General features: G+C 39.0%; 22 protein-coding genes, 3 long non-coding RNA genes and 2 other non-coding genes across 48 annotated transcripts; 15 read left to right on the top strand and 12 right to left on the bottom strand.

Moving 5' to 3' along the window:
* Positions 1 to 18627: 18627 nt before the first annotated feature.
* On the bottom strand, positions 18628 to 30261 carry LOC130564211 (uncharacterized). Its single transcript, XR_008964219.1, has 3 exons — positions 30065 to 30261; positions 29666 to 29713; positions 18628 to 18864 (listed from the first exon to the last, which is right to left on the bottom strand). It is a non-coding gene; the product is annotated as an uncharacterized LOC130564211 (long non-coding RNA).
* Positions 30262 to 80384: 50123 nt separating this feature from the next.
* LOC130563969 (uncharacterized) lies at positions 80385 to 81607 on the top strand. Its single transcript, XR_008964178.1, has 4 exons — positions 80385 to 80525; positions 80629 to 80697; positions 81093 to 81242; positions 81493 to 81607. It is a non-coding gene; the product is annotated as an uncharacterized LOC130563969 (long non-coding RNA).
* A 4958-nt stretch (positions 81608 to 86565) lies between these two features.
* On the top strand, positions 86566 to 117038 carry fgfrl1b (fibroblast growth factor receptor like 1b). Of its 4 annotated transcripts, XM_057348798.1 has the most exons (11): positions 86566 to 86752; positions 86980 to 87067; positions 100701 to 100973; positions 110788 to 110853; positions 111040 to 111318; positions 111437 to 111790; positions 112334 to 115475; positions 115632 to 115661; positions 115771 to 115899; positions 115983 to 116038; positions 116190 to 117038. In XM_057348798.1, the coding sequence occupies exons 2-7, from the start codon at positions 86995 to 86997 to the stop codon at positions 112705 to 112707; spliced, it is 1419 nt and encodes a 472-aa protein (XP_057204781.1). In that variant the 5' UTR covers positions 86566 to 86752; positions 86980 to 86994; the 3' UTR covers positions 112708 to 115475; positions 115632 to 115661; positions 115771 to 115899; positions 115983 to 116038; positions 116190 to 117038. The 4 variants fall into 4 exon arrangements, with proteins under 4 accessions (XP_057204781.1, XP_057204783.1, XP_057204780.1 ...); XM_057348800.1 differs by having other exon boundaries at positions 112334 to 112909; positions 113208 to 115899; XM_057348797.1 differs by having other exon boundaries at positions 115632 to 115899.
* An 8975-nt stretch (positions 117039 to 126013) lies between these two features.
* LOC130564062 (signal-regulatory protein beta-2-like) lies at positions 126014 to 129255 on the bottom strand. The gene is made up of 6 exons (XM_057349939.1): positions 129187 to 129255; positions 128448 to 128798; positions 127788 to 128132; positions 126998 to 127114; positions 126737 to 126777; positions 126014 to 126625 (listed from the first exon to the last, which is right to left on the bottom strand). Exons 1-6 carry the CDS (start codon positions 129233 to 129235, stop codon positions 126485 to 126487), a joined length of 1044 nt encoding a protein of 347 aa, XP_057205922.1. The 5' UTR covers positions 129236 to 129255; the 3' UTR covers positions 126014 to 126484.
* Positions 129256 to 131533: 2278 nt separating this feature from the next.
* LOC130564028 (signal-regulatory protein beta-2-like) lies at positions 131534 to 135540 on the bottom strand. 2 transcript variants are annotated; one of them, XM_057349894.1, is made up of 6 exons: positions 135480 to 135540; positions 134616 to 134972; positions 134173 to 134517; positions 132873 to 132989; positions 132718 to 132758; positions 131534 to 132595 (listed from the first exon to the last, which is right to left on the bottom strand). In XM_057349894.1, the coding sequence occupies exons 1-6, from the start codon at positions 135526 to 135528 to the stop codon at positions 132452 to 132454; spliced, it is 1053 nt and encodes a 350-aa protein (XP_057205877.1). In that variant the 5' UTR covers positions 135529 to 135540; the 3' UTR covers positions 131534 to 132451. The 2 variants fall into 2 exon arrangements, with proteins under 2 accessions (XP_057205877.1, XP_057205878.1); XM_057349895.1 differs by lacking the exon at positions 132873 to 132989.
* A 3854-nt stretch (positions 135541 to 139394) lies between these two features.
* LOC130564078 (uncharacterized) lies at positions 139395 to 142343 on the bottom strand. Its single transcript, XM_057349964.1, has 6 exons — positions 142285 to 142343; positions 141193 to 141543; positions 140679 to 141023; positions 139921 to 140037; positions 139700 to 139740; positions 139395 to 139587 (listed from the first exon to the last, which is right to left on the bottom strand). The coding sequence occupies exons 1-6, from the start codon at positions 142331 to 142333 to the stop codon at positions 139441 to 139443; spliced, it is 1050 nt and encodes a 349-aa protein (XP_057205947.1). The 5' UTR covers positions 142334 to 142343; the 3' UTR covers positions 139395 to 139440.
* A 3129-nt stretch (positions 142344 to 145472) lies between these two features.
* On the top strand, positions 145473 to 152213 carry nitr14b (novel immune-type receptor 14b). Of its 2 annotated transcripts, none has more exons than XM_057349443.1 (6): positions 145473 to 145563; positions 145701 to 146030; positions 146267 to 146380; positions 146501 to 146617; positions 146735 to 146787; positions 152064 to 152213. In XM_057349443.1, the coding sequence occupies exons 1-6, from the start codon at positions 145524 to 145526 to the stop codon at positions 152211 to 152213; spliced, it is 804 nt and encodes a 267-aa protein (XP_057205426.1). In that variant the 5' UTR covers positions 145473 to 145523. The 2 variants fall into 2 exon arrangements, with proteins under 2 accessions (XP_057205426.1, XP_057205427.1); XM_057349444.1 differs by lacking the exon at positions 152064 to 152213 and adding an exon at positions 149854 to 151767.
* Positions 152210 to 160594, top strand: itga6l (integrin, alpha 6, like). The gene is made up of 25 exons (XM_057349440.1): positions 152210 to 152385; positions 153050 to 153177; positions 153324 to 153415; positions 153496 to 153733; positions 153874 to 153978; positions 154234 to 154450; positions 154581 to 154786; positions 154862 to 154956; positions 155065 to 155192; positions 155427 to 155516; positions 155602 to 155666; positions 156291 to 156436; positions 156514 to 156657; positions 156799 to 156914; positions 157264 to 157420; positions 157832 to 157915; positions 158022 to 158101; positions 158250 to 158324; positions 158484 to 158586; positions 159105 to 159278; positions 159579 to 159689; positions 159816 to 159926; positions 160021 to 160119; positions 160260 to 160385; positions 160528 to 160594. The coding sequence occupies exons 1-25, from the start codon at positions 152210 to 152212 to the stop codon at positions 160567 to 160569; spliced, it is 3108 nt and encodes a 1035-aa protein (XP_057205423.1). The 3' UTR covers positions 160570 to 160594.
* Positions 160595 to 160713: 119 nt separating this feature from the next.
* chrnb3b (cholinergic receptor nicotinic beta 3 subunit b) lies at positions 160714 to 165981 on the bottom strand. Its single transcript, XM_057349441.1, has 6 exons — positions 165179 to 165981; positions 164288 to 164436; positions 163134 to 163178; positions 162824 to 162933; positions 161858 to 162734; positions 160714 to 161420 (listed from the first exon to the last, which is right to left on the bottom strand). The coding sequence occupies exons 1-6, from the start codon at positions 165237 to 165239 to the stop codon at positions 161274 to 161276; spliced, it is 1389 nt and encodes a 462-aa protein (XP_057205424.1). The 5' UTR covers positions 165240 to 165981; the 3' UTR covers positions 160714 to 161273.
* A 796-nt stretch (positions 165982 to 166777) lies between these two features.
* On the bottom strand, positions 166778 to 177555 carry chrnb5b (cholinergic receptor, nicotinic, beta 5b). 2 transcript variants are annotated; one of them, XM_057350187.1, is made up of 6 exons: positions 177204 to 177555; positions 170818 to 170963; positions 170673 to 170717; positions 170480 to 170589; positions 169066 to 170020; positions 166778 to 168221 (listed from the first exon to the last, which is right to left on the bottom strand). In XM_057350187.1, exons 1-6 carry the CDS (start codon positions 177313 to 177315, stop codon positions 168075 to 168077), a joined length of 1515 nt encoding a protein of 504 aa, XP_057206170.1. In that variant the 5' UTR covers positions 177316 to 177555; the 3' UTR covers positions 166778 to 168074. The 2 variants fall into 2 exon arrangements, with proteins under 2 accessions (XP_057206170.1, XP_057206171.1); XM_057350188.1 differs by having other exon boundaries at positions 170863 to 170963.
* A 3380-nt stretch (positions 177556 to 180935) lies between these two features.
* tspan7 (tetraspanin 7) lies at positions 180936 to 184595 on the top strand. The gene is made up of 8 exons (XM_057349560.1): positions 180936 to 181182; positions 182063 to 182251; positions 182527 to 182601; positions 182683 to 182778; positions 182906 to 183067; positions 183153 to 183236; positions 183359 to 183443; positions 183548 to 184595. The coding sequence occupies exons 1-7, from the start codon at positions 181096 to 181098 to the stop codon at positions 183425 to 183427; spliced, it is 762 nt and encodes a 253-aa protein (XP_057205543.1). The 5' UTR covers positions 180936 to 181095; the 3' UTR covers positions 183428 to 183443; positions 183548 to 184595.
* A 417-nt stretch (positions 184596 to 185012) lies between these two features.
* mid1ip1l (MID1 interacting protein 1, like) lies at positions 185013 to 186541 on the top strand. Its single transcript, XM_057349631.1, has 2 exons — positions 185013 to 185114; positions 185470 to 186541. The coding sequence occupies exon 2, from the start codon at positions 185477 to 185479 to the stop codon at positions 185954 to 185956; it is 480 nt and encodes a 159-aa protein (XP_057205614.1). The 5' UTR covers positions 185013 to 185114; positions 185470 to 185476; the 3' UTR covers positions 185957 to 186541.
* Positions 186542 to 195974: 9433 nt separating this feature from the next.
* bcorl1 (BCL6 corepressor-like 1) lies at positions 195975 to 218979 on the bottom strand. 2 transcript variants are annotated; one of them, XM_057349811.1, is made up of 12 exons: positions 218817 to 218979; positions 209414 to 209495; positions 206776 to 209316; positions 204190 to 204325; positions 203330 to 203785; positions 201451 to 201659; positions 199621 to 199887; positions 199300 to 199466; positions 199056 to 199201; positions 198512 to 198589; positions 196960 to 197134; positions 195975 to 196636 (listed from the first exon to the last, which is right to left on the bottom strand). In XM_057349811.1, the coding sequence occupies exons 2-12, from the start codon at positions 209417 to 209419 to the stop codon at positions 196324 to 196326; spliced, it is 4494 nt and encodes a 1497-aa protein (XP_057205794.1). In that variant the 5' UTR covers positions 209420 to 209495; positions 218817 to 218979; the 3' UTR covers positions 195975 to 196323. The 2 variants fall into 2 exon arrangements, with proteins under 2 accessions (XP_057205794.1, XP_057205793.1); XM_057349810.1 differs by lacking the exon at positions 218817 to 218979 and adding an exon at positions 213633 to 213780.
* Positions 218980 to 220970: 1991 nt separating this feature from the next.
* Positions 220971 to 221043, top strand: trnav-uac (transfer RNA valine (anticodon UAC)). Its single transcript has one exon. It is a non-coding gene; the product is annotated as a tRNA-Val (tRNA).
* A 2348-nt stretch (positions 221044 to 223391) lies between these two features.
* On the top strand, positions 223392 to 232815 carry cstf2 (cleavage stimulation factor, 3' pre-RNA, subunit 2). Of its 4 annotated transcripts, XM_057349856.1 has the most exons (15): positions 223392 to 223551; positions 223870 to 223948; positions 224590 to 224759; positions 224887 to 225023; positions 225125 to 225244; positions 225621 to 225743; positions 227004 to 227106; positions 227189 to 227251; positions 228707 to 228766; positions 229468 to 229612; positions 229699 to 229856; positions 229951 to 230075; positions 230162 to 230200; positions 230408 to 230534; positions 232088 to 232815. In XM_057349856.1, exons 1-14 carry the CDS (start codon positions 223476 to 223478, stop codon positions 230528 to 230530), a joined length of 1521 nt encoding a protein of 506 aa, XP_057205839.1. In that variant the 5' UTR covers positions 223392 to 223475; the 3' UTR covers positions 230531 to 230534; positions 232088 to 232815. The 4 variants fall into 4 exon arrangements, with proteins under 4 accessions (XP_057205839.1, XP_057205840.1, XP_057205841.1 ...); XM_057349857.1 differs by lacking the exon at positions 228707 to 228766 and having other exon boundaries at positions 232088 to 232760; XM_057349858.1 differs by lacking the exon at positions 227189 to 227251 and having other exon boundaries at positions 232088 to 232757.
* On the bottom strand, positions 232226 to 239227 carry nox1 (NADPH oxidase 1). Its single transcript, XM_057349855.1, has 13 exons — positions 239147 to 239227; positions 238940 to 239035; positions 238135 to 238245; positions 237956 to 238040; positions 235582 to 235733; positions 235298 to 235479; positions 235084 to 235210; positions 234908 to 235000; positions 234579 to 234820; positions 234278 to 234440; positions 233944 to 234090; positions 233720 to 233844; positions 232226 to 233515 (listed from the first exon to the last, which is right to left on the bottom strand). Exons 1-13 carry the CDS (start codon positions 239189 to 239191, stop codon positions 233389 to 233391), a joined length of 1695 nt encoding a protein of 564 aa, XP_057205838.1. The 5' UTR covers positions 239192 to 239227; the 3' UTR covers positions 232226 to 233388.
* A 1294-nt stretch (positions 239228 to 240521) lies between these two features.
* On the bottom strand, positions 240522 to 252067 carry xkrx (XK related X-linked). The gene is made up of 3 exons (XM_057349562.1): positions 251718 to 252067; positions 242132 to 242397; positions 240522 to 242038 (listed from the first exon to the last, which is right to left on the bottom strand). Exons 1-3 carry the CDS (start codon positions 252065 to 252067, stop codon positions 241236 to 241238), a joined length of 1419 nt encoding a protein of 472 aa, XP_057205545.1. The 3' UTR covers positions 240522 to 241235.
* Positions 252068 to 252184: 117 nt separating this feature from the next.
* On the top strand, positions 252185 to 259819 carry arl13a (ADP-ribosylation factor-like 13A). 2 transcript variants are annotated; one of them, XM_057349563.1, is made up of 10 exons: positions 252185 to 252294; positions 256931 to 257044; positions 257131 to 257201; positions 257295 to 257544; positions 257705 to 257810; positions 258001 to 258206; positions 258305 to 258401; positions 258517 to 258772; positions 258850 to 258963; positions 259200 to 259819. In XM_057349563.1, the coding sequence occupies exons 1-10, from the start codon at positions 252185 to 252187 to the stop codon at positions 259262 to 259264; spliced, it is 1389 nt and encodes a 462-aa protein (XP_057205546.1). In that variant the 3' UTR covers positions 259265 to 259819. The 2 variants fall into 2 exon arrangements, with proteins under 2 accessions (XP_057205546.1, XP_057205547.1); XM_057349564.1 differs by lacking the exon at positions 252185 to 252294 and adding an exon at positions 254026 to 255457.
* A 105-nt stretch (positions 259820 to 259924) lies between these two features.
* On the top strand, positions 259925 to 263366 carry tmem35 (transmembrane protein 35). Its single transcript, XM_057349565.1, has 2 exons — positions 259925 to 260147; positions 261021 to 263366. The coding sequence occupies exons 1-2, from the start codon at positions 260028 to 260030 to the stop codon at positions 261381 to 261383; spliced, it is 483 nt and encodes a 160-aa protein (XP_057205548.1). The 5' UTR covers positions 259925 to 260027; the 3' UTR covers positions 261384 to 263366.
* Positions 263367 to 265877: 2511 nt separating this feature from the next.
* cenpi (centromere protein I) lies at positions 265878 to 279171 on the top strand. 2 transcript variants are annotated; one of them, XM_057349546.1, is made up of 20 exons: positions 265878 to 266552; positions 268599 to 268736; positions 268846 to 268964; positions 269074 to 269181; positions 269591 to 269639; positions 269743 to 269789; positions 269923 to 270012; positions 270119 to 270250; positions 270531 to 270656; positions 272960 to 273080; positions 273225 to 273319; positions 273531 to 273648; positions 273869 to 273933; positions 274226 to 274335; positions 275590 to 275725; positions 275884 to 276008; positions 276819 to 276867; positions 277334 to 277552; positions 277964 to 278005; positions 278098 to 279171. In XM_057349546.1, exons 1-20 carry the CDS (start codon positions 266492 to 266494, stop codon positions 278236 to 278238), a joined length of 2091 nt encoding a protein of 696 aa, XP_057205529.1. In that variant the 5' UTR covers positions 265878 to 266491; the 3' UTR covers positions 278239 to 279171. The 2 variants fall into 2 exon arrangements, with proteins under 2 accessions (XP_057205529.1, XP_057205528.1); XM_057349545.1 differs by lacking the exon at positions 265878 to 266552 and adding an exon at positions 267520 to 267793 and having other exon boundaries at positions 278098 to 279169.
* A 98-nt stretch (positions 279172 to 279269) lies between these two features.
* On the top strand, positions 279270 to 405799 carry drp2 (dystrophin related protein 2). Of its 7 annotated transcripts, XM_057349541.1 has the most exons (24): positions 279740 to 279854; positions 323630 to 323771; positions 348661 to 348829; positions 361838 to 361994; positions 365622 to 365742; positions 366394 to 366662; positions 369678 to 369824; positions 371520 to 371598; positions 373456 to 373516; positions 374770 to 374831; positions 375209 to 375322; positions 379091 to 379292; positions 381366 to 381451; positions 382772 to 382929; positions 384815 to 384981; positions 386003 to 386114; positions 387277 to 387413; positions 387630 to 387695; positions 394732 to 394797; positions 398647 to 398787; positions 399971 to 400208; positions 404278 to 404395; positions 404578 to 404664; positions 404975 to 405795. In XM_057349541.1, the coding sequence occupies exons 3-24, from the start codon at positions 348783 to 348785 to the stop codon at positions 404992 to 404994; spliced, it is 2655 nt and encodes an 884-aa protein (XP_057205524.1). In that variant the 5' UTR covers positions 279740 to 279854; positions 323630 to 323771; positions 348661 to 348782; the 3' UTR covers positions 404995 to 405795. The 7 variants fall into 7 exon arrangements, with proteins under 7 accessions (XP_057205526.1, XP_057205520.1, XP_057205522.1 ...); XM_057349537.1 differs by lacking the exon at positions 323630 to 323771 and having other exon boundaries at positions 279281 to 279854; positions 404975 to 405799; XM_057349539.1 differs by lacking the exon at positions 323630 to 323771 and having other exon boundaries at positions 279284 to 279854; positions 375209 to 375283; positions 404975 to 405796.
* A 2881-nt stretch (positions 405800 to 408680) lies between these two features.
* On the bottom strand, positions 408681 to 416941 carry LOC130563771 (uncharacterized). Its single transcript, XM_057349544.1, is given in 8 exon segments — positions 408681 to 409606; positions 410151 to 410292; positions 410927 to 411468; positions 414665 to 414806; positions 414913 to 415089; positions 415334 to 415522; positions 415843 to 416022; positions 416642 to 416941. Coding segments are annotated over 8 exon segments (2343 nt in total). The 5' UTR covers positions 416738 to 416941; the 3' UTR covers positions 408681 to 408731.
* An 827-nt stretch (positions 416942 to 417768) lies between these two features.
* On the bottom strand, positions 417769 to 426518 carry taf7 (TAF7 RNA polymerase II, TATA box binding protein (TBP)-associated factor). Its single transcript, XM_057349552.1, has 13 exons — positions 426156 to 426518; positions 425974 to 426010; positions 425701 to 425777; positions 425115 to 425193; positions 421829 to 421962; positions 421551 to 421674; positions 421366 to 421424; positions 420854 to 420926; positions 420418 to 420528; positions 420112 to 420306; positions 418876 to 418988; positions 418325 to 418384; positions 417769 to 417984 (listed from the first exon to the last, which is right to left on the bottom strand). Exons 2-13 carry the CDS (start codon positions 425993 to 425995, stop codon positions 417940 to 417942), a joined length of 1092 nt encoding a protein of 363 aa, XP_057205535.1. The 5' UTR covers positions 425996 to 426010; positions 426156 to 426518; the 3' UTR covers positions 417769 to 417939.
* A 49-nt stretch (positions 426519 to 426567) lies between these two features.
* On the top strand, positions 426568 to 426639 carry trnae-uuc (transfer RNA glutamic acid (anticodon UUC)). Its single transcript has one exon. It is a non-coding gene; the product is annotated as a tRNA-Glu (tRNA).
* Positions 426640 to 427201: 562 nt separating this feature from the next.
* On the top strand, positions 427202 to 469519 carry elf1 (E74-like ETS transcription factor 1). 4 transcript variants are annotated; one of them, XM_057349549.1, is made up of 9 exons: positions 427202 to 427779; positions 457093 to 457445; positions 463381 to 463549; positions 463748 to 463855; positions 464060 to 464212; positions 464747 to 464830; positions 465440 to 465632; positions 465726 to 466076; positions 466773 to 469519. In XM_057349549.1, exons 2-9 carry the CDS (start codon positions 457374 to 457376, stop codon positions 467545 to 467547), a joined length of 1905 nt encoding a protein of 634 aa, XP_057205532.1. In that variant the 5' UTR covers positions 427202 to 427779; positions 457093 to 457373; the 3' UTR covers positions 467548 to 469519. The 4 variants fall into 4 exon arrangements, with proteins under 4 accessions (XP_057205532.1, XP_057205534.1, XP_057205531.1 ...); XM_057349551.1 differs by lacking the exon at positions 427202 to 427779 and adding an exon at positions 436336 to 436647 and having other exon boundaries at positions 463751 to 463855; XM_057349548.1 differs by lacking the exon at positions 427202 to 427779 and adding an exon at positions 436338 to 436647.
* Positions 469520 to 470593: 1074 nt separating this feature from the next.
* LOC130563776 (uncharacterized) lies at positions 470594 to 474939 on the top strand. The gene is made up of 4 exons (XR_008964157.1): positions 470594 to 471042; positions 472663 to 472753; positions 473197 to 473508; positions 473954 to 474939. It is a non-coding gene; the product is annotated as an uncharacterized LOC130563776 (long non-coding RNA).
* A 64-nt stretch (positions 474940 to 475003) lies between these two features.
* Positions 475004 to 511481, bottom strand: tnmd (tenomodulin). The gene is made up of 7 exons (XM_057349553.1): positions 511321 to 511481; positions 509185 to 509325; positions 494841 to 494981; positions 487279 to 487386; positions 482300 to 482459; positions 481630 to 481733; positions 475004 to 476057 (listed from the first exon to the last, which is right to left on the bottom strand). The coding sequence occupies exons 1-7, from the start codon at positions 511366 to 511368 to the stop codon at positions 475848 to 475850; spliced, it is 912 nt and encodes a 303-aa protein (XP_057205536.1). The 5' UTR covers positions 511369 to 511481; the 3' UTR covers positions 475004 to 475847.
* Positions 511482 to 569366: the final 57885 nt, after the last annotated feature.

The following is a 569366-nucleotide window of genomic DNA, read 5'->3' as shown; positions in this document are numbered from 1 at the left end:
CGCTGATTTTCAAGTGAGTGAAGTGGATTAGACTGATGGTGAGCTCATGGGTCGTGAATTGATCATATGATCATTTTGTCGTACTCTTTTAATGTTGACATAGGGTGTGAAACTCAATCTAGGTCAAACAATATCTTATACGTATCAATATTGTAACGGCATTACCGTACGAGCGTGTGTGAGAGAGACAAAGTGTGTGTCTGTGTGTGGGTACCAGTAAAGGCTGATACGGTGTTCTGTAAATTAGAATGAAGAGGAAACCTGATGCAACATTACATCAGCTCAGCCAGACTCAAGGATGTATTCACAGTTGTGAAATCGTTTTCTTTTCACAGCATAGTCGAATAATACAGAAAGAAATATATCAGATACTTAAACCACATCATGTGAAAACTAAATTGTATGACTACATATTAAGTCTGAATCATTATGACTATGCAAAAGATCCTATTAGTTTTGTGTACCTTTGCTGCTGCTACATTTGTCATTTGTAATGACAAAATGTATTAATTATTGCAATTATTCTTGAGTAATCTCCAGATGTTTGCTAAAATAAATACAAACGTGTATAACCTAATATCCTAGAACACAATGTTATAGCTCACTGTACAAATTTATTTGTTCTGTTGAACACACACTTCTCACGTTCTTTGAAAAGCCCAAAAAGCAACACATGAATCTGAAGAACCTATGTCATCACAACATTACAGATTTGCTATTTTTTCTGGTTTTAGTGGTCTCAGCTCAGTTAGACTAACATGTAACAGAACTTTTGATAAATGTATGCCCGGTTTCACAGACAAGGCTTAAGACTAGTCCCAGACTAAAATAAAAGTTTGAGCTGTCTTAACTGAAAATAAATTGCCCAAACATATCTTAAAACATGTCATTGCCATTTTTTTGTTTCAATATGCACACCAGTAATGTTTTTAATCGAAGGCATTTTATTAAAAGCGACTTAAATATCCTAATTTAACTCAAAATTAATATCCTAATTTAACTCTGGCTTAAGGTAAGCCTTTGTCTGTGAAACCTGGCCAGAAGGTATTTAAAGTTGGCAAATAAAAATAATATACAACATATTACTTTTCTTTTTTTAAGCTATTCCACTGAATGTGTCAACTTATGACATGATTATCCAGGAAACTACATAAAATGGAATTGGACAATGAATTTAAATTGCACCAAAAAAACAAGCAAACAAAAAAGGCATTTCTTTATCCTTTCGGCAGGATGAACACTAAGGGGACAGACAGAATTATTGAGAGTCCAGGACAAACCACAAAAGGAGACTGTGAAAGTAAACAAAAATACCTCAAACACTTCCACAATTGTACTGAACAACTGACTCCAAAAACATGACCTCTATCCTTGCACGTGCTCCCCATGCTGAAAAGAGATGGGTGACGAGGGATATATTCTCTCCTGCACAGTCCAATAAACTATAATACAATAAGTGGGAGGAAGAAAGCAGGGGCCGAAAGAGTCAACAGAAAACAAAACATGTATCAGTTCTTCAGATCTAGCTGTCACGGTTCAGCACGGAAAACAAGGAGAGGATCCACGTGCAGTAAAATATTTAATCAAAAAGACACATAAGGGTAGCTCAATGGTCTGAGAAACATGAGGGAGCACATACAACAACAGACAACTGAACACCAGGGCTGAGATTCAGTATTGGCAGATACACAGTACCGATCCAATACTAAGGTAAAATTGCTGAATTACTTAACAAACTGCATTCAGCTGTATGCACTGTGCAAGGCATCAGGCTCAACTTAAACAATAATTTCCTAATCTTGTAAAACAAAATAACAAACAAAGTATTTACAAGTTTAGTGAATTATTTATTAAATCAGCATCAGGGCAACAATTGCAAAATAAAACAAGTTTACTAGCTTAAACTTGACATTCAAAATAAAAGTGCAAATAGGAATTAAACATCCAAAACAAAAGCAGCTAAATAAATCAACAGTTTCACTAGCTTGGTAAACATGTCCAAATAAATTAGGGATGTGTGCTATACGACTAATTTGACAGTCGTTTAAACGAATGTTTTGTAAGCGTGTAATCGACTAGTCTAAAACTTAGAACGGCCCAGAAGGCGGTCGGAAAATTTTGTGTAGGGCATATGTAATAGCCTACAATTTAAAGACTAAAGAATGTATTAATCAAATTGTCAAATCCAATATTTAATAGCTAAAACAGGCATATGTGTTCCACGTTCCTTATGTTATGATCAGTAATATTTCTGTATTTGCTGATGCGCCAACCCTGACTGGATCGTTTAGCGGCTGCAAGAAGTGACGTGATGAACATTTGTTTGCTTTGCCTGGTCTCTGGCTTAAAATATGTAGCCTATACAACCTTATAAAATCCATTTGATTTTCTCCTAACTCTGACTTTTTTTCTTTAATTCTGTTTTTTAAGACTCTAAAAGTTCAATTACATTTTAGTAATCAAATTAAATTAAATTTTAGTAAAAGTGTGTCTATTACACTGAAATCATGAAACTTAAAATGTTTAACAACAATCAATTGAAAGCTTAAAAATGAATGTTTCATTATTTTTTTACTTAAATGATGTTGAATGAAAAAAAAAACACATTGCTTTTTTTAATTATGTCGCAATTTAAGAACAAGTTATAATTAGGGTAGGCCTATAGCCTATCAACAAACAAGATAAGATGTTTTTTTTATAAAGCAAAGCAATGTGTGCAAAAAAGCGAATAGAAAGCAATGAACAAAAAGTACATAAGGCTAACGCATTTGATCTCGTGCAGAGCGCCGCTAATAAAGCAGAATGCACATATTAGCCAATTTATAGAACATACTGTCAAGATATGGCAGAAGAACCCAAGCGCAGGCAGGCAGTGAAGGGTTAACAGATACTTTTATTTTACAAAACACAACCAAAAACACCCACAATGGGGGAAACGAAACTGATATACATATATAAAACAAGAGACTTCCCACGAGGGGGCAAAATGAAAAGACAAATAAACTACACACAAAGACACGACCAAACGTCTTAAATCATACGAGGCACAAAACACGAACAGGAACAGGAAGAGGAAGAGGAAGAGGAACAGGAACACGATACAGGAACACACAGTACAGGCACCAAACACATACAATGCACGAGCACAAGACAAAGAAACAAGAGGGTATTTATAGGAAACACAAACGAGGGATAACGACATGGGGCAGGTGTGAGACATTAAACACTCAGGGAAAGATTACGAGGAAACGAGAGGAATGGGACCAATGATAAGACACTGGAGAGAACGTATATTATTGTCAAACGGACAACAATATGTTTCTCTCCACACATAACCTAAGGACTCTGCCCCGATCCCACCACACGACTAGAATTTCATAAACAAGACGGTGGGACCGTGACAGAGTGTCATTGCCATTTTTTTGTTTCAATATGCACACCAGTAATGTTTTTAATCGAAGGCATTTTATTAAAAGCGACTTAAATATCCTAATTTAACTCAAAATTAATATCCTAATTTAACTCTGGCTTAAGGTAAGCCTTTGTCTGTGAAACCTGGCCAGAAGGTATTTAAAGTTGGCAAATAAAAATAATATACAACATATTACTTTTCTTTTTTTAAGCTATTCCACTGAATGTGTCAACTTATGACATGATTATCCAGGAAACTACATAAAATGGAATTGGACAATGAATTTAAATTGCACCAAAAAAACAAGCAAACAAAAAAGGCATTTCTTTATCCTTTCGGCAGGATGAACACTAAGGGGACAGACAGAATTATTGAGAGTCCAGGACAAACCACAAAAGGAGACTGTGAAAGTAAACAAAAATACCTCAAACACTTCCACAATTGTACTGAACAACTGACTCCAAAAACATGACCTCTATCCTTGCACGTGCTCCCCATGCTGAAAAGAGATGGGTGACGAGGGATATATTCTCTCCTGCACAGTCCAATAAACTATAATACAATAAGTGGGAGGAAGAAAGCAGGGGCCGAAAGAGTCAACAGAAAACAAAACATGTATCAGTTCTTCAGATCTAGCTGTCACGGTTCAGCACGGAAAACAAGGAGAGGATCCACGTGCAGTAAAATATTTAATCAAAAAGACACATAAGGGTAGCTCAATGGTCTGAGAAACATGAGGGAGCACATACAACAACAGACAACTGAACACCAGGGCTGAGATTCAGTATTGGCAGATACACAGTACCGATCCAATACTAAGGTAAAATTGCTGAATTACTTAACAAACTGTATTCAGCTGTATGCACTGTGCAAGGCATCAGGCTCAACTTAAACAATAATTTCCTAATCTTTTAAAACAAAATAACAAACAAAGTATTTACAAGTTTAGTGAATTATTTATTAAATCAGCATCAGGGCAACAATTGCAAAATAAAACAAGTTTACTAGCTTAAACTTGACATTCAAAATAAAAGTGCAAATAGGAATTAAACATCCAAAACAAAAGCAGCTAAATAAATCAACAGTTTCACTAGCTTGGTAAACATGTCCAAATAAATTAGGGATGTGTGCTATACGACTAATTTGACAGTCGTTTAAACGAATGTTTTGTAAGCGTGTAATCGACTAGTCTAAAACTTAGAACGGCCCAGAAGGCGGTCGGAAAATTTTGTGTAGGGCATATGTAATAGCCTACAATTTAAAGACTAAAGAATGTATTAATCAAATTGTCAAATCCAATATTTAATAGCTAAAACAGGCATATGTGTTCCACGTTCCTTATGTTATGATCAGTAATATTTCTGTATTTGCTGATGCGCCAACCCTGACTGGATCGTTTAGCGGCTGCAAGAAGTGACGTGATGAACATTTGTTTGCTTTGCCTGGTCTCTGGCTTAAAATATGTAGCCTATACAACCTTATAAAATCCATTTGATTTTCTCCTAACTCTGACTTTTTTTCTTTAATTCTGTTTTTTAAGACTCTAAAAGTTCAATTACATTTTAGTAATCAAATTAAATTAAATTTTAGTAAAAGTGTGTCTATTACACTGAAATCATGAAACTTAAAATGTTTAACAACAATCAATTGAAAGCTTAAAAATGAATGTTTCATTATTTTTTTACTTAAATGATGTTGAATGAAAAAAAAAACACATTGCTTTTTTTAATTATGTCGCAATTTAAGAACAAGTTATAATTAGGGTAGGCCTATAGCCTATCAACAAACAAGATAAGATGTTTTTTTTATAAAGCAAAGCAATGTGTGCAAAAAAGCGAATAGAAAGCAATGAACAAAAAGTACATAAGGCTAACGCATTTGATCTCGTGCAGAGCGCCGCTAATAAAGCAGAATGCACATATTAGCCAATTTATAGAACATACTGTCAAGATATGGCAGAAGAACCCAAGCGCAGGCAGGCAGTGAAGGGTTAACAGATACTTTTATTTTACAAAACACAACCAAAAACACCCACAATGGGGGAAACGAAACTGATATACATATATAAAACAAGAGACTTCCCACGAGGGGGCAAAATGAAAACAAGACAAATAAACTACACACAAAGACACGACCAAACGTCTTAAATCATACGAGGCACAAAACTCACAAAGCTCACAAAACACGAACAGGAACAGGAACAGGAACAGGGACAGGAACAGGAACAGGGACAGGAACAGGGACAGGAACAGGGACAGGAACAGGGACAGGAACAGGGACAGGAACAGGGACAGGGACAGGAACAGGGACAGGAACAGGGACACGGGCAAGAGCACGACCACGATACAGGAACACACAGTACAGGCACCAAACACATACAATGCACGAGCACAAGACAAAGAAACAAGAGGGTATTTATAGGAAACACAAACGAGGGATAACGACATGGGGCAGGTGTGAGACATTAAACACTCAGGGAAAGATTACGAGGAAACGAGAGGAATGGGACCAATGATAAGACACTGGAGAGAACGTATATTATTGTCAAACGGACAACAATATGTTTCTCTCCACACATAACCTAAGGACTCTGCCCCGATCCCACCACACGACTAGAATTTCATAAACAAGACGGTGGGACCGTGACAACATACAATGCTAAACACTCGTGTGATGATGTTAAGATTCTTGTTGAGGAAATGCAAGCATTATGCTCGGAGGAAAGTCGGCTCAATGTTTGTGAATGATAACTCCGTTTGAGGAATCTGCGCAAACTCTGCAAGGACACACAGATAACAGTGCTAAGCGATCAGGTTTATTCAAGCGTTTTTTTTCTGATAAACATTATAATCAAAGATATTTAAAAGTTCTTTGAATCTAGAAGCTGAGACATTCTCAGTTTTTCTGTGTGGTCAAGATGCATTCACCGAATTTACAGCTCATTCTGCCATCAAATAATGTCAATCCATCTTACATGCATTGAATTTTGAATATTAAAATATTTATAATTAAGTAATTGTTAACATAACTATATGTAGCTTTAGATCATTCTACTTTTACGTTTTACGCCTGCATTCTTCGCTTCCGTTTCCTCTTTTTCCTCATTGCGGCCAATACAATACAAGAAACCAATACAGTAGGTTAAGCATGGCTCCAGTGAAATTATTATTATGCCATTTTAATATGATATACTGTAGTTTGCGTAAAACCTACCATTTTCCTCCTTCAAAACAACTCGTCTTTCAAGTGGTCATTTCTGAGCGCGCTGCAATTGGCAAAACGTTTCGTTCCTCATACACTTTTAAAAACTATTTATAATTCCTTTTTCAAATATATTGCTTTAGTATGTATAATTAAAAATGTTTTTAAACAAAGCATTAAAATGAAAGTCATTTGAATTATAACATGTTGTGTATTTTTCGTGTAGGCTAATCGACTGTTGTTTTCAGTGTCGACTAGCAGGAGCTGTACCTGTGCGTACGTCTCGCACATCCCTAAATAAATAACAAAATCTCTTTATAACTGTTTAGTTTATAACGTGCTCTATGGGATGAAATCTCAATTAAATGTGTAGTATAATTCAAAGTTTTATCACAGCACGTTGCTAGCCTATAATGTCACACACTGTGCACAGCACAGCAGCGGCGTGAAAGCGTTTAAGAGCCAGTATCTCCGTAAACTTTTACATCGCCTAGCAGAAATTTGATGTCAGATCGGGCCAATTGTCACCGATACCCGACCTAGAATTTATTCAGTATCGACACCGATACCTTATACAAATATCGGATCGGAGCATGGCTGTCTTTATGAAGCACCCAATGTGTAGGCTATCTTTAGAAGTCTTACAACTGCAAAGCCCTCTCAACCTCTTAAAACATCACGTGAAATTACAGTCCAGATATTCAGGTGTCCTTCATCTGTTAGGGATTGTGTACTTCAGTCTAGCTTGAGGGGAGACATGAAAAGGAGGTTAAATGGCCACCTCTCTATAGATTCATTCAAGGTATAGGGAAAGAAATAAGTAAGCGACTAAACCAATCTTCTCTTTGGAATCCTCCCATATAAAAGAGGCCCTATAGGCATTTATCCAAACATCCTTATCTCTCTCTCTCTCTCTCTCTCTCTCTCTTGTGTGTATGAGGCCCGAGGGAAGCTTGTGGAAAAGCTCACACCTCACTATTTCACCCATTCACTCTCCACCAGAAACTATGTCTAGACAAACTTTACTGAACTTTAATCTCAAATGATCAAATTAACAAATTATCTACCCATTATCAAAAAAAAATTAATCCTGCATGTATTTGCTCTGGTGTAAAGCAATTTGTTGATATGACTCACATCATAAAATATCTTAAGAAAAGGTTTTCGCAGGTACTGTTTTTTGTATCTAGGCCATTAAATTGTGAAGTAGAAATAGAAGCCTGCAGGCCTTTCATGTACTGTCTTTTCACTAGTCACAGCAACTATATTGCTCTTATTACACTAAACAAGACCACTTTGTCCACTTCTGTGCTACCGTCTCAAGGTCTAGAAGCCTTGCAAGCTGTGCGGACTAATCTGCTCATTCACTGAGAGTTAGATAAAAGTAAAGCCCCTTTGCCTTCATTTTCTTTTTTTAATTGTCCTGTCATATCTAAACCTGGATGCAAAATTGTGATTACTATTTCGCAGAAAAGTCCATTTGTGATCCTGGACCACAAAACCAGTCTTATGGGTCAATTTTTGGGAATTGAGATTCATACCTGAATAAATAAACTTTCTATTGATTTATGGTTTGTTAGGATAGGAAACAAATCAAAATATTTCATTTGAGAAATATTTGAGAAAATTGCCTTTTAAGTTATCCATCAGAGTCACTGTAGCAGGCCGTTGCCAATAAGAAACAGGTTTGTTTTAATGCTCTCTTTTTTTAATGATGTTGTGGAAAGTAGATGAACCCGAAAGTGGGTCACATTTATGCAACTGACCTAATGGTGTGGAATATACTGACTGAAGCGAGTCAGACAGACACAGTGAATAATGTTGAACATGAAAATGATGCCGCACTGACATTGATAATAATCAAACTGTATAGAAGTTTTAATCCCTGTGACTGCGTTGAGTTACAACTGACTTACAAGTTCCAACCTCGATATGTCTACCTTGTCTGTGGTCCAATCCATCTGTAACTTTCCTGGGAATTCTTACTCCTGCCGATGTCTCTTTATGCATCAGGGGATAGAGAGAGATTGCTAAGATGCAAATGAACGTTCCGTTCCTCCATGGAAATAAAACAGACAACATTTATCTACAGTTCGGCAGAGGTGTAAAGAGTACCTGAAAACCATACTTGAGTAAAAGTACAGATACCTTGCAGTGAAAATTACTCCATTACAAGTTACAAGTCACGAATTCCAAAACAACTTGAGTAAAAGTCTTTAAAGATTTGAACAGTACTTGAGTATTTTACTCATACTGAATGTAGGCTCAAAGCAGCACTAGTCCTCAACACTTAAGAGACATGTCAGTGAAAAACTAGAAACAGTTGATTCGTGAGGAGATCAATCGCATCAAACTGAACACCTCAAAATTGCAAAACATCAAGGTCGACACCATGGCTTACGTCTATTACAAACACCCAAGTCTCAGTTAAACTCAAGTGCTCATAAGGAAACCAATATCCTTCAAAAAGGTCTCTTCAATAACACGCATTAATAAAATAACGTGAAGTAAAAAATGACAAAAGTCAAAGCCTTTTTGCACTGGACATGCAGGTTTTTGCTTTATCGCCGGCTGCAGTCATGTCCTCTTCCCACATAAAACACCAGCGATGTCAACTACCTGATGATGCACCCACATTCACATAAAGAAGCCATGTTGATGCCATGATAGCCATGTTGACCTTCAATGCCCTGTAAATGGCAATATTGCTTTTTCTGTAGCAGAAATAAACTGCTGCAGAAAAAGTTAGGTGCCATGCAAAATGTAATGTGTTATTGCATTGGTAATTACAAATGTAGTGGAGTAAAGAGTATATATACTTATGAAAAAATGTAGTCAAGTAGAGAGTAAAATTTGCTAATATCTTTAATACTCAGTACAACTACAAAGTAGCCAAAAAGATACTTAAGTAAAGTAACTAAGTACATTTACTCAAATACTTTACACCACTGCAGTTCGGCTAGATGTGTTTATGAATAATCAGCACTGTGAAAAGTCTTTACTTTTTCCATAAGAGTGAGCCTGTAAAGAGACTGGCAAAGTCAAACAGGCTATAAATGAATGCATTATAGACGTCTAATGAGATGAGAAAGCTTTTAGAGCATTTCAGAGCCTAGCAGGAGATCTGAGCACTTGGACTGTGGTGCTGTCAGTTGATTGTGAGAGATATGCGATTACTCCAGGAGAAGTTTAGAGGCTGTGGTGTATATGATAACATTTACTGAGAAGGATGGTGTTTACTGTTTTGATGGCTGTTTTGAGGTTATTGTTCTGAAGTATATTGTACTTTCCAATGTTTACAAAAAACATGTTTACCTTTATTGGCACATTTTAATTAGGGATGCACGGTAAATTATCGGCCATATTGTTATCAGCCGATAAATGGTCATTTTTCATGTTATCGATAATAAAATTTAAGCCGATATATTATAGCCGATAAATTATGAATCATTTCCTCTGGTTGAACCACTTCAGCTGCACGCTGCTCACAGTTAAAATCCAGGACAGTACTGTCTTTCTTTCGTGATCATCCACTTACTGCTATTAGCAAAACATTGTTCATGTAGTGTGTAGATATTTATGAATGTGTAAATTATAGGTACAAAAGCAATTTGTTTGAAGCCGACTGCTGTCTGAATGCTTTCTGTCTTGAGACCTGTTAGACTTGTGGCTATTGAGAATACCTTTCTGTGTTGCTCTGGAAGAACATCTTTCATTTGTTTATTAAATAAACATTATACCAGAAAAGTTTAAAAGTTAAAGAATCTTGAATTAGTGTAAAGTAGGCTTGGTACATGATTTTCAGGGGAATTGTTTTTTTCTCATTCTCAGAAAATGTTATATTAATATTTAGTTGTACTGTACGGTATATCGGCCATTATATCAGTTATCGGCTTCCAATGTTCAAGAATTATCGGTTATCGTTCAAATTCGCATATCGGTGCATGCCTAATTTTAATCCTACTAAAAGTGGCCCATTGCCATATTTGAAAAACCCACAAGATTGGTCAAGTCATTTACAAGCTATTGTACAGAATGACATTTATAATCATACTAATGTCCGCATAAGGTTACAGTTCATTTATTGTGCTTAGTGGTATAAGAAGAAATGCACAGTAGAATGCATTCTGATGAAGATGACAATGTGGCAGCTGGCTAAAGGAAATTACATTCCTGTACTTGTGTGCAACAGCAGCTTGTGCTTGCATCATTTCCTACCGTGTAATTTGAAAAGTTTGTCAAAATGTCCTCTGACTTTGATGGATTTGACAATACATGTCAGTAATTCCCGTACATTCATCTTGTGCAGCTGTGACACCTGTGCATGAAAAATGAGCATTTTGCTCAGTCTTAACCTGCCCTAATTTCCACACAAGGTTTTTCAAAATTTATATTGATTGTAATTTCTATCTTTCTAAAAAAAACAAGATTGATCGCGGTTTCGCCAATTTGCAATAAGATTTGAAGGTGCGTGCTGAGAAAACTAGCTTTGAACTGTTCTTTGTGACTCAATGCTCGAGTTCTTTTTCTTCAACACTCGCGCCTTGACTTTACAAACAGATTTTCATACAACACATGAAAACAGCATCTCTTTCCATAATAAAGATGCTAGCTTTACTGGCATGACTGTTGAGGGCAATTCAAACACAGGCGGTTCACAAAAACACAATAAGATGGTCTTCCAGCCTTAAAAACAGATCAAAATATATCTGCCAAAACACAACACAGAACCCACCAACTACGGCATGAATCCACATAGCCACCTGTCTTTTTGTTTGTCTTTTTTTAGCATCGTCATCTCTTATCGGATTCAATTAGAGTTCCTACTGAACAAGCATTGTAATTGAATTGAGTTGGGGAAAAGGGGAGACAGTTGTTGACTTTGGCCATGGCGTTTTGGCCTGCTATAGTTGAATTAACTGGAAGAGTTCAGGGAGGTCTCTTGTTAATTTAACGCCGCTCTGCCCTGGAGCTGAGATCTATTAACCCCACAAAACCAGTAATGCAACATATGGGCAGAGGATCTCAGAGTAGACTTTAAAGATCGTAAGCTTAGTTTAGCTTCCAGATGTATAGCTGTAAAATAAGCAAAGAGTGGACTTCCAAAGAGTAAGTGCAGTCTTAAAGGTTCAACAGGCAAGCATTATACATTTCAGGGGTTAATTATGTACCAGTAATGTAGCCCTAATTGCTGTTTTTAGTCAATGGGTGGGTGTACCTTTCACTGCGGTTTCTTTCGCTCACTGTAGGTGAGCTTTAAGGCTGTCTAGTTTCATGAGCTGATTAAATCATTTAACTCTCATTGATGAGCTCTGAATCAACCCACACTGCAGAATGCTACTCAGAAAAAGAGCAGTCAGTGACTTTCAGCGTGAACATACTTGTCCTGGGGATAAATGTACAGTCAGCCGGTTATTAAAATGAAATTAACCCAGACAGGGTGATCAGGGCTAATCTTGTCAAGGCTTGTAACATGCTGAGATGGTTTATTAGTCATAATGACCCTTTGAGTCTACATTATCCCACATATTACAGTAGATTTTTTATTTACAATTTATCAAAAAATAATAAATGAACTTGAAATACAGATTTGAGAAACAGATTACCAGGGTCAATGGTCAGATTTATAATTTAGTGGTCATGGTAAAAACAACTGTCCAGTCAGAATCAAGTATTCTTTAAAGTGATAGTTCACACAAAAATGAAAATTCTGTCATCATTGACATTTACACTCCTGTCATTTCTAACCTGTATGACTTTCTTTCTTCTGCAGAACACAAATGAAGATATTTTGAAGAATGTTGGTAACTGAACCACGACAGTACGCATTGACTTCTATTGTATGGACACGAAACCACTGGGAAGTCAATCGACACTAAACATTGAAGAAAGTCATACAGGTTTGAAATGACAAGAGGGTGAATAAATGATGACAGATTTTTTTGTTGTTGTTTATTCCGCCAAAATTCCAATTGTTTATTTGTTTATAGATGTGAAATATCTGAATCTATTCTGGTGACCTTGGTCTTTAGATTATTTGTTCCCTTATAATAGAAGAGACAGAATCATATTTCAAAAAAATTTAACAAACAATATAGATGAAACATGTATGCAGAGTTTCCTTTAATCTGCCACTATATTATAACTCTGGTTCCTGTTTGTGCATGACACACTCCTTCCTACACACACATACCCGCAAACCTTTGCAGTCGGCTGCCCCTGCTGTGGGTCTCGATGATGTCTGAGTATGCGGGAGAACAAAGGGCCTGTAGCACAGACTGTAATTACGCACTCATTCTCCTTTACAAGTTTCCTGCGACAGCAACTTTCAGGAAAGAGGAGAAATCAAAGCGACCAGAGGGGGTCAATCAACAGCATCAGTCCATAATTTCATACAAAATGATTCTTGAGCGCTTTAGCCTCCTAATCCAAAACGTGATTCTTACAGAAAGTGAAAGCACGAGACGGGGGAACGTCTGCAGATGTGTATGCATCTCACATAATGCCATTACTCGCTCCGGAGTTAGAGAGGAGCACGGCAGCTCTAGTCTAATCCACCTCAAACCTGACAGACAACACGGCCCTGATTCCACTTTAATTGAAGACATTTTATTAGATTCCGTTCTCTCACTTTCTTTTCTCCCCATTGTTTCATGCGTTGGGAATAAAAGCAGAGCCTTATTGCAATTTCTCTCTCGTTTTCCAAGCTGTGGCGATCCATCAGCCGCTTTGTATTAAAGGAGTCATGAGAAAAATGAAAGATGCATGGAAAATGAAATATTATGGGCTCTTACAGCGGGGCTGAGACACTGATCAGATCTATGTTCACTCTATGCTTTATAGAAAAGCAAAGAACTTAAATAATTTGTCTGTTTATCGGAGCAAAGTGTTCCTCAATATAATTGCAAAGTGGCCTAATCCCGCAAACTCTCAGAGGAAAACATGACTTTAAAGGTCTAGTGTCGGATTTATGGCGGCCACTAGCGGTGAGTTTGAGAATTGCAACCAATCTCAGTCCAAACACGACGGTGGCCACCACTATGAAAAGACAGCTGAGACAGCTTGGCTTCTCATGTTGACACAAGGAAGAGATCATGCGGTTATTAGAAAGACTGTAGAAAGTGTGATGTCTTATTTATTACATAAAATAAAGGGTCTGTGGATTTTAAGTATAAAAACATGCTTTTTAGAGTTGTTTGTCCTTTTAAGGCTACTGTACAAAACATGGAGGGGAATTCAATGTATGTAGGCCCGCTCTGTATGTAGATAGAAATAGCTTATTCTAAGGTAATACAAACATAACGGTTCATTACCTAAGGTCTTTTTCCACCTCTGAAGAAATTGTTTTGTATATTATCTTGCATTTCTGTCAATAGATCCTCCTAAAAACCCAACATTGCTCCTTTAACATGGATGTGTGGCCATGAATTAAAATGCTTGGTGAGGACTTTTTTAACAAGTTCATAGCGTTTGTTCTTTCAAAGTAGTGATTTTTTTTAGCTTGAATACAAATCAAACATGGATGACATGCAGAAATAATTAGTAAACAAATAGGTGTTGTTATAGATAACATGTTTATCTCACACAGGATTTTGGCTATATTAAACTTCGCCAAAATAAAAAAATGTAAATTTAATTTGGGCAATATTAAATTTAGCCAAAAGTGTGACAATTTTATTGTGAATCAACTTTGAGAGTTGCTGGCAGTCAGTTAATAATGTGTGTTTCAATAAACAACATTTTCTGTAATCATTAAAAATGTAACAAATTAATTAAATATTTTCATGATGGTATTTATTTAACAGATGCCTTTACCCAAACAAACTATTCCTTGAGATCTTTGAGTGAACTACAGTGTGGAAACAGACCATTTTTTAACTAGATTTTTACTATTTTATGTTCTACTTCTTAGAACCATTTCAGAAAAAAATCACTAAAATATTTTTTTGCTACATCACCCAGCCCTGCTTGCACCAGAGAAGACTGATGACATTTATCATAATACCTGTCATGGCAGCCATAGTAAAGCTTGTGGGATTTCATGTAAAATGACAGCTATTCAATATCACATACATCTTTCAGCATTCTCTTCTACAGTCGATCTCTGTTGACCATCACACATATCGATGTGTAACAAAAGTGCCTGAGTATCCATCCCCCCATGCTTATCGAACATGCCCGTGGTCTGGGCTTCCTTCTAGTTGAAATCCAGTGCTTTCCTTTAAAATCCATCAGTGTGGCAGAGTCTGGCAAGACGTTAGATGCCAAAGAGAATTTAGAGATGAAGTGAATTTTACTAACCAACTTAAGGTGACAGAGAGTGAAAGAGGAAACACTGCAAGATTTTAAAGTTAAGTGACATTTCCCCTCAATTAAACTTCAGAGGAATTGGCATGGCACAGGAAAATAATGAGGATGACTCAGAGAGACCTTCATTGGACGCACAACCGATGGTACACATGTTATCGGATTGAGAGATGTGCTTTAATGTGAGGGAGGTCCAGGAGGTTGCGGTCCTTAGATAACACCCATACTCTTCCCTTACTGCAGCTAAGAGAAAACTACGAAGACACCAAAATCTCTGTGCTTTCACGCGGCGTAAATTTTATTTTAATTTATTAATATTTTATAGTAGAAGTATGCACTTCTCTCTTCTAGCATAGTATCTTGCTTCATTAATGACCAAAAATGTATTATCAGTGACAGTTTACCAAAAAATAAGTAATAATTCACTCACCCTCGAGCTGTTCCAAATCTGTATACATTTTTTTGTTCTGATGAACACAGAGAAAGATATTTGGAAGAATGCTTGTAACCAAAAAGTTCTTGGACCCCATTATAGTAGGAAAAATGACAATGGTAGTCAAAAGTGACCCAGAACTGTTTGCTTTCCTACATTCTTCAAAATATCTTATTTTGTGTTTAACAGCTGGGCAAAGAAATGTATAAAGCAAGTTTTCCTACTATGGTATCAATGGTGTAGCCAGTGTTATTTACAACGTACTCTAAAACATGCCATGGTACAGTACACTATTATGTTTATACTGCAAATAATAATAATATTAAAGTACGATGTATTTTCATACATATCACAATCATATTTTTATACCACAAATGTAATCCTAACAAATATAGTGAAACATATACATGTTGTTCATTGAAGGTGGTTTATTAAATCTAATAATGTCAGGTTAACTTATAGTACACAATAATATATTCAATCTATGAGAGATCCTCATTAATACAGCTACTAAAGTTTGGGTGCATGTGTGTTTAAGAGAAGGAGAGCGATGTGGGAGCTGAATGGACAGTTGTTCTGTCTGTTCTCTCAGACATTGCTGTTTTAAAGCCACTGGGCTTAGTCTCTCTCAAGCTTCATTACACTCCTAAACACACACAGGGGTGCCCACGTAGAAATTCTCAGCGTTTCGGTGCGAGCCAGGTCTCGGTTGTCTTTTTCACAGTATCAAACGCTGAAGAAACAATCATGTTTTGTCTGCCAAAATGCAATGTCTTGCTTATCAGGAGCTGACAGCTGTACTGTCACATGCTCGTTTGAACATCTCTACTTGCTGACTCCAACAATCAGAACCGTATTTTCTCTCTCTCGCTTTCTATCGCTCAGCAGTGGGCAAGTAAGTGGGCGTTCAGACAGGTACTTTTGCCCACTATTCATTTTGTTCTCACTGTGCATTTGGTTGCTCATTTTCTTTAGTTTGCAAAGAAATATGGGAATGTTAGTCTTGTTGTCCTGTGGCTCAGTGGTTAGAGCATGGCACTAGCAATGCCAAGATCATGGGTTCGATCCCAGGGGATTGCACATAGTCAGAAACTAAATGTATAATACAATTCAATGTAAGTCACTTTGGATAAAAGCTTCTGCCAAATGCAGAAATACAGTATAATATCTTAACCTGGCCAGGTACAGTTTTAAAGTAACTTAAAGGTAACCGCTGTTGTTACAACAAGTCAAAAGCTACATAAATGACTGGTTGAATAACCACCACTACGACTTATAATCATCGAACTAAATAAAAACTTGACTGCAAGAATCTGCAATCTATGATGCTGCAAAGACTTTGACCATGACCCTTAATTTATTCATTAATGTTTTTGCATACAGTATATTACAAACACTGACATTTAAAAAGCAACGTAAAGCAGCTATAGACAGAGCTGCTTGTGTATTTCAGTTGTCACACTGAAACATCTTATCACACACACACAAGAAATATTTTTCATCATGGATATAATGTATGCACTCTGACCTCATTGTTATTCAGAGTGGATTTGTGTTATTGTGTGGACTCTTCCAGCCCAATATAAAGGCAGAGAACGCTAGCCGTGGGCCACTGGAGTGCCTTACTTAGTATAAGAAATGGAAATGATAATAATGCACAAGACAGACAGAGCCAAAAAAACACAATGCGGCTAAACTAATTGGTGGAGTAGGGATTTGTTATGCGAATACCATGCATAATTCTATTATTCCACAATAGGAAAGGAGCATTGCATTATTGCAGACAGCGAGTCCTACGTTTTCTCAAACAGACAAAATAGAGAAATCTTCTGAAAGTTTTACTAAAATATTCAACCGAGTAATTATATTATATGATGTAATGAATGAATATTCTGAGTGTATTACAACTGTGGCCTTGATCATGCATGTTGTGAGGCTTGAGGGAAGATAAAAATCCTTTGCCAGGTTTAAAACTCTTTGAAATCTTAAAGGTGAAGTATAATATTTTGATTATTCAACATGTGGAATATTTACGATCAGAAATCTTGATGTGTGGGAAACCCTGAGGACAAACGCACAAGAACTCTGTTGATTGTCACGTGGAACAAAATGATACCCAATCAGAAAGCCAACTGACAGCAAAACAACCGTAGTCATGACTTCAACCAAACCCTTCAATTTTCTGTCAAACGCGCATTACAAAAACTATCATCGGAATTACAATAATTTCAATTAAATTTCAGGTTATGTGCAAGTAACGGACATATGGATCCGAAAAATTACAATAGTGGAAGGAGTCAGAGTATGCTAATGCTTTCAGGTAGAACAGAAAAAAATAGGTTCTATTTTTTCAGGTGATAATGTCAACAGCTATTTTTTACAAACCAGTATTAACATCCTTTTTAATTACTGTGAAGACATGAATACAACAATATTTGAAAATGGCAATAAAATTATATCTAGTGCTGTGCCACCTTTAGACGACACTGCTTGAGCAATTTCTCGACAATAAAAATTATATTTTTTAAATCACATAAAAGATTATATGTACACATTTGTTTATATTGAACACATATATATTAAACATACAGTGAAATAATAAAAACTTACTCTGAAGTCTTGAGAGAATTTGCAAGATTCCCTGTGTTCACAGTCAGGACTCAAAATCTGTTCATGTGTGGGGTCACATCAACTCAACTCAACATTATTTATATAGTGCTTTTTACAATTTTCATTGTTACAAAGCAGCTGTACATGAGACATATTGACTATAAGCAAAACAATTAAAGTTATACCTGTAAAAACAAGAAAAAGGTGAAAACACAGAAGACAGACATACCCACATACAAAACACTCCACACACACAATATGCACACGTACTAACACACATACATATAGAGACGGACGCGCAGACACACGGACGCACATGCACACACACACACACGCAAGCATGCACGCACACACACACACACACACACACACACACACACACACAGACACGCACGCACAGTGAAAGCACACATTGAAGATAAAGGAGAGAGAAACACAGGTCAAATATTAAACAGACTATAAATTCCTATATTCAATATTAATTAAATAAAACTTTAAAATTCTAATTCTAAAGCAGCCCCCCCGGCCAGGCAAATAGTGCAAAACAGTATGCAAACAGTGGCGAGGAACCCAAAACTCCAATCGAGAAAAAAACCTCAGGAGAACCCAGGCCCAACCAGGGGATTCCAGTTCCCCTCTGGCAAAAGCTGCTGTCTCTGCACAAGCTCGACAGTGCTTGCACAACAAGGCTAAATAAAAAATAAATAAACTTACTAATAAGGTAAATTATAGATTCAAGATTATCATTAATAATCTAATAGCATTTTAAATTTTGTAGTGAAGACATGTGAAGTTGCCGCGTCCTTCTTTATCCAGCTCTATCATCTCAGCTCCTGTCAGGTCGCCGCTTCCCATTCTCCGCTCTACCATCAGGTCTAGGCATCCTGCTCGCTGTGGTAACCTTGGAACAATGAGACAAGACTGGCTGAGAGTAGAGCAGTGGTTTTCAAACCCTGGGTCGAGCGAATTAAAAAATGGGTCGCCAGGATGATTGAAGAAAAATGTTAGTCAAATAATTAATTCAATTTTATTATACAATAATAATAATAACAAGAATTTTGAATTGAAACACACTCAAAAATGATTTGAATACACACAAAATAAGTCCATAAATCCATCACTGTGTCACCTGACCCACGTAAATTGTATGCAGTGTCGTTGACACAGCCATTTTTCTTTCTCCCTGTGAGATGATGCAAAGGCTTCAGTACCGTGACACCCGTCTTTATTCTGAACATGAGCAAGCCAAAGCCAAAAAATACCATTTATGATTTTTTCAGAAGAAAAAGAGGGCCTGGGAGCGAGACCTGTTCAAATGAAGGAGCTGAAATGCCATCAGCCGTCCATCCTTGCCTCCAGAAGCAGAGGTCATCACGAAAGACCGTGAAGGCGATGCACAGGAATAGCATGGCAGTTATGTCCCAGCAAAGAAAAAGCAGAAATCCACAGCAAGGCCATTTAAAGATGACGTCTTAACGTTTGGGTTTGTCAACTGTTCTGACGCATACCATGCTGCCATACCAATGTGTGTAATATGCAGGGAAAAGTTGGCAAATGACAGTTTGAAGCCAGCAAAGCTAGAAAAACATATACGTGCCATGCCGACCTGGCGGACAAACCATTGGCTTTTTTTCAGAGGAAGGCTCAAGAAATTCAGTCATCAGCTCAGGTACTCAGTAGAAGCATAACACACAATCACAAATTGCACCTGGCATCGTATAAAGTTAAATATCATATTGCCAAAGAAAAAGAGCCACATACAATTGCAGACAGATTAATACTGCCTGCTGCACATAGCTAATACAGTTCTGGATGAAAAGGCATCTCAAAAGCTAAACCTAATTCCTCTTAGTGACAATACGGTGTCACGTCGAATTGGAAAACCACCTTATAGAGAGACTGAAGTCAGCAAAAGATTTAGCTATTCAGCTGGACGAAAGCACTGATGTTTCATCAAGTGCTACGTTAGTTGTTTATGTTCGTTACATTTGGCAAGGAGAATTCATTGAAGATCTTTTGTGCTGCCTAACGCTACCTTCTAGCATGTCAGGAGCTCAAATTTTTGAAGAGTTAAATGCTTTCATGACTAAATGCGGTCTGGATTGAGCTAACTGCAAAGGCATCACCAGCGACAGAGCGGCCAACATGACTGGAAAACATAGCGGAGTTGTCAGAAGAATTAAGGATGCAGCAGGACAGAACATTGTTTGGAATCATTGTTTCATTTAGAGGTGGGCGGAATGGCCAAAAATCTTTTTCACGGAATGAGTAATTTTATTTCACGGTAACGATATATTTCATGAAACAATCTCCCATTATAATTCTATATTTTATACCTCATTTTTCTTAGATTGATTTAACTAATTTATTTATTACAGTTCATTTAAATGCTCACCATAGTTAAAATGTAGGCAAGTTATGAAAATGTACTAAAGATATCAAATTAAGTTCTGATAATCAGATGTATTATTTATTCATATTTATCTTCTGGCTATATCATATGTATACAGTAGGAAGATAGACAACATATATAACAATAAAGTATGAATATGCACAAACAATGAGAGTACAGTATATGACTAAACTGGTGTTCATGGGGTCTGTACTGTAGGTCTTTATCGCTCTTCACTCTCTATTAGATGAGCACTTTTAGTGTGTTGCGACTCTCTGTCTTTAGGTTTGTTTATTCTCGGGCTTGTTTTTGCACTGCGAGTCTCTGGTGACTCCTCACGCGTCTCCCAAAACTGGAGGTAGAAGCGCGTCACATCAAAGCGCTCATGCGCTCGCGAGCATCATCGCGCATTTCAATGCAAGTTTCACCTTGGCTCGCCTGAAGTTAAACTTTATAAAACTATTAACAGCTTTTCAAAACAACCTGACTTCTGAAATACGTGTTGAGAATGAGCTTTTTTAAATGCTGGCGCAGATCCCTGCAGGAGCACTGCGGGTGAGAGAAGCGCCGGACTGGAGCGGATCACTAAACTACAGACTGAACGAAGGTCAAAAGAATGTTTGATACGTTCATTTGTTACGCGTGGATTAATTCATTAGTTTTTTTCAGAATAGCGCCTAATTTGCAGAGCGCCGAGTTAACCACGCCTACTTATTTACATTCCGCGGAATACACGGAATAGAAAAATCTCCTACGGTTGACATTTTATTCCGTGGTAACGGAATATTCCATCATTCCGCCCAGCCCTAGTTTCATTCATCGCAAAACTTTAGCATCAAAAGGAATACCACCGGAACTTGAAGTAGTGATGAAAGACATTGTCAAAGGTGTGAACTTTATTAAAGGCAGTGCTCTTATTAGTCGACTTTTCGAGGCCTTGTGTACTGAAATGGGAGCCGAGCACAAACATTTACTCTTTCATACAGATGTGATATGGTTGTCAAAGGAAAGGGTGGTCAGCCGAGTGTACGAGTTGAGGGATGAAATACATGCTTTTCTTACGGAGAAACGGTCACCTCTCGCAAGCTCATTCCGCGATGAGAAATGGCTTTTAACCCTGTCTTATCTTGCCGACATATTTTCTGTTCTAAACGAACTGAATCTAAAACTGCAAGGACGGGAGGTAAATATTTTCAGACACTACGAACAAATTCAGCCTTTCCAGAAATCACTCGAACTCTGGCAGCTGCGACTCAAAACCTCAAGCTACTATATGTTTCCGACAATGATGAGACACATTGAAGAAAATGATGTTTGCAAGAAATCGGTCACAAGTCTAACACGTCTCATTCAGTCACATCTGGATGCACTGATGTGCAGTTTCTGCACTTTCCCAAGGAGAAGTTTGGTGAATTAAAAGACAAGGAGTGGGTGAAAAATCCCTTTGACTTTGAAACTCCAGAATCAATTGCTAAACTGAATTTAACCTCTGAAGAAGAATCAGAAATGCTTCGGCTTACTTGTGACAGCACGTTGAAAACTCGTCATAAAACAGTAAAATTGTCTTCGTTCTGGATAGGCCTTTCCACGGAGTAGGCTATCCCATGCTGAGCAAAGCAAGCATTTTATTGCTATACCCTTCACAACCACCTATATGTGTGAAACAGGATTTTCCGTTTTGACCAAAATGAAGACGAGACAGCGAAACGAACTGGATGCTTCTCCGGACATGCGTGTTGCCCTTTTGTCCTGCGAACCATCTTGGGAACAGATTATGCAGAATAAGCAGGCCCACCCTTCTCATTAAGTAAGTTGTATAAATACACAGACACGCGCACACACACATACTCAAGCTACTCCGGTCTCGCTCCGCGATGTTTGTGGTCTCTCACAGTTTAAAACTCTTAAAAGATTTAAAAAATATTTTGGTGAGACCCCGGCATTAGTATGCAGACTATTCTCTAAAATATTCATAGGATGAAAAGAGTAAATACGTTGGTGCTCTGTTTGTTGGTGCACACTGACAGCCTGTAATAGGCACCGTGGCACAACCAAAGAAGAGCTTGTGAAATAAACGCATATCATAAAAACTCACCTTTTCACTGGATCTGCATTCTTTTTCCTGCACCTGCATCATCTCATCTTTCATCAACTGGTCTTTAATTGAATCACCAAAACCCAGGAAAGAGAACAATAATATGCATGCAAATGAACACCACATTCTCACACCTCATCTTCTTTTTCCTACAAACACTCAGCCAAAAAGCCCTAACAAGGGAGGCTTTTAAAACCACGCACTGTGGTGAAAAGCCATTTCCTACTGCGTGCTGCGCATTACCATGTTGATGTCAGAATATTAGTAATGCGCACGATTGCTGTGCGAATTATTTTTAGTCCTTTGAGATACGATTATGTCTCTGTAGTGCTGAATTATGTTTTGATATCATCCAGTCAAAAATTGGCTGATCTAACTTTACCTGCAGACCAGAGTGCATGAGTGATTATATGAGATTGAGAGGGAGAAAGAGAGAGAGAGAGAGAGAGCGAGAGCGAGACAGAGAGAGAGGATCACTCAACTGATTGCATTTAGACTGATTGGATTGGATTCTGTTGAAAAGGCTCATAATTAGTACCACCTGCCCAGACTATGACCCCCATTTGGATACAGGAAGAGGAGGAGTGGATTGTCATTTCCTCTACCTTCTCATCTCATCTTCTCTCTCTCCCGACTTATCTATCTGTGTGTACCTATGTCTATGGTTATGTTCAGAAATGAATATTAGCTTGCTATTTACTAAATACTGTGTAGTAAATATGCCTCTGTTGCTTTTGGTAAATAAAATGAATGCCTGTGAGAAAACAAGCTGAATGAATGGCTATGGCAGCAGTGCGGCAGGAAAAGGTTTTTCCCTACTTATGGTCTCTGTCGCCATTTTGTGAAACAGGCGTATACCTGAAAAATGAATCTTAAAAGAGCAATGTGGAGATTTTAGCTGCATCTAGTGGTGAGGTTGCAAATTGCAACCAACGGCTCACTCCACCCCTCCCTTTGAAGCACTACGGTGGCTGCACTGAACTAATAGTGTGTTCAGACCAAACGCGACTTGCGCGAATGAATCTCGCTATTCGCACGTAGTTGGACACTTGAACATTTTGAGTTTACTCGCGTCATTCGCACTTGAAATTCACGTCATTCATGCGTGAAATTCACAACAGATGCAAGCTCTAAAAAATAAAATGGCGGCCGAAACGCCCGTTGGAGCATAGTTTTGTATAAATGTGTTTCATTTTCACTTTCAACAACGTCTGATTGCATTTCTAGCAAGAAATTAGTATTGTAGTTTTTAAATATGTGATTAGTTATTACAAAGACGCTCTCTGTTTATAATTCAGATAGACTTCAGTTGCGCTGCTTATCTGTTTCTCTGGGCTGCCTTCGTGCACAGACACTGCACGTCACTACTAGAGCAAGCTCCTGATTGATTAACACGGCGCGAATTTTCGGCAAAATTCAGATTTTTCAACTCGCGCGAATCACACGTCAAACGCCCGAAACGCTCAATTCGCACCGCAAGTAGGTCTATCGCATCTTTGCATTGACTTAACATGTAAATCACTCGTGCTTAATGCTTCATTCGCGTTTGGTCTGAACACACTATAAGATGTTGGGCTGCTGTAGAAACAACAGGGCGAATTCCATGCAAGGGGACCCATGGTGTATGTAGATAGAAATAGTTCATTCTAATAATAAAAACATAACGCTACATTATGTAAGGTCTTTATACACCTCTGAAGACATAGTTATGTATATTATATTGCATTTCTCTCAATAGAGCCTCAAAAAAAAACTACAAATTGGACCTTTAATTGTAGTTTATACAATAGTATAGTGACTATGTCCCGCTGGAAGTAAACCGTGACTTCTATAGCCAGGTGTTTTTCTGAGCCAATTACCTGATCCATGAATGTCATGTGACTGATTACTCTGAGACCTTCGTAGAATGCTGAATGTCCAAGAGCATCACAAGAATGTGCTTGGCCCCAAAGCTTTCATTAAAGAGAAAAAGAAAGTGTCACATTTAAAACTGAATCAAAACTTAAAACTAACATCTTTCAGACTTAATTCTCTCTCTCTCTCTCTCTCTATATATATATATATATATATATATATATATAATTCTATAAATAAATAAAAACTGAACTGCTTTTGGACCAGTGTTGTTTACGTCTTGTGAAATAGTCTATAGTAGGTCACCCAACCGTGCACACTATATACTACTGCTACAGTGAAAGCAGTATTACAGCAAGCCATTTAAAACACAGCCAACGTCTCTCTCTCATCCTCCTTCTCACTCATTCCAGCGGTGGCAGAACCATCAAAGAACAATGTAAGAGTCCGGTCCCTCCGGTTGCATGATTGCTAAAGCAATATTCAGCCCTACTGAAAAAGACACAGCAGATGGAAGGAGTGAAGGTGGGAGAAGAGATGGAGACCAAGTGGTGTAATTATTTTGGAAAGATTGGAAAAACCCCATTCCAAAACTCAGGCTGCGACATGCAAGAGGAAAGAGAGTGAGAAAGAGATAGAAAATGAAAATGAAAGCTTGGATGAGACAGACAGAAAGGCAGAGGAATATCAAGGGCTCTTTTTTGAACGTAGCAGAACAGATGCCTCGCTGCCTCATGCATACACAGCAGCACAGAGAGAGAGGGCAACCTCAAAAAAACTGAAATTAGAATGTACGAATTGGAGTGTTTCTTCTCAAAGCCTCATCTTGTTCATCCATTTGAGAAGCCAAATGCAGGGGCATAGAGAGAGAAACTTCCTGATAACACGAATAAAATATCCCCACCTTGTCTCAAGCCACCAGAGGACCTATGGGCACGGAGCCAAATGGAGATTCATATTGCAAGACACCTCTCTGAAATCTGCCGTCATTTATTTCCTCATTTATGTGTTTTTGGGATGTGACACACATTTCATTTGGAAGGCGTGTTTAAGAGCGAGTGCATTTGTAATCGTGAATAATTCAGAGCTTGTGTACGGGCTGTCATTTTGTTTTGCGGATGATGCAGACAAGGTCCTACCATGCTTCATTATTAACAAAACACCAAGTTGTTCAATGTAATTCAATGTGTATACTCGATTTAAGGTTGAAAAATGCTGTATTTTCCACATAATGTGCTTGTTTGTATCTCCTCTTTTCCCCGCCTCTCTGAAACTTGCAGATTTTTAATAAAGCTCATCTGTCATTGTTCTGCCTCACCTAGTCTTGGATTTCCTGGTCCTGAGGCAGAGCCATGACAAAGTCTTTGGTTATGTGTGGAGAGAAACATATTATTGTCCTTTTGACAATGATATGCGTTCTCTCCAGTGTCTTGTCATTGGCCCCGCCCCTCTCGTGTCATGTATTGCTTCCCTGCCGTGTCTAATGTTTCCCACCCGCTTGCTGCTAGGTTTCCGGCAGGGGGACTACGGGAACCGGGAGTTCGCCGGGGCATTCTCGGCGGTTGCTGAGGCGACTGAGTTCAACGAGGCAGAGTTGAAGACGATCTTCAACTGCTGCCTCACTCAGCGCCTCACCCTGTCTGAGAAGAGGCTGCTGGGTCCCCTAGGGTTCGCGAAAATGGTCAGGTTCGTGGCCAACCAGGACGATCCCGGGGGTGGGGTTCCACGTGGGACTTCCACCTCGCGGTCGATCACGGCGGAGGGCCTCAACCTGGCTGCCGCTACCCGGGGGGACTCAGTACCCTCTGGCTTGAGCTCCATGGTCCCCGTTCATTCTGGCTGCACCGGTAGTGGGCGGGAGAGGGGGTTGGTGGACTCCTCCACTGCGGAACTCCCTCTGGTCCCCACGGATTCGCCAAGGTCGGCTATGGATCCGGTGGTGCGGAGAAGGAGGGAGAGGCGCAGCAGAGGAGCGTCCAGTCCGGTGCGGCCGGAATCCAGTCCAGCAGCGTCCAGTCCGGTGCAGCAGCCGGCGCCCAGTCCGGTGCAGCCGGTATCCAGTCCGGTGCAGCCGGTATCCAGTCCGGTGCAGTCGGCGTCCAGTCCAGTGCAGCAGCCGGCATCCAGTCCGGTGCAGCCGGCATCCAGTCCGGTGCAGCCGGCTTCCAGTGCGGTGCAGCCGGCGTCCAGTCTGGTGCAGCCGGCGTCCAGTCCAGTGCAGCAGCCGGCGCCCAATCCGGTGCAGCCGGAATCCAGTCCGGTGCAGCCGGCATCCAGTCCGGTGCAGCCGGCTTCCAGTTCGGTGCAGCCGGAATCCAGTCCGGTGTCCAGTCGGCGTCCCAGCCGGTGCAGCAGCCGGCACCCAGTCCGGTGCAGCCGGCGTCCAGTCCGATGCAGCCGGCGTCTAGTCCGGTGCAGCCGGCTTCCAGTTCGGTGCAGCCGGCTTCCAGTTTGGTGCAGCCGGCATCCAGTTCGGTGCAGCCGGAATCCAGTCCGGTGTCCAGTCGGCGTCCCAGCCGGTGCAGCAGCCGGCACCCAGTCCGGTGCAGCCGGCGTCCAGTCCGGTGCAGCCGGCGTCTAGTCCGGTGCAGCCGGCTTCCAGTTCGGTGCAGCCGGCTTCCAGTTTGGTGCAGCCGGCATCCAGTTCGGTGCAGCCGGAATCCAGTCCGGTGTCCAGTCGGCGTCCCAGCCGGTGCAGCAGCCGGCACCCAGTCCGGTGCAGCCGGCGTCCAGTCCGGTGCAGCCGGCATCTAGTCCGGTGCAGCCGGCTTCCAGTTCGGTGCAGCCGGCTTCCAGTTTGGTGCAGCCGGCATCCAGTTCGGTGCAGCCGGAATCCAGTCCGGTGTCCAGTCGGCGTCCCAGCCGGTGCAGCAGCCGGCACCCAGTCCGGTGCAGCCGGCGTCCAGTCCGGTGCAGCCGGCATCTAGTCCGGTGCAGCCGGCTTCCAGTTCGGTGCAGCCGGCTTCCAGTTTGGTGCAGCCGGCATCCAGTTCGGTGCAGCCGGAATCCAGTCCGGTGTCCAGTCGGCGTCCCAGCCGGTGCAGCAGCCGGCACCCAGTCCGGTGCAGCCGGCGTCCAGTCCGGTGCAGCCGGCATCTAGTCCGGTGCAGCCGGCTTCCAGTTCGGTGCAGCCGGCTTCCAGTTTGGTGCAGCCGGCATCCAGTTCGGTGCAGCCGGAATCCAGTCCGGTGTCCAGTCGGTGTCCCAGCCGGTGCAGCAGCCGGCACCCAGTCCGGTGCAGCCGGCGTCCAGTCCGGTGCAGCCGGCGTCTAGTTCGGTGCAGCCGGCATCCAGTTCGGTGCAGCCGGAATCCAGTCCGGTGTCCAGTCGGCGTCCCAGCCGGTGCAGCAGCCGGCGTCCCAGCCAGCGTCAAGCCCTGTCCAGCCGGCCTTCCAGACGGCCTTCCAGCCAGTGTGCGGCCGGCCTTCCATCCGGCGCCCAGCCTTGTCCCCCCTATGACTCCCCCCCAAGACCCCCAGTACTCCGCGCCCTCGAGCGCAGCCGGGGACTAGGACTATTCCCCCTAAGACTGTTCCTCCCATAAACCCTTGTCTGTCCCCACCCCCCTCCCATGTTTATTATTTTTATTATCCCAGCCCAATCCTGTTGTTATCTTGTCATGTCTGCCCCTGATTTTGTTTTCTCTGTATTGCCTTGTCTTGTCTGTCACCCAGTCCACCTTGTCTCATCTGTCTACCCCTTGGTGAGCACCTGGAGGTGCTCATTAAAGGGGGGGCTTCTGTCATGGTTCTGCCCCACCTAGTCTTGGATTTCCTGGTCCTGAGGCAGAGCCATGACAAAGTCTTTGGTTATGTGTGGAGAGAAACATATTATTGTCCTTTTGACAATGATATGCGTTCTCTCCAGTGTCTTGTCATTGGCCCTGCCCCTCTCGTTTCATGTATTGCTTCCCTGCCGTGTCTAATGTTTCCCACCTTCCCTGTGTAATTATCCTTCGTTTGTCTTGCCTTTAAAATGCCTTTGTTTCACTGTCTTGTTGCTGGTGTATTACTTTTGGTCTGTGTACTGTGTACTGTTTATGTGCTATGTACCTCGTCCAGTGTTCCTGTTCCCAGCCTTGCCCGTGTTCTGTGAGTTTTGTGTTCTACCCTGTCGTGTTGTGGTGTAAGACGTTTGGTCGTGTCCTTTAGTTTAGATTTGCTGTCCTTGTTTTCGTTTTGCCCCCACGTGGGAAGTCTTTTGTTTTATATATATTTCTTAGTTCCGTTTTCCCCCATTGTGGGTGTTTGTTTTGTTTTGCGTTTTGTGTATATTAAAGTCTTGTTTGTTAACCCCTTCACTGCCTGCCTGCATTTGGGTTCTTCCACCACTCCGAGTCCGCTCTGAAAAGTGAGGTGTGCTATGATTGGCCAGTTAACCAGTGCGTAGTGATTGGTCGAATACTGCAAGTGTGTGACGGAAATGTAACACCTCTTACTATTTTTGGAACATCAGGTTCCAAAGCAATTGTACTGACAGGTACGCCCACCTTACTTGCTTGTACATTTGGGCGGTCTTAGTCAACTCATACCACGAACTGAAGTAGATTTGTGGGTGTGTGGTTACACGAGGTGTTTCAGGCAGGTCTGGGTGAGCATTCACTTTTAGATAGAATGCATCTTTGTTCCGACACTTTCATTTTTGCAAATGTACGTGTCTAATACATGCATGGGCATCTTATAACACACCAAAGACACAGAAAAACACGTGTTCGCGCCATATGACCCCTTTAAAAACACGTCTAGATACATTAGCCATTTGGGCAAACAACCAAGCAAATGATGAAATATATTTCTTGGTTATTAGGATGTCACACTGTGTCGTGTTCTCCACCAATTAATTTGTTTTTGTTTACTCTGGAGAATTTCACGGATAAAAATGCAACCTTGTCTGTGACTATCATTTAAACCATACTGCACATGCAAATTTTATCAATAAAACGTCAATCTAAGCTGGTTTAACAAGCAATATGTGCTAGTTAAGCTATTAAGAATTATGATGCTGGAGAGACCAGTATCCAAACCACAGCAGGGGAACCTGCAGGTCTTGATATTGTTTACAGCTCAAATTGGCTGATGAGTATACAAAACATCACGTCTTCCAGCATTGTGTTTTTCATGCAAAGAAAACGTACTGTACACACTCACTCCTGTCTGTAACGTTCTTTTCTTTGGCAATAATCTTCAAATGTAAGTGTATAACCTCAAGTTAACAATATATGAGAAGAGGATATTTCTGTACACCTGTCTCGTCTGAGTCTGGCTATTGATTTTGCCACAGGTGCAAACTAATAACTGTAATCTACATTCTGTGTGTGTGCGTGTTTGTGAGATGACGTGTGTATGTGTGTGTGGTCTTTACCCCATCTTCGTTTGCCGCAATCAGCTATCGGAGGAATCCTTTATCCGCCTGTAAGGAAATCAATACCGCAATGTCAACTCAGATTTTCATTTGACACAGAAAGGCTAACAAGACACAACAACAGAGCATTTCAAAGGAAAAATGCCTCACTATAGATGAACGAGCGCATGCACGGAAAATTATTAAGGCTATCCCATTGTCATATGATCCTACCCAACATAAAAGGATGGTTGGCAGGCTATTTATACACGCTCAAACACACATATATGCAGATTTAGGATTCAGAAGGTTTTCGTTGTCACTCTTCCGCTGTGTGCTCTGCTTAAGACCGCATGAAGCCCTTGGGCACACTGCAACAAGCTCACTCAACCTTGCCTATCCAAAGAACACATTGCATACCATCAGCCCAGCCAACAGTTGAAACGACCATTCGGACAATAGAGCTTCGGTCTGGTTTTGCAATGGTTAAAAAAGGTCCAAGTCTGAGGGAGAAAGAATCTCCGGAATGAAAACAAGCAGCCGGTCACACCAAATAGATGCAACTCGCGTAATCCTTTGGCTCCTCTGTTGAACGCCGACTGTCGATAATGAATTAACAAATGTCTTCCTGAAGCCTGCCATGGAGAGTCCTCCGTGTGCAGCATTTGAGAGAATAATACGCTGCTCAAAGTTTTTCCTCCTCTTTACAGAAACGGAATGAAACATCGGCTCCTTTGTTCTGTCAGGAGGCATAATGTTCAATTTCACACTGATTGATTTACGGGACAGGCCGCCTCTCTTCGACTCGGCTAATGTTAAATGCATGTCTCCTCTCTGCATTTGCTGCGGGGATCAATATAAGCACTTGGCCTCGAGGAAGAGCTCTGAACCATCTTTAACCCCAGTTTCGGGGTTTGGACTCTTTCAGTCTGCCCTCACTTCATTTGAAGCCCTGGAGGCCAGTCTGGAAACACAGAGACCTCAAGGCACAGTCAATAAGAGACAGATTCAGAATGTAGTCATGAGGCGTGAGCGAGAGAAAGTGAGAGAGAGAAACCATTCAGCTAAGTGTGAAAGGACTTCACATCATTTGAAGGGACCAACGATTAGAAATCCAGTGCTGGACTACTTGGTTTTAGGGTTGTTACGGTACCATAAATATGTCTCACGATACTACACCAGCTGAAGTATCGCGATACCAAGTAGTATCACAATGCCGTTCCATGTTCATAATTCAAATCTATACAAAAAACACAGATTTAGATGAAACATTTTGTATTTACTATAGTAAACTGTATTATACTTTGCACTAGAATATTTTGTAGTATTAACTGTAGTAATTGGATAAATTGTAGCAAATACTGTAGTATACTTAAATATTTACTATGGTAAGACTCAAAAACACTAGTGTCTATGAGTTTTAGTAGTTTACTGTAGTAAATACTAAAGTACACTAGATCATTTTTCAGGTGGGAACTAATTCAAATGTGGGACAAATTTAATTGATACAGCAGTCTTTATAAAGGGAAATATTAGGCTTACTTTAAATGCAGAACTAAGACGGCCAATAGCTGGCGTCAATTTTCCACTGAGTTAGTGAATCATTTAACTCGTTCAAAATGCTAATTTGAATCATTATCTCGTCCGAATCATTCAAAACACACATTCATTTTGGAGATAATCACTGCAAAAAGGCAGATGTGTTAAAATGAATATTAATGCGCATATGCAACATTACCTACGGTACTACAATACTTCCTTTTCAAAAAAGAGAGGCATCGCGGGTATTTTGAAGCTTTAGCATCGAGATGCTACCGTAGCACTGGTACACCGTGCAACCCTACTTGGTTTTTACAGCCTGTAGAAGCCTTCGACAACTTGAAGTGAAAATTACAGACACATGTACACACACACTCGCAGTTTAATTCAAAAATGAGAGCGGTAGGCCAGCTTTGGCTCTAAGGATATTTCTCACTACGCAGTAATAGCCTATCCCTTCATTAGCTGAGTTTTAATTTGTGAATAAGAGGGTAGTTAACAGTAAATTAACACACGCAGGCATACTGAGCACCTTGGGAAACACCATTCTCAATCGACACACACAAACGCATTCAGTACACACAGCTGTTTGTTTCACCATAAGTGAGAACATCATATAGACTTCCATTGCTTTTCACCAGGATGTATGGTCTCTACCTCCGTATTTGTGTATTTGCTTGGGCTTTGCTGCTTTAAATGGACTTGTCTTCAAAGTTTAATATGTAGAGATTTAAATAACTTTAAGTAAGCCATGTATAGGCTGATCTCCCTAAAAAATGTAGACAGTGTTAACATTGCTCTGTTAAGGGTTTGGGGTAGGACTACAGGTTTGTCTAAACTTGAATCAATTATTGAGCAAAATAGAAAATAAGAGTACAAAACAGTCTCCTTGCCTCACCCTGATTCACAATAATAAGCTTATGTTGGGTATAATTTAGCAGGAAATGTCAGTTTGACGTCTGCAATTTTATGATTCAAACAGAGATGGCGATAGAGGCATGATTTGGATGCAGATTTGAAAACAAGCCATTGCATGACTACAGCCTCAAATGTACGCCCGCGGACCGTTGGCTGAACATCTGATGCATAAGGCACACTTTCTTGGAAAAACTTCGGCAGGTAATTCTACAGGATTTCCGGGAGACGTGCGTGTCGCGTTCTTTAACGGTCCACCTGGAAACAAGACAAAGCCATCTGAAGACATAAGCTGTCATGTTTACATTGGTTGCAATAAGAATTCATCGCGATCAACTTAAAAAATATGCAAGTTTCTTTAAGGGGGTAAAAATTGAATTGGGGTAATAATATAGCAGCACATTGCTTCATGATCATTGTCTGTTTATTTGTTACTCTGCAGGAAAATGAATGAAGAAAAAAAAGTAGGCGAAGATCACAGCATGAAATAAGAAACATTGTTGCTGCTGTTAACTTTTGAAACGTTCGTTAATGTACACCAGTCTGTTACTGTAGGGATGTTTCCACGCCTCTAAACAAGACGCGGCACAAAACGAAACGTGATTGGTTGCTTTTCCTGTCAGTCATATGGCCTCTTAGGCGGGCCTTGGCCAAAAAGCGGCCCAAGTTCCCAGCGAGACTATTGCATTGAAGTCATTATATGATGCAGAAATAACACACCTCACCTCTGTTTCTGTCTCAGAAGTCTCAGAATTCACCCGGAAGTTTGCAAAACAAGTTGGGCATGTTCATTTAACTCGGTGCACTGATGACAAAAAATTGGGTCACACAGGTTCAGAATGAGTTTGTGCAACCCATTTAGTGACTCAGCACAGAGAAGTCACTAGGGATTTCGTTCGAGTACTACCAATACACACACAAAAGTATTGGCCCGCTTATAAATCGAGTGATACCTGATGTGGGAGGGTGACAGTAGGGATGCACCGATACCATTTTTTAAAGACCGAGTACGAGTACCGATATTCTTTTCTGGTGCTCGCCGATACCTATAACCGATGCCTGTATAATGTAAAATAATGTTAATAAACCCGTATATATTACTGGTACATTTTCTTTTTTTCTTTTGTTTTTAGGTCTACTTAAATTTAAGTACTATTTTTTATCAAGTTCTATTTTTATAAGTAGCACAATTTTACTAGCACATTTACTTCAGTTTATTAAAGCAATATACTCTGTGGTCAAATTATAAAAAATAAAGGGGGGTGGTGTGGTAAAATGTGAGTGTATTATAACTTGTTCAAGTCAAGCAGACTTTTATTTTGACGGGACGCCGCAAAGAGCGTTTGTTTATGTGTTCGTGTCCTCGTGCAGTGAAACGCTGGCGCTGAAAGCTCCCCAAGCACAATGCGTTCAGTACACGCAACCGCACCACTCTTTCACACACGGTAACGTAAAGCAAGCAGAATACATATTTAAACAGTATCTGAATATTTTGTTAACTGTTACGTGTTCAGCGCTAATTTCTTGTTAGGAAATGCCTGGATTCCTCGATTCCGTCCGCGTTTTTCGCATTGCGGAAATCATAGGGCTCTATGTATGTCATGTGAGGTATCGGTCTTTGGTATCCGTGTGTCATTTCGAGTACGAGTACATGAGCTTGGTATCGGGCCGATACCGGTGCATCCCTAGGTGACAGAGATCTATACCGGTGCATCCCTAGGTGACAGAGATCTTTGCCAATATTTTGTTAGAAGAGGTCATAAAAAGGCCAGTCACCGAGTCCCAAAGCGTTCTCCAGAAAGAACTAAAAATCGCATTGTACTTTTTGTTACACACATCTTCACTCATACAAACTCAGGGCACAAGGTCTTGTCAAGACTGGCAGCTGAATTTAGACACGACTGTGTTGTTTTATATCCAGAGTCGCACGATCATTTGGTGTCTAGATTGTTTCTGATCGCAATGACACTGGGTTTGAAAAGGTTGCAAGGTTTCAAAGGGCTTCTGTGGACAGAAACTGGTGTGCTTCAATGCCTTTCAGGCTCAGACTGTTTGTCTTATGTAATAGCTTTGTAACTGAATATGCCTTTTGCTGAAGTCTACACCCCTCAATCCGATTCTCCATCGCTTCAGCCCCCATCTTCATATTCATCGATGCACTCCTCAACATTTTGCTGCTGTCTTTAAAGGAGACCGGAGATGTTGCTTTCACTCTGATACCGCAGTGCCATCTATTGGTGAAAAACAGAGACTGCTTAAAGATGAAAGTGATAGAGCGAGACACAGAGACAACGCAGGAAAAGAATGGAGCAGAGAATGTAAATATTGAAAAAAAGTGCATAGAAAGGCAGGCAAGAAATAAAGTTGCCTTGCAATAACAGCTAGTATTGATGGTTTGGAGTCAGAATAAGAAAGACTGTACATGTGATATAACTGTAAGCAGTACACATTATCCTGTCTTAGATACAATATTTAACATAATATGATGTTTAGCAACACTGTAAACAGTTCTGCGTAGCGAAAACACGTAGGCATCTCCCCTTGTCTAAATCTCTACTTTTTATTCTTTTTTTGTTATCTAATGCTATATTAAAATGTTTTGTGTATGATGTATGTTATCCTATTGGTCTCGGTTACGTTACACTGTAACACAACAAAACATAACATATCATGTTTATCCTCACTATCTTCATTCCTTTATCCTGCCTTTTATCATCCCTTATCAGTCAAAGTTAAATGTAAATATTGCTGGTGTGATGGACGACGCTGTCAGACATTTTCAAAGCCCCCTCGCCCATGAGAGCTCACAGCTCCCGGGTGGATAGAGCGTAAACGGATAAAAGGAAAGAGGAACAAGCTCAGGTATTCCCGTTCAGACTGATGACTGGGTCGTCTTTGCTGCACCATCATTCAAGTGAAAAGTGAACAGAAGCATGAGCGGCATGAAAGAGAGAGAGCTAAGGCATAGACTGATAACTGTTAAGTCTACATCCAACACTCAATTACAGTTCCTACCGTTAACAGTTTAAAATAAACTTCATGTTAATTAAAGCATATTTACAGTGCATTTCATTTTGTCAGTTTGTGTGGAAATCAAATCTGCGCAAAAATGAAAAGATGCAATAGAATGTCTGATCACATTTGAACATTGAAGTTTTAAGCAATGTAACCAGTTATCTCACATCATCCTTGTTATATTGAACTACTTGTTCTAACGGTGTACTTGTATCAGACTGTGTCATAACACCCTTTATAAAGATAAAGTCAGTACTATTAGACAGATAAACTGTAAAAATCCTTCATGGACTGCAAGAACGTGAGGACATCCTCAGGCAAGTTCTGAGAAATGTATGGGGAAATATATATGCCATAAATATGTCCAATAAATGGATGGCCTTGCAGTTTTGGCTTGAAAGCTGAAATATATGATGAACCCCATGCATAATGCCAACTAAAACTAATTCCTGGACTATTTCTTGTTACATATACAAGACAAAAATGAGAAAAAATACACATTAACAGACATGCACTATAAATCTTCAGGATATATAACTGAAAAGTGTGACAGCTCTACAAGAGAAATTCTGAAATAAAAACATGCTTCCTGATTTCCATTTGATTTGGATAGGCTGTTACATTATTACCATACTTAAAACTCCCTACGCAAAACTTTTCTCATCTCTTTCTAATCATCGCTATATTGCAATATAGCCCCAGAAAACTATCACTACAGTTCCCAAGTCATTTCTTTTGTATTGCCCTGGTCTATGATAGTCTGTGCAAGTGTCAGCAGTAATATGTTTTGCCTCAGACTGACATATGGATGGGAAGATATAGTCTGCTGTAGAGATGTCACTAAGCCTGAATGAGGCGGTATAAAAAGTTGTGTGTGTGTGTGCGCGCACTCCCAAGTGCACCAAAGGGAGAGAGCAAGAAAGTCACAGTGATACATTATATAGTATACAAACTTCTGTTAACTCTACATGCTGTTCTAACCTGTTTAATCTTTAATAAATGCTGAAAAGCAATATTGCTCATTGTCAGTTCGTAATGGCTAATGCATTTACTAATGTCAACAAATACAACCTTAAAGGTCCAGTCAGTGAAATCTAGCGGCAAGGTTGCGAATTGCCACCAACCGCTCACTCCACCCCTCCCTTTCAAAACACTGCAACGGCTGACAGAACATACCAAATTACATGCAAGGGGACCCACAGTGTATGTAGATAGAAATAGCTCATTCTAAGGTAATAAAAACATAACGCTTCATTGTGTAAGCTCTTTATACACCTCTGGAGGCATAGCTATGTATAGTATATTGCATTTCTATCATCCCAAAAATTACACACTGGACCTTTAATTTATTGAATAACATAGTCAACTCAAAATGTAGTATGTTTTCTTGTAATCAAAACTGTACAATTATGTTTGGTTTGACCTGCTAATTTAATTTTATTGTAATCGTGCCTCTAAACTCTGAAAATTGCCACCATGTGGCAAGTATTAATGCTCCAAAAATCGGCCCCAAATCACTTAAAGGGGAACTCCAACCAAAAATGAAAATTCTGCCATTAATTACTCACCCTCAAGTAGTATAACATCCCTAGGACCTCCATTTTCCCCCAGAACGCAAATTAAGGTAGTTTTGGAAGCTTTCTGACTCCTCCATAGATTGCAACGCTACCAAACACACGAGCCACATGACAGTACATCCGGTGTCAGCATCGCTCGACGCATGTGCGTTCTGACCACACAAGTTCACGTCAGAACGTGCATGCGTCAAGCGATGCTGACACTGGATGCACTGTCATGTGGCTCTCGGGAAAGCGTGCTGGAAACTAACACTCAAATCAGGAATTTTTTTAATATAGTCGCTAGTTTTGTTTGTTTACACAAAAAGTATGCTCGTCGCATTATATTAATGTAAAGTCGCGTGGACTATTTTACGATGTCTTTGTGCACTTTCAGCGCTTTGAAGATTGGTTGCGTTGCAATCTAAGCTTCCAAAACTACCTTAATTTGCGTTTTGGAGGTCCTAAACATGTTAAACTACTTGAGGGTGAGTAATTAATGGCAGAATTTTCATTTTTCCAGAAGAAGAGTTCCCCTTTAAGGCTAGATACTGCAAGCTTGGAGAAAGCACAATCTACCATACGTCTCTGTGTTGATGCTTCTGCATCATTTTTAAGTGTGTGTGCATAGATCCCTCATAAAGTTCTAGGGAGAGCAGGCCAAGGTAACATGGGTTTGGCGGTCTGCTTTTTTTCTGTGTATTTTGATTTATTGCATCGTGCTCTAAGACCCTGTTGCGGAGCTGAACACTTGTGGGTTTATAACTTGTTTTTTCCTTTCCATTTTCCTCCAAGGTTGAGAAGAGATCAGACCACAGTAGAACTGAGAGTTATTAATTACTTCAGAGTTTCAAGGATGCTGCTAAAAGAGAAAAAGACTGAGGTCAGAAGCTCGGAGAATCATTCACGTACTGCTGTAAACACTAATTCAAGCAATGTGTGAAAGCAGTAATTTTTTCACTCTTTAAAGTGGGCTTTTGTAATGTTATTATTGCTGTTTAACAGTGGGTCAATACAGAAATGTATTATCTGCTACTGTATACACTGATGTTGTCATGAAATGCAGAGGAACCCAAGCGCAGGCAGGCAGTGAAGGGGTTAACACAAAAATACTTTAATAATAAACAAAAAAACCCACAATGGGGAACAGACAAGGCAACTAAATATATCAAAATGTAAACAAAAAACTTCCCACGTGGGGGCAGAAACAGCAGGACTAAAATAACAACAAAAAACTAAACAGGACACAACGTCAAAGACTCACGGCAGAAAATCCAAAACACGGTGAGCACAAAAGGTACAGCTACATACACGGTACACAGAACACGGACCGAACGTAAACAGTACAGGCACCAAACACATACAATGCACGAGCACAAGACAAAGAAACAAGAGGGTATTTATAGGAAACACAAANAACCTGTTTAATCTTTAATAAATGCTGAAAAGCAATATTGCTCATTGTCAGTTCGTAATGGCTAATGCATTTACTAATGTCAACAAATACAACCTTAAAGGTCCAGTCAGTGAAATCTAGCGGCAAGGTTGCGAATTGCCACCAACCGCTCACTCCACCCCTCCCTTTCAAAACACTGCAACGGCTGACAGAACATACCAAATTACATGCAAGGGGACCCACAGTGTATGTAGATAGAAATAGCTCATTCTAAGGTAATAAAAACATAACGCTTCATTGTGTAAGCTCTTTATACACCTCTGGAGGCATAGCTATGTATAGTATATTGCATTTCTATCATCCCAAAAATTACACACTGGACCTTTAATTTATTGAATAACATAGTCAACTCAAAATGTAGTATGTTTTCTTGTAATCAAAACTGTACAATTATGTTTGGTTTGACCTGCTAATTTAATTTTATTGTAATCGTGCCTCTAAACTCTGAAAATTGCCACCATGTGGCAAGTATTAATGCTCCAAAAATCGGCCCCAAATCACTTAAAGGGGAACTCCAACCAAAAATGAAAATTCTGCCATTAATTACTCACCCTCAAGTAGTATAACATCCCTAGGACCTCCATTTTCCCCCAGAACGCAAATTAAGGTAGTTTTGGAAGCTTTCTGACTCCTCCATAGATTGCAACGCCACCAAACACACGAGCCACATGACAGTACATCCGGTGTCAGCATCGCTCGACGCATGTGCGTTCTGACCACACAAGTTCACGTCAGAACGTGCATGCGTCAAGCGATGCTGACACTGGATGCACTGTCATGTGGCTCTCGGGAAAGCGTGCTGGAAACTAACACTCAAATCAGGAATTTTTTTAATATAGTCGCTAGTTTTGTTTGTTTACACAAAAAGTATGCTCGTCGCATTATATTAATGTAAAGTCGCGTGGACTATTTTACGATGTCTTTGTGCACTTTCAGCGCTTTGAAGATTGGTTGCGTTGCAATCTAAGCTTCCAAAACTACCTTAATTTGCGTTTTGGAGGTCCTAAACATGTTAAACTACTTGAGGGTGAGTAATTAATGGCAGAATTTTCATTTTTCCAGAAGAAGAGTTCCCCTTTAAGGCTAGATACTGCAAGCTTGGAGAAAGCACAATCTACCATACGTCTCTGTGTTGATGCTTCTGCATCATTTTTAAGTGTGTGTGCATAGATCCCTCATAAAGTTCTAGGGAGAGCAGGCCAAGGTAACATGGGTTTGGCGGTCTGCTTTTTTTCTGTGTATTTTGATTTATTGCATCGTGCTCTAAGACCCTGTTGCGGAGCTGAACACTTGTGGGTTTATAACTTGTTTTTTCCTTTCCATTTTCCTCCAAGGTTGAGAAGAGATCAGACCACAGTAGAACTGAGAGTTATTAATTACTTCAGAGTTTCAAGGATGCTGCTAAAAGAGAAAAAGACTGAGGTCAGAAGCTCGGAGAATCATTCACGTACTGCTGTAAACACTAATTCAAGCAATGTGTGAAAGCAGTAATTTTTTCACTCTTTAAAGTGGGCTTTTGTAATGTTATTATTGCTGTTTAACAGTGGGTCAATACAGAAATGTATTATCTGCTACTGTATACACTGATGTTGTCATGAAATGCAGAGGAACCCAAGCGCAGGCAGGCAGTGAAGGGGTTAACACAAAAATACTTTAATAATAAACAAAAAAACCCACAATGGGGAACAGACAAGGCAACTAAATATATCAAAATGTAAACAAAAAACTTCCCACGTGGGGGCAGAAACAGCAGGACTAAAATAACAACAAAAAACTAAACAGGACACAACGTCAAAGACTCACGGCAGAAAATCCAAAACACGGCGAGCACAAAAGGTACAGCTACATACACGGTACACAGAACACGGAACACGGACCGAACGTAAACAGTACAGGCACCAAACACATACAATGCACGAGCACAAGACAAAGAAACAAGAGGGTATTTATAGGAAACACAAACTAGGGATAACGACATGGGGCAGGTGTGAGACATTAAACACTCAGGGAAAGATAACGAGGAAACAAGAGGGATGGGGCCAATGACAAGACACTGGAGAGAACGTATATTATTGTCAAACAGACAATAATATGTTTCTCTCCACACATAACCAAAGACTTTGTCATGGCTCTGCTACAGGACCAAGAAAAACATGACTAAGGAAGCAGAGCCATGACAGATGTACACTGAATGTCTTTCATGTTTTATTCTGTGCCAGCATATAAAAGCAGCAAATGAAAGGAAGTCGATTAAATTAGCTTAGAGCCGCATTTTCAAAGAATGTTCAATGACTTGTTCAACTCTGCCAATCGAAGACAATTTATTGAAACATTTGACAGCATGACTTATATAAGCATAAAGTGTAAGTAATTAGCTTAAAGATGTCATGTATTCTACTTTAACTTGTGATTTGTGACATACACATGCCTGAGGCTGAAGCGTAGAGTAGGGGCTACGTACGTTCACTCATCACAGTCTATTTCAGAAGTTGTGCTGCCCGTCAAGCACTAAGCCCCAAACCAGACCCCTCACTTTATAATTTACCTTAGGCACTGAGCTCCACTGCAGGCTATAGACATATCACAGAGAGGACAGCTCCCTCACCAGAGACAGACAAGTGAAGAAAGATAGCTGGTATGAGACAAAAAGATGGAGAGAGAGATGTCCCTTTTAGCAAGCTTGAAAAGCTAAAAAAACTTGAACTGTTCTTCGTCTTCAGCACCACAGATAATAATCTCTACAATAAAGGAAAAATATACCATAGACGGTTTATAACTTGTCTGTGTGCTTAGTTGACTCTCTGTGCCTGCTTTCCTAATAATTCAGATATGACTTAATAAGATTCTTCTAAAAAGGACTTGCACTCCAGAGAAATGTCCTCGGGACACTTAAACGCGGTCTCTCGTCCCCCGCAGAACATCCTTGAATCGTGAAGCATGGAAGAGGTGTATAAATGAAAGCAAATGGGGATCGGGCCCTGCGGTAGCATTCCTCTAATAATAAGAACAACACAAAGACTTCTGTAATTGTTTTTTTGATGCTTTCTCTTGTCCTGAAGGCCTGATGAAGAAAATCAGCATAAAAGATAATTAAAAAGTTACACTAAAATAGTCCAATGTGTGTCTGCCATCTCGTTTTTTCTCTTTCTCTTCATTCCCCTGCGCTTACCCTCCAGTCACAGAAATGGAAATAAGATGCTCCAACATCTAGACTTCCAAACCTGAATGCCACCATTTACACACTGTGATAAACAACGTCTTGAAATACTTTCAAGACAAACGCTTTTGCTTTTAAAATGCAATAAATTATGGCTGGTTGCTGCCTCGTTGCTAATGAAGAATCTCAGGAATGCATTATTACCTGAACTCCGCAGGGTATCGTTTTATAGCCTGAATTAGGTTGCTTTTGTATGTTAGAGTCCTTAATGCATTCTAATGAAAACCAGGGTCTAACGTAAGTGCTCGAACATCTGAGCACACAAAACAACGCTTCATCTTTTCCCTGAGGGACTTCTATGACACCCTAATGGCCTCTTATTCACCTAAACCATGAAGAACAGTTTAAAAGGAAAAATGTAAAGATGCCTCCGCTTTGTTTAAAAGCAAAATCGATATTATTTCTGAACCTTTTATGGTTGAAGAGTAATAACAAAACTGTTGAGCTTAGCTTGGCTTAAGTGCTGGTCTGCATTAACTCCATAAAGCAAAAGCAAAACTGTCGCAATTGTTGCTAATGCAAATTAAGGCATTTTAGAGCATTAGGCCTAATTCCATTGTCTGTGTATTGACTAATCAATTATCACCAAGATAAATAAAAATGTGTCTGAACTTTCTATCTGCACCAAAGGCATCTGTCACTAAGTGGACCAAATGTTAGATTTTGGGTATGTTTGAGTCACTGTGTACAGCTCTGATGTTGACATGCTATTGTTAATTCTACTTGAAGTGAATCGATCCTTTTTAGACCAGAGGCCACAAGAGGTAACCTGGGGAAATCAGGTGGGCAAACAAAAACCACAGTATGCTGGCAGGTAATGTGTATCCTGTTAAAATCTCAAGCTTCTGAAAAACACCTTTCAGGACAAATGGGTCAGAATGACCGAATGCTTGTTTTGTTATTGTTTATTATCAATAAAACACGTCACATTTTATTTTGATGATAAAAATTATATTTAAAAGTGGCAAAGAATTCATATACAATATGTTAAATTGTTCTCTGATATCTACATAGAAGGTATGTGGCTTTATTAAGTGCAAAAATTATCCAGAAACAATTTCACATGTCCATTTACAAACTTTGTCCCTAGAATGAAAAGGTCTGTTATTACCTTTTATTACACGGCTCATTTGAATGCTTGATTCTGATTGGCCAGCCGCGACATAAAGGTTATTTTCAAATAACAACCGCTCAAAACTAATAACACCCTGTAACCTGGATACTGCAAATCATTTTGAGAGGGGCAGTTTAATATTACACAAAAATGAATTATAAATATGTCTTTTAATAACATATATGACATTATATTTACAAATGATTAAACCATTTGCCTGTTCGTGACGTTTGAATGTAGTTTCTTACTTTAAAACCAAAACTAAACGGCTTTTCCTCGCGGAAGGTCTGCATTCGGTAAAAATGAGCTAATAAAATATTTCAAATTCACATTTTATGTCCAGTTTTTTTTTCTCATGTGGCAAGTAGCCGTGTAATAAGCGGGATAATGTACAAGCAGACGGCTGTTATCACGAAAGAAGCCCCTTCAGTGTGATACAAGACCATCCGCTTCGCATCGGGTCCTGATCACACTGCCGGGGCTTATTTCTGCGATAACAACCGGCTGCCTGTACATTATCCCTTACATTTGGAAGGGTCATGCACATGAACTCTGCTCTGATTGGCTGTTTCGCTGCACGGCTCATGCCACTAGCTCACACAGCAAACAGATCGCTACTGTCAGATGTGAAATGGAAGAAGTGGATAAAATCACTGCTTACTGCTTGCTTATTTATAAAGGCAATGTAGTCGGAATTGCCCCCTTCTTAAATCAAAACGCTGAGCGAAGCCTGCTTGATATTGTCCCAGGTTCGAAAAACTGCCCCTTTGACTTTCGTCACGTGACTCTCGCTGCTTTGTGCTTCAAATTGCATTGTAAACAAATATAAACAAGGTTAAAAGGGCATATAAACTCACACGATACAGACCAGATGCGTCAGACTTTATAACTGCGCAGCTGGCGTTGTATAAAGAAGACGCTCAGCTTGCACAGACCAGCCTGACTTTATAATTGAAGAAGACGCATGTCTGCGCAGTCTTGAGTTTATAACTGAGAAGCTCGCACTGTACAGATGACACATGCCTGACATGATAACTGCCCAGCTCGCGCTGCATAAAGAAGACGTGTCTCTGCGCAGCTCGTGCCTATACACGCTTCACTTCATAACGTCGCGGCTTGTTTAAAGAAGACATAGCTAGTTTTCACTGTAGACACCGCCCCACCCAATTCACAATTCCTGGCCTGCAGAACTTCCGATGGCCTAGAATATGGGCGGGTATATGCAACGTTGGGGGCGTACATCCCGACTGTAACGTCACAGTCGATGTTATGTTGGGATTGGCTTCTTTTTCAGTGGTCTTTTGCATGCACAAGATTTACATAAGAAGAAGGAAACAATAGTGTTTGAGGCTCACGATATGCCATTTCCATGTACAGACCCTTTATTATTAATCTATGCCTAAAAACAGTTTTCCACCTTTAAAGGAGTAAAATGAAAAGGATACAATACTGCTTCTACCCCCTCAACAGGCAATCAATGCACATTACATGAACACAACACACACACACACACACAAATAGCTTTTTCTGCTATATTCCCTCTATACTTACATGATGCCAATCATACTCTCTCTCTCCTTTCATTTTTTCTTCTCTTTCGTCTCTTACTGTACATAAAATCGAATGACCTGACCAGACTAGTAATTGCTAAGCTGATCTGTGGCCTATCATTGTGCAGAATGATGGCCCTGCTCTCTTTTCACCCGGGTCAGGACAACAGCAGTTGCCAGGTGCTGATCCGGTTTGTATCGACTGCCCCTCCACAGCAGCTGTTAACATTTGAAATTCATTTCATTATTAAAGCTACACGGGAGACTGAATAGAGCAGATATATCCTTTCTCTCTGCATCGCTTAGTTTTTCTTCATTCTCTGAAGATTCTCTGTAGGCAGCTGAGCAACTTTGAGTCATCAGATAATGTTTGTGAAAACATCTGTTCCACTGCCCTCAGTCAACTCTATTAATATCACCTCAGTTTGCTAAACAATAAACACTATGATCTGATGAAATCAAGTCTGAAATCGTCTGGTCGCAAGCTTTAAAGTAAGTTTCCCAAAGAAAATTCTGCCATTAGTTTGGTGGAATGCAAAATGAGAAATATTACACTCTTATGTTACGTCTTTATAAAAGTCTTTATAATTTTTACCTTTTTACTGTCAACTTGCTGTCAAACAGTAATCATTTTCATTGCGTGGAATTTATGGACATTTATTTTGCTTTCTAGTGAAAAATAACAGCATACAGATATGGAATGACATAAGGGACTGGTTTTATTTTTAGTGAACTGTTCCTTTAAAACCTTTGCTCTGAAAACTTAAAAGGCACAGCAGAGGAGCCAAGCCACCCACATCCCTCCACACGCCACCGGCAGTAGACAGGTCATCTTCAAATCCTTCCTCTCATCCAGCTCAAATCAGTCTCACACTCTCTCCCTCTTTCATTCCCCAGAGGTACTGACTGAAGGTCTTAGCGCGTGAATAGAGGCGAATAGCAGAAATCACACCCCTGGGCTTTTGACTGCCTCGTGTGGGAGAGAGAGCAAGAGGAGAGAGATAGGTGGAAGAGACGGATGGAAAATAGGAGAGCCACATCCGATTGGGTTTCCCGCTAAGAGCCTTTCGAAGGCGTATGACTCAATCAGTAGCATTTCCAACGGGAGACCAGAAGTTTTCCAATGGGAGGCAGAGGCACTTTTAGCTCTGAGAGATGGTAGAATGAAACCCAGAGAGATCCAATGAAGCAACCTTATTCTTCCAACTTAAGCCAGGATCACCTGCATTAAGCATGGCAGTCCATATACTGCCAAGCTCTAAAATCTGATTGGATGACCTGCAAAACCATTGTAAAATAGCTAATAAACACATCAATTCAATTCTCGAGTAGCGCACCAAGATTTAACATTGCCTGGCAAGCATAACCTGCCTTATATTGAACTATATAACCTTGCAGAAGACTTTTTTGATTATTATTATCATTGTCAGAGTGAGAGCAATAGACCATGCAATAAACATTGATTTTCTAATGCTTAATCAACAACACCCCTTAAAGTAGTAGTTCACCCAAAAATGAAAATTCTGAAAATTTACTCACCCTCTTGTCATTTCAAACCTGCATGACTTTCTGTCTACTGCAGAACACAAAAGAAGATATTTTGAAGAATGTCGGTAACCGAACGATGGCGGTACCTATTCACTTCTATTGTACGCCAATCCAATGCAAGTCAATGCATACGACGGTTGTTAGTTTTTCAGCAATCTTCAAAACTATCCCTTTAATCCTAATAAAATCTCAAAAATGCACCACCTTTCGTGGATTAGTGCTCTGATGTTGCAATTTTCAATAATTAAATAAAGAGAGATCAGTAACGCAAGAGACGCATGGATATCCTTTACTAAACTCTCTTTATATAGTTGAGGCTGCACAAGGGTAATGCATTCGGCTAGCGTCTGCAGTTAAGTAATGGTAAAAGAAAAGCATTTAGTGTAAGACCATCTGCTGTGCAATCACTAGAGTTGTATTGACCACCAAGATTAGATTTGCCATTTGCTGGGGAGAAAGCTGTTTGGACTGGAGACAGGTGTGCAACTGTTTATCGCTCTCAGACCTGTACATCCGCAAGCAATATCAGGACCGAGGGTAAAGAGCAGCGAGCGTTCGTATTTTACATGTGCGAGTCAACCTGATCTTTACACTACACTAAACTGTTTACGACTTTGAGCCTGTCTACCTTTATGCTGTATGATTCGCAGGTAATATGTCTACCTAAACCTCGATTTTAGTTGCAGCAGTGATGGGTGTGTGTGTCTACAGAACAGAAATAAATCTCCCGTTGCTTCTTTAATATTTTGTCCAGGAGACATTCATCTTGGGCCTGCCTTAAAGCTGACAGTCCTGTAAGCCCAGCTGCGGGAGGATAAAGACATCTGTCTTTGCTTTTCAATCAGCTGCCTCACACAAACACTTCCAGCCTGTTTCGTTTGTATTCATGTTTTTTTATTTGACAGAGTCTTAGAGGGATCAAATAAAGCGGCATGCTTGAGTAGAGATTTTTTTGTTTTTGTCCTGTGTGTTGTTTTCCGACAGTAGGCCTGTATCCTTTTTTATCAAATTTTCTGTGGGATTAGAGAGGGGAGTGATGGCTTTGCTCACTGGCAGATGCATCATAAAGCCATGGCTTAAAGGAGTCACTGGAGCCACAAAGAACGGCACACCTCTAAAACCCATCCACGCTCGCACACACAGTAAGCTGTCACACGCACTCTCGGGATGGGTGAGCAAAAGGGTGGGAAGAAAGAGAGAGACAGAAGGAAGTAAAATCTGCTTGGCACATCAAGCGATCAAACACATATCCTTGTAAACCGTTGAGCGCAATTCTGCTCTTATATGCCAGTGCCAACGTGGCGCTTGGCCAGACAATTTGATTGTTACCGCCGGTTATAAACCAACGCGTGTTAATACTAAAGTTTTGGTCAAGTTTTGTAAACAACGTGTGCAAAAAGCCACAAAAAGGACATAAAATAGGAACAGTTCACTCAAAAATCAGAATTCTGTCTTTATTTACTTACTGTACCTTCAAGTTGTTCCAAATCTGTATAAATTTCTTTGCTCTGATGAACACAAAAGAAGATATTTTGAAGAATGTAGGAAAGCAAACAGTTCTGGGGCACTTTTGACAACCATTTTAATTCTTCCTACTATAGTAGTCAATGGTGGCCAAGAGCTGTTTGGTTACAAGCATTCTTCCAAATATTTTTCTATGTGTTCATCAGAACAAAGAAATTTATACAGATCTGGACCAACTCGAGGGTGAGTAGAGGATGACAGAAATTGTTTTTCTGACTGAACTGTCCCTTTAAATAGTGCATACGAGTTGTACTCTGTTTTTAAAGTCTTATGAAGCTTTAGCTTTGTGTAATATTAAATTTTTTCTCTTCACTACAGTTCTCAAATGTCATTTACATATACTGAATATAGATATGTTGTGTGAAGAATGCATTGTGCCAGCTTTGAAGTCAATGACGCTAAGCAGCATTGTGCAATCACAGGGCAAGCATACGGTAAGAGAGATTTTCAGTCATTAATGACAAGGATTTTGGTCTCTTTCTCACGTATATGGCTACAAAAGAGTTATGAGGACTATTATTTAAAAAAATGACATATACTATCCATTTTAGTTACAGAAAAAATGCTTGTGTTCTAATAACCAATATGTATATACAGTACCTGTCAAAACCAAAGCACATGTTTTTAAATGACATGTTTTTTTTTATTAAAATGTCTCTTCCTTCAAAACATGTCTTCTATGTCAGGTGCGCAGCTCCTGTGGGAAGACGGTTCTCATTTGGATGGAGGGACTTCAAAGCACTGAAGCTCTGCATTAGTAAGACAGGGAGAGGGGACTGTTTATCCCTAGCACAGGCAGAACGTACGTATGAATGCGACTGTGCGCTTCTTTCACAAGTTAATGCTGAATAAATCTTAATCCTATTCGATTAAACTACAAAGACTTTCACCTCAGCCGTGCATGAGCCTTTTGAAGCGTGTATTTGTGTGTTGGTGAGGGGCGCTTTCAATTTTTTTGCTTTGGGACGAGTGTCTCTGTGAGAGACACAGGGGAGGGACCGTAGGACAACTCTCCTGGCTAACTCTGATCTGAGACTGTGTCAGTGCAAGTACGAGCGAGAGAGGATGGGACATGAGGAAAAAGAATTACGGTGGAGAGGGAAAAGCATTCACTTTCAATGAACATCACACTTTTTACTCAAACACCAGTAGGATTTTTTTAGATCCATAATTTATGGTATTTTTTCTGGCTGTCTCCCAAAGAATAAGAATGCTCTTTATGTGGAACCGTGTGCCGTCCAAACAGGGTTAACGTATGACAGTGTTTAGCACGTGAATAGACTTCAAACACGGGCATTTGAGGGTGTCACGTTTTAATGCACCCTTTAGAAAAAAGCATGATAAGAAGAGCTGCAGGCACAGTCATCCGCACTGTCAAGCCCTACAGGAGAAACTATGCATGCACACACAATACTGTATTTAGTCACGAGTGGTACATGGACAAGAGATTGATAGAGGGTAAAAAAGAGGGAGAGAGGCATGAATGAGTAACGACCCAAAAAAAAGAGTCTTTGTTGAATTAATTTGTGTGTGTGTGTACATTCTGATTGGAGTGTGATATGCAAAACATCACATCTTCCATTTTGAAGCCAACACGCAGCACACTAAATGCTTTTCCAGTTTGCTTTACGTGACGCAGTTCAGCATATTGAGCTGAATGAAGATTGTCAGTATAGAAAAGCATCTTTTAATGTCTTGGAAAGTGCCAATGGCTTTTTTATAAGCACAAGTATAGGGTCTACGGGTTCATACAATGGCCATTATAAGAATTCTAAAGCCACCTTATGGTAAGCTTGTTGAACAGTAAGATTCAAAAGATGAAGTATATATTTATTGTGCAGGGTGGCTGTTGCTCTAGGGCTAAAATTATTGCAGAAATGAAAAGAAAAATAATATACTCACTATCTAAAATCTAATCAGCCTCTTCTACTTACTGTGTGCTGCCTCATGTGCTGTCATAATAAGAAACGTGAGTGCCACACAAGACTGGAAAATACAGAGATCATGTGATGCCCAAGTTTTAAGGATCCAAAAATGCTGTTATTTGTCTACACAGTTGAACATAAAAGGTTTATTAACATCAAAAATCGAAACGTAGACATACAGCCATGGAAAAAAAATAAAAGATTATTTATTTATAGGTACCTGTTCAAGTAAAATTGTTATAATACACTATTATCAGATTTTGAATACGAAAAAGAAAGCAAGTTCATATTCCGGTTTAAACAACACAAGACTTGTATGTGTACAATATGTAGCCCACATTGAAAATGAAATATTAAAATAAGTGATAAAGAGGGTATGGATTGACGTCACTTTCCATTGTGAACATGTCGGGACACACCACCTTGAGTGCCAGGACACGTTCCCTTGAGTGGTAAAAAACACAGCAAAATGGCTGCCTTCAATATGAGAAACAAAGAAACCGGGAATAAAACACGCAATTATTTGCTGAAATTTAAAGCAGTTGGATGCAACGGTGATACAACTTACAAAGTAACCAGGTGACCTTATGTTGTGCGGAAGTGTGTTTCCTGATAAGCAGCCATCGAGTGTTTTGCCACTCAAGGGAGCGTGTTTTGGCGTGTTCATGTGGAAAAGGGATGTCACGTGCATACCCTCTATAGGCTAATTATAAGTTTGTAAACATTCGAGATGCGCGCGCATCTTGGTCGCAGAAAAACCCGGAAGAGATAGCCTTTATAATGACTAGAGAATTACACGGATACGGTATAAAAAATAGTTCGACTTAGAAAGATTATAGAAAAACTTATCTGAAATAAAATAAACACAGATCCGGATGATTTCGTCAGTCCAGCCTGTTCGTTTAATGACTTGTTTAGCTTTAAATGGCATATTCAACGACGGTATTCCATAGGAAATAATACCATCATTTTTGCCATTCCTATTCTGACATTCAACAGCACAAAAACACGTTTTTGAAGGAATTGTCTCCCGCGTTTCGCTCATTGCTGCTTTGTTTCCACTGTTTTTCTGCAACCAGTATGCACGCGCAGCTGGCAGTGATGTAACCGTGACGTCGACTCCAAATTGGTCTATAGAATAAAGGGTAGGAAATGAAAGAAAGTTTAGCCTAAAAAAAGCCACATGGATTAAGTACAAAATGAGAGATGCTACTAAGGCCTGGTATCCGGCAGAGGACGAACTCTAGTAAAGAAGAGGATAAGAAAGAAAAAGATCAGCTTTAAAACACAGTAGTAGAGAATGAGCATCATTTACAGTGCTATTTTATCCTACCCTTCCCTTGACCATGTGATTAACCCAGACCTGAGACAAATCAATCAGCATTAAACAGCACACGGAGACGGTGGACGGACCCCCAGTGTATAAACATTCACCCAACAGGCAGCATCAGGATCTCTGTGGGCTTAGTCATGTCAAATGATACTTTTGGCAAGAAATTAATTTCTTTAATATTTAACCCTACCATTATAAGCCAATACATCTTACAGGAAGCAATGTCTGGCACTGGTAGAGTCACCCACCCCCAACCACACTTGCTCTGTGCCTTCCTGTCTAGGATAATCTATCAGATCACTGTTTGCTTTTGTATGTCCTCAGGTTTAACGGGTTAATGAACTGTCATCTTTACGGCAACTTGTGAACCTGCGTGAAGGTTACCCAGCGACGGCACGCGAAACCCGTGTCTTCTTAAGTCACCATTGATGTCAGTCACACTGAAAGTCATTACCCAGAAGCGCTTGGGTGCACGCCTCCCGTCTCAGCAGGTAAATTGCCTGTAATTGTGTCGCCTGGCCAATCGGATATAATGTTCATCCCATTTATGCCAGTTGGTGTTCCCGAGACGCACATAAACGGTTATTTACCCCAGTTTATCTGTGGTTGTTGCCTTTCATGATTATTATTGGATCCAAATTGTGGTTCAACGTCGACATTTATATGCTAAAGGTGATCTTTGATTTTTAACTGTGTACTCATAAATCAATCATCTATTACATTATACATTACAATATTTAAAAATGAACATTCTTCATGTAACAGCCAACAAAAAGAGATTAGATGGACACACATATATCTCTGGGTTAGTTTCCCTAAAAATAAATATTCCATGATTTATACTTCATGGTGTGACATTCAATGCACAAAATCTCTATAAAAGCTATCCATAATTAGTGCACAATGTATATTCCAAGTCTTCTAAAGCCATACAATTTTGTGTGACGCCATTGTTCATAATGCACCACCAATGAGACTGAACTCCGTTGTTTCGTGCATGTTTCTCACAAAAATCAATTGTATGGCTTCAGAAGATGTGAAATATAGACGTGTATATAGACTTTTATTGCACATATTGTAGCCTGTGTTCACTGTGTGCATCTTGGGAAATCAGCTTCATCATTCTGCTACTTTTAATTTTGTGTTCCATGGAAGAAAGAAAAAATGTAAAGGGAAGTTTTGAAACATCTTAAAGATCTGTAAATGATGACAACATTGTGTTTCTTTAAAGCAGTATAAGTGAAATACAGCATAATACTCTGTTTTTACTTTTATGTTCACGCCAGATGTCTTCCCGAAGTAATTTGCATGAAAGTCGCTCTGGGACATAAAAAGTAGCTTAACAGGATTTGTCCAACATCCGTTTGTTGTTCCTCAGTAAGGAAATTTACCCTGAACCAATCAAACCTTTTGATAGCAAGGTTAATGTTGGAACTACAGTAAGGTTCTGATTGAATGATAGGATGGGTGTTCCAGAAGTAACAATGGATGTAGATCTAAGAACTACTTGTAAACTATCAACAACCGTCTATCACGTTGCAGCAAAAAGGATACACGAGAAAGCATATTCACCTAAGATGCACACACTCACCATGTGTGGATGAAAAGCAGAGGCTAATGCGTGCAGTGTGTGAACACGATGTCCTGAGACAGCAGGGCTCTATGATCTGAGCTCTTATAAAAGCAGCACATTAGTGCTGACACAAAAAGATGTAGCAGACGAGGAGGGAACAGTGGATGACAGGAGAATCACTCTCACCGTCTCCTGCTCTTTCGCTCTGCTTTTCTCTGCAACACCAGCGTGCTCCAGCTGGTTTATAGAGCATAGGTGTGACAGCACTGACAGTTTTATTACCAGACCATCAGTTCTGTGTCATCTCCTCACATTTCAGGTCTTTGCATCTTTGTCACCCTCTCTCTCCATCTCTTTATGGTCCTTTTTCAAGCAACGGGTCACTTTAATCATTACTTTACCATTAACTAATCTAAAGCCCATCTTTCATGACTCAACTGTAAGATAAAAGTAGATGTTAAGTTAGACTACAACCCATAGAATATTACAGTAAGTCTGCAACAATACACTACAGGTTGTAATGCTAAGCAACAGCAATCTTTTTACATGTACAGTAGTAAACAATCTTTTTTCAATCATTTACGTTGCATTATAGGGCCATGTGGCTCAGGGCAGATATTATGGGGATCCAGGGGCTTCAGAAAAACATTATTTTCAGACACAACGTAGTAGTATTTATCTACCAATACAACATAAATATACAACATCACAACAATGATGTTAAAAACGCAGTAATAAATGTGTTTACTATCAAATAATGTAAACATTATTTATAAGTTATCAACACAGCAGATGAAAACTATGCCAATACTAGGCCAATAATGATGCCATCGCTAACTTTATAATTGTGTTAATTCTGTTTGTTTAATGTAAATGCTAGACCCATTTTACTTAATAATGTTCACAGTTCACACAATAATTACCTCTGTTGAAACTTCGGACTGGGTGAAATGACGCATGTCCATATAAGCATTGGTGGCATGAGTCTGATAGATGTGTTCAACTTCATGCAGCGCTGCGCAGAAGAATTGGCCTGAGTACCGCGCGAGAGATTTAAAAGCATACTCTCAAATCACTCTCACGCTACTTTTATGTCATACACCAATCGGTCTGCGCAGTAGTAGTGGGGTAAGATGAGCCAGTGGGTTAGTTGATCCACACACTATATCTCAACGACTGAACACTTTTGTTGTCATTTGACCACACATTTTGGAATCACCCGTTAATTCTGCCAGAATGTGAAAATGTGAAGCACATGGGAGAATTGGACAGCATAAATTGACATTAAAAACAGTTTTTGGCTTGTCAAAGTAATTTTTTTGCGTATCAGCTGTAATGGCTGGTACATCAAAGCAAATGTATCCAGGTCTAAAAAAATTGATGATGCATGTTGGTGATTTACCAACATAAAACCAATTAATTGTAATGGAGCGATCAGAACATTCTTCAACATGCTTTTTTCTTTGTCAGACCCAATGTCATACTGGTTATGGCATGACGGTATGGCAGAATTTTAATTTTGGTATGAACTAATCCTTTAAGTCTGTTGTTATCGCTCTTTTTTGTGTCTTCCCCCACAATCCCATGCTTTCCTTCATTGTGGAAGGTAATATTTTTTTGCCCTGTATGCAAGTGTATGTGGTGCTTGGTGTAAAATAAAAGCTCCAATGTCCTGAGCCTTCACGCTGTGTGTTATGTGTATGTGCGTGTGTATTGAGTGAAGACTGCAGGGAGTTCTGAACGCATATCATTTCCTTTCCAGTCATTTGCAATAGACAGTCAATATGAAGTCTTTCTTTTCTTTCCCCCTCATTCCTGCTCACCTGCTTGTCACACTTGCACTTCAGAATTAGCTGAATGGCAACATTGCCCCCTATTGGCCAAATGCAGTATCGGCGTTTGTCTGGAAAAGAGGATGGGGTTCTTTTTGAGAAAACATGTAAATTAAGTATGAATAGAGGTAATGTGAAAACTACTGAAGACTACTTGTGGCTTCATAGTTTCAAGTATAATTGTACCATTCTGCATGCACAGTTTTCACTATCCTGCCTTATTAAATATGAGACTTTAATTTCTTACATTTTTTTAATTTAATGATATTCTAGGCCCAAATTATTCCCCTAAACCTTTAAAACTTTAAATTAATTTAAATATTTAAAGGAAGATCTTATTAAGCCATTTCTCCTCGTGGGAACAGTTGGATGGTTGCCACAATGTAAGTGATTTCAAGATTTTAGTGGCATTGTGGAGACATTTAAACCCCCACACATGTACTCTCTCTGTAGAGAGAGATGATGGTTATGTAGCAGAACTAGATGACCCGTGAATAAACCATTTCCAGCTATATTTGTGATGGCCTGTAACTGCTCTTGCGTGGCAAAGAAACAGCTCTAAGTTTAGTTTCTGTAGTGTCATTGAACCCACACTCAATATGGTCAGCATGCAACACTTTGAATTCAGAATCGTGAGGACTCTCATCTAAGACTGTGTGTCGTGATCAAACATAAATCATTTACTTCAAGTTGTCTGTGGTTGTTTTGAAGTATTTAAAACAGACAAAACAGACTCTATATTAGTTCATCTTGCATACTTAAATCAGTCTGGTTTCTACTTTACTAACAATTCCATTTGATGAATAATATATTTATTAACAGATTCCAGAAACACATTAGCTTTTGTTTTTAAATTGAGCTAATGCTATTTTATATCTCCTACTCTTAACAACCACAGAAACCTTTTTGAATTTTGAGATTTTTAATAAGATATACATGTTGTTTTCATTTTAATCATTTTTTACCCCCATTTGGTCCCACAATGTAGGCAAACACAAGAGAACAATGTCAAGGTGAACATCGTAATGCTCTATAACATCAAACCCCATACAGCCCTTAACCTGTAGCAACAGGGGGCCATGCATTTCAAACTAGATATAAAACTTAGATCATGCCATTTTTGTTATTGGCTCCGCTATTAACCATAATGGCGAATAGAGGAACCTGTTTGGAAATTAAACTGTCACTTTCAGACCCCTTTTTAGTCACGCACATCATTATGGGAAATTTGATATAATTTCATGTTCCATTTTCAGAGGTGAATGAATCTGAACATGTTCAGTCAAACTGAGGCTGCTTTCATCTTTCTAAGTGCATGCACAGAACAAATTGTGAATAACCCTGGAATAAATGTGAAATCCAATAACCAGCATGTGTTGAGTACAGTCTTGCCATGCTAGTCACTTGTGCACCGCGATGATTAAAGGCTGACGGTTGAGTTGTGTAGATTACACAAGAGATCTGCTAGGCAGTCAGAACTGTTTGCCCCGGCCCTTAAGCTACAAACATGGTGAAATCTTTATCTCAATAACTCCTGCATTATTGAATGCTTTTGGTCTCCGAAGAAATTATTCAGGGCTGATATAGTGTTTCAAGAGTGTCAGAAAAAGCATATGAATGCTTTTGGCAACTCCATACAACAAGTTGTGTGACATCATAAGCAAGAATGTGACATCATAACAGATCTAAATGAAAATGGGATACAAGATGGGCTCCATAAATCTGAATTGATCAAGGGTTTAGGCCTGTCCATTTAAACCAGTGGTCACCAACCCTGTTCCTGGAGATCGACCGTCCTGCAGACTGCAGCTCCAACCCTGCTTCAGCACACCTGTCTGTAATTTTCAGGCAAACCTGAACACCTTGATTAGATAGATCAGGTGTGTTTGATTGGGGTTAGAGCTGAAATCTTCAGGACGGTCGATCTCCAGGAGCAGGGTTGGTGACCACTGATTTAAACCAACTGCATGGTTCACCCAGTAGTAGGCACATGTGCAATACAATGACATTTATCTTGGTTGATGAGAGGGAGGAGAGTTGAGAGTGAGCAAGGGCATAAAAATATGAAGTGGAACGTAGCCTATAGGTCATATGGCTTATTGACCAGCATATGAAATATGCTCCATGTTTTAGAAGTCTGCATTTCACAATCCAGATTTATCAGGGACTGTGATCCAGACAGTGTTCAAGAAAGAAAATAGCAAACTTAATCCATCACTCCTTATTCGTCACTGTGGTATTTTGATGGAGATGCTTATATTCAGCATCCCCGTCACATGGTTCCACAGAGAATAACATAATCACAGAAACACACAAGGCAGAGAAATGGCAAAGACAGTTTTATTCTCCTTCATCCATCTAGAAATTGTGTTCACTTAGTTGCTGACACAAAGAGGGCAGAGTGCACGGAGTATCAGCTAACACAACCATTATTCGGAAGCCTCTAGTTGTTTCTTGTCTGAAGCAATGAAAACACACCCACACAATTCTTATGTATCGCTTTCTGTTGGTAATAATACATAAAAAAAGAAAAACAAAACTATATCTGCACGCGCGTGCACACACACGCTCTGAAACTCCCACAGTGCTGTTGTGCTCTCTAGTGTAATGGAACACAATATAATAGCGGATGTCAATCACATAAATAGGCAAGAAATGTGTCAACTTGATTATCCTTTTAACAAGTACCACAATCACTGCCTTATTTTCTTCTGCCAGTGTGACACCCTCAAATGTCAAATTACCATACATGACACAATCAAAAATTCATGTTTTGAGGTCTGGATGGACATATTCGTCTTTCAGCTCCAAGTAATGAGCTTGCATTGTTTTATTGTTTCATTGTGTGTGCGTGCGTGCGTGCGTGCGTGCGTGCGTGTGTGTGTGTGCATTACGCCTATGGACTGTCCCCACGGAGATAGTAAACCAGACATGTGTGCGTGTGTTTGTGTGTGTGCGTGTGTTTCTTATCTTCTGCAGGTCAGCTGTGGGTCTCACTGATGTACAATTTATGCTTTTTCACTTGTGCGGTTAGGTGCATAAGCTCAATACAGTAACAGGTATGATAGCAAGAATGTTGGAAGAACCCCAAAAAACATGGCAACAAATGTCTCAGTGTTATTTCATTATGTAGCAGTATATCAAACCAAGTGGCAAGCTGCAAACTAGTTTTTTTATACTAGTTTTAGATTTCTGAAAGATTTGTGGGAGGAAAGTGGCATCTAGTGTCGATGTGATTTTAGTGAAAAGTTTTCTTTAAGTTTTCCTTGCAGAGTAGCCACAGATGTAATCATCACTATGGACATGGCCACTCTGTTTGAAAAGTCGAGTTTATTTATATTAAATGGAACTTGGTTTGATATTTTGTAATCAAATGCAAACAAATTTTACATGTCCAAATGTTAATATATTATTTTTTGGGTCACTGTTATGTTACAGTCTGAATACATTCAATGACAGTACAATAGCTTTACAGTTATACACTCTGAAAAATCAAAAGAAGCCAATAACTAATTGCAGCAGACATTGTTAAATGGCAAAGGCCTGTTCCAAATGCTTTCTGGCAACACAGACCAACGCTTTCACTGGTTCTGTTAAAACAGATTGCAAAACTCCCACACTGAGCTTGGGAGTCACATTAATAACCTTGAGATAGTTAATATGAATACATTTTCACATATTGCAAATGTGAACATACCTCCAACACAGTTCAAAATAATTGTTAAACTAAGGCGATAGGAACCTATAGGAAAATATTTAATGTAAAACCACTTTATCATGCTGTATTGCTATTTCAAAACATTTTCAATATCACACCCTGTTTTAGGCAAATATTACCAATGAAGGTTTTATACTTGTGTGTATACAACAAATCTAAAATGTATGTAGAGATTGTGGTTGGTTGAAATGAACAGTTTATATAAAGAAAAGAGACATTTATGTCCTTTCCTAATTTGTTACCAATTAGAAATGTGAAAATGTCAGAGTATATATATATATATATACATTGATTTACAAATTGCAGGTTGTGTGTTCTGGCTAAGCACTTGTTTTGATGTTCTTTAGCAAATCGACTTCACTATGAAGTTTGTGTGAGCTCATGTCTGTCCACATGACTGCATGGGTCTATTCTGGTTACTCTGTTTCCCTCTATTATGTTGTTATTCTGAATCCGGTGAGGCATCGCATTATATGTGTTTATCAGTGTAACATGTTTGACACATCCTGCTTCCCTCCCTTTCGAGTCATTACCATTCACTAAGCCCACTAAAGAAGCTCCGAAAGTTCATATCACCATGGCAACATGGTCCTCCCTGTATCCCAGAGGTCAGCAGGCTGATAAGACAGTTAATGACATCTTTCTTGTCACATTATTATTTTTGCTTTCAATTGATCAGTTGTACAGTTTTTGAAAACATAATGAAGTTTTTTTAATTAAAGTTAATTAAACTTAAATATATTTTAGTGTTTTATTCATTTGAAAGAATTGATTGAATAAAGTTTAGCCATAATTTAGTCATAATGATTTGAATGATTTGTTCACTTGTCAAATTTCTTGATAAATCTTTATTAAGTGTAACTTTAACAACTATTAATTAGACAAAGAAGACTTAGGAATGAGCAAAAGTGATGGCATGCAATCCTGTGACTAAATCAGTTGGTTTAGCCAATTCAATGCATTCACTTTTGTTTCAGCCAATTTGATATGAGCCAAATCAGCCAGCTTTATTTATTTATACCGACTCACCTTCCAACATACACCAATTAATAAAAGAAAGATGGCAGTTAACAACTTGTGAACGTTGATAAATTATAGCAAGAAACAATTACTGATTACAAGCGTTTAAGGATATAAATCCAAATGGCACCCAACAGCACGTTTACACATCAGCTGGCAGTTCAGAAACATAACTGTAGAGTTTCAAAGGCTTGGGTAGATAAAACCATAGTGAAGTTATACTGTTTGACATTTAAAGGGGCAGAAAAACTATAAAGCTCCAGTTCCTTATGTAATGGGTAAAGTTTTGATCGTATTTTGTACTTTTTTAATTCTTCTCCAAAAATGCCTTGCTGAAACGCATCTCGGTTCCATTCGTTCTTTCTCTATCTCAGACCTGCCTTGAGGTATTCTGTAATAACTGAGTGGATGAGAAAAAAGTGAACTGGAGCACCTGTCCCCTTTTTCGTTCCATCCTGCCCTGCTCTCCTTTCTTGCATTCAGTTCATTTGAGTGGTAATGATGCCTCTTCTCCACTTTAAAAGGAGACACAGAGAGAAAGAGAGAACAAGACTGTTCTAGGAGGTTTCTTGGAGGGCAGGTTAGTGAAAAGACCTTATCGTGTTTTGCACGGGAGGGGTTGTATCTGCTCGCGTATGAGCACGTCTAACCTTATTTTCCTGCCAGCCCATGCAGCAAGACTCCATTAAAGAGAGAGGAAGAGAAGAGAGTGAAATAAAAGAGGTGATGTTAACAGGATGTCCCTGCGTTCTCTAAGTGATCTCTGGTGCCCTCCTTTTCCGACTCACCCATGGATAATAGCACACCTCTGACTCGATGCCTGAGAATAGGGGTTCAAGAAGAGAGACGGAGAGAGAGAAAAAGGGAAAGACAGTAGGACTACAGATATGGAAGGTCAATGACACATCTGAGGCTATTTCTGCCAAAAACAGGAATTCTAGAAGGTGATAGTCAAAGTCCATGTTCCTTTTAAAAAGGGAATGACATGTAAAAACAAAAAGAATGGATGGGAATGATCGCTCTGCCGTTTTCTCTATACAAAACATAAAGTAAAATAGAAAGAAGGTGAACAGCTGTGATTCTCTTTCAGATGGCCTCGCAGTGATGCACTTGCGACAGGTCATCGTTCAGCTTGCCGCGTTCGTGTTCTTTATTGTTTTCTGTGGTGACAGTGGAGTTTTTAAATTTTCTTTGCACCATTTTTACAAAACTACTCTGTCACAATTCTAAAGCTCCTCTCACTGTATCAAAATAATAAAAATCAAGCCTTAACTCAACACAAATCTAAATATTTTGAAGAATATTGGTAAGCAAACAATGGAGGTACCCATTCTTTTCATTTGTATAGAACAAAACCAATGCAAGTCAATGGGTACCGCCATGTTCAGTTACCAACACTCTTCTTTTGTGTTCTGCAGAAGAAAGAAAGCTATACAGGTTTGAAATGACAAGAGGGTGCAGTAAGTGATGACAGAGTTTTCATTTTTGGGTGAACTATCACTTTAAGGGCCACCCTGAGGTTCTGCCTTTACCCCTTTTGAGTAGATTGTCTTTAGACATTTGTATGAATTGTGCTTTAAAACTTCCACTAGACGTGATCAAACAGGCAGTCGTTGGTACGCGGTCATGCATACAAACACACACATTTACACTTAAACCACTTTTTCTTGATTATAGGTTTCAAGGTACTATGAGATTGCATTAGTAAATCACATTGTGCATGCTCTTGCAGTGATCCAAAGGCAGCACTCAGTGGACCATGAAGAGCATTATTACACATGGACATAAACTAGCAAGCACTCACCGTGTTCGATTTCAACACCAGTCCAACACTGATTGACTGTGGGACAGTAATAACAATCAGGCTTCAGAACACACTCTGTAATATGTTGTATAAGTCTTCATGAAGTCTAGAAAATGACACCAGTGATGTGTAACATTATGTGTGAGTGGTGGCCACAATTGCAAACTGTTTCGAGACGGCCATCAGACCTCGATCTGAATCTCTAAGGTTTATTTTCTTCCACATACATGTGTGTGCGTGCGCGCGCAGACACTGACACGGATACAAGATGACAACAAATGTGATGCCATAAAGCTAGACAAATAATGGCTGAAGATAGTGGCTGTGTCTTGAATGCAGATCAATCCAAATTCAAATAAAAAATTTACTTAAAAAATGCTTATTTATTTATTTTGACATTTTCACCATTTAAAGGAATAGTTCACCCAAAAATTTAGTTACTCAATTCTGTCATTAGTTACTCACCCTCTTGTTATTTTAAACCTGTATGACTTTCTTTTGCAGAACACAAAATATGTTGGAGAATGTTGGTAACTGACTGAACAACAGCGATACCCATTCACTTCTATGGACACAAAACCAATGCAAGTCAATGGGGACCGCTGTAGTTTGGTTACCAAATTTCTTTAAAATATCTTTTTTGGTGTTCTAGAGAAGAAAGAAAGTCATGATGATTTTGGGTGAACTATGCCTTTAATTCTGTTCTAATTTAAGTCTAATCCTTACTTTACAGGCATCGGTCTACAATGATGGAGTTGAGATAAACACAAATTGAGGTGAGTTGTAACATAAAGAACCACAAAAGTAATCTGTGGTATGGTAAAACAATTTTAATCAGTTGATGTCTCCAATATTCTCCCAAAAGAATATTATTGGATTAATGTTGTGATGAGGGTCTAAAAATTCATGTGTGTGCAATCAATGCATGTGTGTATGAGCTGTTTCTTTTCCCCTGGCGTTGTGTGAATAGTGGATGGTTTGTGGGGTCTGAAACAGCAATGTAGGCTGAGAAAGGCAAGCAGAGTTTATAGAGTGATATTATCAGTTTACGGCTGTACATCATCTCCCAAATCAAATCACCCCCCAGGGGGCTTTTCCCTGGCCTGCCCATCCCCCTCAGGCCCCACTCTGAGATGGAGCTTTTTCATTTCCGTAATCGCCCGACTGCCATACGCCATCACCGCTGCCAAGAGCCTGCAACTCCATTACTGCTGTGACAGCGTGTATATGTGCACATATGTGTGACCATCGAAGAATCAGTCCCACAGGGAACTGAATTGAGACGTTTATAACTTAGGGGCAACTAAAGAGTGAAGATTCCAATGCTGATTTGAAAAGAAAATGCTTAGGGACATTGTTTCAGATTCATTTAAGAATTTTCTAGTTTGTGTGCCACTAATCTTGGAAAATAAAGAGTTTTGATTTTCCCAAATGGAACCTGAGGTTGCAAAATACTCCTGGGTATTTGTTCAGCCTCCAAAGCCAAGAAAGTAACTGATTGTGTCACAGCAACAAATGCTCTGAATGAATAATCAGGAAATTAAACAGCTTAATATCTAATGACAGGAGGTGTGGAGGTGCAGCGGATTCAAACTTTGAATTAAAGTCGTTTTTCAAACGCAACACGGTGGCTTTTAATGGAACGAGCTGCCATGCCCTTCCACACAAGTATTCTTCTCTAGCGCTACAGAATTGTTTTGCAAGGGTGGTCCGAATGAAGATGGAGTGTTGTGTCAGGAGGCGAGCTGCCTCATTTTTAGGGTTAGTGATTCTTATGGAGATGAAAATGGCAGCCACCGTTACAGAATACAGCTCAGATAAACTCAAAGCCATTTCCTTTCACGCTCCAAAGCAAAAAGCTACCTCCATCTGGCCCGTGAATCATAAACGACCTTTCTCTGATGGGTTTCTGGGTATTTTTCTATCTGATTTTCTGTTTAGATGGAATGTGTTCATTTTCTCTTTTTGGATACGGAAGGTTTCCTAAAAAAGTGGTGATGACTGGTTGGTTAAAAACAAAAAGTCTACATCTGTCATTATGGAGAAGTTATGTTCAATGTGTATTTGCCAATTTTTGTCTGAAGAAAAACAGAGTAAAACCACATTCAAATGTGCTTTGCTTTTTTCTACGTTAAAACATTCAAGTCTTCTGTGACTTTGAAAATTATTTTCGAGAATCATTTATTTCAGTTATTGACTAGCCAGCCAGAAGCAACAGCAAACAAAATCTCTATCGATTAAGTGGCACTGTACATTAATGTTCCAGTATTAAAGCAATAGTTCACCCAAAAATGAACATTTTGTAATTGCATGTTGATGTTTTCTTTTAAATCTTGGTTCTAATGACCAAGCACTTGTAAGACTATACACCAGTTACCAGTTCCTTTCTGACTACAACATACGTCACTGTAACCATAAAAAAATATTTTTTATTTTCCTATGGTGTGACAGCAAAAAATGTAGAAAAACCTGTTATTACTATATTATTTGTATTATTAATATTTACATTTATAATATGAAATAGCATAAGAGAGATATATCTTAATTGTTTTTTCCCCTAATTTTTTGCTATGTCACACATACACTTGTCAACTACTCCTATACAATGACTCAGGATCAACTCCATTCTGCTGTGACAGTTAGTTTCACAGTTGAACAATGTAGTTACAGTATATGAGCAAGGTTAATTCGGATCAACCCTGTCAGCTGCTAATGCAGAAAAATCACTGTCTGTTTTTGGAATATTGATTCTCTTTGCGTGTCTCAGTGATTACTGCTCATCACACTTGGTGACTGTCTTTAAAAGTGCATTGCTGAAAAGCCTGGCAGGTGACATTTGAAAATTACTAAAGCTTGCATCTGGGGAAACAAACAGCATTTTTCTATTACGAAAGATAAAGATACATTGTTGGTTATGGCAGACTGTTCGCAGCAGAAGAATCTCAACTAGCACAATGGCTAATTAGCTGGAAGCTTGTTGTGCTTGTTGTAAAGTGCACTTGTAACCTCATTATGTGGGTTGCGGTTTTACATTTTAGAACAAAGAGAGGTGTTTACGTATATTTGACCTCCATGCAAGAATATGTAAATGTAATACCGGCAGAAATTGGCCCCGTGCTGACGGTATGGCTGAAGTTTGGGGTGGGAGTATGCGTTCCTTGATTTTAACAAACCGTAAGCAATCTCTCAAGGTCATTTGAGGGATGGTTTGTCCCATGAGCACATTTACGGTCTAATTAGATGTTGTTGTTTTTGTTTTTCTTTTCTGACAGTCATCAGGAATAAAACGTTTAAGAGGAGGCAACCATGAATACAAGGCTTGCTGACTACCTAGAGACACGAACCAGCTGACGAGGAGGTGCTTCATCTTTTAACATTACTTGCAAAGCTTTTTTGGAATATCAGGCATAATCATTTAGCTGTGATTGTACACTAGGGCAGTCATTACTGTGGCCCCTAGAGAGAGAATATAAGAACATAAACCCGCAGTGGCTGGATCAAAACTATTCATACATCAAAAACACTGGTGCCAAAAAATAAAATGGGTAGAATCATAAAAGATATGCATTCATAAACAAGGGTCTGAAAGACACACAAATGCATTGACTGCATAATGAGAAAGCTTGGACTAAACAAGTTGTTTTCCTCTATAAATGTAGCACATATAACAATGCTAAAGTGCATTAAAAATGTATTGAACACTTGGGTTTGGTTAAATTGATAGAAGGGCAGGTAAACACACAACTCTATGGGTATATCAATAACATTACAAGTGCACAAAAATGGCATGATCTCATTCGTATTCATAAGTGCATAAAGTGTGGTTCTACCATATTGCATCTTTTGTGCTTTTGTGGATAGACACTGAACACTGTACTATGTCTAACAGACTTGCTTTGATAATAAATTAAAAATTGCTAATGGCTTTTCTTTTATCAGTCCCATCTTTGCAGCATGCATTTAAAATAACATTGACATTATTTTTTACATCATTTACTGACAAATGACAAATGAGAGTCCCAGTACTGAACCCAGTCCACAGCAGCATTACCCATATGGTTAGCGTCTATACAAAGATATGTAAAGAAATGTATGTGTGCATGAATATAAAATAAGACCACCATGGCACGAAACCCTGAACACTTCAATCGATTTTTAAAGAAATTAAACAGAACTACGCGTGCACAAGAAACAGTATGTCGTGACCCCGGGCAGGTCTTTTGTCTGGCACGGAGGTTTGTTTGTCTTTTGTCGAGCACATGTGAGTTGTTTAAACAGTTCGTCATGCGCTCGGTGTCTATGTCACCACCCCGACCTCGTGTCTCCCCGTCAGGCTTTGCCCCCGCACCGGTTTCTTATCACCTCATCACGCTGTTCACCTGTAGATCGTCCTGGCCATTAATTTACTAATTACCTCTCTCCATCTCACCTGCTGCCCATTATGTTTCCCTATTTAGTCCCTCTTGTACCGTCGCTTATGGCATTGACCTCCACCAAGCTTTTGTTCAAATGGAACTCCCAAGCTCAGGTAGCCTTTGACATTCTCAAGTCCCGTTTTGTCTCTGCACCTGTTCTTTGTTTTCCAGATCCTGAAAGACAATTCATTGTTGAGGTCGATGCTTCTGATGTCGGGGTAGGCGCGGTTTTATCTCAGCGCTCTAGCCGTTATGAGAACGACCCCTGCGCATTCTTCTCCCACCGACTTAGCCCTGCGGAATGCAACTACGATATCGGTAACAGAGATGTGCTGGCGGTTCGGCTGGCCTTGGGTGAGTGGCGCCACTGGTTGGAGGGGTCGACGCAGCCCTTCTTGGTCTGGACGGATCATAAGAACTTGGAGTATGTCCGTTCAGCCAAGAGGTTGAGCTCTCGTCAGGCCCATTGGGCACTCTTCTTTGGCCGATTTAGCGTCACTATCTCGTACTGGCCTGGGTCTAAGAATGTCAAGCCCGATGCTCTCTCTCTCCTGTTCGAGGCTCCCGGGGAGGAGCTTGCGGCCGAAGCCATTCTCCCCAAGGAGATGGTGGTCGGGGCTATAACCTGGGATCACGAACGGAGAGTAGTGGCGGCCGGTCGAGATGTGCAAGCGCCAGAAGCGTGTCCAGCGGGCAGACTGTTCGTGCCGGCTGCGCTTCGTCCTGACGTACTTCAGTGGTGTCATGCATCCAGGTTGGTTGGCCATCCAGGAGTCCGGGGAACCGTGGCATCAGTACATCAGCGGTTTTGGTGGCCCTCCTTCTCCACCGACGTCAAACAGTTCGTGTTGGCTTGCCCCGTCTGTGCCCAATGTAAGCCGTCCCATCAGCCTCCAGCTGGTCTGCTTCGCCCTCTTCCCATCCCCTCCCGCCCATGGTCACACAACGCCTTAGACATCGTCACTGGCCTTCCTCCCTCTGGCGGCAACACCGTTATCCTCACGGTGGTGGACCGCTTCTCTAAGGCGGTTCACTTCATTCCCTTTCCCAAGCTCCTCCAGTCTATGTGTGTGGTCAGCAGGTATGGCTCTCCACCAATGACCTTCCTCTCCGGGTACCTTCTCGTAAGCTGGCGCCCAGGTTCATTGGCCCATACCGCATCACCAAGATGGTTAACCCGGTGGCTGTCCGGCTCAAACTTCCTCCTAGTCTTGGTCGAGTTCACCCAATTTTCCATGTGTCCAGGGTTAAGCCTGCCATCACTTCCCATCTCAACCCGGCCAGCAGTCGTCCCACCCCCTCTCCTCCACTCCTTGTGGACGGAGTCCCGACTTACACCGTCAGGAAGCTGGTGGAGGTGCGTCGCCGTGGTCGGGGTTTTCAGTACTTGGTGGACTGGGAGGGCTATGGCACAGAGGAGAAGTGCTGAGTGCCGACTCGTGACATCCTGGACCAGTCGTTGATCGTGGACTTCCACCGGAGACGAGGTGAGCCCCCTCCCTGAGCGTCCGGTGACGCTTTTGGGGGGGGTACTTTCTTGACCCTGGGCACGGCAGGTCTTTTGTCTGGCATGGAGGTTTGTTTGTTTTTTGTCGAGCACATGTGAGTTGTTTACACAGTTCGTCATGCGCTCGGTGTCTACGTCACCACCCCGCCCTCGTGTCTCCCCGTCAGGCTTTCCCCCCTCACCGGTTTCTTATCACCTCATCACGCTGTTCACCTGTAGATCGTCCCAGCCATTAATTTACTAATTACCTCTTTCCATCTCACCTGCTGCCCATTATGTTTCCCTATTTAGTCCCTCTTGTACCCTCGTCTTGTGTCAGACCGTTGCTTGTTTCTTAGCCTGTGCTGACTGCCTCAGACTAGCGCGTCTAGCTCTATTAAGCCTTGTCTTTGTTTTTGTAATAGCCACTGTAATTTTCTGCCTCAGCCGTTTACCCTACTCTGGTCACAGTTTTGATTTTCCGTGCATCCCCTGTTTTTTGGCTTATTATTTCACCCCTCAGTTCCCGCTGGCGCTCCGGATTTCGTCTCTCTTCGGTGGTCAGGCACCTCACCTCTTACCGGACACGCATCGCCGTTCGGAGTACTACGGACTCTCTCTTCGTGAGTTAGGCGGGTCGAGGCATCTCCCCGCACCATACCTTTACAGCTGTGTTGTTATCCCCGAGGGGCTTTCTGGTAATCTCTTTCTGATTCTTACGGGTCGAGTTTCTCCCCGTGGACGGTGTGCCACTTACCACCAGGACTATCGCGTGTTTGGACTGTGTTTTTGTTTGCTTGTGTTTTTTTCCCAATAAAATCTGTCTGTTACCCCTGCACTTGAGCCTTCTCCGTCGTGTGTCATGACACAGTATGCATATCTTGATCACAAGATTCATGACATCAATACTTAAATCTTGTGGAACACATTAAAAAAATGATTGAGTGTTCATATCCACACAACAACAAAAAAAATGTCCTGAATTGATTAGGGGCCCACCAGTCTAAAATAAGAGATTAATTTGTTGTTGAGATGAAAATCACTTTTACCATTATTACAGAACAGTGAGTAATGGAGTGTGTTGTGATTGGGAATCGCTCCACATTTGCAGAATACCTGTCAGACCTCACAATACCGTGAAATCAAGCAAAAAACACAACTCGCATTATTGCGGCAATTATGAAGTACAATCACTCTTACACATACAATTATTCATTAATCATAAAGTAGGTCTTCCATCATTTTCATGTTGGCACTTATAGGCACTCGAGCGCTCTAGTCTTTGGTGTGCAACAGTGTGAAAAACAAATATGTTTGAAGACTTATACTGAACATTACACTACAGTATTAAAAAGTATCCCACAGATTAAATATAGCCTGTACAACAGCACATTTTGGGGCATGTTTGTGCCAGTTGCTTCATTCTTTTAGTGAATCCGGTACACAAATTTTTCCAAATATCTTTGTGTTCATCAGAACAATGAAAGTTATGGAGGTTTGGAACAACTTGTGGGTGAGTATTTTTGGGTGGAGTATTCCTTTAAGGTACAAACCAAGTTTACTTCCCAGAGAAAAAGTGTATTGCTCAGAATTCTGGAGATTTGAGAGTTGTTCGGTGCTGTTTGCAGGATAAAACATACAAACGAGAAAAATGTTTGTTTGTTTGATTAAGTTTTTACAGTGAGTAATTTGGTTTTAAATTAGTTTGATGGGAATTGTTCATACTAAAACTGTTAATATTGACTTTTTATATACTGTACATGTCAGTTGTGACAAGCAAGGTCATATTGTTGCCACTGTGAAAGTCTTCAAAAATAGATAGAGGTTATAATTGTGTTATTGACCTCCTAGGATAAAATCCTCAGCACAGAGGTCTGTTGGAGACTAGTGAGGGCACTAATTGAAACAGCAGTTCATTAGGTCTGAGATTGCAGAGAGTGAGAATTGGTTTGTTCTTCTCATTTTGGACATCCAAAGAGAATTGACCTTGGCCTTCTGGAATCAGTGTTTGAGAACAGTACAAATGAGACAATGTGACCCAATTGCAAGTCAGATGCACTCAATTCATTTAAGCACTTCTAGTGAACAAAAATCAGATTTCTTATTTGTTTTAAGACAACTATTCATTAAAATATCCTTTGTCTTAACAAATTCAGAGTAAACAGACGTCATTAAAATAACTGGAATCATAAGTAAGGCCAATTTATGTGAAATGCAGTGCATGACGCAAATTGTTTGTGTGTGAGTATATAAGAGCGCAAAGAAGCATATGTATGTCATATANACCTCACCTCTTACCGGACACGCATCGCCGTTCGGAGTACTACGGACTCTCTCTTCGTGAGTTAGGCGGGTCGAGGCATCTCCCCGCACCATACCTCTACAGCTGTGTCGTTATCCCCGAGGGGCTTTCTGGTAATCTCTTTCTGATTCTTACGGGTCGAGTTTCTCCCCGTGGACGGTGTGCCACTTACCACCAGGACTATCGCGTGTTTGGACTGTGTTTTTGTTTGCTTGTGTTTTTTTCCCAATAAAATCTGTCTGTTACCCCTGCACTTGAGCCTTCTCCGTCGTGTGTCATGACACAGTATGCATATCTTGATCACAAGATTCATGACATCAATACTTAAATCTTGTGGAACACATTAAAAAAATGATTGAGTGTTCATATCCACACAACAACAAAAAAAATGTCCTGAATTGATTAGGGGCCCACCAGTCTAAAATAAGAGATTAATTTGTTGTTGAGATGAAAATCACTTTTACCATTATTACAGAACAGTGAGTAATGGAGTGTGTTGTGATTGGGAATCGCTCCACATTTGCAGAATACCTGTCAGTCCTCACAATACCGTGAAATCAAGCAAAAAACACAACTCGCATTATTGCGGCAATTATGAAGTACAATCACTCTTACACATACAATTATTCATTAATCATAAAGTAGGTCTTCCATCATTTTCATGTTGGCACTTATAGGCACTCGAGCGCTCTAGTCTTTGGTGTGCAACAGTGTGAAAAACAAATATGTTTGAAGACTTATACTGAACATTACACTACAGTATTAAAAAGTATCCCACAGATTAAATATAGCCTGTACAACAGCACATTTTGGGGCATGTTTGTGCCAGTTGCTTCATTCTTTTAGTGAATCCGGTACACAAATTTTTCCAAATATCTTTGTGTTCATCAGAACAATGAAAGTTATGGAGGTTTGGAACAACTTGTGGGTGAGTATTTTTGGGTGGAGTATTCCTTTAAGGTACAAACCAAGTTTACTTCCCAGAGAAAAAGTGTATTGCTCAGAATTCTGGAGATTTGAGAGTTGTTCGGTGCTGTTTGCAGGATAAAACATACAAACGAGAAAAATGTTTGTTTGTTTGATTAAGTTTTTACAGTGAGTAATTTGGTTTTAAATTAGTTTGATGGGAATTGTTCATACTAAAACTGTTAATATTGACTTTTTATATACTGTACATGTCAGTTGTGACAAGCAAGGTCATATTGTTGCCACTGTGAAAGTCTTCAAAAATAGATAGAGGTTATAATTGTGTTATTGACCTCCTAGGATAAAATCCTCAGCACAGAGGTCTGTTGGAGACTAGTGAGGGCACTAATTGAAACAGCAGTTCATTAGGTCTGAGATTGCAGAGAGTGAGAATTGGTTTGTTCTTCTCATTTTGGACATCCAAAGAGAATTGACCTTGGCCTTCTGGAATCAGTGTTTGAGAACAGTACAAATGAGACAATGTGACCCAATTGCAAGTCAGATGCACTCAATTCATTTAAGCACTTCTAGTGAACAAAAATCAGATTTCTTATTTGTTTTAAGACAACTATTCATTAAAATATCCTTTGTCTTAACAAATTCAGAGTAAACAGACGTCATTAAAATAACTGGAATCATAAGTAAGGCCAATTTATGTGAAATGCAGTGCATGACGCAAATTGTTTGTGTGTGAGTATATAAGAGCGCAAAGAAGCATATGTATGTCATATAGAGAGGGTTCAGGATGCATTAAGTGTTGAGAGGTGAGGTCACATTGTCCCAATCTAACAGCCATCAGCTTAATGTGCTATGATACATCATTAAAAACCCATCCTACTGGCTGTCAATCATACCGCTAATGTGAGACAGAGGAGTGGAGAGAGAGGCTTAGGGAATGGAAATGAGGTGTGATAGTTTGAGGGGGCTGATCATCATTCCATAGAAAAGGATTAAAGGGATACTTCACCCAAAAATGAAAATTCTGTCATCATTTACTCACCTAATCTTTGTTCTGTTGAACACACAGAAAAATATTTGGAAGAATGCTTATAACAAAACAGAACTTGACTCCCATACTAGGAAAAATTACTTTATCGTTTTTTTTTGTTCTGTTGAACATTTTGAAGAATGTAGGACTTCAAACAGTTCTGGGGCCCTTTTGGCTAGCCTACCATTTAATTTTTTCCTACTATGGTAGTCAATGGGGGGCAAAATCTGTCTATTCCAATCTATTCTTCCAAATATCATCCTCTGTGTTCATCAGAACAAAGACATTTATAAAGAGATGGAACAACTCAAAGGTTAGTAAATGATGACAGAAATTTCGTTTTTGGGTGAAGTATCCCTTTAAGCTGCTAATTAGAACAGGACCGTCTTCACTGTTGTCTGATATTTTCATATGCGAGCATGAATGAGATATTTCTGTTTAAACCTTTAAAAAAACTACTATTTATTGATGGTATCTGTTTTGATACAGTTTATGTGGAGCAGAATGATAATCATATTGATACTTAATTTACTACACAACTACTTGTAGTATTTCCATACTACCTTGTCTTTAAAGTGATAGTTTGCACAAAAATGAAAATTCATCAGTTAGCCTCTTGTCATTTCAAAACTGCAAAACACAAAAGAAGATATTTTGAAGAATATTGGTAACCAAACAATGGCGGTACCCATTCGTTCCTATTGTATAATGTAATCCAATGTAAGTCAAAGGGTACCGCCATTGTTCGGTTCCCAACATTTTTCAAAATATCTTCTTTTGTGTTCTGCAGATGAAAGAAAGGCATACAGGTTTGAAATGACAAGATAAGTCATTTTTGGGTGAACTATCCCTTTTGTGTGAACTATATTTGATTTATTAATCTGCATTATACTTTGCTACTACTTGTAAATAAAAGTCTGGAATTTCAAAAGCATTCTTGGTTAAATTATACATACATGGTACTGCACATGCCTTAAAAGTCCCTTTTGTTTGTTTGCTACAAATTTCTCCATGAGTTATATATGTCTTCCCTTCCTTGGGCTTGCTGGAGGTATCCCAGTCCTTAATACAAGCTTTGCTCCCTGTCATTAAAGTTTATCTTCAGCGTAATAAGATTTATTGAGTGTATTATATGTGTGAGTATGTGCGGGTGCATCTCTGTTATGAGCTGATATTGCTCTCATTTCAGCATGGCTGCCAAGAGGTGCCCACAACATCACCTGTGAATCCTATTAACTTCTTATCATTCAGTGATTAATGTTTGCCTTCAGCCAATACAATGGAATTTGATATCCATTATCAGCCACATCACAAAATATGTTGACATTCTTTGACATTGCAATAAACAATGCAATTATGACTCTGTGAATCTGCGTATTGCTCGTGATGGGATCCAGAATGGTGACTGGGTCTATTCTCCCACTTAAATGGCACATCATAAGCAACTTCAGAAGTTTTTTGTGCGGTGCAGATTAGTGTCTGGTGTTTGTTTGTGTGGGTGTAGGAATGAGAGAGCGAGAGAGGGAGACAAGAAGTACGGAGAGATGGAGCGACAGAGACCTTAAGCCCTGGACTCTGGCATTTTAAAGGTCAACAGTGAGTATAGGCTGAGAAACGAGATGCTCAGAGGCGCAAAGAAAGTCTGAGGAATGCTCATGCGTTGAAAGCCCATAATGTTCAGACTCACAGCTGAACTTATTACTGTCAGAAATAACACAAGATGACTATAATTAGAATGACTATTCCATGAATCACACAGAAACGCTTAGACATAGAAATTCATTAGGTAGGCGATGCAAATTAGCAGGCCATAATTAGATGTTTGTCAAACTAGCTGACAGACTTAACACTTAGCCACCTGACGTGCATCACGAAACTGAAAGTAGTCGGCACATTCTGCAAAATCTCAGCTTTGTAAATAGGCATGACAATTTTTGCTTTTGTGGACCACATTTTTATGATGGACGCTTACAGACGTCTTCGCAAAGCACTGTGGTAATATCATGGTACTTTTTTGTTGCTGTGCTGTGTGCAGCTTTACTGCTTGCCTGAGAAACACAATAAAAGAGAATTTCCACAGAGGACTAGTAAATACATACTTTATTGGGTCCACTTACAAAAAGTACCATTCCAATTATATAAGTCGGGGCAGAGCGTGCGCTGGCTCACTATACTCTCAGACTAATTGAATTTCTTCAGCGGACGATATGAAGATATTGAGAAACACTCACAAACCAAGTGAGACTTGTTAACTGCTATGGAATAAAAATAAGAATGAGGTTATCCAGGCATTTCTTAGTGAATCATATAGATACACTGCACAGTGGAATATAGTCTTGTTCTCTTTCTCTCCCCCCTCTCGCCTTCTCTCTCTGCAGGATAAATTAAATTTTTAGAATAGAGGGGTGTGAGAATAGGCCATGCGAGTGGATAGGGTGATGTCGGGTGAAATGATGCAGAGCGGAAAGGCAGAATGGGATGGGAATTACAGCCGGACTGGGTAATGGGAAGCCTGGAAACAGACCAAGTTAATAAAGCCACCGGCACTCTGGCCCAAGCTCCAATGTGATTCAGGCAAACTGCCCAATCCAGTCATTAAGCTGATGATACAAATGAGAAGTGAAAAAGGAGTGTGCACGTGTGATTGTGTAAGCCTGTGTGTGTGTGTGCGTGTGTGTGTGTGTGCGTGCGTGCGTGCGTGCGTGCGTGCGTGCGCATGTGTGTGTGCGTGCGTTTCGAAGGGACGTTGAACGGCAGACTGATTGGTGCCTCTTCAGCTCGAGGAAGAATAGTCTTGATTCTGGCTTGCGTCCTTGTCTTCAGCTTCTGCATTTCGTGATTAAAAGTAATTACTCTCTTGACTGAGTTCCAATCCACCGAATACGCTTGTGCACAGTATCAACAGTATACAACTGTATAAACAACACAAGCTACTGAAATCTCACATGCTTACAATGGGGAGCTCTACTTCGAATAGTCTTGGACTTTATTAGTCGATTTCCTACCAACTGCAAAAAACAGCAGAACTCAAAGAGCTGTAGTTATTTTGAATGTCAAGCATTTGATTTTCTCATTCCTTTTAAGGCGTGAATTAAAGGGATAGTTCACCCAAAAATAAAAAATGTTGTGATCATTACCTCACCCTCTTGTCTGTATGACTTTCTTTCTTCTGCAGAACACAAAAGAAGATATTTTAAAGAATGTTGGTAACTGATAAACTTGCATTGGTTTTGTGTCCCTACAATAGAAGGAAATGGGTACAATCATTGTTCGGTTGCCAATATTCTTTAACCAGAATATAAGGCCCCTTGAGGTAGCACAAATAATCTAAATAAGAAATTCGGTAACACTTCAGTATAGTGGGCAATTCTCACTATTAACTAGTTGTTATTAGCATGCCTGTTATTGGCATATTGGCTGTTTATTAGTACTCATAAAGCACATACTCTACATCCCTAATCCTACCCAATACCTTAACCTAACAAATACCTTACTAACTATTAATAAGCAACAAATTAAGAGTTTATTGGGGAAAAAGTCTTAGTTAATGGTTTGTTAGTAGCGGGAATTGCCCCCTATTCTGAAGTGTAACCAGAAATCCTTAAATTTCAAATATGTCTTTATTTAGTGATAACGTGAAGATTCAAGATTTTAGTCTTTAGTCATTTAACAATCATTATGAAATGCATTGTTAATAGGCAATATTGTAACATATTTATTATTATATTCTGTTTACCCTTTACCATGTCCGGCTGTAATTCCCATCCCATTCTGCATCATTTCACCCTATCCACTCGCATGGCCTATTCTTAATACTAACAATATTATATTATATTATATTTAACTAATATTGTTAAATATTAAAAATATTAATATTTGCAATAGTGTAACAGTTAAGAAATAAAACATCTACTATGTATATCACGCCACAGCATCCATGAGGACATCTAACTTAATGACAACACAAGGAAGAATGTTGGTAACAAAGGCTGAAAAAATGCTTTCATGCTAAATTGTGTGATTAAATAAAACCTTTTATTAAAGCAAAAGGGCACTACTTAGGGTTAATAGGTGGGGTTTCGGAGAGTCCTGCTAAATATGTCTATTTGTCATTTAGCAGATGCTTTTTATCCAAAGCATTTCTAATGCAGAGGCATTCCCCTGGGAGCAACCTGCAGTTACGTGGGCGTAGTGGTGAAAGGTGAGCACAGCAACCACCTTTAGGGGGGTTTGAAGCTTCGACCTTTTGGTTACCAGCTCAGATCTTTAACCATGGCACTACCACATAACAGAGGCATTTCTCTGCATCCAAAACATGGTATTGATTCCCTTCCCCATGGCTGTTTTGTTCTGCATACAATTGTGTGCAGAAGACACATTCAGACAACAGTAAACAAAGCATTCTCTTCTATAAAAGAGCACAACATAATTGTGTGTGTGCGTGTATTCATGTGCCTAGGAATGATTAGGTGGCTCTTATCCCAAATAATTTCCTGCTGTGGGTCAGAGGCTGTCAGGTAGGTGGATGCTAACCCAATTAAGTTTCTTAGTTTCTTTTCTTAATTTGGTTCCTGTTTGTTTACATTTTACAGACCAAACATATGAAATCAACAGATTGCTAACTAAAACACATGCAGTCGATTAGATTTAGATCTTCGTTAGCTGGTTCATGTGCTTGTATTTGTTATACATAACAATGTCCAAGAAAGTAGGCAATGTCTTCAAATGGTATAATGTTCTTCTGCAGCATTCTGGTGAACTTAAAAATGACGCCGTTTCTGTACATCTACACAATTCATCTTTCAGAAAATGATCAAATGTTCCTTCCCCACATAAGGTGAAAATGTGACTACTGAGGTGTTTAGAATGAATTATGAAGTGTGAAAGCATTTTTAACTTAGAAATACCGTGTTTAGCAACAGTAACTTACAAATTGAAGCTGGTTCATTTCCAAATCTTGATATACAGCCAGAAGGTAATGTGTCAGAGTGACTCTGCACAGCAAATTTTACATGATGTGCAGTAAATCTATATTTATTATTTCACAGCTCAACCCACATGGTTGAATACGTAACCCTGCATGCAAAATCACCTGTTGCTAATATAGAATGTCAAAATCAGTATGCAATATGAGTAGTACAGTATGTCCAAAACCATACAAATAACTGGATGGTCTACTAAAACACTGAGATTTCTCTGTATGCATCTGATAGATACTATTCCTTTATATCCCATGAGACTAAATGGGAGCTGAGGGGCAGCCAAATTCAAAAATTTTAAAGTACAACAATACCAGAAAACTGAGCCTGAGTAAAATATGTTCACTGTTGTTGTTAATATGTCATCTAACATATGGGTCACATGACAAAAAAAACATGGTAAATGTTAAATGTAGTATGTCCATGCACCATACTATATAAAATGATCAAGCAGTAGGTACTTCAACTAATTCGGTGTCTACTGTAGTAGCAGCAGTATGCTATTTTGGACGCACGGTTCAGTTAGTGTTGCTCGCAATAACACATTGCAATACGTTAATGTTAACCAACTGTGAAGGTCGACAAACAATCATTTTGTGTGCTGCCATCTAACAAGGTCGGTCTCCAGCCTTGTGATTTGGCTTTAGGAAAACTCCCATTGCGTCTACATGAGTGATGTCATAATGGAAACGTGTGATGATGACCAAAGTCTTTTGTGCCGGTGCTCACACAAGTGACTCACCAGTTTGTTTACAACTAAATTTTGTCGCCGCTTTTTTTCCTCCTAATATTCTTTTTGAGACGGATCCAGTCATTCAATAACCATCCAGTCATTTTAAATAATGTTCTACAAAAGTTAAACTTTTGTGCGCAAAAATCAAGTCCTTTCCTGAAAGCGTTTTTGTTCCTTTTAAGGTGAAAATAATGGGCTACACTGCTGCACTGAATGAGAATTAAATTACATATTTGTTATGTGTATGCCAATGCACAATACTAACGTCTGTGAATTCAAAAAGACAGCCTTGAGGCGGAATTAACCGATAGCTGTTAGTCTTATCTGACCTCAAGTGAGATAAAGTGGTGGATGAGGCCATATTTAAAGGTGAAGACAAGTCTACACACACGTCTAGTACATTTAAGGGAAAATGTCAAACCAAGATTAAGATAAGGATTTTTTACACGAGTGATACAGATTTTACACATATGCTACATGCAAATAAAGCTACAAATTTTACAAAACTACTTCACTAAATGACAAATGGCTTATATTTTATAATAAATCTCCTATTTAAAATAAATCTGTTTGAGATTTACTAAATATTAATTTAGTATTTTATGAGTTTTGTTCAGTGAGTTGCTTAACTGCACATTAACCACAGAATCTTCTGATATCTAAAAGACCAACAGTGCCATCTATTGATGAGAAATTTATTTCTAAGGGTTTCTTTCGCTTGTTCACTTCTCTAGCTTCAACTCACATGTCTGTTTTTTTCTTTTTATCTGTATTCTAAACTATATTGTATAACTGTATTCTAAAGTACTGTCCAGCATTAAATGAATTAATACTGAAGCAAAAAGAAAGAAACCTTAAATAATACAGAGTTAAAGATAACACACAAAGTTTTAATGATAATGCAATTTTTTTATTTCATATGGAGATAGATAGTAAGATAGCACTCGTAAGAACCTCATGTGCAAAAATATTGAATTTTAAAATGAGGATCAGGGATTTACTACAATAATACAGACTGAATCCTCATATGCAGATTTTTCACTTCTGTACCTCACCTTTCACTGCTGTGCAAAGAAATGGCCCATGTCTCATTGAAGTGCTTAGAAGCAGCACTCCAAATCCACAAAATACCGCACTTGGTTCTATTCTAAAAACCAGTCAAAATAGGTTTAGGAGTGTCAACTATGGAAAGTAAAACTGGCCACTTGATTTACGGCAGCCATTGGGTCAAGTGCATGAAAGCCCCTTGAGATAATAATGACAGCCCTAACTCCAGCAGAATGGATTCATGCAGGTTTGTGTATTTCTTGGAAACGATGAGCGACAGAGCAAGAATTCTAGAGGTTACATGGCAACGGGAGTATACTGTTTAAATGTGAACGACTGATTTTCCTCTGAAATTGTGGTCATAAGCAGTTAGATGTTAAAAAGCAAAAGCAGAAAGCTTATCCTCCAGCAACTCTGAAAATGAGGTAGATCATTGTTACACAGGATCTAGGAGTGTCGATGAAGGACACCAGAGGGGATTTATTGGGGTCAAGAGAAAAGCTCTTTCCAGATTTGTTTTTTGTAAGCGATAGATAGACACCTGTCACCTGTGAGGACTATGAGAGTTACTGAAGTCTGCCAGTAGTGACACATGAATTCACACAGACACATAACACATAATTGCTACTGTCCTCTCCTTCACTGCCATTGTTGTTAAGATTATAGGCTTGCGATTCCTTCGCCTCTCTATGGCCTACTTTGAACTTTTGAACATTTACATATGTGCTGTTTTTCCACAATATTTAGCCAATTCAAGTTTTCCACATGTATTGGAGATGTGCAACAGGGTTGCATCGGGGGCCTAATCACCCTGTCAGTATTTATTTTGTGATACTGTAATCACTGGCTGAACGTACAAATAAATTAACCTGAAATTTTGATTTGAGTTGAACTTTTTTTACAATAGTGATATGAAAGATAGGAGACTAGAATAGCTATGCAGGAAATGAGTTGCATTGGAAGTTAATTATTACAAATATTTGTGGGAAGCAACGAATCACAATCAGGTATTCTAAAGAGTCGTGAAATACTCTAAGCGTTGATAGACAAAATGACCTATATATGCACCTAAAATAAATGTGTTTTGGATCTATATGGAATGGTTAAAGGGATAGTTCACCCTAAAATGAACTACTCTGTCATGAATTACTCAATCTCAAGTTGTTCAGAAAGAAAGATATTTAGATTTCTGGGGTACCATTGACTACCATGGGAGAAAAATTCAAATATAGTCAAAGGTGCCCCAGAACTATTCTTCAAAACATCTCATTTTGTATTTAACAGAACAAAACTACTTTCTGCCTGGACTTATAGTTTTAAACATGCACTGACACGCACCAGAGATTTAAATCTTCAAGTCTCTCTTATCTGTGCTTCAAATATCTTTAACTTGATTTACCCTGCATTCCCTCTCTTCCCTAGTGGCTCGAGCTGATGAGCGCGACACTGTTTTCCAAACTCTTTCAAAAAAACTTCATGCATTTAAATGTTATGCACTTTTAAATGAGGCAGCAGATCCTCCTACAACCAAAGCCAGTGCTGCGTATTTTCTATTGAAGTACATTAGCTCAATTAGACCACTTAAAGTGATGCTTTTGTCAGTTGATGTTCTTTGATTTAGCACTGCTGCTACAATCCAAACTTCTCTCAGGTGGTCTCTGTGGGAATACTGTCAATATTTACCAATTCTGTGACAATCTGGATTGGTCTGCAATCAGACCCATGCCTCCAAACAGCTCAAATGATTGTATTCACCTATACTTTTCTTTTCATTGAGTCTCTCTGTGCTGCACAGCGGCAGAGTTCCAATCGAACATGTCAGGAGAACAGACAATTCTTTTCAACAAGTGTCTAGTCAGCGTACGATTTGTGTTACCTCTGAAATAGTTCACACAACATCATCACACTAGACAATAGAACATGGCAAGTCAATACCTAGCTGGTATCAGCAATGCTTCAAAACAACTTTGCTGTAGAGCATAACACTAGCAATGCAAAGTCATGGGGCTGATTTTTTTAGAGAATGTGCATACGGATTAGAAATAAATATATAATAAATGCATAGCCAGAATGCACTATAATTCACTTTGAGTAAAATCATTTGCCAAATGCATTAATGCAAATATCACTTACTGTACTGCTCTCACTAATAGTATAAACACTTCAAAGCAACTTTTGGGCAATGTGAAAAGCAAGAGAAGAGAAAAGTGCATTATATTTTACCAAAGAGGAAATGAGACAGGCCATCATATGGCTATAAAGTACTGTTAAATCACCTCCCACCATCGAACTAAAGAGTGGGTGGATGCTGAGGACATCTTCATCCCAGAAATCTAAGCAGAACCGCCAAGGGGTCCACGGGGGTGGTGAGAGGCCTATGTGCGGTTTCTCATCCCGCGCCAGATCGCCCTGGGAATCCGCATCGTGTTGAAGGAAAGAGGGAGATGAAACCATGAGCTACCCTCCTCCTCCACCCCCTGTCCCCCAAGAGCTTCTGCAAACACAAAACTCATTTTTGATTCATGAACAAGGTTGCAATGACACTGCATTGCATGACTAAAGATAGAGAAATGAAGCAAACCAGTTAAAATATTTAATCTTAGTCAGCCATGCTTATGACAAAATCAGAAATCGAAACACATAAAACCTGATATAAAAGGCTGATTCCATCATCTAGTCTGCTGTTTTAGTGGTGTGATTTTTGGCTTTGCGTGCTCTCAGTCTTAGGTAAAAGAATTTGCAGCTTTTGTAATTAGGAAGATACTTAATCTAAGCTCTTCAGAGTGCTTGGAAAAACTTGAAATTAAGTGTTAACATCACGCCAAATGGATCTTTCAGAGAATTCTAATGGAAACTGGATACGTACTTGGAGCACCACCTACTGGTACAGCCGTATATGAATCAAACCAGCTTGAGAGAATATGGCAGAGCAACCAAACTGTGTTACTTAAAGGAGGGGTTAAATAAACCGGTTCTGTCAATCGTATGTTAATCTTGAGTACCTGTAGAGTAGTATTGCGTTCATCATATCTGTGAAAAGTGTTTAGTTTTCTCACATTTACAGAAGATTATTTCTGTACGTTTATTTCTGAAGAAAGCCGACCTTCTGGGGGCGTTCCAATGGGCGGGGCTAAAGACGAGTACGCTAGCCTCTGCGTGACGTCCGCCAGCTGTTGCATGGATGTAAATACTGTACCAAAAAGTTTTGTTGTTTTCATAACGTTAACTATGGCTTACAGTTTGATCGAGCCTTATATGATCCAGAATCAGACTGTAGTAGAGCAAGAACCACAGCAGCAACGACTACAGATGGACGTCTCTTTATGGTAAACATCGTTATTCCTCGTTAGCTTTGCCGCTATTTTAAAATCGTATAAGTCACCATTCATAAAGTTTTAATTGTCTTCTGTATTTGCCCGTTTTTAAAAGGTGTAAATGCCTTGGTGCATTACAATGCCAACAGAGGCCGAAAATGTGTGCTGTCAAGAAATAGAGAAGGTAATGCTGTCATGAAAAGTATTTGTTATTTACATGTATTCATTTGGCAAACGCGTTTATCCAAAGCGTCTTACAATTAGTAGAGCATACATTACGCCAAGCCTTAGCACTAATAACATCTCATAGTCTATCCTCGTTAATATGGCATTGTTGAATAATCCTAGTATTTTAAATATGTTGTTTTGTAAACTGTCTGTATGCCATTATATTAATATATTTATAAACTGGGGATTACGGTTTAGACATACATACATGATCCACACAGTGTGTTACACTGCCAGCATAGTCATTACCTAATTCTATAAAATGAAATGTTGAAAATAACACTGTAATTGTATGGTTGAGTTACTGCAAATGACATCTGTAACATGATGTCTTGTAATAATTTTTAAAAGGTAAGGACAAGAATACTTCAGGCACCAACCTCTCTGCAATGTATGACTGAACATCCTGGACTGAACTTGCCTGAGTGTCTCTACACTGCAGAACATAAATAATATTTACAGAGCTGACTATGGCCCACTCAGAAGGAGAACGGAGTAGGAGTGAGTAACTTTAAAATTAACATTTGTATAACTGTATGTAACCTTACGGTTATGTCACATCATCAAACCAAAGCAATTAAAAAATATGTTTATTTTGTAAGCAAACTTTCCATAGAACAAATTAACTTTAAGAAATATTAATAGTATGTTAAAGGACACATTAATACACATGCAAAGATGATTGTTGATATTAATACAAATATGAGGTTTATGTTGACATTATTGCAGTAAGTACACAACTCTTTTCCAGACGTTTCAGGTATTTGGCCTATCGCAGTTTTGCCAGCTGGTGCTGGGGATATCTTGGCAGACATGTGCGTGTGGTCATTCCTGCATGTGTTGTCCAGCGGATTCGCCAGGAGTTTCCTGATGCTGGTGGGAACTACGTTGGCTTCCGGCCACCACTGGATTGAACCTAGAGACACATGTCAGGCAACCAGCTCCTCTTTTGACGGCTTGTCACACTGCGCAGACAGGTCTTCTGGAATGGGAAATTTTCTGAGTTACTCAACAAAGACTTCAGGGTTGTCAAACACTTTCTGTGAACAGCAGTGTCATGAGGTCACTGATGTATCCTGGCATGGAAATGTTTGTGGTTTACACGTTTTTGTTAACCCTTGGTATATTTTTACACTTGTGCCAAGCTCCGTTTTCTTTGGCTTGACTGTTGGTTTCCCCTTCTTTGATTTTGGGTACATCACAGGTGTGCCCTCAAGGGTCGTTGCCTGTTCACGATCTGCATTTTCATTGTAATGCATTCCCGCTAGATAGTCTAGAAAGATCAATAGCTGTGTCTCGTTTCGCATTCCCGCTAGATAGAGTCTAGAAAGATCACAAGCTGTGTCTCGTTTCGTAAGGCTGCGTCCTTGTGTCCTCCATAGGTACCATCCTCTAAGGATGCAGTATACGGAGGATTGTCAACTTAGAATTAAACAAGACATCCTTCTTAGGACATACTAGCAGAAAAGGAAACAGGAAGTACCACGTTGCTATGACAACACGTTGCACTCGCACACCTGTCAAATTAATTAAAATGATTTCTACTTGATTTAAAAAAGTCGGTAACTTTCTACCCTAAACAATGCCAAAAGAGTTAAACAAATATAAAATTTTGCCTTACTGTTTCAAAACGTTTAAAAATCACTAAACACTTGTAAACCTATATGCTACATATGCCTGCTAAGATTAAAAAAACGTGACACAAATTGTAAACTGTTAACATTTAAACACCACATATTTGATTGAATGTGCAGCTGTCAGGGGCGTCGCACCCGTGGGGGATGTGGGTGTGAGAGGGTTCAACACCCGCACTTTTTCTGCAGTTTTTCCGCAGTTTTGCACAAACACCTTACAGCAGTCGCTCCTCCGTTACTCTAGCCGCTTTGTGTCTGCGCTCGCTGCGGCTCTCCCCTCCCTCTCAAACATGACACCGGCGTTGAGTGTGACCGGCTGATGATTGGCTGTTCTGCCTTAAGTCCCGCTTCTCTTGGTGTGTTAGATTTATCGGTCAGCTCGTGCTGAGGAGGCGGTAACTTATGGTTATGATTATTTACATCTCCCTTTTCCAGGTACTTTGAATGAGTGTTTATGCTTTTGAGGTTTTTAAATAAGCTTGATATGTGTTTGGGAAGATGTTCTGTTTATGTTTTGTTGACATGTCGAGTGTTTTCTGTATTATATTTCGTTTTTTAGACTAATGCTAATTGCTAATTGGGATATTGTTCAACAGCTAGCTAAATTCGGTTATGTGTGTGGCATGCAATGTATTAAGTAACTGTGATGAAGAAGGCAGGGAATTGACGAGGGACAAATTGTCATTGTTCAGCAGTGTATTTATGGGTTTATTGCCAGTGCAATTGATTTTGATATGTTGAGCATTGTTTGTTGATTAGCTGAATACTTTTGTGGATACTTACCTGTTGTGTTTGATTGTACCTGTTGAGGAGAAAAAGGTGAGAAATGATGTCATTGTTTGCATACCTGTTTAAGAACTATGAAAGAAAAGTGTATATTATTTTAATGTTTAAAAACAGTAAATTGTTACATTATTTATACCACCAGAGAAAAAGCTTTGTGTGGGCATTTTTTTACATATATCTCCCCTTTTCAAGGCGCAAGTAAGCAAAATTTAGCAGTCACAGTCCTGTCAGACCCATGTCACTATCAAGCTTACCACCGAGTGTGTTTTTATAGTTTTAGTATCACTCTTTTAAATGGGAAGCTTTTTATATCTTGTATGTTATACCTTTTGTACCTTTCTGTTATTGTATTCATCTTTTTTATTGTTAACAAACCTCATCCCTCCCCCGCACTTTTGAAAAGCTTGCTACTCTCCTGGCAGCTGTTGCCGTTTATTCAAATAACAGACGTTGGCCGACGCAAAGAATTGTGGGTTATGGTTCGCGCGTGGGCGTTCTCTTCTCTTTTTTTTAGTGATGACGTATGGGCGCGCTATTTCTCTTGCTGGGTTACTAAGAAAAGTTATGTAACGATTTTTCATGTTCGAAAAAAACTTTCCGAAACCTGTACGAACACTGGGGGAGTGTATCGAGCACAGAAATACTACGTAATACGTCTAACTCGTTTTTTGACAAGTTGACCATGTTAAGCATGAGAAGACCGCACGTTTAACATTGTAAAGTCAGAATGCATGACACACCGTTGCACCACCCCTTTAACGTTACCTCGCAAAACGCATGCATTTCTAGAGTTCTAAACATGTGAAGAATGTATTTTCTTTTACTTTATATGCATAAACTTTTCGTCTGTGTGGCGTATTGTAGTATTGCAACGATGAGGCATAAAACGGCACCAAAGTTAATTGTGCTTAATGTGTATACTCTTTTATTGGGAGATGGTCAAATGGTGTAAGCAACTTTCTCCCGTTGCAACAAAGTTTTCGGCGTGTAGATGATACTAATTTGCGCATGTCTGTATACGTAAAGCCTACCTGGAAATCAGTACGCCAACAGCTGTCAGAACACCACAGATGAGTTGGGTTTTGATTCAAAAGTCAGTACTTTTCAATATACTGCAATGTTCTAGCACTTTATGCACTCAGTATTTAAACACAAGTCAAGCCGAAGACTTCAAGCGCTGATAAACCAATCAGAACTGTAATTTTAGTCGGGTGGGATGTTGTCAACAAATCCGGCCTGCGTTCAGCTCCGGTGTTGTGCCGAAAACACACTCCCCGCCAGATTATGCACCCCCTTCAATAACACGTGTCCGATTGGCTAATTCTAACCCCTCCCCACACCCAATCCTAATCCTAACCCCTCCCCTAACACCTAATCCTCACCCTAACCATTATGGGGAGGGGGGGTGCATAATCTGGCAGGGAGTGTGTTTTCGGCACGACACCGGCAAAACGTTTTTTAAACGGAAACAGTGGTGCGGTTGAACACCTTGTTGTGATGACGCAAGAGTTGAACTATGGCAGCTGAGAAGGCCATTCTTTGTGTTCTATTTGAATAATTTTCGGAGCCTGATGAAATCGGTATGAATACATGTTGAATACTGCAAAATACATGTCTTCTATTATCTTCAATTGTTGCGTATACCGAGCTGCAGCGGACACATTTAAACGACTTTACTTGGACCCATTGTGCGAGCTGTCTCTTTAATACCGCGTGGGTTATATACATGTTGCTGCTGATTGGGCCGACATTCTTGACACACCCACCAAACAAGAGAAAACGCATCTCTAACCCTGTTGCACACCGTTTCCAGGAAACGTGTCGTTCACCGTGTTGTTCAAGCGCACCGGTTTGAGCTTGAACATGCCCCAGATGTTCCGTTTGTTCTCGTGGGCGGGACAAATAGTTTGCTACTCTTCAGTGAATGGCTGATGATGCTTGTGTAAGGGCAGCATATCATCTCTGCGTTGTGTTGATAATCTTCAATAAAGACACGTCTCTGTCTGTTCAGCTTCGTTTATTTTCTGCATAAATAGAGTATAAGTTGTGAACATGTGATGGTAGTTCTCTGTATTTGGCATTACCCTGGGGGCAAACGGAGAGTTAGCTAAACATGCTAACAAGCGCTATCCTCTAATACAATCACAATCTGATACAGTCTTATAGTCATACTGTGCAAAATATGTCTAACAAAACAATACATTTTTAGTTCAAGATATATATACAGTATATCGTTAAGCATCAACAATATATTACCATTACATGGCTGGTTAAGACACGCCATAACTTCCTATCGGCTCAGCAGGAAGTGATCTGAGCGAGCTAAACGAGCGCCAGCGGAGTATATTCTCTTAAGGTGACAGTGCACCACATTTGTCATCTTAATTGAACATATACATTCAAATTTAAAACGAAAAATATTAACCCATACAATGTAACATATAGAACAACTAAATAACAATATAAATTCTACAGAAAAGAAAAGGGGATTTTGAATGAAAATAACAACCATAATAAAACTGTTACACTTGCTTACTGTAACAGTTGCATATTTAGGATGCTCTTCGAAACGTTAAATATTTAGCGTTTGTAGCCAATTTAGGCTACATTCTTCTCTTTTTTATGGTGAAATTGACAGCCAAATTGTGGTGCTGCTTAGACCCGGTTGATATAAGACTGACTTTGTTCAATGTATGAATTTTTTAGGCCGCCGAGCCAAAGATTTTTTACTACAAATGCGGGAAACCAATATGTTGTGAGCCTTACATCACATGTCGGTGGGTTGTGTTTGCCCATGGATGAGCCAATAGCTGGGGTAAGGCCTGATGTCCATGCAGAAGCCTAGCTAAGTAATGAGATGTGTTATATATATATACGATTTAGTTCATTTGCTTTGGACAGTGGTTCCTGTTTTTTACAGTCGCGCTATGGATAATTAAGTTAAAATATTCTTCGTATTACCAGTGACAAAATGAAGAATCAACTATACATTGATATTTGGTGTACAACTTTAAACAAGCAGCCAGAAATAGTAATCCGCCTGAAATCTCAAGTTTAGCAAATTTACAATTGCTTTTGGTTGTTCTTATCTACCTGACAAATCACTGAAATGCTTGTCCTAATAAATCTCAAATATTTCCAACTTTTTTTACCAAAATACAAAGTATTGTGGGATCTTATTATAAGGTTTTATTAGTCCCAATCAATAATCATTTGATAAATCAATACAGAAAAACATAATTCAACATTTCTCACGTTATGATGCACTTTGTAGAATTGTGCTTGCATCGTGTTTCATACAGGGGGCGCTCGTTCTTAATGTCTGCCCGTCTCCAGCTGTTGGGTTGGCGGAGCGCTGCTGTGATTCACAGCTGTAGATCTTCAGTTCGCTGCTCGGTCAGGGATGCTGACGGGACATGTCAAGAGAAGAGGCGAGTGGAACCTAACTGCTCCTGGACTTCTTTTCTTTTACAACAAATATACAAACCAACCTCAAAGGACGACCTGAGTGCTCAAGAGGGTTTAAATGAAACATAATCATTCTGGTTTTAAATCATATAACTTTAAGCTGCGGAGCGCATTTTAAGATACGTGAGTACTTACAGTATTTACCCACTTACGCTACATTGACAGAATAAGCTTTTCGTTTATCAGGCTTTGCAATCGTTCGCTTAAACGCGACGCGACGAACTAGATCGCATAATCAACGGCGTGTATGCTATAGACGCTTTGTAGTTATCCGCGTCGCGTCACACTGAAGTTTGGCTATAAAACGTGACCGTCTGAATGGTTAAAATTGTTATGATTGTTTCTCTTAGTGGTGGATCATCGTAATGTGTTCAGAGGGAGGAAGCTTGACTTTTCTAACTGGGCTTTTGATCTTGGCGCTGTCATGTGAAGCGAGAGGTGAGTCGTGGTATTCATTCATTAAGACTTTATTAGAGACTGTTTCCTCTGATGATACACAACGTTAACAGTCTGAACTGACTTTCCATTCTGGGCTTATAGATAACATCTTATTATCTGTCATGTGTAGGACAAGATGTGTTAAACTTTTTGTCCTAGTTGGGAGAAAAATCTTGTAAAATGAATTATGAAGGACTCAAAATAAATACAAATTAGTTGGGGAAAAGCTGTGACACATGTGTAATGTGCCACAGTAAAGTTATCACTGTATAAAATACAAATAGAATATGTATATAAATATGTAAAACAATGTCGTATTGTAAAGTCTTAGAGAAGTAACTTTTGCTGTCCAATTTGTTTATGGACCATGTTAAGCACATCAGGGAGTGCACATGTGCATTCCTACATTTACTGACACAAATAGACTCGCCGTGGGCACACATAAAGTAATTCTTTTGAAGTCACATCTACAGTATATCTGCACTGGGGTGTATCAGTCCAAACAAGAGGTCCCTTTAACTGCAGTAGAAATTTAGAGGTACATAACTCTGTGTTCCCTGCCGAGTTTAAAAGAAGTTTACATAAATCAAAGTGAACCCGGTGTCACCTACTGTGCTGGAGATTGTGTACTTTTTTTCGAAGAGTCGCTTTACTATGAAAAGGTGTGGACTTTATCAACAAGTGTTATGACCCTGTGTGAGCCTAAATTACACTTTACTGTCTCAGACAATAAAAACAGATGTGTTATGTGAAAGAAAAAACATCCCTAAATGTGCTAGCTCATTAAGATATTTCGCATTAAAATAATGCATTGATTCATGTCGGAATGCCAGCCCTGTTTGTGTTTTATGGTACCACTGTTAGTCTTATTTATATCACTCATCTGAAACAACACTAAGTCCACAATAATAAATCTGGAAGTTAATTCTAGTATTTACTCTCTTAAAGGTGATTACTTTTACTGAGCACATAAGAATGTTAGGTTAACCCCGAGTTGAAAGCCTGACCTCTGCTTAAGCAAATAATCCATTGTCTTCACTGTTTATTGGTCCATCTGTTGACTCTGTTTCTCCCTGATTGTGTGCTAAATGTGTGTACGAGCCATTCTTGAGGGGGCTTCACAATCTGTGTTATCCTTGGATTGCTCTTTTCCCCATACCGCAGCCATTCTTGGAATGCTGGAGCCCAGTTTTTCAGACTATCTGTGTGTTTAAAGGTGGGAATGAGGAAACAGGAGTCAGTTATATGGCATGTGGGTAAGGTGCATTTTGAAATCACACATTGTGATACTGTAGCAGACAGGTTTTGTTTGACACATTGCTGACACATTTGTTTGGGTTGAGTGTGGTGTGCTTTGGTGAAGTTACTAAAACAGTGGTATTCCCAGTTGAAGCTTAGGTACATAAAGAGTTGTTTATTGTTTGATAATATATTTTGTTCTGAATTTTCTTTCATCAGTTTGTCAGACAAATGTGCCCTTTTAAAAGGGTTGAAAGGTAGTTAAAGTGACTATTATGAGGTACAGAAACGTGAGATTGAGCCCAAGACAATAGAGTCACTTTGCAATGATATTTTGGCACATGGTGTCAAGATTGTTGTTGTGTGACACTTGTGGCAGATTGTATCAGAGCAGGTCTTTCCTGATTAAATGTCTATTTTAGTACATGCTATCAGAGGTCACCAAATGCCAGCACTTGGCAAAAAAACGTTTTCAGATGCTTGAAGGTCTACCCTCAAAAAACAGAAATACTTTGAATAAAAAAAATCACATCTTGGCCATCATCGTACCACCTAGAGTGTGTATTTAGCAAAATACAGATTAAGAAACTGACCACAATGTGATTTAAATCTCAATTCCTCATTAGTTTCATTGAACATGCATGGCCAACCTCCGATGGACATGATATTGCTCTATTATGATATTACAAACACAAACACCAGTCAGCTTGCAAAGTGTGAACACAGCGGTTTGAGAAATGTTCTTGCTTCGCCTTTCTCTCGTGTGGTCAGATATTTCCTGTTTCTCACTAACTTTCCTGCTGGTGGAAAGATGCTGACTGCTTTCTCCCGAGAAACGTTTTGGTTTTTGTGGCATCTCGCCCGGCCATTATGAGCCTCAGCTTGACGTTTGCCCATTTTTCTCGACAGCATTTCTGATCTGGCACATGTTTGCTGCCTCAGACCGTTTACATGATGTCGAAGCGAAACAAACCGTAACCTTGCTAATAAATAAAGCGCTGTGATTTACCGTTCGTAGGGCTTGATGAAAGAAAAAAATGTGTGTTCAGCAGTCACTGTAGTTACCGGCTGTTTAGAAAGGCACGTGTATCAAAGCCTTGGGTCGTGCTTTATAAAGAGGTCAGATATGGTAAAATGCTTTCTCTGTATTTTAAGGCTGTCTTGCCCTCTCAAATATTTAAATCAGTTCCAGACTCTGGGTTTGTGAGGAGGAGATGTTGGCCCTCATGCTCCATTAACTTCAATGATCTGCCTTTAAAGTAGAAATAGCTTTGATAAGAGCGGGGGAACAGGCTTTGGTTATGCTGCGCCGCCTGGCTTCTCGGCAGGTGTCAGGATCTCTGGGTTTATTAGACAGATAATGCAGAACTGCAGATGGGCTCTGCTTATCAAACAAATGATAATGGGGCAGCTCTGTTGGAGATATGCTGTGTCTGTGATCTGCCTCTGCAGGACAACAGTAATGCAGGCGTCAGTCCCCGGGCCGCTTTGGCCAAATAATAGAGAAGCCAAAAGCACTGTAAAATCATAGGCTCATATATTAAGCTATGAATTAGTAGTCCTGAACGGGAACCATGCCAAGACCAAATTAATTATTTGATAGTCTTTCCAGCCACCAGTAGTACTCAGAGTTGGTCTATTTAACACAGTTTACCATATTTAAATACATTTGACAGCTTTTCTCATAGAATTACGTATATAAAATGGGAAACAAGTGAACAGAATCCTTGTGTATCCAGTAATTAATGCTGCCATGGATTGGAAATGTCAGGCTACATATAGTATCTTTGCTTCATTCCTTTTAGTGTCAGTCATTTCTGTCTTTTTGTACTCTATTCGGAGTATCAGCCCAGTTCTCTTCATTACGTTTAAAGTTATCAATACTGCAAACATTTTGCTAGAAATTCTATAAACATTTACTCACCCTCTTGTCGTTTCATGACTTTCTTCTGCAGAACACAAGAAGATATTTTGAAGAATGTTGGTAACCGAACAACGGCGGTACCCAATTACTTCTATTGTTTGGACACAAAACCAATGCAAGTCAATGGGTACCGCCACTGTTCGGTTACCATCAGTCTTTAAAATATATTCTTTTGTGTTCTGCAAAAGAAAGAAAGTCATACAAGTTTGAAATGACAAGAGGGTGAATACATGATGACAGAATTTTCATTCTTGGGTGAACTATACCTTTTAGGGTAACACTTTAGAATAATGGTCCGTTGTTAACAAGTAACTATGCAGAAAGTAATAGGCAGTACTACATTAACACTTACCTTAATACTATTAACTAATATAGAAGCAAGATTAACTAAACAGTAAGTAATAGCTAATTTAGGACAAAGGTAGTTCCTTATTTGGTATTTGATAATTACTAAAGAAAAATGCCATCATTGACAACTACTTGCGAACTATGACCAATTAATAAAGAAAAAACAATTAATTACTAATCTCAACATTAACGTACATAAAGTGAAAAAATAGGTTGTTTGTGGAAACTAATTTATGAATAAATACAAATACTAAAAGCCAAATACCAAAACATGAATGGATATATTCTACATATATAGCCTATCCATAGAGATATATTTAATGTAGTACTGCCTATTACTTTCTGCATAGTTACTTGTTAACAACGGACCATTATTCTAAAGTGTTACCCCTTTTAGTAGTTGCATTTTACATAGGTGTAGATATGTTCACTTTCTCTGTGTTCATTGCATGCACCCTTTTACGTTTTTTTTCCATTCTAATTTTGTCTTCTCTTGTTGTCCCCATAAATCTATCCTTTGTTTTGATTTGTAATGTACAAATATGAATTTGAATTCCGGTATGTTTCCTATTTCTGCTGTATGTGTCTATTACAGTTTGAAAGTGTTACACTCAGAAGTGATTTCTGCATGTATTCTGTGTTCAAGAAATTATGTACCTGGCACAGAGTTGAAAATGCCTAAGGATACAAACAGCTGTAACCAGAGCAGCTCTTATCTGCCTGTCTGTCTTAATATACTGGAGACAGTTATTGTCTGTCTGTAAAGAACAAACTGCATAAGTTTAACACAACACAGACATATTGTTGTGCTGTGTCCAAACTGTAAGATGAATGGTTCAGCATGCTTTTGCAAGAAGAATATATTTTACTTAACACATTATCCAGCCTTGGCATTATTTTCCTGCTGGGATTTTTGTCTTGCCACAGGAAGTGAGTATTGTTGAAGTGTGCATTAGTGGCAATTGAGTTGTTCCCCTGTTGTACTGTTCTGAAAAAATGATAATTTGGCAAATACCTGTGTTTGTGTGTGTGCTATTGTTCCTTGGCATTGTAAAAGCTCAACGATTTAAGCAGCACATTTCAATGGGGAATAGTGGAGTTGTTAAATTTGAACATGAGGTTCATAATTTCAGGTCCTGCAGTGAGCGGAGAATTCAAGCATTTACTCACACATGCTAAAACATTAATGTCAAGACAGCACGAACCCAAAACTAATTTAACTCCATATTTTTAATCTTAGATGAAAACGATTATTTCCCATTATTCTTCTTTTGAAGGTTTAAGAGCTTGCCTTTGTAGTCTGTGATGTTACACGTGCGCTCACATCACAAACGCTGTTGGTTTTGCGGGTGAAAAGTCAGTTTACGTAAACAAAGCAGTTAATGAGCTGTGTTTGTCGGCGCTGTATCGGCTCAACTCTGCTCTTTCAGTGTTGGTATTTATGGAGGAGGTATTAAAACATGAAGGAATAGCGCCAAGCCTTTGAACATTTTTATAATCAGGGCTTAGTTAAAACGGTTTAGCAGTTGAATGGTTTTGAGAGTTCAACGATGTGTCCTTCCTTGCATGTCTATGTGTCGTACCTGCGACCTACCAAGCTGAGGTGTTTGCGCAGGTGGGAGAGGGCAATGAGAGATCGAGAACTGCCATCCCACTTTTGTTTCCCCCCATTCCGGTGCACTGAGCTTGTCAGAGCAGAGTCCTCATACAAGACCGGGCCTTGTGTTCGTCATGTGCAATTTGCTATGTATGGGAGGTTCTCTGTGTCAGTAGATGAGGCATCGTGGGAGTTTCTTTATCCCCCATTTAAAAAAGGGATTATGTAGTATTTCACCGCAGGATTACAGGTGTCTAACATAACAAGCGTCAACTGCTCACTGTCAGCTGTATGATTTGCTTGCCACTGTCACACTGGTTCTAAAACAGTGCATTGCAATTGCATTGTCCACAACAATATTTGAAGGTCCCTACACTCACAAATTCTACCCAAATAAAATATTCCAAAGCTTTACACAACTAGAAAGACATTAAAATAACCAAACACTAAATATATATGTATATATAAATGCACACACATATGTATATATTTAAGAAATATATGTAAATATATTTAAACATAATATAAATTAAGTATAATATCTCATTTTTAATATAATAAAAAATTAAGAGACCATTTCAAAATTATTTTCTGTTTTTCTGAATTTACTATTTACAGGTACTGTATGTGTTTAGGTGACAGGTATTTTTGTTTTATTCTATGAACTACTAACTATATTTCTCCTAAATTTCAAATAAAAATATTGTTTCTATTTGCATTTATTAGCAGAAAATGAAAACTGTAGAAACAGGTCAAAATAACAGAAAAGATACTCTGTATTTTTAGACCTCAAATACTGCAAAGAAAACAAGTTCATATTCACTTTTAAATAAATACAATAGTAATATTTGTACGTTTATTTAGGAAAAGATCAAAAAATATTTTTATATGTTCAACTTCATTTTTATTGCAGTTTGCATGTCTTGTCATGATGTCAGTCTTTCATGTTGCTGTTGGATGATTTTGTCATTCCTGAGGTTTGATGTAGCTGAAATTCAACAGACACTGGTCTGGAATGGCCACAATACTGTACTTCTAGAAATGCTGATAAAATTTAAATTTGGAATGGTCATTTATTTTTTCCATGGCTGTATACATGTATGTAAGTATTTGTTAAACGTGTATGTATGTGCATTTACATGTATATATAAAATTAACATATATTATATAAAAAACAAAAAAATATTTTGGAATATACTAAGTCAGAAAGAAACAGATTGAAAGAAACCTTTGAATAATTGGCTCTTTGGAGACCAAAAATGGTTCTTCTATGGTGTCACTGTAAAGAACTTTTTGTAGCACTTTTGTTTTTACAAAGTGTGAAAAACACTGGTCTAAAATGAACCCAAAATCCCATTTTGTCCATTTGGGTAATTGACATTCCTTTTTGGCAGTAATCCTAAAAACGTAGAACCAGCGTCTGGTCAGAGAGGATCTCATTTCCTACCTTTTGGTTCTTATGTTCTCTCACCCATATTGATGACTTGGGCCCACTTTTCCGTGGGTCACTGCAGCATGTCAAAAAGTGAGAGCAGAAGAGGCACCTAAGGTGTTAACATAAACAGTGACCGTGCTGTGTCCTGTGGCATAAAAGAGATGTGGCCCCCTAGTTTATGAGGTACAACACAGCACTAACATAGCCAGGGTCACAGGTTCGAATCTTATGAAATGCACAAACCGATCAAAACGCCTCTCTTTGAATACAATGCAAGATGAAAGCGTCTGTCAAACGCATACATGTGAATGTAAACTTTGGCATCTGACAAAAAAGGCAAACGATAAGAGAAAGTAATTCAAAGGGGGTTTTTCTGTTCTTAGTGTAACGCAGGGTCAATTGTGATTAATAACTTTAGCTTCGCAGATGCGTTGTGTGCAGTCTTGTCTTTCGCGAACAGCTGCGTCTGCTCTAGCACGCAATTCTGTCAGTGTCGTTGCAAAAGCAGTAGCTCGCGCTGCGAGGCATAACTCAACATATAAACAAAAGAAGGGAGAAAGCCGCGCGGAGAAAAAAGAGGCGAAGCTAAAAGAGAGCCAAACCAGGATTAGAAACCTTGCGTGTGATAGCTGTCGGCTGGGATTTTGACACAAAGAGCGAGCTTTAATAAGCAGGTGCTCATTAAGGTGCTGGAGCCCAGGTTACTCAATATTACCCCTGAAACCCTGCGGAGCTGCAGGTCTGTTTACGAGGCTGGGTTTGGCATGCTGCGTTGCCCTACCCTGTGGTCTGAAAGTTGCTGGTGGTCCATATGAGGAGGAATCAAATAGGCAATGCTGAAGAAATAGGAGATGCTGTCCTACATTGAGATGTTCTGAGGTTGTAGGATTATAACCTCACTTTTGGGGGTTCTGAAATTCTGAACATCAAGTCAATATTTAGTGTAGTATTCCTAATAAATTATGGTTTCCAATAAACAGAAAAGCCTTAAATAAAATTCTCAGTTATGTGCATACAGTAACATATACTGTATTACACAGTGCTCCGCATTTTCTCTGTATTCTCAGAAAACCATAAAACAGGAAATTACTATGAAACAATACATAGTTTGAAAGCAATATTCTAACATTGTCCAACTTTTGGTCAATCTGTTGTAAATGGAAACATGGCAACCCAATAAAAGTTTGGGACACTCTACATAGGTCACTTATAGACACTACTTGAGTATCAAGATATCCCCAAGATATATAGTGTCAAAATATCCCCATCATGGGTGATGGTTTAGGGGGTTGACGGGGCTGTAGTGTAGCACAGCAAATGCCCAGCTGCCAGTTTAAATGTCAAGGGATCACCTGAGATCACTGGCATCCCATCCTCACCAGCCAGTGAGCTTCATTAGGTAAGATGAATGTCATCAAGGTTGTAAGAAGATGGAGTGAAACATGACAGCCTTCCGTCAATGTAATAAATGGCTCAGTGGATGACAGCTGCTTTGCATCCTCTTCAATATTTGACAGGAGCGAGACCGCAGAATGGCCTTTAGGCACCAGAGGAGAAAGTCAGTGCAGGAATGGCAGTGTAGTACATAACGATTGTGCGGCATCAGAAAAGGTTTTTGCTCAGGGGTTGCTTTTTCATAATCTCAGTTGTGCTTCATGAAGGCATCAATGTTATCTCATTTGTTTTTATTTATTCAGATAAATTAAAATAGACATGAGACAGTTAAGAAAGAACTGGAATACTAATTATGCACAGGATTATTGGAAAGAATTTGTTAAGAAATATTTTATATTGAAATATTTTGAAACACGTATGTACACGTGCCATATAGGTACTATCAGAGAAGTAAAAAACTCCTTGTCAATTAAATCTCACTGCTGTCTCAGTAGAACCCCTTGAAGGGATAGTTCACCCCAAAATGAAAATTCTGTCATCATTTGCTCATTCTTCTTTTATTTCAAACCTGTATTGACTTTATTTCTTCTGCGGAACACAAAAGAAGATATTTTGAAGAATGGTAACCAAACAATGGCGATGCCCATTCACTTCTATCGTAGAGACACAAAACCAATGCAAGTCAATGGGTACAGCCATTGTTCCGTTGTGCTGTATGACTTTCTTTTTTTTGCAGACATTTTAAAGAACATAACCAAACAACATTGACCCCCATTGTATCGACACAAAAGACATTTCTCAAAATATCTTCTTTTGTGTTCTAATTGGAAGACAAAGTGTCATAAGTTTTAAATGTCTCGAGGGTAAAAGCGTTGACAGAATTTGTATTTTTGGGCGAACTGTCCCTTATAAGAGCTGTCTTTTGTGTTTTTTATGGGGTGTTATTTCAAGCTGACACAGCTCTTTCCACGCCCTCCAAACAAACCTTATGCAATCGTATGCCCTCTGCAAATCTATCCTTTGAACATGCCGTCAAAGCTTTTTCTAGCATGTAAGCGCCTGAAGAATCGCACACATGTCGTCAGACTGCAGCGAGGTCTTATTGAGTTAGCCTGGCTCCAGAGAGCAGTTGATCGAGGCTCAAGATCTGATTACACAGTAGAGGGACAGCTGAAAGCTTTGAGAGACCCGGAGCTTACGTTAAGACTGCCTCAGTCTTTCAGGGAGAACTAAAGAGGAGTGCAGGTGTAAACAGACCTGTTTACCTAGTCATCCTCTTAAAGTTTGTGTCGGAGTTGGTGGCTCTGTGCAAACAGCATCAGGCATCAATCTATGGCATTATCTCTCACTGATAAAAGAGTCACATTCCATACCCAAGACCAGGCATTGCAGTGTTGGGTCTGTTTGCCTTTATCCTTGATCACATGGAGAGTCTTATATCAGACTTTTCAGCAGATTCACCAAGGGAGAAGATAAAGCAGCTGCTGCCTAGATCACATGACAGCTGACGATCAAACTCTAGATGACCTGGCAAGCGCTGCCCTCTGATTGGCTAGTGGTGCTATCTCTCCTTGAACTTTTTCATAGAGGAGAGAGCACTTTATGAAAACATCAAAATGACTGCATTTATTCTGAAACAATGATGCAATATTGTACTTTTTTATACCAATAAACAGAAAAAAATCTCTTTCATTTTACAGAATTTTCACATATTTTTTAAATGAGTTGAAAAAAGTCAAATTACAGAAATAGACTGCAAATTAACATTGGATGTAAAATAACCTGAAAAACATGTCAGTTTTTTATATTATCATTTGTTTGTTTGGGAACCATTTTTATTGAAAGCATTTTAGAGTACATCCATATATTATTAGCCTGTGTGTTCCCTGCAAATCAAAGCCATGAGCTTGGCACTGGTCGCACCAGAACTATTAACTATTGCCGCTTAACATTTTATATAATTTATACTAAACATTTCTTTAGTAGGTGGTCATGGGCCTTGTTGAACAGATTTGTAACAGCAACCGGGTGATTTAAAGCAAAAATAATCTGGGGTGCTCTGACAGAAACATGTGCTGCACGGACCCTTGCTCTCACAATGGTTTGTACTGTTTGGTTGTTGAATAGATCGTGTCCTCTGACAGCAGCAATGAATTAACTGGCTGCCATGCCTGAATTCAGCCAAAATAGTTTTCAGTGTAACTCCTGCACCTTCTCTTATACAGCCCCTGCCCTCTCTCTCTCTCTCTCTCTCTCTCTCTCTCTCTCTCTCTCTCTCTCTCTCTCTCTCTCTCTCTCTCTCTCTCTCTCTCTCTCTCTCTCTCTCTCTCTCCTCCTCTCTCTCTCTCTCTCTCTCTCTTCTCTCTCTCTCTCCTCTCTCTCTCTCTTCTCTCTCTCTCTCTCTCTCTCTCTCTCTCTCTCTCTCTCTCTCTCTCTCTCTCTTGCTCTCACACGCACACACACACACACAATCATTTATCTATGCATCATACTGTCAAGTTCGGTTTGAAGATCCTCATGTGACACTCCTGATGTTCATCTAAATCTATGAAAGCTTCCAAGGCTTCAAAGTACTTCCACTGCGGTCTATGAGGCCCGAATATAAATTCAAGAATTTGAAAACCCATATCAAGATGTCTAAAACAAAGAAAATTTATATTATAAAACACTGATAATCTATAAACTTTTTCTGACATTTGTATAGAGCTTTAACTGGTTATATATCCAATTGATGCTATACAGTTATTATCAAACTTTCATTTATGTCTTTGTATTAATTTGTCGCATATGGTCAGGGTGGCAGTAAATACAGTATTTATGAACATAGTGAACATCAGTTCATTGATCTGGTCTCGGATGTGGTGTAGAAGGTTTTCTGGGAGGTCTGTCAGAGAACCTCAGCATGCATATGGAGACAAGATGATGTCTCTTATCTCTTTTCTTTTTTTGTCTCAGCTGTTATAGCTTTTATAGATACACAGTTCCTCGTGCACATCAAACATATAAAATAGTTACCATCAGATAAAATACATGATACAACACTTGAAACACTTGGTAAAGTTCTTCACCTAAGCCTTTGAGTTTGACCGTGTTTCTTAAACACACATCAGCCCTGTTGTTTTTCACCCAGCTCAGATAGGAGACGACCTTTCTGCCATCAGTTTCATCCAGACCATGTTTTTGGTTTATGGGTCGCGTGTGTGGCCCCATTATCCTCCCGTCTTTTCCTCTGTTGTGGGTAACATTTGTCTGTCAGCATGCATGGTCTATGACGCCTCCTCCCACCTCACATCAAAAAAGCTTTTCTGTCAGTTTAGACATGACTCTGTGTCAAGTACATAGCTGATAGCTGAGTGATGAAAGGGACCAGATTTTAAGTTTTTTGTCCTGTTTCTCCCAGATTGAGTCTTGGCCTTTTGCTGAAACTTTTTAAAGGGATATTTCACAGAAAAATGAAAATTCTGTGATTATTATTTACTCATTTCAAACCTGTATGACTTTTTTCTTGTGCAAAACACAAAAGAAGATATTTTGAAGAATGTTGGTAACTGAACAACGACGGTGCCCATTGACTTGCATTAGTTTTGTGTCTATACAATGCAAGTGAATGGATACCACTGTTGTTCGGTTACCAACATTCTTCAAAATGTACCAACATTCTTTATACAGGTTTGAAATGACAAGAGGGTGAGTAAATGATGACTGAATTTTCAGTCATGATGTGTACTGCATGTAAAAAGTGTGGAAGAAAGAGTCATGAGCTATTTTTAGCTTCTGCTTTATTGTAACCAGCAGATTGTTTTAATAATACTTAAACAAAACCCATTTCAAGTCGCCCTCTCCTTTTTCATCAACATAAACATCACCTGTACTGTATATTCCACCCATCTCACACCCACTAGCGAGAAGATCCATTGTCTGGCGCCGTCCAATAATGGAAATCTTCATTATAAACACACAACTGTATTCTGTTCTAAAGCCTTTCAAATATTTATTAAGTTACCAATTGCTTGTCCAACATTTGGAAATTGTGTGATTCATCAAACATAGGGTTATCTCCTGCTGTGATGTTCATTTGCTCAATTGGCAAAGAGGCTTTGTGTCATTCTAAGAGCATTCTAGCCCCTTCTTAGTCAAACATTCTGGAATTTACTGTAATTCAATTCCTGCACCAAAACAACCATTTCTTTTTCCCCTTGCCTGCCCTCCTGGCACTTTCCTGGATGGCAACCAGCAAATTCAGGTGAAAACATTTCATTCCAACCGAGAGACATGAAAGGCAGACGGACGAGGCAAAAAGTACATTTGGGGGCAGTGTCATTTTTCAATTTCCATATTTTTGGCTGGCCCTCATAGCAGCTGCTGAGGCAGTAACAGGATGTGACAGTACCAGGCATGAATGAGAGGTGCCTTCCAATGTACACACACACACCAGTGCTAGGCTGCTCAACGGGGCCAAAGGAAATGGAAAGCAAGTGTTCATGGGAGTTTTCACAAACTGCAAGGAGCGGATGAAAAGGACGTTGTGCACACTGGGACTTAGCGGAGAGAGATTCCCTGTAAATTGTTGTGCTTGTCCTCCTTAAAACATTGTTTGAAGGGGCATATGGTGTATCTAGATCAGGGGTTCTCAACTTTTTTGACTCCACTGTATTCTTGTATTTGACTCCACCTTTTTGACCCCCCCACTGTATTCAACAATATTCAAAGGCCCCCCTCCCACTGACAAGAACTGAAAATTTCTATCCAGTAAACATTTCAGAGCTTGATATTAACTGAAAAAGTGTTTATTTAATATAAAAAAGAACAAATAATAAGAAAATCCTAGTTTTTATTTGTTTTAAAATGTATTTCAATGCTCACTTTGTCTCATTTTTGATTATTAGTTATCCTGAGGCCCCCTTGTAAGTCAGCTGGGCCCCCCTTGTGGGCCACAGCCCCCCTGTTGAGAACCACTGATCTCTAGAGGATCTAAATCTTCATGAGATTTTGTGCTCAGGACATGTTTTGGAAGTGTTATCTTTGTAATTTAAAAGCATGTAAGTCTTTTGGGTGCAAGAATCTTCACATTCTTTTGTAGCGCACACACTTATAATCATTCTCTAGTTCATGTTTCCCATTTCCCATATAATAAATATGCCAGAGTAAGCAGATGAAATGTTTCTGAAATATGGTATTCATTGTGCCTCTGTGGAATACTTGATTCTTATTAGTTGTTCATAGCATTCTCTATGTTTTTATAATGATTATTACACATTTTTATATCTTATGTGATTATTTGGGAATAAGCCACTTTACATTTTTTACATATTTTCTTCTGTATAAACTTTATACACTCTTAAAAATAAAGGTCCTTAAAAGGTTCTTCACAGCGATGCCATAGAAGAACCTTTTGGTTCCACACAGAACCATTCAGTCAAAGGTTCTTTAAAGAACCATATTTTTCTTACTTTTTATAATCTGAAGAACTTTTTTTCACCACAAAGAAGCTTTTTGAAACAGAAAGGTTAGTTGTTAAAGGTTCTTCAAGGACCCAAAAGGTTCTTCTATGGCATCAAAGAACCTTTTGAAGCACCTTTTTTTAAAGAGTGTAGTAGATGAAGCAACTTGGTAGGTTTACACTATAAATATTAATAAAGAAGAAGAAGACATTTTGAATGACTGTTTGCCTGATTTTGTGAATTTTTACTTCTAGGTCCACCATGGGTCAGTCGCCAGGTGGAGGAGAGGCCAACGGCAAGACTGGGCCGCACGGTTCGACTGCCGTGCCCGGTGGATGGCGACCCTCCTCCGCTGGTTCTTTGGGTGAAGGATGGGAGGAATGTGCACCCTGGATGGAGCCGCTACAAAGTTCTGAAGCAGAGCCTTAAGATCAAAGAAGTGGAGCTTGAGGATGCTGGAGAGTACATCTGCCGCGTCACCAACGGATTTGGCAGCATCGCGCTCAACTTCACACTAATTGTAATTGGTAAGGACAACCTCCCACAACTCCACATGCACCGCAACCCTTTATTTCTCTGTTCTTCGTAGTTTTGCTCACTCAGAGGCCACATCAGTCACCCAGACTTAATCAAAACCTGCACCGTCGCACATGCGCTGGAGTTCGAGGTGGGCTGTAGAGCTATTACTACACCAACAAGCTGGTATTTAAAAATGTCTTGAATCATGAGCATTCAGGCCAAAAAGAGCAGGCGCACTTTTATATGTCCTCACAAAAGGCTAATTGTGGCACGAGATGGTAGTCGGATTCATGTGAAGCTGTTGGCGAATCATATTTGACAAAACTGACATCGCTGGCACAGTTCTACAAACCAAGTGTGGTTTCAGACATTGAATAAAAAAGAGCACATTGTACTGATGGAAATGTATGACTTGTTAGCATTTGTAGGGGCATATGGCGCTGTTGCCGTCTTGCATTATCAAATCTAGAGAACAAAGGAGGTCTTCATGTCTGCTGTCACACAATACCTGCTGTTGTTTATGTAGGATGTAATTTAATACGATGTTCCTCCTTTTAACTGGGTACTGGAAGCTTTTTTCATCACAACCTGACAGGCAAGGAAATGAATACACACCTCAAAAGGAATGCAGTATGGAGGCACGTACTGTAGTTGGTGTGAGAGGGAACTGCGGTTCTCTAAAAGAGTGCTGAGGGACCGTAGCGCAGACCTTTTCAGCCTAATTGTTCTGCATAGGAATAGGAGACACAGATGACCTGTTGCCTTCTCTGCTATAAATCTGCACTTGTCCAGCAGAGCCGAGAGGCTCAGAGGACCCAGAAGCCCTCAGCTCTTCCTGTACGGCTCACCACACTCGATAGGGGATTGAGGCAGCGTAGGGATGCAAAGCAGTGATTAGTTTGCCTGGTGAGCTGAGATGTTTAAAGGCAGAGTTCACCCAAAAAAATCTGTCATCATTTACTCGCCTTTGAGTTCCAAATCCTTATTCATTTCTTTGTTCTGATGAACAAAGAGAAATGCTTATAACCAAACAGTTTTTGGACCCCATTGACTACCATTGTAGGAAAAAAACTTTATCATTTATTTTCTTCTGTTGAACACAAAATAAGATATTTTGAAGAATGTAGGACAACTATACCTTACCTTTAATTGGCCAGCCCAGTGTGTTTCTGTTCCCTCCCCTTCATGTGTTTGCTGTGGGTCTCCTGAATGGGGAGTGATGGAGGCCTGCTGTTTTTCCCGTTTCATCCTTGAGAGCACTGAGGGGATTGGAGTTATGGTCCATTGGACCGGTTCACTCCCCTTTGGAATATACTCTCAGAGTTTACAGAGTCAATAACTGCAATGACCATTAGACCCAGAACAAAAGACCCCTAAGATGCTCCAGTGCTCATATGTTTAAGTCTGTCTGTCTGCTAGCTATCTAGCTGTACTAGTAATAAAAGGGTTAATAAAACATCATTGTATGTAACTTTGAAAGCATGAATTGGGAAATAACTGACAGGTGGTCTTTTGAGAGATCCTCTTTCAAAACACCTATTTAATACAGATTAATGTACAACGAAAGCACAAAAGAGCAACACCAGCCACAACTGATGGTATCAAGAGAGTCATTTGGTGACATTCAATAGCATCTGTTGTCATCAGAGAGGGTGTAATCTCTGCCAGGAGTTTTACTCACAGCAGGCGTGGGCAGAACCGGGCTCTTGTATTTTAATGGGTGTGTGCAACTCAAACCCCAAATATTTTTTTGTGAATGTGTAATTTTAGATTATTGTTTATATTCAGCCCTTATCAAACTTGGATACTGATGGCTTGCTGTAATCATTTGGCAATAAACCGAGCTTGAGGTAAACCTTGCGTTTTTTCTTTCAACCACAATCACTGAAAAGTCTTTGTGCCACATGCGTAAAGAGAAACACTTTTTTTAGAAACTACGGTATGTCTGCATTTCATCATGAGAACTATAGTAAAGCTAAAGGTTTTAAATATAGACAGAGATTAGTGCTGCTTTATAGCTTTAAGGCATTTTAATAGGATTGTTAACTTGCTGCTCACATGTTTTGTGCTCTTTGCATTCTGGCACCGGGAATTCTGGGATTTTGGTTTTGTGAGAATGGGCTATTGAGCAGTCACGCTAAAGGTTCAGTTTACTACAAGATGTGACCGATGATATATGTAAGATGCTGGTTGATGCTTCATAGCAATCTCATGTAGACCGTTTTTAGTTCAATGCTATAACCATTCATCCTATAGCACTTGGGCCTCTTCCTTCTATCCCCTCTCCCTCCTTCCCAGCGGTGGTCCCTTAGTCTGACCCTGCACCCCTGTTGTTTTAAACAGCGCCACACACTGCCAGCATTGTTTTCTCACAGCACTTCTTTGCAGGAATCCAGAATAAAAGCTTTGACATGAGCAGGGACCTGAAGGTTGTTCTCCACAACTTAAATAAATAGTTTTTCCAAAAATAAAATTTATGTCATCTAGTCAACCTCATATTAATCCAAACCAGTATGATTTGACTTTTATAAATACATCAAAGGAGAAATGTAAGAATTATTTTTAAATAGGCCAATAATAGAAGTACATGGTGACCAGGGCATGTCAAGGTCAAAAAATGACAAAAACTACCATGAGATTATCAATAAGTGTATCATAAATTGTTGTGTTGTATATCATAAACTGTTTATGTCCGCTATTATACAGTATGACTTTGAAATATAGCAGAACTATTATTGTGGCACTTTGTGCTTAACAGCCCCTTGTCACCATTCACTTTCATTGTGTAGAAAATAGTAATGTGTACATCCTGCAACATTGTAACATCTCCATTTGTGTCATACAGGTTTAGAATGACAACAGGGTTCTCATTTCCATTAACTTTCTCTGTAGTTTGAGAAAGTTGTGAATATATGAAATTGAATCGATGACACACTTTTCTTCAATTTATCACTGACACTAATAGCATCTATACATGATTACACTATTTAAGAACCTTTCTGTTCTCAGACATTGTCTCCTATTTGTCTGCATTGCTCACCTATCGTGAAGCCTGCGCTGTGCAGGGACGCAGCGGGGGAGACTGTGGCTTCCACTCAGACGGTGGTTTGGGCTGCCTGTTTTATGAGGGGACTGATGGAGAACTTCCAGCAGTAGCCTTTTGTTCTTTGTTTGCAGGCCGCGGGTTACATGTGTTGCAGTTTAGCCAGCGTCCTCCTCACCTAAATGGATAATTGTATCAAAATTGCACTCGCAAGCCAACCCAAGACGGTAGGTGGGATCTGGGAGGGGCTCAGTGCGGGACCGCAGGGTCTTCCAGCATTGCGCCAAATCCTCTGGGTCACACAGGTACCACATTGAACAAGTTGGGGTCCACCGGGAATCACAGCACTGGCGTTCATTCATTCGAGATGGCACTCGTAACCTCTCCTGCTGCTAAACTCTTACACAAACTCTCTTCCTTTCCAATACACGTGCGTTTACTCATTTGCTATGGCTAGCTGGAGCACAGAACAGACTCACTGCCGCAGTATTTGTGTTTAGTCTGATTTACGTCCGTATTCCACGACAGCTCCTTTTTTGGATAATGCGTCCCTTCTATTTAAACAGTTCAAGTCAGAAGAAGCACAAACTATTAGAGCTGGAGAAAAGTTTTGTACAGTAAAGAGTATTTATTTGTCTGATGTCTAACAAAAGAACTGAAAAAACACTTTCATCATGACCGCGGCACTCTGATGTAATTCGTAATTCTGATTACTTGTTATGCGACACGGAGCTTCACAATTCGGGCTCTCAAGAGCGTGTTTGTTTTATTTCTTTCATTGTAGGGAAATAAGCTCAGGCAAGTTCAAAGCACAAACACATGTGGACACAAATGAATTCATGCTTGGGAGTAACAGAAGAAAAGACGTAGCTGAAAAAAGAGAAAGATGAAAGGATCCTTGATAGAATTGAAACCAGTCTGGTCTCACATGAAATTAAGCTGAACAGAGAGACAAAGAGTTTGTAGTGGCACATACTGTAGTAGTGAGTTCAAGCAAGGTTAGTGAGCTGAGCAAAACAACAGCAGAAACAACCGTCTAACCAGATAAAAATGAGACAGTTAAACTTGGTTGAGGATGAAAAAACAATCTGAAGAAAGTTTGTGCTGACTGAAATACTTCATTATTGAGTTATTTACTAAAGCTGCTATGTTTGTAATGTGTGTCGGATTTTAGCATTTAGCTGAATTACATTAGCCTAGCAAAATTTTCAGAGTGCTAATATTTTGTGTAATGTATATGTATATGTAGAAATGTATGATTTTTAATTGAGGATGTACTTTCTCTTGCTAGATCACTCTGAACAGAAAATGTTTCTTAAATTATTTTTTTATTAAAAGTGATTGGCCAGAGACAAATATTGCTGATTTGATGGGGAGTTGCGTTTCATTTAATTAAAAGCTTAGTCTGCCATGTTTCTTCTACAATTGCACAAGAGAATTAAAACTGAAACAAATGAGACAATTGTTAAGACATGTGTACTGTAACACTTGGAGGTGTAAAATGAATGTAGATTGTAGGTAAAATAATCTGGATTTGGGTCAATTTGATGAGAAGTATTTGTGGTTAATATACAGTATAGAGATCTTAAATAATACTTTAATCGCAGATCTCTTCTGAAACTCTAATGGAGACATTCGTGAGATTTCTGGCTCTATTTCTCAAGAGACAGATGTTTCTTTCTTAAGGGTTGGTTTGAGTGACAAACAAACATGGAGAGGTGCTGGATTGGACTTCAGTCGATTTATGTACTTATTTTCAGTCTCTGTGTTGCTTCGTAGCACACAAAGCTGACGCTTTTGCTTTTTTTGGAGCTGTTTCTTATTGGTTGCTTGATATTGATACATTATTTAAATTTATGCATTTGGCTTAAATGTAAATCACGACCTTTACCCCGTCAACGCCATTCTCTACCAATTGCGCTATAGGAACTTCTTATTGCCATACTTGATATTAACTTAATGTTTAATATATTACTCATTTTAAAAATAATTGTTGTACTGCTTAAATTATTTCATTTCCAGAATGATGCGTATGGTTTTCCTACAACCGTATGTGCAGTTGAACCAGAACACCATGGCTTTGGTTTCATGGCGACAACTAAGCTCTTTTTCAGCTGCAGAGGCAGCAAAGGTTTAAATTAAACTAAAAGGATGCAAATTACCCACCTTCATCAGAGTGCCACATTAAAGAGCCTTTCATCCAGCTCATTAGAGGGGCCAGAGGCTGGGCCGGGCCCTCTGCAGGATGCTCCAGGCCCGCTCCACTCATGATAGAGAGGAAAAGAACATTACATTTGGCAATTTCCTCCCGGGTCGCCCTACGACTGTTGCTGCTAACCACTTATGGCTCTATAAAAGACACAAGGAGACTTCTAATTACCCTTTTCTCCTCTGCTCCTCAATGTCTTTTCCCTGCTGTGAATGCACCGACACTCTTTAATTTGCCTTTCCGACTTTAATAATCACTTATGGTTATATGCCAAATATAAAGTCGGAAATTAGACCTATGTGTAATGCTAACAAAAGTTCATCATGTCACATTGTTGGCAATAAATATCAAATCATATTTTTAAAAGCATGGGCACTACCTACATTACCAATCTGATTTGATATTTTTGGCAGGGTAACTGCTTGCTTTTCTAAGAGTTTAATCTATTCTTCTGTGTTTCCCTTTCATCTCTCGCCAGTGTTTTTGAATACATTTGAATACATGAGAGGGGAAAACTGTTGTCTCTTATAGAGATTAGTTCATCAAGGACTTTTTGCAGAAAACAAAACACTGAAAGGACTCAAAAGGACCGGAAAGCACTCAAGTTTAAAAAAGTTTCCTTTATTTTTCTAAAGCCGGAAAATGTATCAGCTCATACCTTTTTCATTTTTAGTACTGTAGTCATACTATGGCAAACAGCACTGGCAGTGTTTTCCTTTGATTTAATGGAACAGGCATCGTTTTAGTTAGTGATAGATTATTACCTTAAAATACACCAGGTCTGTTAGCCAAAAGAATTCAGTAATGTTTCTCCACGAACTCCAATTTTACGAGATCTTTGATGAAATAAAGGTCAAAAGACCTCTTTCCTTTGATGTTTGTTTTATTTAGATGTTCTCCTCATCGATGAAAATCACCAGTGACGTTTCACCCTGCTTGTGTTTGTTTTGCTTTCAGTTTTTTCCAAGCATGTGGAGCTCTGTATAACAGAACCATTGCTACGTATGTTTGCGCACAGGTATGAATGGAGAATGAACCTTTTTGAAGGTGCTGCTTTCAAGTCCTTCCCAAGTTGGAAAAAAAATATGTGCGCCTTATTAACAGAGTCCACACGAAGATCATATGTAAGCTGATCTGTAGTGCCGCCTTTAGACATTTCTGGACCAAACCCGCCTTCTTTGCAAAGCCCCTCCCCGTTGTGCCTCTGGGGCTGCGGCAGAGGAAAAAAAGCCTCGTGGCTGCAGTTTTTTTCTCTCACACCTACAGTAAGCCTGAGTGTAAGTGCACAGACAACTGTGAAACCAAAGTGTCCCAGCCAGACTAGCTTTAATCGGTTATCCAATAGATATGTGCATAGTAATACCCATAATGCATTGCATCCCCTTCAAGTCAAGCTATAACTCTCACAGTTAACTCTCCAAAGTTAACTCTCTGCTTCAGAATGCTGTGTCAGTAGGATCCTTCACCCTTCTGGACACACGTGTAGAGAATTCAGACAGACCAGAAAATGGAGAGCACAGGGATGGGCTCTCAGTAAGACCACTTTAGCCAACATAAAGATCTGCTGATTCCACTTTGCTGCTCATGAACAGTTCTCCTCCCCTGAGTGCCATCGGCTTACTTCTCCTATACCCCAGGGCCAATGTTAACAATGGGCTGAAGGCTGGTGAAAAACACTTTTGCTAGTTTTGGCCTGGTCTGACTGAATGTCTGCGTTGAGCATGCAAGGCCGAGGCTAAGCATATGAGGATTAGCGTGCACAAAGACGAGGCGCTCGCTCTGTACCCCAGCTATGCACACAGCCTCAGGACAAAGCATAAACTGTAGAGAAACAGACAGTATGAAAACAAATTGGCTTGCCTGGATGAAGGGCCATCATGTTAAACACTGTGAAAACGAGAATACAGCTGACTCTGTGACTATTGTAAAAACAGTTTCCCCCATCTAAAGGGATCGTTCACCCAAAAATTCACCCTCTTGTCATTTTAAACCTGTATGACTCGTCTGCAGAACACAAAAGAAGATATTTTAACAATGGCTGTACCCATTCACTTCTATTGTATGGACACAAAACCAATGCAAGTGAATGGGTACCGCCATTGTTCGGTTACCAACATTCTTCCAAATATCTTCTTTTTTGTTCTGCTGCAGAGAGAACGCTATACAGGTTAGAGTGTGAGTAAATGATGACAGAATTTTCTTTTTTGGGTGAACTATCACTGTGAATATTGTAAAAGCAGTTCATCCCCACTTATAAAAAATGGGATTGAGAAAAAATAGCACCAAAACAAGTTGAGACATAAATTATTTAATATTTTATTCTGCAAGGTAATGTATTGAATTCAAGCAAATTGGTGGCATTGAGCATATTACACTTTTGTACAAGATTTCCTTGCTTTCATAAACATTTTGCAAGAACTTGTGCCAGGTGCTAGGCAGCCTGAGCGCTTAAGGTTATTTAAGCAAATCCGGACCGGGACATACCAAATTTTCAAGGTCATCTTAAATTTCAGTTCAGCTTTTCTATAACATTTTTATACTCACTCTTTGAATAGAACAAGTATAAACATACTTATGTTTAACCATTCATTGCTTATTTTACAAACCTTTTGCCACCAAAAAGTGTATCTACCCTAATATTCAGACTGGTACCACAGTTAACTCTCTGTGTTTTCTTCTGTAAGTGTAGCACTAGCTGTACCAACCACTGATGGTGATGGTTAAGAGCCGTGTAAAGAATTCCGGGAGGGCGCATTTCATTTTGTAGTTTCCTCACCTACGCATGTGAGAGCTATTTGTTGATTTGGGATTGCCCAGAATAAGTAATTTTGTGTACATAAAGATGTTCACATACACATTTGTGCATGTGCGTCTGTGTTGGTTCTGCTCTGGATTCGGGGGAGTGAGAATGGCTTCTCTGTGCATTCCTGTGTGCCGGGCCAAAGAAATCCATCCCAAACAAAGAAGGGCTCTCAACTCTGTCTGCGCAGTTTAGGTTAAAGTCAGTTAATTGGTTTCCTGTCCAGGGTTAAGTCAACACAACGTCGCGTCTTAAACGCATGTGGAAACTGGAGAGAAGAAACAATATAGCAGTGTTTGCTCACCCCCAACTCGCAAACACCTTTAGAATAACACGCCGGTTTAGTTTGGTTATCGTTCCCATAGAGATCTAAAATTTCACCGTTCCGGAGCAAAACACACCGCCCTTCACACACCTTTCGGTCCGCGATCTCCATGCTGAATCGCTCGTTTTTTGCACAGGGGGTTCCGTTGGAACTCTGAGCACAACAAATAAATCTCACCAAGTGTTGCCCTTTGCATTGACCCACTCATTCAATATGATTTACACAACACCGTTTGTAGCCTTTTATAGTGGGTACGGAGATGAAAGAACTTATATTGCTAGAAAATCATCTGACTGCTGATTTACAGACCAATATCTAAACGATCCTTTAAAGTGTAGCTGAGAATGGAGGGGGAGAAGGATTTTGGTTTAAAATGTAAGAGGGGTGCTCAAGATTTTAGGGATTCACTTATGCTGTAAAATTGAAATGGCTTTGTACTGTTTTATCCACGAATGCTGAAACAAACTGACGCTTAAATTGCTCTCTGCAATACAGAGATTCGTTTTACATTTTATGTCAATAAGTCTTGGATCTTTTATTTATTTAGAATAAGACCAGGATGACATTAGTTTTTAGTCAAGCTTTGCAAACATCATTTGTACTGAGATCTGTACTGTATGCACAAGACCAGGGCTAGTTGTCACAGGGGAGATGTCGCACTTACAGTATTCAAAATGCAAGTTCTTTATTATGGACTGTTAGGATTATAGACAGAATAAAAGATGGACAGCGTGACGGCGCTTCCTTCCATTGTAATGAATTGATCGTAAAACATCCAACGATGGGCACTGACATGTTACGCAAAAACGTCAGTTTGGAGACTGGGCATGCGCAGAAGGAATCGTCAGTGGAGCCAGAGTCTGCGCAGTATTGATCACGAAGTGCAGCGTGGTATCAAGGTCCTGCCCATAATCCCTGATGACTCAATCGTAAATGAAGAAATCATGTTACAGCACCCCTTTTTATAACATCTTATAACTAACTAAAACCAACTTTTTCAAAAAACGAACACTTGGACTTACATCATCGTGATTAAAAACTGACTCAAATACGAGAAAACATCTTTTGAAAAAATAATTGGATTTTATAGTGTGGCTCCTGTCCCATTTGTTTACATGTAGAGGGTTTATTGCCTGTACTGCAGCCAGCCACCAGGGGATGATCAAAGGGCCGGCAGCTTCACTTTTCAGGACGTGTGAGGCACCCCTGGTTAGGATACAAAGTTTGCAATAATTTGTACATTTTAAAGTTTAAAAAAAGATTTTTAATTAGTTGCCCTGGTTTCCCCTTTACAGTATATACGTACACTGTACATGTAAAAAATATTTTAAAATCTGTCTGATAATCTAATCTTTCTGCTTATAATTTACAATATCTGTATAGAATGCTGAACTAAAAAATGCGTCTGGTGCAGTTACTTCATTCATTCAAATTAAATCTTTCAGACGATGCAGCTGTGCCACCAAACCAACCTCCCCCAGCCGCTGCAGAACCAACCGGAGAGCTGTGGGGTAAGCGTATAACACACTCCCTCCTCCACTTTCACTCTGCATTACACAACACATGAGGTCATCAGCATACGCCAGAAAGAATGTGAAAAGTGATTTAATTTCATCAAGATTTCTGACTACTCGGCACAGAATGTTCTGTCATGCAATCATAGCGTCATGCTTTAGTTGTTTTTTGTGCCTCCGCAGTGAAGCCACGCTTCAGTCAGCCCACAAAGATGCGCAGGCGAGTGTTGGAGCAGCCTGTGGGCAGCTCGGTGCGTCTCAAGTGTCTGGCCAATGGCAATCCAACACCGGTCATCACATGGTGGAAAGACCAGACTCAGCTGCCCAGCCCGCACCAGAATAAGCGCCCACTGTGGACTCTGACTCTGAAAAACCTTCAGCCTCAGGACAGTGCCAAGTATACCTGTCACGTCTTTAATGTAGCTGGGCACATCAATGCCACATACAAAGTGGATGTAATTGGTGAGTTCCCACAATAAATGTGTGTATTTGACCAACTGCATTGATTTGGATAATGGAGAAGTGTCCCCATTATTAAAATTAATAAAATGTTTTTATTTCCAATCTGTCTCCTCCATAGAGCGCACAAACTCGAAGCCCATTCTCACTGGTACCCATCCTGTCAACACAACTGTGGAGTTCGGTGGAACGGCTTCTTTCCAGTGTAAAGTTCACAGTGACGTGAAGCCAGTGGTCCAGTGGCTGAAGCGAGTCGATCCTGGCACAGAGGGGCGCTATAACTCCACGCTGGAGGTTGGTGGTCAGCACTTTGTGGTGCTTCCCACCGGGGACGTGTGGTCCAGACCTGATGGTTCCTATCTTAACAAACTGGCCATCGTCAAAGCACGAGATGAAGATGCTGGGATGTATATCTGTCTAGGGGCTAATACCATAGGCTACAGCTTTCGCAGTGCCTACCTTACTGTTCTCTCAGGTCAGTAAAAGACTGTAGAAACATGGATAAAGGTTTTTACTCACCTCATAGAAGTTGCATAAGCTTTTATCTTAAGCATATAACACAAAATTGTTAAGAACATAGTATAATCTATTCAAACTGTGGCTTTATTTTTTGGGGGAATTATTAAATGCAATCCTTATAATGACATACAATTATCTCTTTAATAATTTTAGAAAGTATTAATAATTATTAATTTGAATGATTAATAAAATAAATAAGTAATTAAAATTCATTTAAAAATAATTAATAACTATTGTTTAAATAATAATTAATACATAATTAATAAAGTAATTACAATTAATAATTTAATTTCAAAATGAACAAAGCAGATAGAATTAAATGTTTTACTATATTAGCAATAGAAGTCTACTTTCAAAAATGTCCATACTGTAATTTTACCGATGATAAAAATGTTTACATGTCCTTGGAGGTTTTCCTCCACTGTGACAGTTTGACATGCTCAATGCATTTTTTACATTTTGGAAATAAATTTTAACAAAAAGCCTGTTTTGCTTACAGATCCCAAAATGGAAAAGCCAGTTATTCCGCGGCACATCAGCCCCGGTCTTCCCTGGCCCCTGATTATTGGCATCCCAGCTGCAGCGCTTCTCATCGTTGGAGCCATCGTGCTCTGGCTGTGCCACAGCCGTCGACGCCAGAGAGCCTTGCCTCCCAGACCGACGATGTATCGAGACCACCACATTCCAGACAAAGAACTCAGCATGCCCAGCAGCGTCACGCCTGACCTGCCCAGCCAAAGACTAATGGGCCCTCCAGCCCTCAGTGGTCCACCAAAGATTTACACCAAGGTCTACACAGACATGCACACCCACACACACTCCCACGCACACATGGAGGGGAAAGTGCACCAGCATTTTCATTACCAGTGTTAACCGGTTACCTACAGCTTTATCAATTGACTCATGCTGCTGTCTGTCTTCCCACAAGCTAAGAGCCATCACTTGAGGACCACAAACTTTAGTGTAGAGCTACATAGGAACCCATGAGTAGTGATGAAAGAGGATCTGTGAATTTTGGACCAACATTCCTGATGTGTTCGTTCTGGTGGATCCCCTTTACTTTATGACGTCTCAGGTCAGGAACAAAAGCATCACTCTGTATGGACCTAACATTTCTTTGAGGTTTTATTGCTCAGCTCAGAGAACAGTGAAATAGAAGAAGCAAAGTGAGGACAACTACAGAGGAACTATTTTAAATTTAGAGAAACTGTGATGATCTGTTATGAATGCTAGTAGCACTAGCAAAGCTGTTTACAATGCATTCTGAACTTGTCAGTACATAAGCAAGATGTGGTGTTTTCTTTTCTCCTTTTCTTGTTTGTTTTGTAACATTACAGTATATTGTAAAGATGTTGTGTTATTGTGTGTTATAGTGTAAGAAGTTGATGTCAGGGAAACTGGATGGATGACTAAATGGAAGAGGGGGGTAAGGCCTTCTGTCGTATTAGCTTTCAAAGGTACTTTTTGCATTGAGCTCAACTTTTTAATAACTGCAGTATTACTTTAACGTGCCTTCTCTATGCCGACGCAATCACACTGTTTTTTCAAACCTTAATATTACTCAACTTTTAGATGGCCTGTAAACATAATATTTGAAACCAGAGCTAGTCAGTTACCAGGTGACCTGTTGCTGCCTTCGTGAGCCATGCTCTCTACAAAGTCTATAAATGTGAGAACTTGTTTATCTGAAATACTGCATGCTGCAATTGTACTTTGGTGCTCATGTAAGTATATTTTAATAGTATTTTTGTAAGAAATAAATCATTTTCTATTTTCTCGTATTCATTTATGGTTTCACCCCCAAATAATTCACACAAACGTTTGCATATTTTCGATGGGAAATGAAAGTTGGATGCCACCGCAGTGGCTGTAGACTCACTGCACCCTCCCCGACACGGCCTCAGACCGCTGTTAGTTTAACAGGCCGTGGAATGCGATGAGAAATCAAGTTATTCTTTTCGACACCAGGAAAGAAGGGAAATATTCCCCGCAGGATTTGATGGGTATTAATATTGGGATAGGGTTACCAGAAGGGCTGTAGTTTCCTCTGTTTTCCCTGTGGATGACAAAGGCAAGAAAACTCTCGCTTAACACCAAAAGCCCCAAAGTTGAGTTCAGACCGAGAACTGGACATTTGACCTCATGAAAGACTGAAAGAAAAAGATTGGGTTATGCTGGATAAATGTAATGAAGTAATTCTGAAGATGGAAGAACAGCCAGTACCTGTGAACTGTTTATGCAAACATTGTTGCCAAGGAGGGTTAGGGCATCACCTAGAGGCAATGTTTGGTGTTGCGAGTAAATACAGCATGAAATAAGGCTTTTTTCAACGGGAAGTTTCTCAACTGAAACACAACAGAGGTGCAAACGAAAATTCAAAATGTGTTATATGTTGCCTCTGGGCAATTCCAGCGTTATGGACGTGACATTTTGCGTTGTGGACGTGACATAAAAATGCTCAGAGAATGAATTTGTTACGATTATATTGAACCATCTGTTTATATTTTACTGAACCCTTGTTGATAGAGTCTAAACATCAAAAAATGTCAGTCTATGAAAAAAATGTATATTTAAGAAAATGGAAATAAACATGCGTTATGGATGTGACAAAAAAAGGACGCGGTTTTTGGGAGACAATAAACTTTGTAGGATTTCTATAAAATAAAATGCACAATCCTGAAGCAATAATACCCAATGAATGGAGAAGGGATGCCTCTTTATAGAACATAAAATAGTTACTTTATATTCATTTTCATGTGTCCATTTATGAGAAATATGTAGCGTTATGGATGTGACAATCCTGAAAATGGCACTTACCTGACTATGAAAAATCATGCACTAAAAATACAACAAATGCTTTACAAATTTGAAGAGAGATCTTACATGGGTATTTGAACCACCAAATGTTAAAATCTGTACTGTAAAACCGCTGGTAAAAACTTAATTTTTTCGTGGTAAGGTTGACATTTTCACGGAATTGCCCCTCTGTCAATTTTGGTGCTTCCTTTTGAGTGACCACAGCACATTAGTGTTACAATTCTAAAATAAAATACCAACCACAACTTCACATGCTCTGTTTAGACCCCTCAGACCTTTAAAGAGAGTTTCTATTTTAGATAGATGTGTCAACAGACAAACAATAATAAAAACATCAGTTCTGTGGTCTGGAAAGTTTTTATTGGTTTCTTTGCTATCTGTCTATTTGTGGTCTTTTGTAATGTGCTGTATGGTTTTGAAAGCAGCAGATGCATGTTTTTTTATGCTACATGTCATAGACATACAGCCTTTAATGCCACAGAATACTTGATGGTGTTTGATCTGTACATATTAAAACTGGCCTTGGATGCACAGTAAGAATATTTGTGAAGCTCTTTTAGCTGCAGTATGTTATAGGTATGATACAAATCGATTAGATTTGTGTAGATTAAGTGTTTTATTTTGTTTGATCTTCTTCATAGTTTAATGTTTTTAATGTATATATTTTCTACATCCTATGTTATAGTCATGTGATCCTATAAGGCTCTTCGTCTAAAGTGTTCAGTGTTAATAGAGGCGGTGCTCAAGTTTTTATCCCTTATTTGGATGTCAATGCAACTGAAATATGCGGCTCAGCATTTTTCTGCTACTTTTCAGTCCCGTTTGTAAGTATCATTGTATATTTCTTTGGACTCTAAAAACAGAATATTAACCTATAAATATTATACATTTTAATGTACGTATTAAACTTTAATTATGACTGTATTAAATATCTATGCTCGAGAAGTGATATTGGTTTAAAGAAAGTTTTTCTTATTCAGATTCTAACAATTGCGCATCTAACAGTCGAGGTAAAACATATCCAGCCAATATCTCTTTGTGAATGCAGAATATCAATTTTAGTGTACATTTGTGTCATTTACATTGCTTAATTTCAAGCTCATATTTTTTATATCTCAGATAATAACAATGGAAACATATACATTCCTGTCATTGCATGTCTCTGTCAAGCATTGTTGCTTTCAACTGCTGTTAATGTCTACCTTATATGCATGACAAGATATAGAGAAGCATGTCAAAACATTTACAGTAAGTGCTGATATTTCATACTCGTAGAAAATATGTATTTAATTATATTTAAATTCAAAAGCTGTGTGCTGTTGTCATTTCAGCTCATTATTTTGCTGTATGGTGCAGATCTGACAGACCAAATGACTCGAATGATCAGGTACATTTTTAGCGTACGCAAAGGCATTTTTAGGGGATGGCATTCTGTGATCCAACATAGGCCTAAATCAGAAAGTTATACAGGTATATAAAATATTCCTAACCAACACAAATAGCCTACTGTAATAATCCATAGATATGTTTGATTGTAGGTTCAAGCTGATGAAACCCAAAATTGTGCACTGAATATCTCTAGTGACAATAGAGAGACTGATAGACCACCTGAAGAGTGTGTGTACTCTGATGTGAAATGCTCTTGAAAGGAGTGAAACGGCCACCCGTACACGTAACATACTGTAGTATTGACTTTTCTTTACTAATTACTTTAAATTTTAAAGATGGTGTTGTTGATAATATGCATTTCTATTCATGTCCTCTTTTGAATGCTTGATTAACTTTTTTTCTATCTTCTAGTTTGGTTTTGGTTTAAAGTGTAACCAAACATCTATTGAAGTAAAACTTTTAAAACAGATTATTTAATATTTTAATTTAGAGGTTTTGCAGTTTTTAACTTGAATGATGTCACATCACCCTGTGTCAAAAATAATTGTCATGTTGGTTAATATCCAACATTTTATTTCAACCAATAGATTACTGTTGGTTGGATGAAAATGTTATATATTTCGCTGCAATATTCCAAATGGTTAAATCAGCATGTAGTGTGTGTTTTGCAATACAGTAAGCATTATAAGACGAATAAGACGAAATAAATCAATTACATTTTGACAATGTTGTAACATTTCTCAAAAGGCTTTTTTATTCGTTTTGTTTGAAGAAATATGTAAAAACTTTCGATAGACACCACTGTACTGTCTCATTGAATGAAGCGCCACTCGTCTGTAAAGGTTTGACACATACTGATTATCAGAATGTAATAAAAATGTAAGTTATTGTAGCATTTTTTTTTTAAATACTCTACATAAATTTACATAAACACACCTGATGTCAATATACAAGTATTTAACATAAAATGTATTTTGTGTTGTGTTGTCATTGTATTGTTGTGCAATTAAGATGTTCTAACATTTTTAAATGAAAGAATGCTTGCATAGTAAAAAATGTCTCATAAATAAATATCTTTAAAAAACTTTGAATTGTTCAAAACTGTCCAGTTCATTGAATACATTTTTGATAACTGCAATCTCCAAACATACCATACGAGGGCATCAAGCCTTAGCAAATGAAAAATGTTTTAAAAGGAAACGCAACCAATTTTACAGGATTATTCATAATTTGCATAAATTACAGATTTAACGCTTTAAAATTTATAGTAGTTTATATTTTGGTAGATGACAAGTTACAGCATGCTTGCAGCTACATGCCTGATGCTTCAGACTGCAGCTTCAGTCTGGACTTCTTTGCTGGTCTCAGTATGTGCCCTTTGATGCTGCTGGATGACCTCATGCCTGTACCTTGCCTGGCATACTTGAACCTTGAAACAGAACAGAATACCAGCAGGGTGGACCAACCAAAGACAAGACAATGGGCTTCCTTAATCAAGTGCATTGAAAGCAACAGTTCTTTTGACAACATTTTATGGAAAAATTTTCACATTTTTAGCAACGAATTGACAGAAAGGAAATGTGGTTTGACTTTTACCACCTCTATCAACTTAGCACCTCTGTTACAACTTGACCCATAGCCAGTATCTATCAAACATCTTTCACAAGTTCTTACAGATATAACACAGGAAATAAGAGAACAGGAAGCCCTCTTCTCTAATTGTGCAAATGTATCATTTCTCGAGTGCTACAAAATGATCTAGTCTTTGTGCAGACATTCCAGGCAGTTAAGTGCTGTTCCTAAATATGTGTAAGTGTTGTTTTGGCCTTCAAATATACAGTATTTTAATGGTACTGCAGTAGTTAATGGTACTCTTTAAAAGCGTAACCGTATTTCTTTAGGTTTCAAAATCTAAAAAGAGTGTTATACAGTCAGCGGTTTCTTTTAATTCAAAGGCACTTGAATGTGTTTTAAATATAAAGAATGCATTGCATTTTTTGTTTCAGATTTAACAGACTGCACAGTTCTCCACCAGCCTGACTCTGTTATCACAACCGAGCCTGCATGATGACAAAGTTTCTTTGCAAAAAACTACTCCATCCATAGCATGTTCTGGCACAGGCAGACCAGGGCCAGCAGCCATGTGGTGTGGTTAAAGCTGGAACAATTAATGATTCAAATTTTCATTAAAAATATGAAAACAAAAATATTCAGTATCAGCAAACGATAGAAAAGAATGAAAGAAAGCTTTTCTCCTAGTATTAAAAACATCAGTCAATTGGATGAAGCAATTACTGCGGAATTTAGATATTTTTTCATATTGTGTTTGGAAATTGAGTATTTTTTACATTAAATGGCCTAATTCTACGAGTACCAGTAAGTAATGATTAATACTTTTAAAACACACAGAAACATTTTTATGCTATATTTTAGTAAAGGAATTTGCTTAATATAGTTTGTGTCGTCTTATTTAAAAGCAAGTGTGGTTTAGAAAATTATGTTTGATTACGCACACATTATATTTCTTTGGTAAAACCGTTTATTTCAATTGCTGTTTAGTAGTTTTAATGCATATTTTGAAAACAATGTGTTTAAGTCATTATTATTGTAGGCTACTTTAAACTGAGATCGGTTTTCAGTCTCTAAATCTGGCGGATTAAAACTGATTGTAACGAAGTTCGTAGTAACAAGGAAGGAAGATGACGAGGTTGGCTGGACTGAGAACTGGCTTTATTCAACAGAAAGATTCCTCAATATATAAACACACCCACACACGCGCGCTGATCCTTCAGCCGTAAGATTCAATGGGAAACATAAAGTCCTTTGATAGATTCCTCGACAGGTATATTTTCTCGTGGCAACACTCTGGCATACCGTACTCAATCCGTGTCTCTCTCTGCCTGAGTTCGGTCTGCTTGCTATTTATATATGCCATCTCTCCGCGCCCTTACTGGAACGAGACACATGTGTTGATACTTTGCAATTGCCCCACTTACTCACTGCTGGTCTCCCAGCTCTCACTCCTGCTGCAGACCTCGCTGAACCACGCCCCCCTCGCCACACTTGTAAAATAAAAACTTACAGTACCACTTAAATCAGTGTAAGCGTATAGGCACAACATAAGCCTGAAAATCTTGATTCACTGTTAAACACAAAATACCATTTCTTTTTGGTGTGTTTAATTGATTTTCATCTACAGTTTCTTTCACCACCTCCCAGCCCTCATGTTCTCAGAGAGACAACAAAACCATCCATATTAAAGTAGTAAAGTTTACTACTCAAATATATAAACAGACAAAATACAGAATTTGTTCATCTTTCAATAACGTCACAACAATGTATAAACAACTGCTTTACACCACAGATGCACATCTCCAAGTACAGCTGATGCTAATGAGAAAGATCAAAGCCTGAGAAAATGATGACCACAATAGAAGATCATTCTCAGCTGACACCTCAGAAAAAAATGTTATTGTCCATATTTTGTAATACAGCAGTTTACTACAATTTAATAATTTGCCTCGACATTTTTACAGTGTGAAGTACAAAATATATGATTTGGGTATGTGCTTTCACATGGCTGAACACTGTCTATTCTTTTTCGCATAATTAATTGTAATTAGGTCACATTTTAAAAGGATTCTTGACATAAACCTTCCCTTGGCACAAAAAAGATAAAATAAAATAAAAATGCAAATGTTCCCTTTTTAAGACATTTTAATGATCTGATGTGTTGTCTTCATTAATCTTTTTTCAAGGCTTTCGTAAAGTGTTTACTCAAACAGTGTTTACTCAATTATCCTATATTCAACTACACTGAGATCATACAGCTGGCTGTACATGTTGTCCTGAAGAGCTTCATTTCCTCTCATTCTTCTGTTTTTCCTTCCTTAAAATCCAGAGCAGCATAATGTAACTGCCATGCATCACAGACCTGTGAGAGTAAGACATGACCAAAACATTTGAAACAGTAAATAAGAGAATTAGAGAAAATGTACTTCCTTAAATGTATTCTGACTCCAAATAGATTTCACTTATAAACAGATGAATTCATGAAGCACACCTGATTGGAAGTGTGTTCTTTATCAAGGCTTTGAACATTTTCTGGTTGAAAGAAAAAAAAAGACGAATTGTGGAAGAGGTAACATGAACTGATTTTAATTAAGAGAAAATGTTATTTGATGTCACAGAATCAATCTGGTTACAATCTGGTTTACTGCTAGCAACCCTGTCATCTCTAGGAATCTGAGGCACTCCTCTCCGCTGGTTCAAATCCTACCTCTCCAGCAGATCCTTCAGGGTGTCATGGAGGGGCTCGCTATCTACTGCTCACCACATGATCACTGGGGTCCCTCAGGGATCGGTGCTTGGGCCGCTGCTTTTTTCCATCTACACGACATCCTTGGGACTCATCATACGAACACACGGCTTCTCCTATCACTGTTATGCTGACGACACCCAGATTTACATCTCATTTCACCCAGACGATACCACTGTAGCAGCTCGCATTACAGCCTGCCTAGAAGACATCTCAGCTTGGATGAAAGAGCATCACCTCCAGCTGAACCCTGCCAAGACAGAACTACTCGTATTTCCGGCACACCCCATGGTGCAACACGATCTCCCCATCCAACTTGGTAATACCACAATCACTCCTTTCAAAACAGCCAGGAACCTCAGAGTCTTATTTGATGAACAGCTGTTCTTCAATGATCACATTGCAAAGACAACGCGCTCATGCCGATATGTCTTATTTAACATTAGAAAGGTTTGTCCCTATCTCACTGAGCATGCGGCACAACTCCTTGTCCAGGCCCTGGTAATCTCAAGGTTGGTCTACTGCAATGCTCTCCTTGCTGGTCTTCCTGCAAAGGCTATCAAACCACTCCAGCTGGTTCAGAATGCAGCAGCACGCCTCATCTTCCGAGAGTTTACAATCTCATTTACAAGAGGGTCCTGGCCAAGATAGGCAGCACGATTTAGTTACATGACAACATAAAGTTACATTTCAATTTCATACACAAAAACATACAAAATTCACTAAAAACAATTGCAATCAGGCGACTCTACAACCAAATCCTTTAAAATACATTTAAAATTATTTAATGATACCAGCTCTTTTAAACCTAATTTGTCGTGTAAGTGGTTCCGGAGCGGCATAACTAAATGCCCGTTTACCCACATTTCTTCGAACTTTAGGGATGTTTAAGAGATAGTAGTCCTCTGAACAAAGCCCATAACTCTTTACATCCTTCTGAGAGATATTTTGCTGTAGGTATGAAGGAAAAACCCTAAAATAACTTTATATATAAATAAATACCAATGCTTAAGTCTATGGGATGACAATGCCGGCCATCCAACCCAAGAGTACAAAAAGCAATGATGAGTAAGGGCTTTTGAGTTGGCGATAAACCTCAATGCACCATGATAAACTGAATCCAACGTCTGTAAACAATGTTTAGGTGCCTGCATATATATGATATCGCAGTAATCCAGTACTGACAAAAATGTTGCTGCTACCAATCTCTTCCATGCTGCAAGATAAAGATAATTTTTTACTCTTAAGAAAAGGCCCAATTTCGACCTTAATTTTTTCACAAGGTTTTGAATATGAGGCCCATAAGAAAGAGAATCGTCAATTAAAAATCCCAAATAGTTATACTTAGATACTTTTTCAATCACAAGACCTTGAAGAGTAGTAATTGAGCATGAGCTTGAATGTACAGACCTATTTTTGGTAAACATCATAATTTTGGATTTCTCCGCATTTAGAACAAGTCTTAAATCGCTCAATCGACTCACTGCCTGATCCAGTGTTGGTGCAGAAGAGTAAATCACCATGTCATCAGCTTACAGATAAAAATTTGATTGTACTAGATTCTCCCCAATATTGTTGATATATAAAATAAATAATAATGGCCCAAGGACCGATCCCTGTGGTACGCCAATCTTTACATTCCGAGTACTCTAAGTAATTCCCTCTATTTTAATACATTGAGATCTATCCGACAAATAATTTCCAAACCACCCAACGGTGTTTGCTGATAAACCTACATTAATTAGCCTCTGCTTCAAAATTTCATGATCTACAAGGTCAAAAGCCTTAGATAGATCAATAAAAAGAGCAGCACTATGATTTTTATTGTCCAATGAGACCATTAAATCATTTATTACTTTTGTAATTGCTGTGGATGTACTGTGTTTTTCCTAAATCCAGATTGTAACTCTGATAAAACATTTTTAGAAGATAGAAACTGTTTTAATTGATCATTTACCAGCGATTCCAGTACCTTTGATAGTATGGACAATTTCGAGATAAGCCTATAATTATTCAATAAGTTTGGTCACCTCCTTTAAATAGAGGCCGCACATAGGCATTTTTCCAGATAGAAGGAATTTCATTTGTAGACAAGGAAAGGTTATAAATATTTAGTTAGTGGTGGCGCAATAATATCAGCTGACAGCTTTAGAAAATGTGGATCCAACATATCTGGACCAGCCTGTTTCCTACTATCTAAAGATTTGAGTGCCTTATTAACCTCCAAAGCTGTTACTAAGTTAAAATCAAATAATTGTTTTGATTTAGATTGATTTACACTAGAGTTAACGAAATTCTTTCAGATAATACAGTACAGGAAACAAAACAAGTAACAGGAAGCCCTTCTCTCTATTGTGCAAATGTATCTGTTAATTTTTTTCTTAAAACCAGTGTAATGCCTCAAAATTATCTTTGCGCAGATTTTCTGTGCTGTTATGTTACATGGGTGTAGAATAGTGATAGACATGTTCTCCACCCCTCCCCATTTTTGATTAAGATGATTCTGTCCCCCGCACTTTTTCGCACACACCGCCACCAAAGTGTAACACGTTGGGAATGAAGGAGGATGCCATAAATATTTGGATGTGTAGTTTTGGCATATTTCAGTAGTACAGCAGAAGCAGTTAACCACAACTGCTCTCTTTTAGTTTGTAGAAGCTAAAAATCTTATACAGTAGGTTTTTTAAGGCACTGGCGTAAAGTAACTAATTACAAATACTTTTGATACAGTTCTTGAGTAATGTTTTCGATTTTTCAACTTTCTTAAGTATAATTAAATTTTGGTACTTTTACTCCTACTTGAGTTGAATAAAAACAAAGTATTCAACTTGGCTACATTTATTTTTCACTAAAATTTGAAAAGTACAACACAGACAAAGGCTGTGTCCCAATTCGGCGGCTGCGTTCTTTGAAGGCTGCATTTTAAGACGGATTGCGTCACAGCAGCAGCGTCATGCTTTATGCCAAATGAATTCATTACAAACATAAGTTTCTACTGCATAATGCTCGGGTGGCATATGAACATATGAAATACAGAACTATAAAAACCGTCAGCTTCTGTCCCAAATAACAACAATGGCACAACAAGTGTGGTCGACTTCACGCGGCACTGCGCAGACTGATCAGCGTATGACAACAAAGTACCGCGAGAGTGCTTAGAAAGCACCGCTTGCTCTTTCCTGCGTGATGGCCTCAAGTCTGTCCCAAAATGCACTTCCATGTACCCTTGTGGACTCGTGCCTAGTGCCCTATAGGTCTGCACTTCCTGACGTCACCTAGTGTGGACTCGGAGGAGGTCCACAAGACTGGAGTGCACTATTTGGGACAGGGCCTATGGCGTCTCATTTCAGTTCGGTTCTTGGACTTTTGGAGAAACGGCCAATAACAGGTCTTATTTTGGGGCAAAACCAATCAAAACTTTCAGTTCAGCTGGGGGGCGTAGTGTTTAAACCGCGCTTTGACATTCAATCCCTGGCGCTTTGAATTAGCATTGCTAACGCTTCAGTATTTCGTTTACGTATGCGAGCTTTGCTCATATTCTGATTATAAATTGTGATTTAGTCAGCTCCTGAAATGGGTCATACCATTGATATTACCAGAGCACTGAGCAGCTGGGGTAAATAGAAACATACACGCAATTATTGCATTGACAAAGGGAGGACAATGTAAGTGTCTAACCTGCATACACGTAGTTTATTGGTAAAGATCGCCCTCTTTAACAGTGCAGTTAAACCAAATGTACGAAGCAAACTTCATACAAAGGCGAAATAACCACAACATTAACAACAAAGAGCGCTTGGTTTAGCTGTCAATCAGGGGTGACAATGACATAAAGGCCCGGTCACATTGCAGTTTGAGCACGCAAATAATTGTCGAATGCAGCTGCGAATATGGGCGGGGAGCAGGATATGAGGAACCTAGTGCAAGAATGGAGGAGAGTCATGCCCTGAGGAGAGAAAGTTCTCGCCGTGACAAATCCATCTGGTCGCACGTCTTCACGTGATGCGAAATCCCAGGTCAGAGATCCTGCTTTCTCTTGACCAACTAAAAGACGTAAAATGGAATTTGCATACAGTATATTTAGAATGATGGATATAGAATGCACTGTGTGTTGCTTGTTTATTTTGCTCCAGAGAATGATCTAAGTCTACATGTTATAATGTACTATGCTTTTAAAGGGGTCATATGGCGCAAACACGTGTTTTTCTGTATCTTTGGTGTGTTATAAGTTGTCCATGCATTTATTAGACACGTAAAATTGCAAAAATGAAAGTGTGGGAACAAAAGATGCATTCTATCTAAAAGCGAATGCTCACCCAGACCTGCCTGAAATGCCTCGTGTAACCACACCTCCACAAATCTACCTCAGTTCGTGGTATGAGTTGACTAAGACCGCCCAAATGTATACGCAAGTAAGGTGGGCGTACCTGTCAGTACAATTGCTTTGGAACCTGATGTTTCAACTATGGTAAGAGGCGTTACATTTCCGTCACACGCTTGCAGTATTCGACCAATCACTACGCACTGGTTAACTGGCCAATCATAGCACACCTCGCTTTTCAGAGCCATGAGCTTTGTAAAAAATCTGCGTGTTTCAGAGAGGCAGGGCAAAGAGGAGATACAAACATGCACGGTATGTGGAAAATACAGCGTTTTTGAACCTTAAATCGTGTATACACATTAAATTACATCTCAAACAAACAATAATATTCGTTTTAGCCGTGTCATATGACTCCTTTAAGCACAACTCTAGAGCTGTAGTTTTAACCACACATCTCTGTAATGCTGTTTGTGAATGTTCATTAGAACAATAGTTTTGGGACACACTTAATTTTTTTTTTACTGGAACCTTTATGTCCACAATGTTTTAATCCCTAATTTCTTTGATCAAACCTATCACTTTTATTCTTTTGCCCCTCATAAAACCATTCAAATGATGTTACTTTTGAAATAATTTACTTTTGCGGTTGTATAAAATTCTATACTGCTGTACAGGCTGTGTTGATTATAAATATACACAATTATTATGCAAATACCAGAGATAGAACTGTGAAGAACACAGATATACTGTATGTGTTTATTGTCTTCATATTGCATCAGTCAACATCACAAGTTACCTGGCTCTGTAAGTCTCACTTGGTCTTTATGTATGTGTATATACTGCCCAAAGTGAATGAATTATTACAGGAGCATGTTTACCGCATAATGCTCACAAAACCAATAGTCACAATAGTAAAAAAACAATAGTCAAGTCAGGGCTTTTCCTGGCTCAAAATGAGGCTGAGGTGGTACCATCCTGATCATGTGCATGCACACAGTACGTTGTAAAATGTGCGCTTCATGGTACCATCATTTGATGTTGAACAGCACATTAAAAAAAAGTAATTATCATTTGTCATCAAATTTTTAAAACCCCTAAAATGCAAATATAACATAAGATTTTAATTTACAGTTATTTTAGTTTTTAATTGCTATTTTGAATTAACTTTAATTTTTATATTATTTCAATTTAAGGCAATTTCTCATTTTCATATAGTTTAAGTTTTGTCATTAAAGCCTATATTTTATTCGTTTTCAGTTGTCTTAAGTTTTAGTTGAAAATAACCCTGCTTTTGTAGCTGAACAGAAACATAAGCTTTTAATTCATAAGCCTTTTATTTATACGTTTTCATTTTTACAACCAACAATATACAGATTGCAGACCATTGTAGTTTGGCTATTTTCTTATCTACACAGTTCACAACCAACAGCAGAACATTTAAGTCTCCTATTTTTCATTTGATAAAATCTCCTCAAGCACTTGTAGTCCAAGGCCTCCTGATCTGGTCTATTGATGACCACTTTGCAACACACATCCGAGTTTCGCTCCTTTAGCCTATTGCGTAAGGGTGTCTTAGCACTCTGACAGTGATCTTCTCCATCACTGGTCATTTCCACTTCTTCTGGTTCTGAATTTCTTGTTTCAAACCTTTTTTTACCCAAGTAGTGATGATTCGTTTACATCACATGTCAAATGGTTTGTTGCGCCCCCTCAAAAAAATTTGCACCAGCCGCCACAGTATATAATATTTGCTAATAAATCACTTCCACACAGGTGAGGCTAAACTCCCTGTGAATCTACAGTGTCTACTCAAATATAGTGTGATCAGTCACCCTAAGATAATTCAGTTGGCTGTACACGCTGTCCTGAGGAGCTTCTTTTCTTCTCATTCTTCTGTTTTTTCCCTCCTTAAAATGTGGAGCAGCGTAATGCAATGCATCACAGTCCTGTGAAAGTAACACATAACAGTAAATAACATTATAGAAATCTCTCTTTAGTTAAAAATTAATGTCTTCTCACTGCAAATGCATTTCATGAATAAAAAATATAAAACACACCTGACTGGAAGGATGGTGTTTGTCAGTGTCTTGAACGTTTTCTGGTTGAAAGATCAAAACAATGTCATTAAATCGACATGATTATATCAGGTTACACCAACTAAAATACTCGATATGGGTAAGACAAAACATAAAAGCATGTAAACATTTTTAGTGTAGTAAGAGGGACCAGTTTAAAGAGAGATTTCTATTGATTTTGAAAGGCTGGGTCTATTTTATTATTTTAAGAGACAGTGTATGAAAATTACATTTTATGCTCACCTCTGTTGTTGTAATATCTTTCTTTTTTATGGTATGAGACAGCTTGGGCAGTAATCACAAGCACACAAACCCCCAACAGTACTCCCAATATAATCACTATAGATTCCACTGGCTTTTCTATAAAACAGTGCAAGTAAAACACATTGTGTATGTCAATGTAATGTGGTCTTATTTGTGGTAACACACATTTATAAAACTGTGTGCGTGTCAATATAAATAGGCATTAACATCTATTCTTCAGAAAATTATAAAAATTTTAATAAATTGTTCGTCGCAGTAATTCAGAGAATCGAGCACTGATCGTAATGTACATTAAGACTCACCTCTAATTTGTTATATTAGCTACTCATATTAACTCAGTTTTAGGTAGGTGTGCACAAAAAGTATTTGGACGAACATCACACTTATGTAGTGCACGTTACATTTACACATTTGACAGACGTTTTTACATTTTAAGTGATTGCATTCAAAGAATACATTTTATATCAGCATCTGTGTTCAATCAGTGTTAACTCAATGCTCTACCAACTGAAATATAAAAATACTAGAACTACTCCTAATTTAAGAAGGTAAAAAAATAATAGTCAAATGAGAGACATTCATTTAAAAGAAGTACAAACACACATACTTTCTACTTTACACAAAACATGTAACAAAAACAACTCTTTTCTCTGTTATTACTGTTATACCACACCATTCCCAAATAACACTTTATTACGACAAACTGCTATTTTTATAACTCTTTACATAAATGTTATAATGTTTAAGGAGCAGAAGGTTTGGCACTTACCCACATGTATCTTTGTCCCATTACCAAACAGAATTTTTCCACATGTGATCAGAGCACAGTAATACATGCCAGCGTCCGTCTGACTGACAATGTCTTTGTACAGATTGTTTGTACAGTTTTGTGTAGCAGAATCAATCTCACACTGATCACTCTGATTATACGTGTAAATGATCTGTGGAACAGATTTTCCTGAATCAGATCTGAACCAGAACATTCTTTTGTCTTCTGATGTGCGTTCAGACAGCACAGAGCACATCAGCATCACTGTGTCTCCGGGGTGGACAGACACTGATGCAGGACGCTGAAGAACAGACACTTTCAATTTATGCTGGGTGTTTTGTAACCCTAAGGAAGAAATGAAGACATTTTTATACCAAATCACACGATTCATTTCAAACAGTGATATAAAAATAAGGCAACACTTTACAATAAGGTCAAATTTGTTAACATTACCAAGAACTAACAATGAACCAGATTGTTACTTTAGGGTAATTTCAGTTTTTACGAATACAGCTGTAACTGTTAACACTAATATTATATGAATAATTGTATTGGCATTCAATAACAAACATGATTTAGAAATGTATTCCAAATACAGATTACATCTGAATCTTCTAATAGGAAAAAAAGGAAGATTTACCTAATCTTACAAATATTTACCTTTTAACTTCAAATATGTGCCTTCAGCAAAATCAATCTCAAACTTTTTCCATCCACAGTAATACATTCCTTCATCAGATGCAGTGACATTTGTAATCTTTAAGTGACACTGTCCTGTTGCTTTCTCAACAGAAAAACGCTTCTGGAATTTAAACTCATTATAAAAGTCAGGAATATTCATGTATTTCTGTGTCATTGCAATAATATAAAGCTGCTGTCTTGAAGTTTGCTTGTACCAAACAATTGGATCATTGGTATTTTTCAAAATGAAGCAATGCAAAGTGACATTATCACCAACAGAGACAGACATCACTGGATCTGGTTGACTGACAACCCCAGCCTCTCCTGTATCTGTATAAGAAAGAATTTAGATTTTAGTTATATGGCAAGACATAATAAAATAAATCAAAAACAATTTTGTGTTAAAGGTTTACGTATCATAACATCTTACACCATCTTAATAATATCAACTTAAAACAAAAGTTATTAAGACCCTAGGTTAAAACGTTTATACCTTAAATAAGCAATATAACAAGAAAAAAATACATAATAAAATAAATACTTTAAAATCATTGCAGGACATCTAGCCTACTCCTCAGTTTAATTTAGAACTAAAGCTGTTAAACTCAAAATAAATGTTAAAAATAAGCAAAAATAGCAAAATTCTGTGTACAAAATAAAAAAACGTATATTATGAGGTTTCAAACGCAAATCATAAGAAATTCATATATACACTTACACGTAAGTTGAAAGATGATAGAAACGCAAATGATGAAAGAAACCCACATCTTCACTTCATAGTCTTTGGCTGTTTGTCCTCTTGAAAACTACCTCAACATTATATTGTACATCTCACTGATGTCACAAAAAGCTTGACATCACAGGCTTCCTGTTACTGTACCTTTTCTTGTAAACGTTTTATAGACCACAACAATGGTATTGGCACAATTGTAACAATTGTTAAAGTATACCACACCAAGAACAATATAATACAGTGATTGTTGTGATTTTTAAATACACAAATTAACCATTTAGAAATTGTTTTACAAGGCAAAATGGATCAGCCATTATTGATGACGCATTACAAACTTAATAGATCTTAAAAGATTCCCTGCAACAGGGTAATATGAAATAAAAAAGGACCAAGTCTCATTTTATTAACACTATCAATTAACTGATCTTGTCCAGAAACCATCACTGCACAGTATAAATGAATGTGCATTTTTTAATTATAAAAAATAAAGAAAACCCATCGTTGTGATCCCACATCACCCTCTAAAGAGTAAAACTGGACTATTTAGTCCAAACCACAGTATACTATTGATCTGCACACAAACATCCTCTCTGCTGTTCTCATATATATGTTTGGTGTACTCCACCTCTAAAACCTCATGTATAGCTCCTCCTCTCTTGGCCTGAGAGGTATAGGTGTTATAACTCACATCACACCAGCACAGCTCAATCTTATTGGAGTGGCAAAACATTTGACTTGTCTTGAACAACTTTTTACATAGAATCAAGCGAGTCAATATATGACATGACTACTAAAAGAAAGAAAACGTGCACTCTCTTTCTGATAGAATATTTTTACTCTTGAAGCTTCAGGGCTCAGTGTCAGCAAACTCTGTGTGCTTAGCTCCTCCTGCCTCCTCCTGAAAGCCCTTACATGCTCTTCATCTGTCTCGCAGATCACAACAAACCTTATATCTTAGCATCACCCACCATGATCCCTTCCCTCCAAACCAACACATGCTTTCAGTAACAGTCAATGCAATCTGATTGGTGTACATGAACAGGAATGGCATATTTTATAGACATTTTAATAAAAATCATTTTTGATAATTAGCAATCTCCAAACTCTCCTTATTAGGCCAAGCTTACCAAATGATCTGCATCTGCAATCTCATATAGACATACAGTACATAAATAGTCATATGCTTAGCTTATATAATAATTTCAAGCAAAGTTAAATAACATTTTTAGTAGATGATTTTTGGTAGATGACAAATTACAGCATCTACACCAGAAACTGCCTTGCTCACAAGCTGCAGATTCATTGTGGACCTCTGCGGTGGCCTTTTTTATTATTATTATTAATCATTTTAAAAAAATGTAGGCTGCTGGATGTCTCAGGACATGCTTGCTTATCCTCATACCTGTAGCTCACATGGCATATGGTGTTACCATAGAATACCAGCAGGGTAAACCAACCAAGACAATGGGCTTCCAAGTGCATTGATAGAAAGCAATTGTTATTCTTACAGATCTATTGACAGAAATGCAATATAATATACATAACTATGTGTTCAGAGGTGTATAAAGACCTTACATAATGAAGCGTTATGTTTTTATTACCTTAGAATGAGCTATCTACATACTGTAGAGTGCGGGTCCCCTTGCATGGAATTCGCCATGTTGTTTCTACAGTAGCCCTAAACAGACTTCTTATTTCAGCCACCGCAGTGCCTTGAAAGTAGTGTGACCACCTGGCTAAGGCTCGTTTGCATGACAGCAGACGTGATTTTGCGGGACAATGACGACAGAGAGATAATTTACTACTGTTATACTGCTGGTTCATGTCCAGTTTAAAGCTCGTTTTTAATGCTTCAGCTACTTCTTTGAGGTTTTGCAAGCTAAAATCCCTCTTGACAGCCAGGTATGAGATGTGTTTAGGGTTATTGCCATCAGTGAAATCAAACCACTTGTTTAAGTAAGCAAGCGCTCAAGCAGCGTCTGTTTATCACGCTTTGGCTTTAACAAGATAACGCCTGTGCTGCGCATCTTCGGTGTGTTGTTTTTTTATCGCGGAATTTTATTAAAGGAAGATGAAATTAAATGTTACAAAACTAATAATAACAAAAATAAAACATACCTGTCAACACTCCCGTTTTGGCCAGGAGTATCCCGTTTCCCCACCCTCCCTTTTTGTTATTTCCCCCAAAATTCCTGTTTTATTCCTGAGTTATTTCTCCTGTGACACTCCAGGAACGCGATCGAGGGTCTCCCAGATTTTGGTAGCCAAATGTTGACATGTACAGTATGTAATAAAATACAGACAAAATTAAATGCGAGAAACTTTTAATGACTTGCGGGATGTGGGAGAAAGCTTCCGATGTCAAGACTGTCCAGCAAAATGCTGAAAGGGAGGGGTGGAGTGAGCCGTTGGTTGCAATTTGCAACCTTACTAGATGCTGCTAAAATCTCAACATTGCTCCTTTAAAAATATTTATTAAACTTTTCTTTTAAATACTGTTTATTTGCACATACCTGTAAAATAATGGGCTTTCAGATAGAAAAACAATTTTTGAAAAATTGGAAATCACAAGTATGATGTGTTCAAAACATGTTTTATGACACAAGTTGTGTCTCAGGAATAATTGGGCTTTTTAGAGATGTTGGATAGTATGTATTAATGAATGGACTGTGTTAGGAACTTTTTTAAATAGTACTCATAAAAAACTTACATTAGCCTATACTTAAGCCAGTGTAAACAGAAAATACACCTTTCAAAATCTCCATTTGCTGTTACAACACAATATAACAATTCAGTTTGATGTGATCATGTGGTTAATACATTTTCTCCATCTACAGTCTTCCAGCCCTCCTCCTCTTCTCAGAGAGACCATCTATACTGAATCTGATTATAAGGGAAAGTTTACTACTGTGTGTAATTTAACATCACAATGTTTAAACAGCTGCTTTGCACTTTTAAATCTTACATCCCCAACACAATCTGTGCTGCTCATGCTAATGAGGAAGACCAAAGCCTGAGAGGAAAATCATGACACAATAGAAGATCATTCTCAGCTGAGACCCCCAGACAAAATGTCATATTTATAAGCTGTGATTTGAGGTCACATTTCAAAGCGTGTTTGATATTGCATAAACCTTCCCTTGGCATAAAACCATACAAAAGCATTTTTTACTTTTTGAACTATAAGCGTACAGTACATTATTTGTAGGTGAGGCGTTTGTTACATTTCCTGTGTGATAATTTACAGTGTCTAATCAAATATAGTGTGATCGTCACTGAGATAATTCAGTTGGCTGTACACGCTGTCCTGAGGAGCTTCTTTTCTTCTCATTCTTCTGTTTTTCCCCTCCTTAAAGTCAGGAGCAGCATAATGCAAATGCAATGCATTACAGTTCTGTGAAAGTAACACAAAACAGTAAATAACATTACAAAAATCTTCTCATTTAGAAATGAATGTCTTCTCATTGCAAATACATTCCATGAATAAAATAAATATACTGTATAAATGAAGCACACCTGATTGGAAGGATGTTTTTTGTCAATGCCGTGAACTGTTTCTGGTTAAAAGAGCAAACAAATGGTCAAGAGACCTGCAGTTAAGCAGTTTAAAGATTTCTCTTGATTTAAAGGCTGGGTGAATTTTTTTTTTTTTTTTTCAATTTAACGCTCACCTCTGTTGTAGTAATGTCTTGCTTTTTTATGGTATGAGACAGCTTGAGCAATAATCACAACCACACAAAAACCCAACAGTACTCCCAATATAATCACTATAGATTCCACTGACTTTTCTATAAAACAGTGCAAATAAAACACATTGTGTATGTTTTTAGTGAGACATTCATGCATTGAAACATGAACATATGACACATTTATGAAACTCTGTGTGTGTCGATAAATAGGCATTACATTCTATTCTTCCAGCAAATATACAGTACAAGTGCAAATTCATTATGTAAGTCACAGAGGACTGATTGTACATTAAAACTCACACTGTAAAACTTTGCTGTAGTTTTTGCTGCAGGTTTGCCAGTAACTTACTGTAGATTTAATTACTACTTAATATACTTTCCAATTAGTACTGTTTTCAATTACTTTAATCAAAATCAAAACACTTTGACTTATGAGATTCAAAATGAGCAAGAAGAGACTGGCAGAGCACAGCAACACTGCAAAAAAATGACATTCTTAATAAGCATTTTTCTCTTGTTTTCTGTAAAAATATTTAAAAGTTCTTAAATTATGATACATTTACAAAACAAGAAAAGTGACCCAAGATATTTGTTTTATGAAAGAAAAATATATAAACTAGGTAAGTTTATGCTTAAAACAAAATCGTACATTAAATCTACAGTAAATTACTGGCAAACCTGCTGCGAAATTACAGCAAAGTTTTACAGTGCACCTACCAACTATACATTATCTTTTTACTCAAATACACTATATATCCTCAGTTTTATGTAACTTTCTACAAAAAAGTATTTTAACATATATCCCAATTAATGCAAATTTACATTACTTTCACATTTGACAGATGTTTTTTTATCCAAAGTGGCTTACTGTGCATTCAAAGAATACATTTTTATCAGCATCTGTGTTCACTGAAAATTAAACCCACAACCTTTGTGCTGTAAACTGAATGCTCTAACAACTGAAATATAGATATACTTTTCCTAATGTAAGAAGTTCTATAATAAATATAGAAAATAAATGTATAATAAATACATGTCAAGCGAGTGACAATCATTTAAAAGATGTACAAACACACTTCATATTTTGTACTTCATACAAAACATCTAACACAAAAGAACTGTTGTGGGCTCCGTTGTCTATTATTGCTGTTATATACACTTACACCACACCATTCCTAAAATAACTATTAAATAACAATTTTATGATAAACAAGTATATTCTATTGATAAAGAAGTATTTCTAATGTTATAAAGTTTAAGAAGCAGGAGGTTTGGCACTTACCCACATGTATCTTTGTCCCATTACCAAACAGAATTTTTCCACATGTGATCAGAGCACAGTAATACATGCCAGCGTCCGTCTGACTGACAATGTCTTTGTACAGATTGTTTGTACAGTTTTGTGTAGCAGAATCAATCTCACACTGATCACTCTGATTATACGTGTAAATGATCTGTGGAACAGATTTTCCTGAATCAGATCTGAACCAGAACATTCTGATGTCTTCTGATGTGCGTTCAGACAGCACAGAGCACATCAGCATCACTGTGTCTCCAGAGTGGACAGACACTGATGCAGGACGCTGAAGAACAGACACGTACAATTCATGCTGGGTGTTTTGTAACCCTTAAGAAATAATGAAGACATTTTATATACCAGAGTGCATGATTTTGTAATATAAAATTGAAATTAAATTAATAATTAAATTAAATTGAAGCATTTACCTTTCAAATTCAAATATGTGCCTCCAGCAAAAAAAATCTCATAATTTTTCCCTCCACAGTAATACATTCCTTCATCAGATGCAGTGACATTTGTAATCTTTAAGTGACACATTCCATTTGCTTTCTCAATAGTAAAACGCTTCTGGGATTTAAACTCATTATAAAAATCTGGATTTTCCACATATTTCACCATCTGCACCAATGCAACAATAGAGGGCTGTTGTCCTGAAGTTTGCTTGTACCAAACAACTGGATCATCGTAATTATTCAAAATGAAGCAACGCAAAATGACATTATCACCAACAGAGACAGACATCACTGGATCTGGTTGACTTGCAAACTCAGACTTGCTTGTGTCTGTAAAATAAAGAAAGAATTAAGTAAGGAAAGAATTAAGAAAATATTCTTACTACTGTACATCTGGGTTATGACAGGGCTTAATAAAATAAACCATCACTGTAAAAAATGATGCTGTCAAAAAGTATTTTTACATTACATTATTCATCAAAATAAGTACAACTGCAACAGAAAAATTTAAAGCAGCAAAAATTTACAGTATGTTATGTCACAGGTCTGCATATAAAACAAAGTTTTATTTTTACATCAATTTTTAAATCAAGCATCTGATTGTTTACAAGTATCAATGCGTATAAACTCTAAAACAAATTTTTTAAAGACCCTAGCAATGGGAAAACATTTAAAGTAATAACCGCAGATGATGTACTCCTCTGTTAAATTTACAGTAGATAAACTAAAAATTATTGCCTAAAATTTCTGTGGATAAAACTTTAAAAATCATCTAAAAAATATTGTTACAACCCATTATATACTAATCATTAAAGTAATTTATATGCATACACTTACACATATTTAGAAGGATGACAGAAACACAACTCATGAAAGAAACCCACATCTTCACTTCATAGTCTTTGGCTGTTTGTCCTCTTGAAAAACTACAGCAACATTATATTGTACATCTCACTGATGTCACGAAAAGCCTGACATCACAGACTTCCTGTTAGCTTTTCTTGTAAACATTTTTGTAGACCACAACAACTGTATTGGCACAATTATAACATTCTTTTTAACACACAAAACATAAGAAGACTGTGATTATATAGGCTACAACCACATTGTTATTAATGTTATCACAGAACAAACACTGACCGTGTGATTTGGACCCATGTAAAGCAGAGGGTTTTATATCACACTCAGGGGGGTTTACACTATATTTTGCGATAATGAATGTAGACCTTCTGGGAGGATAACTTGTATGCTTCTGGTTGTAAGCCAAAACACGAAATTCAAACAAGTTGAAAGAGCAATTTGATTTCATATTTTGCAAATATGATTTCATGTGTTATTAATGACATTGCGTGTAATTAACATGTAATATTAAACTGCACCACTAAAGATGACTCTCAGTACCAGGACGGTGCGTTATTAGTTTTGAGCCATTGTTTTCAGAATCTATCATTTTTGCTATTTTTTAAATACATACAGTAAATAACCATTTAGAAAATGTATTGCTTATTTCAGTTACCATTTGACGGCAAATTTTGGCTACATATGAAATAATTATAGGGTAGAATAGATCAGCCATTATCGATACTTGTGGTAGCTCTTCAAGAATTCCAGCATCAGGGTAACATGAAATTAAAATAGACCAGGTCTCGTTTTATTTACACTACCTGATTATTTTATTATAGGACCATTGTGTAATTTTTAGCGTCATCTAACGGTGATGTGGCGAATTGCAACCAACCGCTCACTCCACCCCTCCCTTTTGAAGCACTATGTGTCATGGTTCTGCCACAAGACCAAGAAAGACATGACGAGAAGAGGCAGAACCATGACAGAACCTTATGTTTTATGTGGAGGGAGGTAATTTTGGCCCTTATGGCTTGCCATATTCCCTCCGGTCTCGTCTCTGTTCCTGCCCTCTCGTCTCCTCATTATTGCTCGTTATTGTTTCATGCCTGTCAGCTGTTCCCTCTTGATTTGTTCCCTTATTTAATGCCCTTGTGTTTTCTGTCTTCTGTCGGTTCATTTTGCCTTGCCCGTACCTTGTCGCCATCCCGGGCTGTATTGCTGTGTATCTAGTTTAGTTTTGTTAATGGTAGTTTATGTCTTGTCTTGTCGAGTTTAGTGTAGTTGTCTAGGTCCCTGTTTACCCTTCTTAATATCCTTGCTGTGTGATGTTTTACCCCCTCGTGGGTTTTTGTTTCATGGTTTGTGTTTTGTTAAACATTTATGTTAACCCCTTACCCGCTGTCTGCACTTGGGTCCTCTGTCCATGACTCCTCGTTACCATGACACTACGGAGGCAGAGAGAGGATTAAGATGTCATCACGTTTTGCTTCTTTCCCAAATGAGATGATGTATTTACAAAACGCGTTCTATAGAGCAGTTTGTCTGTTTAGGGCTACTGTAGAAACAAAATGGCGACATGGCAACAACATTTCATGCAAGGGGACCAGCGGTGTAGATATAAATAGCTCATTCTAAGGTAAGAAAAACATAACGCTTTAGTATGTAGGTCTTTATACACCTCTGAACGCATAGTTATGTATATTACATGGCCTACTGCATTTCTGTCAATAAATTACACACTGGTCCTTTAAGCTCTCCTGATCATGTTGTGCAGAAGCAATCAGTGCACATTATAAATTAACACCAATACGTTATTATAAAAAATAAACACCTTGATCTCACATAACCTTCTAAAGAATCTAACTGGACTCTTCAGAGGGTGAACTATACAGTACTATCACATAACATGCCACCAGCTACACAAACATACTCTCTGCTGCTCTCATATATATAGTAACATTCCCAGACAAGAACGAGATTTCTTTGTGAACAAAGGGCGGTTTATTAGGGGCTGTTGTCAACCACAACCCATGCCGTACACACCTCGGCTTATTAAGAGAACCACACTTAAACCACTTCCCCAGCTCACCTCATGCTCAAAAGCGGGGCGGAGCTTCCCGCTGTCCAACTATACATCAAGCCCCCTAACCCAAATTGTGCATTAAATGCAGGGTGGGTGTCTGTCCAGAAACATTTTTTGTCATGTTGGTTGGAAATCTCATTACATCCTGATAGCAATCAAGAAGTATAGTGGTTAAATAATATTTTTATAATTATACTGTATATCGTCTGTGAAAGGCGTAGGACCAAAAAACGTTCACCCAATCAAAACGTTCTGGCCGAACGCTGTGACTGGTCATGTGTACATTTTCAGCCAACGTATTTTGCATACCACTGTGCACCCTGTTCACGCAGAGCAGCCATCATATGTCATCAGCGCTCACGTCCGTTGTGTCAATGTAGGGAGAATGGCGGACAATAAGCAACAATTAAACTTTCCTGCGGAACCGACAACAAGTAAATCTACAAAATGAAAGTCAGTTTTTGAAAAAGCAGTGACGAAAAACCGTCTGGATCATGAAAGATGAAAAACTCAAATTAACATCGGTTCAGTTTTTACACGATGGAGACCGCTCCGGCAGGCAAAGGGTCTAAAAGACGATACCATGGTTGCTCTCTTTCTTTTGGACAGGTATGCTTCGAGAAGAATTTAATGGATTCGTTACGTGGATTTATGAAATACATTCATGTGTTTGGAGGAGGCGTGACTTTGGACAGCAAATCGCATAAAGTGGGATTATAATTTCAGTGCTAGCAGGCTAAAATTAGCACCTTTCCAAATCAACCACCCCACCTTTAAACAAAGGGAGTTTTAAACATGTTATAATCTTATTGGTCAGCTCCACCTCAACATCCTCATGTTGAGCTCTTCCACTCTTGGCCTGAGAAGGTGGAAAAGGTTACAACACTGGCTTTATATGTACTCTGCCATTATACAAACACAGCTCAATAAAATAAGAAAAAACTTTTCACTTTGAGCTGCAGAACTCAGTGTCAGCAGAAGCTGTATGTTCAGCTCCTCCTGCCTCCCACTGAAACCCCTTTACCCACTCTCAAACCCGCATGACATTCTTACCGTTGACCCTGTTGAAAAAGGTAGGTTTTGTAGCATGGTGGCTGGTTTAAAACGGTCATGAGCTGGTCCTAAACAGGTCATGAGCTGGTTTAGGGCCAATTTAAACCAGCACATGACCATCTTAAATCAGCAGAAACCAGCTGCCATGCTTCAAAACCTACTTAACCAGCATATGCTGTTTTTTTCAACAGGGGATACAGGAAAAAGAGAAGTAACAGGAAGCCCTCCTCTCTATTGTGCAAATGCTCTGTTCCTAAATATGTGTGAGTGTTGTTTTGGCCTTCATATCTTTACAACAGCAAAATCATCCATTTTAAAATGTCTGATAATGAGATAAAGTATATACTGTTTGTAATTCAATAAACGGAGTTAAAAGACAGAATTTGTTCAGCCAATACTCTTCACCAATGTCACAACAATGTAAACAACTGCACTGACACCTTTTCTAAACCCGATTCACACCTCCAACACAGTCTGTGCTGCTGATGCTTATGAGGAAGATCAAAGCGTGAGAAACAGTAGATCATTTTCAGCCAGCAAAAAATGTCATGGCCCATATTTCTGTAATATAGCATTTCATTACAATTGAAGCAACACTGTGAAGTAAGGTATGATTTGTGTACTATATGTGCATTAGCATGAACTAGAGATATTAGGTCACATTATATAAGGATTCTTGACATAAACCTTCACTTGGCATAAAAAGATCAATTAAGAAGCAATGTTTATCTCTTAAAGTGTTTAATATGTTTTGATACATTTTTTGCACTACAGTACACACTATTTGTTGGTAAATCATGGCCACACAGGCAGTGTTTACTCTGTTATCCTATATTCAACCATCCTAAGATCATTCAGTTGACTGTACACGCTGTCCAGAGGAGCTTCTTTTCCTTTCATTCTTCTGTTTTTTACCTCCTTAAAATGTGGAGCAGCATAATGCAAATGCACTGCATCACAGTCCTGTGAAAGTAACGCACAACAGTAAATAACATTATAGAAAATATATATCTTCAAATGGAAGTAAGTGCCTTCTGACCATAAAAGCATTTCAAATTAAATTTATGAAGCACACCTGACTGGAAGGATGTTCTTTGTCAGTGTCTTGAACATTTTCTTGTTGAAGATAAAAAAACATTTAAAATTGTTATTTAATGTCACTGAATCAACCTAATTACATCAGGTAACATGAAATAAATTATTTGGTCATACCAGGTAAAAATATAACATTATTTTTTTGTTATTATTAGTTTGTTCTTTAAGAGACAGTGTATGCAAATGAAATTAGATGCTCACCTCTGTTGTAGTAATGTCTTTGTTTTTTATGGTATGAGACAGCTTGGGTAATAATCACAACCACACAAACCCCCAACAGTACTCCCAATATAATCACTATAGATTCCACTGACTTTTCTATAAAACAGCACAAGTAAAACAGTGCGTATGTCAATGTAATGTGGGAGAAACATGCGTTTATGCTATGAAACATTTATAATTCTGATTGTTTTTCAATATGAATATAGGCATCAGCCATAGGCATGTACATTTACAGTACGTACATTAGGTAGATTTATATATTTGATAGACATTTAAATCAAAAGCGACAGTGCGTTCAAAGTTTGCATCTTTTATGAAAACTGAACCGACAACCTTTGTGCAATTAACTCAATCCTCTACCAACTAAAATAAAGAAATTCTCCTAATTTAAGAATGTCTTTATAGCGTTATATAACTACGCCTATTCTGCAAGAGCATTTGTGATACATAAGCTAAAAACGTTATTGAGGACAGTTGCTCAGTAATGTAAAGTAAATAATATTATTTTTTTGTCAATTCATATATTTTAAATGATTCAAGTGTCCAAAAGGGTCCAAACTTGTTGAGGTCACTTAATCCAAGATACCTATTTTGTGAACTGCTATGGCCTCCGTTCTCTGTTATTGCTGTTATATAACACCACACTATAGAAAATAACTATTTAAATAACTCTTTATTAGGATAAACAAGTATTTTATAACTCTTTACATAGATGTTATAGGATGATTAGTACTTACCCACATGTATCTTTGTCCCATTACCAAACAGAATTTTTCCACATGTGATCAGAGCACAGTAATACATGCCAGCGTCCGTCTGACTGACAATGTCTTTGTACAGATTGTTTGTACAGTTTTGTGTAGCAGAATCAATCTCACACTGATCACTCTGATTATAAGTGTAAATGATCTGTGGAACAGATTTTTCTGAATCAGATCTGAACCAGAACATTCTGATGTCTTCTGATGTGCGTTCAGACAGCACAGAGCACATCAGCATCACTGTGTCTCCAGAGTGGACAGACACTGATGCAGGACGCTGAAGAACAGACACGTACAATTCATGTCGGGTGTCTTGTAACCCTAAAGAAGAAATGAAGACATTTTAACATGATTAATTTCATACAGTAAAAATCAAAAGCTGTAACTGTAAACATTATTGCACAATGAACTAACATAAACAATTGAATTGGCAAACATTAAAAAAGATGAAAACATTAGTTAATGCATTTACAAATGTTAAAAGATTTACCTTTCAAAGTTAAATATGTGCCTCCAGCAAAATCAATCTCAAACTTTTTCCATCCACAGTAATACATTCCTTCATCAGATGCAGTGACATTTGAAATCCTCAAGTGATACTCTCCTTTGAATTTCTCAGTAGAAAAACGCTTCTGGGATTTAAACTCATTATAAAAGTCAGGATTTTCCACATATTTTTGCATCATTGCAACAATATAAGGTTGTTGTCCTGGAGTTTGCTTGTACCAAACAATTGGCTCATTGTAATCTTTCAAAACTGAGCAACGCAAAGTGACATTATCACCAACAGAGACAGACATCACTGGATCTGATTGACTGACAACCTCAGACTCGCTTGTGTCTGTGGAAGAAAGAATTTAGGAAATAAAACTTCACTTGGCTTCAGAGGTGGACATTACCCTCAAGTACATTTTTAAATATCTGTACTTTATGATAGTGTTTTTTTTTAATTACTCCAATATTAGCGTCATTCTTTTTTTACTCCACTTCATTTAAAAAATATTTTTTGTTTTTTAACTTTTAATACTCAAGTACCGCAAGCTCAAATCTAATACTTCTACTTCTGATCTTTTAGTTAAGTATCTTTACCTTTTACTTTTAAAAGTGGGAATGTAGGCCTGCTAGATTTTTTATATATTTTTTATTTTTTTATATATAATATAAAATCTTAAATTAAAGGTAAAAAACTTGTAAAATGTATTTATGATATGTAGTGTAGTAAAATATGACTTATTGCTTTATAATGTAGTTCATTTATGTTCCAAGTAAAACATATCTCTTATACAGTAGAGATACTTGAAAAATGTATTTGAGTAAAATTAAAAATACTGTTCACCTATGCTTGGGTTATATGACAAGGCTTAATCAAATCTAGAAAACCATTTAATGTCAAATGTCTTGAACATGTTCAATTTTTACATAAAGCTTCTACCCATTTACAAGTATCAAAATAATATGATGTGATCCGATTAAATTAGCAATACAACAGGAAAAAAATAAATCATTAATCAAATAAATGCTTTAAAAATAGGTTGAGGTGACACCACTAACTTCATCATTAATGTAATGTATATAAACTTACATATATCTGGAAGGATGACAGAAACACAAATTATGAAAGAAACCCACATCTTCACTTCATAGTCTTTGGCTGTTTGTCCTCTTGAAAAACTACAGCAACATTATATTGTACATCTCACTGATGTCACAGAAAGCCTGACATCACAGGCTTCCTGTTAGCTTTTCTTGTAAAGGTTTTTAGAACACTAGATGTTATTTGGCAACACTGTTGTATTGATAAACCACATGAAGAACAAGAAAATACTGTGATTATTCTTTGATGTGATTTTTAATGCATAAGTCATTCAGAAAATGCACTTTTAAGTCAGTGACTGCTTGGTATTACAGCTAATGTTGTCTATAAGATCATTACAAGGCAAAGGATGCCATTATTTGTGATCTTTTTCTTAATATGCATCAAGTAACCATGAAATCACAATGGACCAGGTTTCATTTTAACACTATCAATTAACGAATAAATGACTTATTTATTTACTGATTCAAGCTCTCCTTTGTTATTAAAGGCTTAAGAGGAACACTTTAGGAACCTCTCTCTCTATAAATAACATACATACGAGAGAGGTTCCCAAAGTCTTCTTCTTAAATGTCAACTGACCCATTAAGCCTTTACCTAGTACTAATTCAGTTTTATAGTTGCTATAGTTAATATTGAGTACCATATTGATAACATGCACATAACAATAATGTTAATGTCACTTACTGTACTGTAATTTTAGATTTAAGTGGGTGGAAATATAGTTGGATTGGTATTAAACATACTCAGATAGGTTGCAACAAGAATGGAAAAAAATCTTTGCAATGATCCCACATCACCCACTACAGTCAGACAGACCAGGCTAAAAAAAATCAAACTACACTTTCACTTGACACAGATTAGGATGACCTACAAAAAACATCCTCTTTACTGTTGAGCTCCACTCCACTTTCATTCATGTCCTGAGAAGGTAAAGGTTTTACAACTCTGGGTTTATAGAACGAAGCAATGATGAGGTATTAGTGTTAGTAGTGTGTTTTATGCTGTACAACAAAACATAAAATATGTTGTGCCTGTACTAACCACAGTCCTTATTTCAGACATTTAACCAAAAACCTATTTATTGTGAAATAACCGCTTTTAGGTTTTGTGTAATTAATAAACGATCCCCACAACACTACACTCTGTCTGTACACCAACACAACACAAGGTTTGGTCGTTCATCCACACGCAAACTCAGTATCCAAACATTTTTGAAAACTCCTGCCGGTACAAGATCTACATTACCTAAAGCACACAATAAAATATGCTTTTGCGTGTACACACAGAGTCTGCACAAAAGCCACAGTATCTTAAAGGTCCAGTGTGTAATATTTTGGAGAATCTTTTGGCAGAAATGCAATATAATATACATAACTAGTTTTCAGAGGTGTATAAAGACCTTACATAATGAAGCGTTATGTTTTTATTAGCTTAGAATGAGCTATTTCTATCTACATACACCGCGGGTCCCCGTGCATGGAGTTTGGCATGTTGTTTCTACAGTAGCCCTAAACGGACAAACCACTACAGAATGTGTTTTCATTTAGTAAATATGTTATTTCATTCGGGAAACAAGCAAAAACATGATGACTAGTCCTCCCTCAGCCTCCGTAGAGCTACTAAAGGGAGGGGGGAGGAGTGAGCCGTTGGTTGCAATTCACAACCTCACCGCTAGATGCTGCTAAAAATTACACAGTTTTCCTTTAAGTGTAAAGGTAATTTAGCATTTAAAGGGAATTTTGCATTATTTATTTACCCTCGTGCCGTTCAAAACCTGTATGACAAATTTTTTTCTGTGGAACATAAGATATTTTGAAAAATGTCTCAGTGGTTTTGTGTTAGTTGGTTAGCAACTTTCGACAAAATATCTTTTGTGTTGTGCAGAAGGAAATCATACAAGTTTGGAATGACATAAGGGTGAGTAAATGATGGAAGAATTCAATTTTTGGGATGAGCTATCCCTTTAATGCACGAACACATTGCTAGCTATTTGCTTTTATATTCACAAATACAAAGTACAAAATAAAAAGACTACAAATACAAAGTACAAACTATAAAGACTAGAGGTTTTGTCAATACTTCTGAGACTGCACAAATCCAAAACACCCGATTTCATTTCTGCATGAAATTAGGCTTTTAAGTTTATACACTTATATCAAAAGCACCTACATTGCATTCACAGTGTGCATTTTATCATCATACAGTATGTGACCCTGGATCACAAAACCAGTCTTAAGTAGCACGGGAACATTTTTAGTAAAAGACAAACATACATTGTGTGGGTCAAAATTATCGATTTTTCTTTTATTGCCAAAAATCATTAGGATATTAAGTAAAGATCATGTTCCATGAAGATATTTTGTAAATTTCCTACATTAAATATATAAAAACTTTATTTTTGTGAGTGGATGGTCTGCCACAGTGCCCCTGATTAACAACTTCAAAGGCAATTTTCTCAATATTTTGATTTTTTTGCGCTCTCAGATTCCAGAGTTTTTAACGGTTGTATCTCAGCCAGATATTGTCCTATTCTAACAACTCATATATCTATAGAAAGTTTATTTATTCAGCTTTCAGATTGTGTAAAAAATCTCAATTTCGAAAAATTGACCCATAAGACTGGTTTTGTTGTCCAGGGTCACATTTGTGTTCTTTGGGATCAAACCCATGATTTGCTTACCTGGCTGCTGATGTCACATACACAATGTACAATGCACATACACACATTCCCCTCATACAACACCAATACTCTTGTAACATTAGTGTAAATGTTTTAGTGTAAACTGATGTACGCTAGGCAGGCTATTCAGTGTGCTTATAAAATGCACTCTTGCTCATGTGATATTACTTTATATGTCACATTTATGTCACTGCACCACTGAAAGAAAAAAAATGTAATTGCATCTTGCAGTTGTGTTAGTCTGTTGCCATACAATCGGCAAAGTAATAGAACGTGATGTTGTATTTAACGATATCTTCTGATAAAATGCGCATGTGTCATGAATTGATCTATCAAAAATTAAACAGAGATGTACAGTATGTAACCACAGTGTGAGAATCACAAGGTTTTTATATCATGGTTTTAACCAATGGCATTTGGTAGTTAACAGTGAGGTAGGGAAAGTAGAAGTTCAAGGAAGTATAAGTAACGCCTGCTTTGTAATAAAACCATTGGCAGTTTGACTGAGTACACGGATGGCAGAAAGTTGTGATATTGTTTTACAATGATTACTTTGGTGTTTATTATTCTTCCTAGTATTGTGAGTAAGTCATGTTTTATTTCATATGAGTTTTATTTTGAATGGTTTTTGAGTTTAAGTGATTTTTTTCAGTTATTTATCAGTTATTTATTTAGATTGAATAACCAGCATTTTATGCTTTAACCTGTGGACCTTTATCAGTTTTCTCAGATTCTGCACACCCTCGTGGTTATCAGGAAAACAAAGTCATAGCTGTGGAACTTGGTGACACTGTCTCACTGCAGTGTTCTGTAAAACATGACACAATTCTTTGGTTTAAGCAAATCGCTGGACACCAGCCACGAATCATATCGGTATTTCAAAAAAAGGGTGAAACCAATATTTACAATGAATTTCAAGATGGTCGTTTCCAGAGGAGCCACTTCAATCTGACAATTTCAAACATAATTCAATCGGATGCAGCAGTCTACCACTGTGGATCAAAGGCACATTATGTTACTTTTGGAAAAGGAGCACATCTGATAATTATAGGTACAACTTACATCTTTAACTCATAAAAATGTTTAAAATGACAATCTGTGCTTATTCAAAAACTGGTATGTATTGCTGTCTAAATTGTGACATTGTCATTCATTTAATTTATTTAATATTACTATTATTTAATTTATTTATTTTATGTAAAGTGAGTAATTAATATTTGTGCATCTAAACCCCAACAATAGGTTGAGACTTAACTTGACTTTTTGAAATCCTATGCATGACTATAGGTCAAAAAGATTCAAGTACCACAGGATCATCAATCTCAAAGTCTGACTATCTGAATGACTCCATGGAATGTCAACAGAGATGCTATGAAAACAATACAAAACATGTGAAGACTGGTAAGCAAGGGGTATTGCTGTCTTTAATTTAGTTTAACCTGGCTGACAAGAGTCAAAATGCATTTAGAATCAATGCCATAACTTTGATTGTGTCTAAAGTGGAGTCTTTTGAAATTTCAGAAGAACATGAGGACCCAGTCGTGTTGGGCTTGGCAGTGACTTTAGGACTCTGTGGAGTTCTAATCTTCATTATATTGTGTTTGATATTTAAGGGAGGAATGTGTCAACAGTGTCTGGGTAGGTGCACATGGACTTAAAAAAATAATTATCGAATTTGATGATAATTATTTTAAACATGTATTTCATCTTTTTTGCATTATCATTATAAATGTTTATTGTTGTTTTCATATACAGTAGCAGGAGGTGCTGGACAAGACAGCAGACTTAGAGGGCTGTCAGGTACTCAGGTAAGAGAATGATTTTAGTGTATATTAAGGAACCAAACTAGAGCAGGACAAATCTGAAACTGTAAGATTTTTTATGCTGCAACTTATGTTAAGTTAATAATTTCATGATTAAACATTTTCTTTAGGACACTGATGATGACAATTTGACATATGCAGCTCTGCGATTCAGTCAGAAAAAAATTAATCTGGAGAAAAGAGAGAACAATCCCAGCAGAGTGTTAACTTCAATATCATATGATTCACAAAAATTATAAAATAAATAAACAAAATGAATACGTTTGGAATGCAGTATTAATCAGTGATTCAGTTGTGATTTACCAGATGTATATTTTCATTATTATTTTCTATTTTATTGCTTTAATCCATTCATCAATGCATACTTTTGACAATTATTATTTTGTATTTTTAACAGCATGTGTTATTTTGTTGTTTTCATTATTATAATTACTATTACTATTATTATTATGTTTTTCTATGTAATCGTTATAATGAGTGCAGTAACTGAGCTCATGTAACATCCTCAAATTAATTACAGAATATAATATGCCTAATACAATACTGCCGGTTTGTATTATTATGATTTGGTGCAACTGCATTGCAAATAAAGTTTGCATTAACAAATTCTATTGCATTTGGGTAACAAGGTTTCAAACATAAAATATCACTTTTGATACTCAAAACACATATAACAAGGCTCATTATGAAATAAGCATAAAATAATGTTCAACTGAAACAATCACAAATGTTTACTGATGAGTTATTCACTGTTGAAGTTTGTGGACCTTCACCCTACATCACACGTATATTTCCCATAAATGATATTGCTAACTTTACTTTAAATGTCTATTTATAGCACTGATCATCTGATGCACCAGAAGACATAGTGTACTATACAAGCAACACAGGCATGCAGGTGTTGATGTGCTGCAAATGTGTGAATTCTCCTCAGTTGTGTGTGGTAATGTCATCCTCTGTTGTAGCTGAGATGATGCATGATAACATCCCTGGTTCCCTGAGAAGGGAACGAGACGCTGCGTCGCCATAGAAACGCTTTGGGGAACGCCTCACATGACCACATCTGAAGCACGTGTGTCAAATAAATTCATCATGAGGTAATGAGCGGGATGCCGCGCGGACCAAGAGTATAAAGGGGCATCCCAAATAAGCACAAGCAGCTTACCAAGTGCCGAAGCAAGTGCCTACAGGGATGCAGGGAGTATGGCAAGAAGACGCAGCATCTCGTTCCCTTCTCAGGGAACCAGGGTTACAGACATAACCCAAGACGTTCCCTTTTGATGGAACTCGTGCTGCGTCGCCATAGCAACGCTTTGGGGAACGAGATGCCCACGCCACCATGCTACCAAATGCCTGTAGCGTGTATGAACCGGACACGGTCAAGGCAACAGTACATGGGCCCCTAAAGAGGGACCTAGGTCTAAGTTATAAAATTTTACAAACGTGAGCGGCGAGGACCACCACTTAGGGAAGTAATGGAAGTAAAGAAGCGAGAACGAATATGTCTCTAATAGCATTTATGTACTGTATGTACTGTATGTCTGCAAAGGTTGCACTTAGACAGTCACCAACAATGGCTTTGGTGAAAACTGAAGTGTGACAGAGCTAGTGTGATATATTAGTATTGTGTGATTCCGGTTTTGGGCTAAAATTTTGCAGTCTTTTTATTAATTCTGTTTTATGCCAGAATTGTATATCATGTTGAAATTTATACATTATTTAGCAGGAAAAAATATGTGCTTATGCATAAATGCACATTGCAAGTAATGACTTAAATGGGAGGTCTGATGGAATTTCACTTCTTTAAATGTAGTTAGTGAGTAATATAGCTGTTTGAGCATAAACAACATCTGCCAAGTCACAATGCTCAAAGTTCACAGAAAAGGAAGACATTACAATGAACGGCTCGTTGGAACTACATCAACCTTTTTCCTAGGTTAGTGACATTATGGAAAATTTACATTGGCCTTGCCCCCTCCCTTACAGAAAAGACACACGAAATTCACATGTGCAAAAAACACATGTGATCACATGTGAAATGTGTGTTTTTGGAACATTTTGGTGTGAATTCCATGTGAATTCCCTGCACGTGAAACCCATGGGATAACATGTAAAAACCCATGGGATAACATATGCGACATGTCTCTACATGTTCTTCACGTCACCACATGTTGCACATGTCATCCCATGGGTTTTTACATGTTATCCCAAGGGTTTCACGTGGGAATTCACACCAAAATGTTCCAAAAACACACATTTCACATGTGATCACACGTGTTTTTTGCACATGTTAAACACATGTTGTATACATGTGATCACATGTGAAAAACATGTGAAATTCATGTGTCTTTTCTGTAAGGGCTGGAACACGGATAGAGGTAGGACACCTTAACACAGACTCTAAGCGGTAGACCAATCACAAAAGACTAGCTCAGCTTGACCAATCAGAGCGTTTCAGAAGGAGGGACTTCATAGAACCGAACTCAACAGCCTGTTTTCTGAGAATCAAGATAACAGTGTAAAAAACAGGGATACATACAAGTTTTCTCTTGTTTGGTGGGTGTGTCAAAAATGTCAGCCCAATCAGCAGCTTTTTGTATTTATACCGATTTCATCAGGCTCCGAATTCTTCAAAAAGAACACAATGAATAGCCTTCTCAGCTGCCATATAGTTGCAACTCTTGTGTCATCAGAACAGGGTGTTCAACGCACCACCGTTTCCGTTTAAAAAACGTTTTGTCAGGGCTGAACGCAGCCCAGGTGAAATATGTAATATATAAAGCATTTTTTGAAAATCAAACACGAACACCTATTGTTCAGCACACCATACACGTAATAAAGACAAAATAGTACTACCCCTTTAAAATTGAAAATAGTGAACGTATGAATTGTGTTTCCCATTAAGGTTAAGGAACAGTGCATTTTCTAAAGTGCCCAACCAAACCTTCTGACCTCCCTCTCCAAGGTTGAGCACTCTAGTTCCGCCCCTGTGATTTAGTCTCCTCCTTTATCACTGTATGTGCCCATTTCTGTCTGTCTCTCTTTTTTCAGTGTGCTTTTGGTATGTAGGCTTGAATGCCCAAGTTTGTTCTGGTTATGATTCAGAGAAGACAAAAGCACAGCTTATTAGTTGATCAGGCAAGTTCAAGCATTATACTGTAGTTCTAACCCTTAAACAAAAGAGATGAGACCAAAACAATACCTTAGATCTGAACATAAATTTAGGAGGAATAGAGTTTACATGTAAGCATGTACGTGTGTTTTTGTGTGTGGGAGGCAGTGTAGTGGCGCGAGTTAAAACGTGGATTTGCACGATCTGTGCAAGCGTGCATTTCTGTTTGTATCTGTGAGAGATGGTGTGAGTTTTGTGTGTAAAGTTGGTTGGCATTGTGCATCTGTGACACGTGTTGTTTTAAGCGGTTTCTTGTAACCGGTGTTTTCCTTTACCATAGTGATCTTTCCCCCCCACCTCGCTTATGATGCTCATGACCAGTCATCTTTGCAGACCCCTCAAAGCATTCTCAGTAAACAACTCACCGCAACTTTAAAATTTCCACAGGATGTAAAGCTATTTTTATTTGCTATACTCAATGAATGCACAGTTGAAGTTAGCGCATATTAAATGCATGCTGTCATTTCAAGTAAAGGTGTCCGGCTATAAATAAAAAATGTAAATTAAAAGTAGGAAGTGCTTACAGAGCCAATTTTGGATTAAAAAAAATGATGATGTGGGTGCATGTGCAATTTATGAATTGTATCTATAAAATATATAATATGATTTTTGGTTAACACTGATACGCAGCATGCACAAGACTATAGCCATACTTGAGATGTTAGTTTTATTTTTTCCAATAATTGTTATTTGTAACTCTTTGGTAGACAGGAAGACAGCTCATGAGGCCTACACCTCTCAGAGCAGAAACCACACTGATGCTTAAGTTTCCAAACCATGGTCAGCATGTGTCAGAAAAAAATATTCTCAAGAATACAGAACAAGTAGCTTTTTTAGTAGTGCATGTGATTCGAAACAACTTCTGTTATAATCTGACAAACACATATACAGTCAATAATACATGCATCTATACGTCTAATTTACTGTATATCTAACTGGCCTACTTCTTTAGGGCAGTTTAATTTTTTTCATGTACAAACTTTACCATTACCCAACTGTTGCTGCAGTTTTTTTATTTATATCCATTCAAAGAAACTCCTTGTCTTCTGTGTGGTCATGGGGGGCTGGAGCCTATCCCAGCATCTTGAGCTGCAGGTATAGGGTAGGGTACACCCACGATAGATGGCCGGTTCATCACTAGGCACTCACAGACAGACACACATTCACACTCCTAGAATCAATTTATTTACTTGTATTCACCTAATCTGCAAGTCTATGGACTGTAGGGGAACTCATACTATCCCGAGGAAATCCACATTGACACCGAGAGTCCATGCAAATTCAGTGTGGGACTCAAACCAGTAACTGTACCACCCCTTATTGACTGTTTATTTATTTTAGTTAATCAAAACGAAATAAAAATAGATGTGATTTCACATTAAAACTGTATGAATTAAATGTATGAAACAGATGTGTGTATCAAACCTTTTTTAAGTCTTGTCAGTAAAGCTTTAAAGGCAGAGAAGAAATATCTAAATGTAAATATTGCATTCTTATGTAGTTAAACTCACAAGCATTACTGCCGTTACTAATATTATTTATAGGCCTACTGTTGTAAAGATTACCTGCATATGTTTGGTGTGTTACTCTGTCTTTATATCCACATCCACTGAAGTCAAAATGATCGGTCAACATCGTTCACGATATTAATCTCTGGCGGCATCTAGTGGTGCAATGTTTAATGACGCTATCCTGATTTAACCCTAGCGAGTGGACAAATCACATTTTTTCTTTGCATTACGACAAGCAGGCACCAAATGTATTCTGGTTTGGAGGTATATATACGACTTTAATGACGGCATATATATATATATATATATAAGTGTATAATATTAGGGTATTACTGATATACTATAATTGTCTATATATATAGATAATATATATATATATATATATATGTACTGTATGTATATTGGAGTGCGTTTGTATACTGCATAGTGCGCAAAAATCTACGCTTTCTACTCGATCTGCCTCATTGCCAATCCATTGCGCCGTTGAAGCAGGCAGATTGAACTTGACTAAACTTGTCAGGAGGTGGGCGTGCGTTCAAGTTTCCTGTGCAGGTAAACATTAACTCTTTGTTTTACAGTTATTATCCCCACCCCAGAGCGATAAATCAACCGAGGCTTATATAAAAGGACACTTGGCCTCACCCTGCCCTGGTGCTAGTGTTTTCTCTGTGATTATACTAGAGACGTTCACTCAGTTCCTATCCAGCTCCAGAGAAATATCATCATGATCTCCCAGCACTGGGGTCTCGCGGTGACCGTGTGGCTGCTCACCGTCATTCAGCAGATTTTTCCTTTTAACTTGGACACGCAGGGCGTCATCAAGAAACGCGGAGACGCAAATTCATTGTTTGGATTTTCTATGGCCATGCACCATCAGCTCCAGCCGTCCGACGAGCGTTTGTGAGACCTTATTCACCTTAAATAGTTATTTACAATTGCAAAATTTAAAAGGGTAGACAGTAGTTTTGCTTTGTTATGTACTTGTTTCATATCAGTAACGTGTTTGTGCCTTTAATAGCTCAAAAATAGTATTCTTTTGCAAAAATGCAGTGTGTATTTGGGCATTATTCCAATATGACTAATCTGCCAGATAACACCCCACCAATAGAATTCATCACATACCAGTAGACACTATTATAGTTTCCAAAACCAATACAGTTCCCATTATTTTTATTGTGTTTTGGGTAGGGTTCGACTGTTTTTTTCAGCCGGTATTATAAACAATAAAACCTTGAAGTAAATCAACAATATAACATCCCAGGTAAAGCAATTTCAAAAAGCATAAGGAATCATCACAGAAATTCATTAGGATTTAAAGGTCATAATTGAAATTGTATTGGCTTTAATGGAAACTGGAATAGCCTCTGTGGGTCTCTACTGGTAATGTGTTGGGTTTTATTGGTGGGATGTTATAGAGTGGAAGGGAACCAATCTAACACCATTTAATCCTACTGGAATAAGTCATAGAATAGAATAGAATAGACATAATATAACAATTTCAGTTTGTATTGTTATACTAACGCTACTCTGCACTTGATTTAAACTTCATCCCGTGCGTCCTCAGCTTGCTTATCGGAGCCCCTCGTGCAAAAGCGTTGCCCATTCAAAAAGCCAATATGTCTGGAGGTCTGTATCGATGTAAATTCACCACAGGGTCTGATGATTGTGAACGCATCGTCTTGGACGTAGAAGGTTAGTTGTGGTTAAATTAAATTATACTATGTATTATTGTTGAATTCGGTACTAATAAGCACAGTGCTTTGTGTTTATTGATTATTCATTCATGTAAGCAGTATAAGATTCGGTCTTAATATGAACTCCCTTCTCTAAACATGAAGTTCGTCCAAAGGAGAGGGCAGGAAAAGACCACAGAGAAAACCAATGGTTGGGTGTGCGTGTAATAAGTCAGGGTCCAGGCGGAAAAGTAGTGGTAAGTGAAAAGTAATGCTTAAATTCATAATCCCAATGTTTCAGATGCTATGTTTAATGTATATATGGTGTTTTGTCTAGACTTGCGCCCACAGGTATCAAGACTGGAGTTTTAATAATCAGCTGGTATTGGGCAGATGTTTTGTCATGGAACAAGACCTTAAGTTGGAGGCGGGTGGCGAGGACACAAGGATATTTTGTAAGAATCGTCCAGCAGAGAAGCATATGTTTGGATATTGTCAACAGGGCCTCTCAGTAGCGTTTACCAGAGACAGCAAATATGTTGTTTTTGGAGCTCCAGGAGCATACGAGTGGAAAGGTACTAAAAAGCTTTATAGACAGATTTGTTGATATAAAACTACTCAATAACAACATCGTCGATAAATAATGAACCGTTTTTATGTTAGAGTATTACTATAATAAAATAAAATAATCATGTATAATGTTTTCATTTGGAAGGCACTGTGCGGATGGAGCCTGTTGAAGATTTCTTATTAGACACCTTTGAAACAGGAGATCAGCGTCGAGAAGAACTTATTCCTGTCGGCATCAGCAGCTATTTAGGTGATTGTGCCCCAAAAAATTAGACGAATCCACTTGATTAGATGCTATCCATAAACTTTGATGAAGATGTCCTTCCACTAATGTGAATACATCAGCAGCGATAAAACATTTAATATTTAATATATTCTATTATTTCTAAACACCTGATTCTTGCTCATTTTAGTCCGAAGTTTTTGTGCATGTATGTGGATATGCTGGATATATTTTTTGCTTTTGGAACAAAACAAAAAAACTGACTTGATCATGACCTCTCAGGCTATGCTCTCGATAGTGGGATGAACATTGTCAAGAAAGGAGAGCTGAATGTAGTGGCTGGGGCTCCACGCTCAGGTCACAGTGGAGAGGTTGTGCTCCTGAGACCGGATGAAAAATCTGAGCCAAAAACCTTGAGAGCAGAACATATTCTTCAAGGTCCAGAATTGGCCTCCTCCTTTGGCTATGACCTCGCTGTGCTTGATCTAAACTCAGATGGGTGAGTCCTCACTAGTCACAGCAACGTACATGACTAAACAGGATGCGTTTCTGAAATATTATGAGTAATCAGGGCATTATACATTCACAGCTCAGTTTATTTTGTAATAATGATGACTGTCTTGTGGCAGGTGGGATGACCTTGTTGTGGGTGCACCCCAGTTCTCCCTGCAGGACATGGACAAAGATGTGGGAGGGGCCGTGTTCGTTTACATCAACCAAGGTGGAGCACGACGATGGGACCGAATCGAACCAGTGGCTCTCTATGGGAAAAGAGACTCCATGTTTGGATTGGCAGTGGCACACACCGGAGACATAAATCAAGATGGATACCAAGGTCTTTTCACCTCTGTTTTGAGCTAACATTCTTACAATGCATTTGAATGACAACTGATGTTTTTCCGATGGACAGATTTTGCAGTGAGCTCTCCCTATGAGGATTCTGGAAAAGGTCGAGTGTATGTGTATCATGGCTCACCTGCAGGCTTCCGTCAAAAACCACAGCAGGTGTGCAACCAAAAACGCAATCATAGATCAGCTATCGTAGGGGTTACTCTGACATTTTTCATTTTTCTTTAATGATTCTTTTTTGTTTTTCAAACTTTCCGTTTTTAGGTTTTGCAAGCTGGGGACAATGATATCAAATTGTTTGGCTATGCTTTGGCTAGCAATATGGATGTGGACAACAATGGCTATCCAGACCTTGCTGTGGGTTCAGGTTCAGATTCTGTGCTCATTTACAGGTCAGTTTTTTTGTTTCTTAAAGGGCTAGCACATCCCACTGTCATCACATGACTCACTCCAAGCCTGTATGACATTCTGTCTGTGTAACACAAAAGGAGCAATTCATCAATAAGTAAGAGAAAGGTGCTAGCCTTCCTGTGCACTTTCATTGTATTTACTTTTCAATGAGCATGCTATTCCCACACCACGTCATTTATCATATAGATTCTGTAAAATTGTTTTTCTTTTTTAAGGTCTAAACCAGTGGTAAACATTGAAAAGAGCTTAACTTTAACACCTGATAGAATTGATTTGAAAAAGCAGGACTGCAAGGCCAATCCATGGTGAGACGACAGCAACATGTAACACACACATATCTTTGTATTCTTTGTATTTCTTTTTAACACACGTTCTAATGACATCTTTCAGCTATATTACAGCACGCTCCTGTTTTTCTTACACTGCACAACCACCGACATACAATCCCAGAATGAGTGAGTCCATTCCCTGTTTTTCATAGAGCATTCTTAAATACAATCATTAATGCAGCAATATCTCCCAAAGTTTACTGTGAGTCATTCAGACTGGGTGTGGATGGCAAACATCAGCATGTTAAAGCGAATTCTTGAATCAAGTCATGAATAACCTAGCTTAAAGGCATGGTCCGCCCAAAAACAAAAATGAATAACCTAGCTTAAGGCATGGTTCGCCCAAAACCAAAATACTGTCACCATTTACTCACCCTCTTGTCATTTCAAACCTGTATGACTTTCTTTCTTCTGCAGAACACAAAAGAAGATATTTAGAAGAATGCTGGTCAACGAAAACCGTTGGTCCCCATTGACTTGCATTGGTTTTGTGTCCGTACAATTGAAGTCAATGGGGGCCGGTTTTTGGTTACCAACATTCTTCAAAATATCTTCTTTTGTGTTTCACAAAGCGTCAAGTGGGTGAGTAAATGATGATGTTTTTATTTTTGGGTGAACTATCCCTTTAATACAAGCTGAAGAAGTGTTGTTCATTCTTAGCTTATGTTACCTTTGCATGTACTGTTAATGCATAAAATTTGCTTGTAGTAAAGTGTTGAAGAATCATATTTGATAGGAACCTTTTTGCAGGGATTGAGTACAGCCTAACTGCTGACGCAGTACGCAGAGAGAGGGGTCTTCCTCCACGAGTGGTCTTTGTAGATCCTACACAGAGATTACATGAACTGCCCGGCCAGGGTCAGAAGCAGTGTGTCGATACCAAGCTCAAACTGCAGGTACTTTCAGTTATTCTGATATACTGCCTCTGAGAACTCCAAGAATGTATGCTAAAAAACATTGTGTTGTGTTTTAGGGAGATATCCAAGACAAGCTGACAAGCATTTTCATCGATCTATCAGTTTCTCTGCCATCTGACACCCCTAAACAGACATTTAGAAACCTTCCTGACTTACAACCTGTTCTCAACACTTTGCAAGGAAACACAACCAACGCAGAAGTAAATGCATCATTCAGTTTGTTTCTAAGCATTTAGAGGCTCAAAATAACACATCAAAACCTACAATATCACTTTTGCATTACATCAGTATGTACCCTTGTCTTTCTTTATCACGTCATGTCTAGCTCTTTTGTCTCTCAGTTTATCTTTATGAATGCCGACTGTGGAAGTGACAATATCTGCCAAAGTAACCTACAGCTCCAGTACATATTCTGCACCAAAGACCTACACCAGGATAAGTGCAACCCACTAAGCGGGTAATAACATTTATTTGGCTCGTGCATGAATTTTTGTATCTGCCTTTGTGCATTTGGCAGATAGATATGTCTAAAGGGCAAGGAGCGCATTATTATTATTTGGCTACAGTTATGCTACTGAAGCTCCAAAACTTCAAATCCAGAACACTTGATTTAAATATAGCGAAGTCTAACGTATGCAACTAGGCGTTATAAGGCGTTGAATAATATTCAATAAATAGTGGAGTTAGGCAATGCATTTTGTTTTTTTGTTATATTTGGCACATTTTGTGCAACTATCTTGTTAAATAGGGGTTGAAACAAGTAAGCCTGGAATGCATAATTGTGGGTGTGTCTGTGTCTGTCGAAGGGATCCTCGCATGCCTGTCATCTCTCCCGGTGATGAAAATGTTGCCCTGGAGGTTACTGTAACCAACAAGGGTGGAGAAGATGCACATCAGAGTCAACTCTCTGTGATGTTTCCAGAATATCTGCCCTTATCATCAATTGTACCAAAGAGCAACAGTGTGAGTCACCTAGAGTACATGAAACAACACATCAAATTCTTTTCTGACAAGTCAGAATAGACATTTTCATTGTACGCACAGACCTTGCCCGAAGTTAACTTCCGGTCTCTGTGTTTAGTTATAATATAACAAAATATATTTTTTTTTATAATATTAATTTATATTAATGTTTTATTGCATATTAATTATATTCAATAAAATTAAGTCTACTTAAGAGTTATTGATTCTTTTCTACCGTAAGTTACGTTTGGGCCACATAACATTTGTTTATGTTGTTGCCGCTGAAGCGATCTATATAAATTGTGTACAGTGGCTAACAATTTTACAAAATTTTTGGTTGCATGGATTTTAGGTATTCCAATTATTTCAAGGTTTAACTTTAAGGTATTTTGTGTTTTTATGACTGTGCAGAAAACACAGGTGCAGTGTAGCGCCAATGAAAACAGAACACTGGCTGATTGCCATCTTGGAAATCCTTTCAAAAGAGACTCAAATGTAAGTGGATGTCATAACTAGTTCTCAGTCCATCAAGTGCATTTTTAGTTTATAATCAAAAAAAAGTTTGTGACAGTATCTTATCCATTCTCTTCACCAATTTCAGACTTCATTCTATCTGATACTAAAAACTGACAGACTGTCAGACAGTGTGACGGGGGCTAATGTGACAATGTCTCTTAAAACGTAAGAAAACTGCTGCCGTTCTGTTATTCGACTTCTACTGTACAGTAAAACCTACAGCATTTAACAGGATTTTAGATTAAAGATCACCGACATCGTTTTGTTGCACATCATGTTGTATATATGTTGTTTTTGGATTTCTCTGTTTTAGAATAAGCAATCAGAACATTCCACAAGTTGTTGCAGAGGCAAAAATTCTCATTGAAATGCATCTGGAAGTCTTTGGGTAAGTCATTTTAAATACTAGAATATGTTTCATTTTAGAAAATGAATTTTTCACAATACTTCTGATTCATAGAGTTCTACAATTGCACTTGTACTGCTTTTCCCATTTCAAATAAGGAAATTATTCATATTATAATAATACTATCTTTTGTCTTTGTAGTCTTGCTAAACCTTCCCAGCTGTTTTTTGGAGGAGATGTGAGAGATGAGAAAACAATTAAAAAAGAAGATGATATTGGTTCATTGGTCCTATATGAATTCAGGGTTGGTATCTAAGTGGAACAAAGTCACTCTTAAAAAAGCAGTACTCAGTTACTATATAATATGACAATACTATATATTATTACTTAATGTAATCTAGATCAAATATTATATTTAAGATGTTAATCTGTTTATTCCCATCTAATATGACGCCTGGCCCGAAGTTAATTTACGGCATGAGTTTGGTTATAAGTCTGGCTAGTGGGTGGCTAATATAAAAAATATATATTTAATGTACAATATTATTATTTGATTGAATATGAATTGCATTCATTTAAATTAACTAGTCAACACATTGATTTTTGCACAGGTCTACCGGAAGTTAAGTTTGGGCAACATAACGTTTGTTTAGGTTGTTGCAGCTGAAACCGTCTATTGTCTCCATGTCTGAAAATATTTAGAATTTATCTTATTTATTTATTTAGTTAAAGATTTTATAACTACATATTTAGATATTTTATTAGTACATATTTGAGCATAGAAACTGATGTTATATGTTGTGAATGTTTTTGTTGGATCAGATTAGTAACACTGGCCGGCCGCTGAAGTCATTCGATGCTGTGCTAAACATCCAGTGGCCAAAAGAAACCAAAAAGGGAAAACGGCTCCTGTACCTCGTGCAGGTCACTGGACGAGGAAAAAAGATCATTCAATGCAAGCCTTCAGAAGCGATCGACCCACTCAAAATCACCAAGGTAATCATTTAGGATATGAAGTAACAGTGTTTTTTAAATCCGCTTGCACTCCTTTTACTTGACAGCTGTCTGTACATCTACTGTAGAATACAATGGTTCTGGACTGCAGTCTTGGGAACACTGCACATTTTGCATGTCTCTGTTGTGTAACACGGGTTGATTCAAATCGTCATAGACAGAGTAGTGCATGAAGTGCACTGCATGTGTCATGTAGAGGAGACATAAAAGGGGGACCGCGGAATCACCGCTATAATACACACCTTAGTCATAAAGTGACTTCTGTGTTTTTTAACTCTTTAGGCGTTACCCAGAGGAAGGCGTGAAGTGGGCCGTGAGTCAAAGCTAGAGCCTCTCAGCAATGATGGCGGATTTCTGCCCTTTTTAGGAAATTCAAGAAAGTACAAAATCCTGGTAATTTTGAATGAGATTTCATTAACCCATGCTTTTTAAAATCACTTGTTACAATAGTATCTTGTGTCCATAAATGCTAAATCAAAGATTTTCCTGAGTACATATTCTTTCATGTTGCTGATTCAGACTTGTGCTGATGAACTGGAATGTGTGGTGATACACTGCCCCCTTGAGGCAGTGGACAGTACTGCAGTTATTGTTCTTCACTCTCGCTTATGGAACAGCACTTTTCTGGAGGTACGGGTTCTTTAACATTGGGAATAGGGAAAATACAAAGAATTTACTTTCAGTTGCTGTGATAAAATCATCACGAACATTGCTTGCTTTACAGGAGTATAGCTCATTAAACTACCTGGATATTGTACTGGACGCATCACTGAGCCTTAATGGAACTGTTGGGAATATTGGAATCCGGCCATCTGAGACTAAGGTTCTTTGGATGAGTACTGTATAAAAATATGATTTGCAAAAATATTAGTCAAGAGGAAATTAATCATGCAGTATTAACAAGATTGTGCAATGTTAGGTGAGGCAGCCTGCAGTAACAGCATATTTCTATGACGCATACAGGTGAGGCTAACTGTTTTTCCTGAGAAGAAACCAGCTTTGCTCAGCCGAGTCCCGTGGTGGGTTATTTTTCTCAGTGTACTGACGGCACTCATGTTAGCAGCCATGCTGGGTTATCTTTTGTGGAAGGTAATGTGTTTCTTAATGATAATAAATATTGTTTTAACACACTGTAAATAGAAACACACTTTCATCTTTAAGAACAGTGTGAAGCTAAGAAAATAATTTTTATAATATTTTAACTCAATTGTTTTTTTCTCCTCAATTAAAGTTATTCAAGGGTGAATTGTGTGGTGGCAAGAAGAATGTGTAAAAAGACATCAACGCAGGAAAACAATTCATCAAATGATTCAACATTTTTTTTCTGCAGAGGTCAATAATAGATCATCATTTCATTTATTTTGTTGTGCACGTATCAGTGTTTTTCTACCGTTGTAAATACATTTCTTAAAATGAATAACAAAATGTTCTAGAAATAAAACATGTTTTATTAAACACAAGAAACGATTTGGATTATTTTCAAATACTTATTTGATAATGTGAATTGACGGTATGAGCCACAATATCGTCGCTGTCCTTCCAAAACCTCAGATTTCTCCAATTTCCGTTTTTTAGGAAATGAAAAAAAACCACTGCTTTTTAAGTGATTAAACACTGTGTTGTCAAAGTTGACAAGCACTTTTTAATACTTTTTATTGGTTAGATATTTGCAAAATACAAACATAAAGGGTGACCAATAATAACGATCTACGGCAAAAAATAAAAACCACGAAATATGGAGATACGAGCTTTCAGAAGGAAAGCAGCGACTTATTACATTTTAAACAACTCACTTTGTAATCCTATATGTGACGCAATGAAAAAACACTTTTCCTCCACTTTGTGTTGTTCACTGTATTGGTGTATTGGTGACCTGTGTTTCTCTGAATGTAATATTGGTAAAAGGACAGTAATAGTTTTCTTGCATGATGTGAGGTTGCCTGTGATTAGAGATTTGGGTGAAATTTGCCAAGTGTCTCATGGGGAAGGAGGAGGAGAGGAGCGCAGGAACATCTTCAAGGCAGGTGTGAAGATGAGGATGGTGCCCAGCACAGACACGGTAAGGAATGCCCAGAGAAAGATTCTGTCCAAGACCTGTGCCACAAACTTCCAGTCCTGTACGACCTGGCAGAGCCAAAGAATCACCATCATTAGCATTATAGTTGTCATCTTGAGCAGTCATAGTCACGAGCATCACTGATGCAGCCATTAGCAAACATCAAAAGTCATGTTTATCATGGCCATCATCAGTATCGCTGATGTCAGAGTGACCTTATTACCACAAATCATCATCAATGTCGTGTATACCCAGAGGAATATTTTAGGGTTGCTCTTTCAAAGGTCGAGAGGCAAACAATTGTATTTATTTCAAATGAATGAAATTATTGAAGTTCATCCAAAAATATAAATTCTGTCCTTATTAATTCACCCTTATGTTGTTCAAAACCTGTATATGACTCTTGTGTGGAACACAAAAAACATTGAAATAACATGAAGGTGAATAAATGGTTTTGGGTGAACTATACCTTTGACATTGTGTTTATTACCTAGGGATATCTTACCTCTCTAATGAAATGCTCCTTTCTAATATGCCGTGAGATGTAGTGAACAGAGTTGGTAGCTTGCTCGAGCATATTGATCAAAGCTTGACCCTCTCCGTCAGGGCCAGGTGGCCCTTTCTTGCTTCGGGGCTTGAGATCAGGGCCATGGGGCTCCAGCTCGGGGTAGTGATAGCGATCCGTGTTTCCCCTCATGCACAGCAAATGCGGCAGTTTCTGCAGGAACAGGGAACGCACCCATGGAGACATGGGATGATATGTAGCTGAGGAACGATGGTGTACATTTATAACAAACACAGTGACAATGATAGAGAGGGTGACGAAGATCATGATAAAGAGCAAGTACTCTCCAATCAATGGGATGACTTTGGATGAAGAAGGAATGATCTCCTCGATGACCAGGAGGAAGACAGTGAGGGACACAAGGACAGAGGTGGAGAGAGAAACTTTCTCTCCTTCATCAGAAGGAAGGTAGAAAACCAGCACTGTGAGGAAAGACAAGCCCAAGCAGGGAATAATGAGAAAGAGGGTGTAGAAGAGAGGAAGACGTTTCAGGATGAAATAATACGTGATGTAGGTGTAGGAAAGATGGACGTCCTGTCGGCTGCCTTTGACACCAGTTGCACTGAGAATCTCCCATTCGCCGTTATCAAAGAAGTCGCTTCGGTCCACCTGCTGGTTGACTAAGACGAGATCAACCATGTTTCCATCATACGTCCAGGAACCAAACTTCATAGAGCAGTTTTGACGATCAAAGGGGAAGAACGTGACGTCCATGGTGCAAGCTGACTTGTAGCTGGCGGGGGGTGTCCAGGTGATCAGACCATTATACCGCACGATGACTTTGGTCATAAGCGAGCCTTCAAAACGTCCATCAGCACTGAAATTGGACAGGATGACATTGTTAATATTTCGATATTACTGCGGAATGAACTTGTTCTAGTTTCTACACAAATGACAGCAACTTACTTCTCATATAAAACAATATCGGGAAGCCAGATGCTCTCCGAGGGTACTCTGATAAATGTGATACCACCATAATTCTCAGGGTTCCAACGCAGTTTATAATCGATCCATTCCTACAAAGCCAGATTTTAATTTTGAACTTGATTTGTTTCATTTCTTCAACAAAACCAATGTCAAGTAGCATTTTGTAGTTTTGTCATGTTTTGATTTAGTTTTATTCTAGAATGCAATGAATGCTAAAACCTCACTGAGTAGCTGAGTAGTGAGCTCAACAGCTCATTGTGCTAATAAAAATGCATTTGAGGTTACATACCTGCCAAAGCCACACATTAGTGGTCATAAGTTGATTTTTCTCATCCTAAATAAAAAAAAACAACAGAAAAGAGGAATGTAACACCATACAAAAACTGAGATGTAAACAATAAAATTACATTTAAAAATTTATTTTTTCAATATATTAGATGACTTTACTCACTAATAATTACCATTAAAAAAACCTTAAAATAAACATCTTTCTGTTGAGATTATGAGATATGTAAGGCAAAGTCATACTGACAGGATTGATTCAGTTCATAACTGTGGTCTTTATTTTTATATACCTCAATATCATTCATCATTTATTTCAATAAATGTCCAACATAACCACTTTTAAAGTGATCTAATACTCTGAATTATCAGAAATCTGGGCACTCATGCCTTCGGGTGTTTTTTCTATCAATAACATCAAATAGGCACATCTGAGCCCTTCTCTAGTATACAATCAGATTGCATGGTTCTATAACAGTAAATTGACGTCATGATTTTGCTCATATTTATAGGAAAGCTTTCAGACGCACTAACATATACATTACATACAATACTAAAAATCCTATTATTGGCCTACAGATACTTTACAGAATTACCAAAATCATACCCATTGTGTGAAATCATACCCAGTTTTTACACATTGAATATATTATTTACTCATGCAGACTCAAATAAGCCTGAGTGACTTCTGAAGTGGTTGTTGTTTGTATGTAATTGATTCCATGTGCTGGGGCAAGCACGAGACGAAATTAATACCCACAAAAGAGCACAGTTAATGCTGCTTTAAAAAATAGGCTGAATACCTATCAGTTCAGTTTTTGGATGAATGAATCACAGAAGGTGGAGGCACACTGTTCAAAAAGTGATCTTACTGAATCTCAGCTCTGTTAATAATTAATTTTTCCATCATTCAAGTCTTCTGAACAGTAAAACCCTTTTAGAGAAAGGCGGAATAAAACAGGGAGAGATGACAAAAATATAAAGGGAAGCAGAACAACTGAAATATTTCTCTTATTAATACATACATAACTATATGACTTTCAAAACCATGGACAGCGACATTAGTTGTGTTTCAGCACCATGGACAGGGATTAACAATGCCCCATTAAGATTGTGCATCCAAATTAAGTTATACAATTGAATTAGTGTGTGTTGTCCTACCACATCCACGAGCTGAGATATCTTCAAGCCAAAGCGGACTTTAACAGTGTGGTTTGCATGCAGAACAGGCCTGACCCAGCGCTGGTATCCCTGAAACAAGTCCCTTAGCAGAGCATCTTCTCTCTCCGCCAGAGATACAAAGTTTTTTGCTGATAAAAACACAATAAAGATAAATGATTATAATAAGACAATGACTGTAATTATTTTCATGACCTTGTTCATATTATTTCTACACTATGTACAACCAAATGTGTGCACACTTTAGCTACATCTTAACTAGGTATTAGTGTTCGCTTTTGTCCTGTAGAACTTCAATAAATATTAATACTAAAGTAAAAGAGTCACGTGAATATAGACAAAGTACAGACATACAAGGACAGAAACCGGATACTACATAGACAGTTAGCAGAAGGCCATTTGCTGACCTTAAATGAGGACATGCGCACTCATCAACTGCACAAGGCAGACTGCCTTTGATCTTATATCATATGTCAATACATATGAAAAACAAACAAATTATGAAAAAACAAATAAAGAAAGAAATGTAGAACTCCCTATAAGGTGAGATTTCTCCGTTTCATGTGCTAAAAAGCCACGAACTTCACGACTTATCTAATTAGCTTGCGCTTTTGGTCTGAAGGCCTTAACATAAATAATATTGATTAGCTATGTCAATTATCCATAAATAAAATTGATTTTATATAATAACCGACATAGTAAAACTCTTCGGTAAAATGCATTACATCAACCCATTAAATAAATAAAAAATATGAAAAAGCAAACATAAAGAAGTCATAAGTCCCTCCCGCAGGCAGGCTCCCTGCAAACTGTTATTTAATAACACAAGCATTGACAAGAAGAATAAACAGAGGACAGTAATTGTGTACTTACCAGGGGTGCTGGCGATGATGTTGGCAAACAGCGTGAAATAAACAATGACTGCCAACGTCATGTTGAAGGAAAAGTATTTGATAATGACTAACTAAAATCACTGTGAACGCATTCCACTGCGCTTTAAAAATGAACTGTTTTGTAAAAAAAGAAACAATTGTTAGAAAGTTTGCAGTTAAAAACTACATTTCAATAAAGGCTGAGAGCGTGTTTAATGGAGCTGCTCTGTCCCAGAGAGACAGTCCAGCCGCGCGCTTGTTTCCTACAGCAGGACGGGAGGGAGGGGCGCACGCGAGCTTAAAGTAACAGATCGCTTAAAATCAGAGACTGTCATTGGTATTACAAGTCCTTTGTTGTGCAGGTTTTCATGAGCATGATTTCATGAGCAAGAGGACCCTAAACATTTGAACAGCAGTGTATCTGCATAAAGACAGGTTTTACTTGTCCATGTTTTTAGCTTTTTCCATGTTATGAAGATTTGAGACCCGTGGCGATAATTGAAAGATACTAGATATAAGAACTGTATACCATCTTGTTTAATACCAGCGGTGACCTTGTCAGGTTTGTATTCTGTATTGAGGGATGAATGTGACTACTGACATCGCCCATGTGACCATTTTAACTCAAAACTACTATACATGTGTGTTGTGCATGAAATATTTACATGCATAAAATATGCAGCCCCCAAAACGAAGTGAATACTTCACTGATTTCATTTTTCATCTAAGGAAGTTCCGATGCATGTTTTCTGATAAGGAGCAATGAGAGATCCACAGTATGAATACACAGCTTCACTATTATGAACTCCCACCATTAATAATAACTCCATCACTTAGTCAACACACCAACAGCTCCTCCTTACCAATTAACACACACAAGCAGTAACACACAAAAACGTTTCTCCCCAGTGTTCATGGGTTCAGTCTGAGCTCAGATGATTTTCTGCTCCAGTTGGGACCAGCTGTGGCCTCAGCGAGGGTCTCGGTTTTCTTTCACGCCATTCAATTCTGTCTCATTCTGAATATGGGAATAAACCTTCACTGCATCACATATAAACATTATAAAATGGTAAAAGTCAGCTTAGAATCTCCAAAAAAATTAATTGACAGATGCATGTGCACAGATGATCCACGGGAATCATAGAATCGCATGGAATGATATCAAAGAAAGGTATCAACGATGAGGTCATGATATACTTCTAGTGGTGTTATTGCGTTTGTCATTTTGATTATGAAGGATTCTGACTCACATTATGTGACCCTCAGCCTCCTTCATGCACACTGCATGTGTGTCTACGTATATACTGCTGTCTCTAGAAGAGAAGCAGAGAGACTGGGAAATTACTTAAATATTCATAAAGTCATTCTTTAAATAATACATCTCCGCCTCCATTTGCACACTCCCCTGACTTTACCTTCTCCACCTGTCAAGTCAACAGAGCCACAGTCATGATTAATTAAAACTTGAAAAAACAGTTAAATCTTCTCTGAGTATCCTGTGAAATAAATACTGCAGTCTAAACCACAGTGCTTGGTGAAACTGAGACTTTAAATTAAACATAAATTAAAACACAAATGTCTGAATAATTTTGTATGGTTTTAATTGTTTTCTTAATATTTTACCTAATCATCATAATACTAAAACATTATGATAATAATATGTTAAGCTCTCATCCGCTATTCCAACAAAAGCACATGCCTTAAAGAAAGGCTATACAGCTCAAAATTAACATCATTCTCTGAATATTTACTTAAAAGAAATGATAAAGAAAATGCATCAGATTAACAGTTTAATCCTAAAAGTAAAACTGGGAGAAAAAATTTGTTGTGTGAAAATGTGTATTAAAGAACAGTACATGCAAGTGTGTGTGTAATGGTGTAAGATCTTCATTCCAGCCACAAGGCTGCTGACTTTCTTGGAATAACTATTGTTAGTGAGCTAGATTTAGTAAATTCTTAAAGGGATTGTTCACCCAAAAATGAAAATTCTGTCATGAATTACTTAACCTCAAGTTGTTCCAAAACTGTATAAATGTATTGGTTCTGTTAAACACAAAGAAAGATATTTAGAAAAATGTTAGCAACTGAGATTTCTGGGACATCATTCCCTACCATAGTTGGAAAAATTGCAATGGTAGTCAAAGGTGCCCTAAAACTGTTTGTTTTCCTAAATTCTTCAGAATTTCTTATTTTGTGTTCAACAGAACAAAAAAAATATACGATATTTTTTCAACTATGGTGCCTCAGAAATCTCAGTTGCTAACATTCTTCCAAATATCTTTCCTTGTGTTCAACCAAACAAAGAAATGTATACAGGTTTGGAATAACTTTAGGGTGAGTAATTCATGACAGAGTTTTCATTTTTGGGTGAACTATCCCTTTATGATTTATATCCAACGCACAATTGCTTTAAAGTTTTGCAAAAGTAGAATTACAAAACACTTCTCTTTTACTCTCTTAACAGACTTTTACCAAATCAAGGCGACTGTTGCCTGGAGGCAATCTTGTTTTTGAGACTTTTTGGTCAGCGATACGTTAAAGATTGCTAAGGCCTCCAGGGCTAAATTTTATGCATGACAGTTTTGACATTGGGTCAATGTTAGGGGCAGCTAAACGTTCAGACTGTGCCCCGTATTGTGCTCCGACTCAGCAGCATGGAAGAATTATGCACAGAGGAGAATAAATGGTTAGTGCACAGAGCCTATAGTGCGATACAAAATGTTTCAGGTCTGAAGTTCTGTGTTGGGTTTTACAACCTGCACACTGCTACAGTTGTTGAATAAGTGGGTTGTCAGATGAAGTCAATAATAAGACTGGGTATTTGGGGATGTGGAGCAAAAATAAATGGCTATTTTGTGCTGTTGTTGTGTGTTGGATTGAGGTCTGTATCTGTGTCTCTACAGGTCATCAGTGGTGGCTGTGTTATAGCTCTTGAAGAGTGGCTGCATAAAGAGGCCAATGGTTCCAGTAACACACACTAAAACAAAGATCCACAGAAACAGGCGGTCGATCACCATAGCCACATACTTCCAGTCTTCGACTATCTGTGAGAAAAAGAGACAAAGACATTACATACTTATCTTTTCTTTATATGTGGCACAACAATTAAATTCTGACCCCGCGAGGGCCACGTCCTGGAATGTTTTGTTCCACCCCCCACCTGTGTATTCCTGAAGATTTTTATTGTATTGGTTCCAAACCTGTATAAATTTCTTTGTTCTGCTAAACACAAAGGAAGATATTTGGAGGAATGTCAGTAACCAAACCGATCTCATCCCCCATTGACTCCCATAGTATTTATTTTCCCTACTATGGGAGTAAATGGGGGGTGAGATCTGGTTGGTTACTGACATTCTTCCAAATATATTCCTTTGTGTTCAGGCAGGACAACGAGATTTATACAGATTTGGAACAACCCGAGGGTGAGTAAATGATAACAGAATTTTCATTTTTGCGTGTTTAAGGTTGGAACTAAACTCTACATGATCTTACAGGAACAAAACTAAACATCTAAACCTATATTTAGAGGCAATATATATCATTTCTGTGCAACAAGTGTCACCAAATGGAAATGTTTTCAAATGGGCTACTCAAACACTTCCTCGTCTGCCATTGTTTAGCCAAACATATGCCATCGGTTGAGCCAATGTTGCTACCTCTGTCTGGCTAAAAAGCTCAAACAAACAGATCAATGTTTGATGTTGCAACAATTAAACAACAATTAAACACTGTGTACAGATCTATAACACTTTGTTGAGCTGCACTACTAATCTTACATATAATTTCTTTCTTGTCTAATGTAAGATTATAATAAAGCTAAACATGCACCAAGAACATGAATTCAATTAGCAGACATTTTAGTGACATCTGAATTGTAAAAGTCCTCACCCCTTCATCATCATCCTCACTCTTCAACTTGTCAGCGATGTATCTGACGCCCTTCACAGCCTCCTCCATATCTGCAGAGCACTTCACCGCCATTCGCTTACGAAACTCTGTGCTTTCACTCAGTCTCCAACCAATGTGCTTGGTAGAATCTTCATTCACAAAGAAGGTGGAATCAGACTCATCTGCCTCCCGCTTTGCTGGTGGACCAGATAAGGAGCCATGCTGGTGCTTCCTGTGAAATTTCTCGCGTTTGTTGGCCTCTCCTGGCCGCCGCATGAATAGGAAGCCAGGCAACTGAGCCAGGAAGTAGTATTTGACCCATTTCGGCATAGTGTGCGTGCTTGGGGACCGATGGTGCACGTTTAGCACGCACACGCTTGTGACTATTGAGAAAGTCACCAGCACCATCGAGAACATCAAGTACTTTCCGATAAGGGGCACGGCGAGTGATGTCGGGGGTACGATTTTGGAAATCAGTAAGAGGAACACAGTTAAGGCCAGAAGAACGGAGATACACAGAGTCATCTTCTCCCCACAGTCTGATGGTAGGTAGAACACCAAGATGGCCAGTGATGTGATGAGAACACAGGGGATGATCAGGTTTATGGTGTAGAACAACGGTTTGCGTCTGATGATAAAGTCGTAGGTGATATCCAAATATGTGACGTCATTGGGGTCCTCGTTTTTACGTCCAGGCAAGGAGACGATATCCCACTCTCCACTTGGTTTGAAGTCATCTCGGCTGGCAAAGTTTGACAACAAAATGAGGTCAATTTCTGTGTGGTCATAAGTCCAGGAGCGGAACTTGAGCGTGCAGTTTTGCTGGTCGAAGGGAAAGTCCCGCACTTCAATTTTACAGGCACTCTTATAGATAGCTGGTGGCAGCCAGGCAACCTCACCATTATTTGATATGACCGCATTGGAATAGAAAGACACCTCATATGTCCCGTCAGCACTAAAAATGACAAACACATTGTTGTATTTGAATTAACAAGAGTAAAGTATCATATTCTGCTTGTGTGCACCAAAAAGAGAATAACAAAGGTGAAAGTCAAAGCAGATAATGTTGAAGCTCATAATGTGAAAAAAGAGCTAATTTTATCTCAGTCTCTCCGGCAATTTCTGAGATTAAGACAATAACTCTGTCCTTGGATAAAGTCAAATCCTGCCGAAAATCAAAACACTGTATAATCTCTTTCATAAAACATATTTGGGTAGTTGACAAATAAAACTGCACGTGTCCTATGGTGTGAAAGAAAAATGTAGAAAAAAACTAAAAATGAATATAAATCTCTCTTATGGTAATTTATACTATAAATACAATATTAATTACACAAGATAATATATTATTAACGGTTTGTTTTCTAATTTTTCCAAAAATAAAATAAAATACCAGTATCAGATTAAAACTCACTTGTTGTACAGAACAATGTCAGGCAGCCATATATGCTGTGAGGGAAGACGAACTTTCCTGATTCCTTCATACTCCTCTGGATCCCACATCAACCGGTAATCATTCCATACCTGCAAAAAACATCATACACACACTTCTGAAAGCACTTCGTAGAGCAAATGCAATCCAACCACACAAGATCCACAAATCATACCTGAGTGAGCCAACAATTTGTGGTCATAATCTGCTCCCTCTCATTCTGAAATGCAAACATCAATATAGTCACATACGAGCTTAGCAAGATCAAGCACTTTCACTTTTAAAAATGCTCCATGCATCTTTCAGTGTGAAGTACCGACCACGCTGATAAGCTGGGCAAGTGACACTTGGATTGCAATGGTGACCTGCTGGCTCTTGTTGACTGCTGGCCGAATCAGCTTGTTGTATCGATCAGGGGAGAGTAAGTAGTTCACCAACCGCTCCTCCACCTCTGCAGACCATACAGCTGGAAAACACACATTATTGTATAGACCATATTTTAGTAGAGACAGATTCAAATTTGAATAGAGGTTTATTTAAAAATATGGATCGGATTTATGCCATGTGAACTATAGACCATCAACACATCAAGGTTTTAAATGTGGATGCAAAAAGATACCAAGATGTGCTAAAACTATGAATAACAAAACCAAAAAGTTGTCAATGTTTTTATGAGAACTGACATTTCGAAGACACACTGAAAACCCCAGTAATACCATTTTCATGTATAGATAAAGAAGGAATTATGTAAGGTGATATACTACACTGTCATAGTTGTTCAAAAATTATTATGGCCAGTAATTTCAATTCATCCACTACTGGCAAGTGCAATAATCATTTATGCTAAACCAAACAAAGACGGAAAAACAAGTTTCAGTATAAGAGAAGTAGTCAGAGAGGGAGCTAAAAACTCTACTGGTGTTTCTATGCCACTCTCTCGAAGGGACAGGAAGTCAGGACACATGACATCACGGTGTGGACAAGAAGTGGAATATGGGGACAAGGAGCACAGAGACAACAAGATTTAAGTTGACAGGGGAAGGACTGAGGCAGCAGTCAGCATTCAACACACAATCACCCGGCCTGAGAGTCTCTCTGCGCTCACTGAGACATACTGCATCTGACTAACAGCTCAATAAGTTTAGCTGAAACATGAGATTTACAATTACATACTGCAATTCTTACATGCAGAGGCAGCACATAACACATTTTCTTGTTTGATTATTATTTAATTGTTGTTTTTATGTGTTTTGCCACTGTAGCGAAAATAATTGCCCTACTAGAGGCAATAAAGGCATGCAAAGCAGAAACTATTTTAATACTGTAGGAGAACGTTTACACATAAAAATAGATTTAAAAGAAATATTGTTGTATACTTTAGTATTTTCTATGTGTAAAATTCCTAGATACTATAGTGTAAACATACCACAGGAAACATACTACAGTATTTATTACAGTTTATCAATTATAGATATTACTACAGAATAATGTAATATAAATTTTTTAAATTGTAGTAATTATTATAATTTGCAACAATTTTGTACGGTTTACTCTAGTAAATACTGCAGTAAGTAGAAGTATATAGTATGTACACTACAGATTTCCTACAGTTTTCTAACTTTTTGCTGTCAAACCTTTAGACACCTTTGTCAACTACCTATTTACAAGTGCGAAAAGAAAAGAAAAACAAAAACAAAACTAAATTAAACTAAATTAAATAAATGGTTTATAGTTAATGCTACAGAATAATATACTATACATTAACCAACGGTAGTAATTTTTATAATATGCTACAGTTAACTATAGTAAATACTGCAATAAGTAGTCTATAGCATGTATACTACAGTATTTTGTGTAGGGCTTTACTAAATTAAAGGGTTCATATGGTGCGAATATGTGTTTTTCTGTGTCTTTGGTGTGTTATAAGTTGCCCATGCATGTATTAGACACGTAAAATTACAAAAATGAAAGTGTCGGAACAAAAGATGCATTCTATCTAAAAGCGAATGCTCACCCAGACCTGCCTGAAACGCCTCGTGTAACCACACCACCACAAATCTACCTCAGTTCGTGGTATGAGTTGACTAAGACCGCCCAAATGTATACGCAAGTAAAAATGGGCGTAGCTGTCAGTACAATTGCTTTGGAACCTGATGTTTCTGTCACACGCTTGCAGTATTCGACCAATCACTACGCACTGGTTGGCTGGCCAATCGTAGCACCTCGCTTTTCTGAGCGATGAGCTTTGTAAAAAATCAGTGCGTTTCAGAGAGGCGGGGCAAAGAGGAGATACAAACATGCACGGTATGTGGAAAATACAGCGTTTCTGAACCTTAAATCGTGTATACACATTGCATTTCATCTAAAACAAACAATAATATTCATTTTAGCCGTGTCATACAACCCCTTTAATCACAAAAACCTACATGAAATAGCAATCTTAATCTAATTCTCTAAAAATGCATGTTGATGTTTTATGTCAACTTTCATTATGCTGCTAAAGGAATTAACACACCCATTATTATGAATCCAGACAGTTATATGAACAGCCCCATTCATCCGTAAAACAAGATGCATGAAAGCACCAATCATCATGACCCACAGACAGTGTGCTGAGGGTCACGGGAGCTTTATGCCGCATCTCTCATCAAAACCCTGAGGGTATGATCATTATTTAATGCCAAGGATGAGTCAGCAGTTCAGCCCATCACTGCCCCATCAGCACACATTCCCTTTATCACAAGCTCTCATATTACAGCATATGAAAGCACTGTCTGAGAGTAATTCCAATAATGAAAGTTTAGTGAGCATGTCAATGAATGAACATTACACACACTGCAATGTAAATGTTGTGGCTCATGTGGATGCATACACCAGAATTCAATTAAGCTGTGAATTGACACAGAAAAGTAGGCAATGAAGTGGAGATCTCACCTTATCTTTAAAATATTATAGAGCAAAGCAAAATTTTATGTGAAGAATTCTGTCTACAATGATGACTAATTTTTACGGAAAACCCAAAAGTGCCATTAAATGCCCCCGCTTACTCAGACAAGCCCCATGCTTCAAGGCCCTTCACAAAATGTAGACAAAGAGTACACATGCAAACACAACCAACACAGGACAGACGCTTGAACCACACATACGCACATTCCCCCAACCCTGGTTTGGCAGGAAACACACACAGACACAAACAGCAGACGTCTCAGACACACACAAACAGTTGCATGCACTAAGCTTTTCCACCTCAATGCACTTCAACTCTGTGAATAATTCAGCTGCACTAAAATAAAACCTGCCTCATCAAACAGACACTGCCAACACAAACACACACGGTACTAGTCTAACTCTAACGCACACTAACACACAAGTGAATATTTCCCTAAGTGAGGCCTGAGTTACATAAAAGAAAGCTCTTTAAGCTCTTTACTGTTTTAAAGAGAAGTGCTTAATCACTGTGTATCACTAAATGAGTGTTATCAGTGTGGCATTAATATTTGACAACTAAATTATTAAAAGTTACTCTGTCTGCGGCATGGGCCGGTTAAGGATTTTGACGGTATGATAACCTTCCGCAAAAGTGCCACGGTTTCACGGTATTGCAATTACAACACTAAAATGTGTTATTTTCAAATGTCTGCATATACAAACAACAACTTTTCAACTGGACACAAATACATTGTATTTTTAACCAACATTCATAGAACATATATGTCAGGTAAAAATAAAGCCTTAAAGTTATAATACTCTTTCAAAAATATATATTTTTGTCATAGCCCATACATTAGGCATAAACATCCAACATTGCATTACATGATTTAATTATGTATTTTTGTGTAAACACAGCTCATACCTTAGAAACGGTATCACAGAAAAGGTTTGTGGTTTTGAAACCTTGACTCTTTCAAACCTCGGTATACCTTGAAACCAGTATTCGGCCCATGCCTAGTCTGCGGTCAACCTCAACTGCATCAAACAACTTACACATACATATACACACATTCCATAGCTGTGGCCTTACAGCTAGCTGCCTATAGTGCTGGAGTTTCTTTTCCACTTCATCCTAAACTTTAACTTTAAATGAGTGTTTCTTTCTCTTGATTACACATCTTTTTTGCTCAAGGCTTTTCCGTAAATTGCATCTTTCCGTTGGCATTTCTTTCCAAATTTAAAACAGTGTTTTAGCAGTGCTTGAGGGTTTCAATTGCAGTAAGAAAATAGATTTAAATGGACAATTTTATGGTAAAATTTTGTGAAAATGTTGACAGTAATAAACATATTTTTATAGCAATATATAATTTATAACAATTATAATTTATCATGTAGCAACACAGCAAGTCCCTGCGTGATTAAAGGGCTCCTATTTTGCAAATCCATTTTTTAAAACATATATAGTGTATAATGCTGCCGTCTGGGTATAAAGAAACGTATACAAAGTAACAAAACCCAATGATCACTGCAAAGGGAGATATTCTCTTTAAAAGAAATCGCTTTTTAAGGACTACAGCAAACGGCTGAAACGAACTACGGCTGAAATGGCCATGTTGGGCTGCAGTAGTGTTTTGTTACCATGACAAACGCATGACTGAGCTGTGCGCTTTAGGCTACTTTCACTTTTATCACAGTCTCTGTTTACTGCTGTTAGCTTTGGTGCTAAAGATTCAGCTTCCGCATTCTAAAAGATAACTAACAGCTGCCCGCTGCTACAAGATCAGCAGATTCTGTAGCCATCTTTAAGAATCGGCTCAAAACACATCTCTTCCGGCAACACCTGACAGATACTGACTTTGATTTTTTTCTACTCTTTCTATCAGAAAAATGTAGCTTTGTATAGGCCTACTGTGCTGGGCTATATGAGACCAGTTTTTACTGCACTTATGCATTTTGTTGTCCTTATGTTGTTCCAATTGCTTCTATTGTTTACCTCATTTGTAAGTCGCTTTGGATAAAAGCGACTAAATGTAAAAAAAACTAAAAACACTTCTATGTCCTTTGAAGGGTTTGCAAATGCTCCTGGTCCATCTGCTTGTCTTATTATCCATCTCCGGATCTTAACTGACACTAAACCGCTCCGTGTTCCGTCCCTCGCCATTGTAGATAAGGGCATTGCGTCTTCATCATAGTATGAAATAAAATCGGGATCTCTAACAAGGATTGACATTTACACATGCACAGTTTCACTCACTAGCAGCAAGGCCTCCGTTACGTTTGAAAAAAAGGCTTCTGATCGATTTGTGTATTGAACTGATGAGGCGAAGCCATTGTTACTGTTTATTGCTGTAACTGTTTATAGCTTTAGAATATACCGGAGCAAATGCCGTAATGGTAACACACTGGGTTAGCTATTACGTATTTCACTGGGTTAGCTAGTCCAATACGTATTTCAGCGGGAGTGGCTTCTTTGAACAAGGAACAAAACGGAGCGTTTCTAGGAGGCAATAATGGTCACAGCGGTGGGCAATAAAGGCAAAATATTTGCCAAATATTTCTTTTTTATAAAACAAATAATTGATACATGTTATATTACACACAAAAAAACACAACCAGGATCACGAAAACAGGCAAAATAGGAGCCCTTTAAATTATATTTTATTAACTGAAATATTTTTGTAATTCAAGTATTCAGATTTCCATTTATTGACCAAAACATTGGGCAAATATGTGGCCGTTCATTATGTGAATCATGACTTGATTACTCGTGAGTAACTGACTCAATGTTCAACAGGAGGAATTACTTTAGAAATAAAATCATTAGTGTGAACAATAATCAATACTGCTAATGAAAGAGTGATCAGTCAACAGAATCCAAAACGGTTGACTGATTTCAATTTTACCAATTTACCGATGTTTTAACAAACAGTTATCATCAAAACATCAAGATCATTTTTTAAATATTGACAAAATCGTAAATGTTCTATAAGTTGCTTTGGATAAAAGTGTATGATAAATGTAAATGTTCTTCATATGGTTAGCAAACCTTGCAAGTGCATGGAAAAGCTATCCTTCACATCAACAAGCTGCAATGAAGTTGTCCAATTGTTTCCCCTCCTCTGTGTGTATTCATGAAAGTGTTTGATGGACCCTTTATGCAGCTGCCTCACCAAGCAAAAGATCTAATCAAGGATATGACAGCTTCAATGCCTCAAGAACTATTACATGCACACAAGCGGACATCATGAATGCACTGAATAGACTGAAAAAGTGTCAATCCTAAACATTCACGTATACTTCAATATAAGAGCATGAATATGACCATGCCCCTTTGATCAAATCTTTACAAATAATACTTTTGATGATGGCGCTGAATTGTATATAATGCAGCGTACATTATCTTCAAGTAATATCTATGAACTACTTTCTTGCTCAGTGTGAGTCTGATCAAGTCAATGTTTTTTTTTTCATTCTTATGCACGATGTAAACTGCACAATACACAATGAAGATTGTGTGACAGCTCACATTTGTAGTGTTAATGAAACAGATCGTAAGTGAAGCTTTGAACGTGCATGCAGCTAAATGTCCTCCAACAGATTAAATCATTAAAATCAAGAATGCATTTCACATCGGACCTATTAGATCAGGTTGGTTAATTTTAATACTCATTCTCTGTGGTTGCAGACATTAAACGGTGTCAATTAAGCACGATTAGACTTGGTTTTAAACTAGCTTCTACAACAATTGAGATAGTCATAAGCATTGCACACTTACCCGTTACAGTGAGAGCTACAAGACAAAGTCCTGAAGTCATCAGAGCTGCCATATCTCCTTTACGATACCCTACGTCAACACTTACATGAAGTGAGAGGTAAAGATCGTGCATTCAGATCCGATGACCGGGGCCTCTAGAGATGCATTAAAACAGAATCAAGCAAATGGCAACGGGAGATCCGGGTTTACTGGCTCGGTTCATCTGAATATAAGCGAGTTTAACGCCTCAAGAGTAGTTCGGTTCCCTTTCAACGATAATCACCCACAAACACAAGAGTAAAGATAAAGCACTTTGGGCTTTTCGCTTCTCCACACGAACTGACTCACGCGCTCTCGGCAGACGCTTCCCTTGCGCGCGCGGCACATGAACTGGGAAACTTGACATTCGCGAGCGCAATCAAGCCGTCTACATGCGTAAAAAAGTGTTATGATAGATTTCTAGTAGTTCAAATCGTGTGTTTTAAAGAATATCTGAGCAATTTATTTTGACATTCCCGAACATTAAATGTTTACATAAAAAAATAACTAGAGCGCAAATGTCGAGAGTACTGTGTATGATGTACTATAGACAATTGCTGGCTCGTTTGCATAATGGTTAAAATAAGTGTTAATTACTGTCTTGCATGGGCAATCGGTGTGGGTCATGAGGGAGGAGAGTGTTTGTGCGTTCTGCACCATGGAGCATTAAAAACTGTGTATTAAATACAGATTGCAGTTGGTTGTTTGCTTTGTCACGTTCCTGAGCATGGGAATAGACATAGCAATAGGCTATCATGATCTTAGCTTTTTTATAACCAGGAGTTGTGTTCCATAATAAATGCAAACCTACAATTATCAGATTGAGTACAGTCCTTTTCTCATGTCCACACACCCTCGGTTGATCACCAATTCATTTTTGTCTTCAAAATGATTAACAATGAAGAGACTCTAAAGTTTGCTTCAATTTATTATGAAGAAAGTTCAGTAGCTGCTAACCTAAAAGATAGAAATGTTGCTAGGAATAGAATGTTTTCTCAATTAACTTTTAATTAACTTATTTAAGCATGAAAACCCCAATGACACACACAAATTAATCCCTTACACTCCATCACATATAGAAATACAAAAGGGAATTACTTCACATAAAATAAAGCAAAGCAGTGGACCCTTGAGGTGAGGTAAAGCAGAAACCTAACCTTGCATTGTTTCCATTAATGTGTGTGAGAGATAAAATGAGCAATGAGAAAGTATGCATGCAATAGAGAGAGAGAGAGAGAGAGAGAGAGAGAGAGAAGGGGGTTTAAACTCAGAGACATCCATATATTCTCATACATTACATGCATCATATGCTCAATCACTCAACCATACCCAAAGGTTACAGCATTAGTGTTTGGTAAATGGCTGTTAATTTAATTTAGTTTGAGTGAAAGAGGATCTCACATAATGTTTCCCGATACATGCACAGACACATTTTAAAGGGATAGTTCACCCACCCCAAAAAACCAATGTCATCATTTACTAAATTCTGTAATAAACTAAAAACTACAGTTGGCCTAAGATACAACTGTTTTATTTAATTATAAAGCTTTTTATTTATTATATAAGCAACATGTAACAAACCTTAAATGTGAGACAGTGACCACACTACACAATCACAATCAAACTTACATATGTACATTCACTAATTTCTTTGCTAAACACACAAAACTTCCAGTCATTATGTTCCAGTTCTCATTCATTTGAGGTGTTGTGGGACTGAAGTTTACAGATTTTAAAGGCGGAGTAACATGCTATGTCATGCATTCCGACTTCTTTTCACTGTTGAACGTGCTGGCTTCTCATGCTTAACATCATCAACTTGTTAAAAAACGAGTTGGACATATGTAGTAGTATTTCTGTGCTTGATACACTCCCTCAGCACTCCAAATTGTTTCTGAAAGTTTTTATAAGTCTGGAACCCTGTTTCGTAACAGGGACCCTATTCCTTTTATTGGGCAATTCTCCCAGAAAAGCACGCCCACGGCAAGGCGAAAGAAATAGCCCGCCGACGCGCCAAACGACGAGCGATAGGAAGACCCGCTTATCAAGATTGGCTGCGCTGAGTCAAGATTGGCTGCGCTGTGGGCCAGCTCGTTACTCTTGCGATTGAGAGAGAAGTTGAGGTGTGTTTGTTTGTTCACAGCATTTCAGTGATGGATCTTATATAAACGGTGGATAAAACGCTGGATTTGCAGATCGTTTGAAACTGATAGATGGAGCGGTCCCAGTGCTAAAAGATGCCGGACATGAACTGCACGCGGTAAGTCAAACTAAGTCATATGTCTGTGTTTTGTTGGCAATCGGCGCGTACGTGCAAGGATTAATGCGATGATGTTTTGTGTGCTCGTGCTGTAGTTGCATCCCCCCTGCCTGCCTCCAGCAGCTCATCTTTTTCCGGAAATAATCGTACAGCTGTAACTCTCTTTTATAAATTTGATCAAACCAAATACTCTTCGAAGATACTACTTATGCAATACTACTGTATAGGTAATCAAGACTAATATGAGATTGGCAGAAACTGCGTGTGTTATCCCATCTTTAACATCTAACAGATCTCACCCATTCTGGTGACATAATGTGCATTAGTAAATATATCATTTACCTCCCACATATTCCTCACTTCAAATTCTTCTGATGTCCTAAAGGTGAACAAGTCTCTTGCGTCAAACTCTTTGTCTCCTTAACAACTGTACCCATCTGAGAAAACCATTCATACTTACAAATGATGTATACAAAACACACAACAAAAAACCTTTCATCCATTGAAAAAATAGGCCTACTGAAACCCCATATCTAACACAAATAATAAGATAGCATGCGAAATATGACCTTCATTTGAAAGATTACCACAGCAAGTTATGCAAGCCACAAAAAAAGGTATCTAAAAATAAAATGCGGTGAAAAAATAAAGGGACATTGTGTCGTTTTGTAAAGAAGCCACATCAAAAGTCTGTCAGGTTCGATGCGATACTTTGTTTTACACCGCCATCTTGTGGCCATCTGACTAAATACTGTCCAGCAGAATTAAATTTCTCAATGAATAGTTTTGTGCTGTAAAGTGGTATTGCTCTGATACATCGATATTGTTTTATATACCTGCCAATCATTAAATAATGCAGGGTTAGTACGCCTACCCTAAAATGAAATCTCGTTTACGTTATACTAGGAAAAATATACGCCTACCATAGTTGTATTAATAGCCACCACCACTACAAGATTGTGAAAACTCCCTTATTAAGTTACAATGGTTTTACACAAGTAAACGGCATACAAGTACAGTGCTGGTAACATGGTGCAGTAATGCTATTAGATAGCAATGCTACTTTCTGAATGATTAGCATTGATGCAGTTTTACATGACATTCCAGAAAGACCAAGGTAATAGCCTAAGCCTACCTATGATGATATGTCTGAAAACGTGATATTGTACAAAAAGAGGATTAACATTGTACCACGTGCAAACAACATGATATTCCCATGGCACTTGAAAGGTGATCTTTTCAGCAACTGTGTAAAATATGGTTCCCAGTAGCGTAAGGCCTTGACATACAAACACAAAATTTACGTTTCCGATCGTTCAGAAAATATTCTATACACGCCACTGCGTCTTCGAGTTATTTTTTATTATATTATTCACTCTAATCAACGGGCATTTTTCTCTAGTTACTTTTATACATCTAGGTCATCCTCGGTTGTCTGTTTTTGAAAGAGGACTTCCTGTCGGGAAAAGCACTCAATCTGACTCAACAGCAGCACCATCATCACCCCTCCGCTCCCAAACAAACTCACAGAAACCAACACACGCAACTTTTCTTCTCCAGTCCTCTTCTCTGGAAAATCTCGTCGCCAGGCTGATCCGCTGAAAAAAAAGCAGAATGTCCCCTCCATCCGCACGGCTGCAAACCAAACCCGTGATAACGTGTCTGAAGACGTTCCTCGTCTCGTACAGTTTGATTTTTTGGGTGAGTTTTCGTCCGATTTGCCGTTAGCTTGCGGCGGCTATCCGCACTGCTAACTCACGCTGAACAATGGGCTCAGTCTACAAACAGCTGTTCCTGTTGCTACTTTTCCCTGATTTAACGTTTGACGTTATTTTTCTTCATACAAACAAAAAACACCGTTCTAAGCTTTGATGCTTAACTTAGATGATGAGTTGATGCTTTTATGCTTTTTTATTATCAACAAACTTAAAAGACTATGTAAAAGTCCTACAGAAAACCTTTTATTGTTACCGGCGTGGTACATTTGCCATAAATGTTGCATAGTTGCACGTGATGTAACATTTCAATTTTAAGATGTTTCATTTCGTTTCCGGACAAATTATAAAACTTAGCTTTTGTACTTTGGCAAGAAAGTTTTTTGGTCAAAATATTGATTTATACAGAGACTAAGGACACTGATATAAAAAGTTTATCAAACATGGCGTTATTGGGTGCGAAGTACAAAGCAATAGTTTTATCTCGACCATTCGTTGCTATTCACTGTGGATTTTAGCAGGCAGGAGACATATGGCCAGATGGTCATGCTCATAAGCCCTGCTGGGGGAGGTAAATGTATAAAGAAAAGTGATAGTCAAAGATTCCTACTCGGTCATTGTATTTCAGTCATTTGAAATAGTTCTTAAATAGGTCAGTTTTACTTTTAACACGCATTCAACTTTTAATGAAGAATAAAATTGTATTTCTTTTATACATAAACTTTCGAAGCTTTCCATCTGATGTCTACATTTGCAAGGGTATTATCAAGAATTGGGATGAGCATCTTGCAGCCTTGTAATTTAAGTTTCAGGCAAATCCATGAACACCACACCTACAGAATATGTCTGAGAGATGATGTTTGTAGTTCACAGGGGTGATCCTGTTGGCTGTTGGAGTATGGGGAAAGGTTAATTTGGAGTTCGACCTGCTCCTAAAGTCGGACAAGGGGACCAATGCACCGTATGTCCTCATCGGGACCGGAGCCATCATCATCATCTTTGGACTGTTTGGTTGCTTCGCTACCTGCCGTGGAAGTCCATGGATGCTGAAACTGGTGAGTTCTATAAAGATATGACAAGATAACTATATCTCAGAGCTGAGAGTGATAAGTATGGTTGATACTGTATGAAACATGGCGAAGAAGGATGTGACCTAAGTACAGTAGAAATTTCCCAAAGTCAATTGTAACAGTAACTGAAGTGGATGTTTTTTTTCCTACGATCTACTTCGGTTTACAGTGCTTTTGGGAAACATGGTCTTTTATGTTTATAAACATTGTGTATTTATTGTGATCATTAGCATTTTCTCATTTGTTTTTCTCTTCATTAGTATGCCATGTTCTTGACACTGGTGTTTCTTGCTGAACTAGTGGCAGGCATATCTGGATTCATTTTTAGACATGAGGTACATTTTTAAATCTTTTCGTAAACATATTTAATGACATTAGCTATTTGCTGATGAAATTTATTTGTAAACTTTCTTTAGATTAAAGCAGTACTTCAGGATGTTTATAAAAGTGCTGAATCCGCCTACAGTGGAAAGGATACAAGAAGTGAAGATCTGGACAGAGTCCAGAGAACAGTAAGCATGACTTAGTAGTAAATAATATCAGAATTACACAACTTACAAAAGTTATTTTGCTCCAAAGATTTTGTCTGGTTCATCGAGAAATGCACACAAGATATTAATAATGCTACTTTCTTTGTAGCTGCAGTGCTGTGGAGAGATGAACTACACCAGCTGGGCAAACACAGAATACTTCAAACAGGAGGGAATACCCAAAAGCTGCTGCAATGTGTCTGCTGGTGTTAACTGCACTACTACAGAACTTAAGAATCTCACGTTGGCGGCATCAGTGGTGTATCAGCAGGTAAGAGCTCCGCTGTTGCCAAACACCATTTATATTCTATAAGTAACATCTATAGTTGTAAAATAAAATTATATATTTTTTGTAGGGCTGTTTCTCTCTAATGACTATTACAATGGAGGCCAATCTTGGAATAATTGCTGGAATTTCTTTTGGAATAGCATTCTTCCAGGTACTTCCCAGTTTTTTTCACGATTTGTTTGGTTTAGTTCCACAATAGCCTATTCAAATGATGGAAGTTATACCTATAAAAGTTTTTATTTTGTCGCAATTTGACGCTGTTTTCCTCTTTAGCTTATTGGGATATTCCTGACATGCTGTCTGTCTCGCTATATCACCAACAACCAATATGAGATGGTGTAGTGTCCCTACACCACAGGTATGGTTTCTGCCATAGATTTTATTTGATATCAAAAATACTTTCGATACATGAAGCAATGCAATGCAGAAACATTACTTACTGCCACTTCTATCTGCTTACAGGATATCAACTCAAGATTCATGAGGAGTAATTCTGACACAAAGGGAAACCCATTTCATTTCAGTATTTTGTATGCCTTAGCTAAACATTTAATTTTATAGAATTTATGGCTGCTTTTTAAACATTCTTTTTTGTTGGTAACTAGACTGAATAGAAAGAACCAGTTCCTACGGTAAAAGACTGTTTTGCATATTCAGTTTTTTTGGGCTAGAGTAAATATAACAAAGATTAGATATAACAAAATTTGTAGAATATGCATCTGTTTTAGCCAGTGTTAAATCTGGAACACACTGTTATGCCGTACATGGTGTACTATCTTTTGTTTCATTGCAGTTAACACATGCTAAAACTTTGCATCTAAAAAAGTAAAGTTTCTTGCATGCAACCTGAAAGTGAACATTTTTGCAACACTTGCCAAAGGGGCAATTTGTTTGACTTTAATTCAGGATGCTTTTTTATCACCGTTTGAGCCACCAAACATGTATAACATTTGGAGTTCTGTTTCTTTAATCTCCAGATCATTTTCAAGAAGTAGTTTTAATACAGAAACATGTATGTCCATTATTTCCATTTGAATTGCTTTTGTGAAAGTAGTTGTCTGGTCTTTTTTTATGTAACAGTGGTAGTATGATTATGACACGAGTTGTTTCATGTCATGACTGTAATAAGATGAAAAGAATTTAAGTCGTTTCTCTTTAACTTTATATTTCTACAAAAATGTGAATTCAACACAGGTTGGTCAGGTAACAATATTTAAATTGTACATACAAAGAAAAGGCAGAGCTATCCTACCAGGGCAGGGGTATTAACATGTTTAAAGGCATCCATCCATTGATCCCTTTTAAATCCTAATTTTCTTTATCATCATTACAACATGTTCATAATGTACTTACCATAAGGCAGATAGACCGTCCTCTGCAATTTGTCAGCATATGGGATTGCTTTTGGGGCATGTACACCTTTATATCTTTATAAGATAACAACAATGTCAATAGGCTGTTCTTTGTGAAAACTGTATTATTCTTTTAAAAAATAAACTTGTGTTTTGTATGACAAGACTTCTGACACGGAACCACCTGATGGCGCCATCGGTTTGCTATAGAAAATGGTGCTCTACATCTTATGTTCAAGCGTATAAATGCAAATACAGAGTACTATACCGTAATACGGTAATTTTTCATTAAAAGAAGCTAAACATCATTCAAATAAACCGGCAACCGGACCGCATCTCGTATTGTTGACATAAAATATTTGACAATAACACTGTAAAATCATCAGTAGGCCTAACACGATTTCATCAAGATTGCAAAACAAGTACAGGCAGAAAGACGAGCGAAGTAAAATGGTGACGCTCAATTGGTCCGAACGCCTGTCATTCAGCAGCAGCTCTGCACCTCATTGGACGTGCGACTCTCCTCGTATGACGTCCACAGTATAAGTGTTGCCGGTCTCCGCCTGTATTCGCAGAGGAAGTGAATTTTCTTCTCTGACGGATCGGTGTGAAGCTTTGACTACGTCACCAATCCTTTGTCGTCTGTTTAATCCAGTCCAAATATCAATTTCATTCAGGTTAGTCATTTGTATATGGTGCTTGTGGACTCTTTGTTCGGTTTATTGCATGACCATTGCAAAGTCATACGTGAGACGTTTGCTTTATGTAGACATTTGCACCCTTATTACATTAACGACGTAATGCATTAAACTCCATTTAATTGGCTTGGTAGTTTAGGCGTCATTTGTGACTGTTAGCCAACGGCCTGTATTGTGCGGCTTGTAACTCCACCCGAGACTGTGCAAACTAGTAGTTACGCTCCCATCGAATGAACGATACCTTCATTCATTTGTAACGTAGTTCAGACTAACGTTAGTTGTAATATTAGCATACGTGTTAATCGTAAATCTTCCTATTCAACTTTGTTTTTAGCTTCGTCATGATGCAGCTCAACGACGCACACTGCAACAAGCACTCGCTGCTCAACGTGATGAACCGCTTCATCGCTGCTGCCAACAACATGAACGAGACCATCATGGTGCCAAGCTTGCTAAGAGATGTGCCTCTGGAAGACAACGCGAGTGAAGACTCTGTTAGTCACAACAACAATAACGAGCCCTCCTACCCCAAACAAAGGGACATGTATGAGCACTACCTGCTCCTAAAGTCCATTAAGAATGACATGGAGTGGGGCCTGCTGAAGAGGGAGATGGGTGGCAGCTTCCTGGAGATGACGGTGAAGCAGGAGGAGCCACAGCAGCAGATGAGTGGAGATGCTAAAGACTGCCCAGACCTGGAGAGCCAATTTCACTATCATCTCCACGGACTGTTTGGGGTTCTATCCAAACTCACTGTGCAGGCGGACCACCTCACGAATCGTTACAAGAGAGAAATCGGTGGTGGGAGCCTGTTGAGATAGGAGTGGGTTTGGTTTTGAGAGTAATGTGGACAATTTTTGAACCGTTGGACTGGGAAATGGGGCAGCAGCTGACTAAGGGCTTTAGATTTCTCTTTGGCATCAAGTGTTTTCATTTACGAGTGAGGTGACCTCTCTTGGCAGTTACGCACAAGCTCCGATGCTTTTGTGACCGTTCCACTACAAGTTAAAGGGCTTAGGGGGTTTTTAACCGATCATTTCAGTGGAGTGTAATGTATTCCAGTTAGGCTTTCGTATTTGTTCCTCTGTAAGCCAGGTCCGAAAGCCCTTGATGTGATCAAGCTATGGGAGAATCGGAATGCTGGTAATTCTGTTCTTCATCTAGCCCATGCCTTTTATTGAGGGGATTTTATGTATTAATGCTGCTCCTGTGCACTTGTCCATGTGGAATGGCGTGCCTTCTACTTTCATTTCCCACATGTATGCTTGCCATGCATGGTGTCACTTTAAGATGGCCCATTATGAGTTGTAATGCCACTCGTCTTCAAGTTTTGTTTGTCCTAAAAGATTTCAGATTTTATATTGTTCTGTAATATAGTGACTTATTAAATAAAGCGTTAACTTAAACTTGTGCTGCACTGTCTTTCTGGGTATTGCACTTCCTCGTGCAGATGGCAACATTTACTGTTGAGGTGGGGTCAAATATCAGATCCTAAATGGATAATTTGACGTTATAAGGTGCATCACTTCAGCTTTCATGTGGAATGTGTTTTGCACAGGCAGGTTTGAGCCTGTGTGTTTTAAGTCTATTCTATTGTTGGAAATCTCTTCAATTCTTTACTGTAGTGTTTGACCCACCCTGAATTGCACAAACTGGATAAAATTTCCAAAGGTATTCGGAGACAACATTATCTAAATGTTCAAAGTATCTTGGACTCATAAAAAGTGTCCAGTCTTTTTTGTTTCTGACCTTTAAATCTAAGGAAGTGTATTTGGTGTTTGTAGCCTTCGTAACATATCACAAGGTTGTATTTGTTACCATTGGTAAATGTATTAATATGAGCAATATCGTTCAGCTTAATCCTTTTAATGTCAATATAGTAGTTAATGCATGGTGCCTTTAAAACATTTGTTTTAAATGTATTCGAAAATACTGAAGTTAAGGTTAATAAATGCTTTAAAAGTATTGTTTATTGTTAGTGCATGTTAGCTATTGTAAAATGTTACCCAGAGGTGTAAAGAGTACCTGAAAACTATACTTGAGTAAAAGTACAGATACCTTGCAGTGAAAATTACTCCGTTACAAGTGACAATTCCAAAACGACTTGAGTAAAAGAGTTTCTGACTTTAACAGTACTTTAGTATTTTACTCCTGAATGTAGGCTCAAAGCAGCACTAGTCCTCAACCATCAAGGGATAACTCTGTCATTTACTCGTGTTCCTGTAATTTCATACCTGTATAAATTACTTCGTTCTGAGAACACGAAAGCTATTTGGAAGTTCTGGGACATCATTGACCACCATAGTAGGAAGTATTAAATGGTAGTCAAAGGTGCCTGAGAACTTTGTTTTCCTAAATTCTTCAAAATATCTCGTTCAACAGAACAAAAAGATACAATGTTTTTTGTACTATGGTAGTGGATGATGTCCCAGAACTAAAATAAGCAGTAAGAAGCAGTAATGAACTGCTGCAGAAAAAATTAGGTGCCATGCAATGTGTAATTGTATTAGTCATTACAAATGTAGTGGAGTAAAGAGTACATATACTTATTAAAAAATGTAGTCAAGAGTAAAAGTTGCTAATATCTTTAATACTCCGTACAACTACAAAGTAGCCAGAAAGATACTCAAGTACAGTAACCGATTACATTTTACTCCAATACTTTACATCACTGATGTTACCAAAGCCTTTATGCCTGTACACTGCATGGATCGCAAAGAATTAAAGTTTGGTAGATTAATCCTTATTTTTCCAAATACGAGCATTTCTTGTAGCATTTTTTGCAATTCCTGCATTTTTGTAGCATTCCTGTTTCTAGATATGGACATGATTTTCCTAACCATACCAAAATTCTCTAAACTGTCATAATTGTGGTTACAGAAGCAGTCATTCTTTGAACTTATGTATTTTGGTTAAAAACCCTCAAGACCACACTCCCTACCATCAAATGTAGCCTATCAGAGGCCACGTATACCTTGTATCAAAAATCGCTCTTTGACTAAGGAGGGACATTGGAATATTGGACCAAATGCGTTCAAACCATCTGTGCATTCAAGTAAAATAGGTCAGTGTGACGCACGCAAATTAGGCCAGGCAACCAAAGGAACAAATCTGCATGAACAAGCAACTAAATTACTTGCTTATAAATCTGTTTAAAGCGCAAATCAACATTCAAATTCTAGGACATGCATGACAGACTTGGCATAAGGTTAAAAACTAAGATTCATAAATCAGTTTCACAGTCTGGCTAGATCAGGTTTTCATAATGTCACACGCATTGACTATGTGACCAGGCAATCGAGATTTGGCCGGGCACATCCAGTCTGCACGTAGGCTGATATCGGTCTTTTACGTCCCCTCCTAATCCACCTTGGCACCTACCAGGGAAAGTTGCTCAACAAATACCTGTGAAAGCCCGTGTGCCTGATGTGGCAGTGGGCGTTAACTGTATATATTCTTATTTATCAGTCTTTAGGAAAAGAGTGATAGTAATTGTTTGATAACTGTGCAGTGATTTGATACCCAAGAACCAGTAGAAAACTGATAAATATTGTTTTGTTTCCATACCATGGAAGTCATGGAACCGATGTTGTGTGGTTACCAACATTCTTCAAAATATCATCTTTTGTGTTCTGCAGACGAAAGACAGTCATACATGTTTGGAATGACATAAAGTTGCGTAAATTATGAAAGAATTTGTATTTTTGTGTAAATTCTTTTTCTTTTTTTTTAAATACAGAGACAGTCTTAAAAATTCAAGCTGGCAACAAGCTTAAATGCTGTATAAGGACTATAATGGTTGTATTATTCATCAATCCTAATGCACAGCCTTATGGTAGCTCCTTTTAACTTCACACTTATCATCGTGTACTTTGTTGTAGAACAAAACAGGAAATGGTCTTTAATGAAGTATTATATTATTCGCATTGAAAACCACTATGAGGAGACCAGTGGTGAATATCTTCTCAGGATGGCAAACAAATTGATGTTATTAGCTGTGCAAGACATTATTAATACAAAAAAATAAAAGAACAATGTATGCTTATAATGCACAATTCTTTGAAACCCATTATAAGGTGATGGTTGATGTCACTCTTTTATTATGTCAGGTGCCTGACAGCTGCCAGTGAGGCTTTGGTGAGGTGATCAGCTGGTTTGGCTAAGGAGATGCTCACCCCACTCATCCGTACAATACAAAGCCTTGTGTGGTATAATGAGAGCCTGTGCGTTTCATTACAACATTACCAGTCTCCCTCTGTACGAGGTCTTAGCTAAACAAGAGGCTAAGTTTTACCAACATTTACTGGGCATAAAGTCAACCACTGATCTGTTGCTTGATCCTGTTTCTTAAAAACAGGACTGTGTCTGGTTGAAAGTGACTTATGTGGCAATTTCCCTTGAGTCTGCAATGTCCCTGAAAGCAACATAGAGACACGATTGCAAAAAAGCAATAGGTTGTTTTTATTGCATCCCTCTTTCTATGTAGGTGAATGCAAGATCTGAGTTTTAAGTTGATGAATAATATGCTTTAATTATTGCATTCACACATTTGTTTGCTGTTATCCAAAGTAAATTCCATTGCATTGTATATACTGTACATATATCGTTTGCATTTGGTATTTACAAAAATTCATCTCTGTTTGAAATAAATTGTTTAATGAGTTTCTTTGTCCTCCTTTATAACAAGTATCTGCAAATTGGACGCCTTTTTGTAGAATATATACATTTACATTTATTCAATCCATGATGAACAACACAGAGATGTTTTTAATATATAGAGTAACGGAGTTAGATTTTCAGACAATATCACCAAATGTTAAAAAAATGTTTAAAAGTCAACAGCATTATAATTCCCCCAAACTAATCCACATGTCATGCTTAAAGGGATACTCCAGCCAAAACAAAAAGTCTGTCATTATTTACTCACCCTCAAATTGTTCCAAACCTGTACGAATGTCTTTGTTCTGATGAACACGAAAAAGATATTTGGAGAAATGTTAGCAACTGACATTTGGGACATCGTTTAGGAAAAATATTGTATCATTTTTTTTTTTGTTCTGTTGAACACAAAATGAGATCATTTGAAGAATTTAGGAAAGCAAACAGTTCTGGGGCACTTTTGACTGTATACCTTTTAAATGTGAACTACTATGGTTGTCAATGATGTCCAAGAAATGTCAGTTGCTAACATTTTTCCAAATATCTTTCTTTGTGTTCATCAGCACAAAGATGAACACAAATAAATGTATACAGGTTTGGCACAGCTTGGGGGGATTCATGACAGAATTTTTATTTTTGGGTGGTGGGGTGTCCCTTTGATCAACCTTCAGACTGCTGGTGTGAAATCAGTGTTTAGATTCTCTAACATCTCTTCTATTGAGCTCTTTGTGTACAGTGCAAGGCTGGAGTGCAACCTATTCAACCATCTATAACAGGAAACAAAATCTGCAGAAACTCTAGAGGTGTGTGTCAACAAAGAGTCAGCAAAGAATGAGTGTCCCTGAAATGTCCCGGTGTTGACATTGCATAGAATTTCAAGGTAGCTATCTTATCGTGAAATGTTTGCCTTGTTTAGCAGGAAAACTGCAGTGTAGAGTGTGAATATGAAAAAGTTAGGGTTAGACGTTGATATCAAACACAATCTTATGGGCGGGGAGGTAATTCTGGCTTGGCACCAGCTACTTTGTGCATGAGCGGTGCATGCAGACTGCATATGATATGTCAGTGTGCTCCATGCAGACCGAGTGGCTGAAAGAACGTTCGAGGCAATTGAGGTTACATAAAAGAGAAGGCGCGGTGCTCAGCTGGAGCCGTTTACAACCCCACACACAGTGTTGCCTTGATTGCCTTCGCCCAGAATATTACTCATGTAGTGCTCGTGCAAGTCTAGATATACTTAGGATTATAATAGCCTTATCTGTTTAGTTCGGCGTGACTTAGATCGGTGCGCTTACCCATGCACTGTGAAATTGATTAATGTGTTAATTAATGTGGGTTTAATGTGTAATTTTGGGGGGATCTGTTGACAGAAATGCTAAAAAAATAACTATGTATTTTTGTATTACCTTAGAATGAGCTATTTCTATTTACGTACTTTCCCTTTGCATGAAATTCACCATGTTGTTTCTACAGTAGCCATAAAAACGGACAAACTGCTCTACAGAATACGTTTCGTAAAAATACGTTATCTCCTTCGGCACAGATGCGAAAACGTGACGACATCTTAGTCTTGTGTCAGCTACCGTGGTGCATTGAAAGGGAGGGGTGGAGTGAGCCGTTGGTTGCAATTAGCAACCTCACCGCTAGATGCCACTAAATTTCATACACTGGACCTTTAAAGTATTTAATCTTGATGACTGGTCTTCCATTTAAATTACCCTTAAAACACACCTCATGAATTGGCAACAATAAAGTCTGCCTTTGCACATTCTAATCGCAATATTCAGGTGCATGATCCATGCGTGATCAGTGATCCAGTCTGCCAAGGGCCAGTTATATGTGGCACTGGGTAAATACCAGTCCTTCTATACTTAACTTTCAATCTTATTTCTCTCTGGCAGAGATGAGCACTGTTCAAAATAGCAGGAGATTATCTATCCGTTAAAGCCGTGCTAAAAATATTTGGAAAGCACAGACTTATAGTAACACCGATCAGTTCTTAGTCATTACTAGGCATGTCTCGACAGTTACATTAGTGGAAGGTCAGAACACCAAACGGACATGCAATGAAAAGAAAACCTCTATAGGAAGAACAAATCTTGAGAGAATAAATCTCTACATTGTTTTAAAACACTGTTTAATAAAATGGACTAAAGAATCTAGGTTAAGGCTGAATATTAATGATGAACGTGAAAAAAGTGCCCGCTCAGGTTGTCTGGCTTTTCTACCCGTCTCTGTGCTTTATAAAAGAGGTGTTCAAATGGGAAATGCTAAAAGGGAAGTTCTTCTGGTGTTTGAGAGAAGCAAAACTGCCGGGGCCGCCCCTTTGTGAGAGAACTCTTACATAATCTCAGCGTGAACAAAGACAAAAAACCCACTGACCCATTCAACACAGATCTTGAAGTCAGGGATCTGAAGTCTGTACACTTGTAATGTAATCAAACTTCTGACTTTTATACTTTTGTATTGTTCCGTTTTAAGTATTATCTAGATGCAATGAGGTTCACAATCAAAACTGTGCAGTTTGTTTGACCCAGTAAAGAAGCAGAGAGCAAAATGGTTTGGTACGAAACTGTCACTTCACAACTAGCAGTTTTTGTTTCCTCGTGGTATTTAAATCACTACAGTTATTGCCATATGGTAACAGAGTTACTTGTGCATGCATAACTGTCAGTATGTCACATTGAGACTTGCCCTAGATTTAGACCAATGGCAGTGAAGCTCCAAAAGAGCCGGCCAATAGCAGATGGCAGATTTTGTGGGTTTGGTGAAGGAGTGGCTCTGAAACTAGAGTCCATACATGATGCAATGGCGTTTGTCTCAGAGTAAGAAACAAAGTCACGAGGGGTCGTCCTGGTTAATTCTATCCTCATACAATAAAAAAATGGATGTCATGTCAGCGACCCGAGGTTAAAAAAACAACAGTTATTGGATGATTATATAAATCACATTTTATAGTGATTATTGTATTCTTTTTTTATTTAATGATATTTGTTTGTTTTAAAATATGATAATGTTTACAGAGGGGATTGAGTTGGTAGCAGTACCAGGCACAATAAACTGTAGTAACCGTAATACTTTCATACCATTGCTCTGTAAAACAACCCCAGAGGTTTTCTTGCCAGATTATTGTAGTTTCCTGTGTACCTTTACAGAGTTGTTTACAAACGTGATTTTTGATGGCCTGTGTTGCTGTTAAAGGAACAGTTCACCCAAAATTAAATTCTGTAGTCATTTACTCACCCTCTAGTTTTCAAATCTGTATAAATTTGTTCTGTTGAACACAAAGCAAGATATTTGGAAGAATGCTTGTAACCAAACAGTTCTTGGCCACCATTGACTACCATAGTAGGTAAAAATGCTTTATAAATTTCTTTGCTCTGTTAAACAGAAAAGACGATATTTTGAAGAATGTAAAGCAAACAGTTCTGTGGCACTTTTGACTATCATTGTAATTTTCACCACTATGGTAGTCAATGGCCAAGAACTGTTTGGTTACATGCATTCTTCCAAATATCTTCCTCTGTATTCATCGGAAAAAAGAAATGCATACAGATTTGTCAAATGATAGAACTTTTGTTTTTGGGTAAACTGTCACTTTAAGGCTTCTACCTCAATCTCTGACTGACTGCTAAGGCTTCAATTTTAAATGAGTTACAGTCATTGTTAACTCAAGCATGTCTTGATGTAGCCTACAGTCTGCTTTAGTCTCACACTTTCCTCAGGGGCAACCTTAACTTGTCTTTCTCACGAGTCTGTCTCACCTTATTGCTGTATGGTGCAGTAGCCTACTCCTATTCGCTCTTTTGCATATAAAAGGCCTCCAGCCACTCAGGATTCTCTTCCATCCCAGTGGTTCAATTCAGCGCTGGGCAACCAAACTAACCAACCAACCAACCAGCAAACTAGTGAGACTTGAGTCGAGCTATAGCTTGCAGCAATGATTTGTGTTTAAAAACATCAGATTAACTGGTGTATTTTAAGGTATGGAGATATAGGCCTAAGGACAGGAATTTATATAGACGTTCCAAACTAACTTACTCATGTTAAGATCATGGCTGAGATCAACACGAGTGAAACATGGACTACCAGTAATAAAGTGTCGACATAAAGTGGCACACGGCAATAAAGGTGATTCTGATTCTGGTAACACACAGACAGCTGTTATCTGTTACATGTTGGGTATGCACACATCGAAGTCTAGAGGGCAGGTTTATTGTGTAATAACTTTGTAACAGTTAAGCATCCATCCATGTTGCAGAAAAACCTGACACAACAATTGCTCCTCCTGTGGCCTTACGCAGACAACTCCAGTTTCAACTTTTTGTCTTGCTTCTTTTCCCATGAGCATTATCCGTTTCTCAACTGTACACGCTCAGTCTGTAGCTCTTAAAACCCATGTCATACTCGTTGAAGGATCTTCAACCACTGTAAACTGCCCAAAACTAAAAGAATAAATTGTGACACAACCAGCTGTATGTAAATTGAATATTTCTTTTATGGTGAAGTAAACATCAGAGATGCTTTGCCACAAGCGGAACCTGTAGGAACTACACTAACTATAGTGATGCGGATCGTCTTCCGAGATATTATTTGGAGCATCCACATTGATGGAACCCTTCGGCATCGTCAGCAGGGATCTCAGGGGGTCAGCAGGGATCTCTTTTATAATAACTAAATAATTTGACAGAGGATTTTACCAGGATACATTAAATATCCTCTTCAGCTTCAAAGTTGTGCTTTGATTAACTTCTCGGGTCACAGCGCAGTTACAGTAATGTTACTATCTAGTGCCCTCTTGAGGACTATATTGCTCTTTTAGCGCAGGACAAATGAGACTGTTGGCTGCCCTGCTGAGGGTTCTTTCAAATTATTATGCCATTTCTATTCTGATTAACAGCAATTCTGGGTTTTACAGCAAAATGTTTTTTCTCTGTTTTTCAAGAAGACTGTCATTTATAGATTTTTGAACATCTTTTATTGTATTGCAGCTGCCTGGTTATTTTAACGAAATATGCCACTTGAGTCCGTGAGATGTTATAGAAACACAACAGATGACAGGCAAGACTTTTGACAATCATGCTTTATTCTGGTTGATTTCTTTAAAAAAAAGAATCAAATAAACAGCTTTCCTCTTTGAACAGAGATCACTTAAGCAATAAGCCTTCTTCAAAACCAAGTACTTTCTTCATGACTTGCCGTATTTCCATAAGTAGTGAAACTAAACTCTATCTTTACATCTCTCTGTCTCTTAATTTAAATATCATTTATTGGTTTCAGTTCAAACAAAACTTCATTGATTGTCAACACAAAATCTAGCTTAGCACCAGTACAATAAAACTGTACTTTAGCCTGTTAAAATACTGTTCGCAGTGTGGGAAAACAAAACAACCTCAGGATAAAGGGATCATTAATTGTACATTTCAAATAAAGCACCAACCACACAAAGCAATTTTCAATATATCATTTGTCTGATACTCACAAAAAAGGGCAAATATATTAATGACTATTAAATTAAGCACATACAACGATCAGTGTAAATAAAACACACCACGCGCCACAAAGCACGCCAATATCTGCTACACCAAGAAAAAATGAGGGAAGATCGGAAAGAACTTCTTCCGTAAGCTGAGCACTGGAAAGTAGACTCTAGAAACGGCTCTAGAAAAATAAAAAAAGCACTCCACAGGCTTGTTTTTTAGTTTACCACTTCATCAGTGGATAAAACCAAAGTAGCTGTAGCGATTTCAGAAATGAAGCAATCAGCCGGTTTAATGTCTGCTGCGATACAAATGAAACAGAATAAAGAGTGAAAGGCAGGTGTAATGTTCTAGGCAGAGCTGCAGTGCGATGAGAGTTGTGGTGCTGAGGTATGGAGAACTGCGGTGAGGAACATATGCTGTGTTTTTGGGGGGCTTCATGAGGCCGAGAGACTCGAAGGTTTACGTAGGAACCATCTGGCCCAAAGGCATTCCTGCCGCTGTTAGTTTGACGTAAGCCTCTTAGCTACACGCGTTTAGTTTACCAAGATAAAAAAAGACTTGGATTACCTCCTTCTAAACGGCTCGCACACCATCAACGACAAACGAACATAAAAGCATGTTAATGATAAGTTACATCATACGTTTTCACCCTGATGTCAAGATATACATATATTTACTTATACATATAGGTTTGTTAAAAAAAAACAAAATTATTTAATAGTGAAAAATACCAACAGAAGTAACCTGAAAGTTGCTTCCCAGTGGAGTCCGTCCTCAGCCTGAGGTGAGGCATGGCAAAGCGGCCCCTTAGGACCCTTTTTCTTTTTTGTTACTGAGAGGGAAAGTGGCCTGTGGTAAGAGTGTCTGTGAGGAAATAGGACCGTTGACACAGAAGATACAAATTGCTGGTAGTGGTAACAGGCCATCAGACGCAATGGAAAGGACCCTCACACGACTGGACGGCACCGCGCTGCTCCCCGTTCAAAGACAGGAGGGAGCGCGGAGGGACTGTTAGAGGCCTGGGAACGGATGGAGGGCAGGAGTCGCTATCGACTGCATGGCCTGGCGTTGACCTCTGACTTCTCATCTTCAGCTTCTCTGAGAAGTTGTATGGACGAACCCAGCAGTCCTTGTAGCTCCGGCACGCATCGCACCAGCTCCTCCGTCTCCTCCCCTTCGTCTTCTTCAGCCGGCCGGAGCTCGTGTGGTGCCGCGCACGTCTGACTGACGGAGACCTGCTTCCACAACTCTGCCAGTGGGATGCCCGTCACCTCGAACTGAGGGTACCGAGCCCGGAAAATCCGTGAAGACATTTTAAGCCGCTTTAGCACGTCCGTTAGCAAGAACCAGTTACAAAAACTGTTAAGAGAAACACAGAGTTGAGATATGGAGCCGATCATTTAGCCGCATTGATTTACTTTAATCTTGAAATGCTGCTATCATCTACCTCCCCCATCCACTATAAACCTGAATGACTTTTCCCACATCAAAAATGCATGATGAAAACTGGCTGTCAAGCTTTGTTCATGCTGAACAAATATATGTAAATACGTGCTAAAAAAATCTCTTAAACTTACAAAATGAACTAGCAGTAATTAAGTGTTCCTTTGGTCTTGTCTATGATACTGAGTAAACTAAAATGTCATTAGTGCCCCCTTTAAAACAACATTGCCGTCACTCACCCCTGCGTCAGTGATACTTGAATGTGATAGCAGGGAAGCAGGGGTTCTGAAGAGAACTCAAAGACAAGACAGTCTGCATCAGCATCTCTCTCCTTCACCTGCTCCCTTGAGTTCTCCCCGCAGTCCTCCTCAGGCTGAGACAACAGAAAGTCCCAGCAAGGTTCCTGCTCTGTCTCTGTAAGACGTATTAAGACATTTATTATATCAGAGGTATCACATTTAGGTGGGGGAGGTAATTTACAATTACAATTAGGGATGTAACATCATATATCATGTCATGCTATATCATGATACAAACAATAAGATATGTATTGAAGGACTATGGTGATTTTCTAATGACATAATGTCTGTTTGGTCCCATTGGTTGAACTGCTGACATGTGACTTGGGGAAACATACTGTATCTGATGTTTTCTTTTCATGCTTAAGTTTTCTTTTAGGCTTTAGCTTTCTTAACTCCTTCATTAATTTAGTATTAGCAGTTTTATTTTTCATTGATAGAACATTCAGTTTTTATTCATTCAAATTTGGGTTTAAACCTTGAATGTTGTCAAGCTGTATGTACAAAAAAAAAATGTTAATTGTTATTTGTTTTAACAAAAAATATCTGTTTTAAAAATATCTGAATAGTTTTGTGAACCCAGTATCGTGAATTGTATCAAATCATGAGATGGGTTTATCATTACACCACTAATTATAAAAACAATTTTGAGACAATGAATATGGTGGAATAAAAAGGATACTTAAGGATGTCGACTGTTATTTTTAATCTTTATTTAATATAATTTCAATTAAAGGTCCAGTCAGTGAAATCTATAGGCAAGGTTGCGAATTGCAACCAACCGCTCACTCCACCACTCCCCCTCCCGTTCGAAACATTACGACGGCTGACAGAACATGGTAAATGGGTAATAAAAACATAACGCTTCATTATGTAAGCTCTTTTTACACCTCTGAAGACATAGTTATGTTGTATTGCATTTCTGTCAATAGATCCTCCAAAAAATTACACACTGGACCTTTAAATCAATATTATTTGCAACCACTAAAACAGAGACAAAAGAGTAGCAAAGGTCTATAATTTTATAGCACATTCGTTTATTTAACATTCACCTTTTGGTTGAAATCAGTTTCACATTGCAGTTTCATTGCAAGTGAATGTTTATGCGCAAAAACTTCATGTGATGTTTTTAAAGTGTGAAAACTTCAGCATAAGTTTGTACCAAGAACCACCCTCTACTTACAAACAGTTTATGTTTCACAGCTCTGATGAGCCATTAATAACATTCATGTTTCATATTTTATAAAGGTATTTACTAATAAATTATTACTAACAAATCCATCTGCCTTTAGGCACAAGGATTCACCATAGTGTGATTATAGTACTTATACTGCCTTCTAGTGACCAACTGTCACTAAATACTTGAATTGCTTTCAGCTTTTCACCTCAAGATACCTTGACAACACATGAAATTTACAGGAATTTTTTTTGTCCAAATGACATTCAATTAAAGCTGTATAAAAGTATCAAATGAATCAACCCAATATCTTACCAAACACAGAGCTACTGTAGAAATCCCACTGTTCACTTTGATCTTGATCTGTTCGGCCCTCTAAATCAGTGAAGTATTCTGGGTAAAAGTGATACAAAAACAAATGTATGAAAAAAATGTACAGGCTTCCCAGATTTATGATCAATGATTCATGTGACTTTTCCAGTTGTTTGTGATTCCCATAATAACAATTTTTAAAACCACGCAAACTTAATTTAAAACCAGTTTCTAACCAACATTAGATCAGAATAGAACTAGAAATATATTTATACACTATAGAAATGACATTCAGGCCTGGAATACACAATTTATTTCATTGCCATGGGAATCCCAAATAAAAACCAACATAAAGTTATGAATCTGACTAAAATCACCTCAGGAAAATAAGGATATTATGTTCATATGTTTGAAGAATATCTTTAAATAATTAAAAGAAGCCGAGCTGAGGAGAACTGGGAATTACTGATGAAGCGTGTTTACAGAGAAGCCACAAATAACATGTTTATTGAGATCATCTAATAATGAGATAATAAAGCCCTTTTACCTTTGAGGAAAGTTTTCATCCCGGGACTCTGGGCTAGTTTAACTGCCGTCTGACCAGAGTAGGTTGCCAGCATAGGATCCGCCCCGTGATTTAACAGCATCCAAACTGCCGGCAGATTATCAGCTGCTACTGCATCATGAATAGGGCTGCGAAAGGTTAAAACAAAATTCAATTCACCAACCTCACGTGAGCTTTTGATTCTATCTGTATGGCCCTGAAACATCCTTACTGTAACCCTACTCACCGCGTTCCATCCTGTGCACTGCAGTTAACATCTGCACCGTGCTTCAGCAACACCTGTACTATGTGAGTCCAGCCGCGCGCACAGGCCTCGTGCAGTGCCGTGTATCCTGCGTTGTCTCGACGGTTCACCTCTCGTATGTCTTTTTCCAAGCAATATAAAACCACATCCTGAAAATGCCAAAAACACACTATTAAACAAACCAAATAATGAAAGTGAATGAGGAGTGGGCCGTTCTTATATTGGTTAGCTATTTCTTGAGGAATAAAACAAAACACACATGTACAACAACTTAGTATAAACATTGTGGTGTGAAAGCTCTACCTGGTAACCGAGTCTAGCAGCCCTCTGTAACAGCGTCTCTCCCGCATTCTTATTCACGATCAGTCGACGGACTTCTGGAGGCACTGGACGGCTTGGAGTAGATTCAGGGATATTTGATTTCCCGGCGGTTTTTTTCTTACCAGACAGGGGTGAGGTGGACTGCTTTGGAGAAACATAAGGAGTTGCGGGTTTCTTGACGGTTGGAACATCCTCATCTGGCATGAGTGTCCCTGTGCGTTTGCCCAAGCTGATTTTCTTAGTCTTGAGCTGAAACAAACACAATGAGAACGTCATGCATGAAGGATGTGACATTGAGAGGACAGCAACTGGTCCGTGTTCCCACTCAAAAGTGTTTTTGGTCACCCAAAATACCACTAGGGGGCAGCAATAGCCTAACTGAAAAAAAATAATTGTACATACATGACAGTACAAATCAAGTCTTAAAGTAGTGCTTAAATTCAGCATTTCCAGCCCTTTTTGTACACTCTCAATTCTATGGATAAAGCTAGTGCCCTTTAATCCAAACCAGGGATGTTAAAACATTATATTCATCATTTAGCATTATTATCAATTCGATCAAAATGGTCATTAGTACCATGATTCACTTTTAAACTAAAATCAATTTGATACTGTAGGTGAAAAACACTCTCATCAGTTTGATAACTCTCAAACTAAATAAATCCCCCCCCCCCAAAAAAATATTATTTTAGACATGCTTTAAAGGGGTGATTTAACAGTGTTTCATGCATTTTGACTTCTTTACTATGTTAAACATGCTGGCTTCTCAAGCTTAACCCCGTCAACTTGTAAAAAAACGAGTTGGACGTATTACGTAGTATTTCTGTGCTTTATACACTTCCCCAAGGTTCGTATAGGTTTCGGAAAGTTTTTTTTAACATGAAAAACCGCTACGTAACAACTTTTCTTAGTCCCTTATTGGGCAATTCTCCCGGAAAAGCACGTCCACGGCAAGGCAAAAGAAATAGCCCGCCCACGCGTCAATCAACGAGCGATAGGAAGACCCGCTTACCATCAAGATTGCCTGAGCTGCGTCAAGATTGGCTGCGATGTGGGCCTGCAGCTGCAGCTCGTTACTCTTGCAATAGTGAGTTGCAAAAGTTGAGGTGTTTGTTTGTTCAAGGCATTTTAGTGGTGGATGTTATATAACCGGAAGATATAACGCTGAATTTGCAGATCATTTGAAACTGATTGATGGAGCGGTCGCAGTGCTAAAAGATGCCGGACATGATCAGCACGCAGTAAGTCAAACCAAGTCATGTCTGTGTTTTGTTGGCAATCAGCGCGTATGTGCATAATGTAAACAACACAAATTTATAGTGAACAGTTATGCAGGGATAATGCGATGATGTATTGTGTGCTCGTGATTTAGTTCCTCCCACTCCTCGCACACGCCCAGGAAGTTGTCTGTTTTCGGAAATAATCGTTTCAGCTGTATCTATCTTTTATAAATGTGATCAAACTAAATAATCTTCAAAGATACGAAGTATGCAATACTACTCTATAGGTACTCAAGATTAATATGAAATTGGCAGAAACTGCGCGTTCAACCGGACCTTTAAGTTTTAAATTGGTTTGAATGGCCAACACATTTGATGGGAAGAAAATATGAATTAGAACTACATAAATGTTACTGTTATTCATGTTACTGACATTCTTCCAAATATCTTCCTTTGTGTTCAGCAGAACAAAGCATTGTTTGAAACAATCTGAGGGTGAGTAACTGATGACAGAATTTTCATTTTTGGGTGAACTATCCCTTTAAGCCACATTTAAAATCGCCCGCAGGTTTTAAAAGATGCTTCAGCTCACCTTCTTCTGATCCTCTGCATCACATAAGTGTTTACTTTTGAACTTCCTCTTTCCCGAGGGTTTGTCTTTGGGCAATGGGGCAGGAGGACTTTCTTGAGGTCGAGTTGATCCTGAGCGTGTGAACAGTGTCCGTCTAGGGCTGATATTTGGGCTGGACACTCCGCTTGTCAGCGTGGCACTGAGACAAGGATACACACCCATCTTCTCATCTGAAAAAGCATAGTCCGACTTAACCCATTGGCTAGATCATAATTATTTCAACTTAAACCTTTTTATTAAATCACTCTTTAAATAATGGATGGACAAATGGAAAGCTCAAGGGGAATGCCGCTACAAAAAATTTAAGAGACAATTTCAAATTTCCAAAACAGTTTTTCTGAATTTACTATTTATAGGTATGTGTTAAGCTAAACTGATCATTTTGTTTTATTCTGTGAACTACAAACAATATTTCTCCCAAATATCAAATAAAAATATTTCTATTGCATTTATTTGTAGAAAATGAAAATCAAAGAAACGGGTCAAAATAAAGATGCTCTATATTTTTCAGACCTCAAATACTGCAAAGAAAACAAATTCATATTCTAGGGATGTACCGAATGTTCGGCAACCGAAAATATTCAGCCAAAAATAGCAAAAAAACGTGCGGTTTTTACCGAACATGACGTGTGATCAGCAACCAGCGCAGAGAGAGAGAGAGACAGAGAGAGAGAGCGATGTGCACGCTTTATTAATGCAGAAAACATTTCGGAAGTGTGTGGAGCATTTTAGCAGGGAACTTGCCGCGCCGGGGAAAATTTCTGAATGAAAGCGTCTTTACCGGTCGGTAACTTGTGTACTTCAGACTCGGGGGTGGATTTAGTGATTTGGGGGCCCTAGGCAAATTCATGTATGGGGGCCCCAAATATGTGCCATTTTACTTTACGGCAAACCTTATTTTTCTTCCTCCTCAAGGCACACAACATTTTACCCCCAGTCAAAGTGACAGGGGAAAACTAAGCTTAATAAACACAGATACACACTATAATTAAACAAAAATGAAATAATGAATTTCCAAATGAAAAACATGGAAAAAATTACATCTGGAATTACTATATACAAAGTGTGCCATCTCTCCGTGTGTTTTTTGTGGTTTACGACCTTTCATGCATTTAAATGTGACCAAATTTCTGTACGTGTACGAATCGTTAGCACTGTACTGATTATGTCTTTGGCCGGATTAACATTTCGCGTCTAAAACCGTTCGGAAAACGAGATCCACGCTGCTTTCTCTCATCAAATGACCTTTTCAAATGACTCCGAAAAGTTGAACTTTTCCCATCTCGATGCGGCGCCGATTAATTAAGCCCATTTGTTTTGCTCAATTTTAGCCTATTTGTTTCTCAATTTTATTTTAAGTTATACTGTATTATACTCAAAAGCAAGACAAAATATAAAAAGCACATTTTGACCAATAGTGAAAGAATTGACTAAATAAATAGAAGAAATACGAAAAAACATGTTCGGTATTCGGCCTTCGGCCAAGTATTTCATTTTAATACGGATTCGGCCAAGAATTTTCATTTCGGTGCATCCCTATCATATTCACTTATAAGCAAAAAAAAAAAAAAAGTAATATTTGCACATATATTTAGGAAAAAATTCCCCCCAAAAAGTCTTTCACATTGCTGATGGATGACTTTGTCATAGTCCTGAGATTTGATTAAATGAAAATTTGGAATGGTTTCTTATTTTTTTAGCGACTGTATACAGTTCAGTCCCCAAAAACATATATATTTTTTTAATTAAGCTATTTTCACTTGCGAATATTAAGTTAATGCAACTCAGTGACACCTCTCAAAATCTCAATATTTATCAAGCCTTAAACATCTTTACTCACTAGTCGTCTCACCGTCTTCCACGCCCAGCTTCTCCTCCTCCCCATCTGCCACCTTTTCCTTCTCTGTTATGTATTCCCCATTCTGATATTTACGATTTTTGCAGCGTTTCCTTTTCTTTATTGACGAGGCGTCTCCACCCTCACCAGGCCTGTCCTTGTCCGCATCCACCTCCTCAGGCAGAGGATTGATCCGCGGCCTGCCACGCGGCCGGCGGATTGGTACAGGGGGTGGTGGGGTAGGAGGTGGTGTAGAGGGAGCATCAACAGGGGGAGGAGTAGGTGGAGCAACAAAGCTCCAGTCTCGGAGCAACGCTTCATCAGTTCGCCTGCGTCCTCGCCTCAGCCGAGGAGAGGCCTCCTCATGGGAGTGTGATTCCTTACTAGGCCAGCCTGTACTGCTGAAAGAACTCGAGTCTCTCTCAACCGGAGGGCTTCGGCACGGACTGCTCTCAGAATCTGGGAGAAACATCCATGAAAGAATTCTAGGACACCTCTGATTTTTGTTAACTATTTCATTTTCTAAAATCATTACTTTGTTACGTGACAAATAAACAAAAGTATAGCATTTAATGTAACATTTTATACCTCTTAGATCACAAAACTTTGCAAGTTGGCTGTTTCAGGTTAGTTTTAGTGAATCCTCTGCCCATCTGCCATTGGTAAAACAAATTTATAGTCCTGCCCCCAAACTAACACCATAGGCTAAATCAATGTTGCTATGCTGAACAGGTCACTTTTTGGCAAGTCAAAAAACCAATGGCTTACTTATAGTTGGTGCTGCATATTAAACTGGGGTATGTGAATGTATTTAACATTAAAAAATTACACACTTCACACTTAAATACAAGCTGGGTCAGTACCTATTTTGTTCAAGATGGAGTGCTCTATATTAGCTGGACTGCTTTTCCTTTTGCGAGTCTTTCCTGTGACTTTGGGAGCTGGTTCCGTTCCATCCTGCAGTTTACTTTTTCCCACTCCAGTCGATGGATCTTTCTTCTGATGAAGCACAAAACACTGTAACTCATAACGTAACTCAGCATTTTGTCTTTCAATAACACGCATATTTATAATTAAGATTAATGGCTAGTTAAGCAAAAAATCTCAGGAAAATCTAATTTCCTATAATCCCATCACTGGCTCATATTCCTAATGCCATCATCTCTCACAGAGCAGTTTCACTGGGTTTAGGCTCACGCAGCTCATTTGCACAGCAGAACACTCGTCACGAAGTTACTCCCACAATACTGGCAGGTAAACCATTTAAATTTCCCACCAGAATACCGTCAAATGTTCTGTTATGTAGCCGAACTGCGCAGGTTTCATTACTGGAAAACAACCTGATGGTAATGCACCAGTAGGAAGCAGACCGAGTTAAAACTGGTTCGGAGGTAAAATGAAAGAATGTTCTGCTTTAATAAAAATGAAACTATGTCGACAGCATCTGTGAAGCCTGTTACAGAGAAAATAATTTTCACCCGACCCTCAGTTCATAAAAACAAACAGAGAAATGTGTTTACAGTGTACAGTAAGTAAGTATAGCCACAAGACATACATTTAACATGACACTAGGGTGATAAAATCGCTTATTAACCTTGTCTGCTTATTAACTCCTTTTAGAGCTAAATAAAATCCAGTAAATTTAACCTTTCAGAATGCGAGCCACAGGTAGCTACATGTCCATAAAGCTTAATGGGCTCTATGCATGCGTGACTTCCGTGTTTCACGGGAAGAACCCTAGGCAGTTTCCGGTTGGGGAGACTTAAAGCAGAGAGAAATGGGAAACTGAGAAAATAGTTCAATTTAGCAGATGCTGTTCATCGCGGACACCGCAGTGGTATATAGAAGTGGCATTCTACCGTATTTGAATGTAATAACGACATGTAAACTTATGAAAGTATCATTTCAAATACGGTAGAACAGCACTTCTATATACCACTGCGGTGTGCCGCAATGTACAGCATCTGCTAAATCCGCATAAGTAACACGTGAATATAGCCCATTTGTTTTAAACCCGGAGCAATATTTATTTTAGTCATCACTGGGTTTGAACGTTTTGAAACAATAACCCATTGTAGGGTCAAATATAAACCGTTTGCTGGGTTAATTTAACCCAATGGTTGGGTTCGTCCCTTTTTTACCCAATGCTTGGTTGAAAATAACCCAGCATTTGTTTGTAGCCTCGTGTTCGCTTTTTACTCAAATATAGCAAATATTGTGTTACTCTGTGTTATCTTGATAAATAAAACGTGTGAACATCATTAACATTTGTTAATCACAGATCTTATTTTTTGCAAGACTATGGGATAAAATGCATAGGCTTTCGGTCGAGGGAACCTGCTAACACTCTGGTTGGCCAACAAAAATACGTCATCTCTGAGGTACTCTATACGGTTTTTAATAAATTATAGGCAAATCTGTGGTTAGTTTTATTATGTTAAAATATTACAGCTCAATTAGTTTATTAGTGAATTGTCTTTAATCATGACATATTTCAAAATGTAACATAATTCACTCAAAGTGACATTTGTGTTATGCCATAGGCTTTATGTAAACATAGATAAGTTTACTACTTAAAACAAGCGAAAAAATTTGGGCTGTCAAACTGTTAATCGCAATTTGTGTTTACATAATATGTCTGTCCACTGTGCATATTAATTTTGTATTCATAAACACACACATATTTAGGAAATATTTACATGTATTTATTTACATTTTCTAATAATTTAAATTATATATAAATGTTCATTAATTTGTATATTTTTCTGAACTATATGCACTGTATGTGTATGTTTTTTTTATTCAAAATTAATATGCACAGTACAAATACATACTGTATATTATGTAAACGCAAACTTTTTTCTGGATGCAATTAAGACCTTTTGACATCCCTAGAAAAAACAGATGTGACCCTGAACAACAACACCAGTCTTTAACATCATCTGAAAGCTGAATAGTTAAGCTTTCTATTGATGTACAGGGTTGTTAGGATATGACAATATCTGGCAGAGATACAACCGTTTAAAACTAGGGAGTCTGAGGGTGCAAAAAAATTTAATATTGAGAAACTTGCCTTTGAAGTTGTTAATCAGAGGCACTGTAGCAGGCCATACACTCACAAAGTTTTTATATATTTAGGGTAGGAAATTGACAAAATATCTTTGTGGAACATGATCTTTACTTAATATCCTAATGACTTTTGGCATAAAAGAAAAAATCAATAATTTTGACCCATTCAATGTATTTTTGGCTTTTACTAAAAATGTTCCCATGCTACTTAAGACTTAAGGTTTTGTGATCCAGGGTCACCCACAATTGTAAGACCACCCACCCATAGTCCGCATCAAGAAAATTGTATTATGATAAGTCACGATGTGCAGCTGAAGCAGACACATAACAAACACTTTAATAAAAATGTGCACATCAATTGGAGTGGAAATGGATCTTACCTTTTTATGAGAGGAGCCTTGCTTGACGGATGGACTCTCTTTATCTTTCTGCTTCTTAGTAATTGCCACAGTCTTTTGCGTTTCAAGATGCGTCTTCTGCTTGGCTGGCTTTTTGACTTTTTTCTGTTTGACAGCTGATGCCTTTCCTTTGCAAGGTATAACTTCTTTGGCTCCATTCATTTTTGCCTCTCCCTCTGCCTGTACAGTCTGAAGGAGGCATAAGGCCTCTTCCTTAACATGTGCCTTTTCCGATGCCTTTTCCTCCTTTACCATTTCATCCTCTAACCGTTGAGCCAATTTCCTCTCCTTCCATTCTCCTTGGACACCTGATGCACCCTTTTTACTAGGAGTACTGGATTTCATTTTTTGATTACCATCAGATGGCAGAGTTTCACTCGGTGTCATTTGTTTCTCTCGTCTTTTTTCTCTGGTCGCAGAAATACTTGTGACCTCCTGTCTACTCAGAGCTGCTGTGGTATCCATGATGGCCTGTCTGTCTATGGCTCTGAATGTTGGAGAGCCAGCGGTAAGGGTCTGCTGCAATGTTGAGTCCTGACATCGGTCCTGCGAGCTGGCAACCTCAGGCCTTTTGGATCCCACAGTAGACAGACTACAGTAGTTCTCCCCTGTAAGCGCAGTTGTCTCGAGAGCTTTCTGCTTTACGATAGACTCTAGGTTGGATAAGGGGGATTTGGCTTTCTCCCACTGACCATCTTCTACTTTAGTAGGGTTTAACTGGGAATTATGGAACAAAGATGTCTCACAATTAGGTGCATTCTTAGTCTTTGGGGTATGAGTCTGACTTGGCCTCTTCTGCAATGATGCCCCTTGGGAAACACATGGTGGTTGCCACATTGATTTAACCGGAGATGTGAACAGGGTACCTCCTTTTCCACAAGCCGACTTTCGGTGGGGTTGTGAATTAGCTGTTGCTGACAATGGGTTGGATGAAATACCTTGTGCTCCAGGTGAGCGGGTACTGGTTGAGAGCTTGCCAGCTTTATTATACTGCGCACCCTTTCCAGCAAATGGTGTTTTCCTGTCTTTGCAGACAGGCTGCTCCCCTTGGTCAATGATGGATATAGTTTCCTGTTTAGCAAATGTCTGGATGTCTTCAACAAAAGCAGCGCTTTTTCCATCTTTGCTACGTAGCGTTGATGCTAGAATGGGACTTGCCACTCCTACATACGTACAAGGGAGGTTGTTTATAGACCCGGGTGATGAGACTTTGGTCCAGGATGCCGTTGGTTCCAATGCATGGTGATTTGTTAGTTTTGATTTCTGAGTTGTGCCATTTCTATGAGTCTCCGGATGTTGGGCGTACTTACCCGTCGAACCGAAAGATGCCGATTGACCCTTTTTCGAACCAGTCGTGTTTTTCTGATGAGACTCGACAGGATGATGTTCCGTGGAAACAGTAGGGTTGTTCTGTGCGTCTTTAATGCTTTTTGAACGTTTGGACTTTGCAGACAGATCAAGAGGCACATCTCTTGACTCAATAGGGCAGGAAACATTGTGCTCCTCAGGAGTGGACAGAGTTTGGGGTTTTAAATACGCCAATGAGGTCTTTTCAGCACCTCGGTACGTTGAACCTTTTTCGACAAGGTTAAGCAGCCTGCTTTGAGTGGTGATATTCGCTAGAGCCGGGCTGCAGCAGATGGCAGCGGTGGGAGAGATAGTGTACCGAGTTGGTTGAGCCGAGCCTTGTGAGGCCTGCTGTACTGGGAGGGCTATGGCTGGTGCTGCTACAGACGACATTGTGGACATATGTTCAGCTCCACCTTGAAAGCCCTTAGTATTGGACAAAGAGACTTTAGATGCTGCAGACTGGGGCTTCTTCTCAGCGCCAGGCCCTCTCCCCACTGAGAAGTGATACGGGTATGTTTTCAGCATGGGTGCCGTGCTTGAACAAGGGTTTTGCGCTGAGCAGTCTTTTTGAAACTGGCTAGCTGTAGCTTCTCTCAGCGCCGCGATCTGACCTAATGCTGGAGGCAGGGTGATCTTACAAAGAGGAGATGAAAAGTTGGAGGAGGGAAGAAAAGCAACAGGCTGGCCTGGTTTAAACAGCGTGGAACACTGGAACGCTAACGGTACGCTTATCACAGGTTGGGTGGGTGCTGGTGTGTTAGTCTTTTTATTTGGGATTACACTACTGCAAATGGAAATTCCAGGCTCCTCTGCGTTGACCTTTTTACCACAAGTCCACTGGTGAGTGGAGTAAATACCAGTACCATCAACTTTGCCTTTGGAAACCTCTGTCCTGTCAGACAACAGTGCGCTCACAGGAGCAATGCTGTGAGGTTGGGAGGGTGGGACTTGGGGACAGTTGCTGGCCTTGCTGGCGTTTGAGCAGGCGTCGTTTGTTTTGCAGTCTGCAGTCGTCCTCAGCTTGTTCTGCTGACTTTGAGGTACATCACCTCTGAGTTCAAGAGGCAGAGTCTGCTGTGGATTCCCCACCATGCTCTCAGACACCTGGGTAGGGGCACTGCTCTCTCTACTCACCGTCCCTCCATCCCCTACATTCATTGGTGAGGGATCCACCTGGGAAGAGATAGAGAACAGAGGCTTTGACTTAGGAGGGAAAAAGAGAAATAATAACGTAAGAGTCAGAGGGGGAACTATAACAATGAAATTTTACCTGCATAGGCGTTTTCTCAATACATTACACAGTGCGTGAGGTTGAGTGATTTTTCATGGGATTCGCCTTCGAGCGTGCAGTGCTGTGGCGAAAAAAGACAAGTGGAATCATTTTTGACTTCACCAAATGTATCAATTTTGCACAAACTGAGCATTTACACATATTTCAGAACAACGACCCTGAAATTAAACCCCAATAGAATTTTTACTTTAAAAACTTTGTCAGTAGCCAGGTTTCCATAACCCTGGTTTTATGCACATTTTGAAGTTTCGCATCAGAAACGAGTGATGGAAACGGCAAATTTCGAAATAAAATCTCTTAATTCCTCAAAAAAGTTTTTACGCTCGCTTGAGGTGGCTTTTCTTTTTTTTTAATGTGAATAATGGGAGATGGAAACGCATTTATCATTTAGCAGACGCTTTCATCCAAAGCGACATACAAAGTTGGGGAAAAACAGTAGAAGCAATTTGTGCAACAAAAGTACAATGCATAGGTGCAGTACAACTGGTCTCAGTCAGCCTATCACAGTATACGAAGCTAAGATTTTTTTGGGGGGGGTAGGAAAGTAGAAGATTTGCTGAATTAATTCTAAATGGTGTCTTTCTGGTTTCCGGATCTTTTTTATTTACTGTTGGTTACTAGGTTACCAATACCACTGTGATCCGCTTGAGAAACTTGTTTGAAATGCACCAATTTCGCATGAGGTTTTCCTTCTGTTATTGCAAACTTTAAATATTTTCGCATCACGTTTGGAAGGAAACCCAGCTAGTGATACTTTAGAAATAAGGAACAAATAATTAATTATTCAGATAACAACTTTACACTGTATAATCACATTTCAATTGATACAATTAATAATAAAAATAAATATAACTTTTAAAACAATCAAGGCAAATTTGTGAGGAAATGTTTGTTTCATTAAAAAGAAACTAAATATAGTTGAGCAATGCCTTTACGTCTTCGCTTTAAATCACTCTTGCCTTAACATACCTCTTATAAAACAGTCAATATCAAAAGCAACTTCATTAAGTAAATTAAAATGAAGGATACAGATTTCACTCTAACATTGTACACTAATATGAGACATCTTGTTAGCACATTCATTACGTTTCTAAAAAAATTGCTTAGTTGATTAAACATTTATCTGACATTCCAACAAGATGTACTAACATCAATGACAATTCCTACTAGTGCAGAACTATGCATGTTAAAACTTGTAAATTATTCTGGATCATATTATACTTTATAAATTAGACCACTTGAAATGATTCAAGCAAACACTTCTATAATGAAACTTAACAAAAATGAAAAGGATGATTCTGATAATATATTTTTGTTTCACGTGTTTCTTTCCCTGTAATCTGACAAAACTGACACTCTAACCATAAGGCCACAACATCTAGTTCTCTTGTTACACACAGTGATATGAGACAGGCTGGAAACTTCCTGTGAGTAACAGAGGTTTCCTTAGTCAAGATGTCACAATTTCCTTCAGACCATGACCTGAGTAGGAATAGAGATAATACTGACAGCGTTCAGATGCAACCACGTAAAATAACACACTGATCTACTCCTCAGTATCCCAGTAATTTACATTTTTAATCACACATTTACAAATGCAAGCTGTCATCCTCTGCCTCTGACATTGGGTGATATAAAGAGATGGATTTAAATTGAATGCACAAACTGACTTAAGAGATAGTTCACCCAAAAATTAAAATTCTGTCATCATTTACTCACCCTCAGACTGTTCCAAACCTGTATAAATGTCTTTGTTCTGCTAAACACAAAGGAATATATTTGGTAGAATGTCAGTAACCGAGCAGATCTTGCCCCCCATTGACTCCCATAGTATTCATTTTCCCTACTATGGTGGTAAATGAGGGGCGAGATCTGCTCAATTACTGACATTCTTCCAAATATCTTCCTTTGTGTTAAGAAGAACAAAGAAATGTATACAGGTTTGGAACAATCTGAGGGTGAGTAAATGATGACAGAATTTTCTTTTTTGGGTGAACTATCACTTTAAAAACTATAGGGCAAGCAACTGCTCTAACGCACACAGCTGAAATGACAGTTTCAACTTCAGAAACATTGCAAAAGAGGTCACAATGCTAATAAGATCCCAAACCTATAGAAAGGGGTGGTTGTGGGCATGGCTGAGAACACAAGTTTTGTGGGTTGAGGATACAGAATTCAGTGCCATGCAAAAGTTGATGCTTGTTTGTCTCATTACCTCAGTGGGACAAACCACAATACATCAAGAAAACAGCAACAGTGTAGAAATAACAGAAGCATAAAAAACATTTGGTGACTGAACAAACTTGAACTCTAGCTTTACATCTTATGTCCACAGACAGACTATGCCACACTATAAATGTTTACTTTTAATGAGGTGGTCAAGCTGTGATTTAATCTAATTCCAATGCTGCTGTGATGGGCATTACAAAACTTGCGGAAAAAAACCAGATAAACATGTTTATAATAGCCAAATCAATGTTGAATCAAATCGAATGCTCTGAATTTAAACTGAGGTTGAAGTTTTTGCATTCAATATCGACATAGCACTCAAAAACATGTTCTTAATTAGAAGTAAACCATGAAATTATTCATTTTACATAGGCGAAGAAATGAATGTAGAAAAGGCATACCACATAGACTACATTTCTATCACAATCGACCAACATCTTCACAACACAAACATCGTTAGCTGCTCGATTCGCATCAGAATGCGGGTGAGCGCAGCAGCAGCACCACGTTGTCGATGCAGGTGACAGCTGTATCTTAAATATGAAGGAAAACTGGTGATCTTTCTGACTCTAATATAAAATCCATCATATTTCAGAACCTGTCTGATGTGAAAGTAGGCTACCTGTCTCGTATAGGCCTTAAAAGTCTGATGATTAGAAAGTTTATGAGATGATTCCCCGCTGTGCTGCTGAACAATTACTTCCATAAATACTTAATCTTAATGAATTCGGATTATTAAAAGCGGAAGATTAATCGCGTAGAAATAGTATGTTTCTCTTTTGACTGTGGTTACCAGCGCAATGAAAGACGGAAAGGCAGAAATAAGCATCGTCTCCTCTCCAGACAAGAGCTCTGCACACTCGCGATCCCCCGGTCAGTCTGACGGAGCTCCGCAGCCCGAAGCGCATATGCACAAAGGAGACAAGTCTACCATAGATGCAGAATTGCCTCCATAAAGCAGTCGATGACCAGCCAATGTTTACGTTTTCACGTATCAAGATAACACACTTATTTAAATATTATTCCAAAGCATCGTCCAAAAACATACAAAAATGTTTCAATTCTGACCAGCCCACTCGTCCGTTATAGCTGGAGATACCAAAACCCCGTATCACACAATACAAGTATCGCAGGTGATACGAAACGCCCGTCTGCCGAAACAGGAGTAGCCTAAATGATAAATATCGTCACATTTCCACAGGCACAACACGACGTTTAAACCCACAAACAACACGATGTAGGTCCTCTTAGCGGGGATTAGCCGAAATAGAAATTTCCTTCGCAGAAACAAGCGAAGGCTACACGGCTGATACTCCGTGCGGCCACAATGTAGCCAAACTAACCGACATGTTCGTGCGGACGCATCGCGCCGGCCGACAACATTCACAGCTCAACTGGCTGAACCGTGTCAAACTCAAGTGACCGTTTGTTTCACTGGCGCGAGGCGAGCTATGACGTCTTTCCCGAATAACAGCTCTAGAAATGCACGGAGAGATAAATGTCACGCGCACGTTTAGGGGGACGATATCTCCTTCACGAGGAAGCATCGTACTTTGACTGTCCCCGCACGTTTCCCCTCACGGAGTGTTTGGAAACTAATAGCGTCGGCGAGTTGTGAAAACGTCCCCCCGTTATTATCGTCACTTATGCTGCATGGCACGAGGCGCGAGCGTTGCAAGGTGTACTAAACTGAAGGAGCGATTTTCAGATCCCTGCGCAGCGAAGTCTCCCCTATAAAGCAACTATAGGTCTGCATTACTCTGCTTGGAAATGTTTAGACCAGCCGTACGACACTAAATGTTTCCGAGACGGTCTGGCATCGGCCCGTGTCAGACCAGTTCCGACCACCAAAATGTTATGACATGCCACAGCCCCGGAACCGACTCCTTGGTCTATCCAACACTGAATTATTCCAAAAGGTAATTAGCGAGCCGGATAACGATGTCAAATCGAACAAACGTGCACTAACCCGTTTGACCGACATTTGGAGGATATCTGCGCATCAAGATAAATGCTTTAATCCCTTCTTCCGTTCTTGTCGGTCTCAGTTCACTAATCTCGACGATTTTCGGTTCTGAAAGTCCGGGGGGGGTTCGTACCGTATCTCTCTGTCTCTGGTCTGGTGAGAGAGAGAGAGGGGCAGATGGAGCTGCGCTCGTGTGGGAGTTGTAGTCTTCCGACATCCACGCCCTGAGCTCGTTCGTTCTGAGAAGGGAGGAGCGAGGACTGCAGGTCCCAGCATGCACCGCGGGAATCCAGCCGCTCGAGGGGAAAGGGGATCGCAACGGTGCGCTAAACTGAAAACCCGTACCCGAGTAACAAAGTGAAAATACACCCTTCTCTCAATTAAACCCTTGCGTATCTCGAGCGCAACACGCTAGGGCCAGTGACTAACACGTGCATATTGGCATACTCTCGCTATAAAATGCACACATTTAAACTACGGCGGGCAGGCACAAAAAGAGTTGGAGACGGCGTCGGTAGAGAAACATTGCAGCGGAATTGATACACGGCACGCGGAGTTAAGACCCTAGCTGGCGGGTGCGACGAAAACTATTCCGACAGAGCCATAAGACTGATATGATAGGTCCTATATGTCCACCACAGGTCAACGACGAAGCCTTTTGAAAAGATCATCAACAGTTTAAGCACATGGACAGAGATACGATCTTACTACAAACATGATGGGAAAATGTTTATTCCTATTTTTTTAGATTTACAATGCTATGCCTAGTCATCGTTTGCCTGTTTCTTGTACAAATGGGAAATAAAATACAGTTTAATAACAGTAGAAGCATGTGGCATTCTTGCAATATTTAAATAAAATGTTAAATGAGAGCAACCTATAGCCAGCTGAGAAAAATGTCACGTCTGTGTTCTTAGATGATTATGTTTTAGAGAAATTCAATAAATTGAACTGTAGACTTCCACTAACCATTCTTACTTTTCTCAGTGCTTTAGAAACCTGCCACCAACATTCACCTTCAAGTTGTATGTGTACTAAAACCAGCGTCAAATGTTGCAAGCTTTCTCTGGAGCCTCAACATATGTTTCAACTGGTGGACAGAAATTCTACAGTTACTTTTAGGCAGTGGTGTAGTCTAGTTTTTTGTAGTTGAGTATACTCTGATTTTCCACCCCAGCTTACTCACCCGTCCGAGATCGACAACCCATGAGCACAACCACAAATGCATAGAGTAGATGGGGGGACTTGCTGGTTTTGTTAATAACTGTCTAACTCAGCTAGTTAAGAGTTTCATTTAGCCTTAGATGGTATTATACAATCCCTAAAGCACAGGTTTTATCAGCTGGCAATTTCAATGCACACGTGATCCATGTGAAAACCCAGCTATAAAGTCATTTATTTGTGATATACTGTTTCTACATAAACACACCCTGCTAAAAATAGTACATAAATTATAGTTGTTTCCATTAAAATAGCATTATGAACCACAAATTTTTCTATTACAAAATTTAAAAAAATGTCTTTGGCATTAATGGGTGATCTATTGATTCCTATATCCATCTATTGTGTTTTGGGCAGGTTTCTAACATTGTTTTCAGCAGGGCAACCAACATAATGTAAAGAATATCCTGTGAAAGTATAATTTTTAGATTTAGATTTAGTTTGATTTTGACTGACTAATGCCATGTCAAAGACTTACAGTAACGCATTGAAATGTTTAAAATCAAACTCTGATGCTGGTCACTAATAACTAGATTTTTAGCCTAGCTTTCACACACTGGGTCACACTTATGAGTGCAAGTTGCGCATATTATTGACATTGATAGTTAACTATAATAATCACCAATGAACATTTGTGCAGTTTTATCAAGCACCCGTTGCACTTATAGATTGCTGGCAGTGTCTATAGCCTGACTTTCACAAGGCTGGCCAGGAGTTCTCTTATCATCTAAAACAATTATGAACATTGTAGTATGTTTTCTCTCCCTTTCTCCCTTATTTATCGATTCACACAAACTAACCTTTGTAAAGTTGGCTAGTTAAATACAATTTAATATGTTAATGATAAATATGCTAATTTTATTAAAGAATACGCAGTGGTTTTAAAAGTGGGGGTGAGTTATGGGCAGAAAGAATATACCGGTAAACCGAGAAACGCGATTGCAACCCTGAAACACTATATAGGTTAAGGGACTCCGCGTACCGCATAGCATGAGCCTCGCCAGGCTCATTTTCTGTAGCACCGGCTGCAGCTGCAGCTTCACCTGAAGCGGCAGTAGCTTCAGGGGCAGGCTTACGAAAACACTGAAATAGTCTAGTTTAAACGCTTGCCTTTCATTATCTCATTTTGTTTCACATATCTTTTCTGACACAAAACGATGTTGTTATGTATCCTCGTGCTTTTTTAAGTGGGTGTACGGAAATCCTTGATATTTTCTAGTGCGTATCATGTAGACTACACCACTGCTTTTAGGCAAACATTATTGTATATTTACGTAAGACACCTAAAGTGCATTGTGCATTCACCTCTGTTATAGGTTAAATTGCTGCCCACAAAAGCACATAGTAACTTGTTTGTGCTGCACCATTTGAAACAATGAAACAATATAAAATGTTTACAAAATAAATGTTTTTAGCAGTATAAAACCCACATACAATATTGTGACGTAACATTATTATAGTATGGCATATGCCAAATAAAAATCCTAATTTCTCTGTATAGAGAGCTATACGCTTTTAATAAATTCAAGTGTAACAGGTCAAGTCTTGCTTAAATAGGACATCTATTTTGACAATCAAACAAGATTTGTAATTATCATTATTTATTTATTTAAATATCCTGTTTGTTTTATAAATAGTGTTTGAAAAATTGGTTTCACAATTAATTCTGATCGTGTTGGTTTCCCCTTTATAGTCAATAGCTACTGCTCAAATCTTTTATGTGTAGATCGTTTCAATCAATTCAAGATAACTTTTTCTCCTGTTACGCATATCTAACTAATCAGTCACTTTATCAACAGCGAGGCACCTACATCTCCCTCTATCCCCCTTGTATCACAATAGACACGATAATAGCTAAATCAGAACCATCAGCTGTCCAGTAGCCATTCACTGGCTTCTTTGATCTCAGATCTAATAAACAACCCTTACTTTTTCAGTCTCTCACTATCGTTAGCTACCCAGCCAAACACTCTTTATTACGTCCTAATGGTCTTTCTTTTTTTTTGCTTTATTCAACCTTATATGAAAACATGAACTTAGGTACGTTGCCTCCGTGTTTACGGGAATACAGTATCACATTGAATTTTGTTTCAAAATAAGTGCCAACACATATACAACACTAGTAAGCAAATGATAATATATTACGTTTTAAAAAGAAAATTGGCCTTTTGTGTCACCAGACAAAACAACAGACTTTCCAACACTTTAAAACAGGTTCAAACATTTTTAAGCAACACAGGTAGGCCTAGGTGATCAACTTCAGAATGTGCATTTTTTTGTGATCCAAATCATATTTGTGTAGCCTTATATTATAGGTCACATCAAAGAATAACTAACACTATATGCCTCTTCAAACCCTCACATTTCTGTTTGCCACAGGTTTTAGTTCCATACAAGAGTTGCATTACATCAGCACCGTGATTCTATCACATGAATGTCTTACGACCTAATTGCTGACAGATCAGTGTAATTTCACCCTCTATCATTCACATCTAAAATCGAGTCTTCTGAGTATCATCAGAAACGTCAGACTATAGCACACTGACTCGCAAAATTGACCTACAGACGAGCTGGCATTTGAATATGTTTGGCATCAGGTTAGATATCGACAGACACCGGCATTACGAATCAATCTGTAGTTTTGCTCAATGACGTTTTTATACTCTTAGTAATTAAATATAACGAGTATTTAGGTCGGACAATTAATCAAACTGTTCTTACTCGTTGACCCTCATGAAAAAAAACATCCTTTGTAAACAGATGTGAATTTTAACATTTTCTGAGCTGATGACCTATTTTTGTCGCAACTGCTCCATCGCAAACAGACGCTGTAGATTGAGATGACAGCACGGCTTCTTACAGCTTTAAAAGACTGGAAAGAGAGACAGGTTATGACGCAAAAACGAAGGGCATGAATTGTAAAGGTAACGTATGATTAAGGCAACTGTAATTTTTACATGGTCACAGATGCAATGTCAACGAAACCAGGACAAAACCCATCATTCCACCATCAAGCTAGAGCACTACAAGGTTCGCAAGCTCGTAAAAACGAGACGCAACGGCAAGCTCATTCACCTCCTTACCTACATTTATCTAGAATGGCAGGTAAGAGAGATGTCAGTGTCCGGACCCTTCCCGTTACCGACGAAAGAAATAGCCTATGCAAACTGATAGTAGAGCGCTCTTTGGATTCGACATCGTTTGTTATTGCGGGCCAAGAGAAAACAAAGCGGAATAGGCCTATGCAAATGCACGGAAAGGTCCATTGAGAGTTTCAGTTAGCTCGGAGGAAAATGAAAAGTTTGACTTATTACGATCCCAAATTACAACCCCCATTAGCTGCTTTGAAACAGGCCCGCGATCAGACCGCAAACACACCGCAAACACACGGGAATGAACGTCACTGCTTAGGCAACTTAGTTTCAAAACACAATAAAAAGAACTGGCAAGGGAAATGACAATAGAAAGGCCGTGAAACTTCGTCAACGGTGCAAACTGAGGCGTAATGCTTCACTGCATGAGTGAGGTCGTGTTGCAAGAGTACGAGAGCACATGAAGTGGGCAGGTTGAGGGGATGCACATATCCAAACTTATTGAATAGTGCATTACGCTGTTTAATGCGTAGGCTATATAAATGCATGCATACGAGCACCGGCCCATCACTTTAATTCGCAGGCCTTGCAGCATATAATGACATTGGCTCTTGTAATCGCGTGAGGGTCAGTTACGAACAACATTGTCCACATATTTTAAAATGTTTGTGAAACTACATTAAGGCAACAGACCGTTTTAGACAGCTGCACATATCCTCGTGCTATGCTATTAGGACTTTAATACACTCATGTACAAGTGCAAAGTTTAGAGAGTTGACTGTCGCCCTCCATTGCGTTGTGAAATGCCCCCTTTAATGCCCCCTCGCCAGTATAGCGCCTTTGTTATTAATCGCGTGGAATCGCGCCGCCTTACCTTAACGCCCCCAAACTGCTTTCCTGTGCCTTTGGACTTGACGTATTCTACGAGAGGCAGGGGGGATTGCCCGTGCCTATGGTCTTTGTTACCGTCCAAGAGTATGATTAAGTGGAGGATTTAACACTGTGAATTTTGGGTTTCTCCCCGCGATCTTCCCTCATCGCCGCAGCAGCTGGAGAGGAAAATCGCGCACCCTGGGTCCTAAAGCCGGCTGATTCGCACAGGTGACAAGGCTCCGAAGCCGCGTGCCACACTGCTGTACACTCTTCTCCCTTCAAAGTCCTATCTGGTCACCACTCACAGACAGGTGAACAGGCTTACCAAGGAAAGGGAATATTTTCCATGAGTTGAATAGTTTCTATTATTTTTACTTATGATGTTGATTAATAAGAATGGTGTTTTTACATTTGTTTGCTTTCATGTGTCACCCTTAATAAATATAATATTCTTGTCAAAAAGTTATTATTGTTGGTAACGTGTTTGTTTGCATGTGTTCTTGTCTTTTGCGGTACACATGTAGCCTAAGGAACTGCACTGCAGGTTAATTCACCTGTACATCCTGTATTGAAAATATTTCTTAATGTACACATAATATATATTTTTCTTAATATATGTATGCATACCAAATGAATCAACAGAGTTACTAACAACTCTAACAATGGCATAATCAGTTACATGGTGACTAATGGTCAGATTTATTTTTCTATTGCATTGAGATTGCATTATACAGAAGGAAACATAGGACAGCGCTTTAAACATTTCATGGCTCTGTTGTAACAGCGTGTTTGCTTATCTTTCAGAAACTGAGAGGCATTAAAGGAGTAGTTCACTCAAAATTTGGCCCCATTCACATTCCATAGTAATTTTTATTCTATGGAAAGTCAATGGGGGAAAATTTGGAAGAGAACTCCTTTAAAGGATTCAAACACTAGGGGTGTAAATTAAATAAATTGCCATGATCCAATGAATGACTAAGGCAGTTTTTAAACTCTGGTCTATACCAAGCTCTTCAGTTTTTATATAATGTCTCCGATAGCACAATACTGTAGCCTACATACAACATATAAGGGACAATAAGAGGCCTCATCAGGTTTTTATTTGATACGGAGGAGACAAAACACCAGAAGTCTATGCTGATAGTAAAATAAGGAACTGTGATGTGATTTTAATTAAAAGCTTTTCCATGCTTTATGCACCAATTTTGCCTATAGCAATGAACAGAATGTATTGAGTTGTTTGCATATTAAGCCCACATTATTATTCCTGAAAAGCACAGTGATTTTCCACTCATGGATTCATCCCAAAGATAGATAGATCGATAGATCGTGTAACATAACTGCTATAGAGGCTTGATCATGCATTGATTGCATTGATCCAATTGTTTCAACCAAAGTAGCTAGGAACATTTTGTGGACAGCCTACAGAAAATAACCATAAGGTACCAAAGAGTGATAATGAAACAATGGCAATAACAGTCAAAGACTTAAAATGAAAGCAATGAAAAGCTAATGGACTTTTTTACACCAAAATCGTACTGTGGTGACATAAGGTGGTCAGACCTGCCTCGGCTTTTCTCTTGTGATAGGACAAGATGGTAAAGACCTTAAAGAGATCAATCAATAAAAAAATCCTTCATCGCTCACCTTCAAACCCTGTATAACTGTCTTTCTTCGGCAGAACACGACAGATGATATTTTGAATGTTACACCGTGTCTACACCGGACGCGACAAAAGACAATGTAACGCATTAGAACCAACTGTAATGTTAAATTTAACCAAACAACAAAACCATGAAGGCATGGTTTGAATGACATGACGGTGAATAAACTATGACAGAATGTTTCTTTTGGGTGAACTATCAATTTAGAAGTAATGCATTTTGGTCCAATATTTGCCTAATTATGTTACCTCTATTTATTAACCATTGTTTTAATTAAGTAACGTTAAAAGTGTGACGTTAGCAACCATTTTTAGTTGTACTGGTTTTACGAATGATGGTCAAATGTACAGACTAAAGTATAATTGTCGCTTGAAAATCAGTTGAGGTACCCTTAACAACAGATAGACCATAATAATAACTTAAATTTTGAGACAGTCGTGTGAAGCACAAGTCAACGTTGAACCTGCTTTTTCTGTAGCCGTATTTCCACCGGTTCCATAGTGTAGTGGTTATCACGTCTGCTTTACACGCAGAAGGTCCTGGGTTCGAGCCCCAGTGGAACCAAGTGTTTTCCTGCATCCGCGATAAGCAGCATTTGACATGGTGGCAACTAACTGCGGTCATAATGTTTCTTGTATGATTTGTCTTACACGTTCAAGATCCGATGCATTACCGAACAGTACAAATGAATGTCGATTCATTACCGAACTAGTACTAGGCTACAGTACATGAATGACAAGCGCTCGCGGAATTTGTCGATATAAACTGACGGTATTAGCAGGTATAGCCTAGATCGAGCGACCTTACTACAGTGTGCAGATGGTGTGTCTGCATCCTGTAAACAGATATGTGAAGAGACTTGTTAAACTCTAAATAAACACATGAACCATATTTGTGGCATTTGTTGGAATAATGAGGCAGATTGCGACGTCGTTGACCAAACTGTAAATAAAATCGGTTAATGACGGTGAACAGGAGACATGCTGGCGGAGGCAACAATGACGATGTCAAAATTAACGTTTGTGCGACCCCTACTGTCAACTTTAATATGTGCCCATGCAACAGATATTTCTGGTTAATTATAGCTCCTAAAGCGATCAGTGACAGTAGACTGTATAGTTAAAACAGATTTATTCAGTTATATGTGTTTATTTATTTTCAGTCAAGCTTCTTTTTCAGCAAAGTAAATAACACTGTTACCGTTTTTCAATGTTTTTTTGTATATTAACAACTTATTTATTTCTGAATGCACATTCATGCTTGCAACCATGCATCTCCATTGCACAGTATTGCAATTGAGAAAACATGACCATTAAACCGATGCTGAAAGAGCTGGACTTAAGAAATTGTCATGGATCATATGCCATTCTGAGTAGGTCAGAACGCACATTTATTTATTGTGAATTACTGTGTATTTGAAGCTGGCAATATGTCTAAAAGCAATTTCCACATTAATTGAGCAATATCCAGATGAATGTGTGTGGCAACATACAAGAGGGTTAACCTACATTTGTGGGATTTTTAGTATATTATGATTATGTCATATATTATATAAAATTTCTACTCACCATAGTGATGAGAAAAGAAGGTGTACAACAGCCAATTCTGATATTATTTGTGTTTTGTGGTGTAAAGAAATTGACCTGCACAGAAAATGAGAGCCCTTCTGTTAAATTGTTAATAATTTAACTAAAAAAGTTAAATGTTGCCTTTTAATAGAATTGTAATATCTTAATTTTATATCACTGTTGGAGCTGTCCAAGGTTCTGAATGAACAAATATTACTTGAAATATGTGTAAACAATAAACAACACAACAAAAACAACATTACCATGCTCTTCCTTTTAACGGAACAAATGTGCAAACCCACACAACCACATTAAAACACATGACAATTAGAGGCTGATAGATTCCTACAAAAGAATAAAGTCAGTTTTAAATAATTTAAGTGTCACAGAAAATAAGAACACTTGACATAAACATGATTACATAACACTTTTACATAAAGACAAGGTAGTTACACAGCTTATTTGTTGACTGGATGTAGAACATGCTGAAGGATTGTTTAATATGTATGATATTCGTAGAGATATGAACTGTTCATGCACAAATTAAATTAACGTACAGTATTAGTTATCAACACTGTTTTGCTGCCTTAAATTATTACGGTAATACATTTGTTTTACAACATCCATTGAATAATTTTTCTTGTAAAGCTAGGTTATGCACTACATTCCAAATCTTATAGCCTGTTCAATTAAATAATTAGAAATTCACCTATCCTGAAATCATTATCAAAGTCATATGTTGATGTTACCTATTTAGCTGTCATCAGAAATTACCAAACGAATCTTTCCCTATCTTAAATCAGGTCTGCAACACTGAAAATCAGCACATTAAAAGTTCCGTAGTTGATGAGTGAGGGGTTGTATTATTTCCTAAAACTGTTTATGGTGATCATTACGTTATATTGAAATAATTTGCCATTTCAAATGCTAAAATGTCTACAGATCAAAACCCTGTAAAATGATGTCACATTTTTTTATATACATAAATTAAAATTGCAAGAAATGCTAAGCTTCTCCGAAAAAAATTAAGAACTAAATTGTTTTATTTATATTTCTTTTATTTATCTATTTTTTATTTTAAAAGAAACTAAGTATAAACTTGTTATAAACAAACATATATTAGTTGTTATTTACTTAACAATTATTATTTCTTATTGTTACATTACATGCTAAATAAGAGAATTGTGTCCTATATAACTGCGTTCTAGAGAAGACAGAAAGTCAAACGAGTAGAGGGTGAGTAAATTTCTACAGATTTTAGAGAAACTATTTCAAATGTGTTGGGACTCGTATTTTGTCCTGTTTTGGAGACTTTTATTTTGAAGGACCAAAGTGCCGCCGACTTTTATTTCTTCCTACGGTCTCCGGATTCACAGCGGTCTGTGTTGATTCTTTTGTCGTGTTCATTGTGACTGGATTATTAAAGTTATGGCGAGTTTAGCAGCCGCGGCCGCTGCAGCTGCACGGGATCCAGCAGTGGATCGATCTTTGCGTTCAGTCTTCGGTACGTTTGTGTTTGTGTGTGTTATTCTGTGCTGCCTTAGTTGCTAAGCTAAACACCACTAACCCGCAGTAATGTTGATCTAACATCATGATTTGGTTCTAGCAGCCAAATAGTCGCACAGTGGTTTGTAATATTTGCATCATGTTCACGTTTTCACAATAATCAGCTGGTTTAATGCCCATATGAACACGTTTGATCCCTTCCTTTATTAAGCATGTGGGCGGATTAGTATTAAAGTCTGAGAATAACTTGTAGTAAGTAGTTGATCGCCGTCTAAATCATTGAGTTTTGTTTCTTATTTCTTTGTTTTGTTAACAGTGGGAAACATCCCATATGAGGCAACGGAGGAGCAGTTGAAGGACATCTTCTCAGAGGTTGGACTTGTCGTCAGTTTTAGGTTTGTATGGGCAGAAACATGCTGTGGTAATGCCGGGGCTTTTGGGGCTACTGTAACTGTAGTGGGTAAAGTTTCACATATCATTTAGTTAGAAAGTTAAAAATTAATTTTTGTCATCATTTAGGCCAGATGCACACTTTGACTATGGTTGTTTAGGAATGTAGCTTGTGAGACTGTATGAGATGGTAAACTGCAGCATCATGCCAAACTGAACAGAGCCAAAAGATTGTCTTCTCAGACATTTGGATTTGACTGGGTGTTTATGTCATCGGTCTGCGTGTACTGTATATGTTGACTTTCATCGTTTTACATAATGTGCTAATGATATTTTCTATAGTACCCCTTAACCTCACCTTTGAAAAACACAAACATGTAACTACATTTAAAGGGACCGTTTGCACAACTTTTTTACTAACATGTTGATCATGTCATCAGCTGCTGTGTTAGACCGCAGTCACAAAATTTCTGACGCTGACATAACTTTGTCGGAGTCTAAATTGTTCGCAAAATATTTTTTAATTATTGACAATTTTGCATCTGTTTTTAACCCTGAAATTCATCACAGATGACTAAACACAGTTTGTATCAGACTCTACTCACCCTCAACCCTTGGTTGAAAACCTAAAAAACCCTTTATGCAGGTTGGTGTATGACAGAGAAACGGGTAAGCCGAAGGGTTATGGCTTCTGTGAGTACCAGGATCAAGAGACTGCGCTCAGTGCCATGCGTAACCTGAACGGCAGAGAATTCAGTGGAAGGGCTCTCCGTGTTGACAACGCTGCCAGTGAGAAGAATAAAGAGGAGCTGAAAAGTAAGTTTCACTTTTGAAGTATACCATCCCGTCCCACAGGAAGCTGCTGCTTTAGTTTGATCTCTCTACATCTTGAGTAAGGGCAATGACTTCAGGGATGTTGCGTGACGCGTGCTCATTACCACAGGTTTGGGAACTGGTGCTCCAATTATTGAGTCCCCTTATGGAGATGGCTGCATAGCAGAAGAAGCCCCGGAGTCAATCAGTAGAGCGGTGGCCAGCCTGCCCCCTGAACAGATGTTTGAGCTAATGAAACAGATGAAGGTGAATATTTTTTTGCAATCGATAAAGGTTTTATTGTTCAGAGTAACTGGATTTGAAGTTGTAAACTCAAAGCAGTATCATTATTCTTGTTTCTCGTACAGCTTTGTGTGCAGAACAGTCCACAGGAAGCTAGGAACATGCTGTTGCAGAATCCTCAACTAGCTTATGCCCTGCTGCAGGCACAGGTCGTCATGAGGATTGTGGACCCTGAAATTGCTCTGGTGAGATTAGGAAATACAGTTGATGGAAAGCGAGTGAAAATGGAGATTAAAGTGATCTGTCATCATTTATTCACCCTCTTTTCATTTCAAACCTGTATGATTTTTCTTCTTCTGCAGAATACAGAAAAAGATAGTTTGAAGAATGTTGTTAACCGGCGCCCAATGTCGGTGCTGTTCTGTTACCAACTTTCTTCAAAATATCTTCTTTTGTGTTCTGCAGAAACAAGAAAGTCATACAGGTTTGAAATGAAGAGGGTGAGTAAATTATTACAAGTATATGTATGGAACAGAAATGAGGATTAATGAACCTGCACACACATTTAAACTGTATTTGAGATTATGTATGGTAACCAAGTGATAAATTATCTTTTCTCAGAAAATGCTTCACCGTCCGCCTGTGGTTCAGCCCGTAAACCCAAATTCTCTGCCTGGGGCAGTGCCTGTTACTACCCAGCCCCTGCCTCAGCCCAGTGCCCCTGTCTCTCAACCCCAACAGATGGTAAGCACTACCAGTTTCACCCTTTAAAGTCCACAAGCACGCTTGTGCTGTTTTCTCACTGACTCTGACTATTTAAAGTCATGGTCATTCATTTCAGAACTATTTTTTATTAAAAATTAAATATGTATGTGTTTTAAAGTTAAATATTTACGTTGGGATAAGTAAAAATTTTTGAAACTGACATTTAAAGGGACAGTTCATCCCCCCAAAAAATCTATCATCATTTTCTCACCCTCGAGTGACTTCCATAGGAGGAAAAATGACAATGGCAGTCAAAAGTGCCCCAGAACTGTTTGCTTTCCTACATTCTTCAAAATATCTTCTTTTGCCTCCAACATAACAAAGACATTTATAGATCAATTTTTCCTACTATGGTAGTCAATGGTGGCCAAGAACTGTTTTCAAGCATTCTTCCAAATAAATTTCTTTGTTTTCATCAGAACAGATTTGGAACAACTTGAGGGTGAGTAAATGATGACAGAATTTTGGGGTAAACGGTTCCTGTAAGCGTACACCTTCAGATCAAAAGCTTTTAAGATTTTGAGAAACGTATGATGTTCTACAACTTTTGACAAGTAGTGTTTAGTAATGAAGTGTGTTTATTTGTTTTAATGCGAGTATACACGAGTTGTGGCTACAAGGCTAACAATGTGTAAAATCATGTAAATGTTGTTTAAACAGTGTTATTATTTCAGGGATACTTCACCCAAAAATGAAAATTAACTCACCCTCTTGTTCAAACCTGTATGGCTTTCTTTTTTCTTCAGAACACTTAAAGAAGATATTTTGAAGAATGTTGGTAACCAAACAGCGGTGGCAGCCATTGACTTCTATTGTATGGACACAAAACCAATGCAAGTGAATGGCTGCCATCGCTGTTCGGTCAACAACATTTTTCAAAATATCTTCTTTTGTGTTCTGTGGAAGAAAGAAACTCATACAGGTTTGACATGACAAGAGGGTGAGTAAATGATAAATTTTTGGGTGAACTATCAAAATCAAAACCTCATTGATACACCCAGATTTTGCCTTATATCTGTATACAGTATCATCTTATTTAATGGGTGTCTATGTTATTAGTTGCAGTGTATTGCATCTGAACTCTCTAATCTGTATCTTATAATTTGTATAATTGTGTTTTGTTATAAAGGCTCTTGGTAGAATTGCACCACAGTCTTTCTGTGAACAGAAGCTTGTTGTGGGTATTGAAGGTTCATGGACAGTTCACTGTGCTAATGAATCATCTCCTGTGATTCACAGCCAGGCATGCATGTGAACGGAGCTCCTCAAATGATGCAGCCTCCACAGATGGGAGGTGGAGTACCCGGACCAATGCCAGGACAGGGACCAATGGGACCAGCTGGTAAGCTTAGATGTCTCTACACTGCTTCTGTGAAGGAGTATCTGTGTCCATAGCTCTTTTCCTCTGGTCCACTCCCTTGCAGGCGGGATGCAAGCTCAGATAGGAATCCCACCAGGAGGTCCTGTGCCCATGGATAGGGGACCAGGTACTCACTTTAGGCAGATAGCAGGATTATGTTAGTAATCTATCTAGTATTTAGTAATAGTGTTTGGTTAAATGGGATAGTTGTGGGTTTTTTTTTTGCATTGCATAGTACATTTTCCCAATGGCACTAAAACTGCATGATTCCTACTTATTAACTGCATTTCCAAACCCCTCCACAGAGGAGTGCTATTGGCCAACTGATGTTGGGCTTTAGATGATTTGTCATTTCATTTTCATTCACATTTTCACATTCACAATAACAACTAGGCTGATTAATCCGCTATTATGAGATAATCCACATTAGGCAATAACTGTATTGTCATTCCTTCTCTTGTCAATTCCATAAATTACCGAGAGCTTTCTCCTCATCTGTTTTAAAGGTTTAGTACATTTTGAGTTAATCCTGTGTAAAATGTCTTATTTCAGCCAGTTGTGCTAACATTTAAAGGTGAACTATGTGTTTTCTCAATTTGCTGCTATATAGTACTGTAGTTACAATCATAGATATGTGTATGCAGATGTCAAATTCAACCACTCCACTCCAGATTTGTGAACGTGTCCGCCATCTTAGAACCTTTCAGTTGCTCAGTTGGTCATCAGCTACAATATAAATCAATGAGTTTTCCAACATTCCACGACGTTTAACAGCTTCTGGGTTTAGAAACAACAGAGATGAAATTTCCTGAAGAAATGGGTTAACCTTTCACAGGTGTTGGTTTGTTTTTTGTGTGAACTTAATATTCATATATGCATATGCAATCATAACTATGGTTGCAGACACACAGCCAGCTTGCTCTTGACTGTTCCAATATGGCGGATGACTTGCTTATAGCAGCTCATTGAAAAAGTCACTAATAAGGCCAGCTAAACTGGTTTCATGAACATTTTTCACTGGAAGCACTTATAACACAAAGTTATGGCAATAGTTGAGCCTACGTTGCTGTGTTTTTCTGGTCATGATTCTCAAACATTTTTGCTGTTTTTTTTTTGGAAGAATCTGTTTTTACTTTTGTCTGCATGTTAGTCTGGGTTGAGACCAAGTTTTTAATGACACTTCACCTTTAAATATTAGCATTAAAATAGCCATCTTGATCTTTAGATATCATTATTATCATTACATGAGCCACTTACTTAAAGGAATAGTTCAGCTGAAAATAAAAATTGTGTCTTCATTTATTAACCCTCATGTCATTCCAAACCTGTGTATGACTACTGCTGTGGAACACAAAAGAAGATATGTTGATAAATGTATGTTGTTTGGCCACCACCGTTTTTCCAAATGGCACCTTTTGTATTGTGCAGAAGTCATACAGGTTTGGAATGACATAAGGGTGAGTAAATGATGAAACATTTTGTAACCCATTACCATCAGTACGCGAGTCTGTCCCTGGGCAACATCAGTAAGTGCTGCTGTGCACTCAGTTCTCTCTCTTTCTTTCACTCAATGCTGACCTAGGACACCTTCAGGACTCTCCTGTAGGAGCTGCTGGGCAGGCTGCTATCGAGCGGTCTCCAGGTATCTTGGCTGTACTCTGGTCTGCTCAGAGCAGAGCTGTCAACACTGTCGGCCGCTTAACACTACAGTACACTGCAGATCACACAACACTGCAGATCAGTTTGACAGCAGTTTTTTTGGGGGGTGTTTGCAATGAATAATGATGAATCATGTGGAACACCCACTTGAGAGATTGTGAAATGCTGCAGACATTTGGTAAGAAAAAGAAAAGCCTTAAACTGTCAGTTCAGACGAATTCTTTTAAACCTCGTCAAAAACAAAGTAAGGAAATCATGAATGTTGGGCTAGATTTTACACGTTTGTTTGGTAACTTACCTGGCGAACAAGCACTGTCTGCATTCCTTAAGCACTTTCGTTTCTGTTTTATACATTTCTTGTAATGCATCCAAATCTCAAACAATGAAGTTTTGTTACCTGTTGGGATGTGTCAGTGCAGCAGAATAGATCCAAGTATTAATGAGATGTTGAAATCCTCTTGCATTTATCAGTGTCAGACGAAACAATATCCTTTTGTTTGTGAAACTGAATATTGTTCCAATGTTCTCATTTCCTTGAGGGTCATGGAATTGCATTGTTGTGACATACCTGAAAATAGGTATTCACAATAGCCTTTGCCATGCCCAAGTTCGCAATGTTTGTGTAATACACTTAGATGTTTGTTTTAGTTTTCATAATCTCTTATGCTGTTTTTCCGTGCACAGTGCCAATTGTAGACCCACGTGCACCAATGCGAGGGGCTCCATCCGGCCCTCCAGGGATCCCACCGAGAGGTCTTCTCGGCGATGGCCCGAACGACCCACGGGGCGGATCATTGGTCAATGTCACTGGAGATGTAGTGGAACCAGGGTAATGCATTCCGAAAACCTTTGTTGTTTTGCCTTTATATAAATTAGCTTGGATTGCTTTGCATTGATTGGTTGATTTACCTATAGGCGTGGTTATATTGGAGGCCCTCCGCAACACCAGGGGCCACCTATGCATATGGCACCCCCAGACATGCGCGGCCCTCATGACATGAGGGGAGGACCAATAATGGGAGAGCCTAGAGGCCCTATGATGGAACCACGTGGCCCACCCATGGAGGCAAGAGGTATTTGAAGATTTATCATTTTTGTTGACTTGTAGAAAAAAATCCAAAAACTGATTTTTCTTTCAAGCTCCGATTTAAAAATATATTCCTTAAGGTCGTGATCCACGGGCTGTTGATGCTCGAGGTCCGATATCAGGTCAGAGGGTTCCTGTGGCGGCTGGAATGCAAGGTCCTCCCCCCCACGGCATGGGACAGAGTGCACCTCCCGCAGCGAGACCAGTAAGATAAAAAGCTGCAGGTTTTTGTGTCGTTGAATTCAATTTGCAGTATTTAATCATGTTAATCCTGTTTAATCTTTGTAACAGGGTCCTACTTCGGATGTATCATCGCAAGACCATGAGAAGGTACTCTTGTTTTTCCTGTATACTATTGGATAGAAGGTGGTGGTGGGCGGTTAGCCATAACGTCATAGCCACACACATCATGATGTGTCAGATCTACATGCATCCCTGCATGCTCAAATGATCACGAACATGTTGTCATACTGCATGTTGTATGGATTTCTCCACGTTTTAGATGCTTATCTGTCTGTTGTGTGTCTACATTCCCAGGCTGCCTTGATTATGCAGGTCCTGCAACTGACTCCAGAACAGATTGCCATGCTGCCACCAGAACAAAGACAGAGCATTCTCATACTAAAGGAGCAGATTCAAAAGACAGCAGGCGCACCGTGAGAATGTGAGTGTCAGTTTATTTTTTTAGCCAGTTTATTATAAACAACAGGTTTGGTGATTAAAAATAATGTTGTTTTAAGTGTTGTAACAGATGATGACAAAGTAATTGATTTGTTGATTTTCTTTAGGGATGCACCGAATGTTCGGCAACCGAAAATAGCAAAAAAAAGCAAGTCAGTGAAATGGCCGAATAAAATTTTACCTATGTGATATGATCAAGCAACAAAACCAGCACAGAGAGAGAGAGATAGAGAGAGACGTGTCGGCAGCATTTTTAAGTGTCACAGAAAGACAGCACGGAACTTGCCGCGCCGGAGTACATTTCTGAATGAAAGCGTCTTTACCGGTCGGTAACTTGTGTACTTCAGATTGGAGCGGGCAGCCTGACAGTAGCCCCGCCGCTCGTGACATCCTTTGACATACAGTGGTCGCGTGCACACCGTTCCCTGTACTAAACAACTTGTCAAAGTATGTTCTGTGCATCCCGGCCATGAGTGCACCAGAATTGCTTGCATGAATGTTTTTTTATTTAAATCATTTTGCAGTGTACCCTATAATAATCGAACAGTTTTCGTTTATTCATATTATTCATTTTCGTTTCGCTTATGTTGAATGACACTTTTTAATGAAGTGTTTTGTTGTAGGGTAGAGTACAGTACATTCTTTCAGCAGTCATTAGCCTAATATAGGCTATTCAATAAGGGAGAGGGCTCAATTTTTGTTTTAATTTAGCATACCTGTTTTGCTCAATTTTATTTTAAATTGTATTGTATTTTATTGAAAAGCAAGACAAAATATAAAAAGCACATTTTGACCGAATATGCAATAGTGAAAAAAATGGTTAAATACATAGAAGAAATGCCAAAAGCCATGTTCGGTATTCGGTAGAGATGGGACGTTTGACACTAAGGCTTCGAAGCCTGTTTTACTCAATTGGAGAAGACTGGTTCGAAACTGTCGAGGCTTGTATCAAATGTATGCGATCACGTGACCGACGACGTTTGAGGCTTCATACGTCACAATTAAACACCTGAAGCGATGTGACTGATTCAAATCTTTGCCGTGCCTTCATTCATTATAAGGAGACGCAAAATGCTCTTAATGCAAATCAGAAAATCTAAATCCAGGGATGTCCTTATAATCAGTTCCACCATAAGAGGTATCCACTGAATTGCATATTGCAGCATATTTCAAACATTTTACTAGTAAAGTGACATTGCAAAACGTTGTAACGCTTTCATGTGTGGACAATGATTCTCAGACTGAAGATACAGCTGGTATTGCTTTTGTGTTAACTGGAATCAACAAGATGTGAATCATTAGAAAGTGGCTTCTATAATTGCAGCTGACCACTAGATGTCACTGGTAGGGTCTGTCTTTGAGGCTTTGACGCTTTGAATCATTTTTGGTACAATAAGGAAAAAGCCTCAAAAGCTTCACAAGGCTTCATCTGCCCATCTCTAGTATTCGGCCAAGAATTTTCATTTCGGTGCATCCCTAATTTTCTATGAGAACATGTGAGGAATCTGACTGTACAACTACTTTGTGTCATTCCAGGAATGTACACAACCAAATGGGCAACCGTCACCCAGCTACGCCAGGATCGGACTCCCACAGCTGTAACTTTGTTGTTGTCATGTTTTGTTTATATAGTGGTATTTTCGTATTTGAAGTAAAAGCAGTTCTGAATAGCAGTGGTACAAAACAAGTTTATTGAAAAACACACAATAAATATGTACATTGATCTTGAAATAAACAACCGGACATTTCATCATTGCAGATGTTTTCTTTCCTGCCCTGATATATACTTCATAAACAAAAGCAAAACGACTTCGAAAAACATGAAATACAATTCTTTTGTTCTTATGTGATAAGAAGTTTAAGGATTGCACAACTGTACACAATAGATTGCTCTGAAAAATGTCGCAGCTAATACAGAAGAAATGGTTTCCTTCCTTTACTTTGTGCCACGTTTATTTTAGAACTGGACATATTTGCGCAAAGGAGGCATTTTATAGACGATACATTCAGGTGTAATTGTAATTTCCGTGAACCTTGGTGATTCATTCCTAACCAGGAACTCCAAGCCAACCTAAGAGTACAATGATTGGACTTGACTCTGCCGTGGAATTTGTCCGTTTTAGGGATGGGCATTTTTGATCATATGTCATTTCGAGTACTCGTTTTTCAAACCTGTCACGTTACTCGATTAATTAAGCGAAAAGTTATGTTAATAAAACTATAAGATTGAGTAAATAATTAAATCGACACTGTTAGATCATTAAAAATTCACTATCAATGTTTTTGAAAATAAAGTAAAATTTTAAAAGAAATATCAGCGTGAGATGAAACGTCATCTCTGCCCTGTCACATTTCTGTCTGTCTGTCAGTGTCTGACGGTAAAGTCTCTTATGCTCGTCTGACATGTCTGTCTGATAGTAGTGGTCTCACCTGACATTTTGTGTCCAAATGTACTGGTGCGGAGCGGGGTGAGCGTTTTTAATCCATTCTTATGAACTTCAGCGCACGTTCACGTGGCGCTCGCGGAGAAGAGGAATGCTCGCATCGAGCTCAGCTTCCATGGGAATGGATTGAAAACGCTCGCGGCGCGAATTCATCAATAACCCATTATAAAGAGAAATTCTGTGCCCACTGGATGCAGCGCAAAGAGACGCAACAAACGTCCAGTTTCTTTTTGCTTTCGCCATGTTGCATCGCGCCGCTCGCGTCACACAATAGCATAATTGTTTAGATATGAAGATTTGAGGGAGAACCCAGTCAGCTGGTGAAATTGGTCTCAAATCATGGTTGATAGCTGTGAGTGCACAATCTGAAACAGTCTTAGAATTCTGTTTCTTTCAAAAGTTCTCTTTGTTAAAGTAAAACTTGGTCCTCCGTGGGTCCACGTCAGAATATTTGACACATTTCTTATCCAAGTCCTTAGCTAAGGCTTGTGGGCCACACAAGAATGTTCCGACCTCTGACCTGAAGAAATTTACAATAAAGTTTTAGTGTAAGCAGGAGCACATTTTATAGTTAAAAGTCACAACACAACAGGGAAGATTCTCAAAGATGTTCTTGCATTTCATCAACGTTGTCTTTGCTAAATGTTTGTATATTATCATTATTTTCACAATGTAATGGGAATTTTAGCACAACTTTTGTAGAATATTAGCTGGGAAAACTTACGAGGGGTTATCTTTCCTAACTTCTTCAAATTCCTTATCCCAGTTCGGTCGGCCGTAAAGAGTCTTCTGTTTTAGACCTGTGATGATGTCTGTATCCTTATCAAAGTGCACCATTGCATGATCTGCCTGTAAACACACAGATCAAATGCCATACATTCTCATCAATTTCTTGTTTAATTCATATGAACTCGCGTTTCAAATCACAACCGGTCAAACTACACATACGTGGCTCTGATCCCAGCCGGTTAGGTAGAGTTTATAGGTAAGGAAGTCTTTCATTCCCCTCTCTTCCATTTCTTTCTCAAGCACCTGGAGAAGATCTGCGAACCACTCAAAGGCGTGCGTCTCTCTACACAACCAGTAGAAGTAAATCTAAACACAATTCATTAAGAGAGAAAGATCTCAGACTTTATGTGCATGAAGCTCACTTGTAATATCCGAGGAACAATAAGTGCCACTGTACCTACATTTACATTTAGTCATTTAGCAGACGCTTTTATCCAAAGCGACTTACAAATATGGGGGACCTTTGAGTTTCAAAATTTGAAGAAATTCTTACCCTCTTGGTTTGCAGTTTAGGGTTGGAGTCTTTAAACTTGTACCAGATGGATTTGAGAATAGATGCAAATGGCGTAACTCCAATCCCAGCACCTACAAGCATGCTGACCTCGTATTTAAACACGTCCTCACTAGCAGTTCCCAATGGGCCATCCACACTAATGCTAAAGCAAACAGTAAATGCCTACATATTAGTTCTCATATTGACCCTTTGGTGCCATTTTAGGAATTCTGGATTTTCTTTAGTTGTTGTATACTGATGGAAATGTGTACTGTATAAATACAGGGCAAAAGGTACTTACCTGGGTCCTTGTGCACCCTCTGGTAAGTTTTCAACCATCTTGATGAGCTTTTCAGTCCAGTCTCCAGCTAAGCGGATGTGCACACTAAAGAAATCTTCTTCGGGGGCTGATGTCATGGTGAAAGGATGCCACTCTAGCTGGGAGATAGCTGGACAATTCAGAAAGACGTACTGGCCTACCTCCATCTTGAAACCAGCCTTTACCAACTGTAGTTCTAACACTCTGGATGGGCGGATTACAATCTAAAATGCAAAAAAAGGTTGTTGTTGCAAATTAGTTCTTATGCTGAACAAGTTCTTGGTGATCTCAAAAGGCCCTTGGAAATGTACCTTTCTATAACTGACAGGCTGCATGTAGCGAATGAAACGTAGTATCCGTTCACAAAGGTAGATTATCATTGGTCCAATTACCCACATCCAGGTCTAAAACAGGATTTAGTGAAATAAGTAAACAGTTCAAAATAAATCTAAGTTTCTACATTTGTAATCAAGTTCTTAACTCTTACCTGAGGAAACCCTCCTGCAAACTGAGGAATTGGACATTCAGGAATTTTTCCCCAGTTCTCTGGTTGATCTTCGCAGAAGGAATTATTGTGAGGCGGGTCTGTCACTTGCTGACTTCGCACAATGCGACTGCATGACAGCAAATAATATATATATTCTTAGTAATCCACTAAAAACTCATTAAAACTGGGCATAACCAGTAAACAAAAATCTTACCCTGCACCATGAAAAACTAAGCCGGCGAAGAAAATAATGAAGAGGTGGTGAGTGTACCAAAAGACTTCAAAGAAACTTCGGCGGATGACTTCCATAGATGAAGTGATAATGAGAATGAGGGCGAGAGTTATGACGACTCCTGTGAGACCCGCTATAGTGGTAAATACGAATAGAGTTGGAGTCTGAGGAGTACAAGGAAAGGACAGACCAAATCATTTGAAATAGAGTTAAAATTTACATTAATATTTATCCAAACTCTTAACTGAGGCTGTTCAAGGACTCACAGTAGAAGTAGACCGAATGGGATTTAGGTAGGTGGTATTCAGTTCACTGGAGTCCCCAAGCATGGACAGATTACCCGCAAGAGGTCCATATAGACCCGCTAAACTGTTGCTGTACCTTTCAACATTCAGCAAATGAGCAATAGTATGAACGGCTGTGGGAAAAAGGGTTGTGGGAAGAGGTCACGATCAGTTTTAATAAAACCAAATGCTTGCTGATTCTGTGATCTTGGCTTTTAAAAAGCAAATCATTAACTACATTAAAGGGATAGTTCGCCCAAAAATGAAAATTCTGTCATGAATTACTCACTCTATACAAACCTGTATACATTTCTTTGTTTGGTTGAACACAGATAAAAAAGATATTTGGAAGAATGCTTGTAACCCAACAGCTCTTGGACCCGAAAAAAGAGAAAAGAAGAGGAGGAGAAACGTGCAAAAGATAAAGGTATGTATGTCACATCTTGTTAAGAGTATATTATGTTATTAATTGCACGGTGGGCAAAAAACATTTAACTGTTCAAGAGGTAGATGGCCTGAGGTAAGAAGCTGTTTTTGTGTCTGGTTGTTTAGGTGCTCAGTGCTCTGTAGCGCCGACCAGACGGCAGCATTGTGAAGATCTGATGGCTTGGATGTGAGAGGTCCAGGGTGATTTTCTGAGCCCTTTTCCCCATCATTGATGTATACAGTTCTTGGAGGGGGGACAGGGGAGCGCCAATGATCTTCTCAGCAGTCCGAACCGTCCTCTGTAGTCTTCTGATGTCTGACTTTGTGGTTGAGCCAACCCAGACAGTGATGGATGTGCAGAGGACAGACTCTATGACAGCTGAGTAAAACTGTTTTAACAGAGTTTGTGGTAGGTTGAACTTCTTCAGCTGATGTAAGAAGTACAACTTTTGCTGGGCTTTTTTAGCAATGGAGCCAATGTGATTGTCCCACTTCAGGTTCTGAGAGATGGTGGTGCCCAGGAACCTGAATGACTTCACTGCTGCCACAGTGCTGTTCATGATGGTGAGAGGGGGGAGTGCAGGGGGGTTTCTCCTGAAGTCCACAACCGTCTCCACTGTTTTAAGCGTGTTCAGCTCCAAGTTGTTATGACTGCACCAGACAGCCAGCTGCTCAGCCTCCTGTCTGTACGCAGACTCATCACCATCACCATCCTGGATAATGCTACTACTACATTGATTAACAATGTATATATAAATCTATGTTATATGTATAGTGAGAAATTGTTGATTTGGCCACTCCTAATGTTTATGCTATCTTTTTAATAGATTAGTATTGCTTTTGACACCTAACAATGGTCTAAAATAAAAAATGTGCCTCTGTCTCTATATATGTACATGGAAGCCAAACCCGAGGTTATATGGTTCTTTCTTTGGTTCCTTTTCTGAAAGTTTAATAAATTGTACAATGTGCATAATGACACGCATTTATTGTTTATGTACAGTATTAAAGTATTTACAGACTTACAGTATGCTGTATTTTATGCAAATTTAGGGGCACTTCTGAAATATTTTGGAGCACCTTCTAGCACTGGGCAGGATGAGGAGCCATCCACTTCTTCCTCGGCCACACAGGTGTCTTCACAAATTTTGTCTGAACCTGAGGATAAGGATTCCACTTCTGCCGAGCAGGATTCTTCAGGTTTGTTTTTGCACTTTGCATCGTGTGTAAATATTCAGTTTTATTTCTATTTTTATTTATTTCAACTATTCCAAATCTTGTAATAAAAATAAAAGTTTAGGTGTATACAAGGTGCTTTGTTTTGGGGGGGGGCTGAGAGGGGGTTTCGCCCAGGGTGCCTTGGAAGCTAGAACCGCCACTGCTTGGACCCCATTGACTACCATAGTAGGAAAAATTATAATGGTAGTCGAAAGTGCCCCAGAACTGTTTGCTTTCCTACATTCTTCAAAATATCTTCTTTTGTGTTCATCAGAACAAAAAAATATAAAGTAAATTTTCCCACTATGATAGTCAATGGGATCCAAGAACTGTATGGTTACAAGCATTCTTCCAAATATCTTTCTCTGTGTTCATCAAAACAAAGAAATGTATACAGATTTGAAATGAGTAAATGATGACAGAATTTTTATTTTTGGCTGAACTATCCCATTAAGATGTTTCACAACCGGTTTCTAAATTCTTTTTTTTTTACATCAAAACTAGTTTTATCATTAAACCAAACAACATTACTTGAGTGAGTGTCTATATACCTTTATAGCCACTGTATAAAATGTGATAACGTGTACAGAAAAAAGGCTGGTTACTAACACGTGTGATAACTTTCATATACTGATAATTGTAACTTAACCTACTTCGGAATATCCACAGTGATTTCCTTATCAAAGTAGGACAAACATTAGGTTTTATTTACCTGTCATTAGGGCAATCATATAAGCAACCAGCTTGTGGAAAGTCAGATTTTTGTCCAGTTGTTTCCTCATAGTTCGTTCACAGCACTAAAACATGTACATTCATTAAACATCAATATTCTTGCATTTAAAAGGTTAGTGGCACAAGAGGTCAGCAGTCATACATAAGATGGTAACTCACCATGAAAGAGCCACGGAGCAGAGACAGCAGGTTGCGGCATACTGGCAGCAGAATGAGCATGCAGTTGAAGTTGAGCACAGCAGCGGGTGCTCTGGCCCAGGGCAATGCGGCCTGATAGAGAATTAGTTCAGTACCTTCTTTAGCTTTATTGTATTTTCACATTGCTTATTTATTTTTTATTCTATTATCTCTTTGATTTATTTATATTTATTGTAGTTCTTTTATGATTCACATTTTATTTCTTCAATTCATCAAATAAACTTTTATATAGGTATACAAATAATTCTACAAACCCTATACAACAAGTGTCAGTCATAATAAATACAAGTAAATTGCTACAATTAAACCATTAGAAACAAATAAATGGAAAAAAAACTTTATGATAGAATAAATGGAGAGTTTATTTCCTAAATGAGATAACTAAATTTTATTTTATTTTTTTATTATGTTTTTTTATTGTGCATTCCAATTAATATCAATCAAACTGCAGTTGGTTTGTTTTGATTTAAGCCATAATAACTAAAAAATAAAGCTAACTAACACAATACAACACAATAAAAACTTGAAAACCGAGTTATCTCATTTTGGAAACAAACTTTTCAAATAATCTATAAAACAAAATATAAAATAATATAAAAAATAAATAATATTTTATTATTATTCATATATTGTTATATATTAATATATTATTCACACGTGTTCTTATAATCTTGTATTACAATTTAACGTATTTATCCAATTTTCTCATATAGACATGCAGTTGTCTTTTTTCATATCTTATTTTTTGTAATTTTAACAAACTTACCCCTAAAAGTTCACGAGTGTATTCAAATTGTGGTCCCAAATCATATAACATGTAATAGTAAACAAACAGAAATATGTTGATGCCCATCCACACCACCTACAAATTCAGAAAGATGAATAACCTGTTAAGCACTTATTTAGCCAATACGTATGTAATACCCTGAAAAAAACTCGATTGCTAAAAGAAATGTCACTATCTTTCACTTACCACGATAAAAGCGCTCAATCCATGATTGATGATCCAGTTGCCCATGTTCGCGTGCAGTTTCAGAATAAGCACGAGCTCCGCGCAGATGAGTGATATATTACTCACCTGTCCTGTTTCAGACTCCGCCCCTCTACCGTCACCTGTCTGTCACCGGGAAGTGAATACATGACAAAATTCCCATGAGGAAACTATTTTAACGATGTTAGTGTGTAAACTATGCGTTAGGTACTTGACGGGAAACTATTATATAAATATTGGGCTTTGCCATTACAACTGGGTTGTGTCAATTAATCATCATTTTGCGAACAAGCAATTCTTTCATACAGAACAGAATGTCAAGATTAGGTCACATTTTACCCCGTCAACATTAGAAACATTCAGCATTTGGACAGCTTAAGTATTTGTCATAAACCACCTTTTCTGCAATTAATTCGTGGCATTTTTAAGATAATTAAGTTGTCTTAAAGTTACAATTCTCATTATTTTACACTTTGTAATAAATGTAATTTGCTAATACCTCACAATGTAGCCTAATTCTAAAGTATTTTTATTGCATTGCAGTTAAAACGATAAAATAATTTTAACCTTTTAATGCATAGACGTTTCTATAGTGGACAGCTATCAAAAAGCTATTTCTTGCGTTTGCGTTGTTTTTGGAACAGTCGCATATCAACCACTACAGGGGACACTAGTGCATTATTCTATACGCTGTCAACTCTTCAGATGTCCACTCAAATGGAAACTTAAAAATGTGTGTAAAAAGTTAAAATCTTGTTTTCATGCCCTAAAAGCAATAAAAGCAACGGAAGCTAATCCTGACTGAGTATATCATAATTCAAACCTCTCCCGTGCATTAGCTTGATCTTTCTTGAAATGGTGACATATGTTTTCCAATAAATCATTGCTATTATGAGAATTAATTGTCTGTTTTAGGGCTTTGACATTTATTTCTCATACATTTTTGATTCGGCTTTGAAACGACCATATTGTTCTGAATGTAAAAGACCAGGTTTTATTTTCTCTTAGAAAATGAGGTCATCATATATTTAAGGTCTAGGTTTTTACATATAAAACGAGTTTCAGGAGTGAATTGAAGCCACCATTAAAATGCTATCAGTCAAACTTCTAGTCTGTTTTTTCTCACTTGCAAGACTACAATAAAATTATGAAATGTTGGTAGGCTGGTTTATTAAATTGTACAACAGGTTTTTATGGTATTTAAGTTTTTGGTACATTTGACCAGTATTATCATACTTAAGTTACAATATATGAAGAGTTTGGTTCCAAAATGAGAAAACTCATGTTTTTTATTATGTTGCCGTTACATGAGATTTACTCACATATCCACAGCATGAATTGTGAACCAAAACTGATAAATGTAAATTTTGCTTTTATTCATATATTGCAAATCAGTGGTAAAGAAACACAACTCAAAAACACAGGTAAACATATTCCCATACAAAATAAACCAGACTTTTTTTTACAGTTGAAAGTTAACACAGTTAACACAGAGCACTGTTTACTTTAATATTCTATTTAGGCAAAATGTCTCACAATATTAAGGCAAAAGCATTCCACAGTTCAGTTAGTAAGTTAAAGGCGGCTCTTCCAATTAAAAATAAAAAAACATGGGTCTCGAGGCAAATTCAGAAAAACTTGAAAGGCTTTCCGGCTTTTCAAGTCATGTTTTCCCCTAAAAGGAGTAGTGAAACGGGAGCCAAAAATAGCTTCTTTCAGCTAGGCACGCTTGGCACATTTCCCACACACCTGGTCTGCAGACTGGCCATGCAACTGTCCACTAAAGCCAGCCTTTGTGAAACATCATCAACAGAACACATTCTTTGGACTTCGGATCAGCGCTCCGCAATTAATAATTGATGAGCTACTCTCTCTACACCACTGTTACATTTCTCCTTGAGGAGGTTTCCAAACTACATAAAAGATTCCTGAAGCTTTTAGGACCTTATAAAATCAACTGTTTCTTCACAAAGTACAGTAGAGAGTCACTATGATACTCCTGAGTCAGGATATGTGCAAATACGCCTAGCATGGACCAAAACAGCGCTGCGGGAACATAACAACACACATTTCATGCTGCATCCAAAATATCATCCACAATATCGGTCTCTCTTTCCGTTAGATAGCTAGTGAGGTCAGGAGGGGCCGGATCCTGAGAAGCAACTTCAGGGTCGGTAGGTGGCAGCGATTGCCTTTTCTTCCAGCAGCACGCACATTGTAGACAGTCCTCGACGTTGTAATGGAAGAGTCTGCGGCATGGATGGCAAAACTGATGGAAGACGAGCATGAAAAGCACGGCTAGGCTATAGCACACGATGAGTTGCACCACAAGCAACGGCGTGCACACGTATTCATAGAAGTCTGTTTTGAAGTGGTACCACAAGATGATGAGACTCACGTTCTCCACAAAACGCAGGGTGTAGTAAATAGCCAGGCGTCTCCAGCGGGGCTGTTTCTCTACAAGGTCATGGTCTGCGAGGTCCAGCTGCACGGCCGACCAACAGAAAATATTGATGCAGGCATAAAGAAACGTGACCATGCAGAGGACCACAGTGGTGCCCAGCTTGCTGAAGTTCGTCTCTACGTTCTCAGGCAACGATGCCCTCCTGGCCCAGAACTCCACCCAGGGTTGGAAAAAGAAGACGAACAGGTTGACCAGGCCCACTAGGACCACCCAGTGTGTAAACACTGTGCTGAAGAGCACAAGGGTGGTGATCCGTGTGGCGATCTCTAACCCTCTCCAGAGGATCATGCACAGGTAGGCAATGGGTTTCATTCTCACTTTGTAGTCGTCATATTTGATCTGTATGGCCAGCACACTGCACACTAATGCCCCGTATGTGATGGATATCAAGGATATGATCATCAGAGCGACTGTAAAAATAAAGTGTGTAAGATTTTGTGAAAAAACGACAAAAATAAAATTATGAACTTTCCAGGAAATGGCTTGAAATACATCATACTCACATCGTGCAGGAATAATGTATTTTTCCTGTATGGTGGCATAGAGCTGTAGTGTAAGCTGAGGGGTGGACCCCAGGAAGGCCTGAATGACAGCTGTGCGTTTGAAGGCATTGCGGTGGATGGCTAACTTGCGTTCGGAGTGTCCGATCTCCCATTCTAAAGCTGGGCCCAAACCTCTCCCGTGCTTTAGCTTGATCTTTCTTGAAATGGTGACGTATGGCTCCTCTTTCCTACCTGCCTGATAGTAAACAATCAGAGCTTCAATGCACCTAAAAGGGGAGAGGATAAAAAGAGGAATCAGTCAGATGAGTAAGGAGATTGGAATTAAAGGTACGTATGATGACCATTTTACTTTTTCAGTCAACTGTCTCTTTAACTGAGTTCATTTGCCAATTTAAGAAAAGCAAGCACATTTTTCCCTTATGAAAACAAATTGTTTTACAACAGTAGCCACAGTTTAACTATTGTATTTGTATTAAAACCACAGTAACCACAAATGTTTACATTGTCTTACTATAATACCCATAGTTCAATCATGAGAGTTGTAGTACAACTATGGTTACAGTAGACGGTTAATTGATTAATAAATCATTGCGATTATGATGATTAATTGTCTGTTTTAGGGCTTTTGATTTTTTGATTCGCCTTTGAAACGACCATATTGTTATGAATATAAGACCATGTTTTATTTTCTCTTAGACAATGGGGTCATCATATATTTAAGGTCTAGGCTTTTACATGTCAATGATTCAGCCGCCAAATACGTGTAAAACGAGTTTGATCAGGAGTGAATTGAAGCCACCATTAAAATGCTATCAGTCAAACTTCTAGTCTGTTTTTTTTTCACACTTGCAAGACTACAATAAAATGTTAATTCTATGTTAATGAAATTTTGGTAGACTGGTTTTCACATTGAGTTTAGCTTAAATAAAATAAAATTGTTTTTATGGTGTATATATAAGTTTTTTTAAGTGATTGTTGGTACATTTGACCAGTATTATCATACTTAAGTTACAATATATACACTAAAATATGCAATATGCAGGCACTGCAGCTCCCCCTTGTGTCTTCTATAGAGAAGTGCAATAATTGCGATGATCTGAAACCATCGCGATGAGGTCAAACAATTGCGATGAGACGATTCGTGACAGCCCTAGGTAATAGACATGTTAATCAATCTTTAAAAACAAACAGGGAGATGGTTCACAGGGAAATAAAAATATATCAAATTTTCACTCTGTACACAAAAGAAGATATTTTGAAAAACGTTGGTAAACAACTTTGGCCCCAGACCCCTACTGACTTCCATTGTATGTCACAAAAACACACAATGGACACATTTCTCAAAATATCTTCTTTTGTGTTCCACAGAAGAAAGAGTCATATACAGGTTTTAATAACATTGCAGTGAATAAATGATGACAGAATTTTAATTTTTGGGTAAACTATCCCTTTAAAGGTTATTTGACATATCCTTAGCGTCCACAAGGTGGCACTAAAATCTAAGAAATGTAACCATTCCAAACCAGTTTACCAACCTACATTTTTCAGAAACATGAGAAGTGTCAGTCAGTACCCAATCTCAGACAAACACTTTACAACATTGGAAGATGTTTAGTTACCTATGACATTCGTTTGAATAAAGCATTGCCATTAACCTACAGTCAATCTGACTGCATCTCATTAGTGAACAAGGATAACATCTCCCCAGTGCTGATAAAGACCTTTTACTAGGGATGCAACGATGTATTGGCCTGGCCACCGATATTGGATTAATTTAACACCATCGGCAATAGCATGAAAAAGGCCGATACCGATGGTTTATTAAGTAACTGCATGGAGGCAATGAGTTGCATGTCAGAAAAATGTTGGATTATTCAATGAGCAAAATAATTAAATAACAATAGCACAGGCTTCATTTAAGTTTATTAAAGAAAAATTAAATGTTAAGTCAAACATGAGTTAATGTTGTCAATAAAATAAATATTGGATAGCAAAAATCACCTTTGAAGATTGTCATGTTGTCTTATTGTACTTTTATCTTAACTTGTGCCTCTCTTAAAATGTTAAATGGATCCAATTCATGTTCAGTAAAATTTATTTAATACAAAAAAAACTAGCTAGTATTGTAAAGTACTACGCAATTGACCAATATCGGTATCGGACGATAGTTGTTTGTTAAAATCGGTATCGGCCAAAAAAATCCTATTGGTGCATCCCTACCTTCTACTACTTTAAATTAGTCCACATACAGCCATACACTTAATGTGCATCATTTTACTCCCTCATATTTAGAGCTTCTGTGTGTTGCGCTAAAGCACCCAAAACATTGCTTAAAAGGCTGCATTTTAAGGCTGTGCAATTTATCGAAAATTAATCGTAATCGTCAATTTTGGCCTTCAACAATTACAAAACCAAAATAATCGAGGTAAAACGATTATTGTGCTTCATTCCATTAGGCAAGGATCATCTTTGCTTGTGGTATAAATCCACAGTGCACCCTTTTCCTTTACAGTGGTTCAGCTGTGCTATTTCTTTACATTTATTTTGCAGTTGAGTTCACAGTTTAAAAGCCAAGTTTTTTATTTTTCTATTCCGTTTTAAAAGTTAATGAGTAATCGTGTTAAATAATCGGGATCTCAGTATTGGCCAAAATAATCATGATTGTGATTTTTGTTATAATCGAGCAGCCCTACTGCATTTAAAACCTAAAATTACATCACTTTATTACATAACACTTGCTTTTTTTATAGGAATGTGTTACTCACAAAAGAAAACACACATATGACAGTGCCATAGGCAAAGTAACAGCCTTAGCCAACGGGTTGGCGCGTATGGTTGCATTGATTTTGGTAATGTGTTGTAATGGTATGCCATACGGGACCGGGGGCACTGAGCGCGCATTAACGGTGTGGGTAGTCATGGCCTAATGGTTAGAGAGTCGGACTCGTGACCAGAAGGTTTCCGGTTTGATTCTCAGGGCTGGCGGGTAACGACTGCGGTGCCTTTGAGCTGCAGTGATAGTGGTCCATTGCATCTGGTGTACTGTATGTGTTCATGACTTGCTGGACGGGTTAAATGCAGAGGTCACCCTAGCTGACAAATAGGTCACTCTCAGAGGACAGGTCCAGTGGAGGAGAATCAAGAACTGGCCAGTGGTGCAGAAAGAAGAAGCCAATGGCTGTGGTTGAGGCAGATGGACACATCATGGGCTGCCAGATGACCTTGTAACAATGCGACACACACCCAGGTCTGATCAACCTGCGGTGGACCTCCCTTGGCTGAGGGTGTCTTGTGATAAAGGGCCGAAACACCCAATGAGGCTGAGGTGCACAACTGACGATGTGTCGCATATAATCATTTATCCCCCAAACACAGAGGATGCCTACCAGTGAAACCTCAGACCTTCTTTCCTCTATTCATATTCTTGACTGCTTCCCCCGTCATGCATAAGTGTGGGAAATGTCCTATTGGGCAATTCAACTGTGCTGAAATAGTGAGATTATAACACCTAGTCCTATTAAGCGAATCATATGGGCCGTTTACAGTGAAAGTGATGAAATCACATGCGGTTGCCAAGTCACTGTACTGTAAGTTTATAGTTGTTGCTACTCGACTGCAGTATCAGGTGCTTTACTAAGCACTAAAATGAGTCATTCATTATCTACTGCCATTATATGCAATCCCTTTACTTCCCAAGAAGAAAGTCATGGGTTTGGAACATGTCAGTGAGTAAACAATAATAGGATTTTCCTTTTTGGTGAACTATAACTTTAAATCTAAAGCCTTGTATTTTGTGATACAACTGAACATTTGTTAAAGGTTGCATTAGAATCACAGAAAACAATTAAAGGAGCTGTATGTAACCTTGACACCTAGTGGTTGAGCATGGTATCGCAGTCCAAATTCAAAATATTGGCGAGGGATTTTCCCTACCCCTCCTCCTCCTCAGACTCCAAGCTCACAGGAGTTGCCAGACACTCACAGGAGTGTAATGGAAAGCATAAACTCTTACACTGTAAGTTTATCTGATCATTTATACATTGGCAGTGGTTTTGTTGTTTGCAAATATAACTCCATCAGCAGCTTGTTTCAGAGGTTGCGTCCTCCGGAGGTTGCATTTACAGGCCATATTGCTGTCTCGTTCAAGTAACCGTAATAAAATAGTATATTACTCCATATAAGTTGTAAAATTATATAGAAAGGATTACTAAGTTTGCAACGTAATAGTACCGGAAAAGGTGGAATCTGCTCTGACCCAGATTGTTTGTTTGCTGCAATACATTGCAATGCAATAACAGGGCAGTTGTGGCCTAATGGTTAGAGAGTCGGACTCGTGACCAGAAGGTTGCCGGTTCGATTCTCAGGGCCGGCCAGTGGGCAATGACTGAGGTGCCCTTGAGCAAGGCTCCTCAGGTGCTGCAGTGATAGCTGCCCACTTCTCCGGGTGTACGTGTGTTCACTACTCTCTGGATGGGTTAAATGCATATGTCACATTTCGGGTATGGGTCGCCATATCTGACTAATTGGTCACTTTCACTTCACTTCAATATGCAGTGATTGTTGCCAAGTAGCAACCGAGCTGTCAAAATACACTAGTGGGTAAATCGGTCACACGGACAGACATTCTATAGCGTCGTTTTTTGGACAAACCAATATATGAACTTAGCATGTTTCCTAAATGTCTATGAACATATTAAGGTATTGTTTTGATTTAATACAGTACAGATTTTTTAAATCACTTTAAACATCTTTGAGTGATGGTAATGGAAGAGTAAATTCTGCTTATACAGTATATTTCCATTATAAATGCAACCCAAAGCATTCACAGGTATTATTAAAATAAGAAGGTTATTATAATTTGGCACAATTTGAATTTAATAATACGAGAACTTTCTGCCATATTAGAAAGCTTGGCCCGAGTTGCACAAAGCAACCAGATCCAGTAAAATGCTATTTACAGCTTCATACGCATTCTCCTAAGCAACAACTAGGCAACTAAGTTTTCAAAGACATGATAACGGTGGCTATTTTGATCTTGATATGTGATACCTGCTAACAGATAAAGCTTTATTCCATCTATAGCGATCCATCATGCAACCTTTGTGTATGCAGCCAAACCAAGATGTTATGTAGTAACAATCTGAAAAATGTATTGTATGCTGTTTAATTTAAATTACATTTTGTGCTGAAAACAATTGACATGAATCCACAGGGTAATTAGAATTCATTTAAATATGCAAACATTAACATTTGTCAATTAATAAAGAATCATCATTCAATCACCCTTTAGAGTCAAGAAACTTTGTGAGATAATACTGATATAAACAGGATGGAGTTTTGTAAGGAAAAGACATTTCCTGTAAATAACCAGAGTTTGACATTGTGTATGATATTTATAGTGTCGTCACTCACCCTTAACCCCCTTTTCTCTTTACAATTTACTGCCAACTTACTGCTGAGCACGGAGTTACATTACATGCTGGGACTCCGAATTCCTCCAGCATATTTTAGACTTGGCCAAAAGTGGGGAAACAGATGTCTTGTTGCATACAGCGTAAAAAAATAAAAACCAATTTACAAAAAAGCCTTTTTAAATATTGTTTTTGAAGCTGAACTTGATCTTTAGCTCCCGCCAGCTGCAGACAAAACATTAAGCATGTGTTCTCAGAAAGAACACGTGCCAAGCAAATAAATGTAAACTAGCTAGCACACAACTACTACAAGTGTACATTTACATGTACAGCCCTCATGTTACTACACCTATACAAGAAAAATCAACTGTAGAGTAGGGCTGTGCAATTAATCGAAAATTAATTGTAATCGTCAATTTTGGCTTCAACAATTACAAAAACAAAATAATCGAGGTAAAACGATTATTGTGCCACATTCCATTTTGCAAGGATCCTCTCTTTTCTTGTGGTATAAATCCACAGCGCACCCCTTTCCTTACAGTGGTTCAGCTGTGCTATTTCTTTACATTTATTTTTCAGTTGAATTCACAGTTTAAAAGCCAAGTTATTTGTTTTCTATGTTGTTTTAAAAGTTAATTAGTAATCGTGTTAAATAATCGGGATCTCAATATTGGCCAAAATAATCGTGATTATGTTTTTTGTCATAATCGAGCAGCCCTACTGTAGAGCACCGATGAGAGAATGAATCTGTTGCTCAAACAACTTGACATTGATTTGTGCTGTACAGCTGAGCCAACAGCCTATGAAAATATTTGAATACGTTTCAGACATGACTGCGGCCTAGATAGTGTATGTCCTTCAATGACGACGCACAAATCCCAAGAGTACAGTGTAGTTTAAACTGAGTGACGTCTGAATACAAGCGTGTGCTACACCTTTCGATTTCAAATCCAACCTACAAGACTTTGTTTTCTACTCACATTCAATTGCTAATCTCCAAAAACTCCGCCTTTCAACCTGGAAAACATATTTGCTCAACAAGACTGAACACATCTTGAAATTCAACACATGGGTGCCAGAAGGAATGGGAGTATCCAAGTGTCTACTGGAAGACTTCCAAAGCACTCACTACTACTGTGGACTTTGAACATTTTTACTCATATCCTCACAGTGTATTCTGAAATAAAATAAGGCTAAAGAACAAAACTACAACTGCTGGAAACATGTTGTGAAAGAAACTATTACAAGATCCCTCTGGCATTTGGGTGGTGTAAACCGACAAATAAAATTTCACAGTGCTTAAAATGCTCAAAGATGTCATTCATAAGTAAGAAAATATTATAGTTCAAAATTATAGGTATGCACATGGTCTCTGGATTACTATTTTTCAGGTTTCAGAATAACTTTTTATCTGTCATCTGCATGGGCCAACTCTTCCATTGAATTATTAAGTTACATTTAAATAGTCTTAATTTCCAAACAAATTGTCAATATTGTAAGAAAAATTGTACTATATAGAAGATTGTACTATATAGTCAACTATACTATACTAAAATGCTTCTATTTTGCATCTTTCTAATTTGATAAATGTATTTTTGCATTGCAAATTATCGTCATAACAAACGTACCAGGAATTTCAAACTTAGTTAATTTTGGCACTTCATTCGTTCTTCATTCTCTTTAAAGTTAAAATGCACTTATTATTGCAAGTGTGCAAAACCTGATTCATTTTATCTCAATAATGAATGAGAATGTTTTAACTAGACCATCTTGTGTACAAAACGGAAACGGCCTTTTGAACAGAGTTAAAGGTGTCATGAATTGGCTTTGTTTATTGTTTTATACTGTTGTATGAGGTCTACTTATGATGTTCGCATGGTTTTTACATTAAATAACATCAAAATCAATAAGTAATAGGCTATTTTCTACCCGGGTATTGAGGCCGGCTCGACAAACGCTCGGTTTTAATGGGCGTGCCGCATTGAAGACTTGGAAGTAAATGCCCACTGCTATGATTGGATAGCAGTTTGCGTGGTAAACTTAGTTGGAGCCTTCTGTGAATTTGGTTAGACACGTAACGTTAGGTTACACATTATCCCTATTCGCACAGGATTAGTATTATCTGGGGACCTCGTGTGATTTAGAAGTTATCTCCCCACATCTGTATTGTGTATTTCGCACGGGATAAATGAAGCCTGTGATTTTACTCAAATTTACTGACTTAATTCCCAGATGTGATGGCAAGGCTTTGCATATAGTTTGTATAGCCTATTGTTGTATGGTTTAATGATATATGACCGTACCTGTCAGCATTTGAGACCCGTGATTGTGACCGGACAGAAGATCACCGTGATCGCGGGTCTTAAATGTTACGAGAGTTTCCATGATAAATAAACAAACGGGAGACTCCCGGTAACTTATAGATATGACCCAGCACCCGAAATAATACCAAAACACTTCAAAAACTATTGGCAAACGGTGGATAAATCCTTGAAAAATTATATATGAGCCCACCAAATCACAGAGATGCCGATTCGCACGGGATTAATATTATCACAGGACCTCGGTGTTCGTCCAAATATGGTTGGCAATTTGTGGGGGAATTTTTACTTTACAAATTACAGACATGGCCGATTTGCACGGGATTAAGATCACAGACAACCTCTGCAATTATTACAAATGACTAGAGGTCCCCAGGTAATACTAATCCCGTGCAAATAGGGCTTTCAGGGCATTTCAAGCGATCACAATACAAATATGTACAAATATGTTTTACTCATATAAGGATCCAATATTGACGGCACAGCACTGCTTTTTTATTTTAGTCTCTCCGCAAATCCAGCGTCGACCTGTGCCTTGTTCACAAAGGAATCCGCGGTAATGTTTTACTCACGAGATGGAACGTCTTTAAAAATAAACTTCAACCACGCATTACTAATGTCGGAATCCAAAGGAAGGTTATGCAGCGACTGTGTTGCGATCTTTAACGGCATGTTTATTGCTTGCTCGCTCTATCTGGTTCTGCGCAACTTGTGTTACTTCAGTACTGTCATGCGCGAACCAGTGGGCGGGGCTAGAGAAATAGGCGTTGGTATTCTTCTGTGGAGGCGGTGTTCAACCTATAGATATGTGCATTCCAGGACCTGGCGTTCGCTGGGCCTGGTGTCAATAATAGTTGTAATTTCAGTAACAAGGGCGTTTTCAGTTCTGACACTTACTACAGGATGTTTGCTTGAACACGATTCCCTCTTATATAACAAAAGCTCGAGTAAAAATCGATGTCTTAATTCATCGCTCCTTTAACATGGCCAGTGTTACACATTTGTTTACGGTCAGTGGCCTTAATATAATGTACAACCAAAACATTTCCTTCATTAAATGTATCAAAACATCTAAAACCACAGGTTTAAACAGCCCTGAAAAAGACAAAAGATCAATTTTGTGATAGTTTTTTATGAATATAATGGTTATAATTAGGGATGTAACGATTCACCGCGAGCCGGTTGAAAATCGATTATAATGTGAGACGATTCAAATCGGTTGAAGTGTGAACTGAATCGCAATACATTTGAACAGCAGGGGCCGCTATTTTCACTGCAAACCTAAACGTGGACACGCTGATATTTCTTAAATGCAAAAAAATCCAAGAAAAGCACAGACAGTATTAGTTTGTTTATATTAAATATACTTTTTCTATTATTAATTTGTTTTAAAATTGCAGTTTAGTTTTGTTATTTGAAATTTAAAAAAATATTATACAAAGAAACGTGAAGCATTTAAGAAATAATGCAAGGGAAGTTGTTCATTTCTAATTTGTTTCAACTCATTTGGTAAAAATAAATCGTGAGTAAATCGTGAATAAATCGCATCGTGAGCTGAGTGAATCGTTACATCCCTAGTTATAATGGGAACTGTATGTGTTTTAATGGGCGCTATGCTGTGGTTACGTGTTGGGTTTTGGTGGTCTGACATTGGTTCCCATTTATTTAGTCAATGGGAACCAATACAACAACCTTAAACACAAAATAGTTTTATGATGGTTTTAACCTATTTCACTGTTTGAATTATTAATATTGTACTGTAACCACACACACACACACACGAACTGCAGCTGTTTGTCAATATTTTGGTCATGTGATCAGCCAGCGATCAACATGTGATCGTCACTGTCATACCTTATGATAGGCCCCATCTGAAGCAGATGCATGAAGAGCACAAGCGGCCGGTCTTTTCCGAGATCTCGGTGCACAAACGTCAGGGTGAGCTGGGTCAGCACCGACGGCACCAGCATGAATGTGATGCTCAGTCCCATCCACACGACGTCGTCAGTCTTGTGGTATAAACTGCAGAGCACCGCAGCGCAGATGAACTCCGCGCAGTACAGGACTGTCGTACACACCACGCTAAAGGGTGGCCGGATCCTGCTGTGGTTGATCACCGTCATGAAACCGTTCTCGTTCACGGCGGACTGCTGCTGCGCCGCCACCTCCGTGATGTCGTGATCGTTCGTATTGTTGTTTTCCATCTTACATTAATACTTTTTATCAGAAGACTGTAGATCCCTGTTCATGTCATGCTCCCAACGTGTTTTTAAGCGATCGCCTACATAGTGCACTTGCGGATCATACGCGCACTGCCACATATGCAGCACTTAAAAGACAAATCGGTGAAGTTGAATCTGACTGACGAGCATAATGGAGCCGAATCAGCACCGATGCAGCCACCTAAGTGCACAAACACAAGCTGCTTTAGGTGAGTAAGTCATCGAATTATTTGGTCTGCTCACTTTGTCGTTGCGTTTTAAAGCACGTATCTGAACAACTCGATGTCGCCGACAAACCGTCGCGTCATTTCCATTGCGTTAAGACATTTGGTGAAATAAGCCGCATTGATCAGACAAGCCAGGTGTGTCCTAACATGCAGCGACTGTAGCCTTCGCCGTCTGCTGGCGTCCCATGGGTCCTAGCGCACACCGGATATGGGCGTTACCCATTTGTGTGAGAGGGGAGATAAATCCCATACCAAATACTCTGTTGTCACTTTTTTTACCAGATGCATAACCTCACTGTAAAACTTTGCTGTAATTACGCAGCAGGTTTGGCAGTAACTTACTGTAGATTTAATGTACAATTTAGTTTTAAGCACTTACCTAGTTTATATATTTTTCTTTCATAAAACAAGACTAAATATCTTGGGTCGCTTTTCTTGTTATGTAAATGGATCGTAATTTAATACGTTTTAAATATTTTTACAGAAAACAAGAGAAAAATGCTTAGGAAGAATGTCATGTTTTGCAGTGTTGCTGTGCTAATGCCAGTCTCTTCATGCTCATTTTGAATCTCAAAAGTCAAATTGTTATAAAGTAATGGAAAACAGTAATAATTGGAAAATATTAAGTAGTAATTAAAGCTACAGTAAGTTACTAGCAAACATGCTGCAAAAACTACAGCAAAGTTTTACAGTGCTATTCCACCTGCAGTTTTAACCAAATACGATATTTTTCCGTAAAATATTTAGGACAAGACAAAAGTGATTAAACACAGGATTTTGAACCCTTTATTTGTATTATTTAGTTCCCCACCCTACTGACCAATGGACAAGTGAAACCCCTTGTGGTTGATGGGGCCAACTGTTGGATTCATTGTTAGGTTCCCTGCCCTTATGGTCAGTGGATGTGGGTGAGGCCCCTCAAGGTGTAATGTGTTTTAAAACATTATTCAGTTCTCCGCCCTAATGAACAATGGACATGGGTGAAACGGGTTAATGAAGCCCTATCTTTGTACAAGACATTTCTTTGCACAGTGCTCTTATTTAACATAAAAATGTGTATATACCCTAACCAGTTGATTGCTTGAGGCAGTTTCAGTAAACGCCCTGTTCTGCTTTACATAAACTGTTGACTTTGAAGAAATAAATGAGCTTGATACAACCACACTTTGGTGCCAGTGTCTCTGAAAACATCTCCCACAACATCCAACCGTAATTGGCTACTGAATATTGAAGGATAATCCGAACACAGAAAGATACGAATGTCAAAATCTTACACTGTGCAAATGCAGTGCAAACTATGGTCATTTTATGTACATTTGCTCTGGAAAATGACACCTGCCATCTGCCAGGTTTCACATTTGTGTACTGCCATTGTAAATAAACCACTGCCTCAATGTCGGCTGTGTGAATTACTTGAAAAGCAAGCGCCAAACTGAATATCACCATCAAGACACATTCAAATTAATCTTTCACACAGACTTTTGGAAAAACAGTAAGATCTGCTGCATAAAACACTTGCAAATTCTTATGATTCTTCTTTCATGTCTAGACTTGAGTACAGAAATTACTTCACTATTCATTTGGATGTGTTTAATACACAAAGAGACACACTGGTGCTGTTGTTTCTGCTCTGCAGTCCCCACCCTCACAGACTCATTGTCCCAAACTGTGCTACCATTAAACTGACAGCATGATCTGTAAAGGCCTGATCCACTGTAGGGATGGGTCAATGTGGTCACGGAGCTATTTCCATTTGTGTCATGGCCAGCTGACAGGGGGCTGTGTTTACGGTTCTGTGTGAGTGTAGTCAGCAGATAAGAAAGCACCTGATTGGTTATGCCAGTAATGACTTAATCAGATCAGACTCGAGAGAAGAAAAGAGGATATTGCATTTCTTTTGTTTTGGGATGGGCTTACATTCGGTTTTTAATAGAAGAAACTGGATCTTCGATAATTTGATCTGCCAGCATATTATACAAATATAAACAGACCCAGGCACAGACACGGGGGCATGCCTTAAAGGGATAGTTCAGCTTTTACGCAACCTCATGTCATTCCAAACCTGCAGAACACAAAAGATATTTTGAAGAACACTGGTAACTGAAAACCGCTGGCTCTCATTGACTTCCACTGTATGGACACAAAACCACAAAGACATTTCTCAAAATATTTTCTTTTGTGTTTCACAAAAGAAAGAGTTATATACAGATTTTACATGACGTGAGGGTGAATAAATGATGGCCGTCTCTGGAAATCAAATGCCAGAAGACTAAACAGATACATATAACTTCAATTGAACATTGGAGACCTCTGGTGGTCAGAAGTATACCACACACACTTCAGAAGTCTCAATGCTAGTTTAGCTCTCCTAGTTAGCTCTCTATCGATGTAAACAACGCATTTTTAGGTGTTCTCGGGGTCATCTTTTAGTGCCTATGTCACCTAATAGTTTTTTCACTATTTAAACCTATCTGGTTGCTAAGATTTACCAGAGTTTGTTTATTGTGCTTGGTGCCACCTTTGATTTGGTATCACGTGAGAGGGATAGACGCAAGCTTTAATGTGCGTTAAGCTTGAAACTTCACCCTAATATTTATTCACAGTGATTCTCTAATCTAGAGAGGTTTACAGTTATTTTACTGCTGTTAATTTGACATGAGATGAAATGGAGACGGGAAAATTAAGGCGTGTTTTGTGACTGTCAATGAATGTTCAAAAAACATATATGAGCTGTGTCATTTGAAATGAATATGGTATCTGATATGGTTATGGCAACCAGAAGATTGGTGTCATACTATGATGCCATGCCATCTACAGTAACATGCAAACAATAGGGCTATAAATATTGCTTCCAAGCAGATGTCCATTGAGATTTATTATAATTCAACTATACATTTTTTGAACATGTACAATGGTAGTTTAAAAATAACTACATTTAAAAAATACCTAAGAGACCACAGCCAGGATCGAGAGATCTTACATGATCGGTTGAATGGTTTTGGTGACATTTCGTCCTTAGCTCCTCCCACATGAGGTGACAGGATTAGAGGAATAAGTAGAGCCTAATTAGTTTTAATAGCTGCCCTGTGTAGAATGTCTCTGGAGAAACAAACAACAACTCACGCATGGACGCTGACATACAACTGTAAGTAATTATTAGTATTTTGTGAGATTATGTGATTATGCAGCGGAATGTATGGCAATTTACTAAGACCTAAAGACTGTTTTTAATGAGTAATTCTATGTAATGTCTGGCTAAAATATCATATTGACTTATTTTTCTATTGTGGTAGGGAGGGCGTTTTAACTCAGATTTACATAACCTGTATGTCCGGCATAGAAAATGGCAGGAGAACAGCTAAAGTTTTGAAATGTAGCAATAATCCTGCTTTAATATGTTGTAACTTGTTTTACAGTACTTGTTTTAAAATACAATACATTGTTTTAATTGATAAGCAGGCTGTCATCATACATTCTAGTAAAAATGTTAATGTGTTTAAGAATAAGAACAATGCAGCTGACTCAGGGCTGTTCTTCAAAGGCTTACGGGGCTGAACAGATGTACAGATACAATGAGCTATACAAAGAGATCACTTACATCTCAGACACCTGTACATGTAATTAGACTACTGCGTGTCTACACCAGAAAAGCAGCTGCTACTTAAGCATGACTGGGTTAGGTGGCTAGTTGGCACAAATCTGTGTCAGCAATGTTTGAATTCTGAAATTCCTAGTTAAATCAATTTCTCGTAACTGAACACATATTGACACACCGTTAAGTGTCTGTTCTTAGGTCACCTGAAGCATTGCAGGTAGCCTACTACATGTAATATACAGTCACACCAAAAATTATTCAGACATCAGAATTTCTTCACAACGGAAAAGACTGTCCCTCTAGGCATATCTAATCTTTTTGCTGTATTTCTGATTGAATTACCAAGCAATCCTTAACTTTGTTCGTTAGCAATTAAAGGAAAAACACGTAAGCAAAACATGGCAAAGTGTCCGAATAATTTTTGGTCCCACATTTTTAGGGCTGCATAACGATTAATCGCGACTAATCGTTTGCAGAATAAAAGTTTTTGTTTACATAATATATGTTGGTGTACTGTGTGTGATAATTATGTATTTATGAATACACACACATGGATGCATGATTTTAAGAAAAGAAAAAAATTCATATTTATATATAACATAAATTATATATATAAATATAAAACATATCAAAAGTTACATATTTCTTAATTATATACAGTACATGCATGTACGTGTATTTATATATACATAATTATCATACGCAGTACACCAACATATATTATGTAAACAAAAACGTTTATTCTGCAAACGATTAGTCGCGATTAATCGTTATGCAGCCCTACCATTTTTATCCATTTTACTGGTATTCCACTGTATGAAGAAATTTTGGTTATAATATGTCACAGTTTACTTTATTTTGCTATCCTTACTTACATAAATGAACTACAGTGTCCTGGTAGTATCTCGTGTCTGAATAAATTTAGGTTTCGAATGTAGATGACAGAAGTCACAAACAAGCCCCTAATTCTCAAAGGTTAATGCTTGGACGAGACACAACAGAGTTTGTTCTGTTGGTTCTCAGGTGCGAGTTAAGGAGACGATGGTGCTCTCCTTGGTGCTCTCCTTCTCAACTCAACATGTTCAATCTCATGAGCAACTGCTGCAGTTGGGTCTCCAAACTCCAGCAACCTCTGAGGTACAAATCCACAATTGTTGCCTGTTTTGAACAAAAACCATATATAACACATATATATAACTATCCTTTGTTTTCCTTTTCACCAGGAAGGTCACAGTGTTAGTGGTTGGCTTGGACAAGGCTGGAAAAACATCTTGTGTCAGAGGGATGATGAGAGGTGATTTGGCTTGTGATAAATATACAAAACATATTCAGAATGCAAAATATATTGTGATACAATAAGTTTCTGATGTTATGCATCTTTGTCCAGTGCCTCCTGGAGAAGTGGGTCCCACTCGTGGATGTGTCAGCACTGAACTGAGGGTAGAGAACTACCTGGTTAACATACTAGACATGGGTGGAGCTCCTGAGGTTCGAGGGTCCTGGATAGAGCGTTATGGTGAAGCTCACGGGATCATCTTTGTGATCGACTCCAGCGACAGACAACAAATGAAAGATGTCAGAGAAGCTTTGGTGGACTTGCTGAAGCACCCAAGAGTGGCTGGGAAACCTCTATTAGTGTGAGATATATACTCCATGTAAAACTAAATCAATTATTAAATGAATCACTTAAGGATTATCTATAGGTGAACATAGCTTTCCTGAATTCTTTTTTACTCAATTACTTTTTCGCATTAGCAAGTTGCAATTTTCAACTTATTTTGATCATCTTCATAACAGGCTTGCGAATAAGCAGGACAAAATGAACGCTTTGCTGGGAAATGAACTTATTGAGATTCTTTCCCTTGAGAGGCTAGTTAACCAGAGCCGGTCCCTCTGTCACATTGTGAGTACTGCGGTTCAAAAACATTTATGACACAAATTAAACATGCATTAACCGAGAAACCTCAAGAAGTACGATCATTTTCATTTCGTAAATGTCGAGGTATTACAGCATCCTGACTGGATGCTAACAGGTTCATGTATTTTTAATTCTTTATATATAAGAGTGAAACTGACACTGTCTAAATGTGCAGGAACCATGTTCTTCCTTAATGGACCTGCATCGCTGGTCAGACAGAAAGACCCTGCGTGGTCTCAGATGGTTACTGCGAGCCGTGTGTCTGGACTACCCAGACCTCTGTGCCCGTGTGATGAGGGATGGAAAGCGACCAATAGGCCCAGAGGATAAAGACTGGAGAGGAAAAACAGAGAAGAACTGCAACAAATCTAAAATGGAGAGGTGAGGACTGGGTTTATCTTAACAGAGGATACAGTATAAAAGCTATTACTTACTAATGTCTTGTTTATGCAATGCATAATCATTTATTTTATCTTCAGAACCCGAACAAGCAAAATAGATATTCGTCAAGAACAGCACACAGAAAAAGTGACAAAAAATGGGACGCTGCAACCAATCAGAAATATTCTGAATCAGGTTACACATGCTTGATGTTTATCACAACCTCATTAATATTACTGAAATGTCAACATCACTTTGTTGTTGTACAGTTACTGTACTTGTTGATTTACATTATGTGGCATTATTATAGGAAAACTCTTTTAAAAAGAATCTAAAGAAAAAGAAGAAGGTGACGATTAAGATTAAAAAGGGGAGTGCAAGCCAAGGAGCTGTGAAGGAAGAAGAGGTTGAGGAGACTGAAGCAAAACAGGACCAAAACGCTCTGAAGGATAAATCCAGCAATATAAACTGGAAACATGGAAAGCTGAAACTCAAAACCAAAGTGAAAGAGAAGACTTTGGTTTCACCAGAATCCCTCCAAAATGAGGTCCCCAAAACCCCTAAAGGTACTGAGACTGAAACGTATGTGTCAATGAACACAATTGAGTATTGCAGCCTCTAACCTCTGAAGCATTTATTACAGAAAAAGAGGAAAGAAAAAGGAAGAAGACGGTTAAAGGAAAGCGAAAGAACAAGATAAACACAGAGGGAGTTCCAGCTGCTTATATGCAGCCAGTTGATCTTTCAACCACTTTCGGTAAGCATTAGTGCACTCAAAACAAGACATTTGATCACGGCTGTTTTTGGGGTCAATTTAGGCATTGTTGGGAAATTTAAAAAAAATATATTTTTTACTTACTATCAATTTCTTTTTATATTGTGATTTAAACTATGAAACTACTAAATTATAAGCATTTGCTCAATGTAGACAGCCCTGATCTGTAGAAGAGTAGAAGATTAATGAAAGCATTCGGTTTGCCTGTTCCCTGATAGACCTTTACAGAAAAGCAATTTTGGCTCTCAAAGCCCGACAGGAACAGGAGGTTGCGGGGCGGTGAAGAGAAAGGATCATCATGGCAGATCTGTGCAGCAATGGATGGCTTCCAAACATTCTAAACCATTTATTATTATAATTTTTGTATTTACTGGTGATGAGCTCAGCCTATCTCTAAGCTACAGTTACTGTTTTGTAATGGTTAGCAGTGTGGAGCCATGTTTTGTAAAACATGTCAGCAGTTTCGTTTTGGCATCCGTGCAGGAATTTCTGGCATGAAAAACTGCATCCAACCTATGATAATGATAATGTGGTTCTATGTCGTTTTTGAAGAAAAAAAACATGCATATGTGTTTTGCATGTCAGTTGCAAATCAATTTGATAAATAAACAGAATAGCTTACTATGGTAAATATTAAAATGTGTTCACCTTGATTTTTGAAGGAATTTTATATCTTTTTTTAAACAATCTATCCATTTCTTTTTAACCAGTTTATACTTTTTATAGGTTTGTGGTTGTTTTATATAGAAAACGAAATGCATGACGGGATGCTTATTTAAGTGCACAAAAACAAAATAATTCTCCCTGATATTCCCCTGTAAAGCAATAAAAGATGATTTGTACTGTTCTCTGTTGAGTGGTACTGTTTTACTGCACAGCGACTGCGCACTCTAGCGGTGGTTTATGGTACTGTAACGGGATGACAGGCAGCCATGTTTGATTCCATTCATTTGAAGCCCTTCCCCCTTCAGCATCTTCAGTAGCAGGACAGAGAAGATAGCTGGAGTGGGACAGCGGATGCCAGTTGAAGGGAGACTTTACCGAAGATGGCTTCTCCTAGAACAATAACCATCGTCGCCCTGTCCTTTGCACTGGGTCTCTTTTTCGTGTTCATGGGCACAATTAAACTCACTCCAAGATTAAGCAAAGATGCATATGGTGAAATGGTAAGTGGTCGTTGTTTTGCAGCACCGACATTTATCATCTGCAGCAACGTAGAAAGCGGCATTGTTTTAAGGCGCCAATGACGCGGATTATTTTCTGTAAAAGGTCTTCCGGGATATTTATTATTTTAGATGTAGGCTACGCCATGTATCGCATATGCTAAGACGTTTAGTCTATGTAACTTCATTTTCAATTCCTAAATGAGATCATTTAAACCAAAATTAAACATTTTAACATTTGTAGTATAAAATATAATACGGGCACACTTGAATCGCAGATCAGTCGGACAACGAAAAATAATTGAATCAGCCGAACAGTGAATGATGTGCACTGGCGCAACATGGTTTCATTATACCATAAAAAGGTCGGTTTTGACATCACTATGCAAAATCTTTACGCATTACATTTACGATCTAGAGAAGAAACGAAATCATATATTGTGTGATTTTAATACTGAAACGTTGCTTTCTGAAGCATTTTGAGTTTAGGCAATGGCGGCGTTTTCCAGCAAATTCTGTATCTCTCATCTGCAGGTGCAGCTGCTGCTGTGCTGTCGTCATCATGTCAGAAATTCGAATTTTGAACTGAATTACAAAATTCTACCTTTTAAATGTTTAAATGCACCCTTGCTTGCACGTATATAGATAACGGCATGTGTGATTTTAATGGTGATGATTATGAGGCCTGGTTCTGAGTGGGATAGGGGTTGTCCTTTCATTTGTCGTTTTTACACGTTTTACACTTAATATTACTGCATCTAGATCTGCGTTATGCAGTGCCCTGCACTAGAAAAAGGAATGCAACTGTCTTTGAATGTTCATGACAATATTACACTTTAATCGATTCTATTTTACATGTCTTTGTTCACTTTTCAGAAAAGAGCATATAAGAGTTATGCCAAGGCCCTTCCTGCACTGAAAAAGATGGGCATTTCTTCTGTGCTTCTACGCAAGATCATTGGTACCCTTGAGGTGGCATGTGGAGTGGTTCTGACCCTTGTACCAGGAAGACCAAAAGACGTGGCAAACTTTATTCTGCTACTGGTCATGCTGGCTGTGCTTTTCTTTCACCAGCTGGTTGGAGATCCCCTAAAACGCTATGCCCATGCCCTGGTATTCGGTATTTTGCTAACTTGCCGACTGCTTATCGCTCGTCAGGGCGAGGACAGGCCTGAGAGAGAGGAGAGACGAGAGGAGCAGATCAATGCCCAGGAAAAGAACAAAGTCAAAATCTCTTAGCTCCACAATTTTAAACAGAGCACCTGGCAAGAGATCCCTATGTGTGTCTCTGGATAGTAGAGAAGGTGCTCGGAAAAACAGACAGTAGTCCCAAAAGGTGATTTCTGTCCTTCACCGTCATATCAGCAGCCCAAAAATGTGTTCTTAATTTACTCTTACCTCATGTCTTCTGACTAAACACAAAGGTTCACCTTGGACAATCACCATTGTGGCAACTGTTCTGGCTGCGGTAACTTCTGCAGCAAAAGATTACACTACTGCTATTCTCCGCTGTAATTGTTATGCCCTTCGTAAAACAATATTCTAACACTGTTTATAAAACGGTCAGGTCTGGTCCTTGATTCTGATTGGTTGAGCCGAGTTCTAAGCCGTTATAAAATACCCCGATATATAACGGCTGACCGCATTACATAGCCTAAATATCACTTTATTTACTTTATTTTATGAAACCTTGCTACGGATATGGAATAACTGTTTTATATAAGCAATAAGCCCCGCGATGCAGTGGGTTACAGTGCATTTTATAACAGCTAAGGGGTTTTGGACAACGCCCTTAGCTGGTGTAAAATGCACTGTAACCCACTGCTTCGTGGGGCTTATTGCTTTATTCTACACCGGACGCAACTGGCGCTACATGACACACGTCTTGTTCTAATGAGATTGTCGCATCGCGCCGCGCCGTATCCACTGTGGACAAAATTTTTAATGGGGTTCTAATGCGTTCTATTATCTTTTGTTGTGTCGCGCCAGGTCCAGTGTAGACACGATGTAAGAAATACCACTTTTAAAGTCCCCATGGTAATCAAATAGGAAATTCTAAGTGTTTTACACAGTGTTGCAGTGATTATTATAAATGATTTATCCGTGCACACCAATATTTTTATTTATTTATTTGCACTTGTTATATTTAATCAAAAACATTATGCTCCTCTCCCCCTCTCAACAACAACACTTCACCACATGACGTAAGCAACAAAAAAGAGGTTGGACTATACTGACTGTCCAATGGCCAGGCATTTTTAGCCCTCCCCTCCGGTCCCAACTTACAACAAACCAATCAAAAAGGGAAAGGCAAAATAAAGCCCCGCCCTACCTTTTTTCTAATTTCAGAAGCCGTTTCACTTGGATATACTGTACGTCATGATACGGAAAAAAATTCAAACGCAACTTCCGTTTCATGGTGACTTTAAGATTATACTGTGATACAGATAACTACAAATGATTATGTATTTGTGTTTTTATTATTGTTTGGCCTACTGAAGATTGACACTGTACAAAACTGTCTGTTTTGAATGCATTCAACGTGATTATCCTATACATTTGTTTGTTGAAACAATAAAAATTAACTCCTACCAATGGTTATCTATTAATGCTGTTAAATATCAAATAAGGAAAGTAAAATGAATTTTATTTGTCAGTTTCACCTCACCCTTTGGTTCAGATGGTAGGTGTTTAATATAGCCTCAAACCAAGTCCTTAATATTGTTTATCTGTTATTTATATTTTTCTTAATATTATTGCTGTATCTGTTGTTTTCTATGTTTAAATGAGGGAATTTCAGAAGTTGGTCTTTGTTTCTTACCACATTTGTTTTTCTAGCTGTCCAATAAAAATGTCTGTTGAACCTACTGGTTTCTTGCTCCTTTTAAAATCTTTATAATACTTTGTTACATTTGCCTAACTATGGAAATTAGAGCAAATATTTTTCTCTGTTGTTTTTTCATGTTTTTAATTTTGGTGATCTGTTTGGTTGTATTGATAATAATAATTTGCCTGAATATTGAACAAAGAATATGGATGTAACCTACAGTATACTCAGACGTTTTTCTGGATACCATGAACTATTTAAAGAACAGAATGTTTACACATTATGGGTCATGTTATACTTTTGACAGTGAGAAAATAAAATCTCTGGTATGTTTGTGCATGTGGATGCTGACAATAAAACATCAGTTTAGTAAACAGGAGTTTTATTGAATTTCATTAATGGATGCCAGTGTTTTACTTTACGTGCATATTAATAATTAGCATATAGAGCTGTGGACAAAAAAGAGACCACTCCAGATTTGCCTTTAATCCACATTTCTTTATTGAGACTATGCCACTGGAATATCCCAGTGTCTGTTAAATTTCAACAAAATCAAATCTCAGAAGTGGTATATTAACCCAACAGTAATGTAAAGACTGAGAGCATACAAAGACGCATGAAAATTGTGATTAAAAATCAAGTTTATTCAATCAAATATTACCGTATCTTTTAAAAACACATGTAAAACAGTGCAGTGTATCTTTCTGCATCCAATTTAGCTAATAAATGCATATAAATAAGCAATATTATTTGAAATTTAGGAGAAATGTCAGTAGTTAACAGAATGAAACAAATACGATATTTGTCTCTAAACATACACATACTGTAGACTACATACCCTAACGTAAAAGTTAATTTAGAAAAACCGAATGCTATCCACTCGTTTCACTTAAAGATTATAACAATTATTAAGATGCTGCATTCGTAGTACGCTAAATGTGAAAAAATGCAACGCTGTACATGGCCGCTCGAACGAAGAGTCGTCATCGGACATTCACAGTAGTCAAAAGTCAAAGTCTGCTTTATTGTCAATTCTGCAACATGTACAGTACATACACATAGAGCAGTGGTTCTCAAACTGGGGGCCCCAAGATGGATCCAGGGGGGTGTAAGTCACCACCCGCTGGTCCAATGACGGTATCCAGAGGCGTGGCGAAGGCTTCACACGTGTTCTTGTCTTCCTTTGTTTAGCGGAACAGTATTTGAATGAAAGCATATTTCACTTAATTACCTCTATTTTATCTGACTCCAATTTAATAATATCTCGACTTCTCATTTAGTTTACATTTAACTTTTATTATTAATAATTGTGAAATTTGGACGGATGTCTGATTCCTCTGTTTTATTCTAAATTACACTCCTTCATCCGATTCTCAATGTCGCTTAGAGTCTCGCGCCGGCCGTTATACGCGGATCTCACGGTCACAAACTCGCCAGTCTTGGTCACTGCCAGAGGTTTCTATGACTAGTAATGCTCAGATGGCCGTCTCCAACCAGCACTTCCTGAGACATTATTTGATCTAGTCCCCTTAGACTATTGACAACTTAATGAAAGTAATGATTATTTCCAACCAGAGGTCATGACCACTCCATAGAGATAAATAGACCAATCTTACTTCCTCTGACGGTAGCTTTATATAATCATGCCATAGTTTCCTATGTACACTTAGTTAGAATAATATTACAATAACCAGAGGTTTTGGTGACTTGCCCTATTTAGATTGGTCAGACAACGTGCTGTTCTAAACGGAAACGATAGCCCCTACGGTCTAATGACACTTAAACTAATGTCAAGTAGTTAGCCGGAGCTCTAGAATCTCAGCTGGCGTGCCCAATGCTCCACCTAATACAGGATTCTAGTCCGTCACAAACCTGAACGTAGATTTGCGGTAACAAAGGATATAGTGTGATCTACTAAAGTTTATAAACTCAGAACAATACAGAATGAATTCAAACATAACAATTTATTATTAGCCAGGTAAGGGAAGCATAATTCAAAATCCAATTCAAGGTTCAATTCAATAATCAATGGCAATCAATATAATTCAATAACAAATAATAGAAAATCATAAGAAATAAAGCAAAGAGAAGTTCAATGTTGCATACCTGGCAAGAGACGACACAGAGGAATTTGTGCGGGAGATCTGGCTACAGATTCCCTGATATTTTTGTCAACTTCCCTTAAATACCAAATCAGAACAAAGCATTATGGAAATATTCTTTAGAGTTAGGAATTTGGCTGTGATTGGGTCTTGTGATCCCTGGGTCTGTACTTAATCTGCATACAGTAGGTGATTGGTGAAAGTTACCAAATGTGTGAGAAATGCTCCAGCACTGAGGGAAGTTTGCTAAGTTCTTACAAAACTTTGTTATTGCATTCTGTTGTTATGGGAGTGAGACCATTGTACCAGTTGCACTGAGACCTTTTGGATGATACCAAACATGTGTATGTTTTTGTGTACGGCCCTTAGAGCTTTTGGGTGTCCTGCGTTGAGTGAGAGGGCAGTAAAGGAACAGTTGGGGGTGCAGGGTGAGGTCTGCATCTGTGATTCACTTGTATGTGTCGTTTGAGATGTAGGTGTTAGCTCAGTAGGGAGTCCATTGTTTCTCAAAGGAATATGTCCTTTTGGTTCAGGTCTCCCACTATACTGAGAGATGCTCTCTGTACTTTTCCCGAGATGATTATCTTTAGATCAGGAATCGGTGTGTTGTTCTTTCAGCAAGGGGCGCCATTTTGGCCTAGGTTCCCCACTGTGCTTAGAAGCCTTCTTTTGTTTCTCAGGAGAAGAATAGTCTCTGGTCGGGACATCTTGGCTCCGACCTTACAGTTGCCACAGATTTTGTGGCATTTTATGAAATATAGAAATGTATCATAGATTTTATGCAAACATCAGAAAAATGACACCACCAACCAAAAGAATTGAGGTTCCAGCATTGTATGAATGGTTTTGGTTTAATTAAAATTCTAAGTTTAAGATTATACGTCTTTATATGGGGGGCCGCAAAGTGATGCACTTAACACAAAGGGACCTTACAACAAAAAAGTTTGAGAACCACTGATATAGAGGATTGAAATTGCGTTACTCCCAGACTCATGGTGCATACAAATAACACTAACACAAAATAAAAACATATAAAAAAGATACAGATAAATACAGATTATTATATATAAGTTTGCACCTACGTCACGGTTTGGTCAGTTACCCGGATGCGCAGCCATATTGGAGATGCTCGGATGTAAACAACAGCATGGATTGCACGGTTAATGTACTACATAAAAACGTTGGGCACTCACTAAATCCTTGGTGTTTCGAGTCAGACGTGATCACCCAAACGTGTTTTTTCGTCAATTTGAACAATTATAGGTAATTTAGATGGTTACAGTAAGGTTAGGGTTAGGGTAAAGGTTTCGTAAAACTTGAAACACCAAAGATTTAGTCAAAACCAACAAGCTACGCCCACGGATCTGACTCGAAACACCAAGGATTAAGTGAGTGCCAAGACGTTGTTCTACTAATTTATGACATCTAAACCACGGAAAAAACACGTGGAAGCTGCTAAATCATATAGAGAAGGACTTGGTAAGCAGAAAAGGGCGTCTATATTTTGACAAACTAAAGTTAATAGGAATCACAATGGCCATATGCAGTAACATCACATACATACAGTATAAGCACTGACGGACGACCCAATTTCCTATATTTCTCATCCTCATCCAGACATAGTGAACTACTTATTTTCTTCGCCAATCAAGTCCTAACGTTACCCCTAAACCTTATTCTCATAGAAAACTTTTGGCAGTTTTTTTGTAAAAAAAATCACCATTTAATCACGCATACACGCTGGTGTTGTTCCCTTTTAACTAAATTACTAGATTATTTAATAAAACAGCGTGCCTCTTAACTATGTTACAGGGATTCGTTACCCATGAATGTGAGTGTGTGTCTACATCCATGTAGAATAGTTAAATTAAACTACACACAGTAACGTTAAATACTACCTCGTGAGTGAAGTTCAGAGTAGAAAATAATTAATTATACTGCACGTGATGTTATAGCATATGGCTATAGCGATTCTCGGGTGTAATCGACTTGCATTAAAGCACTTTATTTTCAGTTATTTCTAAAGAAGAATATTTTTTTCTCCAGAAATATCTGCGATATCCATTAGGTTCAATAGCAGTGTTTACGTTCAATGCCTCCAACATGGCCGACTTCCGGATTGATGACGCGTCGTGAAAACCCTCTATGTAAAATACAACTTTACAAGCATGGATATTTAAAAAAAGATGTAAAGGAACTGGAACAACTTGATTTTAAAGTTCCAAAATTTGAGCTTCGAAAATATCATATCTGCTACAGTTGATGACCGATTTAATTGTTGGTCTTAAATATTTTGTTTAATTTCATCGCGAGCGATATAATTTAGTAGATAGGATTTGGTCTGCCTAGTGAGGAGACATAACTGAAAGTGGCTTTGGTATAGCTAATGCCCCCCCCCCTTCTAGCCACAACCAATGCCTTCCTGGTAGTACCGGAAGTGATCAAGTGCGCATGTCTAAACGGTCGCGGGAGGTTTGGCGTTTGGTTTGAATGGTGTTTCGTAGAGAGTGAGACGCATACTCGAAAACACAATAATTAATATTATGTAGCACAAAAAATGGCCGAATTATCTAACCTGACCGGGTTAGCGCCAGATCAGTCGGGGGAAACATATTCAAACGTATCCTCTGCAAGCAACCGGAGTTTACGTTTGGCGGAAAAAGAAAAGAAGAAAGGCGAGGCGGATCCATTTGGGCTTGCTGTAAAGTATCTTTCTCGGGGTGAGTGAAATATAAAATAGCAATACAAAACAAGCTCTCAAAATAAACAACATCCAAATGCAGCAGCATAGAATAGTTTTTACTTGAAATACTATTTAATCTTACTTTACACAACCACAACAACAATATACCATCTGATGTGGCGACCAAGTTATCTTATTTATATAAAATAAAACCGTAGTAGTTAACTGTTTTGTACATACAGTTTTAGCTGTAGACAATTGTTTCACTACTGGGAAAAACAATTAAAACTAAAACAGTGCGTTTAATGGTTATAATGTGAATCGTATAGTATGGTATACTATGGGTAATGTGTTTGGCTCTGTTGGTGGGATGTGTCTGATGAATAGGAACCAATAGAATAGCATTAAAAGGATAGGTCACCCAAAAATGCAAATTCTGTTATTATTTACTCTTGTCATTTCAAACTTGTATAACTTACTTTTTTTCCGTAGGAACACCAAATAAGATATTTTGAAGAAGTTTGGTAATCGAACAAGCCAATGCAATGCAATGCAATGCAAGTCAATGGGTACCGCCATTGTTCGGTTACCAGCATTCTTTAAAATATCTTCTTTTGTGTTCTGCAGAAGAAAGAAAGCCATACAGGTTTGAAATGACAAGAGGGTGAGGAAATGACAGAATTTTAAATTTCTGGGTAAACTATCCCTTTAAGTCGTATGGCTCAAAAATGCTTAAAACACTCAATGGTAAACAGCTGATGGTTCACAATGGTATTTGTAGTCCATCAAAATTTGTACAGTTTTTTCCACAAGGGCTGTAGGCATTTTTGTGTATTTAACAGTGGAAGCTGGCACAGTGGTCAGAGGGAATGATGAGCTGGAGAGAAGCCTGGTGTTGGTGGAGACAGTGGCTCTCAGTAATGGTCTCCATCCAGATGTCATCGCAGTGCTTCTAGATTTGGCTTTAAGCCTCAATGCAGGTAAAGTCATTAGAAACATACTAAAGAGCTCACGATTAAGCATGAAAATTGTTGCATAAAACGTTTTTGCTGTATTTAACTGAGCAGTTGCTTCAAATTGATTCAACAGGAACTGCCAATTGCACTCGAGTGCTTAAATTTCTGATACCTGCCACAGTGGTGCCACAGGAGGCCATTGTGAGAGGGGTGTCGTGGCTCTGTGTAGGGAAAACGCCAATGAACGCACAGGTAAGGAACTGTTGGTTGTCTGGTAACTGGCGACATGGATGTTACTTAATTCTGTAATATTTACATCACTGAAAATTGATCTGATTCTCTAAATAAACTGATCTTATAGGTTGTCTTTGTCCGTTGGGTACTCACCGTGTTTGACTTGATTGACTGCAAAGACCACTTGAGGTCAATTTATGGCTTCATTTTCAGCTTTGTGACTGAAGAAAATCTGGTACGTTTGTCTTATCAACTGTTCTTTGCTAGTTCTGATTTAAAGGGATAGTCCACCCAAAAAAATTAAAATCTGTCATCATTTAATCACCCTCAAGTTGTTCCAAACCTGTATTCATTTATTTGTTCTGTTGAACACAAAGAAGACATTTCTGGGACATCATCGACTACCATAGTAGGAAAAATTATTGTATCATTTTTTGTTCTGTTGAACACAAAATGAGATATTTTGAAGAATTTAGGAAAGCAAACAGTTCTAGGGCACCTTTGACTACCATTTTAATTTTTCCTACTTTTGTTCGAAATATCTTTCTTTGAGTTAAAAAATGTATTGCCATAGAAACTGCTGTATATATTTTTGACTTAAGTTTAAGTGTTGAATTAATCATTGTGTTATTTTCACTTTTTAGTGCCCTTTCATCTGTCACCTGTTGTATCTTTTAACCATGAGGGAACATGGTAGGTTGTTAACTAAGTGGCTTAATTTGTATATGTTTGTGAATGCCGCAACATCATATCTACATGCTGCACATTATTCTTATTCTGTTTCTTCCTTTCACAGTCCATCCATACAGAGTGAGGAAACTCCTGGACATTCAGGCCAAAATGGTACGAATGGGATTTGTAACAATAGTTTCAAACCATTTGATCCCCCTGTATAAAATGTTGATTTAAAAACCTTTAAAATGTGAATGACTGTGTCAGCTCTGCCTTCATGGTATTGGTTTTTTCACTGTTGTAGGGCAGACAGCCTTTTCTCACACAACTTCTGGCACTCTATAAAGTGTTCCGGCCAGACTTGGTGACAGTCTCTGTTCCATCGAGAGTAAGGGTTAGTATTTATTATTCTGTTCTCTGACAAAACTTAGTTCTGTGCCTGGTGTTTCAGGCTGTGTTTTCAAAGACTGCATTTTTCTCTACGTTTTTTTTTCTTGAAGACTGGTTTTAAGAATTACAACGCTCCCTGGAAAGTGGCTCTGAGTGCTGTGCAAAGGAAAAACAAGGGTGCAGTTCTGGTTGACCAGAGCCTGAGTCTGGATGTGAAAGAGAAGCCATTATCCAGAAAGAGGGTATGATGTCATCACTGAAATCTTAGGAATGTAGTTCCATTACAAACTGAATGTAGATTCTATTATTAAACACGTCTCTCGCCATTAACATAGAAGCCATGGGAACTGATTTGGCGTAAAGACAAGAATATTAAAGAAAGAAATGGAAATACTGTCATGACTTTATTGTAATTGTCTTGTTAAGTGGCTTTTTTATGGCATTACATAATTACAGTGAATTTTAGCAACCTTGACTCAGCTGTGCAGATTATAAATGATTCTCGCTTTCTGGTGTCAATAGAAACTGCATCACCTGGAGATACCTCCCTTGAGCTCAGTTTTCGATAGCAACCCCAAAAGGAAGGTCTTTGGTCTGCAGGAGCTCCGTTCTTTCAAACAGCTGCTGGAGAACATTGACAATATAGAGGTAATGCACACACAATGTTTTACAACATACTGCTCTGTATGACTTCAGTAAGATTCAGTGCTGTGCCGGGCATTACAAGCTTTTTTATCACTTTCAAGACGTGCCAGGGTTCGAAATTGAGAGTCCCAGATAACCGTAATGGCTAATTCTTTATAGCCTGATAGTGGCACTTAAAGTTTAACCAATTATTTTTATTTATTCTCTACTTCTTTTAAAATCTCATTGATTGCTGATTGAAACCATGAAAACCACGTTCAAATTAATATATTTCATCTAACAAACCGTAATATCTAATATTTTCTACATATATTTATTTTTGTGTTCTGGTCTGATTTCTACATTTAAAAGCGTTGCGTTACTGTGGAATGGCCACTTAGTGGCGCTAAGCTTTTACAAAACTGATTACAAAAAATGGGCCATAATGGTAATTTATAATGGCAAGCAAGTTATTCATGTAATGTAACTTAAAATAATAATATTATTTCTCCATGATCATTTTTTTCAAAGAAGTATTCATAAATGTAAATGGATCATGTTTTTGTTGGCGTAACATTTTTAGTTCTTAGTTTTTTTTCTTATTTTCTTTTCCTTTTTTCTTTTTGTGTTCTGGTCTGATTTCTACGTTTAAAAGCGTTGCGTTACTGTGGAATGGCCACTTAGTGGCGCTAAGATTTTACAAAACTGATTACAAAAAATGGGCCATAATGGTAATTTATAATGGCAAGCAAGTTATTCATATAATGTAACTTAAAACAATAATATTATTTCTCCATTATCATTTTTTCAGAGAAGTTGAAATATTTATAAATGTAAATGGATCATGTTTTTGTTGGCATACATTTTTAGTTAGTTTTTTTTTCTTTTCTTAAAATATTAAGTATGTTTAATACTGTTTAACACTATAAGTACCAAACAGTATATGGCCTTGCAAAATATCTTCCAGAACTTCATCAGAGCACTTTTAAAGTAGATTACATTACTATGGTTTGTTATATCTGCCTGTTTCATGCTCATTTGGATCTACATAGTACAAATAATAAATAAAAAGCCATTGTGCTTTGAAGGATACGAAGTCCCCAAAATGTTAACTCACAATAGGAGAGAGTGACTGACTTGTGATGCGATCACTTTTCTCTCACACATATGACATATAAGCATATAACTGGATGTCTATGTAGTTTTATCTGTTTTTTCAGAAGGTTATGATGACAGTGGGTTTCAGACTGTACACTGACAGCGTGATGCGATTGTTTTCCACTCCTTGATGTGCAATATAAGCATTACATTTAAGATATACTTGTGTTATAAATCCTTTAAATGTGCTGTTGTGGTTTTGGCCAAAAAAACCTCCTGGCAAAAGTGTTTTTGAAAGTCATGGCGACAAGTTAAAAACACATTAGACACCACTTACATGCTTTAAAGGTAAAAGTGTTACTTTTTCCTGTCAATCCATGTGGATTTTGTCCGTAAAAGAATGCACTGTCACTTTAATTGAGCGTGAGCTCCGCGAGCACTCACTCTTTCGCATGTGGTAAGAATGCTCTCATCTGTTAACATGTGCGCCGGAAAAAATATGCGCTGCTTGCGCACTGCTGGCACGTGCTGTGTGAAAGCAGCAATAAAATGTTTACGTCATCCAAAAGCACCTAACAAATGGTTTATGTCTAACACATCCACAGACTTGGAAGACCTTAGTAAATCTCTTTAAAGGCTTGTGGACATTTATGCTTCATTCTACACAAAGTTGAAAAGAGACATTTCGTCAGGGTATGCTAACAACATGTTTAAGGTGATTCTGGAGGTCTGCAAGAGGAAAGGATAGACGAAGCAGCCTGTGAAATGAGTCATTTGAAAAAAAAATGTGTCATGGCCGTAGGGAAGCATCATTGATTCTTTCTCTCTGTGGCACTTCTATCATTAGAACCAGTCGTTTCTCAGATGAATGATGCGCTTGCTCTTTAGTTACAGAAAGACTCAACCATGTCCGTTGTCAATCTGTCATCAAGTTGCATTTGTTTATTATTCCCTAATTCCCATATTGAGAAGCATCTGTTTATAGAGTGACAGAAATTACAGTGTTAGACCATCTAGTCATCGGAGAGAATGGTTGAATTGTGTGTGTATCTTAACTGTTCGTAAGCTGTGAATATCAGCACAGGTCTCAAAGGAGCCAAAGAACGGCTGAATCCATTTATTTTGCCTGCAGTTGTTTTGACAGCTCTTTGGTTATGATATAGTGTGTCTGTGTAGCACAAATGCAAATTGGTAGTGTTTCATTGCTTGATGTCTTTAATGTTTTTCAGCTGCCTGCCCAGATGGGTTCTCTGCTCGGATCGGCCCTGTCTCTGCACTACCTGGACTGTGTGCAGGATGAGTCCGCCTTCCTGCGCCTTAACTTTTGGCTTGGGCACTCGTTGCAAGAGGGTACATTTCTTATAATGCATTGCCAAACATTTTCAGACAAATGATAGCAAATTCTCTGGTGTCTCCCTGCTTGTCAACATGCATTAGATATTTTCTGAGTCACGTGCAGAACCACAACGCGGTTACATTTCTTGTTTTGCGCAGAGTTTTTACTGTGTCCTGTGGATGGGAGTTCTGACAACACTTCTGAAGCGTGTCGTTTCCTCAGCACCATCCTCTCCTCACAGCAGTTCCTACAGGTAACACAAACCAGTAGAAGACAAATAATACCCAATAGGAAATTAACATTGGCAGCCTCAAGGTTGGATCTTCAATATGAGAAATATTTGGCAGTGTATTCCATAAAAGCCTAGCACATCTATCAATCTGTTTTTTGGCTAGCTTCGTTCGGCTACTTGTGAAATTCTCCAGTCGACATGCTGACACTTTCTGTATGTGCGTTGTTCTCAGGAGGGTTTCTCCAGCACGGAGAGTTTTCTTTATAAGTTCCTGAGTGTGTGGGATGGCTGTCTGCTCCGGCCGCAGATTCTGGATCTTCTCAGTGACATTCCCTTAATGCCCAGCTTCTGTGAGTGTTCCATGTACTTCTGGTGGAGTACATTTGAGAGGAAAAAAGCTGCTCGGCTGTTGTATAAATATCAAGTTATATCAATCATGATAGTTAGCAACACATTTTGACTTTTCCCCTTTAATGAGAATCAGTTATCGCTTCAAATTCTGTCTTAAACATTTTTTGTTGCTTCATGCAGAAAGCTGTAATTTAAATATATTTCTTCTTTTGTGCGCAGACATGAGGAAACTCCTTTTCGAGCCACTGAAGCAGCTCTATTTTACCTCCACCGTCTTTTTCAAGGTGGGTATGCATTTTTATTTCCTCCCATTTGCTTTTCTTTTTATTCCTCTCGCTTTCATCCTGGTTGTATCAGATCCAAGCGGAGCATTGCAGCATGAGCCAGATTGTGTCAACGAATGCCTAAACAATTCAGACATGAGTGAATTAGTCTTTCCACATGAGTCCGCGGCATCTTTAGACCTCCTGTGATGATGTTGGAGTGGTGTTTTGATTAAGCTCGGAGTGGTTGAAAGCAGGTTTGATTTTCTTTTAGCCCTTATCTGAATGTGCCATTTTACATTGTCTTCCACAGTGTAGTGTCATCGAGTGTCTGAACAACATGCTGGTGAAGTGGCTGACATGGCATTCAGTCAGCGTGGTGAAGGGCGGCTTGGACATCAGCCTCAACAGCAATAGCACCATGTGAGTACCCAGAAGCATTTGAAGGTTTCACTCAAAATGTTTAGTCAAAAGTGAATATTTACTCTATTAGTTAAAGGACCAGTCAGTGATATTTAGCGACATCAACGGCTCACTCGAACCCTCCCTTTTGAACACTACGGTGGCTGACACGGGGCTAAGATGTCATCACATTTTCACTTCTTTGCTGAATGAGATAACATTTACGAAATGCGCTCTGTAGCGCAGTTTGTCCGTTTAGGGCTACTGTAGAAACATCATGGTGAATTTCATGTAAGGGGACCGCGGTGTATGTAGATAGAAATAGCTCATTCTAAGGTAATAAAAACTTAACGCTTCATTATGTAAGGTTTTTATACACCTCTGAACACATAGTTATGTATATTATTTTGCATTTCTGTCAATGGATCCTCCTTAATCTTACACAGTGGTCCTTTAATTGTTGTGGTCGTGTGCACAATTTATGGATTATTTTTAAGAAAAACCTTAAGGCTTTTTAAACAACTTTGTTCATTGTTGTGTTTTGGTTAATGTAACCAGGATTATGTGAGGGGTTAGTTTAAATTATAATATTATTAAAAATAACATCTGCCAAATATGCTTTTTATAAATCAGTCAGATCAAACCCTTCCAGCGTTATGTCCAGCTGACATAAATTCACTCAAAGAATATGTCAGTTTTGTCTTTAATGCACCTTACTGTGTGTTCACTCTGTCCAAAAAAATAATCCCCCAAAATGTGACCACACTTCAGTGATTGTATTTTAAAAGCCTCGCCTGAGGTTTACAATTTCTTTATATTTTACATGTAAAAGAGATCTATGAACTGCACCTGTGGTCGGGCTCTATCTGAACCTCGTTCACACTGAAAGCGCTCTGTGGAATGGGGTGTAATGAAGTGTGTGTTGCCTGCCGTGCATTGCTTTTCCCTCACTGCTGATTTGGTTATTTTTTTATTACATTACTGAGGTGCACAGCTGAAGGAGAAATTATGATCAAGGGCAAAACCCCGTTTGACTGCTCTGGTGTGCCATGCATCACTGCGATATACCCATTATTTCTTTTTGCTTTGGGTCTCTGTGCTGAAAGAATTGTTTGGGTGCCACAAAGCGTAGCACAAAGGCACATCTGGCGTATAGTAGGTGTTATTTAAAGGCAATTCATACTTCTCTAAAAATATAGTACAATCTACAAGGAGAACTAATTTCTTTAACACTAAGTGAAGTAAGTGAAATGAGTTATGCTTATTTCTTCCTAGGGCTATGACCCTGTCTGGGTTCATGGACTCTGTCATGGAGCTGGTGCGTTTTGTGGGATTGCTGGCATCTGAAGGACTCCGTCTGGAGAACTGCCATGTGCTACTGCTCAACCAGACACTTGCCTTCTATGAGACGGTACACTCAGCTGTGATTAACTTGACGCAATGTTCTTGGCAACATGACGTCAGCCGAAGTGTCTGCCTACATTTCACTAAGATTTGTGTGTGTGTTGATTTGCCTGATATGGTTAAATCTCTCGGTACTTATGGAAGCATTCTTTCTGTCATGTGTAGGTATGTGACATGTTTTTAAAGTTCAGCTTACCCTTGATCATCATGCTCCCGGCGGGCGTTTTCTACCCAGCGCTCTTCGCAACAGACTCAGTCAGTGTGGATCGACTAGGCTACATCATGTACAGGTACGATATGTGAGCTTTAGTAAGCCTTTTTTTGTTTTACCCGCCATTCAGAACATTCTTTACTTTAAAAATGAATGTGATCAGGCTAATGCAAGGCGTCTCAAGAAATAGTTTTAATGGGTGAGTGAGCCGGGTGAAAGCAAGTTATTCTTGACTGTGCTCACCTGTTTGCTTCTGGCTGAGCTGAGGAGAACAGCCCGAACCTTCAAATGCTTTATTTTGCCATGACATGCTGCCTGTAAGCAATAGATGAAATGAAGTATGAAGATCCTTTCATCTGCTTCGGCACACAAGCCTTTGTACTGTGCCATTGGAAAGACTGGATATCAAGCCTGTACTGGTGAATTACCATTTATTCCTGTGTATTGAAAGATATAGAGAAATCTCTATATATTTATATATTTTAATTTTGCTGCTAGCGTGATAAAATATTTTTTTTTAGTATACAAAGGTGTAGATGATACCACTAGGAAACAATTGTTGCACTTTGGCTATACATACATTTATTTTTCAACAATTATATAAGTTGCTGCCTGCCAGCAAGGCTTCCATTGTAAACACATTTTTCATTCGCTTTTAAATAATGTGTGGAAACTAGTGGTCATCACTTAAATTATCGCAGAACATTCTTTTGTAATTGTAAGATCTGCAAAAAGTATCAACCTCAAGGAGAATTTCCTTGAATCTGATTCTTTTCAATTTCTCAGTCTTACAATAAGAGACTGTTTTATTCTTTCCTTCTTTTTATCAAACTATATTAACCTAACATGCTCACGTTATTGAAAAACAAAACATATTTCCATTCCTCAGGTACAGGAAGAATCTGACCTTGGCTAAGAGACAAGAGAAGCAGAGAGAGGTGATGAGGAAATTGTCATAACACGAGCACACAGCAAAGTCATGAAAAGCCTACTGAGTCTATAAGGGTTTGGTTTCTAAATAATTTACTCACAGTGGTTAAATTATAAAGTCCCTCAAGCTGTGCTTCAAGACATATGATTAAGCACATTTTTGTGTAATCCTCACAATTTCTGTTGGGGATGAAATGTGTGTTTTATGTTGAATCCAGTAGGGAGGAGGTGGCATTGATATGTGGGTGTGGCCTGACATGGCAATGGATAAAATGGAAGCCCTACAGTCATGTCCACAGTGCAGCCTATAATAATTTGACCATACTGTGTATATGGTGAAAGAGTTTATTTAGGCAAAGGACATGTAAAATACAGACTGAAGTATATGATATGGCTTTAGATCCCTTGATTGACAGATGTTGTTTTACTCCTAAACGCCTAGTCATTTTAACATGCATCTACATTACATTACAGCAAACATTTCACATAAGCCGAAATACATACAAAGAGTTCAATCGAAATCTTCAAGCCATGGTGAACTCCATGTGGAACTCTTCATGGTGCCTTCCTGGCTCGGACCTTGAGATCGACAAGGATCTAATAGCTCTAAGCAAAGTGGCCGAACCTTGGTGCCGCTTCGACCTAATCCACCACCCAGCGCTTTTCAGCTACGCCATCGAATTTCACCAGAAGGTAAGCACTTGTGACATTGAAAGCCACAAGATCTCACGGTGGTACACTGATGCTTAACTGTCATTTCATTTGGAGCAAAGGAATGAAATTCAGCTGTGCAAACTAATTGGATGAGTATATTACATTATGCGTAAAGCCTTGTGTCACTAAAGCGGCTAGCGCTGCCTTCACTTTTTGCTAATAACTTTAGGATTGGGCAAGGAGATAAATGTGGTTTTAATGTATATTTTATGGAGGATCCATTAATACATTATTACATTTTATAATTCATGGAAGCTGTGTGAGACAGGAGTTTTCATCATCTTTAATAATACAAGTACCTTTTTTGGTCCAACTGCAACAGTCAGCAGTGTTCCACTGAGATTTAAAACAGATGGAGAACAATGAATATTTATGTGTTCTCTTTATCAGTGTTGGCCAGAGAGGAAGGATGTGGATCTTGGTTCCATAAAGGTAATGAAGCTGCTTTTTATTAAAGGTACCTGTAATATCTCAACATCCTGCTGTAATATACCAAACGATAACCATATTTGTCATGTTTACAGGCTGGAAAGTACTGGAACTGGTACATGGAGTTTCTCTTTAATCAAGGCTTTGATGGCCTCAACAACTTTATTCAGACCAACACAGGCCACAGCTCTTCTTTGAGTAGTCGAGATGACAGACAGCCCGCAAGTCAGCCTTGATGCTGGCAGTGTGTCCAAACGTCAGGGGGCCTAATCTCTGTTTCAATTAACGTGTATATATTTCATAATCACTCAGAGACTATGTTACCAGTGTAACTGTAAATACTTTGTAAATGTACATTATTTTTCATGAAAACCATTTAGTCCTTTGTGCTTTGTCTGGTGTTGTAGATAATTTTGCCAAATGTTTTTTTTTCTGTGCTCAAAAAACGGAAACATTTTTTATACTTGTAGAAGAAAAATCATGGTTAAAGTTTTGTTTATAGACCGTTTTGCAAGACATAAACAACACTGGTCAAGAAGCACGTCCTTTATGGTTTTTAATTATTTTCGTGAATATAACAAAATCTTAAAGATCGTTTAACATTTCTCTTCAGTTCTAAAAGTTCTATTAGTAGTGTTACGAAACTGACACGGGAAGTGTTTCTGGACCACTGCACAACATTCGTTATTTATTTTATATAGATTTCAAATGGATGCTCATTGTCAAAGTTTAACACAGTCTTTGCTTTTGTTAGCCAGTTGCAGTTTGTATCTGACCAATCTCGGATTAAAACTGCTCCTTTTTCCAATCTAGCATGAGGTAGAGCAGTCTGTTGCAGACGTTTGCCATTTTCTCTTTAATTGAAAGATCCATCTGTTTGGCCATTAGACTTCAAGTTCTAAACTTGACTTGTTTGTACTGTAAATAATTGGCTGATAGGTGCAATAACTAAAAGTTTTTTTTCTTTATGATACCACTATAGATTTAAAGAATGCTTTTGGGAATCAAAAAGCCAGATGAATCTACTAAGCATTTTAAAACTATAGGAAACTATACATCACTATTTAAGTGTCGTCTATTTTATAATCTCCTTTGAATGAACTGCATTGTTAAAATAGTATGTTGCATAATCCAAAACCAGATGCATAATCAACCAATATGAAATTGTTGCTTAAAGACCTCGACCTGGGTTTATTACAAATGATACACTTCCTATATTTTTATAAAAAAAAACTATACGGACTAACTTACACCTTTAAAAATCAATAAAGTCCACTATATTCCAAAGTACACTGTAAGCACATCCCATGTAACTTGGTTTAAATGCCCTCTTGAAAATGTCAGCATCCAGGCAATATAAGAGCAAACCTATGTACGGCTTTACATTTTACGACCTGTCTCGTGAATGTGAGCGCCATCAACTCTGCGTGACAAATCTTTGCGTTCCAAACGTACCCCTGCTGTCCGGATATGCCTCACATCGACGTACAGCATCTCATTCGAGCCGGTCTATTTTCAACCCGATCGCGTCACGATGCCGTCCAGCAAACTTCATCTGGAGTGAATGAAGAATTCTCGCACGCCTCCGGGATTACAACTGATGCTGTCGCGAATTAAAGCGGGAGCGGGACGTAAAACGATGAATCGTTCAAGCGCAAAACTACACAAACGCACGCGACACACCTTTCTCGGCTGATGTCCTGGTTAATTTATGAGATATTTTCTGTTCGTCACCGGCTGCCTGTTCATCACTTCGCTCTCATCCCGTCGCTTGCTATTCGGCTGAGCGTTCGCGTTAAATGGAAATCTGAAGTACTTCACTTTCACGGTTTCTCGCGTTTGACAGAAAAAGGTAAGCCTTTATTGCATATGACAGGTTTGATTTACAGCGACGGTTAGAGTCGTAAGGTTCTACTTGTTTAAAATTTAAACCCCGCGAAAAATCAAGCCAGTGCTTTATTATTAATGCAAACAGGCTTTAATGCGAATTGCAAATCTTTAAGGTTTCTTGTACAGGTTCATATCACGTCAGTTTACCTTATTTAACCGACAACAAACAAGAATATTTTGTGCAAGTAACATTGAATTGTTTTACGGTGTCGGAGGCTTGATCAGCTGCTTTTAAAGACCATACAGTTCTCTAAAGGCTCTGTAAGGAACTGCCGGTGGAAATAAATCAGTGTTTGCGCCTTTAAGTTACTTCGTAATTATTGATTATTCAGCCTCTTGCCCCTCGCTTCTTTATAGCAAGACATAGAAGGTAACTTAAAAAAACGTGCGCGCATTTGACGTGTGTATCAATCTTATAGGCTACCTACATTTCCAAATCATGCGACAGTTAGCGTAATACGAGGTTGACGGTTCTTTTAAGGCTCTATTGCGGGTGTCCTTTGATGCTCTTTTGAAACGCCGACAGCCCTTTGAGCCGGTGGCTGTTCATGCTGAACAGTATCCGAAAAAAGAAAGTGTAGGCTTATTTGAATGATGATGAACGCTGATGATGTCCACGGTAGTGGAGGAGGGAAGAGGCGTGACACTGATCTTGCTGAAGTGATCAAGAGTCATCAGCCTTAGTTATCAGCTCATCCTGTTTGTCATTCAGCGTTCATATCAATCCATGATCGACCCTCTTTATTCACAAAAGAAAAATTGATCTCTTTTGTAAAACCAGCAACATCAATTAATTTAAAGTTTTTTTTTGCCACTGTTCTATATTTTTTGCAGATCATGTTTATTCCCACCCATGTAGTCGTTTTATTGAATGTGTGTTTTAGAAAATTTTGTGTCTTCTGATGGCATAAAACAAATAATTTACTGAGGAACATCCAGTTCTATAACTACGCTGTTTTGTGCACATTTTGAAATGCTGTGACAGGAACATTTATTGGTGCAATGTTCACCAACTTGTGTTACCAGACTTCTAAAATTGTAACTCATTTTCTCTGTGATTTGTTTTCCTCTGTTTATTGTCGGCATGCTTTTGGACAGCTTTGTTTATTTGTTCAGACAGAGCCTTGTACACAAGTATCAGGAGAAGTTTACCTTAGAAGTGTGATCTAAAATGTCAGGAGTTATAGCAGACACCTTGATCATCCTGTGGCAATGCAGATTCACAGAGAGAAAAACTTTTATGATCATATTCAAAGTTTATTTTGAAGCTTCTACTTATAGTGGCATAATCCAAAGTGGTTTAAATAAACTAGATCTGCATTTCCTGAAAGAGATGCCAGTTCCTGAAATGCGACAAAGAATAGATTCAGTTATTTATTAAATGCTTTATGCTTTTGCTGACCATTAGGAGTGTTTGTCAGGTATACATGTCACATTGAATATATTTGGCTTGTGATGTTTTGCCTGTAGTGCTACAGTCTCTCTTTTTGCCTAGGTTTTGATTTGGTGTGTGAACCTGTACTCAAGAAAATGCCAAATCTGGCCCTGAGCCTTCGGAGTAGAAAAGTCACATTTTCGGTCATCGGAGTCACTACTGACAGCAGCGTCATCAGTGGGCTCATCTTCCAACAATTCCCGAATAAAGCATTTTAGTGCTGTGTCAAGGCACTGTAAGAAATGTCTCCGTAATAGAACGTCTCGGGAGAGTTGTGGCTGTGATGAGCGCCTTTCTGTGCTTTCCATTGGCCTTGAGACACATCCTGCTCTCCGCTAGTGAAAAACAGGCCAATCACCCCCATTCCTTTTCATCATTCCATCATCCTCGTACTGCGTTGAAAATGATGGCCTGGCAGAGAGAAAGGGCAAAGAAAGAGAATAGAAAAGCAATTTGCTAACTCTATAAATCCAGCCACCTAGGGTACCTGACCCCAGCAGGAGGCCATTATTTAAACTTGGGTAACCAATGCACTCCTATTAACATTGAATGGGCTAGTGTCTGCTGCTTGTCTGCTGTGGCACATTTATGTGTTTTATTTACTGCCGTGTACTGCATGGCCTCATGCTCAGGGCTTCTGAAAATCAGCTTAGGCATGCCGTAATGTGGATTGATAAGGTGATACGGTGCATACCTCCACTGGTTTTAGGATGCTAAATTGCAAAAGTGATGCCATAAGCCAGTGGTCTTGTTTTCGAGCTTTTCTGTGCGTGTTCAGAAAGGGAGAGAATGAAAAAGAAAAAAGTTTCATGTTTGATGCAACACAATCACAGTAATTTGAATCGATTTTACGAGGTGGCTAATTCTTATGAATTCAAACTATCTTATTCGTTTTCGTACAATTTGCTTTTGCACCAGTGATGTGGGGTTAGGGAAGGGGCTTCACTATTGCCTTTTATAATTGTATGTTTTTTCTTGTATAATTCAAATCTTACAAATTTATCCGAATTCCCATGAGATCAGGTTGTTATGTAACTTACCAGTAGGGTTGCTTGTTTAAACTGTTGTTAAAAAGGCATATTTAAATAATTAAAAAAAATATATAAAAAAAACCTATAGATTAATTGCTAGAGTCTGAAATAAGTAATGGATCACAAAATATCAGTTTATAGGTTTTAGTAAAAACATTTGTAAAATATAGTACATTTATGTCAAATGTAAAATAGTTTTTTATCTTTGTAATTATTATCGTAATTATGTGTGACTGCCAAAATGTTCAGTATACAATTTTAGCGCATTATACAGAAATGTTATATTGCGCAAGCGGTGCATTCAGTAACTCATTTTCGTCTCCCCTCCTTCAACCAATTTGCTTATCAGTTCCCCCAAAGACGTAAGAGGCGCATTTAATGTTGTGATGAAGTGGAAAGACCGACAGAGCAGATAAGTGATGCGCTCAATCTTGCAACTGAAATAAATATATTTTGCCACCTGCAGAATACAAGAATTTCCCCAGCTAAGGTACAAAACGGCAAAGATAACGAAATGTGTTGCGTGTTTGTATGCAGTGTGAAGCTAATGCAGGAAACATGTGTTTAAATTTTAAGCACTATACTATTGTATTAAGCATACAAAATGTTATATATCACGTTAAATACTTTTTATTTGTGAGTCGCTATTGATAAAAGCCAAACATGTGAATCAACGCAGCTTTCATAAAGAAAAATCACTAAAAGCCTTCAGGTCTCTCGGGTTGTTTGAGATATGCGCGTGCCAAGGGAGTCAGAGTACTAAACTGAGTTCTCTTTCATGCCTTCTTACTCTAAAATGGACCTACAAACACAAAATTACATCAAAAATCCCATATTAGCAAGAATTCTTGTAAAAGTAGTCCGTTTTGTGAACACAAACAGTTGGAAAACTTGTGTGTTACAGTATAGTGCACTAGCTTTCAAAGTGGCAGCAGCATAATAAAGATCGTTGTTTATAATGTTAATCAAACAACAAAGGATGGGCCCAAAAACACTGTGTTCTCTTATACGAGTTGTTCACAACAAATAAAGGAAGAAAGTAGCATACAGTAATTTAGTTGTTCAAGATGTGCTTTAAAAATGGTAGTGTTTAAAGAGAGTTTACATATACAATAACAATTATTAAATCATAAACAATGATTTGTATTAATTTGTAGTTGATTTATTAGTGTATTAAAAATGTTTGGATGAAGTTTTAGTGATTCTTTTTCTTCCCTCACCCCACGATTCTGGTGCTACCAAATTAAGGGCTGGTGCCACCAACTGTGTAACTTGGTAGCATCAGTTCATCCCCTCTCAAATGTTAGTTTAGAGCACTGGGGTGTTACAGAAAAAAGCAGCTTTTCTCTTTCCTCTTGAGGAACTTTAAGGATAGTATAGTCAGTAATTTAATGACAGCGTTCAAAAACCGGGATAGTAAGTGTTTGATTTTGTGACTGCACTTGAATTGGTCAGTCAGTTCGTACACTTGTTTACATCCGCTTGTTTAAACAGAGAGGCACTACTGTATCTGAATTATATACTTGTGCTCTAAAAGATATCATGCATTCAAGAAGGTCTATCTTGCTGACGCTTCTGTGGCTAAGTGAGAAATGGCAGTATTTCTTTATCCATCATCCGGGGGTGCATTGATGTATATACCTTTGCTCTCCTGTTTTGTCAGACATGCTGACACGCCGTGGGAGATTGGAGAAGAATGCAGCGTAAACTGTCTGAATAAATATTTATAGTTCCTCATTTTTTTAACGTTGACAAGGGGCAGGTTGAATTTGGAAGTGATAAGTGTGAATGCACAACAAAATTTGGTGCTAAGCTAGCTGTGTTTTGACTGTGAAAAGCTTAAGTATACTTGGGCCCGGTTTCACAGACAAGGCTTAGCTTAAACCAGGACTATGCTTAAGTTAAATTAGGATATTTAAGTCACTTTGATTAAAATGCCTTAGATGAAAACATTATTGGTGTGCATCTTGACACAAAACAATGGCAACTACATATATTAAGATATGTCAGGGCAATTTATTTTCAGTTTAGACGGCTCAAAAATCATTTTAGTCTAGGACTAGTCTTGAGCCTTGAATGTGAAACCAGGCATTAATGTAATACTAGAAAGTACCCATTTTGAAATCTGCCGTCTTTGCTCATCGAAACCAGTTATTTTTCAACCGATTACCAGAGTCGAAAATGCCTTTTGGCAAATCATTCTGGAGCAGACTGGCTAAAGGCAGCACAAGAATCTGCATAGACCCAGACCCTCCAGAAGCGATTGTAACTATCTTGTCTTTGGTGTTCTCATGAGTTCATTCACCAACAGCAACTTTCCACCCAATTATTCATCAGTGGTTGGGAAAACAGTGTTAGACTGGCAATGGTGGGGCTTTTAGAGCTGAGTTATCAGAGATTGCAGCACTCTCCTCTCTCAGCTGGCTGCATGATATTGTTACGGGCTGTGACTCAAACTCATACCATGACTTACAATCAATAACATTAGTGCATTAGAGCAGCCTACTGCAGTGCATTCCTTTTAATTTCTCCTAATGGCCCCATGCATTTAGCAACGTTCTGTGTTTGCAGAATATATTTTTTCTGCAAACAAAGTAGGTAGTATTTAAGCCGAGCTATTTAAATACACTGATTTTTATTGGGCTTTCTGTATCTAATTGGGTGTTATTGTTTTGAATGGTCAGTCCAGTATTGAGTGTGTTAATGGGTGTAAATTCAACAGCAAAGGTAATGACTGAGTGGAGGTTGTTTTATGCACTCTTTTTGTTTTGTTAGGTCATGTTCACATGAGGTTTGGCGGGAATGTTGAAATATAGACGGTTTCAAGGCAACAACATAAACAAACGTTACTGTGCATGTATGCGTTTGTGGCCCAAACTTAACTTCCGGTACACAAAGAATAGAGTCCCTGTAGATTATTTATGATAACAAGTAAAAGAAATGACAAGTAAATTACATTAGCTAGCAAGTTAAAAGTATGTCTTGCCAGTATTAGTTTGGGTTACCAGTAGGGATGTAACGATTCACTCAGCTCACGATGCGATGCGATTCACGATTCTGATCTCACGATGCGATTTATTCACGATTTCCTCACGATTTATTTTAAAAAAATGAGTTGAAACAAATTAGAAATTAACAACTTCCCTTGCATTATTTCTTAAATGCTTCACGTTTCTTTGCATAATAAAATAATGTTTTATTTCAAATAACAAAACTAAACTGCGATTTTATAACAAATTAATAATAGAAAAAGTCTCTTTAATATAAACAAACTAATACTGTCTGTGCTTTTCTTGGATTTTTTTGCATTTAAGAAATATCAGCATCCACGTTTAGGTTTGCAGTGAAAATAGCGGCCCCTGCTGTTCAAAAAATGTATTGCGATTCAGTTCAAGCCTCAACCGATTTGAATCGTCACTCATTATAACACGGTGAATCGTTACATCCCTAGTTACCAGTAAAAAAAAACGTTATTTGGCTAAACTGCCGACAAAGTTACGATCCATTCAACAAATTGTTTTTATTTAATACAATTATTATACAATAAAATATTAATATAAAGGAAGATAAATATAAATTAAATAACATATAAATAGTTATAGTATAAGCCACTAGCCAGACCGATAACCAAACACAGACAGAAAGTTCACTTAGGGTCATGTGCGTCCAATAAAATCGTCTACAGCTACAGGAAATGAATGTAATTTATAGAATTGCTTTTGGTCAAAGTGTAATTTGTTTGTTTGGGTTAATAACAGAGTAGACTTTAATTGAAGGTGTAGACTGTTCATAATTTTGTATGTTATGAAAAGCTGCTGAATATCATGTTCAAAATCATATGGCACTAAGAACTGTTATGAGATGCTTGTTTTTGGTTTTGGATAGACAGAAACTTTCTTTGGCAAGTGTGAAGTGCTCAATCTTTTTCAGTCAGTCATGAGTTCTGTGAATAGATTTGTGATTGAAATGTACCAATCAAAAAGGAGAATTCATAATGATGAGGTGCACAGAACATGCAGCTGCTCTAGAAACTGAGCTAAATGACACTTTTTTATTTTCAAAGGCGTGAAATACTTGCTCCCAAAGAGAGGTTGTTTGGGCTCATGTTGGATGGAGTTTAAAAATCAATAGTCATGAAGTATCAAACAGGTGCAGAAAGAAATACTTTAGAAAGTCAGAATAGACTTTAACTCAGAATTTACAGTGGCAAGAAAAAGTATGTGAACCTTTCGGAAATTCATGGTTTTCTGAATAAATTTGTCATAAAATGTGATCTGATCTTCATCAAAGTCAAGGGTATTGACAAATAAAATGTGTCTAAAATAATAACACAATTTTTTTTTGATCGTTGTTGTCTTTATTGAGAACAAAAAAAAAACGTTTGTAGTGCTTGTGGAAAAAGTATGTGAACCCTTGAGTTAATGACCTCAAAAAAGCTAATTGGAGAGTCAAACTTTTGGAGTTTGCGCTGCACAAGAAGAACACGCTTATGTGAGCCATGCCTTGCCAAAAAGAGCTTTTAGAGGATCTACGATCAAGAATTGTTGATTTACATAAAGCTGGCAAGGGTTACAAAGTTATTTCAAAGACTTTAGAAATTCACCAGTCTACAATTAGGCAAACAATCTACAAATGGAGACACTTTGGGACTGTTGCTACTCTACCATGAAGTGGGCGCCCAGTCAAAATGACACCAAGAGCACAACGAAGACTCATCAGTGAGGTAAAGAAACAACCCCGAATGACAGCCATAGATTTGAAGGCATCATTGGAACTTGCTAACATCTCTGTTCATGAGTCTACAATACGTAAAACACTGAACAAGCAGGGTAATCCAAGGCAGGACACCACGAAGGAAGCCACTGCTTACTAAAAAGAACATTGCTGCATGCCTGAAGTTTGCAAAAAGAGCACATTCACACTCCACAGCGATATTGGCAAAATGTTTTGTGGACTGAGGAAGCTAAGATTGAACTATTTGGAAAAAACACACAGCACTACATCTGGCGTAGAAAGGGCACGGCCCTTTCATATCATCATGAAAACATCATCCCAACTGTAAAGTATGGTGGAGGAAACATCATAATTTGGGCGTGATTGCTGCATCAGGGCCTGGCCAGCTTGGAATCATTGAGGGGAAGATGAATTCCCAAGTATATCAGACAATTCTTCAGGATAATGTGATAATGTCTGTATGTCAGCTGAAACTGTGTAGAAGGTGGGTGATGCAACAGGACAACGACCCAAAACACCGGAGCAAGTCCACAACAGAATGGCTTCAGAAAAACAAAATCCGCCTTTTGGAGTGGCCAAGTCAGAGCCCAGACCTCAACCCAATAGAGATGCTATGGATTGATTTGAAGAGGGCCATACACATAAGACGTCCAAAAAATATGACAGAGCTAAAGCAGTTCTGCCAGGAAGAATGGGCTAAAATTCCTCCTCAACGATGTGCAGGTCTGATCCACAGCTACAGGAAGTGCCTGGTTGAGGTTATTGCTGCCAAGGGGGGTCAACCAGTTATTAATTCTAAAGGGCTCGGCATACTACATTCGAAATCGAAAAACGACCGTCTGTGACCTGATTTCGAACTAAATCTGGTCCAAACGACAATTCGTTTCACTAGTTCGCTGCAGCAAACCAAACAGAACTCTCCGGGAAAGTTCGTGTTGGCCGGTAAACACCTTCGAGCCACCATTGGTCCATGGCCATTACGTAATAGGTGGGTGTGTTCTGTAGCGCCGCCTGGTCTGTGGGAAATAACGCGTCATTTTATTTGCATACGTCATGTAAACCCCGCCTCCAGAAACAAAGGGGTGTTGGATTGTTCGAAAACACTACACATCTCAACGTTTTCGAGCTTCGTTTTACCCCCAAACGCAGAACGAAAGCGCAATTCGCCTGGACTATGCTGAGCCCTTAAGGGTTCACTTTTTCCACTGCCATTTTGAATGTTGAATGAGTGTGTTCAATAAAGACATGAAAGATCAGAATTGTGTTATTAATTTTAGACACATTATGTTTGTCAATACCCTTGACTTAGATGAAGATCAGATCACATTTTATGACAAATTTATTCAGAAAACAATAAAATTCCAAAAGGTTCACATACTTTTTCTTGCCACTGTAGTTTGGTAATATGCATTCAACACTTTTCTTAGGCCAACACAGCCCTTACACCAGGGAAGAGATTGTTTATCAAGGTCCACAGACCTAACACTGCTTAGTCCAGCTGTATGATTTATCAAGCTGAAAAGGTCAGTCTGTCTGACTGTAATTAATTCTGTCGGACTTTATTTAGGGTCTGCATAGGAGAATGTTCTTCATTAGTGGCACATACTTTCTTCGGTTCCCAGGCTGGAGTGGGAGGGGAGAGGTGGCATTCATTAAAAAGAGATGGTTTTAGATCATTTCCTATCAAGATGTTTATCATTCTTGGACATGGAAGGCTAATAGACCCCCACAGGCGAGAAGTAATTCTTTCATCTCTAATTAGCACGTGTGAAACCTGTTGTTCCCGAAGTGACTCGCATGCCAACCTTGAAAACCCAGTGATTTATTTTTTGCATCAGGTGTGATGCCATATGAAGACCAAGCATTATTTTAGGAATTAAAGCCTGGTTGTATTGAGCTTTACAGTTTGTCTCTAGCATTTATTCTTTATGTATCAGTACAAGAGAACGTGGGCAGAGTATTGACAGTTTGCCTACAGCATCTGGTTTTTCTTTGTTATTGTTGGGTTATTAATGCAGTCTATTTGCTAGCCATTTCTTAAGGGCGCTATAAAATTTAAGGCACTGTTCAGATCAGAGGACCACGACCATATTTTATTATATGTAATTTCATCAGTGTTGCACTACAGGAGAACCAAAAGAAAAAAGATTATAGCTGCAGGTGAGGTTTCTGATATAAATTATGTAGTATTTGAGATTGATGGTTTTCAGTGAAACCGAGCAGTCTGTATATGATCTGAATCATATTAAACCTTGGTCATATTTCATTTGATTAACTGTTTTAATTGTTAATTATTAAAAATTAATGTTAACAATAATAATTTGTTATTATTAAATTATTCATTGTTTTGTAAAATTGTGTTACTGATAAATAATATTACAGGGATAATCCACCAAAAAAATTGCCCCCCGCAGCGTTGGTTTGGTTTCAGACTCAACTTGATTCTGTCGAACTCTGGCGCATTTGCGTTCGTCTTACATCATCAGAAATGTGCACCGCGCATGACAGAAAACAGAACACGATCAATATATTGTGTTTTTATTAATTTCGCTTGACAGCTTTCACATTAGCGATTTTTCAGGCGAACCGTGCCCCGATTCCGAACTAAACTTCAAGTGTGAAAGGGACCTTAGATGCATCAACACGAGAGGCACTTTTGAATGATTCTTCAACATTTAACTTGTGTTTCATCTGCTTATTTTCTCATTTATCTTCTCTTGCATCATTTTCTGCTGGTTGATCATGACTTGCTTTATTTTGAGAGCTCTGATAAATGTTAACTGCTGTTAAATGTTATGTTCCTATGGAAACAGTGAATTTTCAAAGGTTCAGATGTATTATATCTAACCACATGAGATAATATGAGATCGCCTAGTCTTTACAGATAGTGTTCTTGTTAAGCAGTTTGTAGCTACAAGGGCAAAGAGAGTTTGACCTTCTCCCTCATCTAACCTAAAGTTTTCGATTCTGAACAGCTTGGAAGCTGTTCAACAGACCAGGTCCAAATGATTCGGCTGTGTGATTATATCAAAGCATGACCTTTTCCCCAGATTGACTTTGACCTTTATGAATAACCATAGGTGAACGAGGACGGTTTAAACCCAGGCACCTCAACGGCACGCGATAAAGCCTGCCTTTTCCCCTCCGGTTTCGCACCCAATACCTGCTCTGAAACAGAGGAGGTCACAGCGCTAATGGCGTAAAGGGCGGGCTGTCTTTGCCACAGCCTGCAGTGCAGAGTAGAGGCTTGAGATTTGAAACAATCTGCTGCCTTCTGTCTGCCGAGACATTGGCATAAGTAAGAGGGCAGGAAGTATATGCTAATCATGCCTTATCCTCTTTATTTTTAGAGCTGATCTCCTCTGAGTGCGCGCTCACTCTCTCCTGATCTGTTTCGATGAGGATGCTGTGAGTCACAGGAAGGGAAATATGAATGCAAACCTGTCACTGACACTGAGCATAATCTGAGCATAATCTTGAATAGCTATATGAGATGTATTTTCAATGTGAGATTAAATACTGATCTGTACTGTGCTTTGTTAAAGGCTAAACCATAAATTTTGAGGGCAAGTGCCAGTGATATTGTGTTGGGACGTGACTTGTCTTTGCATGATTCAATTAAACAGTATTGGGTTAATGGTGCTAACCAAATCTTATTGTTGAGATGATGTAGGCTAAAAGTGCCTGTACATATTAGATCTCTTCTAATCCTCACTCACATTGTGTGTTTCTTGTTGTTATATATAGAGCTTTGATGTTGAAACGCCATTTTTATGAAGATGATTGCTTCTTAGACTTCACATCTGTGACAGAGGTGTCAGATTTAAGACCACTACGTAGTTTAATCCACTCAGTGTAATCTTGTTAAAGCTGGCACGATATTTGAGCCTTAGGCAGATTTGTTCACTGCGTCAGTTCTTTTTGGAATGATTGTCTTGCATTGAATTACCAGTAACCACTTTGGATAAAAAGGGATGGACAGAAGTCTGCCAAGCTCTGTTCTGAAGTTACCAAATTTTTCCTGACTTTAAATTAGTTTTAATTTGCATTAGGGCTGCAGCTATCGATTATTTTAGTAGTCGAGTATTCTACTCATTTTTCCATCGATTAATCGGGTATTCGGATAATAAACACTTTTTCTTTATTAAAGAGCAATACTAAATATACAAGAGAAAATAAAACAGGTCTCTTAAAATGAACAACTAATTTGTTTCCTTTTTAGAAAAAATACTTTTTTTATTGCTGAAATTGCATACATTAATATCTGTGAAAAGTTAACCCATTTAATACATTACATTGCCATATTACATTCAAAATGCAATATAATACAAATGTATAGATAAGAAACATTAATAGAAATAGAAAGAATAATTTCAAAGGTAAACAACTAACTTCAGTTTATGCATGATGCATTTAGTTTTTCTAAATTAGTTTTAGGTTTTTTTTTTACTGTTAAATAGTAATATGTTTGTCGAGTTAACCAGACTTTATTTTGGCAGGTTGTCGGACTCGGAAGACGCTTATTTTTTAGTATGTCTATTTCTTCACTCAAACAATAAAATGTTAGTGAAATAAACTCTCAGAGCAACTCTGGAGATGAAGTTCATAATGCGCAGACGCAGACAAATTCATGAGCATCATGTGTGTAGCACGTTAAACTGTGCAGTTCATTCACGCAGAACAGGCATGTGTAAATAACAGGATTTGGCATCCACTAGTCCGAATCTAGTTTTTTGGACTCAACAAGTATCACTTGCAAAATAGACTAAAACTAAGTAAAATAGCAGTTCACCATTTCAATAAGCTATCACTTATTTATCAGCATGAGAAATACGTGTGAACAGCTTAAAATGCATGTGTCTCATGGAAGAATGCATGAGACTTGAGAGCCCTGTAACATGTATAGAGTTTAGCAGGCTGTGCGTTAGTAATAAGGGTCCGTGGGGAAACGCAGTGCTCCGTGTGTACTGTAGTTAAATGGATTAAACAAAGCTTCAACAAAGCAAAAAGATGATTTTATGTATTCAGATTACTCAAGTAACTCGAGGAATCGTTTCGGCCCTAATTTGCATGGTGTCAGTGGCAAAAATGTTATGCTAATTTGAACGGTTAAAATTGGTTAGAATAGTTAGAATTGCAAACAGTCAAAGCTTTATAAGGACATGAAAAGTCTTTTTTTCTGTTTAACCAATGTTTAACATTATTAATTGTATTCAGAACTGGTCTCGAGTGCATTAAATGAATATTTATGAGTAGTGATTTCATTAAGCCCTGGCAAACATCATCTCCACAATTCACTCTACAAGATTTCACATTGACCGTCCATGACATTGTTCTCAGATAAAATTGACAGCATCGGCATACTAAACCCGGGTAGAGAGAGGCTCTCCAAGACAATCATGTCCCAATCACAATTACGGCAGTAGGTTCAATATCCAGTACATTTCCTCATCTATCATCATCACATTGCCTCCTCGAGCAGGTCTGGTTTAGTAAGTTTTCCCAATTCATTGATGTCTCATTTTCTGTTTTATGGCTTGTCAGACCGACGTGACATCTTCGATTCTTGATCTAAATGCAAATGATGGATTTAAATGACATGTCTCCCCAGCGGAGTTTGTTTTATTTGAGGATCAGCTGTGATGGACCAATCGCTGGGGTGTTTGAGACTCGAGCTTTAATAGAAGTCAGAGGTGTTACTGCAAAGGCGCCGCTTTGACTAATACCTCATTGTTTGTTCGTGCCATGTATTTTTGATGTTATTAGAATGGGTGGCTTGTTCCCATAGCGCATTTCCCCTGCTCCCATCACGTCAGTTTTTTTATGCAGCCTCAAAAACATCAAAAGTTATCTCAGGCCGTCAGCCCCATATCCGGCATCTTTCTTACGTTAATACCTTACATCATGACTTGACAGAAATCGTTTCATGTTTCCTTTCTAATGGAGATAGAGATTAAATAAGCCAGGGAAGCTTTCATAGTGTATGTAGGCACAGCTCCTGTTCAGCTGTAGTGGACACGTACAGGTGATTTAGCGTTAGGAAGACCAAGTCTACAGCTTGAATCTTTGTAACAGGCCAGTTGTGTGCCAGAGGGACTAGGCTTTCAGTACCAGCAACATCCAAAGAGGAACAAAGTTTAAAGAGACTTGGGACATCTTTCAAAGACCATGCTCACAGGAGGCTCTGAACCACATTAATAATGGAGTGTCCCAAGATGGAATCGGGGTGGATTTCGTGGAATCTGCTTTGAGCGAGGGAAGGCAATCTTCATGTTTTTTAAGAGGAAGGAAGTTTATGCTGACTCCCATGCGCTATAATTAAATAGATCTACATTGCGGTATTGTTAAATTGGACCTCGAGTGCATTGTGGTGGATTCTGTAAAACATTCAGGAGATTTGATTTGAATAATTAAAGGCAAGGAATAGAAATCCATTAACTCCAAATGCCTCTTTTACCTTCATTTATTCTACTTTGGTGGTTGTGTCACAAATCAGCCTTATTAAATTGATCATTTTGTATTCCAGTTAGCATGCATAGGCAGTCTTTATTATATTTGTGCGTGCTGCTCGATATGGCAGTAAATATGACTGATGAACAGGTGCCTTCTAATAATTAACTCGGCACACAGGCTATGAAAATAACCAACGTGCCCCAAGCGTCATACATTAAATGCAATCCATAGATTCCAGACATGGTTTATCATTGTACCCCACCATTGTCTGCTATTGGTCATAATGTGATTTGTATTGAATAAAAGAGGTCCTCGTGACTGACTTTGTTCTCTAACCCACCAATTATTGTTTCACTGGTAAATGTTGTTATTAGAGAAATCTGACAGTTAAGGTGCTAGTTATTATGCTCCGCTAAAGCCTTTGTAGGCCAGGCCTCAAATTTAAAGATGCCAAGTGGATTTTAAAGCCTGCTGATACAGTTTATCCCATTAATCAATATAAATGGACAGTGGTCTCACACCATCGAAATATTGAGTGATTTATGTCAAAAGAATCGCATCTGGATCCTTGAAGTGCCTCTGTAATTGCAACGTCAGAGATCACAGATATCAAGGCTAGCGCTATCGATCGAACGCTGTCAAGCAAATGCGTGAGCTCTCAAAGCGAGGTCGGCTCGATATCTGACTAATAAGAACTCAGGCTTTGGAATACGTGAGGGTGATAGGACGAAAAGAGGAGAGTGAAGCAGATTTCTGTTTTACCCCATTAGACGCATGATTCCAAACAACCGTGACCCGCGTTTGACTCGTTTATCCGTGTATGCAAATAGTTGTTTTCTTTAAGTTTTGAAATACTTGACCTCTTTGACCCTGGTCGCTGGTACTTTGGCCTGCCCTTTATCAAAACCCTGTGTGTATGAAGCAGAAAGGTGGATTTGCAGTAAACAATTCTCCCTTGGAGTCTTCTATCTCCTGCTTTGTGAGTAATGAATGCTCAGACCCTGCTGGCTAATTAAACCTGACATCATACCACAATTTGCTCTGCCTGCCTGCTTCCTGCCGGCCTCCGTGACCTGGCTGGCCACTTCTCATGTAGAATCGGCTAATTGTTTCTCTACTGCGGGGAAGTTGTTAGTCTCGCATAGCCAGACTTTTGACTAATGGAGCATATTCTGGCCAAGAACCGCCTACTTAGACAGGAACCAGTCACTGTTAGATTTGTTTTTATATGCCTATTAGAGGTGGATTTATATGAAATATTTGACATTACAGTAATAAACATTATGCATTATTTTTAATGTACAAGTATCTGTTAAGGTTTTGTTTCTTTAAAGGGACAGTTCACCCAAAAATGAAAATTCTGTCATCATTTACTTACCTTCTTGTCATTTCAAACCTGTATGACACAAAAGAAAATATTTTGAAGAATGTTGACAACCGAACAATGGCGCGGCGTTGCTGCAGCACACTGGTAGCAGTTCCGTGCCTTGCTCGAGGGTCTTACTTCTGTAAAAAAAAACCCGTAAAAAAACGTAACGTTTCCGACAGCTGGGGCGCCGGAAAAACCCCGTAAAATTAACAGAAAATATCTGTTACATAAAATTACAGTAATTTTCCGTAGTTATAAATACAGTAATTTTACACAAGGTTTTACCGTTTTTAACTGTAATTTTACACACGATTTTACCGTTTTTAACTGTAATTTTACACAAGATTTTTTTTGTACTTCTTGACTTTTATAATGTTAAATTTAAAATCTAAAGATTAAAGATTCACTTACAGATTGTGGGTATTTATGTAGAAACCATTAAAGTACCAATAAGATCAGCGATTCAAATAATTTGCCTCAAGTTGAGTGTTTTTCAGGTTTTAATAAAAAAAACTTGTTTTTAAACAGTAATGGACCAATAGAAAATTAGATCATAAATGCACTGTGACAATATATCAATAGAACAATTAGTTAATCATTACATCAATTCACCAATATAAAAATTACAACTTCTTATACAAAAATTTTAATATCATAAACTGCCTTAAAAACTAGACCACTTATTACCATGAAATCGTCTTGTCAACAGATGAGTCATGAAAGAACAAAGAAACAACAGAAGCACATGTACTTTCAATCAGTGACAGCCAATAATTTTAAGATAAGATAATGGAGTAGTATTTGACAATTTTTACTCCATCCATTCATAGTCTGCAATTTTGCTAAACCGTGAAAGAACCTTTGGACTGACTGGCTTTTGATTCCTTGATGTGTTCTTTTCGAATTTGGATCCCTTCTCTGGGTTTATCTTGAAAAGGCATCTGTTGAATAAAAAAATCAGTAAAAAATAAATAAAGGACTGTACCATAATTCTCTTAAAGGCATAGTTCACCTTCAAAATGAAAATTCTGTATTTACTCACCCTGTTGTCATTTAAACCTGTGTGATTTTTGTTCTTCTGCAAAACACAAAAGATATTTTGAAAAATGTTGGTTACCAAAAACCGTTGGTCCCCACTGACTTCTATTGTATAGACACAAAACCAATGCAAGTCAATGGGGACCAACGGTTTTCTGTTACCAACATTTTCTTCTTTTGTGTTCTGTGGAAGAAAGTCATACAGGTTTGAAATGAAAAGAGGGCGTGTACATGACAGAATTTGCATTTTGAAGGTGAACTTTCTCTTTAATATATAGCAATAAAAATATCAGCATGGTGGAGATTTGCACAGGGAATGGTTGGGTCAGAGAGAGTGTATGTGATGATGATGATGTGTGTGTGTGTGTGTGTTTGTGAGAGTTTGTGAGAGTGAGTGCATGTGAGGATGAGTGTTTGTGAGAGTGAGTGTATGTGATGATGATGTGTGTGTGTGTGTGTTCATGTTTGTATATCCCGGTGGGGACCTAAACCTGAATACACACCAACACATGGGGACTCGTGTCACCGTGGGGACCAAAATTGAGGTCCCCATGGGCAAAAAAGCTAATAAATTGTACAGAACAATATTTTTTACAAATCTAAAAATGCAAAAAGTGTTCTATGATCTTTAGGTTTAGGGATAGGGTTAGGGGATAGAATATACCGTTTGTACAGTATAAAAAAATATTACGCCTATGGACTGTTCCCACGGAGATAGTAAACCAGACATGTGTGTGTGTGTGTGTGTGTGAGAGAGAGAGTGAGTGTATGTGAGGATGAGTGTTTGTGAGAGTGAGTGTATGTGAGGATGAGTGTTTGTGAGAGTGAGTGTATGTGAGGATGAGTGTTTGTGAGAGTGAGTGTATGTGAGGATGAGTGTTTGTGAGAGTGAGTGTATGTGAGGATGAGTGTTTGTGAGAGTGAGTGTATGTGAGGATGAGTGTTTGTGAGAGTGAGTGTATGTGAGGATGAGTGTTTGTGAGAGTGAGTGTATGTGAGGATGAGTGTTTGTGAGAGTGAGTGTATGTGAGGATGAGTGTTTGTGAGAGTGAGTGTATGTGAGGATGAGTGTTTGTGAGAGTGAGTGTATGTGAGGATGAGTGTTTGTGAGAGTGAGTGTATGTGAGGATGAGTGTTTGTGAGAGTGAGTGTATGTGAGGATGAGTGTTTGTGAGAGTGAGTGTATGTGAGGATGAGTGTTTGTGAGAGTGAGTGTATGTGAGGATGAGTGTTTGTGAGAGTGAGTGTATGTGAGGATGAGTGTTTGTGAGAGTGAGTGTATGTGAGGATGAGTGTTTGTGAGAGTGAGTGTATGTGAGGATGAGTGTTTGTGAGAGTGAGTGTATGTGAGGATGAGTGTTTGTGAGAGTGAGTGTATGTGAGGATGAGTGTTTGTGAGAGTGAGTGTATGTGAGGATGAGTGTTTGTGAGAGTGAGTGTATGTGAGGATGAGTGTTTGTGAGAGTGAGTGTATGTGAGGATGAGTGTTTGTGAGAGTGAGTGTATGTGAGGATGAGTGTTTGTGAGAGTGAGTGTATGTGAGGATGAGTGTTTGTGAGAGTGAGTGTATGTGAGGATGAGTGTTTGTGAGAGTGAGTGTATGTGAGGATGAGTGTTTGTGAGAGTGAGTGTATGTGAGGATGAGTGTTTGTGAGAGTGAGTGTATGTGAGGATGAGTGTTTGTGAGAGTGAGTGTATGTGAGGATGAGTGTTTGTGAGAGTGTGGTATGTGATTGGATGTTGACTGACATTAGCTTCTTTCTTACCTCTGCACAAATTCCAGTGTTGCTCCTTGGTCAGCTGGATAGGAAATGTTCAAGCAGTAGTATGAGACAAACATCAACTTGACAGCATCACTGAAGATGGTGATGTGGCTGTTAACTATGACCTGGTCCACAGATAACAAAGTACTCTGCAGTCAAAGGAGAACGTCCTGTCATAACATGAAAGACAAAAAGGGATCTATAACACTGTGACAAAATAGAACATGAATTCCAACAAATATTAAATATAGCTTCACTTAAGAATTTTTAAACATAACACACACAATTATGCAGGGTGTACTTGGAAGTCCAGCACAGTCCACTTCATCAGGCAAGATTGTCTGATCAACTTTATGGAACATCTGATCCTCTTTCTCTCTGAAGTACTTGAGAACTAGCTCAAGAAGTCCCCCGCTTACTTGCAGGAAGGAAAAACAAACATGTAAGTGTAAGGGACATGTTAAGATATCTACAAAAATCCAAAGAAATATACTGAGAAACGTCTAAAATACTAAACGTACTAAAGTAATAAATGCTATCTGCTAACTAGTAAGTCCTTATCAGTATACAGCCTGGAAAAATTAAGAGACCATTCCAACTTTTCATTTCAAATCAACATTTCTAGATGTATTGTGGCCATTCCAGTCCAGTGTCTGTTGAATTTCAATAAAATCAAACCAACAGCAATGTGAAAGACTTATAGGATGATAACCAGGGCTTAAAGTGATACTTCACCCACAAATGAAAACTCTATCATCATTTACTCACCTTCGAGTTGCTCCAAATGTGTATACATTTCTTTGTTCTGATAAGATATGTGGAACAATGCTTACAACCAAACAGATCTCAACACCCATTGACTACCATAGTAAGTACCATATCATTTTATATATCATTGTTTTGTTTTGTTGAACACAAAAGACATTTTGAAGAATGTATGTCAGCAAACAGTTCTGGGGCACTTTTGACTACCATTGTTTTTTTCTTACTGTGGTATTTAATGGGTGTTGAGATCTGTTTGGTTATAAGCATTCTTCCAAATATCTTTCTCTGTGTTCATCAGAACAAAGTAAAGTGAGTAAATTATGACAGGATTTTCATTTTTGGGTGATGTATGCCTTTAAAACGAAAAAAAATAATGTCGTTCCACTCCGAGCAGAATCAGTATTTTCACGTTTTTCCATACTGTAACGTATACCCAAGTGAATCCTATGTGAAAACTGACGAAATATTACGGAGATCATGACGACGTGGTTATGACGAAATATGAAGATGCAAGCACATGTGGCTCCGCTGATTCTGCTTATACAGAAACCGGGCTTGAACGTACATACCACACTTGATTTAAACATATCATCTTTGTGACTATATCTGAAAGCTATACTTATATTGGAGTTTAATACGTTTTTAAGAATGTCACTATGCAGGCGTTGTAATGAATTCAACTTTAATCCATCGCCTCAGTAACGGCATATTTTATCTTTATTGACAATTTCTGACAAATATAAATTGGTCTAAAAGTCTAAAAATGTCTACTATTCGTCAATGGCTAATTTGGCAAGTAAGTTAGGTAACGTTAGATAAGTTACTCAAGTAACAAAATGAAGAGGTCGGATGCAAAACCCTCAAAATCCGTCAGACTTCTTTTTGTGTATGTTAAACAAGCATTTTTTTATCAGGCTCCTCCTTTTACTTTCATTTAACTTCTACCAGATTTTGAAGCAAAATTATTTGAGTAAGTTAACAGTTAATGTTACTATGCGGGGAAAGCGTTTAATGTTAACGTTACACAAAATCATAATTTCATTTTTGATTAAGGTGGCTTTTAGGGGGGTTTGCAACTCTTAAATTGCAATAGAACGCACTAAAACCACAAAACTAGCAAGTTATAAAGTAGGACTTGGTTAAAATTACCGTTAAATGATTACCAGTCTGCTCCCAACTGTGGTCAATATTAATACATTAAAAAAATGTAATGCTAGAACTTACACATATTAATATTATTATATAAATAAATATGTATCTTACCTGCTTCGCCTCTCATCCAAAACTGGCGGTTAGGCTGAGGTGAGGTGAAGTCCTATCACGTGCGCAGCTGCTCTACTTTGTGCTTAGAAGGTGTATCCTTGCGCGAATTCCAAAATTTCTAAGATATAAAATCTTCATAACTGTCATGTAAATATGTGCGTAGGCTACTAAAAGAAAGAATGTATTATATGATGTCATCATACTATATTATGAGAATAAATGCGTAACAAAACACTGAATGCAGCAGAACTACTTTAACAAGCGGAACTAGATTGGTCAGTCACAGTAGTGATGTCTGATTCTGATGCACGAACTGATTCTTTCGGATAGAAAACTAACTCACCAGCTCTTTTACGCCAACACGCAGTCGAAGTACTTTTAAAACATATCGCGTCATGGACGCATTTCTATTTGAACAGCAGAGCATTCATTTCGTTCGTTTGTGTTTAATAAGAGACAGCCTTGTGTTTTTTTTTAATCATGCTGCTTTTATCAGTGGCTCTGGCTCCTGGGCACAATCTTCATGAGTGCCTCAATCTATCACGCTATCATAGAAACTATTCGTTCCAGTGAAACAACAAAACAAAACGCACAGGAACATGTCTCTGCTCTTGATGTAAAATCACACGAATATTTTCATTTTTTCCTGTCTAAAGGACTTAATGCTGGCTGGGTCACATTGTTTCTTTCGCTCTCTTTATTACAGTAAAAGGTATTTATATATATATATATATTATACAATAGGTTATATAATAAAAAGAGAGAAAGAAACAATCAATATGCAAATTTGTCCAACGGTGTGATGGCAAAACTTTTGAAAAAAAAACGATGTAATGAAGATATTATTAAAGTTTTATATTTTTTTATAAATCCTTTATATTATAAACATTAATATTAATAATATTAATTAATGTCACACCATAGGTCACATGTCCGTTTTATTTTTAGGCTATATAATAAAAAGTATTTGTCAATTATATACAGATACTTTTTTAAATAAACAATGTAAATTTTCTGTCTATTTCTGTAATTAGACATTTTTTCCTGTTTTTCAAAAACACAGAAAAAAACTGTCAAATGAAACAGGAAAATTCTGTAAAATTGCATTTTTTTACAGTGTGTGTCATGCATTCTGACTTCTTTACAATGTTAAACGTGCGGTCTTCTCATGCTTAACATGGTCAACTTGTCAAAAAATGAGTTGGGCGTATTACGTAGTATTTCTGAGCTTGATACACTCCCCCAGCGATCGTACAGGTTTCAGATTTTTTTTTCGGAACATATAAAACTGTTTCTTACAATTTTTCTTAGTCCCTTATAGGACAATTCTCCCGGCACGCCCACGTGGCAGCAAGGAGAGCAGGAGAAGGAGCATGCGCAGACGTCACTTTCACTTGTGTGCAGGAGAGAGAGAGAGAGCATACGTTCGCGAAGTTCAGGTGTTTGTTTGTTCACTGCATTTGGGTGATGAATGTTATATAAACGGTGGATATAATGATGGATTTGGAGATCGTTTGAAACTGATATATGGAGCCGTCCCAGCGCTAAAAGATGCCGGACATGAACCGCATGCGGTGAGTGAAACTGATGTCTGTGTTTTGTTGGCAATGGATGCGCATGTGTTTTAGTTCAGCCAACCCCCCCATGCGCCGTATGCTTTCGGAAATAATCGTACAGCTGTATCTATCTTTTATAAATGTGATCTAACTAAATACTCTAAGAAGATACGACGTATGCGATACTACTCTGTAGGTACTCAAGATTAATATGAGATTGGCAGAAACCACATGTGTTAGGGCCGCTTTAAAGGTGGAAGAGAGCGCTGGTCATTCACTCCCCCCACATGCAATCACTGCTGGTACTGAGACTTGAACCTGCAACCATTGGGTTACAAGTTCGACTCTCTAACCATTAGGCTTCCACAAACCCCAGATTATTTGACAAGAGGGTGAGTAAATGATGACTGAATTTTCGTTTCTGAGTGAACTATGTTGTAAACGTGTCTTCCAGGCAGACTGATGCAGTTGGATGTTGTATACCAGCCAATCAGATTGGAGCTGCATATTCCAGTCACTTCTTGCCATTTTTTGTGAAATATTCTGAAAGTTTGTGCACGGACTGTGGGTGGTCCATGGGCCTGCGGACTGAAACTGAAAGTAGGATATTGTTGTTTGTAAAATGAGTGAGTTTTTCACACACAGAATAAAAGAAGGTTGTTTTTTATGTTTTCTTTGTACTCAGATGTAGACTTGTGGATGTATGTGCTCTGACTTTAGTTTATCTGATTTCTCCACAGCAGGAGGCGTGCTCCATGTGTGGCACCACACAAAGCCGAAGCGCCACGACTCCTTTGGGGTAGAGGTGTTTTGTGGAGAGTCGTGCTAAGCTCTTGTGTGATACCCTCTTGTTGATGAATCACGCTTTGTTGTCATCAAAGCGTGTTGTCGTCTTTGATTCTCGTGAAGCTTGAGGGTTGAATGCGGTTTCATTAGCGAGAGAAAGATCTGTGTGCATGCTCATGTTGTATTCTGTGTGCATCTCTTCTTGGGAAAGTCGTCATATGTCAGCCCTACCTGAATTGCTTTACTTGTCTCTGTGGAGGGTGACTGGGGGAATTTGAATTTTATCTGCGAAAGCTTTGACAGCCATAAAGGAACGTGTGCTAAGTTATAAAGAAATGCAGTCATCATGTCACCTGTACAAACGTGGACAGATCTCTTCCAACCTGCGAATATTTGCATTTACACACCTGATGGTAAGCACTAAACATTTATGAGTGTTTGTGTGTTTCCTGCAAATCCAACCCGTGATCTTGGCGTTGCTAGCACCTTTGCCCATCAACTGAGCTTCAGAAACAAAGCACACTAATGCAGCCCACAGATAGATAGCCATCGGAAGCTATCGATCCAAACAAAGGATCCTCATTGGTGGCTTTAGATGAATGGGTTGATTAAGATGCTCTGTGCTCACCAGCATTTATAAGTCCATTAAACTGCACATATCTCTAATGGCATATCATATTCATCAATTTAGCTGTCAAATTAAGACATGGCAACAGTGCTTTGTGATGTCCTTGATAAACAATGAGATTGTTAATTGTGATGGCATCATGTCCTGAAACTATTTATTTTAGTCAGGATAATGTAGTGTGGTCACATAGCGAATGTAGTACTAGTGTGTTAATAAAGCAATAAGGGATGAGAAGTACATTACAGAAATTTTATATTAGTGTTCTTTGTGTATTGGTATAGTAATATAGAATTCATCAAAAATGTGTGTGTATTGACTATGTTATAAGAGTATTGAACAGGGCTAATAAATTATTTTTTATTCCTCCAGCAACATGCTTTTAGATTTAATAGAAAATAGCCGTGTTTGAGGGTCTCACTATTGCTTGGATATTTGATGGAGGGAAAAAATGCAATATGTGCTTTACCTGGTCAAGCTTGTAAAGGAATCGTTCTTATTCAGTCATTTCAGATAAAAGACAGTAAATGCCAATAACAAAAGACACCGACTAGTGTAAATGGTGTAACTTTGCAAACACCCTGTGGCTGCTCATGTGCATCACACCTGTTAGGTCTGCAGTGGTCATGAGGTTTCACAGCACTGCTCTGAGGAAGGTGTTGCTTTGTGAGGAAGTGAGAGATGAAGGAATGAGGGGATTGGTAGGAAAGAAAAGCATTCCCGCTGCATGGGGGAGATAGGTGGGTTGTGCATGAAATGAGATAGATAGGGCCATAAATTGGATGGATAGAAAGAAAAAGAATGTTAGGTATGTGTGTACCTCTACTGTATGCATTAACACACTTGTCCTCTGAGAATATTCAAACATGTAAGGGGGTTTTTAGTCTGAGACCACTTTGAAAATCTGGATTCAAATCTAATTCTGAATCGACCTGATTCATACCTGGAAGTTTATATTTGCACTGTAAAAAAATGCAGGGTTTTTTGCAACCCAGCGTTCAGTAAAAAGATGGGATTAACCCAACCGTTGGGTTGCAATTTATCTGCAACTTAAGTTTGTTTGTTGTAGCCCTTTGTTGGGTTATATATAAACAGTGTATGGGTTAATTTAACCCAAAAGTGGGGTTAGCCCTATTTTGAGCCAACGCTGGGTTGAAAATAACTTTTTTTTAGGATAAGAAACAGTTATGACAAATATAAAGCAATATTTAAGAATATTATTAAGGTTTAATTGACTAAACAAAAACACAGACACGTTCAGCTCTTTGGTACCGTTTGCATTGCTTTTATTGATGGATACAAGATGCTATTTAGAATGTTTTCGAACGATACAGAGATAATTCGTTTTACACAAATTTGTTCTGTCAATGCCTGCTGAAGTGCATTCTGTCATTCAAAGCAAAGGGGACATACCAACGACTATAAAACCAATTATATGAATTTCAGATTTCTGTTAATTGTTTCATTGAAATTCTTTTGCTAATAGTATTTAAAATGAGAAAAAGTTTCACTAGTGGTCTAAGGCTTATTGCCTTGAAATACCAAAATTGCTATATGTAAAAAACATTTTAAATGAAACTAAATGGTTTTAATCACGTCTTATCAGTTTAAATAAAGGGTTTGGGCATTTTAATTAGTGAACGCGTCTCCTTCACTTCTCTAACCAGGGGGAGTGCTCTCTGTAACATGAAAGCAATTTGTTCTGTCTCTGCCTCCATTTCTACCCTGAAATGTTTTTCTGATGTGCAATGAAATTACTGCGGGGAGAAATAGTTTAATAAAACAGGGCACAGGTTTTCCACAGGCCCTAATGGCACCATGTCTAGTGCTTTTCAGATTACTTTCTGTGTGTAGCTTGGAAATAAGCGTAAGCGCAGTTTCCCTTTCGTTTTGGCTGACAAAAGTACTTTTTATTCCGTCTTTTTGCTCTTGCCCGAAGTTAAGACAAGTTTGCAGCTCTGTTATCACATACAACCGAAAGGACGGGCAACGGGCGCATATGTTAACGAGAGAGACAGCCTTTGAGGACATGCCTGGTGGTGACGGGAGGAAGACCTCATCACTCCTGTTTCCTGTGATGTAGTGCACAGGCTTTATTGGTCTTTGATTTGAGATATAGGCTCTCATCAAATATGGATGCTGTTCTATCGCAATATTAAATTGAATTTATGATTGAAAATGGGAAAGTTATTGCCATCCAGCCTCACAGAGTGACATTCCTTTTACTGCTGATTGAGAGATGACGATTTTAAGGATGAATTAATTACTCTATAATATTTAAAAGCGGAAGAAGTTTCAGCTACCAGAATTGGTCTGTAATTGCCTTTGTGGCCCTCGGCTCTAAAGGCTCCAGAGAAAAATGTAGGAAATAAGGAAAAACTAGCAGTATAACAGAGTTAATTTCTCCTAATGGATTCTGAAAAATTAAAAAGCTTCCTTAAAAGGTTGTAGCTTTAATGTTCTCTGGGCTGGCATGTGTGGTGGTAACTGACTGTTATATTACCACGTGTGTCAAGAAAGACTGGCTGTGTTCACAAAGTAGCAGAACACAGTTGTCAATCCAGCTGACAGCTGGAGATTTTGGTGCAGACTTTATGCAGTTTGCCATTTGGTGGTGTAGCAAAGCTCAATAAAACGGGAAGGAAGGAAGTGGGAACCAGCGAACATTCAAAACATTTAATCAAAAATAAATAAACAATAAACAGCAGCAAAACAGGCCGGCAGCCCCTCACGGACGACTGCCGGCCACACGAACATAAACACATAAACAAAACTTCCGGGCCCGGTCCTCTCTCCTCAGCAGTCCCGTCGCTCGTCCTCTTATGCTCCCTAGCTCCCCGTGAGGCATGCGGGACCGGTGCGCGTACAGCTGATACTCATTATCACTCACGCCACCGGCCCCACCTTCCTACCCCACGGCTCTCGTCCCGCCTTCCTTGCTACAGGTGGTTTTCGAGAAATACTGTATTGTGCACTTGGGTAGTTGACAAATAAACCGTACGTGTCCTATGGTGTGACAGCAAAAAATTATAAAACAAACTGGTAATAATGTTATTTTACATTAATAATATAAATATTTATAATAAAATATAGCATAAGAGAAATGTATCTTCATTGTTAGTTTTATAAAATGTTTGCTCTCACACCACAGAATTCAATTCAATTCCATTTTATTTATTTAGCGCTTTTCACAATGTTTCATTGTTGCAAAGCAGCTTTACAGGAAGAAGACAAAAATAAACAAAAGTTAGTATTATTATTAAAATAACAAGGGTCCATCTTTGCTCTTGATTGTTGATGGAGATTGCCTGGGCTGGGATGATCAGTTAAGTTCACAGGATCTCGCAGGAGGATGGCACACATGAAGTCCACAAAATCTCGCTTTATAGTCTATAAGGTACTTAATGGGTAGCCAGTGTAGGGATGATAAAATTGGTGTTATGTGGTAAAATTTTCTTGACCTTGTAAGAACTCTAGCAGCTGCATTTTGAACTAACTGTAATTTGTTTAACGAAGATGCAGGACAACCACGAAGTCGTGCATTACAATAATAAAGTCTTGAAGTCTTGATTTCTGCTTCAGAAATACACAGAATATTCTGCAGTTTGGCAATCTTTCTAAGATGGAAGAAGGCTGTTTTTGTGACGTTTGAGATGTGGATTTCAAAAGACATGTTGCTGTCCAATGTAATGCCAAGGCCTTTAACTACATTTGAAGAGGTAACAGTGCATCCTTCTATTTGCAAGTTGTAATCTGTAATATTCGTCTTACAGGTATTTGGTCTGATAAGTAATATCTCTGTCTTATCTGAATTCAACAGGAGAAAATTACTGGTCATCCAATGTTTTATGTCCTGAACAGACACTTCCAGTTTTGTTAATTTTGAGGTTTTGGCTGGTCTAGATGATATGTATAACTGAGTATCATCTGCATAGCTATGAAAACTAATTCCATGTTTTCTAATAATGTTACCTAGGAGCAGCATGTATATAGAGAATTGCAAGGGTCCTAAAACCAATTCTTGAGGTAATCCATGGTTTACTGGCATTTGATTTGATGACTCCCCATTTGAATGAACAAACTGATATCGGTCGGATAAAAATGGCTTGTCCCTTAATACCAATATAATTCTGAAAGCGATCTAGCAGTATGGCATGATCTATGGTATCGAATGTGGCACTAAGGTTAAATAAAACTAGTAGTGAAAAACAGCCTTGGTCTGGTTTTAGGAGTAGGACATTTGTAATTTTAACAAGTGCGGTTTCCATGCTATGATGGCCTAAAGCCCAACTGAAATTTTTCGTGTAGGTCATTTTTTGTAGGAAAGAGCACAATTGCGCAGATACTACTTTTCCCATTATTTTAGATTTAGAAGATTTGATATCGGTCTATAGTTTCCTAGTTCATTTGGGTCTAAGTGCGGTTTCTTAATAAGAGGCTTAATAACGGCTAGCTTAAAGGGTTTTGGAACATGACCTAGAGTGAGTGAGGAGTAAATAATATTAAGAATGGGTTCAACTGCAACCGGTAATAACTCTTTTAATAGTTTAGTGGGTATGGGATCTAATAAACATGTTGTCGATTTAAATGCTGTGATAAGTTTGTTTAACTCTTTAACCACGCAATTCTAAAAACCTCTAGTTTTATTTGTCTCCATTTGCGCTCTAATGTACGTGTTTCTCTCTTCAGGGCACGTGTTGTGCTATTATACCAAGGCGCTACGTTTTTCTCTCTAACCTGTTTTAATTTGATGGGTGCCACAGTATCTAATGTATTTAAGAATATTGTTTTTATAGTACTAGTTACTTCTTCAAGATCACGTGTGTTTAAGGGCGCACTAAGTAGTTGGGACAGGTCGGGCACGTTATCTGTAAATCTATCTTTAGTGGTTGGGATCATTGTTCTGCCCTGTCGATAACGCAGAACGATGCGGCCTTCAATTCCGATTTTACACAACACTAGGTAGTGATTGGAGACATCATTACTTTGAGGTAGGATCTCTATATCGCTAAGATCGATTCCATGTGATATAACTAGATCTAAGGTATGATTAAAGCCGTGGGTGGGTTTGTTAATGTTTTGCTTGACCCCAAATTAGTTCAATAAATCAATGAATGCAACTCCAGAAGCATAATTTGCGTTATCTACATGTACATGAATGTTGAAATCTCCAGCAATTAGTGCTTTGTCAGCATGAACCAGTAGGTCTGACAAATAGTCTGCAAACTCTTTTAGAAAATCAGCGTAGGGGCCTCGGGTTCTATCCACAGTGGCCAAAACGAGGGATAGTAATGGTTTTTGTCTTATATCTGGAAGAGTGACTTTAAAGCAACAACGAGCCGTTTTGGTGTATGGTTACCCCATGTGGTTGATAAGCGCAATTGACTGAAACGTGTGTTGTAAATACTGTCGCAAAGTTTCCCCGTTGTCAGCTCAATACACGTGAATTTGTTTACAAAGCTGATGTAACCGGCGTACCCAGATACGTCATTTTGAAACTATGTCCACCTGTCAGGTAAAGTAGCCCGTGTTACCATATGTTCTTCGGATATCATTACAAAGTTTTATGTATTGTTACTCCATAATTTACTACTATAATGACAACAAAGAACGGTAGACCAGTTTTTTGTGTGCATACGTTAGTTGTTCTCGTGTATGTACGCTGTTTTCATTGCGAGTTGAGTGCAGTTATTACCCAAAACACAACGCATGGACGTGAATGTGTTTATTAACCTTTAGTAATTTTCTGTTATTTTTTCGGAGGTCACTAAACAAACTCGCGACCAGGCGTTGTGTTTTGTGTAATAACTACACTCGCTATGAAAACAGCGTATAGCATATAATTATACATAACGATAACATTAGCCTACTCAACGACTGAACTGTTCAACAATTACGTGCATAACTGGTCTGAACTACGGAATCTGCACATTTTTACCACAAAACGTTTATTGTGGTTTGGTAGTCTTCGTTTACATGCATTACACAAATTCGTGACGAGAAACAACATGCTAGCTATCGACACCGGGGCATAAACATATTATCTCTCAGCTACCTTACAGTTATAAATTGTGAACCGGTGGTTGAACAACCTGAACAGATCCTAATAACAAATAAGCTCAAAAGTACAGGAGTACTTACAAACAAAAAAATATAACACTTAAAAATCCAGTAGCAGGACCGCTAGGTCTCCATCAATTTTGCAACCCGTTGCCTCTTTCAGCTTGCGCCACAGAGTGTAAGCCCGTCCGATATGGTTTCGTGATTGGGCTAGTGTCCGATCAGTCTCTCTCTTTCTTTTCTTCGCTTCCTCCGACAAAACCCTCTTTGATTTTTTGCAGGCTCTGCCATGGTGATGGTTTGGAGACTTGCGTTGAACTAAATGGTCTCGTCTTATTGTTAGATGTTGGCTAACTTCACCCAGGCTATGAGTAAAACGTGACGTATGCCGTAAAGCAGGTGATGGGCGGGGCTTGTGAACCTACCCGTGTACCAAAGTTACAAGTGTGATTTCAGCCGATAGAGGGCTGCTTAGGTAGCAGCGGCAGTAATATTCATCCAGTTAAAAGTTGTCCCACCACTAAAATAATTTTAGAGAGATTATTTTAAGGTCGAAAAACGGCTCGTTGTTGCTTTAAGAACAAGCGCTTCAAATGACTTAAACCTGCATCCTGTTGATTGAGTAACATTTAGAATATTTCTATAGATTGTTGCAACACCATCTCCACGACCAACCAAACATGGTTCATGCTTATAACAGTAGCTGGGGGGCTAGACTCATTTAGACCAGTGTAATCATTATATTTAAGCCACGTTTCAGTTATGCAGAGTATGTCAAACCTATTACTGTTATCATTTCATTTATGATGACTGCCTTAGGTGTAAGCGATCTATTGTTTAGTAGCCCTAACTTTAAAAATTGTTTTTGCGCACATTGGTTGATATTTTGCGTTTTGATCGGGATCAGATTTTTACTAGGTCCTAATTTTAACCTTTTAGTTGATCTCACTATTCAGGGAACAGACACAGTCTCTATAAGATCCTCGACGTCCTGGCTCGCACCTTTAGACGTGGGTGTGCCGGTGCTGAAGTGGAGCTCATCTGGGTTGTTCGCGTTCTCGGAGCCTGGGTTTTGTGCAGAGAAACACACGGAGTAGAAGAGGTGGGAGTAGATTGTGCCGAAAACTTACCACAGGCTTGCTAGCATTAAACCGGGATGTTTCCAGCGCAGTTTTCCGCTCTCGCAGCCATGCCTACTTCTCTAATAGATCCTGGATCAGCTTCTCCACAGCCTCCAGTTCCAACTGCACCGATTGTAGCTTGCAAATGTGAGGTTTATTTGTCAACTACCCAAATAACTAATCCTTTTTTTTTTAAGCATTTTAATATACTCATCTTGGATAAAAACAAGTTTTAATGTAAACTTTGTTCTTTGAATATCCAGAGATAGCTGTTTTGAGGACAAACTGTCCTTGTGATTATTCAGGCTTCTCATGCTCCCCTACATGATCATCTCACCATGCCTTCTCTTACTCTGCAGGCGGTGCACTTATTGTCCTTTTGCTGCAAAAACACGCTTGATGAAAGGATGCTGCGCATTGCTCTACAGACCAGCCTCTCTGTATTAACCAGAGAATCGCACAGACCGCTTCACATGGTCGGCACCCGCACTTGACCTGCACACCCTCGACTCGATCAGAAAATTCATGAGCCTTGTCCACTCCATCAAAAACTATTAGGGCAACACTCCAGCGGCTAATGGCCTGTCATCTTTGTCACAGGCTTCACTAAGTCATTCATATACAGAAAGAAATCATATCTAAAGTGAAATTACGGCATGAAATCTAGTGTACTTGCAATTTACAAAAATAGACAAAGAATTGGCCAGCTGGGCTTTAGGCTTAATATGATACATCTGCTTACTGTGCTGGATTTTCTCTAAGTGCATTTCAGTCTTTTAAATGCGACGGCGATAACCAGTGACCTTACGGCGGTGTAAGTGGAAGAGTTAGTTTGACCTTGAAGGCTCTCGCTGACACGCACATTTTCATTGCCAGTTTAGACAGTGTTGGTTTCAGTTCAGCTGTTAGCCGTGGGTGTGGGATTCAATGAGACAGGAAAATAGCTGGATCTGTGAGTGGGAGAAAGGGCTGTGTTCTGGTTGGATGATTTTAGCATGGACGGGCATACAGTTTCCATATGGCTGTGATGACCACAGCCCTTTAACCTTCCGAGAGATACAGTGAAACACATATAGAGCTTCAAAAATGAAATCAAATGCATGATAATAGTCAAGATAAATATTCAAAGGTAGATTAAATATAATTAAATATCTACTTGTAATGTCAATAATGATTTAAAAAAGTTGTTCATTCAAAAGTGATATTTATACACCATTATGTTGTTCCAATTCTTGTTTTTTGTGTAACTTCTGGGCTATAGTCCAAGTCTTCTGAAACCATGTGATAGCTTTATGTAAGGAACCACATTTAAAGTGATACCCCAAAATTTAAATTCTGTCATCATTCCGCAGAACATAAAAGAAGATATGTTGGTGCTAGGGTTGGGCCAGTAGACGATGACATCATCCATCGCCGATGGCTCACAGCCATCACAATGTTGGGCCGGCATCGTGATTCCCCTGCATGACGCAATCTTCGTCATCAGGGTCCGCAGTCATCTGCACATCCTGTCCGCTTACGCACACAGCACATTCCCAAGACAAATGTTGACAGCCGAGTCCACAGTATGACATTCTGCGCATGTGTTGAGCTCGTCCATTCCCGCTTATCCACGGTTGAGTATGATTTGCAAGCTGCGCAACAGCGTATGCGCTAGACTGAGATGGATGTAGAAAGTGAAAGCGAACAGTGAATTGTAGTAATGCACTCACATTGTGTGCGTGTAAACCAGACTAATCACACACACACACATGTATTGTTTATTATCTCTGTGGGGACAGTCCATAGGCGTAATGAGTTGTATACTGTACAAACTGTATATTTTATCCCCTAACCCAACCCCTAAACCTAAAGATCGTAGAAACTTTTTGCATTTTTAGATTTTCCAAATTTATCGTTCTGTACAATTTATAAGCTTTTGTGCTCGTGGGAACTCAATTTTGGTCCCCACAGTGACACGGGTCCCCATGAGTTGGTGTGCATTCAGGTTTAGTTCCCCACTAACATATAAAACCAAGTCCACACACAACCTACACTGGTGGGCTCAAGATCTACTCGTCTTTCCACATGAAATAACATCTGGAAGAAATTCCAAATTTGCAGGTCGTGCATGCGCGAGTAAAATGACGCTGTCTTCAAAACCGGTCACAAAATGCGATTTCGTTGCTTTTAATGTTTTGGCAGATGGCCATCTAGCAAATTGATGTACCCCCAACCCAACCCCCGCCCCCCGATGTCATCGTTCATCGCCAATTTGGTAGACATCGCCCAACCCTAGTTGGTGCAGAATGTTGGTAACCGAACAACCGCGGTACCCATTCACTTCTAATGTATGGACACAAAACCAGTGCAAGTCAATGGGTAGCACTGTTGTTCGGATACCAACATTCTTGTAAATATCTTCTTTTACGTTTAGCAGAAAACAAAGTCATACAATTTAGAAATGACTAGAGGGCGAGTAGATGATGACAGAAATGTCATTTTTGGGTGAACTATATCTTTAATAACCAAAAATCTTGTTCTGCTCTCAGGAGACATGCATGAACCATGTTTGGTTCAGATCTTTGGTTAAGGGAAGAATTATATGCGTAAATGATCAAATTTTTATTTTTAGGTGCGCTGTTCCTTTAACAACACATTGCATAACCCATGACTGTATTAAACGGATTAGATAAACCAAGAGCAGGATGTGCAGAAGCTGTTGTTTTCCAGCCAGTCAGTCCCTGTGTCTCCAAATGAGCCATCGGGTGGAAAGATGCCGCACACCAGTGGGTCTTCCAGCTGCCCTGGAGACAGATCAACTTCATAATTGAATGACCTCTCCTTCAGCTCTCTCATTGCACTCTAGGGTGGTAGGTCTGACGGCCTGAGATTGCAGTTTACTCTCTGCTTGGCCAGCCATGTTGACAGAGATAGACAAAAGCGCATCGCATCTGTAAGACAGCCCCCCATGAGATGAGGAAGTTAAATGAGGCAAAAGCTGGACATGATTTACACCAGCCTCGACTTCGTAATACATTTCATTTTCCCTCACATTAAGTTTTAAAGGCTCACACGCTCAGAGCCGTGTCACTTTATTTGTCAGTAAAGGCTCGGCACAGTCAGATGAAGGCCCGGGGGAATGAGATGCTGCCGCGAGAGAATGGCTGGCAGTTGTGACGCGCGCTTTCAGTTGGTGTTTGTGTTTACTGGAAATGGTTTCGTGTCTCGCATGTGCAAACGGGGTCAATTACTGTTTTCACTTGGTATGTTGTTGAATTAATTTGAGTCTCTAAATACAGTGCTCATAATGAGGTCATTTCCAGTGATTGGAACTGTTCAGTGTAGAATGAGTTACCCTCTCGAATGAGAGATCCTTGTTGTTTTACTGGGGTTTGAATAGAGAGTGAAACTGAAGTGGCGTCCTCCCTCATCTCCAGGCATTGTTTGTGGCTTGGGATTTCAAAGTGGTTTATCGGCACAAGGCAATGCGCTTGTGTGAAATTTGCCGTGCAGGCTGTGACACTGGTGTAAAAAAAACTCCATTCTTCTGTGAGATGTGTGGCTAAGGGATGTCAGTTTTCAATAGCTTTTTCTCCCAAACAATGTACTTTAATTATTTTTTTGAAAATGGCTTTTAAATCGCAAGGGTTCAGTTACTATTTTTACATTATAAGCTTTGAAGTGAGAAACTCATTGATACTGTATGTAGATAGCTGTGTCAAGAATTGTACCTTCTGTAAATAGTCTTGTTTTTCATTTCTGTACTTTGAGTTTCAAACCGTGAATTAATCAATGGAAAGACTGACTCAGGTTTATTCTAAAAGGTTTGCTACTGTAAAAAGCTGAATTGTTTCACTATAATTCTTCTGCATTGGACTGGATTTAACACCAGTGTTGGCTTGGAAGATTGTATTTTTAGGTACAGAGTTTGTGAGCCGTTAGACAAGTGGATGTGGACTGGTCTTGAAGCTGAAGTCTTAGCAGGTGACAGGTAGGAAAGCCCTGCCAATTCTGTGCACTTTGGGAGAATGATGACTGGGCACTTGAGAAAGTGCAAAAGTGCTCAAGTTGCCTGAACTTTGGGGAGAATATGTGTGTGAATTGCACTCATGTCTTTCCTCACTCTGATCACACACTTCAAATATATTTCGACTACTGCAATCAGAGTATTGAATCGGGTGATTTCTCCTTGGGTTTTCCTTGATGTTTGATCATATTCATCCTTGTGTAAAGCTCCGTTGAAGGTGGTAAGACTTTTTCTTTCTTGCTACAGTATTCCTCTACAGTTCTTTCAATGTGTTTTTACATCGCTCTTGCAAACTTTCTGCAGGAGAAAAGACTCCGTATCTCAGATGCAATATCAAATGTTATAGATCACGTTGTAGGGCTGTGTCTTAAAATCAATACCTTGATTTAATTATTTTATTCTTTTTCCTTTTTTAAACCTTTGAATTGCATTGCTTGAAACAAATCCTGTCTGCCTTTAAACATCATTCATCTTCCACAGGGATATTTTATCCAAAAATGAAAATTCGGTCATTATTTTCTTGCCCTTGTGTCCTTCTAAATCCATATTCAGTTTGACCGCAATGTCAAGATCCAATAAAAAGAGAAACAACCATAAAAGTCTGTATGACTCATGCAGTATACTACAGGTCTTCTGAAGGTACAATAAGCAATTGCTTTTGGTTATATACTTGCCCTGAAGCCCATTGTTATTTGCATCTGTGTTTAGATTCAATGTTCTACACTAATGGCAAAAGTAAACAGTAGACATAAAATATGCTATTTCAGTTAAATGGACTATTTTTATGCTGTGTTGTATAAGGTTTATATTTGACTTTTTTGGACAAATGACAAGCGTACATGAGGGTGAGTTAGTAATGACAGGCTTGTCATTATTGGTTGAACTAGTCCTCTACACATTGCTTGAATAGGATGCTACTGGGGGCAACGTTTCTAAGATGCGATTTGTTAACATTTAGCACGATTTAACACGAAAATACACTGAACAAAATTATAAACACAACACTTTTGTTTTTGCCCCCATTTTTCATGAGCTGAACTCAAAGATCTAAGACTTTTTCTATGTACACAAAATGCCTATTTCTCTCAAATATTGTTCACAAATCTGTCTAAATCTGTATTAGTGAGCACTTCTCCTTTGCCGAGATAATCCATCCACCTCACAGGTGTGGCATATCAAGATGCTGATTAGACAGCATGATTATTGCAGAGGTGTGCCTTAGGCTGGCCACAATAAAAGGCCACTCTAAAATGTGCAGTTTTATCACACAGCACAAAGCCACAGATGTCACAAGTTTTGAGGGAGCATGCAATTGGCATGCTGACTGCAGGAATGTCCACCAGAGCTGTTGCCCGTGAATTGAATGTTCATTTCTCTACCATAAGTCGTCTCCAAAGGCGTTTCAGAAATTTGGCAGTACATCCAACCGGCCTCACAACCGCAGACCACATGCTACCACACCAGCCCAGGACCTCCACATCCAGCATCTTCACCTCCAAGATCGTCTGAGACCAGCCACCCGGACAGCTGCTGCAACAATCGGTTTGCATAACCAAAGAATTTCTGCACAAATTGTCAGAAACCGTCTCAGGGAAGCTCATCTGCATGCTCGTCATCCTCATCGGGGTCTCGACTAGGACTGGGCAAAATCACGAACAAACATGGCCGGAAACACGCTGCTGCTGTCCGCTCTTTGGGAATTGCCCACTCAAGTTTGGCATCTATGTAAAGCTTAGAATTTCAGCTTTCAGGTTAATCTTTTCTCCACAATGTCATTACAGCGGTAAGCCAATAGAGAGCGTTAAAACGAACCAGTTTTTTCTTAGCAACGACCTGCTACAGCACCTCTGATTTTCAAAGGCAATTTTCTTAATATTTAGATTTTTTTGCACCCTCAGATTCCAGAGTTTTAAATAGTTGTATCTCGGCCAAATATTGTCCTATCCTAATAAACCATACTTATTTATTCAGCTGTATAAGGATACATCTCTGTATAAATCTCAATTTTGAAAAATTGACTCGTAAGTTTTTGTTGTCCAGGGTTACATATAGTTAAAGTAGTCTTGTGTACCTCCAGCCACACATTTAATTCTGGCACTTCAGGGACATCTGAGCAGAAATCTGTTACATGATAGAATGGATTAAATTATATATTTTTTTCGATTTGTGGATGAAAACATCTTCATGACATCTCAGAGTGTCAATTTTTTCAGAGGCAGCACACAGTTCTAGAAATGTTTCTGGAGAATTCTTGGAGTCATAGATGGGGTGGATTATAAGTTGCATTATCTGCGTTCCGTCCACAAGTACGTTCTGGCCTGTCCGCGACTGCGTTTCACGTTCCAGGAGGAGGGGACGTGTTCCCCTTTGTTCATTCCCGTTCCGGCCCACCGCCTATCAGCCCAACAGGAAATGCCTGGTAAGCACCCCTGGTGCTGATATAAATGGGACTATATGAATCCAGTGGATCCAGTCTTTGTGTGTTTGTTCAACCAACATTAAAAAGCATGTTTGAAAAGTCAAAGAAAATATGAAATTTTGGCTATGTTTTATAAAAGCAGTGTGGTTTTAAAAGTTGAATGTGTACTTTCATTGCAAGGAAGTTTCTGTGGTTATTCTGCACAATGGTAGAATATATCCATGTTTATTGAAGGTCTAAAATATTGACATTTTTATCCTTATCCATGCTACACTGCTAAGTGGATGTGTGTGATTTTAAAAAGATCTTTCTAAAGCCATGACAGAGAGTCAACAAGTTTTCATTAAAGTTGAGTGTGAGAATGATCACAGGCTCGCCATGGAAACTGATAAAGATAACAAAGTATTTAATGAATACTGTTTTGCCTGTATTTTATTTTTATAACTCCTCTCACTTATGCGTCAGAACTTATAGCAATGTGACTCAGAGAAACCCAAATTTCATCTATTCGAGTTCATGGAATATTTTAGTTCTCTGAAATAGTTCATTACCATCTTACACCTCACCTTCACATCGTGGTAGGGTGACCATATGTACCAATTCTCTCATACACGTCCTGGCCAGGATTTTGGGTGCATCCTCCGGAGGTCCGTAGCTATCATTAAGGTTCTCACATTTAAGTTAAAAAACATTATAAAATTAACATTTATTTCTCTTAAGACGCATAATCATTGTAGTTTCCTTCTTACCTTGAAATGTAACGGTTGCTTTTCTGAAATAAAACATAGTTTATAAAACATATAAAACATAAAAAATAGTTTCTGATACAATAGGACATTTCTATTCATAATTATTTATCAGGGGGCAGTTTAAGAGTCTCCAGAAAAGTGTGTCCCCTATGTGTTTTCTTAATGTACGTTAGGGTTTCAAGTTCAGCAGTGTTAACCTTTTTTAAGAAATCATTACATTTCTTCAGATTTGAAAATGACAAATGCTTTGGTACTTTGGCTTGTATACTCAACATCTGATATTGTGTCTGTTCCACTCTTGTAATCTTATATGAATTCAGTTAAATGCCCTGGTTGACTTAGTTTAAATTTGACCTTTACTGGTATGGATAGATGGTGTGTAAATTCAGTTTTTCTGCTTAAGACATCAGTTCATCATGAAAGACGCTGGGCCATGTGTGCTATCATATGGTCTAAAGGTTTCGGATGAATGAAAACAGAGTAACCACACCCCATATCTTTCTTACCAGCAAAAAACAATATCTAAACATATTTTATTGATTCTTTTAAACCGTTATAGAGCTTATTCCAGGCTTTGATTCTTAGATTATATTCATACATACTCAAATGTCCATTAACAGTAATACAATATGATATATATAATAGAATAATTTTGATTATATAAGACATTGTATTGATTTTTCCTGTTTAATTGAGCTTCTCTCTCTCGCTCTCTCTCTTGCAAACACATTAGCTCGCAAACACACTCAAACAGGTAAAGATGCACTTTTGAGTAGCTTATTTATGCCCTTACAGTGTCAAATTTGTTTAATTATTTATTAAAGGATTTGGGAATTAACACCCTACAGTTTGGCCCTTAAACAAGCATATAAGTTTTGTGCATGTGCTGGTATGGTTTCTTGTTTACCTCGCAAAAGGCAGTATTGACTAGTCCTAGATCAATATCACCCAGAATATGACCATGATGTATTCCCATCGACCTGTAAGAAAGAACAATCTCACAGAGTCGACCAAAACTCCATTAGGGAAAAAGAAAGTGTGATTACAAGCCTGATAATGGGGCCGTAGTGCATCACTCTGCATGGGTTTGGAGGCGCGTACCCTACGCCATAGCCTGATGCGCACCTCTCCAAAAATTTAACAGCGCGTCAATGCGACCGCAAGCGCTATGATTGGTCTGCTTGAACCCCCTCCTTTCAGGTCAAAAAACTCCTCGATAGCGTCGGTTTGCTTCAGACAGCGTACACCACGAACCGCTTCTTCTTCGGCTTGGTTACACAAGTGGACACTGACGCCTGTTACGTGTACAACAACGCACAAGTATAAACAAAAACCGGCACGTTGCCTACGGCGTAGAGGCTACGGCGTAGGTCCGACGCTGAAGTAAAAATCCCCCTTTAGTGCTCAAAGGCCATCATGGCATATATCTGCAGAGGATCTGAGACTGGAAAAAGCATTTTTTTGCTCTGAGATGTGGCCGTTCTTAATGGCGAGAATTCTGGTTTCATATAGTTTTGGCTTGGAATATACAATTAGTATTTGTCTGTAATAATATGCAAATTAATTAGCTGAGTATCACTTCTTGCATATTCAAGATATGAGAGACATTGAAAAGATTTTGCTCTTATTTGAGTGTACTCGCTGTTTTAAGAAAGCTCTTTGAATTAAAAGAATTAATTAATATGTTATGTTGCTATGCAGCTGTATCATAAAGTAACTTTTTAATAGAGTTCAACTCCCATTAAACACTAATGGAAACTGGATTCAAAGATTAAATACCTTAAACTTTAATAACACAGAGTGGCAACGTAATTATTCATTTAACTCCATTAACATTTGCAATTGAGTTTCATAGCCTTCGGATGCGGATATCATGGATATCAACATGATCGAATTGACTATTGTCAATCTCTATGATGGCATATCGAAGCATTATCCTCTGCAATATTGTTATGGAGACATCAGAACTTGTAAAGGTTGAGCAATCTGAGACGATAAAGCCAGCGCTCTAATCTTTCATATTATCTTTCATTACCGAGCTCTGCCGAGCTTTTCATGTTTTTCTCTTTGTGGGTGCAGTGTAGCGTAGCCCGCCGGGTACAGTGGAGATCGGTGTAAATCTGTACCCTGGCAGGCTGATTCCAGAGGCATTGTGGGAGAAGTGTGTATACAGTATGCCGGGCAGGTCACACCTCTGGCTCAGCTCACTTAACCCCCTCTGGGGAGACTCCAGCTGTGTGCGCTAAGCATGAGTTGATACACAGACATCGCATGTGGAGAAGATAAGACTGAGGAGCTTTGCAAAGACGTTGGGTGGATTTGTGGTGTGCCTGTGCATGTGGCTAAGGCTATAAAATGCTCTGGATATAAAAGGTCAGTGTCTTTCAAGGTTTGATGGGTAATAGAGTTATTTTAGTTTTGAAACGGTCTCATTATAGGACATATCAAGGAATATGTATGCAATGATGTGGGTGTGTGTTATTTAGGTCATGTTTTTTCATAAACACTGGGCAGTCAGTTCCTGTGCAGCAGTTTTGAGGGGGATATCTTGACTGCAGAGGTCTCATGCTGGTAAACATGCACATACTTTATTTTTTCTGGAAGCTGATAACAAAGAAACATGACTTGTCTCTGGAAAATAAACTTGGAATCAAGGATGCAGTCAGCCCGAGGGGAATTCTACACCGTTATTTTCACAGGCCTTGGGCAGCTTTTCAAAAAACTGTTCTTTTCACATCATAAATAACTTGGACTATTTGCTAAATGTCATTGGTTCGAAGTTTATTATCTGAAATGCCGCGACATAGCGTATTCCTATTAACGCCAGCCTAAAAATTATAATCATTTAAGGAACAACACCCGGGACCTTTGTGCTGTAATATCTTTTCCATTCTCTCTGCCCTGAACGTTTTCTTTTCTACCATTTCAGTTCATTAGCCTCTTAAACTTTTGATGAATTGATTCCAATGTGCTGGTGGATGGTTAAAACAAACTGTAACACGTTCGCTAGAACAATGAAGGAAGAGGACGAGGTTGGCAATACTGACACGGGCTTTTATTATAAATTGTCACAAGAGAGCATAAAGTCCATATAAAGAAATATCCGCGGCTTTTCCTTCAGCCCGCTAAGAAACGAAATAGTCCGTATAGTCCTTTTCGAGATGTAGCCGCCCGTGTTCAGTCCGTCTCTCTCTCCCCTCTCGTAGTCAGCTTGGTCCTTATATACCGTCTCTCCGCGCCCTTACTGGAACGAGACACAGGTGTTGATTGTTTGCATTTGCTCCACTTACTCACTGCTCGTCTCCCGGCTCTCTCTCCTGCCACAGACCTCGCTAAACCACGCCCCCCTCGCCACACAAACGTCTTGAGAATAAGAGAGACTATGGACAGACTCTGAAGTAAGACAGCCATTGTGTATCAGCACTTTGAAAAATCCTCTATGTTAGGTGCAGACTTCTCCGACAAAGACAGGAAATGAGTGTCTAAGAGGTTGTGCAGTGATTAAGTGTGGATCGTGGAGAGCTGCCTCACTCTGCTGAGAGGCAGATGGTAACCTTGGGGACGCCGATGCGGCTGCGTGTAGGTGAGAGTGGCAGAAAGCTCTACTCGAACTGCACTCTCCGTTCTATCAGCCTGCTACTCTCTTCCTCTCTAACTGGTGCTCTGTTTTATTTTTGCATATCTCTATATCTCCTTTGCTGACATAAATACACATTCTGTGTTTATCTGTGGGTTGCTGTTGGAAGGGCATTTTACACGCTCATGCTGGGTTGTTCTGCTAATTAATTTACATTTACTAACATCAGGGCTGTCATGATATCAAAATACTGGCAGTACGAGTAAAATGTTATGATTCAAGACTCTTTGTACTGGTTTTGTAACAAAAATCCTGCAAATAATGATTTTAATTTATTTTCCTGTGAAATATCTATCCACTTTCTTGCACTTTGGAGGGTTTTTTTACATGGAAAAGTGGAGCATAATGTACTGCTATTAAAATGTATATGTAATTGAAGAGTTCAGATGCAAAACCCATTAAATCAGTCAGACAACTTTTTGTTTAAATGAGCATTTGTTCATCAGGCTCCTACACTTGCTCCAGCAATACCAGATATTTCAGACCGGGCAGAGTGTGGTATTTATCAGGTTTTGAAGCAAAATAATTTGAGTAACGTATAATGTGGAGAGCATTCACTCAACATCATCTCTTTTTTGACTGAGGTGGCTTTTAGAGAGGTTTTCATCTGAACTCTTTAATTGTAGTGCAGTTTCTTTTGCACACCCCTTTATGAATTAAAGCAATCTTTTTTTTGGTTAAAATAAACAAAATAAGTTATTTAGCAGGTAGATAAAAAGAACTGTGGTCAAAGTTCTTTACTACTGTAAACGTTTTGGGGCAGTTTCACACAGGGATTAGGTTAAATCAGGACTAGGCTTTAGTTATATTATGACATTGTAACAATGTTCAAAGTAAGGGAGGAAGGAGGCGGGAACCTGCGAACATTAAATAAACTTTTAATAAAATAAACAAACAACGCATAAACCTAAGTAAAGGGTACACAAACATAACTAAAACACCCCAAAAGTGTAAAGATATCATGTAAAGACATGTAAAGAAACCAGCAAGCTTATGTTTCAAATAGACAAGGGGATAGTTTTCGACTAGCTTTCATAGTTTAGTTTCGGTCTTTGCCAGACTACTTTGTGCCAGTCTCCACTGTCTACAAACCTGATTTGACCCATCATCAAAAATCATTTCATGGTCCTGAATCCATCTTAAAGTTTATCTGATTGAATGCTCTCAATTCCTAGCGACAAAATGGTTCATTATCAGGGGGCAGAGGGAAGGACAGAAGAGTTAACATGGTGAATGATGGATTAGGTTGTGTGGAAAATGCACTTCAGCATGGTGAAGCGGTTTGTTTGTGCGGTTTGTGACTAAATGCTCTTGGTCCTTTGTGCCACTGTTTGGTACTGGCCAAAACAAAGACTGAGTGTTTTTCACTGTATTGACTCTAATACGATCTCCCTCTCTTTGTATATCTCTGTGTCTTTCTGTCTCCATCACTTTTCTACTCATATTCAAGCCTCACTTCCAAGCCACCTGAGACCTGTTGGTGAGAAAGCCTAGATTGGTTCTAAAATGCTCTCATTTCAGCCAGAATGAGCAGAGGCGATCATGACATGTCATAAAGATTCGGCCATTTACAGTTTTTGCTCTAATGTCTTTCCTGTGGAAAACCAAAGTTGAGCTTTTGAAGGCTGTGTTGGTTATTTTATCCATACAGTTACAGTGAATGTGGACTGATGCCTCAAAATGGATGCAAAAGCACCATAAAGTGTCATGAAACATGTGTCCTTAGGCAAGTATTAGTACACAAACACTTGTCTTTATCTTAGTACACTGTAAGCGCTTAATCTAACATATATCACTGTAGATCACAGTAAAAAAATATAAGATTAAGTGCTTTATTGGAGAATGTTGGAGAAACGATAACAGAAACAGTACTGTAACAACTGAAAGAAGCAGTTCATAGATTTTTTCCCTCCTGGTGGATGTTAAAATTAATGGCTTCTTGTTGCTTGTCAGTCAGATGCGGGGAAGCAGAAATCTCTCGCGGACTGATTTTTCCCCCCATTTGGTCTGTGTTTTTCAAGAGCTACTGCACATATCGTCTCGCTTCGACACAGATAAGTGACACTACGGCGTGCATGACACGGGACAGGGACGTCAGGAAATTTAGAGAGACTTTTACTCTTAGCTGAAACTATAATGTAAATTATTCATGCTGGCTACGTCTCTGAAATAGCTCATCTCGTTGCCTTGGCTAGTAAAACTACCTGCCAGCTGCACATTAAACTTTTATGGCTCTGTTTTGATTTTTTTGCTCACCTATGTACTTTGAGCAGGCTGATTTGTGGGCGAGTGGCTCACATTTAGTTCCTGTCATGGCTAGATGTCTATCCCCTCTACCCCACGCCAACCCGGTTGTCTCATCCGCCCATCAAAGTAGGATTTGTGCCCGTCGACGCCCACAAAGGTCAGGCGGCGAAAAGACTTTAAAGAGGAACTCTGCTTTCGTAGCGGCACAGGTGGCAGACCTCAGGCCAGGCCTGAAGCTGTTTGTGGCTCGAGAGCTTGTCCAGGAAGTAATGAAATCTTGGCTCGGCCGACGACGCTCATTGGCATTCGCACTTCGTCTACCCTTCTTTCCTCGCCATCGGCCATGTGTGAGCTCAGCCGGCTGTTGGGATTGTGTGGACGGAGCGTGCTGTCCCCTGATAAGCCAGTCTCCTCTGATTAGCCAAAAGAGCGAAACCGGGAGGCCTGGGCCTACAGCCTCGTGTCAAGCACAGAGGTGGGAGAGCTCGGTTTCGCTGGCTGCAGTGGCTCAGAGTACGGCTCGATTTTCATATGTGGGTCCATATCTGGGCGTTCAGCCCAGATCCAACAAGGGCTTTTAGGAAAAGAGCAGCTGTTTGTTTGTCTGTTTTCTTTAGCCTCTTATCAAATCTTCTCTCCGGCAGAAAGGTGATGATATGATCCTCTTCTTCCTGTAGGTCCCAGGATACGCAGATTGCCAGGGCTCCCTCTCCTTTCCACTGTGCTCTGCGTGGCATCTGGAGAACGTGTCCGTCCCCTCTGCACACGGCCTCGGACTCCGGGAACCTGCCGCCGCATCAATCACGTCCTCACAGCTGGGTAATTAATTTCAAGTGCAATCATTCAAAGCAGGGTGAGAGCAGATTAAAGACAGATTTTTGTCTGTTCGTCTGTTTATCTAGAGTTCTCTGTGAGGCTTTCCGCATTGAGCTCGCTTCTCCAGACCAGCATGCCAGTGAGACTGCTCAAATCTCCAAGGAGTTTTTGTTTTGTTGTTGATCTTGCATCTTTTTAAAGCCGACAGACTGTAAGAAATATCACTCGTTTAAGAGGTCCCAGCTTGGCTTAATGTCAGGCTCACCTGTGAGTTTTCAAAGTGGCTCTTTATGAGAACAGACCTTTGTGAATAAGCCTTTGGTGTCTTTTCAAGTAGATTCACTTTACAAAGCTTAATACAGAGAACCTCAGGAGGATGTATTTGTTTTTCCTTTGTGGTTTCTGAAGACAAATGTTCTATCTTTTCCACTTTTTGCAATGGTTGTTTCACTTTACTTTGTTTATGGGGAACTTTTTTTGTTGTTTGTTTATGTTTTGGAACATATCAGTGTTTGGGAGCATAAACTCTGTGGCTCTTTAGTGCTTTCTTTGTATAGGCCTTGTGAGTCTTGTAGTTTAGACAGCTTTGTTTATTATAATAGGAATGATTTGATTTTGCATTGTCATGTGGCATCAAAGTGCACCGGAAGAGCTCTATATTTGGCTCTTTATCACATTCTGAAGAAGAGGTTTCAAAAATATTTACGTGAATGCAGAATATTGAAGAAAAATGCATTATGCTATAACAAATAATGTGATTTATGATTCAGTAGTGCTTAAGTTTGTAAAGGCAATTTAAAAAAAGGAAAATTAAATAAGCAACACATTCTTTCACATAAAAACTACAATTTTAATTTTACAAAATTGTCACATATTTTTGAAATGTAGATTTTTAAATATACAGCAAAGTTGTGTGTAAAATAACATGACAAACATGTAATTTTACATAAAAATGTTCTCTTACTTTTTTCTGGTGCCCTAGTTGGCAGAATATTACCATTTTTTACAGGTATTCCTTTACAGTCTACATGCACTCTTGGACACCGTCGCAAACATTAATGTACCAGTTTATCGGTTATCTGCATCAATCTAACTTTTTGAAGTATTAAAACGATTAATTTATCCCCTTGTTAAGTCGTGACATGGATTCTGTATCCGGGTCTAAGCCTCCATTCGTTTCAAGTGAAGGTACTATTTCAACAGCCATGTATGAGCACTGTTTATATGACACATTTACACAAAATTTGTATAAACTCACGGTGTACACAGTCTCACGGAATTTCCGACATCAATATTTTGAATGAATTGGAAACATGAACCGCTGTCTGGACATATTGGATTTTGTTTTTTTGGAGATAAAGATTAAGATTTGTTGTTTGCCTATAGCATGGTTAGATCTGGAAACCATGGTGTGTGACGTCAGGCTTAACAAAGCGGATTACAGACTATTGCGATATGCATATTGTTATATGCAAATTAGTGACATTTAAATCTCATTATTCTGCAGCTTTATTACTAACACATTACTCACTCAAAAAGTAGTCTGCTTGCAGTCACTTTCCAACAAAGCCAGTTCTTGCAGCCTCTGTGCATTAGCCCTGTATAGAGGATAAAATCAAGCTTTGAGTTAATCATTGTACTTTACAATTTCTAATTGCACATGTCGATTTTTATGTTGTATAATAATATATAAAGATAGTTCTTATCTCCAGTGGAGAACATAATGGTAAGTTAAAAGTGTGTGTAATTGCTTAAATGGAGATTGCTGGAACACCCACGCAATCAGGCGTGCATGCGGAGTACACACATTTCACGAAGACGCTCTAACACACAAACCACAGACAGAATGCTCGCTTTCCCCCTCTGCGGGGTCTCATTTAGATGTACTGACCTTGCATGAGCTGAATCAATCTCTCTCAATCTGCCAGTAAATCCTCTCTTATCTTAAGTTTAAACCGAGGCACACATCTGCCCTGTAGGAGACATCGAGGCTGTAAGATGGGCAGGAATAGAAGCCGACTGAGGCTTGTGGGATGATAGGATGGTTTGTTTATGATTGCTGTATGTGGAAAGCAGGCTTGGGCTCGGGGCGTTTACACTGGAGGAGGCTAAGCTGTACTTGACATGTTCAGGGCGGCTGGTATTGTATGGTTGAAGATTTGTGCCTGTATTTTTTCCTGTAAAGTTTCAGAAGGTGATATTTTGTTACAGCTGTTGATCAGGGTTTGGCTCTGGAGGTAGAGCTGTGTCGTTTTTTTGTCCTTCAAGTCGTTTGAGGGAATAAACTGCTCTGCTTTGTGTCTGCAGTGCAACTCTGCATGTCTGAAAGACAGAATGTGAATTCTGTCTTTCTCTCTGTAATGATTTCGGATTTTGGAACTACCTGGAAAACATCCTGTTGAGGGTGCATGTGATAGATTTAAAGGGACAGTTGACACAAAAATGAAAATACTTTTATGTTTCGCTCACCCTCATGGGATTTCCAGCCTGTATGACTTTCTTCTACAGAACACAAAAGAAGATATTTTGAATAATGTTGGTAACCATACAACATTGGACCCCTATTGGCTTTCTATGTATGGACAGAAAACCACTGAGACATTTCTTAAAATATCTTCTTGTTTGTTGTACATTGTTGACACAATTTTTAGAGTTTTTTTGGGGGTGTGCTATCACTTGATGTAAAAAATGTCACATTTTAGTTTTCTATACTGAAACCATTCTCTGTATGTCAAATCTGTGTTGACACATACAGGTAAAAGGGCATCTGCTCCTCTTGTGTTGTTTTCTCTCATCGTCTTTCACATCTCAAATCTTCTCCTGCTCACATCACCCTTTCACCTCCTCATGCTATTTTTCAGAAGCAGCTGAGGGGTTTTCTGCGTGTGTGTGTTTCTATCCTTCTGCAAGGAGGCACATCTCGGAAGATGAGTTTATATGGCGTCTGTGCTGCCAGTGTGCCCTTCCACGCACTGTGACTGTGTGTGTGTGTGTGTCTGATGTAGAGAGACATAAGGTGGAAGGCTGCAGACCTGAAGATGCCAGAATATTTTCCCCGCTTCTGTGTCAGCGTGGGGTTCAGGATCCTGCACTCAATGTGACACTGATAAGCTTTTATCTTGTGTTTGCTTGTGTGTGGGGATTTGATTTACTTATTTGTTTGCTGTTAGATGTATAGGTGTTTCTGTTGACATACAAATTCATTTTTTTTCTCTGTGTTTGTGAATGTACAAGGATTGAATGCGTTGGTTCAGTGATTTATCTGTTATGGTGTATTTGTGCTTTTATATATTCTGTACATGTCAATGGCCACTAAGCAATTTGTGATAGACTACACTGCTACAAGAGTGTCTGTGTGTGTTTGACAGGGTGAAATGAGGCAAACCTGGATGGGTTTGTGTGCAATTAATTGTACGTCAGTGGGCAGGCATTCTCATAAGATTAAAAGGACGTGACATTTGCTTGGTAAGGGACAGACGCTTGCTTGATTTCTTGCACAACATTTTCTCCTCTTCTTACAGCAGATTTATTTGCATTTTTTCTTCAGAACATCCAAATTGTGCATGACAGTTTTAAAAAGCAGGATTATGAGAAATATCTCAGTTAGAAATGAAAATTGTGTCGTCATTCTTGTGCCATTGTTTTCTTTTCAGTTTTCTATTCTTTTTGAAGAATGTCTTATTTTATTTCCATACAGTGAAAGTAAAATATGCTGCCAAGAAACGAAAGTTACAAAAAGACAATTACAAAAAAAGTAGTCCAAATGTCTATTAAATTCACATCAAATTCCAAGTACTACATCAGTCCTGTGTAAGGAACTGGCTGAAATGCACAGTTTCAAATGTACGTTTAACTACTGTGACTGAATTATTGAATCGGAGTTCCGTGTCTGATTTGTGAATAAGCTCTGCAGATCAATTCTGTATGGGATCAACCGATTTATTTAAAAGATATGAAACGTTTATTCGTGAATCAGACAGATCTCATGAATGCGCAAAGGAGAGTTTAGGATGAGATTGAGCACTCAAAAAAAATCAGCATTCAAGTAGGTAGATGACTCATGAGATATTTTAGAGTTTTAGAACTGACAGCCCCATGATTTATTTCAGACTTGTTAGAATTATGAATGATCAAAACACGATTAGATAAGAGTTATGGTCTGATTTTTGCTTCGGGTTATAATGTAATGACAAGGAGACTCGGTTGTGTTCATGTCTGTCAAGCGGTGAAGTGTTTGAACATAATTTCATGCATCCATAACTAGGTCTCTTTACTTAATTTTCCACTCTGGCAATCCTGATGATTCTACAGCTGATGTAGACTTACTGGGGCTTTCAGAGAAGGTTTTGACCCTCTAGCAACTAAGCAACAAGTAGCTGTTAAAGGGAAAGGCAAAACAGACTTTGCAATGATACAAATAGCGCTCCTCCTTCGAATTATGTTTTGGTACAGCGATGAATCATTCTTTTTTTAACTTACATTCTCTTTTCTGTGTCAAAATAATTAGATAATCCGCAGCTCTCACATCTCTTAAGTGTATTCGGATGTTGCAGTATAACCACAGTGTTGTGACAGCCACTGAAAAAGGTCATTTAGAGTTACACTGTGTCTACACTGTACGCGACCGGTGCGACGCGACCAGTGGCGGAGCCAGAGGGGGGTCCAGGGTGGCACTGAACACCCCTGACATCCAATTGGCCACCCTAGGTGTCACCCCAAAATTTGATTCACTACTTATGTTGATTGACATCTGATTTAACCTTTCGTTGAACAATGCTTTTATTTTGACGTTCGGGGCCCATGCTTGCACATGACGTCACCGCACATGAAATTCAACCGAGTCTAGTTGAGAATGAGAACGGAAAAAAGTTGTGCGATGGATTATACAGCGCGAAATCTGAGATTTATTTTTAAAGACTGACTAAAGAGAGAAAAGAAGGAAATGGACCGCTGCAATTTGCTAAACAAATGGAATATTCAAAAGTACCCGCTTGCTTGCTAGCCATTTCAAGTCCGACCCAGCCAGGTACGTTTTTTGTTGAACCATACCATTGTAGTGTTATCTACCTACCTATCTAACGTTACACTTTTAAATGTTGCGTAAATGTAAAGTTTTCCCAGCGTTTTCTAACCTTAGATAAATATAAACAGTGTTGGGAGAGATCCTCTATTTCTTTTAACATTCTAAGCAGGTGTACAAATCTGTTCACCTTCAGTCCAAGTTCAAGACAAAAGAGGAAAAACAGTCCATGCATAATAAAAAACTAGCTATGAGAGTCGCAATCTAAATAAGATTTAGGTGAAAATGAAAGAATGTGGTTGACAGCTTCTTTGCTCTGCTACTGCTTTGAGCATTACAGCCAATCAAGTTCAGGGTATGAATATTCTGACCAATCAGAGGCATTTAAATGATTCACCGGTGAAGAGCTGTGTTGGAGTGCGTCACGCTCAAAAAGTTTATCACTAACAACCGCGTACAGATACGATGTAAGAAAGAGATTCATTAGTCAGACTCTTTACTGTATTACCTGAAGCCATTGAGTGTTTTAGTGATGTTGGATGTTCTTTGTTTGTTTTCTATACATTTCCCGTTTGAATATCTGCTTTTTATGTTCCTTAGAAAATCAAAATAGCAATAAAACGGCAATACAATAATTCATAAACGCTTCTCGACTTGTTTTGTAGCGTGTGACAAGTGTTCATGTATCCTAATATCTGAAAGTAATAATCAAGATGACAACATCAAGGGCAATAATCAGCAACAATGATTTTTTTAAAATCTTGCAGTCCTATGGAATGAGTTTGTTTTATCAGATATATGCTGCTCTGATCCACATCAGTTTAAAGACACCTCTGGTGCTGCTTTGTTTCTGTTTAAATTAAACAAGTTATCAGGGTTAAGCAGGTTTTCATTATTTATATTTTATTGTTTATTTCATCTACATACATTTAGAAGTAAATTATCACTTGTACCTCATTGCCTTATCAGCAATCCTATTTATTATTTTATAATTTGATGCCAGGTCAGGGTTAAACACATTTTCTGTCATGGTCTGTGGACACCCTGAAGTAGCCTTGGCCACCCCCTGGCCACCCCATATATAAAACTCTAGCTCCGCCACTGGACGCGACACGACAAAAGACATTAGAAACGCATTCGAAACATTATAATTTAAAATGTTGTCCACACTGGATGCGGCGCAAACGTGACAGACCCATTGAGAACAAGCAGGTTGTCATGTCGTGTCGCGCCTGTCGCGTCTGGTGTAGACACGGTGTTAGCTGTGGGTTATAGAAATAAAATTTAAAAACAGTTGTAAACAACATTATAATGTCTAGACCAGGGGTCTTCAACGTTTTTTGGGGCAAGGACCCCTTAGATGAGAGATGCATGGAGCAGGGACCCCCTTATACTAAATGTGTAAACGGAGCTATTTAAATAGAAACAACCCTATTGTCACAGCAATGTTAAGACATTACATTAGCACTATTATGTTATTGTTGCACATAGGCTAAATACTTTTCTGTGTATTATTTTTGTTTTTAATATAGATTGCTTGATTATTTTTAGTGATTTGCAACATCAAACATTTTCATTTTACTGTGAGATGGATAATTAAACATTTATTTGAACCTTAGTTTTTATTAAGGCTTCAATGAGATGACTGACCCTGGTTAATGGCACAAAGACTATTCTAGTGGAGGTAGGGGTTNCTTAATACTTTTCTGTGTATTATATATATTATAGATTGCTTGATTATTTTACGGTATTTACAGCATCAAACATTTTCATTTTACTGTGAGATGGACAATTAAACATTTATTTGAACCTTAGTTTTTATTAAGGCTTCAATGAGATGACTGACCCTGGTTAATGGCACAAAGACTATTCTAGTGGAGGTAGGGGTTGTCTCTGGATGCGAAAGAAATTAGTGCAGAAACGTGCGCGGTTTAAAGAGAACATTGGTTGTAATATTTCTGTACCCATGCTATACATTTTTAACAAAAAGTTGCCTGTGAGTAAACAGTAATTAGCAGACCCCTTGCAGTTCCCCGCGGACCCCCGGTTGAAGACCCCTGGTCTAGACAATTGCATTTTGCTGTTGTACTGTATTATTTCTTTGAGCTGCGTCAGTGGCTCAGCTAATAAGCTTTGCATCCAAATGCAAGAAGTGCTCTTATGTCTTTGGGGCAATACTGCTTGTAAGAATCCGAAGGAACGCTGACAAAGAGAAACCCAGCTGTCAAAGACAGTTCAAAGTTAGGTTACAAAGAAGGTGTCTGAACTCTTCAAATTTTATAAAACTCAAAGAAGGAAACAGTTTACATTTTTAGCAACCTTGATGTTTGGAACATGGAATAATAATGCGTCCAGGCCAGCCGTAAACATTCTTTTGTTTCTCTGTGAAGAACTTGCAGTTGTTTTTAGTCTGAAAAAAAAAACAAAATGTTTGAATTGTAAAAACATATTCAGAATAATAAATCTGTCCTTGCTGATTGTCTTGAGGAAATGTGAATAAAGTGTAGCAAAGAAGTTTGGAACGGAAAAGTTCAAAGTACTTTTTTTCCAATTTCACAGCAGAAATGTTGAAATACACTCGGCCATGTTTGTTTATTCATTCTTATTTCACCTCGCTAAGAAGACAGCACAGTTTGCCCCGCTCTTCTCTGGTTATATCAAAGTGATTCCAACTGTCCAGCCGTGTATGTGGATTGGGTCAGATTTGTGCATCATACTGGGTTTTACAGTGGTCGGTCACAGATAAGGGTTGTAGAGTCTTTCTGCAGGCATAGCATTAGAGTCTAAGGCTAATTCATCCTACTCAAGACGAGCAAGCACTGGCTCTGCTTCAAGACAAGCCACCACCAAGCCACACTAATTATGATTGAATTAATCCTCTCCACAAAATGCTGTTGCTGTGTGCAAATACTTCCATATTTTGGCTTAGCCCAGATTTTTACCATGTGCGGCTAATTTCTTCTCTCTTTTTTTGGCTGAGCACCTTGTCATTTCATTAACTTTTCCCCGAGCATCCTTGTCTTTCATTTGTGAGTCTGAAGTGCCAGTGTGCTTTCATCTGAATCAATCAATCTAATTATTCGCTTGATTGAAGCCCTTAATTATTTTATGCCGTTTTTGTTTCTAGTACAGCTGAATATTTAGAGGACACCCTTGACTGGCGTAAAGTGGGGTGGAGTTTTTTAGAAAGCCGTGGCACATATCTGGGAGCTGAAAAATACAGGCAGAATAGTGTTGACGTATTAAACGATCCCATTTCATTTCAAAGTCAGCATCATTATGCTTTGCTCATTCTGAAAGTCAGAGCGCTTGAAGTGAGAACAGGGCAGTGCTGTCCTGAGGCAATGTGTCACAACCATTTTCTTTTAAAGGAAAAGTTCACACCAAAATAAAGTATTGGTCAAGTAAAGTAAAGTAATTTACTCAACCCCATGCTGTTTCAACTTTATTATTTTCTTTCCTATGTAAAAAAACAAAAGGGGATTTTGGCCAGAATGTCCTGAGGCAGGTTTTCCATAAAATAAAAATACATGGTGGTTTTTAAATAGCAAGCTTCTCAATAAGAGAATAATATTTCAAGTGGCTGAGGAGTATTGAAATTCTTTTGGACCATTTGATAGCTTTTGAGCAGAAATTGTTTATTAGGGCACAAGACGTTGCCATTGGATGTGCTCTCTTGGTTTGACATCATTGACATCAAATGACATTGTGTGTCATGGATTTGATGATGACACACAACACTGAAACATGGCTTCAGAAGACATTGAATATGATTTACTGGACTGTTTTTGAAATTAAAATGAACTTTTATGTACGGAAAAGCCACAACACATTTTATGTTTAATTTAAGATAAATATTGTTAAATATAAGCATAATTCTTGGTGTATTTTCTATAAAACCTTGAAATTATTACTGGTTGCATAGCTGCTTGCTGGTATTTGGGAGCAGCAAGAAATAGACCATGTCAAAGGAGAAATTATTCATTGATTGTGCGCAGTGTATTTTATGTGCATAATCATCAGAAAGAATTCTAAATAAGAGCCCACCATGTGCCATATAACTTTATGATGAGGTCACGCCCCCACATGGGGTCACTAGAGATGCAAATGGGGCCGTGGAAACGTGTATTGTTTATGGGGTTTTTTAATATTTTGGGGCTTTTATTCCTTTAATGACAGCGTACAGTGGAGAGTTGACAGGAAGATATTGGGAGAAGACAGGGGAGTAGGACCGGCGAAAACAGGAATCAAACCCGGGTTGCCGTGTGCGCACGGGCACTATGTGTCGATGCATTAACCACAAGGCTACCAACGCCGACAGTATTTGTTATTTTTTAAGCAATATTCATAAGTAGTCTGGCTTTGAAAAATAAGTTTTGCTCATGGCATTAACCCACACATTGAACATAAAACAGTGTCAATGATTAAATTAGGGCTGTTCAATGACTAATTGCGATTAATCACATTCAGAATAAAAGTTTTACATAATATGTGTTTGTGCAGTCCGCATATTAATTTTGTATTTATTAACACATAAGATAAATAAATGTTTATATATAATTAAAATTATATAAAAATTAATATACGCATACAAATATTTCCCATATATATGTACAGGCATGTACAGTATAATATATGTATAGTGCACAGACATATATTATTATGTAAACACAAACTTTTATATATTATTATGTAAACACAAACGTTTATGCTGGATGCGATTAATCACGATTAATCGCTGAACAGCCCTAAAATAAATGTATAGAAAATTAATATGTTATTTTTGTCAATGCTATTTAACAAGATTATAAGTGTAGTTTTGAGCCTAAAAAATGTGTCATGGTTGAAAAAAATGCCAAAAACCTCTCATATAAATTTGTGTGAGTGAGCTGGAGAATCGTGGCTAAATGAAAAACTCCCTGTAAATTTATCAAGTGCTGTAATATTACGTAAATAACCTCTCCATTTCCCACCCCGCTCTGTCAGCAGATGGAGGTATGAAATTTAGTGTCTCCCATGAGGGATAATGCCCAACACCTGAATGCTGGTATATAAATAACATAGAGCTCAACCAGTTCCACCGTGGATAAAAAACAGCCTCACTTCACTCATGCGTTTGAACCTTTGCCTGAAGAACTTATGTGGCACTTGGAAATTGAACAAACAAGTCTCATGGTGATTTTTAACCCAGCAATCTTTTTGTATTGACAGGTTTGGCTGAAATGTGTGCCCCTGCCAGTTATTTGCGAAGGGGCCACACCCGAATTCAGTGGGGGGTTATCATGAATACAGCTCACCTTAAGAATGTAATCATCCTGGTGTTCACTCTTGTGGCTGGTAATTCAGTCTGCTTGGCGATGGGGTGATGTAGCAAGCGAGTTTCAGTGGCGCTAAGCTAGCGTAACGGTCCTGCAGTGGAGGGGTGATTTAGCATGTCTGTCACACCACACCCAGAGGGCGAGGTCTAATTTTTGCCACCCTTCTCTGGGCTATAAATAATTCCCATCGTGCTTGTGTGTGATGGCTTCCGTAATGGTGCCAGGCAGCATGCCGTGACGGGTCACCGTCAACCCGCCCACCTGAGACCCGCAAACACAGAGAAACGGAAGAGTAGCGTTCAACAGCACCGTTCAAAGGTAACCAGTTCACTAAGGACTTATGCCTGTTCATGTAAACTGTGTTCCTTTAGCCCGGTGCGCCTCAGGCCCAGTGATAGAGAACCGAATGTGTTCACCCTTGAGGCAGCAGCCTGGATTTTTAGGTATCCTGACATAGCGTGCTTGAATCGTGAAGCTCTAGGAGACTCACCAGGGTATTGATGAAGGAAGATGCGCAATCCCTTGACAAACACAAATGTGCTTGAGTCCCGTTGCCTTTTAATCTCATGCAGCTCTTCTGCTATCGTACTCCACGGGACCCTCGTGGTCTATAAAAGCAAAGCTTTTTAAGGAAAGAATGAAGTGGTCCCAATCCTGCCTAAATAATATGGTAGTTGTCCTTATGTTGAAAATAGCAAGCCAAAGGTGTCATCATGGTATTCTTTATCCATCGCACCTGTGCATGCTGTTTGGGCTGATAGCGGCAACATTCCCAGTTGCACCCGTAGTTTATAAATAGCACAGCTTTCCTAACTCATGCCGTAGTACCATTTTCTCTCTCTCTTATTGAGTTAAACAATTAAGTCGTAATGGCTTTAACCTGGGAACCTTCATTGTGAACCTTCCTGTGGTCTTTAATGTGGCTGATTACAGTTAATCACTCTGCTGTCCCACCGAGGTTTGCCTTGCTGAATTAGAGCTGAGATGTTGGGCTGGCCGTGCGCTACACTGCACAAAAGGCTATGAGAACACAAAATTGTGTCGTTGCCAGAGTGAGTAAGCCTGATGGTCGAGAGACAGAATAATAAAAGGAGAGAGAGAGAGAGGGCTGGTGTTTTCTCTATAAGTAGCCAGAGAGGCACATGCAGACTGTTCTGGCATCGCTGTGATCTTCAAAGTCACTCAGATTTACCAGCGGTACAAGCGGGGAATGCTTTGTTGCTCAAAGTTTCTTCCCCACTTGTCTTTCTCTCTCACGTTAAACACCTTTGCAAACCCCCCGCATTTAAATGACTTTGTCTTTTTCATTTACTTTAACAAGAGAACACCGAATGTGGCTTTGCTCAGGATTGGTTTAGATGGATTAGATATCTTGGAGACAAAGGTTACATCGGGTAATTAAAATTTCCAGCAGCACAGTCACAATACATCACACTGTCACTTTTTTAGGATTTTACTGGTCTCTCTCTCTCTCCTCTCTCTCTCTCTCTCTCTCTCTCTCTCTCTCTCTCTCTCTCTCTCTCTCTCTCTCTCTCTCTCTCGCTCGCTTTCTTTTGTTGTGTTTCAATAGAAGGAATACAAATGTGAAAGCACGAGCAGGTGTCTTTTCCACAGGTTTCTGCAGCTTCATCCATCAATTCGTAGCTTGTTTTTCACCTCAGGCCACGAAAGTTTTCTTTGGCGCTCAGGTAGTTTTGATTCTGATCTGATTCATGAATATGCTGTGAAACCTTTCTTGTCTCTCTCTCTCTCTCTCTCTCTCTCTCTCTCTCTCTCTCTCTCTCTCTCTCTCTCTCTCGCTCTCTCTCGCTCGCTTTCTTTTGTTGTGTTTCAATAGAAGGAATACAAATGTGAAAGCACGAGCAGGTGTCTTTTCCACAGGTTTCTGCAGCTTCATCCATCAATTCGTAGCTTGTTTTTCACCTCAGGCCACGAAAGTTTTCTTTGGCGCTCAGGTAGTTTTGATTCTGATCTGATTCATGAATATGCTGTGAAACCTTTCTTGAAGCAAAATTTTTAGGATCTGCTTTTCTTTAGGAATCCCATACGCAACGTCAACCCAGCACACTGAGCAATGCATATGCACCTGTCAATTTATAATTCAGACGTCTCATGTTAAATGCGCAGAGGGGAAGATGTCAAGTTCCATTTGAGGTATTTTGAAAAAGCGCTGTGCTTTGTTTTTTCCTTTTAGAAGACGCATGGATTTGAAATGAGCGTGTACACGGCATTTGATATTCAGAAGCGGTGTTTATCACAATACGGTCAGTCTCATTAAATCAGGCTGAGCAGAGGAGACACACAGATGAATGAAAAACTCAGAGCCGGCAGAAATGGAGTTGAACGTAAATTGTGAGGCGCAAAGGGTTATATACAATGCTAATTATCTCCAATTCCCCATTTTTAATCTTGTGGATATCACTGCACATTGGGTGGAATTACACAGCCTGTATCATAAGCCATCATGAGGGAAAGTATGTCATATTCCACACGATGATTTGTGTTGGATTTCTGTGCTCACTGAGAAAGAAGCAGTATGTCTCGATTAGGCTTTACAGCGTAAAGTCTAAATGATGGTTTTTAAACGATGAGTGTGTAAACATCGCTGTAGTGAAGATCAGAAGCGTGTGCCAATTACAGTTACAAATCATAGTGGAAGCGAACTGGTATTTATCATATGAACTTACAGTGTTATTGTGAACGTTGACTGTACAATTGAGCTCATTTGCTTTTGTGTTGTTGAGTAAAGAACAGCGATAAAGCTCGCCAGTAAACACTACTCATTTAGTCAATTTATGAGGCTTGTGCACCGACTATTTCCTGTTATTCTGTGTGGGAAGAGATTTAAATATACAAATAAAGAGTGACATGTTGTGCATCTTTTGCTCATCATTTTGCAGTCTGCACCGACTTACACAAAACAGCCATTGCCATGCATGTGAATGTGTTTTCTGCACGTATGGGTGTTAACTGAAGAATGACAGCTTCAAGGTGAGAACCGTGTTATCCATCAAGTCTCGATGAGAGTCATGGAGCTTGCTCATACATTACATGTTTATGTATGTTTTTTATTTAACAGTTACAACATGTTTCTCCATCCGTTTCCCAACACCGTATTTATTCTCATTTCTCTCGGCGGACCCTTTCGTAGGCAGCGCGTTCATTTAATTAACTCTTGAAAGCGCTGACACACAATGCCATTTTGCAATCCAAAATATCATTACCTTATCATGACTCTCTAATGTCATTATAATCCACTATGAAAAATAACCCAGCCTTCAGTCTCTTTCAGAAATGATGCTTTTGTTCATTTGACAGGTATGCAAAGTAATAAATGTCGTGTTTTTTTATTGGAACCGCACAGTGAGGGACGTGGATTGACTCGCTGTGCTAAAATGTCATGGGAGCGGCGCTCTCTCATTTGTTTCCACCCACACTATGTAGCCAAAATGCCACCATTCCTTAGAATGACTTTACACGGCCTACATCATCACCCACCTTCTCCGGACTGGCAATTGTTGCCAAGTGCAGTATTATCAGAGATGATTTTGTTTTACCTTGTATAGACTACAATCATATTTTACTGTGCTTGATACTGTTTTTTTTTTTTTTTTACTATTTTTTAACCTTGTTTTAATGGTTTTCTTGCATACAAGTTCCCTCAGGCATCTGGTAACCAGCATGAATATAAGTCGCCCGTGGAGCAAATTCTATAAATAAACTCAGTTTTAATCCTGGATTTCACAGAACTTAATGTATTATAAATTGCATTGTGCAACAATGTTGTGTGTATGTATGTGTGTGTGAGAGAGAGAGAGAGAGAGAGAGGAAGCATGTGTGCGGTTATGTGTGTACACTTCCTCAGGCATATAAATGACAAACGCTCACATCATGAACTACTATTGTTGCAATATTTTCTGGTGGACATTCGTCCCACTCTGCTTTCACACAGCTGCTGAATTTACTGTGGTTTCCATAGATTGAAAGTCATTTTGAAAAAAGAAAATTGGCAATTGTGATTTTTATTCAATTTGCTTGACTGGCAATACATTGCTTTCAAATCTCAGATTCTTGCCCTATAATTGTTGGAAAACGGTGCCAACAATGCGGCCCACTTTTCTGCTTCTCTTTGCACTAAATTAACGTATCTCAAAATGTTTTAAGTGTTGCAGCGTTTACTTTAATTTAGCTTTCATTTCATTTCATTTCATTTCATTTCATTTGACCCCTTCCTGTGCCAGTAGGACCCATTCTAGGTACAAGCCAATTTACAGCTGTTGAACACATGCTTCAGACCTGCTTTACTTGATGCCCTTTTAGGCAAAGCGAGGCTGAGGACCTGAACCTGACTACTGTGAAGTGATTGTTCAGCTTGGTGAATGGAAACGAAACTGATGTGTTATATCAATCCCCTGCTGAGTCCAACCGAGACCTCGTCGGATGGAAGGCTTTTTATTTCAGTGCCATGTGACTTAAGTGATTGGCACTTTAAAATGCTTTTTAGACAGCGGAGAGAAAGATGTCGCTATCTCTTTGGGTCTTTCTCCTTCACTGTGTCTTACTTTTATTTCTGTTTATTTCACACGCTGACTTTTGTTTGTGTTCAGTCTGTCTGCTGCTCTGTTTGTATGAGATTTATGCAAATATCTGAATCAAATTTTTGCTTGATGAGGTTTGGTGTGTGTAAATAAATAAATTGAGTCATTGCTTGTTGAGCAGCAACTCATGTGATGATATTAATGTTCGACAAAGGTGATGCGTTTTATTGATTCATTCATTTATTGCTTCATTCATTTTGCCAAACAAAAAGAACATTTTGGCAATATTTTTTCCTCTCCTGTTATTGCAAAGCCCTATGATTTTTTTTCTTCCATGTAGCACAAAGGGCAAATTTTTAAGAATTGCTCTGTTGTACGTGGTTCGTTTTGAAGCTTGAAAATGTTGGGCCCCATTCATTGAAGAGCAACCTCACAATTTCTTCTTTTATGTCCCTAAGAAGAACGAATGTTGAGGTTGTGATTTGTAATGCTGTTTGTGTCTGCCGAGGGCATGAATTAGAGGTGATATGTTTGTCTGCATCCACAAATGAATGTTGTCATATCTGATCAATGTTGATTTTCCTCTTCCTTCTCCTAACAGTTTAGGGAGCCATTCAGCCCAGCTACAACCATTATTACTGCTGTCTGGGTGGGTGGACTGTACAAATATTCTGGGGGATTTAATAATATATGGTCGCCTATTTATTTAACAACAAGCTGTCAAACCGACTCCGTCTCATAGAATCTCAGTGACTCATTCAGCAAACAGGAAGTGACACGACTGACAGGGCAGCCCACATGGACGGGCAGAAGAGGGTGAGACATCACGCAGAAGGCTGTCAGAAGCCTTTTCTCTCACTTTTAATGGGATTCCCAGATTTCAAATGAGCCATAGTGCTGCGGATCTGCCTCGGCTCTCCTTATGCGTGGCGGCATCCATGATTTTGACATACTGTATGTGTGTTTAGGTGCACGGACACCTCTGCGTGTGTGCATGCGAGAACATACATCCATCATCTGTATCTATGCAAGGATTGATCTGAAAGCCAGCATAGGTGTGAGCTGGCACAGTTTTGCAATGTCACATGCTTGGACTACCCATCGCAAAAATAACGTTGTACAATATGGCCATGATTAGCTGCCATCTTAATTAAAGGCTTGTAAATTAGCGATTTGCTGGACCAAGTGTTTTTGCTTTACGGACCAGTGGCTCTTAAAATCAGCCATAGGGGTGTATATTAATCACATTTTTCTGCATGTAGAGGCCAAGGAGGAGCATGTTTAGTGCCTGTGTATAAATCTCTGTTAATTAGGTTTAAGCACAGTGCGCACATTTGCTTTGATGAAATTAGCAGAGAAAGGAACGTGGGATGAAAAGAGAGAATGTTCATACAAACACAATCTGTGTGAGGGCGCTTCATTGTCGCCTAGAAACAAGATGAGCTTGCTTAAAAGTGAGCTCTGGCTCTCAGGTTTGCAAACCTTGGACTCTTTCAAGAATTAGGAAATATGCTATATTTTCTCAAAGGAATATTTCATCCCAAATCCAAGTTTTGTCATCATTTCCATTACTCACTTCTTTGGAACACTGAAAAAGTTTAGTGAATTTTGTAAGTTCTACAATACCCAGTTCGGTAAACTCAAAACATCAATCGCAATTTACCTTAACAAAGCACCCAAGAGTGGTTTTATAATTATTTCATGATTCAGTGCTTTCATGAGTGACGGCAGCCCCTGTGACTTTACTGTAATGTTGGAAAATGATCATGCACTTTTTTGGTGAAACACTTTGGCGCTTTTTAAGCATTAAGGTCACGTTAGACTGCTGTAGTATTCTATTCACCCAACCGTATACCTTATACATTTTCTCCTTTTGTGAAGTCAGATGGGTTTGAAGAATTTAGTAGATGATGACAGAAGGGGTGAAGTAAAAAAAAAGCACTAACCCTCTCTCTTTCTCTCAACAGGTAGTGGTCTAGCTTTTGTTGAAACTAGTAACTTTGTATTAGCACCTAGTGTGCTCCTGTATGACATATCGCTTATTGCTCCCTGAACTCTTTGTAAGTCGCTTTGGATAAAAGCGTCTGCTAAATGACTAAATGTAAATGTAATATTTTAAGCCTGAAAAAGGACAAAAAAGCACTGTGAAAGAAGTCCATATGACCTGTGTTTTATATCAAAATGTCTAAGACAATAAGACTGTTCTGATAGCTTATGCTGCCACATTTTCGTTGCAAGGCATGACAGTCAGAGTCTGGTGTCTTCATTGATATAAAAGGGATAGTTAACCCCAAAATAAAAAAATTCATCATTCAGTTACTCACTCTTATGTCGTTGCAAACTTGTAAGACTTTTTTCTGCAGAACATAAAAGATATTTTGAAGAATGTTGGTAACCGTACAGCATTGGCCCTCATTCACTTCAATTGTATGGGCAGAAAACCATTGAGACATTTCTCAAAATACTTTCTTTTGTTCTCCACAGAAGCAAGAGTTATATACTGTACAGGTTTTGATTTACTTAAAGTTGATTAAATGAGGACTTTTTTGTTTTTGGGTGAGCTATTCCTTTAAACCTGCACATTGCGTTTCATGCATCATGTTTATACTGTTTGTAAATGCTCAAGTCTGGTGACATTTTACTAATTCTATATGTAATTGTGACATGAGCAGACTTTATTTTTATGTTTTTATTTTTCAAATTTATTTTGAGCCAGCCCCATATAACATTTTACTTATTCATTCCACACTTTACCGATGATGTGAGACTGTCACAAGGGAATCAATCTGCCAGTTTGTTTAACGGTGTATCTGTAATTCGGCAGATTAATCACACATTACCTCCTCTCACACTCAATATCTGCAGCAGTTAGTAAACTGTTTTCTGTTTCTGTGGTGAGTTTACAGGCACAGTGGACAAAAAAAATCACTTAATTGAGGTCCTAAATGAGTTCTCTAAATGCCCCTGTCTGAGGATATTAATTTTGCTCGCAGACAGTCTTGCATACAGGCGAGATGTAGTTCATTTGATGTGTGGCACAGTTTGTGCTGTCATCTGTTCTGCACACATTAATCTCATCAGAATCGTACTTTGTTCAGATGGTCAGATTTGTTAGGTTATTAAGTCTCTGGAAAAGCTCTCTATAGGATGACGGACAGCCACTGTTCATTAAGCACATGTAAAACTGATATGAGGCTGATGCCAATATTATATACCAATTTTTTCAAGGATCTATTGTCAAACACTACTTATTACCAATTAAGCGTGAGACTGTTCTGTCTCTCCCTTTTATTTCCTTGCACTTGACACACAGTCTTTCACGTCTGCATAGAGATTTTTTTATTGCTAATTATAAAATGATTGTAAATCAGTAACTCATCATTAGAGATATTTTCGCATGAAGGCAAGAAAATAATATCATCATTGATTCCTGCAAAGGTTAATTGCTTTGTTTTCCTTCCTTTTTGTTCTTTGTAAAAGCTTCCTCCTGAAATTCATGTGCCACATATGATACACCAAATTATCCAATAAAATCAACTTAATAGATTTTGCAAGTGATAATATAATCTATGCCAGATAAACACATTTACATTCTTACTCAAAAACTAAAATTGTATTTATTTATTAATTATAGACTTTTTCAATCAGACACTCTTTGAAATGAGAATGAATCTCCTTTTAATACTTCTTATTAGGGTTTATGGTCGTAATGCATCTATACAATTTTTTTATTCCAAACTTTCAATCTTAAATTTAATTTCTGATTCATTTTTTATTTGTTTTCTTAACATTGGTTGTATATTATATATACTGTATATATTTTCTACATTTTTTCCATAGAGAATACCAGATTTACATTTCACTACAGGTTGTATACAGTATGTACAGTACAGTATATAACTGTGACAAATTAAAATCTTGAATCAATTTGCCAAAAAAAAAAACGAACCATATTTTACAATTAGATATTTGATCATCACAAAAGTGATTTTATATGGTCCGTAATATGCTTCAGAAATACCTGTTAAAATAACTATCATGTTTAGTCATCCCACTTTACTTTAATATGTTTTAATAAAGTTGAATTGTTTCAGTACCTCTCAATAAGAGTTGATTGTCTATAAGAGTGCATTTTGAAATTGCAAGAGCTCAACAGCACACAAACCTTGTATTCAAATGTATTGCCAGTGCGGTCACGTCAGTAAATAAACCTTAGCTTACAGTCGCGCTGAAACACAGCATAAATGAAAATCTGCTCGACACATAATCGCAACATGTAAACTACACTAAGTTGCTGCTTTAGTTTCCTGAACATTTCCCCTACGGGTGCTGCTCTCGGATAAAGAGGTGCTGTACTTGTGGGTCTATCCAGCCATCAGACCTTTACATGAATCTCAGAATATTGTTTCTGTCCCCAACTCCCTTGTTACAGAGCCTACTTTCCCTGTCTAGCAAATGGTCTCCCACATGGGGTGCGACCACAGGTTCCAATCATTTCGTAGCATGGATAAGTAGTCTGCCAGGGTTTGACTGCTAGACCTTGGGTGCTTAAGCCTACTCGTACACAGCAATGAATAAAACATTTGCTTATCGGTTGTTCATCTGATGCACGGGGACGAGAGTGGCACTATGCAAGTGCCAAAAATAATGGCCTGTCATCGTGCTGAGGCAACCATAGCTTGGTATAATGACTGCTAATGCTAATGTGGGTCTAATTTCCAACACGGCTCCCCAGGGTGAAAAACAAGGGCAAAGCCTCCATAAATAAGTGTGCATGTGGCATGTTTTTACACAGAGAAATACTGTTTGTCATTGAGGGGATAATAGGTTGTCGGGAGGGCAAACTATTTTTGCGCTCTGTTGAACAGAAGCGTTGCATTTTTCGTTACACGTGCTGCCTTGCTAAATATTCAGCCTCCGTTGGCAGATCTTGACCACTGGGCTTGAATCAGTCTGTAGACCTTAGTAATACATTATATTTAATCACGCCCAATTTTCACATTCACATGAATTTTTAAACTGTTGGAAATTTGTCAGCTGATGAACACAAAAGATTACAACAATTCAATCCAATGAACTGTGTTTGTAACCCCTACGGTTCATTAGCTTAAACATGACATACTCTGCCATGACTATGGTTCATTGGGTTTGGCTTGACAACCAGACCTATACTGTAAAAAACCTGTAATTTTACAGAATTTCACTGTTATTTTTTTACAGATTTTTCACGTATTTTTGAAATACGGTCAAAAACGTCAACTTACAGAAAAAGACGGCAAATTCACAAGAAAACCAGGAAAATCATGTCATTTCACAGTAAAAAAATATATTTTACGGTATATTTCTGGCTTCCCAGCTGCCAGAAAATTTCAGTGTTTTTTTACAGAATGTTTTTGTCCAGCCAGACACTATTAACACAAATACGGGTCAGTTTGAGTTTGTCCAAGTTAGATCTTGCCCATCACAACCTTAGGTATGAGGATTCTGGGTAGGCCAGAGGCGACAGTGGCCAACTGCCATGTGCTGAGTGTCACTTAGACAGGCGGGCAGCCGGCTGCAGCCTGGTGAAATGTGAACATGGCATTTTCCAACCCGGTGGGTGGACAACCCAGGTCGGTGTGATGCGGAATGTGAGAGACAATAGTGCTTTTGATTGCAGGATTTCTGCATCAGTATTTGAGTACTCCCTCCAGATCTACAACAGCAGACAGGGTCTGCAAAACCAACTTGTAGAGAGATCTGTATATGTATATAAGAAAAGACAGATCCCGGCATGCACATACCGGTGTCAGTAGAATAACTTCTGAGGTTGCCTCTACTCTGAGGTAAGAACTATCGCTGTCTTGCCGAAAGTACAGGACTGAGTTGTAGGAATCAGATTGTCAAGGTCTACTTTCTAAATATTACATAGGCTGTCTGTCTGCATTTCAGTCTTTGATCACCTGACATTCGTGCTTCTAAGTCATTTGAGATGGGATTGTGCTCCAAGCAAAGTGTTTTATTTTAGTGACATGAAAATGGTAAAGTCAGTCTTTTACAGCAAGGCTAAGCACTTAAAAGTGTGATGGCTCAGGAGTGGTCAGTAGGGAACATTTTGCTCATAGTGAATGTGTGCTCTGAGCCAACTCGTGTGGATATGCTGAAGAAGTAATTCTACGGGGGAGTATTTATATATTTTGTTGTGTTTCAGTCTAATTTTTGCAAAGCAAAGTTCAGGTGAACTTGTAGAATGAATCAGACTTTCAATTCTTGAATGTGTATTGAATGGAAAACATTGGGTTAGCTAGTTTTTCGTGCTGTGGATATTTTCAGGGTAGGTTTTTTAAGTCCATTTCTGTAGCCATATATCTTTTTTTACAGTATGAAATAAGTTATTGAATAGGTCTGTTATTGCCCAGGAAAAAAGATACAGCTAAATTATAGGCATAGTTCATCTAAAAATGAAAATTCTATCATCATTTACTCACTTTCATTTTTTTGCATAACACAAAAGATGATTTGAAGAATGTTGGTAACCAACCACGGTGCCCATTCACTTCTATTGACAAAACAACAGCAAGTCAATGGGCACCGTCATTGTTTGATTACTAACATTCTTCAAAATATCTTCTTTTGTGTTCTGCAGAAGAAAGAAAGTCATACAAGTCTGAAATGACAAGAGGGCGAGTAAATGATGACAGAATTGTTATTTTATGTGAACTATCCCTTTAAAACAAATCCTAAATATATAAACTAGCAGGGCATGTTGACATACAATATGATTAAAAGTTAGCACATTAAAATCCTGCCATATGTTTTTTCAGTAAACAACAAATTGTTACAGATAACATAAAAAAGTTCAATTTCACTGTTTTTCGATATACTGTATGTTGCAATCAGTAAATTCAAACAAATCTGACAAAGCTCTGACCTGACATTATAAAACACCTTTCTCCTTCTTATATCAAATGTTATATAGCTGACATTTGCCAAGGATTTTTTGTGTATGTTCTTTTAATTAAAAGATAAAAATATGATGACATTGGAATATTAGCTGAGAGGACAGAAGGAATATTCATGTTTGGTAGTAGTTCTTTGAAAAAAAAACATACAAAACCAGTGCTTGATAAAGCACCCATGTGTATTCTCTGGACTCAAACGCAAGCATGTTAAAGAGAAAATCACTTACTGCTCTTGACTGCAGAACCTTTGTAGCTTTATTAGGAGTCAGTGTTAATGTAATTAATACAGTGAAGGCTCTGCCATGTTTTATTTTTATTTCCTTATTCAGTTTTTGAGCTTAATCAGTCTTGAATGCTTAGACCTACCTGAAAAATTGTATTGTCGTTCAAAATTGAATTGTTCATCATTTAAAATTCTGTTTATTACCCAAGCATTTGGCAGTAATACAGTTAAAATAGTGAAAATGTGATTAATCAAGGTGTTACCCTAAATTTTCCACATGTGCTCTTAAAATCTTATGGTGTTACAGTGCTCCTTGTAAAAAATGTTGCTCCCGGAGCGGTGAACTGATTCTTATTTGAAAATGTAAAAATGCTGAACATTTTCTGTGGGGGTGTGGTTAGGGGTACAGAATAAAAGTACCAGGTCAGTTTTCTATGTTAAGTTTCCTCAAAGATACCAAAATGGGTGTGTCTTTGTTCTTGAAGATGTATGATTTTTGTAGGCATGCCAGTCCCTGTGCCGCCTGGGCAAGAAGAATTGGTGCAGGGTCCTGGCAGTGGACACAGCAGACTGTGTTCCATCTCCTCGCTTCTCATTGGTGGAAAAGCAGCACTCTGCAAGACCTATCTGGAGGCTAATTTCCGTGACTGTTTTTGTTTTGAGCTGATTCAGCACAATTTTTGTCAAACACACAAATCAGTGAGTTGCGAGGGCGTGTGCAGGGACTCATAATGGCACCTAACCACTAAACCTGAAGGCGGTCTTGCAAGAAGCCTACCCACAGGCCCTACCTCACTGTGTTCTGAACGTTTTGAGTCAGAACATTATCTGAAGCCCCCATCCAGATATCTGATGAACCATAAACAACCAGAATTAATCACAGAGGCAGTGGATTATATAGAGAGGAATGAAGGGGAAGGTGAAACATGACAGAAAGGGAGAAAAAGGGATTAAAGAAAGATTAGAAAATGAGACTGAATTAACAAAAAGCGCATGAGTACCTGATGCATGAGAGCTGCGAGGAGGCATTAATTCTACTTCAGCTCCAGGGTGCACGGCCTCCTTTAAGAATGATACGATAACAGAATTTCTTCACTTAAATGCATCTCAGGCTCGCTTTGTTTTGGTTATGTGTCACGGCCACATGGGTCCTGACAGCCGGATATTTTTATTGCTGCACAGTTGTCAGTGGATGTTATACAGCATAGACTAGCTGACAGTTTGTCAGTCTTGGTCAGTTAGTGCAGGTCCCAAAACAGTGTTTGAGTATTGTTGGTGAAGTTTCTTTATGTAAGGAATGATGGGGTAATGGAAAGCAAAGAGAGGAACATACTGGCAGCAGATCTAGGAAAACACGAGGGGTTTCATGAATGAGGGAAGGCTTCTCAATCATAAGACTTTTGCTGGACTGATTGCGTCTGCGTCTCTGTTGTGGATGTGTACTGAATTTCAGTGTTGCATTAAGTTACAGCAGCATTTCTGACACTCTGGCTGTGTATGTGAGATATAGAGCTTACGTGGCTTGCACACAGTATTGATATTGTATTAATGGGCTTTGTGCTCTATAGGGTACGGTTGAAGTGCATCTGTTTCAGTGGGTGTTTGTTTGACTGTTGTTGTGGATCATGTTGTTTTAATTGAGTGGGTGTTGTTGTTTGATTATGGTCATTTAGGTGGATATGTAAACTGTTGGGTACTGCATATCGTCACTGTCCTTCTGAAACCTTGAATGTCCAAATTTGCTGTTTTTCAGAAAAGGGAAAAAACACTTTTTATAAATGATTAAATACTGTTCTGTCAAAGTTGACAATCACGTTTCAATACTTTACATTGGTTAGACATTTGCAAAACCCAGTGACAAACAAAAAGGGTGACTAAAAATTTTGATTTAAAATCACAATGCATGGAGATACAATGTTTCAGAAGGAGAGCAGCGATATGTTTTGTAGCCTTCTTGGTGCTTATGTTAATCTTTCCAGTACCATCTCTCACCTAGGCACAAGTTATAGGGATTGTTCACCCAAAAATAAAAAAATATGTCATTATTATTCACCCACATGTGTACTGTATATGACCCTTTCTTTTGTGGAACATAAATATTTTGTTTTGTGTTTTGTAAAAAAAGGAAGTCATACTGGTTTGGAATGACATGAGAGTGAGTAAATGATGACAACATTTTATTTTTGAGTGAACTATCCCTTTAATATATGAGCTCTTTCTCCACCATTGATTGTATTTTTGGTCATTTATGTCATAGCGCCTCCCTGCCATTGATAGTTTTGCTGGCAAATGTAAATGTAACATGTTTTTACATGTTTTCTCTGAAATCGTACAGCATTTACATGGTTCTGAAACATATCTGGACAAAGTCTCTCAGCTTTTTGTTTGAAATGTTTTTAACCCACATGTTGATAAAAAATAAAATAAAATGTTTTTGTAAAAATGTAATGTAATGCCGTGTTTTTAAGCAGAGGCTTTGTTCTTTCTTTTGATATATTAAATGTTTCCATATTCATGCAATTAAATATTCTTGGGGGCATGAGTTTTCTTTTTTTTAAACAGCCTCTTAAAATTCATAAGAGCTGCCAACAATACTACCATAGATTGAGAATCACTCAAATCATTTTTATGCTAGTCTGTGTGTGTGTTCTTCATTGACTGAATGATTGACTTCCTTTCCTAAAGCTACCTGTTAAGCATTATGATTTCTCTCATTCATTTGTTTTTATGACCAGCCATAAAAACTCCCTATTTTGTTTCTTCCGCTAATCTGTTCAATAAAAAACGATAAAAAAGGTTGCATGATCAAACATGTATGGGGTTCCTAAGTGATCTTTCACTGTGTGTTGCAGCTGCAGGGCGGCCCTCGTGGCCGGGATGCCACTGTGTACCCTGCCAGTCGGTGGTGGATGCTGAGGGGCAAGAGCTGCCCACCCAGTGCAGGGGGCAGAAGAAAAACCACCCCGACCACGACATGAATCTCTGTTGGAACGAGATCAAGCGCAAATCCCACAACATCAGGTACAACATCAACCCTGTCACATCATCCCTAGCAGGTCCATATCTTCCCAAGACAATTAACCTTTTTATAGCTGTACAAGTTAGACATGCATGTATTTCGAATTCTCCCAAGAGTCTCTGAGGCTTGAGTGAAGTCATTGATTGAGTCTGTCCGGAGTAAAGCACAACTGTTTTGCATGTCATTTGTATGTCTGTGATGCGGTGAGTTTTGTTTATATACTTAGCCTACTAATTACAGTCTCGACCCCAACTTTTCTCCGGGGACACGTTTAACAGTATGTGATTGGTTCGGACAGCTTCCCTGCAGCACAGGGTAATAGGATCATCCCAGGACGGCCTCGTCAGTATGCCGACATCATCCAGCCCAGAAGGAAGGGTACAGCCATAGAACCATCACATATAATGGAAACGGATGGAATACTAAGCGGCCTCTACAAAAGACCCCGAGGGATTATATTGCACCAGCGTTTCTGTGGCTGTATGAGTTTTTCACTGGGATGTTTTTTGACAGACAGATGTCCTGTTTATTTAGTGACTTGATGTTTTATCTTTGGCATCTGCAATTTGTTTTCTCTTTTTTGTTTAGAAATGAATACTTTTTTTTGCAGACGTAAAAATAATGGATTAAGCTCAAGGTTTTCATCTCTGCATTTTTGTTTTGTGGAGCGTTGCCTAGTTTCCGAACTGCATTTATTTGTTTTACTGTGTATAGCTGATACTGAATCATTGCTTGATTTTGTAGGAAGATTTTGTCTTGCAGAGGAACACGGCATGAATAATTTACTTGAATTTAGCATTTTTGTTATTATTCTTTGACAAAGCGAGATATCATACAGAACTTGCTGGCGGGACAGAACAGTTTTTGTTTTGGTTTATTGGTGTCCGCTCACTCTACAGTGAATGTGCTGTGACCGAGGGGGTATGTGGCTGGGGGGGTATATGGGTGGACAGCGGCATGCTGGGAATGTGTGATTCTGGACGTGTCTGGATGTTTCTCACCTCTCTGATGGCCCAGCTGTGGGTGGGCGCTGATGGTGTGAGTCATACCCATCCTAAAATCTGCTCAGGAAACATCTCTTTGTCTGTGATAAATTACAGATGATCGACACATTTGAACTCAGTCTACTTTGGTTTAAATTTTAAATTGCGTAATGTTACTGAAGTCAATATTAGGTCATCTCGGGTGGTAGTGCACGATGTGAAAATGACGCTTCTGTAAATGATGTTTGTTCAGTCTCATGCTGAATGTTCAGTCCCTGTATGCTGGTATTTTTTAGGGGAGAGGTTTGAAGGTTCTTTACACAACAGTTTATTATCCCACAGTCAAGCTCTACAAAGGGGCAGCAAGCACTATAAAAGCACCCTAAAAAAGGTGTGTACGACTTTTGTTGATCATTTTTTGTCTAGTTGTTCTATAAAATAACTTTGCGTGAGGAACTCATCACGCAGCTCTTAAATTAAATCCAAGTCATGATGTTTGGTCACAAGACGTGTGAGAATAACAGACATTTGATGTTATTGATGTTCAACCTGTGGCATTAAAGGCGTATTTATATGATTGCGCATTCATGATTTGCACTAATGATTAGATTCAAGAACATACTTGAAGTCTTGTGCTTGATGCTTTTGTGAGCTTCTGTTGGGCACCGTGTCTTAACCAGGTCCAGACGAACTTTCTGTTTCAGTTTTTTAACACTACACAAATCTACAACATGCAACAAAATACGACCAACAGAACATTGATAACCGAATCAAAATGTTAAACGAATATATTTAAGATTTAATTAGGCTTGTAAGATAAAAAAAAACTTAAACTGGAAGTGCTTCTGAACCATTGTTTACATCTTGCGAAGTCGTCTATAGAATCCGATGTGTATTGCCATCGTGGCTGGTTGGAACGAAATCAGACATCTTTTCTAATTTGTCACAATGTGTCACGTCTGGATTGGACAGTGTTACATTGAAAAAAGCTCTGTGTCAATTTTAAATACTGAAAAAAGTAACCGCTCACTATATGGCTTTGAAATATTTCTTTAAGTAAATCATTCCACAGAAAAAGAGTTTCATAATCATACTTGCAGTATGATTAAGGGTATTTTGCACACAGCTCACAGTGGTAAAAGTAGTAGACAGAAGTGCATTAGAGTTTGATTCTGTTGTGTTCTGACGCAGGACTGAACAGCAGGGAAGAGCATGCTGACCTTTCAGTAAAGCCTTGTCCTGCTCTTTTCAACAGCAGGCAGCAAAGGCTTGATTGAGCACTAACAGCATGCTAATTACTGTCTATTCTTTCAGCTCTTAAACTGAGAGATTAGAATGTTAAAACCTTGAGATAATGGGTCTACTTTCATGTCATGTTGCACACTTGACATGTGCATACTTCACGTGTTTGAGCGTAGACTACGAAAAAGTGGAAATTGAGTACCGTTCTGTTTTCCTTGTTTTGTTTTTTTGAATCAAGATGTTCTTTACCTTGAAGAATTTGTGAACTATTGATGTGTGCTGTGCGTGGGCAGCAGGAATCTTACATGGGTTACAGACGCTGTTAAGAAACCAACTGCTGAAATGATCAGAGTTGGGGAAAATAACTTCCCGGAATGATGTGTGCTTTTTTGAAAATCAACTGCAAGTGCAACACAAACAAATGTGATATATTGTTATGAAACATGTTCATCATTATTACCTTGAGTCTCTCATTGGTCAGCACAGAGAGGTTGAGACATGCTTTTCTGTCTGCCTGGCTTATTTTGAGCTCGGACTGAATTCTGACATTGTCTGCTCATTAAGAGGCACCTTCGAAATGTGTAGCAGCCAGCTGTAAACATGACTTTTTCATACTGTGCTGAAACCCACACATTTGTGTTTGTGCCAGACGCTTGTTTTAAACCTTTGCCCTTGTTGAAACAGCATCAGTTGCATCATAACAAGGGACCAAAGATAAAGAGTCACATAAAGGAGACGGTCGAAGTTTATTCGGGCGGGGATGGTGTTGTGTTTCAGGCTTTTGTGGGGATTTTTGCTTGGGTTTGCAAATAAACCGGCTTTTCAGACCCCCTAATGAATGAACGAGTCTAAAGGGATTTCGCAGTACATGAATGATTTAGTATAGTAAGTCTCCCCGACTATGTTTAAATCAAATAAAGCTAGTCCGGCGTGCTCATCTATCAGCTCGGGGCAGAGCCTATCACTCTCTTTTGCTTGCTAGACACAATGCACTGCTGATACAGTTGCCTTCTTTCTCTGTGCCTGCTTCCGAATCTCTCCAAGTGAATAACAATCGCGAATTGACAAACAACCAAGCTGCACGGGCAGACCAGCATGTGTAAAAAGATCAGTCCCTCAGACAAATAAGAAATTGTTGTAAAAGCCAAGTCAAATTTTGCTCGGAGAGACGGCCCGGCACTTAAGCTGCGCTCACCGTTCTTGACTTGGCACGAGTCTCACTTTGGGGACGCTAATGGTGGAGTTGGCCAAGACAAGACCACCCGGAACAGACTGGGGATGCTGCAGTTCAGATCTTTATTGAAGTAGCACGGGCCGGCGCTTTCCTGACAGGAGTTGTTAAACTCACGTCTGCTCATTCCCACCTGAGGCCTGGCCCACAATCTGCCTGGGAAAATGCATTTACACATGTCTCTCAGGTTAGCAGAGATAATTTATTCTTTAATCTGGACTTTATTGGAGTTGAGCGAATATATGAATACGTGAGTGAGTGTGCGTGATGCATAAAGCAGTGTCTTGCAGGAGATGCGTTTTGTCTCGCATGGTTATGTTGGAGTGCTCAGGGGAGGCATTGCCTCCTTGGCAATATTCAACTGGACAAAAATAAATCAAAACAAATATTATAAAATATGAGCTAGAATAATGAATAATCCATTCATTTTTCTAATATAATGTACATTGCTTAACAGTGACACCAGAGGATAGAAGGCAGCATCTCCTTTGCTGTCCTTACATTTACATAGACGCATTTGGCTGACTTGTAAATTAGCTTACATTTTATTCATATGTGCATTTTCTGAAAAACATACCAATGACATTGGTTTTGCTAGTGCCATGCAGTATTACGGAGACATGTCATGTTAAAGGGATAGTTCATCCGAAAATTAAAATCTTTCTTCCGTCAACAGCAGTACCCATTGACTTGCATTGGTTTTGTGTCTGTAAAAGTACATTTACGCATTTTGCAGATGCTTTTATCCAAAACGACTTGCATTGCATTATACTATACATTTGTATTTGAGTATGCGCAATCCCAGGGATCGAACCCATGACCTTGGTGTTGCTAGCGCCATGCTCTAACCACCTAGCTACAGGAAAGCTAGTAATTTAAGTAAATGGATACCACTGTTGTTACCAACATTCTTCAAAATATCTTCTTTTGTGTTCGTTGATAAAATAAATCGTGTTTCATGTTTTGATTTGAAAAATGTGTTTACAATGTGTTATCAAATAGACTTGGAACATGATTTTACATTTGGATACAAAACACCCAAACACAGAAAGACTTTGTTTTCTCATTTCAGATTACAGAAGTATTCCTGTATATTGTGTTTATGCATGTGCACCGGCACATATGGGAGCAGGTTGATAATACAGATGCTGTATTCGTATGCATGTAAATGCTTGTGCATCTCACTGTGTTTGCTTTACTGTGTCTTATAAACAGAATGTAGGTTAATGAAGGAGGCAAGACAGGCAGGGCTGGATTGTAAGGCTCATTTCCCCCATGGCACTGGGGTATATCGCGGACAAACCTCCCAACCCTCTTTCTTTTCCATTCAGTGTAACATTTAGACTGATGTTGCTAAGAAGACAAGCCTCACAGAGATCCGTGGGCTACGCTTTCTAATATGGGAAATGTAAATGGAAATGAAAGGAAGTCACCGCACACCTCATTTTTATCTTTAGCATTTAATTATTCTGTGACCGTGAGGCAAGCGTTTCACTGATGGTTATCGTAGCGCCTGACAAAAGAGCCAGATTTCAACAAATGTGTTTAATCTGTTTCTGTGTCTTTAATTGGTAAAAATGAGGCAAATTAATGTCCCTGTATAATGAACATATCGTGTTCTGGTGCAGCTATAATAATCTAAAACTGAATGCTCACAGACAGTGAGGTAAGACACTGGAGGTAACAAATGACTTCAGAAAATCACCTCCACCTCTGATTCACATCATTTCACAGGACCTAAAGTGGAAAAACACCAACTCCATCATCAAGAAAGAACAGCAGAGGATGCACTTCCAGCGGCAGCTAAAAACGTTACTGCCAAGCACTCATGACCAACTATTATGTTGGTCTCTCACATGTGATTTAGATCGACCACTAGCGGGAAAGGATAAAAGTTTGGTGTATCGTATAAGGGCAGGTGAAATTATATTTATTTGATCTGTTTATGAGAAATTATTTTAAGGTAAACAATAGATTGATAGATGTAAGTTAAGACATACTGTATATGCACCAAACTATGCTCTCAAAGAGAAGGTGTTAAGGCGATAGTTCACCCAAAAATAAAAATTCTGTCATCATTTATTCATTTCAAACCTGGATGACTTTCTTTCTTCCACAGAACAGAAAAGAAGATCATTTGAAAAAATGTTCCTGGCACCCATTTGCTTGCATTGATTTTGTGTCTATACAATAGAAGTAAATGGGTGCCGGCGTTGTTCGGTTACCAACTTTTTTCAAAATATCTTCTTTTGGGGTCTCTGGAAGAAGGAAAGTCATACAGGTTTGAATGACAAGAGGGTGAGTAAATGATGACATAATCTTTTATTTTTGGGTGAACCATCCCTTTAATAATAACACATTATTTCTGTGTTATTTTAACACATTATGTATCATTTTGTTTTGATTGTGAGTTAAATAAGTCAAGTATCACTTCACGTCACGTCACGGTAAATGAAACAAAATGTGATTGGTGATTTAATATATCAGTCGGACGGCCCCTTCATATCTTAATGGACAGTTTTTGGCCAAGATAATGTTCATCAAACTTAATGGCGATAACCCAGATTTTGGCTTTCAACAGACTTTTCCTAGTAAAAGTGACAGGGTAAAGTACAGACTGTAAAAAATGAATTCCCAGTACTGTGAAAAAAATAACACATTTCGATTTCTTCTTTTTGGATTTTTAAGGAATGGTTTGCTTTTGTCTTGCTATACTGTATGTGAATAGTAGAAAAGTAGCTGCTCACCGGCCTCTTCATTGGCTAGTGGTATTGATTACTATTCCCTACACTGGCTGTCATGTTTGATGGTTTATATCGAACAAGGATTGTTAGAAAGCTGTCAGATCACTCCACACAGCTGTCACCTGTTTGCTTCCACTCTCACAAACAGACACTAATGCATTACTCATGTAGTCAGAGTCAGCCATGGGTCCATACTAAATGTTCTCCACCTTCCACAACTGAACTGTTCCAGATACCACCAGCATGCGCCATCTCAACGCTCCAGGCCAAAAGCCATTAAAAGCCCGCCATTAATCTCTATTTGTTAGACAGAGCATGCAGCCCTGCAAGTACGCACCCTGCAGCTTTTTTTAACCAGTTACCTGGGTTGTAAATGACACGTGACTAATTTCCAAATATATGTAATATATAAACAGCTGCTGAAAAAATTAAGAGACTATTTCAAAATTATTTTCAGTTTTTCTAAATTTACTATTTGTAGGTATGAGATTATTTTTTGTTTCTTTCTGTGAACTACTAACAATATTTCTCCCAAATGTCAAATAAAAATATTGTTTCTATTTGCATTAATTTTCAGAAAATGAAACCTGGAGAAACAGGTCAAAGTAACAGAAAAGATGCTCTGTATTGTTTCAGACCTCAAATACTGCAAAGAAAACAAGTTCATATTCACTTTTTAGCAATACAACAGTAATATTTGTACATTTAGGAAAAGTTCAAAAAATATTTTTATACGATTACCTTTACTGTTACTGTTGGATGACTTTATGTCTCTCCTGAATTTGGATTTTCTTAAAATTCAACAGACACTGGACTGGAATGGCCACAATACATCTAGAAAAGCTGATTAAATGAAACATTTGGTCTCTTCATTTTTTCCGCAGCTGCATAATAATAATAATATAATAATAATGGTATCCACAGTTCTGCCAAGCTCTAACTGGCTGACAAAATTCATAAATGTGAATGTACAGTGTTTTTTTATCGGTGACTGAATTTGATTGATCACTAGATGCTAAAAGATATGAAAGAAATTGTTTTTTTTTGCAAGAATAAGCTGTGATGTACCTCCGCTGATGGGTGTCCTCGTCTGGTTCTGTGGGGATTTTGTTTCACCTCCTCCGTAAGGTGGATCGCAAGATTTGGAGGCTTGTTTGGCTGAATTATTGTATGATTTGTGGCTTTTGGAGGCATCCCCATACAGCCTCAGAGAGATGAGATGATCGATGGTCTAAATCTAAGAAATCAGAGAGGCTGAGCAGGATGGTGAACGAGGCAGAGAGATGGTGTGCATTGCTCAATATGCCACAGGTGTGAGGTGGTGTGTGCTTGCTGTGGATCAGTGAATTGGAAGGGACTGTAAGGAGCAGATCATACCACAGGAGAGCATAAAGGGCAGATGTCCCATGTGCTATAGGAGCTTTAGATGCAAGTCAAGTGAGTTAAGGAAAGCCGAAACTAACAAGGGGAGAAAGGAAGTTATGCTTATATCCAGTGGTAACAGCGATCCAGTGTTGATCTTTTGCTTTTATATGTTTAACTGATATTGATGTTTATTTTTGCTCAGATTTTAGAAGCACACGCGTGCCTGTAACAGAGAATCAAAAGCAGCATGTGCCAGTTATACTGAAGCTGAAGGCTAACCATGTGACAAAAGACCTTTTCAAGAGCTCATCCTTTCATTTCTAAGTAAGCCGAGCCCATCACCGCAGAGTGGAAATGCTACATGAACTCATTAAACCCACACTGACAGGAGCTTTGTTTGATCTTTGATGTGAAAAGTACAAGAATCTACAGCTGTGACCCTTTGATAGGAGCAGCTGGGTGAGTGGCATTTGTGTGTGTGTGCTATAGGCACCAATGGTGAAGGTGTGTGTGTGTGTGTGTGCTTGTTTGTTTTTGCGTCTGTGCGATGAAAGAACCTCTAGGCAAGTATAGAGCAGGCAAGCTCTCTAATGAAACGTCTGCACACTGGCTGCCTGTATTGAATCTAATAACACATCATTATAGGGAGCAGCATGACCAGCCCTTTCCAACAGAATAAAGATCCAGAGTGGTAAAGGTGGCTTCTTGTTTGGCTTTTCATATCTCTCTCACTCACATCCTCTCACTCCAATTATAGAGTATAATAACATTCTTTCATTTACAAAATTTGTATGTTTGAAAATATTCTTTACAAAATTGTATTAGGCCTATGCGATCCTGTCTAATTTTTTAATCTCTGTGTTGCAGAAACATATAAAAGCAAAAGCACAAAAAAGATATCTTTGAATTCTTAAAGGGGTGTAATATGACACGGCTAAAACGAATATTATCGTTTGTTTTAGATGTAACACAATGTGTATACACGATTTAAGGTTAAAAAACGCTGTATTTTCCACATACCGTGCATGTTTGTATCTCCTCTTTGCCCCGCCTCTCTGAAACGCACAGATTTTTACAAAGCTCATTGCTCTGAAAAGCGAGGTGTGCTATGCTATGATTGGCCAGTTAACCAGTGCGTAGTGATTGGTCGAATACTGCAAGCGTGTGACGGAAATGTAACGACTCTTACCATATTTGGAACATCAGGTTCCAAAGCATTTGTACTGACAGGTACGCCCACCTTACTTGCGTATACATTTGGGTGGTCTTAGTCAACTCATATCATGAACTGAGGTAGATTTGTGGGGGTGTGGTTACACGAGGCGTTTCAGTCAGGTCTGGGTGAGCATTCGCTTTTAGATAGAATGCATCTTTTGTTCCGACACTTTCATTTTTGCAATTTTACGTGTCTAATACATGCATGGGCAACTTATAACACACCAAAGACACAGAAAAACACGTATTCGCGCCATATGACTCCTTTAAGCAAATGGAGAATTGTGCTCAAGTCTGCTATTTTTCAGACTCAAGTAACACTACACGTGTGATCTCAACAGTGTCTTTCTGTGTCTGAGGATTAACAAGATATCAAAATCTGGAATACAAAGTCATACAATTATTTGGTCACACATACAACCAATATGCATGTTAATAAGCAAGTAGTTAATGATGAATTTGAGTACCTTAATATAAAGTGTAACCAATTATTTTATGAACTCAACCATGTCAAAAGGGACAGTGCACCGAAAAACAAAAATGCTTTCATCATTTACTCACCATCATGTGATTCCAGACCTGTATGACTTTCTTTCTGCAGAGAACAAAAGAAGATATTTTGAAGAATGTTGGTAACCAAACAACATGGACCCCATTGTCTTTAATTGTTGGACACAAACCACTGAGACATTTCACAGATGATCTTCTTTTGTTTCAGGTTTTGAATGACATGAGGGTGAATAAATGATATGTATGTGTCATGATTCCGCCTCATCATGTCATGTCTTTCTTGGTCTTGTGGCAGCGTCATGGCAGAGCCTCCTGTTTTGTGTGGAGAGCAACATATTATTGTCGGTTACAACATGGCCCCGCCCCTCTCATTCTCTCGTTTAGCATCCCTTCAGTGTTTCATTGTCCACACCTGCCCATTGTTATCTTCCTTTGTTAGTCTCCCTATATTATGCCCTTGTGTCTTCTGTCCTGTGCTGAATCATTTTGCGTTGCCAGTGTTTATGGTCGTGTTTTGAAGCGTACCTTGTTGGATTACTCTCCCTTGTTGAATTCCTTGCCGTGTTTGGATGTCGTGTCATTATTTAGTCTTGCCGTTCTCTTTTATTTAGTAAGTCTAGTTTTTTCTGTTTTCTTGTTTTTCGCCCCATCGTGGGAAGAGTTTTCTTTTCACGTTTTTATATTAGTTGTGTTCTTGTTATACCCCCATCGTTGTTTTTTGTTTGTGTATACTAAAGTTTGAGTTTTTGTGAACTGCTGCCTGCGTTTGGGTTCTCTTCCCCCCGTTCCTGGTATGTATGTATGTATGTATGACAGATCCCTTTAAGATATTTCAAAAATGACCTAGATTTATAGTTTTATTTTCTTACTGTATGTCAATAATCATCAAATTTTTGCCTTCTGTTTTCTTTGCTAACATCTGATACAGATATTTTAATGAAACATAACTAAGACATAACGTCAATGCATCTCAGGAGCGTATGTAAGTGAGATTGCTGAAGGATAACGTTTTTCTCAAGGGAATCTTCACATTTTTTTACAGATTTGCCTGAACGAGGTCACGGTTGCCTGACAATTGGCCTCTTTCTGTGCATGATTAAAATAACAAGCACATTAGTGTCTTAATGTCCCAGCGGACACTGTTGCCTCAATTACCAGTAAGTGGAAGCTATATTTAACTAACAAGACAGACTCAGAAAATCATCACATCACTAAAACCAGGTGTAAAGGCAGTCCCAAACATTGTGATCGGATCACTAAAACCAAATATGGATGTAGTCAAAAACACATGTTGACCACATTGTTTTTGCAGTCTGTTCTGATGCGTCCTAGACTACTTATCTGTCAATCAATCATTCTGCTAAAACAAAGATTTATACTTTGCTGGTTGTATGATTGTTCAAAAGAAAATAACATTTTGATCAGAAAATTCTTTGATATGCTTGAAATCAACCCTTTTGTTTACTTTTTTAGGAGATACTTTCATCCTTACAGTACATGCCCACGCTCCCACTGGAGTGACCCGGGGCTAAGTGCCTTTGTTGAAGGGCAACAGCGACAGCTCATATATCGCTTGGTTTAAAGAAACATCTTTTCCCAAAATTAAAATTCAGTCTCACCCTGGTATAAAGCTGCGTGGTCTTCTTTATTTTTCTTTCTATACAGTCGTTTCTTTGACCTGCCATATAGTAACTTAATGAGTTCTAGTGACCCAGTTGTGGTACGAGGAAAGACTTAGCGGTCAGGCGAGCCTGAAACAGAGGTTTTTGTCTAAAATTCAAAACAATATGTGAGTCGCATATCTAACACGGTGCTGAGAAGCGTCATGCTGTCAAGCTGCGGTTTATCAGCAGGGGTTGAGCATCTTGTTAAAACAGGAGGAGAACAGGATATTGCAAAATACAGAAGTTGGAGAATACTAGCATGATACCAAAAAATAACACAAATAGGTGCATGTACTAAAGCTGCCTTGAAGAATTGTTGTGCACGGGCATCATGCCACTAACCTGAATGGCTGGAAGCAAAATCTGCCAGGAAGGATGAAGAAATTAAATCTAAACAGTTTAAGTACTTTACTCATAACATCCATAACCTGGCTGTATTGTTGCAATGTAATACAGATATTGAATACTAATGCAAACAGTGGATTTTATTTTTCTATTTATTCTAGCATATGTGACTTTTGATCATGTTTTGTAGCATATTAGTTTAGCATGTTGTTAGAGCTGATTCTTATTCCTACTAGGGCGGTGTATATTCGATACGAGACATATCACGATAGATAAGTTACAATACAATATATTGAATATATTTCTATACGATACATAATTGCAATATATTGCAATACCTTTCAAGTAAAAATGTAAAAAGCAAAAAGAGCTGAAAATACAATTTGCTGTGGACCATGGGTATTTTTTAACATCCCACCAATAGAATCCATCACATACCAGTAGACACCATTATAGTTTCAATTAAAACGAATGCAATTTCCATTACAACCATTAAATCTATAAAATGTTCTATTGTGTTTTGGGCAGAGTTCTTTTGTTTTTTTTCAGCAAGGTTGTTTTTGCTGCTCTTCAGTTTGATAGCGTTAATGTCAGTTTGTGCATTCTTTAGATTGTATTTTAGGAGATGGGATATTTCATTACTTGCAGTTATTGTTTGACAGCGGAGCACAAGGTACTACAAGGCAACCTAATAGTCTTGTGTTACCAGCAGCAAGACCCTCATTGTCCGTCAATTAGATGCTCCACATTGCGCATCACAATGAACACGTTTCATGCGTGCTCTAAACACGGATCATTAAAATCAAAGCGCACCGACGCGTCGGCTCTGGAAGCTGGAGTGCCATGCTCGCTCCCGCTTGAGACAGTGGGCGTATGTACTGTATATGACGTTAAAACGTGATTTTAATAAATGTATCGATAGTAGAGGTTGGACTATTGATACACTATCATGAACAAAAATATTGCGATAGTTTGCTGTATCGATATTTTTGCACAGCCCTAATTCCTACTAAAATCCCCTTTTGTGTGAGGATCAGGGCTTAGAATATCATCATTTACCAATGTGAAGGTATACAGGGTTTGTTATTTAGTAAAATATTGTTGAAAAGCACTGTATATACAGTATAATCCTTATTGTTTTCTCTTATTCCCTGGGTTTTGACAATGCTCTTGAGTGGCATGATGCAGCTGGCAGGAAATAATGCAGTTGTGAGTCCCTGCTGCATGCTGGGACACCGAAAGTAATTGAAACACCAGGTTTCTCTCCCTCTCAATCCTCTCTGTGTGCTGGCACAATATGCCTGACTCGAAAACAATTCCACACCATATGGTCAAGTGGCTAAACTACTCGCTTTATATTTTATTTATCAGCTTCTGAAAATGTGATTCCTGTTAACAGATAAAATTTCGTCCCATGAGTTTCTCCATGTAAATGCAGGGCAATGGTTGGAGATATTGATTCAGATCTAGCTTCCTGTCAAATCTCTGTTTTGATTATCAGCGGTTGTCCAGTTTGGTTTATGCTGGAGGGTGTCGGTTTTGGAGGCAACAGAGAGCATAAGTTTCAACCATAAGCACTTGTAAACATTTGTGCGTTGTACCATTAAAAGTAACCCCATTGTTTTTGGTGTTGTGATCTCAGGGATGTTCTGTCTAAGTTTTGACCATGTGTCTGTGCCCTGTGGTGGGCTGTCATTTGCTGTGTTGGCAGGGTACGGCTGGAGGCCTTTTCTGACAACAGCGGGAAGCTCCAGCTGTCACTGCAGGAGATCATCGAATGGCTGACAACTAAAGATGAGGAGCTGTCCGAGCAGCTGCCCATAGGGGGCGACGTCGGGGCAGTGCAACACCAGCGAGAGTTCCACCAGGTGTGGTTAACACAAATGCACAACACACACATTTGTTTTTTATGTTAGAGGTCTCCTCAGACGAGCACTTTCAACAAGTTGGTATGATTTATTAGGGTCTTCATGAAATGTCTGGAACATATTTTGCTTAAAAACACTCAATGGCTGTGTAAACAAAACCCTTCTTGTCTCGTCAAAAACAGCTATGCTCACAGCAACCCGTTGTGGTGCATGTCTCTTTAAATGATAATGAGTTACAGTGCATCCCACCCCCTTTCTGTCCGGCGTGTCAACACAACACACGTGTAGTGGCAATGGTTTAGTTAAATGATATTTCCTGAATTCCTCTGCGGTTAGTTTCATCTTAAACGTCTCAAATCATTCGTCCGGAGACAAAAACATCAGTCACAGCAAACAGCGCATCCTAATGCGCTTACGTTGTGCGTGTATGCTTACCTAAAATCCATGGAATCCACTGCAGATCTCAGCGGAATTACATGGATTTTAGCGCTTGTCATTGACAAGTTATAACGTTACACACACAACGTGAGAGCTAGTTTGCTGTGACAGATTTTTCAGCCTAAGCACGAATGATTTGAGACGTTTAAAACGAAACTAACCCCAGTGTTCGCCCCTGTTCATTAGCAAAACAAACAGCTTGCCGCAGCTAAACATATTAACGCACATAATGTATTAACATACATACAGCTAAACTCCAAGTGCCCATTTGCACTTATATACAGTAAGTTTAACACTGGCTTTGAATGTTCTATTTAGCCCGTGACTGACTTAGCTCCATTCGCTATCATATGCTACCGTTATCTTCCTATATATGCGGTACATTTACAATTTTGGAGTGGTCTCTTAACTTTGGTACAGTATAAGTGTTGTACACAGACACAGTCACTCATAGCTTTTTCTGCTTCCTTTTTTAGGAATACAGTTAATCTTGTCATCTATCACAATAGCAGAATCAGTTCAATATTAAAGACTGCAATGTGGCAGCAGGAGTGCAGACAGAATGACATTAAAGATTCGAGCCCACCCACCTGTAAGCTAATAAAGAACCTCTGAATCTATTATCAGATGCAAAAAGAGATCTGAATCAAACATGTTAATAAGAAATGTAAACCCCCCACTGTTCTTAACCCACACTGAACCTCACTAAAAATACAACAAAAGGTACGATGACGTCAACACATAAATACATACACAATAAGTGGTTTAAGATTTTTTTTATAATCACACCTACCGCACAGTTAAATATCTGCTTAGACATTATTGTCAGGATTCAGGATTTTTTCCACGAAACAAACACACTCTGAGATAAACACACACCTTGTATTTGGTCCTCTACTGCAAGATGCTCTTAGCACCAATTTCCAGTGCTGTCAACTTGAGAGATACGGAGAAAGAGTACAATTGAGAAGGTTGAGGAAAGATAGAAGGAAAGAGTGAGAAAGAGAGGGAGAGCGAGCTATTCATACTGTACCTGTTTGACACGATGTGAAATCAGCCGCCCAGTTACCAGGCCTGTATTTCACTGTTACTTCTCTGGCATTCACATGTGTCATCATTCGCTTCTTTGTTGCTTCCTTTTCACATGCGAACTGTTTTTGAATGTGTAATTTCTGACATTGCGACGGTTAAGTTATTATAACCATAGCAATGCTTTGACATCTTATGCAAGAAAAATGAATGCTGTTTAGTATTAGCTGCTAAATGAGTTCAGTAAATGACAGCGACTTTTGTTTGTGCTTGTTAAGATTCTGCTTTAATACAACATGCTCCTAAAAACTCTTGGCTGGAGAGAGCATCTATAGTGAAGAGAAACAGTATTATAATCTGTTTGTGAGTCAAGACACATACCCCCATCTCTGGGATTTACAGTACTTGCATCACACTAAAGAGATTTTCATTGTCATTGTTCAGTACATGGTTTAGTATCTGAAGAAAATTGCAGAGGACATCCAATTTAATTTTTCGATTGAAATAAACAAAATACTGTTATTGAGCCAGTACATAACCATTGTGTTTATAAAAATGCATTTTTGCCACCATACCTTGCCTACAATCGTAATTTTGCATTGAGAGGTGTTTAATTCACAAGTTGTTGTGTGATGCTGTGTCACACTTATAATAACTGCAGTAAAAGAAGAGAAGTGACTACTCATTTTAGCTGGGGTCTGTATGTGAATGTAATTTGCATGCATATGCAACATATGTACTGTACATGCATGCACCACACTAAACCATCCTTATCATTCCATCAGTCACAAACTGTGCTTTTATCCTCCATTTCACCTTCACTGTCTAATATATCCATGTTTCTAATTGAACTACATGGCCATAAAACTTCTCAGACAAAGCGGTGAGCAAATTCGCATATGCGGGCTCTGCAGAGAATTACAGCCTTTTAAGAGATTTAAATTATTGATCAAGTGGATTATGTCTGCTGTTAAACCAGGCTCTTTTAAGTTCATCATTTATTATTTAAGTGTGTATAGTCTGACAGTTTTGTATACTGTTGTTTATGCACTGTTTGGCATGCATACTGTGTGTGCATATGGAAACTTATCGTAACTCTACTTGTGAGTTTGAATGGTTTCCGTAAACCTAACACTAAGAAGATACCACCAATAGGTTTTAGTGTCTTTTGGGGAATAAAGAGAACGAAATGGAATCACTTCCTGCAGCTTTTACTTCAAATGTACTGCATATTTGATACATAATTGATCTTGCGTTCTGATTTTCATCCGCATACCCAAAGACAGAGCTCTCAAGTAAGAAGTTTAGTTGCTATAAAAGTTTTACATTGGGTGAAATGAAAGACAATTCAAGTCTCGGTTATTATACAGAATAGCGAGACACTGGCAATAGGACGTGCTTTCCACTGAAACCCTTTATACTTTTGGCAGCGCTTGAGCGATTTCAGTTAAGTTTAGAGCTCCTCGGTAGCTAATTCAATTTATAGAAGGTGGGTTTCAAGGGGATGAACAGTTTTACTGGGTGGGGGGTAATATTGAGAGCTAAACATCCACGAATTTCCAACCAGCATGTATAGTGTTGCATAGCATGTGGGTAGTATTAAAGATAAAATAAACATGAATCTTTTTATGCTGTACGAGGATTGAACTGTTGGCTCATCTAAATAAATAACTTTAGGGGAATGGGTAACATTTCCTTGAGATTTAAAATGGCAAGATGAATGGATGAAGTTGTCAGTAACTATTAAGGATTGGTTAAAAGCTGGAAGTGGTGCTAGTTATATGGAATATGCTGCATGATGGATGTGTGCTTAGCTCATGACTGGTTTGAGCTGCATATCAATGCATTAAAGGTTAAATTATTCATAGTTTAATCAAATCAATTAAAATTAATTTAGAATGCAAATAGCTGTTTTGCATGACATTTGTGCTTTTCTATAATATTTGATTAATGTGTATCAAAATGTCTTCTTTAAAGCAGAATTAAAACATGATGTCATATGAAATGTCATCAGGAATATGGGTACAATGTTACCGGAGTAGTTAATGGATGCACAGCTATACACAGTCTGTGCACTAGTTTAGATTTATGTGTGTCAAAAAGTGTGATGTTTGATCGTGTTGGCATGCGGCACTAGTTAACATCTGGTCTTCTGTGCAGGCTTTCATGGAAGATGTCAAATCCAGAGGGCCATACATCTACTCAGTGTTGGAGTCTGCGCAGACCTTTCTGGCACAGCACCCTTTCCAAGAGCCAGAGGAAACACTGCCTGATGGCAAAGGTTTGTTCCCTAATGCAACTTCTGTGGAATATCTAATCATGGACCATTTACTGTAGATACTTCGATCGATTAAACTTAAAGGTCCAATGTATGCAATTTAGCACCATCTAGCGGTGAGGTGGTGAATTGCAACCAATGGCTCACTTCACCCCTCCCTTTCAAAGCACTACGGTGGCTGACACAGGACTAAGATGTCATCACATTTTCGCTTCTTTGCTGGTAGAGGTAACGTATTTACGAAACATGCTCTGTAGAGGAGTTTGTCTGTTTAGAAACAGTAGGCTACTGTAGAAACAACTTGGCAAATTCTATGCCAGGGGACCCGCGGTGTATGTAGATAGAAATAGCTCATTCTGAGTAAGAAAACATAATGCTTCATTATGTAAGTTCTTTATACACCTCTGAAGACATAGTTATGTATATTATATTCCATTTCAGTCAATATAAATTTTAGAAAAATTACACACTGGACCTTTAACGGTGCACAGATATTACACACATTTGATCCACCTTAACTCTTATGGGCTCTCAACCCTGTGTCAGCATCCACACGATGCATTTGTATCATATGGAGAGGTAAATAATTGAAAAATCAGAGCTATTGTTTCACACTGTTGGCTCATAGCCGTCTTCTCTTAATCTCCATCGCAGAGCTTTCCCCTCGCCGGCGAATCCTCAACGTCAGTCGCTCCGTGTGGAAGCAGGCCAACGTGGCCAGTGACCTGTGGGAGAAACTGACAGCGCGTTGTGTGGACCGACACCGGCACATGGAGCGAACCCTGGAGAGGCTGCTGCAGATCCAGGCTGCCATGGAAGAGCTGGCAGCGGCACTGGAGCAGGCAGAGGGTGTGAGAGATGCTTGGGAGCCTGTGGGTGACCTGTTCATTGATTCGCTGCAGGACCATATAGATGCCACCAAGGTATTATGGGAATCTGGGACTATTTAAACCTGGTGTTTGGTGATCCAATCACAAGTGGTCAACTTTAAACAGATCTGGTTTTATAATCTGTGTCAAATGCGTTAGCATGCAATCTGCTTGATGTATAATAGTTGATTGACAGATGAGGCGGTCCATTACTGTTGTATGGGACGAATCTCTGAACTTGGCATTGTTTTACCAGTTGAGCTACAGAAAAGCCTTCACAGAGCTTGTAGGTTGGTCTTATGTGCCTTTAAATCACAGGGCATTAAATCCCATAGCTAAACTTGCTTTTATTATAAATCTTTGCAGACCCTTTGTTCAAGTAACCACAATGCAATGCATCAGATTTATTTTTGGGAACAGCCAATGAAAACATCAAGGCTCAGTAGTGCTGTATATTTATTTCTACATTATAGAGGATAGGTGGGAATATTTAGGAAAAGAAAAAACGTCTGGATTTGATGTATTTACTCAATTTGGCTTTAAATGTGCTGCTTTAAACAACTTGCTTGTGTTATAGCTAAGCTGTAAGGTTCTGTTGCTGGTTTAATGTGCTACGTATATTCAAAACATCTTTTTCAGCTCATATATCAATGCATCGTGTGAGGTGTGCTGATGGATTTTGATAGAGTTCTGCATGCTTGGTTTTCATGGGTTATTGGGTGAGTTTTTGATTTATTAGTGGACCGAACACCTTGTTGAGTTATTAATGGACCTCATGCGTATTACTGACTTTTAGATTTTCAGCCAAATTCTAATGGGGACATCGACAGGGCAATAGTGTGCTTATGACATAAAGGCCTCTTTTTATTTCCTCTGCAGGGTTTAAGCACCTTTTTATACTTGTTAAGAATTAAATCATTGTACTGTGATGTAAATGTGTGAAGTAATTTACTCCTAATGCGAATACTGTCTTTTTATATTTTCAACCTTTTTTCAAATATGCCATTTCATTTCTTCACAGTCACACTGACCCTTTCATTTGTGCGAACTTTAATAGCATCCAGTAGCGTTTGCTAGTTGCTCTCTTGATCTCATCTGTACAATTTCCATCCCATGTGTTTAAAGAGTACATAATGTGAGATCATGAAAATTACATTTCATGCAGTGTGTAATGTTGCCGTGTTTGAAAGTAAGCAGTCTGCCAAATTGTAAATCTGAAGGTGAATGAATAACAAAGTTATTGGCTTGGAAAAAAGGGAGTCGACTCTGAATCACGCAAACGAGTCGTCTCTTGTCCGAGTTGCGAACCACCGCGGATTTACGTCACTACATATAGTCCCCGCCTACGTTTTGCTAGGACTGCCCGTGAAAACTTCACTCCTCTCCCCCAAACACTGTAGCTCGTGAGCCTCATTCGCGGTAGACCAATCACAGCAGACTAAACCATGTGACCAATCACATCAGACTAGGCTAGCGGAAAGGAGGGGATTAGACAGATGAATTGCGGAACGAATCATTTGAGAGTCAGTCAAGAAGTAAGGTAAGAATAACTACCTATTATTAAGAAATAATAGTGTTTTTACACCTTCTATGTACATAAACTTGTCGTTGGACACTCCATAAACCAAAGTAGGACCTCAAAAATTCCTAGTTATGTACTCTTTAATGGTTTTCTTTCAGGTCCAATGTGATCATAGAGATTGTTGCTGTAACAGTGAACGCTTTGATAGATGAAGAAACTTAATGTTTACCCTGTAACCTACTTTGCTATTCCCAGGAGTTTAGAAAAACTCATCTTGCTCACGTGTCCCCTCGTAATCTTTCATTGAGCATGTACAGAGCCTGACTCCCTCAGCTGCAGGTCTATTTATTGACAATATGATCATGGTTGTTTCCGTGGAGATAAGTAATGCTATTATAGATATGGAGCAGTTTGCTAGGGATCCATTTATTTGTGCATCAGTGAGTCAGGCAGATATTCTGTCCTGGCATTCAGGTCGAAACAAACAAGCACTTTCTTTAGGTCTGAAAATAGTATTTCTGTTCTTCTGTCAGTGTAAACATGTCTTTGAAGATAATAAGATGTTTCTGATTGTGGAGTAAGATTGTGCCGGATTGTGCAAAGAAACAGCTTGATTCAAAATTGTACCCAAACATGATTTTTGCCAATTTTGACAGTGTTATTGTGTCTGTAATTTGGTATTGTGTCAAACATTTGGAAAAGTCTTCTTTAAATCATTAGAACCAAAATACCATGTGTGAACTTGTTCAGTTTGATTAACTGTTGATGAACGCAGCATGAAAAGATGGTTGTTTTTAACACATCAGATGTTTGTATCCCCCTTAAAATAGAAACTTGGCAATTTTTCAATGGAAAGGTTGCAATATACCCAGAAAAGTTGTGACATCAGCTGTGTTATAATTTGTTGATTTCTACAGTAAGTAGCCATTCACACAGCATCTTTGTTTACCGAAGGCTCGTTTGCAGCAAAGAGACCATTTCAAAATCATTTTCAGTTTTATTGAATTTACTATTTATGGGTATGTGTTTAGGTATAATGATCATTTTTGTTTCATTCTATGAACTACTAACAATATTTCTCCCACATTTCAAATTTTAAAAAATGTTTTTGCAGAAAAGGAAAACTGGAGAAACGGTTCAAAATAACAGAAAAGATTCTCTGTATTTTCTTAGACCACTAATATTTGTACATGTATTTCGGAAAAGTTCAAAAAGTATTTTCAAATTTTTTACCCAATTTGTGGAAGTTCCACCAAAATCATTGTCCGCCTAAAGCTCTGTGTTGATGCAATACGCTGCGCTTGATCTCAAGCTGAAGCAGGACTCGCTGAACTGACATGTTCAAGCTCTGCGCTGACAGGAGGTGGAGCATTTATGAACATTTCTCCTGCTGTCAGAACATGGCACGTCATGCAGACTTTCGGCATTTCATTAGTTTTCCTGGCTGCATGTCAAGTACCAACGGAACAGAGCGAAAGTTCAGGGCTTATGTTATGTCAGAATGCGCCGGGGTTGACCTTCTCTCTCGTTTTCTCTTTCTGTCGTAGCTATTTAAGGATGAGCTCACCCAGGTGAAGGAAGGAATGAAACATATAAATGACCTAGCTCACCAGTTGGCCATATCAGACGTGCACTTGTCCATGGAGAATGCCAGAGTCCTGGAGCACCTCAACAACAGATGGAAACTTCTTCAGGTATTGAATACACACCAGTAACCTCATCCTTACCTGCACAGCATTCCTAATGGACCCCTACGGAGACCATACAGACGCCAATGCCAATGCTCGCTGAATCTGTGCATATGCCCAATGAAATATGGTGCTCAGGAGATGGAATATAATGGTTTGGTCGTGCCTGGCTGCGAGCAGTGATGGCTCTATTATCATCGGTCACGGGGAGTGGCTTTTGTCTACATGCTCATGGGAAAACAAAGGGCTTTCCAGCGAGAAAAAAGAAGGATGTAAAATGAAATTGGGTGTTTCGATTGCATCTGTTTGTTTTATGTCCGAGATGAGCTTAAGGGAGCCAAAGAGGTGCAGAGGAAATGAGAAGCATATTCTGTGAGTGTGGGAATCCAGTATTTGAAATACACTTGTGCAGTCTGTGTGTTGTTAAAAATGTGATGGAAGACACATGGGACAGATGTATTTGAGCTTGTCTGTTGTGGTATGCAGGTGATGAGAATGATACTTATTATGCCTTACATGTGTTCATGAAGGTTCTCAATTGATTCAATTTATTTAATCAAATTGATTACATGCTGAAGAATTAATCAAATGAAGTATAAATTAATGCATATGTCTTCCCCTCATTATGTGCGGTGAAAATAATTCATTACATTATTGTGGGAAACCAGGATTGGCAGTAGGCATCACATATATTTTAGAGCTCTGCATAACTAGAACGTTGTACACTGAATATTGATTGATTATAAAAAAATATATTTGTTATAAAGAAATGTCATGATTTTTAGTTGTTTTAGCCTATTTTATTGCTTGTAGGGCTTATTTTAAACCACCTTTAAGTCATCTTGAGGCCTCCTAGTGGGTCCTGGCCCTTGGTTGAGAACAGTATTTTTGTTAGTGTATTGTTAGTTTTATTCAAGCCTATTACTATCCAGATGGGTTTCCCAAACTGTGAAAGTACCCTTCCAAACAGTAAATATTTTTTCTGTGCACGCTCTGGCCTCACACACAGAGACTACAGTCACACAAAGTCTAGTATATTAATTGATCAAATATTGTACAATATTATGTTTGACATCGTCGCTGTCCTTTTGAAACCTCAGATGTCCAAATTTGCTGTTTTTCAGGAAATGGAAAAAATCACTGTATCTTTTAAATGATTTAATAATACTGTGTTGTCAAAGTTGACAAGCACTTTTGAATACTTTTTCTTGGTTAGATATTTGCAAAACCCAGTGACAAACATGAAGGGTGACTAATAACAATGATTTATGGCAAAAACAATTATCACGAAATATGGAAATACAAGGTTAGGAGGACAGCAGGGATATGCTATTTAAAAACACCCTTATGTCAAACAGACCAGTGTGCATAAAGTAACACACATAACATATAATGGTTGAACTTTTCATTTTTGATACCCTTACTTTTGTACTTTTTTAATTAGTCTTCTAAAGTAATTTTAATCGACATACACAGGCAGTACTGCTCATCACAAATGTCTGCTCATCTCTACACAGCATTTTCTGAAAATCAGTGCTCTTCTAGTCATTTAAATAACACCAGTCTGTATTGTCACATGTGTTCTTCAGAAGCTATTTGAGGGCAACAAGCATGTATCTGTAGCAAAACTTAATTATCTTCATTACTATGTGATGTAATTCTGCCTGAAACTGTTTCTCTCTCTCTCTCATTCACATATAGGGCTCTATTGAAGAACGTCTAAAGCAATTGCAAGATGCCCACAGAGATTTTGGCCCCGGATCACAGCATTTTCTTTCCAGTAAGCATGGCAACTCATTTGAAGCTGTACAGTCTCCCACTGGAATGTGATGCTGGGCATGAAATGAGGGCTGGTCTGGGAGTGTTGAGAACACCTGAGAGGGACTGCCAGCAGCCGTGTGGGCTTGGCTACCCAGAAGCAGCGTTCTTGAGTGGGCAGGGTGGGCCGTACCTTAATTCAATCTTGCTGTCATCCTGACACCTGGACTGTAGAATACTGCAGGAGTAAAAGAGATTCCCCTTATGTTGTCCAGAGCCATTGAGAGAGAGAGTTCTGCCAACGGAAGTCCAAAACGCTGGAGCGTCACGTGATTCATGGAGCCTTCAGATAGTTAGGAAGGTTATGTTTTCTCTTTAAATGCTTTATTTCTTTCATTTTTGTATTCATTAAATGGTTTTCGTCTTTAAATGGGTTATACGTTTACCTCAGTTTTGGTCTGTTTAGTCGCAGCTCCATGCGTAACTAACTTCCGGGAACTATTGAGAGCCCATGTCACGTGATTCATGGAGCCTTCAGATAGTTACAGGAAGTTATGTTTTCTCTTTAAATGCTTTATTTCTTTCCTTTTTTGTTCATTAAATGGCTTTCGTCTTTAAATGGGTTAAAAGTTGACCTCAGTTGGTCTGTTTAGTCGCAGCTCCATGCGTTACTAATAACTTCCGGGAACTATTGAAACAGTGAAAAAACTGTTCCATTGGAGTCAACGGAGAAGACGCGACTCTCTCTATCAATGGCTCTGATGTTTTCCTGGTAAAGAGAGGTGGATCTCAAAATCACTTTATATTAGTGCTGCAGTAGATTGTAAAGTTGTGTGAAGACACAAGAAAAGTCCTGTTTGAAGATACTGATGAAAAGATCCATTTAGCAGGCAGTTCACCTTCAGTTTGAGCTTTGAGGGTTCCAGCCCTGTATATGAATTTGAAATGTGGCTTAGAGGACCATTTTACGCAAGAGATTGCCAAGGTAAATTTTGCCTGACTAACAATTTTTTAATCTATTTTATATTTTAGTCAATAGATATAATGTGGGGTCCAAAGGTCTGAGACCATTAGTGGAAGTGCATTTTCTAATTTAAGACACACTTATTAAATTACCATGTCAACATAATAGTTTGAGTGGTTATTTTCTTGTTTTGTCCTCTTTTTTCTGACAGTACGTACTGGTATTGACTCCACAAGCTTGAGCTGAACATCCATTTTATTAAAACATGATGTTCCAGAAAAGGAAATCGGACTTTTTGTACAAGAGATAACGTGATCAGTGACCTAGAAATAGTGCAACAATTTAACTCCACTAATCTTTTTGTTTATTTCCGGGTTTAAATAGATTTTAAAATCGGGATTTTCATTACGGTCTCATACATTTGGCACCCCATAACATATCAGTAATGGTGGCATGTTTGGTTGCGCTTCATTTTGTGACTTCACTGGAACAGAGAGCGAGACAGAATGAAAAATATAAAAGATGAGCTGCTTCGGTCTGCCACCGATGAGACGGAAAGCAAATACTTAATGTATCACATGGTAACATTTTCTGATGACTAGTAAGGGCTTCGGATTAGTTTACTGCGGTACATGGGATGTAAAGATGATGAAACACAGTGAGAATCACTTATTGTATATTATTCACAGATTTGATGATTTGTATATCAGAAGGCAGTAGCATGTGACCTCAGGGTTGCACATAAAAGGGCTCCACTCTAATATTCTAAACACCTTTGAGGTGCTTTTGTTTTATAGCTTAAACTGTGTACTTGAGAGACCCTGAACTGTGCCATTTAAAATGTGGAAAATAGCTTTTCATGCTTGACATGTTTGTTCTGATTGATTTTGTCCTCTTTTTTATTTGTAACTCCAGGCTCCGTGCAGATACCTTGGGAACGTGCCATATCCCCAAACAAAGTGCCATACTACATCAAGTAAGTCCAGTGTTTAAGCATGAGCAGTCTATGAGCATCAGAAGCAAGACTGACATTGTGAAACCGTGTGATGGAGATGTCAGATTACCAGGTAGAGCAAACTCGATTATTGCTCGATTGTTGCTTTGTGATAAAAAAAAAACAGGGTCTCAACCACAACATTTGTGTGTGTTGCAACAAAATTGTTGAATAGGAAGGGCAGAAGTTGCCATCCTCAGTTACCGAGGTGTAAAAATACTGAGAAATACTACAGTTTTCAAGTCACAGATCAATACGCATGCCAGCCCAGGTAATGATGAATGAGCGAATGGCTGGCAAACTTCTTGCATCAGGCCTTCTCACTTATTTATTTGTTCCTATCATTTATTCATCTGATATCTTTATTTCATGGCTCCTGCCGTCTGCTGCTGGTGCTGTAGAGGCTGCAGAGGGCAGGCAGATACGAAGACAGGTGGTTATTTTATCTAAAGTATTCGTATGTGTACAAAATGAAAGACTCACTCCGCAGTTGTTGACGAAACAGAAACATTGGATGCAAACTGTTTAACTTATTTAACATTTGCTACATACAGTACAGTATAGGGAAATAAATATTAGCAAGCAGAAGCATTTGTTAAAGGAACAGTTCACCCAAAAATTCTGTCTTCATTTTACTCACCCTCAAATTGTTTCAAATCTGTATACATTTCTTTGTTCTGTTGAACACAGAGAAAGATATTTTTAAGATGCTTGTAACCAAACAGTTCTTGACCACCATTGTAGGAAAATTTGCTTTATAAATTTCTTTGTTCTGTTAAACACGAAAGAAGATATTTTGAAGAATATTGGAAAGCAAACAGTTCTGGGGCACTTTTGGCTGCCATTGTAATTGTTCCTACTATGGTAGTAAGTGGTGGCCAAGAACTGTTTGGTTACTAGCATTCTTCCAAATATCTTGCTCTGTGTTCATCAAAACAAACACATTTACTGTATACAGATTTGGAACAACTTGAGGGTGAGTGAATGCAGACAGAATTTTTATTTTTGGGTGAACTGTCCCTTTAATATATGTCAGTTGTAGAAAGTCAAAATAATCTCAATGTTTGCAGAACAGGATTAAGAACTCTGAATAAAAGTGACAACTTTATTTAGCTGCAATGTGTACGTGGTCTGAAATTCCCTCAGGTTTCTCTTCCCTCTGCTCTCTTGCATCTCATTCTGTTTCTCTATTTTCGGCTTCCCTAATACGTGCGTTTTTTTAACTGTCTTTATAGCCATCATGCTCAGACAACCTGCTGGGACCATCCAAAGATGACTGAATTATACCAAGCTTTGGGTAAGGCAATTAAACACAATTAAACTCTAGGCGTTCTTTGTGTCTTCTTCCCATTAGGGAAGCTTGCCGCGGACACACACAAGAACACGTATACCGAACACAAGACGGTCTCACGCTGAGCTCTATTACTTTACCTAGACCTCTAATTACAGCCCAATATTTCATCTCACCCCGGAGGTGTAGACGGGCGACTCTCTTGTTAACCCAAGGGCAGCTGTGCCAACCATATGATTGCCTTGCCAGCTTTTATTTAATAATGATTAAAGGCCGTTTTTCTGCCTGTATTAATTTGATATGACACTGCTTGTCCAAACATTTAGAGTTGGCACCAAACCCCACCAAAGTGACACATTGTTTCTCTTCCTTCTCTTTCACAGCCGACCTGAACAACATCAAGTTCTCGGCATATCGGACGGCTATGAAGCTGCGGCATGTGCAGAAGGCTTTAAGATGTACGTACAGAGAAGCACATCTTGCTGAAAGTCACGCCGGTTTGCCCTTTTCCTTTCCTACTCTCTGAGCGCATAAATCATTGATTATTCGCGGACGCTGTCGGCCCCTCTGTGCGCCTCTGTTCTGTGGTTTTCATTATAGCCCAGTGATTTTCATGCAGCTTAATTAAGCCTAATAATTGGTGTGATTGTACTTCTTCGGGGGAGATCTTTAAAAAGTCCAGATGAGGAATTAACCGCTGGTTCCTCGTGACGTGCTTTGAGGGGGAGGTTTATCTGCCACTGCATAGACAGGAGCTTTCCCATCTTTCCTTCAACTAAAATCCCTTAAGGCAGGTCAGTTATCTCAACAGCTGTCTTGGCGATGCCCTGGGCAACTGTTTTCGAGGAAACAGGCATACATGTATAGCTCCTGTCCACTGTTAACGGGTAAAGACATCTCTATCACTGTTAGTATTACGCCTCACATGCATGAAATATTAGATTAATTAGATGTATAGGGGGTACATAAATTGGGGTAGTTTTGCTCATATCAAAAAACATTTTCAGGTCTGTCAGGTTAAATAAAATTCTACATTGTAGATGAAAAAATGTGACCCAGTCTGTGAAAACCAAGTCCTAAAATCCAATTTTGAGATAACAAGCATCAAAGTTTGATTTTAACCAATAATTTCACTGTGAATTTAATCTTTGACATGGCATTACTCAGTCGATATTAAAGAAATCAAGGTTATATTTTATATCTGTACAGAATGTTCTTTACATTATTTACTGTAGGATGATTTTAAAGTAAGTAGAAAATAGTAAATCACAAAAAAATGACTTTAGGTGGGCTTTCACAAGAAAGGTTTCAAATTTGAGTGATGCCTTCATTGGCTTTTTTAAATGATAGGTGGTATGTCCAGTTGTATAGCTGCTAATGACGGTTTCATCAGACGTATGAGCCTGGCCAGACGTTAACTTCCGGTCTGTATTTGGTAATAACAATTTATTTTAGATTTAATGTATATTAAACTAATTTATATGAAACTTTTGTAGTATATTAATTGTATTAAATTAAAGCTACTCAACACTTATAGATTCTTTGCGGAGGTCCACCGGAAGTTAAGTTTGGGCCACATAACGTTTGTTTATGTTGTTGAACCGTCTATATTAAGGGTCTTCAATGTTTTTCGGGGCAAGGACCTCTAGAGATGAGAGATGCATGGAGCAGGGACCCCCTTATACTAAATGTGTAAACAGAGCTATTTAAATAGAAACAACCCTTATTGTCACAGCAATATTATGTTAAGACATTACATTGCATGTTATTGTTGCACATACATACTTTTCTGTGTATAATTTTTATTGATAATAGATTGTTTGATTTTGCAGCATCATACATTTTAATTTTACTGTGAGATGGACAATTAAACATTTATTTGAACCTTAGTTTTTATTAAGGCTTCAATGAGATGACTGGCTGTGGTTAATGGCACAAAGACTATTCTAGTGGAGGTAGGGGCAGTGTTGGGTAAGTTACTCTGAAAAAGTAATTAATTACTAGTTACTAATTACACATTCGATAATGTAATTAGATTACTGTACAAGTTACTCTCTTCAAAAAGTATTTAGTTACTTATTACTAATTACTTTCTATATCCTACATCAACCTTGATGAGTTAAGTGATTCAAGGATAGAAATGAAACGGCTCTTTTAATTCATTCAAATAAATAATATAAAACTACATAAAGTATTATTATTAATTACAAATGTTAGAATTGTTCATTAAAGCACAGATTTTAAAGTTAGACTTTGAATTTTGATGTAAATTCCTCTTCTGCACACACACGTTACACAAAGTATTTAGTTTAATTACATCAGAAGTAACTGTAATTAAATTACAGAAAAATAAGAGTAATCCCTTACTTTACTTTTTCCAAGGGAAAAGTAATTAAATTACAGTAACTAATTACTTAGTAACTAGTTACACCCAACACTGGTTAGGGGTTGTCCGTGGCTACGAAAGAAATCAGTGCAGATGTTATTCAGTCTGTTGTAATATCAATTTGTTTGATTTTAAGTGTCAATTGTTTTATTAAGTGTCATTCTTTTTTTCTTCCGCTTCTCTGTGTGTTGCAGAACACACCGCTATTTTATAATTCTGAGCTCCGTTGTCTTTCTCATGGATCAGCATTGTCGCGGCTGTTACACGAAAATTCACGAAAGTTTTTTCTGCAGAGCATCATATCAGACTAAGGAGAGCAACATGCAACGAGTCCGCGTTATTTTTGGGGCAGCTTGTTTGACGTGCACCATCAGTACTACACGGTGCGCGTTTCATTGATTTTAAACACGTATGATTGTTTTATCAGAGTTTACAATGCAGAAGCGGTGTGGTGTCATTTGGCTGTCAAATTAGCGCTTTACAGCTTTGACAAATTTGAACAGAAGTTCAGACATATATGAGAATGCACTTTATTTGCACGCAACTCCTTTCATGCGTCTGAACTTATCTGAAGGGAGACAGAGAATGCACTGATTCTAACCCTACCGGTTTTTTATGATGCAGATGTAACGTTTCTTCTATTGCTTCTGCTGCCTGAATGGATGTTTTTGTCCGCACGCAGGTTAAAATTGCAATGCGCGGGAGCTTCAATGAGTCCGCGCGGCCGCGCAAATGCTTAGTTCCACCCCCGGTTGAAGACCCATGGTCTATATGCAATGTCTCCCATTTATTTTTCAACAAATTGCATACAGTATGTCCTCCCCTTTCACAGCCTTTACCCCTCCTCAGTCTGTACATGCAACGTGAATATGTGCATTTTATTTAAAAAAAAAACGGTAGGCATGTGAATCCATGAAGAGCACATGTACACTGTAAAACTTTGCTGTAATTTCGCAGCTGGTTTGCCAGTAACTTACTATACATTGAATGTACAATTTTGTTTTAAGCATAAACTTACCTAGTTTATATATTTTTCTTTCATAAAACAAGACTAAATATCTTGGGTAACTTTTCTTGTTTTGTAAATGTATCGTAATTTAAGAAGCTTTAAATATTTTTACAGAAAACAAGAGAAAAATGCTTATTAAGAATGTCATTTTTTTGCAGTGTTGCTGTGCTATGCCAGTCTCTTCTTGCTCATTTTGAATCTCATAAGTCAAAGTGTTTTAATTTTGATTAAAGTAATTGAAAACAGTCCTAACTGGAAAGTATATTAAGTAGTATTTAAATCTACAGTAAGTTACTGGCAAACCTGCTGCAAATACTACAGCAAAGTTTTACAGTGTAGAAATGACACATGCTACATGTTGAACCCATCAAAGTGCATAGCATGCTTTTTATATCGGCTCCCAGGACAACATATGTTGCTCTCCATTTCTCATTTTCTCTTTCTCTCAATCGCCGGTCCTCAATCTCTCTCCTGGTTCGCTCATTCACGTCATTAGACAAATGATTATCCGGGCTGCTATAGAAACTACACTGTTCTGTGCGTCTGGCTGGCTGTCATTATTGAGAATGTGTTTTTGAAAAGAACATCGACAAAGGCGTGTTAGTGTCTCTGACTGCGCACCTAACCCTAAAATTACCGTAGCCACTCGCCTTCTACATTTCAGCTCATTATGTCATTATCCAATTAGGATGACATCAGCATACACCCTTAACCCCATACTATCTCCGATGCACTAGAGATGGCCAGAGGAAATGATGTTAGAGCAGTCAAATCCAATTAGTTAACATCGCACACACATAATGTACACCCGTGAGAGCTGGAAACAGGGGAAATGGGCAAATAAGCATCTGGCAATATGTGTGTCTCCAGTGGACCTGCTGAAGCTGAGCAGCGTGGTGGACATGTTCAGAGAACAGGATCTTCTGCAGAGCGAACACGTGATGGATGTGGTGGAGGTCATCCACGCTCTCACCTCCCTGTACGAGAGACTGGAGGAGGAAAGGTCCGTACTGATCAACATCCCCCTTTGCGTCGACATGTGCCTCAACTGGCTGCTGAACGTTTACGACAGGTACGACCCTGACCGCAGTGTCACCCATAATCCCTTTCACCTGTATGCAGTGACCCTAACCTTCTGTCAACAAGATCCATTTATCATCCACATGTGTCAAGGTTTTTAACCTCTCTGTGGCATTACAGGGATTCAGGGAATGATATTTTGCGGGATCCAGTGTAAAATGAATTAGATAACTTAATCACTAAAAGTCATGTCGGCAGGCAGCCAATCAGACCACAGGAGGAGTTAACAGCCCCACTGCGTGACTCAGAATATCACGCTCTGTGCCAAGCTCTTGACTGAGGACGTCAAACACATTTCCTAGCAAATGTTTTTTTTAATTGGCAATTTATTTGTAAAAGCAATGTATTTCTTTGTTTTTATTTTTCAAATATCAGTCAGACTTTTGTCTTTAATGTCTAGCAGGGTCTAAACTACCTGCTGCTAACGACTGGAAATCAGTGCTCTCACCCTGCAAATAATTGGTTGTAATTGTTTTTTGTTTTGCTACAAACGCTGGATGTGAATAAGAATGAACAACATGTATGAGAATGAGAATGACATGCTCTCAGTCGAACAAGATGGCAAACAAGCTAGTAAATGTTCCCTTTGGTTGCAACACAGACAGCTGATGTCTTGTTTCACTAAGCGCAGTGCGGTTTGTGTTTGATCTACTTTCTAGAATATTTTTGGACCTGCGCAGGTGTACGAAAGCAATCTGATTTGATTTGCTGGTGCCATCACAGTGAAGCTCCACTGCTTTCTGAACTGTTTTAAGCTTCTTTGCTATTACATATACAGTACATAAACATGCTCTCAAAACATAAACAAATCTAGAAATTTCATTACATAGTTCTACACTTTAACCTCTCGTCAAATTCTTGTCCTATCAAATTGATCAAATATACAATCTGTAGCATCCCGCCCCCTTTACTATAATAGCAGCTGAAGCGGCGCAAGAAACGTTATTGGTTATTTTAAAAGGGGGGAGGGGCCACTCGATATGTCACACACTAGTGGTATTTGTTTTTTGAAAAATGTTTACTATTCATGGGTATTAAGAAAAATCTATAACATGGGTGGAAAAAACACTACAAACATACATATAAATGTTTAAGGTTGAAAAAAACAATCACATCATTTTCTTTAGTAAACGCTACGAACAGTTCCCACACACCCAAACAAGACACAAGGGTTGAAGCATGAGTGTGTATATCACCCTATATCTTATAATAAACAATATATATACCGTACGTGAGTGAGATGTATGTCAGCACGGTTGTGATTCGCACCATTGAAATCAGTGGAAGGTCAATGAGGTATTACCAGCAAATTTAAACAGATTGTGCGGGAATCTCACCAGCAAACTAGACAGATTGCGTGTGGAACTAGATTCAGGAGGTGTAATGTACATATACAGCATGTTATATGCAGTGGGGTTCACAAGTCTGAGGCCAGTGAAAGTTTCACTTTTTTTTGTAAATGCACATTTCTCTTATCAGTGACACTGTAATGCAGGATTAACAAGAATTTCATAATTTCAAGATGTTGTACTTCATCCTTTGTGATTCAACTTCAGCAAAGAGATCTACGACTTAACAATTTGTATAAACACATAAATACATCGATACAGTGTATATATATTGTATATATACTGATAATAATATCCGTGGGTTATTGTTATACTATTGATATTGCTGCATTTGTATACTATGTGTGTGTGCAAGCTTCCGGCCCTGTTGCTGTTTGTGTTTTATTAGTGTGCAAGCCCCCGGCAGATTCCTCATCAGGATTCTGAAGTGGGAGTAGGCAGCTCCTCCAGAACTTCATATGTTGACCGTATAGCAGCTGTATATTTTTAATGACTGTGTACCTACGATAGGCAGGTGTTCCTGCATTCCAGGTTCCTAGTACATTCTGCATTACAATGTGAAGGGACTTTCAATTCTGTTTGCTTTTGTTCACCTCCCTAATACTGCCAGACCGTATGACTTTGAAAGTAAATGAGTGGAAGGATCTTTGAGCTTTTGAATGTGTTAGTGAGTGTTATCTTTAACTTTGTGAAATGTGTCTTGTTGTTGTATCCAGTGGGCGGAATGGTAAGATGCGGGTGCTCTCCTTCAAGACAGGTCTGGTGATTCTATGCAACGCTGACATCCAGGAGAAATATAAATGTGAGTGAAGAACTATAATCCTGCTGCACCCCGGTGTCTTATATTTTCAGACTCTGATCCCTTTACTCTCACAGAAACCTGTTTGCATTTTTATAGTTTCATTAAGATTTTGTTTATTACGCTGTTTTTCTTGTGGGCACTGTTGGCTGCTTTCACTATCCTTGTGGAAATATTTGGTCTTCACAATGCATTCAAAATCTGACACGTACACACATCAACCCCGCAGTGAAGGTGATTTCAGGGTTTAAATATCCTTGTGGGGTTGTTTGGTCGTCACTATGTGGGCCAAACTTGACCCACACCTTGTTTTATCATTACTGGAATATGGGATCCAATAAAACTAGACAAAGCTCTTTGTCACAGTGCAAAATCTCAACCGTAGGGTTTGCTCTCGTGGGGATTCCTTCTCAATTTTCTGATATGTCATAAATCCGTGGCCTACAATTTAATCTGAGGGGGCGTTTTGACCGGGCGGTCATGAGCCAGTAAATAAGAGTCAGGTGCGGTGCACTGCAGAATGCACTGGAGGGAAAGACTTGCTGTCAGAACTCCATCTGTCAACCATCACAAACCCGAAACTTGTGTGCAAGTGAGTTTTATATTAGTAAAGAGAGCAGGAGAGCACTATTTGATTGATCAGTCTTTGCTCTCTGTGATAAAAGAATCTTCATGATTTCAATAGTAAAGAGCACATCTGTTGTTGCAGACGGGGGGGACTGTTGATGTGTTTGCGGCAACGGTGCATGTTAGTGTGAATTTGTGTGTGTGTGTGTGTGTGTGTGTGTGTGTGTATGCACGGTAAGGAAGAGTGTGTGCCAGCCACCACAGATATATGCTATTTTTACTGGCACTGTAGAGAACGTTCTCACTCCTGTCAGAATCACTCTGTTCACACGATGACTAGTTTCATGACACGCACACTATCTAAACTGTTCCAGTTCTCTCAGCTAATGTTAGGCTTTTGTCCAATTACATCAGTGCATTTATTAAGATCACGCATGCAAATCACACCAGACTCAGCGTTGCAAAAATCCTTTTCTCAATCAGTATTTTTCATTTTTTTAAACATCTTTAAAACGTTGTAAATATGTCTTATTTATGTTGGTTATATATTTTACTGGAATAAAAAGGGATTTTTATCGCACTGTACGTTAAGATGCCAGCCATCCTGTCTCCGACCCCCATCACGTCTCTATGACCTGAAGATCATATTTAAATCTCACACTCCCTCCAGAAGTCTTCATGCTGACACAAAACTCTTTTTGTCTAGCATCTCCTCATGCATGATTCAGTCAGTTCCTCTGTGTGCGCGTGTCGCAGATCTTTTCCGACAGGTGTGCAATCCGGGCGGACTGACAGATCAGAAACATCTCAGTCTGCTGCTGCACGAGGCCATTCAGATCCCTCGGCAGCTCGGGGAGGTGGCAGCGTTCGGAGGGAGCAACGTGGAGCCCAGTGTCCGTAGCTGCTTTCGAATGGTAAGACTGTCAGACTTGGACTGTCACTTAAGGTCCGGTGCTTTTGCGGCTTAAAGTGGACAAGAACTGCTACTTTTGACTGACATCGTTATATCATTTTGTGTGTATAGAATAGTGTGAAATAAATAATGAATGAATGATAATACCGAAAAGACAAATAGCAGACTCTGGGTGGTCTGTACCCTGATTGCATCACATTTACATCTGCAAGACGTATTTTTTGGATTGTTTGCTTATACCTCTTTGAGATGTCTCCTGTCAGATGTCATATAGACATCTAGAAGATGTCTGTAAGATGTTTTTGATTTAGAATGTATGTATTTATCTAAGAAGATGTTTTTACACTGCAGATGTTTTCCAGATCTTTAGCAGACATCTTACAGACGTACCTGTGCTTTCTTGGTAGGGGTGACGTCTGAGGCTGAGACATATTCAGCTAGCCGGATATTCTTTCTCTCTTTGTTTTTGATATGCTATGTAAAGGATCCCTTTACACGGGCCCTCTGCTCTCTGTAATGAGCAAATCTTCTTAAATATTTGTACCAAAGGCCCACTTTCTCAGTTGTCTTCTTTATGGCCCGTCACATTTATATTTCGTTCTCTCGCACTCTCTCCTAACTGGACTGTGCTGCTCCTTTTTGTTTGGGCTTCAACACACACAGATTAAAGAGCTGTTGTGTAATTTTATTCCACTGGGTTTTGGTGAGTCTTCGGCCATAAAAGTACTCTATGCTAATATGCAGATTGAAATGCTTGGCCAAAGCATTGTTGACCTGAGAACTAAATGAAGACTTTGCGGTGCTCATGAACTTGTTCTGGGTTTTAAAACATAACAAGTGTTGCTTTCATGTAATTGCATATAGTATATTTTGGCTCACACTATGCTTGGAGAGTGCTGATGTAATGCCCGCCGAAATCTTCTCAAATCTCATATCTAAATCTGTAATTCTGAAACATTGCAGCAGCTCTTCGGAACGCACTCCCCTGGCATTTCATTATAATTGTGAAATAGGTATAGGGCAAAGGGTTTTTGTCGAATGCCCTTAAACCTTTTATTCCTGGGTGTGCCAGCCCGTAGTTAAATTTATTCCCATTTTGGAGCATGTGTGCAGTTTCAGGCACACGTAATTAAAATCCATTTATTTTCACATTTGTTCCATGTCTGTTTTTTATTACTGGAGGAAATGCCATCGCTGTGCCAATCAGCACTTCCCAATTACCCAATTTATCACCGTCTGGATTAATCACGTCAGACAGATAGAGCGATGCGTCTTGGCTGGGCTGTGTGTGCTTGGGCATATGTGTGATGAAAAGACTGGTGCGTTTTGTTTGAAGTTATGGACAGGTCTCTGGGGAGACTTTCGGCTCCCTCTGTGGCGGCATTGACTGTTTGGAACCCTTGTTGTTTTTTTCAGTAAAACTTCTGGAGTGTTGCACTCAACTCCACACTACAGAATTTCTGTTATACAGTTATACACACACACAGGACACACACAACCTCAGTTGACACCACACTCCAGCGAATGCCAAGCGCTACGCTAGAGATACTCATGTTAATTATGTAGCTCTGCCCGAGCTTCAGAAAGCGCCCTGGGGAAATCAACCTTTTAATGCATCTCCAATGTGCATTTAATGAGAATTTAGTACATTCCAGATTTTTGTGCCATTTTTTCTTATTAGGGTTATTTCCTGTTATTCGTGTTTCCTGCTGTGTCACGGTAACAAGGGGCAGCCTCATTGGGAACGTGTCTGTTTTCTTATAATCACACAGTTGTTAAGGAGTTCCCATCAGACACCAGAAGTTTGGGGTACCTAATTGGGCGTGTCACTATGACCAGTATGGCATCCGCCTTTCTTGTAATGTTATTTTATGGTTTATCTCTAGGCTCCGGGTAAATCTTCCATTGAGGTGTCTCACTTCCTAGAGTGGATGAGTCTGGAGCCCCAGTCAGTAGTTTGGCTTCCTGTTCTCCACCGAGTGACCGTAGCTGAGACAGCCAAGCACCAGGCACGTTGCCACATCTGTAAGCAGTGCCCTATCAAGGGCTTCAGGTGAGGAACTACAATGCTGAGAAATGGCTTGTAGAAATAAATAATATAAAGGTTTGTGTTTTATACGTTTTTTTTCTTGATCAGCGGGGCACCATTGTAAGTACAATAGATGTGGTTTACCCAGATAGTTCACCCAAAAATAAAAATTCTGTTTTCAGTTATTCACTCTCTTGAGGTTCAAAACAATGGGGGATCAATGAGGGTCAGTGTTGTTTGGTCTTCTTTTGTGTTCTGCACAAGGAAGTGAATAACATGACTGTGAGTACATGATGAAGACATTTTCGGTTGAACTGTCCTTTTAATAGAACTGCAAATGCACATCTTTTGTGGAACAAAAAAAGGAGTTGCACCTTTGGATACAATGACAGTGAATGGTGGCTACGGCTGTCAAGCGTGATATTTAGTGAATGTCGACAAATTGCTGTCGGTTTCTCTGTCCTAGATATAGTGTTTTTATAGACTACATTTATGCTTTCATGGTGCTTTGTTTGTCCCCTTTGATGGCTGAAAGCCCTGGTCTTTATCTAGTATCAAACTAAAACTCCTACATTCTCCTGAAATTCTGCTTTTGTGTTTCACATAACAAAGTTTTGGGGTCTAGAAAGACTAGTTAGAGGAATAGAGGAATAGTTCATTTTAAACTTGTTTTACACAACATTTTAAACACAAACGAAGAATGTTGTTAACCAGCACCCATTCAATTATATTGCTTTTGTGTCCATACAACAGAAGTGAATGGGTGCCGGCGCTGTTCGGTTAACAACTTTCTTCAAAATATCTTCTTCTGTGTTCTTCAGCGGAATGAAAGCCATACAGCTTTTAAATGACAAGAGGGTGGGTAAATGATGACAGAATATTCATTTTGGGGTGAACTATCACTTTAACAGTGAAAAGTGAACATATTGGGTAAATCATTTTTAATTTTTGGAAGACCCTAAAAAGCCGTACTTTTCACCAGGGTACAATTATTTTATTGAAACTGTGCACATTCCTCGTTTTCTTCACATTTTTTCTATTGCAGATACCGAAGTTTGAAGCAGTTCAATGTAGACATCTGCCAGACGTGTTTTCTCACCGGCCGCACAAGCAAGGGCAAGAAACTACACTACCCCATCATGGAGTACTACACACCGGTATGTACACTTGCTTTTTTGTGCGAATTTCTCCTTGCCAACTGGCAGCTGTGTGCTTGCTCAAAAGTAGCAAATTCAATCTCTGTTGTTCAATGGCACTATACAAAATAAATATAAATTGAACTGAATTGATCATCTGCAATGATTGACCATTGATGAATGGTTTTCCCATGCTCCATTTTGAGTTTTATAGGTGGTTGTCATTATTATGCACCGGCTTTCTGTAGCTGCTCAAGATGATAGATTGAGATAGGAAAGCAGATAAATGTTCTGAGGAGGAACTGATGTACTGGCTGTGTTTTGGATGGATGTTATTCAGGAGATGTGTTATCTCTCTCTGTTTTTTATCTCCATTGACCAGTGCTAATCTCATCATTTGCATTACTGACAAAACTGTTCACAGATGGAGAGTTTTTTATGATAGCTAAAATGAAATTATGTATTAGGATGAAAAAAACATTTGAAATAGAAGATATGATGAGTAAATAACACTTGCAACACATTACCAATGCATGAGCATTGAAGAATAATTATGGTTGATTTAAATAATCCAATCCTATTATGTTTGAGATTGCTCCACTTCAGCTGTGTTAGCTTATTATCTCACTCAAATGAATCGGGAATGTATGAAATTAATCAGCTATATCCATAAAGGTAAAATTACAAATTGCATTTGTGCACACAATAAAGCAAATGCACCTGGGAATTTGGTGCATGCTATTTAAAGTGTGTAACTGGTGTTATGTATATGATGTTGTTGTAAAATTGTGCTGTGCATAATGCAATTGCCCAAACAGTTGTTAAAACATGGACAATAGAGGGATAGTTCACCCAAAAATGACAATTCTGTCATCATTTATTCACCCTCATGTCATTCAAAACCTGTTATATGACTTGTTCTTTTGTGGAAGATGATTTTAGAAATGTCTCAGTGGTTCAGTGTCTATACAATGGGATGATTTTATCAACGTTCTTAAAAATGTCATTTTTAGTATTTTGGAGGTTTGGAATTCAGAGTAAAATCGCCTAAACCTAATGAATACGACATGACAAACTTTTTTTATCAAAACACTGCTTAAAACAAAAAATGTGTAAAAATGAACAGTGCCACTGGCTCTTGTTCTCTGTCTTTCTCTGTCTGTCTCTCTCTGAATCATTGCAGACCACCTCAGGCGAGAAGATGCGGGACTTCGCTAAGACGCTAAAGAACAAGTTCCGCTCAAAGCAGTATTTTAGTAAACATCCTCAGAGGGGTTACCTGCCCGTCCAATCCATACTAGAGGTGGAAAGCTCTGAGACGTGAGTGAGATTTCCTGTCTCCTCTGATGAGAATCTCCTCCCGAGCACCAAGGTTTATGAATAGAGAACCATGGAACACAACACAGTTTGTTTATGACAGCAGGGAGGGAGGGATTCTTGACATGACCCACTTCACAACTTCATCCTTGTTAAACACAAGCTTTTGTACGTAACATGCTGCTTTGCTAACAGATGTGTGTGTGTGTGTTCTGACAGGCCCTGTTCATCTCCCAGGCTGCCTCACGCGGACACACACAGCCGAATCGAGCACTTTGCCAGCAGGTAGGAATTCAATCTCTCACGGACAACGATCGCACCTCACCTTTGCTCTGATACTCTCCCAGCGACTTCTCTGCTCACTCCCCTGAGCTCCCATTGGCATATTGATCCTCTTTGAATGGATACTGTTCCAAACTGTGGGCTTGTAACAACAGAGAGGGATGGTGAGAGAGGGAGAGAGAGAGACATCAAAAGAGAGAAAGGGTGAGATGGCATGCAGAAGGGTAGACAGGGGTCAGATGCTTTCCTGCAGAAGAGTGAAAGCTCCATGTGGAGGGTCTGGAGGGCTGAAGGGAGCTGCCAGCACGGATCAGTCTCTGCTCTGGCGTGACCGTGGTGCACATTACACACACCGAAACAGACGCAAGACAAAACAGAAACATGCTACATACAGTGCTGATGCATATATACAGTTATTGCTGTGGGATTTGGTACAGAGGAAAAAGGTTATTGCATTTTTTTTTTGTTTATTTCTATAGCATTTGCATTGTTGAAAAGCAGCTTTAAAGAACATACTTAAAGCAGAAAGTTTAGAGTCAGGAGAGAAATAAGGCTTACAGAAAATACATTTAGCAAAAAACAATTAGAGACATTACAGAAACAGTATGAAAATGTTAAAAACAGTAATATAATCAAATGCATTAATAAAAATGTTGCATTAATATCATAAGGTGTACATTACAAACTTTTGAAACATTATTAACTTTAAAAAGAAAAATAATTGTTTATACACTATCAGAAAAATGCTCAAAAATGTGTAAGAGTGTCTATTAGTATTTCATTGGTACTAAATACAGCCGTGGAAAAATAAGAAACCATTCCAAATTTGTATTTAATCAGCGTTTCTGGATGTATTGTGGCCATTCCAGTCGAGTGTCTGTTGAATTTCAACCAAAACAAACCTCAGGAGTGAAATAGTCATCCAACAGCAATGTGGATGACTGACAGCATGACAAGACACATGAAGCCTGTGATAAAATTAATATTTTTGGAACTTTTCCTAAACACGTACATAAAAGTGAATATAAACTTGTTTCCTTTGCAGTATTTGTATAGTCTGAATAAATGTGGAGCATTTGCTCTGTTAATTTGCAAATAAATCCAAATAGTAACTATATTTTTATTTGAAATTTGGTGAGACATATTGTTAGTAGTTCACAGAATGAAACGAAAATGATAATTTTACCTAAACACATCATGTAAATTCAGAAAAACTGAAAATAATTATATGAATCAAAAAGGAAAATAAAGCTGACGTTATTTCCTGTATTTATGTACCTAAATGTTAGGACCATTTTAAAGGGTATTGTCCCAGTGGCAGATCGGGTACAGTTTTTGATAGTTTACTCCTGACAGTGTAAAATAAACCAAACCAAAAATAAAACATCTAATCAATGAAGTATTATCCCTCCAAAACTGTATAACAGAACAGGTTTTCTGTTTAAAAATGACATGTTTTCATCTGGTTCACTCGACTTTACTGACTATTCTAGTATCTTTATTTGTAACTAACATAACCATAGTGTTGTTGTGCTGTCTGTTGAGCTGTAGTGAATCTCATAGCCCAGTGTGGCTGGTTTGGTTCGACTACAAGGGATATTGCCCCGTCTAACTGCACTGCCAACCACCTAACACACGCAAATAGACAGCATCAGCCCTTAGCTTACCCTACCATACTGTGCTGCCAACTGTCTCCGCTCACACCCTGCTACCTCTTATCTGCACTACAAATAGACCTGAACACACACCCTCACCCTCACACACACGCACACACTCTTTCTCCCTTTTTGCTTCTGTGCACTTTTGTATTTATCTGCCCTTTTCTCTGTCATATGCTCGATTTCAACTTCTACCCTCCAATGTCTTATTCTGCTTCCCTCTTCCTTCCGAATATTGGTCATTATTTCCTTCATCTTTCTCTGTTCTTTACCTTTTTAATGACCTTACTCTGACTTTCCAGTCTCTTACCACCTCTGGTTTCCTGCGCTGTCTGCGCTGTCTGCATTGGTTGTTCCTTCTCTAAACAATATTCATTGTTTTTTTCAGCTGTCACCAGTCAAAGTGTTTCGCTGGGGTCCATTTGCCTCTGAATGAATGTGTAAAATGTTCTGGGATATTCGCCTCACCGAGTTCCAATAGTCTTGACTAATTTACAGATGAAAATGTATGGATGTTTGAAAGGAGGAAGGTTTAGCTTGCTGCACATCTGAGGGGCTTTTCGCATGTTTTGAACCCATTTTAAGCCCTATAGGTAAATGCAGGGTTTTATGTATGATTTACACTGTTTATACCCTGGGTTAATAATTAATCCTTGGTATTTAGGTTTCAAGATTTCACACTGAATTTTGTAAACCCTGAAGTAACATTCAAATTAGAATATTCATGAGATCAATAATATTGAATGTATAACTGCTACAATCTGCTTTATTAACTAACCGTCCAACTGTGCACATAAGTGTGCTCTCGCTTGTTTTAGTCACACGAATAGTAAAAAAAACATTTGACATATCTCTTTGACACTGTACAAATCTTATTCATATTTAATGATTGTGTACCAGAGGTGGGTATTAACGCTCTACATTTATTTTGTTACATTTACTTGATTAACATTTTGGAAAATATGTACTTTTTAAGTAAAATTAAAAGTGTACTTTTACTCTTACTTGAGTAAATTTCTAATAGAAAATCTGTACTTTTACTTCGTTACATAACTTACATTGCGTGACGTTCCTTCGTTCCTTCATTTTAAAATATGCTTTTTAAAACGCGTTGTTTATTTCAAGGTTGTCGTCTCTTTTTACGGGCATTCCCGAGTGATCGATTCTTTTGAGTCGATTCTTTTGAATGCATTAATTGAACAATGGGCAAAACCATTTGAATAGGCTAATGAATCAGTTCAAATGATTTGTTCAGTTCGCAGCACGATCTGAATCATCTGAAGCAGGATTACTCACTCCTCGTAGCGCGAAACTTAAGAACACGCAGAACACGCAGAGCGTTGGATGAAGTGGATATTAATCTATATTTATACAATCAAAACTGCAAATGTGTCATATTGTTTGCCAGCAATGATAAATGCCCGCCATATGCGCGCACCCGCGCGACCTGTTCGTCAGACACAGCAATGCGCGTTACCTGTCAGACACAGAGAGGTGGGCTTGCAGAAATATACATTTGAAGAACAGAAGGAAGAAAACTTGTTGATGGGCGTGTGGTTCACTGTTTACTGTTTGTTTACAAGTAAGAGCGTTTCACAACACACACGGTACACAACACGAGAAAACATGAGCTTTGTTCAAAAATGTGTATTTCATTTAAGAGAGCACTGCATATGCTCTAGATCATCTTAGGAAATGCTCTGAGTTTAGTTCATGCTTTAGTTTGACATGGTCTATTATTCTAAATAAGTTGTGTAAACTACATTGACATCAGGACTAGATGAAATTTACAGAAATGCTCGTCTCTTTTGTGTTTGTTTATTCTTTAGTCGCTGTATGTATATTGCAAAGATATCTGCTTATGATAATTAAAAATATTGATTAAAATGTCATATTAAAATATTGCCATTAATATTAATTTTATGTAGTAGGCCTATATAATCAGATACAAAGTAACTAAGTAACTAGCTACTTGAGTAGTTTTTTCATTGCATACTTTTTTACTTTTACTCAAGTAATTTTTAAAATAGTGACTTTTACTTTTACTTGAGTAACAATTTCTCTAGTTACTTGTACTTTTACTTGAGTAAAGATTTTGGCCAACCTAGTCTGGGCATTGCTTTACCAAGGGTTTAATGGCATAAGCCTGCAGTCTAATGTAAAAAAACGTTTCCCAAGTTTAAAGGAACAGTTCACCCAAAAATGAAAATCTTGAAATAAACTATTCTTTTAACAGAAGTGTGTGGATCCAAACGGTCTGATTGGAAAGAATAGAAGAATTAATTTTTCACAGGTTCTTTTTAAATATGTATGTTTTCTTTGTGGCTTCACCATGTATGCCATGAGCTGTTTAGCTTAGTTCTTTTAAACCAGGCGCCAAATTCTAAGTGTGTTTTATTCTATTGAATTAAGTGAATTCACTATTTTGTATCATGTTTTCATCTGAGCCTTTGATTTCAACGTGCCTAAAGAATCTTCTCAAGAAGTCCATTTGTGTCACTGCTTTTGAGAATGTGCATTCCTAAATTGTGCCGCTTGATTTAAGTGTCAGCAAAATGAAAAAAGATAAACCTTTTGTGGCTTCCAAAATGCTTTGCACGTCTTAATGGAAGAATTCACATCCCTTTCGCCGCCCAACAGAACATTCATTCACTTTTATCTGATAGTTCTTTCCTTCAGAAAATATGAACGATTACCAGAATGTGCTAGCACATTACTTATTTCCTTCATTGTCAAGAACACTCGCTTTAAACTCTAATAGAAAATTAAATTAATATCAGATATGTCGTATTTGCAGTGAGGTACTTGGATACTCTGCAGAAAGAGAATATTCTTGCTGAAAGATTGTTTTCAGTAGAAAAAGCAAATACATTATAAACTAATCTAGATGGAGGGGGTGGCACAATAAGTCAACTTGCGGATTTGGCTAGACATGAAAAGGAAAGAGACTCTCGTAACAGAGAGTAACACTGCTCTGGATCTAAACACAGATACATTCTCGGTCTATTTCAAGCTTCTCAAAGGAAGAAATTGTTTGTCATGTACCTGTGATCCGAGTTTGTGACCTCTCGTTCTGTATCAAACAAGGCAGAGCAAATCACCACAAACACTGAGAAATATCCATTAAGACAACCACCGAGGCATGTGTGTACATCCACTCTTATGACCTTGCACCCTGAAATCCGTGACCTCATTTTCCATTCTGTAGTCCGTGGAACTGTCTGTCTTCGACACCTTTTGATTGAATCCGGCTGATTGATGCTGCAACACTACCAATTAGCGGGCATCATAACAGGCAGAAGGCTTAACCAGCACCACAGCTGTCATTGGCTTAAGGACACCCGGTGGGTGAATGGATATTGACTTTCTGCTCTTCTCCGAGGCGGACCCATCCTGCATGTAGGCTTTGTATTCTCTGCTGTTCTTAAAATTAATTTGGCATTTTCCTTGCAGCTCTCGCAAGCAACGGGACGTGAATGCACTTAGCGCTTCTCATTACGCTCTCCATAGAGGCTCTTACATTGCTGCTAATTCACAGGCTGTCCTGGTACGGCAGTGACATCTCCCCCTAGTCCCTCACCTAAGAGCATTGCTAAAAGCAAAGTTTCACCCCTGTGTTGCTAATGGTGAGCACGGGGACCATTGTGAACTCCCTGTTGTGTTAAAACTGTGCCAGGTTAACCCTGTCTTGTACGATACACCCGGACTTGCACTGCATAAAGATCAAATTTCACACAGCCGTGTGTTGTGAATGTGTAAGATTATTAGCATTGCCTCAAGTGGTGCTGTTAGCAGTAGCTTAAAATGTCATCATCCATTCTCTTTCAGGCCAACAGCTGTTAAATCTGGATAGCTTAAAGAGAATCTGGTTGAGCCAGTTTCTAAAGTTTTTAAAACGTGTCTAAATCGCTCTTCAAAATCCGCTCCACAGACTTCAGTACTGACATCCTGGTAAAGGAACTGTCGATCCAAATCTCACTAACAAACCAGAGTAAAGTGCCTGTCCACACTTGAAATTTGTGCCAGGAAGGTAAACTCAAACTTGAGAACCGTAAACGAATTGAAACAAATTAAAAACAAATAAAACGTTTAGCAGCAAATGTATAAACCATTATTCCGTCGCTGTCCTTCTGAAACCTTGAATGTCCAAATTTGCTGTTTTTCAGGATATGGAAAAAACACTGAACTGAATAATAATTACATACTGCGTGGACAAGCACTTTTTAATGCTTTTTATTGGTTAGATATTTGCAAAACCCAGTGAAAAACATAAAGGATGACTAATAATAATGATTTATGACAAAAAATGAAAATGACAAAATATGGAGAATTGCAGCAGCGATTTGCAAAAAGGAATGTTATAAAACTGTTAAAAAAAGGAAAATTTTTAAAAGTCAAGTTTTTGTTTGTCTCTCAATCGTTTATGTTCCATAATTCAGCACCTGTTTAAAATCTCTCTCTCTCTCTCTCTCTCTCTCTCAAAACAATGGATATCTTGATAATATAGCTATTGCTTTTAAAAAACTTACATTTCATGTTGAAGTATTTTCTTCTATCTAATCCAATATTCTCTCCTACTTTTCGTAATATCTTCATGACAACTGTAAGTCAGTTGGTGGGTTGATTGATGGGATGTAAAACTTTTTGTTTGAGCATCCCACAAATCAACTTGACGTGTGGGGTTGAGACTTTCTGTTTGGTTGACCAATGGCAGAGGAGGGATGTTTGGACATCGTGTTTGAGAACTGCATTTTTGCAGTTTTGTGTTATCCTGCTAGCAGTACAAAAATACGTCACCTTTAAATGAGATATCTCTCAGTTTTAGCTCTAGGTTGGCACAAGAAGTCTTGCTGTGTTAGATATGCTTCCATGTGCAGTAAGTCACCTAAGATGGGGTGTTTTGTCGTGCCACCTGTGGCGGGAAATGAAAACATGCCAGTAGTGAAGATTTTTGTCATACAAATTCGTGTGACAAATGAAGTGAAAGGGAACAGGTTCTCCTGTGGCTTTGTAACAGTAATAGAGAGCAGAGGGTGAAGCCGAGAGGCACTGATCCGACAGTCACATGATAATTCGCCTCCAAGGTTAGTGGCTTCTGAAAAGTCAGGGTAGGATGAGGCTATGTGATTTTTGGGTAGGAGGAACCGCTCTAAGGCGTCTCTCAGGCAGAAGCTGAGATGTCTGGATGAGTCACAGCTGTCTTTTATCATTTCCCCTGCCAGCCGTGTGCTGTTCCTCTGCCTCTGTCTGTTTGACGACACTGTGTTCACGGCACCTTGCCACAGCAACAAATTACATTATGGCAGATTTGTTTTTATACACTTATCATATGCTTGGTAAAACGAAATTTTCTTTCCTCTCACTTGCTTTTTCTGTTTCAGATTGGCAGAAATGGAGAACCAGAACTGTTCTTTTTTCACCGATAGCCTCTCTCCCGATGAAAGTTTGTGAGTTTCTGCCTCCCCCTACATACCATACATACACACACAAATTGATCCACCGCATGTATGCGTGTGTGGCCGTGCATGTGTGACTTTGTGTTCGGTGTGGCTGGGCAGTCACATTAATTAAAAAATGATAATGAAAATGACCCGTGGCGATGTGCGCCTTCGCTTTTCCTCGTATTAAGTCTGTGTGATTAAAGAGTGGGGGGGGTGAGAGAGAGATGGGGCTATTGAAATGCCATTGAACAACATTATAAGATCTACAGGCTTTTGCACAAGCGCATGGCACTGAGTTATGAGTATATATATGTGAAATAAGGTGAGCCTCCACGAAAACACAAAACTCATAAAAGAGGTCATATCATCACAGCTCAGGCTCACAGAGGCACATGTTTTGCCTTTCTCTCTTTTTCCCACTCACACACATACGGTACGGGTCATTTCCAGTGCATAGGCATTTAAAGGAATAGTTCAACCAAATGAAAATCGGGTCACCCTCATGACATTCAAACCCATATGGAACACAAACAGTGAATTTAGAAAAATAATTTGACTATTCTTTTTCATAAAAAAAGTGAATGGGGCTGGGGCTATGGAACTCCAAAAGGACATAAAGCACTTTTAAAGTCCCCGTGAGCTTTCTGCAGTTTTGATCAGCTTTGTGTGTTGAACATGCCCAAAACAAACAAATTCAACAAACAAACAAAAATAATCTATGTGGAGATCCTTTAAAGTCCCCGTGAACTGGAAGTTGCGATCGTTTCTACTTCTGTATTCTGACGCATTTCCAAGTGCATATCGACTGAGAAAAATAATGGGCGGGGCTTATGTTTTTCATTGCGATCTGATTGGATGTATAAAAACAGGCGTTGCATTTTGAAATGAAACTAGCAGCAGTTGAAGGGGAGGGTTTTGCCCTGCCCAAGCCGTCTAACTGACGTCATCTGAGACGGATAGCCACTATAGGGCGGAAGTGCATTTTCAGATTTTGATTAAAGATTATGAGGACACATCACACTGATAAGCTATTTATAACAAACACTGCAATATTCCATGAAATAATAGGAATTGTCATTTTAATTTCACCAGGACTTTTAAGGGGTAGTCATACTTTATCCACCCTTATGTGGTTTAAAACCTATATATGACTTTCTTCTGTAGAACAGAAGAAAATAGAGATGCACCAATACCAAATTTCTCCACCGATGCCGATTATTCAGAGTGATATCTGCCGATATTTCTTAACTTTCTGATTGTAATTATATCATACAATGACTATTAATATTAAACATCAAACTGGTGATTTTCTATATACAGAGCACAAATTTATTGCATTGTGCTGTTGTCTTTTGACTGACAGGATATATCAACCCTGATCATCAGATGTTGTTAAACTATCGTCAGATAGTGTGAAAAATTGCCTTTATCAACCGATAGAGATTATTGCTTGATGTATCGGTGCATCTCTAAAAAAAATATTTTGAGAAATGTAGTCTATACCGTGGAAGTCAATTGGGTCCAATGTTGTTTGGTTGCCATCGCTCTTCAAAGTATCTTCTTTTGTGTTCTGCAGAAGAAAGGAAGTCATACAGGTTTGGAATGACTTAAGAGTGAATTTTCATTTTAAAGAGTTTTCATATGTAACCTGCAGATTGGTAAATCAAATTTTAAACTATTCCTTTAAAGGTAAAGAGCGACAGTGAAACAGTGAATGACAAAATCATTCAATATGAGACAGTGTGCTGGGCTGCGTTTCCCGAAACCTTCTTAACGCTACGTCGTTCTTAAGTTATACCGTAAGCTGTACCTTATCATTAATACGTGTTTCCCGAAACCTTCTTAGTTAAGTATACCTTCTGTAAGTCATACTTTCGTATGGTTGGTCTGGACCGCTCTTAGCTATACCTTATCGCCTTTGATGGTTCAAACTGCTATGCAAAAAGCTTTTCTACATCGCAGTTTAATTTCACATATAAAATTTAATATAATAATTTAATATAAAATTCTATTTAGTATTAAATTTACATTTTTACTTTAACTTAGTTTTAATTTTACAAATAAAATACTCGGGTTTAATACACTCAGTGTAGGCTGTTGAAGTGTTTTCGTGAATAAAATTGTCATACACTGATGGTTGAAAGGGTCATTTATATTCTCATAGTTTGCCATCACGTGTTAATGTTCTCCATGATCTGTGTTGATTCACATTAGTGGCGTAAATCACTCATTTGTGTATAGGGATAAGTGTCCCATCCAGAATGCCAATCACTCGCAGGACACCCGCAATGGCACGGAAGCCTTGATGTGCCTCCATCACGTCGTGCCTGACGAAAGGCATACGTAGCCTATGTAATCGGTTGCATGACGGAGCAGGATGTTTGTCACTGAGTGAACGCACCGCCACACCGAGGTCTTTCTCAGCCCATATTCATCCAAACACCTCCAGAAAACTCCCCACGGCATAAAAACGAAGAGCCGCCATGCAGCAGCTGATTTTTGGGGCTGAGGGGGTAGCTCCGAGTTTGTCTCGACAAAGTTGTGCCGACAAGATGCAAGAGCTGCAGAATTTGCTCCCATGGCAGGCTAAATTTGTGTAGAATTTTCTCTTCTGACATGGTAGCCAGGGCACTAAAATGTTCTCTAATGAAATTGTGCAAATACACTAACTGGCTCCGCGGACGGCGCCGTCTTTGATTTAAGACAACTATTCGCTGTCTCTCTGCCATAGTTTGACCAAACATCCCATAACATTCATTCGCTTTATATAGACTATGCCTTTCCTGTCAAATGGTTTGCCAGCTGATGTGCCTTGGGATAACAGGCTGTAGTTAAAAACGCTAACAAAAACAAGCAAAGAATAAACAGCCAGTTAATGTAGCTGGTTAACGCAGAAAACGTATGGCCGTGAGGGTGCGGGATCGGACACTTGCAAAATTATAAATACATACACACACATATTTATTTCTTTATTTATACTATTTCGGTGAGCCCTGATAAATGCAATTTCTACCATTTCTAAAGCGTTTCTTTATAATAAACATTGTATTCTCAATACTTTACCCACTCTATAACGCAAGGTAGAGCGAACAATTGATTCTCGAGGCATCGATATCAACCTATTCAGCACCACCGCCATGGACAGCACCTGCTAACGTCGCACTTAAGAAGGTTTACTTTCGTTCGGGGAACACGCCTAGAAAAGGTATAACTTGAGTTAAGGTCTTCGTAGCGCGTTAAGTGACAACGTTATTGGGAAACGCAGCCCTGTTTCCTTGGCTCATATCTTCCTTCATCCGGTTCTCTGTAAGCGGTCTTTGTTTACTGATGGCCCATTTAATGTGACACATTAAAGAACAGTCTTGTGTATTAAAACAGCACGTTAAATATTATTGATATGACTAATGTGAGAGCTGTGATTGGTGCACTGCTTCCTGTCTATCGTGTTTTGTAATGCTTTTGGTTTTGCTTCTTGTTTATTGGCTGCGCTTCTAGCTTTTTGTTTTTGATGAAACAGAGAGTGCTTAGATTTCCAAGAGTGCATTCTGTATGTTTGTTTGATCTCCACTTGTTTGGCATCCACGCTGCTATTTGTTTTATGGATAATGGCGTGTTTTGCCTTGTGCCCGTGTACTCCGCTGTATGTCATCCATAGTTTATGTAATTTATGCATGCATGTGTTCTGTAAAGATATGCCTCTGCTGCATTGTTTGCAATTGGCTTATGTACCTGCTGCTCGTGTGCACGCTCGGCTCTGTGTGTGTGTGTGTGTGTGTGTGTGTGTGTTTGTGTCTGCTGCTGTGTGGCTCGGCTAATGTGCTCAGTGTGCACTGTCTCCTGTTTGGGGGGACTCAGGGATGAAGATCAGTACCTCCTACGTCACTCCAGCCCCGCCCTCGAGCAGGACTCCCCCCACGGCCACCTGCTTGTCCACCTGGACTGCCAGGACAGAGAGGAGCTGCAGCGCACACTCCATCGTTTGGAGAACGAGAACAGGTGGGGAGCGATGCCAGGAACACACATTCACACTCACATCTGAAGATTAAGTATGCAAATTATTCAGAACTAAATGGCGTACTTACTTTTGCTCGGAGATTAGCGATGCTCTGGGATATATGAGGCTCTTAGACTTATCTTTATTATATTTAAGGGGTAAATGATTTGTCTGTGTAATTATGACTCGGTACTCTTCCTGTTGGCCTTTTAAATGTTGAAGTTCATCGGAGGATTAAGATAATAGTTTTCAATTGGTTGAGATAAAATGCTGGGAAACTGTGGTCATTAATAATGGTTAGGTTAGGTCAAAAACAGGTGATCTTTTGACAGATGAATGAGATTTTCTCTGTAGATCTAGAAACAGGAAAAAGTCCTTTTTTCATGTCATCCCAGAGGGTTCAGATGTGAGTTATTTATGAGTTTTGTCTTCAGTGTAAATCCTGACCTTTTAGTAAAGCGCTCATATGGTCGTGCTTTGTAATAAGTGAGTAATAGGTCAATAAAACAAGATTAATTGTTTGTGTCTTCAGGGTATCTGCAACCTTAAGCTTCTAAATAAATCAAGGTCACTCTCATTATTGGACCAAAAAGAGATGGAGAATCTGCCCTGTTAATCTGTGTCGTTTCTGATGGCCCGTTTGCTGATATTTCTAACATTTAAAAAATTATAAGATGCACGTTTTATCAGCATCTGTGTGTTCCTTGGGAATCTAATTGTACCAATTGAGCTACAGGAACACATTTCCAAATGAGATAAAATGACCGTGTTATTTACTTAGTGTATACATATTTATTTATTTTGGATACGTAACGGAGAAACTATGAAATTAACACCATGGTAATGCCAAAGTACTGTGGTTATTTTAATATCTTAGTACGGGTAGGTATGTGTATATCTGAGAATATACTGTACATGTACTACGGCTGCTTGAGTGTGACAAAAATCATAACCACGATTATTTAACATGTAGTTATTGAATAAAAAATAAGCAAATAAAATGAAGAAAATATGTCAATAAAAACAATTGCAAAACATAGATCATCAAATAAATGCATGCATTTCAATAAATTCTATAAGAATCAGAGATTCAACATGTTGGAGTGTATGATGATCCAAATGATGACGATGTCATTGATGTGGTGGTGAGGTGAGTAATATTGATGATTTGATGATTATCTGAAGCGTGCTGCAGAGCGAGTACCGGCGGTTGAAATGGAAGCACGAGGAAGCAGCAGCGTCCCCCCAGCTACTGGAGTCAGGTCCGGGGTCACCGGCCGGTCAGCAGGACGAGGAACTCCTAGCCGAGGCACGAGTCCTCCGACAGCACAAGACCCGTCTGGAGACGCGCATGCAGATTCTGGAGGATCACAACAAGCAACTAGAGTCACAGCTACACAGACTCAGAGAATTACTGCTGCAGGTGAGATAATCAAAAATCTGCTATTGACTTTGGAAATATGGATTACTTTTTTAGTTTGTGAACACAGCGTGAGTGTCAATGCTCTTTTCAGTTCAATGAAAATGTGGAGTCTCAAGGCCCTTGGTTCTCATTCACACATATATGAAAGAGAGCAGTTTGGACGTTATTTATTATTTTATTAAATGTTCCTGAAGAAAGAAGCTTTACAGGTTTATTTCTGGGTGCATTGTCCCTTTTTAAAAGGAGCAAAATGCCCACATGGAGTCCTAAAATATGAGGCACGGTAGGTTAGGGACTCACTATATGAAATATTGGACCATAGCATGTAAATCAGGCATTTCTGTGCCTTTAGTCTTATGCTGGGGCCACACCAGTTTTAAACGGTGAGAGACCACAAACATGAGGAGAAAAAATCCTAGATTGAATCATTTTGCTCCTATAATGTGTGGTGCGCCGTGATGTGACAAAGAAAGCACACCACACACCAACAGATTTTCAAACAGAGTCCTGACTGTGAACACAGGAAATATTCTCTCGAGATTTCAGAATAAGTTTTATTTTTGTTTATTATATATGTGTTCAATATAAACAAATGTGTACATATAACCTTTTATGTAAGTTTAATAAAATATTATTCATCGCTGAGAAATTGCTCAAGCAGCGTCGTCTAAAGCATTTAAGGTGGCACAGCACTACTAGATATCATTTTATTGCAACTCAAATATTGTTGTATTTATGTCTTCACGTTAATTAAAAAAAGAATATTAATACAGCTTTGTAAACAATAGCTGCTGACATTATCACCCGAAAGAGTCTATTGGCTCCACTAGCTTCACTGCACCTATTTTTTCTGTTCCACCTTAAAGCATCCGCACACTCGGACTCCAACCACTACCATCACTTGCACATAGCCTGGTTTTTATTGAAATGATTCGCCATTAGATGTTTATGGCTTTAAAGGAATATCGGGAGTTTATAGCCAGTATGAGACAAAAGATGGGCTTACAAAATCTACAGAACACGGTGCAGGAGAGAGATTGAGGGGGAAGAGTAGTATTTGAAGCTGGAGGCAAAGAGTAGGCAGATGATTGTGACGGGATGAGAGACTGCATTATAGACTGCCTTGATGTATCACGTGTACACAGGTAAAAGAGAGGAATAGAGGCAGTGATGCTTACTAGTGCAGGTTGTTTAGGGACAGTTTTCTCGAAAAGACTCATTCGTATTACCTGATAGATATCACTGAAACTTTCTCAGTGGAGAAAGCACTACGCTCTATGAAATGGAAAAAACCCGAATGTGGTCGTGATCTGATTCTTTGTACGCTTTCCGCCTGTCAAAAACATTTGCGCGTTTACAGGGCAGAACAAATATGGGAAGCAGGTAACATCACTCACCACCATTTTGAAACACTGACAGCTGGAGGGTTTCTGCAATCTGAAAGTTATCAAGTTATTAATAAACAGAGCATAAACTGTATGAAATCAATTACATTGTATCTAAAATATCTACATTGTATCGCAACACAGAATTTACTGTATAGGTAACAGCTTTTCATGTATAAACAAATCAAGTATTATTATGACACGTTACTCACAAACATCAACATTAATGGAACGTAAACATTTCGAGTTAATACACAGGAAATCTAGAGCACTAAAGATGTTCTGTATTAGTGTGAAGTAAATCAAAACCTGATGTTTAACTCATACACCATCCACATATAAATTAGGGCTGTCGCGATTAATCGCATCCAGAATGAAAGTTTGTGTTTACATAATATATGTCTGGGTACTGTGCATCTTTATTTTGTATTTATAAACACACATGTAAATGTTTAGGAAATATCTGCATGTATATATTTGTATATAATTTACATTATATATAAACATTTATTGATTTTTATATTTAATATTTTCTTAAAGAGTACATAACTAGGGATTTTTAAAGTCCTACTTTGGTTTATGGAGTGTCCAACTACAAGTTTATGTACATAGAAGGTGTAAAAACACTATTATTTCTTAATAATAGGTAGTTATTCTTACCTTACTTCTTGACTGACTCTCAAATGATTCGTTCTGCGATTCATCTGTCTAATCCCCTCCTTTCCGCTAGCCTAGTCTGATGTGATTGGTCACATGGTTTAGTCTGCTGTGATTGGTCTACCGTGAATGAGGCTCACGAGCTACAGTGTTTGGGTGAGAATAGTGAAGTTTTCACGGGCAGTCCTAGCAAAACGTAGGCGGGGACTATATGTAGTGACTTAAATCCGCGGCGGTTCGCGTTTGCGTGATTCAGAGTCGACTCCCTTTTTTCCAAGCCAATAACTTTGTTATTCATTCACCTTCGGATTTACAATTTTGGCAGACTGCTTACATTCAAACACGGCAACATTACACACGGCATGAAATGTCATTTTCATGATCTCATGTTATGTACTCTTTAAATATATACGTGTATGTGCTTGTAAAAATCAAAACTAATATGCACAGACATATATTATGTAAACACAAACTTTTATTCTGGATGCGATTGATCACGATTAATCGTTTAACAGCCCTAATATGAATACAAACAAGCAGACCTCTATAATGTGTATACAGTTTCTAAAGCAATGCCATCTACTTTTATTTAAAACGGATTGGGGAATGTATATCCTCTGTGTTCAAATGAACCTCTTCTGGTCTCAGCCGAGCAGTAGAGGATGTTAAAAAATACCCATTACTGTGGGTTGAAAAGAGCTGTGGAGCCAGAAAGAGAAGAAGACACAGTAACTTTTGGTAAATTGCTTCTGGTAAATTGCTGAGATGGGAAGGGAGAGTTAGAGAGAAGAGTTATGTATTGGGAGAACACCATTGATGGGGATGAAATCGTACAGGAGGAGTGGGAAGAAATTGACGGTAAGTCATTTCTCAAGCTGACATACACAGAGCTTAAGGAGAAAGATGGGCAGCGAGTCCTTTTCTCCGAAGAAAGAAAGATGGAAAGCTTGAGCAGAGCCGAGTGAATGAGGAAGGTACTCGTGCAGATGGTCCAGAAGTGAAGATATGTTCTGGCGGGAGATGATTGATAGCTCGGATAAAGCGAGAAGGCAAAGTAAAAACACAGAGGCTGCGGCTGTAGGTGAAAAAGGATCAGGAGGAAATGGAGGGGAAGAGAGAAGTCGACTGAGAGACGTGTCATGGGGAAGGAATAATGGGATGGGATTATGGAGATTTGAACTCCTCGTGCTGCAGCCGTTGAAAGGCTCTGGGAAAGTACAGTTTTATCTCTGTGGACATCTCTGTAAAGCCATAAAGACTTTAGTGCTGAATAACTTTAGGCATTCATGCAGACGTCCCCGATTCAACTCATCTGCCTGTGAGATGTGAGAAAGAGGCGAGTCATCTCAATTTCTTATTACTTGGCTTCCCTCAGAAAAATGACTGCCATTCTAACGTATAGAAAAGAGACAAAAAAAAAAAACATTTGGGCAGCGTTTGAAAATATTTATGTTTTCATCATAGAAACTGACAGCAGCCTTTTCTGTCTGGAGCATGACTGTGGTTTGAAGTACAATTGCGATTTGCTGCTTACTGCATGATGCACATGTATGTAATGGATGTAATGTCTAAGCTGATGTTTTTAAAGGGACAGTTTGCCCAAAATGAAAATTCTGTCATCATTTATTCATCCTTTTGTCATTTCAAACATTTATGACTTTCTGTCTTCTGCAGAGCACAAAAGAAGATATTTTGAAGAAAGTCAGTAAACAAACCTCAGAGTCACCCATTGACTTCTATTGTGTGGACACAAAACCAATTCAAATGAATGGGTACCGGTTAACAACATTCTTCAAAATAGCTTATTTTGTGTTATACAGAAGAAACAAAGTCATAAAGGTTTGGAATGGCAAGAGGGTGAATAAATGATTAAAAAAATCATTTTGGGATGAACTATCACTTTAAGTATGAAACTATAATATCTAGTGACAAACATTTGATTCACACTTTTGTTACACAACCTAATATCATCCGTTCTCACTGAAATTTCATTTTTTTCTCTTCTAATTGTTTTTCATGTCTTCTAGCCCAAAGATGACTCGGAGGCCAATGGCTCAGATCCATCCTCTCTGTCCTCTCCGGTGTCAGGGGGTGGCCACCAGGGGGAGCCGGCAAGTAGGGAGACGACAGACACTGAAGCTGCAGGTATGACCTGGAACAACCTTGCAACCTGATGCTGTTTGCTGTCATCAAGCCAACAGTCTCTTTACCTATAATAGGATTCTAAGACATAACTTTTAAATATAGTTTCAGGAAGGCTTCTTAGGGTTATGTGTGTCTGTTAGTCTGTGATGAAAGTCGCTGAGGGCATTTTTAATGTTTTACAGGTGAAGATTTTGATCATGAGCATGACACTGTGCTGCAGCTGCAGCAGGTAATCGAGCAGCTGAGGAACGTCTTCCCATCTGAACCAGGTCCATGAAGAGTCTGAATCAAAACTCAGAGGCTTGATATTGTGCAGGTGCACTTATTGTTGAATTATTTAAGAAACAATTTGATGTCATGCCTGTAATAAAACATTAAAAGAGTAGTCGGTCATGTCACATGAAAGAACCAAGTCTTTCAGCATATATGGAGAGTTTGTTTCAGTTTTATTGTAGTTTTATTCATGTTTTGAATTAATAAATATATTCTATTTTAGTTTTCACGTTTTATTTTAGTTTAATTGTCTGCCTCAGCTTAAATTTATTTCAGTTTTATGGGACTTTTTCCATTTGTTTTCAGGTGCCATAATGCTCGTCTGATGGTGGGCAGGGTTGTGAGGATGCACAGCTAGAGAGACAAATAGGCTGAGAAATGTGTAGGAAGACACACCGTTCTCACTCTGCGGCCACTTGTCGATCCCAAAGAGCTGTGGGATACCTGAGTGCTAACTAAACAAACTAACGATGTTTACATGGTGCCAGAGGCCCGCACTGATCCGGACACTGTGCTAGGCCGTGTAGTAATGCAAGATGTGTGGCTTCATCCGTACAGCACAAGAACCACAAACAAGACTTACACCATATGTGGGGGGGGGGCACTCCTCCCCTTAAGTACCTCTGTGCCAGCAACTTCTGTGTTGTAATTTTTTATTTTTCATTTTAAAATGGAATGTCTTCGGACTCATGCACATATAAACACACACACACAAACCCTGTGGTAAATCATGCTTAGCAATGCTCGGCCCTTGCTCTGTGAAGCAGAAAAAAAGCTGATTCCTGGGACTCGCCGGAACACCCGGCAAGCTTATTTACACTGTAGAAATGACACATCTTCAACAGAGGCTATCATTTATTGAAGATGCCAAAGTGCCCGTGAGCACTGTGCTCCTACCCTGTTCTGCTCTCCTCTGGGCATCTTTCTTTCTCTCTCTCTTTCACACATGTATTCCTCTGTCACATACACAGATACACTCCTACACTGATGAAATTATTTTCTTAATCTGTCATTTTTATGTTGTTTGAATATAAGTAAACGTAATATAAGATATACATTTACTTGTGAAGCATAATTGAATAAAATAGGTATTTTTAATCGGAATTTGCTTTTATTCTCATCTGATAATATTTATTCAACCTCTTCTTTTATATTGAGTTTGGCTTTAGAAAAACAAAATTGACTTCCATATTTATTTAAATATTTTATTTATCAATGGGTTTTCTTGTTTTCTAATATAATTTTAATCTTATTAAGCTTAAACATTGATTGAGTTTAACTTTGATTGAACCCAGAATATAAAAAAGAGTAACAATGAAGACAAAAAAAAAATAAAGTAATTTTGCTGCACAAGTAAACGCATCTTGTTTTAGTTGAGATGAAAAACAAGATAAAAATAAAGACTAAGAAATTGTTTTCAGTGTAGCCATACATTCACACAGGATTTGTGGCAGAGATGAGCAATTGTTTTTTGGGCACTAAAGGAAAGGCCTCTCGGCGATGGAGATTTATAGTGATGTTGTGTTGTCAGAGCACTTGCTGTTAAATTACAGCTGTCCTCTGTGACAACAACGGGAAAGTAGATCCCCTGAACGACGGCTCATCCAGGTTCAGCACACTCTTACCGCTTCAGATGGAAGGGACCCGTTTCACACCAAGTCACAGTCTTGATTCATTCTAACCCAAACCCCAGATATTATGCCTTAAAACTTCAAAGCTCCCACAAACCGAGCAATGTGCCACTTTGTGAATACCAGCCTTATATCATTTAATTAATTAAAAGTGGGGTTTTTTTTACCAATTGTGCTGTTTTTCATATCTCAGTATTTATACAATCTAAAGGAAGGAGATGAAAATAAGAACAGAGAAGGATTATTTAACATCACGCAGAGGAAGGAGGACAGCAAATGGATCACGGTCTTTGTAAACACAGAGCGAAAGGCTTATTTCGGAAGCGTGATTTACTGCAGGCTGTCAGATTTATATGAGAGGAGAAGATGCCGGGGGATGTAGAGAGCAGAGAAGAGAAACAGATAGGCAGAGGGCGAGGGGGTACAGATACGGCGTGAAACACCGCAAATGGGAAAGACAAAAGAGTGTAAATATTCACTGTGATGGGTTGTGGCAAGGCAGCCCCTGAAACAGGAACGAGATTATTGCCGTTGAGAGAGCTCGAGATGTTCTCCATTTGTTTCAGCAAACACGTTGAAGTTATTATCCTCCGCCGCAGATGGCAGTTCCTCGTTCTCCCCTTCTCCATCAAAATACAAGTGACCCCCTCGCAGTGTAGATTTTGCTTTGAATCCCGAGGCGCCATGGCTGGGATTTCATTTTACATCTGTGTGGTGAACTGCCTGTTTGTTTTGATGCAGTTGCTAAGGAACTGTCCCCGAGGACACACATCTCCAAGCTGGTCTTCATAAAGGTAAGGTGGCTTCATAATATAGATAGGACAAATAAGCATATGGAGAGAGAGAGAGAGAGAGAGGGAGAGAGAGAGAGAGAGAGAGAGAGGGAGAGAGAGAGAGAGAGAGAGAGAGGAGGGGTTCTTTGCACCGTGTGCCTGCCTCTGTTTAACTTGCGTGAATCTTCATTATGATCAACATCTGGTGTTCACCCATTTATCATTCCAGTGCTTCAGAATCAAATCATCTCACACATGCGAACACACAAATTTGCACACAGCATTGCATTTCTTGCATAGTCTTTTATTTGCTAATGAGAAATCTGGGAACAGTTTTAATTTTTAAGTCATTTTAATTTTCAAGTCATTACAGGAAAAGTACTGCATATCAGTTCAAACAAGTTTAGTGGCTGTTTTTTAAAAAATACAGCAAGTTAAAGCTGCAATCTGTAACTTTTGCCTCTATATCGCCATCGCCGTTTGAATTGCAGGTTACTTTGTGTATTTATTTTGTGTGTTGAAGTCAAATGATGCAAAATCCGACCCAACAGCTCAACTTCTAAATCATCATAAGCTAACTGTTGCAAATCTGGAAAAGGCAAGGATCCAGTTTTGAATGTTGATTTTTGTTTACTTGGTCAATAACAGATTATTTATTTATTTAAAAAAAGTTGCAGCTTTAGGTATTTTATTTTTGAAATTTCTGCACTCTCAAAATTTGTTCAAATCAGTGGTACAGTCCAACATTGTTGCATTAAATTTTTTCAAGGTTAAATGTTAAAGTTTTGTAAATTTTTACAAGCGCCTGTTGAAGTATGCTTCCACAAGTAATGCATTTATAAAACCTCAACTGAGCCACTTGAAAAAATTCTGATGTTACTACTAGTCACTAGAAAATTTTAAGTTGGGCTCTGATTTTTTCAAGTGAAGTAGTCTACATAGCAAAAGTGAGATATACTGTATGATCCAATACAAAGCTCATACATAGTAGCAATTCATGTAGCATTATTCATTACAATACATAGGTCTACTACACATTACACACCATATGCATTAGAAGCCCTAAACAGAGATATTTAACAGCGTTTAACTCGTATTATATCTACTCTTTAACCACAAGGTGTGCTGAGTGTTTGTAGGCTGTTGAAAAACCTGAAGGACATATTTTATGGTTTATACAGCATTGCTAAGGACTGTCTGCACTCATTATTTTTGTTTGTGTGTAGCAGACATGTCAAGACCCAAATGTTTCCGGCTCAGTAGATTTTTTTGTAATATTGAACTACACAACAAGCATTTGCTAATTTAACCTTTGAACCCGTGACATCGTCACAACCCTCATGACGTGTGTTCCTTTTAGCTCAAGTGACCCGAATACAAACATTCCACGTGTTGTTTTATGTCTCCCTGCGACGTGTGTTGTGTTTTGGTTATCAGTATGTGATGCAGTTAATTTATATTAACAATACAATTCATGTCTTTTTGTTTCATGTTTTTAATCTGTACAAAATGTGAAGGCGTTTTAAAAATGAATGAGTTACTGGCTGCTTTCTACTTATGTACAAAAAATAAATTTTTATTTGTTTTACACCTTGTCTGGTTTGTCTTCTTCGAACGACTGGGGAATAACACGAGGATGAGAAAATAAAGACAGATCTTTCATGGTGTCATTTCTTTCAACATTGACTTTTTCTTTTTTTGTTTGCGTTTGACACTTTGGGTGGATTTTTCAGGCTTTGCGGATGATGTCTCTGTCGATACCCCAACACAAACCTTCTCCATCTTCAATTCAGTAGATGTCTTTCTTTTCTCTGTTACACCATCTCCACTCATGTTTGTCTGCTCCATCAGTCTTTCTTCCTCTGATGCTCCGGTGCTTTCACTTTTGTCCGGCTTTGCAGTAGATCCTTCATCTTCATTGGCGGTCTCGTCCATTCTCTTTGAGATGTAATTGGTCAGTTGAGCTTCTTTACCCCTGCTATCTATTTCTGATCTTTGTCTGTCCTCTGTATCTCCCTCTGCATTGTTTTGGACCGAGTCCCTATCTTTATCTACAGCTTTATTATCTGTTTTCCCTTTCTCTTCGCTCGGGGTCAGAGAGCTCTCCTCTTTGTTCTGGCTGTTTTTCTTCTCCTGTCCTTCATCTTTATTACCTTCCTCAACCCTTGAGCTCTCCTCTGACCGGCCAAAGCCGTGTGATGTCTGTAGTCCTTCACCATTGTTTTGAGGTGAAGCTTCAGCGCTGACCTCTCCTGATGACATCTTACCCTCACCCTCCCGTTTCGCTTTTTTCTTCTTTTTGCTGTTGGCCTGCAACTTCTTCTCCCACTTCTCCTGGGTGCTGGTCCAGTAGTTTTTTTTCTCGCTGATGCACTTCGCTCTGAGGTTATCGCACATCATCTTTATCTCCTGCTTAACGATGGGCTTGAACTTGGGATCCAGATGCTGAACCTTATTGAAATCTCGGCGAGCTTCATCCTCGTTGCATAATGCCGAGTGAGCCCGGGCCCGCTGGTATACCGCCTTCAGATTGTCTGCAGGCGAGATGAAAGTAAGAGGGATATAAGACCTTGCCACACTGCATGGAATTCAGGATAAATAATTCATCTAAAAAAACAATGGATTTCACTCTTTGCATTGCGAGATACCAGGGGAAAAATCAATATGGTGAATGATGCAGTTGATTAAAGTTCTCGAGTCAGTAAAAAGTTAAAGGTGAAGCATTGAGATGTGACCATCTGATACATGTGATCATTATGCACATTTTTATTTTCTCAATGTCTTCTTTACAGTTGTTTATAGATTGCTGTGCCAACATGTAAATCAGTTGTGTTTGCAATGTCTCTTACTGTGGTATAATACATTCGAGATAAACCCACACCTACATGCCATGTTCAGACAACATGTCAGACAGAGGTCTATTAATAATCTTCATTAATGATCTGTCTACAGGAGACACAGTATATACTGCAGATGTAAATAACGCAGGTCTATAATCATTTCTTTCTTGATCTATATGTGCTATTACTTGCATAGAATGTCTGTCCATTTATGCAGTGAATGAGTGTATAAACTCACCTTTATGTTTCTTCAGCAGTTTAGTGTTAAGTTCCACCACTTCACAGTATTCCCTGAGCTCCAGTTTACATTGACTGAGGTTCAGACAGAGTGGCAGACGAACTTTCTCCAGAGATTCCCAGTCTTCTCCTTTATGTTCCACCTCAAAAACACACAGAGAAAGATGCTCACCCAGCCATACGACTGCTAAAATCCCTATAGGGATTTTTAAACTTCCTTGTCAGACTCGCTAAGCAGATTTTGTATCTTCCGGCACATGCACGCCATGCAGAATGTGTTTGTATGTAAATTGTAGGTATTTGTACATTTTCTGTGCATATCTCAGTGATGCTTGCAAGTGTTGAGAGTTTCAAGATAATTCCCATGACATTTCTAGTGGTTTTAAGTGCATTTCTACCAATCGTAAGGACGTTCCGGGATGTCTCTAGAATGGTTGCGAAGCGGTTGCTTACTAGGTCAAAGGTGCCCATGTCTCTATGATATTTTCTGGATGGTTCGGATCTCTCCTTTAGTGTAAGTCAAGGGTATCGTTTTACCCTATTATCGTCCGCCAAGTGCACCTCTTCTCAACAAGCTGCATGCATGAGGTATCATTCATGTCCTCAGCATAAAAAACATGGAGCAGGCTATGCACTGGATTTGAATGCTTAAGGTTAGGTGTTGGTTCAAATCGATACCAATGATAAACAAGCATCACTAATCTTTTGCATAAACACACAGCTGTGCATTCTACAGTTCACAGTGTTATCTGCTGCCTTTTCAGTAAACAGGCTCACCTTAGTTTGGAGATGGTCTATATACTCCAGAGCCTCCTTGAACTTGGCACTCGCCTCTTTGTAGCGATGCTCTTTTACATTGAAATTGCCTTCATCTTGGAGCAGCATAATTAGCCGTAACATCTGCTGCCAGTCCTTGCCCTTGGTCAGAGCTGCTATCCTGCGATCGGACTCTTCACTTTCGATGTCATGCTTGTTTTCCTTCACTGCTGATCTCTTCATTTCCTCCTCTGCTTCAGTGACCTCTTCAAGAGTTTCATAATGTTCTCCTGGGCTCTCCTCTTTTACATGCATTACGGCGTCGTCCTTCTCTTCCTCCTCTGGTTCATTTTCTTGTTTATATTTCAGAATGTTCCAGTATCTTTCTTTATCCTCCCAGTTTTTGTCCTTCATTCTCTCAGAGAGAAGATTCAGCTCTCTGTGCACCAGTCTGGACAGTGTAATATCAATGTTGGCCACCGTCTGGAAGTCTTTTCTGGCCTCCTTCTCGCTCCACACGGCTGCATAGGCCTTTGCTCGCTTGTAGTAAGCTTTTACGCAATCTGGATAAAAAGCAGAGAGATATTGTACAATGAGATTATACAGTATATATATATGTATATTTTTGCTCTTCTGACATGTCGAGGCTATTAGAATGCTAAAGCTGCTGAAGCAGCATCCTTTTTCATGTGTTAATAATAATCAATGTATTTGCTATGTAAATATGCATTAGACTGACATCTTTGCAATGGGTCTCTGTTCAGCATCTTGCACTATGAGTGCTTTGTTTTTAATATCAAGCTGACTGAAGTTCAATTTCTAAAATGTCTCTCGAGACACCTGCATTCTGTTTCATCTGTTTTTGTAAGAATGGACCCTGTGTGAATGGCCCTACAAATGGCTTTCTGAACAACGGAATGGAATCAAATGCTGCTATTTTTGTATGATTTAAAGGCCCCCCATTGCCCACAACAATATTTGAGCCCTCTGCCCATTCCCAACTTCTAGCCAATAAAATATTCTGGAGTTTGCCATGAATAGAAAGATTTAGATTTGTTGTTATAAAAACAACAGAATACTAAGGCTGTGTTCACACTTCACTTCTTTTTTGAAGCTACTAGCTTCTGTTTTACATTATAATCCTATTTTTAAACGCCAGCACAAACGTCTTTTTCTGTTGAAAAAAGTTCAATTTTTTAAGAACCCCCCCGCCCTACGTCAAGCACCCTTTTCACACCTAACCATTGACAGAGACCTGTCGTTTCCATAACAACATGCGAGGAATGTGATTGGTTGAAAAGGCTCAAGCTCGAAAAAATAAACTGGTGGCCGAAACACCTGTTGGAGCCTAGTTGTGTATAAATGTAAGTTTGATTTTCACTTTCAATAACTTCTGATTGCATTTTGAGCGAGAAATTAGTATTGGAGTTTTTAAATATGTGATTGGATATAGCAAAGACGCTCTCTGTTTATAATTTAAATAGACTTCTGTTACGCTGCCTATGAAGCCTGTCTCTCTAAGGTGCCTTCGTGCACAAATGCTATCTTTGAACATTGTTTGTATCTACAATGCTGCGAGAGTTTTTTTTAATTAAAAAAGCGCCATTGTCAACTTTTTCTTGTCAAAAAATAAGTCAAGTGTGAACACAGCCTAAGAATATCTAATTTTAGTTGTTTTAGCATATTTGAATGCGTGTCTTATTTTCAACTATTTTAAGTCATCTTAGAAGTTTGTTGATGCCCCCTTGTTTTTATGTCTATTTTCATATCACTCCTTTGTTTTTCATCTGGCATGATAAAATGAAGTAAAATTTCAATTCAATATTTTTATACACAGTTTCAGTGGCAATAACATAAAAAAAACTTCACTTACGGTTGACCTCCGCAAAGAATTATTAACTGTTGAGTAGTTTTAATGTACTTCTTTAATGCAATTAATATAGGCTACAATATAATATTAATATAAATAACTTTGAATATAAATTAAATATAAAATAATTTGTTATCGTATAAACAAACAGACAGGGCCAAATGCTTGTGTCAAATGAAACCATCTACAGTATGAAGGAATATTTTCCAAACCCCTTTATTTTAACTTTTTGGTAAGCAATACGCATTCATCTAAGCATGTTTAATGATATACAGCTTTGTGATACCTTGTAAAAACCTTCCGATATTGAGTGAATAACAGTTCATTAACCCTTACAACTCAGATATTCCCATTAAACATTCATAATGTCAAAAAAGCATTAGAGCTCTGCCACAACCCCAGAAAGGCCTACACAATCTAATCCTCAACTCTGTGCTGAGTGCACTCAAAAGGCTGCTAAGATCCCCCATTGACGGCTCTTTCCCTCTTTCATTTGATCATTCTCCTCACTAAATTTAACACACTTCCCCCGGCCAGCGTCAGCCTCTGGGTAGAACACAGCGGCTCCTCAGAAAGAGGATGTGCTCCCGGGTGACACGTGAAGAATGGTACAGGGAGCAAAGATGGAAGATTTGAAGTCGATGAGACAACAAGGTGTGGGTGACACACTTGCCATGACAGAAGGAAATGAATGCTTGGAATTGGAGGGGACAGCGTCCCTGATGAAAGGGAACCGCGGGTGGCTGAAGTCGCCGCGCGCTGCATATGCATACAATTTATTAGGAAAACTACCCACGCTACTGGAGAGGCGATACATCTGTCACTTTAGTTTACATGCTTCAAGAAGACTTCTCAGAGCAACTTCTGTCCTCTCTGCTCATGCAGTCAGCCGTGTATCAACAAACCAAAACCAGCAAGTACAAAGATTACTATGCGCACCGTCACATATAGTTACACAAGTACTTGCAGCTCTGAATTGCTAGTAGATGTGAAGAAAGTATACAATAGTGGCAAAAAATTATGTCCAGGGCAGAGGGGTATATTTGTATAATATTTGCTTTAAATGCCCCCTCAGGTAGGCCTATACTGTACAGAGGGAATATGGATTTTATATGAATATGCAAAAACAAATGTTGTAGGTCATCACAGAAGTTTGCGCCATACTGGTTCCCTCGACCAAAAGCTTTGGGATTTTTCCACAGACTAAATAAGCTCTGTGATTAACAAAGGTTTATGATACGTACACGTTTGGTGTATCAAGATCCTTTTAATATAAAATGAACACAGTATTTAACTATTTTGAAGTATAAATACAATCGCTATTAAAAGTGAAAGTGACCTATTAGTCAGATATGATGAGCCATACCCGAAATTGACCTATAGCACCCCTATAAGCTGCTATAAGCAGACTACACCACGGTCGCCATCACCACCACCAAACCTTTGACAACTCTTTCAGATTTTATAAAAACACGTTTTCTGACAACTTATCACTCAGTGAACGAATCCCCATCCACGTTTTGCATTATTAGTGAGGTTTTTATGCGTTATGAAGTTTTACACACCCAACAATGTCTGAAGTTCAATTAAGCTTGTTCAAAATTGCTGCTTTTCAGACTTTAAAAAATCACAAGCAGGTTAGAACTGGTGTGTTTTATGTCCTAGAATAAAACTTGAAAATATTTAGAGCTATATTTGTTAACTGCAGATCTTATTTCAGGCATTTACCCAAAAACTCATATGGAACCGGAAATGCTAAAATGCTTCCAGATGTATGCTGCACTCTATACATTTTTTATAATATATTTGAATAAAAGGCAAAGATGTAAATTGTCAAAATTCGGACATCACTTTTGGCCAGTACTGTATATGTATACCAGTAAACGCACCTTTGTGTTTGTCCAGGAGCTCTGTGGTGTGTTCTATGACCTCTTAATATTCCTCTAACTCTAACATACACTGGCAGTAGTTCAGCACCAGAGGAATGATGAGCCTGCCCAGATTAATGTAGTCCTCATCTCCTGGCATCTCCTGCACGGGAACACATTCATTTGCATTCATTAAAATGTTTAGATGTAATGAGAAATTTGCACATGATGTTTTACCCTGATGAATTCTCTACGCCCCCTTATTTTACCCTGGATTGCACCGTACGGAGCAGAACCACAGCTTCCTGGTACTTCTCCGCGGCTTCGCGAAACCGGCCCTGCTTGACCAGAGCGTTGCCCAGGTAATGAAGCTTGGGCACGACTTTCAACTTCTCGTCCTTCTCCATCATCCATGACTCACGCTGGTAAGAAAACGGGTCGCCCACCTGAGGAAGACAGACAATTGGAGCGTGCTCGTCTCGCCTGGCTGAGGATTGAAAACAGGGAACAGCATTTCTTTCCCAGCGTGTAGCACTCGATTGCGTAACATTCTGTTATGCTCTGCTTGGGTAGCGGTGAGAAATCTGTTGGAGGTGAAGTGGAACTGAAGTGTGGTTGTGTTCAAGGGTGCATGTGTATATGTACTGTGTATGCATGTTACACTGTTTGTCGTGAGTACACCTGACCCACCTGGATTAACTCCATGATGAAGATTAAAGGCTGTGGCGTTCTCATTAGCTCATCCAGCTCTGGGAAGCCTGTTGAGTGGTAGTGAAACATGTTGCCCATGCCACACATGTGTTTCTGGCTCTCCAAAGGGTCCTTGCCCTGAGCGATCAATCGCATCCCTTTGGAGACGATGGGATAAAGGCCTGTGTGCTGAGGACAAAGACAAACTAAAGACTTTTATTTATTTGTACACCAACAATCTAACCGGAGCCTTTAGTCTCATTTGACTTGCAGAATAGATTTCTTTGCTTTCCCGTGTTTTGAGAATAACAGCAAATGCGAATGTTAATAGAAAATGTGGGACGCCACCAAAGGTCGTCTGGTACGCATAATGAATCAGAGGAATTCTCCTCCATCCTCATTTGAAGACGAATTAAGATCCAATATAAGCTGGAGTGATTACACCAGCAGGAAGAGTACAAACAGTGGGAGGCAAAACAAAGAGAATTCGTTTTAATTCTAGCACCTACAGTAGCGTCACACCAGAACTCTGCCACTTCTCCGATCCTCATGGAGGTTAACAGCACCTCCCACACCTCCATCTTGAACATCTTCCCCACGAAAATTTCAGTGGGATGCTTGTTTTTGCGACTGTCGTCAATGACTGTTCTTTCAAAGTCGTCCAACAGAGTCTGGAAGTGGAACACCAGCTGTGTGGGTAGAACAAAAGAGGACAAAGAGAATAACGAGATATTTATTCCTGTTTAATTCACACCCTGTCATTTAATGCAGAGAACGACAGGATGACAGCTTGATTCTTTAAAATTGATAACCTTTTTCCAATTTCGCATTTTTATTTTTGGCCCTTAATGTTGATAGGAAACCAACACGGCCCACAACAGGATTGTCTCCAAAAGGACATTTTAAATGTATTGTCATTTTTAAGCACCTTGACGGAATGGGAGCACACAGAATACAGAGCACAGGTGGTAAATGGAGGGATTAATGTTGGCATTGTCATGGAAAATGTTTGTCATCCTCTCCAAGCTGAGGTCCATATGGCTGTACAAAAGTCACCTGGCACAGATACCATATGCCTCTGCCACTGTCCAAACCGACGGGTTGCCAAATGTGTTTTGAGCGATTATATGGACCAAATGTTTTGGGTCACAGATACAACCTTTCTATCATCAATAAAATCAGGCGACAACGATTTCCATTCAACGCTAATGGTTAGACATTAACCCATCCAAACAAATGTCCAATAAAACACGTTTATCACTGCAGGTGCTTCATCTGAATTCCCCTCACATCATCCAGCGCTCTTACCTTAGTTCCCTTCGGAAAATGCGGCAGCTGTCCTTGACCCCCGTGCAGAATCTTCTTCTTCACTCCGGGATGGTTAAGCAGATACGTCTCTTCCATTCTGAGCTCTAGTGGAAAGAGTGCTTCTGATGTGCACTTTATTGAATCAGTCTGAGAAGTAATGTCCTGTAGCCGGTGAGTGCAGGTCTCTGGCAGCGTTAATTAGCAGGCTGAGGAAGAAAGACGAATCACAACCCGAAGCCCAGTGCTGCCTGTCTGCTTTCTGACAGATGGTTGGATTAACAGATTGAGGATAGCCACTTTAATCTGCCTAGGCTAATCCTTCAACCCCCCTGAATCTTTACTATAATCCCCTGTAAGAAACGAAAGGACGGGCAACCAGAACTCAATGCGTGGACGGAGTTGGGATCATTCTGGAAGGCAACAGAAGTCCGTAATCCCAGAAAGTGTTTGCTGGTATGATTGAGCGCAAACTGCAGCAGACATAATGATTTAGAAGTATCTAGTTGGACTTTGCAGTTTTTTTACCTTCGTAATGGGGGTGGCTCAAATTTGCTGACTCAACTGAACCAAACACTAAACAAAATAGTTTTAAATGAATTTATTTTACTCGATACAGTAGCCACACAAAGCACACATACACAATCTTGCAAACAAGGGTATGCCAGAAGCATGAGTGATAAGCTATTGAACTCCAGTCCTCCAGAGTTTAGCTCCAACCGTAACCACCACAGATGTCTGTAATTTTCAAGAAATCTTAAAGATCTGAAATACTTTTTTCAGGTGTTAAAACTAAACTATGCAGGACAGTGGCCCTCCAAGACCAAAACTGATTCAGAACAAAAAGATCTTTCAAAGTTTAGCATTTAAACACACAACCAATTTAAAGCGATAGTTCACCCAAAAATGAAAATTCTTTCTGTGAGTAGAGTGAGCCTTCACTTACAATAGAGTGAGTCTTCACTTACTCACTCTATTGTCCTTTCAAACCTGTATGACTTTCATTCTTCCCCAGAACACAAATAAAGATATTCTGAAGATGTTAGTAACCGAACAACGACGTTACCCATTGACTTTCATTGGTTTTGTGTGCATACAATGCAAGTGAATGGGTGCCGCCGTTGCTGGGTTACCAACATTCTTCAGAATATCTTCTTTTGTGTTCTGGGGAAGAAAGAAAGTCATAAGATTTTTACATTTTCACATTAAAGTTTTTAAGTAACAATACACAATCACTAAAACTTGTGTGGTGTAGTCGTCTCCGGCTCTTTGTAATGCATTATCTTTGTAACTGTCAGGCATCACTTGTCCATCAGCGAGTCCAGCTGCTCTTGCAGGGAGGCCAGCTGTTGAAAGAGAATAGAGATGATGGATGGCTAGCAGTAGGGGTATAATTGAAGGCTAAGTGAAATGCTCTACAACACCTCCAACGTTGTTACTTTTTTCCCCTCAGGCAATTTGTCAGTTTAGGTGTAAACAAACAGTGCAGAAGAAAGTGACATTGATCAAGGGCTACAGGTTGGGGTGTATTAAGTAGAAGACATGTAATGCAATAACACTGCTCAGCAATATTGCATGAGGACAACTACATTCACCCGTAGCTGTGGGAATATGTAGAAGCAATGCAAAGTAATTAATGTTCTATGCTACATTCATGCAGGCCTTTGGGTTTGCGTGTAATCCAACCTGTTCCATCTCTTGCTCCTCTTGATGAATCATGTCGTTCAAGTGAGACTGTAAGCGATCCTGAAAAAAAGAGAGAGAGGCTCGATGAAACTGACAGTATGCCGTTTTGATGTTAGCCATTTGTGAATGTCTTAGCTGCTTGTAAACAGATCTATTTGATTTGTGGCCGGTGACTAGAGCTCAGATAAGCATGACCTTTCCCTGTCCGCTGTGACTGTAATGACCGCTGACAAATGTGGCCGGCGCCGTCGACACAGCCCAGCTAAAATGACAGTGTTAAGTGTCCGACCCTGTTTCACTGCGTCTAAATCCTCCCAATGGAGCACATGGCAGAGCAATGAATTTTTATGCTTTATTTTGAGTTATGTAAAAAGAGCTGATTGTGGGAAATGCAATATTTATGTCTTAAAAAGATACCCAAAACTTTCCTTCTTGGGTCATTTTACAAGGTTGCACAGCGCAAAAGATGCGTCACCAATACATGATAAAATGATTTGGAATGAATGTATGTGCCTTTAAGCTTTTACTGTTCAGAGGCAAAAGAAACTCACCCGCAAGGCTTGATTTTCCACCTCCATGATCAATTTCTCCTGTTGCTTTTTGCGGGCACGTGTTTCCTGCAATTTGGCTTTCAGATTGTTAATCGGCACCTGGTACTCCATTACTGCAAATCAAATAGAGTTTGTGAGCCTTACGCAGGAATCCCCGTTAACACGCGTGAGCTTTAGTAGCGAGCCCTGATGTTGATATCGCTCATTTAGAGCTCTTCTTTACCTTTGAGAGCAAGTTGAACTGTGAACATTCGTTTACTCTAAGGTCCCAATTATCCGTAAAACCCTTCACACTTCACACTTCACATACTCCATACACTCAACCCTTCAGACTGCATAAATACTGAAAGGCAGCCTGTACATTCTGCAGTTCAATTCTTGGTTCCAATGGGGAAATATACACATTTCCAAGCTTTGTGGACAATACACAAGAACTGATGAAAGATGTTTCAACAAATCAAGCAAACATTATGTGACTTATACATCTGTGAAGCAATAAGGGTGAGTAAAACTATATGATTTCCTTTCTTCAGGCGGCACATTAATACACGCTAAATCTCTGGTTCTTGCAAGTCTTATGACCAAACATGAGAAAACCCATCATATTTAAAATCAGATTGCCGCCATATGGTTATGCAACATATCGAGAGCTAAATAATTGGATAAAATGACAGGATTTTAATACACAACTACTTATTTGTATTTAACTGAAGAAAAGAAGTGACATACATCTGGGATGACATCAGGTTGAGTAAATTATGCAACGTTTTTTGGGGGTAAACTATCGCTTTAAGAAAAATGTCATATTTACCATACACATTCTAATATATATATATATATATATAGATAGATAGATATAGATATACTTTATTAATCCCAACATGGGACACTTAATTTAGATTACTATTAAAACCCTTTCCTTTTATGGATTATCAGACCATAATGACATGATGATAAGCAGCATGGCTAATTTTCTGTCAGTTTAGCTCTAGCGCTAATGTGGCAATGAAACCTGTCAGGTGACAAGCTTGAAAGATGAAGGTCATGTGTGTCTGTCGCTCACTACTATGGGTAAAAACTCCAGACGGCCGGTACATCTGACCTAAATACAGCAGCACGCTCATCATTCAAAAGCTAATCTAGGTCGGCTGTTGTTTGTCTGCCGGTCTGCCTCTCTGCAATACTGAATCGGGATTTTAAATTGAGTGATGCAGTGCTGATTCAGACAGCCCTTACCGATCTGACTGTTCCTATCGTTCTCATCTCGTCCTCCGTCACTCTCGCTCAGCTTCTCGTGGAGTTGCCTGACCATGTCGTCTTCAGTGTCCATGATGTTGAGGTCTTCATCCTCGTGCCGTTCGCCCTCTTCATCTTCGTCCTCGCTGCTGCTGCTGATGTCGTTGAAGATCTCCCGAAGCTCGTCGTGTTGGACTAAATTGGGAAGTAAAGCTTGCTTTACTCGAGAACGAGGCATTCAAAACATCTTTTTGTATCGTGAGTGCTCTTACGATGCCTACGGTGATAGTTTATTAGCTTAGTTACCTGAGGAGCCATGACCCTTGTGTCCAGAGGTTCCAGGTGAGGACTCCAGGTTGGATAGAGATAAACTGTTGTCAGGTTCTTTACTCTCATCTTCAGCAATAATCTCCCATCCTGACCACAGGGTCAAGGTTCATATATCAATAATCCCTTTATGATAACCCAATAATCCCTTCATCTCTTTCTGGACCAGCTCATTTTGTTACATCACTGTGCCGTCAAGATCCACAAATTAATACGTGACTCACGTGACCACCTTTTATCCTCTTATACTGTCATTCTGAACTTCACCTACCATTTGATCAGTGAGCAAGTCTGCCACCTGGTGGAAATGCTCAGTATTACAGAAAATGGAGTCAGGCATGACACAGGCATGTAAATTGGCTCTGACATTTGCATCCAGCGGAGTAAAAAGGAAAAAGCTAAAAAAAAAGGATACGGACACTGACAGCTTCGGCGTCTGTGCTCAAGAGCCTCTTCACCTCTTTTTCCACATCAGGAGACTCGATGTACTGTAAAAATAAATCAGGTTAGAATGCAGCCCCGAAAAAAGCATTCTCAAAAACGGCACACATGCATCTAAATGCACACATATACTAACAGTAGGGACTGGCTGTGTGCCAGAGAACACATTAGCGATTAAAAAAAGGACGCCAAGCCAATAGCCGGCTTCAACTTAAAGAAGATTTATTCAAGAGCCTTCCACTCACTCGCAGTCACTTCAATCACAGCCACATGCAAATTGCTTTCCTGCATACCTTGGTGGCAAATGAAGAGGGAATGTTTTATTTAAATGTAAATCGTAGGTTACCATTAACTCATTGATCTTTTCCTGCAAGAGTAAACATTTTACCAACTAGGACTGATAGAGCATTTTGGAATCAGAAAAGGAGAGAGATAAAAAGAGAAGACAAACTGGAAAAACGCTTGAGGGAAATCAAATGAGGTTACCTTCTTCTTCGCCGTCTTTCTGAACCGCCTCTTTCTTGTGTTCTTTAGAGGGAGGGTAACTGATGAGAGACAGATGTAAATGCATATTACATGAGTTTGATCACTCAATTACTCATAGGCTGTCTTCACACTCATTCCAGATCTATTCCAACAAATTCCAGAAGAAAAGAGAGAGGGGTACTTACTGCCGTGGTTCCACACAAATTTCTTGTCTCTGTCCTTGTCTTTCTTTTTGCTTTTGGAGTCTGCAGTGCCAGTGGGCTCCTCAAGAGGGGGGTAGAGATCTCCATCCAGAGTGCACACAAGCATCTAAAACAAGAAAAAGGAATAGTGATACTAGAGCACTTGAAAAATGCGTATTGCTATTAAATATTCAGGTTGCAGTGACTTTGGTGTTAGGATTAAAGTTTTATAAGTAGCCCATTTTGCATGTTTCAGAGTGTTTTGATAGTAGAGAATTTACCTGACAGATATCAGCAGTCTTGTATAAGGTCTTTTTGTCAACAGTCTTCAGTGATTCTAGGATGCAGGGTAAATCCACTAACTTACACGCTAAAGGAACACGGTCCACACGTACAATCCCATGGCGACCATCAGCTAAAAGAATAAGGTAACAATTTAAACCAGTCATCCTCAATTGGCGGACCGCGGGCCGGATCCAGACTTTTGCTTCGTCCAGACATCCTAATCCAGTACGGTACCTCAGAGATGATGTATTTTTAATGGCTAACCCGGAAGTAAGCGCCGCGCTGGTTCTCTCGACCGAAAGCCTATGCATTTTCCCCACAGACTTTTGGAAGATCGCAAAAAATAAGCTCTGTGATTAACAAAGGTTTATGATGTTTACACATTTTGTCTATCAGGATAATCTTTTCAAATTAACACCAATGTTACTTTTGAAGCCGAAATACAATTGGCAGAAGTAAAAAGCTAACACAATGCTATAAACAGACTACACTTAAGGTCGCTCGATATCAACGTCACCACCACCAAACCGCCGACAACTCTTTCAAACTTGATTAAAATGTGCTCCCTGGTAAGTAATTACTCCGTGAATGAATCTATGTTTTAAGAGATTTGTGCCCATGTTGCAATATTATATGCGCGATGACGTCTAACGTCCCCGCCAAAGGAGGTAGTTGCTTTTAGCAGCTTGTTAGCAACCGCCGTTTTTAAGACACAATAAAGGCTTTAAAAAAATCACAAGCGGGTTATAATTGGTGTGTTTTATGTCACAGAATAAAACGTGAAAATATTTAGAGGTTTTGTTTACCACAGACCTTATTTCGAGCGATTAACCAAAAACCCATTTAAAAAACCCATAAGCTGCATCTGAATTCGCTCACTTGTTCACTCATTCACTATTCCCTATATAGCAAATGCTAAATAGTTCACTATATGGGGAAGAAGTGAATGAAAACGAGTGAACAATTTCATGAATCATCAGAAACAAAATGCATTGTGGGTAAAAAGTAGTGAACAAATGTAGGGAATGAGTTGTTTACTCAGAATTCGGACAACACCACAAAATGGCAGACACCCGATATTAGTGCACTATATAGGAGATAGGGGGCGAATTCAGACACAGCTATAGACTTTGGAGCGATGGAACCGTAAGTCCTAAAATGCTAACTCGCTTCCGGGTTTTGCATACAAAAATACATCATCTCTGAGCCTCCCTATAGAGAATAGGCTTGTTCGACTTGATGCAGCGTATATAATTGGATTATAGCGATATTTCAAACTAATTAGTTTCTTTAATTAGTATCACACATGTATCCAATCTTGTAATCAGTCATTCAGCCTATTTAAATGGAGAAAGTAGTCACTGTGCTGTTTGGTATCATTGTGTGCACCACACTGAACATGGACCAGAGAAAGCAAAGGATAGAGTTGTCTGAGGAGCTCAGAAAGAAAATAACAGACAAGCATGGTAAAGGTAAAGGCTACAAGACCGTCTCCAAGCAGCTCGATGTTCCTGTTACAACAGTTGCAAATATTATCCATGGTCCATGGAATTGTAGCCAACCTCCCTGGGCGCGGCCGCAAGAGGAAAATCGACCCCAGATTGAACAGAAGGATAGTGCAAATGGTAGAAAAAGAACCAAGTCTAACTGCCAAAGAGATACAAGCTGAACTCCAAGGTGAAGGCATGTCAGTTTCTGATCGCACCATCCGTCGCTTTTTGAGCAAAAGTGGGGCCCAGGACGACTCCGCTTTTGAAAGAAAAACATAAAAAAGCCAGACTGGAATTTGCAAAAATTCATATTGACAAGCCACAATCCTTCTGGGAGAATGTCCTATAGACAGATGAGTCAAAACTGGAGCTTCACATCAGTCACATCAGCTCTATGTTCACAGATGAAAAAATCAAGCTTTCAAAGAAGTGAACACCATACCTACAGTGAAACACTGAGGAGGCTCGGTTATGTTTCGGGGCTGCTTTGCTGCATATGGCACAGGGTGTCTTGAATCTGTGCAGGGCACAATGAAATCTCAAGGCCATCAAGGCATTCTGGAGCGAAACATACTGCCCAGTGTCAGAAAGCTGTCTCAGTCACAAGTCCTACAACAGGATAATGACCCAAGACACAGCTAAAATCACCCAAGAATGGATAAGAACAAAACACTGGACTATTCTGAAGTGGCCTTCTATGAGTCCTGATCTGAATCCTATTGAACATCTATGGAAAGAGCTGAAACTTGCAGTCTGGAGAAGGCACCCATCAAACCTGAGACGGCTGGAGCAGTTTGCTCAGGAAGAGTGGGCCAAACTACCTGTTAACAGGTGCAGAAGTCTCATTGAGAGCTATAGAAAACGTTTGCTTGCAGTGATCGCCTCTAAAGGTTGTGCAACAAAATATTAGGTTAGGGGTCCCATCATTTTTGTCCATGACAATTTTCATTTGTTTTATTATTTACAATATTATGTTGAATAAAAAAATCAAAAGCAAAGTCTGATTTCTATTAAAAATGGAATAAACAATGGTGGATGCCAATTACTTTTGTCAGTTTCAAGTTATTTCAGAGAAAATTGTGCATTCTTCGTTTTTTTGCGGAGGTGTACCAACAAATTTGAGCACATCTGTATGTGATTGATCTTTTGCGGCTATATCCTCTAATATCTTTATTTAGCGCCAAAGATTAATTCAAGCATTAATTTCACTAAGATTTCAATTTTTAAAACGGCATTATTCAGTCAATATTGAAGATATTGTTGTTATATTTTCACAGAATATTCTGTAGGATGATTTTATGTAGAAAACAGTAAAAAGGCTTTTGCTGGGTTTTCACAAACAGGGTCACATTTTATAATAAAAAACGTTCTAATTGGGAAATTATTTAAAGATAGAAGTAGTTCTGGTATGAATGGCATGGAAAGGCTAATTTAGTAAGTAACTTTGTTTTCTGTTTATGTTGAGAGCATTTTAATTGTTACATTACATTTGCTGTTTGTATGTTATCAGTAGTTTTTTTTTTGTTTACAAATATTAATGATCAGACTTCTATTAAGAGGGCACTCCCCTAAAGCCACAGAGCCTACAATACATACATACTGTGGATATCAAAATATATTGTTTGGAAGAAAATATATAGACCGGACCTCTTGGAACTTCAATTGAATACCCCCTTAATTTAAACCATGTTTTGCAATAAAAAACTAAGTTTGTGTCAGCTCGGCACATATACTGTATTATACACAAGTGACTTTGATTCATAAACTGAGAATCTGAACTTTTCCTACTTACCATGTAACTCTATAGTAAGTCTGTCTTTCATGTTCATGCTGCTGGACTGGGCAATCCGTCTGACTGTAGAGGCATATTCCTAAAGGGAAATATATCACTCAATGAATTTTAACATATTTAAAATATCAAAAACAGCTTTTGCATCCCACTAACTTGCCATTATTGTTCTGTTACTACTAACTTGACAGTGGACTGAGTCTTCCCACAGTTATATTTTACATACAGTAATAGGTATATTCCAAATTACATACAATATTGTGTTACAATATGTTAGTGTAGTGTGTATAGAGAGATTCTGTCATGCTGTATAACTTCACAATAAGTTCATTATCGTATCCTAATATTTTGTACCTCCTTAAGACTGTAGCTGGTTATGTATTAACATAACATATTATTATATGTGATGTTGTTATTGGCCCTACAACAATTTAATTTCTCATTATCATAAATGCCTAACTATGGGGATGTCATCATACCATATAACACTTTCAACTCGTCAATGTCGGTTAAAATGTTCTGAAAGTGTGCATTGGGCAGAATATTACATTTTATTTCAAAAACCAAATTAAACGATAAAGAAACAGACCTGAGGAAGCCGCAGAACAAACTGACTCTCCAGTTCATGAGGAGCGTCTTCTTTGTTTTTAGAGCCAACCTTTCCAACTGAAACAAAAATGTTTTGTAATGGATCTATAGTCAGTTATGTTATGGTAATAACATGGGACTCTTGATTCAGTCAATTGATACTTGGTGATTATATAAAATACTTTGCAATGAAACCACTAAAGTAACTAACATACTTTAATTATTAATGTAAGAGAGATATAAAGTGAATACATGTGTGCTGCACTAACGTTACCTTTTTTTGTTTTGGAGGTCATATTTGGCTCGTAATTCTGTATACGAAGTAAACAAAACGAAACAACTGAAAACTGTTTTCTTAAAGTGACGAGACAGCATGTAAAATAAGTATAAACGTAAATAAGAGACAAATAACTTAGACGTAAAGTTAAAACAAAGGAATGTAGATAAAATACTCACCGACCACGGAGAAGCTAATAGGCTAATGTTACAGATGCTATCTCATATGTAAAAGCTTTGAGCTTAAAACAAATTTAAGCAGAACTTGACCAGAATAAAAATGTTATTACATATTACATACAAAAACACAGATATTGTGAGACAGGAACTGAATTCAGCAAATAGGTGCTTCCTCGGTGAATTGTTGCGGACGACTTCTCTTTGGATTAGAGCATGTTTGACACCTGCTGTTGTAAAGCTGCAACTACAACATTTGAAAACCTGTAAAGACAACTATGTTACACGTGGTGTTTAGAGTCGAATTCCAATTTACTATAAAATGCGCTCGGTTGTTTTAGGCAAACAGTGTAGATTATTAAGAAATAAAAAATAGACGTGGATGTATACATTACATTCGATGATTTTATCAACCTCCCATATGGTCTAGCGGTTAGGATTCCTGGTTTTCACCCAGGCGGCCCGGGTTCGACTCCCGGTATGGGAAGTGGAGATTTTGACGTTTAGAAACGTTACAGTTAGCAACTCTATACAACAGCAGAGACGCAGAGATTTTCCGTTCAGTCTCATATAAGCGATTAATTCTAGGACGGGGAGTCATCTGTATCTTATACGTTTTCAACAACTACAAAATACATTCAAAGGTAAAAAAGTGTTTAAAAGAGGCCCAAGGGAATGTCACTTAAATTCACGTGATTTTAGTAATAAAATGTGCTGCAGTACAGTCAGTTCTCGAATAAATCCTCCTTGGAAATAAGTCGGAAAATACTGACGTTGTACCAGAACTTTTCTTGTCTCTAAAAACCTGAGAGAAAAATTATGCATACACAACATCTCTTCCTCGCAAACAACACTAAAGTAATACCCTACCCTTAAATTCCCCAAACAGGCATTTTCCGACAATGGGCGGGGCAGTTATTGCCTTCAAGGGGTCGTCTGAATTTATTTCCCATCAAACTTACGTTTAGTAAACATCAGGGGTTGTCCTTGTGAGTACTACCAACGGGCACTCACAATGATATTCAGAACACGTCTATTTTCCCAGCAGATCGGAACATTTTAGCTAGTTAACCGATAAAGTAAATAGGTTACACATTTATTTTAACCATCTAAAGTCTAACGTTGCCTACACTGTTCGCACGAAACAACGTATTTTGATTGGTCGACTGGGCGCCAACGTCGGGATTCTATCCACAAACTGAAACGCGAGTCTTGCCCTCGCAGCTTCGTTGATTAAAATCGTGGCGTTCCCTCGTAGCGTGAATGGGGTGTATATGCCGACCGCCGGGCCAATCGCTTTCGAGGGAAAATGTGAGCGCAAGGAATTCCCCACGCAGTGAAAACAGTGTAACCTTATGTTAGGCAGGCAGGAGTACGCGACAGAGCTCGCGTTTCTGGAGTTTCGGGAACGATGAGCTTTCGGTAGTTTTCCCCGTTTGCCAAAGCGAATGAAGTCATTGATGACATCTTAAAGTGAATCGAAAAGGAGGACCGAGATGGTGACAGATCGCTCAGTATTGGTTTCATTGAGATGATCGCACTGTATCCATCTCCGTTTACCCCGTGTTAAACTTTAAACGGCTGAAGTCACCATCTGCACCACTGTTATGGCACGTTAAACAGAAAGGTAAGTGTTTGTAAAGTGGCATCTAACGTACTCTGCGTGCTTGAAAATGTTTCCACTTGAGAAATGATGGTTGCACTTCGTTGTTGTTATTTCTGGTAGGTGCGCGTGATTATGTGCTTCAAACGAATCCCACTACGTTGATTTTATAATAAGATACATTGTTTCACCTGGAAACGTATTACAGTAGTCATCATTCTAAATAGCCTCTCGGATAGTTAGCAGAGTTCGTTGTGTCCCTCTCCCATAACTGAGCACTGAGTTGCTCCAGGATGATTGAGGGCATGTGACCAGAATGATTTGTTTAGTGTAAGAGCTTCTTTTGTAAGGATGACATTGCCTGTATCAAGACACAGTACGGGTTTCACATGAGTGTGAACAATCACTTTTCCAGTTCTCTGTGCTTGAGCTCGTGGTGCATCTTTGTGTACCAAAACTGTTTTCGTCCAGTCCAAACACTCGTTTGTCAGACTCTGGATGTTTATATGTTAGGCTGGTGTGTCATTATAACTTAGCAGTGAGACTGTAACAGAGTATCAAACCTGCTGTTTCATATGAACTCATTTGAGGTGTTGTCGTAAATTTGTTAATGTGTTTTCTGTTTTGTGCCTTGATGTCTCACCCGTTGTCTGACTGTTTAAATGTTCGCCAGATGTTTACATATTTGGGGCTATGAAACTCTCCTTTGGGATGTCCATGTTGGAGTAGGGCTGTGGTGATTTCAGGATACCGGCCACTGGGAGGTGCAGGGTCAGGGGGCCTTGTGTTCTCCTGCTTTGGGAGTTTGTGAAATTAGTCAGCTCGGTTCATCCAGAAATGTTATCAGCTGATTCTGATGCCACCCTCCCATTAATGCCCCCTTTACACACCCCAGAGGCCTTTCGATAGCTGGAAATTCCAGTCTTCTGAAACTAATTATACTGACTGAGAGGCCCTATATACCCCCTAGTTGGTTATATCCTTATTCTAGCAGAGTCTTTTCTTTCAAAAACTGTTAAAGTACTCCCCCGTTTTTTTTCCTCTGACTACGCCTCAGAACTCATGCCCGATGACTGTGTTGTGCCTTTGAACTGGTTTGCCAGAAGACACAAAGGGGCTCTCAGACTCTCACTGCATCTCAGCAGATGAGGCACATGTCTGAGATATCCCAGAACAACAATGAGAGGTATGTGGGTCACCCTTATCCAGGGAACATCCCTATATGCGACAATGATTGTGAATCCCATTAGCTCACGTTGAAATATACATGAAATGCGTGATGTTAAAATGGAACATGTGGAGAAGTTCAACCTGATTCATTTCATTCCACTCTTTGTAAGCTCTGACTCCGGCTTGGCCTGATGGTATAGAAAAATCACATGAGATATGGCTTAATGGGCTGGCTATTGATTTGTCTCCACATTTGAAGACATCAGTCTTTATAAACTCTGTATCCAGGAACTGCATCACCAGGGCATCATCAGCTGAGAGCTCTGTGCAACATGAGCCGTCGTCTTGCAGACAGATTACAGGCATCAGCAAAGGTATTTGGAGTGTGCTAGAAAAAGATGCATGAGATGACACATCATTTTTCAGTAACTATGACATCACCATTTAATATCAAACAGGATACAACGTGTGTGAAGAACAACGAATTGAGTCACTGTCTATTGAGTAATTCTTCAAAGCTTCTACGTAAAACATTTAAATATGGCTGTCAGTTCTGTAACACTGACAAGCACAAACCAGATGTTATGTATTTGTATTGGGCCAAACTGAGTAAAGTCCATATGTTTCCACAAGGTGGTGTTGTCCATATACAAGCAACAACATTATAGAGATGTGAAATAGACACGAAGCAGGATGTTGTCATATTAGTCATGTGTAATGGTTCAATCTGTACTATAATTTTGTTCTTTGTGCTTGATTCAATTACAAATTTCTTAAGACAAATAGTAATTTGTAACATATAAAGAGAAATAGCTATGATTCCCACCCATTTTAGCTATTAGGTTGCCACAATCAGTTACTTTGCTGTGTAAGTTTTTATTGATGCATTTCCCAACCATAATGCCACAATCATAGATTTAGAAAGTAATCTTAGCCATCTGTTTGACTTTATGTTAGTTTAACAGATTAATAGATTTGGTATATTTAGTGTAATGTCATGGTTGTGTGGCTTCGCTGCTCAGATGGCATTAGCCAAATATGTGGGAGTCTCATTAAGGAAGACATTATGAAGATACAAGGTCAAACTCTTTTGACTTAGCTTTGGCTGTCTTTGTTTTGACTAAAAAAAGACAGAAAGGAATTTTTGCAGACACATTGTTGCTGTTGGGTGATATGAATGACGTTGTGTGTGTGTGTGTGTGTGTGTGTGTGTGTGCGTGTGTGTGTGTGTATGAGGTGGTGGATTTGTTTTTAAACCAAGCAACTTGAAAGACTAAAGCGAGACAGTTTTGTAAAAAGGCACGAGATCATGTAGTATTTTTGTGATTATCCATTTGTCTCTTCAGTGCCCTAAAGTTACAAGAGTAACCAGGCCTATGTTTCAGTAGTCATCAGGTTACAATTTAACATTCTTATTAGGAGTCACTGTGTGAGAATGAATGACGCTGGATGTTAAGTAAATGTTCTTGAGTGTTTGAGTTTTAGATGGTCCATAAGGGAGCAGATGTGACTAATTCGTGCTGCTATTTAGACTTCGGGTATAAACAATCTAACATGTAAAGTATCACGGCACATTAAATAAATATAGGTCTGTTTGCACTGTGACTGCAGATCAGTCAGTTTAAGTCAGTTCAGTAAAACCTTCATTCAGAGAATAAAACCGAATTAAAGCATTAGCAAACATTATTTATGCTTCTTTACTTATTTAGTTTTTCTCTAAAGGCGATTTCAAAACAATTGGACGTTCCTCCCTCAGGCTTAGATGTAAATTATTTAAATGGTTGGAGACATTAGGTATTCATCTAGCATAATACTTTCCAGTGTCTGTGTCCTCGGAGAGAAAACATGCCATTTGACCATTTAAGCTCTGAAACAGACTCCAGCACCATCAGTAGCAGCTCAGTTTTTTCATATATTTATTTCACAATAATGTGAGTGAAACACATTGCTGGTGAGCTTTTTCATATTTTAATGAAAATCGATTAGAAGTTAGGCTATGTAAATAGTGTTAAGTGTGTGCTTATAGAATGTGTTTTTGTCCACTTGTCTGGTCAATACTGTCAGTCTATGTGTTTGATTTGGGCTGTCTGGAATGTTGGCCTTGCTCTTTGTGTAATGTTTAATTGGTTGAGGTTTTGTGAGGAGGCGCGTATAGCAAAAAGTGGTAACTTTCTTGTTCAGGCTGACATCTTTTGACATGAAAGTGAGTAAATTATGACATATTAATATTTTGGAATAAAAATGACAATAAAGATGTAAAGCTACTTTTATTTCTCTCATATTAGCCTACAAGTTCAGTTCAGTTCAGGTTAATATATTAACCTTGCACTGTTAATCTAAACTGCTGGAGGCCTTCTTAGTGGGAGTGTCTTTATTTACCTGTTTCAAACTGTGGCCAGTTTATCACACAGAGTGGGTCATGGAAGCAATGACTCAGCATCTCAAGTGTAGTAACGGAATTTTCTTCAGAAACTCCCATAATCCCATGGCACATACACATCTTTTGGGCCTGGGAATGTTGTGTCTTCGTGATCTGACATTTTTTTGTCATTATTAGCTATTGATATTTCTTAAGGTTGACCAGATCTAATCTTTTGTTTTCCAATTTTAGGTCACCATTTAGTACTTGTGAATTGTGGCATGGCATCTTTTATTTGTCAGTGAAGTGAAGCATGTAATGACCTGAACTTTGGTCACCTAGGAGTTTAGAAGGGCATGTTTATAGTGAGACTGTTGGTATGGCTAATTTCCTAGCGAAGCCTTTTTTATGTGGATGTACAAGAATGTTAATCTTCAATTTAACAGATCTCAACATCAGAAAATCATCTTCCTCTTGATTTGAACTATATGGTTCTTCTGTCTGGATTTAATTTTGAGAATGAGAGCAGGATGGTACAAGGCCCTTACACAAAGAAAATATATTTTCCTATATATTATCTGACTGTCAATATATTAAAAACGTGAAAACATTTAGAATAATAGAGTAATCATATATTACAGTATTGCAATATTTTGAGTTATTGTCACTTTTAATATGTTGAAAAATATAAGCACTTGGTTCCAATATATGGAAAAGTATTATTTAATATATTGCTTTATAGTTTCCGGTATATTCCCTTATATTTTGTTTCGTAAGGTGGGAGGGCTTTCCTTTGTGCTCAAAGGCTCTTGAATCATTCAGCACCTGACCTCAGATTCTCACAAACAACGTGACCAGCCCTGAGAAGTGCTTTGTCTTTGTCGATTATCTCAAGGTTTTGTCTATTTTTGGACCATTTATCCCAATGTTTTCCATCTCACAGTCTTGAACTGTAATAAGGGCAGTATGAAGTTGTGTTGCATCACTGGGAAAAAGTACATTTACAAGTTCTTTGAATGAACTAAAAAGGTTTCTGTTGAGATAATTACACGTCAGTTGGCCAGGGTACATTGACTGGAATGTGCTGTAAGCGTACATCAGTTTAAAACAACACAGCCAGGAGTCAGGCCACATGGATAGTTCTTATGTCAGCAATTAATTTACAGTAAATGTAAAGGAATGAATAAAACACCCATTCCGGACATGGGCAAAACCAAAATATGATATCTAGGATGTTTTAAACTGAACATGCAGCACAAAATAAGGCCTTCTTGTGGCCCGAATGTGTTTAGCTTGGACTCAGTCATGCAGTTCTAGTAAAAGCAAGTGGGCTGGTTTTATTTTTAGGCTATAAAGGAAAGGTGTGTCTTTGCACTTGTCAGCAGAGGGACGTGATGTAGGTCTGGTTGCTATGAGGGCAACCGAATTCTACACACATTCATTCAAAAGGTCAAGTGTATTATTGTTATTTGCACATAACCACATTATCCAAATGTTGTTTCATTGTACATTGTTTGTATATGTTGGCATGTTGAATTTTATTGTAACAGTGTAACATTGATCTGTGTATACTGTGGATGAAGTTTAAGGATTATGGGGCGGTTTCCCGGACAGGGATTAGTTTAATTCAGGACTAGGCTGTAAATTAAATAAGCATGTTTAAATTGTTTTTAAAAACATACTTTACAAAAACATTACTAATGTGCATCTTGAGACAAAACAATCGCACTGATATATTTTAAGATATGTCAGTGTATGTCAAGTTGTTTTCAATCAAGACACCTCTCACATTTAATTTAGTCTGGGACTAGGTTTAAAGGACTGATCGGATGAGCACTTTCAACAAGTTGGTATGATTTATTAAATGTCTGGAACATATTTTGCTTAAAAACACCTAAAAAAAACACCTTAAAAAGCTATGCTCACAGCAACCCGTTTTGGTGCATGTCTCTTTAAATGATAATGAGTTACAGCGCACCCCACCCCCCTTCAGTCCGGCGAGTCAACACAACACACGTGTAGTACTGCCATGGCAATGGTTTAGCTAAATTATGTTTCCTTAACTCCTCTGCGGTTAGTTTAGTTTTAAACGTCTCAAATCATTTGTCCGGAAATTAATAAAAAAAATCCATCACAGCAAACAGCGCTAACGTTGTGCGTATATGCTTGCTTAAAATCCACGGAATGTGCACCTGCAGATCTCAGCGGAATTACGTGGATTTTAGCACTTGTTGTTGACAATTTATAACGTGACACACACACAACGTGAGACCATAACTAGTTTGCTGTGACAGATTTTTCAGCCTAGGACGAATGATTTGAGACGTTTAAAATGAAACTAACCGCAGTGTTTGCCCGTTCATTAGCAAAACAAACAGCTCGCAGCAGCTGAACATATTAAGGCACATAATGTATTAACATACATACAGCTAAACTCCAAGTGCCCATTTGCCAAATAACATAAATATACAGTAAGTTTAACACTGGCTTTGAAATTTCTATTTAGCCCGTTATTGACTTAGCTCCCTTAGCTATCATATGTTAACGTTATCTTCCTATATATACGGTACATGTACGTCAATTCAGACTGTTGATAAATATTACTTACATCAGCAGCTTTGTCTCGTTCAGTTGGTCTCGATCCCTCTTGAGGAACAACTTTAAAGCTAATCCTGCTTGTACTGTCCCAGGTTGATAAAGCACTCCGGTTTGAAGTGATTCGCGCAAACAAGCAGGTTTTTACGTATGGTTTCTGATGGATTTCCACTAAAAATAAAATAAATCCACCCCTGTCTCTGCTGAGGTCAGGACTCTGTGCAGCGACTACATTGCATGTTGCATGTTGTCCACGAACTTTAGCCATGGCGTCACCTACACCGCTATCGCTTGTGAAAACAACAATGGCGGCAGCGCCGTGGGTGGAATTGTGTGGATTAAGGGGCGGTAATATTATAATAAGATTCTGCTTTTACGTCACAACAGGAGGGAACTCTGAACGGATCGATTTCTCACATGCTTGCAGGGAAAGGCTCATCAAAACAAACTTTCTGGGATCTTGGTTTTCTTGTTTTCTGGGTTGCTAGATGCACCGGGGACCCGATTATAGCACTTAAACACAGAAAAATATGGATTTTCATCCGATGACTCCTTTTAGCCCAGTCCGGGAAACCGCCCCTATATGTTTGGGCATTTGGCATTTGTGCTGGCAAAATAAAACATTGTGTTAATGCATTAATGAGACTTTGGTTTTTGAGCCAAATGTGACCTAATTTACAGGTATGATTATAAATAAATTACAGATTATTACAGCTATGATTATAAATAAAACTTTATTTAATGTATGTTAACAAAAACTTTCACTTTCTTTTTATCCATTAAGCATTTAGTGCAATTTCCAGAGAAAGGTGAAAACAAATGTTTTATGCAAATGACTTATGCGTTTATCAGGATAACACTGGTTGAACTCGTTTGTTGTGTCCCACTTGTGTTGACGTCACAAATGGGTTAATTTATCGTTCTCTAATGCCATACGCATGTGCTCACTGCATACACTTTTAGACATTGCATTAAATAGATCATCCAGAAATTTATTCTCTGGATATCCTCTTTTAATCTTTAAATGACAGTATGCAACGTGTAATGCACTGGTGGCTTTATATTCCTAAGCAAGTTTAGAACACGCCCACGACAATGAACGTTGCCCAAGAGGCCTGACAACTCTGTCACTTCTCAACTGTTCATTGGTGCAGTTAATGTTTTCTTAGAAAAGGACAGGTAGTTGCTGGTAAGCTCTAAAAAAACTGGCACTGTAGCTTGAGAAGTGTTAACTAACATAAATTCATTAGAGTGTATTCTTGCTCTACTCCCCTAAATGGTGCTTTGATAAAACCTGCAGCCACAGCATGCCACAGACCCCGACTTCCTGTTTGTCAGACAAATTGTCTCTAAAAGTGTTATTGTCTCCTTATTCTCAAAGATACAATGCAAGCAAGTAGAACCTTAATTGGCCATACGTGCCAGGACAGCAGAAGGGGTGTTTGGTGCTGTGGTTAGTTTAGTAGAGGTCAGGAATTAGCAAGAGGTCGGGAACTATATATTATATACTAGGTTAGTGGGTCACGACTCACAATATGAAAATATTGTTTTTGAGAGCTTTTCGTGAACCGGCATAAGAAGTACTTCTGTTGACATATTTCCTGAAACAGGAAGTTGAGCCATGATATAAAAAAGATGTACTTGAACACGATTGGCTAGTTGTTATTGCTAGTCAGAACCAGAAGTAGGTCGTATTAGGTAGAAGGACAGTGTCATTTTATTGGACAAAATAAGTCATCATCAATATCTTTGCTCTGTGCTCTCAGAAGAGAGTAAACTGTAAATGTGTCCCTTTTTTTGCATAAACAATAACATTAAAATATTGTGACGCACTTAAACCAGGTATCAGCAGAACCTTAAGGCAGAGTTTTAACACAATTCTGCATTTTCTCTTTGGTAGAGGTGACCGTAAATAAAACTGTGGGTGAGGGCTCATGTGAATTGGGGTTTCTTCTCATTGTTCTTTTCAGGAGTGCAGTCAGGTGCGGCGGCCCTCCCATTTTTAAAATGTATGGCCTCTTTCATCCCTCATATCAAACATAAAGCCTGCGTTATGGGGCGTTTTATAGCCTGGAGGGCCACTCCCAATTCATCGTCTCAAATGTTTATTATCAGTTCAATTATTTATTTTTTTACCTTTTCGTAAAATATCTCTCAGCATTTATTCCACATTTCAACTTAATTCTTGCCACGTCTACATTCATTTCCAATGAAAACCCTTACACTCTCACCCAGTCTTGTGTTACTCCTCTCACATAGCTCAAGGTGTAGCCCGATTGTTACTTTGTCCAGGTCTCCCCCTCCCCCACCGCTCTCTCCATCCAATCGAAACTGGAGCCTAAGCTCACCTGAAGGCATTTGCATATTTGGCCCGCCCTTGCTGCCGATTGGTCCATGCTGAAGTTCTATTTTAGAGCTCATCTGTCAGTGGTTGCTCGGGGGACGTGACTCACAGTGAGAGAGAGAGCTTTGCGTTTCAGTACTTCTCTTTTTTAAAGATTTCAACCCTCAGCCATTGCCCTCCCAAACCGTGTTCTCCTTTTCGCTCTATCTACTATTGAAGTGAGTGGGAGAGGCATAGGGCAGGTCAGTGTTCAGCACCTTGAACATGCCATTTTGTTTGCTGTAGACACACCCTTGGATTTTTTTTCTCCCGTCAACGTAATCGTTCTCTTTTTAAGATAATTTTTATCTCAATTTTTTTCTGATATCGTGACATATTTTCCATCACGACCATGGAGCTTGACAGGAAACCCCATACTTTTGAGGTTAGTGGCGATTTTATTATGTAATAGCATGCAGGTTTGGATCTTTCGCTGATTTGTGACGCAAAGTGTTCTTCTGGAAGCAAGATTCGTTATTTATAAAAAATACTGATGACTATGTAACATACATGCTTATTTTGTGTTTATGAAAGTGCATTAGCTGATTTTCAGGTCAAAGTTTGAGTAAAGAAATTCGGACTAATTGAATCGTACAAATCATTTTTTGCATTTAATCTAGTTTTACTTAATTTATTTTCACGCAATGTGAATTTAAATCACTGTTGATGTGTGAAAAACAGATTATGGAGTATGTAATGTAATTTTACGTGAAAGACCCTTTACAGTTGTACACATATCATGAATAATGTTTATTATATAGTGTGTGGTGTTATAGAGTATTAAAGTCACATGTTTTGTAAAGAATCATTGCCTTATATGGGTACTGAGAGTGAGGTAGGCAATCATGTTTTGCAAGCCTATTGACCAAGCCCATACAATGTTTGCAGTGTTAAAATATACTTATTTGCTCATCACATCTTTGTCAGTTTTGGCCCTATACCCACATATTTGCCAAATATGCACCGTGCATTATATCATTTAAGCACTCCGTTGTGCCCTTTGTTCGTGTAAGTCATAGTTTTTGCTGTAGTGTGTCATCGATTCCGTTACGTGGGCTTGTGTAGATTTCAGTTAGATTTTTACACTGGCTTATCGGGCCAAGCCTCATCGTTACTGTGGAACTTGGTCTGAATGTTGCTCATCCTGTTGTGCTAACACCCCACAGAATGTCAGTGAGACTCAGATGACAAACAAATCTCGTAAAGATCCCTGAACACTATCTAGAAGTCTACAATCTCTCTTTATTTAAAAAAATACAATGCTCTCTGATTGGAACGTCTGAACAATTTCACCACGTGTAATTAAGCCTGACATTGTGCTTTCTATAGTAACTTGTGTCATCTCCCTGGCATGCGTTGAAATAGTCAGCAGGCAACTGGTTCTTGACCTTAAAAAAACAAACAGAATATTCTAGTTTTTGATAGGATGGGTGAAGAGGGTTTCGTAAGGTTTGTGGTTAATAAGGATGTTAGGAAAGTTAAATAAATCTATTCAGAGTATTACCACTCTTCAATGCATTTTTTTGGTAATATATGTAGTATTTAGCAATTTTTGTGTAATATAAATTAATTTAGGCTTTTATGTGTTAATACTGTTCAAATGTTACTAAACGTAAAGTTAATGCTTTAGGCTACATTTTCTATAAAATGCCCCTTTAGTTAAATTCAGATGTCAAAACAGTTTGGTGGAGCTCAGAAAGCTTGGGATTCTCGGGAATGTTCCCCACCCAAGGTCATATGACCCCAGGTGTTCAGGACAATATCAGATTTTGCCTTTGCTTTAATGGCCTTGTTATCTTGTCAGACCCCCTGTTAGGCAGAATATACGAACTCCACTCAAACCATTGTGCCACCCCCCTCCCACCCAGCCGTCTCTGATTTGTATTGTAAATGAGCCGGAGCACCTGGAATTGGCTAGTAGTCAGGCATAGGCCCCTCTGCTTAGAATTGCTTTGTTTGGGGCTTCTCTTCAGGGCTGAGTTTCTGTCAATGTTGGCAGAGTGGCCGGTAGTGTCAGGTTGGCTTCTCGCATAAAACGACATCAACAAGTCCATGTCTGTAATTGGATCATTAGGTCTCGCGGAGCAGGAGGGGTGGCTTAAACTGCTCTAGCTGGTCTAGCATGGAGAACAGAAGAGGGCTGGGCTTAGTCTGAGAAAGAATATTTGTCTATTTCTGTCATAGCATTGTGTGCCTGACTTACTAGCATTGGTGCTTTGAGAGTTGTTTAGGCTCATATTGCAGACTATGGCTTGAAAACCATGTTGACATGCTAGATTAAGGAACCTGCTGGATTGGTGGCAATGTTGGATGTGTTGACGACATCTATTGAGTTTGGAAGCAATTCTGATGGATGTTGGTCCCAAGTATCAAACTTCTTAACTAGCTTAACCATCTTTAAGGCAACAACCCTGCTGTGGTCATCAAGCTTCGTTAGAAAAACCAGACTGGTCGACCAACATTTTTGCTTGTGAACAACATGACTATTGGGCCATTAGCCAGACCAGGACAAAACCAATTTGCACCAATGTAGGTGTTAGCCTAAGCTGTTCTTTTCTAAAATGTTTAATTCAAACATCTCTTGGTGCTCGTGACCTCTGTATGCAAAAATACTTGAGATATTTAGAAGTTAAAAGTGAAATGAGGTCATCATACAAGATGACAATCATGTTGCCGTTGGGTATCTTTAAAAAAAATCTGAAAGCTACTGTGTTTTACTGAAATAGTTCAGGCAATCATGCCTTTGTCTATATGTTGTTGGCTGCCCAGACAGATTTGCATCATGTTTTCATACTGCTCTCCCCATTTCCATTGAGCAACACACATTTTGAGTGTCGAAACGGTCTGATTCCTGAAACAAGCTCAGACTGGCAAACCTCAATTCTCAGGTATAGTGAGATACAGTATACTGGAGGACGATACTCTGTCGTAGATAAAGACAAAATGAAAACAGTTTTCGAGTCTGCTAAACAGAACGAATAACTAAAATAAAAAAATTGTCACATAAATAGTAAAAGAAGTAAAAAGTAAAACCTATTCCTTTTGTTTTTGACCCATTCAAGCAGATAGAGATAATGTACTAAAAGTTTTGTCATACGTAACTGCATGATTTTGGAATGACAGCGGAAACAAATGGTCAGTCGGTTTAGCCAAGCGTAACACATGGTCTGAGTATAATATGGAGAGTGGCCTGCAGTCTCTTCTTGGGGATGCTCCTTTGTTGAAGAAGTTGACGACTCCCACCCACCTGCTACACCCGTTTTGTTTTTGTCTTAAGATCTGGTGGGTGATTTTCCAGTTTACTAATCTCAAGCTGCCCACTTAATGGTTCTTTCTGTTGGTCAGGAAGCTCTGGCCTGAATATGGGGATGTCCATTTGCATTTTAAGGCATACATTATCATGCATTATATTAGGTCTCAACCTAACCTTGATAACTTATCATAAAAATATATATATATCAATAATCAAATAATCATGAAATAGGGAACAGGTCAAGATGTTGAAGCTCTGTCCAGGTTAGTTGAAATCGGTTTTCAGATCCACACTGACCATAGACATATGAAGATTTTGGTTCCAAACTGAGATAACTCAGTTTTTAAAGATTTTCAATAATCATGTTTTTTTTATTGTGCATTCCAATTAATATCAATCAAACTGCAGTTGGTTTGTTTTGATTTAAGTCATAATAACTCAATAAATTCAGCTAACTAACATAATAAAACACAATAATAACACGATAACAATAAAAACATGTTTTTTTAAATAAAAAAAAATGGAGTTCTCATTTTGGAACCAAACTCTTCATATAAACAAGTCCATGTGTTGCATTTTGGTTGCCCCTTTTCATTTACGGCCAGTTTTTCTATACATGATTTGATCAAGTCAGTATGATAAAACTCAATATCACTTTGCTTATTATAATGGTCGAATCTTAACAGAGAGGATCTACACATCACATGTTAGCAGATGAATGATATGTCAACCCACTTCCCATGTAAACCACACTGCTTGTATGCTTTTGCTTGTGCACACAAATTATTAGTCACAAAAACATCACATAGCCAAGTGTCTCATGACAGAGTGGTACAAAAACAACCAAAACCACCCAAAATAGTAAAAGATAAAAATTTTGAAAGCATGACAATCTTATGAAACAATCCGTGGCAAACACTGTGCTTTCCAGACTTCATTACTCTTTTCAAAGCAGTTGCAAGTTCCTCTTTTGATAGGAAAGGGCTCTTGTCTGTTTTAAACCACCTTGTGCTTACTATCCACAGAGAGTCAAGTTTGTCAGCAGCCTGGTATTTTTATTTAAAAGGAATTCGGGCAGTTTTTCCACATACAGACTCAAAAGGACATAAATGACATTTACCCATTTGCAGCATGCAATAAAATATTTACTGCTGACACTAGTTGAGTCTTTGTGTTAAACACAGGCCAGAGTATGAAGAGTGTACTATGTACTGCTTTAGCCACACAGGTGTTTATTTGTATGCGCAAAACGAGTGCTTGCTATACGCCACATGAGGCCTAGGGGTTACCTCCCATAACTACATCACAGGGGCAACTCCTGTATCCATATTCCAGTCTGCCTTGTAAACAATGAGTGTCTGTCATGTGACTGGTATTAGGTAATGACAATTCCTTGCTCTTCCTAGGAACCGCTTAAGGCAGTAGCGCGCCATAATCTGTGCTTGCAGTTCAGACTGACAAAAACAGAGAGCAAAAGGTTTCACAGGTTATAAGATGCAAATAAAAGGGAAGGCTTTTTAGGAGCTAATGCAACACGTGTGGTGAGAGCTATGCGAGTATCTAGCGTTTTAGAGAAATGCAGACAGGCTTTGAAAAGCTGTGGGTGGCTGTGTTTAACAGAACATTAAACCACAAGTCGCACACTCTAAAAAAGACATGCTAATGAAAACGTGTGAGTTTCTGACGGCTTAAAGATCAGGTAACACATGCAGTTTCTGCCAATCTCATATTAATCTTGAGTACCTATTAGAGCCCGACCGATATGGGTTTTTTGGGGGCCGATAATGATATTAGGGAGTAAAAACAGTCTGATATCGATATATCGGCCGAAATTCTTTGTGTATATTATAGTACAGTACCAGTCAAAAGTTTGGACACACAAACTGGAAGTGCTGTAGAACACAGTATATAGGCTACATAAACCGAATATACATAAACACATTTTTTTGCATTAATCACTCAAATTATGTGATCAAACACTTATAATGACATGACAAAGATATGTAATGGAGGCAGGTTATTTAACAATTTAACAATACACTTTATGGTCCAAAATGAGTCTTTTTTTTATTGATTTATCACAAATGTGACAAATTCGGCAGAAATCATAGGACTCACTCTAGTAATGTAGCAAACGAATTTGATAAGCTCATTGTGAGAGAAAAAGACAAAAGCACTGTTCATTTACTTTATAGCATTCCGTCTTACCAACTAGGTAACAACTTAGTGTTGAATCACCATTCAACAGACTTACGCCACGAGCGCACTGCCGTCTATTGGACTGCAGAAAGATACTGCTACATTACTGACTGTACTGACAAACTATACTGATGAGACGGAAGTGATAAGCATGAGTGACATATAGCAGTTTTAAAGGACAGGGTTAATGTTATAATGGACTTACATTGAAAGGGAAACTTACGGGGTCATTGTTTATTAATTTTACTTTAAGACAATGTGTTTTGGTGGATCACATCACAAGTGGACGAGGGAGACACATACCCGTTTACACCTGGTTCTTTAATCGGTCTCTTTCATCCACTTTTGACCACTTATGTCCTGATTTCTTCGAGGGGAGGGTTTATGGGCATGTAAATGTATGGGTTTCTTCTAATCTTTCGATCGAATGGACAAAATAAGTGCACACAATTTACATATGAACGTGACTGGAGATGGCAGGAAAACATACAGAAAGCAACGGTTTTCATTTCGGCTATGACAGCCGAGACTGTTGAACGCTGTATGTGTGTGTGTGTGGAATGCTGAAATAACTGTGCATTGTTCATTATTTTGTGATTAAACCAAACTTTAGGACTTCAGCTGGTAAATTTTATCCTGTGTTTCCGTGTATGCGGAGATCAGCTGGTGTCACTATAGTGACCTGGGTCCCCATTAGCAAACAATGAAGTGCACTCTGCTGGACAAACTAAGTAATTACACCATTTACAAGCATTTTATCATTACAAGCATTATATACGTGTTTGGTGAAAAATGTTTACGTCGGTGGCATATCTGCGGAATATATACGCCGATGCCGATATATCTGCGACAGGCTCATATCGGCTGATAAAATCAGCAAACCGATAAATCGGTCGGGCTCTAGTATCTATACAGTAGCATAATTATGTCGTATCTTCGAACAGTATTTAGTTTGATCAAATTTATAAAAGAGAGATACAGCTGAACGATTATTTCCAGAAAAAAACGAGCTGCTGCTGGTGTTTTTTTACAAGCATGTACGTACACGCCGATTGCCAACAAAACACAGACATATGACTTAGTTTGACTTACCGCGTGGGGTTCATGTCCGGTATCGTTTAGCACTGGGACCACGCCATCTATCAGTTTCAAGCGATCTACAAATCCAGCGTTATATCCACAGTTTATATAACAACCATCACTGAAATGCCGTGAACAAACAAACACACAACTTCTCTATCTATCCAGAGTAACGAGCTGCAGCTGCAGGCCCTCAGTGCAGCCAATCTTGACACTGCGCAGCCAATCTTGATAAGCGGGTATTCCTATCGCTCGTTGGTTGGCGCATGGGCGTACTTTTCCTGGAGAATTGCCCAATAAAAGGAATAGGATCCCTGTTACGAAACATCTAGACTTATTAAAAACTTTCTGAAACAAGTTGGAGTGCTGAGGGAGTGTATCAAGCACAGAAATACTACATCATACGTCCAACTCGTTTTTTAACAAATTGACCATGTTAAGCATGAGAAGCACGTTCAACAGTTTAAAGAAGTCAGAATGCATGAAATAGCATGTTACCCGATCTTTAATGTGAAACATTGTTGCTTTTAAAATTAGTGATGTGAAGTATGGCTCAGATGTGCAGCATTATATAGGCAAAGAATGCAGAATGAAAATGTTTGTCATTTGGAATATTAAATGTTCATAAAATACACTTATGCAGTGTCATTTTGGCTTCAGTTGAATCTATTTGATTAATTTTCCTACTTGAATGATAATGTGTGATAGAAACTACAACAATACATATTTGAAAACACGTTTTAAACTTAGTAAGCTGTGTTCTGTTTAATTGAATTCAAGTTTATTTCTATAGTTCTTTTCACAGTTTTGCAAAGTTGCAAAGCAGCTGTACAGACAACACATTGTGAAACAAATTGTAATGATGTTGTTTATCTTTTCTTTGTGATTCCTTAACCCCTTGGATTAATTGTTAAGTGTGAATCTATCATCTTTTAAAGCAGTATATTGAGGCAACATTTGAGTAACATTTAAATCTCTATAGCTAATGCTGATGGAAAATTGTGATGCGGTTTCAGTGGACAATTAATGCATCCAAGAACTCAACGTACTCAAGTCTTTAGGAAACACCATTACATCAATAACAGGAACATTTACTCACAAATTCTGTATTACATCACATCCTATGGGCCAAGCTGAGTAATATCTTGCAAATATTTTTTGCAAGCTGACTAAAATATTAAAATGCTTGTGGTATGAATGTGATTTGTATTGGTATCGTATATGCAGATCATTTAATTTTTAGAGCATTGAACACACACGTCAGCACTGCAGACCTGGTTTTTACTGACGATGTCATCTAGCCCCCAGTCTCTCCCCTCTCTTGTTGTGCTAAGTGTTTGCAACATTACTCTAATGGAGAGTTACATGGGATTTTTACAATTTTAAAATATTTTTACTTGTCACATGACCTTGTTACATTGAGCACATAGGCTTTTATATTTTATAATATAATATGTATAATATTTTATAATAATATGTCAGAGCTATTAATCCAGCCCAACAAGATTTAAAGTGATAATTTTCGTTTTTGGGTGAACTATGTTATCATTTACTCACCCTCTTGTCATTTTAAACCTGTATGACTTTCTTTCTTCTGAAGAATGTTGTTAACCGAACAGCGACGGTGCTCATGCACTTGCATTGGTTTTGTACTGTCTTTACAATAGAAGTGAATGGGTACCGCCAATCTTCGGTTACCAACTTTCTTCAAAATATTTTTTTTTGTGTTCTGTAGAAGAAAGTCATACAGATTTAAAATGACAAGTGGGTGAGTAAATGATGACAGTATTTTCATTTTTGGGTGAACTATCACTTTAAAGACAATGTTGTGATGAAGTGATTTGCAATACAATATGCAATACGAAACTGGGGTCTTATGTGAAACTAAAATGGTTGTTAAGATAAGGGAGGTGAAATGACATGGCATTTATTGTTAAATATTGGAAGATTAAAATCGTTTTGTTAATCTAGTAATTTCATCTAGAACGTTTTTCATTTTTAGGATAAACGCATTCTCAATATGAAAGGCTACGCAAGGAGTTCATTTCAATTCATACATTGCCTTCTGCTTACTGGTTTCATTTTTATGTTGTTGGGGTGCTTAACGGTACATACTGTGAGTAAGAGGAGATGTTCTTATTACAGTTTGTGAAAACGTAATGATAAAAATGCACTAGATTGTTTTAATGTGGCATCTATACCATACAGTAATTCAAAGCCTTGATTACCGGCTTCATTTCTATAGACCAATGATTAGAACTTGTTATACATGCGTTGTGTACTGTCACTTAAGCGTTTCTGCAGAATACGAGATCTCTCGAACCATATGTGCTTCAGACCTGAAAAATTTGATGAAAATGATAATTCAGTCATTTATTTTAGTAACAAGCCTATATTATTGGCATATATCTTGTTTTCAACTTTTTTGTGCTTAAATGTCAACCTCATTGTATCTGTGTTATATCACTCAACATGTCACATCCCAACCGGTTTCTTAGCAACAGCCACTCCTTGTTTACATTTTCACAGTGGATCTCATTTAGTGCTCACAGTCCTCAAGAGATATTCTGTCTATTCCTACACACAAATTAGCGCCATGCACTTTGTTATTTGTGCCTTGCCACAAGCCTAAATCCTTTAGTATCAAATTGCCCTTTTGGATTTGATGAATGATACGATTTACGAGTCGGTGAGATGAAGATTATTGCAGTCATTTGAAAGAGTGCAGTTACTTTTGTAAGTTCTCGCTTCACTCCAGGACATCGTCACTATCTGCTATCTGTAGATGTGAGACGATGGCTACTTTAACCTCTTTGTTTACAACCTTATATGTTATGCTTGGGTTTTCTCATCTCGTTGCTATCATGAACAAACGATGGCTCCACAAAGACCAGCATTCCTTTTCAAATATTGACCTGAATAAAACTCCCTCCGCCATCTGCAGCCTCCCCACAAATCGTCAACAAAATGGCAGGATGTAATCTTCCTTCCATCACTTATTTCTGACAGTCCTCAGATCTAGTTTCTGTATTTAGTTTAGTTTTCCTCTCTCGTTTCTTGTATTAAAACTATGAAAATGGAAGGACGGTCGGAGGGTAGTGTTATTTTACTGTGGGTTGTTTTTATTGCCTCTTTGTTTGCCTTGCGCTGTTTTTCTCCGTGCAGGTGACACCTAAGCCCACATTTACATCAGCATATTTTCCAACCCGTTCAAAGATTTATGGCAGCAAACAGACATTGTGTCAGGAGTACATGCGTGTAATTTAGAAAATTACGGAGGGTCCGTTCACAGCTGACTGTACGTGTGGATTTCATAACATCGCTGTTTTGATTCCGCGCCTGAAATTGCAGCTTCTGCAGCAGCAGTTGCAGCTTTGGATCATGGCTTGAGTAATTACGTGCAATTAGATTGCAGTCGGTAGTCGATGAACAGAGAGGTTCGCCTGTACACACTCCCCTCTGGGTTTTATTAGCCAGCATGGATCTGAAAGCTGTCTAAACATATCACTTACAATACTGTAGGCTCATGAAGCTCCCGCAGTATAATAACAGCAGGGCTCTTCATATATCGGCCCATTCAGAGTCAATGGACTCCACATGGACAATACCACAGAGAGCTTGTCAACATGTTGTTTTCAAGCTTGTATGTGGTGTGTTTGGTAGTTTAATAAACTCTGGCCCATATGGAGAACAAAAGTGAACAGTCTGGTTGGATTAGGAGTTTAATATTAGCTTCAGGCGCACGCATATACACTATTTTTGATAAGGTTTGTTACGTTCTCTGAGTTTATACTGTGTGCGGTATTGAATATAGATCGAAGTGTGAAGCGATACGTAAGTGGTTTATGGAGACATAAGCAACCTCCTTTCTTGTTGCAACCCCTCTTCCATAATGCTATTGCTGAGACCACATGATGTGACTGGAAATGAGAACTAAGGTGGCCCCTGCAGCTCAAAGGCAACCGTTACATAAGATACGATAAATGATAATGAATGTCAGGTTTTGTGGGTCAGTTGTGTCAGCTATAAAGTATTTTATGATGCATTTCAAGGAGTGCCAGTTGGGCAGCAAGGAATATGTCTTTAGTTTTACAGTCTGATGATTTTATTGATAAATACAGAGACGGATACAATTTGCTCTAATAACCTGCTTATTGAGGTGTATAAGAACATTGTATTTATGTAGATAACAGTTAGGTGTGAATCAAGTGCAGTTAATCTGGGAATTCTTTTCAATTGCTTGAAATGAACATTACATAAACCATTTAAACGCTATCTGATCTGAAGTATTTGTGGTTGCATTACTGATATTTAAATGCAGTTTTCAGTGTCATAACATTCCGAAGGGTTAAAAAACTACACTGTTTTGGCTAGTGAATTTAGCAGGTAAGACTGCAGCTTGCCCATGTGGACACCTTGTGTAGTCTATGTCCAGGCCTGTTTGGAATGCTTACCGGCTTTAACAGCCAGTTTCTCAGCTTGTAGATGTTTAGCTGTGATTTCAGGCGTTCGTTTTCATTCTCATGCATGGTTGTCTTTCCCAAGGCCTGAATTGACATTATTGCACTGCACTTGCTTTCCTGTAAATGAAAGTTCAAAACTGAACTTTGAATTTTACTGCTTGGGTGCAAAACCTTGCGATGACACTCTTATCAGCACTAGAATGTTTTCAGCTACCGTCAGTGGCTGTTTAGGGTTCTTAGGATTTCGTTTTTGATCGTTCGGGTGCGTGGCATGCGTGTTTTGCTGCTGCGTTCAGGGTGCATTTTTCCTCTTCTTCTGCAGACATATGCTGTGACTTGTCGGTATTGGTATGAGTGTAAACACATCAGGGATGGGTGAGTCAAGATGGCGGGGGTGGCGCTATTTCACAACTGTGCGTATGTCGCCATAGACACAAGCATGTTACATACAGCCCCGGGAAAGTAGGAACGTCACCACTTATGAAGATTTCATTGTACAAACTGAAACCGAGTTAAAACTGGACTGTGATTCAACGGGCATGTTGATCATTGAGCAGTCAATTTAGTTTGTTTCTGACTCACGCTTGAGATGTTGAGAGACTTTTCTATAGATGTTTTTCTAGGAGTTATCTAGATATATTAAACCAAACATAATAAAGTGTTTAATATGTCACCGATTATACAGGTTCTAAAAATGGTCAGATATGATGAGAGTCAGAGGGCGGTGCTAACACTTTTTATTGGGCTGAGCTTCTCTAGTCTTGTCATGCTCTGAATGCCAAAACATTTTGTCTTCCTACCGAAATACCTGAAATGTTTTTCAAATTGCAAATGCAGCTGGTGGCAGGCAGCACAGATACAGTTCAAAAGTTCCTAAAAAATAGATACTGGGAAGCCCAGCCAGCATTTTATAATCATATCCATAACGCATCATTTTCCAAATCAAGATATGTCATATTTCTTTGTGCACTGTGACATTTTGTCTCTTTTTTGTCAATGTTGGAGGACCCTAGTCTTTTTAGCCCCTGTGGCAATTTCCTGTCCTGTTTTCACAACTCTGACGTGTCTTCCTATCTGTGGTGTGCGGCCTGTTGCCACATAGTAGAAACAGAACACAGGGAAGAGCACTTTTAACATTTTGTAGCACACCATGCGCCTTTAAAGAAGTTCATCAGAAGTCGCTCGCTGCTGGTAAGACTTGACTAATCTACCTACATTTGTAAGCATTTTAAAGATCAGCATCTCTTGCCCGTCGCTATTTGTGCTAATGCCTCTGTACACTGAATCCACATAGAGGAAGTAGGTAACTGTTTAGTAGCATGAGATGTCAGAGAGTGAGATGTATGATAGAGGAAGTGAGTAAGGGTGCAATAAGTTCTGTTCCTCTATGTTGTTTTCTTAGTGTTCAACCTCAGTACCCCCACTGTACAGCTTGTGTTCATTGAGTATTTTAAAATAGAATACTAACAAAGAGCATTTATCTAAACGTTTATTTTTTGTTTTATGTTGTAGGAAGAGTATAAAGTATTGTTAGGGTTTAATTGTGCTGGTTTATTGGAAGCATTCTGAAGATGTTTTAAGATACAAGAATTCTGAGAACCAGACTTTTTTTGTTTTTCTCAGAAGTTAACCACTGAAGGGTAACATGATTTGATCAAAAGGGGTTTTGTGTGAAAGTAGAGTCTTTGTAAATTTTTATCGATTGGTATTTATACAGCGGGAAAGTGTTTATTCAGTTTTTTGTACTGATTATTGTTCATTAAAATGTAATACGTGTATCACTAAAATGTGTTGAGCACATTAAACGTGAGAAATGCAGAGTATAAGAGAAAAGGGAAGAAGTTTCCACTCTCAAAATGAGAGAGAAGTGTTCGCTTGTTTGTGGTCTAACAGTCAGGAAGTAGCAGAAACCCACTGCTCGGTGATGCATTTCCTGTCACTGCAAGATTCACAGGTCAGTTAGTGGCTGTTCTGTTTCCTTTTGCGTTTATCAGTCTTCATTTTAGTGTTCCTTCTACCAAGGCTTGTGTAAAATGGCACAGATTGTAGAATAATCCTTCGAAGGCACTAAACCATTTTTTTACTAACAAAATACAAGCTAAACTACAAACTATGGTTGGTAAAGTATCAGAGGCTTTTAAATGATCTGAATGGCTGTTAAATTGGAAAGCCATCTCATTATTCTCAAAGAAGTCAACTATCAGAGACGAATACAACTCTAGTGCTGATAAACAAGCAAGCGTCTTCACACCCTAATTTAGTGGCAGGGATCTTGCCTTCACCTGTACTCAAGAGGCCATTTACACACGACTGTTTTCAACTAAAAACGGAAAACCTTTTATGCGTTTTGGTTGTTCATTTACACGAAAACAGCGTTTTGGGGGACTGAAAACGCAAACTTTTGAGAATGTGTCTCAAAGTGCAAGTTTTTGAAAACGACGGCATTATCGTTTCCGTGTAAACTCTGATAGATTTACTGCACCACTACAACCAGCGGAGACATAGTATTTATATGCACATTACAATAAACACACATACACGCTGACAAAGTGTATTAAAAGCGCTTTTAGATTAAAACCGGGTATGCGTATGTGCGCAGGCATGTAGTATTTCTTTACAGCGCAACATCGGCATCCACTGGCCTGGCATGCATAATGCATCGTTTTTATTCGTTTCCCGTATCCATGTAAATGCAGATAGTTTTGATAATGCTGTCGTGTGTACGTGAAACTTTTCAAAAACGCAAAGGAAAAAACTTTTCAGTTTTTTTATCGTGTAAACGTACTCTCAGTCTCTTCTTCCCAGCCTTTAATGTTTGGAGAGCTGAGCTCCAGGCTCACAGATAACAGCTCCTGTCTCAGGTGGGTGTGGGGCCTTGACTTAGAGCCTTTTCGACGCCTAGGGGCGTAGTGGAAAAGTACTTGCAATAGAGCAGATTAAATGTGTGGCAACCAATGCAAAGGTAGCAGAAGCTTTCTTCTCGGTCTGTTTTTAGTACAACAGAGGCGGTTCCCTGTTTCGTTGTCGATGTCATTGTTAGATCTTGAAGCAGTGCGTTTGTCTCTCTCATGAGGATGAATGTAGAAATTCTCAGAGATGTTTAAAATGTTTTGTGCAATACATTAAAGGACCAATACTAAAATAGCAAGACATTATTAACTATGCAAGGGAATTTTGCGATTAACTACTCAACAAATTGACGACATGACCCATGCCTGCATAGAGCATTTTGCCAGCTGCTGTGGTAAAGGTTTATCAGTTGTTTCATTGTACTTAGAAGCAGAAGTGGCTTCCAAGAGTTTTCACATTTTTTGCCATCTCTCATTTTGTTAAATTAGCATGCATTTGTTTCACAGGCATTTGACCTGTCGTCTTGACGCATAATACTCTCTTCTCCACTTCTGTAAAGGGGTGTGTAATGGTGTTACTTTCACATCACTTTTTCAGTCCAAGAAATGTCAGAATAGACAGCGTTTTGCTTGACGTTGTAAAGGAGCAGGCTATAAGCTTCCTTCAGGGCTGTTTAGACATTGCAACCTCATTGTTATGATATTATACCATTGACGGTGAATAGATGGTAGTCCGCTGAGTCGCTCAAGTTTATCCAACCCCTGACAGCCCCACGTTCATTATCACAGCCTTACAGGACTTGACTTTGTTGAAGCACCACATCCTCCCAGGAACTGGCCTAAAACCGGCATGTTTGGCTGAGTCATGCAGATGACCTTGTTGAAAGAGGCTTTGTCCTCCATATTGATTGAAAGGGTGCTGTTGGCATGAATCCACCCCCAGTGTTTCTCTTCCCCTTGGCAAGTGGGAACAAGGCTTCAAATGCTTCAGCACAATAACTCACTAGAGGTGTTTTTAAAGCGTTTTGGATGGTGTGTGGAGCATTGAGGTGCATGTTTGGGTGAAAAGATTGAGACCTGGCGTGTTCTGAAATGCTAGGAATGCCAGTCCTCCTTCCTGACCGAGCTGGAAAAGAGCTCCAAATTCCTCCCTTTTTTCTCAGAGTCTATCTCTCTCTGAAAGGTTTAAGAATCCCAAGCGATTTTGAGGGAGCCTCAAGAGCAGTTATTCTTAAATACTTTGACATCACTATTGCCAATTTGCCATGACATCACTCCCCACAGAGTATAACAGGGAAGCGTTTCGCCCTTGCCAAAGCCTCCATTTTTGTCCATCTTGGTTACATCATCGAAATGTGTCAGCTTATATTTATATAATAAATTTGTAAGCCTGCCCATTAGCAATCAATATGTTATGCCTATGTTTGATGAGTATTTTCATGTTTGAATTTGCGCGATCCTTCATTAAATTCCAGGGCGACTCATGTCTCAGTCATTCAATGGGCTTAAATTACCTCCTTTCATGGTCAACATTGAGCTCAGCTGAGGACTCTTTAGCGAGGGGAGGGGGTCGACAGGGTCATGGGGTAAGATCATTCATCCTTCTAAACCAGAGGTTCCCAAACTTTCATTCCAAGACCCAACGAAATATTTTTAAATGGAAATGAGGGAGTAAATACACATCAGTTATCTTTTAGTAGAGTAGTATTTTCATTTACTTGTAATTGTGAATGAAATATAAGTTAACATGCAGTCAAGCGACCACCAGCAAGTGACTTGACTGCAAGTGTGACCCATCTTAAAGGAATCGTTCACCTTCAAAATGAAAATTCTGTCATTATTTACTCACCCTCTTGTCATTTTAAACCTGTATGACTTTCTTCAGCTGCACAAATTAAGATGTTTTGAAAAATGTTGGTAACAGAAAACCGTTGGTCCCCATTGACTTGCATTGGTTTTGTGTCCATACAATAGAAGTCAATGGGGATCAACAGTTTTTGGTTACCAACATTTTTCAAAATATGTTCTTTTGTGTTCTGCAGAAGAAGAAAAGAAATCGCACAGGTTTAAAATTACAAATGTTGACAGAATTTTAATTTAGTTGGTGAACTATTCCTTTAACCCCTGAAAACCCCTACTTGCAGTGAGCTTCGGACTTTATATTTACTTTTTGACAACATGGCCTGGGCTGTTTGCCACCTGTATCAGCTGCTGCATTAAGACAATTAGAAACTTGGAAGGATGATAACATCACAGCATTTTTCACGTATTTTGAGACGCCGTGAAGTTTAGCCATGCATACTGATCATGTATCCCTAGCAGCCCCACCCTGCTGACTGTTTGCTTATTGAAGTCTTGAGTACTGAGTAAGTCCAACACGCCCCTCCCTCTCGGCCTCTCTGGATGACGTGCGGCAGGCCGGCTATGGCCCCTGCTTAGGCCCGTTTGTTTGTGTATGTGTTAGAACAAGGCAGCTGTTGTCATGTTCTCTGCTGTTATACATTAGCTGCCGTTGTGGTGACAGAGATCATTCGCCACGTGCCCTGGCTAGTTACCACTGGGAGTCCTGTAGAGGATGATGGGAATTAGCGTGGAAAGCAGCGTGATGCGCACAATTACAGATTTGCACAATTTTGCTCCCCACCAGGCTCATCTCTGTCTGCGAAACACTCCCAGCAATCCACTATTACGCTTTCATTTGCCATCACATCACCGTCAAATGGTGTGAATGACTTCATTACTCAAAAGCAAGACCGTAGGGCTCTCAGTGAGATTGTCTAATAGAATTTCAAGCTGCGAGCTTTGGCTGTTGCATGCGCAAACAGGGCTTTTTGAAAAAGAAAGAAGAACTGAAAATAAGATGCGAGGTGATTTTGAGCCTCATGGTAAAGGGTGAGGTAGAACTTTGACATTATGCTCTCGATCGGCACTGTGGCCCATTGTGACCCTTGGCTAACGCTATGGAGACCTGAAGGGTGACTGTTTTTCCAGACTGCACGCACCCTGTGTGTGGTCTTGTAAAAGGGGCATCCTGATAATCTGATAATTTATATAATTTTTATAGAAACATACATTACACTGTTAAAGTCTTAGACACATTAGATGCTTCCATCTTTGCTTTTATAATTTTTTTAATCTTTTTGCTTTAGTGTTTTGTTTTAGTAGGAAATAACAATACAGAAGTCCAAAAATTAAAGGCAAAAAAATAAAAATTCTGTCATCATTTACTCGCCCTTGATTTATTCCAAATCTGTACACATTTTTTTTGTTCTGATGAACACAGAAAGATATTTGGAAGAATGCTTGCAACCAAACAGTTCTTGGTTACAATGGTTCAAGTGAATACCATTGTAACCAAGAACTGTTTGGTTACAAGCATTCTTCCAAATATCTTTCTCTTTGTTCATCAGAACAAAGAAATTTATACAGATTTGAGGGTGAGTAAACTTTAGGGTGATTATTTTTGAGTGAACTGTTTCTTTAAATGTAACATTCTACAAAAACAAACAAGACATGCTATGAACATCCTACTTGGAAATTACTGTACTGATAAATGTTTTAGTCGCGTGTGACAAAATGCTGTAAAATAAGGATGTTTTCAAGAATAATGCAATGAAAACACATTTAACTTAAAGGAACAATATGGCATTTTTAGGAGGATCTATTGACAGAAATACAATATAATATACAAAACTATTTCTTCAGAGGTGTATAAAGACCTTACGTAATGAACCATTAAGTTTGTAATACCTTAGAATAAGCTATTTATATCTACATACAGAGCGGGCCTACATGCATTGAATTCTCCGCCATGTTTTGTACAGCAGACCTAAACGGACAAACAACTCTACAACACGCGTTTCCTCTTCCTCTCCGCTGCGGTATCATGGTGAAACAGATCGCGGGATGATCTGTACGGATCGTGCTCTCCGGTGCGGAATGCATGTGGCCCGTGGATTAACTCAAAATTTATTCATCATTGCCCACACGCTCTCGCTCTCTCTCTCTCTCTCTCTCTCTCTCTCTCTCTCTGCCTCTCTCTCTCTCTGCCCCTCTCTCTCTCTCTCTCCAGTATCTGGACGAGTACAATATTAAAGCGGTTCCAGATAAACAATGATGCTCAAAACTGCTCCGTCACACAGCTAAAATTACAACAACAACATATCTTGGTATGTTAGTATGTTACTCACATATTGATCCGAATCAAAGCATCCTCCTCGGGGAACGATCTTTCTCTCCAACGACTCTCTCTCTGCTGGAAAGTATCTCCATAGATATCTGTGAGTATCTCTGCTAAAAGACTTAATCCTAACATGTCTCTGCTGTAAAGTCTTTATAATATTAAAACAGGTCCTAGCTCCTGCCTAACTTTTATCCTTCTTTTTAAACTTAAAATCCACAAACCTTTTATTTTATGTAATACATAAGACATCGCTCTTTCTACAGTCTTTCTAATGCCCGCAAAATCTCTTCCCTGCGTCAACATGAGAACGACATCTTTTTGTACTGTGGTGGCCGCCGTCGTGTTTGGACTGAGCGATTCGTGGCAAATCTATAATACAACGCTAGTGGCCGCTGTTAATTAAGAACTGCGCCTTTAACCAAATCAAAATTGGTGTGACCAACATCTGCCTTTAAAACAGTGTTTGTCGTTGGTACACCCGCACAGTTTTTAAGGTAGCTTTGCAGGAAGGATCTTGAAGATCTTTTTGCAGTACTTATGGATTTAGGCTGTGTCTTTTCTAGTGCTGTCAAACTTGTATTTTATGAAATGAATTAAACTTCTATTTTAATGAATTATATTATGCAGTAATAATATGTAAACACTGCCAAATCTTTTGTCACAAACTCAACTGACAGGCAGTAATTGCACAAAAATTATGCTTTGTTTTCTTAAGAGGTGCAGCTTTTAGTAAAGAGCTGTGGTTGTTTTCTTTATATCCTTTTTGCATAGTGCTCGTGTTAGCAGAGGTGGCGATCATATCACACTGTCAATCCTCCTACCTCCACTGACTGAACCCTCTTAGCCTCAGAGAAACGCAAATGTTAAAACCGTCCATCTAGCGTGTGTTTACATAGAGAAACGGTGGGAAAGGGATGGAAAATCATGTTGTCTTTATGAATGGCCGGGCCGGTCACTGTAGCTGTACAGTAATGAAAACAGGTCGCACCACAACAAAATGTGCACTCACACAAATGCTCTCAAATATAGTTATATATATTTTGAGGTTAAATATAGGGAGCATATGCGACTAAAATGGTCGCAATTTCGAGCCAAGCACTCCATCATGCCAATTGCATGAGGATATTGTGCTCTCAAGAGACAACATATATATATATATATATATACAATAGAACAAATATTATCACTATTCTTTTTAATCCTAAATTAACTTGGTTATAATGACTCTGTTTGGGCCATACTGTCTTGACTTCTTCAAACGAAAATCATACTTACATTTACGCATTTGACATACGCTTTTATCCAAAGCGACTTATATTGAATAGTACTATACATTTATTTCTGACTGTGCAATCCCCTGGGATCGAACCCATGACCTTGGCATTGCTAGCGCCATGATCTAACCACTGAGCCACAGGAAAGCTTATTACAGTTAATGGCAAGGAATGTTTAAAATATATTTATATTTCCAACTGACACACTTAAGCAAATCTGTTTTCACAACCACTTATATTGTCTTCAAAAAAGGTGTTATAATCTAGTTTCAATGAATAAATGTGTTACGTCCGTCCAGACACTCTCAGAGACGAGAGAATGGGAACAGGGTGCTCCAGATGTTGGCCGCATGCTGTGGGAGAGGGAGGCAGGGCACTGGGACTCTGGGGGAGCCCGTCTGGTTAGCGATAATAATAGGCTGGCCTTCTCTGTTTTGGCATACCCCATCCTGTTTCTCTCTTCCCCTCTTCCCAGGGGAGATGCTGCACAAGGCCACATGTTGAGGACAAGACTCCAGCAGCTAAAGGGGTCTTAGTGACAGCCAAAACTAAGTCTTAACAGAACATTTGTTTGACCTTTCTCCCACCCACTCTCCCACACAAACCACCGAGCTATCTTTCTCATGTTCTTTAACTGCCTCCCATTATACCCCACCCCCCCTACCAGACACCATTCAACATAGTATGCACTTGTTGACACACACACACTGTCCTTTCAAAGCAAACAAGCTCCACCCTGCCATAGAGGAGACAGGCCGCCCCACTACCATTTTACACCCCCCTCAGTGGTTTGCCAAACCTCCTCACCTCTCCCCGCTGCATTCATTTAATCTTTAACCAGACACCCACCCTGTGACCATGTGACTGCTTTTTAGGGTTCCTCACGAGTGATATAGTGGAGTGGTTGTGGACTTTGGAATAAGGGCTTGTTCTGGGCTCCTCTGCTCATGTGACTGATAGTCCAAGCCTGTTTACAGTACCCCTTTGATCAGGCTGGGTGATCTCATATGCCCCCCTTCCTCCACACTAGCACCACCACAACCAACCATAGTCTTATCACAGCTAAACTTGAATAAATTCTTGCTTTTTTAAGCCTGCTTGTTTGCAGCACATGTATGAACTATACAAGATGTTGCAATTTGCTGTAAATTTCCTAAAAACATAACCTCTATCATTGACGGATTGATGCAATAGTTGTGATTTCCTAGGGTAAATGACAGTGAGGAGACAGTGCTGCTGGAGAGCAACGCGCATTTTTCCACTTTGCCATTTTTATTCTGCCCGGCCAGACTTCTTTCGAGTCTAACTATGAGGCAGCTCCTGGCAGTCTGACACTGGTGAGCCGACTGTCTCCCCCGGAGTGAGTGAATGCTTCACAGAGTCAGAAAATTAGCCCCTCGCCTCAGGTCCCAGCGGTATCGTCTCGTCTGGCCATCACAGCCCTGATGATGTGATGCAGCCCATTTTGCTCAGTCACAGTTCCCTAATGTTCCTTTTCCTCTTTGTTTTTCTCTCTTTTCCCCTTGAAGGTTTAGATGCCCCAGACGCAGCTGGAGCAGGACTGTTTCCCAGAGCAACAAGAACCCGTATCTCCACTGCTCTATTGAGTCCACAGCCACACTCTCCATCTCTTCAGCTGGATTAAAGTCAGGAGCGTGCAGGACCAAGAGTTTTTGCCGAGGTTTTGCCATCAGAGTGTTTCCTGTGTCGAGGGGTGTGGTGCGGAGCGAGGCGGTCCGGGGAGTGTACTAAGGGATAGGAACCCTCTTCCTGGCAGCCTGTGTCCTACCCTCTTTCTCCTTTCAACACCATGACCACTGCGGTCCAGTCTAGCGAGCTTGTCTTTGAGTTCGCCAGCAATGGGATGGATGAAATCAATCAGGTACATCACAATCAAGTTTGTTGTTTTCTGTGTGCACGGAATATATCTGACATCCGGTTGACCTAAAAGCCCCCAAATATTTTGATTCCAGAAATCGTTGTTATTAGGCATGAAAACTTGTGGTTTCTCTGTGTTTAGATACTATATTTGTACCTTCAGATGCGTGGGGTGGGTTTAAAAAGGGAGATTGGGGTGTTTTGAGGGGTGAGCGGAGGTCAGTGCCTTTGATGAAGGGTGGGAGGGGAGGGTGGAAGGTGGAAAATGAAGAGAGCGAGGAAAGGGTTCGGAGATGGATGTGTGGGTTGCTGGCAGGGTTTAGATGGAAAGACTGAGATGCTGGAATTGCCAGTCAGTCTGTGTGTTTGTACTGCTGTGAGAGTGAGCGGAGCTGGGAATAACGGTACCATTAGAGGCAAAGGACTAGTTCACACAAAAATGACTTTTCTTTTATTACTATTATTTTTTGTTAGTAAACGGATTGTTCATAGTTAGAAATTACATTTTTTTAAAATTATTTACTGAACCTTGTGTCATTTAACATGTATGACTTTGTTTGGTACATTTTTGAAGAATCTACTGTCTCTTCTTTCATAAAGTGGAAATGGTTAGGGCCAAACAAGAAGTTTACAAGTGTCAATTCGATGTTATAATCCAAATAATCTCATTGCTTAGTTTGAGAAACAGACCAAATGATGAATTAGTCATATTTACCACGTGTATTGTACTTTATCGGCGTTTTGTCATTTTTGACCTTGACTGGCCAAAAAAGATGTAGATCAACATGAGGGTGAGGACTTTTGTATTTCTTTAAAGGAACAGTTCACCCAAAAATGAAAATTATGTCATCATTACCTCACCCTCGAGTTGTTCTAAATCTGTATAAATTACTTTGTTCTGTTGAACGCAGAAAATATATATTTGGAACCAAACAGTTCTTGGCCACCATTGAGTACCATAGTAGGAAAAAATACAATGGTAGTCAAAAGTGCCCCAGAACTGTTTGCTTCCCTACATTCTTCAAAATATCTTCTTTTTGTGTTCAAGAGAACAAATAAATTTATAAAGCAAATTTTCCTACTATGGTCGTCAGCGATGGCCAAGTACTGTTTGGTTATAAACATTCTTCCAAATATCTGTCTTTGTGTTCATCAGAACCAAGAAATTTATACAGATTTGGAACAACTTGAGGGTGGGTAAATAAAGACAGAATTTTGGGGTAAACTTTTAAGTGTGTAGCTGTGTTCATGTGGTTGCAATATGTCTGCGTCTGAATTTGCGTCTGTCTGACCTCAGTTGATTCCAGTATCCAAATCTTCATCCTACCTGCGTGTCTGTGTGTTTGTGTCATCATGTGAATAGATCAGGCGTGACAGGACTTCTACTGTGTCCCATGCCTTTTCTCTTACAGGCTGAAAGAAAACGGAAAGCTAGTTTCAGGCCTAACCTGCCCGACCTGTTGCAAGGCAGGGTGGGAGAAGAGTCACGTTCCACCCAGAAATCTACCATTGTGTTGAAACGACACTGGCTTCTTAGTCACTCCCAAAAACCCACCTGCTCTATTACAACAGTCACAAAAATATTCCTTACCAATCGCCCCAAAGTAAGAAATATCCTTCTGACTCTAACTACAAACAATAGAGCTGCCTTTTTGATAGACTATGAAAGATAAACCTTGGTGCTTTATACGTAAGTGTAAATCTTGTGTGTGTTGGGTTTTTCATACACAGCCGTTGTGGAGGAGGAAGATTTAATCTGCCCTTTCTCTTACTGTAATGATTAGCTGTGTTGTACTGAATTCTGCAGTCAATAATTAGCTTCATAAATCAAGTAATTTTGTAATGGGAGTAAAATGCTATTAATCCAATGTGTTTGGCTACTATACACACAACAGCAACTGTGTAATAAATCCAGCAACAATACCATTTTCAGAGACAGTGTTAAAGTATTGATGCTTTCATTTTAGTATGTGCCAGTATTGATAACTTTATTTTTGCTAATGCTGTCATTTTAAAATATATGTAATGTATTCATTACATTTAAAGCTGCAATCCGTAACTTTTTTGGTTAACACAATACTCATCATTATAATTATGATTTATAATTTTAAAGGTCTGGTGTATGAAATTTAGTGACATCTAGTGATGAGGTTGCGAATTGGAACCAACGGCTCACTCCACCCCGTTTGGAATCATAGTGGCTGACACAGAACTAAGATGTTGTCACATTTTCGCTTCTTTGCCGAAGGAGATAACATATTTACGAAACGCACTCTGTAGAGCAGTTTGTCCGTTTAGGGCTACTGTAGAAACAACATGCCAAATTCCATGCAAGGCAACCCGCGTGTATGTAGATAGAAATAGCTCATTCTAAGGTAATAAAAACTTAACGCTTTATTATGTAAGATCTTTATACACCTCTGAAGACATAGTTGTGTATATTATATTGCATTTCTGTCAATAGATTCTCCAAAAAATGTACACACCGGACCCTTAACCGTCAGTTCGATTTAGTTTTTTGACTTCAACTTGCAAGTTCATGTATTTAAAGTTACGGAGAGGCAAAATTTACAAATTGCAGCAAATTTAGGATAGCGTTTTGTCTTTTTCTATTAGAATATAGCGCATATATGTGGATATATATATATAGTATATATATATATATGTGTGTGTGTGTGCACATAGATATAACATTTTGATATTTCAAAAATCTCTCTCAATATATAAAAACATTGGATTTCTGTATAATACATTTATGTCAGACTGTGAAACTTTGCTCACATTTTTGTTCTGTTGGTGACATTGTGTGGCAGCGTTTAATTGTAATACAAACACTGCATGGTTTTATTTTAAAGTATTACAGAAATTATTTGTACTCATACAGGAGTTTTGAGCCCAGTACAGATATCAGTGTCAATTAGTTTTTCCCAGTTTTCGTCTGCCTTTGACAGAGCTTAGCTCAGTCATATCTTTTATAACTGTGTTGTTCTTAAAAGTTACTTGATGCAAGTGCTTTGCATTGCTCTGTAAGGCCCAACCATGTAATGCACTCGTCCAAAACATAGTTCCACATAACTACTGTTAATATTAAGCATCAAATGTGGTCTGATAGCCGTCATTGTTTGGCATCACGCAGCTTTCAGTATTGACAGACAAATTGTTTGTAGATATCACTCGGTATTAGTGAATGATATAAAAACGCAAAATTCATCTGCGACACTGCAAGTAGCGTCTTGTGTTGCATCAACAGCATAGTCTATCATTGTAAATAACATCTAGTAAAGCAGAAGAAAGTAAAAACAGCGGAACATCCCACATGCTCTCAGGTGTATTCACACTATAAGAACACGGAACTGGGCTATGCAAATGCTTTATGTGATATTTCCCTATTATAAATGTGGTATTGATTACTGTCAAAAAGAAGGATGTTGCAGGTTCTGTGCTTTCTGTGCAAGTGTATAGCGTCAGATCAGACGCATTCTACTATTTTGCATCTACCTGTATGAGAGAGGCTATGTAAACTGATCACAGGTTTTTTGCATAATCCATGATATACGTATGATGTCTGCATTACCACAGGATAGGAAGGTGGGAGGATAGCAGGGAAAGTTTAGACGGATGCGGAGAGCAGGAATGCGTCTCCTGCTTACTCAGCAGACAGGGCGAGTGGGACTCGCATGTATATCAGTCCAGCCCAGTTAAAATGCTCCTCGAAGTAAACTGATGACTGGGATCCTTCAAAAGTACTTCATTACTGTCTATAGCTACTCTTGTGTGCAAATCTCTCATTTACTCGCACGAATATACTTAAAAATAGTACATTGAACTGTAACTTTTATTTGATGTATTGCTTGATTAAACAAAAAATGTTGCTCTGGTAATGCACAGTTGTAGACAGAACTCTCCAGTGAATTTGTTTGTAGTTATTTGTATTACACAGTACTGAATGAATCTGACCTTGAACTAAGATCTGGAGAGTCTCTGGGGAAAGTGCCATAACAACAGCGAATAGTCTGAGAATAATGGAACAAAACAGAAATTCCTGCCAAAGGACGATGTAACATGGCTCATGTGTTTCACAATCGTTTATATGGCATAGCAACATGTTTTCAACAGTACAGAAATACTGTTTTACATTGTTTAGTTATTATTATTATTATTTTATAATGACTGCTGATTTTAGACGTGTTGCATTGATTTGTTTTCTTATGGATCACAGTTGAACAGCTGTAAAGGGGATGCCCTCCACTCTGCTGCCATCTTGTGGTAACTTAAGAAAATATACATGAGTTTTACTAAGGTTGCTAAGCAAAAATGTTCATCGTTTACCAAAGTAAACAAAACAGCTCTTTTTGTGTGAAACTAACCCCCTACTTTAAATACAAACTAAATGTGGGTAATATACCAAATTTTACTCTTCAACACGTCTGCGTTCTAGTCTACTCACATTTGACATACATTGGGATACATTGTATAATTTAAGCAGTCTTGAAACATTTAGCCGCCAGAGTGTCAGACTAAAGGTCACAAGTCTTAGGTCAGACTGCTGTTTCTTCTGAATTAGTACTACTGTGTCAGTGTTCACTCATATCTGATACCTTTTGCCTTGTTTGCACGTATCGTCTGCCAAACAGCTAATGAGAGCTGCTATTCAGCTAATCAGATTCTGTTGCTTGCTTGCTCTGCACACAGTCACGCCTCACTCGGTGAAGGATATAGAAAAACCACAGAAATAGAATTCATGTGGAAATGTAGTCTGTTCTGTTCTTTTTTTATCAAATGGTGCAACCCTGACAATGTTACATCAATGCTTTAAGTTTTTTTGTCTTATGCCTCATCTCCATCATAAGGTCCAGGCACCCTTACGTGACAACAAACAATAAATGTGCTTTCAAATAATGCGATGTTTATAATGAGGCTGTGTAAAAAAAAGACTTCCTCTCGTTTTATCTTGTTTATCTTTTACACGCGTTATAGTTGCATTTAATGCTGTGTTAATCTCTTTTCTGACTGGCTTAGACATGTGACAGCAGCAGGATATGAAAACGTGTTGTGTTGTTGTGAAGAGAAAAGTGTGAGCGAGATGAATAAATTGTTAAAGGATTCTTCACTACGTGTCCTTCACACGTACTGACAAACATGTTTTTTCACTTAATATAATATAATACAACTGCAGTTTATTGTAATACCACTGCAAAATTCATGAACATATTCACAGCTAATTATTATAGCGTTAACAGCTCTTATGTTTTTAATTGTAATTTAATTATTCTATTTTTTTATTAGTAAACAAAGCAAAAACTGAATCTCGAAGCGCCCCAGACTGCTCACAAACATAAAAGGCGGACATAAAAACGAAAGAGATGTATTAGTACATGTTGTTGTGTCTATGGTGGAGGTGAAGACCGGTCTCCTGTGGCTTTGGAGTCCAGTACCAGCTATTTCCTCTCTTCCCCCATGTGCTGTTCCACTTTAATCTCCACCCTCGCTCAGGAATGCTACAGTGGAAATGAGGAAGCCCTAACTGGTGTTCCTGGCATGGAGCTCATATCTCTGGGAACAAACAGGGTTGTGTACACAATTCCTTACTGGAACTAGGATACATTCTTCTGTGGCTGTATTGTTACGTCATCTGCTCACAAGGCATCACATGATCTCACACGAGCCTGTCTGAGGCCCATGAATATTGTCTGTACAAGTGACTGAACTGGTTTAGTTTAAAGCCATTATGAATGGACCATTAGCCGCAGCTTGTGAGAATGATAACCAGGATGATTGTGTATAAGAGGCTTTCATCTACAACGAAGGGGCAAATTTATGTTCTACAGCAATTATAGTGCACTTTACGACTTTTCCGCTAAAAGCACCACGTAGTGGTGAATGTATTTGCTGGGTTTTAGATCAATGGCGCATTTACCTCTTTGTTTGTTTGCCTACAGCTGGATGACCCTTCAGTGTTTCCAGCCGTGATCGTGGAGCAGGTGCCCGCCGCTGACCTCATGCAGGTGTACTCTGGATTGGAGGCAGATGAGGTGACGAATGGCATCATGGTGGACACCATTCAGGATGTGGTAGAGGAAAACATCATGGGAGATGTGGGGCTGTCTGGTGAGTCCGACTGTATAAGATCAGCCAATCAGATTCGAGGAGCAGCTCATTTGTAGAAATGCTATTTATTTAATGTGTGTTATTTACGGTATAATTTATATTTTAGGAAACCCATGATCATAGTTTTTTTTAATGAGTTTTTTTTTATGAAATACTGGTAAAATGTATTTACTAAGTGGTTGTTGTGTTTGTCCATAGTAGAGACCCCAGTCTCAGGCGGGGAGGACAATATGGAAACCATTGTGGCAGCTGAGGCCCTGCTGAACATGGAATCTCCTAATAACATCCTGGATGAGAAGCGCATGAGTATGTAATGACTCACTGGCTGTTTACACGCTAATGTTTATTCAGCAGTACTTGTGGGAATACTTTCTGAAAATACAGTATACGGTCTTGTCATGTTAGCACATCCTGATGCTATTTCTTGTAGAAGTTGTTTTTTTCTTATACGTTTTTGAGAAGGTTGCATTGTAAACAAATTCACATTCTTTGACCTCCACTGCTCCGTAGTTCACGCATATGGGAATATACTGGAATCAGACCTGACCTACATTTCCCTGCGCCCGGAGCATCTTTCAAATGGCATGGATGTTACTATGGATGAGGAGACGTCATCGATGGATGAAGTCCCTCAGAGGAACTCAAAGCCTGCCAGAAAGAAAGGTACCATAATCCTCCAGTAGGGGGCGGTGTGCACCTCAGTGTTGCCTGTCTCTTTTTCTGTATCATTTACATTTATGCATTTGGCAGACGCTTTTATCCAAAGCAACTTACATTGCATTATCCTATACATTTGTTTCTAAGTATGTGCAATCCCTGGGATCGAACCCACGACCTTGGCATTGTTAACGCCATGCTCTAACCACTGAGCTACAAAACTAAAATGATTATAACCCCTTTTAGATATTTTTGCATTCTTTCTTACAACTTCTTACAACGTGATATAATGTCGATAAGTTGCTTTACCAGTTGGCGACTTGCTGAATATAACGTCACCTGAAATACTTCATAAACTCTGATAAAGTTTATACTTATTCAGTGTGTCCTGCCCAGTTTTTATGTTGTTTCTACCCTTCTAGACAAAAGAAAATCCAAAAGTGATTTTTAAGAATATTCCAGGGTAAACAAGTAATGTATTTGATGCTCTGACAGCGTCAGAAATTCTTTACCATTTACATTCTTGCAATCTTCCCGTAGTGCGCAAACCAAGATCAGTGCGGCCCTGCTCCCCCATCACCAATCCATCTTTCCCACTGAAGAAAAAAAGCAAAGAGGGCAAAGGTAAGCGTGACCTCAGACAGCCTCATGAGAGTTAAGAGAAAAGGTTGTAAGGTAGCGGATCTCTCTCCCGTATGCGCTGTACGCCGCTCGCCGGGGCTTTGCGGCAGGAGAGAGGCAGGACCGGGCTGCTTAATTGATGAGGTGCTCTCAAAGTGCTGCATTTGTGAGGGAACTAAAAGTGATAGTGGGCTGGAGGGCACATCGATGCTGTCCTGATAGAGGCCCTTATGCATGCGTACCGTTCCCAGCTCAGAGAGGAGACCGGACGCATACATATACATCACCCTGACACTCCGGTCTGGTCTCTCTCCAGTCCCGGTTGCCGGGGAAGCTGTTTTTAACCACTTCTGGCCAAAGCACACGACAAACAAGAATAATCTACTGCCAAGCTCCTCTAATTAATTTCCAGCCCGGCTCAGGCTAGCTCGAACTCGGAATTGATTTATTAAGGTTATGAGAACGAATACAATAATTGCACCTCTGCCAATTCAGGTTATTAAATAAAACCTGAGGAATCAGGTGTGAAATATGAAAGACGGTTAAGCGTTTTATAAGTCTTAACTTTTAATGAGTCGATGGAGGAATAAAAAAAGACCTTTATTCTTATAGGTAACACTATCTACCTGTGGGAGTTCCTTCTGGCCTTACTGCAAGACAAAAACACCTGTCCCAAATACATCAAGTGGACGCAAAGAGAGAAAGGCATTTTTAAGCTGGTCGACTCTAAGGCGGTGTCCAAGCTGTGGGGAAAGCACAAAAACAAGCCTGATATGAACTATGAGACCATGGGCAGAGCGCTGAGGTGAGTCAACGTCTAAACATACATCACCCAAGGGGACCAATCATAGTCAGAGAAACTGCTTTTCTTGAACTCCTATTTCCTTTTTCTCTTTAGGTACTATTACCAGAGGGGCATACTGGCCAAGGTTGAAGGACAAAGGCTTGTTTACCAGTTTAAGGAGATGCCCCAAGACTTGGTCATTATTGATGAGGAAGATAGCCAAGGGGGCGACCCCAGTCCCGGGTACGCAGGGCACCGCTCCGCTCCTCACGGACGGGGGATGGGGCGTGGGACATCGCGCGCACAGGGGAAAAACTCAGGAAACACGCAGGCCAAATCGGTGAAAAGAGAAATAAGCCCTAATTTGACCAGCAACAGAAGACAAGCAGAACAGCTGCTGCAGACGGTTCACGTTCTTCAGCCGAATCAGGGAGCTGCAGTCCCTGCGCCTACACACTCCATAAGGTGAGAAGCGTGCCGTGCGTCTGCACAAACACCCAGTATACACCTCAGATGTGAGCAGGAGGTGTAGAGATGTATGTTCGTGTGAGCTCATGCTTTGAAGCCTACTGCCAACATAGGCAGCTGCCTTTTTAGGCAACATCCTAAATGACATTAAGCCTTGTAAGTGACCTTTAAAATGCACAGCAAATCCGGTTGATTCCATTAGTTTGACGTTAACCTGTTGATAGGTTATTGACATGTTTTTACCCTTTAAAGCCATATTTTGAGATAATCCAAGATAGCATAATGTAAAATTTTGTGCACTGTAAATTTACTTACATATTTTATTCTCTCTTTGGTCAGTTTATTAACAGTTTTGATTTTATTTTACCACTATTTCTGCAAAACTTTTTAAAGGCATTTTAAAATGATTAAAAATATATATTTGTGTCGGCACCAATAAGCATGTGGTTAGCGGCGACATATAGTGCCAGTGCACTTGCAGCCGACACAAGTTTGATTGCCATCTCGGGTGTCCTTTGCCAGTCCCACTCCCCTGTCTCTATCCAATGCTTTCCTGTCTGTTGTCCACTGTCCTTTCAAATTAAAGGCAAAAAGCCCTTAAAATACATCTTTAAAAAAACTATAATTGTGCCAACATGATTTAAATAGTCAACCAGCTAACCTTCCATCTAAAGTGTTCTCTCTATCTTTCAGGACTATTAATATGCCCGGCTCTGTTCCCATGGTCCTCACGTCAGGATCTCAAGGAGGAGGCCCAGTCACTCTGCAGACCCTACCCCTGTCCTCCGTTCTGAGCACTGGAGATTCTTCCACCCACGCCTCCCCGCCTCGGGTCATACTTCACACTGTGCCTTCCTCCAGCCCTGGGGGTAAAGATGTGCTCACCATCCAGACTGCCTCTCTCACTACAGACAGCATTCAGCACCAGCAGCTCCTTGTGTCCACGCTGAGCTCATCCAGCGGTGGAGTCATCAGCACCATGCCACAGCAAACCAGCTGTTTTAATGGCATCACCCGCCTGGTCACCCTCAATGGCAACGGCCAGCCTGTAGTGGCTCAGCAGCCCGGCACAGTCATCGCTACCGTCCTGAAGCAGAGTGAGCTACAAGGCCTGCAACTGAAAGAGGAGATGCTAGACCCGCAGTACCTCCAGTGTCTGGTCAACAGCCACCCCAACTTGATCCCGTACTGCAAAGAGGAGTTCGAGGAGGGAGCAGCGGAGCTGAGCTACAGGACTGTGATCATCAACAATGCCGGTCAGGAGCTGAGCCAGACCCACAATGGACACTCGGATGTGGGGCTGATGGGTCTCACCCCTGTGGATGAGCTGGAAGTGAGGGGAGAAGTCGCCCTGCACCCAGAGCGTGAGGCTAAAGAGTTCTCTCAAGGTCTGCAGGAACTGCCAGTTACCATGCAGATGCCCACTTCCCACTTCATCCAGGTAAAAACAGAGCCGGCTGAGACCTAAAGCATCAGCGGTGGAACATGGACACAATCGGCCAACATGTTGGATTTTTTTTCAGCGGAGCAGATGATCTGTAATTTATTGCTCTTGATTGTTAGAATCGCCGCTGACCTGAAGACTGTCGTTTACTCAATGTTGTTGTGAAATTGTACTTTTGATATTGAACGTTAAGGGATACCGACCGTGATGTCATAAAAGCTCTTTTTGGACTGCTCTCTGTCACCCCCTTTGAACCCCAACAAGAGAGCAGCCATTCTCCAACCAGGGAAATTCCCACCGTATGTGCCAGTCGAGATGTTTTTGTCTCTGCTTATCTCCACAGACAAATCCAAAGATTTAATCCAGCCGAGGGACCAAAGGAGTTGGTGGTTAGCCAAAATAAAACCAACAACATACCGTTGACTTCAGGATAAACACAGTTTTATGGGATTCACAAGATGGAGATGCCTTTGTTTCTCTTTCATGTAGCGATGTCATTGGACTTCAAACCCCAGAAGTATGCCTTTTGGAAGAGGACAGAGAGAGTGCCTCATGGGAAGGCTGCAGGTGGTTAATGCTTTGTTTTTGGAAGTGATGGATTGAAGGGAGGATTATATGATACACTGTTTTTCAAACAGAATTAGGACATTATCTCATTCCCTTTCCAATAATACCATCACGCTCAAATTCAAAGCAATGCTTTTTTTTACGGAAGTGGGCATTGTCTGTCCAAAGAGACAGTTCAAGTAGACTTTGTGTGTGTGTGTATATAATAACAGACTAGAGAATATAGTGACAAATTCCAAAATCATCTGCTAAAGTATTTCCCCGATTATAATCTTGTTCATACGAAATGGAACGCAGTATATATACATATATAAATATAATATACAATCGAGATTCAATTTATGGCCACAAATTTATTTATTTTCTGAATTTTTAAATTCTGTATAAAAGTCTTTTTAAACGAATGCAAAAATGAGGGAAATTATGCAGTGTGTAGGGCTAATTTTACCCATAACATAAAACTAGTATGTTTGTTTATCGCAAGCTGTATTTTTCAATTCAGAGCATTCCATATAATCTGCACACCTTTCATATTTTATCTATTTTTCAATATACGGGGATACGAAAGTAGCTTCATGAGATTAAGCTTTATGCTGTTCTTGTTCACTGTGACATGTTTAAAGCAATTTTTACAGAGCGTATGTGCTATAAATGCCTTTGGTTTCTGCCTTTCGAGCTGTCATACTTTTACCCTTTTTTACATTATTGATGCTTTTCTTTACACACCTGTTTTTCAGGACAAAGTTTGACACAGATTTTGTCTCATACGCAGCTGGTGTTGTCTGTGACATTTAGATAGATCTTGTTAGACTTGTTAAATGTATTTATTTGTAGTCTTCTGTGTTTGGCCTCCACTCCTTCCTCGCCTCATTTATATTCAATGAATCTAGAGCACACTCTCTTAATAGCTACATTTCCACTAGCAGACCGTGTGGCCGTTGCCACCTTGTTCATCACAAACTAAATTTGAGCTAAATTGACTGAAGTCAGGTGTAAATGTGGACGTCCTGACACCCAGAAGCTGATGGTGGGCAGCAGGCCTCTGCCACTAATTCTGTTCGTCTGGAACCAGAGCGCAGCGAAATATTGACAGTGCTGCACTGACAATCATGGCTACAACTTGTATTAAGCAATACTACGTCAACAGGACAATCCGTGATTTTTTTCGTATGAGAAAACTGTTCCGCTGCACTGCACTATGGCCAGCATGTGACCCGTTTTGTGTAAAATTTTGTCGACCACAGCTTTTGACGTTTTTAAGGGTAAACGTATGCCAGTGCTTTTCCTATCATTTTACCTTGGCTTTTCTTGGAGCTTTTCTTTTGTTTTAAATGTTCTTGTAGTAGAATAGATTTTTTTCTAAAAAAAAAATAAAAGTGAGACAACCAAAGGAGAAGACATAATAAAAACACATTTTGCCTTAACAGAAACTTGTGATCTCCTGTTCCCTTTTGCACTGGAAATTACATCTCAAGATTACACATTAGCTGAGAAAAAGAAGGTTGTTGTTGCCACCACCGTTCCATTGTTTAGAACAGCTTCTGTTCCCGGTTCATCCCCACAAGTGCTTCTTCTGTTAATATGAATTAACAGAGGTCAGATGCACTCGCAGGTATCTCACAACATCTTGCTGTGAATCAAATCTGCTGCAGGGAGTTCTGTTTCTAACCATATGCGCTCTTATTCAACTCGACTATTCCGTCTGGAGACTATATGCAGTTGCCGCGGCAACTTCGGGCGAGCGCAATCTGTTAACTACAGGAAATAAAACGGCGAAAGAGTAATTGACAATCAAAGATGAGAAGCTATAGATGCCCTCGTTTGAGTGGGTGAGAAAGAGCATCGGCATTTTAACTGCGTCCGCTCTTCTCTTATGCGTAATGAATTCAATTTGGTCTTGTGGGCAAATGTAAACAACTATGCGGGATGTTGTGACCGCAAGCGGACACAAAACGGTTTTCACACCTGCAGCTCGGTGTGAGCCATGACTTGGGGTGAGGATAGAAATGATTGTGTTATTACTCAGTGGCATGGGTTTTGAGCGGCGTTCGCTGGCCGTAGCCTACACTCTGGGATGTGGGGGTGGGGGGGATGGGGGAGCCATCTGGCAGCTGGTACATGCTGGAGCTCTCACCCCCAAGTCTACTATTCACACACAGCTGCAGATTACACAGCACTCTGAACCCTACAGGCAACACAGAAAATAAAACAACAACATCCAGGAAAACACAATACTAGAGCTGTTAAATGCAACTGTAGCCACAAGTATGAACTGAGCTAAATGGTAACATAATGTGGTTATTTATTAAAAACGGTTGACACGGTTTGAACATGTCTTGCGCTTTTCTACTAATACTGCATCACGTGTATCATGCATAAAATTCGCCCTGCCCATCAACATGGACATTATTAAATTGTAGCATTAGTTAAAATGAACATAAAGGGACAACTGAAGCTAGTTTTTATATTCGAGTGAAAATCCGGTTTTTGAATAGGCATTGATTTGGAAAGGTGCTAATTTTAGCCTGCTAGCACTGACATTATAATCCCACCCTCTATGTCTATGCGATTCGCCGTCCAAAGCCACGCCTCCTCCAAACACGTGAACGCATTTCGTAAACCCACGTAACGAATGAAATCCATTACATTCTTCTCGAAGCATACCTGTCCAAAAGAAAGAGAGCAACCATGGTATCGTCTTTCAGACCCTTTGCCTGCCGGAGCCAAAGCTGAACCAATGTTAAGTCGAGTTTTTTCTCTTTCATGATCGTTGACGTTTTTTTCGTCACTGCTTTTTCAAAAACTGACTTTCGTTTTGTTGATTTACTTGTTGTCGGTTCCGCAGGAAAGTTTAATTGTTGCTGATTGTCCGCCATTCTCCCTACATTGACACAACGGACGTGAGCGCTGATGACATATGATGGCTGCTCTGCGTGAACAGGGTGCACAGTGGTATGCAAAATACGTTGGCTGAAAATGTACACATGACCAGTCACAGCGTTCGGCCAGAACGTTTTGATTGGACGAACGTTTTTTGGTCCTACGCCTTTCACTGGCGATATATAATTATAAAAATTTGACCACTATACTTCTTGATTGCTATCAGGATGTGAAGAGATTTCCAACCAACATGACAAAAAATGTTTCTGGACAGGATCACCCACCCTGCCATTAAAATAAAGTGCTACCAAAGATTGGACAACCAAAAGGGTTCTTATAAGATCCATTTCTTTATTTCTTTTTATAGTCTGAAGAACCTTCTACTACAAAGAACCTTTTGTGAAACACAACGTTTCTTCAGATGTTAAAGGTTATTCAGTGGTTCTTTAAAATGTTTTTTTTTGTTTGTTTTGTTTTATTGCACTGTGAAGCAACTCTTTAACACTACTCGATATTTTTAGTTATTGCGCAGAAAAAATACAGAAGACAAATTTTTGACATTTTGTAACAATATGCTTCAATTGTGAACATGTTGTTCAATCTATATATAGAGTAAGTTTTCATATGTGAAGACACTGAGATAAAGGCTAATTTATAGGCTAGTTGAAGGAAATTAAAGTGTGGTGTAACTTGAAAAAGTTTTTCCCATAATTTGTTGGAAATGTGACACTTACATCTTTAAAAGTACAAATGCTTTGTGTGGTCTCCTAAATGAATATGAGCTCAACTACACACATGCAATTAAAAGCTATTTCAAGTTCTAAAGAAAATGGTGTCAAAATTTAACGTGTGAAGATGAAGTATACAGCATGCACTGCAGGGTACTCTGACTGTGTTACCTAACTACCTATTAAAAGTGATTAGTCGTAAAAAGAAATTCTTACATGTCAATAATATCCGTTTACTTCCTGAAAACCTATTTTTAAAGTATAATCCCTAAACTGCTAACAACCTTTTTTAGTTCAAAGAGAAGAATGCAAGAAAAGTAGGCCTATTGAAATTTGTAGACAGCTGTGATTCAGCAGTCATTCCAGGTCTTTAAATCAACACAGCAGCAAAAGCGAGCTCTAGGAACGGTCTATTTTTAAAGCAAGACGACAAGAAGCTGGGGGCCAATGACATGCTTGAAGAGACCGAGTGTTTATGGCATCATGGCCTCTCTCTGGTATGGAGTGGTGGGGTGGCTGAGGGATGGTGGTCATTAGAAATCTGCCTCCAGCGAGGAGCAGCGCTAAGATTACTCACACACCAGGATACTGCTTCACACACATGCACACAAAGAAGAGCAAACAATGCTTTCATTTCTCTGCTGAACTAAAACCAATGACATCCATTCCAATTATGTCCTTTGTTCATCACTTTATATTAACATCAAATTTTTAAAGCGGTCGCTTCACAGCAAGCATTTATGGAAGTTAAAAGCAATATTCTGACATAGCTATTAAACTTCTAACCCTGTATCCCTCCGCCGCTTGAATTGATAAAATTTCAGCTTTGAAAAATGATACGATCAACACTCTGCTTTATTTCCCATGTCATATCAACCCAATGCATAACACTACTACCATATGCACACAGAAACACTGGAGGGCAGTAGTGACACATCTCAATCACAGCGTTTCTCTCCCCTAGAAGGCCTTAGACTGTTTTCGAGCAGAAAACCCAGGCAACCTGCTCCAAGTATACAAGTTAAATCCTGGGAACTAAAACAAACAGCTTGGAGGTAAATTACAATGCACTTTTGATTTGCTAACAAAAGGAATTAATTCACATGCCTATACATGTGTGCAATGTGCAGTCTCTCCACCTCCTTTCGCTGATTTTTTGCCCTCAGACTAATGCAGTCACTGTTGCTGCAGGCTTACAGTACTTTCAATCTTTTACATCATAGCAGTGCTTGAGCTTGAATTAAATTTTCTTAGGTTTGTTTATCTGCAGTACATCTAAATGTGGACGTAAGTTGTTATAGCTACATACTGCTGCTGAAGTCTTACTAATATTTAATATCTGAACATGAAGTGTAAGGTTATTATTGTAACATTTAAAAATACACCTATATTTAACCGCTATTTGCGATTTTGTTGTGGATAAGAAATACATAAAATGCATAATTCCTATGTCCCAAGGCTGATTTTACAATAACTGATATTTTTTCTCCCTATTTAGAGATAAGTGTTAAGACTTTATGTAACCCTCGGTATGACGGCCCCACTGATGTTTGAGGTCACTTTCTGACAGCGTCGCATCAAGATGAGCGCTGGTGTCTCAAAAGACTTTCAGGCATTGTGATAAAAAAACAGGATTGGATGTAATATGCTTTCCATGAGATATTTTCAGTTTTTGCTTTGATCCATTTACCCCGGGTCTCTAGTAAATTAGATCTCAGTATTTGCAGACGACAGAAGTGTTTCGAGAACAGAGATGGCTGAAGAAGATAGAAGAAAACTGACCGTGGAAGTGAAACAGATAAACATCAAGGTGAATTTTAACTTCCTGCGTCTTTGATTTGTGGCTTCATGGCAGTTGTTTGTCACAGACGTGGCATCTTTTGTTTGAGATGAAAGCCCAGTGTTCTACTCTTTTTGTTGCTTTCTCAGAATTGATGTATTGGTGTGCTGCCAGTATAATGCCTTTCAAGGTTTGCTTGTGCCTTGTGAGAATATAAAAAAATATACATGTTGCTAATCTGGTTTTGTATAGTCTTGAAGTTTAGCTGGTAGGCCATGGCACAGGAGATGGATTAATTATCATTTGGATGTAAATGTGATCCCAAATTACATTTCACGACAGTAAAATTTGTAATAGATCCCAATTGCTCACTCCTGATTTGTTTTATTGAAGGGAAATGTTTAATATGGGTAACTAGAAATCACTTTATTTTGTGAATAGAACTGCTTTTATACCTTTATGTCTTTGTCTACAGATTTGCAGCAACCAATGAATCTGCAGAAGAGATACTTACTAACTGCTTGTCACTGTTCCTCATCCATTTTATGACACCGTGTCTTTTTAGATAATTTAGCATCTGTTTTTACGCAGCAACAAGTTAGTAGCAGACCTTGAAACTTTTATTCAGAAGTAAGAAAAAAGTTGCATTAAGACTGAGTTGAAAAGATGAATTTCATACATCATTTCTGTTAGATCAGAGAATTGATTAAATCTCAGAGATTTAAATGTATAATGATAGTGTTAACAATGTCACAACTTGAATGTAACTGTTTGATCTGCTGTTCTACACTGAATTCAATTCAGATAAAAGCCTCATTTTCAGAGTTCTAAGCAGTAATATTTTAGCATTAAAGGGATAGTTCATCCAAAAATTAAAACTTGGACATCATTTATTCACCCACATGCCTTCAAAACGTTGTGGTTTTTTGTCCTTATACACTGTAAGTCAACAGGGCCTCAATGTTGTCTGGTTACCAACGTTCTTTAAATTATCTTATTTTGTGTTCTACAGAAACAAGAAAGTTATAGGTTGATGAAAGATTTTTCATTTTTGGGTAATCTATGCTTTAAATAAGGGATAATCCACAGCTAGCCGTGCATTAAAGGGTTTTAATGCACGACGTGGAGGCCAAGAACCACCTGCCGTGAAGCTTTGCCTCTGCGAAGTGCATTAAACTCCTTTAACGCACGGCTAGCTGTGGATTATCCCGCTTATACCGTGGTCATTTGCCAAGTTAAATCTTTTATTGATGTTTACAGTGAAATTTTAGATCAAACAGGTGAAAATTACAGCGATCTTGTCAGTTAAATTTCAAATGTAATCAAACTTACTGGAGCTACCTGTGCGTTAAAGGGTTTTAATGCACACACAGCAAAATCGCCAGTGTTAAAAAGGGTCAAATTAACTCTCACAGTGTTTATATAATCCACATTTTGAGAGTGTGGATTATATGTACACCGTGAGTGTTAATTTGACCTTTTTTTAACACTGGCGATTTTACTGTGCACCTTCCAGCCAATCAGAATCGAGTATTCAAAAAGACTATATATAAATTGTATTGTATAAATACAATTAAAATAATATTTTATAATATAAACATGCAATTTACTGTACATTTACTTATATTACCGGATTTCCAATGCCTCTGATCAAGGGCCCTCAAAAAGGGTCATGTCATGTGCAGCTTTAGTACAAACATACACACACAAAAAACACAGAATGGAACTAAAACAATTTCTGTTTACTGAGCAACAGCAACTACATGTTCACCCATGTTTCTAAAGGTCTAAATGGATTGTACAGACCACAGTAACAGTCCATAGTATTCTGTTCAAGTTTCTGTTCTGCATTTTAAAGAAGATTAAGAAAAGTGCAAGATTACTTTTATAAGTTCATACAAAATCAGCAATCATACAACATGCAGCAGTGTATAGAAGAGAATTATATATGGGTAATTGGCATGGCATGCTGTGTGACCATATGCTATAATCTAATACACTATCTTATATAACCGTAATATATTGATTCTGTAATAGTCATACATGCAGTTTTAATGACAATATTAATAGAGATCCTTCATAGAATGTTTGTACTTCGATGTTTGGCAATTTGTCATACTTTAAGATATCAAATGAGCTAGCATAGTTGGAACAGTAAAAGTTGTGAAAAACAACAGATCAAAAACATTGGACACGGTATGCATACCCATATATTGTATGTATACATATACATTTAAAATTGAAATATTGAGAACTATATATGTTTTAGACAACGAATACACATTTTTAGCATGTGACTCTTCACACAAATGAAGCTGGCCTACGCATACCCCTGAGCAGCATAGCACCACTGGTTCAGACCGTCTTCCTCAAACACGCCCCAGCATTCTTGCTATCCACCAGTTGCAAGGCATGACAATCTGACAGATGACCCGTCCTCCCTGGTAAAAGTAGGGATACGGTGAAAAGCCACCCAGGGGCTCGTAGTATCGCCGGCAGTAACGGTACCCGCGGCGACAGTACTGGCAGCAGTAACCCTGCTCATCCAGGCTGTTGTCCAGCTCCAACCCAATTTCTCTCTGCGAACACAGTGAGTCAACAGGGTCAGAACACCAGCCAAACAAAAGCTGCAATCTCACCGCGGGGCTCATGACTGATGGGTTGATTTTAGCAATAAAAAGCCTCGGCTCGAAAGGGAAATGAAGAGTGATTATAGGGTGTAGACGCGCAATGACAAAAACCCTGTCATGCTCAGATATGTCACAAGGATCAGAGTGGCATTTAAAGTAGATGGTCTTGATATGCCAAGCTGGGGTATCAGATGTGATGTAACGCCCTTGACCTTTCCATTATGCCGCAGGTGGCATCGTTCTGCTTTAGCATCTCTGATTCGAGTCTCTTAACCTGCCTGCCTGACCGTTCTCAATCAGAGCGAGTTTGACACCGATAGCCGCTGAGATAATTACACGCTATTTCTTTCATCGCAGCCCTCCCATTCCCATAAAGGCATAGCCTAGGCGCCTCGGTCCGAGCAGCAAGCCCTGGCCTCATTTGAGCTTAGAAATGAGAACTCTCCCCCATGCACTTGCATGCCCTCCTTTGACTTTGGCATAAAGCGAATGGCACGTTCCTACAGCAATTAACATGCAATGATCGGCCAACAAGGATCGGTTTATTTGCTCTCCCAGCCAGGGTGTGAATTGGTGTAAGGGCTAAATGAAAGCGGAGTGAAAGCTAAATTGGGTAGAATTAATGGCCCTTGGCCCTCTCTATTGTGATCGTGTACGCCTGCCCTCTCCATATTACCCAGGGCTGAGTGCCATGCCTTTGATCCGCCGGCACAGCGAGATGGGCTCTGAGAAGTACCACTTAACTTTGTATCTCCCGTAACTGTTGGAGCAGATAGAACAGTCGACTTGCACTGTTTCATCTGACTGCCTTTCAATCTCTCCTAGCTGAGGACGCAGAGACAATATGACGGTATCTGCCTGATTAAAAAACACTGTCGTGGGTCTCGTCACATCAGCGAATCTGCATGCGATTGACAGATGAAGCTGTAGCTCTCTAGGTGTCTGGCAATGGTTCAGATTTCCTGTCGGGAAATGACGCACATAGGGAGGAAAACGTTGTGTTGCTCGAAATTTGAAACCCCTGGTCATAAACAGGTATACATTAACGTTTTATTCATCTTTTCAGTTTTCAGATAAAACACAGTATCTGTGCCTGTGTGTGTGTGTGTGTGTGTGAAGACTCATAATGACATGCATTTCTACTTTGGAGTCCCATCCCTCATTATGTTCCCCATAGACGTACCATGTATGAGTTTTCATGAGCTCACTATGTGATGATGAATGGTCTGAAAATTGCATTCTCCTAATGATTGGACTGCTGCAGGAGAAAGCAGGATGATGTCTGTACTGTTTGATTTATTACTCTCACAAATGCATGAAGACAATTACTGATCCATAATGTTTGTCAGGTTTAGGGTCAAGAGTGTTGAGACAACAATTCATTTTGGAAATGGCACAAAGCCTGTCAGCGTGGCGCTGTTTGCTTTATCAGGCTTTCACAGAAAACCCCCTGCCGGCATGAAAGGTGGATGTTATTTGGGCAAATAAGAAAAAAAATTGCCAGTGAAATGATGTGTGATTAGGATAAAACAAACAGAGTATGAATGCCATTGTTCCGCCGAGGCAAATTTATCAAGCTGATGATCCCGCTGAAACAAGTGTGTGTTAATAACTAACATGCTTTAGACTGAATGTGACGGTGTACTGTATGTTGGACTGACAAGGAATGATGAATTGTGGGAAACGTTGTCAGTCATGCATAAACAAGAATAATTAAAAGAAGCTCCCTATAGCCGACTATAGCGTTTTGTGTTAGCTTCACAATCCCTGTCATGTTTTCTGTTGTGTTTAATGTTACAGACAGACCACAGAGTGTATGTGATGTAGTTGCATTTAATGCAAGACATATGAAATCCGCTCATTTAATATGACAAGGCACATCATACAGTTGATTCTTAACTTGACACCCTGCGGAGTTATTTCTCAGACCATGATTACTGAGAGGATAAATCATCTCTCAGAGATAATCAAGACGCTAGATATATGCTATTTCCCAACAGAGTTGTATTAAATATTTATTTACAGTATGTTGAGTATACAGTCCTCCACGCATTTAACTTTCAATTATTTGGACAGGCGGATTTAACAGCAGACCTGAGTAAGATTTTGCTTCATTAAAGTGTCTGTGTCAAGTTGAAGTGAAGTTCTTTTAACTTGACTGTGGTAGATGAGAAGTGGTTGCAGCAGTACATCTGCTAGTATACTGAAATTCTTAAAGTGATAGTTCACCCAAAAATGAAAATTCTGTCATTGTTTATTCACCCTCTTGTCATTTCAAACCTGTATGGCTTACTTTCTTATGCAGAACACAAAAGAAGATATTTTGAAGAATGTTGGTACTCGAACAATGGTAGTACACATTCACTTGTATAGACACAAAACCAATGCAAGTCAATGGGTACCACCGCTGTTCATTTACAAACATTCTTCAAAATATATTGTTTGTGTTCTGCAGAAGAAATTTTCATTTTTAGGAGAACTGTTCCTTTAATGTTTACAAACCTATTATATATGTTTTAGGTCAAATGTATAAGTAACACCAGCAATATTGTAATTCTCCAATAACATATATGGACACCTTTAATTGTAGCTTTAAATGTGTTTTTTTTCACACACACTTCTCTCTTCACAACAACAAAACATGTTGTCTTATTCTGCTCCTGTCGCAAGAGATGAACACTGCATCAAATGCATCGCATTTTTTATATTGCTTTAAAAACAATAGCCAGAATAATACAGTTACATTATATTACTACTTGATGTGATTGTGTTTAAACCAATCACAGGCATTAACTATGTGACCAATCAGTATTTGCCTGGCTGGGTATATAAACCGGTTGTTTATGTCACTAGTCACATGGTCGAAAAAACTCGCCCCTTCCTTTCATCGCTATGAGCAATGGAGTGTGGTTTGCCTTTGGGGCTCCCACTCTTGTACTTCTCTTTAACGGAAGTCGGAGTATTAGCTGTGGCTGCTGTAGCGGCTAAAAGAGTTCTCTTACGACTTCTGTATACATTACTGTGAGTTCTGTATACATTACTGTGAGTTACGCCATTGGATTATCGGGCTGGTGAGAGCTGCTACCGCGGCGTTTGCCCGGTCTATCCTCTGTTCTTGGAACCACGCTGCTGGTTTGGGTTTTGATTTGGTTTTTTTTCATAGATGTGCGTTATTACTGTCACTACATTAGTATTTATTGTACTGAACCCTGCTATGCAGCTATGGTGCCGTTGGTCAGTTTTGCAATCTTATGACCTTTGATTAGTTTCGAGCCATGCACTTACATTTCTGACTTCTACTCGTGCATGTTGGTGTCATGATTCATCAACTGTATTGAGTAATGTTATGCTGCGATGGTGGCATGGGTCATTTTGTAATATTATGACTTCTGATTAGTATGACCGTGGTGACAGTATAATTTATTTGTGTATTTTGTTGTAATTCATTTACCTTATTTGGGATTCCTACCTTGTTTTTTTTGGCTGTATTGAAGTTGTTTTGATTTTCTGGAGTTTCTTTTTGTTGTTTGTTTTGCTTTATTGTTTGTCTCATTGATTAATTTTGGTTTAACGGGTTTTGTTTCTTTTTGTTGCAGGAGCTGAGTGCGTCCGGAGGCGGGCTGGTCCTTTATTGTACCAAGGATTGCTGTGTCACTGTTGCCGTGCTATAATTTGCTGTGTAGTCTTGATTGGTGTGGTCTTTCTTTGCACAGTCGGTGCTGTCGTACTGGCCCGTTCCTCATATAGGACTCCAGAGTTCCTTGTTTGATTTATTTCTTTTTGTGATTTTTGGTGATTGTGTTTTGTTTTCTTTGACTTATGTCCTTAGTATATTCCTCTTGGGTTTTAATTGACTTCTTGGCCAAATTATTTTAATCTGAATAAATGATTTTTGTATGAGAACTCGTGCCTCTTGCCCTGTCTTTTTAAGTGGTACATACATGCGTGTCCTTATTTGGGTTGTTTTAGTTTGGGGGTGGCGTAGACACTACTAGGCAGCGCCATGCTACAATTGTCTATTATTTATACTCACCTTTCTGGATCATTATTCAACAAATCTTCAGGAAATACTGCAAGTGTATCGAAGGTACTACGCTTTATGTGAACTGATTGTTGTTTTTATTTCATCCACTGTTTTTTAGGGAATGCTGCCTATGTGTCTCTCCAGTCAACATGCTCCTGATTCAACCGTTGCTTGACCGTGCTGTGTATCTTCAAGTTCTTCAAGTTTAATCAGTGATCTGTAAGCCAGAATACTTTCAGCTTGCACGCAGGGCCGTCTACCATCAACAACTGCATCGCAAGCCTGAGATCCAATTGGACCCAATCATCATAGGCTTGTCCTCCCAATCTAGGTCAAGGACCATGATGCGATTTCTCAGTGCGGCCGGATGATAGTTTTTCAGTTTGAAAGATAACCAGAGCCGTGCCTGTGCACGTCGCATCCGCTTGCCAGGACTCGGGAAAGGTCAACCTCGTATATCTCAGGCCTTCTGTAACAGGAACTTTGATGATTATTTATAAAAAGTGCACAACAGGAATAGACCTGTAGAAAAAAATGAATTCCCCACCACACCGCTAGATGTTGGCCAGTGGGGCAGCCAACTGGGTCAGGTCTGGGATCTGTCGAAAGGTCTGGCATGTCTGGCTTCCCAGCAGCATCTACATGAGTCCAGATTCCAATTACCCGGAGCTACATCCCCTCTGACGTTCACAAAAGCCTTTGTTATCGCTCTGCCCACAAACACAGCCCACCCACGCTTAGCCTTGGAATTGGCTGGATTGGTATGTATTAACCAGCTGATGAGGATTTCAAATAAGAAAGGTGGTTTCATCTGGGTTTGCTTTAATTATACGGAGCGTTGCGGCCGCTGTTGCTGGATGAGGTAAGCAGGCAAGACATTCGCTGGGCCTCTGCAGATAATGTGTGCCTTTTTTCCCTAAAGTTTTTCTTTTTTTTCTGTCCCTGTGCTCAGAGGCTAGAAGTCGCAAGCTAGTTAAGGGAGGTATATACTGTAGTCGCGGTGTGCGAAGCGTAAGCGTTTTCATCCACGCTACCGCGTGTGACTTCAGGATAATTAATCATTGAACATATGCTTCACATCAAGAAAGAAAGAAAGGACAATCTTTTAGCCGCTTGATTCTTCATGCTTTGATAATTAAAGCATGATTAATATATTTATCTATTCATTAATGAGCGACCAAGGGAGGCTGACTTTGTACATCACTCGTTACATAAAATCGAAAAAAGGGAGGCAGGAAATTCTTGCAAGGGCTTGAGGGAAACTTGCTTCCTTTGAAGGCAAAATATCCCTCTCCATTAGCTGCAAGTCATTAAGGGAGTCATAAGTGAACTGGCCTGATTTAAGTAGATATGTAGAGCAATTTCAATGCCCTGTGGTCCATATAGTCTGTTTTAAGCTAGGAAAGGGAACTTCGATTAATGAACGATTTATATGAAGAAAGAGCATGACTGTCTAGCGCAACCATAGTCTAAACATTACTTCTTGCTCAAACTTACGTAGTCGTTTACTGGTAACTGGTCCATGACATCCCTGGTCTGACGTGGTCCTCTCGCCTCCAGCTCTGGCATCTCCACATCTTCTACATCGTGGAACTCAGCATCTGAGTCGGAAGGAAGAGAAAACATCGGTTCAGTCATCAGTGCACATGCTGCTAAACATGCTCCTGAAAAATTGATATTGTGATCTCTTTGATCTTTCTTGAGAATAAAACCCTCTAACGCCATAATGCCCTAAGAAAGAGTAAAATCAGTTTTAAGAAGTTTGTTGTGGTAAGCACTCATGAAACTTTTTTTTAAACATGCCGTTTCTTGTCCTAAGTTAATGATTGCTTTCAACATTTGTGTCATTGCTTGAGCATTAACTGCAACATTCTGTGATTTTTTAAAATTCTCTGTATTTACTTTCATGCATTTGGCCGATGCTTTTATCCAAAGCGGCTTACATTGCATTATACTATTCGATTCTGAGTATGTGCAATCCCTGGGATCAAACCCATGACTCTGGCGTTGCTAGCGCCATGCTCTAACCACTGAGCTACAGGTATTTACAGATTGTTTCCATTATTGACAGACAAGAAAAGTAAAAGCAAAAGAAAGGGCTTGACTCTTCAAGAAAGCTATAAAGATGAAATGTTATTTCTATGGTTCATTTAGAGTTGTTGAACACCTCTGAGAGGAGATGGGTGGATCCAGTGGATGGGCAACTCTTGGCAAATCTCCCAGATCTTTGAATTGAGCAGAAACATTCGATTGGAGATGGGTTCCTTAGCAGGGATCCATATCTGTGAGTCCACCACCTGCATATCTCCCTCGCTCTCCTCATCCACCTGTGAATACAACGTAAAAGTCTAATTCATACGGCCCAACCAAGATAAAGCTAGAAACGCTGCCTATTTCTCTAACTTCGATTCATTTTACTCTCTCTCTGTCCACAGGGAACCAGGAAACTAACTGCTGACCACAGCTTAAATATTTCATTTGACCTCTCTTAAAGACCATAGCTGTACTTTCCTGTGAAACAGACTTACTGTAATTCTTCCCTAGTTTGCCCTTTTCGGCCGGCACTAGAGATGCATTTTAATTCAGGCAGCATGGTTAAAAAAAGCCTGACTTTAAAATGACTTTAAAGTCTATGTGCTAGCATATTGGCCTATGTTTCAGACACAACGAAGTACAACGGTCCGCATCCCTCCATTACTGATGTTTACACAACTAATATGAATATGCTTTATTTGTTGGCTCTGCAGTTCAGGAGCTGTAAAGTAAACTATTATTGCTTAACGATGGCGACAGCATGTCAGTTTGATTTTAATTGAGATCTAGAAATGAGCTTTGGGAAATGTAATCACATGAAGTATGTGTTTGTTGAGCTTGTAGTTATGTGTAAATACAAATACAAACAAACTCTCCTCCCATTCCCTTGTTAATTAGCGGAGAAACCATAGAAACGGCTCACATGACAAATATTTTTACAAGGTGATTTTCACCCCGTCTGAGGCGTAATTGCACATTAGTTAAGCTTGATGGAGAATCCTGGGGCCGTTGTCTGAACTACTGTCATTTATATTAAGTTCCTTGCTGTCTCTCCTACACTTAACCTTTTCTTCCCGCTTCCTTTTATTGGAAGTCATTTTTACTGCCATTTCCTGTTTGTCGGGAAGTGTAGCAGATCCAGTTCCATCGCATTAAAAGCTTCACTCAGATACTCCTCTCTTTGAGACGGTCAGTTCTTGTACATCACGCTAAACTAATGATGACTGGAAAGACAGCCTGCATGACTCGAGCAATGAAGGCTGCTATTTTAGTTTAAAATAAAACTAAGACAGTGGTGCACATAGAGCGCTTTAATTGGTGATTTAAACTGCTTCAAAATGCCTTTTATGCAAGTTAACAAGCGTTGCTGATCTTGTCGACTTATACTGCAATTGTAGAGAAATTCATTTTGGGGTTTCTTAAAGGGATAGTCCAGCCAAAAATGCTGCAAAATTCTGTCATAAATTACTCGTCCTCAAGTTGTTCCAAACCTGTATAAATTTCTTGGTTCTGTTAAACACAAAGAAAGATATTTGGATGAATGTTAGCACCTGATAATTCTGGGGCACACTTGACTACCATTGTAGAAAAAACGATTGTATATTTTTTGTTCTGTTAAACACAAAAGAAGATATTTTGAAGAATTTAAGAAAACAAACAGTTCTGGGGTACCTTTGACTGCTAATCGACTACCCCAGAAATCTCAGTTGCTAACATTTCTTTTTCTGAAAATCTTGCTTTGCGTTTAACAGAACAACGAAATTTATACAGGCTTTGAACAACTTGAGGGTGAATAAATGATGACAGAATTTTCAGTTTTGGCTTGAGTATCCTTTTAACTCTTGTAACCAAATTGTAACAATTTGACAATTATTCTAAGTTATGTTACTCTAAAGCATGGGTCTTCAACCTTCAACTGCAAGGGGTCCGCTAATTACTGTTTTCACACAGGCAACTTTTTGTTAAAAATGTAAAGCATGGGTACAGAAATATTACAACCAATGTTGTCTTTAAGCTGCGCACATGCGCAGCCGCGCGGACTCATTGAAGCTCCCACGCAGTGCAATTTTAACCTGCGTGCGGACCATAACATCCATTCAGGCAGCAGAAGCAATAGAAGAAACGTTACATCTGCATCATAAAAAACCGGTAGGGTTAGAATCAGTGCATTCTCTGTCTCCCTTCCGATAAGTTCAGACGCATGAAAGGAGTTGGGTGAAAATAAAGTGCATTCTCATATATGTCTGAACTTCTGTTCAAATTTGTTAAAGCTGTAAACCTCTAATTTGACACAAATGACACCCCACCGCTTCTGCGTTGTAAACACTGATAAGTTGCCCCAAAAATAACGCGGACTTGCATGTTGGCTACTCTCCTTAGTCTGATTTGATGCTCTGCAGAAAAAACGTGTGAATTTTCATGTAACAGCCGCAACAATGCTGATCCACAAGAAAGACAACGGAGCTCATAATTATAAAATAGCGGTGTGTTCTGCACAGAGATGAGGAAGAAAAAAAGAATGAATGACACTTAATAAAACGGCCTGCTTTTACAACAGACTGAATAACATCTGCACTGATTACTTTTGCATCCAGTATCTCAACTAGAATAGTCTTTGCAACATTAACTAGGGTCAGTCATCTCATTGAAGCCTCATTTTATTAACAATAAAAATAATACACAGAAAAGTATGTATGTAATGCATAATAGTGTTAATGTAATTTCTTAACATAATATTGCTGTGACAATAGGGTTGTTTCTATAGCTCTGTTTACACATTTAGTATAAGGGGGTCCATGCTCCATGCATCTCTCATCTAAGGGGTCCTTGCCCCGAAAAAACGTTGAATACCCCTGCTCTAAAGTGTTAGATTGGTGAAATACAACAGTGATATTCTGAAAAGTGAGAGCTTTCTTTAGATAAATGGCTTATCTTTTGTGACTTTGTGTGATATATTACGAAATTGAGGGGAGGGTGTAGGGGGGTTTGAGAAGATAGACCTTATTATATTCCTTTCTGTAACATACATGTTAAATCAATGGGACTAGTAAGAAAGCCGAGGTGCTAAGCTTTCAAAAGATACCATGCATGTCTAGTTTTGTACTCCACAACATATACTGTAGATTTGATGATGCAATATTGGACCCGTGGGGGGTGGCAGTTTAAGAGGTTAAAGGGACATCTAAAGGTTGCAGAAGGAGAGGCGTTAAAAGGAAAAATGAAAGACACATCTAAACAAAATCATTGGAATAATTAATGCTTTTTAAACTTGTGCAATTAATTCATGGCTAAATGTATAATTGTTTCTAGGAAGAGAGTACGAGAAACAGAGATAAGAGCAAGCCCACATTTCTCCTAAAACTGTTGTGCTGTGAGCAGGACACATCGGACACATTCGGACGGTTGGAGACCAGCAGGAAGTTCAGGGGTTACTTACTTTCATCATTTCCCAGCCCGAACAAATTGAAAATGGTAAACAAACTGCCAGCACAAAATTTCAGCTTGTCACCTGGTTGTGCTTGCGGCCTGCTTTATTTTCTTATCAGTGGCATGCAGTTTCTCCTCAGCCAGCATTGTTTTGTGGTGAAGCGCATCGAGGCAGCTTGCTCTGGGACCACAGTCGCATGCCCCGCGGCTCAGGTGCACTTGGTGCTAATAATGTGGGTTTTAACCTCTGCTTCCTTTACATGCTCACAACCTTGGCGAAAATGGCCTGCTTCTCTCTCTCTCCCGGTCTTACACACGCACACACACACGCGCGCACACACGCACGCAAGCACACGCACACAATATTTGGTTTTGATAGCAACCTGATTTATCTTAGTCGTCCATGCCTGCATGTGTATAATCAAAGATTTAGAGAAAGCAGGAATGTAAATAAAGACAGTTAGTGGTCCTGCTCTATTTCTTTCACTTTCAGTGTCCCCCCACAGCGTCAATCGCTTTTACACTGTTTAGTCTGGTTTAGGCAATAAATGAGAGATCATTTATAAGAATGTTCTTCGGGTTAGCTACGTCTTTGCTTGTTCCATCTTGCTCCACGTGTCCCTGTTCCCCCACTGAAAAACCAGGCATATCTCTCTCTATGTTTCTGTCTACCCTTCCCTCTTTCCCTACCCTTCCCTGTCTCTCTCTAGCCTCACTGCTTCAGCCCCGGCCAACTCTGATTGATTTCACATCTGTCAAAAAAAAGCTTGGGCGAAAAATCTAATTAGGTTTCACAATGAGCAAAAAAGGGAGAGATGGCAGCGACATATGGCGTTTGCTTCGCAATTAGTATCTGTAAACACGGATTAGACATTAAAACGATGAAGGAGAGAACGGCCAGGCTGTTTCTGCCTATAATACCTTCTGTTCCAAAAGTCAAAGAGGGTGTCGGGGACTTGGATGACAATAGATCAATGCACTTTTAATGCAATTCGAAAAGGTGCACAACACTTTTTGGCACTCCTTCATTCCTTCCAATATGAACTGCGACAGAACATTCCTGAAAGAGAGTTTAGCGCATTTAAAACCACCTGCCATTCTCTGTGACACACATAAATTGGACGCTTGATTGATAGAATTTTGCCCATCACTCTTACCGAGCATCACAGACAGCCATTAGAGTATAGGAGAACAGAGATGAATCACTTCAGCCCTGAGTCAAGTGAAATTTACGGAGCAAACATCTTCAAATACCATTTTAATGGCTTACCTTTCCCAAGGACCTCTCTCTCCTTAAGGCTGTTTGGGCTGAGGCTTCAGAAGAGATGATTAAAAATTAATATTAGTTCAGGATTGACGGCAAACACCATTTGATGTGTGCCACAAAGGGGTTATAGGATTGTGGACTTTCGGATGGATTCACGGCCACAGGAGACCCAAGTTTATACTTTTGTGAAAAATGCTGGAGGGAAGATGAGATGAGGGTGGGTTGGGGGTTTGTTGGGGCAGGGGAGGGGGTGTGGGGTGGTTAGTTGAATGAAGGATAAATAGTGATGGTTGGAGTAAGTTTCATTTTAGTCGACCTTACACCTTTCTTCCGATGTGCTTTGTTGCAAAAAAAAAATGTATTTGTCCTGTTTTACTGAAGCGAATCAGCAAAAGATATGCTTGGAGAGATTAGAATACCTCTACATCGATAGTCATTGTGCCAACTTCAGCCAGCTTGGGTATTTCCTTGGTCTGAGCTCTGATGTAGCATCTTTGGTGCTTGGCAAAGCGGATTCCCATCATGCCCTTGAAAACACAAATTTTTATTATTTACATTTATGCATTTGGCAGTGTTTCCCCCCCCAAATGGCAGTGCTTTCAAGCTCTGTATTTCAGTTTGTGTACTTTTTGGCAACAAAACTCACCACCCAACACAGGAACACATTTTTATAGCATTTAAAGATATTTTTGTATGCTTTTATTGCACAATTGGTTACACTTTACAATAAGGTTCCATTTCTTACTTGATATGCACTAATAATGAACAATAATGAATCAACATTTTCTATTTTCTTAATAAAACTGGCTAATGCACAGTGAACTAACATGAATGAAAAATAAACAATTGTATAAACTAACAACATCAAACAAATGCAGTAAAACTAACTAAAGCACCAGGAACCATTTTCCAGCCAAAGAAAGATGATCTGTCTACAGTCTTTAGCCAACAGAGAGGTATAGCCTGCTCTTAAAGCCATGATTATATGTAGGCAAAAACCATTGATTTACAGCACTTATGCTCTGTGTTGCGAAGCTAATCTGTGTGGTGAAGTGAAGAGCTTATTTTCTTGAAAGCCGATGGTCTGCCATACACAATTCGTTGCTTTAAACGTCTGCAGAAATGTCTAAAGAAAGGTCTGGGTTTCTCACTACCTGAAAGTATTCTTCCAGGGAAATAAAGCCTATCACATTACAGACTCTTCACTCAGAAGGATAAAGAATATCTCAATATGGTCAGCAATACATTTGCTCTCATTTTTCTGTTGTATGTTGTTATATAGCGCAGGTCTGACATGGTTTTGCTATATTAATGGAAGCATCTTTGGTAAATCTGTTTCACTGCAGCATAAAACATTTTATCTCCCGTGCTCTCATTACCTCCGTTAAACTGTGTTCCAACAGCATACTGCGATTGCCATTTTCACCTAAGCTCATCAGTTAGAAAAACAGCCGTATGTTATGAGAGGAGTGGAAAAGTGCATTGTTTGTGCCTAAAATGATTGTGACAAATTGCTCTTCAATTTCTGGTAATGGCTTGCTTTTACACGCAAGATGGACCTTATCTCCTGATGAAATGCATTTATTGCTGAGCCCGGTCAACTGGAAAATGGAGAGACTCTTCATTAGATGGATAAAAATAGGAAAGGGATGTGATTTAAGAAAGAGTGTTGAAGTACAGGTTTGCCATTAGCCAGATTAAATGTGTGCATGCTCTGAGACAGCTTTCCGGCTGAACAATTATTCGATTGGAAGCACCCAATGATGTAATTGGCAGAGGGGGCTGGGTGCCGATGCCCCAGTCATTGGCACATTACTTGTATGTGGGCACACCTGTTCCTCCAGCGCAGGTATTGGCTTGGGATGCAACAAATGCTGCTTCCCGGATGCGGGTGAAATCAACGGCTGGAGCTAAATTGATTTGGCAATGAAGAATCGCTATTAACGACATTACTACATCTAAGATCAGACTTAATCTGTGTCTGGGAAACTGACCCTTGCAGCATACGGTTTCTGTGTTGGGAAATCATAAACAGACTTTGACTTTGTTAAAAAGTAACAAGGGCTCTTTATGGATCTCTCTTAGCGTCAAATGGGTGTCAAGACGGCTTATCTTGTCTGTTTAGGACAAACAAAGCATTGCTATTCATCATGCTGATGGACCGAGACGGTGATTATTGATCAAATCACTTTAGACATTCCTCTCAGCAGCTTTGTAACTGTTTTTTGACTATAACATTGGAGATCACGTTTTCAGAAATGCTTTGCTTTAATTTCCCAAATTCATGGACACCTATTACATTTCTTGCTGTCTCTTATTCTCTCTTTCACTCTCTATTTATATATATTTATTCTCTTTTCCCCTTGTGCTGAAGGATACTTTATAGCGTTTGGTTTATAACAGTCTCCTTGGTTCCCTTTCTGTCGGTCTCTCGATGTTGTGTCGAGCCGACAGATGGGGTTCGCTCTTGAGAACCTATCAACTTCTGACTAGTTTAGAAAAGGCCAACGAAATTGGCGAATGAAATTTGCATGCCGGACTCCGCCCCCAGATATCCGAGTATAAAAGGGAGACGGCGTGCTGCATTCATTCACCTTTTGTTCTTCGGAGCCTTCACACTGATCGACTTCGAGACTTCAAACTCTACGCCGAATTACTGCTGGAATCTTACGACGTGGTGCAGCGGACGGTCCCTTCCTGCAGCGACTTCCCCTGGGCGTCTCGCAGTGCCAGAAGTGTTCGAGTGTTTTTCTCTAAAAGAGCAAATTTGACGAGATGTCTCTTGCAGCATCGGGGGGTGACATACTGCCATCCGACTCAGATGATTCCTCGGGCTCCCTCCCTCGGGGGGTCGCTCCCAGGAAGAAGCGGACGTCGAAATGTCAGCCATGCTTTCCCGGGCCACCGTGAGCGTTGGGTTGCAGTGCCCGCACTGCCTGTCCCAGAGCTCGCGGCTGGCTACATGGTGCCCCGCCCCCAGTGCTGTGTTTTCCGGAAGTGCATGAGGAACTTAGTAAGACCTGGAACGCCCCCTTTCCGGGACGTTTCACGTCAAACAAAGTTCTGTCACCCTCTCTTCCCTCGAGGGTGAGACAGTTCAATTCAATTCAATTCAATTTTATTTATATAGCGCTTTTCACAATGTGCATTGTTCCAAAGCAGCTTTACAGGAGCAAATAAGAAAAACACAGAAAGGTAAAACACAGCACAGTGCATGGTGTTTATAGGCAAAAGCAGAAGCGGCCCTCATGGGAAAACCCCAGGGAGATCGAGGCTACCATCGGGCCTGACCCCAGCCACATCGCTGGGGGATCGGATAGGGACGGTTACTGCCCCGTCTCACCATCTGCTGGCCCCCTCCATTACAGCCGCTCATTACAGCCGCTCCCACTCTCGGCACGACAGTGGACGGCAACTCGACATTGCGCCATGGCGAAGCGCACACGTTGAGTATAAACACCAGCCCTCAGCACTCTCAGTCAGACAGTGCGTTGAGCTGCGTAAACGCCAGGCAGGAAAAACAGCACAGCCGATCTCCTCCCCGGGGGCCCTCCCCCGGCAAGGGATCCGTATTGCTGGCCATCGAACCAGCCCCCGCGAGGACTATGAAGCAGTCAAACCCCTAGTCCCCCTGTCTCGGTTCCTGGGAGCCTGGCTTCGGCTTCCCAGGCAGTCAGGTTGGCTAGGGAGGACGAACCGTCTCGGCTACGCGATCCAGTTCGCCAGATGGCCGCCCAAGTTTCGGGGCATCCTCTCTACAACAGAGGCAAGGATGCGCCCGGGCTTTGGGCCGAGGTCGCCACCCTTCTGGCGAAGGGAGCGATCGAGCCCGTCCCACCAGCCGAGATGTTCAACGGGTTCTATAGCTCGTACTTCATTGTCCCAAAGAAAGAGGGGGGGCTGCGCCCCATCCTAGATCTGCGTGTCCTGAACAAGCACCTACACAAGCTGCCGCTCAGGATGAGCTGATGTCAGGATTGGTTCATGGCAATCGACCTGAAGGACGCGTACTTTCATGTCTCGATCCTCCCTCGTCATCAGCCGTTCCTATGGTTCGCTTTCGAGGGGCGGGCATATCAGTACAGGGTCCTCCCCTTCGGTCTTTCCCTGTCTCCACGTGTCTGTACGAAGATTGTGGAAGCCGCCCTCCTTCCCCTCAGGGAAAGAGGTGTGCGGGTACTGAACTATCTCGACGACTGGCTAATCTTGGCACACTCACGAGATCTGTTGTGTACACACAGGGACCTGGTGCTCCGGCACCTAGATCGGTTGGGGCTACAGGTCAACTGGGAAAAGAGCAAAATCTCCCCTGTGCAGAGCATCCTCTTTTTCGGTATGAAACTTGATTCTGTCTCCATGACAGCACGACTGACTACAGAATGCGCCCAGTCAGTGTTGAACTGCCTGAAGCTTTTCAGGCAGTCAGCGGTCCCCCTGAAACAATTTCAGAGGCTCCTGGGATACATGGCATCCTCGGCGGGGGTGGTCCCCCTCGGGTCGATGCACATGCCACCGCTCCAACACTGGCTACAGAGTCGGGTTCCTTGGAGAGCGTGGCACACCGGCAGCAGGCGTATGGTCATCACGCCTTTCTGCTGACGCACTCTAACCCCCTGGTCTCCCATGACCTTTTTGCGGACAGGGGTCCCCCTAGGGCAGGGTCAAGGCACGTCGTAGTGACGACGGATGCCTCCCTGCAGGGTTGGGGTGCCGTGTGCAACAGGCACGCAGTGTCGGGGCGGTGGACGGGCCCCTGCCTGCGTTGGCATATCAACTGCCTAGAGTTGTTGGCTGTGCTACTTGCACTGAGGAGGCTACAACCTCTCATGCAGGACAAGCACGTGCTGGTCCTGTCGGACAGCACAGCTGCCGTGGAGTATATCAATCGTCAGGGTGGCATTCGCTCACGGCAGCTAACACGACTCGCCCGGCGCCTCCTCCTCTAGAGTCAGCAGGTGATCAGCTCCCTGCGAGCCACACACATCCCAGGTGTCCTGAACCAGACAGCCGATGCGCTCTCTCATCAGTCGACGCCTCGCGGAGAGTGGCGACTCCATCCCCGCGCAGTCCGGCTCATTTGGGAGAAGTTCGACCAGGCACAGGTGGACCTGTTTGCCTCCCCTGACTCCACCCATTGTCCGCTTTGGTACTCCCTGACCGAGGCACCCCTCGGCACGGATGCCCTTGCGCACAGCTGGCCGCGGGACAAGCGGAAGTACGCCTTCCCCCCAGTGAGCTTCATTGCACAGACCCTGTGCAATGTCAGGGAAGAGGAGCATCAAGGGGTACTAGTTGCGCCTTACTGACCCAACCGGACTTGGTTCTCAGAGCTGGTGCTTCTGACCACAACTCCCCCCTGGCCGATCCCCCTGGTGAAGGACCCCCGGAACTTCTATGTCTGGACGGGATGAGGAGATCCTGAGTGGCCCACCCCCAGTGGTTGGGACATCACTCAGTCTAGGGCGGCCACTAGGTGGCTATATGCCTATAAGTGGTGCCTCTTCTCGTCCTGGTGATCTTCTCGAAGAGAAGACCCGTGGAGTTGCTCGATCGGGAACGTGCTGTCCCTTCCTCAAGAGAGACTGGAGAGTAACCTCTCCCCCCTCCACACTGGGAGTGTATAACCATACCCATACCCTCTTGTGACCTAGGTGGCGGGCCTCAAGAGGCCCCCCCCTTCGAGCCCCTCGGAGCTGCCGCTCTTTCTCACCTCACAATAAAGTCGGCTCTCCTGATGGCGCTCACCTCCAAGAGGGTAGGGGACCTACAAGCACCCTCTGTGTCCACAGATTGCCTAGAACTCAGGCCCGGTGATTCTCACGCTATCCTGAGACCCCGGTCCGGCTACGTGCCCAAAGTTCCCACCACTCCTCCTAGAGATTAGGTGGTGAGCCTGCAGACGCTCCCCCACCGTAACCCCATCCGTGTTGTGTCCAGTACGCGCACTGCTCCTCTACTTGGACCGCATGCAGAGCTTCAGAAGCTCTGAGCAGCTCTTTGTCTGTTTTGGAGGTCAGCAGAAGGGGAGGGCTGTCTCCAAACAGAGGTTGGCGCACTGGATCGTGGATGCCGTCGCTACGGCATACCAATCTCAAGATCGCCCCTGCCCGTTAGGAGTGAGCCACACTCCTCATGGGCACTGGCTCAGGGCGCCTCTCTGGCAGACATCTGCAGAGCTGCGGGTTGGGCTACGCCCATCACCTTCGCGAGGTTCTACAACCTACGCATGGAACCGGTGTCAGCCCGCATCCTGCAGGGCAACATGTAGGACCGGCAGCCGGTAGGGCGTAAGCCTGCGAAAGCCCTTCCCCCTTCCTCTAGGGGGATCAGTGGCTATTTACGCCTCCCTTCTTTCCCCACTGGGTAAAGAACAGGCATTCCATCCATCACTAAGCACCTCCTGGGGGGCAGGCTGGGCAGAGCAGCCCTGCCCCCTTAGGCCGGGTAACAGTTGAGTTATCTACCACATAGCTCTAACCGGACCTAGTGCTCCAGACGTGGTAACCCCCCCCCGTGGGCGGTTCCGTCTGATGTATCCTCATGAATGGTTCCCACCTCGGCAACCCATGACCTCCCTAGGTGGACCTCCACCTTGCAGTTAACTGCTTCAGTCCGCACATTTTCCCATGAGTTCTCCGCTGATGGTGAGACCATGTGGTGTCTCCACTAATTACTCCCTATGGTAGGCAGTGGTCTCTGTAGCGTTTTCCCCCCAGGGGGGAGTAATGCTTACCCAGTGGCCCCTACGGTGCCGGGCGGATTCTTGCTGTTAGAGAATCAAGGCCTCCGCCAGTGACGGCCGGTGGCAGGGGCTTCCCACATTTTCTTCAAAAGCTCTGGGACCCCCTACCTCTCCACTGGACGGTTACAATTTCGTGCTAGCGCTCACATCTGACTCGCCCAGGCCAGTCAGTGTCGCTCCGCTAGAGATTGTGATGCGGCACAGCGCTGTGGCGTTTTCCATAGGAACCCCATCTGTCGGCTCGACACAACGTCGAGAGACCGACAGAAAGGGGACGTCTTGGTTACGGATGTAACCTCTGTTCCCTGATGGAGGGAACGAGACGTTGTGTCCTTCTTGCCACAACGCTGGCTGCCCGCCGCAGCGGTCGAGGGATGCTCAGGCTCCTCAGACCACAAAGGTGAATGAATGCAGCACGCCATCTCCCTTTTATACCCGGATATCCGGGGGCGGAGTCCGGTATGCAAATTTCATTCGCCAATTTCACTGGCCTTTTCTATACTAGTCAGAAGTTGATAGGTTCTCAAGAGCGAACCCCATTTGTCGGCTCGACACAACGTCTCGTTCCCTCCATCAGGGAACTGAGGTTACATCCGTAACCAAGACATTTTTCCTCCAAGCTGCTGTTGTTGATTTCTCATCATTTTTTGTTTCTAGAGGATGCTCGGGGTAGCTGTCTGAAACAATAGAGAAAGGCGTTTGATTGTGTTTCTCTCTGCATTATCACTGCATTTCCATTCACGGGATGTAGCCTAAGGGAGACGGTTTGTAGTTTTAGTGTGTGTAATGACTTGCAACATCCCTCTTTCAGAAAAATCAATTCCAAAGTCTGAGCCAACCGTCAGTAGAAGTTACAGGAAGTGCAGAAGAAAGCTTGATGCTCGAACTCCCTTTTCATTTGAATCAGCATGTGATTTAAATGATTTTACCTATTCGCTTGTTTTGTAGTTTCCCATGGCAATGCATCGAATGAAACTAATCTCTTTTGTAGCTCTACTCCACTGACCACAGTAATTTAGGAAGATGAGGCCAGCAACAAGTGCGTGAATGTTGATGTGAGATGTCATTGCAGCAGATTCCTTTCGCTTAGCGCAGTGATTTTCAAGAGATTCAGTATCATCATTCCGACAAAGAAAATACTCTCTGTTTTGACAGCAGTCCTTCGGCTGAGCTGCGGATTATGAGAATGTGAATTACGTCACTACAAAAATATTTTGGACGTTTGTGAAACCCCCTTACGTTCTTGAAGTCATGCACCTCCAAGACCTCATCTGTACCATTTCCCATCTTGAATGTTTCGAAGAGCTGGGCAGGATGGATTTCCATCATGCTTTCAGTCTCCTTTTCATCCAGTACAGCTTTATATTGATGGTCATACACCTGTTGAGAGACGCACAACACAACAAACTACGTTTACAGCGTGCTACCATGGCATGTTTCAATCTGCAATTTTCTGTGTAAAAGTGAAAGATTTTGGACACATAAGCTGTAGTCTTAAAATTGTATGTATTTTCCTGCAGACTTTATGTCTTGGTTTTGAACAGTATTATTGAGTTTTTCACATAAGAGTTCTGTGGTTTTGAGCCTATGCAATGGAAGTCAACGGAGATTCATCAAACATTCATCAAAATGTTTTCTTTTGTGTTCTGCAGAAGTCATATAGGTTTGAAATGACATGAGGGTGAGTAAACGATGGAAGAATTTTCACTGTTGTGTGAAACATCCCTTTAATATGGAGTAACTTACATATTAGACACAATAGACTGTTTTTGCTCTTTTGATGTAAATAGTAAATGTAAATAGTTTCAAACTGTTCTCTTCAGCTCGTTTTCACATTTAAAACTCAAGAAACTTTATTAAAATATTTTTAGAAAATTATTCCGTTATGTTTCAAATAAATGCCATTTGCATTGATCTATTGTTATGTACGCAATGGCATTCATGCATTTTTAAATGGGGTGCCTGGAAAACGTTGAATGCATTGCACTTTCTCAAACTATAAAGTTTTTTTTTGATAATGCTTCATATTGGTTCGCTCAATACAACACAATGATGCTTGTCCTCAGGTACCTGCAACAGCAAGATGACCGCACATTATGATTCTGTCCTTATTCCTCATTAAGAATCATGCCTGTGTCAAAGCCAGTCAGTGCACACGGTTGTTTAGACTGACAGCCAGCATGACTACAGCCTCTGTTAATGAATAGGATCTGGCAGTCGCCTTCAGTCAGTATGTAAGTATGCTTCAAGTAGACTCAACAAATGTCTGATTCGTCTGATTGTCTGAGGTCTTGGAAGCATTAAACGCTGCCATACCCCGGAGCGCTGCTGTTTATCTCGGCTTTTTCCTAAATGCTGTTTCTGGGCATGCATGGGTGGATCTCTTCTGTCTACAAAAATGATTCATGCCCACCAGCCCAAAACCTTGCTATTAATATTTATGTGTGTGTTGTGTTATGATGAGAAATTACATCGCTGAGCTCACCCTCATCTGTCTCAGTAGCGATTCTGAGTAATATGTTATGCTTAGACATACGGCGAAAGATGCACGCGCACACACGCACAAATACAATACTGCATTAAGATTAATGTCACAAATCAACGCTTTTTCTGATTATTAAAGTGTTTTATGCAGTGTAGCACAGAGCAGTAAACACATCATTTAATAGTAACTTGTTTCTCTGCGCTGCTGTGGAGGCTTGTAATGTATTGAAATGAGCTTGAATGTAACTTTTGCACGACTCTGGAATTGGTATTCATCTGTATACAGAAAGGAAGTTATTTAAGAACAGATGATAGCAGAACTGACGCCCACCATGCGTTCTGAGGTGAATGAAATATTAAAGCAACAGGCCATGAGAGGATATGCATTAAAGTGATTTTACAACAGGTAAGGGGTGTTCTTCAATGTTCAATAAGCAGTTAAATGTATCAGTTATTATTGGAATAAACAATTTATTTCACCATTTTATATAGTTCATTAGTCTAACAGCAGGCAGTTTGCTGTTGCTAGGTAACACATCAACTTGGTGCATTAATACAAATGTGTTTGTAGTCATTTAAAACGGATTAAATGCCAATTTCTAGTTTAGAAATCTAAACCTTTTATAAAATATTGTTATATTCTTCAGAATATTGTTATATAGTTCAAAGGACTAATTTTGTTAATACAATTCTGTCTTGATTTCTAGAAACCCGAGAACATTCAAAGCTACTGAAGAGCTCCTATCAAATGAAATCACTGAGCTTTGATTTCTATTGATGCTGCTTTGCTGTATTAGGACAAACCCTAAAGACTTTTTCTTGACCAAGATTAACCCAATTTAAGCTTGTACTCTCATTGAAAAAAATATTCTATATATCTATTATGAGGCTACCTTGAGCGTCGCATTGATTTGCGTGGTAAGGTTTGTTTTTTTCAAACATCAGAGGCTCAATAGTCCTAGGACCATCATGCTAGGTTTAAATATTTCCTGGCTGGTTTAAATATTTTTATTTTTAATTTACTGCATTAATATACTGTATATACAATCCATATGAAATTATGAAGAATGTGCAATTGAATGCCTCAGTTTCCACTATTCACAATACAAAAATAAAAATGTAAGCGTTCAACTTCAAAAGATGCTTAAAACCATTCTTTTGAAATTAACTTTACAGTAAGGTTGTATTTGTTAACATAAGTAACAATCTAACTGTAAGCAATATCGTTTTTCAGCATTTAGTAATCTTAGGCCATGTTAGTTAATGCAAATACAATTGTTCATGTTAGTTCACTGTGCATTGACTAATGTTAACTTGTTTTTAAAAAGTAGTAGTAAATGCTAAAATTAACATAAATAAATGAATCCATTTTTAATTTATGTTAGTTAATTCATTAACAAATGTTAACAAATGTTAACAAATACAACCTTATTGTAAAGTGTCACCCAACAAACTATATTGTCCACATACGTCTGTATGTTTTTTACAATATTGATTTACTTAGTTTGTATCAAAACAAAAGAAAAGAGCTATATTACTGGACATGGAAAATGTAATTTTGTATCCCTGAGAGATCATAAAAATGTACTGTCAGGTTCACGGTCTGCTCAAGATATATTGTTAAAAGCTTCCCTAGTGCCTAGACCTTGAGCTCTCGATTTCTGCCGAAACTCATTACATTCATAAAGAAGGCATTTGAGAATTTTGAGTTTTGGTTTACATTATTGCAGGAATGTCTTGTGACCACCACAGGAGATGATTTTATTCAGACACTATACTGTATGCATTCACAACTGAATTAGATTACTTCCCGTTGATGCCACCTGGCTTTAATAGACTTTGAGCGCTTATGACGGATAACATATGGAGCTCTCTTGTTTACTTCTTTTCATCTCCTAGATGTCTCTAAGGTGGTCTTCACCCTGCATACAGTGGCCCTCGGGACACCCACCCTGAGGAAAATTAATAACAGACAAGGAAGCCAATGAAGTCTGAGAGTGGTTTACATCATCAAGCCCTACCGGTCCCCTGAGGGTTCCTGTTAAAGGTTGTCCAGACACTGTCACAGGTGAGTAGAGAAGAGAGGAGAGAGGCTCGTATGCTCATGACAGCGTGTCCCCGTGTTGTCCTTCAGGGCCTGGAGATATGACCACCCGTCAGAGTGCAACATGATGGCTGTCATTCAGAAATGAGACAATGGCTTTGCTTGTTCCGCTCCCCTGCTAAAACAGGACCTGACAGATACCAGGGTCACCCTCATTGTCATATTAGGGCGAGCTATCCTTGCTCAGCAGTTAGTACACGGCAGCATGTGAGTGAGTTGTTTTTTCACAGTGTGTGAATACCCATATTTCACCCAGAATTGTTATTTTATTTCTGTTGGTAATGGGTTTCGTGTTCTAGGAGTGAGAAATCCATCAGACAGATGGATGCTGACAGATGCCACCCAAAGAAATATACACTAACTGGCTTTTACTTGGCGGCCGTATCGTTACAGCTGTAGGTTTGAAAGCGAAAGCTTCAGCTCTGGTTTGCTTGCAACAAGCCACCAGAAACCTGTTTTGTGAATTATCTGCATGGTTTGCAGTCCTCTTCCAACTGCCTCTCTTCAGCAACCTCGCTCTCCACACACTCCCTGCGCTCCCTGTGAATGATGATTTAACAACTACTATTCACATGGGTAGTCACATGAGCAGAGCAAATTCCTCCCCGGGGTTGAGCTCCCTGCTGAAATGTTGTTATGAGAGGGTTTTTTTCCTCCTCTGACTTTCCTATCTCTTTTCCCACATTTTCTTGTGAAAAGTAGTACATTATTCCTACAGATCGAAAGCGAACACAGCTGCGACTGTCACAACAACCCCCGGAGCAACACTGCTACTCTTACTCGTACAACTTCCCATACTGACGTTGGTTTCTTTTGCCATTAAGAAAATTAAAGACGCACTTTGTGCGATCGGCAGCCTGCCTTTTATCTCACAGAAAAGATGAAGAGACACTAGTGCGTGAGCCATAATGAAAGCCAAACAAGGTTAATTCTTGAAAAGATGAGACGCCCTGAAGGAAAGAAGCAAAGTCTATTGCTGAAAAATGAAGATCCCCTCAGGAAATAACTTTCCCAGATCAGTAGGAGACAGCGTAAATGGCTTTCACATGTGGCCAAGGCATGTCAAAAGCCACTGTGTGAGTTACCATGCGGTTATTATTCTAGGAATTAAGTGATATTCTCATTTCGGCGCGCACTAAAGATAATAATTCGCCCATTGGTGGGCTCTTCATTACAGCCCTGATCTGGCCTGACTTCATTTTATCTGCTCTGAATGGCCCAGATAACAGCGGGTTCATTTCCATCGTGCGTCCACATCTGTGAAATGCAAATGGTGTTCCTGTTCCATTTATTTGTCCCTTCAAGAGCCCCAGACATCAGGTATTACCGCAGACCGCTCACAGTGTTTGTACTTGGTGTGGGCACAAAGACAAATATAACTTTTTGCTGTTTTGAGACAAAGGAATTATGGAAGTAGACACTGATGATAAGACTTGACAAGCTGTATGGCCATTACAGTTAAGATAAATGGGAGGAGAATGCTTTCAGGGCTGCCAGATGCCTTTAGGGCAGCATCTGGAGGTGTCCAATGAAGACAAGCGGGTGCTTTCTAACAGATGCGGTTTTGAAAATGGGATAACCATGGTCACTAGCTAGTACAGTATTACTGGATGACATTTATTCCTTAAGGAATTTGTGCTTTTTCAACATTAATTATATTTGTTGGGTTATAGTTTATCATTTAAAAAAAAGCTTCACACGGCAGTGGGTCTGCATCTATCTATATTTGTTTCTGAAGTCAGCCGAGGTCTCAATAGCTCTGTGACCTAGCAGCAAAGCTTAACCATAAAGGTCTTATTTGTTCAAATGAAAGACCAAGCATGAAAGACACATCTGAAAGTAATAACTACATCTGATGAGATTTTAGAATACAGGCTTGTTATTCTGGTATGTTTAATTGGAACTATATACTGTATATATAGGAACCTCCAAAGAGAAGGCCAACGGCATCTAGGCGTTTTGTGCCTCTTTGAGTTCTTATTATAGCTCTGTCAACAGAGCTGAAATCAACATTCGTTTTGCCAAAAATCCATTGCTAGAAAAAGAAATAGTGTCCCGTGCAGACATTTCGTTTGCACAACAGAAAGCGTATGAATCACTACTTGTCCATGACTAGCAGTTGTAATGTGCCAGACAAATATAAACAATGAAAAGCGGCGGCACTCAACATAATACAAATCACATTAGTGCACACAGAGTGATGCAATAACGCAGAACATATTTCTCAACGTTAGCCCTGATGCGGGCAATACAAACGTAATTACATGCCATAATTCACGTTCTAGAAGAAAGACTGTGAGAATTGTTAAATTGACTTAAATGCCTCTTTATAGTTCCTTAAATAGAACTGGACTCTGTGTGGAATTTTAAATGCATAATTGCAAGGCATTATGAAGGAATTTCACCAACTGTTAGCATGGGAGTTACAAGCTCATTCTCTGTATTTATACACCAAAGGTTTACTAAGAATTCCTTCAAAGGCAAGGGTCCCCACACGTCTGATTCACCTCTCCCCTTCCGTAGCGAGGGGGGCGTAATGACCCACTTTCACCGCCTGGATCCCCTGCGACTCTCTATCGTTTACCACGTATGACCACCTTGCTGTGGTCGACTCGCATCCGCGGCTGCTTTTAATTTGCCGGGCACCGTAGTCCCTTTCTTCAGAGCCAACGCATACATGACTAATCGCACCAGCCATTTTAAACAACTTGAGCTCTCGCTGGCGATAAATCATTTTGATATGAGCTACTGTGCGGGTAATAGAGCTATGTTCAGGAGGGGGGAACCGTGGAGCATTGGGAGCAATTGCGCTTTCTCCCTAGTCAGCATGCAATCGTAAGGCAAGCTCAGGGACTGGGACGTCATGGTTTGATTTTCAACACATTGTTTGCTTTTATGATGTGTTGAAAATCAACAAACAGCCCGATGGCATTCAAAATCCTCCTTTGCTAGGATTTGTTTCATGTTGTTGGGTTAACTCACACTTACCTGGGATAACTTTGACAATAAAGGGATTACAAAATGGTTTTGATATGTTTAGCTTAGTTGTGGAGGTGTGCAGGTTTAACATTAGACATAGAGATATTTGTACAGTATTTCTTCCTTTTCAGAGACATTGCTTTCACTTCACCGTCGCTTCCAACAGTTGTCTCGAAGGAAATAACTAAAGTCTTTTTTAACAGGACGAAAGAACACTTTCAGGACATTGGGTGATGCAACGCTCCCAAGCTTCAGCTCGCAACTGTGATTGATATCTCTGTGCTGTAGGGGGGAAGCGACTGAAGTGAAGTTTATAAATAAATCCAAGAGGTGACAAAAGATCTTCCCAAGCATTTTGGTGAGTCTCTTGTACTTTTTTTGCTTGTTTTCTCTCATTGCCTTGCAGGCACGCTTGGGTTTGGATGACAGCTAGCCATGCGAAAAACACACAAGGATTTCTGTAGTTGATTGTTCCTTTGAATGCCTGTGCAGTGTAAGAATGCAGGCCAATCTTCTGTCATAATAGGACACGGGATAGCGCATGAAATATTCATCAAAGCTGCTCAGGTACTTCTTTGCGAATGTAAAACATATTTCACACGGCCAAATATAGAGCTAAATGCCCATTGAAGGACCGTCAGAGCCATCCAGCCACAAAGGATGTCACCTCTACCGCAAAAAGAGACAGAGAGAGAGAGAGAGAGGGCGCGTTGACCCTGATTGTTACTCAGACTCACTCAAAATGATTAAATTGACTGAAGACATTCAATACTCCTGTGGCTAAGTGGCATTCAGATGCAGACTGCGAGAGTAAATTCTCTTGTGTTTTCAAGCTTTCAGACGCCCAGGATAATTTGATGAACAGCATTAGCCGCTAATGAGAACAGAAATATAGCTTGGCTGAAGAGAACTATTAGAGAGCTGTTTTCATTTAAAACCACCCACTAGTGTCCAGAAACTAAAGGTTTTCTCAGAGAACGGCCATTTTAGTTCGCTAATTGTTATGAAAATTTAATGAAAAATAACCAGCAGATGTGTTAACCGGACTGCTACCTCACACTGAACTCTCAACAATGTCGGGTATAGAGAATAGAAAATGGCGATCGGACAACATCATTTCCCACCTAAAAGTATTTATTTTGCAAACTTCAATTTGTTCAAAACGTATCTCATAGGAACCCTTGACTTGAAAGTAGAATATTACTTATCTGACACTCCATCCTGCAATGTGGCAAACAGGGAGACCCGAGGCAGGCAATGAGACCAGAAAGAGCCCTGCAAATGCTCGGCTCTGCTCTTAAAGTGTTTTTTCAGGCATTACTGCTGCCTCAAAGCCCCAGTGATGGGAGTCATAATGCATCGCTCGCATAGTAACAATGTTCTACTCTCTGAGCTCTTGCCTTGAGTGAATTGAAGGGCAGCAGTTTATTTTGGTCTCCAAAGCTTAGCTCAAGATTATGTGGAGTGAGGCTGTATGCAGACATAGTTCTACATAAAGAAAGAAAAGCTTGCCAAGTTCTCCTAGATACTCGCTAAAGCTTAAAATGTAAATGAGCCAAAAGTTCATAGGCTCATAGGCTTCTAGCTTAGTATTGGACAGGATAACAATCTAAAGCCTGCAACAGAGTATCTCAAGGTATTAGTTACAAGTTATTGTCTAAAGCTCTAATTTAGTCAACAGATGAGTCAACGTAACCTCAAAGGAACAATCCTTTCTTGCATGCAGTATTTGAGAGGTAACCACAGGTAGAAACAAGAATGACCTCTCATTACCATATGGTGTAATGATATGATGTAAAACTAAGTAAAATACACAAGCTAAGATCAGATAGGTACAATACATTAATGCATTGCTCTATCATATGTGTCTGTATATGTTTCATAATCATAGCCTGGTGGTTTTCATATTTTGTAGCTTTACGTGACGTCACATCTTTTCTTGGTTGAGAACATTTTGTTCTTGCAGTTTTGTGATCAAGTGTTGGTTGGTACAGTACTCTTGCTCCACAGAGTAACGTTTTTTTTTTGCTCACTGTTAGCCTGCTTCTGCGTCTGCTGCTAGTTTTTTTCTGGTATCACGCAGAGCAAGTAAGTTTAGTGCTCGGAGGATTGTGTCAACACAAAGTTCTAAACGCAAAGATGGCTTTGAACTTAAAAGAATCAAAATGGTGTTAACCTTGGGTGTGTAAATGAATACACAAACTCTTCTCCCGACTGTGGATTTGAAGTGGATAAGGAGGCAGAAAGCTCTCTGAATGTCACTCTGAATGTATACATGCGTCAGGCTAATTTTCTCATTCCCAATGCAATCAGATTTCTTTGAATGTTTCATCCTTTTGCTCCAGTAAATTCTTTAAATGACATGCCCAGTTATTAAATGATGAAGAGTTTTAAAGCATATTCAAAGCGTTTGGAAAATAAGCTAATACTCTCAGTCCAGCTTTTTGGAGAGCTGTATTCAGTCGTAACCTTGGTGTGTTGAATACATCCGTGTTTACTGAAAATAGCGACACTGTGTAAAGGTTTTTAAAATAATTATCTTTTAAGAGCTAAATTGACTTGATTTTGCTGTGTGCAGTCAATGCCTCTATAAGAGCAAATTTATAGACCCAGGTACAGCGAATCAACACATTTACTGAGTTTATTGTTGTTACAGACTTTGGCTGTGTGATTAGTAGATAAATGAACTCGGCTTTGATGATGAAAATTATTTCATATTCCAGCAACTTAATATCTACAAGGTGTTTTTATGCTATTCGAAAAAAGTAAAGTTTCCCATTTCTGTGGTGATATTGAAAGGGAAAGATTGACATCATCATTGACTTCATTTAAAGTTCGCTTGCTTTTTATTTAATGCATTTTGAAAGGTTATTATGATGGTCTCAGACAGACATTTATGCATGTATGAAAAGAGATGATTTATCAATACTATGTATGTGTGCTTCTTGGTTTACTCAAAACAAAATCTACTCCTGGCATTACACTACATTTACATTTATTCTTTCGCATATGCTTTTATCCAAAGTGACTTAAAGTGCAAATGAAAGATTATTTAACGTTTTTGTAATGAGCTAACAATAAGTGAAAACCGCAAAGTTATGTTTACATATAGGACTCGAGCTGAAGTTAGGAAAAGATGAACAACATAGAAGATACTGTAGGGTTTTTTAACATGAAACGCCACATCTTTTGCTCAGTTGAGTTTTGTGTCTCAGCGATGGTTGTTGCTCTTAATGGCTAGTATCTGTTCAGTGTGGGAAAAAATTTGGCAGTTTATTTATTAAACATTAAAAACGAATGAAAAATGAAGTTCATTGTTGTTTAAAAGAAATAGGTTCTTGTTCCCTATTTAACTGAAAATATGTCCGGTTGCCTCATATGCAACATTTGTTGAAGAGATAAATTATGCACTGATCAATTTCAAGGTGGTTGTTTGTGAGATTGTGTCAAATAAAAAAGACTAGCCATGTGTTGTTTTATAAAAACGCTGCAAAGATTCTCATCTTTGATGTCTTTGCTTTCATTTTCACATCTATCTATCTATCTATCTATCTATCTATCTATCTATCTATCTATCTATCTATCTATCTATCTATCTATCTATCTATCTATCTATCTATCTATCTATCTATCTATCTATCTATCTATCTATCTATCATCCATCCATCATCCATCCATCCATCCATCCATCCATCCATCCATCCATCCATCTGTCGTTATTCTGGTCAACCATATAATACAGGTAGATTTAGTTATGTACTGAGGACAAGGATATTTTTCATAAACTCATGTTAGGCCACAGTTGTTAGTCGAGAACAATGTTTTGTGTTCAATAAATGGTTAATGATGTTAAAAAGCCTGTTTAACACCCATCTAATGTCAAGATGGGATCGTCTCAATTACTGCACTCCACCCACATCTCAATGACTGTGAATTTCTATATCTGTCTGACAGATTTAACCCTTAATCTATTTGAAATAATGAGGCACATCCTGTAGATCTAGGTGGTGTTAAGAGCAGTTTCAAGTGAATTAATCTGATGAAATCTGTTCTCTTCCTCAGGTGTGAGAGAGTGACAGGACTACTTCTCAGTGCCTGGTGTAGAAACAGAAAAGGATTTGCCAGCTCTATTACAATCTAAATTGTGCAAGAGAAAGGAAAGAGCTTTAACTTACTTTCGGGGACCTTGCCAAATCTTCTGTAGCATATCTTGCATATTTCTTTCAAATCATTGTGTATTTATGATTATGGCTGCAGACATTTCTCAGACGGAAAGTGCCAACATGCTTTATGGCACTTTCATTCATATACCTACTTTAAAGTGATAGTTCTCTCAAAAATTAAAATTCTGTCATCATTTACTCACCCTCGTCATTTCAAACATGCATGGCTTTCTTTCTTCCGCAGAACAGAAAAGAAGATATTTTGAAAAATTTTGTAAACCGGCACCCATTCACTTGCATTGGTTTTGCGTCCATACAATAGAAGTGAATGGGTGCCGGTGCTGTGGGGTTACCAACTTTCTTCAAAATAGCTTATTTTGTGTTCTGCTGAAGATTTTTAGGGATGCCAACTCAGGCAAAAGACAACTGCAGCTTGCATTTGGCAGGGCAGTTATAGTTTGAAGTGAAGCTGTTAGAGATGGCATCAGTTATGACACAACATTTTGATGATGAATTTATGCTTATGCTAATAGGATTAATTTAAAATTCTGTTCTGCCTCATGGATGTGAAATTGCGGCGAAAACAAATATTTTGCTCATTGTTCTTCTCTGTCACTCCAGACTACACACGTTTGTCAAGCCTCAGTATCCAAGGTTCCTTCTTCATAGGAATTCAAGAGGAATGCTGGAGACCAACAGAGAACGTATCAAAAAAGATGAGACGACAGAAGTGATAGGAACTCTTCTAATGCCTCCTCAACCACTTTTTGAAAGGCATTCAAAATCCACACGAGAGCCCCTGACTGAATGGAACTGATTCTGTTCTGTTCCCTCGCCGCTCCTTTACAAGGGAACAGTTTGTTTCATCCAGGTGGAGGTGAGAGGCTGTTGCATCAGCCTGTAAGTGAGTAAATGAATCTGATGAGTGAAATAAAGGAAGATTGCACACCAAAAGCGCCGCATCTCTGCAGGGGGTTACAAAAGCAGCTGCTCGGATTGGCCGGTCTACCTCATTACTGTAGCCATTCTCCCTCAACATATGAAGACCTGAGGATTTGCACTCGAATGTATAAAAAGAGAAGTGGGCGATCAAAAATGTGGGCTATTTTAGGAACGCTTTTGAAAGAGCACAAACAGGGCAACCAGCATGGCTTGCCGAAGTCTATCCGTCTTTCCTGCGAGGAGAACAACACGACAGTCTAAAAAGGCCATTTGCTGGACACAACCAGTAAACAAACCTGCTCGGGGGGGCCATCATTGCCCAGCACCTGCCACTATAACCGGAGAGCAGGTGCAGCTGTGTTCATTAAGATAGAGTTCCGGACACACAAGTCCTTAAGAGGCAGTCGGGGGCACAATTTTGCGAGGCTGCCTTGCAAACACAACGTGGCAACAAGGTGAGTGAGGTAATTTCAGCTTGAATAATGGGGGCACGCCTGGTGAGCCTGACATACGTGTGGCAAAGGCAATTTCACAGCTCCTATCCACTGCTGCGCGTGTGATCTATTGGAGATGTCGTCTGACATTGCGGTCAATACGACAGACACCGGTGGTGCAGACCTGATAAGCTAGACTGAAAAACATGGACTGTCAGCCGCACATGTGCGTTTTCGACCAGTCTGTCAAATTACAGTTGCCTGCTGCGACAATGGACATTTTAAAAGGTCATAAAAAAGATGACATCAGCTTAACATGGCAATTTGGGTATACCAGGCTCAGATGAAAACTTCAAATTGATTTTGAAATCTTTTTGGAATCACATTTTTGTGGATTTTTTCAATAGCAAACATGTTAGGGCAGTCACAATTTACCGGTACTCGCAATAACCGTGATATTAAGAACCAATTCTCAATACTGTGTTAATTCTACACAGATCATAATATTCTAAGTAATTTAGCCCCCTTTTAAAATTGGGATTCATTGACCAAAAATGAGTTGAAACATAAATGAACAAAATTAAAGACGAATTTGACTGATAGAAAATGTTCTTTCCTTTTAGAAATGTTTCAATAGATATCATGATAATATTGCCATTGAGAATAATTTGGGCTATGATAACCGTGTAGTGAAAATGCGATACCGTGGCAGTCATATGTTGTGTAGTAGATGGTAAAGAGAAATTCTGCATCCGACAAAGGCAGGGGCGGACTGACATTCTGTCATAGTCCAGAACGGCCGTACCACCGACGGCCTACGGCCACGACCAGGGGCGGTCCGGCCATATGTAGTACCGCAACTTGTCCCGATGGGCCGGGAAAAACGGACGTTATTAACGCGAATGCACGCACAAAGGCATTAGCGAGACGGACACGCATACATGTAACACAATGACAAAGGCATTCATTAGGCGAGTTGATCTATTGTATTGTGAGTTGAAAAGCAATTTCTGTTATTCATACTATTATTTTTAATTCTGTTTTATTAGCTGATATGGCAGGTATCTAATCGCAGAGGAACTGAAGATAACCATAATTAGGACATGCTGAACATGAAGGCACTGTTGGGAGCCAAGAGAGGAATTGGACAAGACGGTGACAACCACACACCGTACCCCTTTTACACTTACACACATACTGTGGTAGCATGGAGAATGATGGCAATTGCTTCATCTTCCCTGGGCTTCTGTAACAACATATGTTTGTAAGTAATTAAAAGAAGTTCCCAAGCGATTACCATGTCATATTGAAATACAATATGGTGAGCAAATTACCTTTCCATGGCAGTTTATGCAAACCTAGGCACAAGAGACCACTTTGCCTGTCCCTACCGCCACACGGATGGACTGACAAATAAAATTTCCTGCTGTATTGAACTGTAACTAGTTTGTCTGGAGCTATACCTTCAAAAGCATAGAAATAATTGATGATGCCTTACCTAGCACAATAAGAAAAGCGATAAACACTTACTACCTACAAGTCTAAATAAAGGGAGGCGGGCCTTATGAAATATGCAATGTTGCTTTGAAATATTCATATCAAAGCTGCAAAATTGGGATGCCTGAAGCAGCAATAGTTGCACATTCAGGTTTCATTTCGGTGTCAGCACTTGCAGCTGTGTAACACACACACACACGAACACACACATCGCTGGCCTAATATTTCCCCCATACTGCCGTTAAACACCCCCCCCCCCAATGGTTAGTCCTATCATTGTGTTTTAAAGTACTATTATAGTGCTCATTGCTGGATATCAGCATTTGTACGAGTCTTGGCTTAGCCGACCACAGCAGTTCACGAATGTGCGCACTTATTCTCAATCTCTACGGCCCCAGACTTCCAGTGTCATTAAACCCATTACATGTCCTGTGAGAATCATCACTCCTTCTTTGATGACTTCTCAAGCAGGACCGTGAAATATCTGATGCAGAAATTAGGCTGTCTAAGTGTAGCTTCAGCAAATGTGCTAAAAGAATTGGCTGTTAAATTGTTAAAAGAGCACTATCCTCGGGGAGACTTTATGCATAATATAGTATAGCAAAGGTTTATTTGTTTGTTTGTTGACAGGACAGCATTGCCAATTACTTACGCACTGTCCGTTTCTGCACATCGGCAAAACTTGAGAAACTATGAATAATATCTACATTTTTCAGTTCTGATTATTTCTGCAAACTTATTACAAAAACTCTATCCATTGTGCTGTTTTTTATTCAACCCTGTGATGTTATTGTTCATCCCAAGGAAATCAAGATCAGATTCAGTCCATTCCAAGAATGCTCAATAATGTGTGCAGATGTCTCTGTGTCTTTCATTTCCATTGCACAATTGTTATTCTAATCATTTCTTAATTAATCCACAGTCATGCACCATTCTAACTAATATCTCCACGCCTCCACAATAGTTTTAATTCCTCTTACCTTTGTAGGGCTTGCTCTCCATATATATCTCAGACTGAAGATGCAAAGGGCCAATATCAGGAACACCATACTCAGAGTTACAGCAACACACAAGTATCTGTGATACCTGACCTTTTTCTCCTTTTCTTTCCCCAGCTCAACCTGGACAAAAACCCAGAAATTATTCTACTTTTGCATTTTTATATATTAGGAATTTTCACACATACGCCACAGTGCTCAGCTGAGAAAGAAATAATCACGTGGACATGTTCAGTACGTCTGAGATGGAACAAAAGGTCACATTTATTAAAATCGTCCCAAATTAAAATTTCGCCTGTTGGAATAAATTCCCGGAGCTTAAGGCCGCAAATTAATAAAGAGAGGCTTTTGCTCCAGCTGAGCTCAATGTGGAAGAGTTTAAAAGCTCAATATTCACAGTGGTGTGTGCCACTATCTCTTAGGACATGGCCAATCAGAATTATGAATGTAGAGGAACTAGCTTCAATTAGCACTGTCTCTTGCTGATAGAAGAGCTTATATGGCAGAGAACGCTGCCGTAACTATGAGTGTATGAGTGTATTTTATATAACAAAATAAATATTCACTTAATTTGAAATTCTAGGCATGATTTATTCCCTGTTTGGCCAATGAATATTAGTTTTGTTTTATTGTGGTTTAAGAGGTGGTCGGTTGAATTTTTGTAATTGCAGGATACCTTTAGCACAAATCTGGATTCTGTCAATCGTGACATTCTGCAGGTAAAAATGTTTGTATGATAGCTGCTAAATTGCATTTTGACCGTTGTCCCAATTTCATACACTGTTGTAGTTTTAATTTCTCATATCATTACATGGTCTATTTCTTGCTTTATGGAATTTTTTTAAGATGAAATCCAGAATTGATTTGGTAAGTTGCCAGAGTGACCGGGTTAATGTACGGAATTAGTTTGCTACACTACAACACGTTACAACATTTCCCTTAAAACTGTCAAAATGTCAGTAACCTATTTATTTCTGAATTAGGGGCCTCCGACAACAATTAACATATAAAAACATTTTTTTGTTGTTTTTTGGTCTTGAAAAAAGTAGCGCAAATATAAATATTTATTTATGCTTCAAGAAATGGTCATAAATGCCCCATTAAAATCATCAAGGCACAAGTCCTTTTACTGCACATCATGGGAAACAGGAGGACAAACAATTAAAGAAGCGCCAAATTCCTCTAAAGAAGAATTTCCCCCTGAATGAAGCAAAAATGTCAATAGAGCTAGTGCTGCAATCCAGAGGTTGCATAAACTGTGGAAACTTGACTGGAGGACAAAGTTCCATCTGCTCAGAATATAAATGGTTCTGAAAATATACAGACGGCAGCCAGAAAAACCGTATTAAACCGGTTTAAGGTTAAGAATCAGCGAGGCAGCTCTGCTGCAGCTCGAGTGAGTATGAGTCTATGGTGATGAAGGGAGCCGGGAGCCCCCTGCTGATGAGAGAGAGGGCAGAAGCGAAGGAGAAAGAGATATTTACACAAGAGAAGAAAATAGAGACGGTAAAATAGAGGTGATGGTTGAGATATGAATAGACACAATACACCGAAATAAAGAAAGTACAATTTTTTTTCATTCATGTTTTCATTTCAAAATAAATTTAATTCTGTTTCACACGTGCTTAGATCTATGGTTATCATCACTGCTATAGTCTGAAATAATATAATACTTTTTGGCACAGCAGACATATTATTACATATACAAAGCTGGTAAAATGATCTTGATTATTTAATTGTAAATCATGTGGAATAATTTGCACAATATCAAAGGTCTAGCCTCACAGAGTGTGGCACTCAGCTGGAGAAAAAGCACCGAGTGTAAGATAAAAAACTGAACACTTTAAAAACGTGTAGTCACACACAATTAACATTTTACCACACCTGACTGTCACATATTTACAACCAATTACACAAGCAATTTAACACAATTTAAAAATGAACTGAAAATTTACTTCATCGATTATTTTCAGAGTTTTGGAAGCAGCAAAATCATTTTCTATATTATATATAAAATAAATTAATACCATTATTTAAGAAAATCCTCTTACCACTTCATTAAAAGCTTACCTCCAAATGAATGTTGATATTCTAATCAAAGAATTCATAAAAACTCACATCTTTGCAAAGCATTTGTTGGCTGCTGAAATAAAGGTTGCTCTCCATAACTGCAGCTGGACCAAAGATAACCTCCGTTGGAAACCTTCACCCACACAGAGTAGAAAACTTTCTCGCTGGGAGCCAAAGAGTCAAACTTTCACTCCATTGGTAATTTGGGATGCTTTTCAAGAGGGAGGGTTTCTCTTTCAGATGGGATGGAATAACCTTAACTACTGTGGTTCATTCTGTACACATAGCAGATGTCCTTAATCCCATCATCTGTCTATGAACTGAGATTACACTGCTGTGACTTGCTGTAAGGGGATATTTTTGTGTTTTTCTTTCTTCTTTTGTGGTTCAACATTGGCAAGCATTACAATAAAGGGATAGTTCACCCAAAAATGAAAATTCTGTCATCATTTACACTTTTTTTCTTGTGCAAAACAAAAGAAGATATTTTGAAGAATGTCGGTAACTGAACAACAGCGGTACCCTTTCACTTCTATTGTATGGACACAAAACTAATGCAAGTCAATGGGTACCACTGTTGATTGGTTACCAACATTCTACAGAATATCTTTTGTGTTTTGCGGAAGAAATAAAGTCATACAGGTTTGAAATGACAAGGGGGTGAGTAAATGATGACAGAATTGTTTGATTTTTAAGTGAACTATCCCTTTAAAGGTTTATGGCTACTATACTGTGGCTATCCTAACTTAGTAGGCAACACATACAGCACACATCTGAAAAATATCTGGGATGGTTTCAGGTTAACAGATGAGAAGAAAAACAGAGTTAAGCCCAGCAAGAGAATTCACTTTGGCACTGAAATGTCTTCCCATCTTTTCACAGCAAGCAATCGACTTTGCAAGCGTACAATTTTATGAATAATAATGCATTCTTAAATAACATCAAATAAAAGTAAAAATATCAAAAGCACAACGTTTTCTTCAAGACATGTATCCTAGATCACATCCCAATATTGACTAACAAATCAACATGAAAAACAAAGCTATACACAGTGTCTCAGTACAGAAGTGCTTTTATTGAGTCATATCTTTAAGGTCTGTACTGGAAGCTGTGGATAACGGATAAAAGCTGTGATATTTATAACCTATAGCTTTAGTTGTAAAATTTCACAAAGGCATAGGCGACCTAAATCACTGTGAAGAGAACATAAAAATGACCACTTGCCTTCACCACAAGCTATATTCTCACGAGTAACCCACTACCGAATCCTTCTTTCACAGGAATCTCTGTTGACCTCAATAAAAGACGTGAGCAGAGATCTGTGCATACCTTATCTCATTGCAGGTTTGACCCAGGACATTGAATTCTGTGGAAAGATGATCCCTGGTGGAAAAGGGAAGTGCAAAAAAAAAAGACTGGTATGGCCCTCGTTTTAAAAATATTTCACTTTTGCTTAAATATCTTACAAGGTCATCTCACGAAGATACTTGTGAATATATCACATGGTTTAAGTTTAACCATGTCTGTAAAGTGAAGGGCATTTTAGGATCATTGAAATGTTAAGAAACTAATGCATTGGGCAACATTTGTGTGATTGAGCCAGAATAATTGTGGCACTTTTGGGATTTTGCTCATTTGGAAAATGTATAAGAAGTATTGCATTTAATCAATGCTCTTAAACATTTAACATTGTAACAGTAAATGAAAATGAAAACAATTCATAATATAATTATTGTGATGATACAATAATACAAAAACGATACAATAATCTTTCCTACGATGGTAGTCAATGATGTCCCAGAAATGTCAGTTGCTAATATTTTTCCAAATATCTTTCTTTGTGTTCACCAGAACAAAGACCTTTATACAGGTTTGGAACAACAAATAGGCTACAGTATACAGATTCAAAAGAAATTCCCTCCCAACAGCATTCCAGTCAGCAGAGGGAGGCTTTCCGAACCATTACGATAAAACAAACACCAGCACAGAAGGAAAACTCTCTTTGGTAGAAGAGAAAAGCAGAGAAGACAGCCAGAGAGGATGAAATTGAAAACAAAGTATTTTAACAGATCCCTACTGTAGAAGATCAATCGCACAACAGTTCAACGTGCTGCTATATGTAGAACATAAATCAAACAGTGGTATGACTTACCAATTATTTCTTATTGCAAAAAAGGAGGATTTACTATAAATTTCTTATTTCCAATCAGGCAAACAGGCAGAACTGTGAACACTGTGAACAGGAGGTTGTCACCTTGGTACACTGTAATGGTATTCTTCAGTTTCATCAAGCCTATCGTCACAATATTCACGGTTATTTGTGCACCGTTATGTGAACCGCAGGCTTGTGTTGTTAATTAATGGGAACACAGACATAACCACGCCGGATTTCGGAGAAATCCTTCAGCTTCTTGCCATGTGTGCCAACACATTAGTCGATGCCAGACTTTTGCGAAACTTCGCCGAAGTATTCATGAAATTATTTAACAACGCTAACTTTATTACAAGAACTCTGCCGACATCGATTGTTATTTTTGTTGTCAAAAAATGAGTTAAATGAAATCACACATTGATTTCCCACGTCTTGTTGTAAAGCGAGTTTCATTTGCTCACAATGAAACGGTGCTCTCCTACTCAACACCATCAAAGACAACAGCCTTCTTTTCTCATCTTCTCTTTCTATTGCCAAGGTCTCTTCAGTCAAAGATCCACAAAAGACACCCACACATACTGCCAATGGAGCTCACCATCATATCCTCTTTCTAAGGTCTCGCCTGATGTCACCTGGTCATGATATGAAGGGCAAAGACACACAGATGAAGCGCTCGTCCCTGGCCAACAAAACTGAACTCATTAACCTCAGGATATATTTTCTTTTGTTTCTGTTCTGTACAGTATGGAGGGGAAACGTTGATTTTCGATTTAATCCACTAATAACAATCTTACAAACAATGATGAGAAATATATTTGTTTTCTTTTGTGTTTATAGTAGATAACAATTTAGCGCACACACAAGGTTGAACATTACAATCTTATTTCAGATCGAAGGGACTTCAAGGCAAAATTTACTGCGCCGTCTTTCACTAACCTAATAAATAAAGGCATTCAATTACATGACTTTTTATTGAATTAATCAGGTCTAATTGGCATTGAGGCACAATAATCTAATTAAAAGAGTTCTTGAATTACTTTTCTATATATGCCTCATTTTTAAAAAGCAATAGGCCCGAGAGATAAGAGTAAAGTGCAAGTAAAGGTACAGCCTGTCCCCAAGGTCTGTTAATTGTATTAGATTTCTAATGCAAGTAACGGAAGTCAATGAATGTAATAGTGATTTAGTCTTAAAGGAGAATCTTTGAATGCTCAAAAGTGAATAAATAGATTCCAGAAGTACAGTGTTGCAAATCTTTATATTGGCACGTTCGTCTCCCGCTCTTCACCTTGAGGGAGGAAAGCTGTGCGCTGTGGGATTTTTGCAATTTCTTGCATGGTGGGATAGGTGTATTTACTTTGGTAATTGTATTCCTTTCCCAATTCATAATGTGATTAAATATTAATACCATTCAGAGCACCAGAAATAGCAAATCTCAGAAATTATCTAGGCAGCCATAACACAAAACCATTTTCTCTCAGTTTTCTGAGAAATGAAAGTCTTCTTTAATGTTTGAAAAAGTCAACCGTTTCAAAAACCCGGAGGAACTGCTTTTGTCTGTGTATCATCTAGCGTTGCGAATGTGGCAAATCACGTAAAATGGAAAGAAAATAGCAGCCTTGACATTTCATCAACTCCAAACGCCCTTGGTGAGCAATCGCAAACTACTCGCTTTAAATGTTTTACTAAATGTAAGTGAGTTGCTTTCCCCAGACGCAGCTTAATAAAAAGATGTCATTGCCAATAGATATAAGTGCTAATTGTATTTGCAAAAACACAAAGTGTATAGGCCATGGGCCAATTCTAATGTATTCTCAATGCAGGATTAGACCAGAGACTAAGCTACTCATTAAATCATGTTAATGCAGGCATTACAGCAGGTATTACTTTTTTCTTGAAAAAAAGAAAAGATGATTATATAAAGTTTCACTGCAATACACTCAATATTTCAATTTAATATCACATGAGAATGAGTGGAGGGTAATTTGGTCTTTTTAATTAGGGATGTAGTTGAAAATAGAAAATGGACTTTATTGAGATTTATCACACCTGCCTCTTAATTTACTAAATGTCTAAAAAGTTAACACTGTCTGACTATTAAGACAGCAAGATTGTTCTCACTTTCACTTTTTGGCAATCTGCTGTGTCAGATTCGCCGAGATGCCCCCCAAAATAACAATAACTGAATGAGCCACAGTTACATTGATAATGTTAATAAATCTATAAATGATTTAGTGTCTTTGCACATATCGTAAGGAAGGATCTATAAAAACTACATACATATGCATGCTGTACCACACTGATGCAAGCCTAAATATTAAATATGTCTTTTCTACATAACCAATGTCCAAAGGTCACTGCGAATGTCCAAGCTCGTGTAGTTAAGCTCCTCATGCCGAGCACGGCGGGATCCAGGATGAAATCCAAACCCTCCCGGCCTTCACTATCAATACCCCGCCCTGCCCTTAGGCCAGGCACCAGATTTTTCATGTCAGCTGGCAAACACCTTCGTCTCATAAGTAGGTGTTTGACTTTCACAAGTCTCTCTCCATCCTGGCAAATGGACTCTTTTACCAAGGTTGCCATATCCTTGGGCTGAGTGTATGTCAGTTATAGATGCAGATTTCCTTTCGTTTCATATGGTAGAAATTCCCAATGGGCTTCAATCTACGCTAGTGAATGTCTTATACAACTTAATTTTTTTTTAGGGCAGAAAATATCCTCCTATCTCCTAATTAACTCAATTTACATAATTACTCCTCTGCTAAAGACTCCTATTAGTGACATTGTGAAAAGGCGATTTCACATTTAAATATATCCTTAACTGTGAGAAATGCTATTGATAGTTCATTCGACTAATTATGAGCTGGCATGAACTTCTGAACTTAGCAAAAATCACCTTTGCCTTCACAGCAAAAGAAAAGATGGTAATATATTTCACATATATAAACACATAAATACTAGCCAAGCTGTTTAAACAGTCTGTTCTTATATTCGAGTGTATTTTTAACATCCTTTACATTTGAACAGTTTTTTTGTGAAAAATATCTGCTTGCCTTTTTAAATATATACGGTCTTAGAATTCAGATAAAAGGTTTAAGTCAAGCTTCAGGCTTTACATACTCATAAGTCAAAAAGAGACAACTGTCAGGCAGAGATATTTCTTTAAACATCCAAGTTGTATTTTAATTTCAAAGAACTGCAAGGCATTGCTATTAGCGTGCCAAGGGTGGCTAAAGATGCTGTCTAGTTAGACCCATTCACTAGGTTGTGAGAAGTACAGTAGATCTGCAACTGCAAAAGCGGGAATTTTGGCTTGTGGTGCTAATTTCAGAAACAGAAATAGCTTTCAGTAGAACATTTGAGATATCTGACATGCACGGGGGCACAGGAATAAGGGTCAGAATTGCACAAATAAATGTAAATTTAAATGTATATATTTTACTTTACTATTACAATTGACACTATTGTTTTATAATTTGGCAGCTGTTTGGCACAGGAAGACAAGGAAATCCTCAAGTGATCTTTGAAACTTCAGAAGTGGCATGTTGCAAGTAGAAATAAAGTGGACAGAGGACAGAATTCATCACTTCCCAATAGGTTGCTTTTGATTTCACACACTCTCTCTGCTGTTTCATTTCATAGTTTTATCAGACCCTTAAGATTAAGAATCCCCACCAATTATATGGCCTTCAAACTATAACCAGCTTTGAGCTCACAATGTCCTTGCATACAGATACAGTATAGCACAATAATGCCATCAAAAACATAAAAAGTAACCATGTAAAGTATGTCTCATACATAAATTGATAGAGTAGAGTTTCGTGTGTATTCGTAATCGGAAGCATTCTATAGCTAGAAATACAACAAAACAGAACATTACATTCAATTTATAGAAAAAGATGCAAAACCATGAACAATCTATAAAAGGTCCCTAAAAATATAATTTTATTTTAAACGCTGTTCTTTTTCTTTAAAGTGGTGGCCTACATGCTCCAATACATTCAGCTTGGTGCTCACGCAGGCGACACGAGTTTGAATCCGATTCGCAACATTGAACAATCCTATTCCACATCATTTCCTGCCCTTTTTCTACTAAATTCTGAATGAAAATGGCAAAAAGGCTATTTCGAATAAATAAGAAGTATGTGATGCAGACACAAAGCATAATAAATCGCAATAAAAGAAAACAGAGGCCAAACACTACAAGCTTTTTCCAAAGGATTTCTGCCAAGTCTTTTAAATAAAACATGTAGGTTGTCAGATATAAAAAAGCCTAATCCCTTTGGAATATCACTAAAGATCGGTAAATAAAAACAGAATGATTTACGCAGAATTTATATGCAGATATTTTAACCTAAGAGTGACCTATTTTAAAATACATTTCTCTGGATTTCAACCTCCCTTTCAATGAAACATGGCATCAAATCATTTAAACACATTTGCACACACAACATAAGATATTCCTGCCCTTGATCTCGAGCCATTGATTCCTTTCAAAAAGCAATCATGACCTCCACATGAAATGAAGGTCACTGTTTACAGTACGAGGAAATCTTGTCAATAAATTAAGTATTCAGATATGTACTGTAAAATCAGAAAAGATGCTTTGGAAGCAGGCAGTAAACATAAATAGTATAAAGTTATTAAGCAAAAGATTAAATCTGGGACTAAAACAAAATCTTGTCCCTTGTGTACTACTATTATTCATTTAGTTATTTATTTTTACATTTTGCAACAAAACAGACAAATATGCCTGACTGCACAGTGCCAAAATAACAATTAATTACGCGTAAATGTTCATTTACATCCCACTGTATTTGTCCTTCTATGAACTGCAGAAGAGGTTAAGGATCTGTCAATCTTTCATCCAATTGTTCACCACCCAAAGATCAGACTCGTTCTCAAAGTCAATGAAGTCAACCACAACATAAATGCCCTTCCAGAGACGTTGCTGATTATCTGTATAATGTATTAGGCTACTTGGCTGCTTCTTAAAATATTCTGCATCATACAGTATGAGCTATTGTGAGATCATTAAATCACAACTTAGTCCTCGTTTCTGTAATAAATTGTCTAAGGTGCGACTGTGGTGATAAAATCTTAATTTTCAATTTGCTGACTGCAGTGGATTTGGTAATTGAGTCTTTTAAAGCGAGTTATCATGGTGCCAAATTGTGTCCTGTACTTTTTTTCTTTGAGAGACTTCTGACGGGAGTATTTCTTTAACGAAATGTTATTATTTTCTCAGCCTACGTATACAAAATCGCAAACTGATAGTAATTACGTCAAATTTTGACATTTTCTATGCAATAAACAAAAGGGATTTCTTCACCATTCAATGAAAAGATGTAGCAATCAGCTTTGTGCCAATACACACAGATCAAATAAAAAAGAAGCAGCAACAGAACCGAAAACAAATCATGTATAACAAACATAATTTGCATCGTACTGGATATATAATTCTCTTCAAAAACCAATATATTCACCTGCACGACATTCATCTGTATAGCTTTTACATTATACCGGGCCTATTCATTATTCAATGTGTTGGCAGTAACAGCAGATTTGAGTGCATGCTCTGAATCATCCATATGATAGACACATTTATAGAACTTTATTATTCAAACTTGTTATGTGGACACCAGTCAAGGTGACGTGAGTGAAGAGTGGACAGCGTGCCAAATTACATTTGCTTTTTTATCATATACAAACAGGTCATCTGTATAGGCACAAAAGGAAATTTGAAGTTTAATTGCAAAGTTTGTTGTCGTAATTAAAAAAAAGGGTATGTGCGTGAAAGTCACTTTGTAAGTCACTTGTGCAAAAGCATTTACAATTCTGTGGGGCTTTGTATATTTTGCAATTTCTGATTTCATATGCTGAAGCATAACAGCACTTCAATGTTAGTAGCACTGAGCTCTTATTTAGAGGTTTTTGATTGGAGTTGATTAACAACTCTGTATAAATACAAGAATGTGGAAATGGCATAAAATGGAAAGACCGTTCAAAAAATATGATTTGTCATATTTCATTCCAATTCATCAAACGAGGTGGACAATGCAGGGCTGGGGTTCTGCCAAGTCCATGAGAGCTCATTTATTTGATGGCTTTGCTGTTTGATTGCCCTTATGTAACTTCCTAAGCTAATTTACATAACACACTACATTAGTCTTGGACACAGGAGCTCTGAGTATGTGCATAATTAGTAGTGTATCAGTCCATTTTGACTTCCATTTCAGCTAATCACTCGGTGCTGGTCGTGAAGGATTTTCTGCGATGGAATAGGAACTGCTGTTTACATGCTGTAATAGACCACCACGGTGGATGCACTTGGATCGAAAAGATATCTAAAGCATGCGACAGTTTGCGTAGATAAGGACTTTATCTGAAACATACTGGAACTATTGTTCTCTGTTCTTTAATCGCACAATGTAATGAGACACAAACACAGCTGTCATTCAATTTGAATTATCTTGTCAGCTGAGAAAAAAAACACATACTTTAAAGTCTATAATTTAACTTTACATTGATAGCGCTTTAGTCTCGAGGAGCCACCCCTTTAGACTGACCGCAGGAGGACTAAACTTTGCTGTATACAGGCCTGGAAAAAAATATATATATTAAATTTTTCTGTATTTACTATTTTAGGTGTGTAGGTAAAATTATCTATTTTTATTCTACTAACTCACGAATTCTCACAAATTTCAAATAAAAATATTGTCTGTTTGCATTTATTTGCAGAAAATGAAAACTGGAGAAACAAAAAAATGCTCTGTATTTTTTCAGGCCTCAAATACTGCAAAGAAAACAACTTCATATTCACCTTTAAGCAATACAACAGTCATTTTTGTACATGTATTAAGGAATTTTTTGTGTGATTTTTTTTCACAGTTTTCAAGTGTTTTGTCATGCTGTCAGTCTTTCACACTGTTGGATGACTTCATGTCACTCCTGAGGTTTGATTTTGTTGAAATTTAACAGACACTGGACTGGAATAGCCACAAAACATCCAAAGATGCTGATTAACAAAATAATTAACACCAGTTTTGTTTGAGAATGAATCGTGTTTCGTCTATCCAACAGAAAACACTAGAAACAGATGTGGATGGTCAGGAGAGGTGATTTACCCTCTCTTGCCTTAAACTGGAATAGAAACAGATGGAACATTCCTGGACCATCCGTGGACACCAAACCTATTAAAACACCTCTTGCTGCAGATGCTATTACCTACCTGTGGCGCTGAGATACATGACTTTCATTGAATGCCTCCTTTAGTTCTTTTCCCTACTTTCCAGTTTCTCTTATAGTTTGTTTGTCCTAAGTTTTTCTTTTGTACGTTTGATTTTTCCATTATGTCCATGTGATGGCAACATTTCAATTGGCTGTAACCAGCATATGCAACCGACCTGCTCAAGGCATTGTAAATATGTAGTCTGTTCCAAAACTGATAAAACCAGTCCACAGCTTCTGTTTACACTAGACTTAAGCACTGACATATGGTTTGGAAATGAACATCCTGCAGACAGCCTATTTGACATCCAGGAATCTCCGATATGAGGTACGTTCTCCCATTTACCCTGTGATCCAGCGCACTGGCTTTTAATAATAATATGTTTAACGTCTTAGCTATGCAACATTAAATCTATTTATCTGGACTAAAACGTTAAGCAAGCTTTTGTAGAAGCCGTATCTCACTGATGACAAGAGGCGAATCTTTAATCGTGGCAGATGTGCTCCTTCTTATCTATTAAATCCTGTAGATTTGGGTGCAGCAACATTGATGTAACTCTCTTTGGGGAAAAGACCTCGAGATGATGGTTTTTAAAAGGACAGCAGAGGACCAATATGACAGAAAACAGAAGAGAGGGAGGGCAGCTGTGGGGCCACCATGTGGTGGATGGTTTGTGTGAAGATAATATTAATGTTTAAACTGCTGTAGCATTTCAATATTTTATGCTCATCAGAGACATGCAAATCTTCAAATACTGACTCAGATATAAACAAAAGATGAAGCGTTTGTTTAGTGGGATAACATACAAACCTCATAGGGGAGGTTTATGCACAGTAAAATCGCCAGTGTTAAAAAGGTCAAATTAACACTCACAGTGTATATATATATAAGCGATTTTGCTGTGTCAGCATTGATAAAAATGCTGTAAAAATGCAATGCTGTAGATGTAGCTGTGGACGATTTGTGTGTTGTAAAATGACTGTATGTGAAACCCAAGCAATTAAGGTCAGTGTGAAACAATGTTTTGGAATTTCTTGACAAAGAACTTGCCGCACCTCGACGCAGATAAACACGAAGTGCAACATTTCGTGCTTAGAGTCAAAATGCAACATGAGTTAATAATTTGATTGTTGCTATGGCCACAAAGATCCTTTAAATAGTTTGAGAGGAAAGGTTCTTTATAAAGAATGTGCAGACTAATAAAATCAACCAATTAAAAATCACCTGACCCATGATTATCCGAGTTAATTTGGTCTTTTTTATAGAGCTGTCGTTGATTAATCGTGGATTTTAAAAAAAGATTCATCATGACTTTGAAAATGAAAGAAAGCGTGGCAGGTGATTTATCAAGTGGAAGAAAAGTACACCAACAATTCTAATAATACAATGTTTTGAGTTCATGAAAGATCGGGTGCAGGGCTATTTGTTCTTTATTCACAGAAGCATTTCAGTATTTTCTTGGAAAACAGATCACTCTCCAACAGGTGTGTGAAAATTGCTTTCCTACAACCTCTTTTTAGAAGAACACCTTTGACTGCGGTCAGCTATAATGCTGAGAAAAGAATGAATAACTGGCCACAAAAAAGAACAGGTCTCGGTGTACAACAAATAGGATGATTAAAGTCAACACTGTTCTGAGTAAATGTGCACAAGAGTAAAGTCACTGATTTCACCATCGCTCAATGTGATTGTTGTGCACATGCTCGAATCAATCTTCCACAAACTCTTTTAAAACAGGCACAATTATTGTGGAGAGCTGATCGGCAGTTCTATTACTCAGCGAAACTCCTCATCACTTTAACGCCAGGCCGAATATACATATCCTGTGCTCTCATTTTCCCGTTTGCATTTTCTTTATTAATCATAATAAAGCATGGACTGACACATACATTACAGTGAAGCATAACTATTCATTGGCTAAAACTTGAATATACCAAGATGAGGTTGATAAATAGTTTATGATCTTAAAGACAGGTTAAATGGACTTTTATGAAACATTCTCAAATTGCAGTATAAAGACTTCAAAGGCCCTAAATTTGGAGGTGTTCAGGTGCTTGCAGCATCACCTGGCACTCTGCCAAGATGTAAACGCACCTTATGCTATGTTTGGAATACGCTTCTACACCCATATTTAAAATATGCCTGAAAACAACATGTTATCTGATCCAGTCCCAGAACTTAAAAAAAGGCATCATACTGTAAGCCTATGAGACAACTAAAGTCAGTCTCTTAAGTTCATCAACTCAATTCTTACATTCCTACTCTAGTATTAAAAATAAATCAATATGCTCACTGAGAATCTATGAATGTTCAGCCCAGCAGCTGAGAGCTAATGATGAAGTCTGTGGAAATATTGTAGTCCCTGTCTGCTGTCTAGCACGTCCTATTGATTTGGTTCCACACAAACCAGGAAGGGCGAATATGTGATCATCGCACAATGCATTCCATCTGTGAGTCATACAAAAGACAAATGGAAATTGCCTCACTGTAGTCCCTATGCTAGTATCCTTGTTATTATCCTGTGTAATTCGTTCAAAAGGATTAGCCCGACTGCATTCATTTTCAAAGCTTTCTGCTGAGACAAAGTCACATACGTCCACAATCTTTTCTATGATTAATTTCTAATAGATGTTTTATTCTTCTTGAGTTTGGCATCTTTGGCATGAAAAATAATGTCAAGTTTAGATTGAACTTAGTCCTACTCTGAAGTCCTCTGAAAGCCATTTTAATTATGTTCTTGACAGTCTGAGTAAATTGGATGAGGTCTGAAGATGCTACATACAAAGAAAAGAAGGTCGCAGGCAAACAGCATGTACGCTCTGAGCTTCGATGTTGGTTCAATTTTGATGAAATCGTCAGTGCTTTTAAAATCCCTGTGTACCGGAAGTTGCGATCGTTTTTGCTTCTGTATTCTGACGCATTTCCGAGTGAAACGGAATTTAGAATAAGCAGAAATTGATTCGTGATTTGTTTTTTCACTGCGATTTGATTGGATGTATAAAAACAATTTTGCGATGGAACTGGGAGCAGACTGACAGTTGAAGGGGAGGAGTTAACGGATGCTCCGACCAAACCTTCTAATTTACATCATTTGAGATGGTTAGCATCTGCATTTTTAGATTTTAACTGAAGATTATGAGGGCACATTCATTTTAAAAAGAGAATGACTCACATTGGTAAGCTATTTACAATAAACGCTGCAATATTTCATGAAAAAATAGGAATTGTAATTTTTTATTTCACTGGGACTTTAAATTCAAACAAACCTGCTCAGTTAAACACTGTAACATTACATAATAATTGTTTATGTGTAACTATTAGTTAATACATAAAGTATTATAAACAAACAACAAATACATTTTGATAGCATTGATTCATCTTTGGTAATGTTCATAATGAAAAGTACTGTACTTATTTACTCCTGTTAATCATAAACATTTACTCAGTAACTATTACTTAAAAGTCACTGACTGCAGCTGTAATGCATCAGAGGAGAACTGGCACTCCTGGCTGAGACTGGATTCTTCCGAGGTTTTTTCTTCATTTATTCATCATTGGAGTTTTGGTTATCTGCCACCTTTACCTATGTTAAAGATAGTAAAGCCATTAATTAAGCAAAAACGAATATATTAATTTAGACATCTTTATTTTCACTGTTTACAAATACACAACTTTTATAGTCACAAAATGTTATTCTTGTTTTGTGCAAATTTCCTGTCTTAAAATTTAAACTTTTGCTTAAAATTCAACTTTGCTCAAAATTTGCTTTTGTTGTGATTATGTGAACTGGACACAGTTCTTTATTTCCAAACGTCTTTACTTCCAAACTATTTCGAGCTGCAGTTAAGAGACAAAACAAAGACAGTGCCAGTGACACCCAGCGTTCCCAAGAAAAAAATACCTGGATAAATCACTGTGTGCCTACAGCAACAGAAGAATTAAATAAACAATATAAAGCGAAATGAAACAAGGTGTTTCCAGTACGGGCAGCATAGCAGCTGCTGCCTCCAATCTCAGGAGATGATGACCATCTGAGCGGTCAGAGACACTTCCTCAGCTTCCAAGCTTTCCACCGAACTATTTAATCATGTCTGCCTCCGCCGTGACAAATTGGCACGCAGCGATTGGTTTGGGTTTGACTACTTTAACCATATGGTGGATGGTGATATATGTGGCAGTTATCGTGCTACGACGCATTCAGTAGAGATGATTGCTTCATTTAGCCAGACTTTATTGTCGGTGGTGGGCTGGACGGGGGGTGGGATTGTGTGGAATGGTACCGGTTTATCAGGGCTCTGTGTGTGGCAGTGCACCTGTGGCTTCAAACTGATGTGAAATCCTGACTGTATGACACAGAAGTACAGATGCAGAACGTATGAGATGGACGTTTTTTCCTTTCGAAATTCGACCAAATATTCTGAATACACCCCGTATCCGCACACAAATTCAACACTAGTCAAAGTACAAAAAATGATTTAGTTAGCAGCAACAACTCTATTAAGTGACTTTGTGTTGGGTGTGTAAAAGCCACCCAGTAGCTACAATAAATGAAATAATTTTTCATTAAATGTCTTTTTCCCAAGATGACCTAATATGCGAAACAGACCCTAATTATAAGTCGCATGATATTTTATGGCTAATTTTTTACAGTGATATGGATGTTGATATTAACATATTGTGGATTAGTCATTGCCAAAACCATGCAGATATGTGGCATTTACACAAATGTCAGCTAAAGGAATAAACAACCTTCTCCTTTCACAGAGAAGCACTCATTAGCCCCGAATGTCAGTGTGAGTGTGTGTATGTGTATGTGCTTGTTTACAGTAATCCACAGCTTTCACGCACAAATTATAAAATGTTAATGTCCTCTGACTTCAGCACTCGTGGCAAATGATGGTAATGTAGGATATAATTTTGGAATTATTAGTATATGCCAGGAGTGAGAATGAAAGTACACACCACTGACTAATTTACTCATTAAATTGGCAAATGTAATCACATGGTCATTAGTAATGTGCTTCTGGGAAGGGTGAGATGATTTTATGACACCCTGTTGCTCCGAGCCAATGACACTGTATCAGTGCTTAGAAACTGGATTATTGTCATGGATCAGGACAGAACCCAAGCACAGGCAGACACGGAGTAACCAAGAGTTTTAATAAATAAAACAAAAACCCACAATGGGGCAAAACAGAGAATCTTAATACAAAAAAAAAAAAAGACTTCCCACAAGAGGGACAAAACATACTAGGTAAATGATAATCCAAGACGGGAACAGGGAAAAGTCCAAACTATAACAGAACCTTTCTCAGGAGACACGAACAAGGCAATCGGGTAAACAAACACACACAATGAACCGACGCGGGACAGAGGCAACTGGGACAAGATATAGGGGAACACTAACAAGGGAAAATACACAGGGCTAGTGACAATCAGGTGACGGGACCAAAACACGAATGGGTAAAAGCAGGACAGGGGATGACACGCTAATGGGAAACTGATGGAGAAACAAGGGGGCGGAGCTAGACGAAAGACAGGAGGACACGCAGCAAATGTCAAAACAAACTGCCACGTGTCTCCACACAAGACAAAACATAAACCCGCAAGACGTGGTTCTGTCACGACTCCGTCCAGTGAGCATGAGAGCTCGTAACAGGAAGGACAGAGTCCTGACAGAACCCCCGCCCCAAGAGACGCATCACGGCATCTCAAGGGTGAAACCTCAGCGGGCCAAAACAGAGAGGCACAAAGACAGACACCAAAGACAAAGCACAGAGCAGACTAGGGGGAACATGAGGGAGGCCAAAATGGAATTGGGGTGGGCCATCAAAAATAACAAACATGGGAGGGGGGGTGGGGACAGACAAGGGCTTGTGGGGGGAACAGTCCTAGGGGGAATAGTTCTTGTCCCCGGCTGCGCTCGAGGGCGCGGAATCCTGGGGGACTTTGTAGGGGAAGTCCTGGGGGGAACCGCCGACTGGAATGTTGGCAGGACAAGGCTGGGCGCCGGCTGGAAGGCCGGCTGGATTGCCGGCTGCTGGGCTGGACTGGATCCCGGCTGCACCGGACTGGACGCCGGCTGGAACGCCGGACTGGATGCCGGCTGCACCGGACTGGACGCCGGCTGGAATGCCGGCTGGATTGCCGGCTGCTGGGCCGGACTGGACGCCGGCTGCACCGGACTGGACGCCGGCTGCATCGGACTGGACGCCGGCTGCATCGGACTGGACGCCGGCTGCATCGGACTGGACGCCGGCTGCTCCGGACTGGACGCCGGCTGCACCGGACTGGACGCCGGCTGGAATGCCGGCTGGATTGCCGGCTGCTGGGCCGGACTGGATCCCGGCTGCACCGGACTGGATGCCGGCTGCACCGGACTGGACACCGGCTGCATCGGACTGGACGCCGGCTGCATCGGACTGGACGCCGGCTGCTCCGGACTGGACGCCGGCTGCACCGGACTGGACGCCAGCTGGAAGGCCGGCTGAGACAGACCCCGCGCTGCTCGCCGCTGCCTCTTCTTCTTCAGCCGGGCCACCCGCCTGGTGGTCGGCTGAAGGAACGAGGTAAAAGGCAGGGCTGGCTCTGGGTTGAAGGCCTCAGAGGATGATCCCCAGGACTCTCTCCTTCCCCGCTTGCCACCGAGGCTGGGCTGGGGTGGATAGGCTGTAGGGGGAGAGGAGGATGGCTTGGTGACGCCCATAACCCCGATCTGCAGGGGACGACCCTCAGGGATTGGGACCAGCGGAGATGGGTAGGCGGGTTGAGCTGAGACCCTCGACTCCGATCGCTCTACGGCATACTGCCACACGGTATCAAAGTCCAGTGGTCTCAGCGACCTCATCTCCGCACGTGAGAGTGGTTCCCTGAGACCGGCGTTGAAGAGCGTCGTCAGCTCCTCCTCTCCAAACACCATCTCCTCTGCGACTTCCAGGAACCGGCCCGCGTAATCATCCACATCTCCGGTTCCCTGGTGAATGCCGCAGAGGAGGCGAGCCTGGCGGGAACGTACGCGTCCATGCTGCCTGCTGGGTTCATAAGTGGTCGTTCATTCCATCATGGATCAGGACAGAACCCAAGCGCAGGCAGACACGGAGTAACCAAGAGACTTTAATAAATAAAACAAAAACCCACAATGGGGCAAAACAGAGAATCTTAATACAAAAAAACAAACAAAGACTTCCCACAAGAGGGACAAAACATACTAGGTAAAAATCCAAATGATAATCCAAGACGGGAACAGGGAAAAGTCCAAACTATAACAGAACCTTTCTCAAGAGACACGAACAAGGCAATCGGGTAAAGAAACACACACAATGAACCGACGCGGGACAGAGGCAACTGGGACAAGATATAGGGGAACACTAACAAGGGAAAATACACAGGGCTAGTGACAATCAGGTGACGGGACTCAAACACTAATGGGTACGAGCAGGACAGGTGAAGGGGATGACACGCTAATGGGAAACTGATGGAGAAACAAGGGGGCGGAGCTAGACGAAAGACAGGAGGACATGCGGCGAATGTCAAAACAAACTGCCACGTGTCTCCACACAAGACAAAACATAAACCCGCAAGACGTGGTTCTGTCACGACTCCGTCCAGTGAGCACGAGAGCTCGTAACAGGAAGGACAGAGTCCTGACATATTATCATATTAGTATCAGTAAAGTGAATCTTTACTATTGATCTATTGGCCTTAACATCATCTTGTAGTGTGATTTTAATATTGCACTTTAAAACTTTGCTGTAGTTTTGTAGCAGGTTTGCCAGTAACTTACTGTAGATTTAATTTACACTTTTGTTTTAAACAGAAACGTACCTAGTTCTTTTTTTTCATAACTAAATATCACTTTTCTTGCCATGTAAATGTATCGTAATTTAAGACGTTTCTTTTTTTTTTTTTACAAGAAAACAAAACAAAAATGCTTAGGAAGAATGTCATTTTGCAGTGTTGCTGTGCTAATGCCAGTAACGAGACCAGTCTCTTCTTGTTCATTTTGAATCGTCACAGTGTTTTAATTCTGATTAAAGTAAAGTTTAACATAAATTGAAAACAGTACTAATAGGAAAGTAGGGTTAAGTAGTAAATAAATCTACAGTAAGTTACTGGCAAACCTGCTGCAAAACTATAGCAAAGCTTTACAGCGTGTGTACATTTTAATTATTGTATTATCTAAAATACATAAGCTATACTGCCGTGGAAAAAAATAAGGGACTATATCAAGGTATTTTTTTCAAATTTTAAAATAGACTATTTATAGGTATGTGTTTAGGTAAAATGACCATTTTTGTTTCATTCTGTAAACCACTAACAATATTTATCCCAAATTTAAAATAAAAATATTGTCAAATAAAAATATTGTCATTCACATTGCTGTCCGATGACTTTGTCACTCCTGAGGTTTGATTTTGTTGAAATTCAACAAATACTGCACTGGAATGGCCACAATACATCAAGAAATGCTGAATAAATGAAAATTTGGAAGGGTTTCTTAATATTTTTCATGGCTGTATATATATAACAAAATAATATACACACATATGTATACAGTGAGTGTATATAAAATTTTGCTTGTTTAAGGACAACGCATGGCAGAGTAAAATCACTGTAATGCAAAGCCTCGAGTAGCTTATACTGTAGCTTTTACAAAAAGGCAGCAACAGCAATATGTTAAATTTATTAATGAAAATAATCTGAATAAACAGTTTTCACGCCAAGTAATATAGTTAACTGTAGGCTGTTTCAGGCTGCCAAGTGAAATAGCAACTTCGCACATTAATATAAAATGTGCCATCACAGATGTGTGTTTACTGGACCTTTATTACAGCTTTAAAAGAAGCTCATCCTATCAGAAATTACTGTCAGAACTAGCGCTATAATAATCTAGTGTTTAGTGGCCATATAGAAATAAATTGACCAATCATACTAAAGCTGACTGAAAATAAATAGTTCCCAAGAAAATTTTAAATTCTCTTTCTGGGTGCTTGCTGCTCAGCCGTCAGACCATTTGTCGGCTATTAGTTATAAATAGATGTATCGTTGCTTAGCTTTACCTGGCTGCTAAGCATACAGTGTAATTCATTGTGTAAATAATAAAACATTTTAGCAAATTTTGTGGTTTTGCCTAGGCCAGCAAGTCCCTTTCTTTCTGGTTTACTGTAGGTCAGACGGTGGTTATGTTTTATATACCTACAAATGTGTTCACTTCGCTTGGAGAAGTATTATTTTGTTTTGATTAACCCTCTGCCACTTCAGAAAGCAAACAAAACAAAAAGCTAGTGGTCATGTTTTTGGTCTGATGGGTGGGCTGCATCCACTTGCCTGACTAAAAGCTGATGAATAATACCTGCCATGGGTCGACTCGTAACACAAGGTAGTGCCATCTTATATTAATGCCATTTTACCACACTTTGTATGGCTATTTCATGGTTATATAAATCACTTCAGAAGTTCGATTATATCTGGTGTTTAGCTCGTTATCCATAATTCATGAAGGGCAGAGACATTTTTTGGCCATTGTTTATCTCCTGCCTCACCTTCTCTCAAGCCTTCTGCTCATCTGTATTCTTTACCACAAATGCAATTTGCTTGCTTCCATTTCTTGTGTTTTTTCTTGTTCTTGCTACTAATATCAATTACACACAAGATTGCCTAGCATCTGCCTCCCTACAGTGTACTGTATATGCCATATAAACTAAAGTCTGCAGAGAAGAGTTGTAACCTCTAAGCACAGAATATCTAATTGCCCTGACATTGCAAACACTGCTGGGGCTCATTTGAATGTTTGAGTGAAGGAGTAATTAGACCAATTCATTTGCACACTTCATTTCCAATGCACCTTTTTATCGAGAGAGAGAGAGAGAGAGAGAGAGAGAGAGAGAGAGAGAGAGAGAGAGAGAGAGAGAGAGAGAGAGAGAGAGAGAGAGAGAGAGAGAGAGAGAGAGAGAGAGAGAGAGAGAGAGAGAGAGAGAGAGAGAGAGAGGAAGAGAGAGACCCAAAGAGAGAGAGAGAGAGAGAGAGAGAGAGAGAGAGAGAGAGAGAGAGAGACGAGAGAGAGAGAGAAGATGAGAGACTTCACAATAAATTCTGTCATCGTTTGTTTAGCCACATGTCATTCAAAACCTTTACTCTTTCTTCTGTGGAACACAAAAGAAGGTATCACAAAACATCTCTGGTTTTGTGTCCATACAACGGAAGCCTGTGGTGTCCAATGTTGTTTGGTTACCAACATTCTTCAAAATATCTTCAATGCAGAAGAAAAATACTCATACAGGTTTGGAACGACAGTTTGGCTGAAATATCCCTTTACATGTGAATTTCCGAACTGCCCCCTAGTTGTCATAGCTGCTGGCCATATACTCACCCTGTTTTGGAACTTGGTAACTGGTTTCAAGCTGGTCCAAACTGCTTAATATTTGGTCATTGCCTGGGTGACCAAAAACCATGTTGCTAAAAATCAACTAAATATACAAATAAAATCTACAAAATCTTGGACCAGAAACATAATTGCTCAACTGAAGACCAAAACAGAATGTCTTATGATCACCATACTTTCTATAGAGTACCGAAGATATTCAAAGCAAAGACTGAGACAGAAGCAATAGGCTACAGTAAAATGAAACCCTACTGGAACTGATATATTTCACAACAGTATATATGGACGGGAGGGTCAAGAGCTAATACAAAAGAGCTAATAAAGACTCCTGTTAACATGATTTACCAACAATAAAGTTCAATTGTTCCTTTAAATATGAATTTGGGCGCATGCAATTATCCTCTTAACCACAATTCTTTAATTAAGCTATCATTCTGTTTGCAGCACAGTAATGAGAAAAAAAAACATGTTAGCAACTATTAAAAGCAATTCAGGTTTGTGAATTCATTTAAATAACAGTTGCAATTAGTGCATTTCTCTAAACAACGGTCGGATATTGAGTATTCCACAGTTAACAATGAATCTTTCATTATCATTTTGTAAGCACTGATAAAACAATTTACAATCAAAAAATGAGTAAATTTTAAAGCTGTTAAATCAATTAAATTTACTGTTTACATTGAGTAAATGTAAGTAAAAAAATTAAGTAAATCCGAGAAACTCAATTATTTCTTTTACAATTCACAAAAAAATAGTAAGTGTAAATATAATTTGATCAATAAATACTTATTTTTCATTAAATACACTGAAATAATATATGTACAGTACATTGTTGAAAAATTATCTGTTGAATGTTTAATATTTTTTATTACTTTTTTTTATGACAACTGAATTCATTTTTAGAGTTTTTTTGCATCATGTAATTTTGCATTATTTACGTGGTATAGGTCGTATATAAAAAATCTGTATGTATATTATAGCCTGTAATTTTGCACTGCTTTCATTTTCTGAGAGGTTAACGCTGAGGATTTAATTTTTAAAAAAATAATTTTTCATTTGATGCAAATGAGAGGCTGCCTCTCCGGATGTAAACAGACTGAATTTCCAATGCATATGATTTATTGAATGAAGCTATGATTTTAGCCAACTCAAAACTATATTTTAGCCAACTCCAATTTCCACACTGCACAGCTATTTATTCCTTCGCAAGGGGTCACTTGTATGTTTAATAATTAATTCAGCATATGTTGAGCTGTCAGTTGTAGCGCTTTGATCTAGCCCGGCCTGTCTCTAGCATTGCCAGTTCCTGTGCAATCATTGTCTCAACTATTAACACATGCTGTAGACTGCATTGTGCATACACAGTAATATGGTTAAATAGCATGCAGTACTTTTATTGATTCTGTGTTGCTTGTGCAATCACAACTTTAAAAAGTGAGGTTCTGAAGAGATACACAGTGCATTATAAACAGTCTGAAAATGAATTCTCACAGTAAGGGATAAAAATAAAGCAAACACATGCTGGAATAGGAGAGATACCCTCATGACAAACAATATATTGTGATTGACAGGACCCTGCATGTAGAAGAGAGAGAGACCCTCATAAAGAAGAACTAGGAACGTCAACCTGTCAGCGCAGCAGAATCAATGCAGGAAAATCAGGCGTATGGGGGGCATTTGAAGTGCAGGAGTAAGGTGGAGATTTGCTGAATTAAAAGGTCTCTAAAAATACCAGCAGAAAATAAAAATGGCATATTCCATAACCAAGATTAATATTTTTTTAGAATGCATATGAAAAAACATAGATGTTAATGTGAATATAAAGCGCTCATTCATCTCAAATCGTGTGCTTTCTTTGATTACATCATCATGTAATTTTAGGGCTCACTGCTAGTGTGGGGTATTGTCGCGATTAATGTAGTCATAACTCACAATACAATCTTAAATGCAAAATTAGGCGAATGGGAGTATGTTCATATTTACCGTGAGATAGTTAAGGGCAGAAAGCTAATAAAGTTATGTTGCCATGGCAACACCCCTCACCAGTACAAATGTCTAAAGCAGAGGGAAGGAGTGTGGAACAAGAGCTTGCAATATGCTGTTTCCTTCGCTTGATATTTCACTACTTTCTGTGTCTCGCTTTTGCTATTTAAATCTTTTGCTGTTCAAATCAGACCAAGGTATTACAATACACTGAAACAATAACAATAAATAAATATATAAAGACCATTTTAATCGCATTTTGCTCAAAGGGAGAATCGTTTATTCATTCGCAATTCTATAACAGTTTGTCTTAATAAAACTATATGTAACATCTACGCTATCAGTACAACTGCATAATTCTCCTACGATTTTATTCTCTAGTTGAGTCATGATTTTAAACTAGATCCACTTGATCAGTATGTATGCCTGCCTGTGGCTTCACTATTAGGACAGCTAAATTTGTTGCTTTTCATAAAGCCCCCCTTCGTGACACGCATAAAACATTGGCCATGTGTTTTTTACATAGTGTTATATAATTGATGAATTGATCGTACACTTGGAGGTTAATAACCCTGAATCAGAGCCCAACACCAATGTGGGGCACACCTGTGTGCTTTCTAAATATACCTGACATATAAAAACTAGGCCCCCTAATGTGGGCTTCCAGCTAGACAGCGCGCTATGAATACGCATGTTATTCTTCCACTGTACTACCCCATGCTGAGAGAACGGAAATGTAGTCAAATTATGATCATTTAGTCACCCAATAAAACAGAATACATTTTTCTCTGGATTTTTGTGATAGTGAAATAATCAAAACTGAACACAAATATGACAATCAGCATTCACTTCCGTACACTTTTTCCCATCATCCTTTCTTTTCAATTGTCCATTCTCTCATTGCTTTCGTTGTTTTCAATAATTAACAGCCTGTCCCACTTCACATAGCCAAGCTTAATCAAACTAACAATTAGCTGCAGGCATTTGCCAACCTTCTGATTGATACCCACAATCCCTGGAGATTAATTTGAGCTATTGAGTGGGTGTTTACCAGCGATACAATCACCCACGGGGATGTCGTCACAAGGACATTTCAAACGCGAGGTGTCAAATTTCTGTCCTACATTTCAAGTTTCGAAAAGTTGTTAGTGGCTTTTCAGAATAAGGGAGATGGAAAAGAAAGATGGAATAATTAATGCATACGGTGTCACAGTTTATCTGTCACACATAATCACCGAGTTTAAAATGCGTTTTTGGCTGCCAAAAAGCTTAAATGAGCAAGTAGAGGCCACACGGTGATATCTCATTTCAATCTCACAGGAGGAGTGCTTGAACGATTTTACATTTATAAAACTGCAACTTTACACACATTCATAATTCAGGGTCATGAAACACTGCAGAGGACTGAATACGTGGTCAAGAATTTGTAGATCTCTTCATACAGCCATGTAATATATTGGCCGAGTACCTTGGTTTATATCGCTCCCCATATATTTTTTCTTTATCTCTTGTGGGTTCTCCTTTAAAACATACTCTCTGCTTAATAAGATATAATTTTCCCCTTGGCAAACTAAAAGCACTTAACGTCAGCGTGTTAGTTTAACAGTTGTCTGCACAACAATGTGAATGTGCCCCAGGCCTAAATTTGCCCAAGAGAAAACTAAAGCCAAATAAGGTAGAAAGGGATATGAGATCAGGCTTTCTTTTAAAAAGATATGTATTATTATTTCATCTACCAGAAAACTGGTATTTCTTTCTTTCTGGTTGTTTTTGTACTGACCAAATTCAATGTTGGCTTTGACCCTTTTTTGACCCTTTTTATTTTGTAATATTTCTTTTGATAAAATTCACCTGTTGCCCTCATCCCACCACACACACACACACACACAATTTTTTTAAGTAGGCCTAATCAAAAATTTCTCACAATTTACAAGACCTTAGACGTCTTTGCAACTTCTCAAACACAGAACAACAACAGAAGTAAACAATAAATGCTTTTGGTATGGTGATATTTTTGCAGTGCACAGTATATCTCAAGCCAATAATGATGAATCTGTTCATTTTCAGTAGCGATGACAAGCACATAAGGACCACAGAGTTCATTCCTCTGACAATACACAGTCTAATAAAACGACATTTTTTTAACCGACATTTAACAAAAATTTTGATCACATCATGCATAAAAAATGGCAATGCCAGAAAGCTTAATCTGAAATCTGATCAAATTTATTCTGATACAACATTTTGCTGCTGTCCTTCTAAAACAGTGTATCTCCATATTTTGTGATTAGTCATCTTTTATGTTTGTCAATTGTCACTAAATAATAAAAAGTATAAAAAATGGCTTGTCAACTTTGACATCTAAGAAATCGGTATTTAATCATTAAAAACACCTTGTTTTTTCTGTTTCCTGAAGTAAATTTGGACATCCAAGGTTTTTGAAGGACAGCGACAATTTGTTTAGAAAGTATATACAGTATGTATTCAAAAGTAAAGAACTTATTATTGGTAAAAAGCAAAAAATCGATTTAAAATAAACTTCAAATGTGCTGTTATGATTACATTTAAATATTGTACCTGTTCCAAAAAGACATATGGGAAAAAATGAATGAATTGTATTAGGATACTATTAGTAGGCCTATTAGGGCAAAATCAGGTGGTTTCCAAATGTTTCATCTCTTAAATCCTGGATGTCATTATTGTACTTCCCCAGCCTTCTGTGAGAATAGCACGGTTCAATTCTGACACTTTTAGTGACAGAGATGCAAAACTTTCTCCCTCCAAATTTGCTAAAACAGAGAGATTAATCTGTAAAATCCCAAGAGTCTGCATAGACTCCAGTATTGTTTCTGACGATGCCCTTCTCAATCCCAACGCTTTTGAGATTTATTAGGGGATTTGTATTCTTAATGACACCTGGTCCATTCCACCAGAGCAATGCACAGTGAATAATCCCATCATTCTGCCCAAAATCATCAAGCGTGGCCTAATCCCTTGTTCAAGGCAGTTACACTGACTCCACCCATTAATTCCCCCTTCATAAGGACACAGCTTTGCATACATTACACCGAATGATCTGGCGAATGCTTCCAGCACGTCTTGACGACTTCGCGAAGCTCCACGAGTTGCGTGCCACTTACTCCAACTGCATAAAGACCTCTGCCACATGCTATCAAAGAGCCTTCAAAAACATGTACTCTTTTCTTCCGTTAAAACTTTCTATTTCTGACACATTGCTATAAGGTTCAGGCAATGGGATTTGAGCGCTAGGAGAATGTAGAAGTAGGATTTAGTGCCAGAGACCTCTGGCAAGCAGCCAGGCAGAGGGAGAAGAATCAGAATGGACTTACTGTAGCATGTGTTTCTGTCTTTTGGGTTTTGATGTGTGGCCATCAAGCCTTTTTTAGAAACAACAACTGGAAAACATGCTTTTTGAGGGAAAGGCATGGATATATCTAGAAATAGCTTGCACTTACTGTAATATCCAGGATGACAAAAAATACCATACAATTTTTGAAAAAAGTGACAACCGTGGTTTTCTAATAAGGTCTAAAATACTGTGGTGTCCAAAAGATTCACATCACTAGTGGAAAAAAATCTATTTTATATTCCTTTCCTGTTTAATCCAACACGTTTCCAAATAATATTAGCATAAGAATTCGACTGAAATGTGTATGAATTTCAGAATTTGGATAATTCACCACGCCCCCTTTTCAATGACTGTATTATTTATCATGTATAAGAGAAGAAATTAACTTAGCCTTTGCCTATGTCTTCTCAGCTGTTTGTTATTAATATGGCAAGGTCATGCTGTATGAGCTCTACAGTTTCATCAGGCATTTACTGTTCTTGAATAACACGTTGAATCAGCACCGGTGTTCAGATGTTTTTGTTATATGACATTTCATGTGTTCAAGAATTCAAACAAGTAAAAATCTTTATTCATCACTGCTCGATGAATCAAGTTACGAGATAAAATATATAGTGGACAAGTCAATGTGCAATTTAAAAAGACTGAAAACACCGGACATCCTGCATGTTCATTTTTAACATTTTGAGTAAATTGGTGAATCTATTTTATCCAGGCTGAATGGAGGAGGCATGAATAATGGAAATTGGACGAGTAATTTCAATGAGTTCGGGCAGAAGCCTGGTCAGAACTCATTAAGAATCACAGACGGTCTCCAGCTTCATGCTTTAAGTGTCAATCTCCTCTAAATTTGATTGCGGGAGACATGCCATTATGTACGGCTTGTCATATTATTTCTCTTATTCAACAATGGAGTTAAACTACATCCCTCCACCTGTCTCACAGTGCCGAAAGACCAGCCACAAGAGAACAGACAAAATGAACATAAAATGGTTCACTTCAATACTGTCGGTCCATGAGAATGAGAGCTTGTGCACGTCTCCTGCCTGAGCGTTCAAACTCCCAGAAAGATTAAATGATAGAAAAGAGAGCTGAATCTTGGGGCCGGGAGGGGAATCTGGGTGAGTTTGATTGCCTAGGAAATGTGCAATGAATGTATCAATGATCTATGCCACAGCACTCCAATAAAACCCACTGCTGGTGAATTTATAAATCATGAAACATGGAGGGCAGACTCGCATTAGAAAATTCATACAGTGGGTTCTCCAGCTTTACCTGGGTGAGTCCCAGACATAAAACATTATATTCATGAGCGAACCCATTTCTTCTGTGCTAATTTGGGAGGACAGTTTTGTGAATTTTTCAAACTGGAGTTGAGAAAACAACACACTTATTAATAGCAGAAGCACTACCAGATTATTTTATAAATGAACTTGCAGGATGCACAGGACGAGAAGGTTGTGAATGATGGGTGTTCAAATGCTAAGGGAAATCTGTGAATCTTTCTGCAGAATTCTGCAAGGACAGATGGTCATGAATATTAAGCAACAGCAAACAATAATCAGCAGTGAGTAACACTTTATTTCATTAACCCGTAGTGCATGAATATACAACATTATTACATAACATTATTTTAAAGCATATATATATGCTTTAAAAATGGTGCTTAGTAAAAAAATAAGAATTAATTTAGGAAACATGTTACAGCTTTAGAACTGCAAATGAAAACTTGCCTTTGGTATATAAATGCAACCCTTTCTTTGTGATAAACCACATTGCCTTCCCAAACCATGTTGTATCATTTCCTCTCGCTTGTTGTGTTGATTAACCCCAAGATTCTTTTAAGCTTTTAATTTGTGATAAAATGTTCTTTTGTCACCTTTCTCCATGACCAAAAACACACAATCAACACCTTCATGCTCACGGCTGCCTACCCCAAGTTTTGCCATCTGTTCACAACCCGTACAGTAAGAAACAACAAAAGTCTTATACTGAGACCTTGTTCATGAAAGAGATCAAACCAAATTCAAAATAAAAACACATTCATTATCATTCGACAGCCGTACGAGATTGAATGCAAAGTGGGGACAGAGCGTAACAAATTAGGTGTCACAACACTGCCATTGTGAATGATTATAGTATGATATAGCTGATTCAAAACTATCACTTTCTGAGAAAATATATCTACATAATAAGTATGTCGACCCCCCTCCCAGTCAGAGGTTTCAAGGTAAGTGTTGATTTTGTCTGAGAAAGAGAAGCAAAAACTGAAGATGTGTAGAGTAGACAGCGGGCTTGTCAGAGCTCAAGTCTATCAGAGATTCATCTGAAGTGACAGGGTCTGAGAAAGCAAGGGAAATCAGGGCATGATTCAATCAGAGTGGCAGAAATGCTGATACACACGGGTGGCTTATTCGGTTTCAGCACCAATGTTTCTGTTGTTTAAAACCACATTATTATTAACACCTCTGAGGTCCCTGGAATGCTGACTAGCAATGAGAGATTTTAGATTTGACTTGAAGGAAAAGTCATTTGGAATAAATTACATTTGAGTACTTATATAGAAATGACTGGGTAAACTTTATTTACTGTTACACCTCCCTTTATCATTAATAAAGAATTTATTAGGGGTGTAACGATACAACAATGAGACTAACTAACTTGTCTCTAGACTAACACTTGAGAGAGGTGGCACTGATACCAAGTTATTCAGTTGGTGGCACCAGCCTTTAATTTAATAGTACCAGAGTCGTGAGGTATAAAAAACAATCACTAAAACTTCATTGAAATGTATTTAATACATTAATAATCAATTAGATATTAATACAAATCATTGTTTATGATTGAATTATTTTATTGTATTATGTAAACTCTCTTTCAACACTTTTCCATATTTAAAGCACGTCTTTCTTAAAGCTACTTTCTTCCTTTATTTGTTGTGAACAACTCCTATTAGAGAACACAATTCCTTTAATATCAGTGAGTGTTTTGGGCCCGTCCTTTGTTGTTTGATGAACATTATAAACAGAGGTCTTTATTATGCTGCTGCCCCTTTAAGAGCTCGCGCAATGTACTGTTTTATTTCCCAACTGTTTGGTCACGAAACTAAATACCTTTACAAGGTTTCTTTTTAATATGGGAATTTTTACGTTATTTTGTGTTTATATGTCCGTTTCAGAGTAAGAAGGCGCGACAGACAACTCCGTTTAGTATTTTGTGCTCGGAATCTCTGGGCGCGCGCATATCTCAAACAGCCCGCGAGACCTGAAGGCTTTTAGTGATTATTCTTCATGAAAGCTGCATTGATACACGTTTGGCTTCTATCAATAGCGACTTACAAATAAATAGTATTAAGCGTGATGTATAACGTTTTGTATGCTTTGCAGTATTGTTAGAGAGCTTTATACAATAGTTCAGTGTTTAAAGTTGAAACACATGTTTCCTGCATTAGTTTCACATGCATACAATACTCGCAAACACATTTCGTTATGTTTGCTGTTTTGTACATTAACCGGGTAAATTCTTGTATTCTGCATATTTATTTCAGTTGCAAGATGCTCTTTCGGTCCTTCGCCTCTTACCCGCGAATTATGTCTTTGGGGGCGGGGGCATATGGCGTTAGAATCGTACCACAATTCTGCGCGCACAAAATACAATTTTGTGCACATAAAAGGGCACATCGCACGCGCATCAACTAAATTTCGTGGAGATAATACTCGTTCTCGCCTCGAGAGGATAAAAGTAATTCGCGCTTTTACTGATAGATAAATGAAGGAGACAGCAGCGTATTTTTGGAAAGTCGCGTGACTGTTTAAAACACAGATATCACTTAGACGCTTTTAAGGAGAATTAGATACTGAATATGTCTTTGTTGTTTCTGTCAATCTATCTGCATTCTGGCCATTAACAATGCACTCTCATCACATTATTGAGCGTGATCAAAAGTTGCTGCACTGCTGCTTCAGCTTGTGAAGTTATATGCTCTAACCTGCGCAAGTAAAAGCGCGCTCGTCACGCGCAGCTGACGCATGTGATGGATGGGGCCCGGGGTTCGCGGTACACCATGGGAGTTTCGCGGTTCGTATCGAGGGAGGTGTATCGCGAATCATTCGGTTCGGTTCGAATATCGTTACACCCCTAGTATTTAAACAGTTACATTGCTATGTTTAAAAATCGATTACTGTATATGAATATCTATGAATATGTTATTTAGGACAAGAGGAAAAACAACATTTGTGTGATTGTAATGGTGCTTTTACTTATCATCTAAACAGGGCTGATTTTTCCAACATGATGTAGAATGATGACTTGCAATATTAATGATATTAACTAAAAATAAAAGATTGACCCCAAGTGTAAGGAATTAAAAACGATTTATATTTTAGTTTGATAGTTTGCTGGGACAATATCACGTGGTGGAAATGGAGATTCAATGGGGAGACCCTTCTTGGGAATATATGTTTGCAATTTTAAACAACAGATGCAGAATATCCCACTATACTTGCATATGCAAGTTGCATAGCGTTTAGTTATTAAGTGGATGAAAGATGGAAATCCTCTTTCAAAACTTACTGTAAACTCTGCCTCCCCTTGAAATTCACTTGCATGAAACGTTTAAACTTTAAAGGTGTCATGAATTGGCCTTGTTTATTGTTTTATACTGTTGTATGAGGTCTACTTATGACGTTCGCATGGTTTTTACATTCGAAAACATCAAAATCAATAAGTAATAGGCTATTTTCTATCCAGGTTTTGAGGCCGGCTCGACAAACGCTCGGTTTTAATGGGCGTGCCGCATTGAAGACTTGGAAGTAAATGCCCACTGCTATGATTGGATAGCAGTTTGCGTGGTAAACTTAGTTGGAGCCTTCTGTGAATTTGGTTAGACACGTAACGTTAGGTTACACATTATCCCTATTCGCACAGGATTAGTATTATCTGGGGACCTCGTGTGATTTAGAAGTTACTTCCCCGCATCTGTATTTCATGTGGCGCATTCGCACGGGATAAATGAAGCCCGTGATTTCACTCAAATTTACTGATTTAATTCCCGGATGTGATGGCAAGGCTTTGCATATAGTTTGTATAGCCTATTGTTGTATGGTTTAATGATATATGACCGTACCTGTCATCATTTGAGACCCGTGATCGCGAACCAGACAGAAGATCACGCGATCGCGGGTCTCAAATGTTACGAGAGTTTCCATGATAAATAAACAAATGGCAGACTCCCAGCCAAAACGACAGTGTTGGCAGGCATGGATATGACCCAGCACCCGAAATAATATATGAACACTTCAAAACAGCCTCCACCGCAAACAGTGGATAAAACCTTGAAAAATTATATATGAGCCCGCCAAATCACAGAGATGCCGATTCACACAGGATTAATATTATCACAGGACCTCGGTGTTTGTCAAAATATGGTGGGTAATTTGTGGGGTAATTTTTACTTTACAAATTACAGACATGGCCGATTTGCACGGGATTAAGATCACAGACAACCTCTGCAATTATTACAAATGACTAGAGGTTCCCAGGTAATACTAATCCCGTGCGAATAGGGCTATCAGGACATATCAAGCGATCTCTAACAAAGCAATAGTGATGCATAGTACAAATATGTTTTACTCATATAAGATTGCTGCACCATTCCTATTGGATCCAATATTGATGGCACAGCACTGCTTTTTCAAGGGCGTTTCAGTTATGACACTTACAGGATGTTCGCTTGAATACGATTCCCTCTTAAATAACAAAAGCTCGGGTTAAAATTGTTGTCTTAATTCATGACACCCTTAATTTTTATCTGTGGCTGTGAATCTCAAAACCTAACTTGCCTATTTAGAGCCCATAGTTGTTAACTAAAGTCAAATAAAATAATAAAATGAGATAAAAAAAAAGTGTCTGAGCACGGTAAAATGAATATGTTCCTCAACAGAAAGTTTTAGATGGCATCTCTCACCCTGGTGGCAAAGAACTAATTCTCAATTTTATTAAGATGCATCCTGCTTTCCATTTCACACCAGGCTGAGGAAACAAGCTGAAGAGCTGAATAGCCTCCTCTTGATTATGGAAATAATTATTCCCATCTCCATATTACAGAACCTTGACTCGCTCTTGCACTTACTGTACGCGTCTTTCATCAACACTGTGTTAATGTCCCGTCGAGTCTGTTGCATTATAGAGGATGTAAACACTTGAACCGGAATTCACAGGACTTTGTAAACAATGTTTCATAAGCCTCTTTGATTTTGATGTAGGACAATACCTCATTTATTTATTAGTATGCTAGTTGGAGTTATAAATAATCTGGTAATTGTTGGGGGTCGGTGGAAAGGTTAATTTATGAATTAACCCTTATTGATCAACAAATAATTTGATAAATAGGGAAGAATTGGTCTTCTCAGAACGATCTGCGGTTAGAAAATAAGGACATAAGCTATCAACCCCCTATTTAAGGGCTTAAACTTCATCTTTCATTTCAGAGCCCTGAAAATCTGTGATTAACTTGTCAGCAATACAATGTGTTATTGCATCAGCTCTGTTTATGCAATTTCTCTTCAGATTCAATGAAAACATGAGCTGCATAAGGCAATTCCATGATATTTCATACACAATTCTCTATAGTGTGAAATCTGTACCATTCTCACACTGCATTGGAGGTTCAATTCCCCTATCACCGGAATCCTACACAGTAAAATCGCCAGTGTTAAAAAAGGTCAAATTAACACGCACAGTGTATATATAATCCACACTCTCAAAGTGTGGATTATATAAACACTGTGAGTGTTAATTTGACCTTTTTTAACGCTGACGATTTTGCTGTGTAGAATCACATCTGATAATAGCTGTCTCTTTTAGTTAACAATAAGAAAACACATTAGAAATAATAGTCATAAATCGTTTTGCAATTCTTTTTTTTTATTAAGAAGCCGGTTAAACAATAAAGAAAAACCCTCTCAATCTATACCACTCATCAAAAAAGTATTCTATTCAAGGACAACATTTACTATTCTGCATACAAATATCTCTTTTAAAGTATGAGTGATTATGCATTTTGTCTTTGCCATCAAAGCGTACAGTACTTCAGAACTCTGCATATTCAACTAAGACATCTCAACCAATAGCACTTACATGCATGAAGGGCCAGCGAATATGTCTTCTATATGGTGTGTATGATGTTTTTGTTTGCATAGATACTTCAGTCAGTCATCCTGTGAGCTGGTGTCAAAGCACTTTCATAGTGTGTAGAGAGCAAAACAAGCTGTTTTCATGGACACTTACCCCAGCCATCTCTACAGCAAGCTCAGTCCTTAACTTACACATCATTGAGCATCATTACTAAACAAACATTTTTCTATAGAGCTCAGTCTTGTCCATGAAACTTCACGTAAAGGCGATTATAAGCGCTGTATGATCAGATTGTTTGCCTTGAGACAACAGTTTGCTGCAAAGGATTTCTTACAATAAACAGATTGTTTTTGTGGGCAGTACTTGGTTTGACTACAAGAGATTAAGATGTAAGCCTCTATAGCTTTACAATCTTTACCTTGGTAGTGTTTATTCATTTTATTGTATTGTGTTTTATAGGTAATATAGAAAATAATAAACAAACCTGCAACCGGCATTCACCCTTTTTTAGAATTATGTATTATTATTATTATATACATTCAACCTTTTAGTCACACTATTTAATTCTCAGGTGAAACTCCATGGATACCTGACACATATTTTTAGTGTCGCTGTCGCCATAACTCTGTGTGACACTTGATAATTTTCCCAACTTCAATTAAAGATCTGACTGCCGGGAACAAGAGAACAAATCTTGGGAACTGCCTGTAAAAAAATAAATGGAAATAAGAAAAAAAAACTATAGCGAAACACGTTGCATAAATATATAAATATATTACAGTATCTCCTTCGCAGTTTCTTTGTATCAGAAGAGGCTACACCAGAACTTCTTTGTTAGAGCTTACTTGCCATCAGTGGCGGAGCTAGAGTTTTATATATGGGGTGGCCAGGGGGTGGCCAATGCTACTTCAGGGTGTCCACAGACCATGACAGAAAATGTGTCAGTAACCCTGACCTGGCATCAAATTATAAAATTGCTGATAAGAGGTACAAGTGATAATTTACTTCTAAATGTATGTAGATGAAATAAATAATCAAATAAAAATAATGAATATGTTGAAAACATAGTTTAACCCTGATAACTTGTTTAATTTAAACAGAAACAAATCAGCACCAGAGGTGTCTTTAAACTGATGTGGATCAGAGCAGCATATATCTGATAAAACATAAACTCATTCCATAGGACTGCAAGATTAAAACAAAATCATTGTTGCTGATTATTGCCCTTGATGTTGTCATCTTGATTATTACTTTCAGATATTAGGATACATGAACACTTGTCACACGCTTTACACGCTACAAAACAAGCAGAGAAGCGTTTATGAATTATTTAATTGATGTTTTATAGCTTTTTTGATTTACGAAGGAACATAAAAAGTAGTTATTCAAACGGGAAATGTGTAGAAAACAAACAAAGAACATCAAACATCACTAAAACACTCAATGGCTTCAGGTAATACAGTAAAGAGTCTGACTAATGAATCTCTTTCTTACATCGTATCTGTACGCGGTTGTTAGTGATAAACTTTTTGAGCGTGACGCACTGCACCACAGCTCTTCTTCACCGGTGAATCATTTAAACGCCTCTGATTGGTCAGAATATTCATACCCTGAACTTGATTGGCTGTAATGCTCCTAGCTGTAGCAGAGCAAATAAACTGTCAACCACATTCGTTCATTTTCACCTAATCTTCTTTAGATTACGATTGTAGGCATAGGTAGTTTTTTTATTATGCATGGACTGTTTTTCCTCTTTTGTCTTGAATTTGGAGAGCAGATTTGTTCACCTTGTTGTCATTTTTTTCCAAAGCCTCTGTTAATTTCCAACCCTGATGTAAACAATGTATGTTATGTTGGGAACCGATTTACTATCTGTTAATGGAGCCTGACATGAATTTACACAATGAAAAGTTGTTTAGGAATCCTAAAGCCAAGGCTAAAGAGGGAAAATTATTTCTTCCTTCTAAATTTTGTATGAAGTAACGTACACCTGCTTAGAATGTTAAAAGAAACAGAGGATCTCTCCCAACACTGTTTATATTTATCTAAGGTTAGAAAACGCTGGGAAAACTTTACATTTACGCAGCATTTAAAAGTGTAACGTTAGAAAGTAGGTAGATAACACTATAATGGTATGGTTCAACAAAAAAAACGTACCTGGCTGGGTCGGACTTGAAATGGCTAGCAAGCAAGCGGGTACTTTTGAATATTCCATTTGTTTAGCAAATTGCAGCGGTCCATTTGCTTCTTTTCTCTCTTTCGTCAGTCTTTAAAAATAAATCTTAGATTTCGCGCTGTACAATCCATCGCACAACTTTTTTCCGTTCTCAACTAGACTCGCTTGAATTTCGTGTGCGGTGACGTCACGTGCAAGCATGGACCCGAACGTCAAAATAAAAGCGTTGTTCAACGAGAGGTGAAATCAGATGTCAATCAACATAAGTAGCGAATCAAATTTTGGGGTGACACCCAGGGTGGCCAATTGGATGTCAGGGGTGTTCAGTGCCACCTTGGACCCCCCTCTGGCTGCGCCACTGCTTGCCATGTATCTTTCTGTTTTTCACTTGTAATTTAGACCAACATATTGATTTCAAAGATTTGTGACAGTCAGGCATACAACAACAATATGCTTCAGTATGAATGAATATGTGATGAATGAGTGAATATCTGTCAGGGGGTCTGCTACAGATACTCATTACCAGAATCATAATTCTGCAGAGTTCTAGATAGTTTTCAAACCGAATGAAATTGCTATTTGAATTCATTATGGCTTCAAGATAATCATGTCTCAATGGTCAGGTAAAATGAATCACCTAAAATACCAATTTTCTCTCGCAATGAAGTCATGCATAAACATTTAGCCTGGAAATCTAATTTCATAACCCTCCATGAAGAAAAAAGGTAACGTTAGAAATTCCCCTGTGTTATTGCATTTAAGAGAAAGTAATTCTCCATACCTTATTTGCTTTCCACAACTGTGTTTTATCTTCGAGAGAAAATATAATCTGTGTGTTTACTGCATACTCAATAAGAGAAATGTACTTGTTTTAGCACAAGCAAATGAAGACGTATTACTATGTCTTTTCATGAAACACAATTGGATTAGTTAACTAGGTTTATCACATTCATCTTTTTTTCGTTAAGAAGATTATAACAATAATCTACAACAAAACACCAGCATCTAAAGGTTATTTTAACTAAGACTCTCCACGCAGAATTCTTGAGTTATACTGTGTAACATACTGTAGATGAAGGTTCATCAAAATTGACCACAGGTTCATGACTTAACTGGTATATGACTATTTGTGAATGATTACACAACAAAATAAACTGAAACTCAAAATGAATGAATAAAAAAGAAAAATAACCCAAAAGCAGTCTCAATTTATTTCTAGTTTTGGGATCTCTGCTTCATCTGTATCCAGTTCATTTCAATTATGTTCCAGGTAAATAAAATGCTCATCTTCATTTATTCAATAACCAGTCAAATGTTTCATAAATATGAATGTGTCACGCTGCATCAGCTAACTAACAAACTGTATAATAATTTCCCACTGCTTACCGGTTATCTTATCCAGATCTCAGAAATGTGATTTTCATAAATGTAGCAAGCATACAAACATCACACTGAATGTTTACACATGTGTAGGCATGAGTTTGCTTGTACAAAATGCATCTATAAAACAGCTAGGTAGACAGAGAGAGAGAAAAACAAGACATGTTAAAAGAGAGACAGTAGAACAAGAGCAAGTCATTTAAAATGAACATTTAGACACAAAAGATCTGTATCCCATAAATCTAACTGCTCCTTGCTTTATAAATGTAAATGCACCTGTCCTACATGCCCGGCACACACAATGAGCCACCGCAGTCCCTGCTGGAGAAAGAGAGACACAGTGTGACTGAACCATCATTCACCATCTACAGAAGCACTCGCTCCGGACATCTGCCGAGCCCTGGCTGAATGAGGACATCTTAAAGCGAAGCCGTGTAACAAGACCTCCAGTCAGCCGTCGTCTCTGCTCTCTCTGAGCGGTCTCCTCACTTCCCCGCTGACTGGGGACCTGGTTATGCATTATGCATGGTCCACAGGTCCCAGTGCATGTCACAGGTGGCCATCAGCCACATGGAGGTGAGCTGCCCAGGGGATTCAGGCAGACGGCCACTGACAGCGGGTCTGTTCATTAAGCAGCAGGTGTCAGGGTAGGTCAGGGTGTTACCCATTTAAACACATCACGGATGAAGCTTGGAGGAAATGTGCGTGAGATAGAGTTTGGCGTTGCTTCTCTTTGATGTTTTGATGGAATTTCTTTGACAAACAAAAGAAAAAAGTATAGTAAATGATTACAATTATGTTCTTTCTTCGGAGAGAAATTTTTAGATGAATGATTTTGTATTGACGCTTACTTTTACATTAATTATTAGCATTATTGAACAAAAGGAGAAGCAGGGATACAGCAGTATAGAGGACAAATGTTTTTGTGAATTTCTTCAAGATTGTTCCTGCAGAAATCCTGGTGTAGCTTGAGGAAGATGCTTTTTAGAAATACATTTTTGGTGTGCTTCCTCTCATTGTTGTTTCAAAATATCTGGCCTCACAATTTTGAGTGCTAGATGCAGACTCTTATATTCATCTAGTAACAGATTTAGTAATTATTTGTTAAATTATGTATATTGTTAAATTTACTGTAAAAATTATTATTATTACCGGAATGTCAGGAATATACACCACATCATTTATTTTGCGGTTGTTTGGTAATGTACACAAGTACGGATACAAAAAAATACTAAATGTTTCTATATGCCCCAAAAACCTCAACAAAACATTGTTTGCTGGGTCCCAAGAGGATATGCAAGAATAATACATGTACATACATTATTAGGGTAAGCTACACAGCTATTGGAAAACACATAAAAAATTGTCTTCTAATCTTGTTTACCAGTAAAAACGATAAAAAAGATTTATTTATAAAATCTGCAAAATTGCCATAAGGTACTAAGATTTGTTTATTTTGAAAATCTTGCTTTATGAAATTTAATATAATATCCTTTTATTTGTTGTTGCAGAAACCTCACTAAATATCTTTTATTTCTTCTTCAGTGTATGGATAAAAATACAAAAACTTGAAGGCTAAAATTTTCTAGTAATAAGCGACAAATATAATAAAAGTGGTTAAGAGCATAGCTCAACTTACATGAAGCAACATGCAATATCACATGTCAATTAGCGGTCTATAGATATAGAGAAGTACATCATCTTTGAGCTTTATACAGATTCTCTGTTGTTTGTCTTAGGTGATACAGTCATTAGACCAACTTCATTCTTGGTACAGCAATTAAAGCACGAATAATAAAACATGGACTATATACACTGACTTTGAGCGCTATTGTAATAGTTTATGTATAGCTTTTAAAGGCTCTGATAACAAACCTGACTGCTTGGGTTTGTGTGCTACCTTTGTATTCACCTCTCATGAACAGTATATACTGTATATACTGTACTGTAAACTACAGTATTCTGTATATAAGGCTATTTTTAAAGCGCATGTTTGAAAAGCAACACACGTTTTGTCGATATGTTTCTCCACCCCGTGTGCGCTATCAGAGGCTGTAGGGAGCAGTGGAACACAACCCAAAGCCCCAAGTGTGAGTCCAATGAAATAAGCATGATTTCTTTTGGGCGAGCAAACGTGTGGATGGGGCCAGAGGAAAGTAATGCTGTTAACTCCCTGGCCTCCGCAGAGATAGAGACAGCATCTGCTGGGCAGATAAAGGCATCAGTCACAGCTGGGCTCAGTCCCTCCAAACCTCAGTTTTGGCATTTACTCTATCGATTAGGATCCCAAGAAGCTGCAGTCTGCTGTGATAAGAACAAAATGGCCCAAGTCTTAGGAAACAGGGGGCTTATAGAAAGCATAGAAATATTGTCTTCGGCTTGATGTCTCATCTCAGTAGATAAATCACTGCATTGATGTGACCTGGCCCCATTCAGCCACCGAGTTTTATTAGCCTCTAATAGGAATGCCATTTTTGAAAGTGACAAAACTGACAGTTTTTTTGTGGGAATATGTGAGGCTCTGATTTAATATAACCATCCTTTTGTTTTCATAACAGAAGCAGGAAGAAAATGCAATTTCTCTCTATCCACTTAATAGGAGCAAGAGAGCATTGATATGGAAGCAAAAGCAAGGCGACAACAAGTCCTCATCGGCCATCCAAATGTTCACTCTCTGCATCCTCTCCAAACTCTTTGGTAGTCGCATTACAATTTCACATCACACGTTCATTTCTCTTTCAAATCTTTCAGCCATCAGAATGTCACATCTGTATACATAACGAAAACGATACGAGTATTTTTGTGAATAGAAAATTGCTGGAATCTTGGTGCTATCCCTAGTTGACAGGCAATTGAAAATACTTGAAAGCAGAATGTCAGCAGAGAGTCTAAAGAGAGATAGCTCCAGGAAATATGAGAGTGAGTACTCATGTAAAAATACAATCCTTAAAAGTAAATTTCATATTTACTAAGTGAGCTCATTATGGGGCTTTAATTTGCTTTATTCATTTTATTTTAAATACAGAGTTACATTCAAATTAAGTCATTTGTTTAAATTTTAGTTATAGCTGAAATGTGCGATTTTACAACCACTAGAATAGAAATAAAAAATGAAATTGTCAAACAAAACAGGAAGCTCCACCCGACACAATCTTAAGGCACAAACCTCATTATTTTACGAGGTGGCTAATTTTGGCTAAATCTTATGAATTCTTACGTTCTCAGTCGTACATTTTTGTACGATTTGCTTTCACAGCAGTGACGTTATAGGTGCGGGGCTAGGGGTAGGGCTTCAGTATTGCTTTTTTCTAGTAATCGTACGTTTTTGTACAATTCACAACATACAAATTCATACAAATTAGCCACCTAGTAAAATAACTACAAATTTCCCTGAGATCAAGTTGCCCAAAACTCATTTATTGGGTGACCTATAATTCGGGCCATTTAAACAAAGTAAGGTTGAGACCACAAGTCACAATTACTTTATTTGTCAAATAAATTTACAGTAAAATTATCTTAACCTGGAAAAGCATATTGTCTTAAAAAAGGATGTATAAAATGTATAAATGAGAATAATAAAACACATGCATTCTTTTAATTAATTCAGCGTGTTTTCTTGTAATCAGAAATATGCAGACATTGGGATTAGTCAGAGCAAAGAGCCAAACACTTCGCATCAACCACAGCGCAGCTAGGATTTAAACGCTTTGCTCAGGGGCACAACATTAGTGGTCAGAGGATTTGCTCAGGGCAAGATTTAAAGCTAGACCTCTCCACTGGCTCACGGTTCGGACATCGTGGTTCTGACCGCTGATCCCATCATCCTCTTTTTACATAGTGATGCATAGTACATTATGATTTGAATTTTATTTTCACAGGTGTGAATACAATTCACGATATTGCGATTTTCAATTACCATAAGAGAAATGTAATTCACGACAGCCTGAGAAACTAAAACGCCTTTTCTTATCTCTCTTCCCACTTCACTGTCATACCGAGTTATGACCCAGGTAATACTCAAGCTCTGCGATCCACTCTAATGACCAGTAGAATTAGATCTCTGCTATGAGCTGTGACATTAAAGCCTGGCGGCTTCCAGTCTCTTTAAAAATCCCGACTTTACCGATCGTGAGCAATGTAAAACAGTGGATCGTATCATTTAACTAGCTAAACCAGACTCGTTCTCATTTATGGCGGCAGTGTATACACACAGAATCCCAAACAGATACATTAAACACATTATCGAATAAATGCACTCTGCTCATTTGGTCTTATTTACCATGGCTGGTGGAATAGCGTGATTAAATCGTCCGCCGTGGCAGGAGTTGTTTGAAAGGCAAGCAAAAAGTTGTAGTGTGCAAAACCTAGCAAGATTGCCAGTTGCCTAGGGAGTTCACAGAGATCAATACAGCGGGAGTGACAGCACCAGACTTGATTAAATGTGACTGCTACATCTTGCAGTCGTGGCCATTACTTTCCCACTACCATTCCCTGGGGTCAGAGAGCATGAAGTGACAGTGCCCACTGCCCAAGGAAACCATTACCCCCTTTCCCGGCCCTTACAGGTAGCTCATAGACACGCCGGTTTAATAGTTACAATCTCTGGGCCACGGCGACATCGAGCGCAACAAATCTCTGTTTGTTTGCATACCCTTGTGGCTGTTTGCGCGACGACCCGATGCGTAAAGATCGCGTGAGATAATTGCAAAGCATTCAACGGGAGCGTGTGCCACAACGCATTAACATTTGCTCGGTGAAATATCTCGTCTCCATCACGGCTGAGCGATAACGCCTCGTATCGCACGCGGAATGACATTAGAACAGTGACTGAGGTTGATATCGCGCACGCTCACAATAGATCAGCGTGAAATCAATCCGAGGGGACCTCTGTAATGGCGACACACAAAACGCTTGTAAATTAAGAGCGTTTTTTAGGAAGCGGCACAGCTCCAGATGGAACTCATGCAGTGTTTAAATAGATGCAACATGTGTGGCACTCCAGTCGGTAAATGCAACCTGCTGATACCAAATCACTTCATGAGGATTAAAGGCAAAGTGTTTCTACTGTAGAAATGTACAAAATGACCTCTCAAAAGTGATGAATCAAAACAATTAAGCAGGCCATACATTGGTTGCACACACAAAAAAACGTCACCTGCTGTAGGCAATCATAATGTAAAAAAACATTTCAGAAAAGTAATGCCGCACACTTTCTTTTTCTCTTTGATTGTTTTTTTGATCGTATATTCTTATATGACCCCCGTCTCATATCCATAGTGCGGTTCCACACGAAATGAGAAACGTGGAGATTACAGTCATTTTTTCAGACCTGGCCTCTTTTTTAACTTCAATCCGGTTTGAACTCAATCAGGAAATATTCAAATGTAAGTTGTGCAGCCTGCGGCTATTACGGCGTTCGGCTGAGCTTCAGCATGATTTTACAGTCTGTGTTGCAGCTGTTGATGGCAGCAGAGCACCTGCTATTGGAGCATCAGCTAGAGGGAGAGATACACAGTGACCATACTGAGTTTCAAAGCAAAGGGAAAAAAGAGCAGTTTATTATGATGGCTTTGTAAAATCTTCAAGAAATGCACATCTCTATAGAACTACATATCCCCCCACATCCCCCGGCTCAGCGGTTCTATGGAAATTTGTCAGTATTCGATACAGGAGTAGCTCGAGATGAGAGAGGGAAACACATGGAGTAAGACATCAAAGATGAAATTGTCTTTTAGGCAAAGTAGTGCATTTCACCACTTCAATCACAACTTACATTTATGTAGAAAAGAAATACTAAAACTTAAAAAAAGTACTTAAAGTATAATGTGCCAGAAGTACTGCATGTGTCCATTTAGACTCGCATATTTTGTACTTTAATATTTCATTAGAGTCTGTACTTTAAATTTATTCACTTAAAAAAAAAAATTGCGAAAGATCACTTGTGTATGCCTGCTAGCCCATCATAACCGCTGTTTAATGTTGTTTATTTTTCCATATTTTACATTCTCCTTTTGCTTTACGGCTTGATTAATTTAAAGGGCATTTTTAATATTGTGTGATTGTCGATCTGGCATGTGAGCCAGCTGTGAAAGCAACATATAAAAGCCACAGCTGTGTCATATGGGACTACAGACTCTAAATTTAACATTTCTCTCTATTTCTTATTTCCTCAGGAACTCTGAAATGTATCTGACTCCACTCCTCTCATTGACAACCAAGCGATTGTAAAAGCTGCTCTAATGAACGCTTGCTCTTGCTACATACAGTAATACCTTTACAACAGGGATGACAAACTGCAGACTCAGCTGTTGCGGGTCATCAAAATGATTCACAGCAAGAGCGACCACATTTAACCTCCACCTTAAAGGTAGCGTTCCTGAAACTCCCTTCCGTAGTGCTCCTTTCCCTACTGATTTTGTACTTTTAAAGGACTCAAGGGAAGATGAACTTCACCAGAAAGAATAAGAAAAAAAAACATGCAGTAATTACAGAGGAAGTGACCACTTGTACTCAAACAACATTTGACAGACAAGGGTTAACGGTGTATTTAGTTTAATTTGTGCAAGATGATTCAAAATGGATAAATCATGGCACAAGAAAGTTGATGCAGCAAACCGCCATTTAATTTCTGTTTGCAATGCTTGTCTCACGGTGTTTAATTATGTAGACCTTAATAAGCATCACATTAATGAAAAGTTGCATCCTCAAGCATGTTTGCAGGTTCTTTCTTTTTTACAGTAGCAACCTAAAAAGTCATCATACACTTGTGTGTATATGTGCCATACTGTATATGCTTTAATAACATTCAAAATATAACCTTCTTGCAGGAGTTGTTTTTTCACAAACAGGTGTGAAATTAACCCTAAGACCTCTATTAGGTTGGATAACATGTTGCCAAAGTAGGCAGACCGGCTCATTAAAATGCCATTCTTCGCAGGCTTGCCACCACACTCAAACAATGCTCAAGCCAGTGTCTACAAATAAACAAGGAATTTTATATTCATCTCATTACACATTGGGCTATTATGGAAACTATATTTAAATCTATTCATACTGAAAATACATTTCTGAATATATTTTCCAACATCTGACCTGAAAATGTATTGAAAATGGTACTTGTCTGCTTTATCTATTTGCTCTGAATGTTTAACAGTCTATTTAGAGAACCATCAATCATCTTGCAGAAAAATACATAACTATGTTATCAGGTGGTGATTTCGTATGAATACATACAGTAGAATCGTAAAACATATATTTATTAGGTAAAATCAAGCATGAATGTCCAAATGCATATGGGGCAAATGCAGATCGGAAGAAAATATAAGATTACGATGTTACAAATTCATTTAAATTAGCCAAAAAAATTCTAAAATAATAGTTAATACATAGTTACAGATTGCCATGAGATGTTTTGGAACAATACAACAATTTCACAGAGATTAAATAATGTAATAAAAATAGATAATTGGTTTTGCTTTCTTGTATGTTGGATAAATGGTACATGGATAGTTCAACCTTTAAAACCTGTAGCATATGACTTTCTTTGTTCTGCAAATGTTGGTAACAGAAAACTGTTGGTCCCCACTGACTTGCATCGATTTTGTGTCCATACAATAGAAGTCAATGGGACCAATAGTTTTCTGTTACCAAGATTTTTCAGAATATCTTACTTTGTGTTCTGCAGAAGAAAGAAAATCACACAGGTTTAAAATAACAACAGGGTGAGTAAACGATGACAGAATTTTCATTTTGAAGGTGAACTATTTGTCATGGCTCTGCTTCCTTAGTCATGTTTTTCTTGGTCCTGTAGCAGAGCCATGACAAAGTCTTTGGTTATGTGTGGAGAGAAACATATTATTGTCCATTTGACAATAGTGTACGTTCTCTCCAGTGTCTTGTCAGTGACCCCATTCCTCTCGTTTCCTCGTTATCCTTCCCTGAGTGTTTAATGTCTCACACCTGCCCCATGTCGTTATCAGAATCAGAATCAGATTCAGAATCAGAATCAGAATCAGAATCAGAATCAGAATCAGAATCTGATTCTGATTCTGATTCTGATCTCTGATCTGATTCTGACCTGCCCCATGTCGTTATCCCTCGTTTGTGTTTCCTTTAAATACCCTCTTGTTTCTTTGTCTTGTGCTCGTGGATTGTATCTGTACGTTTCGTGTTCCTGTGCCTTGCCTGTGTTCCTGTGCCTTGCCTGTGTTCCTGTGCCTTGCCTGTGTTCCTGTGCCTTGCCTGTGTTCCTGTGCCTTGCCTGTGTTCCTGTGCCTTGCCTGTGTTCCTGTGCCTTGCCTGTTCCTGTGCCTTGCCTGTTCCTGTGCCTTGCCTGTGTTCTTATGTACCGTGTTCATGCCTGTCGTGTTGATTCCGTGCCTTGTCCAGTGTTCCTGTTTCCAGCCTTGTCCTTGTTCCGTGAGTCTTGTGGTCTACCCTGTTGTGTTTTTTGATTTAAGACGTTTGGTCGTGTCTTTTAGTTTAGTGTTCTTGTTTTCATTTTGCCCCCCCGTGGGAAGTCTTTTATTTCAGGTTTATTCCTTAGTTCTGTTTTCCCCCCATTGTGGGTGTTTTTTGTTCTGTTTTGTTAAAATAAATATTTTCTGTTAACCCCTTCACTGCCTGCCTGCGCTTGGGTTCTTCTCTGCACCACAACCGTGACACTATTCCTCTATTGTTACTAAGTTACCTTCATGAAATATATCATATGGGATCTCTCTCTCCATGATACCTCAGATTTCGGCCCAAACCAGGTATCTACAGCAAGAAGACAGCATAATTAAGATGTGTTTGTTGGCAATAAAGATGTTGTGAGCGTGCATACTGTATGATGCCTAAAAATGCTGTCTCAGTAAAAAGCTCTGCAAGTTTAAGTACAGAACTTTCTGCATGATATAATAAAGACGTAGTTGAGGGTATAAAAGAAGTAGTTGAGGGTATAAAATGTCTCAGTTACGTATGTAACCTCGGTTCCCTGAAAGGAGGGGATGAGACATTGCGTATAGTTTACGCTATTGGGGGGTTCGCCCTCCTTCCTCAAATACTGAAGCTTGATTGCATCGCGCCGGTAAATTTAACCGGCCAATGCATTCGAGCGCCGAGCTATGGGCGGAGCCACCCACTATATTGGTCTGTGCTGAGCGATATCGACTTAGAATCTTTCGACTGAACGAGACCCTGAGATTTACAACACCGCATCATATGCAATGTCTCATTCCCTCCTTTCAGGGAACCGAGGTTACATATGTAACCGAGACGTTCCCTTTCAAGTCGGTCTCTCTACATTGGGTATAGCTTATGCTATGGGGAATGCTTAAAATCCCACTGTGTTGTATTCCCACCTCCATAAGACAACCTAAAGAGCCAGACCCGATAGCGTCGAGCCCGTTGACTGCTTTTCCCCGGGGATAACAAATGCCCTTCAGCTCAACCTGAGCGGAACTAAGCACGTTAATAGTATCCACCACTCCTTACTGGCCGCAGTACTACTGGAGCCTCGTACATATGTGTCATATATCACTTGTAACCAAGGGATAACATACTAAAATCAACAGCGCACTTACAATGGTCGGTGTGACCCACCCACATAAGGAGCTGCTGAAAATACACAGTATACTGGACTACCAGACCTAGTCAACACCTCTCTGCTCAGTGAGGGGCGTGGACAAGCTCCGGCAACAACCAATACCAAGACATATCACTGCACAAACAGAACATGCGGTGCAAATGATGGAATCTCGAGGTTGTAAAATCTAGCAAAAGTGTCTCGCGACGACCATCCTGCTGCCAGACAAATGTCCTGAATCGACATACCTTTTGCCCAAGCCTAAGATGAGGCGACTTTCCTTGTAGAGTGGGCGCGTACTCCCCATGGACAAGGCTCTTTCTTAGAAGCATACGCCAACTCAATCGCCTCTACAATCCAATGTGATAGCCGCTGCTTCGATATCGGCTGCACTTTAGAGCGGCCCCCGAAACAGATAAATAGCTGCTCTGCCAGTCTGAAATGACTATTCCTGTCCAGATGAATCCGTAGAGCACGGACTGGGCAAAGTGGATGCGGCCCCAGCTCCAAATTCTGAGGAGCAAATGCCTGCAGCGTAATGACTTGCGCTCTATACGAAGTAGAAAGCACCTTAGGCACATATCCTCGTCTAGGCTGCAGCCTGACCATACAGCAGGGGTCACCAACTAGCGGACTCCGGTCCGAATGCGGACCACGAGATGCGTCCGTCCGGACCTCAAAGCCTTTTGACGTAATAAATAAATGAACTCCTAACATTATTTTCTAATGCAATCAAATTTATAGCAGGCACATCAAGGTCCGCTCAGTAGCAGTTTGGGTCCTAAGGCGCCACGGACAGTTAACATATGCGGCGCGCACTGTTGCTACGTACAGACGTCGATGAGTGAAGAGAGTCGAGACAGACTCGCTGCACAGCGCGCAGACAGATGTAACTGTCAGTGACTGAAAAACAATGTCCTTTTCAAAAGTTAGAGAAGTTGACGCTGAAAACCATGTTTTCCGAGATGAATGGCTCGAGAGATTTGCATTTATTCTTCCTGCATCGACATGCACGAGGCCGGTTTGTCTCATTTGCTCAGAGTCTGTTGCGGTTATCAAATGTTGAAACCTTAAACAGCATTATGAAATTAGACGTGGACACTATGAAGAAACTTACCCGCAGCAGTCCGAGGTAAGGACACGGAAATATATTAGCTCAAAGCCCAGTAGGAGCGATCTATACGGGTCCTCCCTCACTCACTTACCGCCCAACAACCAGCATATAGAATAGAATAGAATAAGCTTTATTGGCCAAGTATGTTTCCACATACGAGGAATTTGTTATAGTGACAGAAGCTCCACAGTGCAACAGAAAGACAGCAACAGGACAGAACACAGATGATAAAAAAAAATAATAATATAGAAATAGGCAATGTACAAAACAGCAAAAACACAATATACAATATAGACAATTATGTATGTACAGGTCTGATATGTGCAAATTTGGTGAATAAATAATGTAAAATAGAGTTGTGTGTTCCGCGTTTAATGTCAAGTGTTCATAAGATGGATTGCCTGAGGGAAGAAACTGTTCCTGTGTCTGGTCGTTCTGGTGCTCAGTGCTCTGTAGCTTCGACCAGATGTTAACAGTTCATAAAGGGAGTTTGCTGGGTGTGAGGGGTCCAGAGTGATTTTACCAGCCCTTTTGCTCATTCTGGATGAGTACAGTTCTTGGAGAGTGGGGATGGTTGTACCAATGATAAACTCAGCAGTCCGGACTACCCTCCGTAGTCTTCTGAGATCAGATATGGAAGCTGAGCTGAACCAGACAGTTATAGAAGTGCAGAGGATGGATTCGATGATGACAGAGTAGAACTGTTTCAGCAACTCCTGTGGCAGGTTGAACTTCCTCAGCTGGCGAAGGAAGTACAGCCTCTGCTGGGCCTTTTTAACAATATAGTCAATGTGAGTGTCCCACTTCAGATCCTGAGAAATTGTGGTGCCCAGGAATCTGAATGACCCCACTGCAGTCACAGTGCTGTTCATGATGGTGAGTTTGGGGAGAACAGGGGGCTTTCTCCTGAAGTCCACGATCATCTCCACATTTTTAAGCGTGTTAAGCTCCAGGTTGTTAAGACTGCACCAGACAGCCAGCTCCTTGACCACCTGTCTGTAAGCAGACTCGTCACCGTCCTGAATGAGGCCGATCAGTGTGGTGTCGTCTGCAAACTTCAGGAGCTTGACAGAGGGGATATGAATGTTCCCTAAGAATACAGTGGATCTTAGGAAAACATAAAGACCTTTACTGATGGGGAAATAGTAAAAGAGTGCATGGAGGCTGCGTGTGAAACACGTTTAGAAGGAAAATAAAGACATTAACTAAAAGTAAATATTAAACAAACTCCCCTTTCTGCTGCAACGGCCACAAGAAGAGCTGAAATGTTATCAGAGGATGATCAGTCACAACTTGATGCTGCTATTTGTTCATCTCAGTTCAGCAGAAAACAACACTTCAGTTTTCTTTTAAAGTTGTTCATGTTGAAATGAATGTATGTTCAGTGCAGGTTTAGGCATTTTGCACATTTTCCTTCATTATATTGTTGCAGACATTGTAATGCCGTCTTATAGATATGAAAATACATGTTTATTTCTTTGGTCTGCCAAAAACCATCTATTCATATTTTTAGATACTTAATTGTCCGGACCTCGGCTGGTAAGGAGGGTTCCTTTACTGGACCTCAAGCGATTTTTGTTGAAGACTCCTGCCATACAGTCATCCTTACTAAACTCCAAACAAGCAGTGTTTGTAGACAGTGCATGTAAGTCGCTCACTCTCTTACCACACGCTATCGCGAGTAAAAGTGTAGCAGTGCGTATTCTCCTCTGAGGCAAACAAATCGATCTCCACCTCTCCACCTCTCAACAGGCTCCAGATCAGCCGCACATTCTGCAGATGTAACCTCCATTACATGTGAACCGGACCGCCTCTGGACAGCATGTCCGCACCGCAGTTCTGACTGCCGGGAACATGTACTGTCCGAATCGACAGGAGGTTCCCATCTGCCCACAAAAGGAGACGCTCCGCCAGCTTCTGAAGTGAGCGCGAGCGAATGCCCCCCAGATGATTGATATAGGACACCACTGTCATGTTGTCCGTCCGAACCAGGACATGTCTATCATTTATGAGAGGGAAGAAGCTTCGCAAAGCTAAAGATACCGCCTTCAGCTCTAGGCAGTTTATATGCCACATCACTTGAGCGCTCGTCCAAGCACCATAAGCCAGTCTGCTGTCGCAAAGGGCTCCCCAGCCCTTCAACGATGCGTCCGTAGTGACAACTTTTCTGCTGACCACTCTGCCCATCTGAAGTCCCTGCTCATACATATTTGTGATGACCCAGGGAGCCAGCGTCCGCCTGCATCCATGGGTCACCGTGATGCGCAACCGGCCGTCGCGCCACGCCCTGTGCGGCACTCAGGATTTCAGCCATAGCTGAAGTGGTCTCATATGCAGAAGTCCAAGCCGGCAGACCACTGCCACTGCCGCCATAAGCCCCAGCAGTCTCTGAAAACTGTTCAGAAACACCGCTCTTCCCGGTCTGATGAGGCGAGCGCGCTGACAATAGACTGCACACGTTCCTGAGAAATACGCGCTCTCATAGAGTGTGAATCTAAATTCATTCCTAAGAATGTGATGCGCTGTGCGGGGCGCAGCCTGCTCTTCTGCATGTTGATAGCCAGCCCCAGACTCTCCATGTGCCCCAGAAGCTGGCACTTGTGGTTCTCCAGTACATCTCTTGACTGGGCTATAACGAGCCAATCATCCAGATAATTCATGACGCGCATTCCACTCTGCTTGAGAGGGGCAAGCGCTGCATTTACACACTTTACGAACGTTCTCGGAGCCAACGCCAGCCCGATTGGGATAACTCTGAACTGGTATGCTGTGCCTTCGAACGCAAACCTCAGAAAATATCAGTGACGATGGGCTATCTCAATGTGAAAATAGGCGCCTTTTAGATCCACTGACATAAACCAGTCTCTGGGCTGAATATGCGTGAGGATCTGTTTTATTGTTATAATTTTGAATGAGCGCTTCGCCAGAGCGCGATTCAGCGTTCTCAAATCCAGAATAGGGCGAAGACCCCTGCCCTTTTTGGGGACTAGGAAGGAACTTCTTCTATCGCCTGCTTCTCTAGGAGAGAAAGAATCTCTGCTCGTAAGACCGGCGCGTCTTTGTCTGGCATGTCCGACATCATCACACCGTTGAAACGGGGTGGTCTGCATGCAAACTGAAGTGTATACCCGCTTATGACTGTGCGCATTACCCACTCCGACACTCCTGGAAGCGCGCACCACGCAACCGCATAGCGCGAGAGGGGTCGAAGCGTGTTGTGACACATCCGGAATGAGCCGCCATCCAATGACGTAGAGCGGCTGACCATCCGGCTGATAAGGCTGCTGTCTGCTACACCGGCTGGTCCATCGGCATGTGCCGAGGAAGCACTCGTGCTCAGACCGAGACAGCACACTGGACTCGTGCCCTGCGGGACTCCGCATACATGGTGTAATGGGAAAACACAATGAGGAGGAAAAGAGCTCTGAGTGTGAATATTGTATATTGTTTGGTTTGATATTTTTTGCTTGTCAAACATTTTTCGCCGTCGCCTGCGGCATGCAAGGGAACAGACGGATTCAACACAGCAAGACGAACTTTCTTCCGCTTCTCCAAGTGGCCGCTTCCTTCTCACGACACTCCCATCAGGATCGCTGCTGTGGGTCTGGCACCACTCCGCCTTCTTCAGGTACCGTGGCTGCCTTGCCTTCGGTCTCACAGCCGGCTCTGCCTCCATCGTCATGCCTACATGAGGCAGCCTGGCGACCCGATTGCAGAAAACGCATGTCCAGCCTGTTCTTGGCTGGTTGTTCGGGGGGGCGACCATTCAAGTCTTGAATAGCTTCGGTGAGGATCCTCATCAGCTCTTCTTCGACCGGGGCTGAGGACCCCAGTCTTCAGCCGCAGCCCCAAACGACACCAGATCCCATGTATCCTCCACGGGGTGGAGGCTGGGCTCCGCGTAGGATACCGTCGGTCCTCTTAAATGATGAGCATGTGGGACAGAGGTCGACATGCGCCCATCAGAGGGGCCCACAGCACGTGGCTGCACCGGCCTTTCCCCCCGCGGCGACGGGGGGGGGGCACTGGGTTAGGTGTGCAGTTGAGGATCACAGAGATCCTAGCACGGCGGGCCTTGACTGGCATCAGAAGGGACAGTCATACCCGTTATGTGCGGCTTCTACGTGGGCTTGGCCCAGACAGAAGACACACGCGGCATGCGTGTCCGGAAGCTCCATAGGACCCCCGCATGTGTCGCACTCCTTGAAAGACAAATCGCCAAAGGGGAACTTGTAAATGGCATCCTCTTGTTAGCGTCGTCAACGGCGAGAAGTAATCTGTAATCTTTAGTTGATGCTTGCTTCATGAAGGAGAAAGAATCTGAGTCAATGCCGCTCGGCGCAGACCTATATAGTGGGTGGCTCCGCCCATAGCTCAGCACTCGAACATCATTGGCCGGTAAAATTTACCGACACGATGCAATCAAGTTTCAGTATTTGAGGAAGGAGGGGGAACCCCCCATAGCGTAAGCTATATGCAATGTAGAGAGACCGACTTGAAAGGGAAACTCTACTAATGAACGGAAATTTGTTTTGAAAAGTGGTGGGGACAAAGACGACAAAAACAAAACTTTATTAAATCGTTTCTGTAATAACTTGTTGAGAATATTTATCCAATAGTTTAATATCCCGCAATTATAACTTAGTGTGAGCAATGGGAGATGGTGAGAAATCGGCCCATCCTGCGTTTTCCACGAGTTTTAGATGTTAATGGCCTCTAAACAATACAAACCATCCGCAAGCGTTTCTTATTTTCTACCAAAAAGTGGTGGAGACATGTCCCACCTGTCCCACCCGCAAATTACGCCTATGCTAATGCGTCCTAAGGTTACATGTACACATTCAACAACATCAGTTCATATAAACCAACCGACAACAATCAATTTTCTTTCCTCCTGAGTATTTCCTAATACTCCCTCAACATTTGAATTACAGTAACAGCTAGTTCTAACATCTAACAACTCAGGTCAACCTAGATATTACTGCAAGCATAAATCAGAAACTCCTCTGAACTACAATGATTTATAGAACGCTCTGAACGAGATAGACTAATCGCTAATGTTTTAGAGCAATATTTATGAGACCCTGTCAGAGGAAGTCTGATTTGTAAGCATGGGTGGCTGGTATGGAGGCAAAGGCCAGATATAAACATCTTGAAGCTGTGAAGAGATATTCTGTGATGACAGGTGAATGCTGAACAGTCAGATCAACTCTGTCAGAACACACAAACACAAGGAGAACAGATCCAATCCCCACTACACAGCAACGTCGAGCTTGGCTTATTTGAGCCCAAAGCCTATGTCAGTATTACTCCATTCAGACTGCTGCCAATCCTAAACGTATGATGAAGAAACAGCGTGGAACACAACACAAAAGAATCAAATACAACAAAACAGAAATAAAAAATAGCTTAATTTCTACTAAGACCCTCAGTAATGATTTAATAACCTGCGTACAAAAAAGGCACGCATTCTGCAGCATGGAAAACATTACGATCAAAAACAAAAATTACTTTTGAACCTAATGAAGCGACAGTAAAACGCTTGCTTAAAATAGACCTACAAAATGAAGAACTCTTGAGCTAGTTTTGTATCACCATTATTTTGCTCTTATTAATGACCCATTTTTCTATCAGAATACTCTATGCATATCTGAACAGTAGAAGGAACAGCTATATTATGATCTGTCTGAATCTTGTTGACGCCGACATTAACAAATATAACAGCCCCGTGTTCCGTAGCCGTTTTGTTTTTAATTTAATGTTTGCTGTCTCACCGTCTGCAGATTCCAGATGCGCAAACACAAACGTGCATCTGCACACGACGGGGCAGGTGAGATGCTGCGACGGACTGCCATCAGGAAGAGTGATGGCGTGGACGTTGTGCTGGCATAATGTTTTTATAGACGCCTAGGGAGGTGAGAACCTTCTGACAGGAGAATGCATTTGAGTTGACATCAAATCCCCAGACTCCAGCAAACATCTGCTCCAATCACCCAAACGCTGCGCGGTAACACCAGTGCGTCTGGCATTTGCAAAAGCGCTTGTCTAAAAATATACAGTTTAATTACACTAGAAAACCTCCTCTGGGATACTGAACGCTTTTAAAAACGCATGATTGCTGAGTGAGGGTATTCTCGCTCAATTTAAAGAATCTGTTCCACCTTAAATGAGAGTGTTTCTGCTCTAATGGAGTATGTTTTTTGCATGCTACTGGGTGGCTACACCCTGGGAACTAGATATGGGATATTAAAGCTTTTCCATTAAATTTTAAATTACATTATACTTTTGAATCTCTGAGTACATTGCAAATGAACGAGCTTACAAGCAAGCAAATATAATGCTTATAAAGTTTTCCTTTTAAAAACTGTGCTAATAAATGGAGATTTGAAGGTGCCACGGTTAAAAACAGTACAAGGTCTTCATGGAAAGGGTTTAGTAATAACAAACAAGAGGCAAAATCTACATTACAGGTACAACTAACAAAACAAGATCTACTTGTAAAGTATATGACTTGCACAGCCACTCATTCGACAATGCATTGTTTACGTTGCGTAGATGACGCAGCGTCTATGTTCTGAGGGCCAGCTGTGTTCTGCACAGCTGTGATGATACAGGTTAGGGAAAATCCACTGAGACTGCTTGCATTGTCACGAGCAATGCAAAACACACTTCCCAATTTGTTTTCCAAAACAAGATGAACAGATACTAGGGGTCATCCACTAACTATTGCTCCTTTTGCTGTCATAATATCAATGTACAGTATATGTGTTTTTGAATGTGAGTGTTTGTACTGTATACAGCTATGAAGTAAAAATGTATACAGATAAGAAGTGTTACAAAATTTGGGTATAGTGTCAATAACCGTGATATTAAAAACCTCGCTTCTACTGTAGATTTTGTGTTAATTCTACACATATCGTAACATTGTTAACTATTTAAAGGGATAGTAACCCAAAAATGAAAATTCTTTCACCATTTACTCATTTACACTACAAGTTGTTCCAAACCAGTATATATTTCTTTGTTCTGTTGAACACAAAGAAAGCTAATTTGAAGAGTTTTAGCAATTTTCAGTTCTGGGGCATCATTCACTCCTTTTTTCTGTTGAACACAAAATAGCTATTTTGAGGAATTTAGAAGCAAACATTTCAGGGGCACCTTTGACTACCATTTTATTTTTTCTTACTATGGTAGTCAATGATGTCCCTAAACTGAAAACTTCTAACATTCTTCCAAATATCTACTACATACCAATTTTCATTTTTGGGTAAACGCTCTCTTTGGCCTTAAGAATTTTGATCACAATGATTATAAACTCGTATTCTGAGTATGAAATGCAAAATAAACTAAATGAAAGATTAATTTGATTGATGGCATTATTTTTTTAATTAGATATAATACGATATAAATTAGATATATAATCATATTCTTTTGGCCACGGTAATCTATGTAGTGAAAATAATCATATTAATTCATATTAATATAAAATTAATAATAATATCTTGACAGCCCTAACACATATACAGTATGAAGATATATGATATCAGTGAGAACACATGCTTAAAGCATTGACTATTGTTAGAGCTAATCGACTAGTCGGTACAACCCCACCATGGCTGTAGGACTATTAATCCTACAAAGATCTTCATAAAAAGATGAATGCTTTAAACCTGGAAGTATTTCATGTGGCAGACAAAGCAGAGTGCATTCTCTGTAGCCTGTTTCTAGAGCTGGAATTAGCACTTTCATTAATGAAGATTACAGTGTGTTTTCGAACCGGCTGGGGTCACATCAAATAATATGTTTGCTTGGAGTGGAGAGGGCTAGGTCACAGGGGAGGAAGGGCCCTAGTTATTAGTAGTGCTTATCTCCGAATCACAGCAACCCGAAATAGCAAACGCACGGAGTGTATCAAAGACACACACTCACGTACACAATTTTGATCTAGGTTTAATCTAAATTTAATCTAAATGCAGTGCGACTGTGCTCACTTGTAAACAAGTCGGTCCTCGGTATATTAACATTTAAGACATATCCGTCCACATCTAGAGAATCTAACAGGTAATTTCCTCTGGTGCGGTAACATATTCTGGCTTTACACATCAAAAAGGACTGTAAATTTTGATCCCGTCCCCCACTGAGAGACATATGAACATATTAATCTGGTGGCATATGTCTAAATTTCACAAAAAGCTGGATTGTGAGGTCTTTACAAGCTAAACCAAGAATAGGATTAAATGGCTGAGACCATTTGGAAGTCTCGGATCATATTAACCTAACATGGTTGTCTCATGACTGCTATGTGCATAAAAGAAGAAAATGCTATGGTTATATCTGCGCGCAGAACACAGAAGACGCTAACGTGACAGGTCATATTAAAAGCAAATCTATTATCCCAGGCAGGACCCCAGATTTCTGTTTTATATACAGAGCGATAGTGATCGATTTTCTGCCGGTGCTTTTGAAAACCGAGCGTATTATCCATCTAGCATTCCCGAACTATTTTCATTTACAAAACATTTAGAAACCGTGCGTCAAGTGAATCAAGGAGTGGGTGTATTCTGTGATCCACAGAAAAATGTGCTGAAAAGCTTGCCATTACGGATTCAGAAATCGTCCTAGTTTTTCACACAAGACCCTTGAAATATGCAGCACCACATTTTTAAACCTATCCGAATCAGTTCCAGTACACTTTGCAACACAGCCATGAACACAACAGACACAGAGAACTCTGCAAGGTTAACTTTTCACTATTCAGTCATATTAATTAGTACAAGAGGGTTTGAATTCACTCAAGGTTAGACATCATTTCCTTCCTCTATTCTTAAAATATAAAAACACCTAATTAAAATGACGAAAATGTCTAAAACCTAATAAATAAACACACTTGGATAACCAAATTCTCTGTCCCATTTCTACGAGTAAATGGATTCACACCAGACAGAAAGTAGTTCCAGATTCAGTTCCCGTTCTCCACGCTTTTGCTCCCTGAAGAATTTATTAGACACAGCTCCTCTAACTGGAACGCCAGCGACTTCACCTCATTGAATTACAGAGATCATTTCCTATTAACCAATGTAATTAAAAGCAAAAATTCAAGGGCTCTCTCAATGTTAAGATTATCACATTAAAGACAATCTGTTGACACGCTGAACAGAGTTAACTCTTTAATGAATGAATCATGAGGGTGGGCTGTGGTCGATATAAGTGTTTACTGCTTTAGCTGGTATTGCCAGACCTCACTCATTGTGGGCAACATCAATAACGTAACAGCGTATCTGCCTGTGTTTCATGCAAGAACAGATACAGTAGATCAGTGTTCATATTAATGCTGCGATAGATCTAGCATTTCTTCCAAATCTCCTGCATGGCCCTATTATCCAGAACAATTAGAGTTGGATTCAAGTCATCTAATGAGTGTCTTAAATGTACAAGATCATTAAGCTCTTATTATCTCTGAATGAGACTAGAAAACACATCATGTAGTACATAACATTGAATAAGATAAGAAAAACACAGCAGAGGAGAAGAGGAATGACTGTGTGAAGGTCTTGCTTACTGGATTCATGACAAGTATTTAGTCAAAAGCTAACAGAAGTTAGAAATTCATTTATTAAAATGATTCAAAATACACTCTGCACCGTGGTGATTGCACACCACCAATGGCATTAGGTTTGGTCATGAAATCCTGTTATGAACATTTGAACATTGGAACATTTACATTTACGAATTTGGCAGATGCTTTTATCCAAAGTGACTTATATTGCATGATACTATACATTTGTGTCTGAGGACGTGCAATCAGGGCTGGACTGCGAAGAAAAATCGTCCTTGGCATTTTTTGGCCCACATCGGCCCTCCAACATTTCTGTCGATGGGTGGTTTTGCATAGGTCTGTCAACCGGGGGGGAGTGGTGGTCAAATCTGTCGACGGGAGGGGGGGGGTGAAATGCATACGTGTCTTTTGCATTCACGTTGCGTGCATTCGCATTTATAATACGTCCGTCTGATCAGCCAAAGCGTCCGTTCCAGCCCCAAAGATAGCAGCCCACCGAGAAAACACTCGGAACCCCAGATGGCCAGTCCGCTCCTGCGTGCAATCCCTGGGATCAAACCACCTAGCCGTTGCCAACGCCATGCTCTAACCACAGATCTACAGGAAAGCTTACAGGAAACATTGGTCAAATTCAGCCTACAGAATACTGTAAAAAGTAAAGAAACCCAGGTTTTGTGTGCATGGCAATGGGGCCATTCAACAATTGATGTTTTAAATCTTATGTTAGAGTGATAAGTGGTGATGGTGGAGACAACTTTGAGACAGATGTATTATGTGAAACTCATTGTAGATTTTATTGTCGATAGACTTGGCAATTCGATCTAGAATTACCAGAAAACTTCAAATCGTGTTTCCCAACAACACTCAAAAGTGAAGCTAACTGCACATTCTATGTTATTTAACAGATGTAGTGTATGATTCAGGAAATGTTGCATATTTTTTAGAAGAGTGAAAAGGGGCTTTTAAAGAATGTTGAATGACAATTTGGGTTTGCATAAGTTAATTCGGAATCATGTTTTTGCATTCAAAATAATTTTTTTATGGTTTTGAAAGAAACTCAAGTGAACCGATTGGAGTAGCCAGTAGCAACAGTTGCTGACTGCATTATGAAGAGAACACTTCAAAACAGCATAAAGGACTAATGCTTTAAACACACAACACACACACACACACACAAATGAAACTGACCACAGGTGTTCATCATTTCCACTCATCATTATTCCGGCATCCCTAACTCATGTAAAAGATCTAAATGAGACTTCACCTTGAACTCCTTTATTATAACAAACAGCGGAGGAAGGAATAAATACCAAATTGATTTTGATAAGAGAAACCCTGGTTATTTCTGTCCCACGGCTAAAGGACTGCAGTATAAAAGAGGCACCGAGTGAATGAAAGGGACTAATTTCGTGGAAAGGATTTTAGAGTGAATTTGACCTATTAAGCGGCATTTAATGAGCACAAAGTCTGTGGGTGATCAATATGCTGCTGTCAGTTTCAAATTTAAATGGAATCTGCGCGACGTGACCTCCATTAAGTACAAAAACACACAAGAATCTGGCCATTCCTTAAAAAAAGACATTTGATTACTTTATTTCAGGTGAAAACCATTCTTTATTTCTATGAGTAAAGTCACTGATAAATGTACTATTAAGAGCTCAACTGTCCAAAAGGATCCAAATTGCATATTAATGAGGTTATAATGAAGTTTCTAACAGTTTTTTTAAACATACTTGAATAGAGAGCCGAATAAGCATAACACCGCCCTCAATCTGTGTGTTTATATACACAGTTTATTATATATTGTATATATGTATATGTATAAATTTTTGCAAATAAAAACAATATTTGTAGATATTATATATATATATATATATATATACAAATATTGTTTTTAATTGCATTTATTTGCAGAAATTGAAAACTGGAGAAACAGGTCAAAATAACAGAAAAGACACTCTGTATTTTTTCAGACCTCAAATACTAAATAGAAAACAAGTTCATATTCACTTTTAAGCAATACAATAGTAATATTGTAATATAGTAATA

Source organism: Triplophysa rosa, linkage group LG13 (assembly GCF_024868665.1).
Source record: "Triplophysa rosa linkage group LG13, Trosa_1v2, whole genome shotgun sequence".
NCBI classification, from domain to species: domain Eukaryota; kingdom Metazoa; phylum Chordata; class Actinopteri; order Cypriniformes; family Nemacheilidae; genus Triplophysa; species Triplophysa rosa.
Note: the sequence above shows the minus strand (reverse complement) of the source record. Positions and strands in the feature narration are given on the sequence as shown.

Coding starts and splice junctions, on each gene's coding strand:
- cstf2 (XM_057349856.1), top strand. CDS start 223,476: ATGGCGAGTTTAGCAGCCGCGGCCGCTGCAGCTGCACGGGATCCAGCA. Junction 224,760..224,886: donor GAATAAAGAGGAGCTGAAAA/GTAAGTTTCACT, acceptor TCATTACCACAG/GTTTGGGAACTGGTGCTCCA. Junction 225,245..225,620: donor TGGACCCTGAAATTGCTCTG/GTGAGATTAGGA, acceptor ATCTTTTCTCAG/AAAATGCTTCACCGTCCGCC.
- tnmd (XM_057349553.1), bottom strand. CDS start 511,368: ATGGAGAGCAACCTTTATTTCAGCAGCCAACAAATGCTTTGCAAAGAT. Junction 494,982..509,184: donor GGAGAGCAAGCCCTACAAAG/GTAAGAGGAATT, acceptor GTCTCTCAACAG/GTGTATGACCATCAATATAA. Junction 476,058..481,629: donor AGTTACCAGTAAACGACTAC/GTAAGTTTGAGC, acceptor CTGTGTTCGCAG/AGAGAAATTGGGTTGGAGCT.
- chrnb3b (XM_057349441.1), bottom strand. CDS start 165,239: ATGACGTTGGCAGTCATTGTTTATTTCACGCTGTTTGCCAACATCATC. Junction 164,437..165,178: donor CATCATCGCCAGCACCCCTG/GTAAGTACACAA, acceptor TGTTTTTATCAG/CAAAAAACTTTGTATCTCTG. Junction 161,421..161,857: donor AGGAGCATTTCATTAGAGAG/GTAAGATATCCC, acceptor TGGCTCTGCCAG/GTCGTACAGGACTGGAAGTT.
- arl13a (XM_057349563.1), top strand. CDS start 252,185: ATGCAGCACTTAAAAGACAAATCGGTGAAGTTGAATCTGACTGACGAG. Junction 257,045..257,130: donor AAACTCCAGCAACCTCTGAG/GTACAAATCCAC, acceptor CCTTTTCACCAG/GAAGGTCACAGTGTTAGTGG. Junction 258,402..258,516: donor TCAGAAATATTCTGAATCAG/GTTACACATGCT, acceptor GCATTATTATAG/GAAAACTCTTTTAAAAAGAA.
- fgfrl1b (XM_057348800.1), top strand. CDS start 86,995: ATGTGTTCAGAGGGAGGAAGCTTGACTTTTCTAACTGGGCTTTTGATC. Junction 100,974..110,787: donor CTTCACACTAATTGTAATTG/GTAAGGACAACC, acceptor TAAATCTTTCAG/ACGATGCAGCTGTGCCACCA. Junction 111,791..112,333: donor CTACCTTACTGTTCTCTCAG/GTCAGTAAAAGA, acceptor TTTTGCTTACAG/ATCCCAAAATGGAAAAGCCA.
- cenpi (XM_057349545.1), top strand. CDS start 267,631: ATGGCCGAATTATCTAACCTGACCGGGTTAGCGCCAGATCAGTCGGGG. Junction 270,657..272,959: donor AGAACATTGACAATATAGAG/GTAATGCACACA, acceptor AATGTTTTTCAG/CTGCCTGCCCAGATGGGTTC. Junction 273,320..273,530: donor CCTCACAGCAGTTCCTACAG/GTAACACAAACC, acceptor CGTTGTTCTCAG/GAGGGTTTCTCCAGCACGGA.
- nox1 (XM_057349855.1), bottom strand. CDS start 239,191: ATGGGCAACTGGATCATCAATCATGGATTGAGCGCTTTTATCGTG. Junction 235,480..235,581: donor CCATTCGGTCTACTTCTACT/GTGAGTCCTTGA, acceptor TGTACTCCTCAG/ACTCCAACTCTATTCGTATT. Junction 233,845..233,943: donor CCGGCTGGGATCAGAGCCAC/GTATGTGTAGTT, acceptor GTGTGTTTACAG/GCAGATCATGCAATGGTGCA.
- LOC130564062 (XM_057349939.1), bottom strand. CDS start 129,235: ATGTGGGTTTCTTTCATCATTTGCGTTTCTATCATCTTTCAACTTACG. Junction 128,799..129,186: donor TATCATCTTTCAACTTACGT/GTAAGTGTATAT, acceptor TTTCTTATACAG/ATACAGGAGAGGCTGGGGTT. Junction 127,115..127,787: donor TGGGACAAAGATACATGTGG/GTAAGTGCCAAA, acceptor ACTGTTTTATAG/AAAAGCCAGTGGAATCTATA.
- taf7 (XM_057349552.1), bottom strand. CDS start 425,995: ATGACCTCCAAAACAAAAAAAG. Junction 421,425..421,550: donor ATTTGTGTGGAACCACGGCA/GTAAGTACCCCT, acceptor GTCTCTCATCAG/TTACCCTCCCTCTAAAGAAC. Junction 420,927..421,365: donor GAAAGACGGCGAAGAAGAAG/GTAACCTCATTT, acceptor TTATTTTTACAG/TACATCGAGTCTCCTGATGT.
- LOC130564078 (XM_057349964.1), bottom strand. CDS start 142,333: ATGTGGGTTTCTTTCATAATTTGTGTTTCTGTCATCCTTCCAGATATA. Junction 141,544..142,284: donor TGTCATCCTTCCAGATATAT/GTAAGTTTATAT, acceptor TTTCTTCCACAG/ACACAAGCGAGTCTGAGGTT. Junction 141,024..141,192: donor CACATATTTAACTTTGAAAG/GTAAATCTTTTA, acceptor TTTCTTCTTTAG/GGTTACAAGACACCCGACAT.
- drp2 (XM_057349537.1), top strand. CDS start 279,698: ATGTCCTGGTTAATTTATGAGATATTTTCTGTTCGTCACCGGCTGCCT. Junction 373,517..374,769: donor AAAGTGCCATACTACATCAA/GTAAGTCCAGTG, acceptor CTGTCTTTATAG/CCATCATGCTCAGACAACCT. Junction 381,452..382,771: donor CATCCAGGAGAAATATAAAT/GTGAGTGAAGAA, acceptor CGCGTGTCGCAG/ATCTTTTCCGACAGGTGTGC.
- bcorl1 (XM_057349811.1), bottom strand. Junction 204,326..206,775: donor AAGGCTCCTCTCATAAAAAG/GTAAGATCCATT, acceptor GTGCTTCATCAG/AAGAAAGATCCATCGACTGG. Junction 198,590..199,055: donor GATGAAAACTTTCCTCAAAG/GTAAAAGGGCTT, acceptor ACTTTTACCCAG/AATACTTCACTGATTTAGAG.
- LOC130564028 (XM_057349894.1), bottom strand. CDS start 135,528: ATGTGGGTTTCTTTCATGAGTTGTGTTTCTGTCATCCTTCTAAATATG. Junction 132,990..134,172: donor TGGGACAAAGATACATGTGG/GTAAGTGCCAAA, acceptor ACTGTTTTATAG/AAAAGTCAGTGGAATCTATA. Junction 132,759..132,872: donor AAGACATTACTACAACAGAG/GTGAGCGTTAAA, acceptor TCTTTTAACCAG/AAACAGTTCACGGCATTGAC.
- tspan7 (XM_057349560.1), top strand. CDS start 181,096: ATGTCCCCTCCATCCGCACGGCTGCAAACCAAACCCGTGATAACGTGT. Junction 182,252..182,526: donor GTCCATGGATGCTGAAACTG/GTGAGTTCTATA, acceptor TCTCTTCATTAG/TATGCCATGTTCTTGACACT. Junction 183,237..183,358: donor TTGGAATAGCATTCTTCCAG/GTACTTCCCAGT, acceptor TTTCCTCTTTAG/CTTATTGGGATATTCCTGAC.
- chrnb5b (XM_057350187.1), bottom strand. CDS start 177,315: ATGCACGATCTTTACCTCTCACTTCATGTAAGTGTTGACGTAGGGTAT. Junction 170,964..177,203: donor TGTAGCTCTCACTGTAACGG/GTAAGTGTGCAA, acceptor TGTGTTTTCCAG/CTGTATGGTCTGCAGAGGTG. Junction 168,222..169,065: donor GTGAGGATGATGATGAAGGG/GTGAGGACTTTT, acceptor TTTTTCTCACAG/ATAGTCGAAGACTGGAAGTA.
- xkrx (XM_057349562.1), bottom strand. CDS start 252,067: ATGGAAAACAACAATACGAACGATCACGACATCACGGAGGTGGCGGCG. Junction 242,398..251,717: donor CAGATGGGGCCTATCATAAG/GTATGACAGTGA, acceptor CTCCCCTTTTAG/GTGCATTGAAGCTCTGATTG. Junction 242,039..242,131: donor ATACATTATTCCTGCACGAT/GTGAGTATGATG, acceptor TTATTTTTACAG/TCGCTCTGATGATCATATCC.
- elf1 (XM_057349549.1), top strand. CDS start 457,374: ATGACCACTGCGGTCCAGTCTAGCGAGCTTGTCTTTGAGTTCGCCAGC. Junction 457,446..463,380: donor GGATGGATGAAATCAATCAG/GTACATCACAAT, acceptor GTTTGCCTACAG/CTGGATGACCCTTCAGTGTT. Junction 465,633..465,725: donor ACCATGGGCAGAGCGCTGAG/GTGAGTCAACGT, acceptor TTTTCTCTTTAG/GTACTATTACCAGAGGGGCA.
- itga6l (XM_057349440.1), top strand. CDS start 152,210: ATGATCTCCCAGCACTGGGGTCTCGCGGTGACCGTGTGGCTGCTCACC. Junction 154,957..155,064: donor TCCGTCAAAAACCACAGCAG/GTGTGCAACCAA, acceptor TTCCGTTTTTAG/GTTTTGCAAGCTGGGGACAA. Junction 156,437..156,513: donor ATACCAAGCTCAAACTGCAG/GTACTTTCAGTT, acceptor GTTGTGTTTTAG/GGAGATATCCAAGACAAGCT.
- tmem35 (XM_057349565.1), top strand. CDS start 260,028: ATGGCTTCTCCTAGAACAATAACCATCGTCGCCCTGTCCTTTGCACTG. Junction 260,148..261,020: donor AAGATGCATATGGTGAAATG/GTAAGTGGTCGT, acceptor TTCACTTTTCAG/AAAAGAGCATATAAGAGTTA.
- nitr14b (XM_057349443.1), top strand. CDS start 145,524: ATGATTACTTTGGTGTTTATTATTCTTCCTAGTATTGTGA. Junction 146,031..146,266: donor AGCACATCTGATAATTATAG/GTACAACTTACA, acceptor GCATGACTATAG/GTCAAAAAGATTCAAGTACC. Junction 146,381..146,500: donor TACAAAACATGTGAAGACTG/GTAAGCAAGGGG, acceptor TTGAAATTTCAG/AAGAACATGAGGACCCAGTC.
- mid1ip1l (XM_057349631.1), top strand. CDS start 185,477: ATGATGCAGCTCAACGACGCACACTGCAACAAGCACTCGCTGCTCAAC.